This window comes from Aythya marila (assembly GCF_965140915.1).
Source record: "Aythya marila genome assembly, chromosome: 3".
Lineage (NCBI taxonomy): Eukaryota > Metazoa > Chordata > Aves > Anseriformes > Anatidae > Aythya > Aythya marila.
In genome coordinates, this window is record NC_139044.1 from 8,500,643 (window position 1) to 9,035,736 (window position 535,094).

Sequence of the window (535,094 nt, forward strand, 5' to 3'; positions counted from 1 at the left end):
GGGTCCGGGTCCGGGGGGCTGCTCCGCTCCTCGCCTCCCGCCCGCCCCGCCGCAGGTACTTACGGGCGCGGGCTGCGGGCTGCGGGAAGGGCCGGGCCGGAGCCGCTCTGGCGGTGCCCCGGGGCGGCCGAGCTTAAGAGCCCGTCGGCGGCCGCAGGACAATGGCCGGGAGGAGGGGGCCGGGGCGGGAGGCGGGGGCGCTGCCCGGCGGCGGGGAGGGGACGGGGCCGCCCGCCGCTGCTGTCCCCCTCCGGGCGCGCTCGCTCCGCCCCCCCGGGTCTGGCGTAAAGCTGGCGCCGGGCTAAAAGAAACGGCGAGCTACGGGCGGCCAGGGGCTGGTGGCCGCCGCGCCTCGCCAGCGCACGGCTCGCCGGTGGCGGCGGGAGCGCACGGCCCGCCCCGCCCCGCCATGTCGCTGAGCCCCAAGCACACGACGCCCTTCTCGGTCACCGACATCCTCAGCCCCATGGAGGAGAGCTACAAGAAGTTCGGCGGCATGGACGGCGCGGCCGGGCTGGGCGCGCCGCTGGGGCCCTACCGGCAGCCGCCGGTGCCCGCCGCCGCCGCCGCCGCCGTCCCGCAGCACGTCGTGGCGGGCCCCGCCGGGGCGGCCGCCTACCACATGCCGCACGGCGTGTCCCAGTTCCCGCACGGAGCCGTCGGGGGCTACTGCAACGGCGGCCTGGGCAACGTGGGCGAGCTGCCCGCCTACCCCGAGGGCATGAGGAGCGGCGCGGCGGCGGGCGGCGGCTGGTACGGGGCCGGCGGCGACCCCCGGTACCCCGGCAGTAAGTGCGGGCGCGGGGCGGCGGCGGGCGGGGGCGGCGGGCGGCGGCGGCGGGCGGGGGCGGCCGCTGCCCCCTGACGGGGCGGCCGCCGGCCCTGAGCCGCGCGTCCCGCCCAGTCTCCAGGTTCATGGGCCCGTCGGCGGGGATGAACGTGGCCGGGATGGGCGGCCTGAGCGGCATCGCCGAGGGCGCCAAGGCCATCGTGCCGCTGCACGCGGCCCCGCGGAGGAAGAGGAGGGTGCTCTTCTCCCAGGCGCAGGTCTACGAGCTGGAGCGCCGCTTCAAGCAGCAGAAGTACCTGTCGGCGCCCGAGCGGGAGCACCTGGCCAGCCTCATCCACCTGACGCCCACGCAGGTGAAGATCTGGTTCCAGAACCACCGCTACAAGATGAAGCGCCAGGCCAAGGACAAGGCGGCCGCCCAGCAGTTGCACCCCGACGGCGCCGGCGGCCTCTGCCAGCAGCACTCGCCGCGCCGCGTCGCCGTGCCCGTGTTGGTGAAGGACGGCAAGCCTTGCCCGCCGCCGGGCAGCGGCACCCCGGCCCCCGGGCAGCCCGCGCCCGCGCCCCCGGGCGGCTCCGGCGGGGCGCTGCCCGCCGCCGCCACACACCCGCACCCCGGCTCCCTGGGGCAGGCGGCCGACCTGGAGGAGCTCTCGCCCAGCCCGCCGGCGCTGCATGGCCAGGTGCCCCCCCTGGCCCCCATGGACTCGGTCGGTGTCGACTACAGCGGCGGCATGGTCAGCCCCAACCTGCTGTACGGCAGGACGTGGTAATCGCCCCCGTGCCGCCCCCGGCGTAGACCCCGCGCCCCGCGACCGGGCCCCGACGGCACCTCCGGGCCGCCGCCTCCCGATCTCGTCCGTGCCTCCCGCCCCTACCTCCCTTCCCCCCCACCCCGGCCCCGTTCATTTTTAGACGCTCTGGGGCTTGGCAGACGGGCTTCACCCGGAAGCGGGCGGCGGAGCGGGCACGGCCGGGGGTGTGCGCGGCTGCCCGCTGGTCCCGTGTGCGCGGCGCTGTGCCCGGGGCGGCCCCGATGTGGCGGGCAGGCGGCGAGGGGGATCCGCGCCCCGCTCCCCGCCCGGTCCCGCTCCGGCGGCGGAAGCAAACTGCGCCCGGGGGCCAGAGCCGCTGCGCTTACACCTTACAGACCCATTGACCGCCAACAATAAATCCTCTGAAGTGCAACTTATCTCGGCAGAATTAATTTTATAAGGGTGCCCCTGAAGTGCAATTTCATCATTATTTGATTGAAGGTAAATGGAATTGTAACCCGAGGCCGAGGAGGCGGCGGGCAGTGCGAGCAGCCGCTGTCTTTGGAGGACGGGGCGCGCCGGGCCGCGGCCGCTCGCAGCCCGGGGACAAAGCGCGGCAGGCCCGCAGCGGCGGGGGCGGAAAGCCTTGGAGCTTCGCTGCCCGGATCGCGGGGGAGAAACTTTTCTTCGTTCTTAGGACGGCTCGGTAGCGGTGCGCGGGCAGGCCCCGCGCCTCCGTCGGGAGCCGGGGCCGCGGCGTCGCGGAGCCGCTGCGGGTCCCGGCCGGGCCCAGGCTGCCCGAGGGCACCTGAGGGGACGGGACCCGACGGGACGGGGCCGCGCCTGCCCCGCGGGCGCGCCGAGAAGCGCAGCTCGGAAGCTTCCGATGGCTTCTCTTTTTCCTTATTTTCTTTTTTTTTTGTTTGTTTGTTTTCTTTTCCTTCCTCTTTTTTCCCTTTTCCTTTTTTTCCTTTTATATTTTTTTTGTTCCTTTGTACTTTCTCCTCCGTTTTTTTCCTTTTTTTTTTTTTTTTTTTTTTTTACCTTCTTCTTTCTTTCTCTGCTCTCTCTCCTTTTACCAATAAAAGGAAACGTTGTTCTGAGGAGTTCGCCGCTTCGTTCCCGGCGCCCACCCGCGGCCCCCGCCGCCAGCTCTGCCCCTGCCGCCCGCTCCCAGACCGCGGCCACCCCCGCTCCGCGCCGCACTCCCGATTGCGTAGCGGCCCTACCCCGGGCCCAGAGAGCCACACGGGGTCGATTCTGGGCCGGAGAAAACGGATTTCGGGCCGGGTCATCCCCGCCGGCGGCGGCGGCACGGAGCCCATCCGAAACCTGCTCCCGGGGGGCGGAGAGCCGGGCAGGGGGACCCCACCTCACCCCACCGCGGGCGCATCCCACCCCGACGCGGCTCGCCCGGCATGGAGAGCCGGGGGTTGCAGCCCGGGTCCTTCCCCAGGGGCAGGGGCATCCGCTCCTGTGACCAGCCTCGCTCCCGGCCACCACCTTTGCACGAGCATTGGCGTTTGCCACCGGTTTTGTACCACCCGAGAAGCAAAATTTATTTCTGAGACCTAAAGGTTTGCGCATAAAGAGGCCGCTGCGAGCATTTTCCAGGTCCATGCAAGACGGCAACTCTTTGCATTACAATGAAGGATTCCACTCCACCTCAATCACTTGAAAATAATGAATCCAGTTTTGTGATTTCTTCCTCCCAAGGTTACAGCAGTCTGGGCTTTTTCCTTGGTGCTGGTGATCAACATCTGGGCCCACGGAGGAAGGGGCTGAAAACCACTCCAAGGAGAGAGCTAAAGAAGCACCCTTTTATTACACCCCTGCGGGCAAAACTTCCACATTTACTGGTAGATATGATACGCGTGTTTAATGAAAAAAGGTTAGGTGGCACAACCAAGAGAGAGGTTATCAGCTTTAACCTGCTCACCTTACCTGGATGCTCTACTGTTAGCAGAAAGCTGCTGAGTTTTTGAATAAACAAAGGTTTTACTAACTATTGTGGAGGCTGCATGCAATTTTATTTTTTTTTTGAATAAATAACAGGGAATGTGCGCGCATATACACAGATACAAAAGTGTTCTGGAGGGGGAAAGAAATAAACCACTCGATACAGCTTAGAATTTCAAAAGCCACTTTATAAAGCAAATAAAAATATTTACTGATTTGGTACACTCACATGGAAACCCCTAGAAAGAGTACTAAAAATGAATGGAAACTCCATACTTGGGAGCGATTTTAAATTATCTATCAAAACAAACAAATACACCTTCTGTGCTTGTTTATGTTACAATAACAGAAGTCGAAAACAGGCACAAGTTGTAAAAGTTGAAATGTTTTAACTACAAAGTCCAAAAATCTCTTCTTTTTATGAGAAATTCAAAGAAGCATCTTATAAGGAATACTGACAGACTTGTCTTTAAACATCGTGTTCCCCAGACTGCCTGCTGTGTCTTCCTAGAGTTAATAAAATCCGATTTCTGTGCATTCTTTAAAACTCCGTGTCTGGCTTCAGGCTCTTATGTGTGAAGTAAAGGATGTTTGGAGTTCAAATTGACAGGCATAGCTAAGCACAGCTTGTACACATAATAAAGACAAAACAGCACTCCTACCTCATCAAATGTCTCACAAGCAAATTAGCAAATCTAGTTTACTCGTATTTTGCAATACACTATTTCAAAGCGACACAGCCCCTGCCCCCCACCCCTCAAAGTAATCAATTCAGTAAGAAATGTGCACGTTTAAAACAAGTATCATAGTTTTAAACTACAGGATTCCATTCCCCCCCTTCCAATTAATAAAAGAACAAAAACAACAGACGTTTTCTATACTTAAAAAAAAAAAAAAAAAAGTCAAGAGCTAATTCCAGCTGTATCTTCCTGAGGGAGGTGGCAGCGGGTAGGGCCTCCCGGGGCCATATGCCTACAAACAAACAAAAGCAAGCATTTATTTTTTGGATTAACATCATAGTAAACAAGTTAGCTGAGCTTTAGGCACCATACAAAAATGAAACAATGCATCCTTTACACAGAAAGGTACCGCTGATGGAGCTGACCATCTCTTCACAGCGTTTCCAGACACTCTCCTGAAAGCACAAGCTTTAACTTCCACTAAAGGAGAGCAACTCTGGACAGCACCAACCCCATGCTTACGTTTGTGCTGTGGGAGCAGCATAGTTTCTAAATAAGAAATAAAACCATCACAAGACAGCACCAATGACAGGCTCCTTCCTAGCTACACCACCACTGCGTACTCCTGGCTTTCAGCAATACTGGGAACAAAAAGGTACAAAGCGGAAAAAAAAAAACAACAACATACAAAACCCACACCTGACAGGCAGATCTGAAATGCCGATTTTTAAATCCTACAGAAATGTGGGTTTTGCAGTATATGCACTTTTTCTTTACAAAGACAAACGGTCTAAGTGTAATTTTTCTGAACTAAATTACCAGTGATGCCTGTATGCTGTTAGCAGGATTAGGCAGGTTTATTTTTATTATTTTGTGGAGAAAAAATTCCCTTGACTACTCATTTTTTGTTTTAGTTATAAGCAATCCTATGCTAAAACAAGTTGGACATTATTACTGACAGGTATCTTTACGAAAAAAAAGAAACTGTTTTTGTTAGAGAAGCAGCATTTTTTAGCACTCACTCATTTTAAGTTATAGGTGAATTATCCCAAAATGTCACATTGGAAATTATTGCACATTAGATACATTTTTCTATTTAAATTTAGATCTGACAGTGATCTGATTTACAATTATCCAGCGTAAAAAACTGTTGGAAAATTTAATAAAAAAAGATGTCCCCTTGAAACACTTCAAATGATTTTAAAACCTGATCTGTTGCAGAGACCATAAAGTTCATTCTGCTGACAATAGCTATAGAGGCTTTGTTTTTCTGGGGGGAGGACACGGTGGGATGGGGCATGGCCAGGGGTGGCGAGGAGGGCTTCACTCCCTGCTTTAAAAGAGAAATCCATCTGCACCCTGGCCAGCCCTATGGGGGCACAGAGACAACCACTGAAACTGGCAAGACAGCGAGCAAACCAGTGACAGCAGGGTGAGCTGCAGCATGTTTGCATCAGACAATCAAAAAGGACTTTCTCAACAGAAAACAATTTTTTACACCCTATTATTAACAGAATCTCAGAAGAGATGCACAGAAGATACTGCTTCCACTCACAGGAAGATGGTCTGTTTGGTTTTAATTGTAATCAATTAAAAACCAAGTCGATTGTAACCCTTGAATAATCCTTGCAGTTGCATGAGCAGCGGAGATCCCTGCCAGCATGTGCACAGAAGTGCAGCATAGGAGCGCTTGTACCAGCTACACAAGGAATTTATCTGGACACTCGGTTACGTATTATTACAGGCTAAAATCACGATGTCAAACATCTGAGCAACACGATCGGATTTATTCTTTATTTCTCTGAACACCTCAAAGACACCGACAAACACACACTATCACTGAGCAGCCTATATCCATGGCAGTTGCATTAATTTTGTAAGCACTTTGTAGCAGCGCGTTTATTAACCTCTTCAGGCCATGTTCTGTATGCTGTAAAAAAGAATTCAGAGGTGAAAGGTACCAAAGATAATTATTTATGCTGCTATGTGTCACCACTTCCACTTGAATCCCTTTTCAAGGCTTTAAAGCTTTGAAATTTACAGGCAGCAATGCTACATTCAGTTATTGGTTTTGCACCCTAAACCCTTTCAGGTAGCTTCTAATTTTACTCCATTGCTGTCAGCCCCAAGGAAATAATGACATCTTAAAGTTAGTTTTAAAATTAACACAAAAAGTACTAGCAACAAAAATTAAAAAGGAGATCAAAAACAGCTGGAAAGCAACATAATTGCTAATAATTTATTTTTTAAGGAAGCAAATTCACTTGGCCAGAAATACTTTTCCTTAATAACCATCATGCCACAAATACAAATAAAACCACGCAGCTGTAACTTCAAAATACGATCCAGCAGATACATCCCATGCTAATGACAGGTGAATTACATTTTGGGCAGAGCTACACTATTACCAGCATCATGCTTCCTACTTAACCGTTCAGGTGGCAAGCCCCTAGAGAGCTGTGTGGGTAGAGGCTGCATGCCACAGCCAGCCTGGTCAGTCCTGCAGGCTGCGGATGCCTGGGTGCCCCGAGGTCTCCGCCACAATATGCCCTCCCAGGTGGGACCAGCTGGGTGCCCTCCCTGTGCCCATGCTGCAGGCCTTCCTCTAAGGCAATTCCTGCTCATTTTTGCCTCGTCCAGCTGCAACTGCTATTCACTAAGATTTATGGTCAGAAACAAACTAGCCTCAGTGCCGATTTCTCTCCCCAAAATACCCACCTACTCTACTTAGGATGAAGGAGCAGGGTGGTATGTTGTAGCAGACAGACTTTTCAATTAGGTATTAAAGCAATTATGCATTTATTTCTTTGTCTCCAGTGTTTTGACTAAACCAGAGTAACTCAAAAAGAAAGATTTTTGAAAACTGATCCTCTCAACATACCTTACCCAAATGTCAAATATACTGAGAAAAACTACTGAGGACAAGTTGGGCAACACAACCAGGATTCAACCCCTGCCTAGAGCACCATTTCCCCACTAAGGCTTAGTGATCACAACACACCCTGCCTAATTTTGTTTACAGCAAGAGGAAGAGCGCATGGTATACTTGCCTCTCGTTTCCTGCTGCAACACCAGTATCACAACTGAATGAACTGGAGACAAGCCTTACTCCTGTCTTAAAAACCTCCCTGGCGCTAAAATGCTTCAGGGTAGGAGTTGGGGAGGGGTGAAGGAGGGAATCTCACTGCTGCTAACAAGGGCAGAGCCAAACAAGAGTTTAAGAGTTGGGAACACCAGGGCAGGCTGCTTGCTGGCTATAGATCTTTTCAGCAGCAACATGTAATCCGGCAGCCAGCAGACAATGCTGAGAATGGTATTAGTGGCTCGCAGGCTGCTTCTGCTGGGCTGCTGTTCTGACAATCTGCACCAGACACAGAAGCACATGGCACTCTGTAGAAAGCTTCCTCGGCAAAGGCCAAAGGCTCTTCTGTTACAGACCAGGTTTGACAGTACCTGTCTTTTTACATTGGCTGCCTTACAAAACCCAGACTGTAACAATGTCATGGTGCAAAAGTGGTGGTGATAGATCATGCTACCCGAGTCTCCCAGTCAGAAAAGTAAAAACATGAAGTGGACAATGAATCAAAAGTCGTAAAAATGTTGTAAGACTTCAGTGTGCTGTGTGACATTACGTTTTAAATGGATTGTGCTTGCAGCCCCTGCGCTGCATAAGCAATGGAGATTGGGATGTTATCCAACACACACCGCAGGACAGAATTCTGACCTACATGAAAATCACTATATGCTTCCAGAAGCATGGAAAAATAGGAGAAAACTTGAGAAATCAATCACCAGATCCGACTCTGCATCACACCGTGTAACACGTGTTTGCAGACTGGGATGATGAAAAAGAAAACTAAGATCATAAAACTAAAAAGTGACTTGTCTGGAGCACGTTTATGAGAGGTAGCCAAAGAACCAGGTCCCAACAGAAAGCAAATTTCGAGTTGCTTGTGCCTCAGTTTCCATATAAAGACTGGGAAATAGTGCTGTAAGCAAGCAGTTGAGTGTTCTTTCTCTTCCCCCATTAGTTCTGATTTACAAAAACATTGACAGAATATGAAGTTTAATATAAATATCTGAAATTTATTTAAAACTAGAAAATAGCATGGTAATGCCAAAGTTTCTAGCACACAGGTGTATTCAAATTATATTTTTACTGGGATCATACACACACAAGAAATATCTCATAAGCAAAACAAGCTGCTGCTTTTAAGTATTTTAATTCTGTTGCATTTTCAGGAACTGATGACAAAGCTACCTATAATTTTGGCTGAGGTCCTCTTACTGTGTTTGCTTGTTTTCATTTAACCACACAAAGCTATTTTCACGTGTACTCTCACAGTCATGTTTATCTCTCTGGCCACCAGAGTCTAACATTTAAACAGTTTTTCAAAAAAGATAACGATAGCTTATATTTTCTCAAGCAGCAAGACGTGTATGACTTGGTAACACACTTGATCTGGTTTTAATGAAAAGCAGCAGCAGCACAACGATGGCATGGGCCTTTTGCCACAAGCACCCGCAGAGGGACTGGACAAGGAGGGGAAGCTTATTTGTCAGTACTTGCACTGGTGACATAGCTATCAGACTAAAACCAGCTCAGGAAGGCCCACCTATGCTGCGCTCACACCCTTCTGCCACACAGCATGAAAGTGTTACTCAGGAGGAGAGCAAAACAAGGAAAAAGTCAGGCAATGTTTTCATACCTGTCTTCCCCTGTCCATTCGATCTTCAGGTCTCTGCGGGTAACTCATTGGTCCGCCCAGCCCTTGGTACTGACCCGGCTGGTACTGACTTTGGGATGGCAGCACGCGGTTCCAGGCAAGCAGAGGGGCAGCTCCAGCAGTTCTATAAGAGAGAAGAAACACACTGCAGCATGAGCTTAACTCGCAGGGTTAGAGTTTCATACTACAAAATCTAAATTTCTACGTCCTAGTTTGATGCATGCTGCCATTTGCCTCAGAGTTGAACTCTGTCACATCCAACCACTCCTGCAGTGGTACTGCAGATGGCAACATCACTGGAGACAAATAGGGGAAAAAAAACAACTTCTGAGGTTCTCTTATGAAACGGCCACATTTGCTCCCTGCTTCCGTCACCACAGCTCAGATGTTACAGACCCATGCATTACCATAAGCAACTTTACAACCCATATATTTTTCAAATTCCTTGAAAGGATTCTGTCCATCGTTTATTTTAGAGGCAAATTTGCCAGTTCATCCACAGTGATCTTGAATGTTGATTAAAACCCAGATATCATCAAGTTAGCTAAACGTAACACACCATCCAAAGAGTAAACATGTGCAATACAGGAGAATGAGGCTTTCTTTTCTAAATGTCCAGACTCTTTCTGGGAGTCCATTCTTTCTAGTTAATTGCAGGTTGCAAATGAATTCTTACTGCGAGTATTCTGAATCTAGGGTAGGGGCCTTGGCTGCTTTTTCCCATCCATTATTCTGCTCAATATGTCAGAAGGTCCGATCGGGAAGAAACCTTTTCAAGTTCTATTGATGCCGTTTTCAATTGACCATGGTGACCTAGCAACATAAGCACTAATTGGCATGGACTGACTGACATTTGGTGTACAGTTTATATGGGAACGCAAATTCAACATCCATTATAACCTAGTTTGCCATCCCGGATTACTAACAGCAAGAAATGTTTTAATTGCCTTCAAGTACCTATTCTAACATTACAATTATAAAGCAACAGGTATAATACATCAAATCGTTGTTTGATTAAAAATATTTAGAAAAATGATATAGCCATGATATAATCTTTAAAGCTAAGCACTGGTGAGGGTACAATTCCTTACGGAATTCATAGCAGTTGTGCTTTGCAGTAGAATATATTGTTGTAATGGACAACTATTGGCTAGTCAAAACAGTTAATCTTTTTTGACCCCTGTTTAAGAGAGCCTGTTGAACAGTGTGTGGATAGCCTGTTGAGAGACAGCAGTGGGAACACACTGAGCATGAGCACTGCGTTTCATATTTACCTGCTGCACTTCTGAGAGTTGCTTTGCTTGTCTTTGAAGAATCCTTCCCTAGATTTGTTCGAGTAAATTGGTAGGACTGCAGCTTTGGACAAACAACCTTACCCAGAGGCTGAGTTTGATATCTACTTTTGAACACACACGCAGTTCAAGGAAGAGGTATGACCTCAGGAAGAGGCTGACCAAGGCAGTAGTTGTAGTCAGCTGCACCATGGCAAGCAAACACAGCTTTGGGCAAGTGAGGGAGCGACAAATTTCACCAAATGGAATGGAGCTAAATTTTGAATTGAAAAAAAAAAAAAAAAAAAAAAAAAAAAGGAAAAAAGAAACCACCACCAAAACACGCCTCCCCCTACCATTTTCCAAAATGAAACAAATGATACCTGCTTATAAAAGCACTGCTCTAACCTGATCAATATGCAACTGATTAACATGATGGGCCACAAATGTACTAAAAATGAACTCACACAAAAGCTAAATGGCAACACGGAAGTGTGCATTTTTATTTTTAGCTTCAGAGATGTTTAGAAATGCATGATGTTATCTGAATCATGCATTAGAAAGAGCAATATCATATTTGAACTTCACAGCACATTATACTTTCAGGGGCCACTCAAAATCAGTATTGTATGTAAGATATTCCTTTTGATTGTTTTGAATATTAATATTTTTTCATTATTCTTAGAAGACAGCAGGCTCTTCAGGAAGAATATACTGCTCAGCCTTAAGAAAAAGTCTATTGAATTACCTACACAACCCCAGTTCTAGATGTTTATCAGTCATTCATCAGTTTCTATGACTTTGGCAAAGTCTTTATGACAAATAATTTCAGCCCTGAAAATTAACAGGCAAAAACTTTTATTATATGCCTGGAATGGGAAATTTCAAAACAAATTTAATTTGACATTAATATGCATTTTGTGTAGAGTTTAAACGTTTCAATTTTACAAAGCGATTTTTAGTGAAAAGTCAGTATATTTAGCATTTTAGTCTCAAGGCCCTCTTAAGGAGGGCACTGGAGTTGGTGATGATCAATTAGAACTACATGTTCCCGGGGATAAACGTAGTAGGAAAAAAAAAAAAAAAAAAGGTGCAGTACATATTCTGATCTTAAAGTCAGAAAAGCAGATTACACCTTTCTGCTGCTCTTAATTCACTGAGCTATATCCTATTTTTATAAATCAAAATTTTACATTATCATCGGGTAAACAACTCAGGAAACTACAGGTCTCATAGCAATTGACTTTATGTCCATCTATTAGATGCATTGATTAGTGATTTAAGTTACCTGAGAGTGGAGATTTGTACACAGTAAAGTTGTGCCTTGTGGGTAACAAAAAATTGTGCTATTTGAAATATCACCTGAATCCATATTGTCAGAGTTACACAAATACACTGCCCAGAGTTACATCAACTAATAATTAAACTAATGCATATACAGACAGAATAGCTAAAATACAGTTTCAGTAAACTTTATATAGTAAAGCATATCTGTGTTACAAAGTCAGCCTCCTAGGAGATTTCTTCTACGAACAGGTTAGGCAAAAGGATTTGCTTAACCACTAGATTACAACCTTCCAATTAGGAAGGAAAACTGGTAGAAAATATACAAAAATTGAAGGCAAGAATATAAAATAACCTTCTGTTTCCCTTCAAGTATGCTGAAAGGTGTCCTGTTCAACAACTACTCACCAATTCTATTTTAACTTGCTATATATGGAATTGCATCCCTAAATTTAAGAAAAGGAAAATCTCATGCAGGAGACAAGATCATCTGGATTATGAAGAAAAACCTTTACACTATTGATTTTTTTTTTTCCACTCAGGCCTATGAAAGAAGAGCCAGTTTAGCCACAGCTGCAATACTCTATCCCAGAAACAGCACAAAGGCTCAAAGCTTTTCTGGCAGGGACAGGCTCCTCGCTTATCCCTTGCTTGATCAAGTATATTGCAACCTCCTGTCAACCCTCTTCATCTGAAAAGGCTGGAGCTGGGGCTGGCCTCTCCCTCCATTGCTTTCTTCCTGGGAGTCTAAGTGGCAGAGAACAGAAATTCCATGCAGCTCTGGGTTGCTTTTTGAGCACCTGAAGCAGCAGTACACAGCAATGGACTCAGGGCCAGCAGTGCACACAACAGCAGCTGTGCAGCACCACACAGCCCACTGCTGGCCTGGCAGCTGCCAGGGAATTAAGTGGGAAACTGGAAAACTCTTTGGGGTGGGCTGAGTTCAACTGGTTTGACCATTTTTTCTTAAAGGTAGGTAGCCCTGATGCAGCTTTATGTTTAAACTTTTGCTTAAACCTCTATGCTTATCTCTGTATGGCAACTAACTCAATGTCAGCCCTAAGCATCTGTTTGCACACCCTTCTTCCCCAAATCAAATACATTCCAAAACTACGGCAAAGTTACTTATCCTCAGCACTAAGACTGGCAAGTTAGTGCTTTTCATGAACTCCCAGAGGTGCAACAAAATACAAGACAGGAGGGGAAAGCATTGTAAATACACTGCTGTAATTCTAATTCATGAATGAAGCTCTCCAAGCAGCACTGTATGTCTGCAAAAATGTATCAGGACAGCGTGTGATCACTTCTAACAACATTATAGCATGAACCAAGTGCAGGAGGAATCCTCTGACAAGATTCTGAAGAGACAGACCACTATGGCAAATAAAACCAAAAAAGATATGTTTCAAGTGGGAAACAACAGAATTTGTCAGAAAGGAACTACTTGCATGTGAACCAAGAAACTCTTCTACTTTCCAAAATTAAACAGCCTGATAAGATGGCAAAAGTATAGCACTGTAAAAAATAATTACAGAACTGTAGCAGTATTTCACAAAATGGCAATATACAAACTGTATATATGTAAGGTGTGGGGATAACAACTCTCCTGGACAAACTAATATTGAAGTCCTTAATGCAAGATTCAATTATAATGCAATATGCCACGTTGACATAGCACAGGACAAGGGAGCTGAACTTCCACAGGGATCAAAATGGTTGCCATGGCAAGTGTGACTGCAGAGGGCTCAATAAATTCTTTTAAAGCTGATATTTTCAATGGTTAACATTTGCAAATAAAAATGTGGAAAAAAAAGAAAAGGAAAAAAATCTGCCTAAGAGCAGAAACTTCAGAGGATCTCACAGATACTCCTATTCTTCCACAAATGCAAACAAATATAATTATTCATAGCTTTCACAGGTACGGTTAAGTTTGTAAAGTCAGCCTGACTTAAGGGCATACAACCTATCAATGAAGGATCGCATGTAAAACATCCCTTATTATCAAACCATGTCACATTCCTTCTATTCGATGGCACTTATTGGACTGCAGATTCCATAATCCTTCTCTGAGTCCCTTCTGCATTTAATTCAGTTCAGTCTTAAGTAGTTAAAGAAACTGTTTTCAGTGGCAACTAATAACTACTGACCTACAGTGACACTGCCCTACAATAGGCTTGTCAGGCCTGAAAAACTTGTACCAAAGAAGCTGATTAGGACTTCAAGAGGTTTGTAGCAAGAATCAATGGCTAGTCTGTACTAATGCTGTGGTTGCGGCACAGAAACGATAAAAGTGGAACACCATTAGTTATGCCTCATTAAGCTCCACAGCCCTCCTAAAAAGAAATTTGTTTAGCCTGTCCAAAATCTAATGCAGTTTTAAGCTCTCTGTGTTCAATTTCATAGTATCTCAAAAGCTTCAATAAGATAAAGGCCAAAGAACCAAGAATGGTACCAAAGCACCAACAGTAAAGTTAATTTTGAAGTCTGAGTTTTAATGGAAAGTGTTTTTGCCTTCCTTTTTTAATACAAAGTACTCAAACCTTTTAAAGGATGAACACTGCAAAGTGCACTCATAAACATAAATAAATCATGGGACATTAATTAACGTTAAAAATCTGTTGTATCTCATGATTTGAACAAATTTAAACAACCAAGTTCAAAACAGAAGTAAAAATATTGTGAAGCCTGACAGGAACAAGCACATACTCCTAGCCACATCTAACCAAACACCAGTCCCACCTGCCTTACCTTTGTGGTGTCTGTTGAAACAAAGGTGTAGGGCCTCGCCAAGTATCTTGGGGTCTAAGATCTACAGGGTAAAACAAAAAGTTAAAACAGAATAAGTATATTTAAAAGAACTGCGCTCCATTTTCCACACTCCATCACTTTTAAACATGCCATAGCACTTCTTTTAAGAAGGCAAACAGAACAGAAAAGTGCAGACTGGATACACTACAGAACACATTTCACTAAATCTTTGTTGGTTACTACTGCTGATTTTGACAGAGCCCCTTTATGGTGGCTGGTGACAAGCTCAATATTAATAAAAGGCGACCTTTCTAATATGTTCAAAAAGCTTCAAGTTATAAAAGAAGACGATTTTAATCGCCAGAACTATCATTGATTAATGCTTGGACACTCCACAGGTAACTGTGCTGTCTGGGATGTTTCAAAATGCAAAAACCATGTCTGTTACTGTAAGAACTGAAGATTTAATTTAATATTTACATTTCACAGAAGTATATTCATCACTACACTATATTGAAAAGAAATAGATATGTATATAAACAACCACCACTGCTGTATCATCATGAGGACTCTCCATGCTTGTAAGCAACAAATATTTAATGCTCACAGCATGTGCAAGGTTCCCTCTGATTAGGTTAAATTATTCTATAAGCCAAAAGAACAACCAGAGGATGTAATAACGTGAGCAGTTTCACTTTACTCGTGTTTAAATATACATAATTTTTGATTTATATTTAAAATTTCAAGATATTAGAGATGTATACAAATGAGAGATTAAAGATGCAATTATAAGTTAACTTTGGTAATAATATATAATCTATTAGTGATCTCTCAGATAATATAATTAGACCGAGTTAATTCCTTTTGGGTAAAAAAACTTGGCCAAAGACAGCACTGTAGTTATAAGAAACTGCAATGAAAAGGACCACCCACTTCTCAATTGTTTCTTCTACCCAAACTAACTCTTTACAAAGGCGTAGCAGTAACAACATTGCTTTAACAGGACGTGCAATTAAATGGTGGTTGTTCCTCTAAATAAACTGGTCAGCAAACAGGATAAAAGACACAGCTAATCAATAGCTCCCTGGTCAGTTCACAACACTTAAATTGTGCATCAATCAAAAGCTTCAGTTTCAGTGGCACCTTTGATTATCTTCAATGGTGGTTAAGTGTGACCTGATTTTAACAGCTGGTTCCAAAAGTTGTCTGATGGACACACTACGGTGGGACAGTAACACCCTGTTAAACTGCCAATATTCAAGTACACTAAAGCTTTGCAATAATTTGAAAGAAACGGGGAGAAAAATGGATAGAGGAAAATCCGAGCCTCTCTCCTAACTCTGGCTGGATTGTCTGCATGCTTTAATGGTCTAACCTGGACAGAAACCTTTCATGGCAGCACTTGAGAGCACAGCATATAGATCTTCAATAAGGCCTGCCTGCCTTATTGAAACAACAGTCTTGTCAGTGGAAATAAATTCTGATCCTTGCAGTACCACTGCTCCTGCCCCGGCTGCCTCCAGCCGGAGCTAATCTCCGTGGCCTAGGCCACGGAACAGTCCACAGCTGAGTGGCATGCATCTTCTTTTAAATCTATTATACGCATGTATAATATACACGCACACACTGACTGATACGAAGACACAGCCTTAACCTGAAACTTAAACAGAAAGTATACAGTGAAGATAATATCAATACTTTCCAAAATTGTTACATAGAATTGTAAATTTGGCAGAGCCCATGAGCATCACTCCCTTCAATCCAAAAATCCAGCAAGACTTTTCATTTCCAATAATTTCACAGTTTTGCAGATACCAGCACCACACAAAAAATATGTAACACAGCAGAACTGAGCTCTGCTAAAAGCATTTTCAGATACAAAAATCTTCCATCTCTTTCTTCCCTATGAGGAAAGACTGAGGGACCTGGGTCTGTTCAACCTTGAGAAGAATGAGAGGGGATCTTATCAATGTTTACAAAAACCTTAAGTGTGGGAGACAGAGGGATTTGGCCAACCTCTTTTCAGTGGTTTGTGGGGACAGGACAAGGGGCAATGGCCACAAAATGGAGCACGGGCAGTTCCGTACCAACATGAGAAAGAACTTCTTCACGGTGAGGGTGACAGAGCACTGGGACAGGCTGTCCAGGGAGGCTGTGGAGTCTTCTTCTCTGGAGATATTCAAGGCCCATCTGGATGCCCACCTGGGCAGCCTGCTGTAGGGAACCTGCTTTGGCAGGGGGGTTGGACCTGATGATCTCTGGAGGTCCCTTCCAACACCTACAGTTCTGTGATTGTGTGCTCTGTAGCTTCTAACTACCAGCTCTTCACTTGCAGCCAGCAGGATGACTCTAAAGTTCTGTCTCTGCCAGAGCCTGGCCCAGGAGACCTACAGGTCTGATATTTTTCTCCTCCATACCTTGATACACCATAGTTTTTAAGCTATAGCTTTTTGCACAGATACCTGTGTCACATTGCAATGCAAAGTATCAGTTGACAAAAAAAATGGGAGAAGGGGACTCAGTTCTCTTGTTGCTTGCTGGGAGAAAAGCTACCAGGAGAAACAAAAAACCATATTTCATGAAGGTGAGGTTTCCCCCACTTTTCTTTCCTTCCATGCAGACAGAGCTAGGCAAAGCCCCCTGACAACTACACAGACTAATACAATCTCTCCCTTCCTGACCCTCCCTGGTCAGAGCTTCACATGTAATTGAAATTTATTAACACATTTTCCATTGCAGAGCCAGGGTCAAATAGTGCTCTAGTGAGGAAACCAGTGAGAAGATACTGGTCTTGCCCTGTATGGTGTTTCCCATTCATACGGATCCTTGAATAAGGGCTAGTTAAAAATTTACTTTCACTAAAGTGAAGTCACTGAAGTGATTTACATTTAATCACTTTCTTTCCACCTGGAGAAGAAAAGGCCTGACTACCCTCCTATAACCACATGTTTTTGCAGCTTAAGAACAGTTTAAGACAGAGTTTAATGAAATCATTATAAAAACACTGAAAGCCACCTTATTACTGTTCATTTGTATGACTCTGACAGAACAATCTTTGAAGGGGAAAAAGCTTGGAACAGTAAACTGCACTTCAAAAAGGTACAAAATCGGAAGAGAAATGACAATTAATATTTTATTTAGTCTTCAAAACTTAGGCATTTCCTAGAGCTATAAGGCCAAATAAACCGCCTTCTGCAGCAGCTCCTCAAGTAACAATTTATCTAATCAGTGTGGCAATCAAAGATGAGATTTTGTGTTTACTGATTGCACTAATCAAAATCACATTTCAAACACAGCTAATTGACAAGTTTACTGACTGAAATGAAAGTCATAAATCAGATACCATGTATTGCAGAAACCGAATATGCCATTCATAGAGTACTACCATACTACACTTGACTCCCTAAGTTATCAGCACAGGCAATTATTCATCAACTGAAAATTGGCACATCAAAGTCAAATCAGAGAACAACAGTCAGGAACACCCACAGACCGCTCTTGAAGGAGAGATGGCATTTTGGTTGACCGCATTGCCCTTCTAGATTCTATTTTTTCTTCATCATACATATAAAAGTGTTATATATAAAATGAAAAGTTGTTTTGCATCAGTCTCACAAAATGTGGGCATTTTAACCACGTGAGGTCTAGTTTTTCAGGAATATATAAACGTGCATTTTCAGGAAGCTTCCCAGCCCAATTGTTCCATAGCATACAGATGTTCTTTCACACATTCTACTTTCTACACTCTTGCAGTGATCTAGCCGATGAACACCTTTGACACAAGAGATTTCCCCCATTAAGAACATTCTGCTTATTCCTTCCCAATTCCTCATAATTCATTTTTCTAGTTGAAGATGTGCACGTTGACAGAGGCATTTGTGCCTGAACTGAAAGGCATGGCTGCAAAGGCAAGAAGATAGATGTACTCTCAGATCTAGGAATACCTCCTGGTACTCCTAGACAGAAAACTGGTTGAAACTGGTGCCAAGGAGAGATAAGGCCTACATGCTTAATTCTGACAACAAATTTCCATCAAAGCAAGCATGCTGTCCACGCAGACTATTCCTGTTCAAAAAGATGCCACCTACTGAAGCAAGCTTCAGAGGGATGCTGATGTGCTCCCATCTCAACAAATCTGCTTGACACTAAACCCATGACACATTACCACGTAGGGATGTTTTCATGGTTCCGTTTTCAAAAGCATCCTTCAGTGCAAACATTGGAAAGACTGATCTCAGCAGAAATTCTGGGCTACGACACTTGAAGGTATTTTAACAAGTGCCTTTAAATGGTGTGAGCAGGTCTCATTCTTTACTCAGTAGAAGGAGCGTTCAGATGCCCATGGCCACTTGGCACGGCCAGGCCTGGCCCACCCTCCAGGTTGCAGGACGCCCTGCTGGCCTCCTGGGTGAGCTGGCACACCGCCCCTGCTGTCCAACCCGGCCTTGTCCCACTGACTGAGACAGTGGCTGTCCTTGCACCTCAGTGAAACGACAAGACGGTGAAAGAAAGATACTCTCCAAATACTAAGTCAAGAACCATCGTAGTTCGTTAATTGTCAAGTTTTCACATTGCAGTCAATTTAAATCAGAAGTTAATTAGGGTTTAAGACTAATCTCCTAGGACAACTTGTTAACATTTATAAAGGGGAAAAAAAAAAACAGCAAAAGTAACTGATAAGACACATTTTCAGTGCGTTACACTTCTTTCCTCAGTTTTGAGATTTCACAGCAAAAACAGCGTGCCAGGAACCAGCTTCTCAACTCTGGAATGAGGAGCCCAGAGCGCAACCGCCCGCCAACCCTGCTTTGTGCAAGAGCCTTTGTACAATGACCATGGGCAGCACCGAACAGGGAGGGCTAACCTGACACCTTTTTTTACTGCATGTCCAGGAAAGAAAACAACCTCTGCCTAATGGAAAAAGAAATGCTAAGGAAGAGGCACAATGGGGAAGGGGAAAAAAAAAGCCTTCCTCTTAGATCTGCCAGGCACACCTGAGGAACAGTAACTGGGGATGCCTGAGACAATCTGAGGATGAGGAAGGGGCAGGAGATGAGGGGAGAAAGAGATGTGTGAAGGAAAGCCTCCAGACAATTTCTGAGGCCAACAGATGGACTGGGATTTCATATTGATCAGCGGATTCAAGCCTCCTCAATTTGAAAGAATGGTGGCACTGGGGCATATTTGCATTTGGAGTGTTTCCTATACAACACAAGGTGCTCATATACCATGAGGATGAGAGCTTTATAAGTACCTAATTGGCAAAATAAGCTCCATGTATGCAAAGCTCATAAAACTGCTTTGAAATAACTATTTCCCTGAAAGCATGAAGGTTCGAGTTTCAGAAGACATGAACAATAGTACAGGTACTTGTGGGCTCACGAATACTTTATCTCCCCACAAAACCACACAGACTCTCCTTAGAGAGGAGTACAAAAATATGATGCCTGCCTGGTAATTCTGCCTTCCCATTCCCCACAGTCTTCTTTTAAAATTGTATTTCTGTTTGCTCAAAAAAAACCAAACACTTGTTTTCCTTTAATCAAAGTTAATAGCTCCAGACTCTCATATTCAATCTGTCTGTCCACTTGAACCAACCTGATTCCTCACACAGGAAAGCTTCTGCATGCCCAGCTTAAGTACACTTCATCTACTTTGGACCCAGACAATAAGTTTAATTCAGAGTGGCCACTGATATTAATTATTTGCTGTTTTATATGCAGTCAAGAAATACAAGTCAACTATAAAAAGTCAGACAGCTTCTTTAAGCAGTGATCTGGTCTCCTATACATGACAAAACGTTGTAGTTCAAACTCGCCTATCTCAGCTGCTGAAGCTTCAAATATTTACATAATTCAACACTGCACAAATTCAGCTAAAAACGAGAACTTCCAACTTTAAAGCACCTTTTTAGGCAGTTTAGTGAAGTTTCATCCCGTTTCATTCCCACCATTACAGAAGTGCAGCTCCTGATCACACACAGAGACAGGACTCGTTAACAGCCCTCCTTCCTGGGTAACTGAAGCTAATTGCCCAAAACAAAAGTAGCAGATGGAAAAAGACAGAGGCACAAACCTTCAAAAGGGACTGGGCAGTTCAGGCACAGCAGGAGCAACTCTCAGATAGATACCACAGTTCTTCTCTCAGAGTCCTACAGTCTTTTCTGAGCAGCCACCATGTATTGTGCACTGATTATTTTCTGTGGCCAGCACCCTCTCTTCAGACACAAAGCATTAAAATTCTAAGCTCACCAATGCTGGTGATGTTGAGATTCAGCTACATACTTAATATGCTCAGAATAATGGACACTGAAAATCCCTATTACACTAAATGCAATTTTTCCTATTGTACTTGAATATTGGGCACAGTATTTTAAGTGGGATCTTGCTTACAGGCACATACTCACGTTTTAGAGTCAGAACAAATTTAGTACATTTCACTACAGCCATTCCAAAAAAGAAAAGTAATGGAGAAGAGCAACACAAGGTTAATCACTCTGCTTCCCAGTTTCCAAACAGACAAAAGTGCTTAGAACTTTGTATGTACTTCTGGACTCTTCAAAAATAAAACCAACTCATGCAAGACAGACATTAGAAAAAGAGTTGCATTCATTTCAAATTGTGACTTGACATTTAACTAAGTCTAAACAAAATAATTTTGTGAATTAACTCAAACACCTTTCCCCCACCCTCAAACTGATGCCAACTAACAGATAAAGGGAGGAAAAAAGGGCTTTCAAGAACATTTTTTCTGGTGTATTTTCATTATTTTCTAGCACTGCGTTAACATTGTTACAGGCGAAACTATCTGGTCAGGCTCTGAATAGCAAGGCTAGTCAAAACGAAACAACAAAGTTGAACTGGCATTGATAATGGCACACTTTTCCTAGTGAACAACATATACTTTGCTGTTTTATTGCAGCAACTTTAAGGAAAAATGATAAAAATTTTAAAATCACTGTTTATAGTGATTTATAGTGAACTAAGCATTGTTTTCTCATGGGAAAGAAGAGGTTTTCCTCTCCTAAAAGCATAAGTTATTTGCTTATGTGGCCAGGGGTGAGGGAGGAAATGGTATTTGCTTTTTGGCAGGATCAATCTCCATAACAAACATCAAATGAAGCAATATAAGACATTTCCAATCCACTGATGTGAAAAGTGTTCAAAATTCAGGACCTCACCATGCAAGGACACCAAATCACTTAGGATATCTGAGTATAACCATTTGAAATTTTTAAAAAAGTGTATAAAAAAGTATTGCCTGAATGTCCATTGACAGAAGAACATCAAAGCAGTCAAAATGCATCTCCTGCAGGACGAAGATGAATTCCTGAATCCACTTATTTGTAACAGTGCAACAGACCAAAATCAAACTGCAATATTTTTCAAACTCAGAAATATATAAAGCAGAACCCACTTACTTGACAACAATTTAGGAATCTGCTGCTGCCCACTCAGAAGCGGTCTGCTGTATGGGCTCCCATAAGCTCCAAGAGGTACAGCATTGGCATACATTCCTGGCATCCCTCTTTCCCTTGGCATTGTATGGCTATTATGCGTAAGAAACGGAAAGGAAAAAGAATAGGATGTTTTTATCAATGCCATCTTACAGCACAGCTGCTACCCAGTCCATTAAATACCCAGCTCTCTCCAATGCGTCAGTGGAGACGTACACAAACACGATGTGATGACTCACTTACAGATAAGGGTCCCAGACACACCACAAACAAAGCACATGTTTTGTGAACTGGTCCCAGTAAAAACTCTCATAGCAAGCCACAATAAGCAGGAAAAAAAAAAAAAAAACAAAAAAAAACACCACTAAAAACGTTTTCTACAAATTATGTAAGTATTCAGTAAAAACGAACTAGTCACATTGCCTGTGAAGTGAGAGCTGACAGAAATTACGGGATCTATAAATGATGGAGTCAACGTTTGCCAGGCCTTTGCTGTTTTTATCCTGTGCAGAACTACACTCTCATTAAGACTTAATGAGATTTTAATTAACGCTTGTAGTGTCTCCACTTTAGAAAACAATTTAATAAGACATCATATATGATCAATAACGTAACTACATTTTTTTTTCCTTGTAACTGTAACATGGAAGAACTGAAGATTGTTCACAGGCATAGCCTCCTTTAAAACATTCCCTTTTCTGGCTCTGACAGACATACAGCTCCTTATAGTTCCCAGTAATGGAAGAACATTTCATTTTATTTGTAATACATAATCTCAGCTCATGCTCTCAGATGCTCCAGAACTGTTCTCATAGTATGTGAGAATGCTTTGGAGCAAAGGATGAAAGTTATTTGGACTTTTGGAGAACTAACAACAACTGTGAAAATGCCTTGAAACATGATGATCAAATACATTGCATCATGCAACATGTGCTTCAAACAAAGGTTTGTAAAAAAAAAAAAAAAAAAAAAAAAAAAACACTAATTTTTAAAAGCATGAAAGACATTCCTGTCTTCGTAATAATATTAACTAACGCTTGTGTGAAATAACCTCATCATATCTTCTGTACTTCAGGCAAGTATCACCAAACAAGTTAAAAAAACAACAGGAAATCTAGTTAGAAATATTAAGAAAAAAACACCCCCAAAATTAAGAAGAATGCACGGTACCACTGCAAAATTATGATCATGTATGATAATTAACACTGAATATAAATATCATATACCAAAGTTTCCAACATGGAGCACCAGCATCTAATCTCTGATTGTTTCCACTCCCTTGCTGTTTTTTTGGTGGGTGTGGTTTGTTTTTAAGAGGGGCAATAAAGGGGTATAGTCAGTAGCCCTGCTGTGAGTCTTACCCTAAAGTTCTAAACGCTGACTGGTCCAAGTGGACTGGCTTTCTATCTCGATTAAAACCAAGCTGCGGTCTCCAAGGCCTGCCATCATTGTTATTTTTTTCCCAGTCTCCTGGCTTCAGAACTGGAGGAGGTTTCCTGAACATTAAAAATATTTCCGTAAGTAGTTATTACAGCAAATGCTCAGATTAATGAAATAAAATTGAATTATATGAAATCTGACAACTGATACTTACTTTGCACCAGGTAACACTGTAGCCTTAAAAACAAAGTCTTCATCAAACTGTGGATCTTTGAAAGAGATGCTACACAAAAATAATTGAAGATTAGGTTTACTTGATAATCAAGACAAGCAAGATGAAAAAGTAATCACTGATCTATCAAGTGATGTACGCAATAGATAAGGTTAAGATGCAAGAACCCATGACTTAAACTGTAAAAATGCATTTATTATACATGGATATATTGACTATATCCATCTAATGGAGTTGGATATCTCCATTATCTTGCACAGGGTGACCTTTTTCCTCCTCTGTATCAACAGTCCATCCAAAAGAAAGTTTAATGCTTAGTCAACAGTCCCATGTTTGAAACTGTTTTGGAACTAAGTCCCATGCTTAGAGAACAGTCCAGAGACAGGAAGGGTATGAGCTTGCTGTGCAGTCTAGTCAAAAATGTACAAAACTTGGAAGTGGAATTTCCTGTAACAGGGAGTTTTTATCCCAAAAGGCAGCTTTGCAGTTGCATGTAGTTCCAGTAGAGAGAGGTACACGTATTTTCAGTGACATCTCACAGACCCTGCATTTTGAGCTGTCTAGTGTTACACTGACTACTAGTAGAGCAACTAGTGGCTGAAAGCTCAATTTCTGCTGGTAAAATGTACTTTATAGCACTTTGGGTTTGCTTTAGGTACATTCATCCACACTGCTAGCAATTCCAGTATGAGCACCCATGCCTCAGAAGGCCCCACCAGCTACTAGGAACCAGTCTGAAGAACCATTTGATAGAAGAATGCTTGGGATACCAAGAAAGACAAAAAACAAACCACTAAGCAGAATAGTTTCATTCCTCCAGCAGAAATAATTTTTTTTTTTTTTTTTTTTTTTCCAGCACAGAGAATGAATTAGACTCCAAGGAAAGAGAATAATGGTGCCTTGGAAAATTCAACCAAAGGAACTGAAGAGCAGAAGCAATAACCACCCATACTATCTCAAAAGACAGGAAGAAAACTCTTTGCAACAAAGGAATGGAGAAAAGCATAAAACAATTCAAACCTCCTGACAGTGGCAGATAGAAAGCTAAAAACTACCTTTAACTCAAAGTAACTAAATTCCCATTTCAGAACATCATTTCAACAATACCCTGACAATCCACAACTTAACATTTCTTATGGCGTGTAAATAGTTGTACTAGTAGAAACAAGTTATGTCTCCTCGGAGACAAAGCATGCAAACAGATCACAAGTGATTTTCAGTGTCCCAAGTATCCTATATGACATTAAGACATGAAAGGTTATAGGCTCAAGCCTTAGATACTTATTAAACTGTGTCAAATTAAGTAACAATGACATACAGGAATTTGTTGTCAAGTGCAAGAATAACTCAATTCTTTGGTGACCACAGGATTTATCATTGGAAATTGTTTTTTTATTCATTCTTAAGTTTCCTATTATTCTCCCAAACACCACAGGCCAAGTCAGCATTATTCATACTATCTAAAACAATGAGGAGGCAAAAAAAAAAAAAAAAAAAAGCATTGCTAGGGGTGAAGCTTTTGTCTTGGAACTCCTTTCTCTGCAGTCACCTTTACCACATCCAAATTATTTAACCTAACAGATTAGGAACCAACACTTAAAGGAACCAGCAGGTACTACCAGCCTCACACCAGCCTCCTGCACCAGAATGATGGAGAACAGCCAACACTTGAGGGGCTGAAATTAGTAGGTGGGTTTGTCATGAGAGCCCCAATGTGCAGGTGGACAAGTCTCAGTGATCAGAAGAACCTCTCCATTAACCAAGAGTTCTAAGACATGGAGCTGAAGAGAACAAGTCTCCAGAAGAGAGAAGGCATTCAAATAAACAAATAAAAGAAATCTTAGCAATGGAAACAGTTTCTATAGAGATCTTTGCCATTCACCTCTTATGGGGCTGGAAACCCAGCCGTTCACAGAGAGAAAAAGGAAAAAACTCCTCACAGCTTACTCTTCTTTAAAACACAAAGCTTATATTCTCAGACATCCTCTGGGAATTGTTAGGAATGAAAATGGACAAAAAATCAAGAAGCACAAATCAAGAGCTGGAGGGCTCTTGATTGAAAAAAATCAATACCCAATTCTGTTTCAGAGACCTGGTCTTAAGAAAGTTTGGTTTTCTTTAATTTAAAAGGCGTGATAGAGAATACAGAGTTCTGTAGGTGTTGCTCTCTGCTTGCCAACGATACAAAAGTCATGACAGAGAGCAACTAAAAAAGCAACAGCAGGCACAATGAGGTCCTTCTGAAGGGATGAAAAATACCGGGTTTGATGGACCAAGAAACAACCATTTTGGATACCCCTGCAGGACAGGCCAGCACAAACTCTGCTTAACTGCTGTAACTCAAGCCCACTATGTTACAATGTTTTAGATTCAATTTTCACAGAAAGAAAGAAATATTTAAAACAAAAAAAAATCATTTTAGTTAAGAGACTGATTCCGCAACAAATTCAAAAATACAAAACAACATAGTAAACTAAATTTTGTTACTGCGTTTAGTACAACATTGTATTAAAATCCAGCATTTACTTACCTGACTGCAGAATTTTGTGTAAGATCACGCAGCATTGGAACAGGAGACTCCACGGTCCTGATAAAGAGAAAAAGCTCTGTTAAAACATCTAACATCATCATCATTTAGCATCATTGGCTCCTCTTTCTCTGTTGCTACCACTCAAATTACTCTGTCAACTAAACCTACAACAAGTAAAAGGATTTCAAAAATACATAATCTTTTCTATAAATCAAATAGTTCTTAAGCAACAGTTACTGAACTCTTATTTCCTAACGATATCACTTTTGCAGTTGATCCTGCATTTGCATTCTCTAACATCTAATAGTGGTTTCACACACCTCCTGCTGCCCAGCTATCTGTTTACAAGTTAGAACTACCTTGCATCTTGGAAACCTTTCCATATCATTGAGGTTGGATTATAACAAGCCAACAGGTTCTACGAGGGCAGGAGAAGACAAGAGTGACAGACATACAGACACCTTGTGGACACAAACTGACTTCCCCGGGAAAAAAAGGCTTTGAAGGAAAAAATATTTTTAGCAGCCGTTTTACTTGAAGAGATTCCTTTCTAACTGAGATTCAATAGGCTGAGATGCAGATGCTTTTTAACCCTTTCCTTCAGAACTTGTATCTTCACATCAAGCAGACAAACTATATGCTAAAAAAAAATTAACCTCATCAGTCAGGAGCTAGATGCCTCCAGTTCATGCCACTATGCACAACTGTCACACACCCATATTATACACGGGTCACAAACAGCACACGTTGATTGAATTTAATCCAAACCTTTTTAGCAAAGCTAGACATATTTTGAAGTGTTGACATAAATGCTTCTTCATCTTCACAGAATTCCTAGCAAACAGTACCTCTCTAAGTAAAAATAGATATCCATTTCTCATACCTTATACAGGGAAGACAATGCCATAAGAATTTTCTTTTTTCCTGCATTACTATTCCCTCCAAGAACTGCTCTGACTTGCTCATACCCTTCACAAGCCATGACAAGAATACAGAAACGTATATTAGTGAGTGTGACCTATGATACATTATCTATCCAACAAAATCGGAGTATTTGTGCATTTAATGCAAATCAGTTACTGAACACCTGCTTATGCCTCTAAGGAAAGTTAGAAAAATGAATGCATTTCCAACAATGTGAAGATCACACTGATGATTTCTCAAACTTATGTTGAAGGGGGAGGGGGGGGGGGGGGGGAAGCGCATTTTGTACATGTAGCTGGTAAGGTACCTTCCTGAATTTAGCACTGTACCCTAAATAGAAAATGGCAAAATACATTTCCATCTGTATTTTTCTTTAATGAAATTAAGATTAGCATATAAAAAGCTTTTTTTTTAAAAAAAAAAAAAAAAAAGAAATCAGCATGCCCTAGTGGAAGTTATATCAGTCTATTAAATTAGCATTCATAAAATAGCACAGAGACCAAAATAACATGATGTTACACAGGGAAGCCACTGATCACTATAGCTTTTAGTATATGATCCCTGATTACCTATTAAAGTTCATCAAACAGTAATAAATACATAAATGAAGCAACAACAACAGGCTTCAAAAGATGAAATTACAAATTAAAAAAATACCTGCAATTATAAACACACAAAGTGCTTTACAGATTTCCGATGCTGTTTTAAAAGACTATTTCTGTGATAATAAAATGGGATAAAATAGGCTTGTAGAATAAGAGTTCTTACTTTTTTTTAAATTATATGCTAACTATAGCACATATCTATTTAAAGTCCTAGCAGAAAGCACTTTTAGCCTTACAACTAAATGCACTGCCTTGCCAGAAGTTTTAGGTTTCTCATTGTGAGCAGAGGTTTTTAGTTGATGTTTTTTTGTTTGTTTCTTTGTTTTTAATTTAAATACAGATGTAACTGAACAAAGTATCCTTTAGCATCACACATCCCATGCTGAAAGCTATACTCACTGATCTGGAAGAACAGCATTTTCATTCAGTGTAAGCTTTCCCTGGATTCCATGACACAACTCTGGCGGTATATCCACTGGCTATGGAAGAAATAATTTTTCAGCTGAAGCTCATTATGAGAACTCCACCCTCACCACTTCCACAATCCCTTTACAACAAACATAACATACCTCTGTATTTTTGGACTTGTACTGTTCTACAATAAAGTCACAAAGTGGATGGTGTTTTCCAACAAAGAGAACATCACCACCAAGGCTATTTCTTCTGTCTAAAAAAGATGAAGAGAGCGAGGTAAGAGTTCAGAGGAAAGAAGGAGGTAAGGAATATAGCATACCAGTACACCATTCTGGTGAGACCTCTACCAGTTCTGCTCCACAGGAAAGCTTCATTGTGATTTATGAGAAAGTTTTGAAAATTCTTATCATGTCTGTGCCTAAAACAGGAGGCCTCCAGTCACACAGACTAGTAGTAGACAGGAAAACAATAAGAATATTGTGCTCAGTGGCAGGAATTTTGAATTCAGAACAAAGACAAAGACATCGGCTGAAAAAAAAATATATACAACTCCAAAGACCACTTTACCTAAAAGAACCAGCTATCATTTCGTCATAATGCAGAAAGTGAAGCCCAAATTTGTCTGTATAAGTAGAACATCAAGCTTTGCATACTGTAACTGGACACAGCCATCCCACTAAATGACTAAATTTGAAAACCAAGTTTATTCTTTTGATTCCAACATACTAATCTAACAATTACTTTGACTACACTGGTAGAAGCTTTTAATATGATTAAGCTGCCATCTAATTTTCAGGTTAGATCTCATGCAAGTCTACTTCATTAAAATAAAAGCAAGTGAAAGTTACAAAAATAAACCCATCGCAGAGCATTCTAATTACCAACACCATCCACAGAGAAGTGGATATAGCTTGACATAATTCAATTCTTGCTCATTTAGGGTTTAAAGGTACGTGAAACAGTAGCAAGAACAAGTTCTAGTGAATACACCACAGTCACAACAACATATCACAATTCTTACTTTCTTCGGGAGTGAGGTCAGGATAGACTTCTTCCAGGGCAGCTCTAAGGCGTCGCTCATCAACAAACGGCAATAATGCAACACCTGTGAAAACCAAACCATTATTTTTCATGCTTGCTGAAACTGAATTATTCATCTCAGAGACATTCTAAGGGAAAAGCATCCAAAAAAAACCAACAACCTACCCAGAGAAGTAACCATCCCTCATCCCCAATCTAAAACATCTAGCAGTAGAACAACAGACAAAATACTATCCTCCTTTTTGAGTGGAAAAAGTCAAGACGTTACAAAAATCACTTAACTTGTGACACCATCTCATTGAAAGTTATCTTTGCTACACACTGTTCAGAAGAATAAATATCATATGTGGTCCTCCATAACAGATCAAGCTATATTAGAGTAAATGAACTAGAGTGTTCTCATTCTGGGATGAAAAGGGAAAATAGGAGAGAAAGAATAGCACAGGAAGTTGGGAAAGCATGACTGTCACAGGATTTAGCTTTGGCTACCACCGTTTGAAACCACCTAGGCTACTTACACAGTGCAATACTCTGTGTGATTCACCATTCTGTAGACTACTGCTGCTTTAAACCACCCAGAATACCAAGTTCTCAAAATGACGACTGATTGGCAAAAGTTTGAAATAGACAGCTCAGACATCTCAACTTAACAAGACATTGTAATAAATCACAAAGAAAAGATTTTGAACTGCTGTATTCTGAGCTGCTATGGCTTCAGGAAGGATAAGCAGGAGCTCTTAAAAGGGTAGCGCTGAAAAGATATGACAGAGAGCCCCAATAAATTCTTTACCCAACAAAGAACTGTCACATCAGCACAGAAAAAACAAACAGCCTAAATTTTCAGTTTGTGACCCCACAAGCTGTTTAGGAGAAACAAACAAACCCACCCAATGTGGTTCAGCAGTAGTACAGGTTGGAAGGGGATGCTTATATCTGAGCATCCCTCTTCTCCTTCTCCCTCTCCACAGTCCGGGCCAGACACTCAAGAAGTATCCACTACCCATACCTGCTACATTTAGGAGTAAGATGAGCTCATTAGGACAGTCACTATTTATCTCATTTGCTACTCTCCTGAAATAATTCAATGCTACTTTGTTCAATTTGTTAGGAGACAGTAATGGGAAGAAATCACATGAAGTTCAGCGATGAGGTGACACGTTATATTATCCATTAGGGACTATTCATACCAGCTACTAGTTCAACTCTGAAATAACATGGATGCTCCTCTCAGGATCACAATTCCTTGCTAAGCAGCACATCTCACATTTCTATGAGCCCACTCTTAATCACATTTGATGAAACTGGAGAGTAGCCTTCCCTGGTGTGCTCCAGTATACTTCTTCTATTATCAATGCTGAAAAAGCACTAAGAAATTTACTACAAAAGTTCTGTGAAGACTTCATTCTGTTATCCTTACTAAAGGTAGGAATTTGGAGTCATTATTTTAGTTTTTTACTTTATTTCCCTTACCATAAACACTAGAGCTTTATCTGACCAAGATGACAGCAAAGGTTTCCTACTGATAACATTCACAGTTTCCTATTTGCATCTAGTAACAGTTCTACACCAGCAGGCAGACCTCAGAAACCTTTGTCATTAAACTCCGCTACATAACATTCACGGAGACTCTGAACTTCCACAGGCATGGATTCCTTATCTACAACTTGGTCTGCCTGCACCACTTTTGTTTTGCAAGTTTGGTCTTCACATGGCTTTATTAAAACTTATACTATTATCCTGGAGCAGGTGGAAGAAGGAAGGGGTGTAACCAAAAACTTGGCTTTTAAATGTAATGACACATTACGTTTAAGTTTGTTACCTCTCTTACAAAAGCAGGTTGGAAGAAACCATGAAAAAGCATTAAAGAAGTCAGTACTTAGACTGACAGAACGTGTCAGAATATTATTTAGCTTACTGTGGAGCAAGGCGCAGAGCCATACAGACTTCTGTTGCCAACCACACCAAGCAAGAACGCTGCACTGCTCTTCATTATCACCAAGTTCAGGAGGATAACCTCCACACTGACTGACTACTGCTTTATCAAAGACAGCACCAGACCACAGCCATGTTCAAGTTTCAGCTGGAACATAACTACTACTGAGGGGAAACAGCAATAAGCCTACCCTAGAAAACACTTTAGTTTCACCTTCACAACCCACTGGCAGAATGACAACAAAATGGGAAGCGTTCTTAACTCCAGAGATTACAAAAAGGATCAATGGTGAGCTTTTAGAAGCATAATCACAACTCTAAAAGGAAGATCTTCAAACATTTCATCAAAAGCACTAGAAAATATTTAATCAAGATACTTCTAGCTTGGAAAATATTTCTTGTTTCACAACTGCCACTTAAACATGAAAATTCCAGATGCCAATCTAGAAAAAGTTTATAACGCAATTAAGCATTAAATTAATCAAAAGTAACATCACAGATTACCAAAAGCTACTGGAAGCTATCTAAAACGTTACCGCTTTAAACTGTAAATTTGATAACCAGACATAAGGATTGAGGAAAGTTGCCAGAACTACACCTAGGGGAAGGGCTTCAAGTTACAGAGGGAAAACCTGCTAAGCAACACACATCTCTTAATACCTAGGTGTATTCTCTTTGGTTTTGGAACACTATCATGAATAAGGCACTAGTGTATCTGACTGGCTATTTCAAGGCAGAAGAGGATTTGGGAGAGGAGGAACCACAGAATCACAGATGTTGGCCAGAACCTCTGGAGATCATCCAGTCCAACACCCCCTGCTCGAGTATGGTCGCAGAGGGCCCAGAGTAGGTTGCCAAAGACCATGTCCGGTTGGATTTGGATTATCTCTAAGGATGGAGATTCCACAACTTCTCTAAGCAGCATGTTCCAGTGTTTGAAGTCCTCAAGTGTGTTTTAATATGTTCAGATAGAATTTTGTGTGTTTCAGTTTGTGCCCAAATCATTATTTATACACCTAATGGAGATGTTACGCTATTGGCTACATACCAGGTAGAAAATTTGGCAGCTCATTAAAACTAATATTCTCTAAAAGACGAGACCACATTAAATACAGTATCTTTTTTTTCATTCTTTGTATGTATTCAAATACTTCTATATTCCCCACAGCATTTTTCACAAGGTACTAATGAGCCACTGATTGAACAGAATAAAATCCATTAATTAAATGCAAAGGAGACAAGAGACAATTACATAGTAAGGCTGATAAAAATAGAAAAATGATTAATCTAGTTCAGGACAAATTAACAGATCTAGAATGACTGCTAAAATTACTACTAATCATTGCCAATCCTAAATCAGTTACTCAACCATAATTTGTTCTTCACACAAATTTCTTTTTAAAAATAAGCCTGCTGCAAAATACATCTCCCCCACACCAAGTAACACAAGTTACCTTTGCTACTTTGTGTGTCATTATCTCACTAGGATGATTTTCCATTTTATTCTTTTTTTTTTCCTTTTTTTTTTTTCTTTTTCTTTTTTTAAAACATATATTCCTAAGACTAAGGTCAGCGTACTGTAGTTCAAAAGAAGCAACTTGAAATTTTACCTTGCCAAGCATATTTTTTCCCATTCAAGTCAATAGCAAAATCTTCAGGGTAGAAGTCAATTATGCTTGATTCCTGTATATGAGAAAAACAAACAAAAAAAAATAATTAAAACCAATTATGAAATTGGCTCAGAATACTATGAAGCTTCGCTATGTAGCTGTACTTAGTTTTGTGTTAGCTGACCCTTTGCTAAGGAGGATGCCTTACAGAGAGGAATACGCTAAGGATTCTTACCGGATCTGTCATGAGCTTCCTCCAACTTGGTGGCAGAAAGTTTCCACTTGCAGCTGGAAATACTCCCATAAGTTGTTCAAGAGGCTTGAACTGTTGAAAGTAATCAGGTTGATGAAGGACATTCCTAATGAGCTGTTAAATCATAAATGAATAAACAATGCCCTACCGGCTTTGAGCCCTTCTCAAAATCCGAGGGCATGTCTGCAATACCATCAAAGTCAGAAGCAAATGGAGCATAGTGAAAAGGGTAATACCAGTTCCAGGAGGCACAACCCTAGGACAGCAAAACAAGACAAGCAAAATCAGGCAAATCAAAAGTGCAAAAGGAAAAAAAATATCATGTAGCCCAGTAACTAAAGTTGACAAAATTTAACCCAGCGTCAACTGGGAGAAAGAGGAATCCCCGTTGTTAGAAAAGAAAGAGCTCTTGCCTCTAAAGGTACTCTGGACTTCAGGTTGGGGCTTAACTTTTCATAGCCAGATTAGAGCGAGTGAGATCACTGGACAGTGAATGGAGACCTCAGGCATTTCCTCAGCAGCACAGAACAGCAGATTGACTTCTCTGCCAAAGTACTCTTGCTATGTGCTAGGTTTGAGTCACTAAGGGAGACAGCCAAAGAGACAGACCTAGCACCATAACAACACAAAACACCTTACAGAAGGTTCTTAAACTGAACTTCAGGACACTGTAACGTACTTCACGCTTTTTTCTTCCCCCTCTAGAAAAAAACATACACACACACACGCACAAGAAATCCAATAAAATCAAACAAGTGTCTTGCAAAGAGCAGGAAAACACAGTCTATCCATACAGTTAACCAGCCCCTGGGGTTAAGTCAAGGAGCTTACAGCAACTGGACATATTTTCAAGTTGTGTAGAGCTGCTGGCACATCTCAGAACATAGAAACGCAGAGGAGGAATTCTCAAGTTCTCCATGACTATATAAACAGTAGAATTGTGCAACTCAGAAAGCCATTACAGTGGTCTCAACAGGAATAGAGGTACTTTTCTGGCAGCACAGAACTTGCGCTACCATTTTTCAAAGCTATATCCCACTGCTAACTTGGGAATATGAGGGACCAGAGAAACCTGACATTCACACGATGTAGACTGCATTCCATCTGAACAGCATTAGTTGCAGGTTGGAAAGTATTGTTTTAAACCGATACTCTTCTATTCAGTAAAAACATTAACAAGCACTTGAGGTAATATTTTGCTTTTCCCTCTCACTCTTTCGTCTTGAATACTGGTAAATATAAAGTGCATTCACTTCAAAGTCATAAAATAATCCTCAAAAAGAAGAAAAAAAAAATCAACTCAAACACATCGGAACACAACACACTTTAAAGGAAATGTGGCTCTACAAGGTCTAAGTCAAGTTTTCACCTTTTCAGCTAGCTATCTTAGCAGGAGCACTTGAAACAATGCCTACTATTTTGACTTCCAATTCTGAATAAGTAAATGTCAATGAGGCTCCTCCAGTGATGTTTTTGGTATAAACCTACAGCAACTTTAATATCAGATACAATTCCTCAGGTGGTTTCAGTCTGTTTCAGAAGCCAGGTGGATATGTGCTTTTTGTTAATCTTTTTCCCCTGAAACAGATGTTTCTACTAGTGGTGCATGTTCTATGTTATTAGCTTTTTATAGGAGTAGAAATGCACATAACATTCTTTCAGACGTTTTATGGACAATGAACAGTGGATACTGGAAGCAATTTGTACCATGGCAAACAAAAACAAAAATCAAGCAAACCTGTTTTGACATTCCCCCAGTCCAACAGTTTGCTAATCTAACTTCCATAGGGGCCAAAAGTGATTTGCCTGCTGCTCCATATTGATACAACTGACTGCCCACCTGTAGCAGGTTGTAGAATCTTGCCTACACATAGCTCTGTTCAGCAAGTATAGCTAGCACATGCAAGCATTTCATTGCTACACTGTTTTAAGTCAGCAATGTATTTTATTTTTTTTTTTAACAAGGTCTAGAGAGATTTGCCTTCTTTTAGAGTAATCTGAATACAAAGCAAAGCAGTAAAAAGCCTTAAACATTTGTGTATGTTCAAGTTTTCCTTTGGAACTTCACTCAACCAGAAATACTTCTATACAGCCACTTTTCCTTGAGATCTTATTTGCACTCCTCCTCAATTTTCTTGAGAGCACTGTGGTCCTGCATGAAACTTGAAGTTATCAACCTCACTGATTTATTTTCTTTGCAGCTATAATAATCTATCCTTGTGTGTATCAGTTACTTCCATCTACAAACTCCGGAGAACAAGGAGTCACCCACATACATCTCATTAACTACATGGGTTTTATGTGTTAAACTAGGGAACACTGCATAGGGACTTGCTTGTATTGTTTTAAGTTTGGGTATCTGTCAGTTTATCAGCTCCTGTATTTAAAGCATTGTGGCATTTAAAAACACAAGTCTCTCAGAAGTACCAAGGTTTGAACAGTTATAAAAACACACCATGATATTTACACTAGGCTGTGGCATGCTCAACACAGAGCAATGACTGTATATCACACTCATTTGAATAAAAGAACCTTAATTTTTACAAAGCTCAAATGAATGTAAATATTTTGATCTCATAAGTATTTTCTCACGAACATCTACTCACAAATTCTTTTATAATTCACACTGTCTTCTGCAGTTTTTTGTTTGTTTCTTTTTTAACCATTGCAATACTGAAGGTTGCACTCACAGCTTTCCAGCAGACATCTATAGCTAATCTATTTACACAACTCAGACACACGGGCACATATAGAGTTCTAGGAATACATCTTGCCACAATTAACAGGAACACAGTAAGCTTTCAGCAGACCTTAACTGCGTGCAGGATCATGGGAATTTCTGCATGTCAAGGTGGCCACTAACTCCAGGTGGCCAGAGGAGCTACTCAAGGATGTGCACAGCTAAATTCAGCTCTCCTGCAGATCAGCTGCAACAAACTTGCAAGCCTTAAGCTCTATTGTTTTCATCCACCACAACATGCAAGTCAGAGCCCTAACTCTGATAAATACAGCGGAAGAGAAAAGAATGCCCCCTTTTTTTGTTCCAAGGGAAGGAAAAAATCATATTATATAAAACTATGTTTTTTTGCATCCATGTGAGATATTTGCCCCGCCTGTACTTTAAGTCAGACAGGTACGAGCTGCCTATGAGAAGCGTGCACTTTTGTCTGCATGGCACTGCATTCACACTACACACCATGTTGAGACAGATAAACTTCATTTGCTGGCACATTCTATTCCCAGGTCACACACAAAATATAACTTACTTTGTTCGCAAAGCACGAAACTAGTTATTAACCATCAGTGCAACAAACGCCAATACGTCTAACTAATCTCCTGCCAATCTGACATCTCAATTATCAAAAGATTTAAATCAGATACAGATTACTTCAATCACAAAGCACTTCATGGAACATTATTACAATCTATGGAGAAGACCATGACTCTGTTCCTTCAAAATTCTTACTAGGATTTCACAGGCATTGTCCTTTGTTTGCTCGTTGTCATTGCGATTTCACCAGCCATGTATTGCAAAGAAAAAACATGCATCAGTTCTTAATAAACTAAGAAATACTGTTACTGTACGATAGAAACAAAAACTGCATTCAAACTTCAAGTGTCAAATAGAATGGGAGTGCATTTATATCTTCAGAAAATGATTGCTTTGTGAAAATAAGCAATGAAAAGTTATTATTTCCTGAAAAGAGGAAGGCTGCAGACACAAAAGGAAACTAAAGTTCCAGGGAAGAAATTCTTAAGTACCTGGTAATAGTATCTGAGAACCCAGCAAAGCCCTTCAACATAGGACTGTACAACTTTACGACGAAATTTCTCATCAGATGCATCAACATCAAATTTGTTTTTATAGTAGCGTTGCTTCCAACCAGTTTCCCACAACCTGTGTAATAAATATAAATAGATGTCAATACATGTTAATATATGCCAATTTACATTTCTAAATCAAAGTTTAAAGCAAAATAACTCTCTACTTTAATCGCACTTTTATACTAATACTGATTTAAATGAAAGCATGAAAACTGATACTCAGCAGCAAGATAATAAAATCCAATGGCTAACATACGGAAAATCCACAGAAATTTTGAAGCTATCATCCTGACAAATACATCCTCAAAGTCCTAGTTAGAAGCAGAGTACATTTTCAAAATGAGGGTGCTACTGTCAAGATTCTTCAAATTCTTCAGTCTATTATTCCTAGTCCATAATTTCATCTTCCTTATCAGGAATCTACTACCAAAATTCATATTTGAGTTTTGCTCTTCAACTCTTCCATTAGAAACAAAAACACTCTTCTTCTTCCTTATCTAAGGTGGTTTAATCTCCTGCAGCCACACTAACCTCTATTCTTACTACTCTTCCCAAGCGAAAGAGGGCCAGTAACCAAATTATTATTTTATTAATAATAATCACCAACTTTTCTATTGCTTTTCACACAAGCTATGACTACCAGCAGAATTATCTGCAACTCAGGAACCCGGTGCTTGCTGTCTTGCACTACATGAGTGCCTTTTAACAGAGGGATTTTCAATCTTTCATGCCAGAGGGGGATACTGGAGTCAGAAACGCAGTCTCAGACACTATTTATCACACTTCACACAGCTCCCCCTTATGTCTACTTAGGGATGGGGCACGGAAAACAACTGCATGCTCATCACTGACAAGCATTTGAATCCCTCATCAGTTCTAACACAACATAATGCCACACTTCCAGGAAAAGGTATACTATGAAAAGTAATGATAATATATACCCAAGGCTCCTCTAGGAGAAAGAAAAAAAAAAAAAGAGCAGGGGGAATGCATGTCATGGGCAGCAGCAGGCATCACCGCTTGCAGACTACAAAGCTTTTCTTCCTAGGACACCTATCAGCTCACTACAACTACCGTGTTCCTGATTGTTTGTGAGATGATGTGAATTTTGAGAACAACTGTGCCACAGGCAAGAAGCTATTAACATGGACATAAAACATCCATTTGTTAGCTTTAACAGACACAGAAATCTTGGGGGAAATTCTGGCTCAGTTTAGAAACTGCTATCTACAAAGCCAGTTTTAAATAACAGATTAAGCTCTACTTAAAGTTTGTTTCAACCATGATGTCATGCTTCAAAAACTGGCCTTCCTCACAAAGCTATCTTTTTTTTTTTTTTTTCATGTGGTGCATGCATTTTATACACGCATCTCAACCTGCATGTGAATTTCGGTATTTAAGTGAACTATAATAAAGCAAGTTACAAACCGGTTAAATCAGATAATGCCCTAATAATGATTTTCATTTTTATGTATAATCTTTTTCTCAGCAATTCAAAATTTGTCATTATTGCACCTTTAATTTTGAGTTGACCTGTCAGGTTACATGTGTCCTACAGATTCTGTATGTAATTCAGACAGGTCAGCTCAAACTTAGGCATGACAGTCTCATAGCACAGTAGATATAGTATATAAAGCCTTTAAAAGTGAACAAAGGTTGCTTTAAACTTATTTAAAAAACAAACCAAACAAACAAAAAACACCAGCCCAAGATGCATATCTGTTTTGCAGAAAGAATCTTTTCCTTGCTTCCATTTCAAGCTGGTTGACCAGTACAGGGATAGTACTTATATTCAACCTGAGCCAGCTCAAAGATGGCTCAAACTGATGAGGAGGTAGAAAAAACAAGGGACATGTTCAAGAGTTTAAGACAAATAGCCAGACAAGCAAGGACAAGAGCTGCTTGTGCTGAAGTCTTTAAGGAAAGAGTCAGGAACATCTGCAGTCCATGCAGAAGACTCTATGAGTTCCCTGGCAGCTGGATTCCTACAAGAGCTTCAAAATCCTTTCCGTAAGATGACAATACAGCAAACACCCAAATTTGCTAGCTGACTAGAACTATTTGGGCTAGTTTTAAAGTCATTCTAATTACAAAAGGTATTTTTGTAAACAACTTCTGTATCCAGTCCACTTATGCATTCATTTTTACTTAGTAACCTGAAAATGATTATTTTAAATCTATTTCCACCCTCATCTAAATACAACTTGATACAAATCACACTTTTAAAAGTCTAAGAAAATTCATTTGTTTAACATTTCCCAATACAATGAAAATCAAATAAGTATTTTTCAATCAGAAAAGGATCTAAATAAATATTCTGAGCTATAGCAGAACTAAAAAATTGCAGATAAATGTAGTATATCCACTGGCTTGTCAGTACCACCTTTGTGAAAAAATTTACTACTTATAAATCCCCACAATTCATGCTAGTTGCTTTAAAATGAACAAATAAAACACTGTTAAAGCTTCTTTTAGCATCTCTGCTAGAATTCAAATGCAAAACATGACACTAACATTTATTCTGATATTAGACATAAATTTTGCTTGATCAATATAGAAAATACAATGACAAAACCCATTCATTCAGATCTGCATATATAATAAGTAAAATAGGAATGACAGCCAGATTATCTTATTGGAAGATCAAATTGGCTAGATGCAACAAATGTCATTACAACACTACAGTACACTAGTGATCAGTACTTCACAATGAAGTAACCCTTTTTGTTTCCTCATGACTAAATATGTCCCCTGGCTCAACAGAATACAATATCCACCGGTTGCATTTATCAGGACAGCAACTTCAACAAAGATTACAAGGTGTTCACCCTTGACTTAAAGGGTAATAGCCTGATTTAAACCTTTGATAAATTTACACTCACTGGTAATTCACTGTCAGTTAATTCTATTAAAATTCCTATCCTTTAATCATCTAGGGAACAATATTTTAAAATTTATTGCAGCCAAAAATGAACTTGCTACTAATCAAAGATGGAGGAATACCTATTGTGATAGCCAAAATAAATAATGCTGCACATGAAAGTGCAACTGAATTTTGTGGGTTAAACAGTTCAAAAATTCAACCTGAAAACAGAGGCATTCAGCTCACATAATCAAAGCTGAACAGTGGATGTCTAGCCAATCTAGCGCATGGTCTCAAAGGGAGTAGTGGCTTGCAGGATGAAAACCTGCACGCATACTAATCTAGATACTTAGATTTAACAGCTATAGCTTACACATCTCACTGGAATTCACTGAATATTCTAACCCTCCACATTAATTACCGGTGGATAAAAAGATCATAGAAAAGCATCTGAAGGCACTGCTGCTCTAAGCTAAATGGCATTAATTAGACTGCATCTATTTCAGCAATTTGCTAACAAAGTGCTACAAAAAATGGCTTCACCTGATATTATCCTCTGGCTCAGGTTCACTGTCACTATCTTCAGCTTTTCGCTTAATTCCTCCTGCCGGGGATGGGGAGCCATCAGAATTGAGACTGGTATTTGGAGATGAAGTTGTCTAGGGTCATAATTATGACAAATAAGTGGGGGGGGGGGGGGGGGGGAGGGGAAGGATTTATTAGACATTTTAAATTCAAGTTAAAATTAACAGCTATTTGATAAAGAAAAATCACACTCATCATTTTAGTTCCTCAAAAAATCAAGGCAACACAATCCTTAAGCTATGAAGCCAAGCAGCAAAAGAAAAGAACACATCTTTCTATTAGAAGGCAGGTGCTGATTTATACAGCCAAAAAGTTCATTGTATTTTAGAAAGAAAAAAAAAAAACATGATGAAACAAACAAGACTATAAAATGATAAGACATTCCACTGACATATTCCAATTTTGTAATACAACTGTTGTCTTTAGTCCTACAGCTCATGTTACAACTTCATTTTACAGTGACAGTGAAAAATGCATATGCAGAGTACCATACAAATACTGGTTGTAATTCAAAACTGGCAGAAATACTGTTTTCTCACAACTGATCCTTTGACCTCCTTTCAAATTTATGTATTTTAATATGATAGTCTTAAAAAAAAGTCTGCCATTTTCAGTTCTACAAAGTGAAGATAAATAGCTGCAATAAAATAAGAATTGGCATTTTAAAAGAAACCTCAACAAGTACATAGATTCCATAAAAGAACTGATTTGCTTAACCCATGTGCAAAAGTTTCAAGATTAAAAAGGGAAGAACAGCAGAAATTGTATTTTAAATAAAGCAAACTATATTTATTCAGACTTAAAAGACAGAAAGTAAATCTTCATGATGAAAAGAGCCTTTTCTCAGAAATACATTCAGTATTTCAATGAAAAATTATGAACAGAAAGAATGTTAACTTTAATAACAATATAACAATTGAGACCGCTAACAGAGCATTGAACTTATTTCCAGTTACCCATCGCCTTCTAATACCTTTCCAAGGTATTAGAAATTAGGTATTACCTATATATGTACACAAACATACATGTACTCTTTAAAAGTGCTCTAGGAGACAGATGTTTATTATTGAAGACTGATTTTTTGTTTAAAGCTCTTACTAAAAAAAAGGTACTGAAAATTATAATTATACTAGAAATTCTGAGAACTTATTGAAATATAATGGAGACATACAGCTTGGGGGAAAAGTCATGGTGGGGAATGATACCATATTTTGTGCACACACTGGTAAATGGCAGCTTGCATCTTTTTTTGTACATACTGGTCTTTCAGTTTCCTGATTAAAACAAGTTCTTTGTACACACATCAATCGCTGAAACAAACAAAATGCACACATTTTATGTGCGTTTCACATACGTCCTCTCAAGCATGCAAGTCTGGATATGAAAGAACAGCTTCAAGCTATACCTCAATAATTCTCAGCCTGTTTTACTATTTCTTCACAGTACTGAGAGGCAGGAAGTCCCAACAGAAAACTAATAACCAAACAGGTCAGAGTGCAGAGATGTCACAAATTCCAAAAGCAGTAAACAGAAAATATATGTATTAAAAGAACATCTCCAGCTCAGGGAATCAGTTTGTGTCTTGCACAAAACTACTGATGAAGCTTCTAAAACTATATTCTCAGAAGGTTTGACTCCACAAATGCCAAAGTGGTTTGCTGAGTAGTCACCATATTTGATTCAGATGCATTCACCCCACATCTGCATTCCCTTAACGACTTAATGAGCAATACTATTTCAAACATTAAAATAAAGAACACCATTTTATTTAAGTAGTCTCACAATGATTGAGTATTAAAAGCCATTTCTCTGAAAAATACATATTTCTTGGTCCGCTTTTCAAGATGACCTGACAGGTTAGAAAAAACGTTGTCCAGAATTACACAGGATATAATTATTTTCCTTTTTATTTATAAATACCTTTAAACTTCTACTTACAGAATTCGGTCTGTCATGCATTCTCATCTCATAGGCAGCTTGTCTAGGGTTACTGATTGCTTGAGGACTGGATCGATTTCCCAGAGCTTGAGGGGAAAACTGACCACCGGGAATAAAAGCAGGATGATCCCTCTAAAAAATAAGTACATACTGGAATACTGAAAAAGAAATGTAATCTCCACAGCAACATGGTCATGTCTCAGAATTTTCAGATTAGTACTTTACATAAACAAGCACATTTCTCAGTTCGGTTTAAATTAGTTATGTTTAACAATCCTAGCCAGACATAAGATGACACGTGAGACCCTAACATTCCTGTAATTTATTAATCTCTTTCAGAAAGAAAAACAACAAACAAACAACACTTTTGTTGCTAATGTTCTAGTTGGGCTGAAAGGCAGTTTTTTCGGGAAGTGAGATTCCATCTGGCTTACTAGGAACATTGTACTCTTTGTATGCAAAGTGCATAACCTCTCTCATTCTAACAGGGATAATATGAAAATACCTAATTTAAAAAATAAATACAGAATACTTATAGTACTCTGAGTACACGTAGGTATATCATGCACCTTGAAAATTTTGGAAGCTGCACTTACATGAATATCCTAACCAAGAGAAAACCTATGTTAAACCAAACATACCATAACCCATTTTAAAACTATCAGAACACTTCACGAATAAAAGAAAACTCAGTATCTTTCCAATCACAATTTTAAAGAATTCAGCTTACATGGATCAGAAAGGGCAAATGTTCCAACAACAGTTAATGCTTCTCTATTACATTTATGAGATATTTGGCAACACTGACTTACTTGCAGGCAGAATGGGTAACTATAAGTCTGGGGTAAGCTTTTTTTTTTTTCTGTTAGAAATGTGTCTTTAACCAAACAAACCAATTTAACGCAAACGGGTATACATATTTAAATCTAAACTCTTATGTTATACTCTATCTGCCTAAACAATAGGGTTGCTGAGAAGACTTCTATCAAAACATGGAAAAGCAATTCTTGTACAGTGTTCATGTTAAACCATTAAGTCATCATGAAAGTGCATAACTGTGTACACTTGAAGGACAAAACATACAGGTATCAGCCAACATATTCAGCTCTCTCCTTCCTTCCCCTTAAGAAACCTGTAATACACAATTCCTTCAAAGCCCCAGTTTGCAAAAAGCCACCAAAAAAACCAAAACACTAAAAATTAGTTTACACAGTCCAGAAAATATCACGATTACAATTGCAGCTTCAACATATTCTACAGTACATATTTTAATTCTTCCTAAGTTTCTGCACTGTGAAAGAAATCAATTTACCTTCATTCTTTTTTTTTTTTCTTTTTGCCGTCTTTTGAAGTTATCCTATGTAAAGAATAAAGAGAAATAAAGTCAAACATACAGATTTCTTGGAAAGATACTATAATCCTTTACCAACAAGAAGACCATAACGTTTAGAGTAATGTTCTGAATAAGATAAAGATCAGTTCTTTTATCTGTAAATCCAATGGAAGTGGGCTAGAAACTTCTACCTTACACTGAAAACCTACAGAAAAAGGTGAAGAGTAGGTGCTTATTCAGAGCCCCATAATTTTGATTGATTTCTATCACCTACTATGCTTAGGTACTAGACTAAGTTCAAGGTGACATGAAGGTATCAAAGGACTCTAAGTGGTAACACATACATAAGCTCCTTGTCTGGACTTGAACAGTTGCCAAAAAAAAAAAAAAAAAACAATAAACAAACGAGAAAGTTCTAGAAAGGGGAAAAGATGAGGCACAAGGAAAGATCTTGAACCAAAGATACTGAGAACTTGAACAACAAATCAGCATTTTTATTTCAAGAGTAGCATAGACTGGGGCGATTATAAATAAAACATTTTGCCAGCACTGGCAGACCATTTTTTGACTGGATAGTAAAGACAATTTTCTTTATCCTGTGCTTAATGAATACACTGCAATCAAAATACATGTGCCAAAAATGGCACAGAAAGTTTGCAGAGGCAGACCAAAACACAAATAATTTCTGAACACATTTAAAATGGCAGGAGGTGCTGCAAGGCAAGAATGCACTTTGAACTATTATTTAGTACTCCACCCCTGCCTGTTGCTTGCTCTTCCACAGGTTGCAGCAAAGTACAGAATAATTCCTTGTTTAGTGTTCACAGCAGCTATTCAAGAAGTCCAAGGCAGTAACAGAACTCACATACAGTTTTTAGTTTGCTGTTACTTGGGATAGCAACCAGAAAAACAGGTCCTGCAGTCCAGGAAAAAGTAAATCAACTGGAAGCACTCAACTCATTTTCAAATACAGACGAAGTCACTAGAGATAACAGGGTTTTTTTCATACTCTATTAGAGAAATGTCGCAGCCTAACAGAAGTCATGAAAAAAAAAACAAAACAAAAAGAAACTCTTATAATGTAACAAGAAAATTACATCATCATCTTTTCTCTTTTTGAATATACTATCTTCAACTTCTCCAACAGCTAACATGATCATCTGGACTCGCTGCAGGTTGACAAAACCACTTTCTGTGAGGTAGCCCTGTAAAATACAAAATAAAATGATTAAAAATCTAAACAATTTTTGTGGTAAGCACCCAGATATTTAAAAAAGAGAAAAAAATTACCCCAGTTTTGTGCACCACATTTTTATATATGTTAACCAAGCGATCAATTGCTCCCTCCCTAAAAACAAACAAACAAAAGCATGAGACTTGACATTTAAAACCACAGTACCTATACTATATATGGTATACATATGTATACCGTGTATATATACCATATACATATATGGTATATATACTTGTACTATATATACAGAAAAGTGAAACACATTTGTGTATACCTGATCTCTAAAGATGGCAGATGAGGAAGAAAGTCATTTCCAACAAAAAAGCACATGAAGACCCAGTCGTCAACACTTCTTTCAAAATCAAAGGTGAAAGGTAAGCTGGCCATAGTGAGTTCTCTTTCTAAATACTGCAACACGCACAAAAGACATCAGAAAGTTTTGTGCATAGAGTTTAAAAACATTATTTGTACAAAACAGATGTTGTAACTGCATCAACATACCTCTCGCAAAACACATAATCGGATGAAGATAAATTCTTGTTCAGAAGTAGGAAGACTGTCTGCAAACTGATCATGCTACAGTAAAAGGCAAAAGTTGCATTACATCCAAGCTCACTTTAACGTTTAACCAGCTCAATTTTACAGTTTACTCTGAAAGGAACTTAAAGAGAGAGATAAGCACAGGTTCTCAAGTTCTTATGCAAGAATGTATCTTGATACTTTATGTATCTGTTAAGTGACTGATTGCTTTCTCTCACGAGTAGGAAAAAGAAAGCAAACCAATACAAGTGAGGAAGTTAAGTTCCACATAGTATTTATAGGCTACAGAACTACAATCTTTATTTATTAATATAGAAGGAAATCCAGGTAATTCCAGCAACATAATTTGTATTGACAAATTGCAAAACTGACAGCAAGAATAACTTGAGGATCTCAATGCATAAATTTGGTTACAAATTAGAAGAATTTCTAGAAATATCAAAACTCTTACCTTGCCTTGTTTTTCTCTAGGCAAACCTTGACAATCCTTAACCTCGTGACCCATCTGGTTACAAAGAGCACATGGCTTGGGTTTATTTGGTTTGAACTCTTCCCTAATTATGGTGAAATTTGGTTCATGTGTAGCTAAACCGAGCATAATTAGATCAGCTACCAATCAAAAGAGAAGAGTAAAATACAATGAAGGATCAACAGTTTAGCTCTTTCGAAAAAGAAAAAGCCTTAAGTCAAATACATTCTAATTTAAGCAAGCGTGAACACAAATACAACTAAGTGAAAGTTGGCCCTTCAGTCTCATGGACAGGGCTAGATCTTTCCCCAAGTATTACACAGTTTTTGAAAAATTAACAGATTAATTAGCTTAGGTACACAAATACAAATGAAAGCCTAGACACTACAGCCCAACTCGTTAAGCTGCCTTATGTTGTCTCTTGATGATAAGACATTGCTAGCCATGAACTCACCATCAGCCCCACACAGACAATGATGAGTATTCGGGTCATGGTTTGGTTGAGCTATACAAAAGAAAATTACATTTAGCGAACCAAAGTCATGTAAGACAAATTATTAACAATACCTTAGTTTAAAACAAAACTATCACATTTATTTCAAGTTTACCTCTTTGTCTTCTAATATAATCCATGATTTTATGTTCTCCTTCACCAGGAGCACTAGCATCAGACAAAATTACCTGTGAAAGATTTACAGATTAGGTAAACAATTTATGCTGTCACAGTTAAAAAAAATAAAAATTAGTTTTTATACTGAATCCGATTTACAAATATCTGAAATCTTAATTTGTAGTGTCAACTAGAATATTATGATATAAAAATAAGTTATTTAAGAGTTTGAATGAATAGACCTTCATTTCCTCTACTAATTGTAGGATGAAGCTGACAAGTTGATTCAAATACCACTGAAATTATCTCATCATTAGCTTCTTGATATATTATTAAGGCAATTGAAATAGACATTAGGGTTTTAAAACCTCATGTCTGATGGAAAGAATTAAGTCAACTGCTCTCTAATTACAACACTTTTACAGTCAACTTATAGAAAATAAGAGACCGCTGCATCTGCATTTAACTATTCTGTCCTCTTGTACAAATCAGCAAAAACAGGGCTGTTGTCAGAAACAGAACTCGATGTGGGTGGAGTTGTTGAGGAACTAGAGGGGAGAATCTCAAAGTCCAGAAAGCATAAAAGTTGATCGTCTGCTGTTGCCCATCGTTAGAATAATAGGGAAAATGTAGTCCGAGGTAACAAACAAGTTAAAAATAGTGAAAAGAACACATATACGGTGGATCTTGACACTTGTCCCCAAGATGACAAAGTATTCCTAAAACACTGTCTCCCATTACATCAAATTGTAGCTCCCCATATCAAATCTTTTCATTGCTCTTAAATGAAATCAAAACAAATGGTGCTTTTAGATTGTATTATGCGTTTCACCCTAATACCTGAAGTCCAGAAAAATGTGCAAGTTTGCCCATTATTAATAACAATGGTGCCAGAAGATGAGATAAATCTGTTAAATTTATATTCTTCAATCATATCCCAACATAGCCTGATAGATCACCTAAATGTTCCTTAAGTATGAAATTGTGAAACTTACTGTCAAATTTTTCCACCCTGGGTCACTGTTCAAACGGTCAGCAATGTAATAGCGGAGACATTTAGCAAGATTGTCCATAAACTCAGTTCCCTAAAAAGTGACGGAAGAAAATAAATTAAGCCATCATCCAGACACTGGCAATTGCTGGTTAAAGTGCAAGATTACTTACTGGGGTAATACAGTTGCTGTCAAATCTTTCTTTCACTTCTTCTGGAGGAAGAATGCCACCTAGAGCAATAAAGACATTTTATCATGCCAAAATGTTTTGAGTGTTCGATATTGGTTTACTTCTGTAAAAACCCTGAACGCTTCCCTGATAACAATTAACACTTAGTGAAAAATTACTTTGTTTCAAAACAGCTCTTACCATTACATTATCTTCATCTTAAAATATGATACTCCTACATGTATAAATGTTGCTTGTTGCTTCAGAGAAGCGATTTCACTACCTATTCTAGCGAAAATCATGAAAGAAGTCTCAAAAAAACTGAACTTGCTAAACGAGATAAAACATTAGGAAATTTTCTTACTTGTTCTCCCCTATGTTTCCACTATCTATTCACTTGGGGTCCCAAACAAGGTTACACCAACTTCTTTAATCTCTGAGCTTCATAAAGGGCCTTCATAGTCTAGAAATGCTACAGGAAAAAGCGTTAAAAGTCTTTATCCTCCCTTTTTTATTTCTAACTTAGGTTACACAATGGCCCTCTCACTTGGAATATTCATTCCTCCTACACAGTCACCTGAATTAATTTCTCCAAACCAACCAGCATGTTTCAGTTACACACACTGCTTTCATTCAAGTCATGCTACTGTCACTCTTAAGTTGTGCTTTGTTCCCTTGTTGAGTTCAGTTTCCACTCTGACAAGTAACTACACTTGCTTGCCGTTCATTCATTATTCCTGTGCCGTACTATTTTCACGATCCCTACTTTTAAGCTGTGACTCTTTTTGTTAAGCCCTACGATATGGATTTCCTTCTATTAAGAGTTTTGTTTAGTGTCCCACTACTACATTTATCCCTGTTCTTCTGTTCATTCTTTTTTTTCCATAAAAAAAATAAAAACACTCAACACAAATCTATTTCAGGCAGGGGGACAGTAAAACAAGATGTCACTCTTATCTTGGATCTTAACTTTGGAAAAGAACAGATCCATCCTTCCATAGGTTTACTATACCCTTCTTCTTCTAGTAAGGCACAGATAAATATCCAGGGAGCAAGACAACCCTTTACTGAGGCACTCAAAACCAAAAAACACAAAAAACACCAGATGTGGTCACAGCTTTACCTTTTGCCAGAATTTCTTGTCTTATTTTTTGCTTCTCTTCAGCAGCTTCCATGCCCTCCTTTGATGCTCTGAATCTTCTTGACCGCTGTTGATTCATTTTTGCACGAGGAGCCTAACAGGTACCACAATGCGTCAGTTATTGCATCTAGCCAAGTATTTTCTATCTTCTGGTTGTTTCTGGTTTTTAAGACAAGTCTTTTGAAACTGGGATTCTGTTCTCTCACTCCCCTGTCACCACTACTAACACTCATATGGCAGGACAGGGGTCTGGACAATTTTTTTAAAATACATTTCTTCAGCTTCTAAGTGAGGAAACCCAGCAGTATGCACATCTCTTACCACCATCTCAGAAATGCACAGTGCTCAAGAATTCAAAGATTCCTTCACAGAACAAATTAACCTTGCAGGGCCACGTATCTGAAAATAATTATTTATTAAATAACCCTTTTTCCAAAAATAATTTCGTAAAATTGTATTCGTGACTCTTTTGCAAATAAAAAGACTACAGCAGATGGTACTTAGTTATTACTTAATGCAGGTATGTTGGGGTTTTTAAAAGGATACACCAACATTTAGCTTGGATCACTTTTATAGAGACAAATATCTCACTAATTCCTGCACTTGAATGCAAGTAAAAATCTTTCTATTTAATAATGCTCATCTTACCTTGAAGAAACTGCAAAGCCTAGACAAACAGCCAAAACTTAGCAGACCTACCAGAAGTCTGCTAGGGTATTTTGGTGTCTTTCACTGAGACAACACAGTCTGGATAGAGATAAATTCAGTAAAGTGAAGGTTTTACAAAAAGGTGGCATCTTTCATCAGACCAACTGATATGCCAGGTGGGATAGGGAAAAGGTATGGAAAAAGATAGTCTTAAATGTCCTGGTAAAGCTAGCCTGTGAAACACTCCATAGCATGATTAAGTCACTGCCTGTTTCAAGTGCATGTGCTTAAATGGTTTTCTGGTCTTTCCCTTTCATCTTTATGCAACAAGACTGTTGCATAAATCATTACTAAAGCCATAGAATAGAGGAAGATAAGAAATAGTTGCAATGTTACCGTCTTAAGGAATTTTCCTGCGTTGTAGAAGCAAAGTTCTAATTGCAATAGACTACATCAGTTAGCCTAGGTAAACCCACAGACAACAAAACTCACAAATGGTTTTAAATACCCTCACCTAAATCTAATTAACAGCACGTTTTACTTATAGTTTTTCATTTTAGGAAACTATTTCATAAAGGATCTTATAATAGCAGATGTCATCGATCCTAATGCTGACAACAGCTATTACCAGGAACTATATACATATATCAATACTTACTACTCCATCTATAGCCATGTATAGAAGTCGTCTTGGTCGTACAATGTTGAAAATCCTGTCAATATACTCAAAAATCGCAACCATCATTTCATCTTCATTTTTAGGTGCTGGCCTAAAACATAGATTATTTCATTTAACACGTGAAATGCTATGAATAATTCCTATTTAAAGATAGATACAAAAAACTGCCTTACTTGTCTTCTGGATGTGTACAAGGGTGAATTATACCATTCATGTCCAAATATAGATTATCAAACTCAACCTCATTAGGGTTAGGCTTGCTTGTATCGATTGAAGCCTTGACACCATTGCATTCTTTTGCCTGTGAAAGCAGATGAAACAATTATTTTAGTACTCAATTATGGAAGTTGCAAAAAATAACCAACTGAAACACTAATGTACGGACACACAGGAGCTGATTACTTCAAGAACAGTAAAAAAGACAGCAACAAACTACCCACAAGATAATTACCTGGAGTATCACACTTATAGTATTAAAGCGATTTTGTTTTAAGACCTTTATAAATTAGCATGACCTGAAGGCATTATGATGAACTACAGCAGAGCTGGCTCATACCTGTTGATTAGCATGTATTATAAATATTGTTTCAAGAAGTTTCCACACCTTGCATTTTCCAGGAAAATAATTCTTTTTATCACCAGAACCATACAGACTCCCTCAAAATGTAGTAAAGGGATTTCAAAGTTTCTAATATAATGCTCTAAAGTTAATGTGACAACAAATGTCAAAAATCTTCTTACTTTTAACACTCAATTTTTCAGATGGACACACATAAACAAACTCGTACCATTGTCTTTCCTCACTGCAATCCAACATTTAATTCACAGATACAACTGGGGAGGGGGAGGCAGCCAAAACAGTGACCGCATATTGGAGTGAAGCAGATGACATGACAAGCTTATGCAAGTAACAGTGTATCAGTACATCCTGATGAGCAAAAGAAAAGAACATTTTCTTTTCCCCCGGAGTCTGCTATACATAGAAAGGAGATCCCAGCAGACAAAAGTCACCATTTGGGATATATACATATTACTTTTCCTGTTGGCTATCAAATGCACTGAAGTGCTCAAACCTCTGAATTCTTGACTCTGAGTTTGTCCATGGATATATTTGAAATGCTAAATAAATCCCCGTCCTTACTTCCCACTTCTGAAAGTGGGTCAACTTTCAGCTCTAATGCTTCTCTTTCTTTATGTTAGTGCATTTTGTACTACGAGGCTGCTACATGCCAAACATCAAATTCAGTGTTAAACAGTAACACCTACAGCCATCTATATTCAGGGAATTATTCAGTGATCTTGAATGCTTGCAAGAAACTAAGTGTGGTAAATCCATGAATACAGAGAAAATTAATCTCAGCTGAACACCCAGGAAGTAATAAATGATCCCACTACTCAAGGAGAGGCGGGGTCAACATAATACCAGTTTATTTTATTCATGCCGGCACGCCAACAAAAAGCAACTGTCTTGGCAAAGAGAACAGTCTCTGTAACCAGCCCTGGGCAGAGATCAGCACTGGCACTTATAATACCTACGTGAGCACTCATCCCCTTCTCCCAAGAAGTCAAAAAAATAAGCTTGGAAACACGGGTGAGATCCATCTCCTCTGTTCACGGTGGATTAGCAATCACATTCTATTCTGATTCCTCGCCACACTTCTTTGTGTGTTTGGTTTTGTTTGTCAATAAGTAGTTAGCAACACGCACAGCAATTATGAGCAATTCTGCATTGTCCTTTTCACAGTACTACAGCAGAAGGTATAAATCACCAGACTGAACACCAGTAACGTCAGGGAGCGAAGAGAGGTGAGTGACCAAGATAAAGTCAAATGTATTTTTAAAGAAGTCATGGCTGGAAAAGGTTATAAAGTATGACAAAGTTGGAATGCAGAGTACTCTAGAACAGTTCGCATTTCATAGTGTCTATTTTTATGTTAAGGCAACTATCAGAGAACTACATGAGGCCACAAGGAAAACTGGTTCTCCTATTGAGGTGAAACCCATCGACAGCTAATGTGCAAGCATCAAGTGCTTCCTCTTAACCCCCACCCGCAGACTTGCTGCTCTTCTAACAGTACTGAGCTCCCCACATCTCTAGGAGGGAGCTCCAACCACTGCATTCAGAAGCTAAAACCCGCAGGCCATAGCACCAGTTTCCTTACAGTCTTCCTGCCTAGAGTAGGAGCAGAACTAGGTGAACTTATTCCAGTCATAAAAGGCAAAAGTTAAACCTCCAAAGTCTTTATTCAGCATTTACAGTTTTCACAGTTGAAGAAGTATGCAACATTTCCAGTGCAATTTTGCTGATTTTAAATAACACTAAGTACCTCTATTTCATGTTTAAGACATACAAAGTTCATGCTAATTCACATTTCTTCTATCATTCATTCAAATTAGTCAAATTCCTACAGATGAAATCTTGACCACTGTTTGGATCCTTCAGAATTCAAAAAAAGCATGTTAGCATGTTACTGAACTTCTTAAAACACAAAAACACCCTTGGCTTGAGCAGAAACTACTTGTCAAGTGGAAACACCATACCGCAGCTTATGGCTTTTATAAAGTCACTCTGGGCAACCCAGACCTACAGTTCTAAAAGAAGAGTATTCATTCTCACTTATATCAGATAACAGGACAAGCAGCTTGTCTTGTGTTCTACTTGATCTTTCATCAAACCTCTTGCCAAAGCTAACTGTGACTCAGAAGATATCAAAGGCTTACAACTATGTGATATGGAAAATAAAATTGCCCTCTCCACAGGTCCTATTTTCAGTCTTAAAGGTAAAGCAAAATAAGTCTGATCTCTTTCAGATGGCTTCGAAAACCATTCAGTTTTCATCTGCATACTGTTATGTCAGCAACTTTGCCACTACACGCTCAAAACCGATCAGCTTTTTAATGCAACAGACTTAAGTATCTGGGAGTAATATAACTAAACTGTTCACTTTTAATCTACAGCTGCTTTTGAAATGACTGAAAATAGATCTTCAAATATGATACTTTAGATGCAGCTTGAATGAATTTGATTAAGGATCTCCTAGATTTTATATTATCTTCAAGATCTTCCTCTTATTCTTCCTGCTCAGCTTAAGAAAGATTAATCAGATTTAAGAAAAACGAATGATCTAGCTAGGTAAGAGAATGAGGATCAACTGTTTAATATTTCAGAGAGAAGCTACCAGGAGGTACAAAATTTATGATTAGAAGGATTTCAAAGCCATCCTAAAACACACAAAGGAACGATTATATTGTGTGAGAAATTTAAATTCCTCTATAGTAAGACAAACTACGGCTTCTCCCTGCGGTCCTAGTCAACTCTCAAATTTATTACAACTTTTTATATTCATATATGGTCTCATAAATGTGAGGTATTCACGAGCCCTCCTAGCTGTAAATGCAACATGCTCTTAAGTTGGAACAAAGCAACACAGATAGAGACATCATTGTCTGAAGCTTCCACTATCATCTATCTATTTGACTCAAAAGACTTGCCATATTTTTCCCTTTTCTTTTAATAAAGAATGTTTGCTGTTATAATTTGGATTATTAGAAGTAAAAAGACGCACAAAAACATACTCCAAACACCTCTGCACACACCTTCGCTTTACCTGGCCATCATAGCAATTCTGATTAAATAAAGGTCCGACTCCACATTACACACTTGCCACCTACTTTCCCCAGCACGTGCAAGCACGCAGCACTGTCTCCTTGAGCCTGGATCCTCAGAATGGATGACATCTGAGATGGCACAGAAAACCAGACTTGGCCAAAGTGGCCACAGCCATCACTGTTGGATGCCAACAGCCTATTCCAGAGAAAGCATTCATACAAGCATCTCTTAAGCAATACCCGTCAGCAAACAAACCACCTTTTTTATAGCAGTTCCTCAAACCTCACTTGTGCACCAGTCACAAATTAATTTCTTCCAGCTGCAGGTAAAACCACCTTCACACATTCTGCTAAGGCAAGCTAATAAGCCGCATTGGTGATAAAGAGTAACTCACAGTTTTAACTGTGAAAGAGCTGCAGCATTTCATCAATGCAGATGTTTCCCTGCCTGAACCTGAAAAGCAAGAACACCATGACTACAACAAGAGCTGAACAGTAACTATGATTTAATGGCCTGCCACTCAGATACACTGAAACCTTGCTTAAGACAAACAGATAATGTACGAAGTCAAAAAACGGTATCAATACATAGTTTATCACGTTTTTCCTGCACATTTCTATCTCCCTCATGGTATGGTAACTCTCAGATAAGAGGCACATCTCTCCCAGGGCACGGCAGGATGCAGCGGGAAAGTGCAAGCCACAACACGAGCCCAGCAGCAGGCTCAAGAGTACAGACCTGTGTTGATCTTGGATGCAGTCACAACATCTTGTGTTGATGGGTACTCAAAAGAAAAAAAAAAAACAAAAAAAAAAACAGAGAAAAGCACAGACAGGAGGCTGCAGAAAGACCAGTAAGTGAGAAAAAAGCCTCACAAAAACAAACAAACAAACAAACAAAAACAATTAGAAAGACCTAAAAATTATACAGCCCTCAGGGGGCGCTCAGGGCGGCCCCGCGGCCCCCGCCGGTTACCACACAGCGCGGCCGCCACGGCCGCTGCCCCGCGGGCAGGCCCCGTCCCGTCCCGTCCCGTCCCGTCCCGTCCCGTCCCGTCCCGGCTCACCTTCTCCTCCACGCAGCTGACGATGATGGAGGGGTACTTGCGGCTGAGCCATCGGAAGAAGGCCGGCACCCCCATGGCGGCCCGCCGAGCCGAGGCGCAGCCCAGCCGAGAGGAACGGAGCGGAGAGGAACGGAGCGGAGCGGAACGGGCCGGGCGGCGGCGGCGCTTCCGGGGCGGGGGGCGGCAGCGCCGGCCGCCATCTTGGGGGCGGGCATGCGCAGGCGCGGGGCAGGGTAGGCACTGGCTGAGCTTCGGCTGGCAGAAAGCCGTGTTAAAAAAAAAAAAAAAACTATTGGGAAAAAAAAAATAAAAACTAATTGAAAAAAATAATAAAAGGTACATGAAAAAAAATAACTAAAGCTGTCTTTCAGCCTTTCTGCGGGGTGGCTCAGGCAGAAGACGGATGATAAAAACGGGTCAGGGAAGGGCTGCTCCTTCAAAGCCAATGCTGCGGGGCTGCATGCAAGTTTAGTAAGACCCTCCGCTTTTTTTATTAAGAATAAAAGTTTGTCTTTTTCACCTGCAGGAAGAGAGGAAAGCACTACCTGGCACGGTGAACTTAGTGCAGGTCAGCCAAGCAGACTGGCAGGAGGGCAGAGACTGCTGCATGAAGAAACCCCTTCACCTCATTGCGCCCACACAAGTAAACACTATTAAGTTAGGTGCTTGATGGTGTTGAAATGGAATTAAAGCTTCAGATAGTAAAAAGAATTAATGTGCAGCAGACTTTGTGCGCTGCTGTGTCCTGGCCCTGTACACCAACTTGATTAGAAGGGCAGTGACAAAGGCGAGGGAGGATAGGGGAAAGGAGCCCAGGAATCACTAATAAAATAACAAAACCTCAGCAGTGCTTATTGAGTCAATGCTGCTGATTTGGTGAGGGGAGAAGAACCTTGCTAATTTGCCAGAGGAAAAATTAACCAAATATTGTATTCTTTGCCTTGCTTAGCCATTCACTGTTGTCACTCCTCTTACAAAATTTGTGACTTGAATAATTACCCAGGTAACTTTGTATTGGCACTACAGCTGTTGTATCAGCTCGAGTTTGTGCTTTATCTGTTCCTTAGAAAACCAATCCTGATTGAAGTTTCCTAGTGTATTGCTTCTCCTTCTGGAATTTTAGTATATAGTAAGGAAGCTTTGTATTTACAGTTTGTGTTGTCATCAGTTGTTTTTCTGATAATACTCTAAAAAAAAAAAAAACAAAACAAAAAACACACACACAAAACAGCAGCAAATGAAACACAATCATCTTATCTTATAATTTATCTTGTAATTACTTGCATAAACAAGCTCTGAAAAAAATTAATACTGCAACAACCATTTTCTCAAGAAGTCAGTATACATTTTACGGGGGGAAGAAAAGCAAACAAAATAAACAAAATTATCCTGCGAAGGTCCTAAAGCAAAACTGCACAACAGCCAGCACTGGAGAACTGTCTCCCACAGAACATGCTGACGTCTGTATGAGCAGGACAACTCCCAGCCAGAGCGGAGTCACAAAGAGGACCGTGCCCTCTCAAGCTGAGGCATGAGATACCCCCAAACAGCAACATTTAGCTTGTTTTTGGAACCTTCTCCAACTATTTTCAGTGCGACCTGCATTGAACACTAGGCAATAAACCCCAATGTACGTAGGTCAAAATGAGCCAGTCTACAAGGAAATGTCATACTAACCCTTCTCAAAACAGGAGCTCATTGGAGCTCTGCACATTACCTGAGTGCCCCCGCAGACTATGCCACCTCACCAGATGACAGCACCTATCCAGCATTTTTTTTGCAGGCACCTATGCGCTAACTTGTTTCTGCGGGCGTGAGCTGAACTTTGGCCTCAGCTCTGTACAGCTGTGTGGATGTGACACACAAAAAAGGACATAGCACTAAGTCATGGTAAATACGCAGCACACTTCTTATAGTATTTTCCGTAGATGAGTGGCATGCTGATTTAAATCTGTTCAAGCTGCATTGATTACAGTCCTGCTGTCCATCAGCATCATGTCATCATCTTGGGGCTGCCAGTATGGCAGCTGTCAAGGAGCTAAATAAAGTTGACTGGCAGAATGTTTTGCATCTAATGAGTCTGTGCACAAGAGTATAATAAAAAAAAGTGCTCTGGAGGAACTTGCTATCGCTTAAATACTGAAAGAAAGATGTTGCCTTAGCAGAAACTCCCAAAGCCATCTGTCATCTGTCATGAGCTGCATGTCTACGGCTGAGCTGGACTAAGGGAATGGAAAGCACCAGAGACTAGTGACAGGTGCCTTGTATCATGCAAGGAGATTTAAAGTGGGCTGACATCAACAACCCAGAATCAAAGAGCTTAAAACGACAAAGGCAGTGCAGATTTGATGCAGTGTTACTTTGCAATGCAGCCTGCTAGAGAGACTTTTTCCAACTGAACTTCGGTCTGACATTCACTGGAAGTCATGTAGCAATAGCCTGTCTGTGGCGTGGCACACCGCTGAGCTTATATTTAGCAAATGGCTAGAACCATCAGGAATGAATTACCACAGCTGATCAGAAAAAAAGAACCAAGGAGCAATAAAGCATGCACCAGCCCTACCATGATGGGTTCAGACATTTGTTATGCTGCAACTCTCCTGGGTGATACTGAACCTACAAAAAGGAAAATAAGCTTCTAGCTTACTGCCAGAAGGCTGAGGAGAAGTTCCTAAACCTACCTGGTGGTCCACCAAGAGCAGTAGCATGACAGTGTTAACACTTCTGGTTGTACTGCCCCTATATTGCAGAATTCTTTCTTGAGTATTGCTGAAAATTTGCATGACAGTCCCGCAACGTGTTTTTGTCCTGCTGAGGCTTTGACGCTAGGAATGGACTGAGGCTGGCCACAGTTATGAGGAAGGAGTGGGAAGCTTTGCCACTCACCCTCTCCAGCAGCCCAGCATAGCCCATCCTACACCATCACTTGTCCCATGGGAATTGTTGCCTCAGGAAGCAGGAGACCTCCTGTGGTCCCCAGGTGCTGCCAGCTCCTCTTCTCCTCCTCTAACCTACCACCTCTTGGCCATCAGCCTTTGAAGGGCAGATCACAGGAGCCTTAATCCAAAGTTACCTGCAATCTGATGGGTACAGGAACTCCAGCACAGTGGAAGAGGACAAAATCCTCTGGTGAAGTCACCTCTGTCCCAGGGTCACCCCAGCTAAGCGCTCCTCTTCCTCCTGCCTGGGAAACAGAGCAAACAGCTCTGACCTAGGCAGACCTGTATCACTGGCTGGGATCCACATGACCACTGCACGCAGCTGTCTCATACTACAAGAGCCCTGGTCACACACTCACCCTGCTCCATCCTTACCAGCAGCTGATTTTCCAGTTGTTGAAATAATCAACACCACACCATTGCCAACTTCAAACTCGGGACCTATGAGATGAAGCAAGCCAACAGACAGCTATGCTAACCCTTTTTTCTGTTTTAAGCCTTCTGCAAGTCTGTATTCCATATTTTCAAGCATGGCTCAGCCTACATGTTCTTTTTATTACACAGAATATTGTTACCATTTTAAATTTGTTTTTGATGGACTAGAACCAAAGATTGGTGCCTGTATTCAAAGATGCAGTACCGCTTTGCTGCAGAGTTTAATTGGGGTGCTGTTTTTTGCTTTTGAACTTATCATAATTATGAACAGATTATTTTTTTAATATGTCCCCTGGTTTCTCCCTTCGAAAGAAAATCTCATATTTAATGAACTTAATTTTAGATAAAAGGAATTAAAAGAAGAAAATTAAAAATGCATGAAGCTCCTAGAGTCATCCAATTACTGTGATGTCCATACAGCAATGCCAGCATGGATTTTACAAAGCAACTAAAAGCAGAAAATCACTGAGGATCGCCACATGTAAATGCTGTTCTGTTCCAAAATGTGCTGAATTAGAAATGTACATTTTATGCATTTCTTCTTCTTGATCTGTTGCAGAAGATAAAGATCAAACATGCCAGGCAGCCCTGAGTAGCATATGTATGCATACCCAGAATGCCTTTATTTTTTCAAAACCACATTTAGATCTGTAGTCAAAATATTAGAATACATATATGCATCAGAAGAGGATAGTCTTTGCATTCACAGTGCAACAAAAGCAGCCACCAAGCTGGTCAGCAGTAGTATTGCTACCAAGCAGTGGTGGCCTAAAAAGCTTCCAGCAAAAAAGAGAAGGCTGATGTAGCCATGAAATACTACTGTCCAGGCACAGTTTTCTTGAGAAACACAGAGAAATACATTTGGATCATTTGTGACAAGGAACAAACAGATTTGCCTCTCCATTTGTCAATGCCTCTTCTAGATTTTGATTTGAATTTGACCCAAGTTCACAGCTGACAGAAAACATTCACAGAGAAATACACACACTCAACATGATGTCATCACTGCCCAAAAGATGGCCATCACCACGCAGCAATATTACCCAACGACACGTTTCATACTTCCAGTAGCTGGGACCACCCTCAGAGTAAGTTTAATTCTGTCAAGCTAGCAGCCAGTTTGTTTTTTGACTTAATGGATATGATTTCCAGATCGTTACTGACAGACACCTCACTCGTGACAAGCTGTTCATCTCTGTCACACAGGATTACCCACAATACAGCTGCATCCTTGGCCTTGTCTGCTGGCACTGGGCAGGACCTGCAGACAGCCAGCTCCAGGAGCAGAAAGAAATGGGGTACCATACAGATGGACCCAGCTCCCTCCTCAAGGAAGTTGTTTTAAAGACAGCCCCAACCCTCTGAGGTGAAACATTCAGGGACTAGCACTGTGTAACCATCTCAGGGCCAGCGGACACATCTTCATTTGGTCCCCAAGAACAAAGACGTCACAAGTGGGCTCAATCTTATGGGTCAGGATTTCCTTCAGATTTCCTTTCCTTCAACTTATTAGTTAAGAGAAAACATACATACAAGGAGGCTATATATAATATTTATTTTGCATTTAAAATTTTCTTCAAATACAAAGTGATGAGGTGCACTTTCACCATAGCAGCACTCCGACCTTGTGCAAGATGTTGATTTCTTTCCTAAAAGCCAGAGGTGGAATCTCAATCATAGAAGTCAAATTCATCTGCTTCTGTGCTGTGAACTTGTGGATGCAAAGCAGTCTCACTCTCCAAGCTGCTGACATCAGATATGCCCCAGAAAGCTGAGAGTGAAGAAAAAAAATTATAAAATCTTTTCCATGTTTATATCACCATAATTTTACAACATAATTTTACAGCTCTTTTGAGGTAGCCAGACAGCATGGTTTGTAAAAAAGGTCAGTGTTTCAAAACACTGCCAAGCCTAGGTGTGCACTTTGGATACAGTGTGTTGTCAACAAGTTGTGGTCTCTTAATCGAGCTGCTGTGGAGAAACAGTGCACTCATTTACAAGTCTCACTTCATTGTTCCTCAAGGTAGTTTAAGGGAACATTTCCACTCCAAGCAATTTACTTGACCATCTGCTGCATCAATTACAGCTTTGTCTATCATGTTCTAATTTCTCCCTCTACTTGACCCTGAAGTGAAGTCACAGTCAGACCATGACATCACAGAGTTGGCATAAAAATGAAAATGATGTCACAAATGGAAAAACGCCACTTTGTGACAGGATCAAATCCAGGCAAAAATGACTTCAAAGACCTGGACGGCTTTAACAAATAGATCTGGTAATTAGCAAGCAATTTCACAGAAACAGAATCACATTTAAATTTGAAGTGCCTGAGAGATTCCTCAATATGTAAATTAATTTGACCCATGGAAGGAAAAAAAAAACAGAAGCCTGACACACGGGGAAGTACACAAAGCTCTTCAGGATGAAGGCCTGATGAGATGATTCATGTGTGAAGGCTGCCAGCTCAATCGTGCAGTAACTGTTAATTTTTCCATTTCCCTTGATTTAAAAGAGAAAGGAAACAAAACCATAACAAAAAAAAATATATATATATATCCTTTTCTCTCCAGCAAAAGTAGTTTCTTCACCACAAAAGGGCCACCAAGGACTGCTGCTGATCAGCAACAACACTGGACTCTGAAACCTTTGAGACAGCATTTGAATTTAAAAGTAGCCCCAGGACAGCAATAAAAATAGGCTAAAGGACTTGGGGAAAATGCAAGCACAAGTCAATATAGAATTCACAAGCACAAGTGCTCCTTTCCACCTTGGACTCACAGTGCCCTGGGGCAGTGCAGGGGAAGGGGAGGGACATGGACACCTGAACCCACACTTCTCCCTTCCCTGCCCCAATGAATTCCCTTTCTACAGTGGGTTACAAGGGGGAAAGAACTCATCTTTCCCCCTTGTAACCCACTGTAGAAAGTGGCCACAAGCCAGCATGTCAAGCCTACAGTTACTTCCAGAGCCACACTGTCTGCCTGTTCCTGACCTTGTCAGAGGGTGGTTGTTTCTCCAATGGTAGCACAATAGCAGTGATGCCCCAAATGAGGCAAGACCCAAATACGGATTCAGGCAGCAGCAAGAGAGGAAAGCTGTCAAGCCTCATACAGAAATTGCAGCTCATATTTGACTGAAGTACTGTTCACATACTTTGTGCTTTTGATGGCACAAGCTATATAAACACCTTATCTACAAATGCAGCAGCTGCATCTTTCATCCTGTATCCCTGGCCCGCAGGCCTGCGCTCTGCCCAGGCCTGCCATGAACAGCAGAGTGATGCAGGCTGCACATGTGGGAAGAGAACAGACATGTCAAAAGGCTCCAAAAAAAAAAAAAAAAAAAAAAAAAAGGAAAGCTCCCAGCAGAGAAGTACATGGGAGACAGATGTGCCAGAGGCACATGAACAGCAGCAACACAGCCATCCTTAAGCCAGTGCAGATCCCACTCTTCTGAAATATGTTCTGTACAGTTCAGGATTGCTGACGTCCAAGCAAAGAGCTCATAGGTCCCAGTGCTGCCTTTGCTTACAGAAGGCTCGATTAGAGTTGACTTCAGACACCAGTGGTTATGGTGGTTAAGAGTAAAATCAAATAGAATGAAAACACACAGGGCCCAGACCTTTTTTTAAAGGAAAGATTGCTTGCTCGTGGAAAAAAAAATTGTTCCAGACACAGGTAGGTACATGAGGGTGTCTGCACATGACTACAGTAAGCTTGTAAACAAACATGCTGCTGCCCACCTGTTCCTACACCCAGTATTTCAAAGGGGAAGATCAAGAAACAGTCAGATTTTTTCTTCACTGCCTGCTATGTGTTACTATTTAATTTAAACCCTGAAGCACAAAGATTAGTACTGCTTCCAAAACATATGCACTATGAAATGCATCCTCTGTGGTCCAGGATTTCGTATGTCAGCTATTTGCCTGTACTGACAGAGGGAAATTCACCATTTTCCCAGCTCCTTAATAATGTTTGTTGTAGAAAATCCCTAAGAAAAAATACACTAAAAAAGATATTGATTTTAAATAGCATAACATTTGTTTCTTACCTTTGGATTTTATAGCAGTTACAAATCCTTTCCTGATTCCAGTCCTGGAAAAATAGAAAGATTTTAAATATTTAGCACAATGCCACAAAATTAAAATATAAGGTGACTTTTTTCTAAGCTATGACATTAAAGAAACATCAGCAACTTCTGTAACTTTTTTTTAATAAAAACTCTCTCCTAGGGTTTTTCTTCACTTTTTTTTTTTTTACTTTATAAAAGGTGGAAAAATTATCATGCAACAGGGACATTGGTCCAGATGTTCAAGCAGAGTGATTTGGAATCATTCCTTGCTAGCACTGCTGATTTACACTAGTAGTGAATTAAGGGTACAAAGGATCAGAGCTTCATCTATCTCTTGCAGTCTTTCAGATACACAAAGAAAATAAAGAAAAAATCCAAACAAAAATAAAAGCACCCCCCCACTGATGGTCACTGAACTTCCTCATTTCCCTTCCTGTCAGTGCACTCCTCCAAGTTAGCTACTGAGTTCCCATAGCATCATCCGTGTCCCTATGTAAATGTGCAATCTCCCAGCTGCCTTTGATCTACCTTGATGTAGATGCAGTTACGAGTCTGTTCTGTTAAATGACTGCTCTTGTGTCTAGAGCATCACAGGCCCTTTTGAATCTCTCAAACAAGCTGGAATCATTTTGATCTTTTGTGTGTAGCATGTGTATTGTGTTGGTGCTGTGAAATAATCTCATAGGGGCAATGATGTAGGAGAATTAACTGTTATATTAACAATCCTGCAATAAGCTCTAAAAATAAAGCCTCAGCTGATTTTAATAAGGAAGATCAAATAGGAGATATTTGTGACATTACTGCGTGAACCAGTAAAATATAAGCAAATGTCAAGCTGCAATTTGAAGTGGTTGCTACAGTTAGAATAGAACTCAGTTTCCAATCAGCTGTCAAAATTTCAAACAAATTTGCTGCATTTCATTTAAAGACATGGCAGCTAACACATAAGTACTTGAAGCAGGTACTTAAAAGTATTCAAACACTACTGCCAGGGAGGTATTTGTGAAGGAGATACAAAAAAAAAAAAAGATAATTCACTGCTTGTCTTATACCACTGTAATCAGTAAGAACTTGTGATTACAACTGGAAAGCTAAACTTAAAGCAGGGGGAACTTTCAGCACATTACAGCTACCTATGTTACAGCAACTCTTCCCTTCATGCTAGTTACATCATATTCCTTTTCTACGAGCTGTGAATGTCATTAGCACAAATCTTTCAAGGGATACAAAAATTCCCCAAAGTAGAATATTAAACATATCCAAAGTTCAGCCAAGATACCAAACCAACATTAAAGTACTAGCAACAAGTAACAATACTAGTTAAGTAGCAGTGTGACATAACTAGTTACATATTATTTAAATAAATAACTTTAAAATGTGTTAGCCTTAAAGACTACCTGACATTTTGTTAGCATGCCATCCAAACCCCCTTTGGTTTTATTCAGTCAGATCCTAACCTGTATTACACTCCCACTTCCAATTCATTCACTTGACAGTACATTCAACAAGTATTTTAAGTCAGATACTACGGTTTGAATCCTGCAGTACACCAAACACCCTTAGCTCTTGCTCACTTTGGTGAGATTTTCTGACCCTCAGCATTTCCCTGGAGGTGCTCAATATATCCCAGGCTCAGCCCATAACATGTGCTCAAGAGGATGCAGCTCTGGCAGCTGCATCGTTCTTCCCCTGGGCACAGAGTAGGAAGCCACTTGTTGCTGAGTTGCAAATTGAGAGGTGACTTCTGTGGCAGACTGCACAAGAGCCATTTTATCTTCAAGTATTTCATTAAAACAAGATCATGCAGCTGACAGTGACTGTTTACACTGCTTACTGCTTCGCCTTCCATTGTCAGGAAGGGAGATGTATGGGCTTTTACTATTCAGCCTGGAAGCGACCTTTTGCTCCACTTTTCTCCTTGGTTCAAGCCAAGATCAGACATGAGGGGGCTGCTCATGTGGACCCAGAGCCTCTGCAGAGCCATGGACCATCACATACAGCTTGGACACGGGACGACCAGAGGAAGACCACCCAGCTCTCAGGGAGCTCAGTCCCTCTTGCACAGCTCAAAGCACTATGCGGTGTTCCGTATCTGCCTGAAAGGCAATATCTCAAAAGTTGTAGGTGGACAAGGACCACCATAGCCATAGGAGGACCTGGAAACCTTCCCTCCTTTTCCCCCAGCTTTCCCTGAAGAAAGTGGCCAAAGCTGATGGAAGAAGGGGGAAAATAGATGCCCAAATTCTACCAAAAAACTTCAGTTTGTTAGGGTTCATCCTCCCAGGGCAAACTTATGTCCTAGAGCAGAATTCACTACCAAAATAGCACAGAGGTTTAGGGCTGCACATCAGCAGCTGGGCTTTGGTGTGACAGAACAGGGAGTATATAAAAACACTAGGAAAAGGTCTGGCACAAAAGCTGTTGGCATATAGAGAAGTGCTTGGGGAGATACAGAAAATGGAACCAGGAAGTTAGAAAGGCCAATTCAGAAACAGCTACTCTTCCAAACCAAACCTGAAAAATACTGCAAGACAGTTTTGTAACAGGGAACAAAATTCTTGAATTATGTCTGAAGTGGTAGTCAAAGCTGACAAGATGCAAGAAAAACTCTACATTGCAAAATGTCCATACTGAGAAGTCAGAAAATTTCAATCATGACCATTATCATCTGCTGTACTGAGCACACAATAACCACACAGACCTCCGAGGAGAAATTTTAGGAGCATAAATGCAGAAAGGCCAGTTTCCCTGCCTCGACTAATCCCCCGTAGTGACCCTTCGATATCCATTTACACATTTGCTTCTTTCCTAAAATAATGGCAAACTCAACCCAGGCTCTAACAAAGAAAAAACCCAAACCAGTTTAACTTCAAAGGGCCTTTTAATCCATCCTTTACTCTGATGAAATAGACTTTTTTGTGCTGAAGATACTGCAACAGTAAGAAATGAAAAAGCTCCAAGAAAATATTTTTCCTTCCATAAAGAAAACAACATTAAGAGGAAAACACCAGACAAAAAAAAAAAGCCAAGTTAGATGCATCTCACTGAAAAACAACAGAAAACGTTCACTGTAGCCTTGGTATCTTTTTTGTTAAAGCACTTGTTGAACTACTCTTTCGGTATCAAGAGAAAATGACACTCAAGTGCCACAAAAAAAAAAAAAAAACAAAAAAAAAACCACATCCAACACGTCACAAAAGAAACACCCAAACACCAAGTTTCATCAGAAAAACAAAATGAAAAGCATGGAGGTTTCAGGAACACTGATACTCTGGCTGACATTGTCAGAGGTTTACAGGTCTGTGTGCCTCTGCGGTGCGAAAGCAGCGTTGAAGCAACACGCTGCAGAACACAAAAAGAGCATTTATTTTTCACAAGGTAGGCTTAATAACCCTCATTGTAAGAGGTGACAGAGCTTTTCCCCTATGCTATGTGGGGATGCAAAGCTGCAGATCTACCTGTAAAAATCATGTTCTGAAAACATCTAAAAGCCTTTTAATAATATCAAGCCAGGCTACTCAGTGCCAGTGCTTCTGATGTGACAAAGCCTCAGTGCGGTGTGCCCCTGTGTGATAAATGCAGCTTTCCTGCAAGCTGCTGGAGGAGCCTGACGGCACTATCATTTTCTGCTGACAGTTTGCTAGAAATTGGGCATCACAGAAACATACTGAATTTATAGGGTTGGGAATAAACTAACAAGTCTACTCATCATCCTCCCCCCTACATTTTCTGAAAAATTGAAAGAGTAATAATGAATTTCAGTAATTATACTGCAAATATGACTCCCTTATTTTAGGATACAAATATCTCTATCAAGTTACATTTAAGGTCATTCCCTACTTTGGTATCCCACTTTGAAGGAAAAAAATATTCTTGCCTAGAGAAACTGAGACCAAAATCTGTAACCGTCTAAGGACTTACTCTATTGCAGGTCCCATGAAACTATCTTGGAAAGACACAGGGCTTTGCTGCAAAAGTAACAAACTAAACATTATTTCCTCCTTCATACAAATGTAATGCACACAGATACATATTGTTGCCTCTCCCTGCAAACCGTTCCTCACTAATATTCCTGAAGCATCACCACTACAACATCACTGTTTCCACAGCATTCGGCTTCTAGGATTTAGAAAACATGCGATACATACAGAATTTTTCAGGAACATCTGTAACGTCAGAAAACACACCTGAGTTTACAACCAACCTCTTAAGGAAGTGGCTTGACAATTAGAAGTGCTGCAGAAGGATAAAACCATCAGATATGGACTCATTTACGCACACACATCTCTAAGGATTCAGGAAACGGTCTGCATCATCCCACGCTGCCCCTGCATTCCCCGGGGCTCCTCCGATGCTCTGAATCCCTATTTCATTGTTTTTGAAGTTCCTAGTAAATGCACATCCTGAAAACCCCCAAACCTCTGATATCTCTGGTCAAAGCTCCAGCCAAAATAGACATCTTTCCCCTCACAAGTTCATTAATCATCATCAAGGTTTAATTTATTTATTAGAGGTAGAAGATGCAAAAGTGAATTTGAGAGCTCGTACTTCAGCAAAGTCTGAGTGCCCTCTGATGGTCAACCTGCTGCCGTACATCGTGACACAGCAAGGGAAGTGCCCTATTAGTTATAGCTAGTTTCTTATTAAATATCTCCTCTGAGAATAATTAAAAGGATGAATTATAATCTGCAAACTTTTATTTACCTATCATTAAATCTGTGTTTGTTAGAGGTAGCTTTTGACTAAAAAACAGCCTCCAGAGACCAGGTTGGATTACTTCCAGAAAACAGATTAATCAAAGTTTAAAATACTTTACTTGATGTTTATTTCCTGACAAATTAGAATTTTTATCTGGTTCTCAGTCTATAATACATACTTAATCTTCAGATTATTTTGAAATGAGACAGAGTAAACAAGTGAAAGAAAAATAAACTGCTTGCATTAAAATACAGAATTATCTAGAAAGCTAGTGACCTCCTCTGGCTGGATCTATTGCTACAGGGCTACAAAATGCCACACACATCGTCTTCTGCCCGCTCTTTTGGGGCGATTCAGTCCTGACTTACGATGCCTTTTCCCCCAAGTAATTATATAATTTAGTACACTCTTTTCTCTTGCAAAACCTCAACTTCAAACTAAAAGTTGTATCTCCGGGCAGTTAGATATTCTTTCAGTAAAGTAAACAAATCCTGGAAAAAAACAGTTTGATACCTAAGGTAGAAGCGGACAATATTTGCAGGAGAAGAGGAAGCTCTGGCATGCACCTCCAAACAAAAGGGAACAAGTGGTCTTTACTCAGAGAGCAGCTTCCTATTAAGACTCACTCCTTCGTACATTATGCCTTTCATCCCCACTCAACCACAAAATGATTTTGCTGTAGGAAATACAATGGTAGAAAAAGATTTACATTGAAAGAATCTTTAATAATAAACTGTTGCAGATCTGCCTACTTCCCCATGATTTATAATACAATAAACATCAGATTCTATTAAGTCTCATGCACTGAAGACATGCACTGAAAAACCGAATATGAAAGAACTCAATTCTTCCCATCTCCAGTACCATAATAGTGAAATGAGCATGTATAAATGTGCTAAGAGTATCTCTTTGCATCTTTTATAGCTTGTGTGTATTAATCTGTAAAGCTTATTAAGAAAGTCATTGCTATGCAAAGCAGCACCCAATCTCTTTCTCTTGCTTTTCAACAGAGTGCAGTGTTTAGCCAATAGGACTGGTCCCCTTCCCCTCATTCTGCATTCATAACATGCAACATTTGCACAATGTATCTCTCAAAGGCTGCTGAATAGAAAGCCTTAATACTCATGTAAACAACTGCAAACCAATTACTTAATGAATCAGGCCCACACATAATGAGGTGCCAGACAAAGAGCTATAAATGCATTTTTGCGCCCAAGCCTCTGCTTTAAAGTAAAATCCCTCAGCTGTAGTTTGGGCTTAACTGGCACATCATAATTATTGTCTCTAGGACATCAGAGGAAGCCATTTTTTTTTTATTTAGGTCCAGCAGGGTCTTTTTCGAGGTCACTCATCAGCTCAGTGACAAAACAGAGCAAAGAAGAATTTATAAAAAGTACCACAGCAGTACTACACAGTTATGTTTATTCTCAAGTAGTGGGTTTCGAGACCACTTGTAAAAGCAATAAAGCACAAGAAGTGACTGCAGTAAGTGGAGCGCTTAAACGTAAGCGGCCAAGAAATTTCACTGCGTCCTGACCGCAAACAAGCAGCAAGCTGCATTTTCCATTTTGCCTGCTTTACTACTTTTGCTTCACTGGCTCTCAGTAAATCCAATGTCAAGTGTCCAAAAGCAAGAGTTTATTAATAAACTTCATGTTTAAAAGGGTGCATTATTTCTGAGGCATTCTGGAAACAAAATAAGCTGTTGCATGATTATTTTTAAAGCAACACCACAACGTATCAGTGCCTCAAGTGCTCTTGCTTCCCAGCAATGAGAGGCATAAAATTATAGGGCAGAGTGATTTTTAAATCCATTACAAATAAGAATTAAAAAATAAAACACTAAAAAAAGTGTCTTATGAACAGCATCTGAAAAACACAGAAGCTGTCAAACATTATTAGCAAGCAAAGCAGTACCAAAAGGTTAAGAAAAAAAAGCTTGGAAACTTAAATACAAATAATTAAAAATGTACTATTTAAACATAGGTATTTAATAGTGATCCTGTAAGCAAGTTCCCCAAGGCCCAATCCTTCTCTTCCTGCTGTGCTGGGCTTCAGTGAATGACTAAAATTTAACATTTAAAATTCATCTACAGGAGTACCCTCGAATTTCATAACATTTGGTATTATTTGGTGCATCACTCTCAAGCAAAACTAAGTTCCAGAAAGTATTTAAAAAGAAAAGCTTGAATCATGAGAATTAGTCCTAAACAAAAGCATGAATGTCCTTCATCAATAATCAATATACTATTACAGCTTGTCTTTATTTACCGTACTGAAGAATTGCAGGAAGATTATGGTTTTTAACAGAAAATATAGAACAAAACTTGCAAAGTCAGAATAGTCTTCTATAACAAAACTGGTCTCATCAATAACAATACAAAGAAGCTACAGAAAGATATCAATGTCTTATCAGGAGAATGAGTTAAAAATTTATCAGGATGCTTTAAAGTCTTTTCCTGAGTGTTATTAATGGCCATCTTCAGCCAAGGAGCCACACAACAGCAGAACCCGCTTGCTGGGCTGTTCTAATAAGAGCAGATAAGAATCTAAAGCCAAGCCAATATTTCATGAGATGGCTGTGTTATATCCTATTTTCCGCTGCTGCTGCTTGACCACTAATTTGATTGTTGCTGTTTGATTACCATTACATGCCAATGAAGAATACAGGGAACATCTAACAGAACTGCTCAGGGACCAATAGCGAAGTGCCACATTAAAAAGCACAGAAGTGTTTTTTGTTTGGTTTTGCTAAGAATAAAAAAAAAAAAAAAAAGAAACAAACTGCATTCTTTAGGTAAACAAAAGGCCATTAAACCTACTCAGTCAGAAAGCAAGACATATATTGTAAATATCCCAAAAATAACCGGGGGGGGGGAGGAGGGGGGGAGAGGGAGGAGGAAATCTATAGACTGTGAGAAGTGTTATCCAGTTACAGCTAGTTTACATCTCAGCTACATCAAGAAGAAACCCACCACTTTATTTCTTGAAGATTTTATGTTTTCTGTCTGCCCTTTTCCTGACAACTTCTATTGTCTGGCCTCTGAGTAGCCCTACTGAGAGCAGCTGTACACGCTAATTTGTGGTTCACTGAGATGTCAATTGAGTCTTAAAATGAGAAAACAACAGCTGCAAAACAATACTTGGCTTTGGTGCAAATATTTTCTAAGGTGTACCAGAGTTTAAGTTGTTTCATTAGACAAACCTAAATACAAACCTTAACCCTAGATCACATGAAAAAAATAAAAATAATCAGGAATTCAGTCACATTCTACCAGCATCTCTCATTCTACTGCAACATTTCAAACGTTAAAGGATTTAACAACTTTACCTTGAGAGGTCACCACTTCTTTCACTGGATGAACTCCTTTCTGAACACATTTCTTGGCTTTCTTTTCTTCTGGAACTATCATTACCAATATCGCAACCTGTTAACACAAAATATAATTTTTAAAATAATAAATCTGAAGCCATACATTCTCTGTTTCCAGTGAGGTGTTCTGATGGTATTTTTGCACACTGCACAATACATAATAAACGCATCTACATTCCCTGCAATCAGTGAAACCCAAATGAGCATTTAGAAAAGCACACAGCAATATTTTCACTTCGTTTTCCTCTTGGAGCTACTCTCGGTTGTCTTTGCATAAGCTGCATGTTGCACACACAGAGTGGGCCAGGCACTACTGCCGTGGCTGGACAGACGGACAGAGAAGTCCTCGCTCCTGGGCCAGAAGCCACAAGCCCCTTGTCATAGAAGACCCTTTAAGGCTCATTTACCCCACATCACATTCAACCCAGAGGGGCTCCATGTCACATTTGGTTTTTGTCATGCTGGAAAGGAAAAAACATGTACCTATGTCTAGATTCTACCTCTGTTCCAGTTAGCTTTATTTTTCACTTCTTTTTTTTTTGAACAACAGTCAGACCTCACAATGTGCCGTTCTGAGCAAGCACCCATGTTATTTTGAAAAGGATACATGCAACAGCCATGCTGCTGGATCGATGAGAGAGTTTAGAGAGGAGGAACCACTACAGTTACAGGATGTGCCTCAAGATATTTTGCTCAAGATTAGGTAAAAATGAGTTAAAAATATAGAAAACAAGACTCCTTAATCACTTAAATTATCTGATGTTTTTTTTTGTGAAACTTTTGCATGTTTTAACTCATTTTACACAAAAAAAAAGTACATTGACATTAAGAATTGTATTCTATCACATCAACTTTAAGCCAAACTTAATTTTATTTTCCTTTTTATCCTTTAATTCTTATTTACTTAATCAGGAAAACTGGATATTTTTATTCTTCTTCCTCTTGAATATATGAATATATATTAATTTATTTTAATATTATTTAATATAACACCTTTTTCAACCATTCCCTTTTAAATAGAAAGCTGCATTAGGGAAACACAAGTCTTATGATCTTTAGGACTTAGCAGCCAAACAACCCACTATTTCAGTCTTATCCATGCTTTCCTTTATTTCCTCTCTGCTCTGTGCATCTTGTTTCAGTTCTGTACAGATAGATTGATTTTTAAAAAGTAAATAGAGTAAAATTTATTCACTGGAATGGTACAATTGCTCATTTTCATACTTTCTAAAGAACATGACACTCAAGTAAAAATCTCACTTTAAAAAGCTACTTTGTACTGCTAATTAGAATTGGGACACAACAAAACCTTTATACACCTGCGTATAATTTCAGTCTTCCCCTCCTGCCCCAAGACATTATAAACAAGCCCTGATCATGGAGAATTTCCCAGATGCAAGCTTGCCAGTAGCTCAGTGCTGCAGACCAAGTGCTGCAAGCACACAGCGAGAAACCACTGGCCATAAAGAAATTAATATTTGTGCTTCTTTGCACATTACTTTCAGAAAGTAAAGAGAAAAATAATCTATTTCAATGTAATCATTTCAGAACTCCTTGAAATTGTTTTTCACTCCAGCAGTAAAACACTTAACAGAAGTGTATTTTTCAGGACTCCTCATGCATTGTTCAAAGTACAACGCACAAGCAGCTGAAATTACATGCTCATGTCTTGCCTGGGTGTAGAGCTGGGTTTACTTTGGGAGGGACAACCCTCATTGCCTCAACAACGTCTTGCATAAAGCAAGGTGTGCCCAGCTAACAAAATGCTGTGGGCAAGTATTCAGAACCCACCTGTGCATGCTCTCAGGCTTGGCTTCAGCAAGTTCACAGCTTGCTCCTAAGATGAGCTCACTGCATTCCAAGAGGGAGATGAACATCTAGGTTGGTACCATCATGGTTTTAATCTCAGAGAAGTGACAGGTAACAGATCTGCAACCTCTGTATCTCTCTGGAGCAAACAAGCAAAGGATAGAAGAAGAGGGGTCCTCTGCTAGCTATCCTGATCCCTCCAGCTCTCACCCAGCAGTGGCCCTTCTGCTTGTTCCTTCCCTGACATGAGGGACTCCTCCTGCATCTCCACCCATGGCTCACACCACTACCCATTCTGCAGCAGGGGTGTACCTACAAACCCAAGGAGGTGCCAACCATGCACAAGCAACTTGGGCGTGCCCCTCCACTCTGATCCATTTTTGTGCTGCATGTCCTAGTTTCTCATTATTCTGCTTAACAAGAGCTCCAGAAACCAGATACCAACACCTGTCCCTTCCTCGTATGAGCCTCCCCATCGGTCCTCCACCAGGCTTTTTCCATTCTCGCTGGACACTCATCCCATCCCCCCGTAACACGGAGCCCATCTCTGATCCAGATGTACCCACCACACCTTACCCAGTGGCACTTCCAGCCCATGTCTTTGCCACCTTTGCTAAAACTCAAGGGAGGACACTCTCATCTTGCAGCTTAGCATGCACACAAGCCCCAAGACCATTCACCATGCTTTCAGTGCCTCCACTGGCTCTCCTTCCTCCACTACATCAAACAGTAGCACAAACTACTTGTTCTTCACCTTTGAGACCCTTCAGAGCCCAGCTTTGCCCTACCTGTCAGTTATAATACAATGCTGGGCTATCGATCCCTACTTCTGCTTTAATTACACCAGACTTCCTTGCCAATTAGTCTGATTGCCCCCTTGAGCTTGTGCTTGCTTACATGCTATGCACCCTACCCTACATCACCAGGTGATCTTTCCGGGCACTCACAAATCCACCAGCTTACCTTTAAAGACAGCCTGGGTGATTCAGCTGTGTTGCAATGCCCATGAAGCATCTGACAATGTTTAAGCAGTTACTGCACAGTAACCACCACTTTGTGCACCAAGCAATCATTTCACTCTTACCTCATCCTACCCCATTCATCTGCCTAATCCCCATGCCTTTAACAATGTGTCTGCATTGTAAGTTAACAGAAGAAAACACAGTCTCAATTGCAGACGTTCAGTACTTTTGACAAAAATAACCAACCTGGCTGTCCTGCAACACTTCATTCACCATGGTGGTTAAGCACAAGCAACTGGGGCAATGCGCAGGGTGGGAAACAGAAGATAAAAAATAGATTGTTAGGAGAAAGTGTTGAAGCACTTTTCTTCACTCTGGATATAACCACATTGTGCAGATCAGGGTATTTTCCTTCATAAAGCCCACCATATTTCAGGCTAAACACAAATTACTGCCAAATTTAAAACAGTACATTTATAGGGGGGAGGTTGCTTTGTTTTGTCTTTTTTTTTTCCCCCAGCACACATGCCTTGTCCCCAAGCACAAAACAGAACACTATGGCCCTAGTAAAGAAGATGCACTGAGTGGAAAAGAAGCAAAAAATGTACTGGTTTAGAGCCCAGCAGCAACCATCAGCTCCATAGGACACAAAGGACAACCACCATGGACAAGCTCACATTAGTGGCAAGAAGCATCACTTAAAAGATTTTTTAGCCAGTTTCAATGGTGAGGAAGGCTTCTGGAGTTCCTCAGCTCCACGTTAAAAAGCTGGCATTTTGAGCATTTGCTGTATGAACGGCTGGGACCTACTGTACAAACACAACTGAGGAAGCTTGATAAAACTCAGCCTTTAAACTCAAATTGGGATGTTAATAATGAAAAGTAAATTCTTAATCCAGTTGTCTGAGCAATACTGCAGGAAAACAGAAGCTGTTTTGCCGTGGATGACACAGCTCTCCTCACACTGTTTCCCCCCAGTGTATTCTTCCCTCAACTCAGAATTAGCAAAGGATCTGAGATACCACTGTTAATTAAAAAACACTCCACACTTTTCAACTTTGAATTAACTGCACAGTTTGCGTGGGTCTGAACAGCTTTCACGTCAGGTTTTACAATTCTATTCAAAACAAAATTGGTGTACTTTTCTTCATTCGCATTCCAGGAAAAACTGCCGCAGTTGCATAATGAACCACTAGCACTTTGTTCTGTGCAACAGTTAAAATGATCTTTGACCCTGAACATACTGTACCAGTGCAGAATATGGAAGATACTTTTTCCCCCCCCTTCCATGTGTTGCCCTACAACCTAGGTGCCAGTGTTCATCAATTTATAGTTAAACATCTCAGTGACAAAAAAAAAAGGTGATGCTCTTGGCCTCCCACTTTCAACTTTTATATCTTTCTGATTGTATTATCTCTCAGAGAGAAAAAAAAGCACACACCTTTCAGCCATCAAAACCAGCATCTATACCGCTGTTACACTTAAAACCCTTCGCTGGAGGGAAAGTCATTACAAACACTGAAGAGGTTGTTGGTAACAACACAACATTTGACTTGGCACATCTGTAAATGGGAGCAGTGCAAGCAGTTCCCAAAGTTGCTGTTTTTTTACAATGCAAACTGGGAGAACAGGAGTACTACTGTATTCACCCCAAGGCTCACATGCAACCTATACAGTCCACAAGTGAAATTGAGAGCTGTGACCTAAGCACAAAGCACATAATGAAGCAGTACAAGTAGGCATTGCTCTACTGGGAGAGGAACAAGAGCACTCTGAATGGAAATTAAAAGCTATAAACAGCTATCAAACATTATTTCCAATAATAATCAATAACCCCATATGCAAACAGAGGTAGCTGGGGGGCAAAAGATCCCAGCGCCTTTGCAAGCTTAACCCAGACATCTCTCTCATACACAAGTGAGAATATCCACAAAAAGGAGCTTCGCTGTTTGTGTACCTTTATCAACAATAAAATAGTTAGCAGCTTGAGTATTTCAGCTGTCACTAGACTTCAAAGTTAGTAATGCCTTGAAAGGAATGTTATCTGGATCAGCTGAGCCTGCAAGCTGTGTAGTTTTAGTTACCTTGGCAATATTTATTGCATTCACATTCAGAAGTGCTGGTCAGTCTGGGCTGCCACACTGCTAGCTGTGGCACGAAAATAGGGAACTAACAAATCTGAACAGCCTCCTCCACCACATTAACACTAATTACTGCACTTGCTGATCATCCACAAAGAGCCATCTGGGATTAAACGTGGGAAATCAGCTGCCGTGCCACTGCCAGAACACAAACAGCAACTGTGCACACCTCTGCCTTGGGACCAGAGGTTTGAGTCATCCGTACACAGGCTTTTATATGTGATTTCTCCTGCAATAAAGCAGAAAACAGGTACAGGGAGAGGATAAGGGCTACCTGCACATCCAATGGGAGGATGTGCTCTTCTGATAGAAGGATGCAATAGAGGGATGAGCATATAGATGAAAAATCTCCAAATTAAGAGCTGAGCAGAACAGTGCAGGAGCCAGTATCCAGAAATAGGTCAAATACCAACAAATATTCCCCTTTCCTTTGAAGGAAGAAAAGAATGCTCTTAGCATAATAGTACACCAAGACACGATGCTGCCCTCTCAAGAGCAGAGAAGTCTGATGACCAAAGGACTCAGGGAATCCCAGTGAAGCACACCATCCCAGTGAGAACACTTAGCTAAAAGTCGCTGCCCCATTTAAAGAGAGACCAAGATCTTTCACACTGAATTTGCAACCAAAAAAGGACTTAGATGTCTTTCCAAAACTTCTTCATGTTAAGCAATGTAAAATATCACCCACTGGAGAATGTAACTTGAACTAATTTAAACAAAATGTGCAGTTTTACATTGTCCGAGTGTACTTCTGTCAGATTACAACAAACCAACAGTTATTAATCATGTACAGGTTACCTGTACCCCCCCCCCCCAACAGTAGTTTCTAGTGGATTTATATCAAATGAAGCAAAAAGTAGGGTAGACTTATTAATGACTTTATTAGCACACTCCGAGTAGAACCTTAGGAACCTTTTGATTTCAAACTCAAAGTACGAAGGATGCTTGGCCATAGGCAAAGTGTTGGCAGGATTATTGGCTTATTAAGGGTGACCAAAAAAGGAAAACAGAATTGGATTTGTGCCCTTTCATGGCTTTTTACACTATATAAAGTTTTTTTGTTTTATTAATTCTTAGGAAGGTTTTTCTTCCTTGTTTCTAAGGAAGATTTTCTACTTCGAAAGGAGATGGCACATGATATCCAAGGCATTATGAAAGCCTGATGAGTAGAGAAGTAATGCCATTTTTATTCTAATGCTTTCAACTATAGCATCTATTTAAATCAAATACATAAATGAAGGGTATGGAGACAATCTGCTTTTGTTAAAGATTTAACAAGCCTGCCCCTTCAATAAAACCAGCAGTTTCCTACTCACGAGACTTTTAAAGTCATCCGCAAAACCAAAAAAAAAAGATTTTCTTTTTTTTAATCTCCCATTATTCACCTATCTCAGAAATAGCAAAAAAGTTGAACACTTAATTTCTTCTACATGTCTTCCCAAGATAAAAAAAAAACAAAGCATCCAGGAAGAGAACTAAAATGAACCCACATATACTCCTCTATTCTCTCAGAGCCTTGTAAAAATGAGGTTGCTATTAATGAAATCTCAAGCTCTCCCCTCTATGGGTGATACCAATAGCCTTACTTAGCTGAGTGGTACCTTACACAAAATAAAATCCTTTTAAGGTCACTTAGCACAACACAGCCTTTTGCAAGGTGCCAGACTTCACATGGGAATAGAAGAAAAGGGCAGACCCCACCCAGCACTGCTGGGCCAGCCAGACAGAAAACTTTGTGTGGTGCTTTCTTCTGAAATGGAGACTTTGGAAGCTCATCAAAGGCATGGGATGCTCTGACTGCTGCAGAGCCGGTAAAGCATTTTATTGTCAGAAATGGATTAAAATCCCTTTGGTTTCTGCTGGTGATGCATCAGAGGACTCAAGGTGCCCACTCCCTCCTCACACCCCAGCACCCTCCCAGCCAGCCACCTGCCTGTCCTCACAGGACAAGGAGACACTCACGGTCCTGCAGCTTTCCCATCACAGACAGCTGCCCATTTCCCCTAACTAGAATGTCAGTGAAAAATAGTTGTACAACAAAACGGTCATGTATTTAACTGACATTAAATATCAGCCTATCTAAAAAAAAAGAAAACCAAACCCTCTAAAAAGTCATTTGAGCCCAAAAAGCAAGGTGCAGATATACTGCCACTATTTTGGGCACTGAACAATTTCAATACTCCAAGGCTAGCCTGCAGCATGTAATGATGAGCAAAAAGCAAAGAGTGACAGGCTGGAATAGCAAGGAGCCAGAAGAGAATGAGAAGCCTGGAGAAGATCATGGACTGAAGATGAATCACAGCTGAAAGGAGGACCTTGCTTTCAAGTGAGATATGAAAAGCCTCACCCTTAGACACAATGAGAACGCAGGCCACTGCAAACATGCTGCAATAACAGTAGTAAATAAAAATCCTTTCCTTCTGAATCTGCTTTAACTTCAGTTACTGTTCTTGGTGTTCTAATCTGAAGTATGATTTTCTCAGCATTTTTACAAGTGGGAAGTATTAGTATTTGCAGGTCCATTTGGTGAGAAAGCTAAGGGAGAGGTAAGGGAAAGGGGATGTACACGCAGTTCAGCTTTTGACTAGCTGCAACCCAGATCAGGAGCCAGCACACCATCCGGTTCCCCAGCAGGAAAACTGCAATGGACTACTCTGACACATTTGTGACACATTTGTACACAAAATCTGCCAGGCTTCATAGCTAAAAAGAGTCCTGATATATTCTAAAATCCAGCATGGGTGAGAAGCAAACTAGAAGCCTTGGGAACTCTAGATATTCAAGAGCTCACATTCTCCTTACTAAAAAAAAAAAAACAACAAAAACAACAAATTAAGAAAATCCATGACGTCATTAGTTGGAGGAAGGCGCCATTCTTTACATCATTCTGGTCAATACTGTCTACAGATTATGGTGCTTGAACTGCAATCCTCAGATCTGAATCCTTTTAAATTACAAAGAAAATTAAACCTATCACAAAATCTGCAAAGTTTTAGATAAATGTTTTTCATGAAATAAATCACACTTGTCATTTGAAAATTCAAGTGGTTTGTAATTTGTGTGCTTTTAATTCGTCTGAAAAAATATCAGTGCAGCTTACATTCTGAAATACATTGCTGTGTGCAAGTGAAGGACATTTTAAGCAGCAGGAAAAAAGGAAAGCATTCTACTCTCAAAACCTCAAAAAAAATTTAACTTATGTGGCTAACATATTAATGCTGCAGTGTAATTTGGGAATACAAGAAGCAAATTTTTATATTTCACCTGCAAATTAGGCTCAAAAAGCAGCAGAGGAAAATCTCCATAGAGAAATGAATTGCACTCAAAGACAGGCTATTTTTAAGCCGTAAAAGAGCAGACAAGAACAGCGAATGCAACAGATGCCCTTGCACCTTTTTGTCAGAGTACACACCTGCATAAATAAATATTTAGCCAAACATCAAAATTTATAATGAAGCAGCCCACCACCAAATCAGGCAAAAGAAAATTGAGACTTATTGCAAAGAGCTCTGCCCTGAATACTAATGCATTATTGATACTTCACAACTGAAAAGCAACAGCATCACAGGATCCTAAGCAAGCCTAATGCATCTGCTGCAGGGAGATCTGAACACGGTTTGATAAAACCTGATTGCTAAAAATTTGGTGTTATCAGTCAGCTTTTGTAACAGAGGCAAAAGCACAGCTTACTGTCTAGCGGGATTTTTCCCTGCGCTTATTCTAATGATACACATTCAATTACTAGAGAAAGGAAAAGAATCAAATCAGAAACATCTGTAGTTTGCCATATAATTACTGGATCTTCCCCACAGAGACTGACCTTTGTAACACTGATACTAGGACCTGAAAGGCTAAATGACGGGATATTCACATGGTTTAAATGTGTAACATGATTACAAGGAATTAAATAGGCACTGTTATTTTCCATCTTGGTTTACATTAACATGAGTGTGTACTTTATGATCCTGCATTTAATCTTTGTGCTCGGTATGTAATAGCTGAATTTACTCACTATTAGTGGACCCAAGCCCCTAAAATGCCATATTTTGATTATATAATAAAGTTGAATACTGCATTTGAGGTTAATACGCAGCCATTACTTTTACCTGTAATAGGAATCTTTTTTACCACGCTTTCTTCCTGGCTCTCATCTTCACACCAGCTTGTGACTTCTGTATGTGAACACACCATAATGAAACACATTTCAAAGTGGTGGCGATCAGACTGGTTTGTTTTCTTTTAAGCCCTACTCCCTTTAATTTCTCACTTTTGTTATCTCTTGTTTATTGATCTAAACTATCCATTACCGTTCTTAAAAGAGGCGCCTACTGTGAACTTTACTCGAATGCAGTGCTGCTGTGCCTCTGTAGCTCCCAGAGAAAAAGGAAAAGCTAACCAAATGTCTTAAATAATTTAAGACCCAATGGGATTTCAGAAACAAACAGCCAACAGTAATTCTGCGATCTTGTCCAGAAGCCCAACAGCGACAGCATAGATCATACCAACCACTGAAAATTAGTTTAAATCAAAGTCCCCATCTCCTCTGCAGATAAAAGTGGCATGGATTTAGAAGGCCTAAATCAGTTTGTTTACATTTGCTGTGTAAAGAGCATTGCAACTTAATTGCCCGTCTCTTCTAGACTTTGATGTAAGGGATGCTATGAGAGCAGGCTGAGCAAGTTGCTGTTGCCAGTTATTACACTGAACTAATCTATTACTTCCTTATCTAAAGAAATTAACTGGATTTTCACTAACATCCACCTTTTAGGCTCTGAAATGGCACTGCACACCTTTCTTATCATCAACACTCCTATTTTGGAAAATATGTTCTGCAGTCTGGCTTCATAAAAAAACACAGCTAAGATATCACACAATTTCTAAACATTTTAAAAATATGTATATGCATATAGATCCTGTTTCAATAATTACCACAATATCCAGTCTTCTACAGAAAGAAAACAGTCACAACAGGTAGCATTCATTTTAAGAAGTAACAAGAGTGACGAACAACATTGCAATGTTTCGTAAAAATCACATTAATATATTTGTAATTTGCCAGTAGGTGTAACCATCCCCAGCAGATTTGGATAACACATTTGTACCTTGCAGCAGAGCACAGCAGTAACTTGGAGCACAGAGGCAGACCTTTTAGCACTTGTTACCTTGCTTTCCTGTGCCATCAAGCTGGGGAGCGTGTTTTGCCTGCTTTATTTCCCCACCATCATTTGGGATCGATGGCAAGCTGTAAGATGATTCATTACTCTGAATAGATGACCTATCTCCACACCCTTCTTCTGGAAGGACCTCTCTCAACAGCGGTGGAGCCTGCAGCATTAAAAAAAATAAAAATAACCGCAGCCCTATTATCCTGAGTCTCGAGCAGCAGCATTTTCCAACATACATTTAGGCTAATCTATACTTCACAGAGTAATCTGTTTCCAGTGTATTTCTGTTAGATGTTGAATTACCTCTGAGTTAAATCAGTGCTAGCCCAGCAATTGCATTCTGCCTTCAAGTAACACAAACTTTGAATTATTCTTTTAACCGCTATGTTTTCCGGAAACTGTTCTTATTTTGTGCCTTATGCATTTACTGTAAGCAAAATGTAAGAATGGATGGCACATGCTACAACAGCAATAGAACAACAACAACAAAAAAAAAGTCTTTCCTTCTCCATTTCAGGCACAGCAAAAAGGCAAATTAACACATATTGTCAGCAATAGCTGCAACAAAACATCACTGAGGTAAGTGAATCTGAAGCCAAAGAACTTGACCCATCACTGGCTTCCTTCGGGCTCAATTCAGAATTTAGTCTGTATTATTACTACACATTTATCAAGTTTATTCTCTCGTCTGCATGTGCAGATCCCTGTAGCAGCACTATTTTGACCTCTGTTAATGAAACATTACTTTCAATGATGAAAACATTAGATGGGAAGCAGACTTCTTTATAAGGAGCTGAGTTTAGTGTAAACATAGTGAAGTTAAAAGCTAGCTTTTTTTAAAAAAAAAAAAAAAAAAAAACAAAAAACAAGCATTTCTTCAGCTGTCATCCAAGTCTGTTGCTTTATCAGACTCTAAGAGCAGAAGAAAACATTCTTTCTGTCATTTATTATTCCACAAGGAGCAGCAAAGGCTTTGGGGGCATCTTTCCTTTCTTTCATTTTTTATTTTATTTTTTTTAAACTTGTAGGGCATTCTTTTGTTTTTATTGTGTCACAAAGCATGGATTTGACTCTACAAGTCTTTTTTTTTTTTTTTAAACTCTAATCACCTTATTATTAAATTAGCTATTAAATACTAAGTAAGTCAGCACCTCAGAGATAATCCCAACTTTTGTAACTTAATTTATTTATGCTTACCTAAGAGACTGAAGTGACTTCAAGTCCAAAACCATTTTGGACTCTCAACAAGATTTCACCGTCTCCTTTCTTCAATCACATATTTATTTGGGAGCCCTGAATGGCAACTTTTTGAGTCTCAAGCAAATAACTTTAACAGATATATTGTTGTGTTTTGTTTTTTTTTCCTCCCCCCCTACTGAATTTACACAGGGGAAGACTCCACACAAAAACAAGGAAAGCAAGCTGCTACTTCAGCAGCAAAAACCAGGGATTTTATGTCTCCTTTTCTGAATATAATGAAACCCTTTAATTATTGGTAGGATGGGGATGTCTTTACCATGAGAATTCATTGCCATTTAGCAGCATCTCTCTGCTAATTTCTCTGGAAGAACTCCGAGGAAGCCAGCTCGCTGTGGCTGTCCCACATGAGCCGGACTCACCCAAAATTCAAGATCTGAAGTCACAAATGATTAAGATCCCCAGGTACAGATGGCTAATGAAGTTCATAACTACATTACATACATCTTCATGGTAAAGCAACTGTTCCTGCACATAATAAAAATATTATAAGATATAAATATATATATATATGTATAGTAATTTATATAGCTACTGTTCTGTGCAGCCTGCTTGGAAGTCAGGCGTTTCAAAGCATAAAATGAATCCTGGGATTACATTCAGGTGAATGGATTCTTTTAAATGGAAAAATAAGAGTTAAATGCATATACGTAGGCCACAGTAAAAAGTAGCAATAAGCAGATTGTTACTGCTTATATTCACCCATAAAGCCAGCGTTATGGAGATTTGACTTGATACAAATTTTTTACATACAATCGTAAATTTATGTACAGTATTTATCTGCCACCAGTGCAAGGACACATTCCTTGTTCATCTTTTTAATAGGCTGAATGTTTTAAGGCAGAATACAATCCACAGACAGAAAAAAGTTACCTTGGCTATCACTGAAAGTGTATAATTAAACAAAACATTTCATTATCCTTATTTCTATCAAATATTAAAACCAAAATATAGCCTAAACTGCTTTCTAATTTCCCATTAAAAATTAGAGGGGAAAGAACTTTAACAAATATTTTTGCTCTGGCAGTATTACATATATGTTCATACATGCATATGTACCTGTGCATACACTTTTTCCTTTCTTTCCCTGTCATTTGTACATAAGGAAAAATAACTCCTACAAAATTTGTAGAGTTTGCTTATAATCTTTCACATTAAAGTTTAAAAAGGACAAAGATGCTGTTATCTGTAAAATCTGCTGCATATTTAGCATACCAGACAATTCAGTTTTGTTTTTTTGTTTTTTTGTTTGTTTGTTTGTTTTTTAAAAAAAAAGGAAAAAAAACACTATCATGCTTGATAAAAAGCTATTAAGTCACAGAGAAAAACAGATAATTAAGCCTTGTGATAAACTTGCACCACAGCAAGCATGAGCTTCTTTAGCTTCTTTAAATCAGTAACAGATCTGAAGGGTAGAGCAGGCACCTCTGAAGACCTCAGAGGGCTGCTTGCTCCACGGGGCAATACGCTGCACCTACGCCTGTGTCCTGAGACACATGGAAAGTCTGTTCTCTCCTTACCCACTTTCTAGCAATTCCAAGGGCTGATAAATGAGCACTAATTGCTCGTCCTTCCCCAGGACCCAGGTACTGGGTACTGTTAGAAGCGCAGACAGGGCCTGCTGCACTTTAACAGTGCAATTTAGTCCTTTGGCACTGTTGATTTTGACATTATGTTGTTCTTACAGGATACTAAAATGCCCACTTTGACTGATGTCAACTAGAAGAAAGCATGCTAAAGGGGACAGAGATCCTGAGAAACAACAACTTCTGGTCATGCATTTTGTGGTTACTTGGTTCTTCAGTGCCCCCATGGCCTCCAGTACCTCATTTTCTGTGGAATTCAGGTTTCTCTTCCAAACACAGAAAGAGCAAGACAGGAAAAAGTCGAATACATCCTGTGAATTACAAGAATAGCAGCAGAAGAACATCCTACCCTAAGAAATACCTGTTTTTAGCAGTGTCTCCATTTCACTCTGCCTACAATAAGGCCAGCACACTGGGGGAAGACCCACTAATCACTGCACCATTGCATGATTCCCTCTTTAACAACCCCAGGCAGGGAAAAGAGTGAGCATTTACCAAACTTGCCAAGTGCACCGGAAAACCCCAGCACCTGTTACCACAGACGTGCAGCATGCTACAAGTGACGCTAAGCTGTGGGAATTTTCTCTAACAAACAGCCATTGGGAGCTCGGTGCAGCCCAACTGTGATGAGCAGCAGCTGCAAGTGACCTGAGCCAAACAGACGGACGGACACCAAAACCAACCTGGTCATCTGGCACTTCCTTCCCCGAAACCAGCAGGTTTTCAAACATCGCCACCACCTCTTCGGCAAGCAGACAGCAGTGCCCTGCCACAAACGACATGGGGTTTCTCAGGGGAGCCTGCAGTACATCCTGTACATCCAGTACATCCACATCCTGTGGCAGGTCTGCCCTAGGGAATACAACCAAAGGCAAGGCTCAGAGCCTACGGTGCTCAGATGGGAGCTACCCTGCCTGTCTGCTTGCTTGGGGCTGGAGGGGCAGGTCAGTATGCAGTAAGAAAATGTGCAACCCCTTTTGCCCTTAACTCACAGCATACACTTCCTTATTTTTGCTTGTAAAAGCATCAAAAGCAAATAAGTCACTTTTGACTTGGACGAACTGTGGCAAGCCAGGTCAGGCAAAGGCAGCCATCAGGAACAATAACACACAGAACTCAAAGGCACATCTGCCCTGGAAGGAATGCTAGGCAGTTACAGAGTCCTCCTCAGTACTAAGAGGTGCCTGATCCTGCCAACACTCCAGTGTTGCTTAACGCAGGGGACTAGGTAAGTAACAAAGAATGGAAAATGTTTTCATTGCTGTACTAAAGAGACCTCTAATTTGTCCTTGTGGCATACACACAGGAAAGAAGGAAGTGGGAAGAAGGATGCCAGTCCCCCAGGGAAGGCTGGTCCCCACGTACCTGCTCTGCTCCCCAACCCCACGGGCAGCACACAGTATGTTCCCAGGGAGGGGGTGGCCACCCCGCAGGCTCTGCAGTAATGCCTTTGGCTGATGACAGAGAGCTGCTTCTCCAGCTTCAAGGTCATCTTCTTTCAGGCTACTGGCCTGACTATAAAAGCTGCAAAATAAAGCAGGTGCGATGTGAGGTATTTATTTGAAGATCAGAGAGACAGCCAGAAGAGGGGTGGATGCAAGGCCTGTCATATAGCCCTTGGCTAATGGGATAACCAGTGGGACAGCCAAAAGCAGCATGCCCATGACCAGGTCTTTGCAAGGGTTTGGTTACGCAAACAATGAGGGTAGAAACATCATGACAAGTTAAAGCTGAAATGGCACCTTGCATCTGCTCTGGCCAAATCAACTGTGATATTGAAACCCATTCCTAACGGCGGGCTGCGTGGCCAAGTCCTGTAAACCCTTCCTTGTAACTCCCCAGAAATCCTCCAACAACTAAGTGTTTATGAAAATCCTAGCTTAAGAAGGCTGACATTTAATTTTAAGTAAAACCACAAAGCTCCTCCCAGCTCTTGCAATTAGGAGCCCGTTGCCATTGAGTGACAGTCTGGGTTATCTGGTCCCGCTTTTGTTAACATAAGGGGTTTGGTGACTTTTTCCTCCTTTAAGAAAGGTTTTTTCTAGTTGTTATTCTGTACCCCAGCAAAGCATTATTAGCCACTTTAAGCGGACGGTCTCCTTTCACGGAAACATGTTTTTATTTCACAGGCATGATCTCCCCGCAAACCAGGGACTGGTGGGACAAGGCACAATAAGCACACGCAGCAAACTATGTCCTGCAGCTCAACAACAAACAACAGCCAGCTTTGCCTTCATTGCAAATCCTGATTAAAAAAAAAACAGCTTTTTTTTTTTTTTAGACTGAAGTCTTTTCTGCACATTCTTCTTATTCCCAACTGAGGAGCCAGCCAGCTCTTGCATCCCTAGCCTTTTCTCTCCAGCTGTTGGGAAATGTAAATATCTCAAAGTCAAAAAGAATATGCCAAAAAGGAAAGAACGCCTGAGAAAAATGGTCAGTGTAATAACAATGTAAATTATGAGGTGGTTTCAAAAGGTTGAAAGAGATCAGCTTGATTTTTTGAACCAAGTTTTCTTTGATGCATTGTAAAAAAGCACACAAAACTGGGAAAGGCAATATGCCACCTTGGGAAATATTCTCTGCTTTCCTAAAACTCTGCTATTTTCCTTAGATGGCCAGATGCCAGCTTCTTCCTCCCTGCATTTTCTGCAGCACTCCCGTTCACTGCCCAGGACAGCAGCGCTGAGGCGCTGCATCAGAACCAGGTCTCCTCACCCTGAAACAAAGCAGGCAAAGCCTATAGGGGTACAGTGGCTGCTCGCCCCGCAGCCAGGCTGCCCGCTTTGTGTGGCACTTTCCAGCCCAGGTCTCCACCAGCCCACAGGGCCTGTCCACATAAACAGGTTTTTGTGAGGAAGCTGCTATTTACACAGCCAACCTTGCTTTACCAACTGAAAAACACTCTGCGCCACAGCTCACGTTATGTTTGCAATTATGCTAAGATATACCAAAGTTTTGTTTTCCATCAGACTGTTTGGCAACAGTGAGCATTTGAGTAGGAGCTGCCCTGCATTGCATCGAGTTTCCTAGACATTTGATCAGCAAAACAATACCAGGGAGATAGCATATGCAGTTAAACAGTGCTTTTTCTTCCCCCAAAGTCTTACAAAACCTGTATTTCAGCGGCTGGCTCGTTTCCTATTGTCTCCCTCCCCCTGGGTGGTCCTTCCAGGGTGCCACTCGAGAGGGATACAATAATAAAAAGGGAAGGGGAAGGAAGGGACACCAACATAAAGAAAAAACAAAATGTATGACAATCTGCAGCAGGCTACGGATCAGAGGTCAGCAAACAAGAGGTCCTTCTCTTTTACAGGTTGCTTCCTGGAAACAGTCTGATTAAGCTGACAGCTTGAATTATGTGTTACATTTTGTAATGCACAATCCATCTGTGCTAAGCCCTCTTCAATGCAGCTGAAGCAGCACAGGCATAAGCTCTGCCTTTCTCCACCCCTTCAACACCAGCCTTAAAATAGCCATCATCTTTCCACACACTAATTCTCAGAGACCCTTTCCCCCCCCTCCCGCTCCCCATTTTTAAGCCCTTGAATAAAGCACTGGGTGCCCTGAGGAATTCCAAAAGGACAGAGAGGCAGCAGGGTAGGTGCCTGCCACAGGGAGAGTTGGGGGCAGCCCCAGCAAGTCCCCTGGAAGACCTGTGCCTGCCAGGCACCACGGGCTGGAGCAGAGGGCACCAGCTGGGAGAGGCGTGCATGCAGCCTCCAGTCAAGCACACCTGCCCCGCAGCGCCCTGACACAGCCGTGATTCAGCAGAAGCCCCATCCTCAGTGACTATGACAGCAGTTGCATCACCCCACTGTGGGCTGTGACCCAGCCTCAGAGACTGCCCTAGGAGACCCTTCCCAGCAACGTCACCTCTCCTTGGCCACCTGACAGCATTATCATGAGATCACTGTTTTTCCACCTGGAAAAGGCAGGCTGAAACTAGACTGGAAAGAAACAGGTTAATTCTGAAGTAAAATACAACATACAAACACTTCTTCTGGGGGAACAAACTTTTTTTTTTTTTTCCCAAACAAGAGCTCAGTTAAAGTGATGTCTCTAAAGTAAGGAAAGAAAGGAACTTTCACCCAAAACCTAAAACATAGGACTTCCTATCTTGGAAGAAGGATTTTGCCTGCTGAGTGAGCATTGACCTCAAAACTGCCTGCATAGTTTGTTATTTACGTAATTGAAGTTCACCTGCTAATTACTGGGAAAGTTTCTCCAAGACTTTCAGCTCATGAATTATTTTGCGGGACTCAGGAACATGCACTGAATTTTGAGTACATTGGAGAGATGGACTTTAAAAACAATTGGTTATCAATTCAATAATGTAGAGGCTACGTATCGCTCCACAGCATCTTCCATGCCTGACATTTCTGAAATTTTATCTGCATTTTAGTCTTCAGGTAAAAAAAATTAAAATTTGTATCTCTTCTGCAGAAACACACAGCAGTGGAGATCACACTTGTATGGCCTTGAGAAACAGGTATTCAACTCAACATAATGTGAGAGGAAACATTTACAATCTGATTTTAGTCATGCTCCAGAGATAATGCAAACAGTGAAACCTTTCTTATAATTTAGCTGGGCTTCAAGAGCATTGCATAATATTTTCATCAGTTCATGAACAACTAGGCATCACTAGCATCTACAGAGAGAGAACAAAAGGTTAAATTACCACCGCTCAGCTATGACTTCTCCAGCAAAGGCAAGCACTCTATGCAACTTCCCTGCAAAGTGTTATGATTAACAGGTGTTATACAAAAGAAAAACTGTAAAAGCTATTTAGATGTAAATTAGATGATGTTTCTATAGCAAGCAACAGTCTGATGCAAATGTGAAATGGTGAAGTTACATAAGTGTATATTGGTGCCTATTAGCTTCTGCTCAAATGGCGTTTATTAAAAAACAGACTGATACTGAAATCAGCTCCTAATACATTGTAAACATGGATACAGGAAGAACAAATGTGCTAAACAGATCAAGATACAAACAAACAGGGAAAAAAACACTGCAAAAAAATATTTCCTCACCCTCCACAGGTGAGCATGCTGTTTTCCTCCATATGTGTTCCCTCTCCAGCCCACAGCCACCCCTCATTCAGCCTGCAGGCCTCCAAGCAAGCCCTGCACCACGACAGCCACTTCAACTGGCCACATCTCACATATGAGCGGGGCCAGCCCAAAGGCAAGGAAGCCCAGCACCAGTGGCATACAAGGTGAGGGAGGTATATGAGCTGGTAGCAAAGCCTTCACTATTTCTGTTGTGGTCAGGAAAAGCAGCGTGCAAAGAGTGATTATTGCCTTCAGGGCACAAGACGCAGCGATGCCAGCAGTGGCACAGCTCTGTTGGGGCACAGCAAGGGAGCAGAACCAGCTGTCCTCTGTAGCTTGGAAAGACATCTGGGGACACCTCTGTGACAGGTACTGCCCCGCTGGGCTAGGGATCGCAAGGACATACCCATCTGCTGCCAGGCTGCCCAGGGGCTCTTCTTCTGCTGCACAGGGGCTGGATGGCTGTGGAGAGAATACCTCTGCAGGGTGGGTGCCTCCAGCCCATGTCCTGTTCCCTGCTGCCATCAGCATCCCCTTGCCTGCACACACCAGGGGCTCGCTGCTGCTGTCCTCGCTCACTGCCTGTGATGGTTGCCCATTACTCAGGCCATCCTGGGGTCCTGCAGAACAGTAACCACCACAAAAAAAAAAAAAAAAATTACTCCCAAAACATTAGCAGGACCAAGGAATGAGTCGTGGTGCATGGGATTAAGCCAGGATGAGCCACCTGGTGCATTCTCCAATCTCACTTGCAGACATGAGCAAGCACCCCTCTTGCCTTTGCTTTGCTTTCAGGCTTTCCATGCCCTCTCCCCACATTCCGTGTCCTTCTGCACTTCCCTCACAAGGGGGAGTTTGGGGAGGCCCTGGCTGCACTCCCAGCTTAGATTTGCAACTGGAGGCAGCTGGGAGAGATGCCCAGTACCAGCCAAAAGGAGCCCTGCCATGAAGACCATCTACCTCCCAAAACTGCATCTGGAAAAGAAAATAAAGAAGTTTAAAAAAAAAAACTTATTGAGAAAGCTTCAAAAAAGCTTTTCTTGGGGGGCCAAGGGGGGGAGGGGGGAATGCACCTGAAGAGGCTTCTTTCACAGTTTTTTTAAACCTTGCAGAAGAAATGCCTGCCCAGAGGCTTTTAAATTCAGCACGTTAATTACCTTTTCTAAAGAGGGAGAATACAGGGCTGACTCATGTGCCAAGAAAGAAAAAAACACACCTACTTTTTAAAAAACACCAAAACTGAATGGACCAACAATTGTTGGAATAAATTAGCATTGGTCACAGAAATTCCCAGTTCTCCATTAAGTTCACCATGGGTTTGAGTTAAGCAGTATCCATGCAGCTGCTTATGGTACAGCATATCCAGCTTTTTGCTCAGCTTAGGCCCAAATTATGGAGGGCTGTGATAAACAGCAGCCGATACCAGGACCTCCTCTCCTTGCACAAAGCCTGGCACATGTTGCTCCTGCTATGCAGAGTGGAGCCAATCGCCTTCTGCTCCCCTCACTTGCAGCACAAAGGGCCAACTTTCAGGAGCTGGAAGACTATGCTGTACAAATCCAAACCTGGCCGACATCAGCCCGCTCGCTCTGCAGCACACGCTTGGCAGCAGACCTAGCGAGCCCTGTAGGCAGCCCAAAGGGATCACCATGCTGTGACAAAATGTCCATTTTAATTTCAAACCCAGCTGCATGGTTTCTCTGAAGGCAGAGGTACCCCACTGCAGAAATTAAAGGAGCACTCCTTTTCCAGCCACACAGCACTGACCCCTTGCACTGTCCTTTGGGCAGCACAGAGCTGCCAGGAGAGCCCTGGGACCATCCATCCCCCCCAACTCCAGCTGGAACAGCCTCTCACAGCAGCACAGAAGTGGAAGGTGTGCCAGGTGAAAGAAAATCAGAGGCAAATAGATTTCTATGGGAAAGAAAAAGCTATAGGGAGGGGGAGAAAAAGAGCAAGTAGTACAGAAGATCATCAGAAAATGGGGATGGCAGCTTTCATCTATACAGAAAGCCATAAGCATTACAGGAGAGCTGGAGTCCCTGCATCACTAGGGTTGCCAACAGTTCCCATAAAAAAGCTCCATTTTAGCTATTCTTATGCAGCTTGGAAAACTAGTTTAAGTCAAAAATCACTATGTTAACTGGCAGGGCACGGCATTTCTTCCAGGTCTTAAAAATGGAAGAAACTGTTCCTTGGAGACAAATCTTTGTCACCGCAACTTCAAAAACAAGTCTGTTAGCTCACTTCAGAATAAGCAACCAAGCCAGTAAAAACAGGAGAGAACACATTTTGTCTTGACAAAAAAATAAAAAAAAAAAAAAAAGTGAGAAGTTGGGAAGCAGCCTTCAAAAGGAAGCACAGTCTTTCATCCCTGTGTGAGAACATCCCAGCTGGAGAACCTGCATCACATCTCTCAAGAAAGCATGAAACAAGTAATAGTTAATCCAGCCTAATTCATGAGAATGCTGGTTCTTGATCTACATTTCCAAATCTCATTTTCAGAAATGGATGAGCTATTCTGCACAGGCATTTGAAGGAGAAGGAAATCAACCTGAAAGAGAAGTCACCTATGCTGCCAGTGAAATATGTTGACATTAAAACTCCTAAAATGAGGCTCAAACTACTTCAAGACAACTGTGGTCATAGCAGAGAAAAAAATCTTCGCTTTCTAATAGAGGTGCCATCCCCTAGTTCTCAGGTTAGACTTGACCAAGTCTCACATCTGCTAGAAGAACAGCATGCCACAGATGGATGAGGAGGCTTTATTTTACAGAAGTCATCCAGCTGAGCAGAGTGCATCCAATAGGACCCCTCTAAACTTTGAGGTCCATCTTCAGCAGGCTGCCAGGACAAAGCAGCCTCATAGGAGCCACTGAAAGGGACTGCAGAAGGTCTGGCACTGATGCAAAAAGCCCAGTACAGCTGCTTGCTCTTGATTGTTGCCTTGCACATCCTTCATCCTCCTCCTCCCTTTTGTCTGCTCACAGTGCAGAAAAGCCAAAACCCTGAGGGATGGAGCAGAGGATGATCAACAGCCACTCTGCCAACAGAGGTGAGCAAAGCAGAGTAGAAGCATAGAGCTGTCTTGCATCAAAATACCCCAGCTGGAAAGTGAAAAACTGAGTAGCTTCAGCACCCAGTGAGCCTGTGATGAATTGCCTGGGAGTAAATACAGTCAAAAGAAAAAAAAAAAAAGAAAAAAATAAGTGAGAGTGACAGTATACTTCAAGCAAAATACAAGAGGTGTAGGGAAAAAAACAGCAGCCTGGGGCATCTGTTTGCAATACGTGTGCTCCAGCACAGTCGGGCGGAGGCTCCATCATACCTGGGATGCTTTCCTGGTCTTCCTCAGAGATGCTGGGCTCAGGAACAAATGCCACAGGGACAGGCTGCTTGTCTTCTGCACTTGCTACCAGGTGCTCACAGGTCACATCCTCCTCCTCCACTGAGGTGTCACTGTTTAAGTCAGCAGTCCTGCTCTCCACACTTCCTCTATTGGGTGACAGCAAGCAGCATTCAGCAGGATTTCTGTGCTCTGTTAAATTAGTAAGGCTACTGCACATGCTGCTCTCTGCCAATGCCACTCTGGATGTGATGGGCATTTTCTCCTGCACCAGGACATCTGCCTTCACATCCTGTTTGTCAGCTTTATCCGTACATAGCATGTCACTGCCCACCCGTGGGAAGCATCTGCCTGTCTCATCACTGCTCAGTGCTGCCTGTCTGTGGGAGCAGGGCTCAGGCACAGAGTGGCTCTCAGCAGCATGTGAGGCTTTCTGCTGCATGCTCCAGGCAGCTGACATGTGGCGGCCCATAAAGATTGTTGCTGGGTGATATAAGCCTCTTGACATGGCTGTCCTGGAGTGAATTCCTGCTGGTCTCACAACCCACGGATTCTGGAAGACACAGGTGGAAGACTGCTTAAGGAAACAAGCAGGCAGCATTATATACCTGGAGTTTTTCAAGGATTGCATGGCGGTTTCCTGGAGGAAAAAGTGTCACACAAGAATTTGCTGTACTGTTGCTTTGATACAGAGAAAGCGCTTTTTTGTCCATTTGCTTTCAAAGAAACAGAAGGAGTAGACAAAATACTACAACCAGCAAAGGTGAAGCCCCCTGTGCCTAATACAGGCATTCGTTACTTCACCACATCTGAAACTAAGCACATGTCACCCAGAAAAAGTATTTGTAGAAAAATAATTCTTAAAGACATGCTAACATAAGCTGATGGGTGTCATCTCCCACACTGTAGGCATGGTTTCAGCTGCCAGCAAGTTGGAACTTTGTGCACCTTTCTATTGGAACTGCCATAGAGCTGCTGCTGAAATCCCACCGAAGACACAGCTCCTAGCCATTACAACAGCTTCATTTCCTGGGCAACCACCTCCTCCTTTGGTTTAAAGAAAAACCCCATAACGCTAGAAATCCCACTACCCATTTCCTTTTGTTCTCAAGCACCTGTGAAAGCCGAAAGCCATGTGCCCAAACATCCCAGAGATCAGCACCCTCCTGGTGCCATGCCAGCACTTGTGATGCTGGGGGCTGCCCTTCCCAGCAGCACAGCTCTGGAGATGCTCCCTGTCCTGCTGGGGAGTGGAAGCAACAAGAAGCCAGCTCTACAACACCATGGTGTTATAGGCAACGATGCAGACATGACGATAGGAGACGTGGCTCCAAGGCATCCTCCAGAGCACACCAGTCCCTTGAATGCAGCCATGGCAGCTGGCTGCCCCACCAGCCTCTCAGCGAGGCACCACCACCAATGATCCTCCTTGGCCAAGCCAAACTTTAACACTCAGTGCATCTTAGAACTTTTCTGGTTGTTTTTCCACTTGTGTCTGGTGCAGCAATACCATCAGCAGTTGGACCAAAGTCTGAATGGAGGGGCATCCTTCTCCAAGGAGCACTAGCAAGAGAAGTTCCTGGACATACAGCACAGCACAGATGGGTCTTTGAGAATGCAGCAGGATAGGGAGGAGTCCCCAGAGACTCTGAAACCTACATCTGTCTTCATTTGTCTATATATCCAGCTTCACTCACGGTATGTTAACAAAGCAAGGAAGAGTAAGGAAAATCTTTTTCTTTATTGTCTTCTTTGTGTTCTTTCCTCCATTTAATCCACACCAAACAGGAAGAACTACTGAGCTAACACCAAGTAGATGAAATTTTGTTTTCCACAAGAGAACTCAGGCACCAAGTGGAAATATTTCAAATGACACTTTCATCCAAAAACTCTGTTGAACTTGCATAAAATCACTTCCAACAACATAACCACTCTGCTTCTACATTCCAGGGCTTTAATACTTGCTTTTTGCTCTTTGTACGCTTACCCAGTCACAGCAATTTAGAAGGAGTGGCTACCACCACCAGAAGGTCACTGACAGTTTATGCAAAGCCAAAATTTGTTACCGTAATGCCCTTGTTCATACTAAGCACAGCTTGCTTTTCAGCCCCAAATCACAGCAAAGCAATTTACAGTCACCTCCATACCTCTCATCTCTCTCTTGTTGACTGACCTCTTCCTACCACACAAAGTCAGCTGCCAAACGCAGCTTAAAGGAAACAAAGACATCTTGTCTAGTCCGTGACTGTTTCATTAAAAGGCTCAAATTCCACATAACAAGAAACAGAACAAAAAGCCATGGAGTTATTTTTAAGTAGTAAAGATTTGCTAATGAGATCAAGTTCACAACTTATTCTATCTCCACTACTCTTTGGTTCCTCCTAATTACTTTTGGGGTCTTGGACTTGCTGCTTTAAAATGCAGGTATTTTATGGACTTAGCAGCTCCCGAGTTTAGTGTTCCAAAACAAATGCAATTCAGGTACAAGTGCTTCATAGCACTTAGCAGAAGTACATTGCCAACAAGCTCCTTCTTGTTTACAGAATAAAAATCTGTTCACTGCCTTTGGATTCTCCAAATAACTGTATGACAGATAAGGTTGGCTGAGGTACAACTTTTACCACCAAAAACAAAACAGTAGAAACCTGTAGATAAACTACCTAAAACAGCAAACAAAGTTATCAGTTACTGAATTTCATGGCACTCAGACAGGAGCTAAGTGAACCCTCTCACAAAGCACACTTATAGGCCTCTTTTCAGTTGTGGAGTGGAGGGAATGCATGCAGGCTCCCCACTTGCTCCTCCACTAACAATCTTTATTATTATTAAAGTGCTTTGAAGAGAACAAAGTCCCTTCCATTAGGCCTTGTAAGAGGGCATCGTCTCTGCTTGGCAGCAGATTACTATACTCACCTGGTTCAGGGAAGGATGCTTGGGCACTCAAAAGTGTTCCTGGGAGGTACCCTATCCCTAATGTCTAACAGATACATCATTCCCAAGATGCACAAGTCCAAGGATTTCAAGAAAATGCTTCAAAGTTGAAGTCAGACTTCACTGCACAAAGGTTTCAGAACCCCAAATTGCATACCTCTTTCAGCCAAGAAGGACCTCTTCAATACAGGAACTCCTTCAACATGTAATGGTGGGCTGCCATTACACTGGGCTTCAATGTAACAGTGTTCAAGTCGTTTCCATGAAGGATCATGGTTTTCTAGATCACTGTTCAGGTATATGATTTAGGAGATTAAAGATTCCCATAAAAAACAAGAGTATGCACACCCAACACCTCAGAGAAGTGCTCAATATTCACATTGGTGCCTTAGGGGCACAGGGATGCTAAGCACCTCTAGAAAATGCGTTCTGTTATTGTCCATCTTGGTCTCCAATGCACGTGAGCACATGCTGCACAGAGGCTCAGCGCATTGTCCTGCTAATGCCAGTGGGCACCGACACCTGCACAGGAGGGTGAGCTGACATCCAAGCTGGCACCGCAACACATATTTCTACTATAAGATTAGGCTGATTTCAAGTGAGGTGAAGGTAGTGGGAAATAAACACAGTCAGGCTGAAAAACATGGAGTTATAGGAGATCTGAGACACAGCATATAGACGAGGCAAAATGATGCACAGCCTAGATGAACTTACCTTCCCAATTAAGAAGGGAGATAAGGAGAAAAAGGGAATGGGGAAGAAAGTTCACAAAAAAGCTTTAATTGTAATTCTGTACAAAGCAGCAAGTACTTGTACTGTCCAAAATATTTTTTTTCTTTTTAAGTCTAAGTCACTGCAATCCTTTGATGTTCTAGTATTTACGTGGAAACAACTTTTCTATAGGTTAGAAATAGCATCTCCTACACCAACTGCTTTTAATCAAAGAACCCAGTATTCAAAATTAAACTCACCTTTTCACATGTCTGAATTAAAAATCTAATTCACAAACTGCTGGAGGTCTCCTTATATAAGTCAAGGTTGCTCGGGTTCATTGCTTTGTATATTACATTTTAAAGAATGCTCTAAATTCAAGGTTTTTAACTTTTTAATCTATAGGGAAAACTTCCTGTAAACTCAGATTAACAACTGCTAATGCACTGAAGAAAGAAAAACGAAAGCCTTCTTCCTACTATAAAAACAAAATAGTGTGGCCTCTGTTTCTTTTCTGATAAGAGTCTTAAATACCAAACATTTAACTGCATAATAACATTTACTGGCAGCCAGGCAGCCTGCTTAGCAGATACATAAAGCAGGTAAAAGGGGAAAAAGTTAATTTCTTGGCTGAATGATTCCATCGGTAGCTATAGGGCAAACTAGAAAGTCTTTTAGTAAAGTAGCAGTTGATTCTTCTATCAATCTGCAGCACACATACTCTTCCAAGGAATGCATTAAATATGAAAATCATATCCCGTTATCATCTGTTTCCAGCTTTCAGCCCAGTAAGCTTTTCTTAATGAATGCTGTAGCCTAAGGGACAAGCATGCTGTTGGCTTTTCTGAATAATGGAGTGATGCTACCATTTTTGCTTATTACAATATCGACTAGCTGAGGGGGTTTCACACATAGTCACAAGTGACTACTCTTGCCAGCATGCTCCAAGTTATTACAAGATGTTTTTAGACATTTCATCTAAAAGAGCTTTACTGCTTTTAGCAAAGAAAACAGCTATGGTCTTGAACTGTATCATTTATATGGAGATAGGAGGAGGGATTAGAAGCCTGCATTACTGCAGATATATAGCAGAATATATTTAAGTATTCCTTGTCAGTCTTTTTGTCTGTTACTTAGATAGGCAATCTCTTTTTGCTTCTTCTGAGAAAAGGTCAAAATGCACAAAACTGTAAATACACTACACAAATCAACATCTGCATTTTTTTTAAATACCATTCATTAAGAATACCATTTGCACATTATAACTTCTGTGCTGAACAACAAACACCACAAACATTTACCTTTCTCCCCCTTTTTAATCAAAATAATTGCACTTTTTACCCAGATTCTTTGCTTCACTCAGGCTCTAAGCAATATTTCACTACAGCTGCCACAACAAAAAATCCCCACAAAGACCGCTTCGCCCTGTCTGCCTCTTAATGCAGCAGCTCAGTTTAAAGAACATCAGTGTAATAAAACACGTTTCACACACACACACTCTCCGCGTTACCTGCTTGTTGTATTCTTCCTCGTCACCTCGTGCTGACAAGCTGCCCTCTTGAAGCGACAACACACTTTTAATTTCTCTCCCATACCATTCCTAAGTGTGGGAAAAAAAAATCCATTACATAAAAATAGAGGAAAAAAAAAGCCAATAAACCACAAATCACTAAATACTGCTTTCCGAATTATACACTTTCATTTGTAGTATCCTGGCAACATTTTTCACTTGTTCTAAGTGAAAGCCAGAAGCCCCCTTTTCTCCTAATTTTTACCACTTACCTAAACAAATGCTATGACTTCTACACAACCTTCAGTAGGTTTTTCATACACATTCATTCATTCACTTAATCTAGAAGTCTACAAAATAGTAATCTGCTAATTCGAATTTATTTAATCACAATTGGTTTTGTAACACTAAAGTATTATTTCTGCTGTATCAAGACAATGACTCCACTGCTTTGGGATTACTTTGGGATTAAGTGAGCTTCAGAATTTTTCTTTTATGTATATCTTATAACTCATTGAGCTCTTATAAGGAAAAATATATGGCAGATGTTATAAAGAGCAGCTCAGCATGAAAAGCAACTTGCTCTAATGTTACTAACAAACAACTGCGTAAAACATTTTCACCTCCACTACATTGTTTAATTGACCAAATGTAATGCATTCGTAGTAGGACTACTGCTTAAAGCCAGGCACATGCAGCACCTATAATTAATCCTATTTGTTAGTAAATGTAAACCCCAATAACAAGTTACATTGGTCCTGAATGAAAGCACTTCAACACTTATTCTGCATCAAGTAATATGCATAAAGGTAAATCTTTAGAACAATTAACTTCACCAACCCTGCACTTCATACCAATGGTGTACTCAGCAAGTCTTCTGTCTTCCAGGCAACAGAAGCCTTTCATAAAATTATAAACAACAAAACAACAACTTTTAAGAAACAGAATCTAACCTAACAAGAATCAACTTCAAAAGAAACTCAGATATAACTACTGGATTTTCCTGAAAGCTTGAGTGATTTTACTTCAACTCCCACAAAATACTTAACAGACTGCAGACAAACACAGGGAGAAAACAAAAAAGAAAACAACAAAATAGCAAATCTTTCAAAAACAAAAACTTTTTTCAGCTACAGCAAGTAATAAATTGTGTGCATAATTATGATAAAGCACTCTTAAAGGACATTCTCTCTCAAGCAAAAAAAAAAAAAAAAAAGTAATAATTTCTGTCAGTTGTACTTCCATGCTAGATTAAATGATTACACGCTTCACAATTCTCCACAATAAGGTAGCTTTTCATAATTGTAGTATAAAGAGTATGTAATCTGTGCTTTGTTTAACAGCTCAAAAAAAGCAAGTCTAAGCCAGCAAAAATAAAATGGATGGCACAGAAATACCAAAATGGAAGCAATGAATGGAAACACTACATGCATATCAGCCCATGGCACAGCTGTGACTCACAAAAATACATTGTAACAGCCTACCACAAGGGTATGCAGGAGGGTTGCTCAAAAAAAATCCCTAAACACAACAGGGAAAATTTAGCATCACAAAATACTCCTGACCTCAATCTGCTTTGAAACAAAACAGACTTGCACAGCGACCCCAGGGATAGTCTCTAAACTGTACATCACTAAGCTGAAGCAAAGAAAAGATGTTTCTTCAATGTCACCAGATCCAACAGGCTATAAAAATTACCAGACATTGACAGGAATATAGCTGTGCAAGGAAGTTATGAATGCAGGTATGCAGCCATGTGATGCTTGCCAGATGATTGGTTTATGAGTGTAAGTCAATTGCCACCATGAGAGAGATCTGTATCTTCGGAGAGCTTCCTCACTTCCAAAGGCAGGGAGAGCAGCTATTAAGCCCCCAGGCACCTGCTCTGTACACTGAAGTCCATGACAACACAAAAGCGACCTTCCAAACTAGAAACATAAGCACAAACCCACCAACATCTCAAAGGGAGTGTTAATTAACATGAACAGTTCTCATCACTCCATCTCAAACGGGATACCAAAGGCATTCCAGAAAAATCATTAAAAATTACTACAGGCATAAAAATTCAATTTGAAGAGACAAAAGAAAAGATTAGGGCTATTTACTTTAAGATGAGCGTTGGAAGGCAGGGTTAACATATTGTGAGTTACAACTAATGGCAGAGTAGTTTGAAGCCAGCTAGTCATTTTGCTTAATACAAAACCAAGATCCTTGATGCAATCAGAGAACTAATTTAAAAACATTATGTTTTTAACTACAGTACAAAGTTAGAGTGTAGGACTTGTTACATTACACTGATGCAAAAAAGCTAATGAAGGGTCTTTGAATCCTTATAAACATTAGTATCAATAGTTTAGAGGATTTTTGAAAGAACAGATTCACGTTTCAAGTCATACATTTATCTATTTAAAGGAACTTTTCTAAACGAAGAACTGCATTCAAAGGCTTTCTTGTCCTGTGCAGCTAGTGAAAGCCAAACCAGACAGTAAGAAAAAAAAACACATTGATGCTTCTACATCCCTACTTCAGAGTAAGCTCTAACAATGCTTCCTACTGTTGTTTCCAGAGCATACTATGAGAAAAGCTTAAAGAATATTTTAAATGAAGGTTCACTTGTTTTTAAAACTTCTACATTGCTTTACACTTTTCCTCCCTCCTGCTCCCTGTTTATGTTACAGTCTGATTCTTTCCTTCTCTTACCTTTTTTCAGAAGTGCTCATACCTGTCTTTCCCTATAGTTGCTGTAACTGTAACCCCCCAGATCAGCCAATCCACACCTTTTCTTTCAGCCCTGTATCACTGTCATCCAAAGGTGCTGGTGCGTATTTCTTGAACCCAAACACAGGATTTTTTAAACAACTCCTTTTAAAAGGATCACAGTCTAAGCTCTACTATCTCAGATGAAATTGCATGTGTCCCTGAGTAGGAAAGGGAAAGAAAAAACAATATACTTGGATAAGGTTGTTCCAGTTTTAATTCAAACTGTATTTCAGACAAATAAAAGCCATCACAGCTGAGTTCTAGACAACCACACAGTATTGCGTTCGTATCACACAACAGGGGCTTAGAACACCCCAACTAATTTGTTTCTTCCCCTCTTTTATTCCAGCAAGTTAAAAAAAAGAGTGGCAGAATCACATAAATGTCCCCATCAAATGTTTTCAAAAAATGCTGCTTCTCTTCGAAAGCGGATATAAACAAACTTCCCTCCCAGAAAAAACAGATTTGATTTTTCAGCCCCCCAAAATTTGACTCCATATATAAATGGCATGAGCACAAGCCATTTCTTTGAATCTGAGATCATTTCCAATCTATATCACTTTGTAATATCCCAAATATTTCAGTTACTTCAGTGAAGTAACACAAAATAGTAACATCTCAATTACTCAAGGTGATGAAAACTCCCTGGGTTTTAATTTACCAGCCCAGAGAAAAAGTTAAATTTTACAGCTCTGAAGGCAAATGAATCAAACATATGTACACATAAAACCATTGAAAGCAAAGACCTAAGTGATTCAACAGGACTGCCTAGTAATAGAACTGACTGCAAACTCATTTTAGATATGCTTTAGTCCAAATAGTTCCAACACAGTAATTTGTTTTAACAAAAGTCACTTACTCTTATACCTTTTTGTGAAGAAAGCGCAATAGGTAGAGACAAGCCTAGCTATGTCTGCTTAGGGCAATCACGCCAGCAGAATTAAAAACGTGTCCTGAAACAGCTTCAGTGAAATATGTTGCGGCTTTTTAGGTGATAGAAAGCCTTAGTAAAATATAATCTTAATAAAAAAGTTTATGAAAATATTACAACTCTAGTCCTCTTCTTGTCCTAACCTAGACCTGCTGTTTTATTACCACTATAACTCCAAACATGATACAATCTATCTCCACAATTTTTTGATGTCAGTTCTCACTCACTTCCAAGAAACTCATAAGGACACTAGCCTGTAGTACAGGCCAAAGGTACAGTTCTGTGAAGTGCTACTGACTATCTCTGCAGCTACCGTTGTGTCTACCACCTCATTTACTAGTATCGTTTGGGTTTATTTCAAATTCTGCTTTAAGCACTCAAACATGGCATGAAGTTTCTCCAGCCTGGATGTGCAAAATACACAGACAGAACCTATTCAGCAACCCCTGTAGTAATGACAAGCACTAATGCAGTAAGTCTTCTAGAAAGTTACTTCCATCTTCTGAATTAGCTCCGAACTTGAAGTTTTCATACGAGCTTCAAACTGGTTCAATTCCTTTAAAATGGCCTGGTTTCGCAGAAGAGCTCTTTTTTGTCGTTCGTTTATTTCTTCCAAGTATTTTTTCAGCTTCATGTACTTTAGTTTTATTCTGCAAGAGAAAGAAGAAGAACATGTACTTAAGGAGTATGAAATTAAAACAAACATTTCTATTACAACCACTTTTCTTCAGGCACATACATACTAACATTTATATAGGAGCTGCCCAACTGTCCAAAGCTACGTTAAACAACAGTGATGTCCTTTTGGTTGTATAACTTGAGGTTTAAAAAGGATTTTTGGTTTGGTGCTCAAAAAGATAAACACATTTCAAAAATTTCATAAGTTTGTTCGGAACGGGTTATGCTTTGAATTAATGTGATACGCATGTCTAAAATGAAAACTGTATTTAGAAGAACATGTTCTGCAAGTCCAGCATACTGTGAACTAAGGCTGTGGTTTCACAGTTGCTTTAAATCAACCTAAATCCATGCTGCCACCAGAAGGGGCATCTCACTCCAGGCCCTTCTTTCTTTTTTGTGCCAGTACTATATACTATACACACATGGCAAATTAAGCCAAGAGCAATCCAACTGAAAATCCGTTTGAACTCTCTCTCACCCATCGAAAAACACAGATTCACTTTCAGACAGACCTATTTTTTTTTGTCTGATTATAAGTCAGCTGGACAAGTATTAGTGTTAAAGGGAACACATGAACCAAGGGCAGACAGGATCTCATCTGTTTAGGGCTCAACCTGCCTATAAGTCAGCTTGAATTGGTTGTGAAATTGTGACCTAACTCCCCCCAAAGTGCCAATATTTTGACAGACACTCCAGTTCAAGTTCTGTTGGATTAAAATAAATCAAATTAAAAGTGAAAAAGTACACGTGCATGTTTCCACACCTCTTGAGGTATTTTTTCTTCAAGATAGTCTCAATTTTCTACTCTAAAGTCCCTCTTTCAGAAGAGGAGTCTCCAAGGGATTTGGCCATGATTGCACCTAGCCCTCAGTCACTTGAACTAAAATTGAAGAGTCACCTCTCTGGCTTTACAAAACACAGCTAAGAAAACAAACACTACAGAGACAAGAATGCCTAAAAATCTGCTCCTCTCTGGAATCCAGGTGCCGTTCCTGGCAAGCTAAGAGACTTCCATCCGTGCAGACACCACATTCCAGATCCTCTTCTGGAAGGGAGGCTTCTACAGTCAATTTCAAATAAACAACCCATGCTTTTCATACTATTTTATTTTAAGAACAGATTTATGGCAAAGTTCTTCCCAAACTCAAAAAAAAAAAAAACAAACCAAAAAAAAAACCACCATAGAACTACATAGGCTATAAGAAAGCTAGGATCTTTCAATGCTCATATGCTCACTGGAAGGCCATCAGTTCTGGAATCTCTTCCCCTCCATTCTAACTTGCTCAGGGCAGGAATTTCACAGTTCAAATATAAAAAGGAGATAAAAAAGCAAGAAGCTTTGTTCATAAGAGAAGCAACCACACTGAACTAAACTTAACAGGTAATTTGGTAATTGGCAGCAAGTTCAAATCATTTGGTCTTCCTCAATAAGGCTGTTAATAGCAATGCTTATAACCTCATGCATGTTATACATGTATATAACAATATCAGTAGGACAAGAGAATGCAAATGCAGAAATATGAACAATTGTTTAATATACACGGCCAGAGTAACAAGTGTTTGTTTGTTTTTTAACCTCCACCCTCTTTTTTTTAAAAAAAAAAAAAAGACAAAACAAACTGTATGTGCAATTCACATTAAATAGTTAATGCAGAAACAATCCAGGGAGCTAGGACCAGAACCTAGAATATCTTGTAGTACTTCCTAAAAGTTTAAGGACATTCTAAGACCCTAGAACCATTACAAAATCAACATCAAGATAACATTCCAAAAGCATCCTGTGATACTGTAGTCTTTGTAACTAAAAAAGTCTATAAGGTTTTTTTTTAAATAAACTTACAGGTATGCATCAGATTTTTTGTATTCCACCAGTTTTCTTTCCAATTCCAGCCTTCTGGTTTCACTAGAAGAAAGCAAACAAAAAAATTTCATAATTTAAATTCTCAAAGCGCAAGAAGTCAACATTATTCAGAGCATATACTTCTCAGAGAATGGAACACATTTCTCCTACAGATTGGTAGTCTTATGCCTTGATCCGCCAGCCAAGCTTGTCACAAAAAAAAAAAAAAAGTTCTTACTTCTCCCTCTGCTCTTCACTGGAAGAGCTAGGTTGTTTTAAAGGGAGGGCAGCAAAGAGATGACAACGCGTAAACACGTATATATCCATTTAAACCCCAACAGCACAGCCAAAAAGACTCCTGCACAGTTAAAGTTCCTATTTCAAGTCCTTTCTCCAGCAGCCTCTGGAGATGCTCTAAGCACTGAGATCCTCTCACCTAGTCCGAGTCACTCAACAAACCACGTTCAATGCAGGAAATATTTAGCTTAACTTCCTCAAACAGGCAGTATTTCACACAATAGTTTTTAACTTAAAATCAGCTACATATTTCAGACTCATGCATTAAGATCAAATACATCTAGAGATACGCTAGCATTACCTGCTGGAACTACTAAAGGGCAACAGATAAATGTAACAAAAAAAACTTACGGTTGTTAAAACGCTGTGGGGACATCCGTATCTGTCAAAAGCAGTGCAATGGTATAGGTCCATGGGGAAATTCATACTGCTTTACAACAAACTCCATGCCTGACCCACAGCATAATTCAGATACCCGTTTTCAGAAGGAGTACGACAGAATAAAGGTGGTAATATTAGTTAATGACTACAAACTGTTTCTGAAAAGGAGCAACTACCCCATCAGTAAAAAACAATTGATGAGACAAGGGCTTCCAGTAGGCACACACTACAAATCCTGCAACAATCAAAGCAAGTACCTTAAGTTGTTCATTAAAAATAATCACCAGCTTTTACTAGCTATGAAGGCCGCACAGGCGAGAGCACTGCGGGCATACATGTGAGATTGCATGCAGCCATATGGCTACACGTGCTTTTCCATGCATTCCCCTACAAACGTGCATGTCACAGCCACACATATTTGCCTCCTCCCACTTGCCCTGCACCAGAGGAAAGCAAGGAAATCCTTCCTGCTTCTTAAGTCTGCAAGATCAAGGCATACATTTTATCCATCTTATCCTGCCACTGTCTGAAACAAGATTACGTTTTCATGTCATGTATGCAATTTAAAAGCCACGCTTCATCTGGGATCTCATCCGTTCAATTTCCTTTTACATGATGGACAGCTAAGCAAAAGCAGATTTCAAGATCTTGTTTTTACACTTCTAGAAGTAATTTTCATGACTCGATGAAGAACACTGTGATATCCTGATGGATATAAGAGTCAACAGATGCGAACAGCCATTGGCTCCAATCCTGTTTCTCATCCTCCGATACCACAGATTGCACAGCACATCTCACTCCTCGGTTCCTGAAAGATCATTTCCTTTCTACCAGCATCCCACTTGCTAGTCAGTGCTACAGATGTTTAGGTAGCACCTGAGTATATAAATAAGGTCTTCTCTAGAGGGAAGACGAAGTATAAAAACCATCAGGTATGAGCCTCACAGCATTTGACTACCATCATTACAGATGCCTGAAATGGTTACTGTAACACCTGGGGTGTTTTGCAGCACACCTCTGTCCAAGACATGATTTAGAAGCCATTCAAAACTATTTTGTTTGGTAGCCCAGATTCCAACAAAGTTCCAGTGCAGCTTCTTAGTGTCAGTGGCAGAAGTGAAGCTTGAAGCAATACAGAGACTATTTTGACTGCTCCATTACTACATCACCTCCCTTTTTACCTGAAAAATAAAGCTCTCAGCCTGAAGCTTCTATTTGCATCAGGTTAAAGCACTGCAAACAGCCAGTTATAAACTTTATTCTTAAATAGGCAAAAATAGAACACTTCAGGACTTTGTAAGGATCCAGGTGGCTTTTTCAAACAACCCTGAATCTTCAGTCTGCAGAGAAAGCGTGTTTCTTTGGGATTTGAAAGCAGAATTAAATTCTCTGTTCAACCACAAGCTCTGTCTAATCTCTGGCATTTCACCAGGCATCAACCTGTAGTGATATCTGATCCTTCACCTCCTAGTCAAAGCAGCAGGATCTGCCTCAATATTTCTTGAGATACCGGGCCCTGGTCTCTTTGTGCTTCAGTACTGCATCTATAACATAGGAATAACAGTACTACTGTGGTGACACCCTGTTGAGAAAAGTACAGAGAAAATTGTGAAGCACTTAAATACAATGCAAACTTTCCATAGAAGTAAGAAATGTAATTTTTACAGTTGTTTTTCTACACCAGTCTTACATTAAACCAACTGTTTAGCACTGAGCTGTATCCAACAGCCTAGCCTAGTACCTGGACAGCCTGCTCAGGGTATACCAGTAGGTATCATGTAAGGCTTTGGCCAGAAAGACAAAACAAGCCAATTAACCAACTACAGCAAATACAGCCCACTTCTGTAAAAGATGCAAGCAAGCATGCAAAAGAGAAACAAAGAGTTGTGTTTGCAGGTAGCCAGTTTCCTTTAGAACAGCACAAGCTAGCTTTCTCAGGGAGGAAGAAAGGTGGCACAGACTCAGTAAGAGCAGCAGCCACTTCACCACTCGAATCCTGGAGAAACACGATGCTCAAAGCCTCCTGCATGCAAATCCAATCCCCTGGACAGGTTCGAGAGGGCCTGTTCAGCACCACCTTCTACAAACACATGTAACTGATACCAGCAAATATTTTGGAAGCTAATAAACCTGTTTTACACTCTCTGCTCAGGGCTTGTCAGTATTTGCACATGTTTACAGCAAGTCACCCGTAGCATGAGGCATCTGGCCTCACTGTTTGAGAAGGATGCTAATTTCAAAGTTAGTCACGGTGTTAAGTACAGCACTTAACTAAATAATTTATCTACTTCATCTCAAACACTGCCTCTCTCACCAGCAAGAGTAAATGCTGAGTAATCACAACACAGTCAGTTCTGTAATTAAACACCAAAGTAAACGCTCCGCCCCAGTTCATTTATTACCTCAGACACCCAATATCTAACTGTCCATAATTTTGCATACAGACACCACTGACCTGTCTACAGAGACCTATGCCCGCAGTACTGTTTATATCTTGACTGGACTATGTACCAGCATTAAGAAATAAAATTCATCAAATAAAGTCTAAGATATACATTAAGATAGTTATGTTTTTTGCACAACACTAGTTTGCACAAGGCTAATTTCTCAGACACTTTAAAACTCAGGTATTTAGAGGGAAAAAAAAAAGAAGAGATGAAAACAGGAAGAAAAGAAATATTCACAAGAGCTCCCTCTGAGCTCACCAACAGACAGGTGGGAGACACAACCAAGCAGCAGCTTCCTCCACCACACACAAGCTCTTGCATATATGGCTCCTTAGCCATGGCCTCCTGCTTGCTTAAACTGAAGAGCTCAAAGCAGGACTGCAATCTGGAGTGAAACAGCTATTGGGCACTTCAGCTCTCAGAAGAGGTGACTTGAAATTGGATCAGTGCAGAATTTCCAAGGTGTGACTTTAAAAACTGAAGTGATCCAGTGATTTTACTAAACATTTTATACTTTTTTACATTAAAGAAATGTTTAGATATAAATTATCACTTTACCTGTGAAATTCCAGAAAGGCAACTGGCTTTGCAGCACCATTGCCGGAGGCAACCCTTCAAACTCCCCAGATAGCAGCATACAACTTATTTACCTGGATCTGGGATAAACGGTTACACATTTGTCAACACCATCAATACAATCTTTTTCTTTTTCTTTTTCTTTTTTTTTTAATATATATGTTAAAGCACAGGCACTTCAAGCATGCCAGAAAAGGTCTGTTTATTATCACAACATTTGTCAGCTGGGTCTGCAAAGGAAGCACAGCTCACGCGATCATGCTGCCTGCCTGTAATCCCCTGCCCACAATGTCTCCTGAACCTCCTGGCATAAGCAAACGAGACAGAGGAGCTGGTGTCTGAGATGCAGCCTGTTCCTGGTGGTTTCGGAAGAGCTGGTGAGGGGCAGCCCACACGCACAGCACGGGACCTGATGACAGAGATGTGACCTGATGCAGAGAGGTGGCCGGCGTGGCCCAGAGCCTCAGGGGGCACAAGGCACCCCTGCTCCTGGCAGGGGGAGAGCTGCACACAGACACAGTGCTCACAGCAGTATGCAGGCTCGAGCACTGGGATTTTAATCTGCTCCCCTCCTTCACTTTCTGATGCCATGCTCTAGACACGCTGCTTTCCCTATCAAGAACCTACAACTTCTGTAACTTCTAGACAATAAAAAGCCACCACCGTGTTGTACATACATGTATTCTCCCCCACTTTCTTCCCCAATAGAAAGCCATTCCTGTTTTGTTTCCCATCGGTCTTCCGGACCAAAACAGGACTTCAGCGAAGCCGCCCGCAGTGTTTCTGCCAAGGCGCTACCGCAGGCAGCGCCGGACCCGCACGCCCCGGTGCCCATCACCGCTCAGAAGCGGCTCCCAGCCCCTGCGGCGGGCAGCAACCGGGGTCCCCGGCAGGCCCGGCCCGGTCTGGCGCGGCCCCCCGGGAGCGCGGCGCGGGGCCCCCTCACCTGTCGCGGAGGCGCCGCAGGAGGCCGCCGGTGCCGCTGCCGGTGCCGGAGCCGCGGCCCGCCCCCCGCCTCATGCCGCGCTGTTTACGGCCGTGGCCAACGCGACGCCTCCCGCCCTGCCCCGCGCCGCCACGCCCCGGAAGGTCCCTCCGCGCGTTGCCATGGCGACGGGGCCTGGCGGCGCGCGGGAGGCTTGGGAGCGGGGGGTGGCCCCAGGCCCGGGGGAGCTCGGGGGGTGGCACGGCAAACGGGGACGGCACGGCTCCCCGCCCTGCGCCCGCAGTTCGTGAAAACAGCAGGCTCGAGCCTCACGTGGTGTATGCATGCCCCTGTGCACATAAATACAGAATCACAGAATTGTCTAGGTTGGAAGAGACCTCAAGATCATCGAGTCCAACCTCTGACCTAACACTAACAGTCCTCCGCTAAACCATATACCTAAGCTCTACATCTAAACGTCTTTTAAAGACCTCCAGGGATGGGGACTCAACCACTTCCCTGGGCAGCCCATTCCCATGCCTAACAACCTTTTCGGTAAAGAAGTTCTTCCTAACATCCAACCTAAACCTCCCCTGGTGCAACTTAAGCACGTTCCCCTCATCCTGTCACCAGGCACATGGGAGAATAGACCAACCCCCACCTCACTACAGCCTCTTTTAATGTACTTATAAAGAGCAATAAGGTCGCCCCTGCGCCTCCTCCAGGCTGAACAAGCCCAGCTCCCTCAGACACTCCTTATAGTACTTGTTCTCCAGGCCCTTCACCAGCTTCATCGCCCTTCTCTGGACTCTTTCGAGCACCTCGATGTCCTTCTTGTAGCGAGGGGCCCAACATGTGTGTACGTAGATACATATGTATACATGTGTGTACATAAATGCATATCCATAGGTATACACGTGTACATAAATATATATACATATGTATACACACATGTATGTAAATATGTACAGATATGTATACCTGTCTGTCCATAAATATGTATACATGCATATACGTACACATACACGTGGGTAAGCAGCCATTGTGCTGGCCCCTATGGCAAGGAGATGCCTGAGGCACTGCTGCCTGCAGAGCTGTGCCTGAGCTGCTCCCAGACCCGGCAATGCTACATAGGGGATCGCAGCAAGCGGACCCACAGCGAGCTGTCCCACATCAAGAGATGTCCCCACAGCGAGAGGTATCCCCCTGGTGAGAGCTGTCCTTGGGGCAAGGCAGGGCTCGAGGGAAGCACCCTTGCACCCAGAACAGGGTCATTGTGCAGACCTAGCAAGGGCCTGAGGCATTTTGTTGAGGGAAATCTGCAGCATGACCTTTGGGACAACAGGGGACTGGAGATTTACACTATTTATTCCCAAATTATTACTTACACTGTTAATTTGACATGAAATCTGTTAATTCAATGATTACTACAGCTGTTCAAATGGTTGTAGTGCAGAGTCAAGTCTCCAGTCTGCCATCTTTTTTATAACCTTGAGGTAGTAATTTCCATGTCTCAGCCCCCCTCAAAAAAATTCAGAATTTTTCTGAAAAATAGAGACTTTGCAAGGTGCTAGGACATAAATCCAAAAATAACTGGGAGCTGCTGAACACTTACAGTAAAAGGGGCCATGGTGATGTACCAATACCAATGCTAATGCATTAATCATGTGAGGAGTGGGTATTGGAAGACAGGGAATTTCCAAGACTTTAAAAACGTTAAAACCAGTAAGGCAAGCATACTATCTGGGGCACAGTGAGTCTAAAATCCTAACATACACAGAGAAAATATGACAGCTTTGTTTGTACTCCCTTTAACAGTTTGCTTTATTGAGTTTATGGTACACAGGAAAAAAAAATGCAAATGGCTAATTTCCATTTGTATAGAAACCAAACATTTCAATAAAATTCACGATTGCTCCTTCTCTGAATTGTGACCTTGTCCAGTTGGCACAGCTTATTAATGTTTTCAGACAAAACTTTGTTGGTCAGTGGAAAAAGTCACACCACCTTCAGTGAGCACTGGGGCAGTCAAGACAAGCCCCACATTCAGATCTCCAGCATAAACAAAGTGGGAAAGAAAAACACAGTTTTTTAATTTTCAGATTAAAACTTAGATCCCTTTGAAATGAAGTTGTGAAACCAGTGCTTAAATTCACCAATAAAGATGGTTCCTCCCATACTGAGAGGGTATTTGAATTTAAGGCAAAGCAATGCTACATCAATGGACAAAATTGTGTGTAGCTAGAAAATGTTTAAGCATAATTAGAGCAGGAATCATTATACAGTTTGTACAGGATCATCATCATAATTACCCTTCATTAGAACTTCTGCTCAACAACAGGGACATGAAAGAATCAGTTTCACTTGCAAGGTAATACTGCCATGACTGAGGGCATCACTGGGGCCCTGGAAGAGAGACGCTACACTAGTTGCACGGGGTTCACGCGCTCCAGAGCCTCAGGAGTAGCTTCAGATTCCAGCAGCGGTGACCTTGTCCCATGGATTGGGTCCTCTGCCAGGTTTTGAGCCTGTGTGGCTCCATTCACCTGCATCCTCAAACTGGGATAACCAAATTCAAATGTAAAGCAAAAAGCTTTGCTGCAGTGATGCAGTGGTACTTAACAGTTCCCAAATTAGCTTCTGTCACTTGAATAATCATAGCTGCTGTCTGGCTTAGCCTTTGCATATCTATTATAAATAAATGGCTCAATAAGATATGGAAGGCTTTAGCTCATGTAAGAGCCTGCCTACTCAAGAAAATACACATGCAAAGGATTTGCAGATTTGGGAGCCTTTATTATTGAATTCACATAAGATGCACTCATAATAAAAGATGTACTGTTCTTTCTTACTCTTCTATTTACTGAAAGCAAGTACATGTTATTGAGACCTCTGCGGCAGCACAATTTCACATCTTAACAAGAGCTGAGAGGCAGAATCTAGGTCTGACCTTGCCTAAATTTCCAAAGTTGGACATTTTTACCTGGATTGTGGCTTCATAGCTCAGGTCCAGGTCCATCAGTGACTGCCATTCCCTTTACAAATGTGTAGGGAAAAAGAACGGACCTTTGACACCGCAGCTGCAGAGATAGCCCCACTCCTTGAGCGACTGCAACGCATTGATGCCATGGGAGCAAGCCATAGGTCTGCTCACAGACATCCCACCTGAGTGCTGGCCATGCCAGCTGGAAGCCACCCCGGCTCAGTCACCGCTTCTCAGTGCGGGGACCCAACGAGATGGAGTGGTGTGTCTCCCTGATTGCCTTGCTCAAAATCAGGTAAGGAAGTTCAGACTGTGAGCATCACCCATTTCACCTCATTTTGGTGATTTTGTCTGGTGCCAGAGAGCACTCTGTGAAGGCCTCTACAAATGGCCCTTGTGCAAAGCTAACTGTGGGATCCTACCCCTGGCTAGCCCAACTGTTCATAGTACTGAAACATCTCCCCAGCCTTTGTACCAGCATGATGTTCCTGCTCAGTCATGGGGACAGATAAAATGGAAATAACAAGGTTTGCATCATTTTTATTTTATTTTTCTGAGCATCTCTCATATGAACTCTCCTTGCTAATATCTACATCAAAATAAATAGTCTCCCCTTTAACACTAAGGTGAGACACTAAAAACTTGTTATTTCCAAATGTCAGATGTGAAACACCCTCCATCAGTCTGACATATTTTGAATGCATCACTGATTGTCAGTGCAGAAAACTGTCAAATGCTACCTGGCATTTGAACAAGAAAACACTTACATACACTACATTTTTGTTATTTTTCAAAACAGGCAAAGAATTTGGTTTTGTTAAGCCTGTACCCGTGACATACCAGGTTTGGTTCTGGAAGACTAAACTGCTTTTGAAAATATTTGTGCTTGCTAAAATAATATCAAAACTTTCAAACACTTACATTGCTGAAACTATGAACGCATATTATATTTACATACTGAAAATTTTTATACCCAATTTAAGATTTGCAAGTCTCGGTTCAAAGAAACTGATGTCCACCTGACGGCTCGGCTCAGGAAGAGAGATCTGTAGGACTACACAGTTTATTCATCTCATGACCCATGCCAACACTGGTGATATTTTAATCGTGAAACCAAGCAAACACAGGGGGCAGGGGTCTCAAGGCACTGCCTGCACAGCAGAAGGGAATTCTAGAAGGGAATGGTGCCAGCTCAGGGAGCTGCTGCCACTGCTTACTCATGGGGTGCAGGTTCCCCTGCCCCTGATCCACCAAGCAGCTCTCCTCACAGTGAGCACACTTCTAGGAACATTTCCTAGGAGCACACAGGAGCAGCTGTGCAAATAAGCAGCTGGAACCCAGTCCCTCCACTATATTTCCCACATTTTTCCCTCTTGTCCCTTTAGTCTCTGGTGATGCAGGGTGCACTCAAATCCTCTGAGGCGTTACAGAGCCAGGTCTGTGATGAAATCCTTCATGCTGACACTGATGGGCTCATAATTGACTGATGAATAATCTTATTACTCATATCCCTGATAACTAACATCAGTACCCCATCCCTGAAAGCCTACAAAGAGGAGTGTTTTGTTTGTGTTCTTCCTTTAGTACTTAACACTTCTTTTAGATTGTTTTAATTTAATTTTAATGTAATCTGATAAGAGCTGTACAACTGTCAAAGAAATCTGTCTCGTTCTGTCTTACTAAATGCACTTTGAATGAAATTATGTTTTTCCTCAATAGCTGCCAAATGAAGGTATCTCTCAATTCAAATGAAGAAGGGATTGATGTGCACTAATCTTACAGTTCAACGCATTGTTTTTAATTGAGGGAAGAAACAATGTGTGCTTTTGGTGTCCTGCTTTCCTCTGGAGATATAACAGTACCCTGCAAAGTGCAGAATTTGCCTCGTTGTGGTGAGCATCTGGCTGTGGGGTGGCCTACCTTGAGGAGAAAAAAGGAATGAGAGAAAACGAGGAAGAAGGAAGTAAAAGAGAGGGTATTTTTGTAGGGGAAAAATGAAAAAAAAAAAAGACAAGGGACAGATGATAAGCACATGCCTCCAGAGACATCCCTCCAGAGGCAGCTCATCCAGCAAAAGGCTTAGGGCCAGCTGGAGAAGGTCAGAGAGGTCCGAGATGCCACTAGGTCTGGGAATGACAGGAAGCTGCTTGCACAACCAGAAGTTGTTGGTATCCTCCCGTAGGGTGCCTTGGGACACTGCCTCCCAACAGACACAGCCCTCGGCACGACTGCTCTAATGACAGCAAGGAGGCTTTACAGATTAAGGGCCCTCTGTGTATTTTCACTTACTGTGAGGAATGCAGATATTGCTAGAATAGAATAAACCAAATCACAACTTCAAAAGCATTAAGATAAATCATTCGTAAAAAACAAAAGGGTGGTCATCCTGGAACACTGATGTATACAGAATATACACAGATGATATACGTAACAGAGCCTGAAAAATTAATCTCAGTTCTCTGCCACCATTTTGTTATTTCTGTCAAAACACAGCAGTCTGGAGGGGTTGTGTGATTTCACTGGGAGGGGATTTGCAGAAGCCCAGGCTGTGATATACTGAAAAGAGGCTTTTCCTCTATGCTCTTATTTGGTTTTGAGAGCAGCTGTACATTTAGCTGCAGCTTGCCCACAAGCCAGGACATAACTGAATACATTTTCTTTTTTTTTTTTTTTTTTTTTTCAATTAGATTCATAATACATGCCCTGGTAGCTATGTAAAAGACATACAAAAATTTGCATAATGCCCATATAAGTCTTTTTGTTAATGAATCAAGTCCCAAATGAAGAGCACTAATAATACATTAGCAATCAAAGAGCAAATAGCACCAGTGAACATATCTCAGCAGAGCAGTTATGTGGATCCATTTCTGACTGTCAGTGTCAATGCATGGAAGCAGTAATTAACATGTTGAATTTAATGCTTAAATTTTAATAAATTTAAATGTAATAAAATGCTTTTATTAAATGTTACAGTTCCTTGAAACCTATTATTACTTGTGTCTGATGCATAAATAGAAAATACATTGTCTTACTGAAGAACGCAGTGTTTGTTGTCGACAGGACAGGTGAAATGAGTTTCTCCAGCAAGAACTTGTTAACACAGAAGCCGCTGATAATAAATGATTAAATACAAACTTAAGAACAAGAATACAGCATTTAAAGCCATATAATGTTTATTAAGAATGTAAGAGCCTTATCCAAAGCCTGTTGAAATCATTGAAAAGTCTCTAGTAATGCCATTGTCAGTGAATTCAGAATTAATCCTGTAGAATTTAGATACAAGCACACACCACTGTTTACACCGCCGTGTTGTTAATGAGTGAGAAACGCCATGCCATGGGAAGGGGACCAGTTTAGAGGCCCCTTGCTGGGAAATCCCCCTGTCCGCAGCCATCTCAAAGTGCTTTTTGAGTCTCCTCCACAGCATGGGAAGCTCTAAGACCAGGAGAGCTCATGTATGACCTGACTCTTCTCTGTTTCCTGCAAGGCAATGAGTCTGGAGAGGATTTCTGGGAGGTTGTAGGTCTCTCTGCTTTCCCAATAATTCAAAGTCACCGCAGTTTCTAAGATGTAGACATGAATTAACCAGCAGCTTCTAGTCTGTTTAAATATCTGTTGTCTGAAGAGGAATGAGTAGATTGACGGCACTGAGTTTCCCTGTCTCTGGAGAAACAAGAACTGGATTTAGGTTTTCTGAGATGTGAGACAAGAAGCTGAATTTGAGCTAGGCTACTCAGAGCAAGCCATCAAAGGGCTTGACTCCTGTCTTATCTTAAATCATCTGCCTGCTTCATGCTGCAGAGTACCCCATACAACCACTACTTTAACCTCCATTGCTCCAACTGAAAGGGTTGTGCTGTATTTCTGCAGGAAAGGCCATTTTATGCTTGCTGGGGTCACTGCAGGAGCAGAGGTGCAAAGCCAGTTGTGCTGCTCCTCCTCACAGACTGCGGCTGGACCCTGCGCGACCACACAGCACAGACCATGACCACAGCCACCAGGGCTGAACATTGTCAAATCCTGCAGATGGAGATCACCAGCCATGGCAAGTGCAACCCGACATCTCCAAACTCTGCAAATGAATCAACCTGTGCCCGAGCACCTCCCTGCCTCCTTTGCATGCGGGCTGGCGTTTGTAGCTGCCCATTCATGGGGCAACCAGGCAAAGTAGAAGCATCCCACTGCTCCTTCAGAGCTTGGTCCTTTGTGCCAAGGCAGGGCCATGCCACATTTTTGCCAGGATCCTCCCTCTGGAAGCAGTGACCTGATGGCTGCGCTTCACCACCAAGGGGTTGCTGCCAAGGCACGGCTAGCAAGGTCCGCAATCCTTGAACTAGCAGATGCTGCGCCCGCTGTTCTACAGGACAAAGATGCATTGGGCTCTTTTGTTAGTATTTTAACAACTGAGTGCATTGATCTGATGCACTGAATGAAATACTGAGAAAGTTTTTCTCCACAAATCTTGAAATGCTAAAAGGAAGATATAAAATAACTGAGAAATTCTTTTGAGTTAGATGTTTTCCTTTTAGCACCGCATTTTAGAGTGATCTGTTTTGTAGAGTTGCTTTCCATGTTGACAGGGATGAGGCATTTAGACAAGGTAAAAAGACTGGAGGATCCAAAATCCTAGACTTAAAGGGAGAATGTCTGGCCTATTGTCTGTTTTGATTAATGAAGCCTTTTGCATAGCGAGATAATGTGATCTTTACTGAGCATGGAATGCTACTGCACAGCAGAAATATCAGAAGTATGAATAATATTCGACATGATAACGACATCAATAAGCTAATCTATGTATTACTGGATTCTGCTCAAAAATGCCTCAAATGATATTTGTTTATTTCGTAATTGTCAGCCACTTTGATGCACTTGTTATCAGGTTCAACAAGTGCTCCAAGCTACAAGGGTTTGAAACAAAGGGAAGCACTTGGACGAGTCTTGCAGTTTAGTGGCATTTGGGGTGAGGGAAGCCAGATTCTGTGGCTGTTCCTAGCCCTTGCCACAGGTAGCGAGGTGCTCCTCTTTACACACACGTTTACAAACAGAGAGCCTCCTGAGGATCCCTCACTACCATAAAACAAAATATTTAAACCCTCTTAAAGATGTTTCTATTTCAGCATGATTGTGAGTCATCAGTGTCTCTGTAAAACAGAAAGCGAGCAAATCAGCAAAATAGCCGCAGCAGCATGCATGGAAAATCTGTTCTGTTGAGCTGGAATTATGTTTAATTCTGAACTAATTTCCAGTGACCATTTGGTCACTGTATCCACTTAATTTTTACTTCTGCATGAGGTTTGGAAGTGGGCATCCTGACCCCATGAACAGCCAGAGAAGCTGGCGTGCTTTCCAGTAGAGCCAGTCTGCATGCCACGCAGGGTGACAGCTATATGCTGTTTCTCTATTTTTTTCCTTTGAAATCTAGTTTCAAGAGGACATAGTATTTTTCACTTCCCGTCCCAAAGTGCTGTGCTGCTTTTCTGTGATTTATTATTTTCTCCTCTGTCCTATGTAGAAGATTATTGTGGCGATGAATGAAATCAACCATGTGTATAAACCATTCATTCATTTGAAAAGCAGGAGAACAAGCATAAGACTATTAAATTAATTAAATTGTGTCTGCTCAGAGCTAAGCATCACTGGGCCCTGCCCTCTGCACTCCATTTAGTATATGCAACAGTAAATAATCACGTCGAATATAAAATAGGAACCTGAAGCAGGAGCTCTCAAAAAGGCTTGAAAACAGATGGAGAATATTCCAACGGTGCATTTAGAGAGTACTCTAAAATTGGCTTCAGCTCTACTTTTGAGTAAACACTGATGTAAATCGGGTAACCAGGTAGGATGCATGAATAGCAAGGGTCTGTCTCACTGGGCTGACTTTCAGGCTAGAGGTCCCAAGCGCTTTGCCCATTGCTAGAAGCACACAGCAAGCACTGGGCACAGGCAGGTGGCCCTGAGGCAGCCTGTTCCCGACAGGATGGGACAGGGACAGGGGGAACTGGGGCACCTGAGCCGGGCTCTCAGCACCCACTGTGGCTGGGGCTTGCCTGCTAAATACTGACAGGCCAGTCCTTGTCTCCCGAGCAGCAATGGCAACTGCAGCAGTCCAAAAACTTTTCCATGAGCAAGCCTTTATTCTTGGTCAGTAAATATACCCTGCTCAGCAGGTTTTAGCAGAAAGACGAACCCAGAGCTCACATGCAAGTCAGCCTCTGGCTTATTCTGAGTCCCTCTACTCGCATATTTTAGGATTACATTTCTGCCTTTTTTTTTTTTCCCCAAACGGACTTAAAAGGGAAGGCAACTGTTTCACAAAGCTACCTATTCTCCTACAGGGATTATGCGCTTTTTTTTTTTTTTTTTTTTTAATTATTTTTTAATAAAAGAACGCACGGAACCAAACAAAAAAAGAAGTGCAAGGGAAGTTCATAACCGCTTCCCGGCTGGAAAGACCGCGGACTCCGCGGTTTCCCGGCTCTGCCGGGCAGGCAGACAGACAGGCGTACGGACACACAGCCGCGGCGCTTCCCCCAGCAGCGCCGAGGGGAGGGGACGCGCAGCCAGCCGGGGGCACCCCCGATGGCTCTGTTGCAATTCCGCGTCCCTTCCCCGCACGGGAACCTCGCGGCGGCCCGGGCAGCCGTGCCAGCAGCGCGGAGCTGCGGCCCCCCCGGGACTCCGGCGCTGCGTCCTGCGGCCTCCCTCAGGCCCGCCGAACCCGTCACCGGCAGCAAGAGAAGGGTCTGAGCTGGGCAAAGGCTTTTTCTTTAAATATACATATATATTTAACAAAAAAAAAAAAAAAAAAAAAAAGGAAAAAAGAAAAGCAAGCAACCAACCGACCCCCAACCCCGAGCGAGCAACCAAAGGAAGCAGCCTCCACCCGCGAGGCGCCAGCAGTTTCGGGAGTTGGTGCCAACCTCCGGCTCTCCTTCGGTCCCGCCGGTCCCGGGACAGCGGAGCCGCCCGCTGTTCTCCCCACGCCGCTGGCTGCCGCAAACGAGATGGGAAAGAAAAGGAAAAACATCGCCGCGGGGCCGGGCTGCGCCCCGGGCGGGCAGCGGATCCAGGTAGGTCCCGCCGGCTTCTCCTCCTCTTTCCGTGCTCGCCTTTTTAAAAATTTATTATTATCATTATTATCATTATTATCATTATTATCATTATTATTTGTTCTCCCTCTCTCTTCCTCTCCCCCGTTCTCTACCTCGGGTACTTTACTTCTGGCAGCTTCAGCCCCCCGGCAGCGCGGCCGGGCCGGGAGCCGCAGCCGGGGGGTAGCAGGGGGGATGTTCGTCCCCGTCTGCAGTCCCAGCGCTGCCCAAAACCCCAAAGCCCCCGGGACGCACCCCGTCAGGGGTGGCAGGGGACTCGATGCTCGGCCGAGGCCCTTTTGCACCGGGCGGGCAACGGCTCTGCCGAGAGGGCAGCGAGAACAACGCCGGCAACAAGTTGGGGTTTTCCAAAGGTTCCCTCCGGGTCCCGCCCCGGTGGGGAGAGGAAATCGTGCTGGTGGTACCGAGGCCGCCCCCCAGCCCGTCGGAGCCCCCAGCCCGGCCGGTACCGGAGCGGGACCCCCTCCCCCGGCCCTGCCCGCCCAGCCCGGCGGTGCGGTGGGGATGTCATCAGGAGACAATTACCTTTTCAGGGCGTCCGCGTCTCCTCACAGAGGCTGTTATTTGGGAAATAGGATCATTTGATTTCATATTGCACTAAATAACACCCAGCCGGCTCAAATTGCCAGCTTGCTAACAGCCACCCATTGGAACAAATTGCGGGGCGCCGCCGCCGGCCCGGCCGTGTCCTGTCCCGCTTCCCGCTGCCCCTTCCTCATTTTTCTTTCCCCGTTTTTTTAAATGCTTGGTTTACTCCTTTGGGCCAGCAGGGCCGCCCCCGGCTGCTGCTTGGCGGGGGGGGCTGGGACTTGGAGTGTCGGGGGGCGGCCAGGGGGCGCCTCTGCCCGGCGGCACGGGGAAACCTGGCGGAGCCCCGCGGAGCGCGACCCCGTGCAGGCCGGCAGGAGGGTGCTGGGGTCTGGCCTTTTTTTTTTTTTTCCCCTTTTTTCTTTTTCTTTTTTTTTTTTTCCCCCTTTTTTCTTTTTCTTTTTTTTTTTTTTTCTCTCTTTTTTCTTTCTTTTTTTAGTTTAGTTTTGTTTGTTTTCCTCCAGCCTTAAAGCCGGTTTATTATCATTTTACGAAAACAGAAGCGATTTCAGTCTCATTCCCCGTGGAGCAAAGCCACCCGCGAGACAAGCGGAGGCTTCCCCGTGGCCCGCGGCGGCCCCAGTCCCCTTTTTCCCTGCCCCGTGCCCGGCCCCGCGGGCTCCGTCCCCTGGCGGCGGCGGGGCTGCGACTCGCGGCGTCCTGAGCGTGTTGTGCTCCGCCAGCCGCTAATCAAGTAATTTCCCAATCCCAGCCCCATCAAATTGCTCTTTAGCTGTTGAACTGTGGAGTTTTGCTCCTCTTTTCTCATGCTAATCAAACCCATTCAGCGTCTCTCTGTGAGGCTATTTGTAGTGGAATAAATCTCCTTGTTTGCCTGCTGCATGATTAATTGATATTGTTGTATGGCTTTTGTTTGGGCTGCGGAGAGCTGAAAGGCAGCGCATATTGGATGTGACGAAAGGAGCTTGAAACATCATTTCGCTGCTGAGGTCTTTCAGAGGTCGAGGGATAGACCGATCGCATTATTCATCCTATTTATTTATCCTTATTAGAAAATATGATGAAAGAATAAGGACCGGAGTCTTTTTTAAACAGTGCATACACAACCCCAATTAAAAAAAGTGCCAAAGACGAGGCCTTTTCTCCATATTAGAAAAATAGCTCTTTTTAACGAGGACCAATTAAATTGTACTTCATTTTACCTGGGATTTCACAATAGACTTAGCAACAAATTGCCTTTCTTCTTTGCTGTTAATTACCGACAGAGGCGGCCGTACTCCTTATGGCGCAAAGCCCTCATGGGGCGAAGGCACCCACCCCGACCCCAAACCCAGACCCTGGCAGTGGTGGCAAGCACTGGGACTGCTCTCGTGGCAGACCCAAGCTCCAGCCAGTCCCCAAATCTAGCCAGAGCAGGGCCATATCCCCCTCAAACCACGGCTGAGCCTCGGTCCCCCCATGCCTTCCTGACACACACATGTGGAGCTATTTCGGCCTGGCCCTGGCCTCCATTCCCAGGCCTCCCCGGCTCCCCCCATTATTTTAAAAACTGCACCCGTACTCCCCGAGGACATCGCTGCAACCAGGATACTCAATTAAATAATCCCAGCTCTTTGCTTCTCCCACAAATGGCTTTTTTTTTTCTTCCCCTGAATATTTCCTTTTCCAAGTTCCTTTTCAAAATGAAAAAAGAAAAAAGAAAAAAAAAAAACAAAAAAAAAAAAAAACAAAAAAAAAGGAAGAACAACAGAGAAAAAAAAAAGAAAAAGAAAAGGGGGGGGGGAGAAAAGAAAGAAACTGTTCTCCTTTCTTTTCCCTATGTGCAGGGTAATTGATAGGCTCTATCAGAGGTCAGGATTTGCATAAGAATTAAGAGCAGTAAATTAATTTAATATTCCATGCACATCTCCAATTATTCCTGCAGACCTTTGTCTTCACGGCTGGCAAAGAGAAGGTTCAGCTGCTCTTCAACCAAACAACATCTGTGCAGTTAATAATTTGATAAACAGCTCATACAAATAGTTTCTGAATTATCTGCCAACCCAATGACTATTCAGTTTTGAAACACTTGGCAAGGCCTGCTACGTGTGGTCAGAGCTTTGTAGCCTTGCTCCCGTGATTTAGCTGCCTGGACGGACATTTTTCGTCCTTATCTTTTACATATAATCAGCTTCTTGCAACAAAAAGGCATCAATAACAGTATGTAAAATAAGTTATTACCGGTAATTAATAAAAGCTCCCCCCCCCCCCCCCCCAATTTCAGACAATTTTTGCCTGGGCTGCAGGAGTGGGGTTGCATATGCAGAGCTGCAGCCTGGGTGACGCGCCTCTTGCATGGAGCTGCCGTGGGGCCACGGACCCTGCCAGCACCTTTGGGGCTCAAGGTTTACATCCCTGCTCGGTCTGTGTCAGGCTTTATGGGCAGCATCATCGGTGCCCACACAAACGGCGGTTAATCGTTCAGGCTGCAGGGCAGCTCAGATCTATGCTCCTCAGCTGCCTCCTTCCCTGCAGCACAAGCTGCAAAGGGGCAATGCTTGTTTTTGGAAATTCCCACTTTCCCTTGCCCCAGCTTCAAAGGGAGGGAGGCTGAGAGCAGCCTTCTGAACCCCTCTTGCAACTCAGCAAGGGCAGCCTGACTTGTACCTTTGCTTTCCAGAGGAAATCCAGCCTTGTAAAACCAAAGCAGCTCTTTCCTCCCCCCAGCACGGTTTTGGAAGCCCATCGCCACATTCGCCAACCACTGCAGCTTCCGACACCACGGCAGTGGCACCAGACTTGCCTGACTTAGTTTTAAATACACACATTTAATATACAACCAACAGCAATAATTATAGGGGTAATACCCCAACAATCCCCTCTCTGCTGTATAATCGGGATGATAACCTTGCACAGACACGGATGGTCTTTGCTAATTTCCTCTTCTGCGTGGCTTGTTTTTTTAGCGTTGCTTCTGATAGGTATTAATAAGTGTGAATGGATACATGTAGAAAGAGAGAGATTTACATAGATATTGGGAATCCACTTGTAGTGAGCTCAGATCCAGTGAAACTGCGTGGATAATGAAGATGAATGGAAGGGCTAATTTGTTCCAGTGTGTGGCAATACGCCACCTTCATTTTCAGTGTGAGGAGCCCCCAGCTCAAAGGCAGGTGCTAGCACTGCTGCAGGATCCGTCCCCACCACACGGTTGGTCTTTTAAAGAAATTGGCTTCCCAGCAAGGCAGCCACGCTGTATTTCAAATTGCTGTTCCATCTCTTGTATTCACAGGTCTAAATTGAATGTACAGAACCATTCCTTTCTCTGCTTAATGTAACACTTGCAGCAAAAGCGCTTGAAGCAATTGAAAACTACATCGAAGTTTTGAGTAGTCTCGATAAGAAGCGCTAGGCTCGATGTCCTCGCACTTTAATGAGGGTATGCAGCATCGATCCATACATACTGGCAAACATTCTTCAGTGCAGAGCTGCGAATGCACGGCTCCACACCAAGACCTGCTCAGCGGACAACAGCAACAACAGCTGGGTGCTTGCTGCCCCCAAATCCTCCAAATCCCCCAGCTTTGGCTTCGGCAAGAGCTGTGCCCCACGCACCAGCCAAGCTTGCCTGCGGAAAGCCCATTTACAGCACATGCTGCAGGCACAGGTGGCTCGTGGCAGAGTGAGATGTGGCCGGGAAATGCAGTTCCCAAACTGCCTCTCAGAGCTCCCGTCTAATTGTGTTTGCCAGACAAATAACTGCCCTTGTCCCAGTCCTGGGCTGTATGTCCAATTACTCTGTTGGAGTGCAATGAGAAGGAAAATTAAATTTGTACCCTGAATGCTGTAATAAATCCAACATGCCTCTGCTAATGGGGGCTATGGCGAGGGGCAGTGCCATGGGGCATCCTGACACTGCAGTTTCAAGGCACAGCCGCTTTTTTACAAACCTGGCCTGGCAGCATCACCCGTCTTCCAGGAGCCAGGCACAAAGCGAGGATCCTTGGCTTGCTTCAGCAGGCTGGGAGCTGGGGCTAGCAGGGCTAACGTGTGCTGAGGTGTGGAGCTGCCCCCAGCCTGACCCCACAGGAGTCCGTGCCGAGTCCCCATGTGCAAACTCCTTGGGAGGGCTGCACACCGACTCGCCTCTCCAGAGCCTGCCACAGGTGCAGCACAGAAACACAATGAAGGTGGAGGCCCTCCACAGCCCCAGCAGCACCGGCACCTCCTGCACGCCCCCAGCTTACACCCCGGGCTGCACCAGGGCTGGTTCTACCATGTGTCTGCAGTGCCAAGCAGCTGCAAACCACACAAAAATTTGCCAAGGGTCCACTAGCGATATCGCTGCCACTCACTACCACCAGGCACTAAGCATCACTCCAGATTAATAAAAAGGTGGTTTTTAAAAGATTATGAAGTTCTCCAGGGTAAAGGGAAGGTTAATGCTCCTCTATAGTCATGCAAGTTTTGTGTTTGCCGTCATGAAGATTAGTTGGTTTTTCTCTCCCTTCTAAAGAGAAAATTTATGCGATGAATAGGAATCCAGGAATAATGACATCAATGGAAACACAAGGATCAAGTGCCAAACGTGGATGGGTGCCTGGGACTCAATAAAGCCCTGCAGGTTCACCCAGCAGAGGTGACACGACGCAAGGCAGCGCTGGCCTGGCCATCGGGAGGGGGCTGCAAGCTGGGATGCCACTGAGGGGCAGCGCCCAGCACTGGCTGCAGAGACCCTCCATTAAGATTCAGAGGTTGCAGCCTCAATTCCTGCCACTGACAGCCCTCGCTGGGGCGTGGCATTACCTGATTGTAACACGGGATTCAGCAGTCACACCAGCATAAAACCCAGAGCTCACAATGGGGAACCAGAGCCCTGCATATTCAACACCTGCAGCTTCAGGGCTGCAAAGGCCCAGGGATTTGCAGGTAAATGGGCTCTTTCCTCTCTCCTTTCCAAAATTCAGATTCAGCTCAATCCGCTGTGCTATCTCCAGAGCCTGGTGCTGCTCTGACCTGAGATTATATTTTGCTCCATTTCTTATAAAAAACACATCAGTTTTGCACCCGAATGCAACCCCCATTTTTTCTTTGGGAAACTAAATGTGCTGCTTTAAGAAACTCAAATCCCCCTTGTTAAGGCGGGCCTGGATAAACCCCAAACTCTGAACACTTTGGGCTGTTGTGAGGAAGAAGAGCATTCCTGGCCCCGCCTGCAGCCAGGGACCCACGCCCCCCACCCGGCTCTGTTGCTCCCCCCCCCCCCCCCCCCCCCCCCCGTCACCTCCGCACAGTGCCCCTGGGCTTCACCCACACGCTGCCTGCCCAAACCCACCAGGTGCTGCTCCCACATGGTCAAGGGGGATGTGGTGCTTGCAGGCACATCCCCAGCTCCAGCCGTTCCCTGCTTTCTGTCTGTGCTTTGCATGAGCAGCCCCAGTGCCTCTGAAAGCACAAACCCCTTAGTTTGCCACTGCAGGCGATGATAACACAGCTACTGTTTACCCCCAATGCCTCTGGGCAGCAGCAGCCCAGGTCCCTGCCAGGACCCAGCCCCGAACAGAGCCTGCCATGGGACACCCCTGCCTGCCCCACACCTCTGGCAGCAGGGGCAGCTCCAAAGGAGCCCAGGCCTGGCATGGTGCTTTTTAAAAGCAGGAAGATACAACGAGGCATGGCACTTGAGACCCTGCCTCCTTGCTCCCATCAGCTCACCCTTGAAGCCCTTAAGCCCCTTTGGTCCCTGAACTTAACCACAGGGAGAGGATTTCAGCACCAACACTTGCCAGCGGGTGTTAGGCAACTTAATTAATGTTTGCAGAGCTCTGAGCAGGCAGCGCTACACATGCACAGATTGTGTCGCATTCCAGCCAGGCCACAAAGCCCTGTGGAGGCGCCACCTGCCCCGCACGGGTTCCCCCCTTGCCGCAGGCACCCCAGGTCTCCCTGGGTTGAGGTGGCCAAGCACAAACCAGCCTCTCCCTGCTGCTCAGCCATGCCCCATCACAGCTGCTGCCCATAGCTAATTCGAATAGGAAACAGCTCTACAGAAAGCCATCTGCAAACCACAGATACAAAATAAATAAGCTAGCAAACAGCTTCATGTGCTGCTGTGGATTTTTGTTTGTTGTTTTTGTTTTAAACCAGTACCCATCATTACTGCAGAGGCAGAACAGGATGCCTCAGGCACACATTGTCTCTCCCTCATCCATTCGGCATGGGATTAAAGAACAACCAATTTAAGGTCAATGCGGGTCTGGTTCAGGAGAGCATCCCCAGGCAGACAAACACATAACGGCTTCTTTGCAGAGCACTGAGCTCCCTCTTAAGTATCTTCTCCACACAGAGACAGATTTAAATGTTCCCCTCACTGCTGTTAAAGCACTTTCTAAGAGCTGTAGTGCCCACATTGCTTCCTTGGCAAAGGTTCACAGTGACTCTGCAACCCCTTCTTCAGCAGGGCCAGCAGAGTACCCAGCCCACCAGAGGAGGGCAGGAGACCCTCCACCAGCCAAGTCCACCCCACCAACACTGACAGTTTATTGGAGAGTGCTGGGCTCTCCCCTCCCACATAATTACACTTATGACAAATAACACCTGGTGCTCACCAAGCCCAGGGCATCGCATCTTATTGCGGATGTCAGGGCTCACGGTGCTCCCCTCCACCTCTCCCACAGCAAGACACCACCAGATCTCAGGATGCTCCACTCACATCCCTCCCCACAGCCCCTGGGGCTGTGCTACTGGCTGCTCCCACACACACCAGTCCCACTGCGTTCACTCCTGGCTGCACATGGAAATCCAGCACCAAGAGAAAACATCTCCAGTGGTCAGAAATGGCTGATATCCAGTGTCCCGGCCTTTCCTCCAGCACCACCCAGGCACATCCCTGGAGCACATCCCTGGAGCCACATTTCTCCCTTGGAGCCTCAAAGCAGAGGTGACCCTAAGGGCCAGCACAGTTCAGGACCCCCACCTCCTTCCCCTATGTCTCTGACTGGCTCTGCACCCTCCAGGCACCATCAGAAGAATCATCACTAAAGGAGGGGAGCAGCAAATGGAGTCATTTAAGCAGCTTTCTCAGTGGCTCTTTTTGGAGCAATCTCTCTTTATGGACTTTCTGATCAAGTTGCTTTTCCACTTTTTTTTTTTTTTTTTTTTAAATTGAGCTATAGAAGTGTCTGTAATGAGCGATTAAAAGACTAGTCGTGCCCTGTGATTTGTTTTTGAAATTCTTGTGTCAGTGTGTGCATGAACTACACAAAGTCACCCAGCTGAAGACCACAGATAAATAATGTATCACAATATATTTGGCAAATGATAATGCAAACCACAGAAAAATATGTAGAAGAGAAAAATACATGCACTAGGTGGTAAGTTATTGAACCTTTAGAGCCAGGGAAGAGAGAGGCTGGGAAGGAGGGGGCATTTGCTTCTGCCTTCCCTCCCATGAATAAATCACTGGCCTGGCAGTGCTTGTGCCTGAATAAAATATGACAGGTCTCTCCGGCAGGGCTGCGTGCAGCTTGGAGCCAGCCATACTCCCCACCATGCACGCTGACTGCAAATTGTGTAGGTTATCAGACAATGCCATAAAAAAATTCTTCCCCCAACTGATTATGAACCTCATGCATAGCAAATGACAGAGCAATAACGCTCAGATTTCCTGTAGCAGAGGTAAAAAAAAAAAAAAAAAAAAAAAAAAATTTACACACTGACAGGCTAATGGACACTTTCCCAAAGAGCGGTTAGAAAGAAGTAGTAAATGGGACTGCGCTGATGCAGGGCAGCGGGCCTGGTCAGGGATCAAGACACACAGCAACATATCGGATAACACATAATTGGCAGGTCACATCCAAATGAGTGTAGTCATGCATCATCCGGAAGGCTTTTGCTGGTTATAAAGACACTTGTAAACAATTCAGTCGCTGAACATGGCAATAATATGTTGATCCAGCATGTAATGAGGTGTTCCCGGAATCAATAAACTAGTCATGAAGAGCAGGGAGCGAGGTCAGAGCCTGCCTTTTTGATGACCTTTCCTCGCGGGTAAGGACATCACATACTCTGAAGAGGACTTTTCTCATATTGCAGAAGGCGCCGAGTGTCAGAACTTCCATTCGCAGCAAGCAAATGAACAGCCGGGCGCTGCATGCTAATGAAGTCCAGGCTATTTTCCACCTTTTCATCTGCACATTATGCTCTTGACTTTGGAGAAGGTGGGAATTAGGTTGGACCCTCGTGTCAGACTGCCTGATGGCTCGGCTCCGGAAAACTGGTAATTGAAGCTGATGACTGATGCGGAGGAGGCCTGAATTTGGAAATAAACAGTTTCAAGCACTGCATGTCATTTCTAGAGAGACTGCTGAGTGAATGGAAATGAGCTCTGTTTCTTCAATCTAATGCAGTTTCTCAGCAGGAAAAACACTGTCTTTTAGATAACAATGCCGGTCATTAAGATTTAAATGTTCTGCTGCTAATGTAAGGAATAGCACCTGCTTTCACCAGCCTCACTTATGTAAATGCTGCCCAGTGCCCAGATCCGCACACCACGCAGGGCGGAAGGCAGCGGAAAGAGAGGAAAACACGCCAGCCACGCAGAAAGCAGGCTTTCGAAGGGCCCAGCACTAAACCCAGCACTCCCAAAGTCATTTTCCAGCAGCTGGGCCTCCGCAGCTGCTGGCTGGGGAGGGATTAGTGCCTGCCCACTGAGCATCACAGCCCCCAGCAGGCTAACACCAGGGTTTCTAGGCAAGATGCTTCAGGGCCACTGTTTTCAGACTCCAGGACAAGTGGCTGGAAATTCAGGCGAGGAGCACTGCGAGGTGCTTCAGGGCCTCACAAACCCACCTTGCTGCACTGGGCTGGGGTGGCAGTGCAGAGCCGAGTGTGCTCGGGGGGCTCCGCAGCACCTCAGCAGGAACACAGCTCTCATTTAGCAATTAGCTACCTATGGTATGTGAGCAGTGACATGCATTGACCCAAATAAGCAGCTAGCCATTCTGAGGCCAGAGAAACAATATGTATATATTTCTAAAAAGACTACGAACAGAGGCTCTTTCAGACCTATTTCTGGCTGGTGTGGGGAGTTGCGGCTTGGACACCATTGCAATGCCAGTCTGCGTTCCCACTGACCCAGCACAGCTCACACACAGAATGAAAGATGGGATCTACTTATGCTTTGGATTTTTTATTTTATTTATTTTCCTGCTGTAAAGCCCAGGCAGCACCCCAGAATCTGCTGACCGCTCACCCCCTTTGCAGGTTTCTCCACCAGCAGCACATGGTGCTGACAAGTGAGTGGGAGAAAATAAAGGTTCAGGGACATGCCAGGAAGACAGCAGGTGTCTGCTTTAAATCTTAATGACTGTGCTCCATAGGTGACACTGCACACAGCCAAGGCACTGGATGCCCCCTGCATCCCTCTCATCAGCTCTGCTGCTTCCCAGTCCCCCGGAATCTCTGCCCACCACCGAAAGCTGCTGTCTTTTCCCTCAGAGGTGGCAGCATTTCAGGAGCGGGTCTGTTTGTGTAATAGTTTGCAACCCTTCAACATGAAAGGATAGAGAAGGATGCAAGTTATTATTATGAAAATGAACCAAGCAATGGACAAAAATATTCAGAAGATGTAATCTGCCATCCCTACAATGCACTCGCTGAGAAGAGCACTTGGCAGGCAGAAGAGTAGTTGCCAGATACATTGCCTTTTGTTAAATTGCTTTTGCTCTGACAATGCCTTTTAAGACCACATGCAATCTTAATTTAAAACACCTAACACCTGAAGGGAGAGGGGCCCAATGCTGCTTTCCAGTTCGGTATTCTTCCAAAGCAATTGAAAACAACTATTTAATCATACAGCCTTATTTTAATCAGACAAATGCGGGAGGCTGAATTCTACTTTCAAGTGACTATGGGTCTGATCCAAACATCCTTACAATTCAATCTGAAGATTTTTTCCCCTTTTAAAAACTGGTGATGAATAACAGACACCTCACTCTTGCCTGAGCCTTTGTCATGCTTAACTAATAAGAGAGATCCTTCCCCTCAATAAGTCAGTTTTATCATGCTGCATTTTATCACGAAGCCTTTCCTAGTTTGTCTGAGAAAATTATTAGAAGCAAGGAACTGCTAAACACAGAAGTGCACAAAACTCATCTTTATTTCCCCAGGTAGTGGTGAAGAAGCTGGGCAACCCAAGCAGCACCCTGCTGCCGCCCATCAGCAGCAGGGTGCTCATCATCCCCAGGCACTGATCTGCAGAGCCCAGGACCTGCGAGGCCGCGGTTGCTGAGCCACCCCACAGTCAGTTTGTGTCCCTTCGCAGCCGAGCAGGCGCCTGACACCAATCAGCCATTAGTGATTCACATTGAGGAGTCTCCGCTAATTGTGCAGAATGTAATTAGTGATTATGTAATATCTAAGCTCTTGCAACTGTCATTAATGTCCACTATTCACCAGAGATAGTTCTTAGTGAATTAGAGAATGATTACTGCATGGTAAATCTACTTAATCCTAAATATGCTAATTAACACTGTATGCACTTTAGACAGTGGTTAAAAGCACTAGTAACCTCAAAAAACATTGCAATACACCAGAATTTAAATTGCTTGCAATGGATTTGACTTCAAAAGGTAAATTTATTTAATTAAATGGAATAGCAAACTGGGAGGCCCAGCTATTGATTAGTGCAGCCAAAGCCAGGTTTTGCTGTCCCAGACCCAGGGATGCAGGGTGGCAGTGGGGCGGTGCTCCACTCAGGACCCCCATCCCAGCACTACAGCAGGCATGTATACACTCCATGGGCACAGGGCTCTGCCTGACAACTTATTTCAGATAGCTCCAGCTAAATCCTGCACATCTGAGGCTTGCTTTGTTTATTTCCGTATTCCTCGGACCATAAAACATACAAACACCACAGGCAGATACGGTAGCTTCACTCAATAAATTTTTACTTAAATCTTAATTTCAAGATTTATTTTTTGTAAAACAGACTTTAGACATTAAATGCTATGTGATAAACAAATTGAATAAATAGAGCAATTGTACAGTTTTTGAAATGTCCCTTTCAAATGCCTGTGTTGTTTAATGTATTCTGGTTTTCCGTATAAAAAGATATGGCTGTCATGAACCCCTGGGATAATAGCATTTTGTGATTTATGAAGATTCTTCCTGCTTATATATTTTATATAAATAATACTCCTGCGTGTATCTCTGCACTCATTCATAATCAAAAGCCACACAGGCTGTAAAAAGAGTTTGCGCAGTAACGTATTTAAAATCAGCTTACAAAAATTGTATAATATATCAGACACAAAATAAGTCATTGTAGCAAGCATACCAAAAGGAAAATTAACAGCATAATGCAATCCACTGTGTACTTTTATCAGCAAACTGACACAACAAAAGAACGCAAAACAAGAATTCTCACAAAAGAAAGACCCCCGATTAAAAAAAAAAAAAAAAAAAAAAAGCTTGATAAGAAATTAAGCACACTCTTAGTTTACCGGGGCATATTAAAGTGTTGTAGCTGATAATGCAACTGCAAGCACTGCGTGAAAGCTGTGGGATGCTGCACGCACCTGATCTTCACTGCCCTGCCTGTGCAGGACAGCTGGTGGCAACTGGGGTCCCCAGGGCATAGTTTCACCCCACAGTCAGTTTTGGAGCCAAGTGCAGGTTGGCCCTGAACCCCTGCAACCATCACCCCTGAGTGCTCAGGAACAGACAGACAGAAGGATGCTCAATGGCCCCACCTGTGGGCAGCCCAGGCTGGCAGGTTGCAGATGCACTGAACATTGATATTCATTTTTTAATGAAGGCTTCAGGAAGGTTTAGGCTAAGCAGACTCAGTATGCATGGGTGATGGCCATATAATCTGCCGACTTAATAGTCCTATGCATTTACTTTCTAAAGGAGCTACTACAGCCCACAGCATGGAAAAGGAGACTTCTCCTAAATAAAGATTTACAAAGGAGGTGCAACCCTAATACCGACTTAGAGGATTATTTCCAATCATCTTTGTCAATAGCTCAGGTTCTGAGCCCCAAAAACCCCTCCCTGCCCTGTCTCCTCTTCCCTGACATCTTTGGGGTGCATCCTAGGGACCTGTGGGCTCTCCCCAAATCCCCTACTGCCATTACAGGGCTTCCTGGGAAACTCAGCTCTCCTACACAAAAAATAAATGAATAAATAAATAAAAAATACACATGCATGGGTGACAGTCCTGTACAGCTACACAGGCAGCAAGCAAAAAATACAGCCCAAGAGTTCAAGAGTTTCAAGATTATTACTTTTAAGCCCACTGGCTCCCAGGAAAGCAAGCTCCCTGCTGTCACCAGTGCACAGCCAGAGCCCCACAACCCACAGCACTCCCAACACCAGCTCCTGGGGGCTGCACACTCACCCCAGCAAAACCCTAAGCACTTACTCCCATACCTTGTGTGGGGCCCAGCTGCTCAAACCCAGACAGCCTGTCAAGGAGTGTTAAATAACCTCATGGTAAACACCTGCTGGTGCTCCCGTGAGGCTGAATCCCCACCTGAGTGGGAGCTCCCCAGCCTCCTGTTCGCCTCCTCCACCATCTTTCCTGCAGCCATCCCCACAGCTGCACACCACCAGGTCTCCTAAGAGCACCTGGCAGAGGCTGCCCAGATCCCACGCTGATCATCAGGCACTGGCAGGCAACGGCAGGCACCGTGCCACCTATCCCATGCTCCCTGCAATGATTTCACCCACTTGCTGACTGAGTTGCCATCTAACTGGCACCCCCCTGAAAACCTTATCTTTCTGGGGCGCTGCCTGCTTCAGGGGGGAGCATTTCAGCAGCAAAATGCCCGTTTGCAGCTGGAGCAGCAAACGGGCCCCTTGAAAGGCTGAATAGCATGCTTCGGCCATAGCCTGCTCCCAGTACACCACAGACACGTATATGTATACAAACACACGAGTGTGTGTGCCTACATGCAGACATGCATACAGACAGATGTGCATGCACAGGCAAACACAGGCTCTCTGACGAGGGGGCAGCTTGCAAGCTGTGGCATTTGGTAATGACAATCACCAGCTACGGAAATGAAAGAATTAGCCACACAATAAAAACACTAATTGCCTGGCAACAGTGTTTAGGCCCCATTAGGTAGATTTGTAACTGCTTCTAGAGAAATAAACTCCTGTGTCATTAGATAACAAGGAAAGAAATAGGTTATTTCCTTTTTGAAAGGTATGAAAGCCCCCAATTGCCTGATGTATTCGCTTAGTAGATTATTTTCTGTCATCTCGGTTAATTGAATTTTATCCATTGCTCTTGGAATCCTTCCCCTTAGTGTAAGGTTAGTAAGTTCAGAGAAGTCATAGTTTTGAACCCAGCCCATTTATCGCATAAACCAACTTCAGCCGTGCGAGGTACCCTGAGGAAAGCGGAATGACAAAGCCTGTGCAATGACAGCTGCTGAGCGTGTGGGTGAGCTGGTGTCCAGTAACTGAAAAACATTGTTCCGCAGAATGGCAACTACCAGAGGAGCTGTGGTGAGGACCCAGGATTACACCCAGCCTGGGCAGGGATCACTTTTGGGGGATCAGGCACCAGAACATCCCACGGCAAACCTCCACTGGGTGAAACGCTGCCAACAGTACTTCCAGGGCTCCCTGCTAATGCCCCTCAGCCCGCAGCAGTGCACTCATCAGCCCTCTCTTCTCTCCCTGACAGCATTTCTCACCTGTTTTTTTTTTTTTTTTTGGTAGCAACATCAGCACAATACTCAGGCTTGCTTGTAAATCCTGTCCTTTCCCTTCAAGATAACTGGGGCAAGAGATGGAGAAGTCACTCAGGCTCTGGATCACTTCTCCCCCCTCAGTTCTGCTTCGGGGAAATAAAGCTGCTCTGAACCAGTGGCTGGTCACTGCTGCCACCTCCTCTTGTGCTGGCTGCAGCTGGCCCCTCTGTGCATTTGAGAGGTTTTCTCTGCCCATGCTCTCCATGTCCCAGCCTGCTCCAGGCTGGGCAGCACCTGTGGCTCAGGGGAGAGGGGGCTGCAGTGGGCCCTGGGCATCCCTCATCCCCGGGGATGCCCCATGTGGCACCTAACAGAGGTGAGCACTAAAAGTGACTCCCAGAAAATTGCTCTGCAGGCCCGAGCTGCCCCAGCTCTGCCCCTCTCTTAGCAGAGCATCTCCTTTTTGCTGGCGCCTTTGTGTTTGCTGCCCTCTCTTGTACCTCCACTGGGGTGAAAAGTCTGAGAAAAAACACACATGCTCACAAGTTGCACGTGGTGTTCCCTAGCATGTCAGCAGCATTGGGCTATATGCACACCTGCCACACACCTATGGCACTGGAAGGGCGAGGGCACGGGTGCGTGTGTGCAGCAGCTACATGAGCACACAGGCACGGATACATGCGCAGGGTGCTGACCTCTGGCCCCTGTGTGTGGGGCTGCAGCTCCTTCCATGCATGGTTCCTTGGCGGCATGGAGCAGAAGGCAGACAGCCCTGCCCAGTGGCCACTGTCACCCGCGGCCACCCCGTCCCTCACCCTGGTAGTGCTGCCAGCCCCCCTCATCAAACAGCCCTTCACATCCTCCTTCCCAGAGCAAGCCTGGGCAGATGTGCCTAATTTCTGAGCAAATCCATAGCATATGTCATTCTTCTCACTGCCAGCCAAGCTACCGTGCTTACACCTCTCCCTGCTCACCCTTCCATCACTCTCAGTCTCCCTACTGAGCACCAGCAACTTTACAGCCATCAGCTGGTGCTTCCTGGCAGGTAGCTGATAAGTGGAGTTAAACTTTAATGCGGGTGGTGGGGCGGAAGAGGAGGCATCACCTTCCCACCCTCCTGCATCAGATGACATCCTCACGCTGGCCCTGATGCCACCAATGCTGTCACCCCCCATGCAGGAGAGAGGACGCTGTGCCTTCGGGAGCAGCCACAGGATGTGAAGCGCTGAGCATCCACACCATGCCAGCAGGGGCGCAGCGTTGTTTTGATAATACGCAATATTTGATTTGCAGAGTAGCACTGCCCATAATGAAATGTGATTGCCTGGCCACCAAAAGATTACATAAATAATCGGATGGTGACTTCAGAGCTGCTTGATTTTAAACACTTTGAAAAGCCAGCTCCATTTTCTGCTTTGGTGAATAACAATTCCCCATGCTGGCATATTAGAATAAATCAGCTCAGTTGGTACTGCATTGTTATAAAGTTCTCAACTATTATAAAATAGTTTCTATCAGCACAGTTTTCTTCTTAGCCACTCGAGTGGAATGATCCCTGAAAGCAGTGGTTTGTGGCAGAAATGTGCTGGCCTTTCTCCCTCCAGGGCCTCAGCATCGCCACAAATTTGTGATTGCCCACACACACGCAGCAGGCAACCTGGGGGACTTCGCTTCTGGATGACAAGGATGACCCTAAAAAGAGAGCAGGGCTTTTATGTGCTGGGAAGGGAAGAAGCAGCTGAAGAAACAGGGAGGAGAGAATAAAACAAAGTGTGTAGAGATGAATAAAGCAGAGCAGCACGCCCCAAGGGAGAGATCCCTGGGCTTTCCCCAGCTCCACACACACATGGGTGGTGAGGGTGAGTGAGCTTCTTCCCACGGCCGTGCCGTCCCAAAGATTTTCCTGTCTTGCCCTGCTTTCCCATCCACAGGGACCTGCTGGGTACTGTGGGCAGGCTCAGCATCTCACAGCACCCAGAGCCTCAGCACAGCATCATCAGGACTGGTGGGGCTGCGAGAGGTCACCAGGCCTGGTCTCCAGACTGGGAGATGCAGGTGTTCACTCCTTCACTGCTGCCTTTTGGTTTGTTTTTCTTGCAGCCCAGAGCACTGTGCACTGAGCATCCTTTGCTAGAGGGAAGTAGAGCACCCTGGCGGTGTGGGTGGAGAGGGCAGCAGTGGGATGGGCAGCCTTGCATCTGCAAAGACTTGCGGGTTGCTGCAGGCATTGCATCCCTCAAACCTCCCATCAATATGGGGAGAGGAGAGGAGAGGAGAGAGGAGAGATGAGGAGAGGAGAGGGTAGGGGAGGCGAGGCGAGGCGAGGCGGGGCGAGGCAAAAAACATTTTTAAAAGGGAAGCAGCCCAAAATTAACCCTGGCAGCACAGTTTTAATCCAGATCACCCTGGAAAAAACAGCAGAGACAAAGGCATGCATTCATTCAGCATCCTCTGCCATTTAAATAACCTGGCCTTCCTCAGCTTGTGATGGACTGCTTTAAAATTGCCCAAACGGAGGTTTGTTTGTTTTCCCTGTGTAGTTGCATTGATTTTTCCCCCTCGATTTTACAGAATGACTCAGTGAGACAGGGTAAAGCATCCCCACAGCTGCAGGGAGCCAAGGTGACATGGGGCCCAAGTAAGCCAAAAGGCTGTGTTCTGGTCTCCACCAGAGGCTTCAGATTCACGGTGTACATGGAAAACAATGAGCAGGAACAATAGGTGCCAAAGGTCCTTTTGGAGGTGTGCATACTCCCTGAATGCACTGAGAAAGCTAAATGAATCACCTGTCTGGGGCTGCCTCTCAAACTTTTCACTGAGGGCTGAGCTACACTGCTGGTAAATTGGCACAATCTTTTAGCCCTTGTTGCGCACACCCACACACCTAAAACTGAACTTCCAGGACACTTTCGTCTTCATTATCCAAAGCCAGTATTTGCATGTGAGCAACCTGAAATCTCACCTCTGATTTTCTTTTTTTTTTTTTTTCTTAAAGGAAGACTGAGTTATCTTAAAATATATTTACTTTATAAAAGGCTCAGTTTTAAAACCCCGTTGTGTCTTCTTACTTCACAATTAGCAAATATCTGGCCAGTTTTGCTCTCATTTCTGCAAATGGCAAAATCGCCAGCATTTTCAGGCCGATTGGCATCAGGTCCTTGTTGAGGTGTCCTGGAACAGATCTCGCCACCTCTTTTAGTCTTGCCTTGGCTCTCCTTGTTTTTTCTATGCAGTGACCATTGTTTGCAACCCAGCACCCGAGAGCTGTGCCAAGTGCTGTCCTTCCCCACCACTTTTCCCCTCTGGAAGCAATCTCCATCCCTTCATGGCATGCACCAGAGCAGGGTAATACTGGTGATGTTGCAAAGCAGGAGATTACACTCAAAGGTCAGCTCCCTCAGACATCCCCTCCTCAGGCTGGGGTCCTGGTGGTGATAGTGGCTAAAAAAAAGGAAAAAAAAAAAAGAAAAAAAAGTAAAAACTGCTTTTCATATGGGAAGGACTCAAGCCCCCATGAACCACAGGGGCAGGCAGGGTCCAGCCATGCTAGCAATGTCCGGGCACTCACAGGGCAGCTTCGCATGGCTGGGCCGGTAATGAGCTGGGTTTAACGAGGTGGGCGAGCACGCGGCAGGCGAGGAGGGCACGAAGCCCTGGGTCTGCTCACGGATTGCTGCTGGTGACGGACAGAGCCTTGTTTGTGAGTATTTAATGTTTCTTAGGAAGCACTTCTAAAAGAAATTGGTATGTAATGACAGCACTCGCTGGAAAACAGGCCGATTATAAAATGCACTAACTTATCTGGTATTCATTTGAAAAGTAAATGGATGCAAGTAAAGGTGAGAGTTCACTACCAATTCAAATATTTTGCTTTAACAGGCTCTAGCACTCCTACTTTAATTCAAGCAGAAGCACAAGTATGAATAATCAAACTGGATGATGCTCATCAAAACCTTTGTGCCTTGCACCATTTCAAATGGTCATTGAAGCTTAATGGCAAAAAATTTACATTATTCCTTTAATTTGTATTCTGTTCCTTCCTTCTAAGTGATGTGATTGTGATTTTCTGTTGCCGGCTGTATTATTTTGATGCAAATGTTATGTGCTGCTACAGTCCAATTTCCTGCTTGCTCCCCCCACTCCCCATCTCCCTTTCCTTCCCCCAGTAAAGAAACGCCAGCTAAAATAGTTCAAAACTGGGGAGGGATTTCAAAAATAGTTCCTTAACTACTGCTCCTAATTAAAGCAAACAATGCAGGGTCTTGAAGCACCCTGAAAAGCTGAAAATTAATTATTAGCTGAAGGGGGAGGGAAGTGGCTTTGCTCCCTGCGCTGTCAGGAAAAAAAAAAAAAAAAAGAGAGAGAGAGAAAGAAAAGAAAAAAGTGAGGGACCCCAATTCTGCCTACAAAAGAATTAGAAAAGAAAATTTGTAATTCAGTTAAAAACTCCTTTTACTGGAACATAATCACCTAGGGATGAACGCTTTATTGAGAGGCATGGGGTTGCAAACCAAAGCCTTGCAAACAGGAGGCCCCTGGGGTGCTCGCGGCACGTAATATATGCACCGACTAATTTATTGCACTGTGACTAATTTCCATTCTTCGTGCTTAGAGTTGCCTGGCTAATTACAGGGATGTTTTCTTAACTTCAGTAATTGCGCTGAACGTGCACTGCCCCTGTGCGCTCCCCATGCAGGCTTTGATGTGCCCCCATGGGGCGGCTGCAGCGGGGCGCAGCCCTAATTAGGCTGCTGGCCTTAATTGGGGAGACACTGGGCCGCGTGGTGGTGCTGAGGCCCCACGCGTGGGCTCTGCAGCGGTGACCGACACATCCCTGCATCCCCTGCCAGCAGCGTCCCCCAGCGCAGGCAGGGCCGCCCGTGTCCTCGCGTGCCAAGCGCCTCTCTGAGCACGCCGCTTTGCTCTGCCTTAATTTTATGGGCTGAAGCCGCTCATGCATTTAAAATTATTAGACAGATAATCACTTCCTTGAAATAATTTCAGCACTCATCTATAATAAAAAAGATTTCTTTCAAAGGACCCTTATTTAAATGGGCTCAGTGCTACTTTCTGTATCGTGCAGGTCAATTTGATTCTGCTCTATACTCTCTATACAGCTAAACAATTGCTTTTCATAAACTGAAGAGCACGGTGAAAGCAGCCTGTAATATCCATCCAGAGATGGCCTTGAACACTTTCATTAATAAAAGCTTGACATCTGAAATTCTGCTTCTTTATTCCTCCCTTATCAAAGAGTTGGTCAAGATTTCAGAAAATTAATGTTGTATTAATAAGCACTAACAGCCCAGCGGCTGGCGCCAGCCAGGAGGGGGTGAGGAGCACTCCCAGGAATGCCGGGCACGCAGTCGGTGCGGTGGCTCCAGTGCTGGCAACCACATGTGATAAAGCCCTTGCCAGGCCCGACCCGGCAGGGAGAGGCAGCTGCAGGCTTGGGAGGGACCTGGCCCCTGGGGAGCAAGAGGGCTGCGTGTGTTTGAGATGGCTGCAGGGCACAGACTCCTCGGGGCGTGCTTTAGAGCCCAGCCGCAGGGTGTACCGCAGCCCTGGTGCCCTGGCTCACAGCCTGCAAGGACAGCGATTCAAGTTACCAAGGTATTATGAATCTGAATGTACATTTTTGGCTCTGCTAGCTGTAAGCAAGATGACAGATCACATGCAACACATGCACGAGCACCGCTCGATGCGCCCAATGGCTTCTAAAGCATCTCAGTGCCACTGGGGCTGAGCAGGAAGGAGAGATGGTGGGAGCAGGGCTGCAGGAGCAGGGGCTTGTCTGAGAGCAGGCGCAGACCCCGCCGATGAGAGAGGATAGAGGTGTGAGCATGGCAGAGCAGGGGCCAAGCTGCAGGTACCTGGTGGCCAGAGCACAGGTGGGAAGGGGCCTCAGCCACTGCAGCTGCACCAGAGCATCCCCCTCACTCTGCTGCCTTTCCCCTGGAAGAAATGCAGTTATTTTCCTTTTAAGGAAAAAAAAAAAGAAAAAAAGAAAATAAAAAAGCTTTTCAGTCCATATGTAAAGGAAACACACTGTGTGTCTAGGGTGAGCCTGGGTTCAGAAACAGCTGAAATCAGAGAGCCATCCATTTGAGAAGGAGAGGAATTCACTTTCTCCACAAGAACTTGTTCAGATAAGTCGGTGTGACGAAGGCAGTGCTGTGCACCTGGCAGGGCTGTCCCTGCCCAGCCTGCCCCCTGCTGCTCCCCTGTCATCGGAGCAGGAAACTTTCCCCTCCACCAGCCCAACACATGAGCAGACAGGAGGGTCTATCCACAGCTCTGAATAGGTTTCTTTCATTGTTTTATTTTAAGGATCGCCTTTTATTTTAAAGCTGTCACAAGATGAACATGGGAGCTCCATGACACCACAGAGCCACAGGAGTGAGCAGGGGCTGTGGGGTGTCTGCACAGAAGCAACAAGAGCGCTGTGCTTGGCCATAAGGTTCGTGCTGCTCTGCACATGTGGCCATGCCATGCAGGCGTGAGAGGCTTGTGCATATGAAGCATCTCCTTGGGTTTGGGTTTTGGTGGGGAAAAGGAAATAAAACAAGCACCCCTTCCTTCCTCCTGCTCCCCCTCAACTCCTCCCCCTGAAGCTGCCTCTGGCGTCTCATTTCTAATAACTTGGCATATTCACTTAATACAGCCCGGCTCCTTCCAAGTCGTTAGCGGCAGCAGGAGACACAGACTGAACACTGACCTGGTTTGCTTGCCAAGACAGAGCAAAGAGAAACCTACACATAATCATTTCCAAACATTAAAATGGCTCCATTGTCATTATAGCTGAGAGATTGAATTCGCCTCATCAAAGCGGCGTATGACAGGTGACTCAATAGGATGGTGCCAAGCGCGGAGGCAAGGAGATTAGCAGGGCACTGATATCATTATTTCCGCCTATCACAGATTCGGCAGGGAGGCAATTGTAATTTCTGGGCTTATTAGTCTGCATTCGGAGGAAAAAACCTGGTGATAAACCTCAGTGTGACAGCCAGGCATTTGTGCAGCAAGTGCTGTCATAGTGACACTTATAAAATGCCAATGTGGCGATGTTCTCATAATCCTCCCTAATGGAGGTTAAAGCATGGCACAAAGGCACTCTTATCAATGATCGGGACACTAATAACATTTGCATTTTTAAGTTAAATATAGTAAGTAAGGAGTAAGCCTCTCCTTTGCAGCTTTGGCAATTAACTTTGCGTCAGTATAGCACAGAGCAGAGAGCGCCAGCAGCCATTGCCTGCCCCATGTGGACTGGGCTGCCTGCACAGGGGCTGCGCTGGGCTGCACAGAGCTCCCGCAAGGGTGGTGGGAGACAACGGGATGGCCATGCAACACGGCTTCCTCCTGTGGCTTTCCTCCTGTGCCACACGCAGGGCTCGGGTTTTCCCTTTTAATTCCCCAACAACGCAACCCTGGCAGGCGGGCACATGCTCCAGAGGAATTTCTTAAGGAAAAAAAAAATTACAGGTGGTAAACTGTTACTTTTCCACATTTAAATAAGAGACCAATTAAGAAGACTATGTAATTCAATTCTTGAGTGAGTGCCACTGAATTCAATTTGTTTCAGGTCAATGAATATAATGTGAAGTTATTAACAAAAAGGTCAGGGACTGCATATAAAATATACACACATGACACAAGCAGGAGTAATTAGTACACATTTCACATGTTCTGTTGCTCAGACATATGGTGTAGAAAATCTTAACAGGATTAGATGTTAATAAATGTTCAGCCCCCCTTCAGCCTTCCCCCCCCCCTATTTAAATTGGGTTTAGAGCTATTCCCCTGGCGCTGCTGGGATCCACCCAGGGTTAATGTCCCGCGCTGCTCGCAGCAGCCCCACAGCCAGGGATGCTACCTGCATCCTCTGCCCGGGGAGAACATGGCCTCTTCACTTCAACAACTCCTCCCACAGTGTTCCCATTCTTTTCCCTGTTCCCAAAATGCACAGTACTTGCCTTCACCATCCTCCTTCTTATTGGGATGGCAGGCCCCCACCTCTCGCTGGGGGTTGCACACTGAGGACTGTGCTTTTCCATGTATATTTGTTACAAATGCATACTTAATTTGAGATCATTACGTCAATGCTACCTCTAAGCAGTGGTTGAATGCACAGAAGTCTAAGACACCTGGGGAAAAAAAAAAATGAAGAAATCATGGGGCTGTAAAACCTGAAATGCCTGTGCAAGTCTGAGCCTAAGTATGAAATGACTCTCTCAAGTAAGGGTTGAGTGACTGAAATATGGGAAGAAAATCAGGAAATGGGCAAAATTCCCCTGGAAGTTACAGGCACAAACCCCAACATATGACAACTCTGCTCACTTATCTATCATACCAGGTCTTTCTAAAAATAATGTGCAGGGACCAAAAACACTGGAAAGTTTCTGATCTGCAGCAGCCCTGGCCACATTGCTGCAGCGAAGGAGGAGCAAGTTCAGTTTCCCATGCTGACAGAGTCAACATCTCTGATTCACATGGGAAAAAGCATCCTGCCTCCAACTAGCAGCACTCACACTTTGTCATGTTTGAGTTAATGTTCTTGTATGAACATTTTCAAACACCTAAGGTAATTTAAAGCTAGGTGCCTAAAGGAATAACTGTGTCATTCTTTTTTATGCAAAACATGCTCTTACTGTGGAAAAGTGGAGCTTTTCCAGCTAACCGAAGCTCCGCAAAACCTCGTGAGCATGCTGCAGGGGAAGCAAGAGCTTACTTCAGCCAGGGTGTTGCCATGTGCCCTCTCTGATCACCCAGTCATGGCCAAAGGGATTGCTCTTGGTCCTTGTGCTGATGTGACACCACAACAAATCAAGCTGAGGAAGCTGAGCAGAGATGATGCCACTGAAGCACGGTGTGTATCAACACTTGAAACCACCCACCAGACAGAGTCCAGACAGCCCGGGCCCCTTGCAGCTGCAGTGAGCCACTTTCTCGGGCACCAGACTAAATCAGTGGGATGCTGGCCTAGGCCCTGGTGTGGAAAAATGTTCCTTTTTTAGTGTTCACAGTCCAAATAAACATGCCCTTGGCATTGCATACAGACCTGGGGAACCAATAGCATTCGGCTGGACACTCCTGCTGAAGAAGGTACTTATTTGGGTCACAAATAATATAAAAACTCATCATGTTTCAGATTAACTGCCTTGCTGCCTGCCATCCTACTTTCATGCCAGTCACAGCCACCCTCCTTCCCCAGCTGCTGGAGCAGCAGGAAGGGCGCAGCCCTCAGGCAGGGTCAGGGTCATGCTGCAGGACACAAGATACTGGCATTTCAACAACCAGGAAAAATCCACTGTTGGCTCCCTGGGCTGTACTCGCAGCCCTACAGCATGAGTTAGGAAAGGCCTCCCTCCCAGCAGCATGCCCCCCATGCTGTACTACATATGTGGCAACACACGTGTGCCACTCCTGTACTGTGTGTGGCCCTCAGCTCTCCCCAGAGGAAGGACTCCTCCACTTAAGCCAACACACAGCATAACTTGGTAAAACATCAACTTTTCTCCTTCCAGACTTGAGTTCCTGCTTCTTGCTGGATGCTAGAGTTCTTGCCTAATTCCAGTATGGGGTGTGGGAAGCAGGAGGTATTTGGGGTTATGGGAACATCTGTACATATGAATTGCTCCAATGTGTTCGGAATTAGCAGCAAAGAGGAGCACTGTAAAGGACAGGTTAGCTGATGCCTGGCAGCTTCCACAGCACTTTTTGTGGGGAGCTAAATCTGATTTAGGGAGATGCTCTGGTGTCCATTCAAATCTGCTTGAGATTCTTTACTGGGAAAAGATACCACATTAATGAGCCAGATGCATTTGCTTTTTCTGATATTGTTCTCCACATCTCTTGTTCAGAATGAAATATGCAACCAATTTTCCAAGTTATACTTTATCTCCAGTGTTGCCTAGTGTGTTAAAAGAATTAAGTCATTTGTTTATATTGACTAATAATTGTCATTTATTACTGAGCTTGTTAACATAATCCTCATCTGGAGATGTTTATTTTTCCCCGTATTGCTTAATTGTTTTTGTATAACTGATTGTACAAAGCAACAGGAAACTGCAAGAGCAAGAAATGGAAAGCTTTAATAATGTATATTAAGGATGCTACCATATGGGTACAAACCCAAATATATATGCTTTTGATATCTGTAAAGATATCGAAATCAAGAAATCTTGAAATCAAGATTGTCCTGTCCATGTTTGAGACTGAATTATAGGAATACAAGAAGACGAGTGTACTAATTAGCATTACTGTGCCTCAGTTTTCAAGACAGGATCCTACCTCAAGAGCAGTGTGCAAAGCAACAAAGAGAGGCCTTAAATCATCTTCTGTAGCTTGAGATATGGTGGGTAGAAATACCGTACTGGGGTGGCTGAGAGCTGTTAGTAGAGCTCAGCCCTGGCCCTCAACCTGGTACCTGAGTGGTGAGCCCATCTCTCCACCGTAAAGGCATGCTGGATCCACAACATACCTGCATGTCACCACAGGGATGCAGAAGGGGTGAACATCAGGCAGGGTAATGCGTGAAACATGAATATGTACTGGAGCATACGTGCAGGCAGGTGACTGCACCTGCACATGCTGCATTAATGATTTGGGAAGCATTTTTTGATCAATGTAATCTCTTTGATTTGCTCAGAGCAGAGCCAGGTCGATTCTTATACTTTGTCCTTATCAAAATGGAGAAGGTGCATCCCTCACTCTGGAAGTGCCGCCCTTCACTTTAGCTACCCCTGCACATCAGACACCACTATCCAAACTGCGCATTCTCTTGCTCTTTGCAAGAGCTTCCCAGATACATTTTTTTCCAGACCCTCTTTCCCATAAGAGTTTCACCTGATGCTTAGATCCCCATCATGTAAAAATACCCTGCTGTGTCCAGACGTGCATCCCTCTGTTCTCCCCCCAGCACCTCACTTGCCTGTGTTATGGGAGAGAAGAGTGTGCCACACCAGCAGCCAGTTCGCTGTCTCCACCACTTGGTGCTTTGGCAATACGGTTTCAGAAAACCAAAAAGATGGATTTCTACTTTAAATTGACATCTAAATCTCAAGCAAAAATAAACTCATGCTGTTGTTTACTGGCTTGGAAAACGAGCACAAACCACGAGACAGACAATGTTTCCATTTATAATGGCTTAATTTGGCTTAAGCACCATCAAAGTGAACTTGCTTTGAAATGAAGTGGGAGGTGTTGGCAATACTCCCACATTGTTTGCAAACATTTTTCCACTGACAGATCCCCAGCAGGTACACACCACAAAGTGCATGGCCAGAAGCCTCCACAGCCCCTCCATGCCACTTGCAGAGAGGAGTTGGAGCTGCCCATCTGTACAAGGGGTCTCGGTCAGCTCCCAGACTCCTGTCATCCGTGCTTACTTTCTGCCTGCTCCCCAGCACCACAGCCCACTGCAGCACGGCATGTGGCACAGAGCCAGCCCCATGGCCAGCCCAGCCAGCGCCAGCGCTGCCACTTGGTTCCCTGGGACTGGATGCTGCCAGCGCCTTTCCGATGTGTGCTGCAGCTTGGTCCCTGCACCTCCATTCGCACACGCAGGGTGGGAGAGGCACGTGAAGCAACACAGACCTTGCATCAATAACAATCAGTATGCAGGAGGCAACAGTTTACAAGCCCCAGCGTAAATCAAGAAAAAAATTAAAATTGTTCCCAGCCTCAGGAAGTAGAAAGCAAGGCACCAACAAAATGCGCCCGCAGCCCAGCCCTGCACACGACTGGATGTCTCCAGCGAGGGGCTCAACATTAAAAACATGGATTTCTAATTTATCTGCTGAGGGTAAATTAGAAGGTTTCTTCAACAGCAGAAGTTGGCACCAGGGTAAGGGGAGGTAGCGCATCTTAGCTTTTACAATTAAGAAGTAAACTATTGTGTGTGGGCTTCCTTATTCCTATACAACAGGAGAAAAGGAAAAATCAAGCAAGAAACCAAAAAAAAAAAATCACAAATCTCTTTTCTTTCTAATAAGTGATTCCCCCCCATCCACTCCACCCCTCAGCATAAGCATGCAATTTTCTGTCCCCAAGAGTTTTTTTTTTTTTTTTTTTTTTTTTAAATGAAACAGTTTATTTTTAAATTTTACTCTTTGGCTTGTATGTTGGGAGGAAACAGGTAAAGAGAAGAGAATTATCTACCTGATCTCTGGTTGTTGTTTTTTTTTTGCCTTCTCTTTCTTTTGTGGAGCATACTTTTCAATGAGAAAAATACATTCAGCTTTCCATCAACATATACCACAACTTCCAAAACCCCTCAGTGACTTTGAGCAAACCCAGAACAAAGCCGCCATCTGATTCTGCCAAGCTTACACCTCAAGCTTTACCGTTAAGTTAATGCTGGGATTTACTGAGCATTCCTGGAAAATACCCTTAAAAACCCAAAGACAGTACAGTGAGGGCCGACCTGGCACAGCACAGCAGCTTTTGGCGCCAGCATCCGAAAGCACAAGGCAGCACAGGACTGGGGCAGCTGGCGAGGTGCTTGCTGCTGCTGCTCCTAAGTCGCTTGGTCCGTCTGTGCCAGCGTTCATCATTGTGATTGGAGAGGGTTTGAAGGCTGACACCATTCAGCTCCCATCAGCCGGCAGGGTCAGCGCCTCCCGGAGCGGCGGGCTCTTACCACTCCTATTCCGCAGCATTTTCATTAACTGAAGATTGCGAATGGGTCAGCAGATCTATACACTTTTTGTATTCCCTCTGCTTGGTTTATTTATTTATTTATTTATTTATTTTACAGGATGCTGAATAACTAACCTTTTCTTCAATAGATAGATTTAAAAAAAAAATAGGATCCATCACACAGCAGCAGGATAGCCTTGCTCTGTTTTGACCTTTCTGAAATTAATTTCCCAATCTTAGCTTTCAAAATCAGAGATTGAAAAGACCTATTAGATCAGCCAATCCATCTTATCACCAGCACGGCAGCAAGCAGAGACCCCAGCTAAGTGCTCCTCTACATGGGAGAAATATTCCGGAGTAAGACAGGGTGTGAATTTAAAGTAAAATACCTGTTCCAGAATATTCTGCATGTGGACACTTACTGTGCACCCGTAGCTGCCTCCTGTGTTTGCTTGGCCCACACCTGCAGCCAATCATCGTTGCAGAAGGGGGGGGGGGGGGGAAATCCTGTTTTAGGATGAGAGAACGTGCTGGTGGAGCTTTTTGGGGTAGCACTGGGGAGCCTCTCACCCTGACCTGTTCTCCCAGGCAGATGGGCCCCAAGTGGGGTACCACCCCCACCCTTGCAGGTGTGCTGACTGCCCACCCACAGAGCCAATGAAGCAATAATTTCTCTGAAGGATTGGGGCCAGACAAAATCTCAGCAGCAAAAGGTAGCAACACACCCTAACCCGTGGCTACAGCCATGCTCCCCTCCAGCCGTACCTTGTGAGCATCCTGAACGTCACGGTAATGCGTGGTGGTATTTTCCTTTATGCCCTTGTGTGCCGTGTCTTTCCACCCAACCCATGGGTCGCAGCACAGCACTGGCTGCCAAAGCTTTGCCACGGCTGTGTGGGTAGGAGGGCGGCCACCAGTGGCACCAGTTTATGCTGCTAAGAGTAAATCACATCAATACCACAGTCTGGAACAGAGGAGGACATGTTCAGAAGTGTTTTAAAATGAGTTTCTTGCTATCAAATTCAATGGGGATTGTGCAAGTGCTTTCACAAATAAATTGTAAATTTATATAAATATATATATATATCAGTTTAAAGCCTTTTTACATTTTCTATCAAGCATTGCAGCTTGGTCTACAAATGCAAGCCTTTTTCCATTAAAATGCCTCTATTATGCCTCTGCAGTTACTACCCTTCTTAAACATCACTACATTGTGAGTAGCTGCCACTATATCCATACAATGGGGAGAATCAAGTGCACATAGATAAACCGGCACCGCAAACTTTGCACACTCAACAAGTCCTCTCTGCAGACAATTAGGGCAAGAAGATAAATATTGACACATTAGACTATTTTCCTCAATTTGTTTTTTTGTTGATTGTCTGAAACGATCTAAATTCCACTTTTCTGATATCTCAGATTCTTGGCTAATAGAAACAAATAAAGTGAAAGCCTCTGTCCACAATGGGTGAGGAGCATCTATTGTTGGGAGGCACTAATCGGATTAAATTGGCTCCTCACTCTATTGCTAGGAGGCTAACTCATTCCAAAATTTTTCACATCTCAAGGGGCTGTGTCATTGTTGCTTTTTTTTTTTTTTTTTTTTTTTTTTTTTAACTATTTAAATCTGACAGGCAGAAAGAAGCGAGCAGCAGCCTGAGATGATGGCAGCGCCTGCCACGATGCAAACAAAGAGTAGGGATGGGCAGGAGCATGCAGTGCAGTAGTGCAGAGCAGTGCGGTGCACAGCAATGTGGTGCGGTGTGGCCACGCTGCAGGGACGGCCAGGGGCTTGTGGCCCCCACCAGGACCGGGGCACTCATGAGGAGTGCGTGGTGGGGATGGGATGCCCACATGCCATGAGCTGCGCCTGCCTGGCACCTCTGGTGGCTGCTCCCCTCTGCTCACTTCTAGAAATGCCCCTTAGGAACAAAGGCTGTGGCACCAGAGTGGGGAGGGGGGAAGACGTGTCGCCTCCTATTTCGGGTTGTTTTCAGGTGGTTTGCCATTAGCATTTTAATATGCACCCATGGCATTGGCCTCTTGAAAGAAACAGGCGCGTTTCTGCAGCACCGATGCCAGCTAGCCGAAAAAGACAGCCCTAAATAATGTCACCCGGTGCACGCTTGGACAGAGGCCTGCAGTCAGGGGTGCGCTTTTGCCCACAGTCTGATAATTTTCAAAGCTATTGGCAACCTGGGAATTTTCCTTCCTTATCACTAGGGCTCAGCTAACTTCACTAACACTAATCAGAGCTGGAATCATTCATTCAAGGATTGCATGATCATGTTTTTCTTTAGCGGTGACAGCTGCCTGAGCCATATTAGCAATGCAGATGAGTCAGCCTAATAGGTTAATGCAGAACACGCGAAAATTAGGTTTAATCCCCAGTGAAATAATCTAACATTTTCACATTTCTTGATGTTGGGATAGAGACATTGGTGGTGACTCAATTAGGTGTAATGTAGATCAAAGCAAATTTACCTTCTGGCTGAACCTTCCCAATAGTTTAGATAGAAGAATATAAGGGTTCTTTGATAATTGGTGAATGGCTGTAGGGAAAATTATATTAAAAGCATGCCTACCGCAAGAATTGCTTTTCAGATTTGGACCAAATAATTGCTGTGTTTTGCAAACACCCAAGCACATCGTTTTGCAGAAGCAAACATTTTGTGTACAGCACCTTCAACTTGCATCCCTTTTCAACGCAACGCTTATAAATGAAAACATTTGGATTTTTTTTTTTAACTCTATTCATTTTTAATGTCCTGTACCGAAATATCCCCACTGAGGTTTGAAAGAGCTTGTATTATAAGAGAAACATAAAGGAAAGGAAAAGAAAAAAAAAAAAAAAAAGAGAGAGAGAAAAAAAAAACAGCCTGTGTCTAATGTTTTCATTCTTGGGGAATAACATATCAAACAGCAATCTCTTTCAGTCATAAAGGAAAGGAAACAAAAAATTACATGCCCTCAGTTGCCAAATTATTTTTTACCTTGACATCTTAATTCTTAATCCTTGTGTGTGGTCAAATCAGTCTACTATAGACAACCAATCAAGCAATTATTCCTAAATTATATTTGCCCAACTCACATTGATTGGTTATTCTTTTCTTATTGGGTAAGCTCATTAATTCTGAGCAGCTTGCTTATTATGCTTTCCACATCATTTTCTTTCTGAGCCTATCTACTCACACCAGCCTGCTGATGTTTCAAGATGCCATACAGAAAAAAAAGGCCCAGTGATCTATTGCATTGTCTCTTCCAGCAATTACAATTCACATTGCTGATTAACTTTGATGTGAAAACTAATGAGATAAGGCAAGTTATCAAGGCGGACCTGATCGTCATCTCATTTATGGAGCATTTGCCATCGGTGAATGACAAAAACTAATGAAGATGTATCTGACAGCAGGCTGAGCTGAGACAGAATTTCGTTTCTCATCAGCAAGTGTTCTGCTTCGAACTCATCAGTCTATCTGAAACATGTTGAAATTAGCTTAATAATGAAAACACTTCATCTAAATAGACAAATGTTTACATTAAAATAGCTGCATGATAAATAGGTGTTACAGATTTTATGCCTTCTTGAGTCTAAACAATGCAGTACAAAATATGCTCTAATATTCACTAAATCATTCCTATAAAATCTCAGTATATGCTGCCGTACCTGCAAGTCCCCCGGTTTATGGCTTAAAAATATTTCAGGGCTGTGGTTTGCTCTTTTTGAAGCATACGGTTTGGTCTGTAATTAATTAACTTCTGCACAGTGGTAGCTGGCAGAAAAAACAGCAGAAGTACCGACTGCCTGACGTGTGCGGGTAATTGTCCCTGGCGTGCTTTGAGACGGGCTAAGAAAAGATTTGGGTGCACGGCAATCCCAGGCGTGGGTTTTTAACAGGAATGTAGAAGAAGTGTGATGTGGTGATGCACGTCATGCCTCAAGAACAAATTTACACAGTGTATAAAGGTATTGATTTTTTCCGCAGGCATAAAAATATAAACTGCAGATATAATTCATGTAGATGCATCAAAATTTCTTGTCCAAGCCATAGCTGCCAAAAAGTCTCACATAATAACAGTCTAGTTTAGAAATGTTCCCGATAAAAGAAAGGCAGGCAGAGCTATTCCCATTTTTAATATTGTGACTCCAGTATCTTTATTTATGAGAGACTATTTCATATTCGTTGTGTATTATTTCAAATGCTTGGACTATGTTGAAACATGTCCCCAATATGTTCTTCTATCTGGCATAAAATATTCATTAATCATCTGGGATTAAAAATACTACTTTTAATAATAAAAAAAAAAAAAAAGAAAAAGAAAAAGAAAAAAAGAGAAAAATGTGCATGTAAGGCAGAATGGTGAAACTCTTGTTTAAAAACAAACAAACAAAAATTATTGTTTGTACATAGATTAAAATAAATAAGGGGTAGAATTCTTTTCCATTATCGTCACTTTTTCCCTCTCAGAAAAAAAAAACATTGACAGCCTATACCACTGCCTGCACCAGGAAAAATAAATATGTTAATACCAAAGTAAGATGAATTTTAACAGAAGGTAAACATAAAAAATGCTGATCTAAGTGGAGTAAAAAAAATAAAATAAAAAAATTACAGACTTTCCAGAAAAGCTCCAGTGGCTTGTATAAATTGTGTGCACCAGCAGATCAGTGCACGCACATGAAAAAGGCTCAAATCCTGAAAAAGTTATTAACTTAATGCCTGTGAAATACAAATAATTACTGTGCAGCAGTTTTCCAAGTTGACAATGAGTGAAGAATACTCTCTGCTGAAATACTGCTGCAGCAAGCAGCAGCTCATTGTCCCTGGAGTGTCACTTGCAGACAATTCTCATTTTACCATTCTGATCATAGCATACTTACCAACTTTCATTCCTCATATTTTAAGGACATCTGAGGTCCAAAACTGAGATACCCAGCACAGATTCACATTGTGTGTTAAAGATTAGCCTGTACAAAGAGCCTGCATCCTGAGAAAGTTAAAAGAAAAGCCTGTTATAAAGCAGTAGCAACAAATTACTACTTCAACGCTGGATTAAATTTAAAAGCTCTTCACACAACTGAAGATAAATCCTATATATTAGAAGAAACCATAAAAGTACTTTTTCAAGAGCTAAAGGCACAAGTGGAAAGTTGACCCCAAAGATTTTTTTTTAACAGCCTGCTAAGTTTATAAAATTTCTCAAGATGTGCAGAGAGGGTTATGTTACCTTTCTGCTATTATATTCAACCGCACAGTGCCCACACGTGTTATTTTGGCTCACTAATGAAGTAAGACAGATCTGTGCAATTCCTTAAATAAAATGTTGACTTTTTTTTTTTTTTTTTTTTTTTTTTTTTTTTTTTTGTGTGTGTGTGTGTGTATGTGTGTTTTTTCTTTCTTTCTACCCAGCCCACACCAGAAAGTCATGCAGGATGTTTTCTTTTTCAGGGCTCACACACACAGGGAGGATAAGACTGGTCCAGTCCTTTTTGTTTTTCATTTCATATGGAGTCATGTGTACGGGTACATAACCACTTTCTTCCCAGGCTGGTGCTAAGCGTTTTCGTGAAAATGAGCAGCAGCCAAATTAAACGGTTCGGACGCTGTCTAAGCGGTCAGGACGTAGTATTTTTCTTTCTTTCATTTAAAAAAAAAAAAAAAAAAAAAAGGGAAAAAAAGTGTGATCTGTTGGTGTTTTATCTTTTCTGTCCGCATACTCATGATTTTATATTTACCAAATTCAGGGCTTGGCAGTCACTCCCTTTAGAGCTGGATGTGCCCGTGGTACGTCTGCACAGAAATGAATCCCGCTCCTCCCTCCCCCTCCCGGTCCTTTCTCCCCGCAGCCCATTTTAATAAATAATTATAGGCAGCTAAAGGATTTGTTCATTCCGAAAGGTCTCCCCTTCACATTTCTCAGAGGTTCAGCTCAAGGAGACGCCACGATAATAAGGCTGACTCGGGATCCCTACTTCACAATGTCATTACGAGCTAGCATTTAAAACGAAAGAAATAGGTGCGCTCTACCTAAAAGCATTACAAGGTTACAGGCGCGGCTCCGAGCACGCTTAATGCTGCCGGAGGAGCGGCGCCGTCGCACGGAGGAGGAGGCAGTGGGAGCGCCGAGAAAAGCCCTTTTCTGCAGCGCCAGCTCGGAACAAGAGCGCCGGCAGCGAGCGCGCCTTTCATTTGCATTTCCAACACCGGGCGCTAATCCTCCGCTCGGCACCGCTCCGCACCGCACCGCTCCTCTCCGCTCCGCACCGCTCCGCACCGCTCCGCACCGCCCCCGCCTGGCGCCGCCCCGACGCGGGTTACGGGCGCGGGGCCGGGGGGCTCGGCGGACCGGGGGACGGCGGAGGGCGACCCCGTTGCTGGGCTCGGGGCTCCCACCGGGCCCCCATCCGCCCCGCACCCCTCCCCCCCTCTGGGACCCTCCTAAAATTCGCCGGCAGCGGCTCCTGCAAATAAATTACCGAGTGACAACGGGGAAACGTCCCGCTTTGAATTTATATACATTTCAGCAGAGAATAATGTTTTATTTAAAATAGTTACAGTGTGTCTTTTGATTTAGAGTTTAAAGTAAATAATATTTGTACATCTAAAACATACTCAAGACAAATGAAAAGCCTCTAGATGCTTTTGTATGAGATGCTGAAGAGCTCTACAAACTTAAAAGCACAACCTCAATTAAGCCCATCTTCATCTGGAAAAAAAATTAGCAACTGAAAGCTGAATATATTAGATAATGCACACTTGCAGAAGAGCATTCTCTTAGCAAAAAATTCTTGATAACCAACCTAAAGCTGGCCTCAGAGTTGCTCAATGCTAATTTTGTTTGAAACTGTTTAACTAACTCTGAATAGATATCCATATTCAAGAAAGACATAATTAATGGCAACCTTTTCTTCTGCTTAGAAGACATCATAACAAGCAGAAAAGTACAAAAAGATTTTTATAGTAACTAATTTAAGGACAAAGGGTTGACCTCTAGCATTTCATTAAATAAACTGAGCGAATAAAAGAAGAGTGACAGTATTCATCCTTGTTCAATTCAAGCAGCCAATTTCAAAATGCAAATCATAATCTGCAGATGTTGGAGCCTGATATATATTTTTTAAAAATATCATTTTTTTCAGTTTAAGAACATCAGACATTTGAATTTTAAATAAAAATCAAAACCAATTTCCAGCCTCAGTTTTAGGCGCAGAGCGCATTTATGCATGGCGCAGAGGAGGTCTGAGGGTTAGCTGGCTCCGCACCCCTCCCCAGCCATTTAAAACCAGCAGCGTACACCATTCATTTCATACATTATTCCCAAAACCTTTTAATGGAGGACTTCTATTAAGCCGCGCATTATTTCCAATGAGCATGTCTGGTGGGTGCCGCTCGTCTGCATCCCATCCCGACACAACGAGACGGCCGCAAGCATCCTGCACCCTGGAAAGCACAGAGCTACAGCAGAGGCTGAGTTCCATGCACCCGTCCCACCCCAGATCACTGGGATATTTTAAATGATGGCTTCTCCTGGGGCTGCCGAGGTGCCCACTGGGTTCCCCCACCCTTGCCAGCCCCACTGGGATGGCCACAGGCGGTCTGCCATCTCCAGCGCAGGGGGAGTCAGGTCGCAGGCAGGCACTTGGCTTCCACACTGTTATGGGGAAGTAAAGCACCTGAGGGTCCACCACACTGAGCCTGTGTGTTTCACTCTGGGCATGCGCTAGGTGCTTTGCAGACTGCAGAGCTGCAATGTGAAGCCTGCCAGGCTGACCGAGGGTCATTGTCTTCATCTCCACCCTTTAATAAGGCTGTTTTAGGTTTTCTTACATTAACAAACTGAAGTCACAGCAGAGATGCCTTTAGTATGGCTAAGGAAACCAGAAAATGCCCTGTCACGTCAGATATAACGGTAACACAGGCTTCTTCCTCTCCCATTCCTGCATCGTAATCTGCCAGTTTTTACAGGTTTGTGGAGGATGGAAAAACCTGCAGAAAATGCAACCATATAAGTTTGTAAAAACATGGAATTTATTTTATGAAACTGCTTTTGGAGACTGGAAAGGGCTTGGACTGAGAGGAGAGACTTTGTTTGCATGCTTGAGCATATAAGTACATATACTCATGGCTCTGCTGGAGCTGGTCCACACTTGGCCATAGGCTGCAGTGGGCCAAAACACTGAGGTCTCCCTGGTGGTCAAGCTCACTCTAATAAAGGGAAATCAGCCCTATTATCCTCCACGTGGACATCAGCCACTGCTACACCATAACGAAGGATAGACCTGTAAAAGCACATGTATTAATTAAATTGCTGTTGATTAGCAATCATCAGCAGCAGGTCACGGTGCTAAGAGAAGAATTGAAATCAGTGGTAGGAAGCATCACCCCAGGGAAGACGTCCAGGTTGTGCCATGACTGGCAGCCAGCACCATTCCACCCAAAGCAGAGCAAACTCGTTTTGGGCATGCATACAGCTGCCCTCTGTTGTGACACTTGCACGAGTGCCTGTGAGAAGGGCTTGCTGGGGTGCCCGCGCTCCTGCTGCCACTGCCACACTCGTGCTGCCAGCGCCGGGCGTGGAGCAGGGGAGGACCAGGGGCTGGCCAAGGGCTCTGCAACCACCCTGCACAAACAGAGCCTGCAGCTGTCCAGGGCAGAATAAACGACTTCCGGACGCCAGGCGGAATAAATGAATTCATTCATGCAAACAAGAAGGGGACATTGTCCTCCTCCTTGAAAAAAATCCCAACAACCTATACATTAAGGTATCAATGAACAACAAACTCATTCTGTTATGACACAGGAAATCTAAAACAGAAGAGACGGCAAAACAAACTCAATTCATCTTCACCACACATTCAAAAGAAAAAAAAATTTGTTGTTAGGTGCCGTGACTGCAGCATTCTTTGACTGGCAGCTTTGGCTCCCACGCCTCTTCAGCAACGCTTAAAATGCAAGCCACACATGAGGAGTTTTTTGCTGGGGCTTTAGCAGTTGATGCTAACTTCTTACATTAAGATCTTTTTGTTAGGTTTATCCTCTTCAGTGACAATGTGTGTACAATGCGTTGGTAGAGTGTATTTAAAATTGGGCTGCAGATGCACATAATCTCTGTCTTCCTGCATTACATACAGGAGGCATGTATATATTTTCTTTTCCAAAAGGGAGAGGAATTACTCATTTAAATAAAAACAGAGCCTTTAACATTCACTTTGAAAAATCTTCATTTTTATATTAAAAAAAAAATGGGGGGGGGGGGGGGGGGGGTTAAACTGGAGCTGGAAGCATGGCTTCAGAGCAGAATGTTGTCCCAAAGTCCAGCAGCAGTAGGGCCCAGCACCAAGAAACAAAGCCCATGTTCCTCTGATTTCTAAAATATCTCTTTGGCTATTTTCCCCAAGTAAAATTTTAAAAATGTGTTAAAATTAAGTGCAACGTGTGGCTCCTGCCATAGAAATTAAATGTGTATACTTGTTGTACACAGCTGCAGGAAACATTTGGCTTTCCTGGGAATAATCCAAAAGGTTTTTATTAGAGAAAACAACAATGGATAAAAGAATACGAGCTTGGAAGAGAATCCTTGAAAGTAAAAATAACCAGGAAACATTAGGCACGTTTGTGTCAGGAGGGAAAATCTTCCAGAAAGGCAGCAACGAGCGACGTCGGCCCCACGCAGAAGCCCTTCAGCCAAGCAGTGCCGGAGGAGAACCAAACGTCCCCCAGCATGGTGCTGTGAAACCAAACGCGAGCACATTAATGCGGATCACATCTCCAGAGCCCCGCGGCTCGGCCAGCAGCCCACCCCTTCCGTCAGCTGTTGGCTTCCCCGGCGGCCCAGACAGCCGCGTCTGTCTGTCTGTCTGTCTATCTGCCTGCCTGCCGCTCATCTGAGGCTGTGCCCTGCCCGCAGCCGGGGGCCGCAGGGTGCCCCCATCCTGCTCCACGCAGGATGCGTGCGGGGTCTGGCGCTGCGCTGGGACACGGCCGCTTCTTTGAACCCATGTCACGCTCGCGCTACAACTGTTCCTCTGTGCTTGTTTGAACTGTCCCTCCCAATTAGCGGTAATAAGTGACTCTGTAAAGATGAGCAAACAGAGCACATTCATTCCCCCTGTGCCCCCCCCCGGCCCATCAGCCCCAGGAAATCCCCAGGGCAGCGCCCGGGATTCTGAGTGCATCGCGCCCAGCCTCAGCCAGTGCTGCCGAAAGGCAAATTAATGACAAGCCATCTGAAGAGTTCGCCTGAAATTATTTTATTCTGCCCATCCGCCGAAGAATTGATTACTCCTGGCGTGAAAATATGTTCAAATCAATACGCTAAAGCTAAGAGCAAAAAAGGCATGCTCTAGCCCCATTCATTTAATCCACTTTTTTGAGAAATGGCACATAATTTACTGGGGAGGGATGGCTCAGCCTTTCCAGTGCGAGGACTAATGATGAGCTGTGGGAAAGCTGAGCCTGCATCCATCTCCTGGGCAAGCCGCAGGTCCCCATGCCTGCCGCCGGCTGAGGTTGCAGCGAGGATCCCACAGCAATCAGGACACGGCCATGGGCAGGGCATGTGGCACCCAGGGGGCCAGCCATGGCCACAGCTGCAAACCTTGCATTTCACCAGATAATCTTGAAGATAAAAACATTACAAATCAAAAAGGAATAATGGCTGCCCAGGTGGCTCATCCCAGTTTGTTCATATTCATGCATCCTGGGCATTTTTTCTGCAGATAATGCAACCTGCAGACAAATGCTTACCCTGGGCTATTAAAGCACAAAATAAATATCCAAAAAACACACAGAAACTCAGGAGCCATTCCCAGCAGTGGCACCTTGCCTGGGAAACATGAAGGAACACAGGCAACTAACTCCTGGGGCACAGAGAGCCTTGCACACTGCTGCACAGAAGTGCCTGAAGAGGAGGAAGTGTCACCACTGTGTGCCACCTTGTCACAAGAGCCTTGGAAGGGTGAAAACCCAAGGCAGGAGAAGCTTCAGCACCACGCACCACTGGCCATAGAAAATACTCCCTGTTTGTGCTGCCACAGGTTCGTTGATCTCCACCATCTGCAACTTTGGGCTATTTGGCAACAGGGAAGCAGCAGCGCAGCAATGTGCAGCACACATCCCACCATGCTCCACAGGGCCCTGAGTTTTCCAGAGCATTAAACCCTTTACCCCCTCGAAAAAGTCAGCATCCATGCCAGCTGCAGGAAAGCAGCTGGGTTTGCAGCATCAGGCTGATGACCCTGTGTTCAGGGTTGGAGTGCTTGTCATGGCTCCAGCAACAGCCTCAAATGCAGCTCCAGCACTGCCCAATTTATCATGGGAACAAAGGCAGTGAAGCACTTGCTGAGAACACAGATTTGCTCTTTGCAGAAGAATGATCTGCTGCTCCCACACTGGGGAACAAACCCATGGCCAGCACAGAATCTGCAGCACAACCTTTGGGAGAACAGTGCCCACTTGGCCTGGCAGAAGCTCCATCCTCTGTATTTTGAGGAAGGAGCCCATCACCTTGATGCACACACTGCTTTGCTCAGCTGTGCCCGCCACAGCATCACAAGACATGCTGGGTACCCTACTGGCACTCAGAGCAGTGACATTTGCCAGCCAGCATCCCTGTAGAGATGCTGCCCACATCAGCCTCAACAAACATTGCTTTCAGCTTCTTGCTCTCCCAAATGCTCACAGAACAGGTCGCTAAGCCCACTGCCATTGCAGCCCTTTTAGGGAGAGCTCTGACTTGGAGACAGCAGCTCTCGCATCCAGCACAGCTGGCACAGCCAGAGCCAGAGAACAAGACCATCCCTCAAGGGTTTCATGTCCACAAGCCCACTGTGGGAAGAAAAGAGTCACTGTTGGCTCCATTTAGCAGACAAGAGACTCTGAATTGGGGAGATTAAGTGCTTGCCAGGGCAGGAGAGGGAGCCCAAGGAAAAAAGGAAAACAAAACTGAACTTGAAGCAAGGCTTCTTGAACAGGAGCCCAATTCCCTCCAATGGGGGGGGAGGGGATTGGGGGGGGGGAGAAGGACAAAAAGGCAACTTTCCACTCTGGCAGGGGTTGCATCTCTGGCACTGCTGGTGAGCCCAGGGCTGCTGGGGCTGGCTGCAGCACAGCCGACAGGCTGCAACAGGTGCAGTCGTCTTTAGGTAAACCCTAGTTTTCTCCCTTCAGAATGTAAACATCCATGAAAAGTCATCACGTGATTTATCTGTGAGTCCTGGGTAGAAAAAATAAAACAGCCAGCCTGGAACCTAAGCTGGCTTTTATTTCTAGGCATTGACCACCCTGAGCCCTGGCGATGTCTCCATGGCCAGCCTTGGCACCTGTTGTGGTTGCAGGGCCACCAGGCTGGGCTCTGAAGTAGAACCAGTGGGGCCAGGGTGCCCTTTTCTTTACTCCTTTTCCTTGCGCATTAAAAGGCACAAATCCCCATGTGCGGCAGCAGTGTAAACTAGTTTTATTGCTCAATAAAATATTTGAAACAAAATAAATGGTTTTGTCAAACACTATATCTCCTCAAATAATAACACACTGACTTAAAAAGAAAAACAACCGGCATTCATATTCTATTACAAAGTTTATTTCCACTCCCAGAGGACAGCAGAACAGGCATTTCAATTTTGAATTCAAATACTGTATAGGAATACAGTAACTATAGTTCTCAGAGGGTTTGTGCAAATGCCAGCAAAACAAACCCCAAATCAAATTTATTAGCTGGTGGAGTTCTCTAACAATTTTACGCAGTGACTGATAAAGCCGTCTGGGAATTCCTTTCAACATTAAGTGATTTAAAGCCTCTACAGAAACTTCATTGTCCATTACAATATATAAAGAGTTTCTCAGTATCAAGTAACGCTAGAACAGCAGCAATCAGGTTGTTTATTATTTCCAGCATGTTTTCTTTAATCTGGAAAGCTTACCAGGAATCCTAATGTCTGGAGTCCTGGGGAGAACTATAAAGGGAGGAAGTGAAAATTAATTAAGAACTGCAGCCTGTGTTTTAAAGGAACTATCTGTCTTTTGATCACAAGGTTGAGATGATCACTTGTGCTGTGAGCATGTTTGCAGTAAACGATGCATATCTGATTGCAGGCCTCACCCCCCCTGTTACAAACGGCCACCAGTGCAGGGCATACACACTGAGGAAGGCCCCTGGCCCTCCTGGGTTTTGGGCACGGACGTGGCCTCTCAAAGCCCAAGGGGTGCAAGGGCTGGTCAGTGTCCATCTGCATGACCAGCACCAGGCACCAGCAGCAAGACCCCAAGCCAGGGCAGGCCAAGCTCTGGCTGAGCTTCCAGAAGCAAAGCAAGAGAAGCACACGGTTCTCATTTTGTTGCAACCACACCATTTGCATTTTATTTGTTAAAATAGCAGTGTATGTGTTATTTAATTGATTGTTGCAGCTTACAAAGTCCTAAGTGACAGAATATTTTTTTATTGTCTCTGTTCATGTCTAAACATCTCACAGACCCGACAGACAGTTCTTCATTTCAATTAGGGGAATGCTGATCGTTAGCTAACTAATAAGGACCAATTTTCTGTCACAACTATTTCCTAATTAAATTCAAAACAGAGATTTCTAACCCAGATGGTCAGTGATGCTACAGATTTGTTTAAATTTGGTATCACAGTAACAAACTACTAATTAGGGTTTGTAAATACACCAATTCCCTCATGACTTAGTTGTTAGTAATGCATACAACTGGTTTATTAAAGCACTAATTGTGTCTGGCTTTACTTGGGCCTAGCACATAATCCACTTATCACATACTGGTACCAACTCATTTTGAAGGGATTACAAATGAAATCATAAATGAGGTCTCGCGTCCCATTCCCCAGCATCGTTAACAGAGTTTCGGCGCCATGTTTCAGTGGCTTCCTGCCTCTGGTGCCGGCCCTGTTCTCCCAAGATTTAATGCAGGAAAGCTGCTGATGCCACTCCATGCCAGAGGGGCTGGGAGTGGCAGCTTGGGTTCCAGCTTTGCCATTTACCACTTCCATGACTTGCAAGTCACCTCAGCCAAGCCCCTCAAGAAGAGTCTCAACATTTCTTAGAGATAGCGTTAAATTGGCCTTTAATTTGTCTTTATTCACCATTAAATCCCATCTTCACACACCTGTGGGTCTTCCGCAGAGGGCTGGCAAGGCCATGGGCTACCCAGAGCAGGCCTCGACCCCCTCGTGCCATGTGAGATCTGCCATTGCCACTGAACCCACGTGCTTCATCCCATGTTTGTGAAGGGGCAGCCCCCTCCAAAGGCGCACCAACGGGATTTTGTGGAAACATTTGTTATAAAGAATGTTAATCCCCCACGTACCCCATCCAGACTGCGCAGGCTGAGCGCCCCTCGAGTGCACCTAAAGTAGGAAATAAATGATAGATAACTGTGAATTGCAAGGTTATGTAAACATCGAGGGGGGTTTAGAAGAATCCTATTAAGCCATAAAAGAAAAGCATGGATGGTTTATCACATCACTAAGACCCAAGAATGCATTAATAAATAGAATAATAGATAATGAACCATGGAGTACAAGGCTAAACTATCATCTATTGTGAGGATCCTGTGACAGTATAAACAATGATGGGGAAAAAAGCTTTGTTGGTCTGTCACCAGAACCGTGTAGTGTATCTTTTATAACCTCTTTTAATGAGAATTCACAGCACCTATCTGTTATTTTCTACCCAAATCCCTCATTTTCCTCCCTCTTGAATGCAAATTCCCATGCTCCACTCTTCCTTCACCATGACTTCCCACGTTAAACTTTGGGTTTCTGTAGGCTTCAATAGCCTTTCATCCATTGCAAAAACAGATTTCAGCTTCTGCTTTCATATTTCCAAAGGGTTACTAGGATGTTAACAAAAGCATTTTTTTAATGCTAAGTAGGAGTACCTCTCAGCCCTGTTACGTCCTCTGCTTTTATCTGTAACAGGAATGTGAATAGTTAGACAGGTCTAATTCAGTTCTCAGTGAGGATACACACAGGCAAACCTGCAAGAAAAAACCTTAATCAGAGCTGTGGGTGCTCTTACTGCTTTCCAGCATCCTGCACATTACATTGAGGACTGTTGGAGGGGACTGGAAATTAATGCAAGTGGCAGTACCCTCTTTGGGGACACTACTGAGACTCACTAACACTTTATTTTCATTGCACTGAGGTATTTTTCATGAAATAGGTACCCAGTATACATTTACTGTAGAATACTTTTATTTTTACTGCAGTGTCATTAGATACAAAGGACTAAGGATACAAGGATGACCACAAGCTCCGCTGCTGTAAAAACCCTCTGACTTGCCTCCACTGGAGTCTGAAATATTGATAAAGATTTCCATGCAAGAAATGTAAACACTTCCTGGTTTTGTAGCTGTGTTGCTGAGAGCTTTCTGATGCTCGGTGCTGCACAGACACATTGTGTGACTGTACAAATGGTCTGAATGGGCCAAGATGCCAGAATAGCCCTGTCACATTCACATTACAGCTGGAGAACTGGGTACAGAGAGACAAGAGCCCCAGACTCCACAGTTACTGAGGTGGCAAACCTCAAATGAAATCAAGGTGGTTCAGGAAGCTTGCATTGGACCCAGGGTTTGAGACTCAGAGTGGAAGCTATTTCTGACTCACTACTCTTATTCAAAAGTAGGTGTGTTGTAAGTAGCTGGGAAAAGCCAGGTGGCTGCTGATTTGGTCCTTACACGACAGTAGTGAATTAGGGACCTGAAAAAAAAAAAAAAAAAAAAAAAAAGAAGCAGTAATTTGGATTTGCTTTTGACTAACTTCACCTGAATGCCCAGCAATATTTGATACCTGGCCCAGGTGTGTCCCTGCATGCTCACAGGGCTTCCCACAGCATGTTCATGCCAGAGTCAGTTGCCTCCAAGGGAGCTTCATGACCTTGCTCTCTCATTCACCATGTGAAATCCACTAAGAAGTTAACCTAAAAACATCTCCTCCAAGCTGCACCATGCTGCTCCTCCCCAGAGCCCTTCCAGAGATGGCTCAGGAGCAGAGCAGCACATTCAGGGAACAACCCAGTTCCTTCCAGCTCTCAAACACAATGGCACTCCATGCTTCAAGGCAGCAGCTGACTGCAGTGTTTGGGCAGAGAGGATACATGGGCTGAAACCAGGGCTGCAGGTTTCTGGCAGCGTTTATGGAGTTTAAGCCCCATCCACGTGGTGGTGAGCATGACCACACACTTGTACCATATTGTACAAGGCTGCAGTGCAGTTCTGACTGCAGTGCTTTGCACAACGCACAAAGCTGCCTTTTTAGTGCATACCTACAAGCATTTATTGGCATTAAGGACAGACCCCGTGGCTTTGTCCCCTGCAGGTCACAGTGGACACATGCCCTGGGGCTGGGGAGGAGAGCACAGACACTTTGCATGTCTCATCAGAGAAAATCTACATCAAGGTTTCTAGATTTAGAATTCTGAAATTCACACTCGTCTTTTCCTCCCATATACACGTGGAAAGAGGAAGCAGAAAGGCACAGGTGAGGTTTCTCCAGGGAGGCCTTCAGAGACCTGCTTTATCAAAAGGAAAAACTATTACAGCACTTCAGGAGTCTTGTGACTTGCAGCACAGAGCAGGACCAATGCTTCAATGGCAGCTCATCTTCCATGTGAGACCCCTTTTCTGCCTTAACACACCAAGCCAGCTTATTACTTCTATGCCAATGGTGGGAAACTGAAGAAAGATTATTCTGGAAAAGACTGGCTACACGAGGGGCACTTACAAGGGGAGCCAGGACCACTGCAAAGGGACATGCTTGCTCAGGGAGGTGACCTGTGGAGTGGCTCTGTGCCCCACAACAGAGCCTTTGCTCTCATCCCCTGCCATGCAACCAGCCCTAAGTGCTGCAGAACTCCACCTGGGGTCTGGGAGCAAGTTTGGTTCTGATTCATGTGGGGCTGCAGCAGTGACAGCCCGCATCGGCAGGCTGGGACACAGCAGGGGGCCAGCTCTGAGCTGGGGTTTCCAACTGCCTCCAGCAGTAGCTGCTGCAGAGAAGGTGCCATGGACACTTGCTCCCTCTCTATCTCAGCCTCTTCCTCCAGGCCACCAATGAAGGGGTCAGCTCCAACCCCAGGAGATGGGCAGGTTTCCAATTGGTTACTTCTCAGTCCCGAAAGTGGTACAACAAGGTGGGAGGGAGGGAAGAGCCTGGGAGCCTTGATGAAAATATCAAGCCTCCAAAAAAGTAAAAATTCTGAAACTGACAAGGAACAGCTCAGCCAATTACAGTTTTAATTCTACTTGTTATGCACAATCAGTCAATAAATTCTGCACCAAGCAGCTGCTCTAATTCTTAAGCCCATTAAGCCCTACATCTGATAGGCGGGAGGGAGGGGCTGTCAGGGTGCACATACGGCACTGCTTGAGATATGAAACATTTCCTCTTGTGCATCTGGGTCACCCACACCCAGCCCTACTCCTGGAGGGTATTTTATGAATCTGAAGAATAAGAATTATATACATATACATGCCAGAGACACACACAACACATATGGAGAGGATAAATAGGTATAAATAGGAGAGGATAAATAGGATAAATAGGGCTTTGTTAACATTATGATGAAGCAGGAGTGCAGAACCAGAGGGCTTAGGGCATACGTTGAGTCCCAGGGGAGTTTGTCCCAAGGAGACATCAGCTCCCGCACCATCAGACACCTTTGGCACTGACTCCACCATGGTGCAGCTGCAGAGATCAATACCCACACCAGCCTCCTGCAGTCAGCACCAAGCAAAAGATGGTTTCAGCACACAGCTGATCAGTTTAGGTCCCCTGTTTTTTTGGCTGAGATGCCTGTGCCCTGGGAGAGCCTCCTTCCATCCTTCCCCAGAAAAGAGCAGCAGAGGTAGCGCATCACCTGAACCACCCATCTGGCAAAGTGAGTCCCATGCCATGCATTCGTGCAGCCCCCAGCTCTGTCCATTGCAGCTATCCATGGTCAGGGGCCATTTCATAACAGCAGCTCTGCTTGGCAAGGCAGGCGTCTCTCCTCATCCGTTTGAGGACCCTCCTCATCCTTACTGGTGTCTGTGACCCACAGCCCCCGCTCTGCTAGCTGCCAGAGAACAGAAGGACATGGCCACATCTATCTTCACTTCTTTCCCACTGCCCCAGCCCAAGCTTCAATAAAACCGTTATTCAGTTTGAGCTGCAGATTAGGTTTCTGCATCTCCACATCCATGTGCAGCCTTTTGGAGACAGGAAAGCTAACCTGTCCCACCTCCATCCTGGTGAAGCTAGCATCCATTCTCAGCAACACAGAAAAGAGGAGATGGAGGAAACTCCTAACAAGACTGCACATGAGTCCACCACCATCTGGCACTCTGGAGAAATCATATCCAAAGATCCAGCTATGTTTTTGGAGCAGTAGAAAAACCAGGAGACCCATCTCAACCACTGAAGCATGGGAGAGCTCATGGAAAGCCTGTAACAGGGGGGGAGTATGGAGTATGGGAAGGGGGAACAGGGTATTGATGACTGATCCCAAAGGGCTGTGCAGCATTGGAATAGGCTGCCCAGGGAAGTGGCTGAGTCACCATCCCTGGAGGTCTTCAAGAAATGTGTTGGTTTGGAACATGGTTCAAAGGTGGACTTTGGTATTAGGTTAAAGGGTAGACTAGATGATCTTGGAGGTCTTTTCCAACCTGAGTGATTTTGTGATTCTAAGAATGAAGAAAAACATGATCGAATGAAGCAAGGAAGAAAGCCATAAAGCAATGTGCATGGCAAGCCCAAGGGGGGCTAGATTGGAGGCAGCAGGGGACCAGGAGCTACAACAGCAGCTCCCAGAACAGAGGGGCATATGGCTTCAGCAGTGGTACCCGACCGACTGCGGAGATGAAAAGCAGAAGAGAAAAAGCAAATAGATTGGGAGTGAAAAAGCATTTGTCAGCTGAAACAATTTTGCTTGTTAATTGGCAGCCAGCTAACACATTAATTACAAAGTTACTGTATGGTCAAGAAAAAAAATTGGCAGCAGAACAATTTGTACTTCTTCTGAAATCCATTCCTTGCTGAACAGACCTTGCTTTTGGAGCTGCTGCTTTTTCTGCTGTTAACATTCAGCACTTGAAGCACCCGAAGTCTTGGGAATCATCACAAAACACAAATGAACATGACAGTGGCTGCATCCAAGAAAATGAAATGAGCAGCTTCAGCCACAGACTTCCCTCCTCCATATCCTGGATTAAGCCACAGCCATCAAATCCTTACAAAAACGCATCTTTCATGAACAAGGGGCTGCTGTGCCAGCAGCATCACTTCTTGCACACCCCTGGCTGTAGAAACCAAATGAGAGCCCCTGGACTTGGATCCTGGCAGGGCTCCACCAGCAATGGGTTTGTTGTACAGCCAGAAGCAGACCTGCTAAATCATCTGCTGGCCACTGCAGACCCCAACCCTTGGAAACATTTCCACCTAGCACCCCATGATAGGAATTGGGACCTTACTGCTTCCAGAGTTCACACCTTGCTTCTGGGATCCAGACAAGGGGTCTCATTTTTAGCTCTGCTGAGCCCTTACTAATCTCTTGGTAGCTGGAAGGATTAGGTACTGGACACATGCATTGAGCCACGATTTATTCCTTACTCATATCTTAGATAAAAATATGGAAACAACCAATTCTCCTAAAGCAGCCCTGCTCTGTCAGAGTTGTCATTGTGTGGGAGTGGAAGCAGCACCTAACTCTGGGCACTCTGATGGGCACCTCTGACAGCAGCTCCCTCCCTTTGTCACTAATTAAAGAATATTTTGCTGCTCTCTTAAACCTCTTTCCAGCTTTTAGAGTCTGGTTTACATGCTATTTTTAGTTAAAATTCCAGTTCTTGCACCTGCTTTCCTACTTCCCCCTCAAGCTTAGGGAAGATGTGGTATTTTTGAATGCTCAGGAGGAACAAGACTCAAAACGACCACAACTCCTCTGCTCCCCATGCCGTTCCCACCCCCAGGAAGGCCATTTGCAGCACCAGCACTGAAGAAAGCTGCCAGGCAGGGCAGGAGCAGTGATGGACCACAGTGATGGGGAGCACAGCAGCAGCAGGGATCAGGCTGCAGCCTGTCAGCAGCTGTCTTTGCACCCCACATACATCCCAAGTGCCCTGCCAAAGCACAGCCTTGTTCCTGGCCATAACATGGATGAACAAATCAAGAATATCTTTATTTTATAAATACAAGTTATGTGAAAAGACATTGAAAATACATGTACTTCATAGGGCCAAAAGGTAGCTAGGGTTAGGTAGCAAAAATGTAAAATAATCTAAATTCACTTGATTCATGAGTTAAAATACAAAAACATGTGGGGTATTGTGCACTGATCTGTAACTGCAAGACACCACAACACTCTGCCACCTCTTTAAACATTTGTATGTTATGGAACATCTCTGGCATTTCAGTCTAGATCAGAGTTTCTAAACTTTTCAAGTACACCTCTAAGTCTTCACCACTAGACACCAGCATGTGATAAAAAAGACTGTCTAAATTAGCACCAAGCCTATTGCCCTGGGAAATCAGGATTTCTTGATGATTGGTGCCAGTGCAGGCACTAAGTCTACATCAGCCACTGGCCTCGGGAAAGCTGCTCTTCAGCCCACTCAATGCAGTTAATGAGATTCACTGTAATTAGCTCTGTAAGAGATGTGAAACTAATAAATGAAACTAGCCACTCAGTCAGTAAATAATTATTTTTATGCTTTCTTCCTTTTCTCTTTCAGACTGCCAGGGTAAACATCAATTTTATGCTTGAAGTGAAATGGCACACGCCTGCCCCACTGCAGCGTGAGGCCGTGCTGCACGGCCAGGCTCACACCTGGCTCATCAACAAAGAAAGTCCCAGAGAAATTTACATGTTCCAAGCTCCTCGTGGTGTTTTGGACTCTGCTGAATTTCCTGCCAAACTTCACTGGGCACCTGGGGCTTTAACTGCTCTGGGCCCATACTCTAACCAGGTACCATGCCCACGCCACACACACACACCTTTTTGCATGTTGTCACAGCTCTTGCAAGGTGCATAAGCTCACTAGTAATAGTGCAGATCAGCAGGTGCTGTGCCAAGGAAATCAGAAGAGCTCTTGCTAGGCAGATTAGCTGCCACCCCTCCACCTCACAGATGGATACAGATTTTGTTGCTCACCTTGCCAGGTTTGCCAACTCATTTTTCAGGCAGATGGACACATACTGTAGCTAACAGGGGAATACCAGCCACAACAGAGCAGCAGCTCCTTTTGGGTGCCCACTGGTCCCCATGGCACATGGCAGCTCCCTGCTTTGTCAGGCAGAGCCCTTTGTGACCAGGGCTGTCGTAAATTCTTGTTAAAATTGCACTTCAGAGTTAACTGCCAAAATACGGCAGTACAGAATTAACAAGTCTCCTGCTGACCAAGGACAGTTTTACCATAGAAATATTTATATCAGCTCAGGTTACTTGGTTTCCTCAGAAAATCCAGTTCCTGGTGGTCATTAGCATTACTCTGAAGGCGCCACCCCCAAGAAGTGAGTAGGTACCATCACACACCCAGCAACCCACTGACAGTATCTGCCTGCCAATGAACTGTCTGTGGCAGAGAGCATTTTAATTAAATGGAACCGAGAAACTCTTTTGAAGTTCTGAAGAAAACAGTCAGCAAACAATTGTCGAGGACAGTTCAAATGCATCTGTGCACTCTCTGTATAATATTCACGCAGTATTACATTGTTGTTGATTACAACAAATGAAGCTAGAGATCAAAAGGAACAATACTCTGTAATCAAGGATATCTGCATAATAGTTTTCCTGAAGGATGTTTGTGCAGGTGACGACGGAGTAAAGCATTGTTTCATCTAATGGTAATTTCCCTGTATCTCAAAGAACAAATCCCATTTGCTAGTCAGGGGCATAATTCAATTAAGGGGGAGAATCTTGTGAGAGGGAACAAAATCTGTTTGACTGGGATGCTGCAAATCACACTGAGAAGGAAAATGGCATTTAGTCCTAACATTATGAATTATTTCCTACTCAGTATCTTGTAATTCCTACAAGATAAACCAAGACTAGAAATTATCATATGTACATGGGGGTTGCGTGTCTGATCCTCTTTTTCTCTTCTCAGCTGTGTGGCTGCACATTTCAACCTTATCTTTTCAGAGGTCAGTAACATGAATGGCAATATTTTCAGCAGCAAAGCAGGTCTAGAGGCCCCACTGCCTAACCCTGACCCTGTCTGGGCTCTCTCTCCTTCTTCCCCTTCCCCAGCCCCACACACCCCTTCCTCAAGCAGGGATGGAGGTACCGAAGGAGCACTTTGGGCAGTGAAGGTGCAGACCTGCTACAGGCAAAACCACAGCCGAGGAGCCACCCATCCGCTTCTCCCATCCCTCGGCACCAGCCCTGAAGGATCCTCGCCCATCGCCCCCGACCACCAGCAGGAATGCGGGGAGTGCATGTGTGCTGATGTCAGCCACTCCAAGTAAATTCATTAGCCCAAATGATGTGGCTCATTTCTTTTGCTGTTTACTTCATAGCAGCAGGGAGAAGCCGCACACAGAATTCCCAGCAACACTTGGTTATGTTTGGAGGGATTTTTATTTAATTGACTATTCTCCCCACAACAATTTGCTTTAAGGCTCTTAAGATCTATCCTTTCTTGCCATCAGGAGCATCTCTTTTCCTTCAGGCCCTTACTCACACTTCAAATCCCCAAGTACATAGGTAGACAGACTTCTATTTCAGCCTGGCAGCCCACAGAAAGAGCCAATTAAAATATCTGTAGTAGCACTGTTGTATGGTATTGCAATTCTCTGGCAACTGGATCAGAAAGCTGTGTGGCTAAAAATCAGTTTTATTTCATTTCCTTATTTTATGCAGTTCCCTTCACTCTTTCTCCCTGTAACACGCTCTAATTATCATACAAGTGTCACTGCACCACATAAGTCTCCTTTCTCCTTGCCTCAGACCTTCCTGCAGAGCCACGTGCCCATACAAACAGCCTGATTTGCAATGCCCTCATGAAGCCTATGTTTTGGTAAGAGCACTAAGAAGTTTATTAAACACCACTTCCAGGCCTGCTGGGTGTGCACAGGCAGGCTGGGGATACTGTGTGTCAGAGCAGCAGGGTAAGACCGCCCGATACAAACTGGAGGATGAGACGAGAAAGGCAGTGCTCTGCCCTGCATCTCACCCCACTCCCTGCAGAGCGCTTCCCCGAGTCCAGCAGCATCCCAGCTCCCACTTCACACCACAGGCACATGAAGTTGTTTGAAGTTTTAGGCTGGCACTGAAAGATAATTTAAATTCAAGAACAAAAGCATTCATATTTGTCCTTACATGTCAAGGATTACTACTACTGGAAGTGCTTTCTATTATCAGCTTGTCACTTTCTCAGCTCCTTAATCTCCCACGGCTGCTCAACGCCTTCCTCATGCTTTACCCCCACAGCACTTAGCCTCATCCCCCCCCCCCCCCCCTTTCCCACCCATGGAAGCCGAGCCCTGGCAGTGCTGGGGTGCACTGTTGGTGCCCCCAGCCCCTGCAGCTGTCAGCAGCCCCCATGCGTGGCCGCCAATTGCTCACCACTCACGTCCCAGTCGCAGCCCACACAAGGCAGGAGGAGCGGTGAAGGCAAGGCACGCTCGCACCCCTGAAAGAGCAAGGACGGTGGTCCATTCAGATCCCTAACGAGATCATTACTGCTAACTAAATACAAACCTGACCCTGCGACCCCCTGGGAAATTGGGCAGCCCCACGCCAGGCATTCACCAGCCGCCCGCCCGCAGCCCCGCTCCCTCCACCACCACACATCAAAGGCAGCCCCAGTGCTGTATAGCCACTGGCAGCCCGGCCCCACAGCCCCTGTGGGACCACCTGGGAGGGAGACTGGAAGCATGCCCCCACCCCTCCTGCACGGGCCAAAATCCCCCTTAATCCCCCAGACCCACCACCACAGCTTCAAATGTGAAAGGCAGTGAGGTAACAAGGGGTTACAGGGCTTGGCCCCCACGAGGTTGGGTCTATGATGGAAATGTCCCCAGGTAGTGATGCCCCTCGCAGCAGTGAGCATCATTCCCCTGCCCCACACCATCATTTCTCTGCCACAACAGCTCCCACCAAAATCGGCAGCAAGCTGCTCTGAAACCCAAACATCCAAACAAGCATCACAGCAAGACCTGCCAAGCATTGCAGAAACAAGACTTGCTAAAATTAATTGAAATATCTACAGCCTCTCAGTAACATTTTTGACAGAAATGCAGACATCTAGAAGCAACCAAATAAAAGCGCTGTAGATCAAACATTCAGTGTTTGTCTTATTCTGATCTCCAAGCATCTTTCCAAAATTAATGTTTCCCCTTTTCATAGAATTTATACCACTCACAAATGACACTGATGGAGTAAGGCATAAAGCCTTGCACAGCTAGTTTCAAGGCACCCCAATTCTTTTGGGAACCTGGGCACCGTTGTCACACACATTGAAGGGTGGTGACAACCAAGTGCTGTCATATTACTCATCATTGCAACAGAAACGAGCATTATTTGCCCATCAGCACCTGAAAGCCATCGTCAATAGTGACTGTGACCTGGGGAAGTGACAGGTGACATGTAACACATGACTTGGGAAGATGAAGTCACCATTGAGCATTGTTATCTTGTTGTGAAAGAAAGCAGCTCGGTTTTTAAACCTTCAGCCATGAAATTCAGCGCTATCTTCTGGCTTACGCAAGGAAACCTTGCTGCAACTATTATCTGAGAGCAAACTGATTCTGTAGTTTGCAAAATTAATAGTATTTAGCCCGCTAGTTTCCGTAGTAACCAGTACAACAATCCATCCCTTCCTGCCCGCGACAAGGTCTCTCAAGCATTTCACACAGTACTTATCCATTTTCTTGCTCTCACCTCGCTCTCACCTTTACTTTCTGCACAGAAAGCAACACAATCCACCGCTACTAAAGACTTGGCTGAGAGTCAGATTAAAATTATCCTTGTTTGCCCTGACCTCTTTTCTCTGCAGGTGAGAGTGTCCCCATTCAGCAGCTAAATGAAGCAGAAATGATGGAGTGTTTGTTTTCCCTGACTTTTCCTCAGCTTGCCAGTAAATTTACAGCCACGAATATGAAGTGTTAATTTAATGTTCCCACTGAGCATCTCATTGTCAACAAAGGCTTCAAACCATAAGAGAGGAAAAGGTTAGCTCATGCAGAAAATGACCCTTATGGTTTGATTGTCTTCTGGTCCAGACTAGCAGCAAGCAAAAAGCTAAGGGCTTTGACTTCCAGCTTAATGCATTTGATGGCAATAAATGGAACCTCTCTACCTCCATGTGGAGAAAGAATCACCTGTAATGCTCACTTATGTGTCCGCACAGGCAATCTCCACACTGCCAAAAGTGAAGCAGGCCCCCATTTTCACTCTGTCGACTAATTTGACAGAACTGAAAAGTTAAACCCTTCATTATCCCAAACTTAAACAGAAGGGACTTGCTCTCCGAAGATTACGACAAGACATTAATGGTGGCGTGAACCATGAAATTGCTTTCTTCACCTGGTGCTTCAGTACTTTGAGGCCTCAGAGATGGCAATGCACTAATATTTTCTTCCAGCAAGGAGTCGTGCAAGAAAAAAACTAAGACTTAAATAACCAAAAGCCTTTTTGGACTGTTTCTTGTGGCAGCATAAATAGGCAGAAGGCTTTATTCTCACCACATTTAATTCCTTTATCCTGTGTCTGGTAAAAGGGGTTTAAAACGTGCTGTAAGAAATATTTGCTAAACTGTAATTCAGAGAACAAACAGAGCATGAGCAAGGGGGCCACCATATGCATTTTAGTAAAATAACTTTTTGATATCTTTAGAAAAAAATAAACCTTGATGGTGCTGTGGAATACTATGCGAAAAGAAAAAAATAAAACACACACACACCCTCACTATGCAAACAAACAAACAAACAAACAAAAAAAAACCACACACACACAAAAAAACCACCACAACCACCCTCAAATACCAGAATTGCTTCCCCCCCCAAGGTTTTGTACCCTTGCAGTACCCACTAATTAAATTGGCAGTTCCACAGGCTGCTTGCATTCATTTTGAACATGACCACGCTGGTGTTTTTTGAAAAATTAATTAAAATATTTCTGATATATCAAAACCATCCATTGTATTAAATTAACTGGTCATTTACTGCTCATTATGAACCCGTGCATCCTGTATTACCATGAGAAATAATGTATCTCGATGCTTTCTGCGAAGCCAGAATGCAAGGCACTGTGAATATGCATGCTGCAACATCTCAAATTATTCCTCAGGACTTTCAGGGTGTTTGATGTGCCAGGCACTTTAATGCACGTTAAAGTGTCCAACAACGCATTGCAGTTGACTGAACCAGAAAAGCCTGAAAGCAAATCGGAGCGTACAGGAACGAAACAGTCTGCTTTTGTTCTCCCTGTTCATACAGTGCTTCCATTCATTCAGCAGTGAAGCTCCCCTCCTATTAACATTAGATATGGATTGGCTGAACCAAAACACCAAGGCATTGCAGGGTCTAGGTGCAAAAACAAAACCATTAGGGAAGGGACAGGAGCAACAACCAAACGGGATCCAGACAAATCCTCCAGGACCAGAGCAGATTAACTTGAAAATCAGCACAGCCATGGGCTGCTCTCTGAAATTGTCTTTATTAAAGCCAGCTTTACAGCATTTGTAGTTTTAGTAATGGAATAAACAAAAAGCCTCTATGAGTGGGTACAAGTGAAAACTCAAACCTCCCAACCCCACCCAGAATCTTAAATCCATAGAAACATTTTTCTATAAACATAGACCATGGGTAAATTTTGAGACTTCTTAATTTGTTTTAAAGCAATTTGAGTTGTTATTATTTTGACTTCCATATATACTTGAACATAAATAAGCTAAGTAGAAGAAAATTGAAAAAAAAAAAAAAAAGTTTAGGCAACATTCCTGGTCCTTCTTGTGCTGAGGCAAACATATCAGAGCTCAGAGCTGAAGCACTGGGATCTCACAAAGGACCTAAAAAATTTCCAAAGGACCTATTGGAAAATAGGTTTTAGGGAAAAACCCAGCAGGCTAGGCAGCTGCTGTCCCCTTACTTGAACCCCTCACACTGACTACAATATACATTCCTCTTTGCATACATCCCCTGGGAAGACTGGGCTTTTCTGTGTCTTGCACAGCTCCAAACACTTCCATGCTGCAGGAGCAATGCACAACATGAGCCCTGGGAAAGCACAGCTGGTTAGAAACACGTGAAGTTGATGGGTCTCACAGGGACATCAAACATTCACAAGCAATAGTAGAAATTAAATTCAAATTCAAAAATCCCTTTAATTATATCTCCTTCAGTAATACACAGATACAGAATTAGGCATATTGAACCTGTCCCCTTTTCTTTTTTGTTATTATTTATAAGCACCTGTAAGAAGTACAGGCACATGTTTGAAGGAGATGATTTCTTTTAGTTAAAGATGTATTATTCAGCATGTGCTGAGACACATTTAGAAACACCATGCTACAGTTCACTAACATACACAAAAACATCCTGTCTTTGGCAATCATTTGCCGGTCACATTGTCAGTTAACAGTAGTCATTTTGAAAGCAGCAATTCATTTTCTACAGTTTTTTCCTAACACACTTTTCAGCCTGCAATTTAGATGATAGGAAAATTACAACCTTGGTGCACTATATTATGTGTTATAAATGTTATTGCAATTAAGCCAATGAGGAAAAATCCCAGAAAACACAAAGATGTTTAGTTCATATTTTCTCCTTATTCTTCCCTCCCTTCCCCCCCAGCCCAAGCAGTTGTCAAAGGATAGAAAAGAAATCTGTGTTTCCATTAGTAAAAGATGCCTGGTATGGGAGCAGGGAGCAGCAGTGGGGCTGGAAGCAAACTGGATGTGTCCAGAGAGCAGACCCAAACACCAGTCACCACACAAGAGGGGCAGGGGATGTGTTTGTGTCTCTGGGTTTATGCAAACTTCGCTAGTTCAAGTTGGAAAAACACAATTTCTGTGTGAAAAGTGTAACTTAGTATTCCTCTCACTTCCTGCTGGTACATGTCATTTCAGGTTATGCCCTAACACACCATTTCTCAAATACTACCCTTTTTACCTCCTTCCCCTCCCTCCCACCCTATTCCATACAGCATGCTTCGTTCCTATTTGCAAAACACAGGATTCTCTTAGAAAGACAGGTAATCATGGAGCTAATGGTGTCACACAGACCTGCTAGTTGCATTCCCTCAGATACAGTGTCCTTTGGCCGACCTGCAGAAACCTTTATATTGACACAACAGAACTGTGTTTCTATAAGTATCTGAGGAAAAAGTAACAACAAGCAGTACACAACTATGTGCATACGTTGGTCCAGATTCTTGCAAGCCCAGAGCTGATTACTGATACAGGCAGACAGAGGGATAGAAATGCAGTGAAATGCAATCTCAAAGCAAGCAAATCAGTGATACACTGAAGAGCAAAGGGAAACAAAGCCCTATGAACTGGCTCCAATAATTCAGATTACACAATATTTAAACACTTATATTTATATTTAAATCACTTCACTTACCACAGAGCAAGTCTTCTTTTGACATCTAAGCAGGGCTGGCTTTCTACCTCTAACAGCCCAGAAGGATATGGGGACAGCTAAGGCATTTTCTTCTTTTAAGCCCCTGTTTGGTCTTGGGAACTACATCTCAACCAATATTTGAGATGACAAGCCTTTCTGAGAAAACCCAGATGTCAGTCTGCTCTGGAGTGAGCATGTCTTTCAGAGGGCAAAACCAAAACAGCTTTGGATCACTGGTTTCTTTGCAGCCTACAGTCAGGCAAATAGGATGCATATTGTTGTACAGTGCCCTCCACATCGAAGTCAATCAACTGTTTTTAACCTCTCATGGCCAACATGATGCAAAACAGACCTGCTGATTTTTTTACTTTTTAAATCATGGAAGGTATATGAATAAAACTTTTTATATCTGCTAGGTTAAGTCTAACATTAAACTAACCTGTACGCAGAGAGAGTTTAATTGCCAGTGAGCAAAGTGAGCTGGATTGCACTGAGAGCACAGCTGAGAATGGACAGGACTGGGAGTTAAAGCGCTTGTCTGAAGAGACCCTGGGTTCGTGCTCAGACACCGATGTCTAATTAGCCCCAGTAGGCTGAAACACCCCAACTGGCATCAGGAGCCAGCATCATGGGAGGCAAGAAACTCAGCATTTTCTTACAAGCTTCAGCTATTTGGACAACGCGCCCAGGGACATAAGGAGCATTACATCCAAGCTTCACAAAACCCAGGCTAAAATAAAGATCCCACTGAAACATTCTTAACAATAAGAACACGAGCAAAATGTGACACAAGGTTTGCTTGCAAACAGTTTTTCTTTAAGGGTCTTTGCCTGGCATCGATGTTCAGTTACAGAAGTGTCAGCCATATTAAACTGCTTTTCACTGTTTCTGAAGAGGAAAAGAGTCCTAGCATTCATCATTTACTCCAAGGTGCTGTAACCAAGTGAAAACTTGTTTTTTTATACACAGAACTGTGTCCATGAGAACACATTATCTTTAAGTGTGCACTGGAGGAACCAACACACAACATGGACTCCACACTATAGCCCACTTCACATTTCCACTTAAATCAGCTTCTTGTACATCTGTCGCGTTAAGGGGTGTAGCTGATTAACCGTTACGGGCCCGGTCAGATTCAGGTTACTGAACCAGTCGGACATTCACCAAAAACACATTAACCGTCTGGGGGTCCAGTCAGACATTCACCAAAAACGCATTAACCATCTGGGGGTCCGTTCGGACATTCACCAAAAATGCATTAACCGCCTGGGGGTCTGGTTAGATTCAGAACACTGAACTATCACGGATAACCACCCTCACCCTCGTTGCACTCAATGAGAGTTATCACAATGCAATCAAGTATGGTTTATTACAGCAACAGATAATCAGGTTCTTTTGGATTGCCGGCGATAGTGACTGTCTGCAAAAGCAAGTTAGTATGCATAAAATACACAGGTGTTATAGGTGTTATAGGTGTTATAGATGTTACAGGTGTTTCAGGTGTTATAGATGTTATAGATGTTATAGATGTTACAGGTGCGCAGCCTAGAAATAAACGCGTTAAAAGGATCAAAGACTCTATAGAGGTTTATAAGCAAGTATTCAGATCTCACCCAAAGGCGTCCCAATGGGGGGGGAAGAGAGGCTCAGCCCGTCGACTGATCCCAAGAGTCAGGAGGTCCTAAGGATGTTGTCCTCGGGATGGTATCTCCCCTGACGGTGGTATCTTCCCTAACATCCCCTTTCTCTTCGGCCAATTTATATTATTTTCTATCTTTTAGGTGGAGCTTGAGTGGCTCTAGTCAAGCATATCTTAGTTATGATTGGTGTAAAGTTTTCCCGTCTCCGTTTAAAGTAATAGGCTCCGAGGAATTCAGAGCGCATGCTCAGTGAGGGGTGGTCGCACCTTGGAGGCGGGTAGCTTTTGGGATGGAGGTGTGTTTTGGTATTATAATGATATTATAATGAGCAAAAAGTACACTAGGGTACAGCATTTGTCAAAACATGACAGGTCTTTGGCTTAGGGTGGCAAAAAGTGCAGCTTTGTGCACAAGAACAATCGAGGTCCCATTTGATTACAGAGCCTAGCCGTGGTGTCTCCACTCCACTCTATGCTCCGTGCTGTTCCTTAGAGCTAGCACACCAAGTTTCCCCAGCGCGATAGCATCTAAGGCTGGGAGCCTAGGGAACGCTCAGATAAAGCAGTTATGCCCTACCCTGAAAGCCTCTTCAATGCTGTACCTTTTCCTTAAAAATGTGAATGTTAGTTTTATTTTCCTAGTTACTTCAGGCATTTACACCACAACATCTCAGAGAATTTTGCACAAAAACAACTTGCCATCACCCCCATCCCAGACAAAGCTGGAGACCTAGATGGGGACAAGCCAAGTACTAGGGCTAAGACCCAGTCTCCACGACAAGTTCTTGCCTAAATCTTGGATTTCTGACAGCTTTTTCTTCGCTATGCACAGTGGGCTTTCACATTCATCCCCACTGGTTCTTGAGGAGTCAGGCCACGTGTCACTGAACAGAGAAGTGCCTGAGGCCGCTGCCTGCTCTGACAGAGGCTGGGCCTCAGCCCAGGACCAGAGGCTGCTCAGGTGGCTTCCAAAGTGCACCGAGCTTGTCCCCCCTCAGCCTGACTGCAAGCCTGGCCCACACTTGAGCAAAATGCCGTCTCCTCAGGGCTGAGCATGCCCCAGCACTTTAACATCCTGAGCACCTTCTGCCTTCCCAGCTCCAAAGAAGCAAGGCAAAGCGATTTCTTCCTGTTTTCTCTTCTTATGGCCTCCCAGGCCCACATATTGGAGGTTGGGTACAACTGATGGCCTCTTTGGGCTTCCCTGAGCTTCCAAAAGGCTGACAGCTGCAGAGATCTCTGCCACAGGTCACTCAGGATGGTGCTCAGGAGCCCCCATGGCAGGTCCCCCTATGAGAGCCACTGAGGAGATGGAGCTGGAAGAGGCAGCTCTGCTCACCAGTGCTGTGGTGAGCTTTCCACAAATACATGCCCTACCACTTGTGCCTGGATTGCTCCCAAGCCCCTCGAAAATGCTTTTCTGCCACGTGCCCATGCAGAAGAGGAAAATCAGGCACTTTGCAGGGCGGCCGTCAGCACTGCTGCAACACCCCGCACTGTGGCCATGCATCCGTAATGGCTTTCTCAAATGTGTTGCCATGCTCAGATGATTAGTTGTGGGTGATCTGAAATGTCAGACTATTAGCCTTGACAACTACTGCCAAGGTTACTATCAGACGAAAATATCTTTTTAATAATGCAACTGTTTGTAAGTGGAAAAGGTTATGCTTAAAATACAAAGCTGTAATAAGCATGAGTTACTGAAACAAAACAGAAAAATCCTTTTGTTTTTAGTCACCCTTTCCAAGGCATGTCCTACCTCTTTCCTGAAGAGATCATATCCTTGCAAGGACATTTGCAATGCTACAATTAGGAAACAGTAGATACATTAAAGACAATAGAAAGCCTCGTATTAGAGGTGTCCTGCCATCACTAACACACAGACAGCTACATGGCCATGTCACGGCAAAGCAGTAGCCCCTGTTCCAACATCCCCCTCACTCCTGCAGTGGGGACTGGGGCTCGTCACAGTGCTGCAGCAAAACAACAAGGAAAAGGGGAACCCACCCTGCCTTGGGACAGGATGGGCAGCAGGAGCAACCAGCTCTTCCTCAAGTGCATTGTTATCCAAGCTGTTTCTTCTGAAACAATTATGTACACGATAGGTATGTCTCCTGCCACCATTAGTGATTAACAGACAATTTGAAAATATTCACAGCCAAAGCAACTAATAAAGTTGCATTTAGCTACGGTTATGCATGACCTTTCTTATGATTTCTTGGAAAGCCTAATTTGAAAACTAATTTGAAAAATAGTTTTATATTTCATGCCAGTGCCACAGCAGGGAATAATTGTCACATTTCAAGCTCTGAGCAAGATTCTGATACAGGAAAAAATTAAACAAGGATAAGAGCAAGAAACTGTTAATGATCAAAAATATTTTACTGCAGGCTCAACAACAAAGTCTGAAGGAGATAAGTCTGTGTACCAACATTATGTAAGAAAGTGATTATTGGGCCATTCATGGGAACAGAGGTATTGATTCAAGTAACAAAGAACATTATATAAACTGCAGTGGTTTTGCTCTTTCAGCCAGGGAAAATTGATTTTCTTAAATTTTCCCTTGAACCTGTGGCAGGGTTTAATCTGAACCTAAAGGAGCCTTTTAAGAACTCCTATAAATTAGAAATATATCTTTTTATTTTGCACATTTTTGGTTCCTGCTGTTAGAGCAGAAACTAGAGAAATGTTAGAAGAAAAGGTGGGAAGAAGTGATAATCACAGTTCCTTGTCATTTGTATACAGTGTATTTTTATTTTTTTTTACACATATTAGAAATAACCTTTAAATGTTGAACATAAGTGAAGCAAAATCCAAGGCAGTCAATACTACAAGACTTAATGATCAAAATTTGGCAGAAAAAAAGCTAGAAGCTGTAAGAGTACAGTAGATAAGGGGCTCATCGCAAATGAACTGTAAGCAAATGCAAGATGAAGAACAGCCTGCAAGCCATCTTCTCATCCTCCAAGCGTATTTTGCTTCAAAACAGGCAGGGAGGTGAGAGCACCTGGAACAGCAGGAAAGAACTTAAAAAAAAAAAAAAAAAAAAAAAAAAAAAAAAAAAAAAAAACACACAACATATTGCTACAACTTTAAATAAAGCAGCGTTGATAAGAGGTGTTGCACCAAGCAGCAGTATTACTGGATGAGCAACAGACTGCTGCAGAGACCAGAATCTACTTCAGCAGTCTTTGGTATGAGGCCTCAGCTGGAGCATCTGGCCAGGACGAGCCCTGGTCTATACACAGGCTGAGTACTGTGTGCAGGTTGGGACACCACAATATAAGAAACTATTAGGCAGCATCCAAAGGAGGGCTACACAGATGGCCAAGGGTCCAGTGTGCAAGATGTATGAGGAGCAGCTGATGTCTCTGCGTTTGTTCAGCCCAGAGCAGGCTGAGGGGAGGCCTCATGGTGGCCTGCAGCTCCCTCACGAGGGGAGTGGAGGGGCAGGCGCTGAGCTCTGCTCTGGGGAGAGCAACAGGACCTGAGGGAATGGCATGGAGCTGGGACAGGGGAGGGTCAAGCTGGGGGATAAGGGAAGGTTCTGCACCAGAGATGGCTGGGCACTGGGACAGGCTCCCCAGGGCAGCAGGCAGCTGCTGGAGTTCAGGTAGCATTTGGACAACACTCCCAGACACACGGTTTGCTTTTGGGCTGGTTCTGTGCAGAGCTCACCAGCATGTCATGCTGGAGCTGTGACCAAACTACCTCATCCCAAGACTGATCCCACAGCTGCTGGTGCATGACCCAGGGCAACCAGCAGCATGCTTAGACCCAGGCTGTGACAGTCCCTGCCTCTGCGGGTCTGCTGGAAAACAGCATGCAGGCTGGGACGTGCACCACTGCCACATGTTTACATCACTGTTTTCCCTCAGTAAGGCAGCAAATGACCCTTTATTCAAAAAACAACTCCTGATGCAAAAAAAAAAAAAAAAAAAAAAAAAAAAAAATCTGTGGAAGCATAGACGGATGATTTGTTATTTAAGCAGCAGCCAGCCCTGTGTGCTATGCAAACAAAACCTGCGCTCTGTGTTCTTGCAAGCCTCCTGCTGACTTTGCAACTCATTTTGTGAGCAAGGAGAACACACTGGGCTGACATCAATGAGACCAGAGACGTTTGTTCATAACTTTGTAACAAACATTGATCAATTGATTTTTGCCTGTGTGAGGAGGGAAGAGCCCACAAAAAACACAAAACACATATGGAGACATATTTTTAATGGCACAAAGGGCAATTAGGCACCCAACCTTACAGTGAAATTGGGTTCCTTACAGTCCTCTGTGCTTTTAAAAGTCTTCCCCTTTTGCTCACTGGAAACAAGATTTACTGACAAGCTTCCAGAGGAGGAAAAAAATTGGTTGCAACCAAAAGAATGGTTAGCAGACCTTCAAAGAGCATTTCTGAATATGGGAGAACAAGAGACAGGTAGAGGATGCTTTCAAAATGAAGGAAATCCCATCCCTCATGAACTGTCTTTTGTAGCATATTAAAGTAAAAGTGTCAAAATACAACAAAATTAATTAGCTATCAAACATAATTAAGTTCTCTGCAAATACTGAAACATGTACATATTTACTTACACAAATACATTTCCCAAGAACCAACATCCATTCCCTTAGCTGTTAGCACTACAGCAATGTTGTCAGGTCTGCTCAGCACCAAATGAAGCTAAATGAAAGAAAACTGCCCCTCTTGGGATTTCTTCCTGTTATACATGATTTAAGGCTGCAAGTCAACACCACATGTGTAAATTGAAGTGTTCTTAGACCTGTTTCTATCCAGCAAAATACATAAATGTTTCAAGTATTAAGCACAAGCTTACATCCAGATAACTTCAAATGGGACAAAAGCGTATCCATAAGAGACGGCTTGTTTTGCCCAGGGCTTGGAAGAGGCAAGCAACCAAGTAAAGCAAGAGGCAGAGCTCATCCCCTGCTTCCAGGGGCTTAAGCTGCTGCCAGCCAGTGTACCAAGCCTGTGCAGCACGAGCCAACTCACATCCAGCATCACCACGCATCAAATTGGAAGATTCAGCAGAGCCCCCATCAGTAGAAAGATTTCTACATCGCATTGCTTCTGCCCAGATCCTGATTTTGCTCCACACCATTTCAGTGGGCTTGCATCATCTCTTATCTCAACAGATCCGTATTCTCATGATGAGGAACCACTTATTCATAAGTGCATGCACTTCGCATGCAGCTAGATGGCAGTCCAGCACAGAGATCCCTGAGCCATCTCACCCAGTGAGAGGGAAGATTAGCCCACATCCACTACTGGGTATAGACCAGCCCTTCAGAGTGTAAGGCAAGTTGCTTATCTGAGAAGTCCAGTATTTCTGCCACATTCCAACTGTTAATATCATGGCTCTGGTCAAAGGGAGCAATAACAGCTAAATGGGGAAGATGGACCTCATCTTAAAGTTTATTCTTGCAGCCCAGTTAATAGTTCATAATATTTACTTGGCAAATATTTTTTGTGACCTTGTGTTTCCTTTGAAAAGCATGCTCTGAGGTTGCACTGAAACAGATGAGAACTACTCATTAATTGGTTTCCTGTGCATGGAACTGCTAGTGGATTGATTTCAGCACCATTGAGCTGCTCCCCACGCACAGCAAATCACATGGTGAAGATATCGTGTTCATGCTGAATCCCTCCTGGAGCAGGGTGACATTTTGCTGCTCTGTAAACCCAAGCTAGTGAGCATCTTCATCTCTCACACCACATCTCTGAGGTCTTGCAAAAACTAAATTCACACAGCAGCCTTTCATTCAGACATCACTAGCCATGTTCCTCACTCCCTCTAATGTATTTTCATAAAAATAGCAGAATTCCTTAGCTTTGGGACTTCAACTCTGCTCATTTTATTTGGAACTGGCTGGGGGGAGGATGGAGAGGTGGCAGCATTAGCTACAAGTAGAGCAGGATTTTAAAGTCCTTGATAAAATGTGCTCTAATATTTGCACAATTATACAAATAAAATATTTTTAATAATTAAGAACCAGCATAGCTAAAAGCTTCTGGAGGGAGCTGACAAAAGACATGAACATTTCAGAGAAGCTACATAAGCATCAGGTACTTGGCTCCAGTGGACCAACACATCCAAAGGACTGACACAAGAGCTACACTGGTTTGCAGAAGGCAAGGATGTAGTCAATTAAGTACTAAGCAATATCATTCATCATAAAATTAGGGTCTCTGGGAGTCCTATGTATGCATTTACTCCCGACCTCCTTGCTTCACAGAGGCAGCACAGTTCATACAGTTATCTGGCCCCCACCCAGCCCCGCTCCTTTAACAGGAGTACAATATGCATTCTCTCCTTATGCTATTTACTCAAAACTACAGATGTTGACATAACAAAGAGCTAAAGACAAATAGACAAAAGGGGAATAGTGTTGCAGCACAGACACTAAGGGCTCTATTCTTTAGAAAAGAGCCACTGACTTCCCCACCCAGCTCCGCAATTCATTTCAAAATCATCTGGGCTGTTGAAGCCTGCTTCACTATCCTGCAGGATACAGATGAATGTAAGAGAACATGATCTTCACTGTTTCTGTGCTGAACGGAACCCTTGTAAATCCACAGAAAAACAACCCAGTTGTCTAAAATCAAGTGGCTAAATCTCATGGATGCATTGGGTAGCGTGCAACTTTGTCTCCTCTTGACCTGTTCCTACCAAGGAGCTGTGTTGAGCAGAGCTTTTTTTTTTTTTTTTTTTTTTTTTTACTAACACTGTCTTAAGAGACAGATTTAAAAGGCAGACTTTTCACAGCAAAAATGTAAATTAAGAGTTGCATGCAGCAACTCTGACACGAAGTCCATTTGGTAAAGCCCCAGGTCCTCACCAGGTTCAGAGCGATGACATGCTCCCATGCTCTCCTCAGCCAGCTGGCTGTTTGGAAGCCTTACACAGATATGTTGGGGATAGCTGGTCTGCAAACAAGCTAGAAAAGGGATTATTATTATTATTTTTTTAAACAGTTCCTTTTTAAGCTTCTAATGTGAAGTGAAGTTTAGATCTGTCACAACTGGTGGGAAAAGATATTATTGCCTGGAACCATGCCCAGAAAGTCCCAAAGCTGAGCCCCCTCCCAGGCACTCAGCCGCGATGCCACCTGCTGTTGGAGGGCAGCGGGTACAGCCAGCTGCCCGACAGGGCTCCTCCGGGCAGAGCCCGGGAGACAGCGAGCACGAAGCCCCCGATCAGCAAACAGGAACTCACTGCACTTGTTCTGCCAGATTAACACCCCCCCTTGCACTAGACCGAATCACATCCCACCAACACACCTTAATACCTCAGCATGCACCTCAAGGAGCACATATGCAACAGTTAAATCCTGCTGATTTTGCTGTCTCTGCTGCAGAGGGATGAGCTGACTCCCAAAAAGAAAGCAGGAAGAGAAGTACATGCCTTCCCTCAGGGATGGGTATAAAACAGGCCTGCTTTGAAGGACCTGGCAACAGGGACCAGGGACACTGTGCATCATATTTCCTTAAGAAAAGCCATTCCTATGAGGAAGGTGATCACTGAGCTTTGATCTCAGAATTCCCTGCAGTTCATATACATCTTCCAACAAGCCAAAACAGGGTAGGTTTTGCTGTTTCTCAGTCTGGCATCAAGACACAGAGGTCTGACCCCTCACCTCAGAGGGGCACTATCAGGGAAGCCAGGTTTCCTCAAAGCAGCCCAAGCACTGTTTTGCCCATCCCTTCTCAGCAACCCACTCGATGTGTGCACAAGTCAGAGGCAGGCACAGGCCACTCCTGTAGCCCAGGATAACCCAGAGCAAGGGAGGGATGGGAAAGGTGTCAGTGGGTCAAGAAGGTGCTCAGCATCCCCATGCTTGGAGCATGGACAGGTGCACCAGGACAGATCACCAGGCAGGGGACTGGTGACAAGAAAACATGTTCCCCAGTACTCACTGGGGAGCATCTGAACCTAAAGGAAAGAAACATTCACTGCAGATATCCACCAGCATGAAACAAAGCAGTCACTACAGAGATATTTTCCATTACATATACTCTTAGTTAAAATCCTTCTAAAGTGGAAAAGATACTTGAAATCCTACCCCAGCTCCTGTAACGCAGGAGCTCTGTTAGATCTCGAGGCTGAGTAATTCCATCTTTGAGTGCTGTGGCTTCTAGGCAGATCTGAGTGGCTTTATTTCCTTGTGCACATTGCCACCTTGTGGTTTTCCTCCAAATTCCTAGAACAGGCCCCCAACTGCAGAGACACAGCCAAAGCACACGAAGTTGTTTGGAAATATTTCCATTTGCTTAATAGCCAGCTGCAGAAATAAAGGGCTAGGAAGCACCGCGTATTTATATGGTGCCATCAGAGGCAGCTCTATCATCATTAAACGCTATAGAAATATTTTTCCTGGTGCTGGTTTGTATCATCTAACATTCTGTCAGTAAAAGAAATCAAGGAACTAAAGAATTCCGTATATGACATTATGAAAGAATCAACAGCACTTTCTACATTTCTCCTGGTTCTCTGCTAATAACTGTTTAAGTTAAACAGGTATGTTTGCTGCATAATTATTTGTTTGTAGATGAGGTCAACACTAGTTTACAGAGTACAAACAGCCATGCAATTCCTCTGTAGCTACACAGTAATTATTGTGCTATTATAGAGTAATTAAATATTCAAATGAACATTAAAACCAGGATTCTGTATGGAGCCGCCAGCAACTGTAGCACAGAAAACCAAACAGTAATTCAAATTACAGTGTACTGCAGTGGTACGGACTAAAGCAGGCAGTTAAGAGTCTTTTACACTACAAACAAAATTTCAAGTCTTTCCGGCTGCACAAGTGACTGAGCAGAGATCTGATTTTGCAGGCTCTCCACATGAGAATTAACCATTTCCCATTTTCTCTGCCCTGGGGAGATGAGGTCCTGCTGGGAGCAGAGGAGCTGGCAGAAGCTGCCCCTGCAGCATGGAAGAGCCAAGGCAGAAACAGAAGGCAGAAGCTTGAAGGGTGGACTGGACCAAGGAGCACCCAAGCCAGGTCACTCAGGGCCATAGCAAAAGCTGAAGGATTGTTTTTATAACTGGAAAAAAAAAAAAAAAAAAAAACCAACAACAACAAACAACTGTTACTCCATTCCCTCCCCGGAGCTCTGCTTCCCAGGACAGACCCTTGCATTGATATACAGCTAAAAATATCTTAAAAAAAAAAAAAAAAAAAAAATGCACTTTTTTTTTTTTTTTTTACACTGGAAAATCTCACACTAAAAAAAATAGGAAAATATTCAGCTGGGCTTCTTAAATCTTGAAGGTTTATATTCAGTTTTTAAAAGTGAAATACTCTAAGTGATTGAAAGCTTTCCTTTTGAAAAAGAAACAACAAAAGTGAAAAATTACTTTTTCAGTTAAGCCCAATACTTTTTGGTATCTGAGAAGTTAATGTGTGTATCCATTCCATGACAAAGTTAATCATTGAACACCATTAAAATGCAGTCCCAATAGCACGAGAACCTACTTTATTTCACCTAGTTTCTCCTTAAAAGTAGCAGAATTTCCAACTCCCCTCTATAATACCGGAATTTAGCAGAATATACCTGTTTTTATATTTTAACTTAGAATAAGTTACAGATCAATTTTTTTTTTCCCCTTTTGGCAAGATGCTCCTGTTGATACTACATAAGCAAACTAGTCTGTCTTTGTCCATTTTCAGAGAGGTTATTTTGTTTTAAAGAGACACATCTAAGTGTTAGTACACTGGTGTCCAACAACCAGCAAACTGCTGTAAGTGAGGCACAAACACAAAGTACTTGTGTTTGTACTTGGTTGCATGTTGAAGTTCAACAGTGACAGACAACACTTAACCACGTGCTGAAGTGAGGCCTCAGGACAGTGTACACATCAGATATAAGAACAGCACCTGACCAAACTCTAACAAAACTCAGTATTTTTTTTTTTCCCAAATTTCCCCATATAATATTTATATATATAATATATATATATATTTGATGCTGCAGTGAGGGCCCACAGTAAAATAAACACATAAATAAATAAAATGGCTCAGTGTTGAGGAGCAGCCTGAATACTAGGGCTCCTGCCAAGCTCTGCAAGTATGCATAAATGTAACAGGCACACTTCAATTTGCCCTGTACCTGGGCAACGTCAGGCTGCAGGAAGTGAGGTCAGATTTCATGGAACCCATTGCTGCTGATGGATGAAACCCGAACACTCCCAACTCATTCCTAGAGATTTTCTGGCACCCAGTTCCCAGATTTCAAGAAATCGCTGCAATCAGCACAATGTCCTAATGCCATGTGATGGAGCCATTTTAAGGGCTTGAAACTAGAGGTAGAGTGGGAATTTTCATGTACTTAAATAGCAGTTTTTGCTTGGCTTAATTTTACAAGAAACCTAAGAACTCTGTGCTGGATGTTTACCTCTATTAACTGCAACACAGCCTACATCTGTCCTGTGGTCTGACATTGGGAATCTGGTTCCTCCAGAGCAATTAAGATACCTTAGTAGATTTGTGGTCATCAGATTCTACAACAGCCCTGAAATATACCAGCAAGCTTTTTGCTTAGTCAGAAGCCAGGGGGCACAGCATCTCAGAGCTATAGCACCACATGAGCTGAGCAAACCCACAGCAGCAGGAGGTTAATTAACACACAGAGCCATACCGTGTGAGCTCCCACACCCTCATCAATATCACCAGTGCTCTGAAATGCACCCAGCCCAGAGGCACTCATTCATTCTGTTCCTCAGCCACAAATTTATCATCCAGAGGCCCTTAAATCATCTTTCTGCCATGGCAATACTTACTGGCATTGTAACACCAACCTTCAGACAGTTTAATCCTGGGATTAAATGCAATAGTCCCCCAAAAATCAGATGGGCTCCATGTGCAGACTGCTGCATCTGTTTGCCATTCCATCTTTGCAGCTCATCCTAGAACATAAACAGCAAAGATGTAACCATTTGGCTGAAATAATATTCCTGGTTCATGATGCAAGTGAAAGTCATGAACTGATGGCAATTCCTGTGTTGTATTTATGCAAAGATCCTCTTAAGTAGAGAGGTATGTTTAAGAATGATCTATCCTTTTGGGCAAATTTCTCCAGAATAGCTTGAAAGCTTATGAAAGAGCAAGCTTCAACGGGAAAAATGGAAATCCACTAAGAGGATGAGGAGCAAGCAGGAAGAGAGGGTTTGTGCTGGAGTCTGGTAACACAGGAACTGCATATGAGAAATAACATATGCAGAACTGTATTCTCAAGGGATTGCACTTCACCTTGGGATAGACAAGCTTCTACACGGATGAGATAAATATGAGATAACTTATTTTTACTCCCAGATTGCAAAGCAAGGGTCACCCAGCTCAGTGGGACCTACACCTTCAACATGCTTTAGTAAGGAGGGCTATTAAAGAGAGAGCTATTAAAGAGAGAGCTATTAAAGGATCTCTGCCCTGTCATGCCTATCAAAAGGACTATCTGCCCCCAAAATAGCAGCCTGCTTAATTTAGTCAGCAACTTTAACTGCAAAAGTATTTCTGTTATGTCTTGGCTTCTTACGATGACATGACATTCACATTAGTCCAAGAAGATGCACAGAAAACCTAATGTGACTGGCAGTTTGTATTTGTGGCAAAAGCATTTTCTGTAACTACTCACTTATGTGGTACTTTTTTAGCCACAGACTTTAACATTTCATCAAGACAAATGTCATCAAGCCAAAGATTTAGGACTGGAACCAAAATACAGGCATTCCCATTTCTTTGCTCAGTTTCCTCCAGCAGGCACTTCACACAGGCTTGAGCCTGTGCCCTCCTGGGCCAGAGCAAAGCTCTGCCTCCATGTCCAGGGAAACTGGACCAGGTCCCACATCCTTGATGTAAGGGGACAGATTAATAGAAGTTCTGACTTACACCATCTGAGAACCCAGCAATTAGCTGTTCTTTACAAGTTTTCCCTTTCCAACCATATGCTGCTATTACCAAAAGACATGCAACCAACCATTTAAACCATGCAAAGAAAAATCCCTGCATCTTTATAGGGGGAAAAACTGTCCTGGTGACCAACAGAAATAAACAGATTTTGACCATGGACAGATTATCTCTAACATGCATACCAAGACTTTATCGACCCTCAATTCCCTTACTTGGGGTACATACAAAGAATACTCTGTGGAGCTGCACAGTTTTAGAAGCATAACTTTATTACCTTGGATGTATACATTTGTTAAGGTAGCAACAATAATCACAGCTACTGGTATCCTTTCCTTGCTCTGCCCTCTCACTTAGCAACCAGTCTGAGTGCTGCCAGCATTATTCTCAGCTTGCCAAGGAAACTATTTCTGCTCCTTGAATTTCATTTCCTAGCAGAGTTTAATTTATACTTTGTTTTATGGTTGTCATGAAAACCTAGATCCTCCTTCCTCTGCCCATTAATTACCAGGTATGCTGAAATCCCTTCCTCCCACACAGCAGATACCAGCATCAGCTGCTGAGGGGCTGGGGCACAGCCTTCAGCCCTGTGATTGTGCTCACATTCTGCAAGGACTACTTACCAGCGTACATAAAATAGTCTCCTGCCAGATTTTGTTCCTAAGCATCTTGAAAGAAACTTCCCAGCAGAAGGATTTTTGGCTTGGTGCCTTTTTTTTGTTGTTGTTGTTTGCTTTGTTTTACCTTTGCACTTAAGGCAGATCAACATCCAGGAAGTCAAAATGCCCTTCAGAGGGAGTAGCTTCACCACCTCTGCCAAGGTAACTGTCTCCTTAAACAAGGATTATACAGACTTCTTAAGTCAGGGCTCCTAGTATCCTTTCTCAGCATTATTAGCTGAGAGCACACCTGCAGGTGCACCCGCGCACCCAGAATTAGGAAATAACTTTCTCTTACTGCTAAACTTTGCCAGAAGATTGGTTAGGTAATCCTAGAAACAAGTGCATCAGGCCAAAGGAGTCTGGGGAGCTCAGGCAATCTCATTGCCCATCTGAGGATGCCTTTCACCAGGACACTCTGCTTCATTTGGATTCCCACAAGAAAGGGGCAAACTCCAAGACAGGTAATTGTTTTATCAATACCCCAGAAAGAGCTCATGGTGCATTGCTTCCAGAGCAAGACAAGGACATGCCAGTAGCACCACTGCTAATGCCAAGCAGGTGCCAAAGGGATTTGTACCTTTCCAGCTGCCAGAAGAGAAGGAAAACACCCCCATAACATGAGCTCAGACCTGTTAGCACAAGCTACAGGCTAGCCTTCACCCAGTGCTCTGCAGATGGGAACAGCATCTGGGGACACAAATTCATGCATTCAGGAGCCACTTTTACGCACTAACACAGCTCTTCCTCAGAAGGCCTCCTGGAAAGATTTGACCACCTCCTCCAGCCACCCTGGACTTCTCTACTCTTCTGGGGTGCTTCAGGACCTTTCAAAGCATGTCTCCCTCCCAGTCTCCTCCACCAGCAGCCACCGCAGGGAAGGTTTTGCTCATGTGAAGCCTAGGGTACAAGCACAGTCCCCACATCCCACCAAGGTTTGTGACTTTGCCAGGCCAGGGGCTGGCTGCAGGAGCAGAGTGCAACCACAGCAGCCACCCCTGGGCCCAGCCCCCACTCCCCAAGCAGAGCTAGGGCCCACCCCTACCTGAGGCTATAGGTGAGGTTTGGGGTGAAAGAAGCAGGCATAGCTACAGGACAAGGATTAAGAGGCTACCTTCAGCACAGGTACCCCCTTCATTCAGAAGGAAGAGTAAGGACACCAGAAGACCTACCACAGCACAGCCCAAATCAGGAGCTGGGGGCCTGGCCCCAGGCCTAAATGGAGCTGCCAGACCCACAAGGGCTCCAGCTGGCACTGATCAGCACAATTAAGGCTCGTCGTTGCCTCTCACTCTATGCTTTAAAAGCCTCTGCCTCTTCCCCTCCTTAGCATAAAGAACAGGTGAATCTGGTGTGGTAGAGGAGGAAAATGAGGTCTTCTTCTGCTAGCATACAGTTTTTCCTATATTAGGTATAGCTAAGAAGTGTATGCTATAATTTGTCAAGTACTAGACTAATATTATGGGTAAGAATTGTGCTTTTTCTCTAGAAAATTGTTTAAAACTGAAGTAGTATCTAAAGCTGCAGCTATTACACAGCACCATGTTATCTTAAAGGGCTTTGGTATAGTATAGATAAAACACCGTTTCTCTTATTTCAGAGATATCAGCATCGTTTTATATGTATGTGTACTTTCCTGTCCATTTTCTATGAAGGCTTTGAACTTCATAAGCTTTGCTCCCTTTTTCTCTCTATTTTCTTCTTAAATGGGCCAATGAGCATACCATCTTTGAAAATTTCAGGTGTATTTCTATGTGTGGGAAGCGTTTCTATTCAGAGATGTCCCTGAATGAGTCCATTATGTATGCTATCAGCTGTTGTACACTACCAGAAACAAAATCTCCACAGCTAGGTGGAACAATAAAAGTTAATTCTGGGCTCTGGTGAGAGAGAGAGTTAGGAGACTACAATAAATCACTACCCGTTTAGAAAAGAATTTGCTAACTTTTACAAAAAGGGGAACTAAGAGACAAAGTTAGGGGAATCTTATCAAGTAGAGATAGAGTGATAGACAGCATGAAACTAGGATGCTCAAATTAATTAAAGCAAGAAGCCTTGGGCCCCTTTACCGAGGTCAGTCTCCTAATAAGAGTGTGAGCCTATCTTAAGAAAATTGTCATGTGGATGGACAAGGGCCAAGGAGCAACTGAGTCTGCACAGAAACAAGAGGTCAACTAGCGGTGACGAGGAAGAGTCATCAATCTTCATCCCCATGACCCCCGAAGACCACCACCAGAGTACACTGCACAAGTGCAGATGGGAGGTGTTTATGGAAATGACTCCTTGGAACTAATTTTAATATGAAGTACAGGTTATGAATATGTATAGGGGTAGGGTGAAACTTCATGCATATGTAACTCTTTACAGCATATAATCATGGCAAGTTGCTGCGTCAGGTGCACACGACTTTGGTGGAACTACCCCCCAGTGCTGCCCAGCGCTGAATAAACATACCTACTTTACAGTCTTACTGACTGTGGAGTCCATTTTCCAGGAGTCACTGGAACAGTGATGAAATATTTCCTTTGCTCTCTGTGGTCACACTGTACTTCGTGCCCTCGCTCTGCGCATACTGCCTCAGTGAGGGCAGAGCTTGGCACCATGTCCTTGCTCACTTTGATCCCTTGATGGTTTAGCTGTGTTTCATTTTGGGAGAGGCTCATACCCAAGAGCCTGGGATATTCTTCTCTTTCCTTTCTTTCCATCATTGTGACTTTCTTCAAACCCTGGGAGAGAGGAAAATGCCCAGGCAAGTATGGGAATTTCCAGTTAACCACAGGAACAAACTTCTTTACAGTGGCTGAATGCTGGTGTTGGTTGTGCAGAGAGGCCATGGAACCTTCAGCCTTGGAGACACCCAAAGTGAAGCCAGGCATGGTCCTGGGCAACCTGCTCCATGCCTGGGCTGCAGCAGGGCTTGGAAGGGGCATCTTCAGTGCTGCCTGCCAATACCAACCTCTGTGTGCTTCTATTCAGTGTTAGTTTAGAGGGAAATGTGCTCAATTAACGTGGAACTTATCCATGTTTTGCCACCTGTGGCCAGAAAGCCTCTGATCTGGTTTCAGGTGTGTTTCAGACCCACTGCTAATTGCCCTCCAATGTTCAGTGCTCTTCTTCCAGGAGAAAAAGCTCTCCTGTGATGGAAAGGGGATAGTAGGGGCTGGGACAAGGCACCCTGCGATGTGCCCCTGGCAAAAGGGAATGAAGGAGAATAAAGTAGGAAGGATCACACAAGCAGCTGCTATGCTGGGTGAAGGCCTTGCCTCAGAGCTCAGCTTGGCTGTGGTTGGTTCCTACCTGAGCTTGCAACTGAACAAAAAGAAAATGATTTTTCCCCAAAATTATTACTTTTCTGTCTATTCCCCTGCAGGAATGCCTGGTCTGGGAGCTGGAGCATATCCCACTTTGTCTGCAGCCGTTGGAAGCCACCATGCACTGCTGCAGAGCAGGGAGACTCCTCCAGCAGCACCGAGCTTTTGTAGGCAATTTTGCAATGTACACCACGATCATTGGTATGCTGTGCATACCTCCAATGAGCCCAAAATGCAGTCGAGGCAGCCCACAGCAGCAGGGGCTGTTCGACTCTGCTATGGGGGCCAAGTGGTGGCTGCAGCCCATACATATGCATCCTCCGCTTGCTGCTTTCATAGATCCAAATTGAATCAAACCTCAGTGATCTTGATAGGGATGCAAGTCTGCAGCTGTAATTTAGAAGTTCATTAACAGTGTCCCTTCAAAGATATATTTTTTTTAATTGGAGCCCTAATTAGCAATGAATTCTCATTATTTTTCCTTGAAATCCCAAAGCAGCTTTGGCACATTTTCTTTGTTCTTTTGAAAGCTAGGAAGTGGAGAAGCCTGGGAGAGATAAAGAAGCAGCAGATTATAACCGGGGGGGGGGGGGGGGGGGGGGGGGGCCGAGTGTTCCCCTCAAGCCATTCCTTCAGTTTAATACCTTTTGCAGCAATTTTGCTTAATATTTATGATGTGACAAAGTAAGTATTTCCATAAAGAAACATTAACTTAATCATGGTTGAATGCCACTATCCATCTGTCCCAGAGTGATGTGCCACTTGAGTACCACACACCTTGGAATGAGCCCAGGCTCCTTTCTCGTTTGGGCAGAGAATCCATTGCTTCAAGAGGAATTTTGCAAGGGCACAAATCCAAACAGCGGCCATGAGAAAAGCTCAGAGTCAGCCCAAGAAATAGGAAGCAGCCCCCAAATGGCAGTGGGGTGGCTCTGCATGAGGCAACGTTAATCAGGGGAAGAGGCTTGCCTAGCCCCTTGTTGGCACCAATACGCCGGGCCTGGTGGGAGCATCTGGCAACTGGAACTGCTCTGGGCCCCTGGATGCTGCTGGACATTGCAGCAGGACTGGGGGCCACAGCAGGCAGCACTCACCCCACCTACTGCAGTGCTCTGGGAGCAGCAATGGCCTGGTGGCACCTGTGGCACCGCTGTGCTAGAGGTGTGCAGCCATTCAACTACACCAGCACCCAAAACAGAAGTGCTGTAGGAAACACTTTGGGATCTTGGTAGATTTTGAGGATTTTTTTTTTTTTTTTTTTTTTTTCAGATGGAAGTGTAGTCATCACACATTGTTTCCACAGTCCTTCTACAATTTTGATAATAAAGGACCTCCTGTGACATTAAGTACATTTTAATTACAACATTGTCTGTAATGCGTATATCTAATTGCAAATAATTATTTTATCATATTTTGTCTGTATGCCTGTTATATGCGTCAGATATTATCTTCTCACTCCATGGTACAGGTTAATTAAAATTTCTCTTTTAATACTGTTTCAAAGCTAACCACATAATTTCATCTGAACACCAGCTGTGTTAGTAAAAAATATTTTTTACTATTTTTTGTCATGCTTGTCTATCGGGAAAAACCTGAGCCATTTCTGAAGGCTATAATTACTGCACTGCTCTCTACAGTGATTTATTTGTAAAAAAATAAATGAAGGAACAATCTCTGCAACACCAGTGGCCAGCGGTTGCTTTGTGTGTTTCTGTTTTATCTTGATTTCATTTCTTAGTTTTGCTCTCTTTCTTTTGTACTAAGAAACTCAAGGCCTCACTCTCAGAAGGAAAATTTAACATATAGCCGTTATTTAAAGTCTGTTTCAATGCTATAAACTGTGCTCAGGTTCGAGGCAATCTGCATGGTCACACAATGTTAACAAAGCTCAGCTTACGGTCATCCTAGGCAACTGTTTCCTTCCTTATTTATTGTTTCTTGGAGTGGCAATGTGAGAGAAAACAACAATATGAACACACTTGAGTCAAAGAAAGGGAGCTTAAGGTATACACAGTAAGACAGAACCCAAAACAAAGCAAGATGAGCAGAGAATGATAGAAAAAAAAAAAAAAAAAAAAAAAAAAAAAAGAAGAATATCATTTCAGCTGGTAGAATACTTTGTTTGCAACTTGCACTATCAAAATGAGCCCTATTTCTTGCCTTGTTTCCATTATTCCTTAGGACCAGAGTTATTTCTCCAAGCCTCACTGCCTGTGCCTCTCTGATACTTAAAATCATGTTGCTGACGTATTCTGGGAGATGGGGAAGTGTTGCTTCAGCCCTGCGCTGTGGCACTTGGAGAAGGGAAGCAAGGTAGCTCTTTTTCTGCTTTTATTGCGTAAAGCACATCTTCTTTCTTATTCTGGTTTCAAGCTAAGCAGCAACACCTCAGCACAAAAGCTCTGGGCTTCCACAGCCTGCCCCAAACTTCTTCACACAGTTCAGTTTTTTGCAAGCACAGCCTGAGTTCTCCTTAGTGGGGAGATATTTTTACACAGTTTTCTCATTCTCTGGGCCATTTCCTTTTGGAAGGTATCAAGGGACATGCAATTCATGTTCCTTCTATTTTGGATTTTTTCCACCCATAAATTCTTGTTTATCCCTCTGTACACAGTGCAGAAGGGAATCTGATGGCTTTTTCTGACAGCTGTTTCGTCCCGCCCCTTGCTTTTACTGTATAAAAGCCATTTTGATGCCTTGTGCTGCAGTGGTTAGGGGCTTTCCAAAATAATTCTTGTTAGAATTGATTAAATTCAGGACTTTTGAATAGAAAAACCTCAACTGAATCCTCCCCTTCAGTTCCATCTCTCTTCTTTTTTTTTTTTTTTTTTTTTTTCCCCATGCTTTTATCTTCTTCCATAAAAGCCAGCCCTTCCTGAGCAGGAGCAGGGGGAGATTTGTGCTCAGCTCCACTTGTGCGCCTGTTTCCCCAAACTGCTCTGCACCCAGTGTCTGCTTTTGCTTTTGCTGATGGATTCCCAGGCCTGAACACCCGGCTCTGTGCGTGCTTCACACAGCTGCTTCCATCGCCTGCGGGAAGCTGGGCTCCAACAAGGGCCAGGGCCGGATCCTGTGCCCTTTCCAGGTGGTCCCCTGGCCTCATGCTGCCATGCCAGCCCCTGAAAGCAGCACACCACTTTTGGGCTTATTTCTGTAGTGCTTCCTCCTATCTAACCCACCGTAACTCCGTTTTTTGCAGACCCTCATTTTCAGCGAGACGAGTCCTGCCCAGGTAGAAGGAAGGCACTTTATAAACACCATTTGAAACGTTTGGTTCAAAGGACAGGTAATCAGTAATGGCATCTTGTGCTACAGAAATCATTATCTCACCCGTACGTTATTTAGGAGGCAAGTTTCTCTTACTTACTTTTCCCCTACCCTTTTTTCTGGGATCATTATGAAGTGTTGCATTGATACAAGTAAGTGGAGAAGTTCCGTAATTTAATCTCTGTCATTAAAATTTCAGACTGAACAGGAAAAGTAGCTGTGCCAGTTCGTCAAGTCTGGTGAAGCCCAAGCGGCTGCACTTCATGTTTCAGTGCAGGCAGCAGAAAGCAGCACAGCTTGCTACCATCAGCCCCCTGACCTACTGCAGGCAGGGAACAGCAAACAGCTTATAGCGAACTGTGACCTACACGGTTTCGCCTGTTGGCAGTGCAGAAACGCCGCTGCCTCCTGCTCCTCCTGTTCCACTACAATCTGATGGCAAATGAGCCGCGTCATGGCTTTTCATTATTTTGACCACAGTTCTGTTCCATACCTGTTGTTGTATGTAAGGATAAGTCCCTGCTCTTTGACCATCAGAATGTGATTTGTGTGATCCTTCTGACATGAAATTTAAAAAAATATGCATGCCCTTGAGATTGTGGTTTGCAGGCCCATAGTTCATCTTTAGTCCTCAGTGCTTTTATCCGTTAAAATCAAAGCCCCTGGTGAGCATAGGTTATCTGGGGTTTGTAAGACTAGCCACCAGCCATGCTCAGCAGATCGTGTCCATTTGGCAGAGGCCATATCTGTCCAGGCAGAGCACGCTTCCCCTGCCCTACCACCTTCCTGCTCCCAGGCCAGCTGGCACTGCACATTCCTGAGCCCTGTTCAAGGCGAAACAAGCCATTTTCTGCCTTCCCCACCCACAGGAGCATCTGAATGCCAACAGCGGAAGGGCATCCTGAGGGAGGCAGCTCCCTGGGAAATCCGGAGCCCTTGGGCGGGAGCCTGGGTAAGCTGAAAGCTAGTGTTAGAGCCCTGGGATCAGATGTACCGGGATCCTGGAAGCCACACTGCCACCTCCACCCACAGCACCAGACAGAAAGGGGGCCAGGGCTGCACAGCTCACGGTACACACAGCCCTGATGTTACTTTCCAGGTCTTGTTTTTGCTACAACCTTCCATAGGGATATAACTCATTGCAGCCAACATGCATGTTACCTGCATGTGCACGCAGCTAAAAAGATTTGAGGAGCTAAACAAGAGAGATTTACCTCAGTGAGTGGTGAACCCATTCCCACCGCCTCTGTGCTTATGTCTGAAGTTCAGCTCACTAAGCACATCACATTGTGCTGTGACCATTTAAATGTAATTCTGTGGTAAGTGTTTACTGCTTTGCCTCTTTGTTTGCTTCCTTCCTTACATGACTACTTTATACAGATTTTACTTCAGATCCTGAAAGCTGAATGATCAAATCTTTTTTGGGAAATTAATCTACATTAAGCATCAGCTTCTGGAAATGCATCATTGGACTTTCTGGGAAATTACTGTTGTCTCATTGTTAGAAAACACAAGTCATAGGATTTCACAGTGGTTCCCCTACACAAGCTGAAATCATTGCTGCAAGTTTATTGTGATTTCTATTTCCCATTATGCTACATTGTCATAAACAAATCATTTGAGAAGTTGTATTTCATGATAGGTAAAAAGTCAGTTGCATATAAACTTGAGTTCCTAAAAGTATGTATTAATTTAGTTGTATTTGCTTACCTAAAACTCAGGAGAAATTGTTTAACATACTTTCATCTCCATGTTATACCGACTGCTTGTTCTTAATAAAAGACAAAGGAATTTTAGTTCATGAAGATTAGCCAACATGTGGCAATGCAATTACAAGCAGCAAAAACATTGCACTCATTATATTTTGAATGGGACATGACATGCGGAAGGAAATGTGAGTTAGACCATCCAAGGTTTATTATTCAGTTTTGTATTGTGATGACTTAGCAAATGCAAAGATGGATTACAAAATAAATGGGAAAAAAATCTTGTTAACTTCCAATTGTAAAACATGTTATTAGCTTGTATATTTCCAAATAATATTCACTCCAAAAACTAGGAGAAGAAACTTCTGAGGAGCAAAGCCTCTTATCACATGCCATATGGAAGTGTCTTAATTTCTGGAAGCTTTAAAGTTTTTTTCATGAGAATACAGTGAATAGTGTCAATGTTTGCCCCTGTACCAACCGGCTTATTTTTTTTATTTCAGAGGAACCCCTAGTGGTAGAGAGAACAGATCTGCCTCATTCAAACAATAAGCATGTTAACATTTTACCTGTAACAGAAGCCAGTTTGAATTTGGTGCACATGTATTGCACGGGGTTTTTCAACACTGCTGGACACCAAAAGGTGGACTCCAAACCTCCACTGGTTGCTGTCAGCTGGATATCTCAATGTCTCTAGTCACCAGAACCAGCCTCCAACCTCCAAATACAAATTTCATGCCCACACTGAATTTACCTCCTACACACAACATTAGAAGCACATTTTCATCTCTTCAGTTCACTGATGAACAAGGACTGGGTTCAAATAACATTAATTCTGTGATTAAAGCACGCAATTAAAAACAAAAACAAACAAAAAACCCCACTCTAATTATGCAAATGTTAAACTGTGCTGAATTACTGAGTTCTTCACATGACCACATTTTCCAGCTTCTAAGAGGGAGAGAAAGAGCGTTGTCCTGGAGCACTGCAATTCAAGTCATGAAATCTATATTCAGTGGAGCTTCTCAACAGAGGAATTCCTGGCAAACTTTAAATCAGCGAATGCATGAAGCTCTGCAGTTACGTGCTAGGCACCAAAATGCTTACTTAGTTATCACAAATGTTATAAGACATTAGAGCAGCCAAATAATCACAGTAGCTTTATCTCCAAAAGCATTTTTGTTTTGTTTTGTTTTGTTTTTTAACAAAGAGGGAAAAGACAAAAACATGGAAAGATCAGAAATTGCCAGAAAAGACAAACTGAAAGCTCTTGTTGTTATAAGTCAATTAAAGTAAAAAGGAAGAAATAAAAAAAAAAAAAGTGAGAAGGAAAAAAGAAAAAAAAGCAAGCCGATATTTTAGCTCTATGCTTCTTTAGCCAACTGCACGTATTGATTTGTGGCAGTGAAAAGGAAAAGCTGTAATAACCTCACTCAGTCTTCTCAGGAAGCTGCAGATACTCAACTTGCAACACATGACAAATAATTTTAGATTTTTTTTTGAGATTTACAACTTTTCTAGAATGAGACATTGTGTAACAAACCGTGTATGGGAAGAACATGCACCATGAATTACTGTAAACTTTAAGTTGGTTCCAAACAATATACTCCCAGACAATAACACATTCTCTTTTTCTGATGGCAAGATCATGCTTTTAAAGTGTGTGTGTGTGTGGGGGGGGGTTGTCACAAAAATGATTTTGCTTTGTTAAAAGTTTTGTTAGAAAAATGCCGAGCGCCAGCCAGCACCGTCCCTCTTCCCAATGCCCAAGGCAGTGAATTCTTCAAGAGGGCAGTCGGGCGAGTTTATTTTTTGCTAAACGTGGCAGGTAAGATTTCTGTGCCTTAGTCACAGCACTCTCTTAGGACGTGCCCCTTTCCTTGCATTTACTAAAGATGACTTTTCTACCCAGGCTTTTACTGAAGGACTCTGAGGGGTTTCGCCCGAGCCCCTCCGGGTCTGCTTCTGAGGAAAAACGAAGTTTTTGGCGCACAGCCGCGACGGGGGCGTAACCCAGGGGAGCAGCAGCGCCCCACCTCCGAACAGCGAACATGACGTCACGATGACGCCACGCTACGGCCCTCCCAGCGCCCGTCCTGCCCCGCGGAGCCATCCCGTGAGCGGAGGGCGGCGGCGGCGCTGTGCGGAGTCATCCCGTGCCGTGCCGAGCCGTGCGGCCCTCGCCGGCCTCCCGCGCGGCGCCCGCTTGCCCCCGGCTGCTGTCGGGGGTGGCGGTCCCGGCCCCCCGCCATGTTCTCCAGGAAGGGCCATGCCGACGCCAGGAAGTGCACGCAGAAGGCGCTGGACCCCAAGCGGGACGTGCTGACCCGCCTCAAGCACCTCCGGGCGCTGCTGGGTGAGAGCCGCGGCACCGCCCGGCACGGCACGGCACGGAGTTCGGGGTGGGGTGGGGTTTGTGGGGGGTGTGCGGGGGGTGCTGGTGCTTGCGGCAGCCCTTTTCCTTGGGAAGAGAAAAGGAAGAGAGGAAAAGGGAGCGCTCCCCAGCCCCACGCCGGCAGGACGCCTTGCAGGATGTCTCAGCAAATCCAGCAGTTGTGTTGTGCCAGCAAGTGGTTTCCTTTTTTACCCCTAGGTGTTACGTCTCGTCCTTTCTGAAAGGACGGAGAAGAGCTGCCCGCACGGCAGGGACTGAAGCCCTTTCTGAAGACATGCCGCTGTGCCGCAGCTCTCCTTCGAGCTCCCCTGTGGTTTCGGGGAGCTCTGCTGGCCACAGCTCCTGCAAGGCGGCAGTGCCTGTCCTCTCGGAGCTACAGGAGCCGTTAGGAGGTCAGCAGTGCCATTTACTGCCCATGGTTTTGCAAACTGGCTCCTGTCGCTCGGCGTGAAAATATTTGTAGTGCAGTGTTGTTTGGGCACACAATAGCAAACAGCCCCCCAGAGGTATTTTCAGAAGACCCATATGTACAAGCTGCTCCTTTTAGCAATGCTGCTTTGTCCTTTTATTCTAACCTTAAAGGCTTCGTGTCATTGTGTTTTGAGATACACTTCCACTGTCTGTGACAATGTTGAACCTCTTTCTCTAGTGTCCCTGTAGAGCCGAAATCTTAACCCTGGTCTTTTTATTCTGAGCATTTAAACTTCTCAGTGAATTTTAGCTATGTTCTATGGTTTGTGGGGTTTTGGGTGGCCTCGTGTTCTGCTAGTCAGCAAACTGCGACAGGAAGAGGCTCTTTTAAGAGTTCCTGGGCACTGTTCCGGTTCAGGAGAATCGGTAATAGTGTTAACACTTGTTATTTTGGATTATTTTTTAAAGAAATGAGGAAGAAAAAGTGATGCATGAGGCTTGTACTTCTTGTGTACTCTACTTATTTTGTTGGTGTGCTGGCCCATTTCAGTCAAGATTGACAGCTGTGTAAGAGTCTCATAGAGGTGCAATTTTCTGTGAGACATAAGGCACTGACTGAGGAGATAGAGGGCCCAAGGTTAGCAGCTCCTCAAGAAAGTAAGAGTTGGTCACCATGTTTTCCCTGGGGAAGCCTCTCTCCTTTTGGTCAGTATCTACCTCATTCTCAGCCCCTCCATGTGCTTGTTCCCAGTGCTCTGCAGGATGCGAGGACCAGCAGTAGGTCGAGGCTTTGCAGAATGGAGGTGCAGTGCTCCAGTGCTCCTCTGCCTGGTCCTGCGCCAGGCTGCATGGGAAAACCTGGCGGTGGTCCAGAGCATGGGACATCAGTGGTGTTGAGATTAAAAGCCTCTTCCTGTGGCGTTTCCCTGACAGGAGAGAATACATAAAGGGTGTTCTCAGTGTGATGCAGTGGAGTGAGGAGCTTTTGTGGTGAATGTGACCCCGGGTGAGAAGAGTAGCGACAAGCCTCCCTCAGGACTGTACCTTTGAGAAAGTCGTGCTCATGAGAGTGCAGATACAAAGGAGTAAAAAAGTCTTGATAGTTTAGCTGGTCACAGGCATTTAAGTGATTTTTACTGTTGTTGTTTCTCACAGGTTTAATCAAACTTCTCTCTGACTTAAACATTTCCCTGCGATCTACAGCCTTTAACTAGCTTGTCTGAAGAGGTTTTTCTGGGTAATTAATCAGTGGAGAAAGTACTGGACAAATCAGTAAGGGGTCTCATCAGGCTCTAAAAGTGGCCCTGTTTTGCAGGTCTTTTGAGCAACAAGGTGTTCAGGTTTGCAATGCCTGGTCCGTAGTTGTTCAAGCTCCATCATTTGGGCAGAGAAGTTCGGTTGCTGTGTGGGGCACTAGGAGACAGGTGACTGGTACTGCGGTCCCTCTGTGCTGGGGGCGGTCGTGCTTCTTGTGGGTGGTGCTCAGCCTTTGCTCTGGAGCTAGCCACAGGTGAAGAGGACGTGGCTGTTCCTGTTATGACTTCCTCCTGTTCCTTCAGTGCATGTAGAAAATCTTCACAGTAAGAGGTCTGGTGGTCATTTTTCTGTTTATCCCTACTGGGAACCAAGCTTGTACCTTTCTTTTATTGGAGGTGTATAAAATGTTCTGCTTGCTTGTGTTTTTTAATCATAGTATATATTTACCTGCCTAAGGAGAGGAGGTTGAAAGGACAGAAGAAGATTGCACCTGCGTTACCCCCATGTGTTTCAACTATATATTTACCTTATTGATCGTGTGCTTTACAAACAATATTAAAATTTCAAGCTTCATTTTAAATAATCTGGGGATTTTTTGTTTCCAAGATGAGGTTTTAGAACACTTTGTGAAGACATCCTGCAGAAAGATGTTCTAAAAGACTGTAGTCAGGGCTTGCAGGCCATACGCTTCTCCCTTCTCTTCCACACTCACTAAAATAAGCGGACCTAAAGAAATCAGAAATATGGCAACTTTATATTCATGTTCCCCTTTCAGCCCTGTGGAAGGACATGACCAGAACCAGGACACAATTATTAGAGAGGAGTGCTTTAAGGTGCAGTGCTGGCATTGCTGTGGCTCCTGGGTACGCCCATATACCAGGGTGCTCATTTTTGTGAGCCAGGGAGGTGCAGAGGAGGTTGCCAGGCTCCTGTGATGGATCTGAGGAGTGGAACAAATAGGGAAATGTGCCTATTAGCATGACAAAATTAATTTGTGTCCCAAAGCAGGTGGTGTATGAGGTAGTGTTGTCTGGCAGTTTTCAGTAATGATACTGATTACCCGGTTGGCTAGAGAAAGAAAGTGTCACTTCTGAATAAACATCTTTTCTCCAAGTGTCTGTTACATTTGGATACAGCAACCCAGTTTGTTGATGGAACTTATTAAATGTTGGTTTTGAGTGATAATGGCTATCGGTGCTGGAGGGCTGGGTGGCATGCTGGTGGTGTGTTTGCTGAAGGGCCATGGTGTGACTGCTGGCTGTCTTCTAGCAGGTGTGTTTTATTGCAGGGATGGTGTCAAAGCAGTCTCCGGTTACGTTACCGAGACGTCTTTTGAAAACTTCAGTAAACACACTGGATAGTATGGGGGTGCCTTTTTAAATATAATTTCTTCATAGGAATGATTGCAAGTATGGCTTTTATGGTATTATTCAAACACAGAAAACGAAGCAGAGCATGGTAAGAACCTCTCCTAAGGATTTAGGAATTAAGGAAACAAAGCTTTTGATATAAAGACTCAAAAATAGTTGGATACTTCCCTACCTGGTTGCTTCAGGTCTCTTAGCTGTCATCTGTGTAAGTCTGTCTAATGCCCAAAAACTGGAAAAAGATTCACTTTAAGTCTTCATTGCTTATAACATCTCTCGAGCCTCTGGAGCTCTTCAGGAGGCTTCATCTTTGAGGTGTTTTCCTCTGTTTGATGGGTTGTTACTCACTGGGACAGTTGTCTACCTACATGATGATACAGAATACTGACCAGAATTATGACATTACTATTTTAAAGTGGATGTTCACTTCTGTAAGGACCAAAATTTCCTCCATTTTTTTTAAATTTCTATAAAGATGTTCTAACTTTCAGAACTTATGTGATGTCAGCAGTAACTTCTTTTCCAAACCCAGTGTGTGGAAGCATTGATAGCATGGCCTTTTCTAAGGATAGGATTGAAAAATCGTTTTTTTATAACTGGTAGTAGTGATGTGTAGGCTTGATACTTTCCACATGTAAATTAAGCCCACTGTACTATTTACTGGAGCATTTTGCGTGGGGCTTTTTAAACATAAATGTATCCTTGCTCTTCAAGGCTTTGTTTCCATGGCTGTTCTTGGGGAAAACTTTTTTTTTTTTTTTTTTAACTGAAATGCTGCTCTCCATGTTTTTGCCTTGGGTGGAATTGCACTGTTTAGTTTAACAGCTTTGTATGGTTTAGTGCCAGTCCCTTGAATTTTTCTTGTGCTTTCAAGAATGGATCTGCCATGACACAACACCTCTTGTGAATAATGGTGCTGTGAAGAAACAACTGCTGTTTGCTGTGGTGCTCCCCATTAATCTAGACAATGTCATTATTTGCTTATGCATAACAATGGGTGAGGTACCACACAATGCTATATGATTTTATTTCAGGTGATGTTCCTTTCCTTGGTGGTGGTGGTGGTGTTCTTATTCATTTCAGAGTGTGATTTGCCTAGGACTTCAGTGCATGCTTGGGTCTTAAAACTTCTTGATTGCTTAAGGCTGGAAATTATAAAGTCAGTCTGTGGGTAGGCTTCACGAATGATCTGTGGTGATTTCGGTTGGCTGTCACCTTCACGTTACGCTTAGAAATAGGTGAAAATGGAAACTTATCATTGCTGCTATTGGATGTGCTGCAAGCTGCTGGAAAGATGGTGACAATATGACTGAATTAGGTGGCTGGACTTTTATTTTCTTGTTCTGAGTGGTGCTAAGGATGACAACCTTGTGCTGGAAGGTGTGGTGGAGGCAAACCGTGAGTGAGCCTCGGGTAACCGAGCCTGGCTCCTGCATGGAGCACTGGCTGCCTGCTGCGCTTCCTTCCCATGCTGCTGCATCTGGCCTCCCGTGTCAGGTCTGGTGTGGGCTCCCTCATTTCACCTCAGCTCATCCCAGTGGTGGTGGGACTGCTTGAAGCAATTGTGATCACGGTTGCCTGGGAGATTATTTGGCTTTTTTTCAAACAGCTTTGCAGATCCATGAATCCAAAACTTGGACATTTGCTGGGGTGGATTGTTAGACTGTACACTTATTCCTGTTTGGTTTTGAGTATGCTGCCTGAGTGAATTGTGTGCCAGAGAGCGGAATGCAGGCTGGTGGCTGAACTAACAGCGTGTGCCTTGGGGCCTGTGCTGCAGCACCTGGCTCCTGGGTGCGCATGGACCAGCTGGCTGCACTCAGAGATATGGCTCTTGGCAGGCTCCTCAGCCAGCAGGGCCGCAACCACGTCCTGCGCTTGGTGCACCGGGTGCTGATTGTGCTGGGCTCGTCCTCCTTCCTTTGTCTACTGCTCCCTGTGGAGCAGTAGACAAATGCATGGTGCTTCCTGCTGGAAGTTCCTGGAGTAGAGTAATACGGAACTTGCTAGGTTGCCAAGCACAGTCCTTAATATATTTTTGTCAAAAAAATGCAAATTGAGAAGAAATCATGTTTTTCGTTATATCTCTTCACCAAAAATGAGTCAATAAGGAATGGATTTTTTTTTTTCGTTCTCAGATTTTGTTCTACACAGTTCTGTACAGCTCAAATTATGTACACTTGCTAGAGATGTTATTTTAGGCACATTCAAAAGTGAATGGTTGTAAACTTCCTGTGTTTAGAAAAGCCATTGTTCTTTGGATTGCCTGTGAAATTTGAGGTGTTAATTCAAATTAGAAGATTTCTAAAATAATTTAATTCATTTTTAGTAATTTTAAGTTTCCCTGCCAAAGGTATATTTCTTTGGGGGGGTTGGTGGGAGGGGGGAGGAAAATTATCTTCTGGGCTTCTACTTAGCATTTAAAGTTCTAAGTTGAAAGAACTGTGCGATTTTTGAGATGGTAAGTAAAAAATGTATGTAGTTTCAGGGGTGGGGCTAGTCATAAAAGTTTATCATTAACCAGAGCATGACTGCAAATTCATCTTTTCATCTGCTTTACTTTTTTAAGTACGTAAGACAAAGGAAATCCCTCAAGTTTGTGTGAACTATGTATAAATAACATGAAACCAGCTGACTCTGGATGTTTATGGAATTAAGGGAGGATTTCAGCTGCTTAAATGAATACAATAACATTTTGTTGTTAATAGATAAAAGGAAAACTGATGCGCTAATGACATGATTATTGTCCCCTCTTATTTTTTTATACCACAAAGAGTAATAAGAACTTGTAATAAACACAAATTCTTATTAAATGGCACTAGAGTAATTTGAGTCCCTAAATTTTAAGCTTAAGTAGTAAGGCAAGTAAGGGTCACTTGCCATCACCCCGAGAGCCAACTTGGTCATATTCTATATAGAAGTTTCATGTGTGCCCTCACGAATATCTTGTTGTTCCCTCTGCATTGCTGCAAGAGCTGTGATGTGTTGAAGTACTGGCTAATGACAACTGCCCTTGTTTGGGGAATGGAGGTAGGTGATATGTGCTTTTGGAAAGGCACCAGCGCTCTGATGGCTGATGTTTGTCAGCTTGGCTTAGATTTTAGTGCTCAGAGTTCTGAATTCACAAGGTGGTTGCTTTTCAGCAGAAGTTACGTGAGAGTTACTTATCAGTCCACATAAATAGAAAAATATAAATAGAAAAATAGAACCTAACACCTTCAATTCAATTTAATTCAGTTTAATTTTCCTCGAATGTTTACAAGTACTTCTTCAGTCAATTTGATTTGCCAAAAGTTGGTATTTTACCTTAGTATCTTTAGTGATAAATAAGGAAACTTTCTCTAATTTTTTTTTTTTTGAAAATCTGAACAATGAGCCTTATCTGCTACAAATCAAACAGATCTGTAGTAGTGATCCAAGTTACTGTCTTAGGCTTTCTGACGACTTGTGTTAAACTCCATCTTGAGAAGGAGTCTTTCTCGACATATTTTCTGTTCGTCTGTGACGATCATTTTTGGTGAAATTAGCAGAAGTGGCTGGTTTGCGTGCAGAGCCAAAGCAGGAGAGTAAAGGAGCATGTGAGTCCCAGGTACACTGTGCATGGTGCTGCCTGTACAGAGATGCTTTCCTTCTACCCTGGAGAGACCTGGGGAGGGGAGGCATTGATTTTTTTTTTTTCTTTTAGAGTTAGGTTGGCAGTGGTATTGGAATGTCAACTTACGTGTAGGATTGCAAGGAGGTGTTGCTTTTGGAGTGAGTATCTTGTTCTAGAGTAGTAAGTGGGGGTATTATTGGCCTTTTGACATTTATGGTTCAAACTTCATAACCTTAAGTTTTGGAATTTAAGGTTATAGTTCTATATCCCTTTATGAGATGAGATAGTTCAGTAGGAAAAGGATGCAGATATAAGAATGCATGCTTATGTCAGAATAGCAGATGAGTCATCTCCAAAATGCCATATTTATAGAATAGAGGAATTCACGTTGTTTTGTTCAGGCAGTTCCTTTCTCCTCCTTTCATAATTTCAAGGAAAAGTTTCCTTTTTGTTTACATTTTAATGACCTCATACTTTCATATGAAATCCTTGTAAATGAATGCCTTGTTTTCTCCTAGAGTCTTATTTAACAGAACACATTCATAGAGGGGAATAATTGTACTTAGTTTGTGAATTCAAGGCCAGCAGCTTGTAGGAAAAAGATATCATGGAAAAGAGATTCCATGTGCTAATTGTTTCCATAGTGCAAGCACCAAACAAAGCCTTACTACTGAAAAGGTATTACTTAATTCTTCTTTTTTTTTTTTTTTTTTGGGGGGAACACAAAACCCTAACATTAGCTGTCCAAGGCTAATATCATTCTGTTGTTGATATGTGATATTATTGGTGGCTCTTGCTGTAGTCAGCTTTGTTGTCTTGGTTAATGAATGGCTTTCTTGAGAGGTGAAACTTAAGTAAGAAAAAATGTTGTTAATGATTCTTGCCCTTTATCCTCTTATTTCTGTGTGGAATCATCATCTTTCCTTGACCAAATCAATTACAATAAAGTGGAAACAGACAAAATCAAAATATGTTTAGCAAATACCAAGTTTAGGAAACGTTAGATCACTTTTTTATTTCTTAAAAATAAGTTTATTTGAAATTTCAGCCCTAGGTTAAGGCCTGAAGAAGTGTTGCATGTGTGGGTTTTCAATTTGTTTGAAAAAATAATGAAAGTATGCTATTTTTTTCATTTGATTCACTTGCCAGATAAATTTAATAACTGCATTTCAATTTTGCATATGGAAATAATTTTTGGCATTTATGTTTTTTCCAAAAGTACCTGCTTGATGATGCAGAAACTATTTGGTCAAATACCTCTGCTGACATCAAAAGGTACTTTGTAGAATACTTTCCTGGAAGTGGTTTGGAAATAGAAGAATGAAAAAAATTGAGGAGTATTCTGGTCTGAGGTTTTAAAGATGGAGAGGTAATGAAAAGCTGTTAACTGTGACAATCTAAAAGATGCAGATCAGGTTTTCAGAAGTATTTATTGGCTGGTGGGATTTCCAGAAGAAGTGAAGGAATGCAATAGGAACAGTTAGTCCTTTAGCCCAGTGATCTGTGACCTTTGCTTCAAACATTAACTGTACATTCAAAATACTTTCCTACACTAATTTTCTTGTCTGATTTGGTTTGTCTAACGTAGGTTTATGTATTTAATAAATAATGATCTGCTTTTTAATTAGAAGTCCAGATTTTATGCCATTTTACATACTGCCTGGGTAGAACTGTGCGGTGGCTGGCTGTACCACCACCTCTCCATGGCTCTGGACCTTGGTCCCTGGGTGCTAGCAGAGAGCAGTTCTGAGCAAGCAGAGGAGCGGCAAAAGTCCAGGGTGTGTGCTCAGGGTGCTGCCACTACTCATTGATGTCTTATCTGAGCTACGAGTCGCGCACGGTACCCTTCTTCTGTTTGCTGTGTCGCTTGGGGGTACGGAACATGGCGGGACAGGATTAGTTCAGATATGCCCTGCCTGAGTGGTTTGTTAGTTTGAGATCTCCTTCAGTCTCATGCTGAATTGCAAAGAGATCTTCTCCCATGGTATCTTTTTAATTCTCAAAATCTTAAAGAATCATTTTAATTTTGATTTAATTTAGGAAATTATCTCAATTTATTTCTGGAGGTTTCTGGAGTTGTGTGCTCTTCTAGTAGAATTACGTCCAAATGAATATTAAAATGCATGTTAAATCTGATTTCAGATATTGCAGTGGTGACGAAGGTCTTCAGATATTGACATTCACTGATGCCACAGTAGTGCTTCTCTGTATCAGTTTCAGTTTGTGTATCTGTGACTGCATAGTTTCTGTATCTTGAAAAATGAGACAAGATATTGTTCTGGCCTTTAAATACTGCATCTTTTTTCAAATTAATAGCATATTTTTTTCCTCTAATGAACTTCCATTTGATCTTACTGGCAACATTAATTTAAATCTATTCGTTTGGACTTACTGGCACTCAGATTTTTAGTTTACTGAAACAATTTGCTCTCTGACGCAAGTTTAACTCTGCAGAGAATCAGGTTACTGAATTAAATTTGTTAATGAAGGTAAAAGGCTCTCTTTCGTTGGGTGGTACCCTTGGATAAACTTTTACAAACAACCTTAACTCAGTTTTCTGTAATTAAACTTAAAAATTATGCATTTGACTAATTGAAAAATCTGCAATTTTAAGTTTTGTTACTAATGAAATGTGTGAATTTTACCTTTGTTTTTAGTGTAATGTTATTGGCTGATACAGATCATGGTGTTCAGGCAATCACTGTGAATACTTCTTTGGTCTTTTTGGACTGTGTTTTACCCTTCACTTGTTCTCACCCCTTTGCTCTCAACTTCCTTTGCAGAGCTGTCTTGCAAGCTTCCTCTACTCAATGTACGAGGTTGATTTTACCCTTGAGTGAAGAATTTATATATTTATTCTAAATGAGATCTTTTGAATTTGCTATGGAGTCTTAGATCTTTCTAGGGCAGCTACCGAGTAGTGCAATTTGCAAAGTAATTTAAAACTTGTTCATAAATGAGTTACTAGTGTCATCGGCTGACAAATGGGCTAAAAAGTAGTCCTAGGTGATGGTGGCTAAACCACATAGTTCCTTTTTATTTGGGCTCAGCCCTTCTACTCTGTACTTGTATCACAGAGAAGAATTCTCAGTAATGTATACTTCTGATTATTAAGAAGTGTTGAATTCAGTATAATATTTCATGTAATCCCCTGTTTGGAGAAATGGTGAATCCTTTTGATATCAGGTAGCTTTAATATTTGATAGCAAAAAATGTGTCTCATGGATTAAGAATTTGTATGGAAGTGGTATATTGACACATCCCCTTTTTATTTTGTTAACAGAAAACAAATGAACCTAAACCACACTGTAGACTTTAAAAAAAAAAAAAAAAAAGTAAAAATGTAAACTTCCATATTTTACTTCTAACACTGGAATCACAATTTTGGGAATATCATTATAGATTCTATACTAAAATTGTTTTGTATTGTATTTATCTCATCTTCCAATTTGCATGAAGAAAACAGTTTTAAGGTTTCTGATGTTGTGTTAAAACTCCATTTGTTCTCCTCTGCAGATATTGTGGATGGAAGTGATCTGAAGCAGTTATTTGAGAACAATTATTCGCAATTCTTTTTTATCTTCTATGAAAACTTCATAACACTGGAAAATAGCTTGAAACAAAAAGGTAAGTTTTTGAGTTTTGTTGGCACCTTAATTTTCGTGTCAGTAAAGATGAGCATGGAAAAGTGCTGCCTGAAATGTTGTAGGTAATTGAAAAGAGTTCTAAATACGCTTATTCCTTTAAGTGTAATTTCAGCACAAAAATCAGGTACTATGCACTTACATACGTATCTTCTCATCTTGTTTTGAAATACTGAAGGCCCTTACCCTGTAATTAATCATAGAATCGTAGAATATCCTGAGTTGGAAGGGACCCAGAAGGACCATCAAATCCAACTCCTGGTACCGCACAGGTCTACCCCAAATTTTAGACCATGTGACTAAGTGCACAGTCCAATCGCTTCTTAAATTCAGACAGGCTTGGTCCAGTGACTACTTCCCTGGGGAGCCTGTTCCAGTGTGCAACCACCCTCTCGGTGAAGAACCTCTTCCTGATGTCTAGCCTAAACCTCCACTGCCTCAGCTTGATGCCATACCCTTGGGTCCTATCACTGGTGGCTAAGGAGAATAGATCTGTGCCTGCCCCTCCACTCCCTCTGGTGAGGAAGCTGTAGACCACAATGAGGTCCCCCCTCAGCCTCCTCTTTTCCAGGCTGAACAGACCAAGTGACCTCAGCTGCTCCTCATGCATCTTCCCCTCTAGTCCCTTCACTATCTTTGTTGCCCTCCTCTAGACACTCTCCAATAGTTTTACATCCTTTTTGTACTGTGGTGCCCAGAAGTGCACACAGTACTTGAGGTGAGGCCATGCCAGTGCAGAGTAGAGCAGGACAACCCCTTCTCTTGACCGACTAGCAATGCCGTGCTTGATGCACCCCAGGATACAGTTGGCCCTCCTGGCTGCCAGGGCACACTGCTGGCTCATATTCAGCTTGCTGTCAACCACAACCCCCAGATCGCTCTCTTCAGGGCTGCTCTCCAGCATCTTGTCGCCCAGTCTGTATGTATAGCCAGGGTTGCCCCGTCCCAGGTGCAGGACCTGGAACTTGCTTTTGTTAAACTTCATGTGGTTGGTGATCACCCAGCTCTCCGATCTGTCCAGGTCTCTCTGCAAGGCCTTTCCACCCTCAGCAGAGTCCGCAACTCCTCCAAGTTTGGTGTCGTCAGCAAATTTGCTCAAAACACCTTCTAGTCCTACATCCAAGTCGTTTATAAAAACATTGAAGAGTACTGGCCCTAAAATGGAGCCTTGAGGGACCCCACTAGTGACCATTCGCCAGCCTGATGTGGTCCCTTTTACCACAACCCTTTGAGCCCTGCCCATCAGCCAATTGCTCACCCATCGTATGATGTTTTTGTTTAGCTGTATGGTGGACATTTTGTCCAGTAGGATCCTATGGGAAACCGTGTCAAAAGTTTTGCTGAAGTCCAAAAAGATCACGTCAGCTGGTTTCCCTTGATCGACTAGACAGGTGATCTTATCATAAAAATGAAATCAAATTTGTTAGACAGGACCTACCCCTTGTGAACTCACGTTGGCTTCAATAGCTTCAAGGATCTTCTCCATAATTTTACCAGGCACTGATGTGAGACTAACAGGCCTGTAATTGCTAGGGTCTTCTTTCTTGCCCTTCTTGAAAATTGGTACAATATTTGTCAGCTTTCAGTCTACTGGAACCCCTCCAGATTCCCAAGATCATTGAAAAATAATTGAGAGAAGTCCTGCGATGACATCAGCCAGCTTTTTAAGCACCCTGAGATGACTCCCATCTGGACCCATGGACTTGTATGGATCCAGGTAGAGCAGCAACTCCTGCACACGTTCAGGATCGGTTGGGTGTTTATCATTCCCACTGTCATGGTCCTCCAGCTCAGGGCACCCAGGGTCCTGAAGCCCATCATTAGTGTTGAAGATGAAGGCAGAGACGGTTAATGCCTTCTTTAGGCATTAACCATCTCTGCTTCGCTTATGTCCTTGTCTGTGAGGTGACCTTCCCCATCAAGTAGCAGACCTATGTTTTCTTTCGTCCTTCTTTTTGTGTTCACATATGTAAAAAAAAAAAACAAAAAAAAACAAAAAAAAATAAAAAAAAAAACTTCTTATTGTCTCCCACACTCCCGTATTAAGTATATGTCTGTCCACCTGAAAACATCAGAAATTTTCAGAACAAATCTGAATGTTGAGGATAGATAGGGTACCTTGTTAAGAATAGCTGATTGCCTCAAGATGAGTCCAATCACGTTGCTTTGCAGATTTGGGATTCTTGACTATGACTGAGGGATGTCAGGAGAGAGAGAGAGACTGAAATTTAGAAAAATCTTGCTCTTTTTAGATGAAGAAAAATAAACCAAATACAGCATTTTTGACCTCAGTTGAATAACAGCACTGTAGTTTCTACATCTGTCTCACCAGACCATTTACTTACAGCAAACATTATTGTTTTCTCTCTGGCAGGGAATAAATCACAAAGGGAGGAACTGGACTCCATTCTTTTTCTTTTTGAAGTAAGTTTTCCATACCATGGAAGTAACTTATTTGAAATCTTGTCATGTGCTTGCTTATACATTTACACGGAGGGTTAAAACCAGGTATCAGTCAAAATGACAATAGGCGTCCATGATTATATGAGGTGAAAGGCAGAAAAGAACTGGGGCGTGCATTAAGTTTTCAGGTACAATAATTAAAAAAAAAAAAAAATCTTATGTAATGGAAATGTGTGGCTTGAAGGAATATCCAGAGGTAAGAGATTTTATTAAAGACAAGCCAACTAATTTAGCTTCAAAAATAGTCTGAAATCTGCCTCTGACTAGTGTCATATGCAGTTAATTACAGCTATTTTATTAATTGGTTCTCAGGTGGAAGACAGGTTGTTTGAACCAAAAGGGGGGAGGGAGGGGCTAGGGGAAGCTTCTTCAAATTTTGAGGTTTTCCACTAAATTTTAATGGAAAAAAAAAATTTAAAGATTAACTAAAATCTTATTTTGTATCTGTAAAGCATTTATGTTATAAAAATGTAGGTTCTTAGTCCTGAGAAATCTCATGTGGTGAATTTGTTCTGCACCAGCAGTATGCCTTATTGTAGTTCCCCTTGAAGTGCTTGAATGAGAATACATTCAGGATATGAGCAATACATCAGTTCTAAGTAAATTGTAGGTCATTCAGTTTTGCTCTTCTTTAATTTTTTCAAATTACTGAACACACTTGATATTATGGTAATTCATGATGTATGAAGGAGAGTTTTAATTAACACAGCCAGTCAAAATTTCACAATTTGAAGAGTGAATAAGAATACCTCAGAAGTCAAAAGAAAGTGGGATGCTTGTTGATAAGAAGGTATGGCTGTTAGTTTGAGCAGAATAACAGTTAATGAAATCCTTATACTTCAGGAAAAAATTGAGTTATAGGAGGTGGCATATTTCTCTGTGTAGTTGCCAAGTCTGAAAATAATGTCTGCGATGATGAAATGCAAGTTGCAAATAAAAGTTGCTAGTTGCTAAAATGTAAACCCTATTTTGAAATATGTTAGAAGGAAGTGTTTAATACCTTGTTTTGTGCTTTAGCATTTTTCTTTATTACCGTTGCAACTTGTGTTTCACTGACACTTCTTAGAGTACACTACTTCTGACTTCAGTTCTTAAAGCTGGGTTACTTTTGCAAGTTGTTATTGTCCATTATTGAACAATAAATTCTAGCATCAGTGGGGTTTGATCCAAATTCAGGATTTCCAAGATGGTAAACAGAAAATGTTTGAAGAGTAGTTGTCTCATTACAGGGCTTTCCATGTGAATTTAGTAACCATGTATGTCAATAGCTTGTTTCCAAGAATATAAAAATGTGTGCTTCTGAATGCCATAGGATATATGAAATTGCTTTGTCTGCACAAGGCAGTCTTACCAGACTGGAGCATGCTTTCTCACTGTTGAAAAGTTCATTGATACAGTTTCATGAAGTCATGATTCTTCCATAAAAAAAGATGACACATCAACTGGCTAGACTGAATGCAGGAGTAAGTGAGCAGGAAGATATCAGAAAAAAATAATAAAATAATAATAATAAAAAAATAAAATGGAAGTCTCTTTCAGAAAATGTATTTGATTATACTCAATTCGCAGAAAAAAATCCTTCAAATGACAAGATCTCTGTCATCAGTTTCCTTTCCTTTTGAAGAATGAAGATTTAATGCTAACAAATGTAAACAATTAGGTAAAGGAATCTTGTCATTCATATAACAAAGAAAAATGGGATTTTCATTTGGGGAATAAAATCAGTTGTTGAAGCGAGGAAGTAATGATGTGAACGGAGTTTTTCTTTAAACCTCATGATACTTTTCGAAATAAGATTTTTTTCCTACATGATACTGTTCTTTAAGTACATCAAACCTGAAAGACATCATTCTTTGAGATTACGTCATGACAGTAGTGTCAAAATGTAAGAAAGTCTTGGAAGAGTCAAGAAAAGAAGAGCAGCAAAAATGGGAGAAGAAATTCAGAGCTCAAGGAGGAGGTGGAGAGGTTGAGGGCCATCAGGGAGTGTGAGCGGGAGATAGACTGGTGGAGCAACTCCCTGCAGAGCATGAAGGAGAGGTACCGGGGTGGGACACCCAAAATGGGGGTGGACCCCCTGCCCTGTCGCCGTCGGACAGAGGGAGGGGACCTGGGAGTTGAGGAGGAATGGAGACAGGTCCCTGCTCGACCTTGCAGACGATGCACCCCGCTGCTGGCCCCACCTTCCCAGCTGCCCTTACACAACAGGTTTGAGGCCCTGGAGCTTGAGAGACCGGTGGGTGAGGATGAGGTAGAAAGTGTACCCAGGAGGATGCCTAGGGCAAGGAAGTCAACTCCATGCCTCAAGACTTCCTCCACCAAGAAAGACAGAAGGGTAATCATTGTAGGCGACTCCCTTCCTAGGGGAACAGAGGGCCCTATTTGTCAGCCTGACCCTACCCGTAGGGAAGTCTGCTGCCTCCCTGGGGCCAGGGTCAGGGATGTTGCCAGAAAGCTTCCCAGCCTGGTTTGCCCCACTCATTACTGTCCTCTTTTGAGAGTCCAGGCTGGCAGTGATAATATTGAAGAGAGAAGCCTGAAGGCTATCAAATGGGACTTTAGGGGATTGGGATGGGGAGTGGATGGAGCAAGAGTGCAGGTGGTGTTTTCATCCATCCCTACAGTGGCAGGGAGGGGTACAGAGAGGACACGGAAAGCGCACCAGGCACATCTGTGTTGGCACCAGCCTCTAGCCACACTTTGGATTTTTTGACCATGGGGCGCTTTACTTGACACCCGGCCTGATGGCCGCAGACAGATCTCACCTATCTCTAAGGGGAAAACGGATCCTAGCCCAGGAGCAGGCAGGGCTCATTGAGAGGGCTTTAAACTAGGTAAGAAGGGGGAAGGGGCTGAAATAAGGCTTGTTGGAGGTGTGCCAGAGGGAACAATGGCAAGGCCAGGGGAGAAGGCAATGGCCCAACTGAAGTGCATCTACACTAACGCACGCAGCATGGGTAACAAACAGGAGGAGCTGGAAGCCGTCGTGCAGCAGGCAGGCTATGACTTGGTTGCCATCATGGAAGCGTGGTGGGACCACTCCCATGACTGGAGTGCTGCAATGTCTGGCTATAGGCTCTTCAGAAGGGACAGACAGCACAGAAAGGGTGGTGGTGTGGCTCTCTACATTATAGAGTGTTTTGATGCTGTAGAACTCGAGGCTGGGAATGCTAAGGTTGAGTCCCTGTGGGTTAGGATCAGTGGGAAGGCCAACAAGGCAAGCATCCTGGTGGGGGTCTGTTACAGACTGCTGAACCAGAATGAGGAGACGGATGAGGAGTTCTACAGGCAGCTGGCAGGAGTTGCAAAATCATCAGCGTTTGTTCTCGTGGGGGACTTCGACTTCCCAGACATATCCTGGAAGCACAACACAGCCCAGAGAAAGCAGTCTAGGAGGTTTCTGGAGAGCGTGGAAGATAGCTTCCTGACGCAGCTGCTTAGTGAGCCTACCAGGGGAGGTGCCCCGCTGGACCTTCTCTTCACAAACAGAGAAGGACTGGTGGGAGATGTGGTGGTTGGGAGCTGTCTTGGGCAGAGAGACCACGAAATGGTAGAGTTCTCTACTCTTGGCAAAGTCAGGAGGGGGATCAATAAAACTGCTGCCTTGGACTTTTGGAGGGCTGACTGAGCTGTTCAGGACACTGGTTGGCAGAGTCCGTTGGAAGGCAGTTCTGAAGGGCAGAGGAGTCCAGGAAGGCTGGGCACTCTTCAAGGAGGAAATCTTAACTGCTCAGGAGTGCTCTGTCTCCATGTGCCCAAAGACGAGCTGGCGCGGAAGAAAACCGGCCTGGCTGAACAGGGAGTTGTGGCTAGAGCTTAGAAGAAAAAAAAAGTGTTTATAATCTTTGGAAAAGAGGACGGGCCACTGAGGAGGACTGTAAGGATGTTGCGAGGCTGGGCAGGGATAAAATTAGAAAGGGTTCTTTACCGAAAGGGTTGTTAGGCATTGGAATGTGCTGCCCAGGGAAGTGGTTGAGTCACCATCCCTGGAGGTATTCAGAAGACGTTTAGATGTAGAGCTTAGTGATATGGTTTCGTGGAGGACTTGTTAGTGTTAGGTCAGAGGTTGGACTAGGTGATCTTGGAGGTCTCTTCCAACCCTAGATGATTCTGTGATGTATCTTCTCAAAATGAATTGAAGATTATACAGTAATATATATGTCTGAAGGAACTGAAGATCAACCCTCTGAAAGTGTCCATTTTTTTTTCCAGTAGAATTTGTGAGCAAGTGATCAATAACTGTATAGCCTCTGTTGGGCTAAAGCTGTTAAATAGTCTTTCTTTCTTTTTTTTTTTTTTTTTTTTTTTAAACTAAATATATTTCAGTTCCGTATCGCAAGGGTAGACTAGTTCAAGGCAATACTACTTATTTCTTACACTTTGTCAGTATGACAGTGTCAGTATGTCAGTGTAGTTACGTCTATTTTGAATGTGTAATATATTTGGATGTGAGCAAATTTCACTGGAGCAGAAGGAAGCCTGACATGTACAATTTTGTTCATAATGCACACCAGAAGTCTTAACATACGCTTTACTTGTCACTGAATTCAGAGAGCTGCAATCAATATCTAGTTAATTACTCTTGGATTTTTAGTTTTCACTTGAGTATTCAATGATAAAAATGTTAACTTTTTTATATTGTGGTTTATGTTTTTGGAAAAAAAAAATCAATTTTCAATGGCACCTAAGATTTGGAATTAATGAAAGGATTAATATTCTTAACTCCTCTCCCCTTCCTCTAAAACAAAGAAACTACCACCAAAAGTAGCCTCAAAGATGTGGCTTCATTTTTGTTGCATTATTGCGTAGTTTGTCAATATAAAAATTAGATTAACTAGACTAAGAGTGATGCTCTTCAGTCTAATGTGCCTGTAATATGAAAAATATCTCTGAAACTAATTACATGAAATCCTGGAATTTTGTGGTCTCATCTTCTGAATTTGAGGCCGAGGACTTCATTTCCCTTTTCCTGTTCTCCCTCTTCCTATTCTCCCTCCTCGAGCTACAAGAATGCATCTGAAAATGGGGTTGCGTTTTATGATAGTTAGAGAATCATAGGCTATCTGTAGGTGTAAGGGACCTACACTGATCATCCATTCTAACTCCTCACTCCACACAGAACCCCACACCCAACGACCAAACCCTATGTCCGAGACCATTGTCCAAACACTTCTTGAATTCTGGCAGGCTTGGAGCCCTTACCATTTCCCTAGGGAACCTGGCTCAGTGCTTGACCACCCTCTGGGTGCAGAACACCCAGCCTGACCCTCCCCTGTCCCAGCTCCATGCCGTTCCCTCTGGTCCTGTCGCTGTCCCCAGAGAGCAGAGCTCAGCACCTGCCCCTCCACTCCCCTCGTGAGGGAGCTGCAGGCTGCCATGAGGCCTCCCCTCAGCCTGCTCTGGGCTAAACAAACCCAGAGACCTCAGCTCCTCCTGGTATGTCTTGCCCTCTGGACCCTTGCCTATCCTTGTACCCCCTCCTTTGGGCACCCCCCTATTAGTCTGATATCCTTCTTAGATTGTGGTGCTCTGGACTTTACGCAGTGTTCGAGGTGAGGCCACACGAGCACGAAGGGGAGTGGGGCAATCCCTTCTCTTGGCTGTCCAGCAGTGCTGTGCTTGATGCCAGCTGGCCCTCTGGCCTGCCAGGGCACACTGCTGGCTCGTGACCAGCTTGCCATCACCCAGAACCCCCGGACCCCTTTCTGCAGGGCTGTTCTGTGGCCTCTCATCCCCCAGTCTGTACATACAGCAAGGGTTGCCCCTTCCCAGGTCCAGAATCCAGCACTTGCTCTTGTTAAACTTTGTATTGCTGGTGATTGCCCAGCCCTCTAATTGTCAACATTTCTCTGCAAGGCCTCTCCATCCTGAGGGGGTCAACAGCTCTTCCTAATTTAAGTATTGGCTGCAAACTTAGTATGCATTTGAGTCCTGTGTCCAGTTCATTTATAGAAATATTAAAGATCATTTATAAAAACATGAAAACATTTAAACATTAAACTGTCCTTAAAATGGAGCCCTGGGGAACGCCACTAGTGATTTTCTTCCAGCTTGATGTAACCTGATTTACCATAACCCTTTGAGCCTGGCCTGTCAACCAATTGTTCACCCATCACATTATGTACTTTTCTTAACTGTATGCTGGACATTTTGCCCAGAAGGGTACTGTGAGAAACAGCATTGAAAGCTTTTCTGAAATCCAATAAAATTACATTTTCTGGTGTCCTTTGGTCAACTAGGTGGATAACCTTGTCATAAAAAGAAATTAAATTTGTTGAATAGGACTTTCCCCTCATGAACCCATGTTGGCTGTGACTGACTGCATTATTCTTCAAGTGCTTTTCAGTAACTCCCCACAGTAAACTCTTACATAATTTTACCAGGCCCTGAAGTGAGACTGACAGGTCTGTAATTGCCAGGGTCTTCTTTCCTACACTTCTTGAAAACTGGGACAGCATTTGCCAGCTTCCAGTCACCTGGGACATTTCCTGATTCCCAAGAACGTAGAAAAAATAAGAAAAAAAAAAAAAGAGAGATCTTGTGATGACATCAGCTAGCATTTTGAGTACCCTGGAATGAATCCCATCAGGCCCCATAGACTTAAGTGCATCCAGCTGGAGCAGCAAATCCTGCAGAAGATTGGGGTTGGCGGGGAGTTTATTTTTACCACAGTCACAATCTTCCAATTCAGGGTTGTTGTTATTCATTAAATTTTATTTTTTATTTTTCAAATATCAGTAGAGGAGTCTGCTTTAGGATTTTGTGTAAGGCAACATCAAATTACATGAGGCCGTATATCTGCTAGGCCTGTTTGGGTGGTAGGAAAACTGCTTTTGCTTATCCCTTCCTGCCCCCAAGTGGAGTAGGTATCACCTCATTTACTGAGCAAGGCTGTGCATTTTAATTGCATCTCATTAATAAGCTTGCTCTGTGGTCTTGAATAAGTAATTAAATTTCTGCAACTATGTCATTGAATGGAAAATAGCTAATGCTTACTCACCCAGTTAAAGTGAATAAAGATGTATGCCTGTGTCTTGAAAACAAGTGTCTAATAACCATTTTGTATAGCTTTAAAAACATCAGGAAAAGGTACTACATGGAAAACATGAAGAAAGAAAGAAACATGTGGTTGTATATGAACAAAGTGCTGATTTGGTCCAGGGTGAGGAGACTTATATTACAGCCCAGTCATCAGTAGCTGAGAGGAAGGAGGAATAGTTCAAGATTTGTGTGAAATTTGGAGTGAACTGCTTCATGGTGTTTATCTACTAGAAGTAAGTTTGCAATCCATTTACATCTCTGACACTCGATAGCTTAATGCATTGTAGGAGAACAGCTTTTCACAGAACAGCTTTTAATGCACAGACCAATAATATGTCAATCAGAATACAGGACATGAAAAAAATATAAATGCCAGGTAATTAAACATTCATATTGTCAGCCATAGGAAATGAAACTAATTGATTGTTAAGCTTGCCATATTTAATCTGTTGTCAGCATGAGCTAGGGTTTTCTTCTAATTAGCTAACTAGGTAATTACTTAGGATTAACAAATCCTGAACCCAGGTGCTGAGGGTTAGCTGTCTGAAAATCAACACAAATATTTATGAAAGGAATTGACTTACGTCTTTTCTGGCATAGTTTGGTGGACATTTTGCTGCTGTTCTTGAGTGACACCTAGTGTATATATTAAGCAAAAGTAACGTTCTTCTCCATAAATGCTCAGAAAACTAAGTTTACTCAGTTGTAATTTGTTGAAATCTTAATTTTACACATCAGCTATGTAGTTTGGTCATTCAATGGAACATCAAACAACATATTAATCAAAGAGAAAATAAAAAAGGGCGTAATATGAAATTTTAATTGTGCATTTAAAAATGTTTTTACAATTTATATTACAGAATTCTTAGGTCTGATTTTATATTTTCTGAAGTGTTTTGACCTTGTCCCTTTCCAAACAGAAATACAAGAAATGATACAACATCTGTAATGACCTTTTTATTTTTTCCTTGTTTCCATTAAAAGACCAAAATGATGTGCAAAAGAAATTTGTTTTTCCTTTAGGAAAAACAGGTAGGGGATAGCCATCTGTAGAGTTACAGTGTGTTTTCAGAACATGTTCATACTGTTTCTTGTATTATTGTTTTCCGTGACTTGGAGGCATTGCTTGTTAGGGCTGTCAGTGGAGCACCATATATCACAGAACTCGTAAAAGGTGCACTATGTTTTTGTAAATTTGCTACATCCCATAAAAGCATTATGCCATCACTTGATTGTGAAAGCTTGGAATTTTTTTATAATTCTTTTTTTCTTGCACCATCAGATACTGATTCCTCAGACACTACAGTCCTGCATCTGTAGCAAAATAAAAACACACTGTTGCTTTTGATATAGACATTTCTTTCCATTCTCTATAATGATGCTTAAGAACAACCATGTGTCATGCTGGTGAAGTCATAAACTTCAGTATGCTGATTCAGTGTATTCACTGAATATTCACTGTATGAAATACTTTGTTCTTAGAATTTCATAAATACTCCTTCTCATGTAGTAAAGTTTCTCCAAGTCACTTGATCAATGTAGCCACTCTTAAGTTTTTCAGGTGCTATCAGTGTAGCTAAGTATGGCTGCAGTTTTGTAGACAGATAAGAAGATGGGTTTGGTATTCCCGCCTCCCACAGACCATGCATGTACTAAAAGATTATCAGTCTGGATTTTTTTGCTTGTTCATTTTTTACCAATACACATTAATATAATTTAAAGCACTCATGTTTCATGGTTTCTTTGTAAAAACATACTGTGTTTTTTGTACAAGGAAGTTTATGCTGTAATCTCTTAATTCCTGTAAATCCATGATTTGTATGGAACTTCTCCTGATGAAAAGGGGAGAGGCTAACCTTGGTTATCAATCAGGAACAGACAAAGCTGTCTGTTTTGACCTTCCTTAGAAATTCAGCAGTAAAATTTTAATGTGTCATTCCTAGGTATGATTTGGAGTATCCTGAATATGCGCACAGCAGGTAGATTTAAATGTTAAGTGGATGTAAAATAGAAGAAAATAAATGTGCTAATAGCTTTTGCAATATTCATATTATACACTCATATTCATGGTCTGCTTTGTTTTTTGTGTAACACTAAGCATTTTTCCAGAGATGATAATCAATAAACTATTTGAACTTGCACAACCATACATTGGGCTGTTTATCTTACAGCAGGAGGTACTGGTTTTAATACAGCATTGTTGTTGTTAGAAGTGCATCTAAATATAAACTACAAATAGCCACATACCCAGAAGATTAACACACAGTACGTATCCATTGAAATGTGAATTGGTCTGCTGTCAGAATTTGAATGCAACAATTGCAGAAACAGCTGTATAGCCTAAATTTATTACTGCAGATGTGCACAAGTTACTGGTTCTGCAAATGCTAGTGACAATTCAGCACAGGTTTATAATTGACTATAGTCTGTTAGCGACCCTTTTGAGAAGTAGATTACAGACAATATGCAGTAAATACACTTCATCTGTCAGAGGAACACCTGCTGTGATGGTGGGTGACCAGATAGATAGGTCTGTGCAAAGATACAGTTTAGGAATGTACCCTTCTTTTTTAGTGCCACCTAGTAATAGACACCGATATCTATTAACAATATATAATTTTGTTCATTATAGTCTAAGATTGCAGAGGGTATTTTAAATATTGCACTCCTTGATTGCACTGTATGTCTGCTTTATACGGACTATTGCATCAGTTAGCAATATTGGTTAAGCAGTTTAAAACCAATCTCAAACTAACTGTGATTTTAAAAGCTTATTCTCAATTTAATAAAAACCTGCATCAGTGAAACTTGCGGTAGTTTTTCATTCATAACTATTTTGGAAGGCTTTAGAGATGTTTTGCTGTTATTATGTGCAAAAGGATGCTGTTCTAGTATCTTTAGCATTTCCTTAGGGTGGTTTTCTAATCTGAGGGTGTTGCTCCTAATTACTTACATTTTGGTTTGAACAAAAATATGAGTAAAATTGAATTCTGCAGAACAAAATTGTGCAGTGAAGCCAGACAATGTAAAAAGTACTTGTAAAATTGTTTGCAGGGAACAATCAAGTCAAGTTTTTATTTTTGAGTTCTTATTGCCACAGGTACTGGTTTCTAATTCCTTGACATTATTCCTTTTATTTAACTTTCTTTTTACTATTTGGATTTTCCTCATGTAGGTGGCTTGATTTCCCCCTCTGTAGGTTATCTTACGCCTCAAATCAAATTACCATTAAAAGTTTCAGCTTTAAATTCAGGTTTTGGGTTCTGTTACAGCTTTTCAGTTGGCTTCATTTCCTACTGTGAATACAACTTCTCCTGTTTAGTCTGTCACACAGACTTGGTTGGCTGATTCTCAAACTCAATAGGGTAATAAAGGCTTATTTGTTTACTATAAATAATTTATTGATGCATCAACTAGGGTATCCCTTTATGTAGATATAGCTGCCACAGGCATACTAACTTCATTGAGCTCATGGCCTCAGCTAAATCAGTGAATGATAGCAAGAACATTTCTAAATTTTTGCAGATTTTAATAGTTGAACCTTCTGAAACTCTTGTACAGATACTGCCAAATAGTTAGTACTTACACATATAAGCATAGTAGAGCTGTTTTACATTTGACTTTCCTTAAAGTAGATACACTTGCCAGCAGACTAATAGGAACTGCTTATTATGTACAGGTTGTATCAAAAAAGCTATTTTTTTCCTCAGCATCCATTCCCCTGGAATGATTATTCTGGACTTGTCATTGATATCGCCTCCAAGAACACAATCAATCAGCAAGAACACATTTGATTTTGTTGGTTAATAAGACACTCTGCATAGTGTGTTACAGAGCAGCAAAGCTTATCATCTCACATTTGTGCAAGTTAAGCTGGAAAACATCCACAGGCTAGGGATCATCAGTGGAAGATTTGCCAGCAGGCTTGGCTTTCTCTGCATTCTACATCAGGGCAGTCTAGCATGCTGTAATGGATGTGAAGCTACCGAGCATGGTAAGATTCAGTAAAGTTGTCAAAAATCAAATCATTTTTAAAAGAAATTTCAGTATTAGTTAAGTCAGATGGAATCTGTTGAAATTCAACCCTTTATTTCATTTCATTTCATTTCATTTCATTTCATTTCATTTCATTTCATTTCATTTTTATTTCATTTTATTTTATTTCATTTTATTTTATTTTATTTTATTTTATTTTATTTTATTTTATTTTATTTTATTTTATTTTATTTTATTTTATTTTATTTTACTTTGTTAAAATAGAGAGAGATCTTGCAAAAGGCAGTGTCCTGTGTAAACTAAGATTTAAACTTAACATTATTCCTAGTCATGCAGGAAGTCTGGAAGAAAAAGAACTATGGATAATCAGTTAAAAGAACTGACAGATACCCTGATGTGTTGATCAGTAGTAATACCTAATTTCTATTTCAAGTGTGCTATAATGGATTACCATATAGATGCAGCAAAGCACTAAGCATTAAATAGATCTATGTGTTTTCTGAAAAACCAACATTATTTCACACTGTGGGGTTTCTTAAAATATTTCTTATTAGTGTACTGTGAAACTACAAGCAAGATGTCAATAGCCAGTTTGGATTCACAGCAGTGTTGCTAAAAGTCTAGGCTATAGTGGAAGAAGCTATCATTTGTTTTATAGGAATGGCAATATGAGATTTTTTAGAACACCAAGGGTTGGGAGAGTAAGGAATATGTTCTTTGAATTACTAAGTTGAAAGCACACAACAACCAGTGCTTGTTCATGATACAATATTATGTCACGATCTTAGTGGTGTACTAGTACTGTCCTCTTACTACTTCTTTCAACCCTTAAATTGTTGTGATGCAGCCACCTGGTAAGGGTGTTTTGATTCTGTGTTTTTTTGTTGTTTTTTAAGAAAAATTGCACAAAATTGTAAACATGTTTTTTCTTTCTCCTAACTTCCAAGCTTCATGTGGTTTGAAGTCTTGCTTTTTCCTGGTAGTTGTCAGACTCTGGAAGAGCATTTGTGTTCCAGATTTGATGTGGACATATTACAATTCAGTAACATGCAGGTGCAAGAGTTATTCTTAAGTTCTTTTTCAAAGTAGTCTTCATTATGTAGCTTTGACACCTTATCAGTTTATGCAGCTTACACCTTATCATAGTTCACTTTCTGGAAGTGAATTTTGTGTCTAAGTTGCGGGAAATTTTGTAACGTGTAAGATACTGCCTGTATTTCATGCTGTCACATTTCTGGCCTTTCCCAAATAACTGTTAACATGCTCTGCATTTTGCAGAGTGGGCATGGTAAAACCTAGCTTCCCCAAATGTGCTGTTGTGTTCAGAAACAGCTAACAGGGGGTGGCTATTTGCTTCCCTCCTGAGCAGTTGAGATGTTTAAACCCGAAAAGTTACTCTAAGAACATTGCTGAAGCTCTTGGGAAATGGGTATTGTTTCTTTTTTCAACTAAGGAAAATACAGTTGTGCATCATCAGATTATTTTCACAAACTCATTAATAATACGTGATTATGCCATGCCTAGTGTTTTAAGACTCAGACTTCTTTAGTGAAAAAGGCATATATTTTCTATTTTTTTTGTGTTCTAAAATAAAGAATTTTACTGTAACATCTTAAATATAAGAAGATAAGCATTTTCACTAGTATTATTACCAGATTTTGACAGATTTCTAATGAAACTTTATTATACAGAAGTGCTTGATTCTGTAGAAGTTTAACAAAGTTGGTTCTCAGTGTTTTGGAACAAAAGAGATAGAAATTCCATCCAAAGAGAAGCTGAAGGTATCTTGTTGCAATGCTTGTCACAGGGTGGCCTGTGAAAGGAAATTGGTTTTGCTGTAATGATCTACCATACTTCTTATAATGACCTAAAAATTGAAATAAAATGCACATGTTTTGGTTTGTTTCTCCTGTAATAAATGTGAAGATATTTGAGCTCCCTGTGGTGCATTCTGGTACCTGAATTCAGACAGCATTTTGTTGCCCACCTTTATGAGGGGTTTGCTTAACGTACGTGTGGGCATGCGGTGTGGGCACGCGGTGTGCCAGGGTTAAGGGCTGCCTGAACACAGACCTAGCACTGCACCTGCTGGCTACTGCAGCGCTGGAACTGGTGACCTGAGGTGTTCCTGATGTTGGTCAGGAGCTCCTTTTTGCCCCATGCCAAGCAGATAAATGATTAATGTCAGAAATAGTCTTGCAAAGTGGTGGGCTGCTAGTATTTTAATATTTATGTGGATAATTATAATTCTTTGCCTGTGGATCCTGCAATCTGATTGGCAGAAACGTGGTCCTTAACTGACAGGTAAAGCCCAAATGTGAGTCATGGCCTCATTTTTAGCCAGTCGGATCCTCCATCACGAGCGCATCATCCTGCCCGCGGACAGGCAGCTAGACCTCCGGCACCTGCCTCCCGGTCCCTCCGTCCCTGCTGCCGCGATGGCCCGGGGATGGGGCAGTGTGAGTAGCACTGAAACAAAGCATGAGGACATGGAAGGGATGTGCCTGATTTATTCTTTTATTCTGGGTAAACTTTTAGAAATGCCAAATCCTGTGTAAGGAACATGTGCTGTGGTACAGATAAAGGAAGACCGGTCTGTCTGTGTGACCCGAGGTCTAGTTCCCTAAGTCTCTGAACTTGTCATGACTTCCATCCTCTGCCATGGAGAAAGGAATGTTCCATTTTCAAAAAGACTGTGACTTTGAGTTTTGTATACAATTGCTGAAGCACTTTGTTGTCAAAAATTAAAAGAAGTCTGTCATAATCCATCTCTCAAGCATACTGTTTTTAAACGCAATAATGATTCATGTGTTGGCTGTCTCCAAAGGACTGTCTAAAACCCAAATTCTTGCTTTCTTGCTGTGATGCTTTATTTCCTCTTGTGACCTTTGATGTGCAAAAGACCAGCAAATGGGTCACCATTGCTTAGATGACTTGTCATTCATTTTGCATCCTGCATGTGGTTTTTCTGAAGACTTAATGACTCTCTGTTATGCAGAAATTGCTTCTGGTAATTTTGTTTGATGATTACAAGGAACTCTGACTGCTGGTCATATATAGCTTTGTTTAATTTATTTGTAAAAGTAGATGTTGAAACTAGTTTCACATTTATATAGAACTTACTAATTTCATATCCAAATGGCTGGAAAGTTGTAAGATTCAGATGCATTTTTATGTGAAATCTATGCAAAACCATGTGTGTTCTCTTGCTTTTTTGAGAAGCCGATCATCAGTAATTTAGCTGTCCTGTACTAACAAGACACCTACTAGACACCTACTTGCCAAGTCCTAGTCTATAATGCCAATCCTTTTTTTTTTTTTTTTTTTTTAAAAAAAAAGTGCCTTGGAACCTGCTGACTTAAACTCCCTTTAAAAGCCATATTTACCAAAGTAAGACCCCTAAATAGTTTGGGTTTATTCAGATTACCTAATAAACGTTATTGTCCACATTTGGAAGCCCCGAACATTCTTTGCAACTGAGATTATAGGACTCCATTCAGGAAAGCGCTTAGGCATATGCTTAAATTGCTTTGCTTTGCTGGTGCCCTGCAGAGTAACAAAACTAAGGGGAAATGGGCTTGACCAAATCTCTTTCTTTGTTTGATCTGCCTCGGTTAGCATCAGCCCAAAACTACAGAGGAAGATTGCCGCATTTTATTCCTCATAAGTGCTTTATTAACTGCATGCGCTATGAATTAAATTAGTCTGTCTTTGTGTGAATTGGCTCGGTTTCACTCAGCAGCTGAAAATACAGGTAAATCATCTCACAGCAAAAATAACTGCACCGCTGTCCATCTCTGCCTTAGCTGGGAGATCAGACCACATTAGCTGATAAAAAGGCAGACCTAAGCCACTGAAGCTCAAAATCTGGAATGTATCAATCTAACAGCAGTCATTACTAGACACTTCAGAAAAATGTAACCCAAAGTGAGCCTCTTAGAAGAAAATTTTACCTGTAACTTCTTCCTTATAATTCAGTTTATATTCTGAAATGCTGGGGCATTCCAAGACAGGGGGAAGGTAAAAGCAACTCATGCCAGTGCCATGGTATTGATTCAGGACTGTTCCAAGTACCTTTCTCCGTAACAAGAGAGTAAAGTAATGGGCAGCAGTTCTGATTACAATAGGTATCTGCTTTCTGTTGTGTTCTCTCTCTCTGTATGTTACCATTTCATTTATGTTTTGTGTATTAGTTTGTCTGTATCCTCTGAATGAGCCAGTTTATTATGGAAAATTTGACTATTTAGTTTTGTTTCCTGCAGAAAATATTGCAGCTACTACCTGAGAGGATTTTTTATCGATGGCATTTTCGCAGTATAGGTAAGAAGGAATGGTTTAAAAATATTCTAGTAAAAATAAAGTCAATGTTTTCTGTAGTCACTTAACTGGTTCCGCAAGTCCTGTAAACCACAGACTCGCTTCATTTTATGCGATACACAAATTGTACTTCTGTATGAGATTTGCAGCTGAAAATTCTTGAAACATCTGGAAAATCTGTTTACCTGCTAAGATAGCTAGCTCTGTGTGTTCTTTGTTTTGTGTGGTTTTGGTTGCTTGCTTCACTTTTATTTTTGCATGAAAGCTCTTGGATTTTTTTTTTACCTTTGGATGTACATGGGTCCTCTTCCCTTTCATCTCTTTCTAGCTACTAGATGATGAGGGATTTAAATCAGCACACCTTTTCCTAATTAGGTCTCCATTTGCATTCACAGACTAACACCAAAAATCAAGACTGAGGAGGGTTATGGAATCTATATTTGACGCTCTTTCAAATTTGCATTGTGACAATCTTTCACGAGTGATCGTGTGTGAGATTGCCCATACAAGTTCATAGTAGTAAAGATCATTCTTTGTGTAAAAATACATGTTGAACTTGAACCTTGTCTCCTTTTGGAAATATATTCTGTAACATTTCTGCTGTGAATTGGTGGCTGTTCAGTAGTTGAGCAGAGGCTGTGCTAAATGAAACGTGAACCATTGGACTGCTGCAGTAGATAAGTGCTTAATTTCTTCCGAGGAATTTTGTGGTTTAGTGCAAGAATGGTAAAGCAAAGAGATTAAGGACAAAAGTATAAACTTCTTAGGAGCTCTTTTTTTTTAATATATTTTCTGAGCAGTCCACAGTTTGTTGGCCTTTTAAAGTGGGATTCTGAGCACAGTATGTCTGCAAGTCTGGCCCCAGCTGTCCCAGTGATCCTTCATTTAATGGAGGAGTTGCCAAGCACCACGTTACAATATTGACGCTGGCCATGACAGCCATGAGATAGATACCTGTGGATGGCATACACTTCGTCAAGCCAAGAGGCTATCCATTCTTTGTCTGCGCTCCATGGTTCCAGTACGTATTCTGGGTGCTGGAGCAAGGGAGGGAATGGGAGGAGTCCAACAGAGAGAAGTCTTGGAACTGGTAAAGCTCTGCTTCTTTCTCTTACTCCCCTGACCATTTTGCATGCTTCATAGGCAAGTATTTTGTAGAAAACCTCATAAACATAGAACTGGAGGATGCATTGCAACTCATGCATAGAAACAACAGACTGAAGTTGTCACCTTAGTTAAGGCACTCAGAGTGCTTGGCTTACAACTTCATTTATGACTTTAACACAGGCTTTGTTTGGTCACTTGTGAATTTCAGAAATAAGAAAAGCAGGACTAATTTTTCTGAACTTTTTTTTTAGGTTTTCTTGTAGGTAGTATAGGGATTTTGAGTAGATCTTAAAATTATATTCTAAAAATGCTGAGGGGAAAAAGTTTAACTGTCTTTTTTTTTCAAGGTAGTTAATTTTCTAATTATTTAAATGTTCCCTGTGGCCTGAGGTGCTCTTGTAATGAATATTTTGGCCCTGAGATCATGTACAGGAGACAGAAAGAAAAATTTATTCCTCTCCTAATTTGACCAGATTGAATAAATTAGAGTCAAATGGGTGCAGAAATACTGAAAGGTAAAATACTTTAATTTTGATAGTCAAAACAATTTGTAATCCACTGAAGTAGTTTAACTTGATTTCCTCTGAACTAAAAATCTTTGATTCATTACTACTGTGAAAATTCTGCTTCTGAGTGCTACCAAACTGGTCACAATATTTTGTCTTGCTGTTTGTTAAAGGAAATAGGACAAATTATGCTGCTTTGGGAGGAGAGGGGGCATATATTTCTTCTATGTAGTACTTTTGTTGGTTAGTTGGTTTGGTTTCCAGCACCATTTCATCAGCTGCAATGTGTTTTCTCAGAACAATGTATTTGCTGTTGCAGAAGAAATAATGAGTTGAAGTTAAAGGTCAGGGCAAGGGCTATTCTCACATTTCCAGTTAGCACTGACAAAAATAAAAGGAGACATTTGTTTGACTACTTTACTTCCATTTCATCTGACTTAGTCTAGAACAAATTGTTTTTTAGTCAGTTGTTTCATAGATAATATATTCTTTATATTTATGCTCCTCTTGAATAGTCATATTTGGATAGATTTACATCTGTGTTCAGTAAATGAGCTAAAGGATGTGGTGTTGCAATTATTTGCAAGTGTGCCTTGTGATTTGCTTTTTGCTTAATATGTGAGTTAATATGTATTTGCTATATATGTTAATAATTTAAAATTGTGAAATAGTGAATCTTGAGGTGTCACATTTAAGTAAGGCACATAATTCTCAAATCCAGGTGAAATAGCTGAGTGCTGCTTTATGTTATTTTTCTAAGAATTGGATTGAAAATGTTTTGTAACTAAAGCATTTGATGTATAAGATCTCTGATTTTAGATCAGATTTCTGAAGCTATGGATAGTTGACTGGGTATTTTTAAAACAAGAATAAAAATGTTTTGCAATTTTAATGTATATATATTTTTAATGGACATATACAATATCATACCGATTTCTAGCATTTTTTCTTATCATAATAGTCAATATTACTCTATTTGAATGCATTATTCCTATAAGTTGGACTTACTATGGTCCATTTGTTACTTTGCAGAAACTAATACATTTGCCTAAAATTTTAAATACACTTGTTTAAAGCATTTTCCCCAAACTAGCAGGTCAAAATTTTCTCTAGGTACTTTATTTTTCAATGAAAACAATTTGAGAAGATTATCATCTGACTAAAACCAAAGTACCTTGCTCTAAAGAGACATTATATTTGATGTTAAAGAACTATTTACCTGATGATGATGCTGATGGTTGTAAATTGATTCATTTTGTGTTTTCTCACTCAAGTTTTCTTACCAGTGAAGTAGATACATAGTAAATAGCATGAAAGTAGCTTTTTTTCTGTAGTGTTTTTTTAGAAAGCATTCTAGTAGAAAGCGACCATCTTAGTATCTGATATATGTCTATTTCATTTTTCTAATCCAGCGTCAATTTTGAAGAAACTTTTGCACACTGGAAACTCCCTCAAGGTATCTCTCTTTGATGATGCATCCTTATTTCTTTTTACTTTAAATTGTATGAAGCATATTACTTTACAGATTTTCAGTATCAATTTTTAAGATTGTTAGGCTTTGTAATTTTAATTATTCACCTTTTAATCACAAATTTTAATGTTGTAACTAGATTATTTTAATATTCGTATTATTTTTTTTGTTCTGCTATATAATAGCAGTTGTTCTGCTATTTTGTGACCTTTCTAAACTTACCCAAAGAAGGTAGAAACGTGTTTTGCTTAATTCTTCATCTTTCAGATCTCTCTAGCATTAAGTGCATTGTATTAAATACATTGGTTGCTTGTTTGCTAAATAGTTTTAAATCCACTTTTCTAAATAAATTACTAAAACTAAAATTGCATCTTGCATAATGAAAAAGAAGAAAGTAAATTTATGGAGTACTCTACCTTGGGTGGTTTGTTGCATCGTAATTTTCATGAGAATCTTCTGGTCCTGCTGATGCTGAAGACAGTGGCTTGCATGGGCTGTGTGGGGCCAGGATTTCAGGCTCGGCAGGGCTGGAGCAGGGGCAGCTTCCCGGCACGTTCCACTTGCTGCTGTTCTTCCTACACCGCTGGGCTGAGCTGCCTTTGACCCATCAGTCGGGGGAGCACAGCCATGGGATTTTGACCTCTAGCTGAAGTTGGGGCAGTAATATTGTCTCCTCAGAGTGCCACCACCTTGGTTACAGTTTGCTCCCGCCCTTCTCTGCTTTTGTTAAATTAGTGATGTGATTACTCATGGTATGACCGAAAGACTTGCTAGGACAGAATTTGAATGAATGTACTTGTCCTGCACTTTCTTAACTACTTAACTGTGTTACTGTACTTTCAAATTTGTTTTAATATTTTTTTTTTTCTACAAAATCATCCCCTTGTAGATAAGATGTGAAGGAATACGACTGTTTCTTCTCTGGCTTCAAGCACTTCAGACTAACTGTGCAGAAGAGCAGATATTAATATTTGCATGCCTTGTGCCTGGTTTTCCACCAATTATGTCCTCACGAGGTCCCTGTACACTAGATAACCTCATTAGTCCTCCTAATTCACCAGATGGTGAGTAAACTAACAGAATTCCTGTGCTAGGTGTTTTGCTTTCCCCCTTCCCCTGAAGTCATCATGGAGCTGTAGAGCTGCTTGCGGGAAAGATGTCACAAGGATGATGCAATTTGTCTTTGTAATTCAGAGATGGTTCAGATTTTGGTTTTGAAGGAGCTGTAGTGCCTTCAGGTCTTGTCATTTTGAGCTCAGAACAGTTGTGGGGATGTTTGGTTGTTTTTTGTTTTTTTTTTTTTTTTTGAATTGAGATGCAGTTACATGAACATGTTACTGCAAAATATGTTGTTATGTAGATTTACAATTTACTGGTTAACCTGCAGTGACTGTGTTAACCCTTCCAAACTGCAATAAATCAAAGGTTGGTGCTGTCCTCAGTTACATGTGGTGGGACTTGGCAAAAATAAGGGAAACCCAAGCAGTTTTGGCTTTGTGCAACTTATAAGCACATTAGTAATCATCAAATTGGTTTTATTTTTTCATTATTTTCAGGTTTTCTGTGTTTAACGCATTCTCCTTTTATTTCAGCTAAGATTTTTCCAGAAGAAATTACCCCACTTTTGCCAGCTGTTTCTGGAGAGAAAATTGCTGATGACCAAACCTGCTACTTTCTTCAGCTACTGTTAAAATATATGGTAATTCAGGTGCGGAGGATATAATGTTTTTAACTATTCATGTTTGAAGGACTGTATAGTGTTAGAACATCATTTGCACTGTTTCTGTACAGAGCTGCTCTTGTGCTTTTCCAGGAAGAAGCTGTTGTCTGCATTTTCTTTTTTCTTTTAACGGGAAAATCATCCCCAAGATATTTTTTTGTGTGCCATTTTTGGTAAAAATACTAAATTTTCTCAGAAATGTGAACAAAATTTATTAATGTTATCCAAACTTGCACACAGTTTTACTTCGCATCCATAAAGATTTCTCTTGAAATTACATGTATGATTCCTTGGCGTTGATCTGTTCAGGAACAAAAGAGTGCCTTTAAAAACGTAGATGTCAGCCTCTTCCTTGTCAATGGAAATTACTTGTGCCTCGAGTCAAGTATCTCGAAGGAGTATTGCATATGTGTGTAGCTGTTTTAAACCTAGGCATTGGGTGTGTTTCTGATTAAAAACTTATTCGTGATGAAAGTGTAGCCCAGAGACATTCATAACTTTGTCTAAATTTACAGGTAAGAAGCAAGTTTGTTAAAAACATTAATACTGCATTTTTGGTGTTTCACTGCCTTAAAACAGCACAGATATGCTTACTTCTAATGAGCTTGCTTTGTTTGATGTGCTAGAGTCCTCATGGTAATATCCTATATTCTTACTGTTCTTATTGTAAAAAAAAATGGGACAGTGATAATTTTTCATCTTTCTTATTAAAACACAATTATTCATCTTACTTATTCTGTAGAACAGCATTTTGTCATCAGTGTGGAATGCTTCTCAGTAGAAAATATTAATTTGAAACTTTTTTTGTGTTTCTTTCTTTTTAACTCCATGGCAAAGGCTGCAAGTTTGGAGTGGAAGAATAAGGAGAACCAAGACACTGGGTTTAAGTTTCTCTTTACCTTGTTTAGAAAATACTACCTTCCACACTTGTTTCCATCTTTTACAAAGCTAACTAACCTCTACAAACCTGTTCTAGGTAAGTAGTGAATTTTGTCTTTTAAATAGAAAAATAATTAATGGTGACTGTTTTCAGTAGCATCTCTGTTATCTAGTGGCATACTACTACAGTTCTGGTGAATAAGGATTTTTCCTCTCTTTTCTCTTGATTTGATTTTTTTCCTAGTACAACTTCTAATTTTTGTGATAGTCCAGGAGGTTGCTGCTGTTCATTGCTGCCTATGGGCTGGCCAGGTTCTTCTTTCCTAAGAAGAATTTGTAAATGTTTCCTTAAAATACACATGCATAGCATTTATATCAAGTGAACAAGGACTTGATGTAACTGTGATGTGCAATCGAGACAGAACATGCTCTCTGACAGGGTTTTTTAAAGAAATTTCCCTAAGTGTGAGGAAGCAGCTAACTTAAAGTTTTTCTTATTTTACTTCTTGTTTCCTTGAAAAGAATAAAATGAACATGAAGGGACAAATGGAAGGAAACAGATGTAGCTATGAAAGAAACAATGAGCTAGTTTGTGTTGCTAGAAGTATCTCTAGGAAGCACAGCTGTAGGATTAAAAGCATGTTATTTTAGGAATGCTTACATTTTTCTTTGACCTTTTGCTAATGTTCTATTGAATTATATATTAGAGTCAATAGGAGCATTGTTGTTAATACTCACCTGATGTACTGCAACCTTGTTTTCGTCATCCTTCCCCTCCCTCCTCTGACTTGTAGCTCCCGTCCTTTGCAATTTAGTGTCTAAAGTCACCTCTGTGCCACTTCAACTGCGTTGCTGACAGCTAGAGCACAGTCCTTCCCTGTTTTTCAGCTGTATACAAGTGATTTTTTTCCCTCAAATCTATGCCTCTGAGTTAATTATGACACACCCAGTCTCCCTTTGTCAATCTTCCACTTCTTCCCATGCATTTTCTTTCTTTTATTTCAGCTTGTGCCATGCTCTTTGCACCTGACTAATATCTCTTTTCCATGTGCTAAGTGCCCTTTTTCTTCTTAATCTTTTTACTATCGAGTGTTCTTGAAACACCTTCTCTGTCTACATTACCAATAAAACTCTGAAAGTTATAAAATTAACTTATGTTGCAGAAGGAATAGTTCTTCGTTTCAGATTTTACCTTTCTACTTGCAGTCCTTCTCTTTTGCTTTCCTTTGTTTTGCCTGATACAATTTATGAACTTCAAGAGAGATTTGTGCTTTTATTCTCTTGCTTTTCTTTAGAATTAATAAAATTATGAATATAAGCGTTAATATAATAAAAATAGTAAGTCATTGCATCTGTTATTTCATATGGACAAAATGTTGTTGGTGACATGTTCGATGCATTTAACTGAAGTCTGGAAGCAATTACAGTTTTTTAATATTAAATTTTCTTTACATCTTCTCTTCTTATCTCACCAGATATTCCTGATATAAGACCAAGACCAGTATACATTACTGCAACACGAAACAATGAAAATGTCTATAGCACAAAAATTCCATATATGGCAGCTCGAGTTGTTTTTATTAAGTGGCTTGTTACCTTCTTTCTTGAAAAGAAATATTTAACTGCTGTTCAGAATACAAAAAATGGAGGAGAAATGCTCCCTAAAATTATTCAGGTGTGCTTTAAAGTTTTCATTTTTTTTATTTTGCTTGCATATGTGCTAGAAACCTTGCAAATGATCACAACACACTGACAACTGAAAGAAGAAAGAAATGCAGTTTCCCAGTGAATAAATTATGTACTCGTAAATTCATTATTTTTTTTTCTTTGATAAAGGAGGGAGTCTTCAAGGGAATCCCTTTAGTAATTTATTAGTATTTTTTATTCTCATAGGTATTTAACTTAACAGCATCATCAGTATTATCTTTAGACTTTTGGAATTTAATCTGTAAACTGTCAAATTTATTTGTGGCATAGACCGTTTTCCAGTAACATCAAAAGCCATTTTGTTTTACTCTTGATTATAGCAGCTCTTTCAATGAGATAACAGAAAAATATTTTACTTTCAAATTGCTGGTTGAGATTTCTGTAGGATTAGGGATTTAAGATTAATCTTGCAGAAATAAATTGTTTTAAGAGACTCTCCAGCTTCCCATTACAAATCTAGAATCAATGTCAATTCTATATTCTTCTCTTGAATCGTAGGTCAGTGTCACATCTGGATTGAGTGGAAAAGCATTTATTAACTCTGAAAGTCAAAATGCATATTTTCATGTTACTTGCTTTTGAAGTTTGTAGTTTGTTTTGAAGTGCAGAATTTTGAAACCCTGGAACAGCTAGATGTAGCTTACTTACTACAAGCACTTTTTATTATTATTATTTTTTCTCGTTGGAATTTACACCTTCTGTATAAATAGTTGCTGTACCATTGCAACTGACATACCCTGGAAAATGAATTTTTTTCTCTTCACTGAATTTTATAGAACACTAATACCAATTAGATATTTACGATACGTAAAGATATTGCTGCCCTCAAAATGGAAACTGGTCAAAAGTTATCACTTAGCTGCAGTAGTGTGTCAGCTTTTGGCACATGCTGACTTTTTAATGGTCTTAAATTTCACTGCCTGTAGCCTGTGCTTCACTGGTGTGGCAGGACTGTACAAAAACATTCATTATCAAAAGCAGTAGAAATGATATTGCTGCTCTGTTACTGCTCACTTTGACGAACAGGTGGCAGCCTTATTGAAGTAAACAAAAGCAGAACTGCATTTGGGCAATGCTTTCGGTTGGTGGAAGTGGGATTCTTTTTCTGGTAACTCAATTCAAGTTTTACTGACTGTCTTCTAAAGGCTAAGTCCTCTTTCTTCCCTGGACTGATCATTTTAGCCAGATATGGTTCAAGATGAAATGTTGGAAAAGACATGCAACACTATGGCAGAACAATGCCTGACAAAGAGCGGTTAGGAATGCCTAAGTGTACGAGCCATGTATAGAGCTGTGATCCATCTTTTCTCAAAAATCAAAGGGACTTGGAGATGTTTCTCCATTGTGTGTCCCTTCTTCCACTCCCACCACTGCATGTCTTCTTTTTTGTCTTAGGGAGTGGTTGACGAGTCAGTCAGTTGTGCTGGGCTGGGAGGACTCATAGAAAGTATATATCATATAGAGTACAAGAACAAATTCCTTCCTGTATCAAGAAGTAGATTGAAAGTTGCACTTCCTGGTGGCTAGAATCCCTGCATGCAGTGTGAATGAGTGTTGCTATCGTGAGTTCTGAGTTAAGTACCCCAGATTTTTGACATGCAGTACTCCAGTAAGTTAATTAGGCACATGTTTTCTTCTGTGTAGACTGTTGGTGTTGTAAATCAAGATAAAAACCCAGAGCTGGAAACTGGCGTGTCTTATGCAGGCGAGCAGGAGAGAAGCCATTCGAACAGCAGCACCTTGTCTGACCGACGGCTCAGTAGTTCCAGCCTCTGCAGCATCGAAGAGCAGCATCGAACTGTTTATGAGATGGTGCAGAGAATCCTCTTGTCCACACGAGGATATGTTAACTTTGTTAATGAGGTGTTTCGACAGGTACGTGTGGATGTGTAGTTGCTGTTACATGATTTTTTAAAAAGGAAATGTCATCATCATTAGAAAGAACACTGAAGGCTGCTGGTCAGATAACTGGTCAAATGATGTTAATCACATGAGCACACACTTATTTTGGATTCCTTCCTAGGTCTATTTTTAATGATGAAGTAAAAAAATTCTGTGGGAACTGAAACTTGTTGCTGATGCTAAGTAGCAATTTGTCATACTTGAATTTGACACTTTATTAGCTTGCTATTTGAAATAGTAAGATTCTAATTCCTGTGGTCAAAGACAGCATTTAACGTCTGTTTGGACATTATTGATTGCTTCTGCTCGTACTCTTTACTTTGACATCTTTTGTATTGTTTGGGATAAAAATACATGATCTACTGGCAATTCACCTTTTTTAGATGTGTTATCAAGGCAGCAGTTGGTTGAAACATCAGTTTTAGGTCACATAAATTTAGAGGAGACACTGTGCAGAAGACGAGTGAGCACACATGCTTTACTGAAAGTGTTTTGTGTGGCACAGTGTAAGAACTTGTACAAGTGCTTTTTGTGGGATGGATGTGATTTTGACAGGGAGTGTTTTGTGTATGTTGGGAACCTCTGTGGTATGCTGCCGTCTCCTGGTGTTTGTTCAAAGTGTCTGTAAAGTTAGACCAGCTTAGACCAGCTTCCAGGGAACAAAGGCTAGTACGATGCAGCACTTTTATCTTTATTAAATATGGCCAGTGTTCAGTAACTGAAGCAGATAATAATAGCACTTGGATCTTTTCTGTGTTTATCTCTCCCTTAGAGGAATCTCACTAGTCCCTATGAATTCTGGAATGCTTTATAAACATACATATGTATACATATATATATATATATATATTATTCTTTCTACCTTACTTCTCAGCCTTACAGAAAGCATTTTATTTTTTTTTGTAGTAGTCATTCATCCCATAGATGAGCTGTTGTTTTTCTAATAGTCTAGCAATTGTCTTTTGGCTTTTTCAGTTTCTGCATCTTTAATAACTTGACAGTGTCCGTGAAGACATTTTCAGAAATTTCACTTATAATTGTTGAATGACATATATAAGCTTGCTTTTGATAACCCTTTAATTTCTGTAGACTATTAGTTGAAAACCCCATTAAGCTGTTGGATGTTGTACTTCGTGCTGACTAGAGAAAGGGAAATGTACTATATGATGCAAAGATTTCCACCAACCTGAGCAAGATACCCTTTTAATGTTTTGCGGCTAAAATGGTTATGGGAAGACATGCCATCAGTGTGTATTCTGAAATGCAATGCTATAGTTTTTGTCCCTGTTAACTATGGAGAGCAGGTAATCTCTTCACAGTTGGAAGAGATTTTTTTTTAATTTGAAAAATGGATTTCAGTCTTTTTCAGTGTCTTTGTAATATAGTACATAGTAATGCCAAAATAGAAGCATTTTGTCTTGACCAAATACAATTTGTTTTCTACCAGATAAAATTTTTATATATTGATTTCTGTGCCAGTTCTCTGTAGTCCAAAGTTTTTCCAATGGTTGGTGCTAGTATGTAGTGAGATTTGTTTTTTAAAGTCTATGAATTTTTCTGTGATCAGATGAAATTTATAGCAAAACAATGAATAATACTCAGCCAATAAAAATATCTAGACATTTTTCACAGTTTAGTGAGTGTGTAATTTCTTAGGACTTAAAATATTGGAAGAGGCTAACACACATTACTGTAGACATGTGGTTTTTTAGATGCCTAAAACCAACAGAAATATGGGAAAGCAGGTGGTATGGTCTTTGAAAGCTTTCGAAGTGGACATCTTTACAGAATGGTTCCAAATACTGACATTGGGTAGCAAGATGACAGTAAATTCATTATTTTGATTTTTGACTTTTATCAGAAAACGATCAAATGCCTGCCACTTCTGTCCTCATCATAATTTACTGTCTTGTCTTTACCTACACTTGCTGAAATGGCATTTCATATCATATACTGGTGATGTAATTTGAAGTCAGCTTCTTCAGAAAGTGCAGCGTGGTATCCAAGTTTAGCCTGCCAGGCCTCTCTGGATTAGTAACAACTTGTGCGATGAATCCACCCAAAGTTAGAGAACTTGGTATGAACAAAACCACCTCTTTTTTATTGTTTGAACAAATAAAACATGGAAGTCACTTGAAGTTAATGCTTACAGAATTGTGAAATCCCACACTGCTGTAGGTATATGCATATGTTGTTGATTAACCATAGCTCCTAGTACAGACATAAATGTAAAAAACGCATTTCCTTTCTTTTTCTGAGTTATGTTATTTATGGGTGATGATGCTGCGTGTGTGTTTATATATGCATGAATTGCTGTGCCCAAATATATATAGTAAAAGTAGTTAACTTTAAATTCAGGCTTTTTTGTTGCCTTCTTCTGATATATCTGCAACGCGAAAAGTGGTTAAGGTCTATAGAAAGTGGATATTACAAGAGAAGCCTGTGTTCATGGAGGAGCCAGACAAAAAGGAAAACAGAGAGGATACTGTTGTCAGCTTAGAGGATTCATCAGTGCAAACGGATGGTAAACATGTATGGTATCAGTTATTTACATTATTTTGTTTGCTGCAAAGCATTATTTATCTTTTAATTTTTCTCTGTAAAATTTAAGTAAAAATTTAAGAAGTACAGAAAATCAGGATTAAAAAGTGCTTTATCTAAGGTGCACAAATCTAAAATATTACTGTGTTCAGTAGGCCTTACTGAGTGCAAAGAAAGATTGCAGCTCTTTGAAAAATAAAATTTCTTTATTATTCCCTTTCTATACAAATACTGTAGTAAGAATGTAATGGAAAAAAAATAATATATGCTGCAGTGTTAAAATTTACACTGTCTGTTGGCCTAGTGCATGTAGGTCTATTTAATTTCAGTGGTAATTATTTAAGAGTTTGAAAATATCTACTAATTTATATACACTTTATCAAAACTTTGGATCCTTAACTCTAGGAAATTAACTTATAGATAAAAATTATGTGGCATCGTTTTTTTCATGTCCTGTAATGAATCATCAGTAAATGTTGACTTTGACACTGCCGTGCAAAACTAGTTAATGGGAATTATTTTTTCTACAAGGAAAGATGGTTCACTTCTTAAAATAGTAGTAAAAATTGTGATATTTTGACAGATGATTTTCATAAAGAATTTATATTTTTTCCAGGCTTAAATTCAAATACTACTACAGTCAGTGACAACAAAATGTAATATAGAATATTTTGAATATAGAATACTTTGAAATAACATAGCTATTAGAAGTCTTATGAACCTTTAAATTCCATATGCTGTTTGCTTAGAATCTGTAAATATTCGACATTAATTCCTTGTTGAAATGGACATAGGACAATGTGACAGTTATCTCTTCCTGCTTTTGACATATGATACTGAAAATGATACTGAAATGATACTGAATAAATGTGGACATGTTCCTTTCTTCTTGGTCACTAACTGAATGATGTTTTTGAAAGCTTTCCTCTGACCACTCAGGACATAAGCGCTCATCCAGCTGGGGAAGAACATACTCCTTTACCAGTGCTGTTAACAGAGGATGTGTATTAGAAGACGAGGACAAAAATGTTAAAGCTGGTGCTCAAGCTGCATTACAGGTGTGCTGTATAGAGATTAGAAGGCTCTAAGAGTCATGGAGTCACTTTACTACATATTATTATATAGTCATATAAAACTTTATGATTAGAGCAATTTGTGAGGGTTCTAGGTTAGCACCCACACAGTGTTATGCAAACAGATGTGCTGAGCTCAGCACATGACAGCTCTCATTCTTGCCAATTATAGACACCCTGTACTGGGAATGGAAAAAGGGAGATATAGCTACAATGTGTAGTTCAATTATCATTTTCTGTATTACTGAAAATAATGTTCTGCTTGCTTATATTAATTATAATTCCACATTTTGGTTGAAGAGCTTGTGTACAGGTCTTTCTGTAGTATGAAATTAAGGAAAGAAACTGTAGAGTTGATGGTTTTCATAATATACAATTTGGACTTCATTTTTATCTTTTTAAAAAAGCATATTAAACCATGCACCCATGTCCTAGAGCCAGATACCTATTTTAAGGTAAAGCTGCATTTTTTTTCTACTGTTGGTACTAGGAATTAGAACTGTACATTTGCTTCAGTGTACCTCATTTACTGAAAATATTGGTGACTGCTTAAGCATGTAATGCTGGGAAATGAGTAGCTGGAGGAATGGTGCTCTTGCCTGAGGGAATAGAATAGATACCTGCAAGACATAGACTATGTAACACATGCCTTTGTTGGGCATATAATGCTACCTGACTTTTTACCAGAATTATTTAGAAAAATAAAGCGGTATGTAAAACATGAAGTTTGCTCTAAGAAAAGTGAAAGGCTTGGCTAGAGGATGACAAGTATTTGGTTGTAAGTCTTTGACCTTTTTTTTAATTTTTCGACACTATTTAAACTGACTGTAAATGCCTGTCTTGAAGGTGTTCTTGACAAACTCTGCTAATGTTTTCTTATTGGAACCATGCACTGAAGTCCCTGTGCTTCTGAAGGAGCAAGTTGATGCTTGCAAGGCAGTTCTGAGCATTTTTAGGCGCATGATAATGGAACTATCAATGAATAAAAAGACATGGTAAGTTTATTATATTCTGCATCTAAGAGAAATATATCAACATTTAAAATTTATGGGAAAATTGTCAGGAGAGAGGGAGAGTGGACTTACTCAGGTGTAGATCTTGATACACATCACAATTATGAATTCCATATGAACTGATTTGGGAGATTGTAGGTTCTGCCATGTCTTCATCATGATACTGTTTCATTTAAAGATTCTGGTCATTACTTCCATTCCTGGCTTCACCTTCTCAAAAATTAATTTTTACAGTCCACAACCAACTAATGTTATTTTGCGAAAGTTCTGAAATCTTAGTGAGCGTGTAAGATCACATTCCCAACGTGTAAGACTTATTGAGAATTAAAAGTTTTTTCTGGTAGATGAAAATTAACAAGCATGTTTAATAACACATGTGAACAAAAAGTGCAATTTTATTTTGGAACCAGGGAACAGATGTTACAGATACTCCTCAGAATAACAGAAGCTGTGATGCAGAAGCCAAAAGAAAAACATATAAAGGATACGTTTGCTCAGAGCATGTCAGGGTTACTTTTTCGCGTAAGTATTTTTTGTGTACATGTGACACCTGTTTTCAGTGCTGATTGCCCATAGTTTTGCTTAAGTAGTATTATGCAGTACTATACAACCTATTTTTAAAACATGAAATAAGTCTCGTTTGCAGTAATACAATTAATTCCAGCTGCCAGAAGCGGCTAATTTGATCAGTTCTTCAGGGCTCTGTTACAAATGATGGTAGCAAACACTTGTCTCAGTGTGGGATATTTTCAATGAGTTCCTCTAAAATGGGAGCTATATGTAAGTTTTTCTAGGAGGAAGTTCATCTGGCATCTCAAAACTAGGTCTTTTTAATGAGATGAAAATATCTGGTCATCATTGGTACATAATGTGGTCAGCTACAGTGTTGAAGCCTGAATGTCACAGGCATAGTTCAATCACTAATTATTTGGAAGGTATAGCAGGCAGTTCTGTTTTCTATCATTATTATATAAACAAAGTGTTGTTTCAGCTTACCTGGAAACATAAGATCACCTGAAACATATGTTTTGGAATTTTAAAATTTCCTTAGTAACTTTCACATATTTCTGGGAGTATTTTTTGATGAAAAGTATCTGTGCATAGTATCTGTGTGTCACTGATAATCAGTGCTAATGTGCAGGTTGGTGTTGAATTTAGCAGCATGTGAATTGGTGCATTGAATTAATTTCAGTAAAAATGCATGACCTATCACTTGTTTCTTTCCTCTCAGACCCTTATTGTGGCTTGGATCAGAGCAAATCTGAGCGTTTACATTTCTCGGGAGCTGTGGGATGAACTGCTCAGTGTTCTGTCTGCCTTGACTGACTGGGAGGAGCTGATAAACGAGTGGGCCAATATCATGGACTCTCTAACAGCAGTACTGGCAAGAACTGTGTATGGGGTAGAAATGACAAACTTACCCTTGGATAAACTCAGTGAACAAAAAGAAAAAAAGCAGAGAGGAAAGGGTTAGTCTCCATGCTTCAGTGCTTTTTGTATCAAACAAGTTAGATATTTAAGTTTAAAAATTAATTTAATCTAACATTAAATACCTCTCAATCCTAGTGTAAGAACCTGATTAATCAAATATAAAGTGCTTTGAATTTTTATATTCTCATCATTCACTGAGGTATGAAAGGTAATTGAGGTCGATAGATAGTAGCTATTTAGCGGATTCAGTATGCGTTCAAAATCAGTGTTTTCTCTAGAACAGTAATGAAACATGGTTTCTTGTGCTGTAGTCTGGCATAGTCATCAATGTCAAAATTCCTTTCCATGTAATTTCATCGAACTTTAATTACAGTTATTTGGCTGCATTTATATGCCACCTTGCAACTGATGCACATAGCTGAATTTTTACTATCATTAAAAAAGAGTTACTCCTTCAACTATGCTGTTTTGAAGGTGAATATTTTTTTCACGTTGGAGTGCTTGTACCATTCATACTGTAGAAGAATACATGCCAAAGCATACGATGCTAGAAAAGTTTGTTTTCTTTATCTCTAAGGTGGCATTTTAGAGCCTCAGAAGACCGCTGTAGTTGGAAGATCTTTTTCATTAAGCTGGAAAAGTCATCCAGAAGTTGTAGAGCCAATGAGATTCAGAAGTGCTACCACCTCTGGAGCCCCAGGAGTTGAGAAAGCAAGAAATATTGTTCGTCAGAGAGCGACAGGTATAGACCATAACTAAATGTGTATGTTCCCAAACATTCAATAACACTTGAGTTTTAAATCAACCGTTGAGTTGTGACAGCTTGCAAAAATAGTGCAACTTAACTAAATGCCTAAACACAGATGTTTCATACCTATGTCTGGATGTCTGGAACACTACCACTATTTTGGAAAAAAGTCTCTAAAGCATTAGCTACCTTGGAAAGTGCTTTCTTGTAGCGTGATACAGAGTATTTAATCCACAAGTTATAAAAGGTCCACTTTCAGATCCCATTGGAGAGAGAGCTGCTCATCTCTCTTACAAATTATGAGAAAAGTTGCCAACAGAGTACTGGATATAAAATGTAACATTTTGCTATTTTAGAGATGTTTTTCTCATTTTGATTTTTTTTCTCATTTCTCATTCTCATTTCTAGTTTTGAAAAATTTCACAGGTCCAACAATATTTTGAGCGCTTCTACCTTCCCATCATGTCTTAAGAGTCCAAAACCTTTCACATAATTTGTATCCGTTTCATCATCCTCTTCATAAATGTAGAAAGCAAGACTCAGTACCCCCAACACAGAGTCTGCAGGATAATTCAGCATGTAAGGAACATCAGGTCATCAGGTCTAAGCTCCTGCTCAAAGCAGGGTCAGCTGCCTGCTCGGACCAGAGTACTCAGGGCTTTATCCAGGCTGGAGCTAGGATCCCTAATTTTAAAAGCAAAAGCAGAGGTACCTGTATCTTTAGATTAACTTCTGAGAAGCACAGTAACCCACTTCTTGGATGAAAATGGATTATTTTCAGCAGAGATGAATGAATGGAAGAGGTAGTTAGTCTGAGGGTCAGGGGGTCAGGGTGGAGCATAGCTAACAGAGGGTAAGCTGAATAAGTTTTCTATTCTTCAGTTTTGAGCTGTATGTACTGCTACAGGTACTTCACTGAGAAGAAAAAAGGGTAAGTCAAATTAGCCCATGAATGGTAATCACAAGCTGACAAAATGAAAGATTCCACTTTGTGGAATTGTGATTCAGAAATTACTGATTATTGTAATTACAGTGTGTGAGATGCATTGCATGTTATTGACTTACAGCCTTTAGGAAATATTTCAGAGCTTAACATTTTAAAATTTTTTCAAAAGCTATGTGTTTTGTTGTATCATGATATTCCAAAATCCAAATATTTTGCTATTTTTTCTGACATAATTCTTGCTTTATTTTTTCCTGGAAGCTAAGCGAAGCCAATCTATCAGCAACTGTGTTCATCTTTATGAGGCTTTGCCAGCTACTAAAAGTGTACCTCTTCTGCTTCACACTGTGAGCTCTCTCTTACCTGGTATCTCTTACACTTCTTGCTCTCACAGACTGTCAGGTACTGTACTTTAAAGTCATCGTTTTTATAAATGTTCTTTATATTTTTAAGCTGCTGTCTGTCTGCTTTCTTTCTGTCCAGTTAATTGTTCTTTAGGATTGTGGAATGAGATGTTTTTCTCTGATTCTGTGTCTCTTGCCTGGATCTGTTCAAAACACAGTGTTAAGTAATATTGGTAGCCAGTAGGAGATGAGCAAGTTCAATGGAAGTATATCTTGTCCTTTTTCAAAGTTATGAAGGGTGAAAAAGAATGGTTAGGTAAATGTTTTTGTTATTCTGTTACCGGAACTGTGTTCATTATCAAAATAAGTAACCTTTTAAGGGAAAATGAGGACAGCAAGGTCTTTTCAAGGAACTGAGTAGAAACTAGTTACATGCTTGAATGTATGAGATGGTGCAAGCAAAATATGCAAGTGAATAAATTTGTAAGGTTGAGCTACTTGATTTAAAAAAAAAATCTCATTCACTGTGTGTAACACTCAGCTATAAATCTTCTTGGACAGTCTGACAGTTCTGTTAGGTCAGCTTTGAAGGGATTTGTGTGTCACTTCTTTGACTGATTTCTAGGAGAAGAGTTAATAGCTAGGTTGGGTGGCATTAACTGCTGCTATAACTAAAGCCATTATTACTGAATAGGAGCACACTTGGTCCCAAATGTTACTGTCTTTTTTCACTTAATGCCAAGAGAATTATATTTCTATAAGTGTGTTGCTAGCTCATCTTAAAATTTTCCTGTTGCTCCTTCCCCAGTGTATCAATTTACTTTCTCACTTGAATTTTCATGCTTCTCTCTCCTCTCTTTTTATTTGGATTTTCAGTTACAGTAAAAAAGCTGCATGATTCAGTTTGTCTTCACAAATTATTCCAGAATCTGTGCTTTTTTTTTTTTTTTTTTTTTTAAATTCTTTCCCTTTTTGATGTCCCCATTCCATCTTTATGGAGGAAAAGTCAGTAACCACAGTAACTTTCTCTGTACTCTATACTAGTTTTGCTGCCTCTCTTCTTTCTTTTTCCAGAACAAACAGAGTCTAGTTTAGGTATCTAGCAATGGAAAAGATAGCTTTATTCTCATGACGTCCTCCAACCCTTCATTGTGTACACTGAATCCCTGAAGTAATTCTTCTCTTTTCTCTAGATCTTTTGCTATTGAAACTGCTCATACATCTCTCTCCAAACTTTACATTTTTTCTAAGAATAATTTAACTTCTTTAACTAGTGGTCACATTCTAGCTTTTGTAACCTGGAGTTTCAAATATTTGGGTGGGTTGCTTTTTCACATAGGTTTTGTAGCTAAGGAGTTAGTGTTCGTATAAAATTCTGAGGCTGTGCAAATATTTTGTTTTTTAACTAAACAGAAGTTGAAGAATCCCAGCAGTTGGAAACTTCAGCAGGAACAGAAGTCACAGGCCTATTTGTAGACCAAGAGCAGCAAATAACTCGAAGTAGCAGCACTTCAGATATTGCAGATCAGTTTCCATCCGATTTTTTTCAAGGTAATATTGATGAAATATAGCAATGCTACACTTAGAAGAAAAAGTGCTGAGACTTGTTAAGCTTCACAGATGCTGCTCTTATCTTCTTTGTTTTCCAGCCATGGTTCTAAAATGCTTTTTATCCCATTTTCTTAGTAAATCTGTTGTTGGTATCTTGTTGAAAAAACTGTTTTTAAGAAGCTGTGGACTATGAATGCAGAGCACAACCTTTAATAAACCAGGGCTTTGTTAAAAGCATGCATTTTCAGTGTAACTCTTTATGTTTGTTTATCTGACTTGCATTTAAATTTTGTGTATCTGAGTTAACAGTTCTACTTCTGTTCTGATTGTGTAAGTGTGTTATGCTTATGAAGGATTTTTAAAACGTCACGTTCCATCTTATTGATTAAGCCCTGAAAATTATGTAGTATATATTACTTCACTTACCTGTAAATATGAAAAGTATATAAGTAAATGTAGCTGATTTTTTCCTGCAATTTGCTATGCACTTTCATCCCACAAATTTCTATACTTCTTTTTTTACCTTCTAAAATTTCTAGGTAAGAAGGCTGGAAGTTCTCATAATTTATCTTCTTCAGACTCCAAATCAGTTCAGGAAAATAAGGAATATATGAAGAAGGAACATGAAGCTGAGCATGTAAGGCAAAATAGAGAATGATTATTGATGATATCATGTTTTAAATAAAACAAATGTTTTATTTCTGATCAGATTTTTATTAGTGTTTTGAAACTAGCAACGTGAAAGTATGAAAATTCATTAGTCACGTTTCCAATATAGGATCTGGGATTAAACTGTAGCTGTTCATTATGCTATTTGGTATGCTTGTTCTGTGACTTCTGATACTGTAAGTTGCCTACACAATTTTATGTAATTGGCTATATGCTATTCTTATAAAAGACATCTTTGCTTTCCTTTATTAATTATAAACAAGTTCACCACTTTTTTTTGGTAAATAATTCATGGCTTTTATAGAGCTACACTACAGTGGAATAAATGGTTGATGGTTTGAAGTATTGAGGAAAATAATTTCCTTCAGCACAATTTGTAACACTAGTTATTTATTGCAGATTATTTGTATAAGTTAACATTAGGACAGGCAAGCTTTGTAAATTTTTAATGCAACTTTGGAACAAGCAGTAGAAATAATAAATGACTTCATCTTTGTGGAAGTATAATGCAATGCAACATGGAGGACTTCAAGATGAATCTCATCTCTGGTCCGTGGCTCTCCCATATATCTGGACTTAAAGTACTGTTAGTAAAATACTAACACCTCTGGAGAGACAAGGGTTTTTTTTGAAGTGCTTTCATTAATCACGTCAGGAATAACAAAGTGCCTTACAGTGGGAAGGAAAATCTAGTGGACTACATGTGATGGAGGTGAGGGGAGAGGGAGAGGAATAGGTTCAGTAGTTGTGGAGAATTAAAATTAAATTAAAATTAAATTAAAAATTAATCTGTCTCCCCATTCTATTCCTGTGGCATGTATTATAAAATATTTACAAGCACATGCTGCTGGGGCTGTCAAACACATTGTAGTTTCACCTTCTTTTGCAACTGGAAGCTGAGGTTTGACCATGTATATACAACATAAGTTGCTGATGTTCTATGTGGACCAGTTTGACTTAATATCACAACACAATTGCATATTGTCATCACTAATCACCAAAAGCTAGATTTGCCATGGAGGAGAAATGATTCTGCAGTCTATCAGGCAGCACGAGGAAGCATTTCTTTCTTGGGAATGCTTGAATGATGCCCAGCTCAAAGCAAAACAAACCAAACCTACAGCCTTCATTAATATAATAATAATTTCTGTGAGTTAGTTATGTCTTTGGTGGCAATAATTTACTTTCTCAGATATATGGAGAAAGAAAATGGATTAATGGTCTGGACAGCAAATCAGAAAAAAATAGAATTTTATTTAAAAATAACACTACTAATTACAAATACAAAACTAAAAGGGAATTTCAGAATTTTTAGTTGAATTGAGGAGTTTCAGAGCAGAGATTCCTTTAGCAGTTAGATCTGGTATGCTCCTAGGGGTGAGGTGCAGAACATGGGGGTTTTGTTGCACACTTATATAGTGACAAGCAACATGGTATTCTATTTTCTGGCAGAAACCAAGTTTTGCTATTATAGATGACATGGAAATGCAAGAAATGTGAATTTGAAGGTGATCTACCAGATGTAAAGCAAAGCAATTACGCTTAGGGACGGAGGAGTATCATCTAGAAGCAGAAAATTGCCTGATGGTTTTTCAGCAAGTAGGCTATAAATCCATTTGAAAAAAAAAAAAAAAAAAAAAAATAAAAAATTAAGGTAAACAAAAGATTAGGTGCTTTCAAATGGGTTGTTTTGCAACAAAGTAATGCATCAACATAAGAGATGACTACCAATTTCTTCCTGAAAGGTTTTTTGATACTTTTGAAAGTTTTGAATGGTTTCAGCTTTGTGGAAAAACATCAGTAGAAAGTCGTGCCTCTTAGTAGGTAAACTGAGTTTAAGAAAGGGAGTAGAAATAGAAACTGAAAACATGATGGTGTCCTTAAGACATCTAAAGATATTTGGTAGTCCAGGTATAGATTAAAATATATTGACTCAGTTATGATTAACTTTTAGTAACTTTCTCTATATGTGTGTTTGTGTATTGAATTTGCAAGAATATGTAGTTCTCAAAAATGTAATTAATAAACTCAGATTAATACTATTTTTTTTTCTCTGAAGGTACTAGTACAAAGGAGCAATAGTACAGATGAATTAGATTTGAAAGCAGACTTCCAACAAACACATGGAAACTGTAGGGAGAGAGAAAAAAGTGAGTTCCAAGAAATACAGTATTTTTCTTAAGCTTATCAATTTAAATCAGTGTGATAATTTTTTCTTGTTACAGATACATTAGGCACTTTCCTCACCAGGTTTTGCTAATGCAATTTTTAAAAATAGGATCTGAGATCTTTTTTAATCTTCTGTTTGCTTTAGGTGAAAGTGTTAGCAGTGACACATCCGTTGGGTATAATAATGAAGTAGAGATTGCACTCATCCCCTGGCAAGCTTCTGAAGAAGACCATGAAGTTAATGCATCAACAGATGTTTGTGTGGATACTGATGCACCTCACTGGCTTCAGCTTAGTCCTTCAGATAATGCAAATTTAACAGGTACTCTAGTCCAGAAACTATATTTACTATTTTAGATTTTTGTATCAAAAAGCAGTTCATACAGTTCAGTTTGCATATTAAAACGTATGTCCTTTAGGCATGTCACCAAGCTTTTGTTATGTCAAAAAAGAGATTTAAATGGCCAGAGTTTAAGGAATTTGTATAATTAGAATGAAGGTGACATAGGTGCCAACACATTCTAATCCAGAAAATGAAAGCACAATTGAAAATGATTGCATTGCTTGCTATGTCAAATTACTGCTCATCAGCAGAAATGTGATAGTTGATCTTTGTGCTCTCTTAGCCTACACTAGTGTTCAAGTAAAATGAATTAATTAAATTTCTATTAAATTAATAGATTTTATTTCATAGCAGAATTGCCTAAGAAAGTGCAGGGAGTTCCTTACTGTATATATTAACTGATGGGAAATAACTGATTAATGCATAACAACTTTTCTCATCTTAATCCTGTTACCCTCCTTATTTATACTTCAGGGTGTGCATTGCCTGTATTCCAGTAGAATGTGATAAGTAGCATTCTCAGAAAAGTTAATATGGAAATAAAGCTCTTTTGCCTTTTAATTTTAGTTATAGTATCTTTGACATATCCAACACTTACAGTTATCTGCTAAAATGTTTTGATTCTTAGCCGGGTACCTTTCCATCTAATATGCAAGATGTGAGTCAGGGTTTTTACTTCAGTAACTTAATACAGTAACATGTGAAACTATCTTATCTGCTGTTTTTACTCATGAGCTGTATAGTTTCAAGGGTATTTTTTTCATGATCGCTTTTTCTTTAAAATACTGCTGGTTTGACGAACCAGTGCACCTTTTTCCATAGTTCAGATTACCATTATATAAAAGGTAGTAATACAATACCCGGCAAGGATTGTTATGTATGATAAATTCATTGCTTTGTCTGTGATACAAGAAATTGCTCTTTTGTGTTCACAAACAGAATGAGCTATATAAAATAATCTGAAAGGTAATGTGGACTAAAAGAGTAGTGTGGTAACAAATGTTTAATTACCCAATGGATCTGGCATGCTCTCGCTGCTTTTCTGGTTCTTGTCCAACTTGTTTGTCCGTGTGTCCGCTCATACTGTGTGGCTGCGTATAAGACAGTGTACAGCTTATTTCAGACTGGCATGTTAGAATATCTAAGTTATCCTTATGGTGTACACAACCCTCTTTTTGCTCACTGTACATCCACACAGTCAGAGAACACCTTCACGTTGTTCCTTTGAACACCTTATCTGAGTCAAACCTGCTACTGTTTGCTGCATGGTTGTTACATGGAGAACGCGGGAAGGATCTGAGTCCCTTGCTCATCTTTCACTTGTGAACGATGTCTACTGTTGTAGTAAAATTATGTCACAAGCTGAGCCTTCAGGATTTTGATATGTCATATGGTTACTTGGATTCATTTGGGTGTTTAATTTTCTTTTACAACAAAATACATATTTGGTCTTAAGATTTGGAGGCTTTCTAAAATAAAAAACCTTTGTTTTGCTGTCAAAACCTCCACAGCGTAAGGCAAAAAATAGTGTAATGCTATCACCTGAACAGAATAGATGGATTAAATTCTCTGATGAGAGATGATCTCTTCTCTGTTGAAGGAGCATTCTAACACACTTAAAAATAACATCTGTTTTAATACTTTGGGAATTCATAATACTGCAACAAACAAAACAAAAAAGGAAAAAAAAAATCCCCAAAGCTTTAAAAGAAAGGTTTAGGTGTGTGTGTCGATCTGCTAGGTGCGTGTGTCAATCTGCTCGAGGGCAGGAAGGCTCTGCAGGAGGATCTGGATAGGCTGGACCGATGGGCTGAGGCCAACTGCATGAAGTTCAACAAGGCTAAGTGCTGGGTCCTGCGCCTGCGGCACAACAACCCCAAGCAGAGCTACAGGCTGGGAGAGGAATGGTTGGAAAGCTGCCAGGCAGAGAAGGACCTGGGAGTATTGGTTGATAGTCGGCTGAATAAGAGCCAGCAGTGTGCTCAGGTGGCCAAGAAGGCCAACAGCATCCTGGCTTGTATCAGAAGCAGTGTGGCCAGCAGGGCTAGGGAGGTGATTGTCCCCCTGTACTCGGCTCTGGTGAGGCCACACCTCGAGTACTGTGTTCAGCTTTGGGCCCCTCTCTACAAGAAGGACATCAAGGTTCTCGAGCAAGTCCAGAGAAGGGCGACGAAGCTGGTGAGGGGTCTGGAGAACAAGTCCTACAAGGAGCGGCTGAGGGAGCTGGGGTTGTTCATCCTGGAGAAGAGGAGGCGCAGGGGCGACCTTATTGCTCTCTACAGAGAAAAGACACTTAGCAATGGAAATACTACCTGTAAAAGCCAGTTACTGATTGAATATATTTTCAGAGTACATGAGTTTCAGACATGTACAGAGTACATTTAACTGCATTTGCCTTCCTGCTAAAAAAGCCTTGAGTGAGGGCAGTCTGTCTGATACAAAACTGATTTATAGCTGGGTTGTCTCTATACAGAAGGCCCTTTAGCTTGTGTTTTCTCGCCAGTTTTTGCTTTGAACCATGTGCTCCCTTGAGTAATGTAGAAGAGGGAGATGATTTAGTGGGAGAGATCACTTCTGAGATGAAAAAAAATTATAAGGAATAATAGGTCTTAACAGCGTTCTGCGTTTAGTCTGGGAAGATGATCATTGTGTTCTTCTGCAATGTGCGATGCGTGGAGGCAGCATCTCATGCAGGTATATCATCATCAAGAAAGTCTACCTGTGCCTAGGGCCTGCAGGAGTGGCAATATGCCTTCACTATTTTTCTGTGTCATTTTTTTCCCCTCTAATTTGTGAGTATGCTTACCCAGGAAGGCCAAAGTGTCCTTTTATAAATAAATCCACAGCTCTGGTCTTTATGCATGGTAGTAAACTTTCCAAACTTCACAATGAACATTTTAAGTTTTTGGTACTTCTGTCACAAAACATTTTTAGGCGTACTCTTTAGAAATAAAATGGTGCGACTCAGTGACAAATTATTTATGACAATTACGTATGTTCTGTTTGTTGAGACCAAAACTTTCAGGTATCTCTACTCTAAAGTTCCTGTTTATATTAAAACATAAATCTTTGCTCTTTATCTTTTCTGGGTAAAAGTTGATGTGTCTTTTCCTTGTGTCATAGGGAAATGCAATTCCCTAACCCAAAAGAGTTTTGCTTAGAAACTACTTTGTTGTGAAAGAGAAACCCTCTTCACAGCCCAAGGTCATCACATAGGAAAAATTAATCTCACTTGTTGATTTCATATATGTTTTATATAATTGGCTTTTAGATATGCTTCACTGAATTGCTTTATATAATATTAAGCTTCATTCTCGAATTCCATAATATTCTTGTTATCTGTGTAAAACCCCAAGATACAAACACTGTGGAATTGTAGGCTTTCATGATTTCTAGAAGATAATGGTTTGATTTATAAAAAAAAAAAAAAAAAAAAAAAAAAAAAAAGTAAAAATGAAGAAACTATTATGTAGAGATTTTAGGTATAGACATACTTTTGTACAACTCGTAGAACTACTGTGATACTCTTGCAAAAGTGATTGATGTTTTTAAATTATTATCCAGCCTAATGCTTTATGTTTTTCTGATGTTTGCTTGTAATTTCCAAGTCATTGTATTTGCTTAGTGTTTATATTCGGTGAGATCCCATCAGACATGTTCAGAATTACTATTCCTATTCTGTATTGATATTCCCACTTTTTTGATTCCATTTATATTGTACACTGCATTTGTAATTCAGTGAAATTGAGCATTTTAAAATTTACAGACAGCAGTGAATATCTTGCTGATGACTGCAGTATAATTGCCGGTGGAAGTCTCATTGGTTGGCATCCTGATTCTGCTGCTGTGCTATGGAGGAGGATCTTGGGAATTCTTGGAGATGTGAACAATATACAGTCACCTAAAATTCATGCAAAAGTTTTTGGGTATCTCTATGAGCTGTGGTATAAACTTGCAAAGGTATAGTATATCAAACTTTCATATAATATTTTTTTTCCTGTAAAAATGATACTTAAGTTTAGTTTAGGATTAGTATATGGAACACAAGCATGATATTTGGAGGATTCTGTCATAAGTTTTGTCAGATTTTGTTTGACTTCTAGTAGCTATCCTGAGTAAAAAAATATTCCTGTTTAATCATGAGAATTTAGATTAGTTGATTTACATGGCATCATGAAACGGTAGCAAAGAAAACAGAGGTATAGAATAGAATATTGCAAATGTTGTGTTAAGTGTAAAAGCAGATGGTACAACCTAAAATGATAATATTTGGTTAGGCTATATAGCATTATAGAATGTGTTTTCCTGGAGGTGTTTGCTTAAAGAGGAACTGTTTGGGTAGCACAGGGTATAGCGCCTTGAGGTGCTATAATAAAATAGAAAAATAATAATATGAAATAAATAACATTAATAAAGTAAGCTATTGTGCTTATTACCTCTCATCCTTTAAAAACACCAGGTAAGGGACAACCTTGCTATAAGTATGGATAATCAGTCAACTCCCTCTCCTCCTGTCTTAATTCCTCCTCTCAGAATATTTGCATCATGGTTATTCAAGGTAAGTTATTTCTAAAATTTTCACATTAGTGTTTTTTTCTGTATAAATATTAAATTTATGAGTGTTCAGTTGCATAATTCATAATTCTCACAATCACTGCTTTCTAAGACAACAGATATCTTCCAGAGGACATTTGGACTCAAGTCTATTTTAATAAATACAGTAGATTTGCTGTATGGAAAATCTGCTGAAAATAACAATTTTGTATTAACTAACTACTAGGAAAAATGTAGTAAAACAAGGCTTTTGCTCTTTTTAGGCAACCACCCTGCCAAATGAATATAAGGAAGGAAAACTTCAGGCATACAGGCTGATCTGTGCTATGATGACTAGGCGTCAAGATGTTCTGCCGAATTCTGATTTCCTAGTTCATTTTTATTTTGTGATGCACCTTGGCTTAACAAGTGAAGACCAGGTAAAAGCCTTCTTTAAAAAAAATCATACATTTTTTTCCATATGCTGATGGAAATGTTTTTAGTTTCATTTTTGAAGAAGCAGAAAGAAACGATTGTATGAAATTATCCATGTATAGCCTAGTCCGTTCTTCTCTTTGATTAGACTACAGTCTGAACTTTCTCCATACTCTTCAGGTTATCTTACCACTCTGGACAGCTGTTCTTGGCTAAACATTCTGTGTCTGTGAATAAATATGTGAATAAATGCCATTTCTGGGTTTATATGCCATGGTTTGGCCTAACCAATAATGTAGTCGGTGGGAGATGAGGAAAAAACTTGAGCTGTAAAAGGATTATTGGACCACAGAAGCAGCTAAATATGCATAAGAATTATAAGAAATACTCTCAGCAAAATAGACATTCTAAAACCATGCCTGTGTTTTTATAGCTGTAACAGTGTGTTTTCATCCTTAAAAGAAATACTCTGATGTATACAATGGCGAGAGCTGCACTGCAGATGCCAGCAGAGGGCACATGGACCTCTTTATAAAACCTGTAGAGGTATTTGCTGCTTCAGGGAGTTACTTCTCGCACCTTTATCAAGCCAAAGGGAACAGTCTTGCACAGATTTGGTTATGCTAGTTGTTACCAATCTTTGCTACTCCTGTAATCCCCAAGAAGGCCTGTTCTTTTGCATAACTAGTGCTGGGTTAGTGGTGCATTTTTTTAAACGTTGTGAAGCTGTTTTTAGCTTTACCAGCGTGCAACATGCTGCTCACACCTTGAACATGGGTGCCTTGCTGCAATCAGCAACTCAGTCCCTCTCTCTGTGCTGGCCTGCATAACCCTGCACTTGAAAACTTCACGTGTCCCTGTTTTGCAAAAGTAAAGGAAAGAAAACCATCTGTCGTGCATTCTCTGCAAGCTTTCCACCTGCTCCCAAGTGCTTCTGTAGGTATGGAAGAAGAAAAACTATTAGTAGCAGAATATTCTTTGAACTATACTTCCTAAAAGCAAAACACTAATACTATGATACATGCAAAAACATCTTCCTGTGTTCTCACCTTCAAAAGTTAAGGCATGCATTTAGGATAACTTGTTTTTTTCTTTACACAGACTCACAGCATGCTCTCTTTTTAGGAAGAGAACTGACTAGGTCTCCTACAGATGGTTTGGGCCAGAGTTTTTCTGTTAATTGTCCTGGTGTGCTACTAGTGACACTGGAGAAAAATCCTGGAAAAGAGTTTCTTACATAGAGACTCGGTGATTTTTAAAACCTGGTATTGATTCTTGATGAGCTGTATTTCTCACCATTCATTGTGGTTTGGTGTTAATAACAGCTCCACTGATTTTAAGCCTGTTGCTTTGTTGCACTTCATATTTCAGTCTGTGTGCAAATTTGCAATGCAGACACTAAGATCAAGAAGTGAAGACTGGCTGATGAAGGCAGTACAGATCATTCCATGGTTTCCCAGATATTTTGCACACTAATGCTGCTCTTTTATTCTTCTTTGGCTCTCTTGGTTCTGCTTTTGTTGCCTCTTGGTGGCACACTTGACCGCAAGTTTTCTCTTGTGTTACTGTCCTTCCAGTTCTGCTTTCATTAGCTATGATACTGGATGATGTGAGATGTTCACTCATGGTGCTTTGGGGCTTCAATTCTCATGCAACATGTTGATGCAAAGCCAGTTCATTATACCTATTTCCATATTTGCAGTTTGATTAGGGTCACATTGCTCAATGGGTGTTTAGAGTAGCTCAATATTTTGCATGTTGAAGGTAACACCTGCAATAAATACAATTGCAGGAATGTATTGTTTGAGGCAGAATAACAGAATAACTGTTAATATGGGTCATGGATATATTTCTCAAGTATTTTGGTGGAGCCAGGGAGTTATTTATGCTAGATGCCATCTGGTACCCTAATGATTGAACACAGGGTCTTTCTTCCACAGGTAGATTGATGGTGCAGGCAAGGTATTTCACCAGCCTTTTACCTTGCCGCCAAAAGATTAAACTACCCAGGTGTGGGGGAAATCTGATCTGTTTTGCGTGAAGGGGCTGGAAATTGGAGATCTTGTAGTGGAAAGAAAGAGCAATCTGCTTTGTGATTTTTTTTTCCTAAACATAAGCATATATTTCTCACTTTTATGGAACATTAACAGAAGAAAGGAGAAGGGGATTTTCTCATGGGGGAATTTTCATTCTATGTATGTGACTAGTACAATTTTAAAAATTAATGGAGAGAAGCAACACAAAGGTAGACCAGCTCCAGGAAATCACATTGGTTGTTTTAGATGAGCCTTTTATATGGCTACATAATTTAGTAAAGTTATGGTCAGAAACCTTATAATCTGAATATGATTATCAGTATTTTAGCATCAGAAATATATCTTTTTGAAATGTACTTCTCTTAGAAGAAAAAAAAAAAGTCCACAAATCTTGTATTACATGAGCAAAGTGCAGTTATACAATTAATTTTAATGAAAGCCGGACTTCAATATAAAGATAAATACCTTACCAAAGACACTAATTGGACTTTCTGAGCAGATAGTAGTTGTATTTATTTCAGTAGATACATGTTCAGATACACGTAGCTATCTGGATAGGTGAAAAAGGTTTTTCCTAGACTTGGGAGAATGCAGCCCTCCTCCTCTAATGTATGCACTGTTTCCATTACCTGTTACTCTAAATTGCTCAATTGTGTTTCACTCCTCTCTTGAGGGTATGAGTATACAAAATTACTGCTGCATTGTGTAGGTTTTGGTAATGGTAAAAAACAAAATAATACATTTATTAATACATTCATGCAAAGTGCAACCTAGTTTTGAAGACTTGTCCCCTGGAGCATATAAAAGAGCAATGTAAAGGTATATTTTATAAAAAGCTCCCATGATACTTGGAGTTCAAGATTTAGCAATTAGTTCAGCAGATGAGAAAGGAGACAGTGTTGTAGCTAAGCCATGGCTAATTTATCCATGTCTGAGTGTCAAACAACAAACATCTCCACTTGAGGAAGTGTACAATTCTCTGCAACAATTGCATCACCTTTTCAGGTGGGAGAAGTAAGTCACAGCCTGGCGCCACAACTACTTTCAGTGTGCCAAGTGCCCTGAACCCAGGGCACAGGTGACTGTGCAACAACAATTCTGCTCCTGTACCACTTGAGCCAGTGGGCATTTCTCTGATGCTCTAGTGAGTTCAGATTTTCCCACTGCTTTTTATGAACAAAGTTCACTCAGGTTCTCCACCTCCCCTCCCTCACCAGTACAGAGGAAAGTGAATTAGAGCATGGTTTCATTTTTTATACACTATCTTCACCTGGTAGCGAAGGCAATGTTTCCACTTGCATCCAGAGCTTGACTGAAAATCCTGAGAAGACAGTGTATCAGGAATCACTCAGACAGGATGCAGGAGGTACTGCTTGCATTAACTTCAGTTCTTTTGCCCTTTATACCACTGAGGTCTGTCAGCCTTCAAATGCCTTCAGGGTCTTTCTAGTCCATCACACCTGTGCAGGACAGACTTTTTCTATCCAGTATTTCTTCTGGTATCAACTCAGCCAGGCAGCAGTGGTTACAGGAATGCCTAGGTCTTTCCCAGCAACATCCATTTCTTTACTGTATCATTCAGTCTGCAGCTTCATGAAAGCCATCCTGGTGTCACCTGCATTTGCTCCAGCTCCTGGTTTAAACCATGGAGAATCATGGCATGTTCTTGGGAAGAGATTTTTAGAGGATTCCACAGGAGAGCCTGTTGCAGCTTGGGTGGGCATAACTGTGTGAGTTTAAGGGTTGAAAAGCCCCCACTTGCAGCAATCGTAAGAATTCATATTTTTTGATTTGGATGATACATACAGCTTTTAAAATTCAACTGAATTCTAATATTGCAATGCACAAATGTCTAGGTGTAGAAAAGAAATGTATTTTTTCTCATTTCTACTGGCTGCTTACTGTAGCAGTAATTTTTGCATCATGAACTTGAAGTATGTAAGCTTTTTCTTTTATAGCTTCCCTATTTTTTCTGGTAAAAAAAACAAACACCCTAAAACTCTATTCCAAAATTCTACTAATGCTACTCAGCCCCCTTTTCAGAAAAACTACTATTGAGATAATTCTAATTCCTACAACTTTTGGTATTCTCTGTAGAAGAAGAGGCAGCTTTTCAAAATGTTGCAAGTTTTGGAACTGCCAGCTCTTTCGTGTCATTTTTGGGGAGAGTCTCACCCTGCTACCAGGGCTTTGGCATCAGTTAACACACTTGCCGTAAGCTATTGACAACATATGCCACTGCATTTTTGGCCTGTAGTGTTAGAGATTGTTATCTGAAAAGTGAGCTGACAGGATAGTTATATTCCTGGCTTTTGAAGAGAGTTTCAACAATTAGGTTCAGTAAATCTGCAATTATACTGGCTTGCCAGCATATTTTTGGAGCAGGTTACTTCATAAAGAAATAGTAAGGAACATAATAAAAAATACATACTTCAGAGATTCTCTGAAAAGGACAGCTAAAGACTGCACTAAGGGCTTTTTGTTGTTTAATGATATTAAATGCAGTACTAACTTTAAATATGGGGGGAAAAAAGCCCAGATCCAAATGAGTTGACAGATGTCCCTGGTGATTGAATTTCAGCACACAGAGACCTGGCTTCTTTTGCTATGCAGAACAGCATAAGCCCACATGCATGCAGTGCAGCTGAAGATGGAGAAGTTAACAGCCACGTTTTTAGCTTGGTCCTTTTAGTGGTATAAGAAAGGAGCTAGATTTAATAATTTACCAGTAATGATAATGATATATTAATATATGTTATGCTTGTCTATAAGCCCCTTAGTTTGTTTAAAATAAACTGTTGCTTACTGTGGAAAGAAAACTTTGTCAGTTTCAAAGTAAGCTCATGTAGAAATGCAAAGTATGGCAAGATTGAAGTTTTGTGTGTGATTGCTGATTTATATGGAACATTTTGTAATAGAGTTGCTTGTAAGCTTTTATATCTTTCTGTTAAATTCTTACTCTGCAACAAGAAGCAGTGTTCAACTCATGGCTGCGAGATCACTGGTGCTGTGCACTGGGATGTGTGGTAGCTGTGTGGGGCATTGTCTTCCAAAGGTACTGTAGATGGGAGCTTCCCTCATGTATGCAGTGGGATAAGTACTTCTTGCCTAGATTTCTGTCTGATAGTGTTTCACATGAGGACTCTTAGTTATACAACATCTCAGAAACCATAGCACATATTTACATTTCTCTCCAGACTGCCATTAAAAAAAAATCATAACGTAGTCTTTAGATAATAAGGCTTAGAGTCACATATTTTAGTTTGCTGTGACCTTCCAGTAGCTACCTCAATTTTCTCCTTCTGTAGTCTCCCCCACATCTGCCTTTCTGCAGAACATTTACCTGCTCTGTACTGGGTGAGCAGTTCTCTCAGAAGACGCTGCATGCCCCTCTGCTCACCCACATCAGGAGGATACACTGGCAGTGCTGGAGAAAAACAGCTGCTAGGATTGACTGGAAGAAAGGCAGAACCAGGTAATGCCAACTGTAGGAGCTGTGTGTTCTTCTAACAAATGCCTGCTCATCATCCTGTCCCTAAGCTACCTTCCCCATGAGGGGGTCACCCCAGCACTGCAGCTGGGTTGGCACCATGTGCTGGCATCTCACTGCCAGACTCCCTGGTGGTCCTGCCACAGGTGTTTGGGAGAAGTCTGTCTGCCAACACAAAGCTGTCTCAGCATTTCAGGCAGTAGGCAATAGAAATATCAAACATACTTTAAAATGGGACAAACTTCTGTTCACTTAAGATATTTGTCTGATCTCTGTTAATAAGGCATCTGGGCACTTCTCCATATGAGCACAAAGGTTGTTTTTATGTTCCAAATGCACCTTTAAAAGAGCTTTCTAATGTAGTTTGGGGGCAAGTAACAATTACCAGCAGGTAATTTATGTGATAATCTGTCTGTCATCTGTTTTCCAAATCCAATATATTACATGTATTCTGGTTTTCAGTTTCTCTCTCTGTTACATCTAATCACAAGATACTTCAGCAAAGATAATTTTTTTTGAACATTAGGTTTAAATGACAGATTGAAATAGATTTTCTGACAAGCAGTCCTGTGCTTTCTGAGCGTGTTAAAATTCTTCACAAACTTTTATCGGAACTTAATTTTTGACAAGTTAACTCTTACCTAAAATGTAATGCCAGCTGGGAGAGCTTGGAATAAGTAAATGGAATCAGTCGTTACTTTAAAATAAAAGGAAAATGAAGGATTTACCACTTATGTCCTGTTTAAATTAATAATCTTCTCTGTGCTGTAAATTTCAGCCCCAAATGAGGTATGTCTCTGGGAAGAACAGAGTGAACTTTAAGTAAAAAATCCATGTTGTTCCTGTTGAGGGACAATTGGAAACGTGAGGAAGGCAGATGGCAGGCTATTTTGTTACACCTGTAATCTGCAAAACCTTGAACAAAAATTAGGTGAAGAATATTTTTGTAATCAACCTTTCAGTGAACTTGAATTTTTTTTCCACTTACTCACTGGATGTTTATGACCAAATTATTTGGATTACTAGATTACCCTATACAGAAATATTATGCCTTTTATAGGGTTAATCCATTTGAAACAGATGTGTGTGTGTTTGCCCCCTTCTCTCCCTTCCTCCCCATTTTTAACGCTACAGAGCATCATTTTGAATTGAAATAGTCCATAATGGTCCTTTTTTTTCACTTTTCTTTAACAACATGAACACTAAATTATAGCTGTGCAATTATGTAAACAATTGAAATGCTTCCAGAATGAATACTTCCTTTTAAATTTTCATTCTGTGTAATTGCTGAAAGGTTCGGAGCCATAATAAACCAAAATTATTTTACACATTTATCATTCTAAAGGTCAATTATGAAAGAAGTAAAGAAACAACACTGTACAGAATGAGTAAACCAATTTCTATTGCCATCACCATATGTTTTTCTTATTGCTTGTGTTTTTCCAGTTACTGTGTACATAGCATTCAATTAAAGTGATTCATTTACTAAGCTGTAAGCTGCTGAACACAGTTTACATTTATAGAACAGTGCTTTAAAGGGAAGGAAACAACTTGCCTCTGTTTGAATTACCTGATTTTTGCAATATCACTGATAGGACGTATGTTCTCACTGGGCCACTTTCTCATAAACCTGAATCTTTTGATAAGTTTGCAATGCTACTGAATTAATACGTGAAGTCATGGTTTTATTGTTAGCTGTGTTGTGCATGAAAGTGTGCTCTCTGGGAAACAGTAGAAAAATTGTCAAATTTTACCTGCAAACGCCTTCCTGAGGTGTGGTTTCTTTCCAATCTGTTCTGTTTGCAATAAGCTCTAGTAGAGCAAGATGATGTTCAGGATGTATTCTGCCCTGTACTAATTTAAATGAAGTCACTAAAGCTGTCACAGACTAATACTGAGTGAAGTGCCTGAGGTGAAAAATGGCACTGGAAACTAATGGAAAACTAGGCTGTTTGTGCACAGTGCTAACTTTTATTGGTTCTGAGTCTGTTGTATCATCGCAGCATATGATCTGTGCCAGAAGGTCTGTATTTCTACGTAACAAAAAAGAAAAGCTGAGGATTGTTTCATTAGCTTTCCAAAAAGAAACTTTCCAAAGGTTTTTGCCTTCTAACTGTGAAAAATGTATTTTTTTTAGTGGTTGTACATCTCATAAACAGCAAATAGATCCATGCAACGGAACTCTAGCAGCTTTCTGTAGTGAATGTGTTGTCACAGCATATGTGAAAAATTGCATTATTTATGCTGTGCTGTAAGCTTATAGGTATTAAGGTGTTAAAACAACAGTTCTACAATTACATTTTTTTATCCTAATTTTCTAAGAGTTCTGTTCAATGACCATGGCTAAGAGCTGATGATGCAAGGCGATCGTTACAGTGGTATTTAACAGATGGGATTGATGGAACAAGGACAGGAGTTAACACAGTTGTTTGTAGCAGGTCTTTGTACTTCCTATGTTCTGTTACCTTTTAAGCCAGGTTAGCACAGGCTCTTTTATTGTGGCATATGTCAACAGAAGTGTACTCCCATCTGTTGCTCTATGGTTTGATGCCCAATTATTCAGAGACCAAACACATCTCAGTACCTGGCTCCATTCGTAATTACAGGTGTGTTGTGCTGCGAGGAGTGAGGTGCGTTAATCAGCCCCTTAATTATGAAAAGGTGGGTCTTTTGTTCTGCTTGGAGCGTGAGTTTACCACCCACTTTATGAGCTGCTGCATCCATCTGTTCTTTCTTTTTGAATGTTTGCATTGACTGATATTGACTTTAAAATGTATCAAAGGAAGTGATTAAAACTAGTTTAAACATTAACTCGAGTGGCATTCTAGCTTATTCAGGAAAGTGGAAGCATTATCTTGTACTATGTTAAAAACGAATATTTATTTGGTAATATTTTAAATATATAACACTGTTATTTTGTAGGATGTTACTGCTGTAAATACTTCAGGAGAATAATAAATAGGTTTTGCCCAGGTGTTGAGCAGTGCATTGAGAAAATACCAGTGTGGCTAAAGCATATCTTCAAACAGAGAAAAATCAGCTTAACTTCTCTAGCTTCTGATGTAGAAAGTGAGCATAAAGACATATTTTCAGACTAAAATTTACATTCAAACCATCTTTCACACATCATAAAAGCAGTAAGGGTGGACACTGACAATTGTTTTCCTTCACAATTTTTTTTTAAATTTTATTGAGAAGAAAAATAATTTTCTACTCAATACAGAAATAACTGTAGCATGTTCTTCTGCAAATGTAATGCTCTAGGTAAGGATAATTTAGCTTTTGAGCCTAATTATAAGCCTTCTGAAATGTCCTAGAAAGAAAGTCTTAAATGCAGGAACTTTTCTCTGATTTGAAGAGACTGTGAAGAATTGAAACATGAGGAAGGATTAAATTTGAAATGCTTATCTCAAATATGGTCTGTGTCATGGGGTAATTATGAGAGCAAAGCTGTTGCTGGTGGTCTAGTATTACAAGTACAGTGCAACCTCTTAAAAAATAGTAAGAAAACTTTCTTTAAAAGTTCAGCAAAAAGTCTTTAATCTTTTTTTTTCCCCCCAAGGCTTATCTGTACTTGCAATTAAGTTATTTAGAATAGCAAATAGTAGCAATCTAGTTACTATAGGTTTATCTTTGTTACTGTGCTGAGTGCAATCACTTCTTGCATTTGACATCACTGCTTCTCAGCCAGCCCAGTGTAGTTGAAATGTATGTGCTAGAGCAGCCTAACAGGTGTAAGCTACCTGCTGTCAGGTAGTGCTTCAAGCTCCTTTGGGTGAAAGGCGACAGTAAGTTGTGTCATTTCATTATTGTTACGGCTACAGAATTCTGAGTAATACTGTTTTAGGAGGTACCTCATTTGGGATGGTGTAAAACTTCGTCTTAAATTGATTAACAGTTTGGATGTCTTGCTTTATCCAAAGTCTTGTTTCACAAGCAAACAGTTATTTTACACATAGACATGAAGAGACATAGGTGTTTGTTTTTTTCATAGGAATTTAAGAGTGCAAATGTCACTGAAATACAAAATGCCGTTTTCTTACTAAATGTACATGCAAAAGAAAGCCGCAGTTGTTATGCGACAAGGCATGTGGCTCTGGGAAACATCACTTCGATGAGTGGGGAACTGGTGAATTACAAAGTTAAATCCTCTTAAACTCTCCTGTTGTTGTTTTGGTGTTTTGTTTTGTTTTGTTTTAATCTTTTTACTCAAACAGGTAACTTATCTTCATTTTTCAGGATATCTTGAATACTGTCATAAAGCATTGCCCACCTTGGTTTTTCTTCCTGGGCCTACCTGGCTTTACGATGCTGATAGGAGACTTCATTACAGCAGCAGCCAGAGTGCTGAGTGCAGACATGCTGGAGGTGAGTATGGCAATGCCCTGTGCCCGGCCTGTGGGAGCCCGCTTGCTAACAAGCTTGGGATGTCTCCACTCTAACAGGTGCAGACTTATTAGTGCAAGGTGAAATGGGGCTCTTGGGGGGCAGATACCATGGCAGCTGATGTGTGAAACTGGGGGATAAGGTGATATACTAGCATTGCTGAGGCGTTTCATCAAAAGGCCAAAGTGTGAGAAATCATATCCTCACCAATGCTGCCATGTGTTTGTGTGCTACAAGCAGGACTTGGGTCTTAGAATCTTGTTAGCATTTTTCACTGAGATGATTTCACGGATTGAGATATGGAACTTGTTTTGTAATGCAGAATGTTTTACGAAGTATCAACTCTAACAGAAATGGGATTCTAAACCATTAAATTAATGAAGTAAAATAAACCAGCAAATTAATGGTGGATGCCAAAATAAGGGTAATGATGTGACAGCCCTGGAAAAAAAAACAGGAAAGCACTGGAACCGCAATTTAGGGGAGACCTTTTGATCCATTCTGGCCACATGTTTTTACTGTTGCTCATGATGTCTGTGCTTCTGAGCAGACGGTGGTGCACGGGGACACAGATCTCCCAGCTTGAAGCAGAAACAAAACAGCGAGTCTGGTTGCATTGTCCCTCAGCACTTAGACATTAATTTTCTGGCATCTCTGAAAAAGCTGATCAGCCTGATTTCTGATAAATCTTAAAATGCGAATAAGAAGTGAAAGCTTGACTTTCCATTGAAAGAGTTCTTAAAAAAAAACAAACACAAAACACCTTTCTTTTCTCCTATAAGCATAAAACAGTGTGCAATGTATTTTCAGTGTTACAAAAAAAGCATGAGTAGTGCCAGATCCACACTGATGGAGGAGTTCTGCACCAGAAAAAAGAAAAACACAGCAGCAAAAAGCACAGACAAAGAAACGTTTGCTAGTCACTGCTTTAGTGCTCATTTTGCAGTAGTTCTAAAGGAAAAGCTACTCAGGACATGTTCCTCAGGACACTTTCTGCACTGTATTGTGAATACAGCACTTTTAGTATTTGCAGTAATATACACTAGCCTCACAGCTTATGTTATTTTCATAACTTGATGAAGAAAATATTTTTGTTTACTTTTCCTTTCGTTAGGCTCCCCGTTCAGAAGCTCATACCATCCTTGGTTCTCTTGTTTGCTTTCCAAATATCTACCAAGAAATCCCACTCTTGCGGCCCATTTCAGAAGCTGGTGAGATCATCGCGGGAAGTGCAGATGTAAAGGTAAAGCCACATTTAATTAGTAAGTCTAACATATCTTTATTATTTAATCACTTATTTTTTACTGTACACTTTTTGTTTAAATAATAAATCCCTCCTTCTCATCAAAATCCCACAACTGCGCACATTATATGTACTTACTTGATAAGCATTGCTTTTCCTAACATGCACCATAAAATTAGCAAAGCTTAGATAGTACAAATTACATTTTATTTTCAAGGAGAGTGAACTGGCTATGATCAAATGCTATGTTTTCCAGCCAGATGCCTGTCACATCAATTCATTAAACAGTGGACGTGGTATTATTTAAAGTGCCCATTCATTGCATCTATGTATATTAGGTTGTTCTCTAAGAGATGTGGAGTGTGTATGAGGGGAGACAGTTTCTGCCTTACTGGTATTACAGTAAAATGCTAAGTTGATTCCACTCTTACACAGAACCATTAGCTTAATATGAATGGTCTTTCCCCAGGCATTAACTTCAGTGAAATACCCTGCAATATTAATTATTTTGCTCAGTGGAAAACTTTGTAATTTAATGACCTTAAAAAATAACATTGAAAGGAAAAATCACACATGCACACCCTCCCACAAAGACCCCAACAAACGCGACCTAGAGCATCACTAGCTGATGGAACCTGCTCAGATGGTTGCCCTTGTACAAACCTCTATTGCTCCTTGATAAACTTGAGACACCATGCTGATCCACTGTGGAAAATTAGCTAAAACTGGGGAGGAATTTCTGAATTCCTTGTGTGGCTTTAGAATGTAAAAATGGACAGAATGCAAAACATTCTTCCAGTGCTTCCATTCTGGATTTCTTTATCACACCCCAGAGTCTCATCAGGTGAGTGTTAAAGCAGGCTAGATTTTAAAGTCTTTTGTGTTGATTTTTTGTGGGTCAAAATCTAACTTGCTGAAAATTTGTACACCATAGTTTGTATTATCAAGTGCTGAACACTCATAGTAAACACCTTCCAACTCTGAAAATGAATTGATTTCCACGTTGCTGCCTGTACATGATTTTGGATTGATTAGTTTCATCTGCAAGGGTCTGTATACTTGAAGTGCAATCAGTAAGCAATCTTCTTTTGATGAAATAAAATTGTGGTAAAAATAGTAAACAAAATGTAGTTAAAGTCCTTTAAGAATAGACTAAGATTTAAAACTCGTTTCATTTACAACTATGTCAAAATTAAACAAGTTCAAATAAAGTGCATGTATGAAAAGGACACTTACTCTGATTTATTTTATCATTTTAGTGTTACCTCATAAATATTTTATTGAAGAATGCTACAGAGGAGCCAAGTGAAGCTGCAAGGTAAAATATTGAATGAAGTTAAAAATGGGAAAATTGGAAAAACTTTCTCCCTACATATTTTTCTGTGTTTGTACAGCTGATTTGTTACTCCTGCCTTATTTTTTGACCCTGTTGAGTTGAGTTCCTTACTGTGGCATTGTGATGAGGTCTGCTCTGTGCTGTGAAGATGTAGACCTACTGTGTGAGGGAGAAGAGAGCACATTCTTCATTTATTGCTTTTTTCCTCCCTGTTTGCTTTTTGTTTTTACAGGGCCTGCTTATATTGTCTTTGATTTCAAGGAATATTCCTGGTTTCCAAAGATGGTATATGCTGTGGTTAAATGCCTAGAACTTACAAAATTCTGCTCTGTTTGAATTTACTTAAAAGTAAATTTGGAAAAAATCACATCTTTGCAGTGCTGATTTATTTCTAACTGGTTTCTTTCTAACTTTTTTATTTGACTGATGAAAAGTCACTGTTCCTTTGAGATTTTTTATTAATAGCTGTCTAGTGTTACCGTACAGTGATAGCTGCTGTCTGGTGGAGGAGTGGTTACCTTCCAAAGTGCAAATTTGGAAAGAATGAAGTGTAGATGAAGACAAGATACTTTTAAAACTTCTGACTTCTTTTTTTTTTTTTTCCCTTTAAAAAAGATGCATAGCCATTTGTGGCCTTGGAGTTTGGATATGTGAAGAACTAATGCAGTGTACAAATCACCCCCAAGTGAAGGAAGCAATCAATGTCATAGGTGTGACACTAAAGGTAGTACTGAGGTGGTCTCTGTAATTGATAGACATTTTATTTTTTGAAACAGTTGCTGGTTATATGGAGTGCAGTGTGCTGGTTTTTCTTTTCATTGCTTAAACCACTGACAAGAAGTTGCTTGGGGGTCTTTCCATAGTATTAGTGATATGACATTGGTCATCTTCTAAAAGATACCTTCTGGTTCTGAACCTTTACATGTAATTAGTAGCTCATTATCTCTAGTGAGCGTGGTTCAGATCCTTATGGCTCCTATGAAGTTGCCAAGGAGTATATGTATAGTTCTTCAGTGGGGCCAAGGTGACATCCTATATAAAAGTGCAAAATATTTGCAAACATAGGATGTGATTATGCACCTAAAGACCCCTACCACAGTGGACCAAGCTAGGATTATGTCAATAATGTTGTCTGCTGTTTCCTAATGCTGACTGTGTGATTTTGTGGCATTAACATTTTGAATTGTTTTTATAGATGTAAAATGATTTAAGAAGTAGAAAAACTAATTGTACTGTATGATAGCTAAATATTTTATTTGTTTTTAATTACCTTTTTTTCTCTTACAGTTTTCTAATAAAGTGGTAGCTCAGGTAGCCTGTGATGTTCTTCAACTGCTAGTGTCTTACTGGCAAAAGCTGCAGAAGTATGAATCCTCTCTGTCCAGAAAAATTACTGAAGTATGTCAGTTTCTTTAAACCATTTTTATGGAAATTGTGTGCGAAGTTCCCCTAATTCCTTACTTAAGCTGCTGGAACCATAGCTTTCTGTTAATGCTTTCTTCTGCAAGTATTGTTAGGTTTGCTGTAATCCTAGGAGCAGTGTGCATTTCTCATTTGTAGTCATGTATTTTTAAAATGTTCAGTGAAACTTTGTTTCACTTGGACATTTATTTACAAAAGCAGTTAGATGCTCTTAAGAGAATTTAACCTTTTTCACGCCCTGTTCAAGTGAAGTTAGTTCTCTGTCTTTGTAATGAAAGAAGATAAATGTCTTTCTGTAATTCTGTTTCTTTTAACATAGATCCTCTTGGCCACTATTGCATTTCTTCTGCCAAGCGCGGAGTACTCCTCTGTGGAAGCAGATAAAAAGGTTTGTTGCTGAAGTGAGCAGTGTCTGTCTTTCTTTGTGCTGTTTGAACTACTCATTAAATGAAGTGGCTTTGAAACAAAGTCTTATTTTAAACTTCTAAAAATGTACCTCTAAGTTTGTGTGAGCTTGATAGATAATACCTAAATACTGTGTTACATGTTTCTGTTTAGTTTATAGTTTCACTGCTACTTTGCTTGTTGGATTGGTGCATGGCATTACCCATGAAAGTGCTTCTGGAGCCAGTGTCTGCTGGTGTCCTTGAAGATCAACATGCATCCAAAGCTCCTTTACTGGACTATATTTATAGAGTGAGTATGAGGAATGCACATGATTTATTATATCTAGATGTTTAAAGATGCCTTTTACAGATCCTGTTAGTCACAGAAGCATTTTTTATCAAGCTGTAGAGAAACACAAAGTGTGAGCAGAGTCATACAGGGGAGACGTGAAGAATTTAAAATATTAAGAGGATAAGATCAATGTGAACGATCTTGAAAAGGAAGAAAAGCAGTTTGTTTGAGGTAGACATGCAACATAGAGGGCAGTGAAAAGAGAAAGGCAAAATACTCAAAACAACAAGCCAGGGAAAATAATCTTGGCAGAAATATTTGAATTATTTGGAGTGGTGTGTTAAAATACAAAATAAGTCCTTAAGTGAGCTGTTAAAGTACAGAATAGGTCATGAAAAAGAGAGTTATTTTAAAAACACTGAATTTAGACAGCTTTTTTTTGTAGCAGGGGCTGGCTTTCACAATGTAAAATCATGGTGGGTCACTCCTTGCTGTATAAGTGGGTACTTTGGCATATACTTCATTGCTCCTTCAGTGTTGTGCTTGTCTGCTCGCAGGTTTTGCACTGCTGTGTGAATGGCTCCAGTACTTATACTCAGCAAAGCCATTACGTTCTGAGTCTTGCGGATCTCTCGTCTAGTGACTATGACCCTTTCTTGCCACTGGGAAATGTCACAAGCTCTGAGCCAGCCCTGTGCCACTCTGTCACAGATTTGGGCAACCTGCTTACTGTTGCTGAGGGTAAGAGAACTTACAGTGATGAGGACCAGCATGTCTACATGCAGCAGCTAGGAAACAAAAGTTTCCAGGTTACATCTCTCCCTTGCAAATGTGCTTATCTTACTGCATGCAGCAATTACTCCTTGAAGTTTTTAATTAATATATTTATTTTATGAACTGCTGTTGCCTCTGTAAGAGAATCTGTTGCTGACGATGCTCTTTAGCACTGTCACAGGAGAAAGAAAATTACATTGTGGTGCCATACAGTGCAAAAGTTCTGCAGGTGTTGAGTAGACTGAGAATCTGTTTTTGCCTTCGGGATGACTTAAAATTTGGTATAGAGAATTTCAACAACTAAGATCAAGCTTCTTTCAGAAGCATGCAGCTGCCTTTTTGAATTTTTCAGTAGAAATGAATCCATTGTCACAGATGATTTACCTATTCTGAGTGGTTTTGGAAGGACATGTGTGATTTGAACCAAATTATGAATCTGCATAAATAAGCTGTTCCTGCTGATTCACAATTCAACCTGTGTCAAAAGTGAAAAGATTATTTGGATCTAGCTGCATCATGTTACAGACTACATGAAATCACCTTGGGTATGCATCCAAGCATATGAAGTAATTTATATTTGAGTGTTCTATCTTAGAGACCACTTTTATTTCAAACACTTGTTAAAAACTTTAAAAACAATGGATTACATATATTATAAATAATATATTAATATGCATTAGTATATTTTTGCAGAAGGGTCAAAGTAAAGATGCAATATTAAGTGGTGTGAGCTACTGTTGGGTTTGCAATGATGCTCTAAAATAGTATTTTCAGATTTTATTACTGTACTATTTTTGAGTTCTACAGCTTGTTTTCCTGTTATTTTTTTTTTTTTGGTATATGTGTTTTCAGTTTAAAAAACAAGAAAAAAATAACTAAAAACCTATTTTACACAGATTTCTCGCTGATTAGGGACATATTGTGAACAGCAGAAAGAAAAAGTTATGTGTCAGGTACATTTGCCATTTTAGGTAGAACAAGGTGTTTCTCATCTTGGGTGTGTTAGTGCTCTACAAATGCTTCGGTTTAATTGTTTCTGAAAAAAAAGATTAATTCAAACTGGAGCAGGGAATTCAGGTAAAGAATAAAGAGACTTTTTAAGAGGGGAGGCTGAAGAATTTTGGCTTTTGAGGTCTAGCAAAATGAAGGCTGAAAAGGGATATGCATGCTGTCTGAAAGTGTATTTGAAACTATAAATGCCAAGGAAAGAGGAAAACAATATAAGCTAAATAAAAATGGATTTAAGCTGAATATGAAAAAAAATAGACTGGCAATGAGAAAGTTCTGGCTATAAGAGAGAGATAATTCTGGAATAACATTCCAGTAGGAGAACTGGAGGCACAACGTAACTCTAGAGCACCACTGGTTCATGAGATAACTGTGATGTATTTGCCTGCGATGTGAGAGGGGCTTGTGGATCCAGAAAATCTCCTCTCACCTGATGCAATGAACTTTTCCATGATGCTGTTCTCAAATGACTGCTAAAGCTGGAGAAGCACTGTTTTCCAGTTGCATCTCTGGTTTGAGTTTGCGTAGAATTGCAAAAAACATGCAAAGAAATTGTGTAGAACATGTGGTGCATAGAATTTCTTGTGCAGTGGTTGTAAATGATTTACTGAAAATGAATGATTTGGAGGACAACTAAGGCAAGCTTCAAAATGTTTCAGAAAATTGCAGATGCTCTTTTTAATTACCTCTTCCTGCTCTTACTGATCTGTAATCTCTTTATTGATTGTTTTAGAAAAAAGAAGAAGGAACTTAGAATTAATACCTTTAACGGCACGCATGGTTATGACTCATCTGGTGAACCACTTGAGCCACTACCCACTCAGCGGAGGTCCTGCCATCCTTCACAGTCTCCTTAGTGAGAATCATGACAACTCCTATGTGGAATCTTCTGAGCTGTCATCAGAAGTTTTCCGGAGCCCCAACTTGCAGCTCTTTGTGTTTAATGACAGTACTCTTATATCATACCTCCAGATCCCTGCAGAAAAGAAGAAGGACACTGAGCCAGCAGTAGCCCCCTCAGATGTGAGGGTAATTGTCAGAGATATCTCAGGGAAGTACTCTTGGGATGGCAGAATATTATATGGACCTTTGGAGGGCTGCCTTCCACGGCAGAGTACTCCGAGCTCATTTGTGATTTCAGGCAACCCTGAGCACCAGTTCAGTTCCTATAAAGACATTTCTCATGTGGAAGAAGGAGAAGATGCTCTTGACAAGTTGCTGGAGAAGATTGGTAACACTAGTCCTGAATGCCTTTTACATCCCCAGCGGAAGCTGAATGAGCCATCGCCACCACCCTTTGGTATGAGCTACGAACAAGAGAATGCAATCACCGAAGCCCTGATGAGGCAGAGTGCCCAGGAAAAAGACTATATTTTTAAATGCAGCTCAGGCTTCAGTATGAAGGTGGCCCGTCAAGAAGAACCGTGTCCTGCTGAACCTCAAGCATCCTTTTATTTCTGTCGGCTGTTGCTAAATGATTTGGGAATGAACTCCTGGGATAGAAGGTAGGAACAGAGGGTTCAGAACATGTTTACAGTACTCTTGCTGCTTCTGACCTTGAAAAGAAATCGAGATCCACCCACTGTCCCTTCCCTGCTCTAGCACTGCTCTTCTGACTTACAGTCATCCAAACAAGTCTGGTCAGTTTGAAATTATCTGAGTTGCTTCTGGGTCTGATTGTAGTCATTTGAATCACGCTAGTTTGATTACTTCTCTTAGGATTTTGAATGAAAAAATACTGTGTCTATCTGTGTTGCATTTTCCTTCTTTTTTTTTTAATATATTTGTAGGAAAAGCTTTCATATTCTTAAGAAAAATTCAAAATTACTGAGAGAACTGAAAAATCTGGATTCTCGCCAATGGTAGGTAATGTTTACTAAGCACACTGTGGATAAACTCAGTTTCTAAAGAATAAATGCCTCATCAAAAAAAATAAAATTGCATGTGCTAGCAATACAAATATTTGTATGAGAAATGGACTGTTTGTTTCTAAAGAGTTCCGTAGACTGAATAGAGAAGCTATTTTCAATGGTACTATATACATAGAATTCAAAATAGTGAACAATAAGACACAACAGCCCTTTTCCTGGTTTATTTACTTGAGAGGGGAGGGAAGAAGTTCCAAAATTTGTTGATAACCTTGCACTGATTCACTCAAAAGACTTTTCTTCAGAATGATCCCTCTGTCAAGAGCGGTACTCAAGGGGTAATCTCCATTTTTATTTTTTTTTTCAGCCAGGTAGTGTCAGGATAGATTTCTGAATATTATGTTTTTATGTTTTATTTTATTTCCTTGGCCCATAGCTATTTGAAAAGTGTTTGCAGTATTGTAGAGTTCTGATTTTCTTTCATCCCAACAATTTTCATACCCAATCCACTCATTGTCTAAGGAGCCAACTATAACTGTCAGTCATGTAAAATTTAACCTAGGAGCTGAAAGTCTACATATGCTTTTTTCTTTTCTCATATATCATCACCCCATAATTAAAATTCTGTTGATCAAATTATGTTCTCATTAACACCTGTGCAATCTTACCGTCTTCAGCAAGGTTGCACAGATGTGTGTGATAAAGCCTGTAAATGGAACTTGGTCATCAGTTCTTTTGCTGATAAACAGAAAGAATATACCCTGCTCTGCACTCCAAACTGCACTATCTCTGCCATGTGGGAAAAAAATGGTGAACATATATATTTCTAATTTAAGTGATGTCTTTGTGTGCAGAAAAGAAGCAGATGTAGAGTAAAAGGAGGTCATCTGTCCATAGCTTTCGGAGGGCAGGTGATCTAAAGAATCATTTGAGCTAAAACCTATTTTAATTTTCATTTCTTGTTATATCTAATTACAGCCGTGAAACTCACAAGATTGCAGTGTTTTACATTGCAGAAGGACAGGAGGACAAATGCTCAATACTGTCCAATGCAAGGGGAAGCCAGGCATATGAAGATTTTGTTGCTGGACTGGGTTGGGAGGTAATAATCACAAATTTAGGCAAACTAACATATTTGATTTGAAAACCTACAAAAATCAGTGTAAGCCAGTTAAAATAGGTAAATGGAAAATAAACTGCTTATGTAATTGCATATTTTTAAATTCTCAAAACAGAAAGATAAATTTTAATGTATGGCAATGTTTATCAGTACTGAGAAGATCACTTAATTTAACAGAATTCTATAAATCCACATGCTACTTCTGTTTGAACAGGAACAGTGAAATGTTGTTTAAGATGTTTTAGAAGGTTTTTACCTTCTTTATAAACTAAGTTCATTAACATCATCAGAGTTCACTGTTTAGAATTTCAGTTATATGATGGGTAATGTAAGTACACTTTCCTTCTAACATGAAAAAAGCTTTAATCTAAAAACATCTAAAATATTAGTTAATGTTAAAATATTATTAATCATTACTTTATTAAAGTAGTTTCTGTGGAAACTGTGTGTTTGAATTAGCAGGTTACAAAATAATTAAAGTGTTCGTATTGTTCCTACAAGCTAGGATACGTTGTAGGTTACTTTAGATTTGTGTTAGCTAGCAGAAACAGGAAAGCAGGAATGTAATACAACAAGAATGTTGTATTACAGAACAGAAAGATGATGTTTTTGAGGCTAATATGTGACACAGCCATGCAAAGCTGGGATAAAGTGTCTCTCCATTTTCCCTGCTATAGCAGACACTGCTATGAAAGTGGATGTGAAGTTTCAGGCCAGTTGTGTCCCAGAACTGTATCATTTTAAACAAGTCAAGTTTCCCATATTCTTTAAGTTCCCATGTCTTTATACTCTCAAAACTTTTACTTACTTTATATCTCTCTCTGTGTTTTCTGTGCCTTTTGGCACAAAAGAGTTTTTTCTACTCATCCCTAGCTCAGCCAAGAAAATAAGAATGCTTAGGGCGGTTTTCATTCAGTGTTATCAGGCTGCAGTATTGGTCAGACTGTCCTCTGACAAAGGTCCTGAGATCCTTTGCCAGAGTGGCTAAAGAAAGAATTCTTTCTGTGCTTTCCACCAGTGAAAGCTGTTGGGTATCTCTAAGGAAGAAACTGAGTCAAATCTTAAAAATGTCCAGCCTAGAAAACCATCAGACCACTCATTCATTCATTGTGCAGTCATGCATGGGATGAAGTACTTAATTATTTTTTTTAAAAAATATCTGTCACCTCTTAGGCTTGAAGCAAATGCTATTTTCACGTCTGCCTTAGATGATCTGTACGCACGTATCCAAGGAAGAGCGTACAGCACTTTGTTCTTCTAACTCACTTGTTTGCTGCCACTCACTTGGCATGCACAAAGTACAGTCCCTTCTAATATAATTTTATAATTTATTAGCACTATTGTTGTACATCCTTCCTGTTTCTGATGGATAAGTGGCGCTGCACTGGACATTACTGCTTTCGGCATCGTTAAAAGCTGTAGCTTAATTTTTACCTTAATTTTAGCTCTTTTGAGCTCTTCACATGGTCAGACCACTTACCCAAACAAAGGACTGCTGTACAGAAGGCAAAAACATTTGGATTTAGTTAGCATTGGTGAAATGGTGTGTCAGTAACCTAAGTGGTGTGAACATTTATGGTTTTCTGGAAATACACAGTAGCTGTGTTTCACATCTATGGATGTAAGTGAAACAGGGTCTACAGGGAGAGGTAGCATCCCCAGTTAGAATGATGCAGTTGGGAAAACACGCAAGTTTTCAGACACAGGCTCGTCTTCAGAAGGGCATTGTTCCTGAACAATCTTTTTGAGTAATTTCTTCTAAAATATTTATTCTTGTAAAAAAAAAAGATTTTCTTCTTCAGTTTTTCTTACTGGTTATATTTTCTTAGCACTTTATTTCTCACTGTGTATGCTTTGCGTGGGCTTGCTAAGCCATGTGTAACCCTTAGAGCAGCTGTGCATGACAGTACTTTTGTTTCCTTGCTGCAGGTTGCTGATAGAAAGGTAGAATAGCCTTGTAGATAATCACACAGTACCTAGTTAATAGTTGTTTACTTTCAGTAAATGTCAAATACAGGAATGGGAAACCAACAGATCTAGTGCTAAGATCATGAACCTGTATGGAAAGATTTCTCTGTGTCTGGGATGGTAACAAACTTGCCAGGTCTTGATTTATTAATAAGTAGGGTTATTTGTCAGTCTTTAAGAAAGAATGGTTCTTCTAATTATGACTTTCAATCACTTAGGTTGATCTCTCAACACATGGTGGATTTATGGGTGGCCTGCAGCGCAACGGCAGCACTGGACAAACAGCACCCTATTATGCTACCTCTACCGTGGAAATCATTTTTCATGTGTCTACAAGAATGCCGTCAGATTCAGATGATTCACTGACCAAAAAGGTAATTCATTTCCTGTGTATTTCAAAACATTTGATGTAGTCTTGTGCTTAAATTAAAGTTTACACTGAAAACAGACCATGCTAACTGGTCCTAGCAGGCCATCTTTTCTGTGCCACATGGTGCTCTGCAGCCAGATTATCTGAATTAAATGGCATCTAAATTCTGGATTCTGCAACACAATTAACATTTCCATGGTAGCCTCAAATACCACCGTTAGTAATAATATTAGCAATAATTTCATTTGTGTGTTGTCTGCCTGCCAAAGCTGCTGTAGTATGGTAGAACAAAACAACCAAATGCAGCATAATAAAACCTTACAGATGAATCGTCCAGTGTGTAACAGAAAAGAAAAGAAGTGAAAGAGAAGTGACAAGCATAGTACCAAAAGCAGCCAGCTGATATTTAAAGCCATTATCCAGTCATTCACAATTGTGACAAGCAGACTCTGCTTCAAAGATGGCCAAAACCCAGCCCAAAATTTTGTTGGTATCAGTACTTAATCATTTGTCTTTACTAACAAGAAGTGATTTGAGATTATGGTGCTTGCCAACTGCTGCTTAGTCAAAGAAGATTTTAGGTGCATACCAAATCTTTGCCTTTTTAATTAGGATTGGCAACTTGTCCTACAAGGTTGTTAATGTGTGTTAATAATGCTACCACATCCATTCAGTCTACCATGTGATACTATTGTGCTCTGAAAATTATCTATAAAAGTCACTAGATGATTTTATTTGTTCTCCAGTTATTTTCATAATAGCATGTGCTTTTCCTAGAAATCAAAAGTTGGACTTTCTGATTACCACTTCTAAAAACTTGCCCAGCATTTAATAGTAAAGCTGGATCCTCTCTTTTTTTCTAATGCCTCTCATTTAAAAATATACATATATATCAACAAAATTACGTTTGTCTTCAAATATGCAACTCATTATCTTCTTATTAGGGGATTTACATAGTTATGGGGAAAAAAAAGAGTCATCAGAGTAATTTAGAGTAGGGTGGTAGTGCTGTGACATGTATTGAGAAGCTGTATAGTCTCTGTCACTGAACCAAGGTAGATCTATCCGTATTTTACTGTTCCTGGCTAGTGTTTATCCAGCTGCTAGTTAAAAACCTCCTGTGATAAATGCTTTATAGATTCCCTCAGCAACATACTCCAATGACTTACTTTTTGTGCCATGAGAAAATATTTTGTGGCGTCTACTTTGCTTCAGTTTAGGTCCATTTATTCTTACCCTATCCCAGGTAGCTACAAAGAGATCATTTTGCAGCAGATCTTTTCATGTTTGAGAACTGCTACCATGCTTTTCAGTCTTTTCCTGGACAAATTGTAGTCATTTAGTCCAATCTTCCCTTTTAAGTCATAGCTCCTGGATGTTATGGAAGCATAGCAAAGGTAGTGAAATATCTCGTCTAGCTGTTGAATAATAAATTAGCTGGGAAAGGAGAGAGCACAGTCTGACAGAGCCCACCATGCAGGGAAAAATGGGCTTTACTTGCAAACAGTCTATTTTACTAATTCCCCTAATTTACACATGTATTAGTAATTAACACAGCCATGGAGAGAGTCTGGTTATTCTATTTAATTTTCTTCCCTAAATTTACTCTGGGAGAATTTCTTCTTCATGAGAAAAAAAAGCAAAAGCATTTAGTAGTTGCCAGTCTCTGGGTCAGGAAGTGTTAGGAAACAAGGCCAGCTCCAGTACATACTATCCACAGAAAACACCTCACAGTAATTGCTTTAAGACTTTAAAAAATCTTAAATCTACTATAGGAATGGGAGCCCTGCAGGGATCAAACTGTGTATTCTGGTAAGGGAAGACAAAGCTCTGAGCAACCTAATGGAGCTTGGGAGCTGGTCCTTCTGTAAACAGTGGGTTGCACAATCTTTTGTGATGCTGTGTTTCTGCACAAAAAAAACTTTGATTTGCCATAGCTGTTTGGTAATGTGTTGGTTTAGCATGTATTTCTGTACAAATTAGCACAGACTTCTTAGCAAACTTCATGTAAATGCAGAGGACAAGATACATGTACGAGGCACCATAAAATTCTGGAAGATAGATAATTCTCTAATTCCTTGGCAATGCTGATGGATGAAACAGCCCTCATTTGAAACCAGTGATTTGAGTGTAAATCCAAACCATTTCTAATGACAATATTTGTTTAAGAGCTCTTATCAGCCTAAAAGTAAACTCTAAAGTGTCCATTTTTTTGATTTTTCACTTGTGAATCTTAGCTGCAAGGAGGCCTTACAGTGAGATACAGGAAGGCAAGTGCATTGATGCTTTAGTAGAAAAATCCCTCGGTCTGCCACAGACCCATGTTGATTTTGGCAGCTCCTCTGTGTGCAGGCCACAACTGGTGCGTGCTTGAAAAGAAACGTGTGCCTGTCTGTGACATACTGTTAAAGCAGAAGAAAAAGTATTTGTTTCCCCACCTGGTGATACTGCACTTATGAGCAATGTGCCTGGCTAAGAGAGCCACGTTCAAACAAAATGTTGTGTGTCATTCATCCAGCAGTGAAAGCCTCTTCTTTGTTTGCAGCAGCGCTCAACATCGTTGCGAGTGTTTTAATAATTCCACTTACTCACTGAACAGTTAGCGCGTGGTGGGCTGAAGTCTTCACCTCAGATTAACGAGGCAGTACATCCAGGTGTTTTATGGTTAAAACATTATTTATCTACTACCTCTTTTGGTTAATTCTTCTTTTTCATAGCAGCTGTGAGAAGAAGGAAGGTTGTGATCTTGTAAGTTAGTACCTGCTTCGTTTCCATTTTTGCTGCAAAAGGAATTTATGCTATTAGAGACCAACACTGCTGGGAGGAGAAAATGTCATTGTGCTGCCTTCAGGGTGTGATGGGGGTCACAGATTTTTTTTATTGCCTTCCTAATGCTTCCATCAGATAGGGTTGCATGGATACTATTTGGGTTCTAAGCTCCCCCTTATCTCCTAAATCTTTGTCATTTCTGTGTTTTCTTCCCTGCTTATTTTGCCTCTGGACAGGCAGAAAACATTCAATACCAGTTTGCTTGGCTCTCAAACTCTGGAGCTGAACAGAAGGTCTAACCACCTGCTGGCCAGGAAAGTAGTACAGCAGGCCATAAATTCTGTGGGCTGGGGAATTTAGCAGATGCAATAATTTTATTTAAATGTTATTATGTTTCTTTATTTTTACTGAACACAAGACGATAAAGTCATTCCTGGTATAAATTCACAAGAATAAGTGCACTTCCACTGAGGATGAGTTTGGCCTCTTATTTTTGTGCCATACAGTAGTAATATGCACTTTGTATTCCTTTATATGAAGTATATGCTGACATATTATATCGTTCGAAAAAAAAACAAAAAAACACAAAATAAACAAAACACAACACCCCTGAAAACACAATAAAACGCAACAAACCACTCTAAAATAAGACTTAGCCCTGAAAGAAATGCTTTCTTGTGGAATAATTAAAATTCAACTGATATCTCTTGCTGCTGTAGGGTTCAGCATCATTGGTTCTAAATTTTTTTTATCTGGATGTCTTGTGGCAAGAACGAAAATCAATCATAGTAACAGCATCCTGCAGACCCCTTTCTTGTTCTAACTAAATTGCATCTAACGGTTTAAAAATGGGCTGCAAAATTTTCAAGTGATTCATTCCATCTCCCCCCATTGTCAAAGCAGAAATTTTTCAATTCAGAAATCTGGTTGCAACCCCATACTGAACTCTTGCTCCTTCGCTGCAGAAATTTGTTAGCTAGAGCTAGATTAGATTTTTAGCAGCTAATCTAACTGCTGTAGGGGTTTGCAGAGTGGGGACAGAGCTGTGCTATTGGATTTGTCCAATTCATTTGACTCCAGGACTATAATTGCACTTATGTCTTACAAGGCTTTTATAGCCTAGGGCTGGCGAGCAGCAGAAAAACAAATTGGCAGTGATACAGTAAGAGTGAAAGGGAATGAAAGGCACACATTATCAGTCTCCAGGCAGCACTGTTCTGGCAGGAAGTTTCTCGGTTAATTTACAAATAAAACTTAGATTTTAGGATGGGCGCACTGTCAGCCAGACAATGGGGATGTCAGACCTGACTGTTACTTAGCGAAAGTAGCAGCCGTGCCTCCCCACAAGCAGGAATTTTTCAGTCAAACAGATGACTCCTCTCTGGAGCCAGCTGGCTCTGTAACGCAATTAGCAGGGATAGGGGTCAGGCCGCGAGGTATATGCTGTGAGCACTGCCTTGCCGCCACGCGCTGCAGCCACCCAGGGCCCTGCAGTCACCCTGGCCGGCAGCACACCCGAGGCACCAGCATCGGCGCAACGCCCAGCTTCAGGCAGGGTCACATGGATACGATAAACTCAAGCGTTCAGGCTGCTCCTCGTTCCCCGGGATTTTAGCATGTGCTTCATGCTCTTGCTGTTTTGGGCTTTCGGATGCAGGTGTTTCTGTCTTTCCACCTGCACGGGGAACCTGGCGTGCACCCGGGCTCTGGCCTGTGGAGCAAACCTCGGTGATGTCCACTGGGGAGCCCAGGCCACCACAGCCAGTGCTGTGAGCGAGTGACCCAGGAAGCTGCAGCTGTGTGCTGCCACTGATAAGATTATTGCAATGGTTTTTATCGCTGGAATGATCTCACAAGGACAAATACTTCTGGTTGATGCCAATTGTACATTTGTGGCACTGCATTGTATAAATGCAGTGGTTAGGGATGTATGGTTTAAAACCAAAGAGATAGTAACTTGTGCTTTAAAAGCAGTTCTCTGCATGTAATGAGGTGGTACTCATAGCAAAGAGTAATTCATCATCGCACTGATGTTTGCAGGATTTGGGGCTTGGAGCCATCACTTCCAGTCTCAAACAAGTGTAGGTCGCACTGACTTCAAGTTTACTGAGTCTTGTTCTCTGGGGTGTGATACAGGTATAAAGCGTTTGGGGATTTTTTCAGTATGAAAAGTGTTTGATTATTAAGAGAGTGATTTGTTGTGAATTAAAAAGGGTCTCTTACCAGCACTGGGACCTATTTTGAATTTTGTTTCTGTAGCTATACATGCCATGTACCATTCCCAAGGCACCATGAAGAAAGGCAGAACCAACCCTTTTCTTCCTGGTTTTCTTGTAGTAAAACAAGTGAGCTGTCTCCAGTTTGAATTTCCCTATGCAACAGGGCAACTGCATAGCCTTGCAAAAGTCTGTTTTCATATTTATTTATTTATTTATAAGCAGAGGTTGCTAAAGCCGTTGTGGGCTCTCTCCATGCCGCAGAGCAAGTGCCTGTACTCACTCTGTAAGGTGAGCTGGGTGCCTCCGCTCCGCCGAGCAAATGTGGGTCATGGCTTGTGAGCCCAGTGCCTGGCCTGCTCTGAGCACTGCTGCTGCGAGCCAGGTCCTGGCTTCCCAGCTTCTGCAGGAATTGCAGCTCGACTTCAGCCAGGCATGGAGCGGCCATGCCAAATCCTCGCAGTCTATAACTTTTCTACGCAAAGCCCTAGCACCGGGCAGAGTTGGTCATAGAAAACTTCACCTGCTGCCTTAATCATTTCTGAGGCGACCTAGCTGTGTCTGCTTATTCAGATATGAGTGTGAAAACAAAGTCAGGATGTTCGATTAAATTACTATCTAGCTTTGTATGTACTGGTCTGCACTGTGATGTTGTCAGCATAAGTATTTTCTTGGGTATGACTTTGTTTTTACTGAGTAATAAAATAGAAGTTGGGATGACCATGAGAACAGTTTTTTATTCTGATTTTCTACATGTAAGAGGCTGTTATTAGTATTGTTAATGTTTCCAAATTTCTTGTAAGCACAGACTGCATTTTCTTCAAAAATGGCTTTTATGTATAGCTTTAAACAAAATACAACTCTGAATTTTTATTTAATTTAGAACAAACTGAGAATCTCAATCCTACTTTGAGTGTAGCTCCATTTCACTCTGCTGGAGTACAAAGTATAGGCAAAAGGCATATTGATTCCTGTCACGGTTCACAGTTTTGCATGTTTCTCTTACAACTAGGGTACCGTTTGCCACTCAACCAACCTTGTAGGATTTAAATTCTTTACTTTTAAAGATGCTACCTGGTTCTGAAGAGGGAATATTCTTTGGTATAATACCAGCTGCTATGAGGTCCCTAGAGATTATTTACCAACGATTTTTTTTATTTTTATTTTTATTTTTATTTTTTTACAGAGAATGCAGGAAGCAGAGCTACATTTTAGCTTCGTTAGGTCTATTGTCCACATTGTTCAGGGGCTAGCACCAAACTAGGGGTGGTGGTCTTGTAAGGTTTAAGTGGGACTTAAACTCTCTTTATACATTAGGCTGGCATTCTGCATGTGGATTAAATATTAACTTTAAAGCTTACAGTTGAAACTATTGTGCATAGCTTGTACATGATTGCCAAATAATTTTTACCATCTGTTAGATCACCTCCAGTTCCTCCCATCTAACAAAGCAAACACACAGATCTTTAGATGGATTTGGGGTATGTCCTACTTATAATTGATCCATATTTTATGTGACTGCTCCAAACAAAGTAACTTACCCAGTATTTCCCATTCTTCTGTAATTTACACTGTCCAAAATATTTTGCATCCATTTTCAAACAAAAGAGGAGTCTTCCTCACCAGATATGGAGACCTCAAGAAAACATTTGTAATATAGTAAATAGAGAAAGAAAGAGAGGTCCATGATGGAAAGTTTCTTGACATCCAGAGTCCAGGCATTTCACATTTCTGTGAGAGCTGCATTATTATAACTGACATATGATGTTTGCTGCCTAACATTTTGTTCTAGTAACTTAGATTTCCGCCTTAAATTATTGTAGGTAATGTACATTTACATACCATGTTAATGGCTAATTTGATAATTACTTAATTAAGCTATCAGATAGCAATGTGTTCTGAATGAAGCAAATTATTTAGCTGATCTTTTCATGAGTAACTGAAGAAAAACAATATTTTAACTTTTTTCTGTAATGAATTATTTCTAGTATTGAGCATTGTAATTCAATTTGTAAGCCATGACCCCTCATAAACTGTTGTTATCGCTCTGATTAATAAAGAGCCAATTTGCTGTTGCAGCTTCGTCACTTGGGAAATGATGAGGTTCACATCGTCTGGTCTGAACACACCAGGAACTACCGCAGGGGCATTATACCAACAGATTTTGGAGATGTTTTAATTGTTATTTATCCAATGAAGAATCACATGTTTTTCATAGAGATAATGAAGAAACCAGAGGTATGTTTTGACTGCTGTATTGGATCTATTATTTATGCTGCACATGTGACCAACAGTTTTGTTGCTTAAATAAAGCTCAGTGTTATAGCGTTGTTTTTTTTCTCCCAGCAAATACTATATATAGGCTGTCCTCAGTTTAAAAGCATACTGAGCAATGAGTTTTTGTTTTAAATGTAGAAATGTGAGTAGCAATTGAAATGGCTACTAATTCATGTTATATTTTGCTTAGCGCTTAAAGAAACATTTCAGATTTCTAAACCAATAGAAGTTATTGTACAAACAGCTTAAAATCATGATGAATTTCCAACGTGAGCCAACAGAAGCAAAATAATAAAAATTTAAGCTTCTCATTTGCTACTGATTCACCCCATAAGAATTATCAACTGTTGTATATATGACACTGGGCATAACCTCGCATATTTTCGAGACCCTCATCCTATTCTGACTCAGTGGGATGGTACAGGCATTGGATATCCTTACATCAAGCAAAGTATTTGAGTTTTATTATTTGCCATTTAATTAATTGTCATACGACTAAATTTTGAGTTTTTTGTTTTTTTTTTTTTCAAATGGATTTTTTTTTTTTGGTATTTATATTTGTCTGGCATATATAGTATGTACTTTATGAAAGTAATCTATGCGGTAAATACTATTTCCCTTTTATGAGGGACAGTATTTGTCCAAGAAAATAACCAGCAGTGGAAAAATGCATTCACCAGGTGACATATTTAGCAGCTGTATATGATGTTTTTGGAGTTGTGAATGATGGGAGCTATTACATATTAATCAGACTAGACATTTCAAACTTGATTTTTTTTTTTTATGTTTTGAAAGAGTGTTTTTTTTCCCTTGTACTTGATGGTGAACTCTAGAGTTTACTTCTTGGGAATTTTAGCTTTTAGTCTTCCATAAGGAAAATCAAAGTTTAGCTCTATGAACATGCTTGAAAATTCTATGAATCAACCCGAGAACAGCTATGTCATCTTGTATATTAGTCAAAAATACCCAACCAGCAGAAAGAATAATAGCTAACTGGAAATTTAGTGTTATCCCTACATTTAAAGTACAAACCATTACAATGTAATAAAATTAATCCAGACATTTCCAGGGCAAGTGTGGCTGACCTTTTGTTCACCAGCTACTGACCCCAGGGTGAATGAAAGAGGCTTGCAGAAAGAAATGTCTGTTGTTTGGCTTCGGTCCCTGGTATTTAAATTGCATTCCCTAATCAAATGAAAAGGCTGTCCTCTCTATCAGGTTACAGAATCCATGGCAACATTTGGCCTTTTATATACATAATGTTAGCCTTTTTGTTTGCATCTAAGTAGAGACACCTGGAGCAATGTTAACATTAACCGATTTAGCATTAATAGCTTCATTATATAAGAATTTCTGATCAGATAGCTGTTACTTTTGTTATATTGCTTCAGCTTGTATTGTTTTCATTTTTTATCTCCCTGCTTGGCAACCGGGCAATGATTTGCAAATTTTTTTTGTCTTGATTAATTAAGCAATATAATTATCAGGAACCGTGATGCAGTCTTTGCTCGACAAAGCTTCTGAGGGAAGACAATAGTAAGTCTGTTAGTGTGAATGCATTCCACGCGTCACAGATGCATGAGGATATTCTGAACAATGAGACGAAAAGCTGCCTGCAAAAGAGGACAAAGAATGCCAGGCAGACTCTACACACTGCACATACCGCCAGGGACATACTGTGGGTTCCCTGGGACACAGATGCCTCGTTAGATTGCAGCTAGTCATCAGAGATTAATTCTCAGCCATTTGGTACAATAATTTACCCATTCCCCAGTCTTTTAACTAGTGCTGCTTGCTATAGAAGTGAAGTCTTTGTGCTCAAAAGGTTTATTTAACCTTGCCTACTTTTACTGTGTGCAACAAAAATAATTATTTTTTTTCTTGGAAATTATAATGAAGCAGGTGTTTGCAATGTGGTGAATATTAATTTATGGTTCGTGGATAACTTGCACTGACATTTGGAGTAGTGGGGGGGGGGGGGGGGTAATTTCCCTTGACTTCTTTTTTCTTTTTCAAATTCATTCCTGTCTAAGCCTACTGATTTTTTTTGTAACCGTTCGAAACCCTGTTTTCCTCAAATGGCTGTTTAAATACTGGCTTACAGAAAAGTACTGACAGGGGAGTGTGTTCCTAGGCATTCGGTTTCTCTGTCCCTTCGTGCTCCCTCTAAGGCAGGCGCTGTACGGATGGAGAATGGCGGTACATGGCGTCCCATTAACTTTAATGACCCTGATGGATCTGCTCTTGGTTCTGGTTTCACGTGGGCTACGCTTGTCTTGCTTTGCCAATGTAAAATCATTTGCACTCTGACAAAGTCACCTCTATCCTCTGCTTCATTGCTGTCTTTTCCTATCAGACAGTGTATGCTAACTTTGGCTCGTGAAAAATACTTTTTGACAAAGTATGTGCCTAGGACGCAATAATTTAAATAATGTAGTTTTCTTCTTGAGAAAAAGCATGTTTCCGCATTTTCTGAAAGTTCTGTATTTTACAAAATAATCATGTGCAGGGTAAGTAATAGACTTCACAACTGTTCCACACGCCTCTTTTTGTTGCCTTTTCGGTACCTGGGCTGGCAGCGTTATTATGGCTGAGGGCAAGCTGGCAGGCACAAGCACCCACAAGCAGCAAAGGAGCATGCCCAAGTTTTGTGATTCAGCTCAAATGAGCCTACTTTTTAGTTTGAAAAGTTTTTTTTGTAGTAAAGTGTGGTTTCTCAGAGTACAATAGAAAACACTACTGAACTTTTTGTTTAAAGAAGTCTGTCAGATTGGAGATATTTTTTGAAAAATTTGCAGCAGAGTGCCCATTGAAAGATATTTAAAAATGTATGCAAATAAATGGTGTACAAAATAAACACACCTTGTGTATACTTTCAGTATAAAAATTCAGTAATCCTAGGTTAAGACAATCTGCCTCACTCCCTAGACTCCAGGTGCTTCTGAAATAGTGTAACAACAACCTGTAAGCCTTCAGCTTGCTGGCCGAAAAGACTGAGAATGAATTTCTTTGTCCGGTAGCATATGTAAGTGCTAATGTGATTTGAATATCTAGCATTTGCGTGTGATATAATGTTAATACTAATATGTACTTCACAGGCTTATTTGTGCTTATATAAAAACATAGTTTTACATTTCTTTCTCTTGTTGTCAACACTTGAAAGGTAAGAGTGTGTGTTAAAAATTTCACTTAGAAATGTTATTGCTTAAACTGGAGAAACTTGATGCTCTAGAACATTATCACTTTTGTGGCATAGATTTTCTTATTGTCACCTTCCTTTCCAGCTGGCTAGTTAGTAATGCTAGCATGAAAAGAAAAAAGGAAAGGAAAGGAAAGGAAAGGAAAGGAAAGGAAAGGAAAGGAAAGGAAAGGAAAGGAAAGGAAAGGAAAGGAAAGGAAAGGAAAGGAAAGGAAAGGAAAGGAAAGGAAAGGAAAGGAAAGGAAAGGAAAGGAAAGGAAAGGAAAGGAAAGGAAAGGAAAGGAAAGGAAAGGAAAAAGGAATACTGTGGAAACATTTTACATTAGTCTTTATTTGAGGGGGAGTTCATTATTTTAAGTAAAGGAATGACAAAACTGTGAAAAGACAGCTGTCATTTGCAGATGTTATATTAAATCCAAATTTCTCCTGTAATTCATTGCCACTTCTAATTAGAGGAATTCCCTAGATGCAGGGGATTTATATTATTCTCTTTGTCCATTTATTGAATGACTGTCACAGTCACCCACAAGCAGTTGCAGAAGAATAATAGAGGGTATTTATTTATGTGATAAGCCCCTGTACAGATGGAAAAATCCACAGCTTAAATATTGTTAATTGCTGCTAGCTTCTGTGTTGTTTTGTTTTTGTTTTTGTTGTTTTTTTTTTTTTTCATTTTTTTTTTTTTTCATTTTGAGGTTGATAAGGAAGTGAGTTTGACTATTTGTCGATGCTGAAATTTACAGTTAATCGTTAAGATTGTCTCTGCTTTTGACATGGCAAAGCCTGTTATATGTTCCTCACTGCAGATGTTTTTCACTTTTATAAAGTGTGTGGGGCTCTTTTACCTAATGTAGCCTTTGTCTGAAGAGCCATATGCCACCAAATGACGTTATGTGGAGGGTTTCTCTGGAGGTAACCCTGCAGTAACACAGTTCTAACATCTTGATGCCGTATGCTGGATGGACCTGTTTGCCTGTGTGCCAGCTTTGCTTACAGGTGCCATCTCCCCTGCTTTCCCTGAACCTCGTTATCTTGGTTCAGCATTTTATTTTTATTTTTATTTTTATTTTTATTTTATTTTATTTTATTTTATTTTATTTTATTTTATTTTATTTTATTTTATTTTATTTTATTTTATTTTATTTTATTTTATTTTATTTTATTTTATTTTATTTTATTTTATTTTATTTCCTTTAGAGAAGTCCATGGAAGGAGTTTATAGAGGATTATCTGAAATGAATACTTCTTTGCCAAAGCTCCTGCCAGGGGGGGACTCAGCCAATGGTCTCACGTTGAAATATAAGACAACAAACCTCTCTCAGTATCTGCTCCAAATGGAGCATGAGCTTCAAATTCATTGGCAAATTTTGTTAATGTATATAATGAGCTCGTGCTTGCCTCATTAAATATGCCATGTACATATGCACATCAAACTTACTGGTAATAGTTACAGAAGGTTAAATGCTTAAAAAAAAATGGGATTAATATCATACTAGAAGTGTCAGTATGTAAAACAATGTGGTCATACTGCTTCCTGGCAAAATAGTTTACTAGTCTTTTGCCTAGAGCTGGGAAGTGTGAAATCTTCTTCCCCTTGCCTCTTACCTTTCTCAAGCAGCAGGTGCCTTGCTGTGAAAACCCTGTGGGCATTGGGTGTGTTGTTTCTGTTTCTAACAGTGGAATTTGCTCCCATGCTCCACAGCCTCCTTTGGCTCAATTTCACATGTTGTTTTTATTTTGGGGTCTACAGGTGCCATTTTTTGGTCCTCTCTTTGATGGAGCCATTGTGACTGCAAAGCTTCTGCCAAGCCTTATATGTGCCACATGCATCAACGCCAGCAGAGCTGTCAAGTCGCTCATCCCACTCTACCAGAGCTTGTATCCTTTCCTGCTGATGATGCAAAGTTCCCCTTGGTAGGGTTCCTACTTCTGAATATCCTGCTACTAAGAGGTAAGCTTTAATAAATACTTCCTAGAAAAGGTCAAAGCTTTCTTCGTGTCAAGCTCAATGTTTTTAAGAGTCATTCACTCCCAGTTGCCATCCACTATTTTTAAAAAAATCATAACATCACAAGAATGTTCTCACCAGAGGTTGCAGACATTCTCGCTGATGGTGGGCTTGGACTTAACACTGATGCTTTGAACCATAAGTATTGATAATCAATTTTCTCTAATGCCAATAATAGTGTATATTAGGCTAATACATAGCTTAATTGTATTCTTATCTTATTCAAGAAAGTAGTCCAGTTGACTTTACTTGGACTCATTATATTAACAAGACAGATGGGATTTGGCCTCTCATATGGATGTTTCAGTTCCCTAATTCCAGTCTTATTCAAGCCATTTCTGTAATAGGGAATTTTCAGAACACATTTTCTAACAGTTGATGGGAGATAACTAGACGGTATGCTTTTCTCCTACATAAATTGTAGGATAAACTTTTATTCTTACATGATGTGCAGACTAATAGTATTATTATTGGGTTTCACTTTTTCTAGGATTTTCTCATAATGCCATGATTATGCAAGAAATGTTTTATTGCTTGTTTGTTAATCTTATCACTTATCTCCAGAACAACACTTAATATACAGTGTTTTCTTTGGGGAACTCTTGATTTGAGGATTTTTCTAATAGTATGAGTTTTAGGAAGAGTTCATAAATGTTTTTAGCTTTGAAAGAATATTGATTAATTAGTTTGGAACACATTTTTAAAATACAGTATTTTCAAAATGGTCTTCTTTTAAGTAAGGCTGAATTTTATCCAGTATACTTTTCAAGAGTCCTTGGAATTTAAAAGTAACATTGTAGTTAAATAAATTCATGTTTGATCAACTTCATTGTTTACTCATTTCATACACAAAACAAAGCCAGTTGGTGGTTGCTGCATAAGCAGTTGAGTGCAGTACATCAATTGCAAAATCATGGCAGTACCTAACAGATGATTCAAAACTAGCCAGGTTTTCCACTTTTGTTTAATGAGAGCAGTCTAGCTAATTACTAAAATTCTTCTATGTGGAATTTAGTTTAATCCATCTGCTGGTAAAGTCAATGTGTAATAATGAAATAGTGTAGAAAAATCAATGTAAAAAACTGTACTGACAAGAATGAAGTGTCACTATTGCCTCTTCCTGTAATCCCACCACTGAGCTCCCCAAGAGTCCTTAGATTTCTGCATCCTGCTCATCTTTTGGCTAACAGTGTTCTGTGAGCAGGTGGTTTGCACCCACCTGCTGTGCTCCCACTTTCCTACAGGGTCCCTTTCTGGGTCCTTCGTTGTCCCTGTTGAAACATGAGCAGCACAAATGTGGCAGCACATACCACTTTTCAGCATATGTTTTGGGTCGAGCTAAAACTGTCTCTCTCCTCTGAATCCTGTTTTCCTTTTTTGTGTCTACTTTTGTTTTGTTTTGTTTTCCTTTTTTTTTGTGTCTGCTTTTGCACCAGTGGTATCTCTTGTGGATCAACTGCTACATCTCCATTTGATAGATGAAAGAGAACTGAGAAACTTCTGAAACTGGACAAAGATAATGGGGTGGGAAGGTCCCATCAGGATGATGCTGGAGTAGGAAAGAAAGACATCAACAACATTTTTTGTAGAAAATTAAATTTATTTGAATAGAAAAGGTCAACAATAATTGCTCCCTATAAACACAAAGATATACTAAAATTCTTAATGAGCCAGAAATTAGCGTGTAAATGTATGGATGTATAAAGGAGGTATTTGAACCTGTCCATTGCAGTAACACTACTTTGTAGCCCGCAAAATGTGCAAGCTCAGTATGACTTTTCTCCCTGGTGTTGGTTTTGCTAGCTGTTATTTGGAGAACAAAAGGAGAGCAGCCCCAACAATTTAACAAGTAAATAAAGGACTTTAGTAACTTTGTCATACTGGGAGCAAAAATAACTCAAAGGTGAAATAAAATATTTGAATGGAATGGAGAAATAAAAAGCGATAATCCTGGAAAAGGGAAGGATGCTGTTTGGCAGCACATAGCTTTGCAGTTTGGATGAGCACAGAAACACTTGTGTTAAGGCAGAGCCAGAGAGTCTTCCACTGCTGTTTGTTGTACAGGACATTTTACAAGTCAGCATTTGTAGGAAGGGTTAGTAGGTAATTTTTTTCTCAATTCCAGCATGGTTAGGAATTGAATGAACACTTCGTCTGGTGTAAATGGCTCAATGGTAATAAAACACTGACAAATCCAAGGGAAATCACGGGGCAGTAATAAAAAGAAGTGGAGGGCAGAGGGACTGGTTTATCGGGCACCTGTGGAAGTTTCACTGTAAAGCAAAGCACTCATGCTCCACTGCCGTGGTTCCCAGGTGGGCGAAGCATTGTGACCCTCGGGAGTGCTGTGCGGGGTTGCATGCTGCTGGGTGCTGGCAGCGGCATGCGAGTAGTGACAGCTGAAGTCACTTGTTGGAAAGTCTGCAAACTCCGGTTACAGCTGCACTTGTCAGGGGCTTTGAGGGAAGTGTAATCAGCCAGAGATTAATTTGCATCTCAATTAGGAAAGAATCAGGAGGAAGCGGTAGGGTCTGTTGCTGGAAGGTTGTGGAAGAAATCTCATCAGGCACAAAAGGCTGCCGAGCTGGGTGCTCCAGCAAGCGGGGGACAGTATCTGAGTCTGGTTTCCATGGGGACCAGGACCACAGAGCCACGGGAGAATCTCGCTTTGCACTGTAATCCTTTGGTTGTGATGACACAAATTCCGCTGTCGTACCCAAATACATTTTTCTGTTAGGAATACCTCTGAAAATGAGAAACGTAACTATGGCAGAACACACAAGGTTTTTTAATCCATTTTTTTGTGTTCAAGTAACTGCTTCTGTTTTAAGGCACTCTCTAGGCCAAGATAAATATTCATTAAAAATAATTAACTATATTTAAATCTCAGTTTAAAGCTGTTCTGGCTACAAGTTGTGTACATCAAATGGCATGTCATGGCATTGCACTGAAGCAAAAGCAGGGCACTTAGGCATAGCTGAGTTGTCTGTGGAGTGGTTAAAGCTCATTTTTCTCTGCAACTGCTGTAATGTTTACATGTTAATGGCTGATTGTATATTAGTGTATATCCAAAATAATCATTTTTTCAGGAACTGTCCATTCTTGGTGCACTGAAGCATTGAGACTGAGCGGCCGCAGACTGTACTAATTGGTACTCTCACCGTACTTAAGTAACTGTTAAGCGCAAAGTAATGTCTTTCAGCAGCCTCACCACTCTGCTTTTTCAGGCAGTAATTGTCATTTTAAGTATGCGTGTGTGTTTTATGGAAATCACAAACAATAAGGGGGCTTAAAATTACATGAGAACGCAAAAGATTAAGTCTTAAACTTTCTAAAATTGTTACATGATAATGTATGATATGTATTATCATACTTAATATACTTAATGTACATAACTTGCCGAGGTGCTCGGCTTCGGGGCAGACGCATTCTGCAGCAGAGCAGGGGATCGGGACAGGCAGGGCTTTCTTTCTGGCATCGAGGCCACTTGATGAGATACTGTGTGTGTGAGGTGCAAGCGGGTGGATGACTTGATCAGCCCGGTGACAGAGCTCAAGGAGGAGGTGGAGAGGTTGAGGGCCATCAGGGAGTGTGAGCGGGAGATAGACTGGTGGAGCAACTCCCTGCAGAGCATGAAGGAGAGGTACCGGGATGGGACACCCAAAATGGGGGTGGACCCCCTGCCCTGTCGCCGTCGGACAGAGGGAGGGGACCTGGGAGTTGAGGAGGAATGGAGACAGGTCCCTGCTCGACCTTGCAGACGATGCACCCCGCTGCTGGCCCCACCTTCCCAGCTGCCCTTACACAACAGGTTTGAGGCCCTGGAGCTTGAGAGACCGGTGGGTGAGGATGAGGTAGAAAGTGTACCCAGGAGGATGCCTAGGGCAAGGAAGTCAACTTCATGCCTCAAGACTTCCTCCACCAAGAAAGACAGAAGGGTAATCATTGTAGGCGACTCCCTTCCTAGGGGAACAGAGGGCCCTATTTGTCAGCCTGACCCTACCCGTAGGGAAGTCTGCTGCCTCCCTGGGGCCAGGGTCAGGGATGTTGCCAGAAAGCTTCCCAGCCTGGTTTGCCCCACTCATTACTGTCCTCTTTTGAGAGTCCAGGCTGGCAGTGATAATATTGAAGAGAGAAGCCTGAAGGCTATCAAACGGGACTTTAGGGGATTGGGATGGGGAGTGGATGGAGCAGGAGTGCAGGTGGTGTTTTCATCCATCCCTACAGTGGCAGGGAGGGGTACAGAGAGGACACGGAAAGAGCACCAGACACATCTGTGTTGGCACCAGCCTCTAGCCACACTTTGGATTTTTTGACCATGGGGCGCTTTACTTGACACCCGGCCTGATGGCCGCAGACAGATCTCACCTATCTCTAAGGGGAAAACGGATCCTAGCCCAGGAGCAGGCAGGGCTCATTGAGAGGGCTTTAAACTAGGTAAGAAGGGGGAAGGGGCTGAAATAAGGCTTGTTGGAGGTGTGCCAGAGGGAACAATGGCAAGGCCAGGGGAGAAGGCAATGGCCCAACTGAAGTGCATCTACACTAACGCACGCAGCATGGGTAACAAACAGGAGGAGCTGGAAGCCGTCGTGCAGCAGGCAGGCTATGACTTGGTTGCCATCATGGAAGCGTGGTGGGACCACTCCCATGACTGGAGTGCTGCAATGTCTGGCTATAGGCTCTTCAGAAGGGACAGACAGCACAGAAAGGGTGGTGGTGTGGCTCTCTACATTATAGAGTGTTTTGATGCTGTAGAACTCGAGGCTGGGAATGCTAAGGTTGAGTCCCTGTGGGTTAGGATCAGTGGGAAGGCCAACAAGGCAAGCATCCTGGTGGGGGTCTGTTACAGACTGCTGAACCAGAATGAGGAGACGGATGAGGAGTTCTACAGGCAGCTGGCAGGAGTTGCAAAATCATCAGCGTTTGTTCTCGTGGGGGACTTCGACTTCCCAGACATATCCTGGAAGCACAACACAGCCCAGAGAAAGCAGTCTAGGAGGTTTCTGGAGAGCATGGAAGATAGCTTCCTGACGCAGCTGGTTAGTGAGCCTACCAGGGGAGGTGCCCCGCTGGACCTTCTCTTCACAAACAGAGAAGGACTGGTGGGAGATGTGGTGGTTGGGAGCTGTCTTGGGCAGAGTGACCACGAAATGGTGGAGTTCTCTACTCTTGGCAAAGTCAGGAGGGGGATCAATAAAACTGCTGCCTTGGACTTTTGGAGGGCTGACTGAGCTGTTCAGGACACTGGTTGGCAGAGTCCGTTGGAAGGCAGTTCTGAAGGGCAGAGGAGTCCAGGAAGGCTGGGCACTCTTCAAGGAGGAAATCTTAACTGCTCAGGAGTGCTCTGTCTCCACGTGCCCAAAGACGAGCTGGCGCGGAAGAAGACCGGCCTGGCTGAACAGGGAGTTGTGGCTAGAGCTTAGGAAGAAAAAAGAGGGTTTATAATCTTTGGAAAAGAGGACGGGCCACTGAGGAGGACTGTAAGGATGTTGCGAGGCTTTGTGGGGACAAAATTAGAAAGGCCAAAGCTCATCTGGATCTCAAACTGGCTACTACCATTAAAGATAACAAAAAAATGTTTTTATAAATACAACACAAAAAAGAGGACTAAGGAGAATCTCCATCCTTTACTGGATGGCGGGGGAGGGGGAACTTAGTGACAAGAGATGAGGATAAGGCTGAGGTCCTTAATGCCTTCTTTGCCTCAGTCTTTAGTGGCAAGAGCAGTTGTTCTCTGGGTACCCAGCCCCCTGAGCTGGTGAAGGGGATGGGGAGCAGGATGTGGCCCTCATAATCCACGAGGAAATGGTTGGCGACCTGCTACAGCACTTGGATGTATGCAAGTCGATGGGGCCAGATGGGATCCACCCAAGGGTACTGAGAGAACTGGCAGAGGAGCTGGCCAAGCAACTTTCCATCATTTATCGGCAGTCCTGGCTATCGGGGGAGGTCCCAGTCGACTGGCGGCTAGCAGACATGGTTCCCATCTACAAGAAGGGACAGAGGGCAGACCCGGGGAACTATAGGCCCCTCAGTGCCAGCGAAGCTCATGGAGCAGATTATCTTGAGTTTCATCACGCGGCACTTGCAGGGCAAGCAGGCCATCAGGCCCAGTCAGCATGGGTTTATGAAAGGCAGGTCCTGCTACATGAACCTGAACTCCTTCTATGACAAAGTGACAATGCTGGAAGATGAGGGAGAGGCTGTGGATGTGGTCTACCTTGACTTCAGTAAGGCTTTTGACACCGTTTCCCACAACATTCTCCTCAAGAAACTGGCTGCTCATGGCTTGGACTGGTGTATGCTTCATTGGGTTAAAAACTGGCTGGGTAGCTGGGCCCAAAGAGTTGTGGTGAATGCAGTCAAATCCAGCTGGAGGCTGGTCACTGGTGGCATCCCCCAGGGCTCAGTACTGGGCCAGTCCTCTTCAATATCTTTGATGATCTGGATGAGGGGATCGAGTGCACCCTCAGTAAGTTTGAAGATGACACCAAGTTAGGTGTGTGTGTCGATCTCCTTGAGGGTAGGAGGGCTCTGCAGGAGGATCTGGATAGGCTGCACCAATGGGCTGAGGCCAACTGCATGAAGTTCAACAAGGCCAAGTGCCGGGTCCTGCACCTGGGGCGCAATAACCCCAAGCAGAGCTACAGGCTGGGAGAGGAGTGGTTGGAAAGCTGCCTGGCAGAGAAGGACCTGGGAGTATTGGTTGATAGTCGGCTGAATATGAGCCAGCAGTGTGCTCATGTGGCCAAGAAGGCCAACAGCATCCTGGCTTGCATAAGAAGCAGTGTGGCCAGCAGGGCTAGGGAAGCGATTCTCCCCGTGTACTCAGCTCTGGTGAGGCCGCACCTCAAGTACTGTGTTCAGCTTTGTGCCCCTCACTACAAGAAGGACATGGAGGTGCTCGAGAGAGTCCAGAGAAGGGCAACGAAGCTGGTGAGGGGTCTGGAGAACAAGTCCTACGAGGAGCGGCTGAGGGAGCTGGGGTTGTTCATCCTGGAGAAGAGGAGGCTCAGGGGTGACCTTATCGCTGTCTACAGTTACCTTAAAGGAGGCTGTAGCGAGGTGGGGGTTGGTCTATTATCCCACATGCCTGGTGACAGGATGAGGGGGAATGGGCTAAAGTTGTGCCAGGGGAGGTTTAGGTTGGATGTTAGGAGAAACTTCTTTACTGAAAGGGTTGTTAGGCACTGGAATGGGCTGCCCAGGGAAGTGGTGGAGTCCCCATCCCTGGAGGTCTTTAAAAGACGTTTAGATGTAGAGCTTAGTGATACGGTTTAGTGGAGGACTTGTTAGTGTTAGGTCAGAGGTTGGACTGGGTGATCTTAGAGGTCTCTTCCAACCTAGAGGATTCTGTGATTCTGTATATATTAATGCAAGTTTTTGAGTTTTTTAAAGGCACCTTATTGTTTGATGGAGAAAGGAGGAAACTACAATCTCCCAGACAAACAATTGCCTGTGCAAAAACTGAAGTTCCTCTTACAGAGCCCAGTTAAAGCAGAGGCTGCTAATCTCGGTCTGTGAGAGTAAGGCCAGTCTATAAGCAGAAGGGTTTAGGCAGTAAGAGCAGGGATGAAAACCAGTCAGTTTTTAAGACTTTGGCAACTGAAACTGGACACAAAGGAGGAAAACATGGATCTGTGGACTGTGTAAAATATGTGATGCAGTGTAAAAAATATCCGCATGTGAATAAAATATCAAATTGTTGTGTTTCCTCCAATAAGCGTGTGTTTTTCTTCACAGCTGTGCAACAGCTTTTCTTCAGAACTCCCTAAACGTAGCTCTTGAACAAATGTAAATTGGGATATTTTAGTGAGTTATGTCTTTGAAAATAAACATCGAGCTGGGAAAAAAAAAAAAACATCTCTCTGTATGCAGTCTGCCGCAAAATATCCAGATCCTGTTTTGCTTTGTGTGTGTTACTGGTATCAGAGCAGAGTAAGGGCACAGATACCCAGTAATTTGAGACCTGCCAGCTGCAACTGGAGGTGCTGCCGGCCTGCTGCTTGTGCAGCACCTCAGCGCCAGCCTTGTTCCACCTCCACCTGCAGCATTCTGTGGAGGAATTGCAATGTTAAGTCACCCTTCCCAGCTACTTTAATCACTACTAACATGATTTTCCCCTTATACTTGTGGGCAACTTCTCCAGTTCTTCCCATTTCTTTCTTGTAAACCACTTCTGTCACCTGCTGAGCCCCTGACAGAGGAGTAGGACTGGCTGAGCCAAGGTGTTTCACGTGTGCTGGCCTGGCAGATTGCACCCACAAATGTCTGGGCTTCTGTTTCGTTCCTACCATTTCACAATTACAAGGCCTGACAGGATTTCAGAGCTCCTTGCAGGTAGAGAGCTCGCAGGGGACAGGTGAGGTGTCGGGGGAAGATGAGGAGGGGAGGGAAGCACAGCTTGCTGGGGGGAGCGGGACTGGTGCCACTGGAAAACACCACATCAGTCCCTCAGGCTGCTGGGGGAATCTGGGTGTGATCTGTATTTTGTAAGAGAGGGCATGGCAGAGGTGGAAGGCCAACTGCTCGGGCAGCCGTAGCTGGAGAGCAGTAACTGGCTGTTTGCACTCAGCGAGGGGCCTGTCGAGCAGGACCCCTGAGCAAGTGTCTGCTCTGGTTCCAGTAGTACAGAACATTTCCCAGAATGTTAGGGGTGGTGATATACTTTAAAAATTGTATCTTTATGCTTTCTTCCAGTTAATATAACATTAGTTGTGTGTTGGAAAAGGATTTTTCAACATTGGTCTGTTCTGGAGTCCCAGTTGCCCAAAGCTGCAGTGTATATAGTGGTACACATCTTTGAGAGCTGGTCTTATCTGTAAAGATAAATACTGGGGGAGGGGGGGAAACAAAACATGGCTTGTCCCCAAAATGTTATTTTGGGTCTGATTTACAGATGCTGTTGAAGCTGATAGTATCAAAGCTCAGGTGCAAGCAAGTCACTGAATGTGGAAATGTAACTAAACCTGCAGGTGTCAGGCACTTTGGTGGCTGGTCCATAATATACTGCTCCACAAAGATTTTGGAATCTGGGTATAGTGATGTCTGCACAAAAAGATCCCCTTAGAACACACAGGGAAAAGCAATTTTGATTATCCTGAATCCAGATTGTCATGCAAAATGGAGTAATTTCCTTGCTCATTGAATTACATTGTTCTTTTTTTAGATTTTTTAGTCACTCTCAGGTTTACTTATGAACTTTTATAACCAGGTTGCTTATTCTTTCTCATCTCACACATTTCATAATAACAACAGGAATGAACATCCCAGATTCTTCTCTTTTATCCTTCTAAAAATGAGAAAAATAGTAGTGCAAGCTTATCTTCACAAGAAGACAGGTATTCTTCAAATCGCAGTGGCTAAAAGATTATACCATGGTTTGCTTAGAAAAAAATTGCAAATGCTTCTTAAGTTGGGAGAAAAGCTTATTAGAGTTTGAAAAATGGGTACAGTGATGCAGAGGAAAAGATAAGTTTGAGAAGCAGACCCCTGTACCTGAATGTGAGTGGCCACATTTCTCTGTTTGTACTCTTCACTTAAAAAAAAAAAAAAAAAAAAGAGATTAAAAAAATAAAAGAGCTTCTTTTTAATTGAAAAAATGTTTTGATGTTATTTGTGGTGTTTTACTGCTGTTCCCCCCTGTACTTGTAGTCCTGCTTGCTCTCACTAACTGAGTTTGAAGAAAAGCAGAAGAGATTCTGACATGTCTGAGATGTTGCCCCAAGTTCGACCTGCTCTTTTTGAGGAATCTGCTGGAAAGTATGAAATCTCCCTGTGTACATGCACCATTTGATTTTAACCATACTCTCCAATGATTTTTTGTAGTCTTTGAAATATTTTATTAGCAATTTAAGCTACATTTATTTTCCTGTGAATGGGTACATGATGATTTAGTGCCTCTTGGGGTTTAAGAATTAACGTGTTTACTGTAAAACTATCTTTTTAAGCATCCTCACTTTTAGGATAAATTGGTTTGGTCTTACGGAATTTTATTTTTCTTATTCTGCCTTTTGATTATTGTGTGTTTTTTGTAGTATTTTATAGCATCTTGATTAGAGGACAGTACTGCGATGCTCTTCAGGGGAAGAAGAAATATCTCATGGCAGGGGCAACATGCCAACTCATCAATCACTCTGCTGTTCTTTTTGCTGTCAAAACAATGTTTCAGGTAGCTGTCCAAGTGTGCTTGGAGATGCAGTCCTCACAGTAATCTCTCATATAAGCTGTGCTGCTTCTTCTTTCTTTCATTTACACAAATAGAATTCTGTAAGGGCCGATCCAAATTTGCTTAGTCTACTAGTTACTTAGGTAGTTACTTAGTTACTGCCACAGCTTCAGGCTGAAGAATTGTTTCCAAAATTGATTGCAGTTTCTGTTGCTGTTCAGTCTGAGAGGAAAATCTGATACTGAGTTTTCAATTCTTCCTGAGTTTGTCTTGAACATTCACAGGGCTTTGCTGCAACATAATACATCTCTGTGTTAGTGCGTCTGTACAGTAGATCGTGAATGTGTCTGCATTAGAACAAACAAAAAGCACTGCGAGGATGCATATGCTTTACATAGTATCTGAGCACTGGATGTCACCATTTCCCTGCTTAAGATTTGCAAGCATGTGGGCCAGGAGAAAACAGCCCTTTGGAGAGGTAATCCGATACGTGCATAAGTCATAAAGGTTTACGCTCTGTGATGAATAGGGCATGCCAGCTTACCTATACGAAGCAAGTAGCTCACTAGGATTAAAAACAAAAAAAACAATACCCATAACTTTAATTCATTACATTGTATAGTAGATATGAGCATTGTATAGTAGATATGAGCATATCTACTACATGTTAATATGTCATGTCTGGAATCAAGATTAAGCAAAGATTATCAATGTTGAATTCAAAACAAATTGCTTTTGTTGCTTTAAACTGATTTATGATTAGCTTAATATAGGGCAATTGATCTGCCTGTGTGTTTCGTTGGACACTAAAAAATAAACATTTGCTGTGATTGAGCCAGTCGTGTGAATGACTGTCACATTTTGTAGGTGCACGTAAAGCAAGATGCCTGAAAACGTGTTTTCGGGTACTTTTCAAATTGTATTTTTTTCAGCTTGCATTCAGAACTGTATTCTGATGATAAAGGGGTGCTCGATTGCACTGCAAGCAAAATGGAAAGCCTGCTACTCTTTTTGGAGAAGAGTTTGTAATTTGTTCCCCTTTTTTCATCCAAAGAAGTTGTGCCATTGGGATATATGGATGCTGTTAGAAATGACTATGAAATTCTAAATCTTGTGTCACGTGAGCTGTGACAATTTATATGACATAGCATCTGACAGTTTTCTGCCGAAATGATGGGTTGTGGCTCACAGGCTCCTCTGCTGCTTTGTCTGAGGAGAGCTGCCTGTCTGCCGCCTCTCCAGTCGTTGTGTTGCCGAAACCAGCCCTGGCATGGCAGGGCGAGTGCCAGGCAGCAGCATGCGATGCTGCTCAGGGGATGCTGGCGAGCGCCTCGGAGGCTTCATGGGTGGCGTAAGGCAACGCTGGCCTCTGGTGTGTGGCACAGCTCCCGCGGCAGCCAGTTGATGGCTGGGCCCCTGCCTCTGCGGCTGCTTTCCCGCCTCGCAGCCAGAATCTTCACCAGGCAGCGATCGATGCCTCTAATCTGCTGCAGCCTGTAATAAGTCATGCGTGGCAAAGCTTTTAGGTGGCATTACATGGGATTGTGGAGGCGGCCCTTCAGCTCTTATTCATAGTGCTCTTCATAGACTTGCAGAGAAATCTACTGCATCCCACTTGTGAATATCTAAAGAGCGCATAATGATTCTGCCGATCCGAACTTCGCATGTGGACACAATGGTTTTAAGTTTCTGTATTTTTGTGCACAAATCTGTATGCACCTGTCCCTGCTCGCGTTCCCTCGGAACACACATCTTGCATATGTACCTCTGTTATCGGCCTGTTATTTTCACTGTTTTATAGGAGGAAGGCAGGCAGCAGTGAAGCTTGCACCATGTATAAGTGGTTGATAAAAAGCGAGTGGAGCTCTAGGCAAGGTAAGAAAGCGCAGTCCATTATTTATTCTTGGAACATGTGTGCCAACAGGAAGCTGTGCCATCCTGGCTCCCCTGGTGGTGTCCCTCATTCCTGATTCAGAGATTGCCTGGCCTGTAATCCTAATGACTGTGGCAACTCCTCACCCGACCTTCCAGATGGATTCTCACCTTTCATTGCTCTCAGCTAGTCCGTTCCCCACGGATGGCTACAAAAATTATTCTCAGGGTTTTGAGTTATTTTGTGTGATAAAATACCTCTTGCCCCTCCAAAAATATTATCAGGCCAGTGACCCTGAGTCTTCCCACCTTTTTGGATGTCTGTAATTTCCTGTTAACAATACAATTCATTTTTCTGCTGTAACATAAAGAGCATCATTATTCTTCTCCACAACCGGAAGCTGTACAGATCACTGAGGGCTGCTAAGAAAGTCCCAGGCTAATTCTGTAACAGGGTTTGAAGCAGCACTAACTGCTGCTCCTGCTGGAGCTGGTCTCTCTTTGGTAGAAGTAAACAAACCCCAGCACTTTTAAAGGCTTTTATTTGCTAAGTGACTTAATGAATAGTCCTAAAAAAGAGCCTGTATTTAAGTAATATCATGAATGTGATGTTTTTTTTAAATGAAAAGTGAATTCAGTGTGTGATCTGTCAGAAACAGGAAAAAAAAGGCAATTCTGGGCTCATTGAATGATGTACACATGCACTAATTGAAAACAAGCTTATTAAAATACACAGCTATGCTATTTCAGCCCCTGCTAGAGACTGGAAAGTCATGATCATGCTGGAAACTGTACAATGTATAGAATAGAAGCAGCAGGTCAGGATTTGGAGTTGGGAATTTGAATCCTGACTTCCCTCTGCCGTCATGGAGAAGCTGCTGCTTTGGATGATATTCTCGTTACTGATGAAGAAATGGAATAAAAAAGTCATTTTGTTTGTACGTGGATAACTTTGCAAGAAGCTGGGGTTTTGTTCTAAGTGTTGCTTTAAACTGCTGTGTCCTAGGCACTGGATCAAACAAGTTGTGCAGAAGGGTTTGTGTCCTGCTGCTGCCCTTAAGGTGGCTGGAAGTCAAGTTTCTCCACATCCAGGTATGGAAGCACCGCACAACTCTTGGATGTTCCCAAGTAAAGCACAGTTTTGTTCCTGTTGTTCCCCATAAAAAATAAAGCAATTCTGTTCAAGGGGCAGTTTTGTGAGTGCCCTACCTGCAGTGGAATCTGTGATTTAAGTTGCAATAGCAAGTACAGATCGGTGTGGTGTAGTGTTGTGTACAACTGAGCTGGTAACCGTGCCTCTGGCAGCCAGGTGTGAGCTCGAGAGAGACGCGCAGGGGTGCAAGCGCCTGCTGTGTGCTGCTTTCCATCACGTTAGGCAGCACCTAACCCGTGTTTATGGTGGGTCTCTTCACGGTGGCGATGGCAGCCAGAATGGATGTGTTCAGGCTAACACTAACTACTTCATTCAAAGTTCTATGTGTTTGTTGTTTTGTTTTGTTGGTTTTTTTTTTTTCAGGCATACACCAGACAGATTAACAGTTTTATGTTCTTGGTGTTTTCAAAACAGCTTGTGATGGCTTTGCTCTTCTGCCCCTGTTAACTTTATTGGGATTTCTGTAGCTGAAACCTCCACTGCATCTTTTAGAAACTTGCTCCCACGCACTCATTTGTGCTTTGGATTATGTGGGTTATTCTTCTTTGGCTTTTGTTGCAGGTGGAGGAGGAAAAATTACAAAAAGGCAATATTATCTGAACAGATTTTGCATTCAGCTTAGGCTGTGCGATGCTCGCATGGGCAAAGTGTGTGCCAGCTGTGCCGCCAGTCCTGCCTGGCCTGGGCTGCCATGCAGCCATGGCTCTGGCCAGAGCGTTGTGGCCACCCCAAGGTGTGTCCTGACTGCCCCGAGCTCTGGGGCAGCGAGTCCAGCCAGCGACCAGGCTGCGCGCGCTGTGCCACAGGGGCTTTGTGCACGCTCATTAGCATGCTGGCTGGGCGCCGGCTCTGCGGCGCACTGGCTTTGCTCGCTCAGCGAGCTCCGCTAGCTTACCAGCTGTTCCTGCTGCTCACGACAATGTCCAGCGTGTCCGCATCACCGGGTTCCTGCGCCCGCCGCCGCGCGCAGACAGCCTTTCCACTGGGGATGCCCACGTGGCCGCCCGACAGCAGCAGCACCGCATAAAGTAGCAGGCCCTCGCATGGCATATGGTGTCTGGATTCATACAAGATGCAAAACTATTCTGCCGCTAATGCACAATGACTCATAGCATTGCTAATTTTTCTAACAAAAGCCCACTTCCACACCCACACTTTTAACCCCTCGGGCTAAAAAGCCTCCTCTTTTAGTTTCAAAGCCTTGGAAATGTAAGGAGGTAGCTTCTGGATCAATAAATGAAACCCTATATTTATTTAAAGCATATGCAAGTTCTAACAGTTATTTTGAATTTCTGTAAAATGCTGTTTTCAGAGCGCTTTTCTAACATATGGGTGGTTTTGTTTCTTTTTGTTCCAAAGTAGATTTTCAGTGAAATGTTTTTGTTTATTTGTTTGTTTGTTTTTATTCTTTGGCAGTTACATATTAGAACAGTAGTCTGAAGTCAGCACAGAGGATAAAAAGTCATTTTCATTTTAGAGAGAATCAAAGCAATGTTGTTAGTGGGTCTGCAGCGATCATATTCAACAGTGCAGTTAACTAGCTACTTGTGATAAAAAGCTTTTAATATCTGGTTATCTTTCCTGTATGCTAGTTCTTCGGGGAGAAAAATAACATTCTTTCCAACTAGAGGGAGCTGCTGTTACCACTGATGCTTGTTCTTAGCCTTCCAGACTAATTCCTTTGTGCAGAACGTACAGCAATGATTTCTACATTTTAATAAAATTATGTGGAATTACCCTGAGTAATTTAGATTAAAAGGATGTGTCTTAATTTTTACAGCGTGATCATCAAATTAAGCTGCAAAAATCAGAGAAAACTAAAGCACATACTGGTTGCATGGTACGCGGGTGCTCTGCGTGAAAGTGAGATTATGTAGGTCATGAGAAAACTCGTTAGAGGAGAGTGAAAAGCTCGGGTTCCTCCACTTTTGTTGCAAGGCACAAAGCACGACGGAAGTGCACGTGGGGTCGAGCGGGATGGTGTGGCAGGAAGCCCCGCGCTCCTCCGTCACAACAAAAGAACAAAGGGATGCGAGATGAAATATGGAGGTGGCAGGATCATGGCTGCTCGGGCTCCTCGTGAGCGCACGTCGTGCTGCAGCAAGCCTCTGGGCCTGGCCCAGCAGGGCTGGCCCTTGTGCCAGGTGACACCTGTGAGGAGAAGTGGTTCTTAGCTGGGGGCAGCTGGGAGCTGTGGAGGGGCAGGTGACCGTATGCCAGCCTGCCAGGGGGCTTGTCACAGCCCCAGTGAGACGCACGATTGCTCATTTCTCCCAAAGCCTGGGTGCCAACCCCAGGAGCTGTGGTTTCCATCCTGCAGGGCAGCTCCCAGGGCCCTGAGCCACACGTGTGCACCTTCATGGGTTGTGGGAGGGCGTGGAGATGCTTGACACACATGTGGGCCTCTTCTCGGGCAAGTGCCTGACTACACAGGCACTTCCATTAGTGCAAAGGTGCAATCTCCAAGGTATTTCTAACTCATTTTTTTCAAACTTTTCCTTGTTTTCATTTTTAGAGAAAACCTGATTCAGTATATGTTCTTCATCAGCCATACATGCTGCAATTACTTCCTTCAGAAGTTGAGTCATAGTTTTCTCAATGGGAGAGATGTTTTAAGTGTAGCTTTGATTTTTTTTAATTGCTTTGTTTTTCTCTAAGTAAAAGTGAGGCTCCGAATTCATTGTTGGCCACACTGAGGAGGAGGTGAGGCTAGATCCCCTCCTGGCCTGCGTGCAGCCTGGCTGGTCCAGGGTTTCCGTGAATCTAATATTAAGACAAGGACATACGTAATGTCAATGGGTATTACACAAGAGCTATTTTAATGGGTATCACTGTAATCCTACTTCATACCTTAAAGAAGGAAGATTTTTTCTTCTATGTGCACTTGAAGACGTTTTGGAATATCTTGTTACTGGAGACATCTTTATTAGGTTGGAGACAAAAGCTTGGAGACAACAAGGGAGAGGAATGAGAGAAAGATACTTTTTAATGCTTGGCTCATTGTCTGGCTTATTCAGCTTGAATATTTTCTTTCCGCAGTATCATGTCTTTGTGTGTATTTCAGAGTAAGATTGTGTTCTTGTGTGTGTATAAGAGCAGATGGCTTTATAATAATTACTTACATGTAATACTAAGGAAGTATCTAGTAAACATGCCATTTTCTGAAAAAAAGAAAAAAAAAAGGAAAGAAAAAAAAACTTAATTTTCTGCTTTTTAATACTGTCTCTAAATTGGCCTTGACCAGTTTTTTTTTTAGATCCAATAACTTCTGCTGAACAGCTAGATTTATCGGTATTGGTTTAGGATTATCCATCTCATTCACCTGCCTAACAGGCTAAAACAGGTGATCTTGTAAAACCTTGCTGGTCTACAATTTGTTGGCTTCCTAAACAGGAACTTGTAGGCATTCCCCTGCCCACCTTTCAGCTGGACAAAGTGGTGCTGTTTCAGCAGCAGCACTTTCACTTAGAAATGTTAGTGCTATCACTGAAACAGGCTTGGCGTTCGCTCAGTTGTTCATTACTGCAAAGCTTTGACATCAAAAATACATCAACCTGAAAGTGACCTGGTTAACCTAAAGAAAATAACCCCAAGCTCACATGCATTTTTCTTTTCTCTCAGTCTGAAAGCTCTTACCTGATTTTGTGCCATACCTGTCACTCTATCGAGCTCCCTGCTATTGAAAGTTGACTTCTGGAGTATTTCAGCGCTGTGCCTGCCTGACTGGAAAAATGACAAAAGTAGAGAGCCGTGCATGTTCCTTCATGGAACAAGCACTGAAGCTGATGTTTGGAGACTTGGCGTATCACAAGTGAACTCCTCCCCTCACTATTAATTTCCGTCCCCAGCCTAGCACCTTCCTGTCCCTGCTGCTGCAGTCTGTCCCAGCTGGGACACTCGAGGCTCTGGCAGTCCCATTTCCCATGTGCAGGCCCAGTGGTAAGACACAGAAGGGGCTGTGATCTGCTTTCTGTCCATAATTGCTAAATAAAACTCGCTGTTACTTTAAAGGCTTGGCACTGCAGAAATAGCAGCTGCACCCACACCTAGCAGTTTTGAATAACCTTGACTACAGTTTTCCAGCTAGCTGCAGATTGTTTTCTAATTGTACTGGTTTTAAGCAGCCTGTGTACCTGACGTTTGACATCTTCATTTAGCTATTAAGATAAAAAGACACATTGGTGTCTTTATTTTCAATAATGTATTTAATGTGCAACAAAAGATTCCCGCTCCCTTCATTTCCGTAGCCCGTTATTTTTCAGAGCATTGCCCTGTTCACCTTCTTTCTGCTAACCCTTTCAGTGCTGTCCTCCCCTGCACTTTTCTACAGCTCATCAATTATGCAGATGTGAGAGGAAGATGGTATAACCCTCTAGTTAAAGCACTGAGCATGTTTGTGGGGGTGTCAAGGGCTAAGAATTGTTCAAATCCAGAAAAACTGTTTTAAGCCAGAAATGTTTTCTTTATTAGGTTTTGCAGAGCCTGCTGGGTTGTGCTCCCATGTTTTATGACTTGTTGCCACGATAATTCAGCTAATCTTACAGGTTTCTCTAATTGTGATTGATGTGTAATCATTCATTTTATTGAACCCCATTAAGGTCTGCAAACCTCTGTACCAACTTACAGTAATTAGAGCCCAGATAGCCATTCCATCTGTTCACAAGCACTGTTTAATTAATGAACTTTTAACATGTTCTTTTCCTTGTAAAAGCTCTTAGTATTCTCAAGTTGTTGAATAGGATTTGCATGCCAGCATTTCCGTTGTTTTTTTGTTGTTGTTGTTGTTTTTTTAATACCACAGCAACGTGCATTTTGGAATCCCAAAAGTCAACACACAAAGTACTTGTATCTCTTAAGGCAAATTAGAGAAATTTTACTTTTAGTATAATTTTTTCATGTCAGTTACAATCTCTGTAAAACTGGTGCTGCAAATAAAAGGCTCACATGGACTTTCTTGTTCTTGTTAAAGCCTAGAACAGCAGTGCTTTAATCTTCCCTGGTATTGTTGAAGAAGATATACACAGACCCACAGACCAATAAGCAAAATGTTTCATTTTGCTCATACTTAGCACTTATTGGGAGAAAAATTGAAATAGAGTGTGCGCAGACACATTTTCCACTCCTTGTATATCATCTTTTTGTGGCATGTAGAACATCAGCACCGAGGCAGCTTTACTTGTTTGTAATACTCAGTATAATGAGATTTTAGGGCTCAGTGGAATGGCTAGTGCTGCTGGGAGGTATCATAGGGACGGTGGCAATAATGGGCCAGAACAGCGAAAAACGAGAAAGCAGTAGGACAGGAGTTCCTAAATACTTTGAGCATTGCTGCTGTGGCATCTGCGGGCGTTCTGGCTGTGCAGCAGCATGGGAAGTCAGTGGTTTGTGCAGAATGAACAGATGGCTGCATTTTTAAAAATGAAAGTACATTTCTGCTCCCTGATCAGACAGAAGAGGCCATATTTCAAGAGTATTATACTTTTTCAGAAAAACAGCCCTAGAAGGTTTCTGTGCATTAGGAATTCATAGGCAAATAGCTGTACTGAATTTAAATGTCAAATTACAATCACAAGCAGCTCTGGAGCTTGAGTGGTTAGCAAAGGAGGAAAAGGACACCTTTCCTGAGGGTGTTCTTGCGTTCTTGGTCTCTTGCTGGCTTCTTGGTATGGTGCAGTGTTGTAGTTCTGTAGTTGTGCTTCACCCGCTTTGGATTGGCTTGTGTTCACCTTAAATATTCAGGACAAGAATTAAGTCATACCACTCAACTCACTCAAAATCCTATTCTGCCTCTAAAACAGGCCATCTGTCCGGGCCAGCCACTCTTTTCTCCCGCAGCATACATTTTAGCTGGTGCTTTGAGTAAGCGCGTGGCCTGGAGAAGCAAAATCTGAAGTGAAATAAGAGCCTTAGGCACAGGGCTGCAGCCGCTGTGTTCAGAAAAACGAGCTGTGTTGCCTGCCTTCTACATTTCACAAGTTGTTTGTGAAAACAGTATCAAGAGCACCTGTTTTTTGTTTTGCCTTCAGTATGCTACTCTATGGCATCGTAGTTGCGTAAGGCAAGGCACAGGCAATCTTTTCTGTTTTCCTGGGGTTCCCGGCCATGTTGATCTTTTACCGGGGGTTTTCCTCAAGTCACTGTCCTCTTTTGGACCAGTTCCAACCTGAATGTCGAAGGTTTCCAGTGCCCTAAAAGGGAACATTTCCAAAGAGCTATCTTTAAGTTCCTCTTCCACTATTTCCACCCATGTGCTCCTCCCCTCTGTGCTGACCCCTACCTGGACAAGTGCAGGGCAGTGGAAAATGCAGTGTGCTGCCCCTCCGCGTGGCTGCAGCCGTGCAACTGCCAGGCACTGGCACGTCTGCGAGAGAAGTGCTTGTCCCACAGACCTTTTGAGAAGTGTGCATGTTAGGTTCAGGATTGTGTTGGTTTGTGCCAAGAGCCAGGTGTGGGCTCTTTGGCTCAGCTTCAGAGCCTCGGCTTTCCCCACTGGTGGTGTTCTGCAAGCTGAGCACTGGGATCTCATCTGGCTTGTTCTGGAACTTCATTCCACTGGCTGCGATTGGGCTACAACCAAATGAATTAGGCTTATTTTTTTATTTAGAGACAAATTCACTCATCATGTGCATTTAGTAAGTCTTGCTTCTAAAGCCATGACATTCCTTTACAAGCTTCTAGTTTGGAGGATGCAGTTTTGCTTACAAGAAGAAAACTCTAGGACGTGGTTCCTGTGAAGTGCCTTTCCTGCTCCCCACAAGCATTTGTTCTCAACACTTCAGCCTGTTGTCAGCAGGAAAAAATGCACAGGCCACCTTGGTGAAATTTTAACAGCAAACAGAGCATCCTGATGAAGGATGAAGGAGAAGATCTTGCCCCTCGCTTGTTTGCCCTTTCTCTCTGGTTTCTCCACAGGCCATGCGGGTCTGGCTGGCTGTGCCTAGAGGCCATGCTGCAGTCCCCACAGCTCCGTGCTCTGCTTCAGGCGTGCAGCTGCTGGAAGGCGCCTGCCCGGGGCTCTCATCACCAGTGCTCTGCTCTTGGCTTGCTCCTGAGGAAACAGAATGAACCTGCGTTTCGCCTCAGCGGAAAAGAGGCAATCAAAGCTCTCAGTGTTACTTGCTCAGGACTTGCTTGAGGGTGTCGAGGGAGAGCCGTGCCAGCCAGTTGGTATGCCCTCGCCTTGCCTGGAAGCGTCTCCCGCTGTGCCTGGTGCCAGGAGCTGGGAGCCCCAGCCAGGCTTCGACCAGCAGACATCTTCCGCAGGGTGATGGCAGAGGTGTGCAGAAATCTCTGAGCTTACAGCAGCAGAATGGGCGTCATTAGTGTAATATACGTTGCATACATGTTATAGCAATATTGTCTCTTAAACCTGTAAACACAAGTCCTGTTCTGCCCTCAGCTAAATAGAAGTGCTAATTAAGCGAATTAACAATTAAGGCTGTTCTGTGATGGGTAGCTGATTTTAAATAATAGACATTCAGTTGAAGACTTTAATATTTGCTGTATTCCATTTGGGAGAACATTTCTCAAGTTGTTTTTTATTTTAGGATAAAAATATTTATAACATTTTCTCAGTATGTTGCCTGTGAAATGTATGTTTACATTATTTGGGTTTATGAGGAAAGCCAAGAAGGACGCTGTTCTCTCTCAGTGGTTAAATATTATTGCATGTTAATCCATATTTTACAAGTTCAAAGATTGCACTACCATGCCCTGTGTTCTTTTTGCTGTTGGTAAAGATGTCCTCGTATTGAGCATTCACATGTACGTGAAAAATAGAATTCAGTTCAATCCATGCATAGATTGTCAGAAAGATTAAAGTGTGCATCATGCAATTTTTCTTCTTTCAGAAAGGGGCCTTTGATGTGCTAATGTTCACTTTCTCTCTTTTCATTCAGAAGTGCTGGTCATTGTTTTGAGCTGCAGAGCAGTATCTGCCTCATGGAGGCAGATTCTAATACCCTGGTAGCCAAACCTTGCTCGAGGTAGCATAATATAAATATGCAATAATATTAATGGCATTATATGCTGGGATCAGATAACAGTGTGCCTGCACAGATGAATACCAAAGCAAAGCCAAGGCATTTATTGAAAATAGATGTTTCAAAAAGCCAAATATTTTATTTTAAATAATCCACTTAGGTGGCAGCATTACTGCTGTTATACCAAGTCATACAATTCGGTTTTAAAATAGAAAGCAAGCTTGGTGGTGTGGTGGGTGCTGTAGTCTGTAAAAATAACTGTTGAAGACAAGGCTATAATGTATTTCCAAAGTTAATTAGCAAGTGAAATTATTTGGATGGGCTCATCTTGTGTTGCAGTGGATATTTTCCAGAAAATGGATGAAATTTTGCAGGCTACTCATAGCTCACGTAGCAGGGGATTGATGCAGGTCACAACACAGTTGCCGTAATAGATTTGCAGGGAGAAAGGCTGTTTATATCTACTCTCACTTTTGCCAAAATATTGATCTTCCTTTTGTTCTTGACTGCTAAGAAATAGTTCACTGAATCCCCTGTGAAGATAAATATGGAAAGTGTTAGTGTACGATTGTACAGGAGCTATTTTAGCATTGATTGTGCTCTATGGAAGACAGAGTAGTGGACAAATAACTGATAAAAATCTTCCTTATTAAAACTGGGTGAAATTTGGTGCTTGAGTTTTGAGTTAGTAAACTCACTAACTATAAACTAGCTGTAGGATGGATGCTTTAGGAAAGTGTAAGCTCACATACATGCTCAACAGTCTTCTGCTCAGGAATCAGAAAAATTGCCTATTGTGTTTCTCAAGCAGTAGAAAACTAAAGCTTTGTAAAAGTTGTAATCGTAAAAATAGTAAGTTGCATATTAAACTATAAACCAGGAAATCTTCAAAAGTGTTTCTCATGCAATTTCTCTTAGGTAATTAAAAGAATAAAATTTAATTAAAAGGTGGGAGTTGAGAAAGCTTATGGCTTGTCAAGTATTTAATTGATAAAATTAAGACTTTAAAAAAATGGAAAAAAAAGCCTTGCACTTGCACTTACACCTGCACTTGAATTTTTTTCTCTGAAGGTGCAGTGGCAGCAGCACAGAGCATTCCTGCCCGGTGCCTTCTTGCCTGCATCACTGGCCCTAGTCTGCTTCCCTGTTTACTTCCCCCAGCTTTGATGCTTCATTAAAAATTCATCTTCTGCTCTTCCCCTTTCTCTTTGGGATCCCCATTACCTCTTTTTATGTCTGAAATGACTCAGCAGTGAAGGGCTTCAAAGAACTTCAGAAATTCAACTTAAAGGGCACTGTCTTCAAGAAACAGTGTTAAGAATAAGAAAAAACTGATGTGTTTTAATGAAAGCTAAGAACAAAAAGAAAACTCCCCCTCTTTGCTCAGCCTGTGTCTGTGACAAGGACTGTTGAGCCTGAATGCCACCAAAGCCTTTCCTTTTGGTACCCTGATTAAAAATGGAAAAAAAAATAATAAAAGAGCAAAGCAATTCCGCTGAGCATCCAGCAATCCTGTGCACCAGGCACTTTGCTCCCCAGCCCCCTGCTTCTGCAGGGGTCTTTCTCCCAGTCCACAAAGCTGAAGGCGGCTGCAGCGCTGCGCTGAGGCTCTCACTGGGGACGGGTCAGGTGCGTGGCTGATGGTGGTCGTGGTAGCACGGCACATCAGGGAGCGCGGTTTCTATGCTGCCTACAGTGAGACGCATCAAAATGCCCCATCGGGAAGCAGGTGGACACAGCTGTGTGGGGCGGAGCAGCTCGGCTCCTTTGCTGGGGCTCCTGTGCGTTTTTGGGTGGTCGCGGGGAAAGGCACTGAGGCAACACGCTTCTCACTGGTGCTTGCTCACGGAGGTGAGAGCAGAAGCCACTTCTGACTCACGCAGGATTTCTACTCTGTATGGCAGCCTCCTCTACAGCAGCACTAGCTCTCTCGTTTGCCTTTTCAAATCAGATTAATTTTCCATTTTAACAAAGTGCTGTCATTCTGGGAATCAGCCTATAATCTCATCGTGGTGGAAATGCACACTCCATAACCCAGGCACCTTGGTGATGGGCAGGAGCACAAAGCCTGTGCCAGCATCTTGCTGCTTTCACGGCGGAATTGCTCGTGGATGCTTTCCCCTGTATATCTGTGCAACCCCAGTCTCCGGAGTACCTGGGGTCTTTGCATCGGGGGTGATTGTCCCACCTCTCTCCTGGTGATGTGCCTTGTCTGCATCGCATGCCTGAATTTAGAATGTGGTTGTTTCAATTCCACATTACACAGTTCAGTCATTAACTCATTTTTTGACCCTTAATTAAATAGGATGGTAAGCTTCTATGACCAAGTGGAATTTCTTAAAGCCTGTGGGGGGAGAAAATATATATTTTAAATGTTCTAGAAACAACAGAACATTTAGAAGAACTTAGCAGCAGTGAAGCTATCGTATTAGCTTGCCTCTTTGTGAAGGACTCCCTTACATTTTCAGTTTTGCTTCCTCCCCCCACACTGCCCATTGTATAAGTAAAAAAGCAGATTTCATAAACATGCACCAGAATTTTAATTTACTCCTTTGGGGAAACTGAGAGACATCACAGCATGTACACCGGCTGAGCTATGCAGTGAAAGGGGAATCCGTTCCCCCTACTGAGAGGTCACTTCCAGGGAAAAAAAAATGTTGTTTTAAATGCTGGCTTAATCATTTGCTTTTGGGGATCAGATTTTCATTCGTGCCAATGACAAAGCTGGTAGAGCAGAAAGCAGTGGATGCATAGTGCTGTACCTGTTGCCGTCTGCATGTTTGAAAGAGTATTTTAATTTAATGGATTTTAAGCAACATTATTCAAAGATCAACAAAAGGCGTACTGTGTTATATGAATAAAAGATTTCCTTCGGATACTTGTTAACCCTACAATGCCTAGCTGACGCAATTGAAGCACAGCCACCTGGCAGGGAGATTTTGCAGTCAGCTGCTGGGGAGGGCCCCGCACCGGCACACCAGGTGCTGCGCTGTGCCTACCCCATGGACACTGGGCACCAGGCACCAGTGGCTGCAGCACCCAGCAGTGCGAGGATGCCAGGTGCGCACTGGGCTGGACCCAGACCCCCTGTGCCTGGGGGTCTCTCGTCCCCAGATCTACTTTGGGACATCTACACTGGTCACGAATGGCCTGGATTATGATGTTAACACCCGCAACCTTTTTTTTTTTTTTTTAACTTAAAGTCAGGACATCCCCCCTGATTTCTTGGCCATGTTTTCCTGATGCACAATTCCTTCCTACCCTCTAATGTAGAGCAATTTCCCAGCCTGTATTGCTGCAGCAACAAGTACATTTAGTGTTGAGCATCTTGCAAATGGTGTCACTGGTAATGGATGTGATAATAAGCCCCACAGTTACCTATCCCTGATTGTAATGAATGTAAATTATCAAGTATAATAGACCTGAAACTGAGCTGTTCAGTGTTGGTCCCAGACATAATGAAAAGATCTGTAATAAAGTAGAAGGGGCAAAATTATTTTGTGTAATTATATTTTGTTCTGGCTGCAGCAGCCTGATCCTTATACTCTTATCAATCTGACAGTGATGGTTTATTAACCTTTAGTAGGTGAAAAACATATGATTATAAATTAATCTGAAAAGATTTTTCCTCAACCAAAGAGTGGGAATCTGGTGGAGAGATTGCTGGTTCATCAGCAGTGTCTGAGGCATGGAGGTGACCTTTGTGCCTGTGTGACAGGAGAGGAAGTTCTGCACCTGTACATTCAAGTACCTCTGCGTGCTGCTCGGCAGCAGCTCGGTGCAGCCAGTCTCGTGCCCATGCAGATGTGGAGTGCGGCCCTTTTCTGTCACAGTCCACTGTACTGTGGCTGTGACCTCGGGATCGGGCTTGACGTTGCCTCTGTAAGAGCATCTGTGATGCAGAAAGGCATCTATTCAGGTGTCTTTGTGTAACACAGAGAAGACTTTTTTTGTACTTAACAAAAAGAAAGGCAGTCAAAAGCTGTCTTGCAATATGCACGTGATCTGCCATGAAGCCTAACATGAAGATAACTGCAGTATCCTGACTTCCCGGCATATACACCCCATTTAAGTAACCACTGTAGCATCTTGCACAGAAACATGAAAAGCAGACTTACCAAATTATAGATGAATGTAATCTCAATTGGTTTGTAAGTATGCAGTGGGCAACAAGTACCCCACAGTTTGCATGTGCAAGTGCACGATTAAGCACTGGCCTTCCTCATTCAGCACAGGTTTTCTAGGCAATTTTATCATCCTCTGTTCTTGCCGTTCTGCAGGGCTGTGTGTTTACCTACCAGGTAAATCAGTAAGCACCACAGAGCATTGTGGCAGGAGTGTTACACATTAATCTGCCCCAGCATGTGCTGCTTTTGCTGTCAGGAGTGTGGCAGCTGGTAGTAGCAGACAATTTCTCAGGTAAGGTCACCGTGATGCCCTTTAAAGGCAAGGCAAGCCAGTTTATAGAGAGGTTCTGTGCTTTTCAAAGGTGCTCAGATCAAGGGGTTGCTGGCAGACATCCTCTTTTTCCATGGCCAGCCCTGTGGGGAACTTGCAGGGAGAGGCTCGGCAAGGAGCAGGAGCTGTCTTCATGCCCACCCACAGGACACGGGCTCTGTGCTGTGGTGCACAGCTACATACACCAGATTCCTCTCCTCAGTTATTTAAACTATTTTGCAATCATCCTCCTGCCTTTGCGCTTCTCGTCATGTTTAACCTGTCAGTAATTACTTTTTCAACTTTCAGAACGTCCAGATTTCTGAAGTGTGTGTACGAGAAAATATTTTGGTAATTTCTGCTTGCTGTCTCTTATGATTGAGGAGTAATGGTGAGACAAAAGTTGACTTCTGATTTACAGGAGCAAAATTATCTTGCAAGTTAATGCAGATTGTCTCATAAGGCTGATGAACAGTTCTCCAGGTAGGGGTTTTGAATAATAGATCTGTCATCATCTCCCGCTTCCTGTCTCTAGTTGTTTCATTTTAAAGGCTGAGAATGACTTAGAATATCACTGGGTAGTTCACTTTTTCTATGGTGTTGAGTACACCATTATGCTGGGAGGCTGTTAAACGTGCACTCGCTTTGATACTGCTGTGATGGAGCTAGAAAATACTGACTCTGAGGCAATGCTGTGACCTGTGCCCTTCTCGAGCTGCACTGTGCAGCAGAGCAGCATGAGGAGCAAACCTGGTGTGGCATGTGAAGTTTTTAAGAGGCAGCGTGCCAGTGTGGTGACATGTCTGACTTCAGGTGAATATGTGCATTTGGAGAATGTGATGATAGTAATGTTATAAATGAGGTCTCAACTCAATCTGAATTTGGTAATATTTATAAAACAAATATTTCTAAAAGGTATAAAAGGCAAGTAAACAGCGCCGGATGTGCAGGGAGTCTACGATCCACCAACATGCACACACGAACATCAAACATTCTAAATATACAGAACATTGCTTTACATACTAAACCCGAGTATGCCTATACATTTGTACAATCAGGAAAGGTAACAAACAATCATTTAAGTTCCATAACTTACTAAAATCGAGTACGCCTATACATATTCACGATCAGAAAAGATAACGATCCTTTAAGTTCCATGACTTAACAGTCTCCATTTTCCATTCCTTTTCTTGATTATAAACAAGTCTCCATTTTCCATTCCTTTTGAGCAATATGTCTCGCTTTAAGTTGTCAAGCAACTCGGTCTTCAGGCCTTATGTATCCTGTTCTTCCCAGATCGAAGAAAAGCATATCCATCTCCTTTTCAAGGCCAATAGGCCTGGGTCAAAAGGCACGTCCAGGTCAACAGGGGGCATAACAGCAAAAGCCTTCGATGACTGTAGCAGCAGAGGGGCCCATGGCGTAGCAGTCAGATCAGTAAAGGAGCCCGCAGCTCCCTCACTGTCTGGCAAGCCACACATTTGTGATTGTGACTCCACAGGGCTCTTTAAGGCCTCAGAGATTGCTTGCCAGGTGCCGAGCAATCCCACTGTAACCTTGTCGTTTTTAGTTGCAGAGTCCCACACCTTGACCTCAGTTTGGTCCCATGTTTCAGGCTCATAAACTGTCTGATTGTTAATAAGGAGAACAAGCTGTAAGATTACCAGGACAGTCTTTGTTCCTAAGGACGTATGATTCCCCATACTGCGCAGCTGCTTACCAGCGAGGGACAGTTGTGTGTGCGGCTCTGCTTCTCTCAGCTCGAGCTTCTCTCCAGTTCCAGTGCGCTCGTTTCCAGCGACTTTCTGTACGAGCTTCTCTGAGCAGTTATGCTGAGTTTGGCTGAACCTATCTTTATGAGGCAATCAATGTGCCTGTTTTATTTTATTAAATTTTAAAGATGTAAATGACTACCAACAGGATTTTGTCATCAGCTGATAATAAACAAAACCCACAGGCCCTACAGTCCAGTCTGCTCCTTTCCTAAAAGCATCAGTAAAAGCTGGAAGATTGGGTCTGTGGTGGAGTGTCCCCCACTAGCATCTGCTTTGTGTTTATGGTGGGGGACTCCCAGCCAGGGTGGGCTGGCACTGGCCACAGAGCATCCCTGTGAGGCACATCCCTGAGAGGAGACCCCTACCCCGGCAGTCAGAGGCTCCACCTAGGACCATTGTGGGGATCCAGTGCGGATCCAGGCCAAGGCCTCTCTTGCTAAGCAGACGACTGCGTTCTGCACCGGCATTATGTCTGAGTGCCCTGAGGGTGGGCGCTGCGTGGGATGTTACAGCAGCCGAGTTGTGAGGCACTGGCAAAAGGTCCATAGGAGAGAGAAAGATGCTCTCCTCTTCTGCATAGGCTCAAGCAGCAATCGCTGCCACTGTGTGGACCTGTGGGAGCAGCATCGCATTTATGAGAAGGCGCAAGGCTTTCACTTAGCCCTGCCACCCTGTTTATTTTCTGGTTACGGCTCCAAGTAAACATTCCAGCGTCTGCTGCGTGTATTTTGTGACCAAATCTCATTATCTGCCTTGTCCAGAGGAAGTTGCAGCCATATAGTAGAGCCATGTGATAAACAGCACTTGTAATTCCTGCTTGCCTGACTCACTTATCTCCATCAAGACTATTAATATTTCCAGCATGTAAGCAGTTTCCAACAGCTGTCAAATACAAACAATAAGCTATGAGAAAAACTGTTTCTGCTTCTTCTGCTGAACTTGATTCCCTACTTAATACACATACATGGCCTGAAGCTAAAGATACTGAATTCCAAGATTAGCCAACGGCTTGGATTTGGGTGTTTCACAGTGTGCTACTGCTGCCAAAAGCAAATGCTTTATCTTAAGAGAAAGAAAAAAAAAATCTAGCATTGCAAAAAGGGAGCAAGAGAGCTACTTGACTAAGATTTTAAAACTACAAAATTCTTATTCATGAAAAATCCCGATTTAAGTCACTTTTATGTTTCTAAGATTAGTTAGTGGAAGTGTTTTAAAAAATGTATCAGTTGCATTTTTAAAATTTTTCCAAGCACTCCTTACTGAGGAGGCAGGACATTGGTTATTATATAGTTCCTTAACCACAAAATCATCCTTTATCACTTTGAAATACATTTCCAATCTCTCTGTACCTCTGTCAACTGTAAAATGATGGTAATGATGCACCCCCTCTGCAAGGTTTTCTCGCCTCTTATGAGTAAAATACCTGAATGTAGCCATCCTGCTTTGGAAACCAAGGAATTTAAGTAGCACAGATGCAAGGTGCTCTGTGCAAGATAGATGAAGAGCCAGAGCATTCCTGGGCATATTTAATTTATTTGTGTGGACACAGCATATTTGTTTCTCACTTAACACGTACCAGCCCTTCGTTTCCAGTAGGTCACCCAGCCAAGCAGTGAGGATCTCGCTCTTGGAACAGGCTGAATAATGCCCACATGGCTCAGCCATCTGTAAGTGGTGAATTAATCACAGACACTGGTGGACAATGTCTTTATGTCACACGTTCAGATAGGCTATATTGTGTGATAGCACACACCAGGTTTGACTTTAGTTAAATATTTGGTCCACACATGCTGCAAAAATGAATGACTTAGCAGTTTTATGCTTAACCTGACGCACACAGTGCAAGCTCTGAGAAAGCACCCACACGAAGCGGGAGGCAGAGGCACGATCCTGCTAGCAATGTTTTGTGGCTTTTGGTTTTGTAGCTCCAAAACAACACTGCAGTCTCCCAAACAGTCACTGAAGTGTCCAGTCTCTCAGTCATGCTTTTTTTCTTCAAAGAATGGGAATTGCAAACGCCAACCAGTCAATGCAAACAGAGCTGGTTCTTTCTCCACAAAGTTTTGTGAAGGCTTTTAGTGCAACACAATGTCAGGCTTCACAAGAAATCATTTCTGCAACCACTTGAATGATACCTCTGAAATGATTACGTGTTTGGAAGGACAGCGGTTCACAGTCTTGCATCTGGTGTTATGTTTGTTGGCCTTTATTGCTGTTATTACGGGGTTGGGGTTTTCAAAAGTTCTCCCAGTTTGCCTGATAAAAGCTTTCAGGAGTTTTGCCATCCGTCCCACAGGGCAGCATGGGCAGTTCTGAGCAGGGCTGAAAACCCTATGGCTGTTCTTCACGAACAACAAATTACCAGAACACTGTTCTAGTGCAAAAATACTCATGCTTTGAAAGGAAGCCTCCCCGTCCCTGTAACACGTGTCTGCTGTAACAAAGATGCTAATAACAACAAAAGGGCATAGTATTGCTGCTATGTGCTTAACAATAGTAGACCAAAGATAATATATTATTTCTGTGTGTTCAAGCAGCCAATTTGAAGGAACTGGATGGCATAAGTAAATGACAAATAATTGAACCTTTGTACCTTTGCCCTTTTTCTAAGATGTCCAAAAGTAACAGCCCATTAGTGGAGTTACTGAAATAGGTGCATTTTGTTAGTGTTTGAATGAAATTAAGACTGCAACAAAGCATGGGGGAAGCATTGCTCGGTAACATGTGACCTTTCCTGCAGTTATTTAGCCCTCGATGATCACCCAGTTTGTGGAACAAGCCAGATAATTGCAGAACATGAGCATCAGCAGCTGTACATACACTGATAAAGTGGGACAGCTACAGTGTTATAATGATCTCTGTGAAAATACGAGCTAGGGATTTGTCTTCTGCAGCCACTGGACAGCTTTCCTTCTGGACCCAGACAGCAAAGTGTCTGCACGACAGCAGCTCCCACTCGCTGTGTAGGCAAAGGCAGATCATGGCCAGGCTTTGCTCTCCATGAACTTCCCGTGCAGGTCTGTCTCGCCAGGGGTCTTCTGCTGTGGGGAGACCTGCGGATTACCCTGGCCCCCCTCTTTCTGTGCCTCTCTCACCCATCCTTTTTGTTGCCCAGTGCAGCTGTTTTCCAGGAGTAAGTAGTGCGCAGAGATGGCCAGTAGGTATCTGATCCCACTGTCCTCGGGAGAGAAAGCCACTGCATTTCGGTACCCTGGGAAGGTGGCTTTCAATCAGACCTGGGCAGCGTCTGTTCCTGTAGGGTATGTCTTAGAGTGGGATAGGCAACGATGCACTGGCCATAAACTTGCATAACTGAAGTCATCACAGTTCTTGCAGGATGACAGACCGTTTTTCAGAGAGAGCTTCTTAGTGGTTAAACCTTTGTGTGCTCTGCAGAATGATTTACTAGCTAGGGCTTCTGGTGCACTAACTGGCAATAGGCAATTATGGCATCATTTTAATCAATGGAAATATTGTAATCAAAGTCTATCAGTATGGTGAAGCATGAAGTACAGCTGTAACTGGACCTGGGATGTGCAGAGGGCCATCTGTACAACACAGAGCTCAGGGTGCCCTTTTTCTATCTACATGTATGTTTGGTAGTTTTGCCACTGCTTTGTGCACTGCTGCAGTGTTGTTTTTCTGCTATATTAAGAACAGTCTCAGTTAAACAAAACTGATAAAGGAAACGAGGTGCATTTCTAACATTATTGTCAACATTGCTGGTATCTATACCAACACGGATACCTGACAGGGGATCATTACAAGTACTCTACATTAGAATAAAAATAGCTCAAGATGTGGGTAAACATGAGCGCCGAGTACAGAACTGTGTCGTATTAGGAAAGCAACCTGTTGTTCCTTCCCTCCTACCATTATGTGATTGCTCTATAATGCTGTCTTCTCCTAGCGGCTTCCTGCAAGGAGGAAGAGGAGTAAATTAAGATGAAAGCTTGTTTTCTGCCTTATTCATAATAAATGCAAAAGTCTCCCCTGCAGCACTCGCCATGACTAATGTGCCACAGCTTCTTGACATCCCAGGGCAGTGTGAGCACAGCTGCCAGGCTGGTGGCTTGCAGCACACCTTGGGCCGTGCACTGCCTGGTGAGAGCTGCAGGCCAGCACCGGAGCAGGCTCAGCTCAAAGAACAAGAGCGTATGCTCTCTGCCACGGGGCCCTTGGGTAAGAGTTTGCTGTGACATGGCTTGATTTCCAGGGAGCTGGTTTCAGACAGTGCGAAGCATGTTTTTGTTGTTTTGCTTCACTTTCCTCTTTAAAGCAATTAATGGTGATCATCCACGGGCAAACAAACGTGTCAGTACATTTTGGAAGTGCTGAGGAAGTCTGCTGTGTTACTTTAAGCAGTTACAGGTTATATGTTGCTCTATGTTACAGCTGTACCTGAAGCCCTGTCTGTATCAGTCACTACTTAGCATCCTTTGTAGCCCACTGGCAGGACACCAGCCCCACACTGGGGAGGACGATGGCAAAGCTCCTGGCATGTGGTGCTGAGGCTCCAGGCACGCCTTCTGCAGAGCACAAATCTGCTGGGAAGTCTCCCCATACCTGCTGGTTTGGGTGAGAGCAAAGGCTCTGAAAAAAACAGGGGCTCTGGCTGAGCCATTCCCTGTGCCTGCAGATCCCCATGTGGCATGCAGCAGCTGGAGAAGCAAATTGCAGGAAGGGTGGCTGAGCAGAGGGAAGTCATGCTGCAGAGAGGATGCTCTCCTCATTTTGGTAGAAGAGGGTCCTCTGCCCGCCTCTGCCCGGGCGAGAAGGAGGAGCAGCCCTGGCACCTGCCTGCGAGCAGCAGCCTCTGCCCTGGCTGCTCTGCAGACAGATGAACAGACGGCATCCATGGGGCTGGCACAGGGTGCAGAGCCAACTCGCTCCTGCTCATGCAGCCATTGCTTTGAGTCAAGACAGTTACACAGAGGCAGCCTCCTCTGGTGGTGTTCCATGGCACAGTAACAGTCTTTAAAAATTCATCACTCTCTAAATAATCTCAGATGTTTTGGTTTAAAATAAAATAAATAAATAAATAAATCTGCAGCTGCTGACAGGTGTAGTTTAATTGCACCTGTTCAGTGAAGGATATATGTTACTGAAATTCCCCGAAAAGTTTTCAGTTAAATTTACACAGTGGTGACAGTTACTAGACCATAAGTGACTGAAGCATATTGACTTTCACACTGAAATTACCTATCACAGCATTTTAAAAGCACAGTAGCTCTTCAGTGCTCAGAGCCATGAGGGGGACAGTCAGGCATATAAAGGTCATCTACCACCACATTTGTTGGCCTCAATTGTATGGCCCCTGCTTTATTCTACTTTGGTAAGTCCCAAACATTTATACTTGCGTTTGTTTTCAAAACCACTGTTGTTGTGTCAGGGGCAAAATCTTTTTGTGTACCCAGCTTTGGTTCTTATGGTACAAATTAAGAGGATATTGAAATAAATGTAATGGTCAGAAATGACTTATTTGTACTTCTTCAGTACTGACATCTTGAAAGGCCAGCCAGTAAAACAGCACTGCATTTCCTCTGCTGCAGGGTCTGTCAGGCCAGCCCAAGCAAACAGCTACCTGCAAAATAGTTTTTCTGTGTCTTGCCTGCACAACACCTGCGAATCACCTGCATGAGCTGGAGGTGAGGCTGGAAACCCCTGGGGTAGAGTTGTGAAATGTGCTTCTTGCATTTAACCATAAGTTCAAAGAATTTATCATTCCTTCGAGTCTCCGTTTGGGTGGAAGCAGGAGTTGGCTTGTGATCATGTAGACAGCCTTGGTGTCTGATGGGTTGGAAAGAGCTGTCTGCCTCTATACTTTCAGGTTCTCCACTGGCCAGATGCCCTGAAAGCCCTTCTTGGGGTGGGATTCACATCACAGATGGGAATTGCAATCAGTTCATGCCAACAGTCGGCATTAACTTCCTTGGCAAACCCTCCGGAGCCAGAGGAACAGTCGCATCACCGTCTGCTCCTCATGGACTCCAGCAGTTGGGTCCCAGTCCGGGACAGGAGCCCCCTGGCACTGGCACACCACAAACAACAAGCCATGGAGGATAGCCAGGCAGTTCTCGCTTTGCCTGCTCAAAAAAACACAAATAATTTCGGCTTTTGTTTGCATGAAAAGAGTGCTATGTCAACAAAACGCATGGTTGTTTCCATATATTGGTGAGAATATGAAAATGTTGCCAAAATGTTTTTGTTTTCTAAAAATAGGGTCCAGAAGGAATTGCTGGCAGTGATGGTTACCTGGTAGTTTTGCTTGAAGTCAGGGCTTGGAGGGATGTCCAAAGTCTCTGTGTTTTGCACTGCACGTCTGAAGCTGTCACCATCTCGTAGAGGTTAAATGTGGGACTGATGCTTGCGGGTTGTGATCACATCTTTTACTGGCAAAATGTGCACAGAACCCCCTTTAAAGCTTGCGGCTGTGTGGCAGCGAGCTTGCAGTCAGAGCGGAGGGGCAGCAGCAGGACGGCATGCCTCCCGACCCCCCGGCAAGTCCCCAGCCCCACAGAGCCCTGGCTCTCCCAGGGAGCTCCCTGTGCTGGCGTGGCGCTGTGTGCCGGGGGAGCTGGCTTGGGGCTGTGCCAGCTGCTCCCTGCAGTGGGGCAGCTGTCAGAAGTGCTGCCTTTTGTCTGCTGTGGGGCTCCCCATCCGGCAGGAGGTCCGGAGTGGGGCTCACATGATTTCACGGCACATCCCGCTACCTGCAGTAAGACAGCGCGGTGTGTTTCAAGCAGCTCATCTGAGCATTGCGATGGTTGTCACTCGGCTTGCAGTGCATAGTTGAGCTGTTAAAATAATTTCAAAAGTGATAAAAGAATTATAAAACCTCATAGCATTGAGGTACTGAGATTTGCTGTATTCTGTTTGCAGCTAAATTCCTGCTGTCATGCATTCATATATATATAGTCATGGTCGATAAATTCATGCCTTCTCATGGCTCTCTGCATTCAGCGTGTGAATCAGATAAAAATGTTTGTTCCTATTGAAAGCATTTTGCTCTAGAGTGTTGTCGTAGTAGAAGCAAAATGTAAAATAATACAGTCGCGTAAGAGGTGGGTCAAATTGCCGTACATATTAAAAGAGGCTGCTTTTGATCATCTCCTTTGAATGTCTGGTATAACTCCATTTATCGGGAGATCTCAGGGGATGTCCAAAACCTTCAGATAAATGGGGGCTTAGTTAATCAGGGAAGCCAGCTGTCCAGCTCCTTTGGCAGGGTAGGGTTCAAGATCATAACCCATCCTCTGCAGCCAGGCCATCCCCAGAAATGATTTGCATGCTTCACTTCAGCAATTTAGCCTTGAGGCTTCTGCAGCAACACCAGCCGGGCACTTTGGGCTTTCTCCTGGCCCTGCTCAACCTGCAGCATAGCAATGAGCAGCAGAAGCTGAGCTGCTGATGCATGCAAGGCATAGATTATATGGCCCTGTGCAAATACTGGCTTCACCTAAATAATGCAGGTAGGCTTCGCACTCAGGGGCAGGTTCATGTCACATGCTCATTGCAGAGATGTGACACAAATTTCATGTTAAAAAGTTTTTACATAACTTAATGTTCTAATAAGTTTAAAAGAGTAAAATCTGATCCCTGGTCCTTCAGGGTGAGGGCACAGCAAATGTACAACAACTGCAGCCCTGACAAGCCTGGGTGTTGTACTGTGATTACCGGGGTGGGAGCACTCTTGGGTGGTGATGGGCAGGGAGCTTTTGGGGCTGCAATTCAGAGACCATTGCAGATTGCTATGGTAAAAGTGGCTTTGAAATGCTGATCCCCAAGCCTTCTGCACACCTCACCTCATATTGCTGTTCTTTGGGTGTTTTGTGTTCTCTTGGACCCTCCAAAATACATCATTGGGACTCCAGGGTATCTGACTGTTGACTAACGATGCCCACAACAGATTTTGACAGCCCTTGCTGAGTTTGCACAGCTTTGGGTGCTGACATAGCCCTCGTGCCTGGTGATCTTGTTCAGGTGCTTCTCCCTTGGCTGCCCAGCTGGTTGGCCGAGTGGATTTTGGCCATTTTTTTGTGTACTTTGGGCTATCTTCCATCTCGTAAGGACAGGCTGTAAGAGCTGTGCAGCTAACCTTCTCGAAACCTTGGAGCTCTGTTTCTCTGAGCAGCCTTCAACAAAACGGGTACAAACTTCTGCCGTGCTGGCGGTTGTTGTGCACGTTGTCCGCTGGGGTGTTGGATGTGCCAGGCCTTCTATTAAGCAGCAGGATGCAATTAGGCGTGGCAAGGAGAGCCTTTCTGGCCTCCCCGCCTCGCCTCGCATGGGCTTGCCAGCAGACCGCAGGGCGTGCAGCGCAGGGCGCACGGATGGCGGGGCGACAGGCTCAGGTGGCCAGCAGCCGCTGGTTTGGCTGAGCCCTTTCAGCGATTTGTCACGCCTCGCTCCCTCCCTGCTGCGCCCGCACGTGCCAGCTCTGCGGCGGAGGGGCTGCTGGCCAGACGGCTGTGCCGCCCGTGCGCCCCGCTGACAGCCCAAGCGCGCGCCGCACAGCCCTGGCAACAGCCAAGCACGCCACAGAATAAGCATCTTCGTAATGAGAAGTGAATGGCATCCGTCAGTCCCTTTAGAATAGGGCCCAGGCGTGTGCCTCCTCTCCTAGGAAGTTTGGCAGCCTATTCATTAACAAGAGTCATCAGGAGTTCAGCCCATAATAGGGAGGCAGCCCCAAACGCAGGCAGGCTAATGCTTGCGCTATCAGGAATGCGTTCTCCTGGGCTTAGAGGAGAAAAGGGAGCACCGCTAAGCAAATAACGCTGTCAGCAGGTGCACGCTCTGAAACGGCATCTATTGATTTTCTTTCTTCAGGCTTCCACGGGAAGTTTGTAAGAAGATTTATCACATATCTGCCGTCTTCTGCTAGCATTAAAGCCCAAACTACCGTTTTTTGTTTTTTTTTTTTGTCTTATCCACAGTGACTCTAGGAACTTGCATACAGCTAAGACGCGCTTTGCTTTCTCCCATTGAGGCAAAACACTAGAGCCACCGTGTCCCTTTTTTAAGTGCTCTGATTTTTTTTTAATGCTGTTTAAAAGTGTTTTTGTTAACGTGATGAAAGTCACAAATGGCACTTCAATATTCATTAGTAATGCTTTTCAATTTTAAATACCCTCACCTGCATTATGTTGTCACTGGTGTTCCTCTGTCTGCTCCTAATTTCTAAATTTAAATTGGCCTTTTCTCCCCCATAACAGCCTCTTAGAGTTAGAATACATTTCTGCACAACAGAAGCACAATGAGGATCTGAAAACTTTTGTTTAAAACAAGGAAATGGAAAATGAGATGTCATACTGGCTCCTGCAAGCGTTAATTCATAAAGTCATACGTGAGGTTCTTCAGCCCATTGTAGATTTGTTTCAGGCGTTATCCTGTTATTGGAAGTGTATGATTCACCTTCTGAGAAAACAGAAGCTGCACACAAAAGAAAAAGATTTGCTTTCTCCACTCTGAAAAGCTGCCGCAAGCAGGGGTCCTATTAAGACAGCTGGAAAGTTCCTTCAGCTTGTTACGCTTGTAAGTTTTATTGGTGACTGGTTTTTGATTACACATTTGAATGCTGTGTGTTCCAGGTTGCCGAGTTTTAATTAAAAGGCAATAGTCTTGATTTTAGATTGCTTTATTGTCTGCGTTATGCAGACAATAATGCATGCAAGTTTTTTTTTCCCATGTGCATCATTCATTTAGGATACATAATGCTACACCTTCCAGCATCTGCCTTCAACATAAACTTCACACTTTTAGGATTTGCTTTTATTACTGTTAATTTGTTTTAAGAAGTATAATGATCAAATAAATGTGTTTGTTTGTTTGTTTTCTCTTCTATTCTGCAGCTTTTCCCCCAAGTCTAATCATTTTTCTAGTCTGACAGGGTTATTTTAACAGGAAGACGGTGTGCCAGGAGCTTTCCATAATGCTAATTTCTGTTAAAATTGGGTTGTGGTTTCGAAAAGCCTGCACTCTGGAGCTTGTTTGTTTTTTTTTTAGGTTTACCCCCTGTAACTAGCAATCTGTTGGACCTACTGAGTCACAACTTTTCACGAATGAAGCTAAAAGGTGTCATCCATCATTTCAAGCAACTGCATGCTCACTCCTGGCTGCCCCTGTTCAGAACTGTTAAGCAGAATTGTGTAGTTTGGGTCCTCTCTTTTCCACACCAGCATACAGCTTTGTTAGTGTTTCTGTGGCCTTGAACTGCTGGTGTTGCACGTCATGTAAGAGCATTTAACTCTGTGCACACATTTCCTTAACTTGGCTGTTGCAGCTACGAGGAAAGAGCTCTGTACCTTGAAGCAATAATCCAGAACCATAAAGAAGTAATGACGTTTGAGGATTTTGCTGCTCAGGTCTTTTCTCCCTCTCCCAGCTACTCTCTCAGTGGAACTGGTGAGTCTCTGCATGTTATTCTTCTCTTTAGCTCTAAGACGCACTTGAGCAGCAGATGTACACCTGTTTTTTGTAGATAAATGCTTGCAAATTTAAGAAAACCATTCTTCCCCTGAATCAACTAATGAATATCAAAAGGAATGATGACATTCATTTTAATTTGTTTTGCATCAAAGCTATTCACTCTGTTCCTTTCTTCAGCTATCCTGTTAACCCCTGAATCTAGCAAGGTTAATGAACTTTCTCTCAGTAATGTGCTCCGGTTCATTCAGGAGTGTGGGTTTCTTGCTGAGCTGTGAATATGCTGTTCAAAAGCTTTGCCTGAATCGGTGCTTACTTATCGAAAAATAGTTCCTCACAGTAGAAGCCGTTGCTACTAATGCTAAATGGGGATTATGCTGCTGAGATACCAGGGTCAGGGATTAATGCAAAAGAAATGTAAGAATGGTGTTCCACTGGAAAATCATAGCCACATGCAGTACGCTAGCATTTCCTTTACATATATATGAGCAAATTGTAGGCTTTCTTCCAACACCTGGTCTGGAATCTGTGTTGGTTTTTTTTGTTTGTTTTGTTTTGTTTTGTTTTGTTTTTGTTTTTGTTTTTCTTTTTTTGTTTTTTTTTTTTTTTTGTTTTTTTTTGTTTTTAAATTTTCTTTTTAATATATGTATGAATAAATGTGTGTGTGTGTTTATGTGTATACACACTTCAGACTTTTATGATGATGATAATTCATCATCTCTACCGAAAGACAAAAATTTAATGCAGAACTCTGTGAATTTATTCCTCATATGTCCTATTGAGGTTTTAAGTTAGCATGCGTGAGTAAGATATGAACTGCTACTTTGCTGTTTAAATTAAGTTTAAATGCGTGTCTCCTCAAAGGGAGCACTGGCTCTGAAATGCAGATTTCCAGTTTTTCCATCCTCAGAAAGTATACAGTTACTACATGCTGGATTCTTTAACAAAGATTCCCTAATCCCCTTTTTACACTCACTGGGTGAAACTGGCACTTTCTAATTATTTCCTGCTACACTTTCAGATAGTTTAACAAATTTTTTCAAACCTTTATAAATGTTGCAGGACATCTGCTCTATTTTTCTTCAGCCTGACTTGTTATAATATATCTTCCATCTAAACTGAAAAATTGAAGGAAGAAATTAAATTTACTAAAATAAATCACTTACAAATAAAATCAGCCGTGCATCATTGTTTAACATTACTGGCTCCAATCCTTGTGCTTTCAGAGCTTTGTTAGGAGATAAGAGGTGTATGCATGTACTTGCATTGGTCGCCAGTAGCAGCAGGCAGAAGGCTTTGGAGATAAGCAAGCTGGCAGAAGTAAAGGGGAGCCAGTGCTATTTACATAATCGCGCCTCTGCTTCCTGGAGAGGCGTCAAGAAACACAGGGATGGCCTCTATTGATCTTTGTTGAACTGGAATACTAAACAACATTAGAAAAGCTTATAACTTAAAGCTTTGATTAATGTTTTCTACATTAAAAAGTAGAGCAGCTGTGAATTAAATTCTTTTATATTCTCTGCCAAAAGTCTGAGACAAAAAAAATAATTATCAATTTCAATAGAAATGTAGATTTTGTGCCCAGTGTTGTTAGCACTTTGGATCATTTATCTGTTGATGCATCAGTAAAAAAAAAAAAAAAAAATGTAGATATTGATATATTTTAAATGTTTTTCTCTATGCATAATTCCATTTGTTTGTTTTTCATGTTCCTCTTGCAGCACATAGGGATCCTACTCTAATCAAATTTAGTTCAACAAACAAGGACACATTCATTCAATAACACCGTAGTCATGCTTTCTGAATTCTGTGATCTATTTTCTATACAAAAATTATTTAAAATACATTTACATTTTTCAGAATGCTGTTAAATAATTAGTACTTGAATGTGATGTTATGATTTCATGATTTTATTTTCTAAAGACCTGCCACTGTCAGGTCCTGATTTTCAGGCTTCCAAACATCACAATTTTACTTCGTGCTCTTGGAGAAGCTGGGGTCTGGCTGTGACTTCTAGGGTCAGAGTCGCCACCTTGCCCCCAGTCTGTCAGTTACAATTCCTTTCTGATCAGCAATGTGCAGAGATAAAGGGCTGATATGGGCTGGGGCAGCGGCAGCCACGTCCCTCCTGCCCTCTCCTGCTAGCACCAGGAGCATGGAGGTGGCACAGCAGTGCTGCCGGTGCTGGACCCAGCCCAGCTGCTCTCTGGAGGCAACGTGCCATTGGGGGCACCCCCAGCATCTCACTCCTGAGGGCTTTGGAAGTTGTTGTGGGGCAGGAATGAGGCAAGAAGAGTTTCGTCAGCACATGAAAATAAGGTTTTCTGGATGGGATGAGCTCTGCTGCTGGTAGAGATGTGAATCCATGCCTCGGGGAGTGCTCTTTGTTTGAAGAAGTCTCCCCACGTTACCTACTCACTTACTTGTATGTTCAGTTGAGTATTGCTCGACAGCGCTGCTGGCATTGACACGCCGATGGTGTTTTACATCGGTGAGTGCTGACAAAGGTACTGGCAGCATCCAGAAGCAGGGCAGCCTGCTGACGGCAGCCTTCAGCCTAGCTCTGGCACTCACAGCCCAGGGAGTGCCTGCAAGTGCTGCCCCGGCAATGCCCCAGTCAGCAAGTCCTTGCGGTTTGTTCTCCGTTGGGAACGAACACACAAGGCTGACACTTCTGTCTAGCAGAGGATAAGGCATACTTTGATCTTTCCTCAAATTGTAGAATCAGTCCTTTGAAACAGAGACCCAACCCAGGTGAAGTCTGAATAGATTTGCAGCCATCTCTCTGCCCCTGTTACGGATTAGACAGGGCACAGAGTGCTTGGGGCCACCGACGCAGCGCAGGTGGTGCAGCCAGGAGGGTGTGAGCTGGATAGGCTGGGTAGCTGCCCTGGGGAATCACGGCAAGGTCTTCGTGCGAGAGGGGAACCGCTATTCAGAAAGGGGAAAAACGAGCCACAGAGATGTAAATGTGTGGGACTGACACCGGGCTGTGTTCTCTCCTTTCTCAAGCAGGAAGCCAGCTGAAACCACCAACCCTGCCTGGCTTCTAAAGTTTTCAGGTCAATTTCAGGTTATTTCTATTCTGATTTTATTCTTAGTGCCACCTAATTTTAATCCTGTCATCATTGCATATACATGTGCACAATAAAACGGCTCAGTGAGTAACTACATATTTATTAAAATTAAGACTGTTTTAAGCAGTTAATACAGTACAAGAGGCAAATCAGAAGCATTAAATGAATTCAATATGTAGCCATTAATGACACACATTATTGGTGTGTTACTAACCATGATCTATTTATTTGAATTAGCTGTTTTTATGTTTTCTGATACTGCCTCTGGGGATGCTTCCCCTAGATTCAAACAGGCTTCTTAAAATCTGCCCTGGCTTAGTTTCTCATATCATAAATAGTTCTGCAGGTGTTTGTTTTATGCACAAACACAGTCCAATTGACCTCACTTGCTGTTTTCAGAAGTAGAGCCTTAAACTCCGTATACGTATCATAGATACCCCTGTATATCTCAAACACTGAAAATGCAGGCTGGTGGGAAGAATAGACGTCCCCGAACTCATTTAGGGGATGTGCAGATTAGGAACAAAAGATGAGAATACAGTCCTTTGTTGTTAAACTGGTGCATTACATGCTGTATTTTAATTAGGCTGGGTATGAGAGTCAGCCCAGGAAATCCTCAGTAATCCAACACTATTGAATTATTCGTATCCTTTCCCTCTGCAGACTTCTCTCCTTCTAAAGGATGGGTTTTTAAGCTGCTATCTTATTCTGTTCTTGCTCCCTCCGCCAAAAAAAAAAGAAAACAGTTATCCAACAAAATATTTGTATATGCTTAAAAAAACAACAACAACAACAAAACAAAACAAAGAAAAAAAAACATAAAAACTAAACAGGTGCAAACAGATACAGAAGCGTTCCAACTTTAATTGCCTCTGGTGTCTAAAAATCATTATTTTTTCATTCAAGCTAAGCAGCCAGAACTGTATTGACTCTTCGAAAACAGAACTAGTTGGATATTCTAGAAGGGAAAAGAAATGGCTGTTTGGCCAGAGAAGTACTTAGATTCTACACTTTTATACTTGCAGGGGTAGCTTTCTACTTTCAAGAGAACCTACAAACCTGCTTTTCAGCGCTGCAGGCTTGTTGTTAGTACTTCAAAGGGTTAATTGAAATGGGCACACTTGACTGCTGAGAGGACTGATCTAATCACTGCCATATCCAAGTGCATCTGTTCACCATGAGGTCATTCTTGTGCATGCTAATGATTTGGAAAATAAAGCATAATGCTTGACGTTATCAGAAGGGATATAGTTTAAATCTTTACTTTTTTAGTTGCTAATCGCTACTGCAGAATGAAACAGCAGGCAGAAGAATCTCGGATTATTGCTTTCCATTTTCATTTTTTAAAGCATCATTTTCACTGGAGTGTCAGGAAAACTGTGCTGGAAAACACTGACATGTGGTATCTGTTGATAAATGGATTCTTTAATTAATATTATAGCATTGCCCAGGAGGAACACTTGAGTTCAGGAACTATAGACGTTTTCAGCATTCCCTGGTTTTAAAGCCTTGGGAACCCTGTGTGCTTATTTACATAAAACTGAGATTTTGCAGCCTTTTTGTTGAAAAGATGACACATGCTTCTCTTTTGTCTCTGGACTTTTATACGCATAAATTTCTTGTAGAAAACATGTAAGCGTACAACAAACAAGATTTGGATTATTTTAAAATGCTTTTTACTAAGTGCTGAGCTTTATGTTTTTCACTTTAAAGCAAAAAGAACATTTCCAATGGCTGCGTCGTTTTAAAATATATTTTTGGCAGAAGCAAAACAGAACCTGGAAGTTACTGTTGTCTTGAACATATTTGCGCTATTTGTAAATATAATTCAGCAGTGACTCTTTTTGGTTTGGTTTGGTTTTGCTGTTCTTTTTTCATTCCTTGTCTGTGAGAATCCCTGTCTACTTGAAAATCTGTAGGATGTTTGGGCAGTTTTATGTACTAGGCAGAATAAAAGTCTCTCTGGGTTTTGTGTAATATTCGTATTTTTGGGAAGCTGGATGGAGCTGAATATTAGAAAATGCCCATCTGAAAATGAACGGCTGTGTCACGGTACTACTTACAGCAAGTGCAGCACATGACAAGTGTTGAGTTTTAACAACACAAGCATGGTGCCTGAAATTGAAAAATGAGTTCCTAGTAAGTGAGAGGTGCAGCATTCCCTAATGCCCTGGCAGAGCAGAGCCCCCCCCCAGCCAGTTTTCCAGGGAAAGGAGGCGGTGCTGAAACCATCTGGCAGCGGTTGCGGACAGGTCCATGGATGTGCTGCAGTGGGAGCGGCAGACTCCTCATGTCCCAGTGCGGTGCTGCCCATCCTGCGTGGAAGGACGCACACCATGCTGTGCCGTGCCAAGCTCGCTGTGAGGGCTGTGGGGAGCTGGCTGCACTCTGCGTGGGAGGCTGCCAGAGAGAAATTTGCAGTCGTAGAAGCGAATCGAATCGTTGCAGTGGTAGAAGTTGTCCAGGCAGTAAACAAAGGGGGGAAGGCTTGGGGAGGTGGAGCGAGGGGTGGGAAGCTATACCAAATGGGAAGGGACTGCAGGTATTAAATATTTCTCTCTTTCCCTGTGAAGATCATGCAGGAGGAGGTGCAAGATGCAAGGCGCTTCTCCACCCCGTTTCCCTGGGTGGCCCACACTCGGCCAACTGGAGCATCTCTCACACTGGCTCAGCTCTGGCCCTGCCACCTCTCGTGTGGATCTCAGGGCTGCGTGGTCACTGACCCCACTGGTCTGTGCACGGCACAGCCAAGCCAAGCCACATGCTGGTTTGGAGCAGCTCTCAGGACCTGTGGTGCCATGTGTGCGTGATTCCAGAACTTGTTCCATCCCCACTGCTGGTGGCAGAGCTCTCGGTGCGGAAGGGGAGGTGTCCCATCACAGTGTTCCTCCCATGGTAGCTCTCTGCTCATCCAGCAGTTCTTGGAGGCCCTGCCTGTTTCTCTGCATCGCAAACAGGCAGAACCCAGTGGGATGCTGAAATTTTACCTCCCATCATTTCCAGTCGCAGAGTTTTTGTTTTGTGATCGTAAGTGCACTGTTCCCTGCTTGGCCGCTCGCAAGTGTATTTGTACACACACTAACGAACCATGTCATGAACCTCACCAGCCCTCAGACACCAAAGTGTTTTTCTCCCTGCTTGGTAAATTTTTCTCTTGGCCATGGTCACTGCTTGGTAGCAGAGAATGAAAAGGTGCCAAATAAAATTTTCAATTGAATCAAGCATAATTACCTGGTTTAATGAAGGAGGAAAGTCATGAGGCTCTGCAGAAACCCCAAATTTACCCTTTCTCCCCAGAGATGCCTTTCAGCAAGACGCACAAAATAAATCTCATGTTTTCCACTCCCTCCTTCCCTCTCACTTAGTGACACCCGCATGAGGTATCCAAACAATGTGACACAGCAACTCTGTCCACCTTCTGCCTCTTCTCATGGCAAAGCTGAGAAACCCTGGCGCTTTCTGTGGTAACAGATGGGTGCTATGAACAGTCAGAATTTTGCCGAATGATGAGGCAGCGAGCAAGTGGAAGTACAGCCCTTCCCACACAGAAGCACTAGCTACAGTTTCAGAGACAACACTAGAAATCAGAAACGCTGATTTTCCTCTGTGGGATTCGGTCAGTCAGTGAAAATCTTTTGCAGGCTGTGGCATCCCCCTTAATTAATCTGCTCCAGCCCGGAGCACTCTGAGGGGCTCAAGCACCCCACTAGCAGCCAGATGGGAGGAACGCAAAGGAAGCTCCCATGCCCTTGGCATGCCATGCCACTCTCCAGGGCTGGTCAGACCCCTCGTGTTTGTAAAGAGCTGGATTTTGTGTGTGTCGGCAGCACGGTATTTTACATATTTTCATGAAATGCTCTTGTCTAGTTAGTGAAATTCCTGGCTTCCCCATGAGGGTCAGAAATGCTCTGTTACCCAACAGGACAGTCATGCTAGGTACCATGAAGCAAATCCTAAGGTGGCATCAGCTCTGTGCCCTCTGTAGCTCCTCTGACCTGAGTACGCTGAGGCAAATGTGCGTGGTGCTGACTGGGCTGGCTTGTGGGCATATGAACCATGCAGGATGGCAGGGGAGGCATGGGACTGCTGCCACGGCCTGCAGTGCAGTGGATGGCATGAGTCCAGCCCCTTGAAAACTCCAGATGAAACTAGCAGGGGGAGGTCAGGGTGGCCCCATCCAGAATACCTGCCTTTTCTTCCACGGAAGGGCCAAATGCAGGTGTCAAGCAGCTGCCACTGGTGGCAGAACAATGGCATAGTTCATCAGATGGTGCTACACAAGACACCTGAGCAAAGGAGCACACGGTATAGATGCAGAGCCAAAGATTCGATGTCTTACATCCATAATGCATAGTTTGCTGCTGTACCTGCATTTCATGTCATTGGCATACAAACATGTTTGGTTTTGAATGAATGCAGCCACAGTTCCTTTACCTATTGATAATGGCTTCAGAACACACTCACATGGTATTTTCAGCTGTGTCCTTGTCAGTGGAAAGCAGAGCAGGTCAAAATGCTAAGCGGATTTCCCATGTGATTCTCTCTGCAATTTTCTTGCCTCCACACTTACTGGGGAAGAAACAAAGGTTTCCACAGTGGTGTCATGGCCGGTAGGCTCACTGTGGGGATAAGTCGTGACCTATGTGGAAACCTCATGGATCTACCTCAAGTGCAAAGCTTTGAGATCCTCAGTGATCACACATGCTGTTAGGGTCCATTCTCATGCACATGGGTTCGCCCCAAGTGGCCACCCTGGTCTTCCCGTGCACCAGCCACGCTGACCAGGTACGAAGCGAGCCAGGCCTGCTGTGCCCACCGTCACAGGCTGGAGCTCCCAATGTGTACCCCACCTGTGATGGGGGAAAATTGCTTAAAAGAGTTTTTTTGCTGTTTTGTTTTGTTTTGTTTTGTTTTGTTTTTTCCTGGGGAAATGTACCCTGGTGTTGTGTGAGAAGCCTGGTTTGTTCTATTCAGTAGATTAAAGCAAATCAGATCTCTGCAGCTCTCCAAAAGATAATTGTTCATTTAAAGCGTGCTTTTGTCTGTATTACTAACTGAATTTTTAATCCCTTTCTGCAAGGGACTTACTCTAAGATCTTAAGGTTGCATCACCGTAAAGTATTCATACCTGCAAGAGCTGCGGAGGTGCCTGATCCTGTTGGTGTGCAGGCATACCCTGCACGTGCTGTGTTTTTATGCACAAACATTACTTTCCACCTGCGTGAAGTTTATGTGACACAGTGACGTGTATGTTGTTCACTCTGATTTTTTAACCTGGCTACAGTGTAATAGCAGTCTAGGTCTCCAAGAAGTCTTTAATTTTACCCAGATTGAACCTGTATGACCACTAACAATGTTGGAAATGTAGGAGTAAGAGGATGCTGGATGCCCATGGCACCATGTCTGCAAGTTTGGCAGAAGTTGAAGATGACAATTATTCATTCTAATTCTTGCCAACATTTCCTTCCTCTGCTTTTCCAATCAATGCACCAGCAGAAGCCAGAAGAACGCCAGCAGTCGCCACTTTCTCCCCAGGTCCCTGGTGCTGAGGCGGCCCTTTCACTCAGCCCGCTGCCCACCGTGCTTAACTTGCTGCTGAGCACCCATGGGCAACTGGCCTGGGTTTCGCGCGAGCGCAATGTGTGTGCTGTTCCTGTATTTACACCATTTTGTGTTCTCTCCCTTTAGATTAGAATATGTAATGGTCTCGTTACGGTAATTGCCGCAGGTAAGAGCGATGCTTCCCACAGGCCACACTGCTGGCGTCGTGCTCTATCACTAACCATGCTCCTTCTCTTCCTCCTCCTCCTCTTCTTACTCTTCCTGTGCTGGCGGCTTGGCCTTAGGCTGTCTCTGCCTCTCCCTAACGCCGTCCCACCACCCCTGCCCTCCTGCTGCCCACAGGGAAAGGCTGATGTGCTCCCCATGGGCAAATTCCCCCTGTGGCGAATTCTACCTGTTTGGTTGAATTTTGAAGGGCCCGAGCACTCCAGGGGCCCACTTGTGAGTTGAAAATGAATACTTTTTATTCAATACACCATTCCAGAGCTGCTGCTTGATTTTTACAACTTCCACTTGCACGCTGTCTGTGCACCCTCTGAAACAAATGCAGGACCACAGCAGCAGCGACAAAACGAGCGAGCCCCTCAGCAGCCCGTGCACAGCCCCGTGCCCTCTCCCCGGCCAAGCGAGTGAACAAAGTTGCAGGCTTCCCCCACAAGGAGGCCATGTAATTAGAGTCCGTGTCAGACAGCTTGCAAGTGGAATTATAATATTTGTATGAAAGCCTTTATCTTTTGTGGTTATTACTCGCTCACTCTGCAGCTGCCGTCTCCCTATCAATCATGGTGGTTCAGGGGCTGCTCCAAGGTTGACTGCTAAGCTCAGGACTCACTAGGAGAAAGTTGTGACTGAAGGAATGTGTGGGCTGGGGGCCGGAGGGTTCTGGGATGGGGGGACCGGGCTGCGCCTCGTCCCACGCCCTGCCCGCCACTGCCCAGCCTTTCATATGCGCAGGCGAGTCATTGTTGGGAGCCTGCATGAATATTGCTTGAGCTTGTCCATTTGGTGAAAACTGTATTATTTTGACCATCTGCCATGCCGCTCAACTGCAGGAATGTAAAGTACGGCACCTCCCTCACACCCCCTTTCTCCCCCACGCTTTTCTCCCTGCGAAGAACACCGCAGGTTTTCTTTTTAATCCCAAACTGACAGCTCCACATTTTTCACAGAAAATGCCTTTGCACATTTTCATGTTTTTCACCCTTTTTTAATGTGCTATTTTCCCTTCAGTCAGTTGTCTTGAAGTATAAATGTGGTAAGTAAAGATTGCATCCGAAATGTGAGCACCAGGTTGTAAACTGGCTACAGGACTTCAGAGAAGCAGGACAGGCTTTAGATTTAGCTGCAGCCACACCTCAGCTTTACAGCGTTTATCATGTTGATTCACCAACGTATCCAGAGTTAGCTACAGCACAGGGCTCAGGTCTTAATCCTTCAAGTGAGGAAACAAAATGAGGGGCTGCCTGTGCCCAACAAGCACTGCAGAGTTCCCAGTCAGTCACGAGGTTTGAGCGCTGTGTGGACGTACCAGGTGGCACTGCCAATGCTACCAGAAAACCCCGTCAGGAGCGCAGGCAGCTCCTTTGTTTGCAGGGCTTGCTGATAAAGTATGCTCTCCCTAAAGCTGCAGGTCTCTGAACCAATTAACCAGCACATTTGACTTGAGCATTTTGATGCCTTCAGCATGTAACCCAGGCACGGGCTGAGTTGCAGAGTACTTCTTGCATGCTTGAGTCACTCGGGTTAGTGAGCTGAAGGTGTGTTAGACATCCCTGCAGTCATCCATCATGTAGATTAAAGGCAAATAAAGGCACAGCCAGAAGATACAGACCCCTGTCAAACTGGAAGTAGGTTTGTGCTGCAAAATCCAGCCATTGGTCTGAGTTCAGAGGTGTTCATCTGGCTGCAGGGCCTCTGGTTTGGGCTCAGCCCCACTCTGTAACACAAACAGGGGCTGCAAACACCTGAGCACGGCGCTGTTCCTCTGCCACCAGAAAAAAACACACAGAGATGGAGAGAGAGTTGTAACATGATTTAAAAATACTGCAGCCCAAGGGAGCTGATGAAATGACATTCACGCCAAGAAATGCCTTGGGACGAGTCAAAGCCCCAGCAGCAAGAGCAGTGTGGTGTTGCAGCATGTATGCAAGTATTCCCCAGCGCACGGCAGGGGCTGCGCAGGGGACAGGCGAGAGCTGTGTGCACACACACTCAGTTTTATTCATTTATTTTTTAGTTCAATAGTCATATCCCCAGCTGCTTATTCAGACAACCCATCTAGCCCTGACCTGTAGTCATAATCACCTCTGGGGAGTAACTGAGGTGTAACTTCATGTTGTTGAACAACAAAGTGTAAATGCATGTAGCATGCACTGCTGGTGTCCAGTATTTCCCAGCTCACAAACACCATTCCTGAGTGCTGGTCATGAGAACAATGACACTGATGGGCATTTGGTGTCCTGTTTGAATTATGGAGCTAAGGAGAAAAACTTGGCATTCTTTATTTTTTATCAGCTACCAAGACACGTTCCAGGGAGCCTCATGAGCACGTTCTGGAAGCTTGCTCTCAGACCTCTGTCATAGACCACATACAGAAAAATCTCTTGGTGAAATGCAGCAAGAAATATCATTGTAATTGTACATGTGAAAGAAACATTTTCTGAGTTCCATTTTGCCTTTGTGGTTGTGGCTAGAGCTCTGTGTCAGGCTGCTGCAGGTGCTGTGCAGACCAGTGCGGGGGCCACTCACAGTCCCACACCAGCTCTGCCTGGAAGCTAGCACAGAAACCACTCATTTCTCCTGAAAACACAGGGTTAAGCCCCTCAGCTGCCTGGGCAGAGTCTCTGACATAAATGTTCAGATCAGCTGTCATACCCCTGAGTAACATGGAAGAGGAGGTGGAGAGGGGCTGCCCTTTGCAAAGCAGTTGTTCAGCTGCACAAGTTGCAGGCAGGTTGTCTCATTTCTTAGGCACCTTCTCTATGCCCGTTCTGTATTCCAGGCTGCCTCACCACAAGCACAAGCGCCGACCTTACTGTCACCATAGGAATAGAGCTAGTGGAGCCAACCTCGCCAACGCTGCCACGTGCCACCAGGAGCAAAGTCTCTGGGAAGCTTCGCCGCTCCACCAGCACACTGAGCAAGTCTTCCAGCTGAAGGGCTGTGGGAATGCACCCCCTTCAAGGAACCGTAAAGACCTCAACATGTATCGAGCCATGTATTTTGCCAACAGAACTTGAAATTTGGGATGAGCATGTGCTGAAGGGGATGGGCGAGGGGTTTGCTCTGTAAAACTATCATTGTATTCACGTAGCCATCCTCGATGACCAAACATCACCTGGGCTATCACCATGTGCTCTCTTGTCTGTTGTTGTTGCAAGGAGCATGGCGGTGCTGGAGAGCCCTCCCGGCAGCATGCGCCTCTCCTCCCTTGGCACCTGTGTGCAAGGCAGCTGTTGCAGCAAGAGGACACAAACCACTGCTGAAACCAGTTACCTAATGTAATTTCAGAGCATTGATTGTAGTCATTCCGTCCAACACATAATTGTGTATTAGGGAATTTTGTCAAAGTAGAAAAGAGTTTTCTAATGACTAGACGTTACAAATCTCCTCCTCCTCTGAAGTGTGGGTGAGTGATTGAGGTGCTTTTCAGTATCTATTCAACCTCTGCTCCAATTCTGTTTTCAGTAGTCATCCAATGCAGGTTTTGTGCATGTAGCTAAGAATTAGTAATAATCAGAGAAGCCATTGATCTGAAATGCAGGAGGGTGCTGCCAGTTTCATCAAATGGCAGCACCTGCACTGAAATCGCTCTGCTTAATCATGCTATCTTATTCAAGGTCATCCATCACTACCTATTGTGCAAAATCCTGAAGCTGAGGATGTTCCAGCCTGTGCTCGGTGCATTCAGCACCGCAGCAATCCAGGCTTCTCAGCTCCTCTTCAGCATGCTCAGTACATGCCGGCCTGTGGCAAATGGAAGGCTGGGGGTGGCAGCACCCTGTGCCAGGCATCAGCCGCTAGTCAGCAGCTACGGTGCCAGCTTGGTACAAACATTTCACATCTTTGCACGTGTTTTAGCCAAAAGACCTCTTTCTCAGCACTGGCTTTAGCTTCAGGATTGTTTAGTCCTTTCCAGTAATGTTTGTGGTGGCTGCATAATGTGAACTGCTCACTATGCGTGGAAAATAAAAATAGCCACATTTCTTTTTGAAGAGCAAATGCTGCACATCTGCTATGACTACTCACCAGGGCTTGAATAATTGTGAGACAGTATACTTCTGAGGTAACCACTTCACCTTTTCACATCAGGGCAATAATCTGCAAATTGAAACATCTCTACTTAGTTAGAATAAAATAAATCTGAAGGTTTTCAAGGACATGTAGTGTCCTGTTGGCACTTTGTGTAGTAAGCAAATCTTTTATTTTGAATAGGAAATGTATTTCATACTACATGTATCCTATGTTTCCAGGGGTGAAAACTTTTTATACCTTAGGAAAACATGTATTATAAAAACAGCAACCCAGAAGATGTACTGCATGAACGCAAACAGGCAGCATGAGGAAGACATCCAGACCAAAGGCAGGAATGGGCAGTTGCTGCACCAGCGAGACGCAACAGGGCACAGTAGCACGAGCCCCAGTGCCCCCGCAGGACACAGGACCTGATGGTGGCCGTGGTGGGGCAGGCACCGTGCAGCCCAGAGCCCCCAGCCACTCTTCATATGAGGATGATTGGGGCATGTGGCGGTAAAGCTCATCTGCATTACCTTTGGTTTTTGGGTGTTCTTAACATCAGTATCTCTGTCCAGTATGACAGATATACCGCTGGCCTTCCTGTTCCTCCTCAGGTCTGGTTCTTGTTGCTTTTTTGTTCAATTTTTGGTTATTATGCTACTCAGCATTTAAGTGAACATCTCTGAACTTAATGTGATTTGTCTGAAGTGAAGGGGACTGATTTTTAAGTGAAGCAAAATGCATGATTGGGCCACCATTTTTTGCACTTCCACTTATGTGTTAACTTGAGTGTCTGCCTGTTTTTGCGTCATCACCTCTCTGCAGTGCTTCCCTGTAAATGTGGAACACTGTGTCACAAATACAGTACCACCAAGCTCATGGGACATTTTGCTGTTAGCTTTGTGAAGCAGCTTACTGGCGGCACATCCCCACGGCGTGCCTTTGGCTGGGCACTCTCACCATCCAGGGTGGGAGCTGAGCCACACAGCGAGCGGGTGCGGGGCACAGTTGGCATTCCTGGGATCCAGGTGAGCGCAGGAATCCTGCAGGGAAGGAGCCCGCTGGCCAAGTGTTTGACTGACATTTTGATTTTCTGCCTCACATTTTGGTTTTGATTTCTACTGATTGTGTGGGGGTAAATTGGAAAATAAAACATATTTTAATTTATTTTTTTTCATGATGGAATACACGATGCTGTCTTGTTCTTAGTTAGCTAATAAATGGTCTGAAATAATTTCAAAAGCATTCTGAATAAAGTGAGACTTTTCTCTTTAGAGCAATACACATCTCTATTTCAGAGAAGAATTAAAACACCAGTGAAAAGTGTTTTCCTGATGTCAAAAAAAGAAAAAAAAAAAAAAGTAATATTAATTTGTGAAAACTCAACTGAAGTTGTGTACCATAAAGTAAATAACAAAGTTGTCCTGTTACACCTCAGAAACTTCACAGCCCTGAGCTCACAACAGCTTCTTCTTTAAAGAGCAGTGAGCAGCACTGTGACACTGGGGCTGCTGCCACTGGCAGTGGCCATTCCCAAGGGGCTGTTGTCCCCACACCATGCCCAGGGGCAGCACCTGAGCTCGGGAAGCACGAACTGCCCCGCATGGGTCACCATGTTGCATGCCTAATGGTTTTTCAGGTCTGATTCAAACCTGGTCAAGGATCTGGGGCTAAAGCCCAGTGCATGCGGTGTGCAACAAGGCCCTGTGGCTGCGTTGCTGCAGTGAGCACTTGTTGCAGGCTGCTCAGGAATGTGCTTCGCTCACCTGTGGACAGGGAGAGACCAACCCACCTGAAAGACATCCTGCTGAAACCCTCTGGCATCTTCTCATAAAGGTTTTGTACTTTTACCAAATAATTCATTTCTGGTGGACAGCAGGTAGCTTTTGTTTTATCCTGGGTTTTGAAATGCAAGGCAAAGGGGATCACAAGGCCACCTAGTAACACATTTAAGAGTGACTGCTGCGGTTCAGAACGTTTGATGCCAACCTGGCTGGTCTTTCCCCAGCAAAAGACTTTGCTGTTAAGCATAGGCAGCACTGCTGTCGGTAGTGTTTCCCCACCTCATGCTTTGGCACACTCATGATGGCACTTGGCCAGCAAGCGCACGTGCACTTCAGCAGTATTTCGGTAGCTGAGCATGCTCCCAGCACACATCATCACCAGCCTCCTCTGAAGGGGCTTTGCAGCATCTTGCTAATAACACTTACAGAGCATTACTAAACCCCAGAAGACATTATTTATATACCATTCATTGCAAGAAATGCATGATGACAAGGCTTCCCTTCCTAAGCTGTGTAATGCCCCATTGCTGGGAATTTGCATGGACATTAAAAACAATGTTTCTTATGGCAATTTTCTACTCTGCAGAGACATCACTTACAAAAATGAAGGGGGGGTTGTGTGCTCCGTCGTAATTATGTTGGGGGTGCTCAGGCATTAATACCCACTTAGGCCAGTGGGAATGATACAGGATTATTTGGCAGTGTGAAAGCAGCTTTGAAATGTCTGCTGCTCTTTCTGAAGGGACAACCAAGTTCTCTCTTGAATTGCTCTCTTCCACAATGGAGAATTAATCCAAACGACTCTGGTAAAGGCCTCACTTGCCCCATTTGTATCCCTAACTGCACCCGCTGGCCAGCATGCAGGAGCATGACATACATAATATATTATAAATTATATATATTATAAAATATGCACTGTAATGTAGTATAAATGTCCTATGTACAATAAATTTTATATTCTTTGTACATTATTAATATATATGTAACAATAAAATGTTAAATTTTATTATACAAATATTTATTATTTTTATCCAAATATATTATGGTTTGCAGAAAGCATATACAATATTTATATTGTATATTATATTACTTTATTTTTAGTATATTTATATTATGCATGTGTTCACACACATATATATACTAGATATGCATATATACATGTATATATTACATCTATACATACACACATTGCTGTATAGACTATAATATATTCTGTATATACTACATAAACTACAATATTTCATATTATATGTAGTATATTTCTTTAAAGCATAAGTACTTACTATAAGTTATACATGGTTATATAATCTCAGTAATGTATAAATAACACATCATAGATTATATTTAATTATCAAAATAATACTTGATACTATATATGTCATATAATGAAAGTATAACATACATCATAGAATATTTGATGCAATGTACAATATAATATGGACAATACATAGACTATAGATCATAGATTATGCATAATATATATAATGTACATACATTGTGCATGCATGTATATGCCCCGTATGCAATATGTGCATATACATATAAAACAGTGCATTCTATAATGAACACTCTATACACTAAACAGTATAGTCTTAGAAAGCTAATACATACAAAATTATATAAGAAAATATTTCATTATCTAAATAATAAAGTATAAATAATTATACATATATACTACATACAGTGCTTTATAATATGCTTTCTATAACAAGTTTTATATAACAGGCAACATATAATTTCTAATACATTATATATCTCATGTGCCATACTGCATAATATAACGTATACAAATATTGATAAATTTTATATATGAACATCTAATCTTCATTTAATTTACATATTTATAATTTATTATACAGAATAAATTCTATAGCTATCATCTAGTTAGTTTTATAATTTGTTTCATTTACATGTATTAAATTTTCTAGGTCCGAATCTAAGGAACCATTGGATGCAGATGCTTTTTTTTCCCTTCTTTTTTTTTTTTTTCTTTTACACTGCTATTGGAATAGATTTAATTCATATATATGAAAAACTATAAAATTAGCAAATGAAATGATGACCTGGGTCCTTATCCTGATAAATAAATAAAATCCACATCTCAGGATGAAATGCAGCATTTCCCCGCGCACCCCAGCAGCAGCTACATCAGCTGCCCGGGGCTTTGCCATCCTGTGCAGGGCTTGCTGTGAGCCAGTGCCTGGCACATGGGTGGCGTTTTAAAAAACTAAGTTTGTCTAAAGCCACTGTGGCCCAAAGGATGCTGATAAGGCACATGGCAAGTTGGAGCTGAGGTGACGAACAGGGAGGGCTCTGTGCTCCCTGAGCTTCAAGGCAATCAGGTCTTTTGTTGTTGCTGCCTATAATGGGTGAGTTACCCAGCCTAGGAGGCCGCCTGGCAGGAGCCACACCAAAGTCCCAGCAGCTGGGAGCCACTTTCTGGAAAGTTCCTGGGGTGTCCTGCACAGATGTGGCAGGGCCAGTGCAGTGCTGGGACTCAGTGGTGCTTCCCAGCAGCACGTTCATTAACACCTCACAACAGAAATGCAAAGAAAAGCCAGACAGTGCCCTGTCCTGGTGCCCCCACCTGCAACGTGGAAGGCCATACTAGCATGGCCTTCCCAACCCTTCCACTAGGCAGACCTTTGTTATGCAAATTGTAAACTTAGTTTTAATTAAAACCATTTATGGCCATAATGAGGCCCTTTCCTTTATCTGTGTGGCAGTATGTGAGATGTTTGAGCTCAGGGTGAGGAATGTGGGACAGTGGCAGAGCAGAGCGATGGCACCGCCACCTGCATCACCCAGTCCCAGCCCATGCCACCACACCAGTGTTGGGGGAACCTCCAGCAGCTTCCCCGCTCACCTGCTCATTCAAAACTGACACCAGTTTTTAAGCAGGTTTGTGTGGGGAAGGAAACTGAAATCTGAAGCCAAAGCTCTGTCCCAGACCCCTTTGCTCCTTTGCTGCATGGACAGCATTAACGGCTGCTACTTTACAGTGCTGTCGGCACCACAATTGTTAACATGCAGGCGAGCGGTGGCATTAGAGGCATGGAATGGTTTGGGTTGGAAAGAACCTTAAAGATCATCTAATTACAGAGCATTTCAGCTGTTCCCCTGTTAGCTGCACCGCCTCTTGTGCTGACAACGCTGCAGGGAAAACTCTTTCCAGCTCATCACCAGCTGTATGCCCACGCTCCAGTGACGGTGTTTGAGCTGCATTTCTCAGGACCCTGAAGGTTCCTGTAATTAATCTCCCTGATTCCTTTCAGTTTGCAAACAATCCATTTCAGACCATGTGTTCAACTCTTTGTGTGCTCAAAGAGGGGGCCAGATCCAGAGCTTTGCAAAACAGGCAAACATATATGGCCATTTGCACGGAAAGCTGATGACCTCTGTACCTGCCTCAAAAAATTGGAGATCACGTTTTGGGTAGGCTCAGCATTTTCTGAGGTGCCCAAACCTGTTATTGCTGGATGAATTCAGAGCCATCAGCAAATTGATTTGTTAGCTGACAGCAGAAGGCTTTGTTTGCACAGCGCTGGCCACTCCTCGCTGCCGGATGGCGAGAAGATGGCACCAGGAAGGCAACACCTGCATTCCCAGAAGCTGCTGTGCGTGGCAGCTGCAGCTTGGGTTTCAGCCACGCCGCTTGGGTCTCTCAAGGGGTGAAACCCCGGTGCACAACCTCTGCCAAGACTTCTATAGCCCCGCGACTCCAAAAGCGAGGCCCCAGTTTCACGGGGGATTTGTGAAAGGACCTCACTCTACAAAGCACTCAAGCTTCCTCTCTCCCTCCTCCACAAAGCCCGAGCCTCCCCTGCCCATGCTTCCCTCAGCAGTTGAGGTTCCCAGCAGCAGATGCAGTAAAAGCGTGGGTACTGATGCTTACCCTGACATCGCCCTGCTAACCTGGGAAATTCTTCTGGCTCCAACAGATCTGATCTGGCTCCTGCTTGGGCAGGAAAGAATTCTCCTGAATATTAGGAAATTGACACTGATATGGAGCAAGTTTTCAGCACAAAGATTTCCATTGGGATGCCGCTGAAGAGACGTGCATCCTCTGGGCCTCTCTGATGGATGCACTGGGCTTTGGTCTGGGAACAGTGTCCGGCAGCCCAGGAGGGCTTCAACGTGTGTTCAAAAATTTCCCTGGGGAGCTCCTGCTTTGGACACCTGGTGAAGTGGCACTGCCAGTGCATGGGAAGCTATGCCCCAGCAGGCTGTGACGGACCCATCCCTGGGGCTTTCCAGGCCCCAAGGAACAGGGAAAAGCAAAGCAAAACTTCTTGCCAAACATGTTTTGCTGCCTGTAGCTCTGAGGCTATCAAGACTACACTCATTTTCAGTGTATCAATTTTCTGCTAAAACCACAGCTCTGCCTAGACCTGAGGCCAGTCCTGGTGTAAGAAGGTTGGTTTCCTAGGAGTGGAGACAGTGAGTGCCTGGTGGCTTCAGTGCTTTTTGGCCCGACTAAACAAGGCAAAAATAAAAAAATAAACGAGCACCCCAAAACAAACAAACAAAAACCTCAGCAACTATCTTTTTCTTCCTATAAAAGCTATATCAAAAATAAATAAATAAGTAAACAAATACTTGGAGCATTCCTGGGGAGCTGGGGATCTCCAGATGGCCGCCTGCCTTTCCCAAGGCAGAACAGCCCCATTTCAGGCAATAGCCTCCAGGTGAGCATGCCCAGCAGGAACAGGCTGGTTAATGAATGCCTTGAAGGCAGCACCATGCCCAAGGTGGCCGCGTGCCCTCCTGTCCCCAGCCTGGAGCAACCAAACACCTGAGCCATGCCCTCAGCCCATGCCAGGCCCTGAGCACACCAGCAAGTGACAAGGGGTTTGGGCCCATCGTTCCCACACAGAGCTGTGTGCCATAATGCCGTAAGGGTGGCTCCGAGGCTTCTGCTGCTGGAGGGAGAGATGACACGGTGGCACCACAAAGCCTGCCAGAGGGCTTTCACTGGCCCAGTGTGCATCCTCCCCAGTCATGCTAATATTTTATATTTTTTTTGCTAAAAAACTGAAGAAATTACTTGCTGAGTAAAGTGTGTGCACCACCACACGTCAGGGCTGACTGCCCCAGCCCACAGGGTGAGTGGAGCGCCCTGCTTGCTGCTCCATCTGCCCCAGCCATTGCCCTGAGGTCTTTCACACCACTGGGCTGTGCCTCTCCTAGCTGGAGTGGTCCCCACAGCTACTGGGGATGCTGCAGAGCCCCCCATGGGGCAGCGGGCTCGGGCCCCGGTGGGTCCTGCACACGTGTGGCTGCCTCTCACCAGGCACAGCCGTCCTAGGGAGCCTCAGAGCCTGCCTTTCCGAGCGCACAGGAAGGCTTCCCAGGAGCCTTCCTACATGCCAGAACCTTTCCAATTTCTCACCCTTTCCCCCAAATGTGACACACACACATTCCCTCCCTCTGCTTCCCCTGCACCACTCTTCCATGGCTGTTTCACCTGCCGTAGCACAGCGCGCAGTGCATGGACAGCTGTAGCCTGACCCGGGCTGGGGGCCAACACCTGGGGCTCCTATCCCTGTCAGCCCCCCTGGGACCCAGCCTGCCTCACCTCGCTCTTCTCCCCCTCCCCCCCCCCCATAACTGCCTTTTAATTAATCTCATCAGAAAGCACAGAGCAGCGCGGTACCTACTGGGGTGCCCTCCAACAGGGCAGGCAGGGTCCGGCCCCAATCCCCCTGGCTGGGCCAAGCAGGAGGCAGTGGGGGCACGTCTGAATTTGAAAATATTTTATTTGAATAGTAAATAATTATACAGTTGAAACAGTTCTATCGAAGCACTCTATAAATAACTAACAGTTAAGAAAATAATGTGTGTAGAAAAAGAGATTGCATCTAAAAGTAAGAGCTGTCGGTTGCACAGGATAAAATGGTTCAGACTGTGTGTTATTCTAGGTATAAAAGTTAAAACCTTTTAGCAGATCCCTTTAGAAAAAAAATCTTCTGAAATGCACAGTGAAATGGCAGGAGGGGGAGACAAAAAAAAAAAAGCGCATTAGAACATCTGCAATCAAATAATATCAATCTTCATAATTAATATAAATAAATAACAAATAAATAACATAATTATGCAAACCAACATATACAAATAGTCAACTCATAAGCTACCTTAGTAAGGGCAAAACAAACGAAAACAGAAAGTTGGCATGTCACAGTTAAGGCATTTTCTACAGCATTTTCTGGAGACCAACAACAGCAGAGTCAAGGCATTTGTGGCTACACTAAAGGAAATTCTCATTTCTCCTGAAGCGCTTTGATCTGTTCACATTTATAAAAAACGAAAAGAATAAGCGAAAAAAAGAAAAAAAAAAAAAAAAAGAAAAAAAAAAAAAAAAGAGAGAGAGAGACAGAGAGAGAAAGAGAACCCGGAAAAGTAACTGTAAAGCCAGATTCCAGCAGTTCACAAGCCATATTAAAGCTAACGGTGCGGCGAGTCCGGTGCGCAGCCCGCGGGAGGCGCTCGGCGGGCCGGGAAGGCACGGGCGGCTCTAGCAGGCGGGGCGCAGCGGCACCTGGAGCAGGATGACCTGCCTGTTCTCCGACGGGTGGCACTTGTTGATGTGCCGGGTGAGGCCGGGCGAGCTGTAGAAGGTGGCCGGGCAGTACTTGCAGGGGAAGACCTGGGCGGCGTGCAGGAGGCGCAGGTGCCGCTCCTGGCTGCTCTTGCTGGGGAAGGTCTCCCCGCACACGGGGCACAGGCGGCACTCGGCGGGCGGCGGCGCGGGCGGCACCTCGGCGGCGGGCTCGGGGGCCGGACCGGGGACCGGGACCGGGACCGGGGCCGGGGCCAGGGCCGCTCCCGCTCCCGGGGCCGGGGCCGGGGCCGGGGCCGGGTGACCCAGCAGGTGCTTGCGCAGGTAGGCCTGCCGGCGGAACCGCTTGGCGCAGCGCGGGCACTCGAAGAGCCCCTCCTCGGAGCCCGCCTCCGAGCCGCCGCCGGGGCTCGGCGTGTCCCGCTCGCTGCCGCTCGCCTCCTTCGGCGGCTCCTCCGCCGGTGCCCGGCCCGGCTCGGGGCCGCCCTTGGCGGCGGGCGCGCGCGGCTTGTGCCAGCGGCGGTGGGAGGCGAGGTTTGCGGGGCAGGAGAAGACTTTGTCGCACTCGGGGCAGCGGTACTCCACGCGGACGATGCGCGAGCAGCGGTGCTGCGCCAGCGCGAAGGGGTCCCCGTACTCCTCCTTGCAGAGCTGGCAGATGAACTCGCCCAGCGGCCGGGCGCAGCCGCCCCGCGCCTTGGCCGGCGCCTCCACCGGGCCCTCCTTGATGCGCAGCCCCAGCACGGGCGACGTGGTCACCTCGTCCTCGAAGGTCAGCTTGCGGATCGCCTTCGCCTTCTTGCCCGACGGCGCTTTCTGCCTGCCGGGCTCCGCCGCGCCCGGCGGCCGCTTGCCGGGCTGGGGGCGGCCGGAGGCGGCGGCGGCGGGGGGGGCCCCAACCGGGGGGGGTGGCGCGAGGCCGGGGGCGGCGGGGGCCGCGCCGGGGCCGTTGTTGGCGGCGGGCGCTTCGGCGTGGCCGGCGGCGGCGGCAGCCCAGAGCTTGAGCTCGGCGGGGGCGAAGAGCAGCGGGTCCATGGTGCTGGGCACGGCCGGCGCGGGGAAGGACTCCGCCGAGACGGGCGAGCCCAGGCTGAAGCCGCGCTCCAGGTACTTGTCCCTGCTGACGGGCCGCGTCGGGCTGTACAGCGCCTGCACGGCGGCATCTGGCGTCCCGAAGGGCACCGGCGGCGGCGAGTCCCGCGGAGCCGGCGGCGGCGCGGCGGGGCAGGCGGGCACCGGGGCGCCGCCGCCGGCGGGGAGCGGGGCGACCTCGCGGCAGGCGCGCACCCGGTAGGAGACGGGCGTGGGCCGCCGGCTGCGCTTCACCAGGAAGCCGCGGGGCATCTTGGCGGCGCCTCCGCGGGAGGCCGCCTCCGCGCCCGGCGGCAGCGGCGCTCGCTCCCCTCTCGGCCCCGCGCTGCCGCCGCCGCCGCCTTTAAGCGGGCCCGGGCCATTGTTCGGCCCGGCGGCGGCGGCCGCGGCCAATCAGCGGCGCCGCGGCGGGCGGCGGCGGCGGGCGGAGCGGCTGCACCTGAGCCCGGGCCCCCGGCCGCCCCCCCGCGGCGCGGCACACGCCCGGCCCGCCCCCGGCACGCGTGGGCCTTTGTGTGCCGCCCGCCGCGGGGCCCGGCCCGCTCCCCTCCCCTCCCCTCCCCTCGCCGCGGGCCGCGTCCCCGTTCCCCCCCCCTCCCCCCTCCACGGGGGTGCGGGTCCGGAGGCTCCGGCGCGCTGCGGGGGCCCGGGGTGCCGCTCGGCGTCAGGCGTTGGACGGAGCCCCTGCAGCCGGGCGGGGGGCGCCGCGGGAGGCGGGGGACCGGGCGCTGCCCCTGCCCCGCGAGGGGCCGAGCCCCGCGGGTCGGCCGCTACCTGTTAGCGCCGCTCCCGGGCCGCGCGGACACGCGGCAGGTGCTAGGGCTGCCCCTCGGCCCTTTGTCCGCGCCCCGCAGCCCGGGGCCGGGCCGGGCCCAGCGCCCCGCAGGTGGCGGCCGGGGGGTGGGGGGCAGCAGCCGGCCCGGCCCGGGGTGCTGGGGGCGGGGGCGGGCGGGCGGCACGCGCGGCACCCCCCGCCCGGCCCGGCGCGGCCGCCTTTGTGCGCGGCATTAGCATAAAGCTGCGCCCCGCCGCCCGGGGCCGCACAAAGGGCCGAGGGGGAGGGGCTGCTCCCGGCACCGGCACCGGGGGAGGCGCCGGCGGGCCGGGCCGGGCCGACACGGGTCGAGCTCGGCCCACGGGCTGCGCTGCCCGCCCCGTGCCGCCCCCCCCGTGCCGCCCGGTCCCGTCCCGCTATTAGCATACAGCTGCCGGCCCGCCGGGCACGCGCCGCGCCCCCCCGCCGGGGGCTGCCCCCGAGACGCCGCCCCCGCTCCCCCCCCCCTCCTCTCCCCTCAGAGCCGGGCCCGTCCCGCCGCCCCCCCGGCGCCCCGCTCACCTGCGGCCGGGGCGTACATGGGCAGGTGCGGGCGGTGGCGGCGCAGGTAGCGCAGGACGGGCTCTGGGGGCAGCGGCCGCTCGTCCGCGAGGCGCTCCGGGGGCGGCTCGGGCACCTGCGGGGCGGCAGCGCTCAGCCGGGGCGCGGCGCGGGACGGAGTCGCCCCAGGCTCAGGTCCCCCCGGGTCCCGGTTACCCCCCCCCAGCCCCGGGCCGTGCTGGCGGGGACCCAGCCGAAGGGACGGGGCCGGGCGCTGGGCACGGGCACCGCGCCCGAGCCGTGCGCACGCCGCTTGCGGCGCTGGGTGAAGGTTTCTGCACGGGGCTTGGAAGCGCTCCCCGTGCCAGCCGCAGCTGGCCCCTCCAGGCATGTGTTGCTTCGGTGTTCCTTAAATATTTCCTTAAACGTTGCCCCTAAACGCGTGAGACTCATCACCAGTCTCTGTGGAAACCGTAACTGGAAACGGCTGACCTGTGCGTGTTTACTCTGGGTTCTTAACCAACTCTCTATAAGACATGCTTTTTCCTCGCTTTTACATTTCATTACTAGCTTATTTGCATGCCGAAGTGAGCTGAGCTATGAGCAACAGGAAGCACAGACGGCAGGTCTCCTGCCCCACACAGCAACACCAACCCAGTCCCAAGGCACGTGTGAGGTATTCCATACCATGCCTCTGGTAGCGTGCCAGGGAGGAGCGCCCGAGGAAAGTGTACAAAAGTGGCAGTCAAAAAGTATTGTTAAAATCACCATGAAGAAAATCCAAGCAAAAATACAAAAAGCAAAGCCAAATTTGCATCCAGATGCAGTTACCGTCATCTGTGTTTCTGGCTCATAGAGGTGCCTTTGGTGCATTCAGTGAGACTATTTTTGTGTGTCAGGTCTGCTGCCACTAGAAAAGGGTAAGGCAAGCAAATCTCTAATAGTGACATTTGTAGGACACCAATTCCCCTTTCTCTAAAGTTGTTCACATTTACAGCATGTAAAATGTGGTTGAGTGATGGCAGGAGAAACACTTCTCATCAGGCCTCCCATTCTGCACAGAATTTCATTTTGTGTTCTTTTATAGGTATCTTTCAAGAGAATCTAAAAAAAAAAAAACTGTACCAAGGCATTGTCAGTATCATGACAATAGGAGGAAAATTGCATCTTGCCCTTTGGGAGGAGGCAGAGGCTGAGCATTTGTGTATTACAGCTGTGACACAAGACAGCACACCAGTTTGGGTCCTGTGAGCAGGTGGGCTGCCGTCCACGCAGCATCCCTTGCTTTTGTCAGCCTCTGTCCGTCCATAGTTGATTCTGTTTGCTTTCTGCAGTTAAAAACTTTGCAAGTGAATGCTTAAAAACACTGCATTCACACAGAATCTCACTGCATAAAACAAAAGCAAAGACAGCATGAGGAAAGGGAAGGCCAAGTGGTCCCTAAGAGCAGGTTGGAAGGATCAGGATTCGGGCTGCCATTAGGTCTGAGAGCAACCAGAAATGCGCTGGGGTGGGGCAGTCCTTGGGTGGCTGGAAATCTGCTGCAGACAGCAGTTGTTTCACGGTGTGCTGTGGGTTTGGGTTTTGAGCAGGGGTTTTTACAGGCTACTGAGGCTTTATGCCTCTTGTCTACAGTACGAAGGCTAAAGCTGTAAACAGCGCTAACAAACATTTTAATTCTTATTGAGGAAATCCACCTATCACTGAAAAAAAAAAATGACTCTTTTATTTACAAAGGCCATTCCCTATGTGTAGATGTTGAAAAATCTACTTTTCATAGCCTCAACTGAGACAGGTTTAGAATGGCATTTAGTGTGTTCCTATTAGGATATTTTTTTTTAAGTGATAACTGGACAAAATAAGCCTCCAGATCCTCCTGGATATTTTTACTAAACTGCACGTGTAATGTAAAAATGCTGTGCTGGAAAACAAAGCAATTTAATGAAAAGTTCTACTGACAAATCTAAAAATGTGCCAAAACAATGAAACCAAACAGTATGCTATACGTGGTAAAACCCCTTGGCTAGGTATAGGATCTGTTCAGGTTTCCCAAAGGAAATAGCTAAACAGAAACACAACACTTTAGGAGAAGGATGGGGAAAGAAACCAAAGTGAACAACACTAACAAATTGTCCAAATAATAAAATGCACTCACTGGTCATTTTTCTTACCTGTTCCGACAGCAGGATTTGGCGCAGTTCCTTCTTGAGATCAATAAACTGATCGTGATAGATGGCCATGGACCAAGGTTCCCTGAAGTAGCTGGTTAAAAAAGAAGAAATTTAGTTATCTTGTGAACCTCTCATTAACCACTAATAAAGTATTTACCTGCTTTTTTGCCTTTATAAATTACAGTTCTGAACCCATCATGATCGTTTGTTCATGAAATGCCTCCCGTAACAGCATGGTCAATCAATTCTTTTAATGGATGTTCCTGATGTACAGCCAGCTTCAGTAATTACATTTAAAGTGGCTTAATTCAGAGCTGTGGCAAGACCCAGTGAAGAATCCTGATTTTATCAGAATTTAAAAGCCCAAAGACCTGTAAAGAACGGTGTCTCCATTATCTGTCCTCATTTGAGAAAAGCAGATTGCAGGATTAACTGAACTGCTGCATAAACAAATTAAATTTGTGTAGACAATGACACAAATGTTGTTCATCATTAAGGTTTCTGGATTAATAAAGGCCAGAAAAACAGGCCACAACAATGTTGCAATATGTTCTTTGCAGTAGTGTGCTGAAGCTAAATTGAGGCTATTCTAGGAGGAAGCTCTTGTAACTTTTTCTTCCACTGACAGCATTCGTGACAGCATTCTTCTGTGAAAAAGGAGTAAAAGGATGGCGAGGACATGACTCGACGTAGAACTTCAATGCTGCAAATACAATGTGAGGCAACTCAATTACAGAGCTGTGAATTATTTCTGTTGCCTCTATAAGGAAAAATAATTTTTACAGTTTCACAAAATGCTGTGCATGTGTATGTCTTGCTAATGCTAACCAGAGGCTCACCCAAAGAACGACTGAACGGATGTCAACAGGGTCACCCGGGAGGCTTTACGAGGGGTGCACTTGCGTGGCCACAACCAATGTTGCTCTCTTTGGAAAGTCAGTGGCATTGCTGGCACTGCTGTTAGGAGTGCACCTGCGCTACTGCTCAATGCAGTTGCATGGTCAATAAGTGAACATCTGCGTAAAAGCAACTTAAAAGGTGACATGTAAACTTAATAAGTCTGACTTATCTGTCTCTACAGAAAACGAATGTGCTGTTTCCTTTTGGCAGAAGAAAGGTTTTTGTAATGTCAATTTGCCCTATTTTCTGCCTCTCAGAAAGTTTTATTCTTCTTGAATGAAAAGTTTCATTCTTTTTGAATTAAACTTCAGCTCTCATTAATGACCTGCACAATTCACAACACTTTGTGTATGTGGCAGAACTTAGTTTGTTTTTTTACACGCTCATCTCATGATAAGCTCTTTTTTCCCTTTTCACTGTGTCCCCTTCATCTGCATTTCACTTTGTATTGTCAGCTGTCTGGGCTGGGGCTGCCTCTACATGTGATCTGCAGTGTCTGGCACAGTGGGGCTCTTGGTAGATGTTTTCCCAGTATGAATATTTATTGACGCTATTACAAATACTATGTTCTTGCTACGGTAAATCCTGCCCAGCCTCAGAGTCTCTGGCACCATGTGACCAAGACTGATGCTACTTGGTCATTTGGATATGAAATGTGCTAAAGAGCTCAGCTTCAAGTATCTTAATTTAAGTAATTATGTACCTGTAAGGTGCAGAGAGAACAGGATATTCCCCAAATATTGAAGCAAGTTCAGTTTCAGAAGAAAAGCCCCACCCAACCCAAACCTTTAACTTAATGTCAAAATTAGGTAGCAAAGCAAGGAGAAGGGTGGTGTGTGAGTGTGTGTGTTATATAAGAATACATTAAGATAATTAAAGGCTGTCCAGTTTTACTGATATGCCCTGTTCCACCAGCCAAACATTTTATGTTTACACGTTGGTATTTGGATTCAAATTCTAACCCTAATGGTGATTTCATCTCTTGATTGAGGCACATCTAACTGCCTTACATTCATTACATCATTCACCTACCTCACCAAGATGTCGCACTAAATAATGTTTATAAAATATTTCAGGGATGCTTTATGTTGCTGCTACCATCACCAGTTCAGCCAGTAAGTGCATTTTTTTGCCAGTTCTTGTCATTGTTCCCAGATTTGGAGCTTAAAAAATTAAATTTGCCACCAATTTACAATATTTGATGTGAATAAAATGCCCTTTTTGGAAAATGCTTTGTTTGCATTTTCCAGATAGACTGCCAAGAGGAGCTACCAGTAAACAACCTTTACTCCCTGATTTCTTTTACTTCTCTTCATCTGAAGAAACGTAAGCATCAAAGGCAATTTATAGAGGTACTTCACAGAAACACTTTTCCGTTGCTGTGCTGGCTCTGCATTTTTATCTTTCTTTTTTTTTTTTTTTAATTATTATTTTTTTTTCCATTCTAAGCACCTTTCTAAAAGGACATATGGTATTTTTGAGAAAGCACATCTATGTATAGCTGTTAAAGCAAAGTTTAATAATGAGAAGAAAAAAAAAATCGAAGCCAAACCAACAAGTCAACTTTCTGAGGCTCATTCTGAATTTTATTACCAATTTAGCAGCAGTCCCTCAGGGCAAGCTGTAGAAGGTTTGAAAGTATAATGCTCTTCAGTATACAAGATGAAGCTGGCATGCTACCAATGGAGGCTCAAAGGCTCCTCAACTATCATGAGAACGGCATCTGCCACATGTTTGCACCATTTAGTCTTTCATAACCTGCCAGAGTGATCAGGCTAAATATGTACAAGATGACAATGTTTGCCAGAAGCATAACGGGTTTTCAAACTTGGTCACTTCCTAACGGGGATCCCCTGCTGGCAGATTTTTATATCTACAGCAGCTATCACAGGAAGGCATTTGTAACGAGATGGGATGAAATGGTCTCCTTTTGAAGACAGTAAGCGACATCTTTTTTGTTGCTAGGGAGCTGTTCTTGCCTTTCATTGACAAACAATATTTAAAGTCTGTTCTGCCTCATTTGTCATATATAGCCTATATTAGATGAAAGGGAAGAAGGAGGAAAATATTTAGTGGCATCCTGTACAAAAGACAGGGAATATTTCACTTTTGAAGAGATACAGCACAACAAAAAATGGGTAAAGTTGGCTACTGCTAGCAAGCAAAAATGGAGTATGCATGGAAACGGTTTTCAGTCTGAGAGCTTTACTCTGCAGTTCATTTGCACCTACACAGCACTTTCAGAGAACAACGCTGTTGTCTCTAGGGAAGTTAATTCTGAAGTGGCCACACTTGTGCGATGTGTCCTCTCAAAGGCAGTGAGGACCTGGTGCCGACCTCTGGCAATGGTCCAGTCGGGTAAGCCAGGTGCAGCAGGCATGAGGTGTGCCGCTGACTGCACGATGTGAAGGCCAGGAAATCTTAACGATTGAAGCAGAAGCCTTCAAATAAGAATCAATTCTTACAACCAAAACAAAAAAGCAACAAAAGTTAAGAAAAAAATGTAAATAATTACAGCTTTACAAATAATTTGAAGTCCCGTAGTAAGAAACTAATGGCAGAAGGGTGAAGCTCTGCAGGCTGAGCTTATCTACTCTGATAGATTTAATCACAGAATCACAGAATCATAATTGTAGGGGTTGGAAGGGACCTCAAGAGATCATCGGGTCCAACCCCCCTGCCAAAACAGGTTCCCTAGAGCAGGCTGCCCAGGTAGGTGTCCAGACAGGCCTTGAATATCTCCAGAGAAGGAGACTCCACAGCCTCCCTGGGCAGCCTGTCCCAGTGCTCCGTCACCCTCACCGTGAAGATCTTTCTCATGTTGGTGCGGAACTGCCTGTGCTCTATCTTGTGGCCATTGCTCCTGGTCCTGTCCCCACAAACCACTGAAAAGAGGTTGGCCAAATCCCACTGTCTCCCACACTTAAAATATTTGTAAACATTGATAAGAACCCTTCTCACTCTTCTTTTCTCAAAGCTGAACAGACCCAGGTCTCACAGTCTTTCCTCATAGGGAAAATGCTAATCATCCTTACCATTTGCAGGCTTGGCATAACTGTAATACTCATACAGACCAGTTTTATCACACCACAGCAGTATTTTCCAACCTTCTGCAAGTTGGGCTTCCCTTCATAAAAATGAAACAAAGTGAGGCCCAAGTAGCTCCCACGCATACCATCAAAGATACGTTTATAAAGATTGTTGCCGATTTTGTCATTTTTATATTTGGCACTTTTTTTGGAAAATCTCACCTGAAATTCTCTCAAAAAAAAAAATCACCAGTGGAAAGAGAAACTAAGAGCAGTGATGTGAATGTATCAAAAGTAGCAAAAAGAAATTAGAAACCAATTTTTTTTTAAAAAAAAAAAGCTTGTTTTCTGATTCCTCTTAATTTGAAAGCCAATCTCATTAATTACAACTTAAAACCCAATGGTTTACTTTTTAATACAAGGACTGTAATAGGTTTTTAATTACGTCCATTCCTTTTCTTGCTGCTTCCATGAGGCAGATGACAGCAGAAATAACTGGTGCCGCTGTGGTCAGGCCTGGGGCACACCTTGTGGATCAGGAGTGCAGAGCCAACAGCTCATTAAACTACGGAGGAACAGTCACTGCCTGCAGGTGAGTTCATCAGGTTACCAGAAGGTGTGCGCGTGCCAAGACAGAAAGGCTCTCGTGCAGAACCCAGCTAAGAGAACTGAAGCCAAGGACCTCGCCAGCTGGATGCTTGTGGCTGCCCCATCTGTGCTCCTGGTGACTTCTCTGCTGCGAGGCTGGGATGAGGGAGGATTCCAACAGCCTAGAGGGCAGCTGTGCACCGGTTCCTTGTGAGAACGCCTTCGGAGAATCCTTTGGTAGACCACTGGCATGTTTGAACCACAGTTTTGGGTGATGTTGTCTGATGCTGTTTGTTGGTCTTCTTTTGTTATGTAAAACTTTTATGGCAACAGTAATGAAACCAAATTGAACTCCTTGCCTCCTGCTATCCCCACTCTTTCACAGAGAATCTATGAAGTGGTTTGCATCCCTTTGTAACTTCTGGTAAATGTCTCTAGATAGCTAGGATCCATATGGATCTCTTGAAATCACATCTGTGTCATAACAAAGCAGCCCATAGGTCAATAATGACCTGCTTTATGTCCTGCTCAGGTCAGAGGCACTCTGCTCAATGTTGCATCTTCCATCATCCAGCACTGTAAGCACATGCAGTTGGTTGTCAGAGCGGCATGCATTTTTTAGGACATAAAATAAAGCAGTCACTGGTAAGCTCATCTCCTGTGAATCTGTGATTAAAGTTTCTGTTTGTCTCCACGGCTTCCCACACTTACTGGTGAAGTCACAAATTAGATGTCCATTTTTCTTGGGTTATTTTTTTTTTAAAGAAATGTAATCCTTGAAATGCAAAAGTTTCCAGGCTGCATCAGCTATCTCTGAATGATACTGTATCACTGTATCACAGAATCACAGAATCACTTAGGTTGGAAGAGACCTCTAAGATCACCCAGTCCAACCTCTGACCTAACACTAACCAGTCCTCCACTAAACCATTTCACTGAGCTCTACATCTAAACGTCTTTTAAAGACCTCCGGGGATGGGGACTCCACCACTTCCCTGGGCAGCCCATTCCCATGCCTAACAACCCTTTCGGTAAAGAAGTTTTTCCTAATATCCAACCTAAACCTCCCTGGTGCAACTTTACCCCATTCCCCCTCATCCTGTCACCAGGCACGTGGGAGAACAGACCAACACCCACCTCACTACAGCCTCCTTAAGGTACTTGTAGAGAGCAATAAGGTCGCCCCTGAGCCTCCTCTTCTACAGGCTGAACAAGCCCAGCTCCCTCAGCCACTCCTCATAGGACTTGTTGCAGCTCCTCTGCCAGATCGCTCAGTACCCTCGGGTGGATCCCATCCGGTCCCATCGACTTGCATACATCCAAGAGCTGTAGCAGGTCGCCAACCATTTCCTCGTGGATTATGAGGGCCACATCCTGCTCCCCATCTCCTTCCACCAGCTCAGGGGGCTGGGTACCCAGAGAACAACTGCTCTTGCCACTAAAGACTGAGGCAAAGAAGGCATTAAGGACCTCAGCCTTATCCTCATCTCTTGTCACTAAGTTCCCCCTCCCCCGCCATCCAGTAAAGGATGGAGATTCTCCTTAGTCCTCTTTTTTGTGTTGTATTTATAAAAACATTTTTTTGTTATCTTTAATGGTAGTAGCCAGTTTGAGATCCAGATGAGCTTTGGCCTTTCTAATTTTGTCCCCACAAAGCCTCGCAACATCCTTACAGTCCTCCTCAGTGGCCCGTCCTCTTTTCCAAAGATTATAAACCCTCTTTTTTCTTCCTAAGCTCTAGCCACAACTCCCTGTTCAGCCAGGCCGGTCTTCTTCCGCGCCAGCTCGTCTTTGGGCACGTGGAGACAGAGCACTCCTGAGCAGTTAAGATTTCCTCCTTGAAGAGTGCCCAGCCTTCCTGGACTCCTCTGCCCTTCAGAACTGCCTTCCAACGGACTCTGCCAACCAGTGTCCTGAACAGCTCAGTCAGCCCTCCAAAAGTCCAAGGCAGCAGTTTTATTGATCCCCCTCCTGACTTTGCCAAGAGTAGAGAACTCTACCATTTCGTGGTCACTCTGCCCAAGACAGCTCCCGACCACCACATCTCCCACCAGTCCTTCTCTGTTTGTGAACAGAAGGTCTAGCGGGGCACCTCCCCAGTACACTTACTAACCAGCTGCATCAGGAAGCATCTTCCATGCTCTCCAGGAACCTCCTAGACTGCTTTCTCTAAGCTCTGTTGTATTTCCAGGATATGTCTGGGAAGTTGAAGTCCCCCACGAGATGGCGATTGCGCGAATTCTGCCAGCTGCTTATAAAATGCTTCTTCTGTCTCCTCATCCTGGTTCAGCAGTCTGTAGCAGACCCCCACCAGGATGCTTGCCTTGTTGGCCTTCCCACTGATCTTAACCCATAGGGACTCAACCTTAGCATTCCCAGCCTCGAGTTCCACAACATCAGAACACTCTCTAATATAGAGAGCCACACCACCACCCTTTCTATGCTATCTGTCCCTTCTGAAGAGCCTATAGCCAGACATTGCAGCACTCCAGTCATGGGAGTGGTCCCACCACGCTTCCATGATGGCAACCAAGTCATAGCCTGCCTGCTGCACGATGGCTTCCAGCTCCTCCTGTTTGTTACCCATGCTGCGTGCATTAGTGTAGATGCACTTCAGTTGAGCCATTGCTCTCTCCCCCAGCCCTGACATTGTTCCCTCTGGCTCATCTCTAATGAGCCTCCACATCCCCCTTCTTACCTAGTTTAAAGTCCTCTCAATGAGCCCTGCCAGCTCCAATTTGATCAGTTGTCAAATATTAAGCCTTCAAAATATTCAAAATAATTTTTTAACACATTTAGATTCTTCAGACTTGAAATGATTTTGGCCATTTAAGAAAGCTGACTTTCTCATTGGTGCTTTTAGCATGTGATGGAAAAAGTTACCCTACTGGTGGTGTGCCTTTGCTTCAGCATACTTCATTCCTTCTGCTAAATTTTGCCACAGTAAGGGAAAGGTGCTGCAATTATAGACACAAACTTATCCACAACGACAAACACAGACAAAACTAAACAGTTGCTCAGCTGACCTGGGCTTGAGTATACTACAGTTACACCACGAGTACCTATGAAGAGCAGGGAATTCCACTCCAAGGAGCGGGGAGAGGAAACTGTTGTTGGGATGGACAGAAATATGTATAAGAAGAAATGTTCCATCTTGCCATGAAAAGAGAAGATTCATTGTTTTGGGGAAAATAATTGATATTTTTAAGAATCTATTACAAAAATACTGTGATTCTAGTGGAAGATATAGAATATTTGTAGCTATACCTTGTATAAGTGGACCAGAAATCAGAGAGTAGAAATTCAGTTGCTGACAATACAAATACCATAAACACTGAGCATTTCCTACTATATATTAACTGACCAATAATTTGGAAAAACAGCTTGTATATGTAAGTAAAAATCAACACCAACTTGTGCTAACTCCCATAATGAAGCACTTGAAAACATTGTTCTTAATCACAAAGAATATAAAATGTTCTCTGGTTTGCAGTTTCTTAAAACTCACTTAAAATTGCTGAACAATCAAGCACAAATTGGAACAATTGCATGCTAATAGCAAGAATGCTATTTAACTCCTTGCTCTATAGTTCCACTCACTGAACACCCATTTGCCCAAGCATTTGAGTTACTCCTGTTGAATTCATTAATCTGGGACTATTACTGCTCTGACCCAGTAATTAGTGAAATCAGTACTTTTATGGACAATGAGTCTGGATCTATGATTTATTGTGTTAGGGATATTTACAAAATAGTGATGCAGTTCATTAACTTATAGGCTGATGATTCATTTGTCCTTTTTGGTAAGTAAATCATAGACAGAAAGCCTGTGGGTTTTTTTCTACTTTTAACAGAAGCAGTAAAGCCTTCCACTTGGAAGACAACTGGTTTAAAACCTCTGGTTTATCGAACCCTTTTGTTTGCAGCTGAAAGAGCAAAAAACAGTGCAGTGTAACGAATCTCTCAGTTGTTGCTCAAGACAAATGGCCACTGACTCAAGCCTTTGTAGCGGGCAAGGCTCAGCCCCCAATCAAAACAAAGAGAAAATCAAAACAAAACAAGACAACAATAAAAACAAACAACACACATACAAGCATCACACTGGGGCTACTGCAGAGACATGGTGACTTCAGTAGGAATGGTAGGTCATGGTTTACAGTGTTTACTGCTTGCCAGCACCTTCACTTTGCAAAGGCCAGTTATCCATCATGACTGATAAATCACTTCTGTTTTCTGCATTTTTAATATCCAGGAAATGTTACAATAAAGTGCCATTACCTGGAGGCACCGTTAAAAAACAAATCTTAGCAGCATTTGCTTCCTGTTGAAATGCTGCAGTCCTTTCCTATTCTCAGTAACCACATAGAGACATTCTCCATTATTTCAGCACTGGGAATTTGTGTCCAGTGCTTATTTTACTAGATAGTAGTAGTTATTGTGTATCTCATTGTCACTAAATGCTACTCTTTAAACTTTCTAAACTCTGTGCCTTTTAGATCTGATATAAAAACATTGCTGTCTGTTCTTTCTACAGAAAAATTACAGCTGACCCTCATGTAAGGTTTATTGCATTTTTTCACATAAGACTATTTCACATGTAATGTATTATGAAAAACAATTAAAAGGAAATTAAATCTGACTCACAAAATCAACAAATATGCTGTGTGGAGTGGTATGATTGCTTTTCTGTAATTACTTGCTTATGAATTCAGAGTTCAATCATTCATAATGGTTTGCATAATTATTAATATGAATCAGCAATGTTTGACTGCAAATTAGTGTGGTAAGACTCAGCTGACTGGCCTTTACTTACTAATTTGGACGTGGGGTTTCTTAGTAACGTAGCTCTTCATTAGCAAGTTAGCTGCTTCTTAAAACTACATTAATATATAAAAACTGAAAGTCACCTAAAGGGGTCTACCATTGGTATTGATTTGCTGTGAAAGTACAGCTTTACCAGGGTACCTTGGGGTTAGCATTTAATTCTAGTAAGGAAAATAGATGTTAGTGCTTTGATATCCCTTCATGCGTTCATTTTTCCTTTGCTCTCTCTTCATAAAAAGCACACAATTTGTCCTCTAATTAGGCTGCAAAGTGTACTGAGTAGCATTAGTCCCTTTCAGCCATGCTCACTACCTGCCACATTTCCTTTCTGTTTTTTTTCAAGCCTGCAGAAAATAAGTCTCACTGTCCGCATGATGAACAAAAGCCTCAGGTGGAATCCCTTAAATGTAACTGCAGTGTGCTAATGTATGGGACCCAGCACATCTCGGACAGCACTGCAGTCTAGTTTTTCTCTTAATGAACAATCATGCTCCATTTTGGAAAGTCTGTTTTGAAACCAGATTTTGTATGTAAAATGTATTTCTTGTTTAATCAATTATTATCCAGGCTATATGTAATAAATGTATATCAGTAACTAGTCCTTTAAAAAATAATATTGGAAACATCAAATGTTCTTTTTCCTAATTTTTCTATTATGCTGTGAGATTTATTAGAGCTGTGCCATTAAACAATCCACTGTGGCATTTCTGCTTAAACTCTCATTAAATGACACTGATTAATACATCACTTTTAGCCTAAAGTACATAGTATTATGATGTGTGAATTGAATTTAAGCAGAAAAGGCCCAACAGTTACTTTGAAAGAAGCAAATGTTGTTTATACTGCTCAAAATATTTAAGCGTTTAGCTTGAACAGCTAGTACAAAAAATTAACGTGAGCATAAATGAGTGTGTTTGAAGAGAACAGCTACGGAAACATCCAGTGGTATTATCTGCTTTTATAGTTTGTGGGTGGAATTTTCCAAGGCTCCTTACTGAATGGCAGCTTGACCCCCTTCACTCCTTGCTGTTGTGTGTTTGGGAGCCTTCTGTCTGACTGCGTATCAGTAAGACTTAGGTTCTTGCATCAGGGATTTCTTTGGTAAAAAAAAATAAAAAAATAGACTTAGGCACAGAGCGTTACACAAGATTTACGTACTTATGCCAACAGGGGTACCTCAAAAACTTCTACATGGTTACTGGGTAACCTTGCAAGGCTTTTCTCCTAAACATCTGGTTGTGGAGATGCCCAGAAGTACATCTCTCTAACCGTGACTGAGCAGCAAAGTCTTATCTTACATATGCACTTCCCAGTTATAGCTGGAAAGTTGACATATATAATAGAGCAACGTCTGAATCTTCAGGTGTTCCCCTCAAAATAGGAAGTAGGAATTAACTTACTACTTCGCACACTCAGAAATTACTCGGTGCCTTTTTGTTCCTCCCCTAATCAAAACAACAAGAAAAAATACTTCTGAGAATCCTTCACGTTGTTTTCTTCTCATTTTTTGAAGAAGGGCAGTCCTTATTTTAAATCAACTAATGCAAAATTTCAGCACTTATCTGTATGAATCTCAAAGGCGTTGTCTATATCAGCAAACAGTTCAGACAGTGGAGTGGATGTGACACCCCCACTGGACGTGTTTCAGGGTTTTATTCTGATTGCTCTCTTGGGCCGACTGCCATGTGGTCTCATGGGCAGGACACCAGCATGCAACTCATCGTGCTAGTTCGTTTCTTCCACCAGGCATGCAGCCTGTGTGCACCGAGATGGCTCCAGGATGCAAACCGAAGCCTAGTGAGTACAGATGGCTAAAACACATTTCTGGTAAGAGCTAAATATAAATGCAGTATAAATAGAGCACTTAGTACTCTGTGTTACGTGTGATTCAAGCACTTTGCCACATCATGCATTAGTCTATCACCATGCTTTACAAACTGGTAAGTACCAGAAGCGCTTCTCATACAGCATCTTCCTAACTTCAGCGTTACACTAAGAGTAAACTCTGAATGAGCCCAAGAAGAAACTGTAGAAGGGGATGGCTGATCAACACAACATTTCAGAGGGTGCCTTTTAGAAACTGGTCGGCATAACGGTGTGCCTATGACAGGATTCCTCATCACTGCCAGCCCAAATCCGTGCTGTTTGTCCCAGCACTGCTGCCTTTGCTTCTCTCGCTGTCATGCGATAGTGGTGCTCCTTTGTCTTGTCATCAGCATTACTGCTTCATTAATGGGATGCAACCAGCATCTTCTGCAGGTCATGTCTGAAAACAAGTTCATTAATGCAATATCCCAAGTAAGAAAATCCCCTACAACATCCCAAGTAAGAAAAGCACTCACACCTAATTTGATAAATAAGCTAGTTAAGTATTTTAGAAACTAGTGGGCCAGATTTTTATGCATTGTGTTAGTAAATTTGGTTTTCATTAATGCCAAATGAAGCCTATATGAAGCACTTCTCTCTCATATTAAAGGCATGATGCCAGTGAGCATCCATTTGGTTGCCAAGTACCAGGAGACCCCTGTAATTATATGTTCTGTACTCAAGATGCAGCAAAGGGAGATTCCACTGCTCTGTAAACACATTCCATAACTTGGCAACTGCCTTACAGTTGCCTTCACCTCAGAAGCATACAAAAGGGTACAACTGGCCAGTTACATTCCTCCTTTGTGAAGCAGTGTGGAGCACTGACAACCAAAACCAAATGCACAAGCTTAAAAGAAAAAGTATTTCAGGCCTCTTCCCACACCTGCCTCTTTTATCTGCTGCTATGGGAATGGGAAAGATTTGAAGGGTTTCAGTGAGCACCAGAGACCTCCGAGGGAAAGGAAGGAGTGTGGTGTAGGGAGTGCTTCATGTTACACCTGCTGGGATTTGCTTTCTTTTCCCTTCAAGAAAAATCTTCCCTGTCGGGAAGAGCCTCACTCTTAGGTGCTTAAATTCCATCTGAGCCTTTTCAAGATGCAACCTTACAGAAAATCAATAAAACCTGCAGAAATTCCTTCCTGAAGTGGGTTCCAAATCTAGGTAGTAATACTGTGAAACATCCAAGTGACATGAAAAGAATGTACACAAAATCCTCAGCTTCAGGATACTGTCTGTGGTTCCTAAGGTTGTGTCTGCCTGATGTCTGACAGCAACATCTGAAGACCTCTCTGCTCAGGAACACAGTGGCCGAAGGCCCAGACGGAGTGAGTGCACCAGCCATGGCGGCACCAGGCAGATGGAAGACTGACCATTGCTGATGCTGTGCTGGCTTCTTGGAGCACAATGACAAGTGAGAATGAGACTTTGCATGGTCAGGGACTGTTGCCTGTCTACGACCCTGACAACTTGCCCGGCAGACCATGGCATCCTGTAAAACAGCCAGAGGGATGAGCAGCCAGAAGAGACAGCTGTCTGACTGGTTGTGACCATCTTTTGGCTTAACAGCCTGTTTCCTCAGATGTTGTTTGCATAGGTAGAAACAAAAACATTGGCTCTTAATTTCATGTTTAGCTAAGTAATGGACTGGGCCACTCAGATGCTACTCTAAATTAAGCTGGAGTACCTAACACATGGTAGGATCAGGCTTAACTGTAGGCAATTGTTTTTGAAAAATCTAGTATCTGTTGTTATCACATTAATATCTATGTCACTGGGATCACAGCTAAGGCAGCTGGGCATTCTGAGGAGCATTCAGTTTAACTCTGCAATTGTAGAGTTGCACTGAGACCTCCTTTAAGAATGTCCATAGTATCTGTCCACTAAAGTAGGAGAAAGGAAACTTGGAAAATCATTAGTTCCATCAGATTCAGTTAGAACAGCCAACACAAAGCTAAAAGCATTGTTTCCCTTAAACATGATAATAATTCAAAAGCATTTGAGACTTTCAGTGAGCTGTCAAAGTACTGTCAGACAGAGGAGGAGTATTCAGCTCACTAAACGATAACAGACTCTCAAGTGCCCTAGTGCATTTCTTAGCCATGGGACCAAGGAAATATAGTTTCACAACTATGTGCTGTTTTTGTTTATTTGTTTTGTTTTGTTTTTCAGTTATTGCTCACCAGGTTTGTAAATCTGCCAACTTGAAGTCCTAGAGGCTTCTTTTAGAGGCAGCTTTTAATCATGCTGAACTCATACTGAAATCAATGGAACTTTTCCCTTCATACAAGGAAACATTATTTATCTCCTTTAGTAGCAGTTTCATGCGTGCAACCGGAAGGGGTTACTTCTTCAAGTTAGCTGAATCTTGAGGGCCTGTCACTAATGCTAATTTGAAAATGGCACTGGCCCATTATGGCCAGGAAATCCGGTATCATGGGGTTAACCTTCAGCCTTCATACCAAATGCAAATCATCAAGGAAATTCATTGCTAGGTGCAGTCTCTAATTATTTAAAAGACAATTTGCTACACAGAAATAAATTGGCTCCCAGGTGACAGCTGTTCTACTGTGTCCGTTCCTGGAACTAGATGCCATGCCGTGAAATCTAAATGCAGAGCAAAAGATTAAAGCGATGTATTTTCTTGGCTTATAAGAAGGCCCTTCCCAAAATAAGGCATAAAGAAAGGATGAAGGGAATGAATGTTGCAAACCAGCAAGTTTGTAAGCTTAACTAACAAACTGCAACATTTTCAGTCTATTTTTTTTTTCCACTAATGGCACTTCACAACTTGCTAGAAAATGCTGCAAGTGGATATAGGTGTAACGTGTAGTAGTTTAAAAGGAATTTTTTTTTCCCAGCAAGAGAAATTCAGCCTTAACATCAGGTTTGCACTCACCCAGTGCTGTGAGATCATTACAGACCATGTGAACATCACCCAAACCAGTTCTTCTTTCTATCCCACACAGAGAAATCACTGATCACATTTTCATATTCCTTGCCAAAGGCCACTTTTCACCTGCATATAAGCCTCAAGACAATCTTAATTCCACAAGAGATGCCAAAACATTTTTCAATTTCATGGTTTTCTAATGGATAGTCTTCTAATGGCTAGGTTTAACATTGTATATTGTTGCATATTGTACACAAACACGTAAACTGTGGATGTGGTCTACCTTGACTTCAGTAAGGCTTTTGACACCGTTTCCCACAGAATTCTCCTGAAGAAACTGTCTGCTCATGGCTTGGACTGGCGTATGCATCATTGGGTTAAAAACTGGCTGGGTAGCTGGGCCCAAAGAGTTGTGGTGAATGCAGTCAAATCCAGCTGGAGGCTGGTCATTAGTGGAGTCCCCCAGCGCTCAGCACTGGGGCCAGTCCTCTTCAATATCTTTATTGATAATCTGGATGAGGGGATCGAGTGCACCCTCAGTAAGTTCGCAGATGACACCAAGTTAGGTGCATGTATCGATCTGCTTGAGGGTAGGAGGGCTCTGCAGGAGGATCTGAATAGGCTGGACCGATGGGCTGAGGCCAACTGCATGAAGTTCAACAAGGCCAAGTGCCGGGTCCTGCACCTGGGGCGCAATAACCCCAAGCAGAGCTACAGGCTGGGAGAGGAGTGGTTGGAAAGCTGCCTGGCAGAGAAGGACCTGGGAGTATTGGTTGATAGTCGGCTGAATATGAACCAGCAGTGTGCTCAGGTGGCCAAGAAGGCCAACAGCATCCTGGCTTGCATAAGAAGCAGTGTGGCCAGCAGGGCTAGGGAGGTGATCGTCCCCCTGTACTCAGCTCTGGTGAGACCGCACCTCGAGTACTGTGTTCAGCTTTGTGCCCCTCTCTACAAGAAGGACATGGAGGTGCTCGAGAGAGTCCAGAGAAGGGCAACGAAGCTGGTGAGGGGCCTCGAGAAGAAGTCCTACGAGAAGCAGCTGAGGGAGCTGGGCTTGTTCAGCCTGGAGAAAAGGAGGCTCAGGGGAGACGTTATTGCTCTCTACAGGTACCTTAAAGGAGGCTGTAGCGAGGTGGGGGTTGGTCTGTTCTCTCACGTGCCTGGTGACAGGATGAGGGGGAATGGGCTAAAGTTGTGCCAGGGGAGTTTTAGGTTGGATATTAGGAAAAACTTCTTTACCGAAAGGGTTGTTAGGCATGGGAATGGGCTGCCCAGGGAAGTGGTGGAGTCCCCATCCCCGGAGGTCTTTAAAAGACGTTTAGATGTAGAGCTTAGGGATATGGTTTAGTGGAGGACTTGTTAGTGTTAGGTCAGAGGTTGGACTGGGTGATCTTAGAGGTCTCTTCCAACCTAGAGGATTCTGTGATTCTGTGGTTCTGTGATAAGCACACTCTAAGACTACATTGTATTCCCAGCCTTCTTCCATTGCTGTACCTCTTCCTGAAGGAAGCAATTTCCTGTGCTGATGTGCTTTGCACTAGGACTGCTACATGGAGCTTACAGGCAGTTTGCTTCATCTTCTTACCGTCTCCTCCTTTTCTCACTAGCCCTTTCACTCTGCCTTGGCAACCTTTGTTCAGCATCACTACTTAAGAAGAGCTGAAGAGATGCTATGAGGACTGATGAGCAGTGTGCCCCTGTGTGGCACACCTGTGATCCTGGCCAGACCTCCTGGACACGCAGGCTGTGGAGGTGCCTGTGAGTATGTGGGTACAAGAGGACCCTGACCTTGCATAGCTTCAGAGCCTGCTAGGCTGCCAGCAGTTTCGGCCAATAAACAGCCTTGACAAAGACCAGCTAAGATGCAACCAGTCTTCTGCAAGAGCTGATGACTCCTCCATTGAGTGTCAGTGCTGGCATCAGATAAAGCTGCCCCTCTTATTTTTCTTATGTTGACTGGCCTATCTTATCCTATTAACAGATTGTCACTGGGATCTCCATCTCTCCTGAGATTTTTTTAAATCTCCATGTATGTTTAGAACTTGATCTTGCTTGTAACCCCTGATGAGCTTGCACAGTGTGTAGGGATCCTGTCACCATCATGACAGCAATGGAGGCTAATACACACTTAATTGCTTTCATGAAGAAATAAGCTGTCCATTTGTAAAGATAACGTCTCATCTCTTTAAAATCTGTGTGTGGCTATCAGGAGTGCAGACATGTGCAGCTGCACTGAGGTCCTTGGGCTGGGCTACACGCCCAGTGCAGAGTAACACAGTGAAAGGGAAAAAATGCTGGTTTTGTCAATGTCAGGAAAATACCGCTACCTGTGTTGCAGACAGAAATCCCAAAGCAAAATGACGTATTCTTCCAGATGTTGATGTTGGTGTGAAACTTGCTAGTGCATGTAACTACTGACACTAACCACATCTGGGCAAACAGCACAAGTGTGTCTGACAATGTTTGTGGTTCACAGAAAAGATTAGTTCACAGCTGTGTTTGCATATTGTAGCACCATGAACAAGGCTGATGATACCTTGCCACAACCTGAATACTGAGCTTCTTCCAGTGCTCAAAATGTATTAGCTGATCAGCTGTGAGAAGAAAATTTTCTGCAGTCTTGGCCTTTATCTCATACAATTGTGTCATCCACCTTCAGTTTCTACTTAACACCTGCTGACAGAATACTGTTTATGTGAACTTTACATTTGCTGGGTGCCATTGCTCTCTTGGAAAACAAACCCAACCTTTTCTATAAATCAATATGCCTCCCAGCAGAGGCATATTGGATCTCCTGAAGTGAAATCTGTAAAGAAGCATTTTTCTACAAGAAACTTCTAAAACCCACAGTTAACATTTGAGTTCATCCCATCTTCCTGTAAAAGATGGGGAATAACAAAGAATGAGGAGTCAGTCTCTGACATATTTAGAATGAGGACAGACTGCAGAAAGAGGAGTGCAAAGCATCTGAAGAAATAAGAGAGACGCACATCCAGCTGCAGTGACGCACCGAGTCTTTTTCAGGGGAGCTCACCCTTTGAGACGACAGCTGATACCACTATTCTCAAGACATGGCATACAAACCAATCTTTTGTCATTAAATGAAAGGCTTGATTGGATTCCCTCCCTCCCCCATTTCAGCAGACATTCTCATTTCTCTGTCCTCAGCCACGTACAATGCCTTATCCATATTCCAGTGAAGCTTTTTGACACTGAACCAGCAGAAGTGCAAAAGCTAGAGAAAGAGGTACAGGAATTCAGAGACTCATAAGTCCCTGTCTCAAGATACCAGGTGCTTCATTCCTACAGAGGATTGCAACTACCAGCACAGTCAATGCAATGTAGGCATGGAGGACTGTGCCATTAAAACTACATATTTCTAGCTTGTTTTGGACTAGCAGACTTCTGTCATCACACAAAACTTCTCTTGGACCACAGTGCATCCTTTACATCAAACTTTTACTAAATGTTATCTAAATAATATTGTTTAATCTGAAAGCTTTACTGTCATTTATGTCTTTCTTCAAATCAGTTAAAAATATAACCAAATCATGCCTAAAGACTTTTAAGGCACCACTATCAGCTTTGTATCATGATGAAAATTTACCAGTTGTTCCTGTGCTTGGCTGCCTGTCTCCAAACCAGTTTGTGTAAGGAAGTACTTCACTTACACTGTACCTGTGACAATTCTTTGTCCCAAGCCATCACTTGCGAGGGATTTAAAAAAAAAAAATCCAAATAAGATGTATTGACAAGTTTTAATTACATGCTCAAAGAATTCTATCACATGAATGAAACTCAGGATTTTTTTGCCATGCCTGAACTCAAAAGCACTTATTTTAGCTGAGGCATAAGGAATAAACCAAGTCTGAGTTTTTAGTCCATGTAACTTTTTGAAATATCAAGTTCTGCAGTAGTAGCAGAAGATTAAAGATACGGTAGATCTCATTTTTCAAACACCCCCCTTTTTCCAAAACAACTTATTTAATTAAAGTTCGCGCTTTCAAAAGCAATGAGAATGTCTCTCAGAAGAGACAGGACATAGATCTTAGATAGAAATAGCCAGGCTTTTCAGTCTCTCCAGTTGAGTCTCAGTCCTTGCCCCAAAATGCCTAGTCCCCAAAACTGCCCTGCGCTTGCTCAGGTGGAGGGGAGCACGTCAGAAAATCTTCAAGACCTGTTTCACTGCTGCAAACTGCTTTAGAGGCCTGCAAGCTGGATGGGGAACGTCCACTAAGCATGCAGACTCCTGCCACAGCTTTCGGCTATAAAATTAAGTAAAAGTAACTCCCTATGCTCATTTAGACAGACAACAGTCTACAGGATAAATTCTAGGATTTGTTTCATCATCAGCTGACAGGCAAGCTAAGCAGTGTGACTAACATTATGTGTGATTTAAAACCTCCCTAGAAAACTTTGGATAAAAATTTGATTTGAAGTGATTAAAGCACTGATTTTTAATTTTGACTTCTGAATATTAATCTTGAGTTAAAAAATAAAAAAGGATTCTTCAGACTCAGCTTAATGAGTTAAGCCTACTGACTGTTCTAAGCAAATGTTATAATGATTCTGAAATGCTCTTTCAGATGAAAGCTGTTCAAGTAAACCACTGCTCCTTCTCTAAATAAATCTGAGAAAGACAGTTCTTTCCAGGAATCTCTTTAGGGCTTGCATTGCCACTGATAATTTTGCCAAGTAGTTGAAAATATATTTTTTTAAATCTATCTTGAGCTCTAAGGGAAAACAGCTAGAAGATAAATCATAAGAAAACAAAACTACAATTCATCCAGAACATAAATTTTATGCACAATGTTGAATTAATCTTACCTGTAAAGGTCTGTAATCTGCCCTTCATTCCAGCGATAATGAAGATCATTAAGAAGACATTCATGCTGTCCATACAAGCAAATATAGTTGGACACAGGAAAGGGTGTCTTTGAAAAGCAGGTGATGCTATCTACCATACTATATTTGTTGATATGCATTCTAAAATAATTCCCATGTCTTGCCTTTCCAGTTATAATTTCCATACCCTGGAACACAAAATAAAAGGCAAACTATGCAAATGGAAAGAACACCTGACCTGGCATACATACAGGATCTGCTAGGGTTTGATATTTGATATTTACCATTTCTTAAAATCCACAAACATTTTTAACCAAGAATATCCACTCCTGGTACCACAGTTTATACAAGATACCATCATTTGGGCACAAAGATTTGCTCTGTGATTTAGACCTCGGTTAACTGCACAGGAACTGTGAAGCATATGACCACGAGCACAGCATAGGCTTCAGCTGCCCATGACCGAGTGCCATGTGAGACACCTAAGGGTATCTGGGACATCCGAACTGGGCTGGCAGTTATGACAAAGGAACCATGGGAGACCTGTGACCTGTGAGCTGGAGGTCAGAAGGGATGACCTGGGGCATCTCAAACACAAGAACACTCTGTTTATGGAAAATTGAAACCTGTTTGTCCTTGTATTCTATACAGTGTCCATACTATTGCATACACATGGCATATCATAACTTACTATAAGATAGCATCTCGATGAACAAAGAACACACTAGTATACCTACACTCTCCCTACAGATTTATAAGTGTATATACATATATATTTATATGGATATACAAGCAGTATATGTGCAGAGTCCAAATTTATGGTGCATTGTAGAAGCTATATGACAACAGACAGAGAGTTGATATTACCACATTAATCAGTTACAAGCAGGCTTCAATGTTACAACCCACAGCTTTATCACATGTCAATAATTCTGTAGTAGTCCAAGGTATGATGTGTAGGAGCAGCCTTCCAACAATAAAATTACCAGCAAGAAGGACCCTGTCTTTAAATTTTATAAATGACTATGAACTAGATGGTTGTCTGCAGCTGCAGGAGGCTGGGCTTGATCTCTTTGGATGTTACCTGGAATTACAATTACTTTAAAATATATGCATATACATACATGACATAAAAATATATATATATGCATATATATACACGCACACACACACACACATGCAAATATACACACATCATTTAGAATTGTTCTCAGTGACACCCTCTTGCTAATACAAACACAGCTGCCGACTATTGCTTACATTATCACTATCAATAAAAAAATAATAGTGTTCGATGTTGATGCTCAAACTCTAGCATTTAGTTTCAGCTAGTTAAACCAATTACTTAATACAAGACAAAAATGTAAAAATGTGTTTTAGACCTCACAGTGGGATGATCAAATAGCTTGAAGCTATTTTTTAAAGCTGTATTCATGTTCCAATTTATATATCTTTAAAACCTGTTGCTAGGCTACAGTCGCCTTTGTAACTTCCACATCTCTCAGTTAATACATTTCACTGGCTTCTTTTACTATTTTCCTGGGAAATTCTTTTAGGATTTACATGAATTTTGTGGAGCAGCTTTAAAGATGTTATATTTTCAGACAATGGAGAGTCAAAGTTGCAGCAAAAGAATTCTTATCATGTTCTAGCAATTTGGACTGACAAAATCTATTTTTCTCTCTCTGATAGTCCTTTTTGCTTCCCAGTATGTGCAGCTTCGGACAGCTCATCCTGGATCTGAAAAGCTGGAAAACAAGGTGAGCCATGCTTTGATTTCCTTCCCTCTCTAAAGCATGGATTCCCTTTTTAAAACATCATTTCTTTCTATGGACCATTGCTACCTGAGTTTTAAAATGAACACTGAAGTAGTCTTTGAGAAAACACTCTACCTCATCTACAAGAATGGGCTTGATGTAGAAATCCCTAAGGAAAAAGATACAATGTACAAAGGTACAAAGCTTGAATAGGTGCATGGTCCTTTCTGGCTTTAAAATACATGAATCTAGTCTTCACGTTTCACAAGTGAGGTTCTGCAGTAAGAGAAGTGGCTTCACGTTAGTGTCATGGGAGAATCTTCCACATAGCCTAACTGCACGAAGTGCTTCCCTCTTTCCCACTCAGAGAAAGAAGTCTCTCACGGTTCTAGGACTGGCTGTTTTCTAGCAGCAAAGTACACACCATCCCTTCCAGGATACATTCTTTTCCTTCTAGTCTAGAAATCAACTGATTTTCACTGATAAGACTGTGACATTTTATCATCTGTATGCATTTATGGCACCTTATTACAGAGGAAAGAAGGTAAGAGCTAAGGCTGAAAGCATATTTCAGTGAAATCCAGCTAATGCTATCCTATCTCTTCTTTATAACAAAAGTACATTTTTGGAGAAAGCCAAATATCAGAAAGTATGGTAATGAATATCTAAGAGGTTCAGTTCGTTTTAATTCATACTGTTATAATTCACCAGCTGCACCTGATTTATATGATGCACGCTGGCTTATCAGACTCTGGATTTACTACACGAATCTGATGGCAAATACCACCACTACCATGATGTTCTGTGTATTACCTATTTGGTAGGAACTTCAAAAGCAACGTGTTCCATGTGACTGAGAAAATGACTTGTGTCTCTCTAGAGAAACAGGCAAAAAGAAGGCCATCCTGAAAAAGAGAGGACTGAAGAAAAGCAAACATGATATCTTCCCAACAGAGGAAAAAAACAAGGAAAAGTTAAATAACATAACTTACATGGTCAGACAGTGCAAGCTCTATGTCCAACTGGATGGGGATTTCTGGTTTGGAAATATGCAAGTAATTACAACCTCTGGGAAGAACACCTCCTGCCATAAATGAAAAGATGAGATTTATTCACTCATGCACAGAAAAGAAAATAAAGTGTCTCTTTATCCTCCTTTTCCCAGAATGATTACTATTTTTTTAACCGTGTCTAAAGAGGAAAATTTATTTTGTTGTTGTGGCTTCATGTGCTTTGGTACTGTTATACGTATTGGTGCAGCAGCCACATCTTGAAAAGTTCTGATCATGACTGCAATATAAATAAAAGCACAACTTGGTCCATTATTAGCAAAAATCTTCAGTGTAAGCTTGTTTGTTTTTGTTTGTTTGTTTGTTTGTTTGTTTTCCCCTTCCTCCCAATTCCTAGACAAGTCTACAGAGCTAAAGACAAATGAGGAATGGCAAATGTTAGGTTACATGGTATATTTCACATGTAATTCTTGTAAATAATGCATCCCATCTGAGATACCTCCCAGTAGACTGCATCAGTCATGTTCTGGATGCTCCTGTTTCTCTCACTTGAAAATAGAGGGAATCTAGCATAGGTTAGACAAAGCTTTTAAATATCTTGAGCTAGGTGGTGACAAGAAGAAATGAATCCTTGCGTGAATGCAAGCAGAATCACTCCCTGGTATCACCTAGAGGCCATCACCTCTCTCCACTGACTGTACAGGGAGTTTTGATGACTTTACTGCCATTAGATGGCTACTGAAGTGAAATGGACCTACACTGACTATATAGCAGCAAAAATAACAAAGAGGGTATGAAAGGATGGCAGAACTCTATTTTCACATACCTTTAATTTTACACCCCTTGTACACGGGGATGAGGCTATCCATGCCTTCTGGTGGCTTAGAAAAGGGCTTAAGGGTTGGATCAAAGAGATTCAGCATAGATGTAGCAAGTTCAAAGCCAATCTCTTTTGAATTGAAGTTGCTGTGTGTCCATTCATCTGCATAATATTTCCTGGAGTACTTTGTTAAAGAACCTGCAGCCCTGATACTGACATCATTAGTATGGAATTCGGTATCAATCACAAGTCTTCCATCAAAAACAAGGCAAGCATCATTAATTGCCTTAAAGGTTTCATAATCCACAGTCCTGTAGGCAAAGCTGAAAAATGCCTAAGAAGAAATGTAAACAAATGCAGGTTATTATACATTAGTTACTGGCTAATTTCATAAATAAAAATATACATTTCATTCTGAATGTTATTTATTTTATAAAAACAAGAACATGAAATACAGTTTGATTTTGTATACACAGATAAATCCTTCTTATCCAGTATTCATAGCAACTAAAATTAAAGCTACAAATATTGGATCAGAACGGGATTACTAAACCAGACTCACCTACTTCTGGTTAAGTAAATTAATTTGATTTAAAAAAACTCTAAGATTACATATGTCAGATAGCCTGAGTAGATGTGCACATTTTCTGTGTTAGTGTATGAAACAGACTTGAATTCTTTGTGAAGTTGTTTTGCTTCTTTCAAATGGTGAAGCTAAATTGAAAAACAAATTAATCGAAAAAGCACAATGTAGTTTGTATTTTAGCAGCATAACCATGTATTACAAATATTTTTCAAACTGTTGTGCCTAACTGTATGCCAGCAAACTATGCAACCATGGCTACCAGCACAGGCACATTCAATGAAATTACAAGATAGGAAACTCAAATTGTTCAGAAGAAATTTCATCCTCATTCAAAGTACTGAATTTATGCCAGTCAGTGCTGTGGAGGCCAAGAAGTTTGTGAGAGGTATAAAAAGACTGAACATGTACATGAAAAGGAAAGCGCTCAAATTTAATATACCTCATAGTGACCTAAACTTTGGAGAGCACATTCAAACTCTGTCAGGGCTGAAACACATCTCTAACTATTCCAGGCCTGTAAAATGCTTGCCTTAGGAAACAGATTACTCTGTACGCCCTTACTGCTTGGAGTTACCCTGCTCTCAGAGGCACAGGTCTTGGATGTCGGACAGACCCGCTGGTTATCTGGGTCAGCGCAGAGACCATAGCTAAGTGAAATCCTTGGTATATCTGGCAGTCCATTTCTGAATCTGGTAATAAACGGAGCTGATACATATTCAGTACATTTTGGTTTATGGGAGTGAAAAGAGACACGACTTCCACTCTGTAAACACCGCCCCCTCTGTCCTACTGCTCATCTTACAGAACTGGCCCTGAGGTAGGGATTTATTCCAGGAGCAGCATCTACTGAGGCCATGAGCTTGTCTTCCCCATAGGGGATTTCAAGGGCATTGAAAGAAAATAGCCCTAAATCCCTGAATTCCTCCTCTAAGTCTGAAAGAAAAAGCTAGTGATAATTCCCTTCTTTTGTCCTCCTGTGGCATCTGCCTAGTCCCTCTCCTGGGATGCCAGAAAGCAGATGAGACCCCCGCTCCCCAGAATGGGAGCTGAGGCAGCACCACCACGATGAGCACCACAAAGCAGGTGGCACTGGAAGCAGCCACCATTTCCACCCACGTTAGGCGCCGGTGTGGAACAGATGTGCACACAGCACGTCATGCAAAACGCACTGGGTGCCCCGAGAGCTGCTCTGAAACCCAGCGCAGTGCGAGGGAGAGGATTGCAGGGTCTGCCAGCCCTCCCCTTTTGTCTGCCTGCTCTGCACGGCTCTGCATGTTGATTAACAGAGAGGCTCTCAGACCGCTCTCAGAATCACGTACATCTAACACATCTCTTGATGCCTGATTTATTTGCTTTTCTACAATGTTTAGAAGTGATTTAGAGAGGCAAATGCCGACCTGAAATCTGGAGCCAAAAACGTGCTCACCAAGGAAAGAAGTGCCTATTCAGGCCAAGATGAGAGAGGTACCGGTGAAGTTAAAAGTCCTGTGTCTTCAGGGGGGCCCAAGTCCTGGGGCACAAGAAATGAAGCATTGGTGAGTGAGCCTGGGTCACTACAGCTTGGGACTGGGGGCACAAGCCCAAACTCCTGCCTGCCCCACACCTTCACCTCTGGCAGAAAGCATCATAAGCAACAGAAGCGGGAGAAGCTACAGCTACAAACAGGATCTTCTCAGATGTCTCTTACAAAGGAAGAAATTATGGCTGGCAGCTCCCAACAAGAGCATAGAACAAGAGTGTAAATTGGGCATTGAGGGTTAAAAGTAGTAATGACAAAGTTGAGATATGCTTTCAGTGAGATCACATGGTGTGCAAAGGGAACAAAGACTTATCATCTTGTTGCTGCAATATATATATATTGAAGCTCCAGATCCTTTAAAAGGAGCTTTCTCCTTCATCAGTGCCCTCAGCTTTTAAAATGATTACATGACAATGAATACTCCTGTCCACAACCAAGAAATATTACTGTGCAAGCCAAGGAAAGGGTGGTGAAAGAAGTTATCGGATGAGTGTGCATTACATTACTGCCTTCATCTTCAGCAGCCCGAGACGTAACCGCATCAGGGTAAACAGCCATCAGGAACACATCCGTCGCTTACAGTCAGCCTCAGGGAGGACACAGTTGTGACCAGGGTAAAGGAATTACCCAATTACACCACCACGGAGCTGTCCTAGGGACTGAAGGCAAGTGTGAAATGCTTACTGCCAGCTGGACAAGCCAGTCAGGAGAAAAGGCACAGGAGAGGGAAGCCAAGAGAGCTCGAAATTTTAGCACTACTGGTGAGGCAGGCACACAGCAGCAGAGGAGCTACAGCCTCTGTGCTTTTTGTACATAAACAGGTAATGAACAATGTGCAGCTAAAGAAAGGCTAACCATCTAGCAGATCCAAAATCAGGGAAGCTCTGGCTGGTGTCCTGCCTGCTGACAGGCTGGACAGTGCCACTGGACTGGAGAGGAGAGAGAGGGGGAGGGGAGGGAGGGGAGAGAGGGGAGAGGGGGGGGGAGGGAGGGGACTGCTGCAGCCTCTGGGCTGGGAGCCATCTGTCAGCCTGGGAGGGGAAAGAGGGAGGCTGCTGCATTCAAGAAAGAGATTTTCTCCTGTTGTTTTTATCCTGCAGGACTCTACAAATTAAGCCCCTAAAAACTGCCAATCAACAGTTGACATTGGCTCAAATCCCAAAAGGCCCAGCGCGGCTGCAGTGCCAATTCCTGCACAGCCTGCTCCCTGGCAGACACAGCTGCTTGCTGGAGCTCCTGTCCTCCTTGGAGTCCGTCCTCACAGGCAGCTGCAAGCCCCACAAGACAGCTGAACTGGGTTTGGAGAACAGAAAGCCCCCAACATCACAAGTAACTGCATGTCCCTCAGCTTAGAGGCTGGGTAAGACCACAAGAGACGAGAGCCATGACCGGAGAAAAGACAGGCAAGGGGCACAACGGGCAAGAGAAACAAACCGCGAGGAAATGGGGGTCTTGAAGGAATGGCACAGGCCACACAGGAAAAGTGATGGGGAAGAGGCGACGGGCTCGTGGGGAGGTGGTGAATGGATATTAAGTTACAAAAAACAGATTCACATCTCTGTGGAAGAATAAAAATAGAGGGATTTTAGGGAAAGAGGGGAGAAACTGAAGAGTTGTATATGAGGAGAGAGCAAGAGGAACATCGCTACTGATATGGTGATCAAAGGTGATTGCCAGTGGATAAAAGTGTTGTACAAGGTCTTCAGCTCCTTCAGGAAAGGCTGAGGTATCCATAGACGGAAAAGGACTGGGGAAAAAAAAACAATGATTTGGAGGGACCACTGGTGGCTGGGGAGCTCTCTGGGGGTGCTATGTGGTCCTTCCTTTCCAGAACTACAGCAGACTTGAGGCACAAAGGAGCCTGCTGGCTGTGGGGATGTGCTGTGAGGGCCTTAAGGCTTCCTAAGGATGCATGTTTTAAAATGACTCTACTAGAAGCCCACTCACACAGATTATCCCAATGATGAGAAACAGGACTGTTTTGCCCATTGGGAAAGGTTAAAAAACATCTCAGATCTCACAGATGTGTGAGTGTGTGTGTGTAATTTACCTAGATAAGGTTCATGGAGATGAAATTTCTAGAATTATGTTGAAAATGTATTAGGAATATTTGTCACTCAACTATTTGTGAGTCAGCTGACTAAAATACATTTAAATCCAAATCAGTCAGGGAATTAACAATGGTATTATTTGGATTTTTACAAAACAATCCTTCAGACTAATGAGTGAATGCTAATTCTTCTAGAGACAATGAGAAAATAGATAAATCATAAAGGGACTCTATCACGATTTGATGGTCTTTGTCTTAAAGAACAGACTGAAGGAAATACAATGAAAGCATATACTTACTGAACACTGCAGTTTGAATGGTTCTGTATTAGTAGTGAAAGCAGCACAAGTGATAAGGTCTGGGTCGTCACCTTTGCTCCACTGTGCCAGGATACTGTCATAATAAACAGACACGCCAGCTTCTGACAGTGCCTCCTGAACAGCACTTTCTATTTCACTGTTGTTAAGGCAAGTAACATCTGAGGTGAGTGGAGGCTGCACGAGATGTATGCGAGATCCATTAATTCCAAGAGATAAGAGGGTTTCTACCGTGGTGTAAATGTCAATTGTATTCCCATAGACAATGACGTTCCCTAAGGGGGAAAAAAAAGGGGGGCAAATTTCTAAGATGTACAATGAAAACCTTATTAGTGTAACTCAGATGATAATAACATGAAATTGCTCTCTTTGACCCTCTTATTTCTCTGATGCTATGAAGCAAACAATGTTACCTAGCAACAGTAGCTAAGATAATTTAGTGAAGAATCTGTACAAAACATCCCACAAAGTAGGCAAGTACTTAACACAGAAGTATGACATTCATTTTGACCCCATAATTTGAAATTATTTTGATTGAAAATCCTTTGGGAACAACAACAACAACAACAACAACAACAACAACAAAAAACACCCATTTTTATTTTGTTCTCCTCTCTCTCCTCAATTTTGCTCAGTTTTGCTTAGTCAAAGCACTTACTGGAGGGACATGGGCAACAGGAGCAAATTAAACGCATCATGCAGAAAAACATATACAAACTAGAAAAGACCAACATAGAGAAAACCAGCCGTTGTGCAGTACAGGAAGTCACCAGCTCTGTGGCTTCCTCCTGCCAAGCCTCCATCTCCAGACAGCGGAGAGGCCCCTGCGGATGCAGCCCCTACTGCTCTGTGCAGGTGACTGCTGGGAGGTCCCAGACCCACCGGCCTGATGCTGTGCTGTGAAGCAGCCCGCCCAGAACTGCACACTGCTGGGAAACCAGCACGTTCAAGGCAGACGCTTGTGACCGGTATGAAATCAGCCTTTGGATATCACTGCACCTTTCACAGTGCATTGCCACTATTTCAACCAGCTCCATTTTTCCCCACAGGCAAAGGGAGCTCTGATTCAGACCTACACTTCCCACCATTTGAGGGAATGCCTTTTGCTCCAAAGCCACAGACTGTTTGGTAGTGTTATATGTGGAATGGTAATTCGCGTCGAGAAAATGGTTGATATTAATAAAGAAGGGGGAGATTTGGGAATGTGGCCATGGGGATTGGAAAACCCCGTGTTTGAGATAACATTAGACTCTTAACGACGAGGCCATCAGGAATATTTAAAAGAGTTTAGAGGGAACAAAGAAGGGTGATTCAGGAGACTCCATGCAGTCTCCGGTTTCTTGTTCTCCAGCCATTAAGGCATGGAAGTTTCTGGGTGTTTGCTGTTGCTGTTTTATGCAAAGTTGTTTGACCAATGAAAAGTTGTTTTGAAAAGAACTGCTGTGGGGAGAAGGGTATAAGAGGGGACCCTGCCCTCAAGATAAAAAAAGAAAAAAAAAAAAAAAGAAGGTCACACGATGTGATGAAGTTATGATCAATAAAGAAGCAGGAAAAAGGAGTGAAGAGGAACAGGCTGGCAGAATGGAGACCAGGACGGGAACAGGCACATTGATTGCCTCATGAAGATAGGTTTGGCCAAACTCAGCAAACTGCTCAGAGAAGCTCGTACAGAAAGTTGCTGGAAATGGGCACACCGAAGCTGGAGAGAAGCTCGAGCTGAGAGAAGCTGAGCTGCGCACACAACTGTCCCTCGCTGGTAAGCAGCTGCGCAGTATGGGGAATCATACGTCCTTAGGAACAAAGACTGTCCTGGTAATCTTACAGCTTGTTCTCCTTATTAACAATCAGACAGTTTATGAGCCTGAAACATGGGACCAAACTGAGGTCAAGGTGTGGGACTCTGCAACTAAAAATGGCAAGGTTGCAGTGGGATTGCTCAGCACCTGGTGAACAGTCTCTGAGGCCTTAAAGAGCCATGTGGAGCCACAATCACAAATGTGTGGCTTGCTAGACAGTGAGGGAGCTGCGGGCTCCTTTACTGATCCAACTGCTACGCCATGGGCCCCTCTGCTGCTACAGTCATCGAAGGCTTTTGCTGTTACCCCCCCTGTTGACCTGGACGTGCCTTTTGACCCAGGCCTATTGGCCTTGCAAAGGAGATGGATATGCTTTTCTTCTATCCGGGAAGAATGGGATGCATAAGGCCTGAAGACCGAGTTGCTTGACAACTTAAAGCGAGACATATTGCTCAAAAGGAATGGAAAATGGAGACTTGTTTGTACTCAAGAAAAGGAATGGAAAATGGAGAAACTTAAAGAATTGTTTGTTACCTTTTCTGATTTTACGTATGTTTAGGTGTACTTGAGTTTAGTACGTCATGGAACTTAAAGGATTTTTACCTTTCCTGATTGTACATACGTATAGGCATACTCGGGTTTAGTATGTAAAGCAATGTTCTGTATATTTAGAATGTTTTATGTTCGTGTGTGTGTGTTGGTGGAGCGTAGACTCCCTGCACACCGAGCGCTGTTTACTTGCCTTTTAAACTTTTAATGAATATTTCTTTTATAAATATTACTAAATTCAGATTGAGTTGATACTTCATTTATAACAGTAGGATCCTGCAGCGTTCGCCCACTGAAGCTGTACCACTTCAAACTGTGCAGTTAAAGACAAGGTCAAACAGGCGAGGACGGGAGGTAGCAAGTTCTGTGTGAGCAGAATACGGACTCGCAGCCCTCCTGGCAAGGGGGCAGGCAGACCTGGATACGTCAGGGCATTCGTGTGCTTTATCTAAGGTCGGTGTAATATAAAGCACTAAGTACTCATCCGAGCAAGGCCTGAAAACTGCTCCTCTGCTCCCTGCTCTCTCTGTCAGAATAGAAAGCATCGCCAGGCTCTCCAATCTGCTCTGCCTTCAGGTAACCCTTGCAAAATGGCACAGCTCTTGTAGGACAGACTGAGAATTCCCTTCTCAGTGGCAACAGGGAATGAGAAGTGCTTACCTAAGGTGCAGGCTAGCAAAGTGTCATTCTGACTCTAAGGCATAAAAGTCTGGGCAGCAGAGAGATCTTCACCATTTGGTGGAACCAGCCTCTTCAGTGGGGGAGTTCAGTGATTGCATTACATGTTGGCATTTCTGTATATACAAGATCAGATTCCAGCCCCGCATTTCTCAAGGAAAATTAAAATTCTGTTTTATATGGTAATATTTAATACAACTACATTAGATTAAGGAAAGCAATGCTCCTTTACTGACCTCTTGTAAATCAACAATTTACAGTTTCTGCTTATTACAATATTAGTAGCTTTTTAGATTACAATGCTAGTAGTCAAGGAACTACCGATATTCATTATGGACTGAAATTATGTTCACTGGACAGATAGCAATTCCTCAGGATGCTTTTATTATTTAACTACATGAAAATGTATCTATCTGTGAGTAAACATAATAATCTTCTATGGAAAAAAAGCAGCCATAAAAAAAGACTGCTAGAGTAGTTTTATTATTTATTACTCAAATGTCAGTGTTCTGCTGCAGAGCAGGCTCATTCATTTTCCACAAGTGGAAGTACAAGATTTCAGTGACCCCAGCATGACCTGACTCTTTTTAGTTTGCAAAAGCTAAAGAAGAAAACCTGTATTAGCTAAAGCATCAGTGTCTCTGGTTGGTGATTCAGGCACTGGAATTTTAATACGGTAGTATTCCTACAAACATGCTTTTAATAAAGCAGTAAGCTATGTTTAGGTAAAGAGAAAAAATAATTGCTCCATTTTGGGCCATTAAAACAGTTTTGTTCCTTACTTTACTCCCATCCTACTTTTTATTTTCATGGAAAGTGCAGTGCTAATAGGAGATGAATTTCAATTAGTTACAATTACAGTTGTAATAGGTTACATGCACTAGCTGGCTGGGTTTCATCAGAGAAGCTGAAGCACCAGGGCTAGGGGCTGGTGCTTGCTCTGCTCCGGGCCCCAGACAGCAGTCAGCCTGTTCTGAGTTACTGGCCCAGGAGCGGTCAACTGCGGAGCAGCAAAGGATGTGGCTCGCTGCTTGTCCCACGGGTCCTCAAGCATCTCCTGCTGCTCAGCACATGTGTGATTCCTCCTGCCAACCTGCTACCAGGTTGATCCTGCTCTGCTTAACTTTGGTAAAAAAGCACCCGCTGGTTTCAACCAGAATGAAGTGGTACCCAGCATTTGCACAGGGAAAAAAAAAGGCAGTTTAAAGCCTCTACTTTAACTCTTAATTAAAAGCCATTCTCAAAATCAGTGCTACCAAATGAAGTTTTCACCCAATTAGGCTAATAAGACTCACACAGTGAAGTTCAGTGTTTAACACTTCCCTTCAAAAAAAGCTCCAGAACTGCAAGTGGTCTTGGAGGTATATTCATTCCCTCTCCTGTCCAGAGCTTTTCCTCCTCAGCCCTCCATGGAGCTGGGGCAGCTGAGCACAGACCCATGCCCCAAGCCCCCTGTGCCAGCTGCCCCAGCTCTGGGGGTGTTGCTCCTGGTCCCAGCCCTAGCCCAGGGCTCAGTCCCACAGGACCCTGCCGTGTGCTTCCAGGCACCCTCTGGCAGGAAAACGCACCTCGACACAGCAGAAGCCGTAAATTTAGCTTACAGCTGAAGACATGATAGTGCCTAATTAATATATCCATCTTTACACAACAGCAAAAGCCAGCAGCAATACTGAAATTATTAATATTAACTTAGTAGTAATAAAGGTGCGTTGGTCCCAAAAAAGATGAGGTGTAGTAAGACTGCCCTTGTGCCTGAGGAACAGTTCTGGGTGCCTTGCATCCTGGACACTGGCCCCTTCTCAGATGCATTTCTGCTCAGATGTGTTGGAGCACATTCCAGGACTGGGCATGCACAGATATACATGAAATATGAGCAGTAACAAACAGGGAGAAGCAACCACCTCATCTGTTTATGCAAATGCAGCTGTGCATGTCAGCTGGACACTAGGCAAAACCATACAGATTGCACCATTTACATGCCTGAGGCCAGGAAGCTGTTTGAGGAAAATGTGAACTGAGACATCACCACGTTTATTGTCTTCTGACCTGACCACAGCCAGACTTGGAGGATGATAAAGAAACCTCCAGTATCTTGAGAACTTCCTTAAAGGTCTGCCAAGCAAAGCACAAACTTAGCAGACCATAGCAAATAACTATCAATTTTCATTATTCTACTCTCTACCAAGTAAGCCAGTTCAACTACATTTTTAGGAAATTATTGTTGCATTCAATTGACAGGAACTTTCTACAAAGACAGCTTTCCTGCTCTGAACTCTGCCCTGACTCAGATCTGGCACAAAGAAGAGATGACATGTGAGTTCATTCACTGTTTGATCTCTTTTTCTGCAGTTGAAAGAGTTTAACTCAGAAGCCTGGACGATACCAGGTGTTTTCTATAGTATGCACATTCAGTGAATATATGAAGAACACAAACATGAGCAGGCTCAGGAAATACAGGTATGATGGACAAAAACCTGCACAAATGTGTGATGTAAAGGGATAAAAGAAAATACAGGGAGCCTGCAGTTCTATGTGTAAATCTGTAACTGATGCAACAGAACACAGATGACACATTATGCCTCGAATCTAGGTATTTTTCTATACAACATAAAAACACACTCACCAATTAAATTATTATTTAGTTGCCTAATTAATGACTCCAACTAGCTTTGCATTTGGGATTCATTTTGTTTTATATGATAATTACAGATAATTAATCTATCCCAAACTTTTTTTTTCTTTTTTTTTTTTCCTAGCTAAATATGCTGGGTATCAAAAATGACAACAAATTTTAAGTTCATCTGGAAAACAAAGCACAGCAGATGAAACACTTTGCTAGAATTAATCAGGTACCAATCACACCATGGAATTAAGGAAACAATAAGCCCAGAAAACATTTCTGCAAATGTGGGTGTGTTTAACAAGACCCCTACCTTCTGAGTTGACAATGTTTTCTTCCAGCCAGTGCAATGCCTTTAAACAGTCCTGATCGTCATTGAGATTAAAATGATTGGAAGGGACTTTCCCTGTGTATCTCTGTGGCCATTCACTTAGGACATCTCTATTAGTTGGGAGTTTACTGATATCTGCTCCAGTAGGAGACATGACCTGGAACAAATGAATGAATGAATATATGGCATAAATCTTGGAGTACTGCTACAAAAGATTTTTTAAAATCAGCTCTATGTAATAAAACAAAAAACATATGATAAAAATAATTCCTTCCTTTTTTATTTTATAGAGCTTAGAAGTAAGAATATCTGTCTTCTTGAAGACAGATAAAACCTGAGTTTTTTCTTGCTTTCTTATTTTTCTTTCCCCTGCAGTGTAGTTATTTCCCACAACTTATATTTCAAATTAAGAGTTGCCTCCAAATATCTTTTTCTAGGAGCACTTAAAGTCATTCAGACCATACTTTAACTTCTGTTTCATCCCTGATGAATAGTGAACATAGATTGTCATTTGAAGTGTGTCTCAACTCTGAAGAGTTTACAGAAAAAATGGGTTTTTCTTGCTCCACAAATCTGTTGCACACATGTTGTACTCCATGTAATGCAGAGGTTTCATGGAGCACACCCCATACCCATCTCATAGTCAATAGTGCAATCACAGTTAAACTAATGATACAGAACTGGAAGAAGCTATCTAGCACACAGAGGTCTGATTCAGCAGTAAGACAGAGCTCTCAGTTCCACCCCACACAAGTTCATTTTACGCATACACTCTTTTGAGACCTGTGCTGCTGCTGTAAACCAGGGGAATGGCAAAATTGCTTTAGTTGTCACCAAGGCTAAAACAAAGCAGCCCAGCTGGAAAACTGGCCCTTCTCACTCTTGAGCCTTCACTTCCCAGGATTGTGTCCCCCAACATAAATGCTGTGAGACTCCACTGAATATCATAGGTCACCTTCCCTGAAGCATTTTATCTCACTTGAAACACAACCGTGTGCTACAATAACATACAGCACTAGGCATGGTCATCATGAGAACTGAGTAATTAATTTGATAAGGAATTCCCTCCATTGCCAAAACTAGGTCAAACGGTGTTAAACCAGCTGGAGTTAAGTCTCCTGTGGCTGGGGCCACATGTCATTTGGGCCTACTCTTCAGTGGATTTAATGGTCACAGTGGCAAAATACTGACAGCTTTGCTTAATATCTGGTACTGAGTAGTGACATTACTGGTAGAAAAATTTGTAAATCTCCCTCTCTTATCCGCTCCAAACTCTATAGCTGCACTGAAACAGAACAACCTGCCATGCTGTAGGGCTGCTTTCTGGTTATACAATTGCTATGGAGTACTCTACTCCTTTGCTGATCACAATCACAGAAATGCTCTTCACTGTAAAAAAATGTTTGTTTGTTTGTTTGTTTGTTTGTTTGTTTTTATTTATTTATTCCTTCTCTCTGCACACAATCTTACCTGGTATTTCTGTCCTGTGCAGAGAACAAGGTAGTCATACGGTACTTTTCTCTGCTTGGAAATAACTACATATTTGGCAGTGCGATTTATGCCAGTCATTTTACCAACCACAACGTTAACCCAGGAACAAAGTGACATCTGTGCATAATCTTCATCATTAAAACAGTGGCTGTGAAGAAAAAATATCTGTAAGTGACATTTCAGCAGCTGACAGCAGGCATTAATTAGACATCTGGTGAGTTAGCCAAAGTCCCCTAGTGGTTCAAGTCTGTTTTCTTGCTGTGAAGTTTACTGCAGCCTATAGTAAAAGATTAGTCATTATGAAATACTCAGTTACAAATTGACAACTTTCTGCTAAAACCGAATAATCCCTCCCAGCACTAGGCCATACAACCACATAATTTAAAAACAAACTCAAAAATAAATGCTTTATTCTGCTTTTCATTTGCAGCTTGATGTGAGGAGGAGACCTTTGTACCTGCAGAGAAAATATTTTAATAATCCATTTTTTTATCCTATTCTAGATTCTCATGTTATTTTTTTTCACTTGTGCTTCATTTGGTGTTCAGCTTCACCAATAGCAAATATGGTGAGATGCAAATACAGTTACGGCACCACTGGTATTTTAACACCTTTGTACCGAAGTGTTAGTCTGAAAAGCTTAAAAATAAGTAGAAAGGTAGGAAAATGCTTGTCAGAGGTGAAAGAGGAAGGCAGGGATATCCATTTTTTTCTTGGTGATCTTTTTCCAAATGAACTTTTCCAAAATACAAGAATGAAAGATGTTGGAAACTCCCTAAAATGACCCCTACCCACAAACTTTCAGAAGTCTGTAAGATGCAACTGAATTCCTCTGCAAGATGAACTGAATATTAACAGGCATAAAGGAGAAATTATCATACTGGTTATCCAAAAGAAAACAAAATTGACAGGTTTATGAGGGAAATGTGCAGATGTGAAAAATGCTTGTCTTCACTAAGAGAACTCAGGGACATGGTTTAGTGGGTGATATTGGTGGTAGGGGGAAGACTGGACCAGATGATCTTGGAGGGCTTTTCCACCCTTAATGATTCTATGAACTCAGAGACTCAACACCGAAAAATATTTTACTCCTAGTACCAAAACATACATTCTAAAACATCAGAGCTGACTGGTACACATTAATTGCTGTTAGTGATTTCCCCAAATTATCCTAGAGGATGATGAAAATAACAAATAGAGAACCAAAGGAGAAACAAACAAAGTTGCTTTCATGACCTGAAGAATTTTAGAACAGAATGTCCAGGCTTTCTGAGGTGCTCTGCATCCTCTATACTCACAAATACCAGAAGGAAATAAATAAGGGAAGAAAACCACTGACAATTCTAAACTATAATCATGCAGAAATCTATAAATAAAATGGACATCAAGAAGAGATTAGGTTTTTCAAAAGCACCTTTATAATTGAGGTACACAGCTCCTGGGAGACTGACACTCCAAAATCACAGGGATGCTTTCAAAAATCGTACCCTGCAGAGTTCCATTTTCACTCTTAATCTGCTTTCAAATGTTAACAGCTAATTCTGGGGAGGCAGCCATGAACAGCAACTTTCCGTCAGGGTGGATATTTTGTTATTACAAGTCTTTTTTTTACAGTATATTCCAGAAAAACTGTACATGCATTTGCGTGAGTATACAATCTCTTCATTTCCTAGAATTGTACTTAAAAACACCCCTTTCTACAGTAAAAAATTAATTCTGGTAACTAGTTATCAAAAATTTCTTGCTCTTCACAGGGCAAAATTCCAAATATGGTAAGTTAGTTTTAAACATGTCCACATCACACTATTTCCATGGCTTTGTAGAGATTTCCGTTTTAAGGAGACATTGAGTTGTTTTGTCATTTAAAGAGCTGTCTCTTTAGGGCTTTACTGCTTTCTAAGTAAAAAATTGGTAAGAACAATGTGCTGGTTCCAAATGTCACATGCCAAATCCACATAAATTATACCAAGTTCATCGCCAGCTACTCAAAATGACTGTGCTTCTCAATGTCCAGAACAACCATGATCTTGTCCTGAGTGTGGATTCCTAGCGACTACTCCAATATAAAAAATAAAATGCCTAAAAGAAATATACTAAATTTAAGTGAGAATTATACACTGTCAATTTTAATGAGGCAAAATTTTATCCTACTAGTTGGAAGCTACTCTATTTATTGGCAAACAAGAAAACTTGTGAAAATATTTGACCACTCACTGGACACAAGCATCTTTCAGTCTTCCCTTGAGATATTCTGCACCAGAATCATAGATCTGCCAGCCAGGGGGTAGCGAGCATAAGGGACTGAAGCAAGACTTCCAAACACAGGCCAATGACTGACACACAAACAGTTCACAAGCAGCAGGACTGATGCAGCACAGTTCTTCCAAGTCTGTCAACTTAATCTTAAATGTTCCCCTGCATACTCAGCTCCCTCACAGGTTATCAGCATTATTTGGAACAAAACTCATGGCAGTTAAATTAAGCAATATTTAAACATCAAACATACATCTTTTGTCATCTATCCTTAGCCTGGAGATCTAAGCAATCTAAGAAGTCTTGGACAGCAGAGCAGCATCCTGGTATAACATGATGGACCACTACCCTGAAGTTACTGCTTTAGTAATGCTTTGTGCTATTTCCCTAGTAACAGTTATATTTAATGCATTTCACAGGTGAATGCATGTTTTATAGAGAGACTGCATTATTTTGAGAGCACCTGCCTATGTTCCTATTTAAAATTTAGCACAAGTTCACAGAAAATTACAAAGTGTTATGCTTTCCTTTGAAGCTATGGTAGAGTTTAGATATTAAATCAAACCTGTTAATTAAAAATCTTCTATGTTTGGAGGCTGGAAGGTCTTTTCCTGGAAGGCCATGAATTGAAATCAAGGTCAGATTGTTAAATTTCAGGTGCGGACTGTGGAAAGAAAGACATGCCACAGTTAAACCAATGAAATTTTTCTGAGGCTCCATTTGGTACAGTTATAATGTGAGTGCTTTTTAGCATATAGTTATAAGCTGTATTGACAGATAACTGATTTCCCCAGTCCATCCTTATGGCTCTTATTTGAGCTGTAGCACAACGTTGTCGCAATCCTGACAGAAATATTTAGATTCTCTGATGTCACTAGAAATGCTGATCCTAAGACTTTCTGGCAGGACTTAACTTCCATGACTACAGTAGATATTGCAAGACCAGCATGTCTTTGCTCAAAGGCTGGAAAAAAATGAAAAACGAAATCCAGTACACAGTCTGGTGAGTCTCACTGATTTCAAGCACTTTGCTTAACAGGAGTGGATCAAAGAATGTGCTTCAGTACCAGCAGAAGAAAGGTCAAGAAGCACTTAAAAAAAATCACGCTGGAAATCTGCAGTTATTTAGACACCTGGTGAAAAACTGTGCAATACTCTAATTATCACTTTTATGTCGTTTGTTGAGTACATGCTACAAGGGAAGTCAATCTCTGCAACATTGCAATGTATTATGCTTAAAGCAGGGTTCTAAAACATGCAAGGTCTTGTCCAGAGCATTGTACTTCTTTGTGTCATTTTCATGAGTAATGCACTCTTTCCAGTACACCATCACACAACATGTGAAAACACAGGAAGCTGTGGTTCTGTTGGAGAACTGGGACCAGCTACTGCTGTTCATAGCTCACCTTCCATAAGCAGAGACATGGCTGCAGGAAAGTTAAAAATTATTCCTGACAACAAGAAATGTGGCTGCTTCCTGCACCAGGTCTACTGAAAGGAGGAAGCCATATCAGGGGAACAAGACAGACTTCAATTCCATGTGCAGGAGGATACAGAAAACAACTCCTTTACACAGGCGAGGCACAACGTGGTTTGTCATCTTGCTAAGATTGTGTCTTCGTACAGAAAAAGAAGAGTACTTACTTCTGTAGTTTCATTAACACCAGAGGGTGGAGGGGAACAAGACTGACAGTATGTTGAACTAAATGTGATCTGACATTTAAAAACAAATAAATATTATGAGTGATTAAGCCTTCTAATCTTCAAGGCTTTGTGTAAGTTAAGTATGGATTGATGCAAATGGTACAAAGGAATCAGAATGTTTTTTATCAACCGATGTTAATTTGTTATTCATACATTTAAAAAATATATTCAAACAAAGTTAAAGGTCATTCTTAAACCAAGGAATTTTGAGGTTATGGCTGCCACTCTCAAAATGCGTATTAATAGTTTAATTCTGGATTATGGATTATCTATGGTAAATCTCCATGCATACTCAGGCCAAGCACAATGTAATAAATAACCTTAATGTAACAGAGTGCATATATTTATACAGATTATGGGCCTGATTCTCATTTAAATTAAGGTCACTCTGCAGAAGTGGGTGTAAATAGAATTTGCTCTTCATTTATGGCCACATTATGCTGTTTGAGTGATATAAAGTGGTAAATGACAGTTATCCCAATACATTGAACTGAATTTAAAGTGTACAGGATGTCATCTGTGCTAATGGAGTGTTTCTAGTTGGGTGCAAATGTGAGTAATTGCAATAAACTATACACACCTAAATGGTATAACTGCTTGCCACATAGTTTACACGTAATTATGAGGAAAATGGCTACAACAGTACACAGTCATCCCAGACATTCTTCTATCCTGCCTGCCCTCCCAATACCGAAGTTTCTTTTCAACTCAGAGCTGAAATCATCTCTCTACTTGCCCAATGGCCGCTTGCCAATGTCTCCAAATCCAGGTACTATAATAACATTAGGTTTAAATTACATTAACTATAGTCAGGATGAAAATGCTGCAAGCAAGCATCAGAAAAATGGTAGAATAAGGGTCCCAAGCAACAATAATGTACCTGTTTTGCATGGCTGCACAATGGTGCACATTATTGATCTGATCACATACTATTTTCTTCTACAGATGCTGTACCTCTATTTAGTCCATATGGTATTTGTTCAGTTCTCTCCCATCAAATGTGAGGCTTCAGTTCAGACCTCTCACTCAGTATGATTTACTAACAACTTACTTCTACCTCAGAACTCCCACGGCATTCCCATACGCCCCAAACATTAATTCATGTTTCCCATTCGTTCATCTTGTAGGCATCAAATCATTAATTAGCAAGTCTTTGAAATACTATGATGAAATCAGTAATAACTTTGATTCCTATTTTGTGTTAAAAAAAAATAATAAATCAATACACAAAGGAAATTGGATTGAAGCTATCAAAAGGGGGTGCTGATGTCAGAGGCAGAACAGAAGAGACCCAGGGGTGGTACCTGATACTACCCTTCCAGTCCCAGATCTCAACTTGGAATTGCCAAAAGTGAGCGAAGAACAGTTGCAGGCTTCCTTGGCTTTGGTCCTTTGTCCCTTGGCACTGAGGTGTCACACGACAGAAAGAGGCAGACACCCCACGGGCACCTCGGTTTGGAGAAAGGCTCACTGTTAAGCAGCCCTGTGGCCACTAACCACACTGTGGCTCAAACTGTGGGTGACATGAATTGCGTTTCTTCTGCAAAGAAGAACGCAAGGTTTGCAACCACAAACTGTGAGGTAAAGCATTGTCTGAGCAGACAGTGGAAGACTGGAGGTTAGAGGTGAGCACAGCGGAGAAGATGGGATGGCAGGGAGCCTCCCCAGTTTGGAAGCAGATGGTGGGAGGTGAACAGATTTTTTTTTTTTAACTGACTTCCACAAAGAGATGAATGGCAAAGCCTCCACAGTAGAAGACAATCCTCCCCCTAGCACTTAAGCCACTTGCCACATTTGCTGCAGCAAGGAGCTCTGGTTGGATTAGGGTTGGACTAGATGATCTTAGAGGTCTTTTCCAACTTAGATAATTCTCTAATTCTATGATTCTGTTACAGCCAATGGGGCATAAGGTTAGACACTTGTGATGTGCTGAAAACTTGACAACTGCAGAGCCTTCAAAAAAAAAGTCAGGCAATAAATAATTATCTCTGTCAATTTCATGCAAATAATGGTCATATTTGCAAACAGGGAAGTAAAATTCTTTATCACCTAAGGATCAAAATTATTGGGTTTAAACACAAACTGACATTCATGAAAATTATCAGAATCTTTAAGTACGAAAATAAAAGCAAAAACTAGCCATGACGATTATAAAGGTAGATTTGAGAAGTGCAGCTGGTATGCCTCAGCTTAGTATTTTAAATTTATATATAGGCACTTAAATATGAGCCTGAAAAATACAAGCAACCTGTAGGTGCTTGGCCGTGGTTACTGTCAGGCAGTGGTACACAGAGTTACAGGCAGGTAATGGGTTTGACTATTTGGGACAGCGACTGTCAGGCATGTTACCACTTGACATCGTTCAACCCTTTTCTCCACATATCATTATTATTTCTAGACTAACAAAAAGATGGTTTATTTATGATGGCTGGGGATTCCTTACTGATGCCTAAAAGCTCTTAATAATGGGAAAACAACAAAGGCTCTGAGAAACAGGTAGAAGAGAGAATGTCTTATGTGCTTCTAAAATATATGCCGATGCCTTATAGGGAGCATGGTAAAAGCACAGGTTCCCATCTGCTGAAAAAGTCTTCAAGTTAAGAGCCCGAACCAATGCAACATTAAACAAGTGCACCTGCATTTCAGAAGCAAGTAATTCCAGCTGGGATTCATGTTGCTGTGGATACAAAGGGAAGAACAGCACAAAGATACTGGTGAAGCAGGGAGGGATTAGAGTATCTAGGGAAATAAGTAAAAGGTGTAGGGTTTCACTGCACAGTTCTAGTGGACAGCTACAAAAGCAAGTCTAAACACCCGTCCTTGAAATTAAATTGGATTGCCAATTTATTGTGACCAAAATAAAAGGAACAAATGAACAAAATTTTTAGTATGTCATTTATGTATATCTGCAAATCTGTTCAAATATTCCTGGCTAGTTTCTCAGGATTTTTTGCCTCCATGCTTTTCCTTCTTGGGTGTGTGGTGCAAAAACATAGGTTTAGATGGTGAAAAAGTTGTCTGAATGAATTATTTAATTCATTAATCCCTCATTATCACGAATAATGAGTCAAATCACTTTTGTGACAGCAAATAAAGTGCAGCAAAATAGTCTACATGAACCTATATGTTTCAATTTATTTGAAACTAAGCATCACACTTTTTTTTTTAAGTTTTCCAGTCATTCATAAAAAATAAAATAAGAAAGGATTACAGAAGATAATACCAACATGACTACCAAAATATGTAGCTCCATTTACTGATCTCCTGTATGCATAATCATTGAACAATTTAACTTTCATATCTGGTATTCCAAAATTCCAAAATGTCATAATTACACTATATCCTCAACTTTCATGTAGCAGTGCACTTAAATACAGCAGATCTAGATAATTCTAAAAATGGTAACAGTCTGTTTTCAGCACTTCCAATAATTAGGTTGAGAACTTCTTGCATTAATGAAACTCTGATTCAGAGAAATTTCCCCACTGCTCTGCAACAAAAAAATGAACCTTATGACTTCTGTGGGGAAGAAGGAGCCCTGAATGAGAGAGAGGTGATACAAAACGAGTCCCAGCAGGCAATACCCTGCTGTTTAGGGCACAGAAAGTCCACGTGTCCAGGTACAGGTCTCACCCCACAAGGAAAGTATAGGCAGAACCTCTTCTTGACACAAATAATACAACAATTTATGCAAACCTTTTTTTTTTTTTTTTTTTTTTAAAAAAAAAAAAAAGGGGAAGATCAGCACCCCACACTTTTCAAGAGCAAGGTCATCAAGACATGACTTCAAGAACAGACATCTCCAAAAGGAAAAGATTTTCTAACACATTTTACAGATCCACACAAAACTGCAAATAAAAACGCTCAGCTTAGCAAAGGTGGCTAATAATAGTGAAAAAAAAAAAAAAAAAAAAAAACACATATGCATATTTTCACTAAGTGATGAATATGTTGCTTAGTACTATAGACTTTAGGAGCAACCTTTACGAGCAATGCATTTTCACACTGCAGTATACTAAATTGCTTTTGTTTACTCAGACAAAGCCCATTGCTGTCTCAGGCAGAGCTGTAAAAACCTCTACCTTTCCTCTTCCTCCCACACTTCAAACAGCTACATTCAACTCAGACAAGTAAGAATCAGATATGAAGCTATGTGAAAATAACACAGCAGAACTGTTTCCCTGTGTGGTGCTATGTGATGCCATCCTGGTATTATGAAGGCTCTGCAGCTGATCTTACACTGCCTAGTTAGTAAGCTTTTGGTAAGATAGTCAGTGACCGAAGCAGAAAGGGTTTATTGTTTGCATCAACAATTACCAAAAGCCTCTGTTCTCAAGAACCTTAGTGAGTGCATCAATTACAAACCTCAGAACAGGGTTTTAGTTTAACTGCTGACCAACAGATGTCCATCTACAAGTCATCCATCTCTAATTACAAGTAAACAAAGATAAGCCATTTCTCCATTGGATCAACATTTTTAAAAAAGTGTTATGATTGTGAATGAATTTGCTCAAGGAAAGAAGGGATAACAATAAAGTCTTTACTGGGACACCTTTCAATGCAAGAGTCAAGAAAGAGGTTTTCCACATACTCATTTGCTCTATGAACTGTGCTTGTTTATAGACTCTTCCTCTTCCTGCTTGTTTATAATTCGTCCTCCAAAGACCAGTGACAGATGTGTCAAGAAGAACAACAGCAAAACTAAAACAATAAGTGAATCTGATTGTCAGTAGCTCGCATTTAATGTGACTAACGCTTTTGGCCCTAGGCAATAGGTAAGTCAGTTGATTACTTCAGTGGGAAAATTCACACCTTCTTCATCCCAGAACATGACTGTTTCTGTTCCAAGACAGGCCACAACATTGGTGAAATACACCACTGATTTCAATTTCAGAAAATACTCTTTAAATTATTTAGAACATAGATTAAGAGGGAAATGTTTGGGTCTGATTTTAATTTATTAAATATTTCAAGATGAAATTTATTTTAAAAAAGAAACCCCAACAAAACATTTTGTGATGTCCCAGTAACTATCTCCTTATATGAAAATGTTTGCCCTTAAAAACACTTACATTTGGATGGAATGGTACTTTTAAATAAAGTACAGTGTTTTTTCCTGAAACTTCCCAATGGCTGTACTGCTGATTAATTGTATCAGATGCTGAATTCCAAAGGAGAGCAGCCTACAAGCCCAGGCTGTGAAAGACATGACCACCACTTCTGACATCTTATGCAGGAATCCTTTCAAAAAACTAAACTATTTTAGTTTGACCCTTCAGTAACAGCCTTCAGTGATGCTGTGAGTATTTCTCTGTCCCCAGCTGCCTGCTCTCCTTCACTGGGTCTCTCTCTACAAACTTGGTATTCGATGGCACAAACTATGTTTTTCTCTCTGTACTTTGTACTTTCAATTCTTTGTTTAATTTCTCCTTTTTAGGTAGCTTTAAATCACCCCCTAATCTCGACTACTCCCTGAATGTTACCAAACATGTCTTCTTCCATGTTCTGTCAAACTCCTCTCCATATCATAACTCATTTCTCTGAAACAACCTTGCCACCCTTTTCCTGTCACTGCTTTTACCCTTTCTATCCACCTCTCATTTCCCAGCAACATTTTTTGCTTTCCTCACCTATGTCAACTCAGCTTCCCCTATTCTTTTTCGCGTCATTCTTCTCCAGTGACTGTGACTCTAAACTAATTCAGTTGAGGCTTTTCTCCTTTGTTAGACTAATTCTTTTCCACACTTTGTTTCTCAACCCATATTGACCCTTGCAATTTTACCATTAAGCTCTTCCCCGTCCCTTAACCACCTCTCGTTCAGCTCTCTTCTCCTACTGTCTGACTGTGTCTTGCCAGTACTTGCAAGGTACATACAAGGCTTTGAATGGGCACAGAGGTCTGAGTCATAGGTACTTGCTTATTTACACATTTACCACACAAATTGCATTTCTGTAGCATCGTATGAGCCATATTCTGACTGGTCATACAACCCAATGACAGGTTTCTTAGAAACCTCTTTACAAAACTACAATATTCACCCAGATTCGTTGTAGTTTCAGGATCTTGCTTATTAAAAAAGCATGGCAAAGACCTTATACTATGAATTGCTATACAACGGAACAGAACAAAATCTGAAGAGTTGTTTCCATTACCCATACAAAACACACATCTGAATCTGATGCATACATATCCCTATGCAGGAACACCCCTACCTACAAAATTTACAAGATTAGCACTGTCATCCCAAATGTATGTTGGCTTTGAATTTGACCAAATCCAAGTACCACTAGCCATTGCCTTTGCTATAGCATTTCCTAACTAAAATTTCAATTTTCATTCCACGAATGTTTCAGTATTTCACACTGTTCAAAGCACAAAACAGGGCAATTATTTTTCTAGACAGAAAATGAGGGATATCTCATGATGACACTGGTAGTTACAGTCTCTAGCTGTTTAAACCTAATCACCTGGCAGATTCAAAGTCACATCACCATTTTCCACAAATAAAGGCACCACAAACTGGGAAGTAAAACTACAGAGTGGCTGAGAGGTTGCTGTTTTGTCTACTCCCGTGTGAATGTTTCAGTGAATAACAGAGAATGAAAATTCCAACTCGTAATAGGACAGGACAGTAGCAGGACATTTGTAATGTTATAGGACAATTATCAAGGTCAAAATTAAGTTGCTTTTTTTATTTTTGGGGGCTATTTACCACAAATTATTGCATGTTATGGCAAAGGAGATTAAAATTTTGACTCTGATAGTGGTTGAAACAGATTTGGCAATGCTGCTTTCACACAGATTAAAAAGTATGTACCCTAGAAAAGCCCACGGATGTGGGGCTCCCCTTGAATTTGATGAGCTTGAGATTTGTACCAATATTTATCCTCCTAATAGCAAGAGCATGAAGAAAGAGAAGATGCTCATAAAAGTTGCATGTTCCGAGGCACCACCCCAGCACCACATTCTCTTGGCAGAAAGCTGGCAGCCTGGGAAGGATGGGGGCATGGCTGGCAGAGGATTCAGCTGGGCCAAAATTCCTGATCTCAAACATCTGCATGTAGCAGCTGCGAATCTGGGCCTCACAGCACCCTCAGCCCTGGCAGTCTGATGAGCACAGCTGCCTCGCTGATATTGCATCCGGGAAAGAGAAGCAGCCCTGAGAGGTACAGCACCATGCACCATGTAGTGCCCCTCTCTTTACCCAGACAATGTGACACTTCCCCAACAGCGCATCCTTCCCAAACAGCCTGTGCCCTGCAGCTAATGTGGAACCAGCGTTGTGCCTGATTAATGCCAAGATGCTAGCAGCTCCCAGGTAAACAAACCGCACAGCACAGTGTGCTACAGGTTACGCAGAAAGGCAGCATAGTGCTTGGGTACTGGAAGCAACCAAGATACAGCACTGAGGAGCTCCATCGAACCTAGCCAATCTTCACTCAGGGAATCCAGATTACAGGGCATATGGTAAAGATTCACCATCTCATGAATATATCTTATGGACACCCAACTCTCATTGCAATGTAAACTGCATTCACGCTCTTCTCCTTCCTGGGATCTGGACAAGAGTTACAGCAATCCAGAAAATTTAAAATTTCAGCTCATCACACATTCAAAAAAGAAAAAAGAAAAAAGAAACTACCCTCATTTGTATTGTGATTTGTGATGTTCGTTTGCCACAACCCTTACACTGCATGCTAGAGTAAATATAGACCAACAGGAATCTAATCTACATCAATCGCTAGAGGGCAGAATCACAACATAACCATCAGCCAACTAATTATTTCTCCATTTTACTAGTCTGAGAAGTTTACTTTGCTTCCAAACCAATCCAAAGGCAGGTTATAGACTGGTTTGAAGAACTTGATCCTTACAACACCTCTGCAGCAGCTCTGGGAAGCAGTCTTCAAAACAAAGAAAAATAAATATGAACAGAACAGAAAGTACAGCTACTCTATCACTTCAGCAAGTAACTGAAAAGTGTAAATGTGGTGTTTGCACTTGCAATGCTTCTCTATTTGCTTTGAACTGCACTGACCAGATTGCTGCCAGAGCTGCTCTGGGTAGTCAGGTTACCGAGCTCTGTTCAGAGCTGCTGAAACAGCCATACCGATGGCACACTTGGTTCACCAGGTAAGGCCTGATAAATATAATTCTGTAAAAATTCTTCTGACTCACATCAATTTTGAAACAGGCCTTTTATGAGAAACCTACTATTTCCAGGATCACTTTAAATACACAAAAAGAAGTTACAACTACTGACATATAAATATTAACAAAATAAAATCTGCAAATACAAGTTGAAAGTGCAAAAGAACAGTTTGGTCTGAGACAAGTATTTGCGTATGTTTAAAGGACAAGTACATGAAGTTGAAATAATCTTACTTAAAATTGAAAGCTCTCTAAAACAAGAATATAAACAAAACATCGGTGCTAATTGAGTGCCATTTTTTGGCAGAGGCTAGTCAAATGGCTGCTGGGAATGATGAGGACCCATGTCCTCTCCCCAGTTTATGTCTGGTATCAGTCACTGACAACGTTCACTGTGATAGTGACTACACAACAAGGCGAGATATGACCTATCATATTTATCTCTGTCACAACTTGATCTCTATTCACCAGAAATGATGGAAGGCAACAATGTCTGAAGGATGCGGGCCTGGTGACAGTGAACACATGGTCAACTACAACATTGTTCTGGGTTTGCCTTGGTATGAAAAAACAGCAGTCAAAAGGAAGCACATACATACCGATTCTTGTGGCAAAGACAGGTAGTATAAAACAATGAAGATCACTAAACCATTCATTACATGTTAGTTCTGTGATCAGCAAGTAAGCATTAACTATTTAATTAGTCAACTAATTAGTGACAGGCAATATGGAAGGCTTCAGATGTTCTCAGACAAATGCAAAGGTAAAAAGCCTAATTAAACAGCAAGCATTATGCTAACTATTGCCAAACAGGACAGATGTGCAGGATATCGTATAATACTGTGCTGCCAGATAACGGCAGTTGTAGTTGTTCTGTCAGAAAGCATGCTTTAAAATCCCCAGCCATTTCTATGCTCATCTCAGACACCTTTAACTCAGGAAGGGAGAAGCTGTCCTGCAGGCAGACTGACTGTATTGGATTCTAACTCTATTTTAAGAGAAAAATTCATGACTTTGACAAAAAAAAAAAATACTTTAATACATTCACTTTTTAATGCAATAACCATTTTAAAGCATCCAAATAGAAAGAGAAATGTATTTCACAACCTTTTCATACAAAATGTGGTCTTAGCTGCCATTCATTTATTGCTATTTTGTGTAGTACATTATGTATATTTGCACCATCCTCAGAGAATAAGGCATTGTTTACAAAAGAGGTTGGATTAAAAAGGTTTTCGAAATCATGGATTAAAAAGGATTTTCCCTATAATTAGAAGACAATAACGCTTTCCACAGCTATATGCAAAAAGGTGGAAAAGAAGCTAATTGGCTCACTACAGCAGAACCAATGACAAGATACTGCTGTGAGCAAGGTTTTTGCATTCTTGCAGCCAAACTTCAATCACCTGCCCTGAGAGCATACTAGTTAACATGCTGTTCTGTGAATCATTCACCAGAATTAAGTACAAATGCTATTTTTTGAACTGTATGTTTTTCTGGCCTAACTCTGCTGCTACGACCATCATTCTTAACTCATAAAAGCAAACAAGAAAAAACAAAACACTCTGCTCTCCTGATAAATTAGTGTTTAACAATGAGCTTATTTTTAAATAATTTCAGTTTTTGGGAATAGGAAGAGATTAAAATGTGCTAGAGCTGACATTCTCCAGGAACTACATGTAGGGGAAAATGATTTAACGGATATCTATTCAGCTTGGTACTTCAATGTCTAGGTGTTCACAGTGTTTGAAATCTACTATTTATCTGCAGTTGCTCTTTCTTCTGCTGAAGCTCACCTCCAAGAATTGGTATTTTCAGAACTCTGAATTCAACCCATTACCCCTGTTCTCATATTCATAGCTATTGATATTCTATATTCATATTAATGAAAATAGGTTTTTCGTGCTCAAATCATTTTCAGATCCAATTTTCATTTAACATTTGCAAGCTGAATGCATAAAACAGCTTTCTTATTTATAAACTATATGTGTACTCCGTGTACACAACAAAAATACAACTCCGTGTGGACAACAAAAATACAACTTTTTAAAATTTCTTAAATCAGACTTTTTTAGGGTCTTCATTCATGATAATTTGTCAGTGGTAGTGACTCAGCACTGCAAGCTTAAGTGAAGGTCAGATGTATCTACTGGAGGACCTGTTACAACTTTTTCCTGATTGATTTTTTTTTTTTTTAACACCAAGTCACTCAAACGAAACTAAAAACACCTTGCAGTTTCAGCCTAACCACGTTTTGGATTTAATTGGCTTGAGGCTGAAACAGTTTTCTCCCCACATCCACAGCAACGGGGAGGCAGCAGTGCCAGTTGCAACGACGGTTTGGAGGGTGGGGAACAATAGAGGCAGAGCCTCCGCGTTGCTGGGCTGAACTGCTTTCTCACAAGGGGAATATTTGTTCAGTTACTACTTCTCCTTTAGGACTAGCCATCCCTCAGAATTTACATTGCTTTAACAAGTGGTCTGATGCTGCTGCAGTTTGTGTATGCCCCATCCTAGTGCTAGAGCGACTAGAGTCCCAGCTTTGTGCAAGGGGAAGCGCATAATTGCACTGCCCAGGAGAAGCCTCATGCAGGAACTGTAGGAATCACAATTGCTTGCCTGCTTGCTGTGCTTCTGCAGGAAAGTTAATTACTGAAGCAATTTATGATGCAACTCGCTGTCCCTCTTCTGCAGCACCTTGGAGCTGCTGCCTAGCTTGCTGCAGCTCCTCACATGCTGACCAGGCCCTCAGGGCACCCACGTTCACACTTGTACCTGCTGGCAGCTGCACAGCCAAGCCCACAGCTGTACCACTGCCCAGAGCTGCCTCCTCCAACATCTGCCTGTCCCTCGGATAAAAAATTCTTATGTGTCCTGAAAAAACGCAGCACTATAGCTCGGAACAGATCCGAATGTGACTGCACTCAAGAAAAGAAAATCAGCAGAAGCTATTTATTTTGATGGTAAACAACATGCCCAATGAGATCACCTTCACTGACCTGGCATTAGATTAAGCACATCGGAGGTGGTACTCCAAGGCTCACAGTACGCCAGCACTAGGAAGAAGTTTCCCCTACTGGCAGGTCATTCCATATACTCACTTGCAGCATTTTTGCACTGCCCTTTGAAACAGCCAGGACTGATTTGGGAACACCAGCGCTCTGAGCTCTGTGATGACCTGGTCCAAGAAACTCTCAAAGCACAGTAACGAACCAGAGCAAAGGACTGCAGCAGCAGTTTGTAAGGTGGTGGTTCCCAGCATCCACCCCCCTTTGCAGCAGCATTTCAAAGCTCACTCTGTTCCCGCGGATGGGACGCAGTGCCCATGGCTGCTCCCTGGCACCCTGCCCCACCGCACTCTGCCCCAGGCACATCGGCCGAGAGCTGCAGTGCCGCTGGCACAGCGCGGTGGAGCAAGAGGCAGCCTTCTGCATGCTCGAGGGAGGAGACACTGTTCTCATTGTTATTTTCCTGTCCACTGAAAAATATATTTCTTTAGTCTCAAACAGGTTGAAAACACTTGTAAAATGTAGTTCTAATAATTGTTAGGTAGGTAAGTGAATTACATTTGTGTGTTTCCATGGTGACTGATAATGTAAAATAATTAAGTATGAAGAATAATGAGGAGAAAACTACTTCCTCTTTTTAAGGATTAGGGGCTTACAAATTGATTCAATCTAGCTATTTTTAGTGCATGTAACCTTTGCACAGAGTATTAGAAAATTATGACTAAATCAAACTAGATTGTATTAAAAGACCTTCACATTGATCAGACTTTCTTTAACTGCTGCTGCTAAGAAAATTAAAAAAATAATAATCTTTCTTAAACTTGTACATATGTTAATATAAATTCTGTGACATTTTGCACTAAGTACAGCTTGCTTTCTGCATTCTCTGAGCAATACTCAATTTCTCCTAAGCAGGAGCACTCCATTTGTGCAGTGCTGAAGACAAGTGCTCTCCTATGTACAAGAAGGACATGTTCTGCACAAACTCTTTCCTAGAATATAGTTTAAATAAAACAACTGGCTGAGGTGTCTCAGAGATATAAACGATTTCCCCACTACCCTGATGCCATCTGTATGTCCTGTTCACTACAGGTAGACACCTTCTGGCTAAGGAGGACAGACCTGGTTGGTGCACAAATAGTTTTCTTTTTCCCCTCACAGTATTTTGTACCGAAAGCATAGAAATAAGCAGCACAGGATGAATAATGAGAAAGCAGCTAATAGCGCTAAATATGTTTTCAGCTGAACTTTGAGTAGGACTAAATGCCTAAAAGTGCTGAGAACAGGAAGATGAGAATAAAGTGCTCTTACCCTAAGGCGGATAGAGGATGCTCTACATTAAAAGTCAGGAGCCAAGAAAAGAGTAAGAAGCAGATGTTTTTTCTTCACTGTTCTAGTAATTTAACAATATTCATAAACCAGTGCAACAACTTCTCTTGCTATAATGATATTTTAATTTGTGATGACATTAATGGTTGTAGAAGTACCAACTTCTGGTTTAACTGGAAAAGTAGGCAAAATTTTCCATTCTCTGCCCACCATACAGATGCCAAACTCCACTAGTTTTTGTAATGAGCGCTTTGTTGTCATGATCACATTCAGAATTTGCATTTTATGTTCATTTTTGCAATGCTTTCAGGACATTTCTTATGTGTATGTTTAACCTACGAGGAAAACAACAATTGCATTCTCACACAGACTAACATTCTGATAACCCCATAAAATCGGTATGGATGGGGTACTGGCATAGAAAGTGTAAGCAGTGAGATAGCAGAGAGAGGGTCCCCCTTCCTAATTTTGGAAAGTCTGTAAAACAGACTGTGTCCACAGCTGGCTCTGGCTTAGAGAGAGGAAGGTATAAAAACAGTTGCATACATTTATCCCCCTTCTTAACCAGTTTATAGTTTATTTACTCCAGTTTGGATAACCCAAGGTAAACAAAGCCAATTTCCAGTTTTACGGCTGAAAAATTCTTTAATGTTTGCTAACAGCCTGTCCTTCTGTTGGGCCACCAGGCAGGCTTGTAACTGCCAGAGAGCAGACCTTTCCCATGCTCACTCCAGGGCCTACAGTAAAAATGGCAGAGGGGCCAGAAACAGCGATTTTCCAGTTCCCAAGCACTACTCAAAACAAACACCTCATCAGAATCAGAGGTATTCTACTTCGCCTTTTAGGTGATGGGTACATCTCATGAGGGTACATCTCAACAAGCTCGTGTTAGGCATCCTGCACAGCTCTGGAAACAACACCATGAGGTAGGAGAATGGAGGGATTCAGACAGTGATTTGTGGTTCCAATAGGCAGAACTAGCTTTAACAATCAATAGTGCTTTGTAGCACATGTGAAGGGCTATGGACTTAATCTCTACCTACAGTGGTTTTGTATAAGACTAATGGTCAAAGTGATTGTAAGTATGTGGAACTCGCATTTTTGGTGGGCTTTTTTTTTGAGGATCTACATGTATCCTTGCAAGTACTTCTGAATTCCACAGTTAGTCAGGGTGGAGACACTAACGTCTCTACATTTTCAAATTACAGGCTCAGAACTTTAACAGCTTCTACTTGGATACAGAGTCAAAGCATGTCTACACTTTTTTTTTTCTCCCCCTTTTTTTTGACTAAAAAAGCAGCTTGAAATGATTTTTAAATGGAAGAAGCAAACCCCTTCAAACAAAAGTAATGTATTCTTCTCAGTAAAGGAAATAAAATTAAAAACTTACCAAAAAACAAGCGTTTCTAGAAATGAGATTCCAACATCAGATGCACCAACCACCACAATTCTACTGTTGATGGACGTTTTAGATTCTGTTATTAACTTTCGATTTATGTGGTTCAAAGAGTAACTCAGCTGTACACAACAACAACCAAAAAAAAAAAAAAAAAAAAAAAAAGATGACATAGTGACATAGATAAACATTAAAAATAACTGGAAAAGTCTGCTAAGAATTATTAAGGCATCAGCACTGTCCTGCCTTGCACTCATACAAAACTTACAGGTCATTGACATGACTATCATCATGATATTCCCATGGACACCACAAGATAATACAGTAGATAAAAGGTACTAAAAATGGTGAAATGTATGCATCTTTAATAGGTCACAAAATTAGTAGAGCTTGATGTTCTGGCTTCTCTTTAAAAAGACACTATAAAGTCTTGTAAGGTTTAAAAATACTGTCTCTTCTAGAATTTACCACCACTTAGTTAACTCCTGGGGCACATATTTACATCATGCTAATATCATTTTTTTTTACCTTTTGGAGCAATTTTTACTCCTGCTGTTTCATTTATGGAAATGCTTTTACTTGTAAAATCATTAAGAAGCTGTGTCTTGAATGCCTTCGTTTTCAATGTGCTAGCTAAATACACAATCTCTTTCAAAATATACATATATATTATTAAATACAGAACAACCTTCTCAGTTTTCTTTCTCCTAATGCATACACATGTAATGCATACATGGTTAAGACAATAAATTTCAGGTATTTTCATTGTAACTGTTTCTTTAGACCTCCTGAACTAACTGAAAGATTAACAAAAATATAAGAGAGTCAAGAGGCAACATTGCATTTGACTTTTATTTTTTCTGCCCCAAACTATATTTAGTTTTCAAATTTTTGATGAAAGACAGGGAAACACTTTCCAACTTACAGCACATCTCTACTTTTTTTCTTTTGTATTGCTTTGGGTTATATACCTTCACATTTCACAGACTGAATAATTATAGATTTATGGATGCACTGAAGGGAGAAATAGAAAACCAGGCTACTTTGTCAGCCACTTCTCTTATATGTTTCTGCAGTGTCACTTAAAGAGGAAGCAATGTAGGACTTCTGACAGGTTTTCCTCTATTACTAGTGGGATACATCAGGTTAATAAAATTAAGCCCTCTAAAATCCTCCTATAAAATTACAGTAGAAATATTTGCTATATATTAGTCGACAGAGTAACTCAACATATGAAGAATAAGTACTTTATCTTAAAGCCGTGGCAATGACATTGGCCTTTTCAAGAAGAATATGGCATACTGAGATCCCCAGGCAATCTGTTATGCTATGTCTTTGCAGTGGTGACCTACAGATGAGATTTCAGCAGTCTCGCTACAGAAGCTGTATACCACACTAGAGTGTTCTGCCACATCTTAAGGCAAAATTATGGGTCAACTATTTGCAAACCATCATCACTTTAGAGGAAACAACTTAAGACAAGGCAATTAAATGTGTTCTTTGGGCAGGCAACTTTTCCTTTTTTTTTTTTTTTTTTTTTACTGCCAGATAAATGGTCTTCTGGCTGTAGTTCTTCACAGTGCAATGATGACATCCAGTGGTGAGCTAGATTCATCTCTGAGATGAGTAGGCTGAACTCCACTGAGAAAATTCCAGAAGATACCTTAGAAAGTATACTGGACCACTGTCCTGCTTAATGGGGAAGTTGGCAGTGCAAAGCTTGACACGTGCCCGCAGTCTCAGCCAGCCCCACACCGAAGAGCCATAGCCAAGTCTGAGCATGTAATGGCTGCAGTGCTGCCCAAGCTGACGATATGTAGGGCATCCACAGCTTTCTGTGATCCAGTGCAACTTTCTAATCCAAAGCCTGTGCTTTCTAACATGGTTAAACACTCTTTACAGCAGGGTTTGCCAATAAGAAGAGTTTGATCATAAATGAAGATATAACACTTCCACATTTCAGAAACTGAACAAACATTATATATCTCACTGAAAACATGTCGTTGTTAAAGATTTTCAGAAACAAGAATAGATGAAAATTATTAGTGCAGATAAAAGCATTGCTTAAAACAAAACTTGTGCTATGCTTTTATAGCATACGAAATGGGTAAGCCCTGACTGCAACGCCTAGCATTATTCTGCAAGGGCTGAGATGGAGATCTCATGGCACCACAAATACATGCTGAGGGTGCTGTGTGTTCAGACCCTGGAGTCTGTGAATTCTGCAGTCAGGAGCAATGAAAGGCTTTTTTTATTTTATTTTATTTTTAGCTGTACACATATTAGCAAATTTCTAAAAAAGCAACACCTTCTGAAGGAAAAATTATCAGTGATGCTTTTGCTGAAGCATGGCTTTTAACAAATTCAATAAAATGGTAAGAAGAACATGAAGAGAAACTTCTAATGTGTCTAATCAACCAAAATAACTAGACAGGAATGTTGGCCACTAATAGGATAAACCCAAAAGACCTTACAGCAATGCCAAGTTCAAACATCTTCCACTGCAGTGCTGTTTTTTTTTGTTGTTGTCGTTGTCATTTTTTGTTTTGTTTTTTAATGCACTCCAACAAAGAAATATAAAGCAGTAATACGATTTTCTAGGGAAGAGTTGTATCTAATTTATGAAATGGCTTCTGTATCAATGATACAAAGGCAGCATATGAGTAGAATATAACCGTTTTTGTTTGCCACACAATGGTCCTAATACCAACAGCTGTCATGCTTCAGAAATCACCTTTCTAACGGCTAAGTACACTAAATGACCCCAGGGAGTAAGGAATTAGGTGGATTGGTCCCATAATACCACCTTATTTTAACAAAATGTCAGGACAAATGACTACATATGTTCCCCAGAGGAACAATCAGACATCATAATTGATAGGTCAATAGCAAAATCTAACTTGTTTACTTTGTATCGGATTTATTAAATAAAAAAAAATCATTAACTAATGTGAAGCAAAAAACAATTATTGCCATTGTTAGAAAAGGCACACATAGCTCAGAGAAAAGTATTTTCTTTGATTATCAAAATGAGATTTGATTTTTTTTTAATTTATTTTTTTCCCTTCTACTCTCTTATCTGACAGGCTCTGCCATTGCACCACCTGTCACATTGCTTCCACCTGGGAAGGCAGAGCGCCCACCTATGGCTTCAATTCCAGCTGCTGATAAAGGCGACTTCTCTTGATTAGCCCATGGGGGATATGTCTCCATGTAGACCATCAGTGCCATCCACTTAGAGGCCTTCAAACTTTACTTACATTAAAAATGCATATGCATTTCTCACAATGCGCCACTGAAAACACAAATCCTGCATGTAAATCATGTCTTACTCATCATCGCATAGTATATGTTCCAGAAGAAGAAATTTTACAGAATTAAAAAAAAATCACACATCCTTCTCCACTAAGTAAGCAGTGAAAAAAATAGTAATTTGGTTTTAGCGAACACGTTTGTATGCACTTTTTCCTCTCCACTTCCAAAGCAGGTGAAGCAGCATCATACATCCACAAGGCACATGCAGATCTCTCATCTGGGTAGCCACCCCGTTTGCCTAGTGCCTGGGAATGCATTAATTGTACATTTACTCACAGTATACAATGGTAGTACAAACTCAGATAGAGAGTATTTTGTAGTTTCTTTTAGTTCTCTTTTTAAGCAATGGGCCCTGGACTATTTGTAAGATATATACAAGTATTTATTGCTATTGTTTTTAAAATAGGTTTGGTTTTATATTAAATTCCACCTTCATTTAAACAGAAACAATGGAAACCAAACAAACAAGAATGAAAAGAAATTGGACAGGGCTTTGACAGAAAAGGAGCAGTGGGATATTCTGAATTGGGTATTGGTAAATACATCCTAGTAAAACATCCCAAGTGTGTCAAGGAGAGCTATTGCAGCCACTGCTAGACCCGTTCGTGCAAAGACTCCATAAAGCTGCAGAGATTGGACTTGATTTTATTACACACTGAGCACTTGGGCCTTATCCAGCTGAAAACAATCAAGTGTTTGCTAAATGTTAAGTATGTGAGAGTGCCACTGTACTCAGAAGGCCTGACTCTTGAGTTCAGGGCACTACTAGGTAAGCGTGGAACTGACTCACTTGTGTGTTCGGCACCTTTACAGACCCTTTATTAGTCCTGGAGGTAACAGTGCACCACCTGGGGAGGCCTCCAGCAAGGAGCACCTTCTAGCACTGTTTTCTGTGATTTCACACCTATATGCAAAGCTTTTGTTTTAACTGAGCACTTGCTACTGAGAAATCTGAATGACAGGTACTGCCATGCAGGATCTACTTAACTTGAAGTCTGCTACTTTAAAAAGCATCAGAAGGGGTAAAAACAATCAACAAACCTGTTCCTGGACCAGTGCTGAGATCAGCAACAGTGGCAGGCAAACAAGAGAGTGAACAAACAGACCTGTTTTAATTTCAAGCTCCATTTGATTCACAAGAAAAACAAACAAAGAAAACAACAACAACAACAATGCAGTCTGAATAACTTTTTAATTTTAACTGTTTTTTTTTTTTTAAGAAGAACCTTTCTTTAGTAACTCAGTTTTACCAACCAGATAAAATGTAGCCATTATTTAACATTTTTCATGCACAGCCCTCAAAAGGCCTTTATGAATGAAGTCAGTATTATTACATCAGTCTTCATATGAGGAAACTCTGATCTTCAGCTTCTAGAAAAACCACAAATTATACATTCATGATCATTCCTATGACAATCCCTATGACTCCCTATGAAACCAGGGATTCACTGTCAAACTCCAAAGAGCAGCAAAAGAGAGCAGACATGGACACCTTTAATATCCTTGCAGAACCACTGTTACCATGGTAAGAAACTGTTCTTTTTTTCCTTTTAGTGTTAACATTTGGCCAGTTAATTAACATTAACTCTTTGTCCAACCCCAAGAGGATTGGGCACTTGCATGAAGATCTCATGATTGCTGCTCAGCTTAAAAGAACAAATGACTAAACTCTAAACATTGCCTTTTTCAAAGAGAGTTCAGTTCTCCCCCATGTTGGTTGAAGAAAGTGATGTGCAGGAAGGCACAGGAACTGCAGCAGAGCCACTCAAGTGCGTAAAGTGGGTTTGCAAGTGGGCAAAGCATACAGCTGGCTCTCAGAGTTAGTTTCCTCAGATTTTAAGATAAAGAAATCAGCTTTACAGAGGTCAATGCTCATCTGTTGTTTTGAGAAAGTCACTAATGCTCTGCTGGCAATTCTTGCTTCCCAGTTCATCTTTGTCTACTTATTTTTATCCCACAAGTGTTTGGAGGGGAGAGGAGAAGCAGGCAATAAAATGGAAACATTATTTTTGACAAGATTAACAAAAACACAAAAAATGTAGCAACATTTAGGAGCCTCAGCCTGAAATACCTTCCAGATATTATATAGTTGGACTCAAAGCACAAATGTGGAAATACAGGAGGGGCTGGACTAGATGGCTTACAATTCCGTATGCCAAATTTATATAAACCATCAAAGGTCTATTGCACATAACATCAAGAAGCTATATTGATTTTCTCCAAGGAAGGCTCTAGCTGTGCCTGAAGCTACAGCAGCAAAACCAGAGCTCGCAATAACAATGTAGATGCTACTGATGCAGTGCTGGAAGGTTCTCTCCTTGTCCTGCTTTTTGAAAATCCTTGCAAAGAGCTGACCTCTGTAGCTCAAGTCCATACAACAGAGAAGTGCAGACAGCCAGTCACTGGATAAAGGACTCCAATGAGAATGCTCTGACTGTACACAGCTTGCACAGAAACACCGAACCAAGTCAAGAATCCTAGCAGTTTGAAGTACTCTGGAAACAGCAACTGGATTGGACGCTGGGCCAATGTGTAGGGGCGGGTAAATTACTGCACACAGCTCATCAGTGCTGTTGGTTATCCCAATGTCTCATTGCAGATGCCACCAATAATCCCTCAGTCATCTGCCAAGAAGAACAACCGATGCCTCCATCTTGCACACAAACCCAGCATCTACATGTATGAAGGCTTGCAGTGCTGACAGCAGCCCCACAGACCGTCCTCTTAATTGACAGCACTTCCCCCCAGTGGAAGCATGAGTGATGCAGCACACATCCCAAGGCTGCACTGCATCTCTCCGAGCTGCTGACTGTGTGGCATCCATGGAGCCCTACCTGCTGCATTCCTGCAGTGGACACTGTGCCCTGGCAGTGCCACTGGGCTCCCAGCACCTCAAGGTACTGCCAAGAGCAGCAGCTCAGGTGGCACCGTCATGCCCCAAAACTCTCCCAGGTTGCACGATACTGGCGGGCACACAGTGCCAGGCTGCTGCAAGCACACAGCCACAGACTTGGCACTGCTGCCCAGGAGGACAGGGATGGCACTGAGCCCTCTGCTGCTCATCGGCATGGAGATGGCTCTGCTCTGGAGAGGCAGAGGCACTTCGGGGAGACGCCATGGAAACCATTCTGCTGGACACCTTCCTGGCACTTGCACCATGCTGGCAGTTGCAGTGGGTACCAGCAGCTTCCCGGTGCGCACCTTTGTGCCATGCTCGGTAGTGCTGGTGATAAGTAGCGCTGGGGTGCCCAAGAAAGCAAACTTTCATCTGCATTTTCCCTGTGGCCCACATGCCTCCTGGCAGGGGTAAGAGCAGGCCTGCTCTTGCAGCACAACTCTGCTTTTCCACTGATCAGCTCCCCTGAATGACATACCTTCCCCTAAAGAATGCAATTAATCCATAACCAGTAACAGTTTCTTGCCTTCTCATCAGGGAAGAATAGCCATAGTTTCTCTATTTGTACCATTTAGTGTACCAGATGCCCCAGGCACAACTGCAAGAAAGCTAAACAAGTGCTTCAGATTTTCTGGTGACTGTATCCGCAATTCAGCTGGTGCAAACCACCTCAGAAATTGAGCATCCAGGAGCTCCTGCCTCACCATGATCCTGCAACAGTGACCCTGAGAAAGTCATAACGTACACCTTTAAAGCAGGCAGATGCTAAATAACAAAGTTTTCTTTTATCAGCCTAAGACTGCAATAAAATGCTAATTGAAAAACATGAAAAACGCGTGTCAAATAATTTAGATGTTGAAAATTACCGTAGAGAATAGTTTGCAATAACCATGTTACCAATACAATTAATTTTGGTAACTGACATCTTTAAACAAGTTACTTGAACAAATTTCTAAGACATCTGAACACTAGTACAATAGCCAACCCAGCTTTCATTGCTAATCTTACAGTCCTTGATTTCCAAGTGTTTTCTTTACCGTGCATTTCACAGAATCACAGAATAACAGAATCACAGAATTTTCTAGGTTGGAAGAGACCTCAAGGTCATCGAGTCCAACCTCTGACCTAACGCTAACAGTCCCCACTAAACCATTTCCCTAAGCTCTACATCTAAACGTCTTTTAAAGACCTCCAGGGATGGTGACTCCACCACTTCCCTGGGCAGCCTGTTCCAGTGCCTCACAACCCTTTCAGTGAAGAAGTTCTTCTTTTCCATAGGGAAAAGGCAGAAGTTTCTTTCCAAATCCTGGTCCCACAAGCAGGTCCCTGAAGCTTGGTCCTGATCATTACTCTGCACCAAAATCAGAGCTGTGGCGCTCTGCCCTCCTTCTCTGCACAGAGAAGGCTGGAGCCCAAAGGGTCAAAAGAACAAGCAAACGCTTCCCAAGTATCAGAAGTGACAGAATTCCTCAAATCCTGCTTTTAGTGGCATAATTATCAAACATCTACTAAGTCACTCCAACTCCAAGGTAAATACAGTAGATTGCAAATGTAGTCATTTTAAAACAAAACTAATTTGTTACTGGTAATTTCACAAGAGAAGTTAGAGTCTAACAGTCTGAACCAAAGCCATTTAAAATTAATGGGATAACAGTCATTTATTCAAATTGGCTCTAAACATAAATGGATATGGAAAAATACTTTCCTGCACTAGGACCAAGGTCTCAGCCACAGACCATTATTAACTTAAACGTTTCCTTAACTTCTTGTTTGTGTTTTTGTTTGTTTGTTTGTTTTTAATTATTTTATTATGTATTTTATTTGTACATAGTTCTTGTGCCACCACAATGCACATCGACTGTATTACCTTCACGTAGAATAAACAAAGTAAATTAAAATCAAGATTTACCTATAAACAGCAAAATTATAGGCAACTGAAAATACCACTACTCTTTCCAGACCTTACAATGTGTTTTTTTTTTTTCCACAAGACAGGACTTTCTTAAGCTTTGATTTTAAGCAAATCCTGCTTCACCTCTCTGTTTATAAACTGTAAAAGCTGAACATCCCTGACAGGACCTCACGGTAAAAATTTGTCACTGATGGCTGGCTCGGGAGGGTTTCCCTCCGGGGATTTCTCTTTAGAAAATAAATAATATGGCTGCTAATAACAGGTACCACTAGAAAACCACCACAGCACATCATAACTTCCACGATACCCATCTCAAAACAGGACTGTATATGCTCTTGGAAGGGAGAAGGCAGAATCATCTCTGTCCGTCAGACCTACTCCACACACAGGCTCAAGGCACATAGGTAGATTTTTCCTGAAGTACCAAGTTCATTGAAGAATGTAAAACATGTATAAAATTAAGAGCTTTAAAACATAAAATCTAAAAGACAGGCAAGCATCACATTTCACACTGAAAATAATAAACATAATTACTAACAGTATGAGGATACAAGGGGAGATTGATTCACAGCTTACTGCAGTAGAGTCATATTTTAGTGACAACAGCTGTGGTTCTTCATTTTGTAATAATCAACATTACCTTTCTTTGAGAAAAAAACATCTATTTCCCTCCTTGCAAATTGCAATTATACCACTTTCAAAGTCTTTGGAAATGTTTTGAAACAGCTTGAAAACAAGTCTGACCTGTTTTTAAGCAGAAATTACTATTTTAGTTAGCTGCAAATGTCATTAACACCTGTATAGCACTGACATCATGCTTTCAAAATAAAGATAGGTCACCTTACTTTTAATTTCACACATGCACATAAGTGGTAAACATTCAGAGCATTCCTGTTAATGATGCCATCTGGTGCCTCCCATAATTGTGTAATACTCAGCCTTCCAAACAAGATGTAATGGCAGCAATACACAAAACCCACTGACATTTACAGTAAGGAAATTTATTATCAGCCATCAATTCAGAATGGCTGTGTTTGCACGACTATTGGTGCTATAAAAATCATCACCTTCACCGAGCAAGTGGAGGTACAATAAATAATGGATTTTAATCCATGCATATGCTACAACAGCATTAAAAATTCATTACTCAGGCACAATAGCATCTTAAGCAACAGTTACTTCTTTAAAAATTAATACTACTTCCCTGTTTAAATGAAAACTACATGCCAAGCCTTTGTTTTTAATATCAACATGTTCACATACAAATTATATCATGTAGGAATGATTGTATTTTTACTTCGATCCATCAATCTTAACATTTAAAAAGCAGGGAATTCTCTTGCCCATTTTACTTAAGCTTTTTTTTTTTTTTTTTTTTCTACATTAATTCTCTTTTATCTTAACAGAGGCTTACTGATTTAAAAAACAACAAACAACTTTCATGTTTTAGCCACTTTTAATATATTCCACTGCCTCACTTCAATCTACATAGAACAAACTGAGCCAAAATGAAATTTCCTATCGTTACAGATTTTCTATGAAGTCAAAATACATTTTAGGGGAGGGCAGACAGCTATAACGTAAAATAGCAACAACAGTTTTTCTTAACCACTTTTAGTAATTCAGTGCACTTTCGATTTTTTTACTGAATAATGTTGAAGAGAAGGCATTCACAGAACTATGGCTAACTTTTTCTGTGGTGGGATGCAGCATCAAACCCACTGCTGTACAGGTAATCTTCCCCCTAGTCATTTCCTGGACATCAATCCAGGCACCCTGGCAACACTCAACCCTTGAACAAGTTCACAGTGGACTAGCTCTGCAAGCTCAAGTCTGGCTTGAGCACCTCACTCCATGCTTTTGCCTGTCACTCCTTCACCTATTACTTCTTGCCCCAGTTTAGACATTTCCTTTAACGCACCTGTAGCATGACTTGAGAAGTACAAAATTACCCGAGAAAGATTTATTGTGTGTGTTATTTTAAAATAGATTTATACAATGCTGTGTAGACTTCCACAACATTCAATTGTTCTTCCTTCTTTTTATAAGCTATAGCACAAGAAACAATTCTGAACTGTGCAATAAAACCTGACAGCTTGAATGATACCATGAAATAAAAACATATATAATAAACCCAATAGCATGAATAATAATGATAGGGCAGAAACAAGAAAATAATTTGACAGATGTGTGACATTTTTGTTCTTCGCTGTGGATCAGTTATTCTTGTTAATTATATCACCTATTCTTCCCTTTTATTGATAATTACATGAAGCAGATGGATAACAGAATGCTCCCAGATGGTGAGAAAGCAAACAAGTTTACAAATTGTTTATTTATGAAGATATCATTAAAAATTATTTCATTATCTACAGTTTTCTACTCCACCAACAAGTACAGGCACCTTAAAGGCCAGCAGCACTTCATAAGATATTTAGTATTCTGCTGTAACCAACTGCTTTTTAACATAAATGACTGAAATGACTGACAGATGTGCAAAACACAATAATAATCTGTTTTAACACTGTGGGAATTAAGATTTTGAATCTTTGGATCTTCTGCCAATTGGCGCTTCAATGCTGTTTACTGATTTAGAAAACAAAAAATCAGAGATTTCTTTTTGATTTGGGACAGCTGTAGAAAGTGTTTGATCTAATGAGCAGACAGGAGTTTTTTCAGGTCTGTGTCATGAAACTCTATAGCTTGGCAGATGTATGGCCTGATGCAATTTTGAGCTAATATGTGGAACCTCTGATATGCTTGCTAGAGAAGTGCAGGCTTAACAGGCATTTCAAAGTCTGGATACTTCCAGGACTAAATGCAAATAAGACCATTAACAATAGCACCATTCCAGAGGGCTGCAGCAGGAGACTGGGAAGCATAAGGCTGCCCCCCCTCTGTGCCTTCTCAGTAAATCCTCACCTGATTTATCCCAATCTCTTCCGTAAAGGGATGCAAGATAGAGTTTTGCAGGATCAGACAGAAAATCAGCAGCAAAAGGTATTTGCCATCTCAAGGAATGCAGTAAAAACACACACTGTCATTAGTGACTATTACAGGAAGATGTTACTATGGTCATAAGAATCTTTAGCCCTTTAGGAAATGGACAGGCACTGCTTGGGAAGTGTCAGGTCTTCTGAAGCACAAGACAAAGCAGTACAGAGTCGTGATTTAGGAACAACAGTGAAAAAAACAGTGCTTGCCTTAAAACCAGTGCAAGGCTTTAATAACAAGGACAAGAATCAGAGAAGAGGAACAGAGTGTCTAAAGACTATATTTCTTCAGAGTCACAGCCATTTTAACCATGAGCAAAGAGGCAACACAGGCCAAAGCCTGTCTCAAACTAGAAACAATACTGAATGAAAGGACAAGGAGTGAATGGGGTGGCTGGATAATTGCAGTTAAATAGTTGCTTGGTTATTCGTAAGTTATGTTTTCATATGATAAATTTCTGCATTAAAAGCTAATATCTCTATCTTACACCAAGCTCTCTGAGAAAGACTACAGAAGGAAGGACCCATGCTGTCATAAACACCATAAAACCCAGTTCATTCTGCTTGCTAAAAACAGGTGTGAGCAGGCCAGGAGTCCATGCGGAGTAGCACATAGGGTTTTCCTCTTCTCTCTTTTTCCAGACTCTGGAGTAGACTAGAGCTTTGACAGAGGGATTAGGGGAGCAAGTTATTACAGACAAAAAAACAACTTCTGGTGCTCATCTGTCTATGACAACTGATCCAGACCTGCAGGAAAACCACCTCTCTTCTGCACAGTCACAATCCATCTGGACTGGCAACACGTGGGAAATAGCTGAGGGCAAAGCTTTCCTGATTTAGATCACTGCTTTGGCTTCTGGCTTTGGAGGAAGGAAACAGGGAAGAGAGTCCTTGCAGGTCCTCTTTATCTGTACTTGGTCACTGTTTACAAGTGAATCTCGTCAAGGTCACAAGCAGGCTGGAATGTATTAAAGAAAGACACAAATTGATTGAGCCCCCAGGCTCCCACTGTGTACTCTCTCTATGATACTAAGTTACAAATGGCCTACAGAGATATATATGCACAAATCAAGAGCTGTGCTCAGACACCGAATGGCTGAGCTGCTGAGCCCCAAGCTGTTACTGGTGAAAAATAAATTTTGCAGCAAGAAAAGGAGAGAGACAGCTTTAAAAAAGGCTGGGACAAGAGGAGGGCAAAAAGCTGCAAAAGCAGTAGATGAGAAGCAGATGTTGATGGCTAGATATCAAGGGGCATCTTGTGGGTGTCAAAGCAAGAATTTCATTACAATTATCTCCATCTTAACAGAGATACTCAAGCGATTAATTAGGAAAGGCAGAATTTTCAAGAAAGAATTGAAAAAGAATTGAAAAAATAATTTTCAAATGAAAATTCTACATTTTCAAAATTGACTTAAATTACAACACAGAGATTGTAAATGCCATGTGAAAAAACTGCCAACATTGCAGAGCTACCTAAAACAGGAATTGCAAGTCCTTCAGCTTTCAGGAACAAAGTGGGCTTGCACTAATTTGAGAAATAAGTGGGTTTTGTTTGTTTGTTTGCTTGCTTGTTTGTTTTAACATAATAAGAAAAAGACACCTCAATTAAAAGAAGCTTAGCAAGCCAGAAGAAACATGTGAAAAGGACAGGTGGAGCTGTCTCAACTACTTGGAAGCCCTGCTTGCCCAACAGTTTTAAGACCCTGCAAGTTCCTGCCCGTATCTACACAACAGCTTGGGAAAGATCTTGTTTAAAACCATCCTGACAAAGATGGTAAATGACATTTTCTCCTTGCTGTCATTAAGGTGCTTGCCTCAGAAAGTTTCCTACTCCAGCCTCTTCTGCCTTTCATTTTCCCCTCTTTCTTCTCCACACTTTCCTTCCAACATTCTTTTTCATTTCCCTTTCACTTCACTTTATAGCCTGCTAGCATCTCTCTTCCATGGCCAAAATGTGTCTCGTTATTTTTAGAGGTTGATATTCTTAACCTTTCCATTTGGCAGAGTTAATCTATCAAGGAGTTATATGTAGTATCTTGCTCCTTGCAACAGGAATTGTGCCTTTCTGTCTACAGAGTGCCTGAGCACACCTTTTGATTGCTAAAATAATGTAGAGGTATAATAATACTGTGACTGCTGAAAGCTAATATACTAATTTTATAAAAATACACATAGTTTTATTTGCAACTTAGCTGCAGGATTTTGCAGGGAAGAGTAGGATTATTGATTTGCATCAATCTTCCTTTCTGCAACATTAAAGACAGGGCAAATGCCTTATGCCTGGCTACTTGCCAGAGCTAACAAAATATCCAAGATCTGAAAGCAGCAACAGCTTTTTACTTATACTAGCATATGCAGTTCCCCAAGGTAGGTTACCTCTTAAATTATGAAGCTTTCCCAACCAATGCTGACCAGAGGTCATTTCTTTCACTCAACAGAAGAGTCAGTTTAGCTTTGTACGGTTTCACATTCTTGGTATTTCAGAAAACTAGAGACAGCAGTACAGGCCTAGTTTTATCCTCAAGTTACTGCCTAGGGATCAACCCCAGATGTCAGTTTTGGTAGAACACAGTCTGTCAAAAATCTATAATTAATGCTGGTGCATATGCACAGATACTTACACAGTGCTAACTTTTTTTTCCCCCAGCAAAACTTTGCTAGTGAAATCCTTGTGTGTTTTACTCGACATAAATTTATTAAACATTGGAGATTTTAAACAATTATCTCACTATCTGCAACTCTCAGAAATGCTCAGAAAGAACCCAGGAATGGAACAGACACCAGTTTGCAAATCTCTTAGAAATTGGAGGTCTGTAATTTTCTATCTCAAATAAAAACACTAAGATGAGCTCTTCTAGTAGGAGTAACAGCACACTTTAAAGATAAAATAGGAAGGAGTTTAAAAAAGAAGGGTTAGATAGTTTATTCTGTATAGAAGAGGAAGGTAAGGATGTACATGCTGAGGGAAAGACTTTGTTCAACAAAGCCAATCTCAATTCAATGGGCTCAGCCATGCTCTGGATTTTGCCTTGCCAATTGCTGCCTAATTAAGAGTTTTGAATGCCAAAAATTACTGACTAACTGCGAAAAGGACAGCACTAAAAATATTATATGGGAATCCATCTCAGCCAACTGGAAGGTAGTAGACAGACATAAAGCTCTCTAATTATGTTTCTTTAGTAAATTACAGCCACCTACTGAGAGTATCTATCACTAATTGTTTTTTTCCACAGTATTTCAGCTTTACTAGTTATTCTTGTGAGGAGCCTCTTCACATCATATTTTAGTTATTTAAAACTATAAGATAGCATGAAGTGTAAGTTATTTAACCAATGACATTTTAAGAGACTTGAATTTCAGAAACTCTGTAGGGACCCTCTGTAAGGACTGTATGAGTCCTACATAAGTAAAAACTGTTTGGTAGTGAAAAGAAACTTTTTATTTGCTGTTAAATTATTCCTGGTATTTTGAAGCATTTTTGAAGGTACCCTATGCATTGAAGAAAACTGACTTTGGGATTGATAAAAAAAAAAATGATATAAGAAATTTCTACAGAAATTGTCAGAAGCATAAAACTATTTTTGCACTTGGAGAGCATAATACATAAATAAACTTACCACGAAGCGGGAATAAATAGTAAGTCAGAACATTTAAAATGTGTTATGAGTCTGAAAGTACCATCGTGGAAAAATATTGGTAAAACATAAGCATGCATTAGTAGGTAAATGTAATAGTTCAGTGATTGCTGGTTGCAATATGTTTTAAATTCAAGCTTAGAAGAAGTGATGGTAGTGCAGAAGCAGAGCTGAGATTGTAAAGGTACGGACACCATGTTCAATGTAATTAAGAAGCAACCTATCAACATGAAGTTGGTAATGCCATCCCATCTGCCAAACCCTGCATTAGCTGGCACTACGCCTCTTGTCTGCTACTGCTTCTGTTACCCACCTGATCCTTGGAGACCTGCTCTGATGGAGCGTTTATGCCAAGCTCTTCCAGAGGATAGACAATCTGTCGTCTTGGTCGCACGGGAACCATGTAATGAAGGGCAGATGTCAGGGAATGGGCACGGGGATTCTGAAACTGAAAGACAGAGATCTATATTTCAGTAGAGAGAATGTCAGATCAGTGCATCACAGATGTCTCTTGTATGGCTTTGCAAATACAAAATTCTTAGGTCTGTTGGCTAAATCTGAGAGAAAAATCAGTAAATAAACAAACATACTCAGAGCAGAGGAATGAATTGCAGATAATTCCTGACACTAATGAAGATAATTATGAGAGTAATTACATTACTATCTCTGTGGGAATGACAGATAAACAAGTGGTTTGGTTTATGGGATTATTCAGCACAAGTATTTTCCCCAGGAGGATATTTTTCTCTACAGTGATCATGAATCAGCTTGATTTGACCTCATTAAGCTATGTTATCTACTTACTGCTAACCTTTGCTTGTTTGGCAGAGAACGGTTATGAATTTATACAAAAATTCTATACCAACTAAAATGTCAATTTCATACAAGTGATAAATGTTAATAAACTGGCATAAACTTGAAGTGAATGAAAACCCTAATGTTAATGTGACTAGCATGGATCATTAGATGTAGCTTTATTCCATCTATTATGGTATGACTAGCTCCATCATAACTTATGACATGAAAAGGAAAAAAAGAAAAGAATTACAGGAAATAGAGAACGACCATTAATTCAAACTAAATTACACTGAAGTACCATTCCATCCACAAAGATCGAAAAAAATGTTACTACACTGAGAACTGAGTAAAATACCACTTCTACTGATTATTAGAAAGCAATGATGAGCTAAAGTAACTTAAAGAAACTCTAACCTGGAAATAGACCAAACTGGAATTATTAGTATGATTAATGTCTCCTTCTATCCACTGCCATTAAACTGCATTTTTGTAAGTGCCTCTGAAGAACTTGAGAACCTAATGTTATACAAGGATATTGGTTTCTCAAGAGAGAAACCAATAGTTCTTCATAGAACTCCACAAAAGTGCACATTGGAGAAGCAGAAAAATACACCCTTCTGAAAATGGCCCCGTCCAACTCGTAAAAATTCCTATGTTAAAAAGGTGACAATTCCAAAACCACATAAGTCAGAGGACTGAATTCATCTCAGTCGCCATCTAAAAGCTTGGAGCTTAGTCCAGCTAGCCACGCAGACACCCCTCAGAGCTGAAGAAAGAGGTGAGCATCTCCAGAGGGCAATTCTTACTGTCCTAAGATTGGTAGCTATGATCGATAGATGAACTGCCCTCTGCACACACTGTGTTTTCTCAGTTAATTCTGCAAGGAGCCTACGTGATTTGGCTGGACCAGATACTAGCCGTAGATGGCTGCACACAAATGCATTGACATGATTGTAAAGTTTACTTTGTGCTCCCTTTTTCTTGCCTGACATGAGACTGATAACAAAACAGACGTGGGTATTTTTAGAAGAATCTTTTCTTCTGCTTCCACAAATTATGTTCTTGGAAATTAATCTTCTCATCCATGATTAGGTTCTTATTTTTCTTCTGTAGCACTTGCAGAAACACGTTTGTTTTCAGTAACAATGAGGTGCCTAGATCCTCCTGAGTTTTGATGAAAGTCTGAAGTATCTAAATCACTTTCGAAGTGTTCTTATAAACCACTTGGATGTTGTTTTGATACTTTTCCCTTGCACATGCTCATGTTGTACAATGCTCAGTGACATAATTCCTTTTTTCTTTCCTGTCCCCCAATTCATTCTGAATCTTAACAAATAGGAGTACTTCTCAAAACTCATTGTGTAGCTGAGTAGCTGTATGTGAGACAGCACAACTCAATTTGGTTCTAGTAATAAACTATGACAAGAAATATAAATTGTTAAATATAAAGGTGATATATGTGCACTATACCTTGTCATTTAATATTTGCTTGGTAACTGATATGCAAATGACAAAGATATGTCAGATGTATTTGCTTATTGAAAGCAATTAAACAGAAAACTCACTTGATGAGTTGCGACAGTTCTTTGTTTGTACAAAGTTGAAACTACACATCCAACCTAGGGGCAAGAAATGAACTCAAACTACAGCTTTTAACTCAAAGAGTCCTACTTAGGCAGGACTGGGAATACTGAATGCTTGCTACCTCATCCTGTAACAGATCTAATGGGAAAGGACAATAAAGGGCAGAAACTTGACCATAAGTACTACAGTATATTTAATGGAAGGGGCTCATACAACAAATACGAGAACCTATGTGGGTAAGAAGCAGGATGTACATCACTCAGAAACAATGAGGAGGTAGCAAACAAATTATTCTTCTACTGTGCTGCACCCAGGGCAACATACTAACGTGTGTAACTTTAGGCATCTAACCACATTTAGAGGACAGTTGCCCTAGGATCCTCTAAATTTGATAGAAAAACAGACACTCACAAAGACTCACTCATCTCAGAAGAAGCCACCCCCTAAGAAGAGCTCCTCTCTCTTAACAGCCTAGGTAAAGAGCCATGGACAAGTACACACCAAACTTGTGGTCCTCCACATACTTCCTGAAGATACTGAGGAAGTCATGACTTGTGTGCACTGCTAACAGCACTACAGACTAGGCCTGCTATGCAACAGATTTGTCCGTGAATGCAGGTTATGTAGCACAAGAAAACAAAGTACAATTTGCTCCAGGTTGCTAAGACAATTCCTGTTCAAAGTCAGTCATAGAAGCAAAAAGAACAAAGTGAGCAAAGGTGACAATTTTTCATATGTAAAATGCAAACAACTTCCTTATTACCTTGGCCTCTGTATACTGTGGATAAATAGGGTAGTAAAGAGAAGATTTGTGGGCTAAGCGAAGAATCTCCTTCAAAAAGTGTTTGGTATAGTGATGAAATATTGGATTTAAGGCAAAGTGGTTAAGATGTCCATGTTCCTCTTGCTCGTGGTGGTTAAAATGAATAAAGTCTTCAATATTGTAATGTGATCGAATATACTCAATATCCTGGAAAGTAAGAAACTGGAAATCAGCAGTGATGAAACAGCTACATCCACAGTATTTTAGCAAGAGCCAATGAGTTGCTTTTTATCAATTAAGGAATTAAATAAGAATACCAAAATGAATCACAGAATGACAGAATTGAAGTGTTTGGAAGGGACCTCAAGAGATCATCAGGTCCAACCCCCCTGCCAAAGCAGGTTCCCTAGAGCAGGTTGCCCAGGTAGGCGCCCAGATGGGCCTTGAATATCTCCAGAGAAGAAGACTCCACAACCACCCTGGACAGCCTGTTCCAGTGAAAATGAAGAGCCTTTAAGGATTATTCTCAATTGAAAAGCACATTGACTGAACACATTTTTATTGGAAATCTTTTAATTGTATCAAAAACTACTATTCTATTTGTCCACCTTCATTTACAGGGAATGCATATTTGACCCCTTCACAACAACTGCTGATAAAGGTTAATGGACATTCATGGGGGAAAAACAAAACAAAACAAAAAATCTTATTATAGATTATAATCTTATAATCTTATTATAGATTATAGATCTTTCTTGTTGAAAGATCTTGTTGAAAGATCTTTCTTGTTGAAAGATCTATACCTTTTCAATAACAGCAGAAGTCCATAAAACTAAGCATTAAAGAACTTTTTTTTTTACTTTCCAAGAATAATGTGCAACTTTATCTTTTTTTGGTACTCCATTAGAGCATATGTTTTTTGCTCATTTGTTTTATAGTCAAGTGCAATTTATAAACTACTGTTGGGAAAAGAAGTTAAGAAAGGAAATCCAGAAGGACAGCTGCTACTCTTTGCAGTATGCTTAGCAAAACTGCTCACTGACTTTGGATACTGGGGGCAAAATAAGTAATTCCAAACACCTGGAGGCAGAATGGCTTTATGCTAAAGAACCAAAACAGGATGCAGGAGGCATACTTTCAGAACCCATCAAAAAATTTCTTGCAAATAACGGGATAATATTTTTTTCATCTGCATGTCAATCATAGTCCATGAGAAGGGAAATAATACAGTTTACATAGGAAAGAGATAGAAAGCTTAGAGAAGCATTATTTTTCACATGTATTTTCTGTTAGGTACATGTATAGTGACAAGCACAGAACTCAGCCCTTGTTGCTGAGTGCTCACTGTTACTATTTTCATACAACACAAACATAGCAAATGGGGAAAATATAAATAGAATTTACCATTTCATCTCTAATGACTGAAATGCCAACAATTTGATCCAAAACTTCTGCTATGAATGCTTGTACAGGGGTCCCATCCTGAAAGGCAACAGCAACATAAACATAGGCACATTTTGTCCATGTAGTGTGTTCCAGCAAGCAAAAATATTCTGATGTTCCCTACTGCTTCCTAAGCATATGTCTGGTTGTGTTATGGGAAGGAGAAATAGGCCCCTATCATGTCACAAAACACGTGTTACATGAACACATGTTCATCATGCAGTCAGATGTACATGCAAGAAAACCAACAATGGAAATCAGGCTGTGGGTGGCCAACAACAACAAAGTATCCATCCTGCTTCTGTCTCAGCATTTGCAGAATCACCAGAAAAAGGGGCAGTTGATCTAGTCCACAGATCAGATTAATCATCAAGTCAGGCTGAATACAGCCTATACCAACTGCTGGTACTGACACAGTACACCTGTTTAGGAGTAACAGAATAAATTCTTGATGTATTTATCTCTATTTATCCATTCTATTGTAAATGCATTTGCAGCAAATACTCACTGGTTCCCTGCGAGCCGAAGTAAATATCTTTAAGTCATTCAATATACTTTCATTCAAGCTAAGGGTTTTAATAAGCATTTTGACACCAGGTATATCATTTGTTGTTGCTCTTCTTACAGTAAAGGATCTATTAAAAAAGAAAAAAAGTAGAAGTTTGCTCTGTTACAAGTTAAAGGCTACAGTTATCACACATGTGAAGATGTCTTTCTTCTATAAGCACTAAATATGTCTTTTCATAGCCGAAATTGGCTGCAACATGACAGTTGTTCCAAATGCATATATTAAATTTTATTGTGTAGTAACAGGAAAGATCACACACCATCTGCATAAAACAACTCAGGAATGCTGCTTTAATTGATACTAAACACTTAAATCCCAATTGCACAAAGCAAAGACTAGCCATAGCTGTAACCACAAGGTATCATGTGTTCCTGAGACTAAAAGCCAGAGACAAGAAGTAAGGAATCTTTAAAAATAAAAATAGAATCCATTAATATACAAGCATGGGAAAAAAAAAAGGGGGTGGGGGGAGAAAAAAAAATAAGTAGAGCCAACTGTTATCTTCAGATATAGAACAAAAGAAAGGCAGAAATATCAATACAACACAGGAATTTCTCCAATAAACACCAAATGACTAACACTTGTGTTGGGCCTCAATTCTTCAAACAGTTATACGTGAGGATAAATTTACACAAATAAAATGCCTCTGCTAAACATAAAATTGCCAATTACTAATCACGTGACGGTGACACGGTATAAAAATGTTTATGCAACGTACCATGTTCCAACAGTTTTTTTGTGCAAAAAACACCAACATGTTAACTACAGACAGGAATACCCTGGCACCTAACTAGTTCACACACTTGGTTATAAAACATGTTCCCACACAAAAACGAAAAAATTTACTTCACAGTAACCATCTACAGCAGTTGAGAAATTATTGTTATCTTTTAAAGGCATCAACCCTTCATGGTTAAACAAGATGCACATGCAATTAAGACTTACGGAGTGCTGTCCAAGGAACTCAATTAAAACTTAATTTCCAAGAATTAAGATCTTTTACCCACAGTTTACAAAAGCCTGCAATTCATGTAGTATAATTTCCATTCCTGTAGTTCTTGTTTTCAATTTAAACTTGTATGTGCTATTCTTCATCCTAAGTCACATTAATATTGATTTTGTGGAATATGGTTCTAATATCAGTTCTAGTAATTTTAAAAATATATACCTACCTAATATATGATATGTTATGGCAAATTTCACAGCTCGATCTCATGGAATACTTTCAACTCAATTATTTGAGTGCTCAAAAGCATACAATACATTTGATTACTGCATTCTGTAAGAAACCCTGCAGCTGGCATCCAAATTACAAATTAATCCTGAATTTCTAAGTGAGCTTTGGGTCAGTTTCCACACTTGTTAACACATTTCCACAGACAGTTAATTGCAAGATGAAACAAGTGATGAGGATAATGGCCAGCAAGACCAGCAATCTGGTTAACTCTTCAACCTGTGAGCACTCTATCTCCCTGCCACTCTAGTGTGCCCATGGTTTGAGTTATTCCCCCTCCAATGGCCAAGAGAAAGCGATTGGGCCAGTCATGAACTACATTTTTAGCATTAGAAAAAATAGAACACATAAAAAATGAAAATTGTTTTAAAAATAAAATAAATATATAAATAATGAAACATCCAGATCCACTATCAATATGAAAGAATAGAAAGGACTATCCAAGGTTTGGGCTCATTTCTCTTCCAGCAAAGAATTAGCTCACTTTAGATGCCCAGTTCCTTTGACTGCTCAGAAGCCAGTATACTATTATTATTATTATGCCTTTTAGTGAAAATTGAAGGAAAGTACCCATTAAGCAGTTCAGCCTATGCCTTCTCATCTGTTATTTTTTCTCCTTCACTGTTAAGTAGTAGACCTATACTTCCATTTGCTGCACTCTTGCTTTTTGTGTACTTAACACTTTTTCTTACTCCTCTTACAACCTTTGCTAATCAGTATCTCATTTTGTGCCTGTGCCTCTTCTGATTTTGCCCTTTCATGTCTTCACATTCCCACCTTCTTACCCCTGTTTTCCTTTTAATCCATTTTATGTGATGTCCTTTTCACTCACATGCCTTTTGAAAGCTTTTGGTGCAAGTATAATATATTGATCTTTTACTTTTTCATAATTTTTTTTCTTCCCTCTTCCCGAAGGGAGTATCTACTGTTGTACACCAAGTTGTGCACAGAAACTTTCTAAAAGCTTCACCTGGTTTCTTCCACACCTCTTCTGATCCTAAACCTCACCTAGAGTCTATTTTTTCCTTTCCAGCACAGCTGCAGGAAAGCTGGAAAATGCTACTAATGACACTATTCTGTTGTCATGGAAAGACTGGTATGACTTGGAATATGCACAATTTAATCAGAATGTTAAGGTCTTTTAAAAACCTTGATAACGAGTTTAATTTTGAACAAAATCGCAAAAGGACTCATGACTACCAATCCTACTGCTGGATTACTGAACAGCTGTGACTGAGATTAACAGGAATTACTCCAGTGGCTTTATCTTTGTCCAGCTGGATTCTTACACAATACACAGAAGCCAAATTTCATCTCATGGTAAAAGGCTTCTGCATATGTCCAAGAGTAGCTGGCCAGTTCCTGCAGAGACTATTTGTATACCATCAGTGGTGATTTCGTATGCAACTAAAGCAGAATTATTTCTCTGAAATCACAGAGTATTTAGCTACATTAATAAGAAACAAAAGGAAAATGTCCTACTGTGTCAAAAATTTAAGACTGGTGTTTGGGCCAGCACAGGCTTGTGATACAAATGAAGGATTGTGACAGAAGTTATAAAGACAGAGTTTCTGCATCCCAGTTTACCAATACTTCAGACTACAGAAATGTTCAGAGTAGCATAAATTTGAAAAACATGAAATACCTGATTTGACACACACAAGAAAGAGAGATCAATTAGGTAAAATAGATACTCAACAATGAAGTTACTGCTGTGTATGTTCAAGAAATACATTACTGCAGTTCTCTCTTGCAAGAGAATTTTATCATGTTTCCAAGAATTAAATCTACACCTGGCTTTCAAATATCAATGCTATTCAAACCAACTCAAGTCTAAAGGTCAAACATGGCACCATATTTCTTGGTTGGTCTTGTTCTACAATGAAGTAGCTTGGAGAAGCTACTCATCCATAATAATGTTCATCTTCATTAAGTTAGTACCATACATTCATACTTTCAAGGAATCCTTCTATTGCAATTTTCTTTTTACTTTACAGGAAACCATATAAATGCTGGCAGTCAGAAGACCACTTGCTTTTACATGTTTAATTACCTTATTTTTTGTTTCATTAAAAATCAAGTCACTAATTAATTTATTTTACTGAAAATATAAGATATTTCTACACCATCTAGTATAGTGCTATGTGGAGATACATCTGAGTAGGCTTAGAATTCACTCTACAAGAAGTGAGACAGTTGCAGTAATGCTGCTGAAGACTAAGTTACTTAGCCCTGGATCCTAATTGTTCCAGGCACAGTCCCATGCTATTCAACTATACTGGTTTTGGAACTCAAGCTACCATTTCTGCAAGATGTTGTGCTGTACCATGCAGACATATCAGCTTGCTCTGAGATAATGAAGGAATGTGCATCTGGTGCTAGGTTTGATGATGCAAGTATATTCCACAAAAGTAACTCAGAATACATCATTTGTTGTCACGAGGTGCATGACTCACTTGAGCAATCCTGCACGGTGGAACACATAAAGCTCATGGCCAAGTTGGGTAGTAAAGTAAGGGACAACACGAACAAAACTCCGGATCAAGCAGAACTCCGGCACATGATGTGGCACAAGGATGATACAGAAGTCTTTGTCCTGAAAACATTTGCAGAGAATATAGGTTCTTAGTGATCTCAATGTCAGCTTTACACAAAAGCTTCTGACTAGATGGGATAAAAAGAAAATAAATTAACTTAAAAAATATGCTTAAAACATCCATATGCTCCAAATGCTGTTCTACTTAAGATACTTCGATGCCTGGGCAGCACAAAGGAACTGATGAGCCCAACATAAACTTGGCTTATAGAAATGGGCCTTTTAGCTTCAGTAGTAAAGACTTATTAGTTAAAATGCTGGCATTCCCTCAAGGTCCTTCCCTTCCCTGTTTTTCTTTTCTTCCTCAGTGGAAACATTATGCCTATGCCCACACCTTTAGGGTTTATTTATTTTCCTTGAGAGTTTTTTTTTTCTACCCTGCAATTCTGTTGCAGTGGAATTTTAAGACAATGTATGCCTGTCGGGGATCTTTTGCACATTTGCAGCCAAGTGAGACCATCAAGGAGAGCAGGGTGTCCTAAGATCCAGAACAAATAGTCAGTGTGCATGCACAGTACCATAGCTTACACTGCACACACACTAAACCTGAAGGATATAAGTTTATATACATACAGTGATGTTCATCTTGTCCTGAATTTGGCATTGTTGGTGTGCATGTGCTACAGGTTGCCTATTCATACAAATGCACATCGTATTTGCAGTCAATTTGAGCACATTGTGTGATTAATTTTTTTCTTACTACACCTGGTAAGTAGTTACTGCACTGTATATTCATATCCTAGTTTACCTCACGTTAGATTTGCCCTAAACACCCACGGTTTAGGATATAGGCAAGTAATACAGATTCCCTTAATAGTGCTGCTTCCTATGATTTAACTCTGGCTCCTGTAATGTATTTTCTTTGGTATTATTTTTAATTTAGGTACCATATAGATCTATACACAATTTTAAAGGAGTTTGAAACATTTGCTCTCTAAATGTGCACCTCAAAAAATGTATTAAAAAAAATCCCCCATGGAACATAAGCAAAGAACTTATATAGACAATACAGAAAGGCCAAAATCAGCCAAAAACAGAAGTCAGACTCAGGGTAACTCAGCACAGTGTAGCTAGCCATGCTGTACTCCTGTGAGTCACTGAATTACTCAGGCATCAGACCTAAATACTCCTTCTGACAGCTGCACTTCTGTCACACCAAGCATACACAAACTTTAAAGTATACGTACTGGAAAAAGCTTGAAAACATAATGCAAAAAATCCAGTGATCTGCAACCAAGAGCAAACATTATTACATAAAATGCATAACAAACAGATCCTAAACATTTCAATATTTACTTCTCCATAAATGCAAGGAATATTTATGCATAATGCTAATTGGACAGTCCTGCTAACTCAATGTTAATCAATTGTAGATGTCACATGCTGCACGTCAGCATGCTTGAAGCATCACTATTAACAAGAACAAGCCTCAACATCTGAAATAATATCAAAACATTGCTTTCTTCACTGAATGGAAAAAATTGACTTAGATGTTACTGACTCAAGAAATATTTTCCAGAAGACTTCCATGGGCTAAGAGAGCAGCATTATATAGTAAACGTTAAATGAGATTACAAAAAGTTGTTGTCATGCACCACAGTATTTCCAAGGCTTGTGTCAGTATCCATTTGGCAAACCTATCCAATGTACTTTATCAGACTAATGGCAACACCAATATTTTGAAATCGCTTCTGACCATTTAACCTCTCCACTTCTCACCTCCTGGTTTGGAGTAATTACACTCTTTGTCCAATAGGGACAGTGAAAGGTGACATCTGAGTTTAAAAAGCTGTAAGAAATTTAATAATTTAATCCTATTTCTCCTGTGTTTAAGGATACCAAAGACCTCTAAACCCATCAAACAGAGTTATGATGAAGCTTTATGAAGTATTGTTCCAAAGTACAAGATTTGTCTTCTGAAGATATTCTATACAGATATAGGTTACCTAAAAATACTGATAAAACCTCTCCCCATCTAGACCTGTAATTAAAATAACTAAGCTCCCTTTAATTTCTTCACCAACAACATTACTAGATGCAAGCAGAGGTATTTTAAAATTAATATATTTGTGATTAAGTGAAAAATGTGAAAACTAAAATTGCTAAAAATACAGATTTGATAGGGTATTATATATTCACCTATATACATGTAATTCATAATTATGACTAGTTAGGAAAATATCTAAGGGAAAGGATAAATGTTGCAGCAACATATTTTTATATTCTTTGGTATCTGGTACCTTCTTGGTAGCAAGGAATTCAAGCACAGAGGTAGGAGATTTTTCAGCGGGTTTAAAAAAAGTATCAAACGTCTGCAGATATATACTAGCAGTTTGGTTCCTTTGCATTTTACTTACAATGCACTAGCAAGCCACAAGACAGCTCTACACCTAGGAGATGGAAACATTTAGCAACTTTACTGGATAACACAAATGCCTCAGCAGTGAACTTCCCTTGAGGGCTAAGATTCAATCATACCTACACTAAAACCAAACTACTATGTTGGGATCCATGCCATGCAGGGTCAGCAGTAACTCCTTCAGGACAATATTCTGAGATACAGCCAGGATTACTTCATGTCATCCTCTCAGACATATTTGCTTTTCTAACGGTCAGTACCTTTTGCAAACAGGTGGATCAAGCTAGTGCAAGTTAGGGAAGCATACACGGAAAATATCTGAAAACACCACGATCTACAGACTCCTCAGTTCTGAAGAGAGGACCTTGCATGAGTGTAAATCTTAGGAGAACACTACGGAAAGGAATGTTATCTTCTCCACAGATATCCATCTTGGAATTCAAACTGTTCCAGAGATGTCTCCAGGGAGAGACGAAAGAGACTGCAATGTTCAGAGATAAACACAATGAACATATCTTGAACAGGAACAACAGTGGTGCACATGAAGAACAGAATGTCAGAAGTGGGCAAAGAAATGACAGGTCCTTATCCTAAGAAGGACACTATGAACAGAGAATTCAGCTAGGCTACAGAGAAATTATTTCTCAACATAGTTGCAGCAGATCACAGTTTTGTATTGTTACTTTGGTGTAGTGGGAGTCATTTCAGAGCAAGTCCCTCACCTCAGTATTAATTTAAAATAAAAAATTATTCTATTCTGGAATAATTGACTTGCTTCATTTTGTTTTAGTCTAGATTGTCCATAAATTAACTGTTCTTGTACAGACTTCCTGCAACATGATTATTCTTTCGTATGTACCAGTGTTTTGTATGTATCAGTGTTTCTATGAGCACAGATTTACAAGCACTGCACTTCTCTCTTAGATTTGAAATTAATGTTTATTTAGAAAAAGAAACATCCAATTTCAACCAGCATTTTTCCACCAAAAGTAACTTGCTAATTTTTGTCCCCATAGTTCTATCAGAGGTAGGAAGTTCTAGTTGGAGGTTGAAAATTTCAGTAAGTTACCAGTGAAAGTAAAAGAAAAAAAAAAAAAAGGAAAGAAAAATCTAACCTAGTTTCAGCAGGTACTGTCACTTTCAGATTTGTCCAAAAATGTTACATTAAAAGTTGTCACTAAGATTAGGAAAGCAGTAAATATTCATCCACACTTACCTAGTCTCATACTTCTCATCAATACAAAATAGACGAATACAGACAGCATTTGAAGCTCCTCTGTACACTGGACGGAAAGTATCTTTTTCTTCAGTCTCAAGGAGGGGTGCTGCTGAGGCTTTAAAATCTTTGTGCATGATATCATCTAAAAGCAGTTCAGTATGGGAAATGGTAGTCACTTCACCTTTCTGCAAGAATAAGAGAAATGATCACTTAAAACATTGAAGAAGAAATTTTTTTTTTAAATTAAAGTCTTGTATCATTCCTATCTTAGAACATTCCAAGCAGACATGCAAGGATGTAGTTTTTACCTGTCACCTTGACAAACACGAAACTTTGAGGAGGTATTTTTAATATGCTTTCATTTCTAAAACACTAGATTAATATGTTCTTTAAAAATATAGAAATTGTTGTCAAAGACCAATATATTAATAAAATAATAGTTATCTTCTCTGGAGATATTCAAGGCCCGTCTGGATGCCTACCTGGGTGGCCTGCTCTAATGAATCTGGTTTGGCAGGGTGGTTGGACCCAATGATCGCAATAACCCCAAGCAGAGCTACAGGCTGGGAGAGGAGTGGTTGGAAAGCTGCCTGGCAGAGAAGGACCTGGGAGTATTGGTTGATAGTCGGCTGAATATGAGCCAGCAGTGTGCTCAGGTGGCCAAGAAGGCCAACAGCATCCTGGCTTGTATACGAAGCAGTGTGGCCAGCAGGGCTAGGGAAGTGATTGTCCCCCTGTACTCGGCTCTGGTGAGGTCACACCTCGAGTACTGTGTTCAGTTTTGGGCCCCTCGCTACAAGAAGGACATCGAGGTGCTTGAGCGGGTGCAGAGAAGGGCAACGAAGCTGGTGAGGGGCCTGGAGAACAAGTCCTACGAGGAGCGGCTGAGGGAGCTGGGCTTGTTCAGCCTGGAGAAGAGGAGGCGCAGGGGCGACCTTATTGCTCTCTACAGGTACCTTAAAGGAGGCTGTAGCGAGGTTGGGGTTGGTCTGTTCTCCCACATGCCTGGTGACAGGACGAGGGGGAATGGGTTAATGTTGTGCCAGGGGAGGTTTAGGTTGGATATTAGGAAGAACTTTACTGAGAGGGTTGTTAGGCATGGGAATGGGCTGCCCAGGGAAGTGGTGGAGTCCCCATCTCTGGAGGTCTTTAAAAGACATTTAGAACGTCTTTTTCTCCCAAATCTCAATAAAAGTCCCCAGTTCATCCATGCTGGTGTTCTTCCCCTCCATCTAGTCTTACAGGACTCAGGTACAGCCTGCTTATGTGCCTGTAATATTTCTTTCTTGAGGATTGTCCAGGCTTCCTGGACACCTTTGCCCTTCAGGAGCGACTCCCAAGGGACCCCGCAACAAGTGTCCTATTCAGGACAAAGTCAAAGTCTGCACTCCGGAAGTTCAAGACAGCAGTTTTGCTAGTTACCCTTATGACATCACCAAGGATAGAAAACTCTACAATTTCACAGCCACTCTGCTCAAGACAGTCCCCAGCTTTCACATTTCCCCCCAGTCCTTCTCTGTTAGTGAAGAGCAGGTCTAGTGGGGCACCTCCCCTGGTAGGCTCTTGAAACAGCTGTGTCACAAAGCTATCTTCAACACAATCTAGAAACCTCCTGGACTGGTTCCTCTGCACAGTATTATATTTCCAGCTTATATCAGGGAAGTTGAAGTCTCCCATGTGAACGAGTGCTGGTGATCGTGTAACTTTTGCAAGCTGCCCAAAGAATGCCTCATCCATCTTTTCATCCTGAGTAGGCAGTCTCAGTAGACAGACCCCCACCAAGATGTCACCCCTACAGGCTTTCCCCTGATCCTTATCCATAGACACTCAACTTTATCATTCCCAACCACAAGCTCTTCAACATCAAAACACTCTTTATATTAAAGAGCCACACTACCACCCTTCCTACCTTGTCTATCCCTTCCAAAGAGCTTGTAGCCATCCATCACAGTACTTGAGTCATGGGAGTGATCCCACCACATTTCAGTTATTGCAACTAGGTCAGAGTTAGCCTGTCGCACAATTGCTTCTAGCTCCTCCTGGTTGTTGTCTGTGCTGTGTGCATTGGTGTAGATGCACTTCAGATGAGACATCTGCCTCACCCCCAGCTTCAGTATTGTTCCCCTAGGCACTTCTCTGGTGAGCTGTTTTACCCCCCTTCCGCCATCATAGCTAGTTTAAAGCTCTCTCGATGAGTCATGCTAGCTCCTGCACCAGGATTCATTTCCCCCTTTGAGACAGGTGTGTTCCATTCATCGACAACAGACCAGGGGTCAAGTAAACTGCCCCATGCTCAAAGAACCCAAAATTCCTGTCTCAACACCAGCCTCTCAGCCACTTACTCATTACCCTTGTTTTCCTAGCCCGCTCCATGTCCTTCACCTCCCCAGAAGGAATAGAACAAAACACAACCTGTGCTCCCACTCCTTGAACTATTTACCCTAACCCCCTGAAATCTCTCTTCATAGTTCACAGGCTTCTCTGAGCGATTTCATCGCTGCCTGCCTGACCTATGAGTAATCAGTGGGGTGAACCAGCTCTGGGAGTTTTCTAGTTATGCCCCTGACCCAAGCCCCAGGTAAGCAGCACACTTCCCTACGGCTCAGGTCTGGTCTGCAAACGGTGCTCTCCGTTCCTCTGAGAAGGGAGTCGCCTCCCACAACCATCCTTCTTTCTTTCCTGGCAGAGGCAGTCTGAATGCGTGGAGTCGACTGCCTCATCCTTGGTAACCTCTTAGGGGAACCTTCCTGCGCCTCCTCCCACTTCACTGTCCAATGCTACAAACCTATTGCTTAGGGGGGCTTGGGGATGTGAGGGAAGCAGAGGGAGAGTTTGCTCAAAGTGTCAAGCAGGGACCCTCTCCCAACCCGCTCCCTGTCAGCCTCTCTCGGGAGAGCCAGCACGTGCAGCGTGCTCACACTGCTGTCCCGGGCCACGAAGCAAGGGACAGAGGTCCCCTTGTAACTCATGGGCGGGTGCTGCGGTTGCAGCTGCACCGGCTCCATGGCAGCCAACCTCGACTGTTGAGGTTGTCTATTTTAGTCAGTGGCAGATGTGCATCAGCAGTCCCCATCCTTTTTCTCCCTCTGTGCCACTTGTTCCAATTCCCATGCTGCCCGCTGTTCAGGTGGAACTAGATGGGAGAACTCCTCTGGTTAATCACAATTGCCACCTCCAACCAGACCCTAGCTAGAGCAGCTTCTGAGCTATGCAGAACAGCAGACACTAGTGTGGGCACATGCAGCAGACAGTGCAGGAGTGGAAACAATGCTTGTCCTAGCAGCCTCCACGTCTTCTTCAAATTAACTTCAAAAGTTAGCAGCACTGCTGTATAGAGGGGTATTACCTGCACAGCCACATCTTGGTCGCTAATATGTTCCACATTTTGAGATGAAATGGACTCTGCTTCCTGACTTGTTTGTTTGCTTTTATCTTCATCTGTGTAATGAAAAAGAATAAACATGTATAAAAATGAGAGTGTAACCATCAGAATCATAGCAGTAACTAAAGAGTAAGTGTGCCAGACTGCTCCTGTTGACAGATTTCTTTTATTTATTTGTAATAACCACATTTAAAATAGACTCCTGTATTTACTTGGCTAGAACTTCATTAGACAATTTGATCTCAAGGCAAAATCAGATAATTGGCTTTAAAATAGGAATTGAACAAGACACAGTTGGGAAGCAATTTCTAACTCTTTTATTACATGTAATAAATGTTGACCCTATCTGAAGAGAAAAATATGAGTGAGTAGTGTATTGACTGGTATCTTAAACTTTGTCTGCTGCTACCTTTTTTTCTGATGACCATAAGAATGAGGAAGGCTCTTGATTCTCACATTAATTCTCCTAACAGAACTGAAATTCAGAATAAAACCTAGGCAAGCCATAACCCTTACTTATTGGAACAAACAGGGACAAGAAACAGGGATTGAAATTCCCTTCTCATTTGCTGAATTTAACTAGCTTTATAACCCCTATTTCATTTCTTATAAAAAGTGATTGCCATTTGGTCAACGCTTCTCAGTTTGCCTATTTTTGCCTCTTTATCTCATCTAAAAAATGCTCTTCTCTGCCGCTTTTCCTGGATGCTGAAGCAACTGCTTCAAAGCACTTCATCAACCATTGCAATTCTTTCGTGTATGATTTTTCAGCCAAAAAACAGACACTCATTGAACTGCATGCAAAATGCCCACAGTAGCCATGACCACAGGTGTGGCAGGCTTTTAGACATTAGCAGCATAAAAAAAAAAAAAAAAGGCTCAGTGGAAAGGAAATACAATTGACAATCAAAGTCACAGAAACCAGGTTTTAAATCTACATGAAAGATCGTCCTACCTTCTTCAGCAACATTACAGTGTCACTCTAGTTTAGTTCATCCCAATTAGAGTAGTAATATTTTTGTGAGTAAAACAGCTCCCTTAGCTGATAGGGCTAAATTACTTGCAGCCATGTTATGAATCGATTTTTAATCAATGACTGACCTGAGAAACAGCCAAAATATATACGTACATGATGCAATATATATGTTTACATACCTACAGCATTTCTGATAAAGTGCTGAATCCAATTAAAACAAACACCTACATATTAGGGAGTTTAACTAAATATTATTATATGCATTTTTTGCCATTCTACCCCTTTGGCTGGGAGCAATTCCAGAGCTGATAATTAAAATGTTAACAAACCACAATAAAAATGTCCAGTACCAGTGTGGAACATACACAATGCATTATATTTTATTTTAATTACATAACCTGTATCTTAAGACAGATTTTGACAGTTTACACAGCAACACACAACAGCCCTACAGAACTCTACTGGTACCTGGCACCAATGTGAGAGAGCAGACTACTAACTTTCACAACACCTTGATGCTCATTTGACAGCAGGCAATCACCATTCCAGCACATATAAAGTATTTTTGGGAAAGCAATTCCTAAATCTGCATGCTGATGGATTATTCCCTTTAAAGTCAGTAGAAGGTGAGGGTATTCAGAACCACAGATCACCTGATAACCCATAAAGGCCACGTCTAAAGTTAATGCTATGGACTAAAATTATTCTAGTCATCAACCTGGAGAAGAACCATTGAAGTACTAGCAAAGCCTACATATGACACCAAATAACCACTTAAAATTACTAAAGCTAAATGTCAGCTGCTCTTTTTTAGTCCTTGAGTGTCTCTCTTCAATAGTTCTGCCATTCCTTAAATCATCCCCTCCCTAATCTTACAGATACAATCTCAGTTTACTGCATTTATATTAAAAAATGAAGTCTGAAAATAACTTTAACCAATAAACTCTTGAGATATAGGTATCATGGCTGTAGAAAACAGATCAGGCCAGTACATCCCTGCATGTGAAAGCTCCAGTGACACAGGAAAGTCATAGTTTCTGAGCTCCAAGAGAAGGAGAAAAAGTTTCAAAAATTACAGCACAATAGGATTCTTCACTCCTCTGTCTGAATTTGGTAAATCCATCTAAGCTACATTCATTGACATGAGCATTTTTCTTCATAGAGTAATGAGCTTTCTTCTACTTAAGGAAAAAAAAAAAAAAAAGAAGTTTAGGCCAAAGTCTTTTTAAAAAAATCTGTTATCTGAAGATCTGTTTCACTGTTAGCAGAAAAGAATGCAGATGCAATTTGCAGGGCAAGAAGAAACACAGGGGTTAGAAATCATGGTTTCTCCAGTGGTATCACAGATGTGAGACTTCACAGAAATGATCAAATGTCGTTTTGATTAACCCAGCTACACTTCTCATTATGAACAGCCTTGCAGGTGTCAAAAGTTAATTAATACAAGCCTCTTGCTGTCATGTAAATATTGATATGTTGTTTCTGACTTCACACTAAAATGAATCCCTTAATGGCTCCACCATTCACTACTGTCAAATATAGCTGCATCACTGTTTATATATATGCTGTACACAAGTGACTGCAAAGAATGTAAATATCGTTGCGCTCAGTGAAGTAAGGAACATGAACAAAAAGAAAATTAAAATAATTCTGTGATTGCTAGGTTGTTAGCAGAGGTATCAGTCAGCAGGATCAAGAAGCCAGTTCAACAAGAAGCCTGATGAAAAGCCCTTGAATCATTCCCACTGCATCATAATGTTTTCTGGCTACTAATCTGTGACACCATATAGAGTAACAACCAAATTACTGTAATTACCCTGAAATGTAAGTGGCATATCAATATTGTGTTAAACACAGATTTTTGTACACTCTTTCATTATTAGTCAGTACTACATTTTGAAAGGAAAAAATACTATCAACCTGTGGTCTCTATTTTTAAGCTAACGAGCTTGAAAAAGATATCCTTTTTTTGTTTTGTTTGTTTGTTTGTTTTCTCATATGGGAACATGTGAATACTCTACAAAGGAATGTGGCTCACATTTTAAATTCTCAGCCTTTGAATTCAATAAAAGAAAGTCGAGGTCCTCTATTGATATAAGATGCAAAGTTAGCAAAGCTTCCCTAGATAAAAGACAATTTGGCAGCACATTTCCAATACAATAGACCACAGAAATGGTGCCATCATTATAACAGCATTTATACAGCCATGCGCATGTTATACTATATAATCAAGTTTAAACTACTTGTCAATGACACTATAGTAAATTACAAGGACATAGGTAGGACCTTATATTGGAAAGGTTTATCAATGGACTACCAGGTTGGAACTATTATTTGGGTCTCCATTTACCAAAAAAGCCCAAGATACAATTCATACAATTCCCTTTTCAAACTAAATTTTTAATAAAATGAAGAATTCAGACAGAAGGGGAACTATGCTTATGCTTTTTTATTTGTTTGTTTGTTTTTTGTTTTTGGCAATGATGGCCAATGGGGGGGGGTCTCTAAAATTCTTTATTAAAATGGTGGGCTCTTTTCTTTTCCTTTCTTAATAATAAATAAATAAAGGAAACACCACTGCTTTTCCTGGATGTTTTCACGAATGACTGCTGAGATGAATTTTGACTCACGTCTCATGCAATAATAAAACCTGAATCAGAGCTTTTTTTCCAACCATTTGAAAAATGCAGTCTTCGTGTTTACATAAACAATTTGTTAATAGTTTATAAAAGACATTTATCAAATATCCATCATAAAGCATATATTTTCAATAAGCCGTATAAAACTTTAGTAACTTGCGACAAGCTAACACTTTATTGAATTGATTATTAAAGGTTAGACAAATAACAGTATATATTTGTTTGTTTGTTTTTTCTTTCTCTCTTTCTTTCTTTCTTTCTCTCTTTCTGTCTTTCTTTCTTTCTTTTTGGCTATACTGGGCAGACACAAACAACAGTTTGCAATGCTTTAGGACAAGCAAAACTATTTTAAGATGTTATAATTTTTTATGTTCTAAAATGTAGAGTTACCACAACAGTTTTTATTATTATTCCATGATAATAGAATTAATATTCCTGAGCAATATATAGCCATGGGCTACCTCTAATTTTACTGTTAAATTTCTAGTGGCTCACCCTCTAAGAATGGTATCAGAGCCAGGCAATTCACTGATGATAATCAAGTTCCTTCTCAGGTGTCTGTCTTTGAGACCCTCAATGATTTGTGTTCAAGGTATCTGAAAAAGCCTACCAATAATTCTCTTTCCCCAAGGCTGCTCTTGAACACAACAAGCTTGAAATCTGTGGCTGTAGCTTAACAGAATTGCAGCTGCAAGTGCACCCAACAGGCTGCCCACTCAGCAGACAGATGGAGGAGACAGTAGGGTCATAGCAGCTCCTGATGCCATTCTCTTCTGGAGACAGATGTTGAGAATTGTCTCAGTGCTGAAGGCAGGTATTTCACAGGATCCATGACACAAAACTTATTTGCCACTCCAAATAGAGGTATACTACTCCTTTTTTTTTTTTTTTTTGTACTTAAAAAGTAAATACAGCATTGCAAACAACCAACAACCACCAAAGGTAATACAGCTTTTAAATGGAGAAGAAAAAGAGAGGGAATCATGTCTGAGATTGCTAACCAATGTGCTTAATGCGCTTCTCAAAAGCACTCAGATGCTAAGCTGGTGTTATAGAAACCTGAAAAGAATCATTTATGCTGATTTTACATGCTTTTTTTTTTTTTTTTAAAAAACAATTAAAAAATCCAATAGCTCATTATTCCAGACCATCCAGGCCCCTCTGGGCAGCAGCACAGCCCTCTGCCATACCGGCTCCTCCTTCCAGTTTTGTATCATCAGCAAATTTGCTGATTGAAGGGATTAGGTGACATATATGTCTAAACTTCCTGCTGATATAGCAGTAAGACAGAAGTCAAAGTGAAGTCAATACTACTCATAGTTAATGAGAATTTAAAATACTGAGATAATATTTGTAGTTTTAAAATGAAATATATTTCATACTTTTCTGCACATTTTCATATAGCTTATTGAAGAACTAATCCCGAGCAAAATTTGCATGACTTTGCAGGGTGGGAAAGTTCTTCCCAAACTTTGTTCCTGACCAAACAGTGCAAGGAGGGCTGGCCCAGAACTGCAGGAAACGAAAAAGAGGTCTAGTTTTTAGAAGAGACTATCATAAATGATATTTTTTCCTCCCTCAGTCCTATCTACATTTCTATATATGTCTGTCACCTCTTTTGAAATAATACTCCTGAAGTTCCAGGAGCGTGGACTGATACAGGACAAGGCAGCTGGGTTCCTTCATCTCTTACTAGTAATATTCTTCTTTGCAGGGGAGGGGAAGTCCACAAGTGTGGCTGGAAGGCATTTTTTTTCATTCCCTTTACTGTTCCATGGCTTTCAGCTATGAGATACCAGCTGGAGACTGCTCTGAAGATGCCCAGTTGCATTTTTGCCTGGTGCTTTGTGTTCAAACAAGCAGATATGTAACAACCTAGTGGTGTTTCTTTAATTCTATTACTAATAATTAGCAGACAGCAAAATGCTGCCCTTCTGGACAAAAAGACCTTCAACACTGAAAAATAATGATGACAGCTGTAAATTATTAGTGGTCTCTAAATAGGTAACATATTCATGTTACTGCAATTTGTTAGTTGCAGTAAGATGGCTTGTAGGTGGTTTTTCATATTGTGTCCAACACAAAAATACAATGAAAACAGTTCCTGATCTTCCAAAACCTCGTAACCTAAATGACTGCAAACAGTAAGCAGACAGAGCAGAAAATGGGCCTCAAGGAAATAAGAGGGCACAAATCTCAAGACAACATGACAGCCACTGATAACCAGCTGCTTAGTGGCTGACAGACATTAGAACCAAGTTTAAAAATAAAGTCTTAATATAACAGCACAACTGTAGCTAACTGATGGGAAGTAGACGCTATTTTTTGGCTTTCCAAAACTTGAAACCTACTTATATCTCATACCTCTGTTTTGATGAGAGTCTTCAGTGTGACACATTGTACAGACCAGCCCCCCTGAATTAGAAAACACCAGGCAACCATCTCCAAAGCGCAGACACATTCTTTTTTTCTTACTAATATAAGCCTATGTCCTCTTCCATTTTTTTTCAAAACCTGTTCAGAAGCTAGAAATAAATGCACCTTAAATCTGCCTATAATTTTAGCATATAGGTACCTTCTGGAATGCTTGGCTCCCATGGCGCTTTGAGAACATCTTCAGGATGTGGTTTACAGAGTCCATGGAAAGGTCGTAAGTCAAAGCACGCGTGAAACAAGGAAACATCTACTTGAGAGCATAAGCTCATGAATCCCACTACAGTGTCTCCAGCCTGCAATATAAAAACAATGTCATACACACACAAAAATTGAGCAGATAATTTTAGTTGAGGACAAAAAAAAAAAAAAAAAGGTTGTGAGGAGGAAAGGGGGAAAAAAAGGGCAAAACAAGAATTTCAGCATACTAGCTGTAGCTGTGTGTAAAAGAAAAGTATAAGGGAAAGTTAAAGATCTTTTTTTTTCAATTAAGTGTATTACACCATCTATATTAGATCTTCTTCTTCTTCTTCTTCTTCTGGTTATGATTTGCAGGGGGATTAGAATTATTTATATGGATCAAAATATGATCTACTATTTCAATATAACACCCTTCAACTAGAGAACTCCAAAAAGGGCATAATTTTTCCTTAAGTGCAACTAACCTACAATCTGGATTTAGCTAACCATGATGGTTGACTAATCATTTGATGCTATTTCATAAATAAAGTGTGCTCAAACTGAAAAGCATATTTTATTTTCCTACAAAAAAAAAAAATGTACAGTATGTAAAAAGTTCTAAAATGTTATACGGTATGTATTATAAAAAGTAATTATAAGCATTGAGTATTTTCCGGTTCTAAAAATATCTAATAATCAGCCTTCAAAAAAAAAAAAAAAAAAAAAAAAGCCCTGGGAATGACAAGATCCCTGTAACACTGAAATGGCATGTCACATAATGTTTGATTATTACTGAAAGTTTCCAGAAAGTTGCAGTGTTGAGATGAAAATAGGAAAATAGACTCTGGAAAATTAGAACCAATATGTTGGAGGGGTTTGGCTTCAAGCTGAGACCAGTCTAGAAGTAGGAAACTCTTCAAATGTTATTCCTATATTCAACTTTCTCATAAAACAAATAATCAAAATATTTTTTTCCTTAATACACATAATGAAAGCCTTCTTTAAAAACATTATGAAAACTCACAGGATGGATTTGTATAGCTGTTTTATTCTGCCATCAGCACTGCAATAAAAATTAAAAAAAAATCAAGTTTAATTTTTTTCCCCCAAACAACACGTGATTGTTTGTTTGCGTAACTGAACAAAAGCTGGGTCACTGCAGTTGTCTGGCTGCTGTGTAATTTTAGGCCCAAGGCTCAGCAGAGGCTGATTAACCAATCCATCTACCATATGTGCAAAAAGAGGTTGCCAGCTTCATTCTCTGCAGGGAAAATTGGCATCTATCTTGGTTTGCATGGAGGTGTCTTTCACAGCAGCAGAGGCAAGTATAAAATATGAGGGCCTGAAACACCTTTTGCTGGTATCATATTGAGCTATGAACGTACAATTGAAATGTATTATATTTAAAGATAGCCGTTTGTAATGTGCTATTACACTAATGGCTTATTGTTTCCTATTTGGCTTCCAATGGCAGTGATTACATGTTAAGGTTTTATAAAATCATTTGGTATAGAAAGCAGACTTCTGGAATTAAGTAGGTTATGTTGCCTATCAGCTTACGATACCATGCACAGTTACTAACGCATGAAAATATTAAGAGGAATTTTCAGACGGATAGCTATTAGTACCTCTTTCTTATTTAAATTAATTCCTGAGTTTCTGTCTTCAATTCAGCATAAATCCGACTGCCCCAGCCAGGAGATGGAAGAAAATACATCATTTTTAACTGAGAAATGATTACTGGCTACTAGTTTTCACATGCAATATTAATTTTCACAAGGAATTAAAACTGGTTATCTATAATGTAAAATGTCTAAAACAGTAACCCTTTTTTCAGAGTAGCCTGTTCTAATTACTTGGAAAGAATCCACACAATTACCAGGAATTGCTGCTTCATTTATTTAACAGCAGATACCACTCCTAAAGAACTGAGATACGCAAAGAAAGTGGCAGAGGGCATTGTGTGTGTGCAGATTATGAATTCTACCTTCCAAAAGTGAGCTTGTTCTTTTTATTCATTGAGCTGCAGCATGAGCTACTTACATTTATATCACTAACATGGTGATTAGATCAAACAGGAGCATATGACAGACTGACCTCACAAACAACAGCTTGATTTTCTTCATCTTGATGTTCTATTATATCAGCAAGGAAATATTCACTATAGGTTTCTTTCAGAGTCTCACTCTGACGCGTCCAGATTGGCATGAGATCATTGTAATCTTCCAACCTATAAAAAAGAGATTATGTAATGCCCTAAAACTCTCCTATTAACAGGTCCCAATACCTCTGTTCCCCTCTGTTAGCATACTGACAGATATTAAAAATACCTGATCCAAAGCCCCTACCAGTGAAGAAGTAATTTCATGTAGGACATCTCCTAACACACACTAAATTGGTAGCCTCAGCACCAGAGAGACAAAAGTATTATTAAGAGCCAACGCAACCTACATTAGATCTGGATTTCACCATGGAGATGGCTATCTTTCCCCCAAAGCAAAAAATATGAGGGTAGCCCTGTTCAAAATTTTCTTGCCTAAGGCATCTCAGGCCAGCTGGATCTGGGCTTTTGGCCTCATTTAAAATAATTACACTCAGTGAGCCCAATCTCAGTTTGTTAGAGTTGGCAGAGATCTCAAGAAGAGCTACACCAGTGCAATTTAGGAAGTCAGTTGTGTCTGTTAAGAACAACAAGAAAAAAAAAATAAATAAAAAAAATACAAAATAGTGCTTTCTTGTATGGGAGAAACAGTGGTGAGTATTGGCTTGATTACTGTTATTACACACAGCAGTGTGGGAGTCAACTGGCAGAAATTGAACCATTATGCCTTTGTAAGGTCAAGTTAATGCTCCACCATTGAAAAAGATACAAAGGCCAAAGTGCAATTACTGTATCCCTCTGCCTCATGAAAAGCCTTCTGCATAGGTGGGAGCGCAGGTCTGCCTCTGCTGCTCCAGTCTGGTGTCCGTGCTGCTGGCGTAAAGCAGCCAGAGCTGACTCCTAAACTGTCCAAGTTTCAGTGTTAGAATCATACAGGCCCCAGACTGCATGGATTTTTATTTAAATAGATAACAGGCTCTTTCTCATCAATCAACCTAAAAAAAAGTTAATTCTTTAGCAGGATCAATGCAAGTCTCACCAAAACCTCACTGCTTTTACCAACGTGTAGAAATTGCCATGAAGGAATTCAACAGAGGTATGTGCTGCACCCGTGGCATGTAGGCCCGGGCCAAGCAGCTCCAGCACAGAACACATTCCCGTGACAGGGTGAAATCGCTGCTTTATTTCTGTAAACAATGCCAGAACGTAAGCGGTCCGGGAGACAACTCTGTAGCTCGGAAGGGGCTCAGAAAAATCGGCCTGCGGTGGGCAGTGAGGAGGGGCCGCTTTCACGGCATGGTTAGGAAATCCCTTCCTCCTAGCGTTCTTTAGACCACCTTAGCTAGCGCAACCGTGTGAGGAAGGTGACCCCCGCGGGATGCAGCGTGCAGCACACCCCGAGGAGCGGGCGCCCAGCCCGGCACAGCCCCGCCGGGCCTCCCGCAGCCGCCCCCCGACGGCCCGCAGCGTCGCGGGGCTCGCCCGCCCCCTGGCGGCCTCCGGGTGGGCTGCAGGGCTAGGCCCTTTTCGCTTCCCTTGCCTCGCCTCGCCTTGCCTTCCCTTCCTTTTTCTTCCTTTCCCTTCCCTTCTCCACTGCCCCACTCAGTCCTCAGGCCGGGGCATCCTTTGCCCAACCCCCCCGCAGTGTCAGTAGAAAAATACTGTAAAATAGTTCTTTCCTCTGAAAATGATACATGCTGTAGAAACATGTTTCTGAAGATCGTTATCAAGAATGCTTAATAACAATTCCATCAGCTTTAGGAAAACTTGCATTTTGCTTCAGGCTGCGGCTGCTCAAGTTTGTACACGCTTGTACCCAAGTACCTGTACCCATAGCTTAGAAATCTTAGCTCTGTACAGGCAGCAAGTGCAGAAAAAACAACAACAACAACAACAACAACAAATAAAGCTACTCTAATTTTCACTTTTTGCATGTTTCTGGATTTCACAGAAGCCTTAAAGTTAACACAGCTGGGCCAGACATTCTAATTTATCAATCACAGTCTGATCACCAAAGTACTGATGGACTCTGACACAAGACTGAAGGACAATTCAAGTGGTAGAAGGACAATTCTGATGGCTTTTGCCGCTCCTACACACCAGAAGGATGTGACCTTCTGAGTAAGACCACCTTTCTGACAGACCCCCTTTATTTGACATTATTTCTTATTCTCAGGCCATCTGTCTGAGAGCTCTCCACTTGCCCTTGTTGCTCCCGTTGCCCAGAACAGCCCCGAGATAAGGACCTGCACACGCCTCCATTCCTGGTCCAGTTGCGCTGACCTCTTTTTGTTCAGGTCAGCCGAGCAGGTTGTTCACGCAAGATGGACAGTATGGGAGCTGTTCCAGACTCCAGTGGGTATCTGTTACACACGCCTTATTAACAGCCTTTTGAGCGGGGTGAATAAATGCTTAACTTGTGACCTTTAGGATGCCCTGAGTCACAGAACTATTCCATCTGCCAGGAGTTTTAGATAATTTAATTTTTCTTCTGGAAGGCAGTCACCAGATTCTTTCATAGAGTTTTAAGTTAAGAAAGCCAGCTTGAGAAACTAAGAAAGAATATTGTGACTATTCCCTCAAAACTGAAGACAGCTGCTGGGGAGACAAACTTCCAAGCCACACTTTTTCATCCTTTTTCACTGTTAAGACACTATAAATCACTTGTCTATAGAATCATTTCAAATGCTGTAAGTGAAATGAAGCTCCAAAAACAATGAAACCTTGTAAAAATATATTATAAATTCCCATTCTTTGTATTTCAAACTAAAATGATAGTCTTACCATTCTTTCCAGGCAGTAGTATCTCAAGGGCAAAACAGCAGAAAGGTTTTCTATTATCAGAACCTCACTGCTTTCATATAGTAATTATAGCAAATTCATTAACGTGTTATAAAACCTCAAAGAAACTAAACTGATTTATAGGTAGAGAATTGAGGCTGAAGTCTTAATTGAAATCTGTTGTTTCACTGGGATAGATAACAACACAGACCCTGTCTCCAAACTGAATGCTTTGCCAATGCAATGCCTCACCATGCAGGCTGCTCCAAGTCCCTCACAGCATTCTGCTCTGCAAAGCACAACACCACAAGGCCACCTCTCAAGACGCAGGTGGCAATTCTGCACACTTGTGTTGTGCAGAGACTGCCATACATACACTGAGCTCATGACACTCAGCAGGCTCTGCATATGCCCAGTCAATTCCCAGCAAACTAGAAACTGTAGGAACAGAACTATTTTTAGTTTCTGCAACGCCCCCAACCAGTACCTTAGACCTTTTTTAAACAAACAAGCAAAACAAAACAAAACAAAAAAATTGTTTAAAAATATATAAAAACACTATATGATTCCTGGACAGAGAACAAGCACAATAAAGGAATTCCGCAGAGCTGAACATTTGTGATGTCTTACATACATGGTACAAAAACAAGGAAGAGGATCTAAAGATGATACATCAGCTAGAAACTAGAACATAAAGGCTTCGTGGACTGGGTTCAGGCACACTACAGATTTATTTCACAATATAAAGGTCAGATAGAGAACAATTTCAAAATTAATGGTTAAGCAAAGTATCAGTTTACTGCTTCCCCTCACCATAAGTAAGGGAAGAGGGAAAAGAGATTACCCTAATCTCCTATCATTGACCCAGAACATGTTGCTAGGCAGGTGGCTGTGGGCAACACAGATAAATCTCTAAAGGGCTCCTTTGAATGTTACTATGGATGCCAGCGAAGTACAAAAGTGAATACAGAGCAAAAGGAAAGGCAAAGCATCTCCTGGAAATATAATTCTTACTCAGAGAATCTGTATTATCTATATATCTTTATTTAAATATGAATATCAACAGAGACTGTGTAATTCAAACAAAATAAGCAGTTTCTTGGTTAGTTTTCTAGTTTTTTAGTTTATTTTGTTTTTGTTTTTGTTTTGTTTTTAATAAAATGAAATCATGTATATTATTCATAAAAACTACAGAAGTCCCAGGCAAGACAGTATCTCTTATGTGTTATATTGCTACAGCCTGCTTGACACTTCCAGTCATGTCAAAAATATTCCCTATTGCCAATATCTGATGGTCATCAAAATAAATAATGTGATTCAAATTAAATGAAAAACTGTAACAGTTAGAATCAAAGGGTACAGAAAAACTTTAAATCCTTAGGAATTAATTCACCCACTGATAACTTTTTAGTATTAAGGGTTTGTTCATATATTGATAGATGGTAGACTACTCAAAGGAAATAATTTTTAAAAGCCTTTAAAAAGACCTTACTTTTTAAAAAAGTGTAGATCAAGTTGGTATGCAAATGATTTTGCAACATAATGAAATATCCAGACCAACAGCAGAATGGTTTTAAGTGGCCAACATCAGGTCTCAGCCCTTTATCTCACAATGCTCTAAACCCAAGCCATAGGATATTGTAAGCATTGAATAAAACTGTAGGATAAATAGCACAGTCTGCAGATTTGTTTCAGGCCTATTTGGCAAAATCAAGTATGTATAAAACATCTCTCTATGAGAGAGAGGTTTCTGTCAGCACCCAGTGCAAGATGATAGCATGAACTATTTCATGAACAGATTGGTGTGGATTTACCAGGCAGACAGAGGTTCCTAGTGTGGCATTACCTTCCATTAGCACTGTTTATACATCAGTATTGTATGATGAAGCCTCCCAGAGGCGTGCTTGTCCCTAAACTTCAATTTCTATTACAAGGACTGGAAAAATCTCTTAAATCATAATACTGCTACATAAGGACAACACAGCGCTTCCATTTAGAACAAAGGAAAACAACACCAGAAAGACTCAGAATCAAAATTATTACCTCATGAAACATTACACTACATGTGCTCTTTGCAGCATGGAGAGGAAAATAAGTGAACCAAAATGTGATACATACTAATTATATTTTGACCACAGTACAGAGAAGCATTTACAAAGCACTGATAGCATATATGATACAGCAACCTATACAGAAAAACATAAAGCCTGTCTGGGGCAAAAACTGCATTTCTTGCTTAGTGTACTCAGTGCTGACACTTGCAGAAAACTGCAATTTGGCATAAGCAGCAGAATTCAAATGAAAGAAAAAAAACATAGTTGTAATGGTCTATACATAGGTAGACATCAGTAGGCATTCGGCTAGGGGAACCTGCTTCTCTACCTGGTGTACACTACCAATACATGGGCAGAGAGACTCAATATTAATTTTTTTCTTTCTCAACTTTTTAATGACATTTATGATGAGTCCCAAAATAACTGCAAAGCTGTGTGAAAGGCACATTGTGCAAACATATCATACAAGAAAAAAAAAAAAAAAGTCTTTGCTCCAAACTGTACACATTGAAATACATGACACTATGCAGTAAATTAAAAAAAATGTAGAGGAGCCTGCTGGTCTGCTCCCCTGATACACAATGACAGGGAACGTAAGTTAGTGAAGTGCTTATGCAGAAAAAAACGTACAAGAGCAGAAGGGTTACTTTCCATGTCTGACAGATTAGTGGAACTAGGGAGTCTCTACTTCTACTTAATAGCTCTAGATGATAAACCCTCCTCTTCAGTTTTTGCTCATCTGGTCAAAGTATGATACAATTAAAAAATACGAAAAATTAATTGGAATATGCTCCTGAAAACTATATGCACTCACTAAAACACACAAGACAATAAAGCCAACATTCACAGAATAAACATTGCTGACCAAAAAATGTATTATTTCTATTATTTCTAGATAGAAAACCAGATTTACAAAAAATACAATTGATCTTGCGATGAAGTAGAATAAAAACAGCATAATCATAAAACAACTACTTAATTAGGTTATCAAGAAAAATCATGGCCTCTGAATTAAGATACTGATGCTGTAAATCAAAATGGGAATTCTTTAAATTGCTCGAGAGATCTTCTCATAAATGTAGAAGCAAGAAAACTGCATTACCTTGCTTTGCGAACATGCAGCTGCGGATGATACCGATGTCTGGGGCTCACAAGCAAAGTAAAGTTTGTATCCGCTGCTGAACCTGGAGCAGTTATCATCTTTTCAAAGGCGCTTTCCAAGCCTGGCTCTGTGAACAATAAAAATCTGTTAGGAGAAGCATAGAAACTTAATTATTTGAACTTTAAAATTATAAGCAAAACTATTTGAGGAAAATGGATTTTTGAATTTAAACCCCGGATTCCTTCCATGTCTCCAGCACTCCTTCCGCGCCTTACCACAAACAGCCCTCTTCTCCTCTTGTACTCACTTGGTCAAGTGAGAGAAAGTACTGGATGTTACTGTTTTTGATGCATAGGTATGATGCCTGGCTGACTGGTGTGTTAGTCATTGCCTGTCAGACAACAAACACATCTCAATCTCTTGACCCCATTCAGCCAGACGTTTTCACAAAACTTGTGGGAATTTATTTCTGAGACACCTGTGCCTCTGTTTGAAGCCCTATCCATTTCTGGCAAATGTTAAGACTGCAGGAAATGGATAGACTGCTGAAAGGAACATGCAGCTACGTAAACCGCTTTTACAAGGGATGTCCATTAGAGGATAGTTTAAGACTGTGGTTTCTCTATGTTTAGAAAAAGGTAACTGTTCTCAATATATTAAACAAACAAACAAACAAACAAACAAACAAACACCACACTTCATCAACATAGTATAATAGTGATAACTACTTCTCGTTATTTTAAGAATAAAAAAGTTTTAAATTCTTACCTAAATTCTCATCAGCTGGTATGAAGAGAAGTATGAACTGCAGTTCTGGTATTTCAATAAAAACCCTCCTGGACAAATAACATGACTGTATTCAGTCTTTCATCACTACACCAAACCAGAAACAGAAGCTAGTCTTTTCATGCATGATTTTTTTTTTCTCCAGTGTCTCCAATCTTACTTCAAGAGCCCATATGGCTCAAAAATTAAAGCATTTTATTTATCACAAATAATATGATATGGAATTAATCAGGGCATCATTTACTGTTTCTTCTACCCTATTTCTCCCTCAATTTCCTAATACTTAGATTTCAAACAGCCTGCTTTTTATATCAATTCCACAGTAGTGAAAAAATTAAAGATGCCAGATCTCTGCTGGCACATCTCTGACCTGGCATCTATGTGACCTGGCTTGACATGACAAAGTAACTACATTTCACAGAAGCAGCACCAAATGCAATTCACTCTGCTTATATAAGTAGGTTCTGAGCGATACCAAATAACCCAAGCAATCACTGAGTATTTAGCTAACATGATATATTGTGCTATTTGTACTGCATAGCTTGTGACTTTACTGTATAATCTGTAGTTCATAAACTACCAAAAGATGAGCTGGGAACAACCATACTCCAGAAACATCTACAGCTTTTTAAGCTTCATGCTCAGTCATGGAATTTTGGAGTGGAAATTTAAGAAAATAAAAAAATTCAATCTGCCCTGCAACTGCAATACTGATAGCAAACAATGGGAGGAGAGTGCACGTGCTTCACTACAGAAAGTTGCATACTAACTCACCTAATAATTTCTTGGGAACATCCAGCTGCATATTCCTCTTTTGCCACAAAAAGATGCATGAACAGCGTGTTCAAAGGCTAGAACATGAAGAATGAGAATCTAAACACCATGAATACTGTATTTATGGTCTACCCAAATGTTAACATGCACGAATCCAAAATCTGTGATCCACACTCAAGTGAGTAACTTTGCATGTGAGTAACTCATTGCCTTCAAGGCATGTGTGGATAAAGCTATATGAATAAAGGACATTTTTTATATTATGATTTGTGCTGATGTAATATTTTTAAATTTGATTCATACTCCAACTTACTCTTAGTGATGTTATAGTTCCTGTAAGTTACTGCTAGTTACTGTGATTTTATAAACATCACTTTTTTATTTGTAACACTGTTCTGTTCCTTATTTGTGTTAACTAATAAAATTTCCATTTAACCACAACAACTAACAACATTTAACATTTGATTAATAAAGACATTATTTCTTCCCAGGTTTTCAGGGGGAAAAAAAAAAAGCTTACACATTCCTCATGCTCCCAAAATTGTTCTTCCCTTAAAAGATGTAGGAAAAAATACAAGATCTTATGACTGCATTGTCAGACACATTTAAATATCCAGAAACAGAGCTGACTAAAAGATGTCTTTCCTATTTACCTCCAGTTAACCTGGAAAACACCTTACAGTAAAGGAATCTCACTTAGAATCTCAACTGGAACATGTACAATTGCTTTACCAGTACAGAAGCATGAAAGATCTACTGAATATTCTATTTAGATTTTAGGAAATAATCTCCATTCTAAGCAAAGCAAGGGTTCTTCTGCTCCTCGTTAATGTTCTGAAGCATCTTTTACTCCTGCTTCTGAGCAGTAATTCCTAACATGCTAAAGCTCTTTGTCTGTTTGTCTCCTTTTCTCTTTGTATGCCCCTGACACTGAAGTCAGCTGCAGCTTTACTGCAAGATACTGTCAAGCAGACAGCCTGAGGAAGAGCTTGCAGAACTGACAGCACAGCATAAACCAACAGCAGCAGCTGCACAGTGAATGAAGTGGTTGTGTCTGCAATATGCCAGTACACAAAGTGTACTCAAGTGACAAAGAAAACAGATTACAAGAAAATTGCATGTTGGTCTTTTTTCCCCTATACTCCCTTTGGCTGTAATAATTTTGTTTCTCTTAATGGCACGCACAGCAGTTTTAAATACAATCAGTGTATTTGTCAGTTTTTCTGCACGCCGTTGCTTAATAACACCCAGAACAGCACCAGAAAACTAATGAACACACTGTTGGGATGTAATTTCAGTATCACCAATACCTTATTCTGGCACGTGCTCCCTAGCTTTTAAGGGTTTATGGTCAATGTTTTTGGTCTTTTCTCAACAATAACAGGATGATCCATTGCCTAGATGGACTGAATGAGGGACAGCATTTGAATAAACTTCTAAGCACTTATTTCTAGTCCATAATTTCTAAGGGTAATTTACAAACTTGACTGAGGAGCCGTTATGAAAACTGGCACCACACAGAATGGAGTGCAGCCATATCTACACCAGCACTGAAAAAACTCTCTCCAGAATCAAGATACTCATGCCAGCACAGTCCTCTACTCAGTGTAATTCAGCATCTTCCAAAGAGGAGTATGCTCCTCTTCTCTGAAGTCATTAAATTTGGATTCCGTTGTGTAAAAGAGCAGAACTTTATTCCAAAAGGCGAGAAATTAGGATTTCAGTTCCCCTACAGTAAGAAGTATGTTACAGCAAGGTCTCCACCTCCTGGGTAAATGCTCTGTTAGATAGCACCAGAGCTGGACAGGTATTTGAACAAAAAATGTTGGTGGCAGCTATAGCTCACGCTGCTCTCAGTGCTAGCGCAGTGCATTAGATGTGTTCTGGACATGTCTAGCAAAGAACCTGCATTCCCTAATGGCCTCTGTCAGGATGACAGTTAACTTATTTTACAGTAGTGGCAAAAGCACAGGTACTCATAAACTTCTGAGCACCTGAGAGTTTAGAAAGATAACCACCTTCTTTGGCCTGAACACCTCAGATCTACCTAAAAGAGATTTTAGAGGCCTATGTATATTTTTGTACCTGAGACTTAAGTGAAAAAAAAATCAACTAAAATCACACAATTTACTTACAGTGCATTTGTTGTTAAGGTAGTTTTTATGTAAGAATGATTCCCAATCAGATTGATCAGTGATATTCCAATTTGGATAATCCAGAAAGACAGCATGGGCTATAACCTCATTCTTCTCATTGCAGAGTGTCAGAGAAAGATTAGATTTTTCTCTGTGAAAACAATTTAATTCAGAACTTGAAGAAACTATACCAAAGAAAAGCATAGGGAAGTTTAACACTTAATAATCAGGTTGTATTCTAAAAATTTTGAGAACAGATACAAAAGCTGTTATAAGGGTGTAAAAACATGAAGACGGGCATTTCCCTTTAATCTGTCCTAGAGGCAGGTCTCTGCCAGTCATATCCAAATAAAAGTTCCAAAACCAGTGTCACTTACAAAAGGTGCATGACATCAATCCTCCCAAAAACATCTTCTGTAAAATGGCTGAAGAGGCTGATAATATCAGAAACATCACGTAAGTCTGTCCTTCTGGCACTAACTACTTCTGTATGTCCTCTTGAAGATGTTATTGTAGTCATCTTGTAAACTGTAACAAAAAGAAAGAAAACATTGCTGATTCTAGCAGATCTTTCCTGTTGCAATCCATTGTTCAATGCAGTTACTTGAAATGGATGTTTATAACAGCTGTGAAGAAGTGCAATCAGATGGACTTCAGTGCCTGTTTCCTGTGAAACTCTCTCTGTATACAGGGTTACTGCCTGCACACACACATGTACAGTGTGCTCACAGTGCACATGCAGAAATAACGTAGACAATAACGCCTCCTGCATGCCTTCTACATGCTACACAGGAAATGTCCTTAACGGGACACAAATTGCTTTTGCATTTATTCACGTATATGTATTTGCACGCTACCTATCCGAGCAGTGCCCACCGCCGGTCCCCTCAAACTCTGAACAGCCTCGAGCCTGCAGCGCTGGGGATGAGAACGGCCTAGCGTTAACGGCAGCTCCGTGAGATCTCGGTGCACTTTGGCCAAAGCAGAGCTCAGGTCGGTGGCACCGCAGTCAGAGGATCCTGACAGACAGGAACCACACCGCCCTGAGAGGCCCTGAGGGGCCTGAAGGGTCCTGAGGGGGCCCTGAGGGGCACGGGGCCGCCGGCCGTGACGGGCACTAACCCGCTGCCCGCCGCCGCCCCGCCCCGCCCCGCCGTGCCGTGCCGTGCCGGTGCCGGTGCCGCTGCCGGGACGCGCCGCGGTTACCCCGGCAACGGCGCGCGGCGGGGCTGCGCGGGGGGCGGGAGCGGGAGCGGGGCGGGGCCGGCGCGGCGCGGCGCGGCGCGGGACGACAAGATGGCGTCTACGGCAGCCGGGAAGCAGCGGATCCCCAAAGTGGCCAAGGTGGCCGGGCGGCGGCTGGGGACGGGCCGAGGGGGAGGGAGCAGGAGCAGGAGCAGGAGCAGGAGCGGGTGCACGGCACGGCACGAGGGGAGGCCCGGCCCAGCTGGGCCCTGGCCCCGGCTCCGGCTCGGCGACTGAGGCCCGAGCTCGTCCTCGTCGTGACGGGAGGTTGCGGTTGCGCGTTGGAAGGGGGAAGCGTTAACCGGGCCTTCGCTTCGTAGGTGAAAAACAAAGCACCCGCCGAAGTCCAGATCACAGCGGAGCAGCTGTTAAGGGAGGCAAAGGAGAGAGAGCTCGAGCTTCTCCCACCACCTCCTCAGCAGAAGATCACAGATGTCGAAGAGCTAAACGATTACAAACTTCGGAAAAGGAAGGTAAAAGCAAAAATAAATTTAAAAAATATTAATAAAAAAATCTATAAAGCACCAAAATTTTAATATGCTTAATTTAAACGCAGTGTTCTTCATATTTATTATTTCTGCATTTTTTACGCTTTAAAAAATAGCACTTTATTAGAAAAACTATTGTGTAAAAACTAAGGTATAAACATGTTTAACAAAATTTGGTAATACATGTTATGTGTCTGCGTTCAGTATGTTCCAAGCATTGCAAGGTGGGTTGCGTACGTGATTTGTATGTAGCTTCTTCACAAATATTATGGCAGTTGGTATGATGTAACGTTAGCAATCGTTGTAGTAGTGCTGGTGATATTTCCATGTCAACTGTTTGAAAAAACCCACAGTGTTCACAAGCAATACTTCTGTTTTGTAGAACTAAAGCGTTGTGGGACACCCATTAGAACAGATTTCTGTACTAATCATGCTTATTTCTTGACAGTTGTCTTGAAACAACCATTTTGCATGTGAGATCAGAGGTATATTTTTTTTCTTTATTGAAAAGGACTGCTTTGCTTGTACAAACTAGGCTTGATCAGTTACTTTTTAGATATAGTCAACAACTAGAGACAAATTTTTGAGTTTTTTATTTGCTTGTATGAATTGCAATAAAAAGCCACCACGTTGGCTGTGTTTGAACCGTATTTAGCCACATGTTTTATACCAATAGTATTGATCTTGACAGCAGCCGAACACAACACTGTCACCATCGCACTGAGCTGTGAAATTTATTACATTTGAAGCCAAAATATTAATTCCAGGGAATAATCACAAGGCAGCATGCTTTAAAGAAAAACGTAAAACAATGCTGTATACAAATCAAAGCGGATAAACTTAAGCTGGTGCATTCAAGTGTATTCAGGGTCACGCAGACTAGATTCCATCTGACACTGGAATTGCTAACCAGGAGACTGAAAAAGAGTTCACAGTTTTAGTGCTCTCAGTTACTGTTCCATCAATATTTCAGGTATCAGCTTGCAGGAACTTGAGTTTAGTCCTTATCTGTATAGCAATCAACATTTTTAGCTGCTCTGTTATGCAATTTTTAGGAAGTGCTGTGTTGAGTATGTATTGTCACTACATCTGTGTAGATGTAGAGAGATGTAGGAGAGCAGCACAAAGGAATTCCAGCTGTTCCAGCCCATACATCACCTTCATCAGGGGCCCAACTTCAATGTGTCTCTGTGCTAAGCAATAGAATGAGGTGTAAAGAAGGGGAGTTACAGATGTACACGCACCTGCAGGGCTGTGACCTCATTGGCGTTAGTGGTGGGTTGGCTCTCCTGGAGTGCTGGGATGGAAGGACATGGGCTCTTTAGGAAGGACGGACAGGGAAGGTTAGGAGGGGATGTTGCCCGCTAATGTCAGTGAGCAGCTGGAGTGCCTGGAGCTCTGCCTGGAGAGCTGATGAGTCAGGATTACAGAGAGGGTGGGTATGGGCCACATTATATAGTGGGAGTCTGCTACAGGCCAACTGCGCAGGAAGGTAAAGCAGATGAAGTCCACTACAGGTAGCTAGAAGCAGCCTCTTGTTCACAAGTCTGGGTGGTCCTCAGGGGAGACTTCAACCACCCTGATACCTGTCATACAGCAGGGTGTGGGCAATCCGGGAGGTTCCTGGGATGCATTGCTGACAACTTTCTTCTCCATGTGATAGAGGAGCCAAAAAGGAGAGGTGCTATGCTAGACCTCATTCTCACCAACAGAGAGGCTGGTGGGGAATCTGAAACTCAGGAGCAGCCGTGGCTGCAGTGACTGTGGGAAGTTGCAGTTGAGGATCCTTAGGCCAACGTGGAGGGTGCACAGAAAGCTCTCTACTCTGGGCTTCAGGAGAGCAGACTTTGGCCTCTTCAGGGATCTGCTTGGTGTGGTGTACCAAGGGATGTGGCCCTGAAGGGAAGAGGGGCTAAGAAAGCTGGTTAATATTAAGGATCATCTCCTCCCAGCTCAGGGGCGATATGCATCCCAACAGAGTGGAAGCTGTGCAAAAATGCTAGGAAACCTGTATGGATGAACAAGGAGTTCCTGGCCAAATTCAGACAGCAAAAGGAGGCCTACAGAGGGTGGAAGGAAGGACAGCTAGCCTGGGAGGGTTACAAAGACATTGTCTGAGCAGCTGGAGATTAACTTAGGAAAGCGAAAGTCCTGTTAGAATTAAATTTGGACATGCACATCAGGGGCAACAAGAAAGGGTTCTGTAGGTACATGTATATCAGTGATAAACAGAAGACTAGGGAAACTTTAGGCTCTCTCCCTAAGGAAACGGGAGACCTGGTCACCCACGATAGAGGCAAAGGCTGAGGTATTCAAGGACTTTTTTGCCTCAGTCTTCACTGACAAGAGCTCCAGCCACATGGACTGGGCCCCAGCAGGTAAAGTTAGGGACTGGAAGAATGAAGAACCACACAGAGTAGGAGAAGATCAGGTTTGAGACAGCCTAAGGAAACTAAAGGTGCGTAAGTCTGCTGGACCTGATGATATATATCATCATATCCCCCGTGGGTCCTGAGGGAACTGGGGGATGTAGTTGCTAAGCGACTGTCCATCATATTTGAGAAGCTGTGGCCATCTGGTGAAGTTCCTACTGACTGGAAGAGGGGAAACATAACGTCCCATTTTTAAAAAGGAAAGAAGAGGAAAACCCAGGGAACTACAGGCCAGTCAATCTCACCTCTGTGCCTGGCAAGATTGTGGGGCAGATCCTCGTGGAGAATAAGGAGGTGATTGGTGACAGCCAGCATGGCTTCACTAAGGACAGGTTGTGCTTGACAAATCTGGTGTTCTTCTACAATGGGGTTACAACATTAGTGGAGAGGGGAAGAGCACTGGGGACTGACACTGTTTAACATCTTTGTGTGTGATGTGGACAGTGAAATTGAGTGCACCTTCAGCAGGTTTGCTGATGACATCGAGCTGTGTGGTGCGCTCGGCATGCTGGAGGGAAAGGATGTTATTCAGAGGAACCTGTACAGGCTTGAGAGGTGGGCCTGGGTGAACCTCATGAGCTTCAACAAGGCCAAGTGCAAAGTCCTGCACCTGGGCTTGGGAAGTCCCAAGCACAAATACAGGCTGGGTGGAGAATGGATTGAGAGCAGCCCTGAGGAGAAGGACCTGGGGGTGTTGATGAGAAGCCCAACATGAGCCAGCAACATGTGCTTGCAGCCCAGAAAGGCACCCATACCTTGGCCTGTACCAAAAGCAGCATGGCAATAGGGTGAGGGAGGGGATTGTCCCCCTCTGCTCTGCTTTCATGAGACCCCACCTGGAGCCTGCATTCAGCTCTGGGGCCCCAGCACAAGAAGGACATGGAAGTATGAGAATGAGCCCAGAGGAGGGCACAAAGATGGAGCACCTCTGTTATGAAGCCAGGCTGAGGGAGTTGGGGTGGTTCAGCTTGGAGAGAAGGCTCCAAGCAGACCATAGAGTGGCCGTCTAGTGCCTAAAGGGACTAGCTGGAGAGCTGGGGAGGGGCTCTGTCAGGGAGTGCAAAGATAAGACAAAGATTAATGACTTTAATTAAAAAACTGGATTCAAATTAGACATTCAGAAGAAATTCTTTACTGTGAGGGTGGTGATGCACTGGAACAGGCTGCCCAGAGAAGCTATGGTGGATGCCCCATCCCTGGAAGTGTTTAAGGCCAGGTTGGACGGGGCTTTGAGGAACCTCAAAATGATGGAAGGTGTCCCTGACCATGGTGAGGGGTTGGAAATAGATATCTTTTAGGTCTCTTCCAACTCAAACCGTTCTGTGATTCTATGCAAGACATTTAGAGTTCATTCTAGTAATAATAATCTGTAAGCCATTTATAAAAAGATTGGTCTGCACAGAAGAATTTTTTTTACTTACAGAAATAATTTTTTTCTCAGACTTTTGAAGATAACATAAGAAAAAACAGAACTGTTATCAGTAACTGGATAAAGTACGCACAATGGGAGGAAAGCCTAAAAGAAATACAGAGGTAATTATGATATAGCTGTAGATCTCTTAAACCTCTTAAGAAACATTGATAACCACTGTCTTAGAGGCATGTTAAATGTGCAACTTAACTTTTCTTTGTTTTCCAGAGCCCGTTCCATTTACGAGCGTGCTCTAGATGTAGACTACAGAAATGTCACACTCTGGCTGAAATATGCAGAAATGGAAATGAAGAACCGCCAGGTTAATCATGCCCGAAACATTTGGGATCGAGCCATTACCACCCTCCCTAGGGTGAACCAGTTCTGGTACGTTTACAGAGAATGGAACGTTTCTTTTACCCCCAAAGAGATCTTTTGTTTTGTTTTGTTCTGGCATCATGCAAAAGTACATTGTCTTTCTGCAGTTCTTCAGGCTAGCCAGAGGTAAAGGCTTAGTTTTGGAATAGTTTTATACTTTTCAAATGGTAAGAGTATGGAGAGAAGGATATTCATGTTTCTGCATGCTGCCCATCACAACACTACAGGTGTTTCTGGAGTGCAAGTGGGGAATAGGTGTAGAAGTCACAGTGATGCTTGTATTAAGCACTTGAAAAATTATTAAAATTTATGTACTTACAAAGTGATCGTAAACACTTGATCCTGTTTTCCAAGGTATAAATATACTTACATGGAAGAGATGTTGGGGAATGTTGCTGGATCTCGTCAGGTGTTTGAACGTTGGATGGAGTGGCAACCAGAGGAGCAAGCCTGGCATTCCTATATTAACTTCGAGCTGAGATACAAGGAGGTGGATAGGGCACGTACCATTTATGAGAGATATATCCTTTTTAGTGCGTGGTCACTGCTAGCCAAGTTTAGACTTCTTCATTTCTTGCTTGTCTATTCTGTCTCTAGGTATGTCCCTAGGCTCCTTTTTACCGGGGTGTGCTGGGGTAAAACACCATGCTGAGATCCAGCAGTTGGTATTGCACACACGCTTTGCCTCCAAATTCAGTTACGTGAATAGACATATCCTGCCACAACAGTGAATATGCAGGAGCACTCATACTTCTGGCTTTTTTGTAGTCATCACTTATTTCAGTTTCCTCCTCAACCTTTTCCCTGACCTTTGTCTGACTTCTTTATATTTTTTAAGATTCAGGTTCTCAGTATTGAACATGAAGCCTTTGCATACTCAGCTGTTTTGTATTCTTCCCAGTTGTGTCCCTTGTATATATCATCTGTGGAAGTTGTTTCATATAGTCCATGAGTTTGTAGTCATTGGGAAGAATGAAATTTGAGATGTCTGATTCAAGTGCTACTGTTTCTTTAACGTAGCTCTACTTGTTATTGTTCACCCTGATGTGAAGAACTGGATCAAGTATGCTCGCTTTGAAGAGAAGCATTGTTACTTTGCTCACGCAAGGAAAGTATATGAGAGAGCAGTGGAGTTCTTTGGAGAAGACCATATGGATGAGCACTTGTATGTGGCTTTTGCAAAATTTGAGGAGAACCAGAAAGAAGTAAGACTTCCTTACATCAGGCTGATACTAACTATCCCCACAAGATTTCTTTTTGAATATCAAACTCCAGGCTGCTTAACAATCACTTCAATACTTCTGTTTTTTTCCAAAATCATTGAGGTCTTACTGTAGTCTGAGTTAAGGAATCAGTTTTTTTGCCTAGCTCCTATTTGCCTTTTGGTGATATTGAGTAAATATATTCTAAGAAAGTAAGCACAAAATCTACCAAACTTGAAAACAGCGCCTTTAAATCCAATACCTGTCCTCAGATTTAAAAGTTTGACACTTTATATCAACTGACTGCTTGATAAAAAGAAGAATTACGTAAGCCATGTACTTCCCAGATGCTCTTGTTGAAGTGCTCAGGCTATTTAGTAATTCAAAACATTCTCTGAACTCCAGACCACAGACCCTTAAAAATATTTTAAATATTCCAAACCTGTAAATGACTAAGTGATGATAGATTTTGGTATTTATAGGTTTTGTGTTTTTTTTCCCCTTCAAGTCTTACTCTTCAGGGAGATTTGTGTTAGTCCTGTACTGAAACAATCATTTACATTAAATACCGCTAAAAGGTCATTGACATACTAAAACACACATTATGGGGTAGAAGACTTGCATTCCAAATACAATTCAAGTGATGTTTAATGTTTTCAGTTTGAAAGAGTAAGGGTGATCTACAGATATGCCTTGGATAGAATTCCAAAACAGGACGCTCAAAATCTCTTCAAAAATTACACCATCTTTGAGAAGAAGTTTGGAGATAGAAGGGGAATTGAAGACATCATTGTCAGCAAGAGAAGATTCCAGTATGAAGAGGAGGTGAAGGTATTTATTACGGATATTCACTGGGCTCATCATACATCCACCTGCTGCTTAAGGGAAGCAAATGTCTCATAACAGGAAGACTGACTTTTTATTATATTTATTATTTTACCTGTGGTACTTCAGCCAAAAAATATTCCAAGAAATGTTCTTTGTGGAGACAGAATCCCATCCACAGGCGAGAGAACAATACTTGTGTTCACTGCTCTTTCATTTCTGCAGTCTAGTGTAGATGGTGGAGCCAAAGTTTTTGATTGCACTGAGAACTCATTACCCTTCACAAATTAGCTTGTAACTTATTCCTTCACTTCTGTTATGCAGTAACGTCTACTCATCTGTGCAGAAACACCTTTTTGTAAGGAAACTGATGTGCCATACCTATCTACTATTCACCAAATTATTCAATTCTGCACAGTTCTTCATTTCCTCTGCTCATACTTGGGTTTGCCTTCTCAAAGAACGTTTGTAGGTAAAAATAAAAACAGAGAAATAACGACACTTGCACCAACCTTAACCCCAACCTCCTCCCCTCAAAACCTCTACCTCTAGCATACTGGAGACTGACAATTTTTACTAATATTTCAGTGATTAGTTTTAAAAGAGAAATTCCTACATAGAAACTGTAAGCAAAGGAACAAATTTTGTTATTTCCAGTTACTGACATTTCTTTCCCATTTCTCTGCTCCCATCTTTCTGAAAGGCAAATCCACATAATTATGATGCATGGTTTGACTACTTAAGGTTAGTTGAAAGCGATGCAGATGCAGAGACTGTCCGAGAAGTGTATGAAAGAGCCATTGCCAACGTTCCTCCAATTCAAGAGAAGAGACACTGGAAGAGATATATTTATCTTTGGATTAACTATGCATTATATGAAGAGCTGGAAGCAAAGGCAAGTAGTAATTCTAAGTCTTTTTCTTTCCCAGGTATTTTCCTTACACTAAATAGCTACAGATACGTTAATACAAAAAAAAAAGTTTTGTGTCATTTGCTACATTATTTGCTATTTAAATCTTTCCCTCTATACACAGACACTTGCATTTGTGTGTAACATCTCCCTTACATGGGAGACAAGTATTTAAGCTTCACTATTTCTTTTGTTTATCAGTCATAACATTAATTTACAAATACAGTGGTATTACAAGTAGTATGACAAAACTATTTGTGAAGTTCTGCGAAGCAGATAAATTCTCACTACAGTGGCTTTTCAAGACTTTGTCTATCAGTCAAGTTATCTTGTTATCAGTCATGTAATATAGCTGTGCTTTATTTCATAAAATCATAGTTCTGTGTCTGGTAAAAGGAAAAAAGATATTTTTTTTCACCCTAAATGCAACACTATTGGTATAATTGTATCATTCTTAATGAGGAACCTTGTTTCAAAAGACTTAATGACACTCAGAAGTTACCATCTTTTAAATTGTGCATACAGATATGTAGAAAAATATATATTTTTAAGTATATGTGATTCTAAACTCCTGTGCTTAAAAATACTCTGTTCTGCATTTGGTAATCACTGTGTGATATAAAACTGTGTAGCATAATCTGAGTAGTGAATGAAATATTTAGTTTTGCCTGTTCTTACAGGATCCAGAGCGAACCAGACAAGTTTATCAGGCATGTATTGAGCTCATTCCCCACAAGAAGGTATGGCTCCTTCAAGTTCATATAAAGTCTTGGATTAAAATCCTTAGGACTGAGATCCTTTAGTTTTCTGCCCTTACTTCTTTCCACTATTTTCTGGTTCAGAAGTCCCTTAATTTGTCTTTAATCAGGCATAGTGTAGAAAGCAAGGCTGAGGTGCATAAGCCCCTCCAAAATGCTACTAGCACATTTCTGAAGACACTGCTCAAGAACAAGGGAGGTATTTATACATGGTTTTAAGTAGACTCCCTTCCAGTTTCATAGTTAATTTTCCAAAATCCATAGTGTGTGTGTGCCCTCCCCCCCCATTTAAGGCATAAGTTGTCTGTAACTTGCATCATCACTGGGAAACAGTAGGCTACACACTGATGTCAGATTTCCTTGTACAGAATGAAATTAATGTTTCATCAGTATTTTGAAGTGATCAAGAATGCTACGAAAAGCTGAAATATCACATACTTAGTGGACACTTCAGTGCTGTTAAATGGTAGAAGATTGTTCTATCTCTTCTTTTCCCTTAATTTACTCCTCAAGTTAGTTCTTTCATACCTGTTCTCAACCTGTTTGTTTGTAGTCTTTGCAAAATATCTGTTAGTCAATTTTATGTAGAGTTACCACCTTTTGTAGTAACTATTTCTAATTGTTTACCTGGTCCCAGCTGAGGGAGGTACATTTCATAAACCATCATTAGAGTTTACATCCTCCATTACAGTCTTCAATACCTGACTTTCTGACTTTTTGGTGTTGTTTTTTTTGTTTTCTTTTTTTTTTTTCCTAGTGAATTTTAACTAAAATATCTGCATGGCCAAACCTTGAAAACAATTAACCAACATGTTGCTTTGGAATGTCAAGAAATCTTAGTCCCTGTACTTAGTCCTTCTCTAATCTGTCATTTGTCACGTCATACGAGTATCAACTAGATGGATTAGTGTTAATCTATAATAATTAAGAGTTGATTAGCAATTTTTTTTTTCAGTAATAGCTGATGTTTTACCAATCAGTTGATTGATTTAGTGTTTTCTTTCCTTGGAGAGACTTCTGTCCTGGCTATTTTTACTTTCCATCCATGGTAGAATAAATTGTCTTGGAGTAGAGAGTTTGTTTTAGGTTGCAGTCTCTCATCAATTTCAGCAGGAAAACACAGAAGTCAAATGCAACTAACTGCAGTAGCAATAATGTGTCTCTGTATGTAGACAGAGATGATTTTTAGTGAACACGTGCAAATTAATTGCTAAGCTTCCAACCCAGGCATCACATTGTTCTTTTTCTTTCAGTTTACATTTGCCAAAATATGGCTGCTGTATGCACAATTTGAAATACGACAGAAGAATCTTCCACTTGCCAGAAGAGCTTTGGTAAGCTTTGGTTAATTCCATAATTGACTTTACTAACTAATAGTAACAAGGGAATGACATTAAAAGATCTTAAATTGTCCTTTATAAATCACTACTAATCCACTTAAATAAAGCATTCTAGAAAATCTGCAGGGACCAGTATTTACTGTCATGTATGATTTAAAACGAAGCATAGCTTGATACGATGAATTAGCCACGGACTGAAATGAATGCATCTTTCCCGTTTCAGTTGACAAAACATACATCTTAACACAAGAGTACCCAAATAAGCTTAGTACACTTGAAAATTTTTAACCGCTGGTGATTTGTTTGAACAATACTTATACTAACAATAGCTGTTTAAAAAGCCAAATCAGTAGGCGTTTTTTGACTCTCAGAAATTCAGACTTGCATAATAGATTAAGTCCCAGCTACTTGGTTGCTGACAGAAGCAATCATGGGGACTTTGGGGCAGCTCGAGAGCTTCTCTTCAGTATTCACTACCATGTCAGAGAATGATGGAATGCATTTTGGCAGGAAAACCTTCTAAAATGAAAAATTTGCTTTCCTCTTGGTTCAGATACTTTCAATAATTTGGGTGACTGTTAGGAATTTGGAGAGAAAGATAGTAATGGTAGCAGTTGAGGTGGCTTGATTTTAAAGAGGAAATTGATTGTACGCATGTCACAGTGATGATAAGATTATAAATGTGAATGGCCTTCTGTAGCTGACACTGGATCAAGTTTACCTCTAATGTGCTAATAAGACTTTCTGTTGAGCTGGACTACTGCCCCTGGCCAGAAAAAACAAACAAACAAAAAAAAAAACACAACAACAACACAAAGCAGAGGGATTAAGTCCACTGTGAGGCTGTTAATGTCTCCATGCAGGAGAGGACAACCATCTGTCTTGAAGCACACTTCTGTTCTAGTTTAGTTTAAGATGCTTCCAAATTACCTTAGTCACCAATCAGCACCCTGCTTCCAGACCTTTTGTTTTAGGCATAATAGTTTTAGTATATTCTGGAAAGGCTCTTTTGGTCTCTCTGGAAAACCAGTTTCCTCAGTTTCTTTTAGACTTCTCTTCTTCCTATTGTCGTTTAATTTCTGTTGTTTAGTTTGACAGACCTTTTTGTAGTAGGTTACTTTGCTTATCTTTCAAACCAGCTTTTGTTGGTGCAGCCATAATCTTTTTTGGGGGGGGGATTGGACCTATATTTGGCATGCAGTTAACCTTGCTTTTGCAGTAAGTTGATTTTGAACCACCTCTTTGGCAAGAAGCCTTGCTTCTGTCCTGAGGTGAGTATCTAGGTCTCACACTGTCACCATGCAGAAGAACAGATTCAACTCCTGATCCTGAAGCTCTTGTCAGCATGCAGGCAGTACGTTGTTATGCCTTATTTTTCACTGGCTGCAGATGTTGCATGGATTCTTTGTTTTCTTAGGGTTTGAGAAACGCTGGGACTTGGAGCCAGGACAGGCTGAACCCTATGCTGCTTAAGAAATAGTAGCGGGGTGGGCCATGGGGAAGAACCGAGCATATTTTGAAACAGAAAATGCGTATTTAGAGCTGGAGAGACCTAATGGTGACCAAATCAGTATTTCAGAGTTTTGATTTCCTCCATTTTTGTTAAGTACCAATATAGGGAATGTGTAGTGAAGCTGTGCAGGAGAATTGCATTAAGGGAATTTGGTCTCAAATTACTTATTCATACCAGCTGGAAGGAGCAGAGGTTTCAGTGCCTAATAAATAATCTTTGTCTTCAGAAATGTGTCAGAGTGAAGCTCACTATATACATGTCATAGGTGTGGTCAGTCTTAACTATTGCTTCAAAAGATTCCCAAATTAAAAATCAGAAACTGCTTTCTCATGGCTTGATACTTGTGGCTGAGGACAGACAGTTTTGTTCAGATGCTGAAGCATATCAAAACAAATTTGGTTTAAACTTTCTTCTCCATCTATCCATTACTGTAAGTCAGCAGTCAGGTAATGTGGACAATTCTCTATCTAATGATGCATAGTACTGGTGGTCCAGGAGATGGTTTCTCTTGGTATAATTTGTTTTATAAGGTACTTCAGAACTGCTTGCCTGGAAGACTGGCACAGACTAGTACTGCGCTTTCTTCAGCTTTTGATGCAAGATGAAGCGTTCATTTGTTGAGCCATGGTGAGATTCAATTAATACTTCATGGCAAGTTGGTGTTATTTAAAAGTGTAACCAGGCAGAAAGTTTTCTGTTTTCAGGTTTTTGTTGATGTTTTACGTATGCAAACTCATTTTGCAGACATTGATTAGATTTCATATTAACCCTGACCAGTGTCTTAAAACAGACTCCGCTCAAAAATGCATTTCAGTTAAATACCAAACAGTAAAAAGTTGTTTAGAAATAGCAGGATTTTTTTTCTCCTCCTTGGCAATATCTGTAAGTGTTTTTTGGCTTTTGACTTCTTAACAGGGAACATCCATAGGTAAATGTCCAAAAAACAAACTTTTTAAGGGTTATATTGAACTGGAGTTACAACTGCGAGAATTTGATCGTTGCCGAAAGCTGTATGAAAAATTCCTGGAATTTGCACCAGAAAACTGCACATCATGGATTAAATTTGCTGAACTGGAGACCATTCTTGGTGATATTGACAGAGCCCGTGCAATATATGAATTGGCTATTGGCCAGCCCCGGCTAGACATGCCAGAGGTAAGGGGGAAGATGAACTTAACATTTGAGTAATTTTAAGGTATTTGTTACATAGTGTGTCTAATTAAAATGTAAATGATCTAACAGCTTGAACAGAACCGCTTTCCATAGCGGCCTAGCCTGTGTCTCATTAATGTAGCATCTGTTTCTTAGCAGGGTACCACGAGACTATAAAACCCATGACAAAGAATGGAGAGAAACATGCTTACAGGAGTAAGCTAAATGGGTTATGTGGGCAAGATTTCATATTACTTAGTCTTAATCTTAGCTAGTACAGTGAATTAATACTCAGGTCTCTGAAATTCCTTTTTACAATGTTCACATTTATCCATGCTCTTCCATTAAAAACTTTTTTTGGGGGCATTATCTCAGTATTAGATACAGGGTTGTTTGAAGAGGCTGTGAATGTAAGGAGAGACTTCTGTTTTGCAGGTTCTTTGGAAATCCTACATTGACTTTGAAATTGAGCAAGAGGAGTATGAGAAAACAAGAAATCTTTACCGCAGATTACTTCAACGGACACAGCATGTTAAGGTACTCAGAGTACAGAATTGGGCTTGAATTCAGTCCATGGTTGATGGAAAGCCTTGACTGCTTTGGTTACCTGGCTGTCTGAAATTGACTGAGAATCTAAGTTCAGTTTCATGTCAGTGGTATTAAAAGGGAAAATAAATTTTTAACTTTCCTATAACAAAAGGAATATCTTATATGAAAGAAGGCTTTGGAGAAGCTTTGGAAAGCAGCCCTCTTCCTGCTGAATTGCTTTGGAATTTTAGATTTTAAAACATTGGAAAGAAAAATTAGTTGTGATTTTCATGGTGTAATTTGGTGCTGTCATTTGACTGAATTCAAACAGATTTATCATGACCTGAAAATAAGCGCAAGAGATTTGCCAAAGTTGCTCATGTGAATATTCTGTCTTGTCAAAATGAGGTAAATACTACACGTGAAACAAACATGAAATTTCTGGGTATCTGCTTATAAAAAACAAAAGTACTTTAGACTTGCATTGATATTTCATTTTTTGGTTGCTTTGTTTTCTTTTAAACTATCATTTAACCTGTCATTTTTGTAAGACTTTAGGATGGATGTTTCACCTTGATTTTTTTTTTTTTTTTTTTTTGTGCCACAGGTATGGATCAGCTTTGCACAGTTTGAACTATCCGCTGGAAGGGAAGAGAGTTTGTCAAGATGTCGGCAGATTTATGAAGAGGCTAATAAAGCAATGCGAAACTGTGAGGAGAAAGAGGAGAGAGTCATGCTTCTGGAATCCTGGAAGAACTTTGAAGAGGAATTCGGAACTGATACCACCAAAGAGAGAATAGAAAAACTTATGCCTGAAAAAATAAAGAAGAGGAGAAAACTGCAGGCTGAAGATGGGGTAAGAGAAAACATAATGCAAGTACTTTTTCTGAAGCTTTGATGGCTTTATGGTGGGATCTGATATTCCTTACAAATTCAGCAGTGATGAGTGCTCTAACTGCATACCAGTATTACTGCTCTGATTGAAGACAACCATTGGCATGAAATACAGACTGTTAAGCTCCTTGCTCTTCAGCAGGCTAGGCAAATGAAACTAGCTGTAGGTAGTACTATACTGACAGTGTTTGTTTAGCAACTTGGAGAAACTAGGTAAGCTGTTAATCACATCTGCTTGGTTGTTATGCACAGCAGAAGTAGTATGGTCTCACACCCATTCAGCTTACTAGTTTTAGCTTCTATGGATGTTGTAACAAACATTAATTTTAATTTTATTTCATTTTTATGCTTATTAGAAGCATCTTCTAATAGCTAACATTAACATGCAAATTAAACCTGCTTTGTGTTTGTTTTTTTTTTTTTCCGTAGTCTGATGCTGGCTGGGAGGAATATTATGATTATATTTTCCCAGAAGATACTGCCAATCAGCCTAATCTCAAACTACTTGCAATGGCTAAACTCTGGAAGAAACAGCAACAGGAGAGTGAAGCTGCAGAAGTGGATCCAGACAAAGACATTGAAAGCCAGCATTAATACATTGCCTTCCCCTGTTCCTTTTCTTGGGTGTTGTACAGTACTTTCATTGGTGATGAATAAATGTACTTGAAGGGTTTTACTATTTTTGACTTCAGAGAAATTCTTGTTTTGAAAAAAAAGTACTGTATTGGAGGTGATTCTCTTTTATCATGTCTTATTTGTAGCAACTGAAAGGCAGCATCCTGAGGCAAGTACAGGAATCTGCAGCAGTCTGAGAACTGTAAGTGGACAGCAGCTTTGTTTTTAGGACAAGACTAACTGTTTTCTCAGGCTCCTAGAAAACATCACAGTACTGCACAGGGATATTAACTTGCCAAGACAACAGATCTACTTTATTTAATGGGAAAGATATCTTCAGTTCATTCTTCATTTGACTTTTTTTTTTCCAGTAGTTCTGTAAAATATGTATGATCTGGTAGATAGTTGAAAACAGTATATACTATTGATTGCAATCTGTTCAACTTCCTACCAAGGTCAATTTTTATCCCAGAAAACTATTCAGGATGGACAATAATACAAACTAAGTATACTGAAACTAACCCCTGAAAGACAATTCTATAGAAATTAGTACAAAAAAATGTATATACATGTATTACATAATAGAGATATTTAGATAAATATATTGGCAATGTTTTTTACAGTAAATTATCTATTGGAAATAAAGTAGAAACAGCATAAGCAGGCTTCTCAGTGTTACTTTTTGTACTTCAGAGGGAAAAAGCAATGAGCATAAGATTTCTCTTTCATAAAGTTTTGGGGGGAGTCTTTTTTCTTTTTTTTTTTTTTAATTAAAAACAAAATCATTAGTACAATAGAAAACACTCTTGTTCATGTCCAGAAGAGGTACAGAAAGGTTGTGTAGGAGGGTCCCATGTGGCCCTGGGTGATGTTCGAGGGCAGGAGAGCCCAGGTGGTTTCCCCTGACCCTGCCCAGTGAGGGGCCTGGGCCTGGTTTCAGTGCTAGCTGGTATCAATTACAGTGATTGGGCTTTTACCCCTGCAGAGCCCTTTTGGAAGGCTGATGGGAGATGGGATGCACCTGGCCATGGAGAACCTTCGGCCAACCTTAGGTCAACCTTAGGAACCTTAGAACCTTAGGTCAACCTGCAGGCCTTACTTGCCTGCAGGTTGACCAATCCAGCGAGGAAAGTGGCTTTAAATTAGGAATGAGAGAGCAGCAGCTGTGGGTTCAGGTTAAGTGTGGGGGTGGTGGTTGTCAGGTAGGGGCTGTAGGTGAGAGGCATCAGGGTGAAGGTAGAATGCATTTGCTGGGAATGTGCCTGCAAACATGGGAATGCTGAGAGCATGGAGTTGGGGAAGTGTTTCCCTTGCTCTTGGGGTATCTGCTGGAGTGGGTGCATATATGAAGCGCTCACAGGATGAGTGTGCAATCCTCTGCTTAACGTGGTAAGTCCTTACAGCCCTGTTTTGTCCCATGTTCAGTAATGTTATTTTATGCGGCTGGCTGACCAGCAAGGGAAAGTCTTGCTCATATGGTCTTGTTAACCCTCATTCTTCTCAGGTAGAATTAGATGTTTGTTTTTTCTAATCAGCCATGTAAGTTTATACAGTCTCTCTTAAAGCCTGATTATTGAGTGTGTGTGCTTTTGTTTGCTTTGATAATTTCAGTGCAACTGGTGGCTGTGATGCTGATGTATGTTTGTGCCAATTCTTTCTTGTGGAATCTTCCTAAAAGCTTGCACAGTAAATCAGTGCTGTTTGTAAAACCAACCATACTGTATTGACGTACAAGGTAAAATCTAGCTTATCTAAATTTATACTAGTTTTTATGCCTTCTGGGCTTTAATTTTGCCAATAGTCTTTAAATTTTTCAGTGGGAGGCAGCTGCTGTGGTCCAGCTGTGTCCCGGCAGCCGAGCTCAGCTCTCGGCTGGCCAGGCATGCTGGGGCACCAGGCGGCAGCAGAGACACTTCGTCTGAGGTGTTCTGCTCGAGTGCAAGTTTCAGGGCTCTGTTCTTACAGACCAGGAAATACTGGGTGATCGGTGCGTCCTGGGGCTTGCGTACAGCTCGAAACGTTTGAAACGTACTTGAGATCTAATGGGAACAGCTGAAGAAATGTCTTCTGCAGTAGTTTTTCCTTAAAATTGCAGATTTTGAAAGAGATTTTTGGCGCGTGCACATTTTTTCTGCTGGCAGAGAAGAGGGTCTGTAGGGCAGCTGCAATTTCCAGGGCTTGCTGGGTGGGTCCTTGGACTTCACAATGTGTGCGTACTAATTGTAGCTAAAATCTGAAATGTTTACCATCTTCTGGATAAAGCTCTCCTGGTTTGCATGCTTTACTCAAGCCCATTAAAGATTTTTCTCAAAAATATTTGTAAGAGAAGCTGAGTGCAGCAATGTTATGGTGACAACTGACTTTTCAAGATCTTTGCTGAAAGCTGGGGCGATGTTTGCTTTGTCTTGAAGACAGAAGCTGAATGAAGAGCACCAGATAAGAAGAGGAGCGAGCTGCTCCTTGTGTGGGCATTACAGAGCACAGGTGTTTCTGGTCACTTAAGACTCACACCATTCCCCTTTTCCTGCTCTGTGTGTGAGCCAGGAAGAAGCAAAACATTGGGTGCACGGCTGCTGTTTGGAGGCAGATCAGGGTGTGTGGGTTGGCCTGGCAGCAGGACGGGGTGCACCAAGCTGGGAGTTTGCCAGCCTGCCCTGCCCTTGGAAGCACAGTGGCGCCAGTCTATCTGCAGGCGGCCTGCTGAAGTGCCTGGCTGCTTTGCTGTTGGACCAGGCATTTGTGGAAAACCGTGCAAGCCTTGTACAATAGGACATGTGCCGGGTTCTTGTCTTTCTGATGGCTACAGGCAATTTGTTTCCTATTTGCTGCTGGTTTGCTTACATGAGGGAGGACATGGTTGTTATAAGTTACCCCCTTAATTAATTTTCAGAGAGTATTGCATTAATAATAGAAAGGAATTTATTGAGTAAGCAACAGCAAGCAAAACAGCGCTGGGCGGCCGGGGAGTCTCGGCTCCACCAACGGCGCGCACCTCACCCCCGCCACGGTCCCTTTTTATAGCTTGGTAATTCCAGGATTACGCAGCACCTCCTCGTATGTTCTGCGACTGCATGCACTGTTGCTAGGGGGTTGTCTCTGTCCCTCTGGTGGTTGTGAAGATGAAGGCCGTAGTCTTCCTTGGTGTTGTGGTTCAACTTCTTTTTTTTTTTTTTTATTTGGTCATGTTGGCCCAGCGTGAGACAGGAAGGCAGGATGTTGATACACTAGTTTAGCAATTTATCAGGAGATGGTTACGTGAGCTTTGCAGCAGTGTCTTTGAACAAAAGAGGCAACTGAGATGCAGAAGGAGAGAAGGGGAGGGGGTTCTCTTTTTTGTTACATTAAGCAAAAGAATTTTCAATGGTGACAATTAGGTTATGCCCCCTGTTGACCTGAACGTGCTTTTGACCCAGGCCTATTGGCCTTGAAAAGGAGATGGATATGCTTTTCTTCGATCTGGGACGAATGGGATACATAAGGCCTGAAGACAGAGTTGCCTGACAACTTAAAGCAAGACATATTGCTCAAAAGGAATGGAAAATGGAGACTTGTATGTAATCGAGAAAATGAGTGGAAAATGGAGACTGTTGAGTCGTGGAACTTGGAGGATTGTTTGTTATCTTTTCTGATTGTACAAATGTATAGGCATACTTGCGTTTAGTATGTAAAAGCCACGTTCTATATATTTAGAATGTTTGATGTTTGTGTGTGCGTGTTGGTGGAGTGTAGACTCCCCGCACAACCAGTGCTGTTTACTTGCCTTTTATAATGCTTAGAAAAATTTGTTTTATAAATATTACAAAATTCAGATTGAGTTGAGAATTTATAACATGTATAATCCACACAATGCATATGTATACAGTTCTGAATAATTAATAAGATTCTGAATAATTTCAACAGAATTCCTCTCCTAGTGATAAGGAGGAATGCAAGAACTCACATTTTTTTTAGTAACTGAGGCAACTTGGCGATAAACTGTATTGATAATGCAGTGGTGGCTTTTATACAGGCTATTTTAGTTTGTATGGATGACACATCATTAGGTGTCTTTATTTCATTTTTCATCCTTATATTGAAATAGTGTTTGTATCCTGGCAAGCCATAGCCCTGATAATAGCATAATAGCAATTTACTGTTTGCAAGGATTATTATTTTTTGGTAGATCTAAAGAGCTCTCATGCTGGTGAAAAACTGCCTGCTTGATTAAACAGGTGGGGCTGGCTTCTGTTACGTTAAAAGAGAACTAATATTTCAGCTGCACTAGATGGGAGGTAGTTTAGAGGAGATTTATGCCACCTTTGCAGTTTCCTACACCCTGTTGGATGGTAACTGCAGAAGTGGAAAATTGTCTTGTGCAATTTAAAGTTTGCTTTGAAAAGTTTGTTGTTGTGGTGGTTTTGTTGTTATTCTACCCTTGTCTCACTGCCGCAGCCCCTTGCCTCATCCTCCCCAAGGTAAATGGCTTTTCTTCCAGGTGTCCCCTCTTCACTGGGGTGCTCTCCCCTATCCTGAGCTCTGAGCTTCCTGGCCTTTCCTGAATCTTTGAGATGTGAACAAATGCAAATGAACTGCTCAAGGCTGTACCTAGGCTCAGCTTTGTTTCCTAGCTGCTTCCTCTGCCTCCCCACTCTTTCCCTACTAGAGAATGCCTTTGACTGCCTGCAGGCTTCTGAGTTTTGCGCTGCTCTGAAGAGAAAGGCTGAAATGGTTATAACACGTGTCAAAGTGATGTTGACCTAAATTACAGAGTGCATCAAGAAACTGAGGTGGCGGCTCTGGTAGAGGCTATAATGTCATCTGTCTTCTCCCTGATGGAGAGCTACACTGTCAGTGTCTGAGTATCTGTCTCCAGAAATGCTCCTGAGCACCAGCCCCTGCACAGATGCCTCCCCCAGACGCATAAAACTATCCCTTCCACACAGCAGATGTGGCCACAACTGTCTCCCATGGGACTGTTGAAGATGCCTGAGTTTGACTGAACGAGGACGCGCTTCAGCAGATGCCTCCAGGCCCAGTTTCATTGCGTCAGACGCCTGTTACTGCAGCATGCTTCTGTGCTGCTTGGCTGGTGGAGTTGCAAAGGGTCACTGAATGAGAGGGGGATGGCTTATAACCCTGGTCTTCCTCAGCTGCACTAGTTGCAGAAGCCCATCAGCTCTGCATGCCTGAATTCAGGGCTGAGTTTCTGTGAACAACTAGGCATTGTGGCTAATGGCAACCTATCCTCCTGCACTGCTGGCCCAGTTTCAGGAGCACTGCGGGCCACGTGGCTGGAGTGTGGATGTGAGGAAGAGGATGGGGTGGCAGTGGAAAGGCTTGGTCCTGTGACTATCATCTGCTGAGGCTGTGGGGAGACAGGTGCGAGGAGGCTGGAGGGATGAGGAGCCCATCAGTAACTCCCATTGTGCTGAAGACAAAGGTGTGGGTTATGAACTTCAGGCAGACCTTCCTGGGAAATTAGTGTTTATGGAAGAACAGTGGAAGGGGAGGAGGTCTGCAGATGTTCTCAGCAGCCACAGAGACCTGACTGTGAGGATGGAGTAGGAAAAGGCAGTCAGCAATCTATATGAAGAGAGTTCTATACAAAAACACAAATTTTGGGTAGAATCTGGCATTATCAACCAAACTTCTTCCTGTTATATGAGAGATGGGAAGGAGCCTGATCTGGGGAAGCCAGAGCTCCAAAGTGATATCTGGTGGGTGAGAAAGCAGGAGGGAAAGGTGAATTGCAGCTCCCAGGGCAGCCTGTGGTTGTCTCAAGCAGCTGGTGCCCATGACATTGGCTTGCTCCTGTCCTGCACCTGTGGCAGGGGTTTTGTGGTGTGCTGGGGAATTGGAGCTGCAAAGCTCCCACAGTCTGTCTTGGGAAATAATTCACAGACCTCCACTAGCATGAAGACTGGCTCTGTACAGGAACAGCAAAACAAAAACACAACTGGCCTCATTAAACTGAGCCTGCAACATCCCTGCTGCTACCTGAGGAATGTGGTAAAGTGTGAGGTCTTTTGTGTGTCTGAGAGACACTGCAGTGCTGCTAAAGCCCAGTTCTGGACAATGTTGTCAAATATGAGGATTAGAAAAACTGCATGTTAAAAATAAGTACAGCAGGATCATTGCATGTTTGTTTTGTTTGTTTGTTTGTTTGTTTTTAAACTATAAGCCTTTTGAATACTCTCCCATGCACTTCAAAGATCATTTAAAGGTTTATTCTTTGTATTTTCCAAATTCAATTTTAATCTTTGCAAACCTGCTAGGGTATGTTTTGGTGATATTGAATCTTCAAGCAAATAACTGTCCTAAAAAAAAAAAAAAGGTTGGGGGGGGGGGGGAAGGCATACAGAATAGTGGATTGAAGATCTGCTCCTAGACCAATTGCAATTTTATTAAGTGGTACTTCACAGTTGTGTTCTGGACACTAAGCAGGATTAAATTACTGCTGGATGGTTAGAACAGATGCAGAAGTAATTTCTTTTTAATGGTGCAATGACACATCTGGCTTCTAAAAAGCAGTCAGCAGAGATGTATTTTGACTCAAATTCTGAAATTTTATGATAAAATCAGCTGTTGTTTTTTCCCATGCCAGACTAAACACAGCAAAATCTGACACTGTAAAGCATGCTGCAGAAGATGACTTTGTAGGAACAGCCTCACAGAGGTCTGTGTTCTCTTAAAAAAAAAAAAAAAAAAAAAAAAAAAAAATCCATTCAGACTTCACATCTTTTAAAACTAAAGCCAGTGATTTATTTATTTATTTATTTCATCAGTTCTGTGGACACTCGAGGACCTGAGGTGGCCACTCTGAGCTACTGCTGAAGCAGAGCTTTGGGCAGTCAGAAAAGCAAGCCTGTTTGTTCCCCTCTGATGTGGGGAACCCATGGGAGCAGGCCTGCAGGAGCTGCTCAAACAGGTGATGAGTTGAGCTTGTGACAGAGGAGATCCTTGGACAGCCCTTGTACGGGTGGCTGCTCTGAGCTGTCTGAGGGAGGGGACGGGTGTATAACACCCATGGGGCTGCAGGAGGTCACACCAAATACCTACTGATTGGTGATAACTGCAGAGGGCCACTCGGCCACAGGCACCAGGCAGTCCTTGTCTTGACGGTGCTTTGGTCCACTGATGGGTGATGCCTCAGAGCACGGGGAACTGCTTCTCTCCTTGCAAAGTGTGTTTCCAGAATTGGCATGGAAGGCTTTGGGTATATGCACATAAAAATACCTATAACACAGTTATGTTACCCATATAGGTAACATAGGTAATATAAACTTACGATTAATGCTAATATACTATGTGTCACCCTATAGTTGATTCATCTACTTAAAAGAACATAGTGTCCAGGCTAGTTGTAGCATATGTTTTGGCAAATTAACTACAGGTCTGGAGATGTATTGCATTATTTGTAGATGCCTTGATGATCCAGCTGTCAGCCATTTCCTTACTGATGTAATGGCAATTGTAGCATCCTAGCTCCTCACAAGCACTTAAATGTGGAAATAATCTTGTTTCTCCTTCTTCTTCTTCTTGTGCATGGGAAGAATAACTTGATTATTTTTATTAGGGTTTTGTTTTATTTGATGCTTTATGGGCTTGCTGTGTTTCCCTGCTTAGAAGGCACTTCTGTGAGGTCAATTCAGGCAAAGAAATTAGTTTTGCAGTTGGCTCTGAGCTGGAAGCTCCTCAAGTGGTGGCTCTGGGGAGGTGAGCTGTGGAAGTGGAGGCCATGACTCCTCTAGCAGGCTCCCTTATCTTTCGCAGCCACTGCCTTGATCCAAAGTGCCCTCTCTGCAGCCTTGTTATACTAGGATTTTGAAGCTACACAGAGAAGGAAATGGCTTCTGATATTTATAGGCAGCCTCCTGAAGATGGAGGGCTTTGAGTAATAGCACAAAGACCATGACCTGAATTTCACAAGCTGGCAAGGACAGGGGGCAGAGATGCAATGTGGCATGCTTGCAGGATTATTGCTGAGCAAATAGGTTATCAGGTATACCTCTGCAAATAGGTTATCAGGTATACCTCTGAATTTAGTAATATTCATAAAAGGCAAATAAAAGGCAAGTAAACAGTGCTGGGTGTGCAGGGAGCCGACATGTATGCTCTACCAACATGCGCACATGAACATCGAACTTTCTAAATATACAGAACATTGCTTTTACATATTCATAAGAAACCCGAGTATGCCTATACATATGTACAATCAGAAAAGGTATCAATTGAAACATAAACATGGCAAAGTTTTCCAAATTCTGACAAGTGTTTAACAAACAATCCTTTAAGTCTATTGCTATTAATGTCCATGACTGGGGGAGCATAGTTGGAGTTGGTAATCCTGGTTGAAGTGCTCCCATATCTTCCATGACTTCATTAATTTTTCTCAGATCATATAACAGTCTCCATTTTCCATTCCTTTTCTTGATTACAAACACTGGAGAATTCCAGGGCTAGTCATGGGAACAATATGTCTCACTTTAAGTTGTTAAGCCATCGGCCTTTGGGCCCTATGTATCCTATTCTTCCCGGATAGGAGGGAAACATTTCCTTGTCCTTTTCAAGGTCAATAGGGCCTGGGTCAAAAGGCACGTCCAGGTCACCAGGGGGCGTAACAGCAAAGGCCTGTGATGGCAGTATCAGCGTGGGGTGGCTGATGGTGTAGCAGAAGGATTGGTGGATAAGCCCGCAGCTCCCTCACTCTCTGGCAAGCCACACGTTTGTGACTGTGGCTCCACAGGGCTCTTTAAGGCCTCAGAGATTGCTCACAACGTGCTGAGCAATAACACTGCAATCTTGTCGTTTTTAATTGCAGAGTCCCACACCTTGACCTCAGTTTGGTCCCATGTTTCAGGATCATAAACTGTCCGATTGTTAATAAGGAGAACAAGCTGTAAGGTTACCAGGACTGTCTTTGTTCCTAAGGATGTATGATTCCCCATAATGCGCAACTGCTGACCAGTGAGGGGCAGTTGCGTGCGTGGCTCCACTTCTCTCAACTCGAGCTTCTCTCCAGCTCCAGTGCGCCCATTTCCAGAAACTTTCTGTACAAGCTTCTCTGAGCAGTTTGCTGAGTTTGGCTGAACCTATCTTCATGAGGCAATCAAAGTGCCTACTCCCATCCTGGTCTCTGTTCCGCTAGCCTGTTCGTTTTCATTCCTTCTTTCTGCTTCTTTATTGATCATAACTTCATCACATCGTGTTGCCTTCTCTTTTTTTATCCTGAGGGCAGGGTCCCCTCTTATACCCTTCTCCCCACAGCAGTTCTTTTCCAAACAACTTTTCATTGGTCAAACAACTTTGAATGTAACAACAACAGCAAACACCCAGAAACTTCCATGCCTTAACAGCTGGAGAACAAGAGAACCAGCTGGAGAACAAGAAACCAGAGACTGCATGGAGTCTCCTGAATCACCCTTCTTTGTTCCCTCTAAACTCTTTTATATTCCTGATGGCCTCGTCGTTAAGAGTCTAATGTTATCTCAACCACGGGGCTTTCCAATCCCCATGGCCGCATTCCCAAATCTCCCCCTTCTTTATTAATATCAATCATTTTCTCGACACAAATTACCACTCCATATATAACAGGGTCTTAGCAAAATTGGTGAGACATTCATTTTGTTCAGGTCACCTGGTGGGAGCTGGTGAGGTGGGGACAGGTAAACTGCTGGGGGATGGCATGGAGTGGCTCAAAATGCAGTGTGCTGTTTTACCCCTGCCCCTGTGAGGGTGCAACCACGCCATGGTCAGCAGGGCTCTGCCAGCCTCTGCCCCTCTCTGGGGAGGAGCTGTCTCTTTCAAGGGTTTTGCCCTCACTGTATGGACTGCCAATTTCCCCTGTTGACTTTTTTTTCTGGTGATGCCTTGCTGGTGGTAGTGACATTGGCAAAAGCCTGGAGAAGATGCAGGTTACCTGCCTGCCTCCTGCTTGAGTTTCCTGTTTGCTGTGTGAGCATCTGACTGCTTTGGTCTCTTCCCTTAATCCATGAATCTCATTCTTCATACCTAAAGATGGGGCTTGCAGGACATGCTCAGGGCACTGTTCCTTGCCCAAAGGTAAGCTTTTACGCTAAGTGCCCAGTGTCCGTGTGGCTGCTGGGTGCATTCCAGGCTGTCCTTGTATGGGAACAGCCAGAATCAAGGCTTATTCCCTCTTCCTCCCAAGACACGCTGTCCACGTGTGCTGCAGCTCCTGGAGCTGCTGGTGGGCGTCCCTGCATGGGGCTGGCCGCTGGTGCTCACGATGATGTTTGACATATGTGCTGCCATCCCTCCCACATCGTGCAAACATGGCCTGGGGAAGAAACAAACTTGTCCTTCTCTTGTCTTCCCTGTCCACTGCATTTCTTTCTGTGGTCACGCCGGCTGTTCTGCTCATGCTTGGGAGCTTGCGTGACAGCAGTGCTTCTGTCTTTGCTTTCTTCAGCAGGAAGAGACAGATAAACCATCCTGCAATGCTGACAGCCAGAGATTAGGCAACTAATTCCTGCTGAATAATTCTTTAACGTCATTGAATGTTACAGTAAAAATGTCATTTTTGTTGTTTGTTTTATTTTATTTTTTTCCAGTAGCAGTTGGTTATCTGATCTTTATAATTCCTCTGTAATGTGTCATTAGTGTAATGTATAAATAACTGAAATATAATTTTATTTGTTCCTTGTGATGCAATCTTACAAATGCATTGCTTTCAGAATTAATTCAGAAAATAAATGCCCTTTACAGAATAAAAATTGTAAAAAGAGAATGTCCCAGCAATTTGTGAAACCTTAGTAAAAAGCAGTATCTACTTAAGTTTAATTTGCTGTAATTTATTTCAATCTTACTCAAATTACATACATTTAAAGTATAAAGAAAAACTGTATTTGATCACCAGTATGTGCTGAAGCTGGGTCTTTTCAGAAGACCTGCAACTTGCAAATTCACAATTTTTTGAACGTGTTTATATAACAAAAAAAAAAAAAAAAAAAAAAAAGTTAAAAAAAAGAACTAGCTGACACTTACCTGAGCTATCAAAACATTTTTTTGTAAGTCTGTCACAAAGTTTTGCTTGAAAGGCAAAACAGAGCCATGGATTATAAAGTGCTTGAGAGAGAGAATACAGAGGCATAAAATGACAAAGGGTCAGTGTAAAGATGCTCCTATTCCATTCATAGTTGATGACAGTGATTACACTTCTCTAGGGAAAAAATAGGGGCTTAGCATCTACACTATGGGATTCATACTGACAATATTTTTTTCCTTTTTATAGAAAACAAGAAAAATTGAGTTTCTTCATGGGGATGTGAGCAAATTGGCTGAATGTGTAACATTTGTGTGGACAAATTCAATGAAATATGTTACAGTCTTTCAGAGTGCGGGTAGATAAAGTATTTCTTTTCACTCTTGGTTGTGATACAGATAACAAAAGGACTTTTGTTAGCAGAGCAGTGGAAATCACACGTGCTGTAGTTTCCAGCTTTAATCTGGAAAATTATTGTTAGATATCTTTTTCCGAAGTTAGATGTATTCATTTCAATAATATTGATAAACAGGTTTTCATGGACAAAGAAATTATCCATAGAAGTCACATCAACAGTTGCAGTCCTGGTGATGAATCATCTGAAAAATACATTTGAGAAGCTTTTTTAACATCCTGATCATCCCTCCAGACACCCTCCAGACACACACACACACACACACACACACACACACCTACATTGTAATTTTGGGACAGAGAGAGGTTTAATTCTGGGTTTCTAAAGCAGAAAGCTTTATCTAGTTGAGGGAGTGTGACCTTCTTCGCTTTATCTTCGGGATTGGCAGGTTACTCTCTGCCATGTACCTCATGTTATAAATGAAGATACAACTCAATCTGAATTTAGTAATATGCTCTGTTACTCCTTCCTTTGTTTGTTTTTTCTCCTTTCATATGCAAACTTGGAGCTATGTGTATGGCAGTTTGCCTCTGGTATTCCTTGTGGTGGCTTTAAAGCAGAGTGCTGATGGGCTGTGAAGGCTGTCTCTGGGGCTAGGAGGGAAAAGGGGATTTCCCCAGGATGCATAACACACCGTTATTGCTCCTGCAGGTTACCGGTCCCTCGGGTAATACCCTGTTTTTGGAAAGCAGTCTTCTACTGTGGAAGCGAGCATGAACCTTGCCAGGAGCACCATCTGAGGTTTGGGGAGAGCCCGAAAGAACCAGGTCGGATAAGATGAAACTGGGAGTTAGAGGCCAATACTAAGTGTGTAGCAAACTGCTCTGCTCTGTCAATGAGGTCTGATGTACTCGTTGCTGAGACAGGGTTAGCCATGCCCAGAATGCTTCCTGGACTTCTTTGTTTTCTTGTTTAGATTGAACCTGGGGTGATGGAATCCGTCTGTATTCAAAGGTAGTACGAAGCAGACAAAATAGGATAAGGAAGTGGGTTAAGAAGCTGCTTGGGGAAGTGACAGGGTAACAACTGAAAAACAAAACAAAACAAAACAAAAAAACAATGAAAGCATTATGGATAGTTACGGAATTCAAATTGGAAATGTTCTGTGCATTTTTAATACTTCTACTAGGGGAAGGAATATAGCAACTTTAATATTTAATGTGTGCACAGTAATAGAAAGCTGAACTGATCTCCTTCAGCCCATTTGTTCCATCACTGTCCAGAAGGAAATAAATTGAATTCTATTTTAGACTGTATTTTGGATCTGGATGTGGTGGTGGGAGAAATCAGAAGAATGAAAGCATTGAATATATCTGTCCCTGGACCTGTCCTCATCTGTCCTGTAAAGCACCATGCATGTGCTTGTGTGGGAATAAAAATGTTGTTTTTGCAGTTACATTGTTTAAAGGTAAGGAATGTGGTACTGAGATATACTCGCAGTGATAAAAAAAAAAAAAAAATTCAGCAGGCGACCTTGTAAAAGCCGCTACTGCCATCGCAGGCCTTTGCTGTTACGCCCCCTGGTGACCTGGACGTGCCTTTTGACCCAGGCCCTATTGACCTTGAAAAGGACAAGGAAATGTTTCCCTCCTATCCGGGAAGAATAGGATACATAGGGCCCAAAGGCCGATGGCTTAACAACTTAAAGTGATGATTTAAAGATCAACTCGGGGTCGACTAGAATACACAGTCTCCATTGTTTCTATACAATCATGAGTTATAGGTTCATCCAGAGTTCCGCTAAGGAAAGAAGCTGGATTTACGATGTTAGTGACCACAATTTCCACATCATCTTGTTCTACTAATATTGCTTGATATTTTAAAAATCTTTGTGGTGAAAGCCAATGATTTCCTTTTTGTTCCAAAACTGTTGAGACCGTATGGGAGACTAACACTGTCATTTTCTGTCCCATTGTAAACTTCCGAGCTTCTTGTATATTGATAACAACAGCTGCAACAGCTCGAAGGCATCCGGGCCATCCTTTACTTACTTCATCTAATTGTTTAGAGAAGTAAGCTACTGCTCGTTTATAGGGACCCAGTCTTTGTGCTAGTACTCCCAAAGCTATCCCTTGTCTCTCATGAGAAAACAACCAAAAGGGTTTCGAGAGATCCGGTAATCCCAAAGCCGGAGCTTGCATCAATTCTCACTTAAGTTGTTTAAAGGCGTTTCGTGCTTCTCCAGTCCAGACTAACTTTGACTGGTTAATCTTTATCAATTCATATAGAGGCTTTACCATTAGTCCATAATTATAAATCCAAAGGCGACACCAACCTGTCATTCCTAGAAAGGTTCGTAGCTCCTTTACCGTTTGGGGTTCTGGAGTCCGGCAAATGACTTCCTTACATTCAGTTCCTAGTTCTCGCTGACCTCCCGAAATTCCAAATCCCAAGTAGGTCACGTGTTGTTGAACCAGCTGGACTTTCTGTTGAGAGACTCGATATCCATTTAAACCCAGAAAATTAAGGAGACTTATAGTCCATTGAATACAACTCTCTTTAGTCTCGGTAGCTATTAAGAGATCATCTACGTATTGTAACAAAGCCCCTTCAGTGTCCAGAGGTATCCAAGTTTCAAGTTCCTTTGCTAATTGGTTTCCAAAAATAGTGGGGCTATTCTTGAATCCTTGTGGTAGCACTGTCCACGTTAACTGTGTCTTTCTGCCTGAGTCAGGGTTTTCCCATTCAAAGGCAAATAGGTTTTGGCTTTCAGTGGCTAAAGGTAGGCAGAAGAAGGCATCTTTTAAATCCAGTACAGTAAACCAGACTTGACTATTCCTTAATTTAGTCAGCAAAGTATAAGGGTTTGCCACTACTGGATGTATATCCTCAGTGATCTTATTTATGGCCCTCAAATCCTGAACTAGCCTATAGCTTTTTCCATCTGCCTTTTTAATTGGCAACATGGGTGTATTGTATTCTGATTCGCATTCAATCAATAATCCATACTGTATAAATCTATCAATTATCTCTTTAATTCCTTTCCTATCTTCTATCCTTAAAGGATATTGCTTAACCTTAACAGGTTTCTCTCCTGGTTTTAATTTAATAATTATTGGGGTCACATTTTTAGCTCTTCCAGGAACTTCAGTGGCCCAAACTCCTGGATATACTTGATTTATGATCTCTAAGGGTATTTCACTTTTAGGGTCTGTTTGTATTAGTGCCAAGCTTAACACATTTATTAGTTGTTCTTCTCCTATCCTTAATTCCATTTTCCCCTTTTCAAAGATAATTTCTGCTTCTAATTGTTCTAACAAATCTCGACCTAATAGAGATTTTGGAGATCCAGGCAGGTATAAAAATCTATGTATTCCCATTTGTTTTCCCAATTTATATTTCAATGGTTTTAAGAAAAAGGCTTTTTCTTGTTGGCCAGTGGCTCCCATCACAGTCACAAAGTCTTTATCTTCTGGTATTAGTTTCTGGTTCAGCACTGAATAAGAAGCTCCCGTGTCTATTAAAAATTCCATCTCCTGTTCCAATTTCCCTAGCTTAAGTTTAACCAGTGGATCTGCTAGGGTAGAGTCCCCCGGTCCCCCTCATTGGTTCGTAATCATTACTAGCTTGTTTCCCTCTTGCCGCTTCGGGCATTCATTTTTCCAACGTCCTACCCCTTTACAATAGGCACACTGCTCAGCCCACAAAGAGGATCGCATCATCCTTCCCCCCCTTCCCCTGCCTTGAAGAGGCTCTTCCTGTTTTCGCAGGGCTGCCACAGTGGCAGTTGCAATTGTTTCACCTAACTTTTGTCTTTCATTCCCCTCGCGATTTCTAAACACCCTCCAGGCTTCTTCTATTAATCTTTCTAAATCGCTTACATCTGGTTCCTTCATTTTCTGAAGCTTTCTTCTAATATCTTCTGCCAATTGACCTAAAAATAGAGATACTAACTGAAGTCTACCCTCCTCTGAGGAAGGGTCTATAGTGGTAAACTTCTGCATTGCTGCCCTCAGCCTTTCAAGAAATTCTGACGGGGTTTCTGAGATTCCCTGTTTTATTGTATATAGTCTTGACCAATTCACAGACTTTGGTATCGCATTTTCTAAAGCAATCCTAATCCATTCTTGATATCGTTTTAGCATCCTATAATCATTCTCATCATTATAATCCCAATTAGGATCCGCCCTAGGCACATGTACTTCCACTGTGCCGGGCAGGATTCCCGAGGCTACCTGGCTTTGTACCAGCGTTCTAGCAGCTTTAACTATTAACTGTTTTTCAGTTTCTGATAATGCAGCCAGCATTATCTCTATATCCCTCCAATCCGGGTCTAAGTTTTTCACAATCAATTCAAACCTTTTAGCCACCGCCTCTGGATCATCTCGATACCCTGTCACTGCCTCTTTCCAAGAGTCTAGTTCATTAGTTGTGAAGGGTACTTTAATTCTAGCAGGTCCATTAGCTCCCATAGCCTGCCGCAGAGGGGCTTGGATTATCGGTCCTAATTTACTCCGTGTACGAGCAGTTATCGGAGTAAACCCCTTAGATTCTATGTCATTTTCAACTTTTTCAACTTCTATTCCAGTACCTACATCACCAGTCATAGGTGGCAAAACATAATCTTCCATCCTTTCCTCTGGCTCATCTAATTTTAAACATCTCTGCCCAATGCTACATGCCGAACAACACCTCCTTATCTTCCCCCCTCCATTCCTCCTCATATCCTTTTCAATTGATAAGATTAAAGGGTCTTGTGGAGCCAGATTAATGCCACACTCCTTCTGCCATTCTGTGTGGTTTCTCAGAGTAAAAAACATATCCGCATATGAGACTTCATCCCACTTTCCTTCCCTCCTTAAAAATAACATTAATTGCAATAGAGTGTTATAATTCAAAGTCCCATTTCTGGGCCATTTTTCTCCTTCTTCTAATTTGTAAAGAGGCCACCACTGATTACAATATTTTATCAGAGTTTTCTTATTTTCACCTCCACCCGGGACCACTCCTATATCCTTCCAATGACTTAAAATACAGCCCAACTTACTTTTTTTAGGAATTTCACTGCTTTCTCACCCCCCCATTTTCTAATTCACAATTTCAGAATATATGTATCACTTACAAAAATGTGGGCACGCAGGTATCTTTCAATAGCGATGTCACAAAACTACTATTATTACCAGGAGATATTGCCAAAGTCACAATAACAATAATCAGAGTCAAATTCCACATGCGATAGGTCAGAAAACCGAAATATGTAACACTGTAACGATATCTTTCTTATAACAACGTCACAAAACTTATTATTATCACCAAGAAAATAGCCAAAATCGCAGTAACAATAACCAGAGTTTAATAACACAATCCATGAGTCAGAAAACCAAAATAGGCAACACAATTCCAGATGGACCTTAAAGCGAGCTCTTTCCTTAAGGTCCCCAAATATACTTATGGTTCTTACCACAAAGTATATACCAAATACTGCCTCGCAGAAGATCACCTTCCGACTTATAGACAGTTCCAGATCCAGATGGACCTCAAGGTCCCCAGATATACTTGTGGTACTAACCACAAAGTATATACCGAATACTGTCCTGCAGAAGATCACCTTCCGACTTAACAGACAGTTCCAGATGACCGGTCTACCAGAAAACCAAACCAGAATAAAGAATATACTCACTTACAATGATGGGGTCCTTGTCTGCCTCTGCAGTGATCCAGTGAGTCGAGGAGTCCCTCCGGGAAACCCCAGGGGTACCCTAGGAAGTCCTGTCCCCAGCGGGTCCTGCGGACCAGCAGAGAGGTTGTCCCATCCGGGGTGCCAAACTGATTTAAAGATCAAAGCCGAATTTCCTTAAGTGGTATATTCTTTATTGCAGCGCTGGATGCACGGGGGATCCTTCCGCCTATCGTGCATGTTTGAAGTGACAAACTATCTCATATTTATACAGCGAAACAATGAATATTCAATTAGCACATATACATATTCATTACCTAACCCCGCCTACCCTCACTTCGTATGCTAATTAGCTTATCAGTCCTTGCGCTTGCGCAAAGCCTTCCAAGAATTGTGGGCTAGGGTCTCCAGGATGTGGGCAGTGGTCTTTGGGAGGAAGGCCGTAGGTCTTCCTTGTAATGCACTTTCTTAATCAGTTGTTTTCCAGGCTGTAAAAATGCTGAGTTGTCTTTCGGTTTAACTGGGGGTCGGCGGATAACAGGATGTCTCAGTTAACAAGACATAACAGACAGTTGACTCAAGTTATCTCAAGTCTTAGCCTGACTGAGTGTTAACGGATAATGGGGTGTTTTCAAATAAAATGCTTAAACGTAACAGAAGGTCTACAGATAACAAGATGTTGTTTACTTTGTCCTTGCTAACTTTTAATCACAAGTTCTATTCTATCCTAAAGTAAGTTTATACAATATCATTCCACAAGTTTTATTCTATCCTAAAGTAAGTTTATACAATATCAAACCACAAGCTTTATTCTATCCTAAAGTGAGTTTATACTATATCAGTGAGGCATATTGTTCCCATGACTAGCCCTGGAATTCTCCAGTGTTTGTAATCAAGAAAAGGAATGGAAAATGGAGACTGTTACATGATCTGAGAAAAATTAATGAAGTCATGGAAGATATGGGAGCACTTCAACCAGGATTACCAACTCCAACTATGCTCCCCCAGTCATGGACGTTAATAGTAATAGACTTAAAGGATTGTTTGTTACCTTTTCTGGTTGTACATATGTATGGGCGTACTCGGGTTTAATATGTAAAAGCAATGTTCTATATATTTAGAAAGTTCGATGTTCGTGTGTGCATGTTGCTAGAGTGTAGGCTACCCACACACCCAGTGCTGCTTACTTGCCTTTATAAATATTACTAAATTTAGATTGAGTTGTATTTTTATTTATAACAAGGGGATCTTCCTGAGACTGGAGTGGAAGTGATTTGCAATGTAAAATGGTGGCAGGATTTCGATAATAGAAATGCATTTTATGAATTCCAGATACCTATCAGTTGTGTGGTATTCTCATAACTCTGCAACCAAGAATGATTTCTCTCCTGAATGTGAATAAAGCCCAGATCCAGCATTTTAACTTCTCTATCACTTCATTTCAAACCCTTTAATACAATGTTGCTGGAGGCATTTTGGCTCCCCAGAGATGCTGCAGCTTGTACTTTCATGTTGAGGCAGCATAGGAATAATATCAGAGTGCTGTAAGCACAACGTTAGTGCAGTTGGTGTAATTATATTTTTAGATTAGTTCAATTTTTAAAGTTATTGTCTTGATTATTTGCCTTCTGGTTTCTAGTATTTTCTATGCATGGTGAGGATGCCTCCCACCAAAAAAAAAACACTTGTGGATTTGAAACATGGGATTAGAAATCAGAGAGTGATTGATTAAGAATGAATATGTGCTACATTTGCGATGTGGTGTGCCTGTGCTGCGCTTAGGCCTCCAGGTAACAGGAGCCCCTTGGACACCGAGAAGCAGACCAAAACAACTTCATGGCCCAGATTGTGGCCAAGGCCTCAGAGAGCATGGGCAAAGAGATGAGGTGAAAAGTTCAACCCTGATGAAGACATCTTAGTTTATCCCCTCAGCACCCACCACCACAAGGCACCGAGCAAGCGCAGACAAGAGGAATTTATGGAAATGACTTCTTGTAGCTAATTTTAATACTAAGTGGGGACAGGTTATGCATATGTATAGGTGTATTGGGAAACTTCATACGTATGTAACTCTTTATGCATATAACCAAAGCAAGTTGCCACATTAGGTGCGTCTGACTTTGGTGGGATTATGCACACCCTGCCCTCCGCCCCCCCCCCCGCCCCGTGCTGCCCAGCGCTGAATAAACATACCTACTTTACAATCTTACTGATTGTGGAGTCAGTTTTCTATATGTCAGGTTATAGAAAACCCACCAGAAACAAGAAAAGCATGTCAGGAGAAGATGACGGGGCTAAGGCACACGTGAAACTTCCCCCTGTCCCACATGGGCCCATGCACAGCCTGCCCTGGCACTAGCAGCCAAAGCAGGGCTCAGGTGGCAGGAGCATGGCCTTGGCGCATTGCCCGGCATCTCCTGTGGGCCTGGCTTCATGTCGGCCTCCTCTTGCCTGCAGGCTGACTTTTAAGTTGTACTGCTCTAAAATATACTCCTTTTTGTACTTGTTTTACACCTATACTCACTGTATGCAAGATATGAAAGTCGCACACTCATATATTGTTTTGTGTATAGTATGTATGTATATATTCTGCACTTACTAACAGTAGATTTGGCTCATGGCATTGAGCATCTTGTCTTGTACTTCCAAATGGTTCATAGCATTCTCTGGTCCTCCTGCAGGTTTCTCTGCTCCAGTTTTACAGCTAAGAAACTTGACTGTGGCTGAAACAGGGCAGTCTGACTGGATTGCTAATGCAAACATTAAATGCAGTGCTCTCAATCCCATTAGCAGCCCTCACAGCACTGTACTTGCAGCTGCCTCTTGCTTTGTGATCTTGGCAATTATTCTTCTCTGTTCCTTACAGCTAGAGCTTCCCTCATCTCTTCCACTGTGGTTTGGTCTTTTGACGTCCTGCAGCTTCGCACGTGGAAAAATTTGCCTTTTTAAATCTGGTTCTGCAAGATACTCCAGGTACTGGCAGATGGTCTGTTATTAACCCATGTTGCCCATTTAGAGAAAGGCAATTCCAGAAATTTATTTTTCTTCAAACGTAAGTGTCAGATGATGTTTATAAATGCTTTTCTTACTGGAATAATTTTGGGTAGTATTTGTAATGTACTGCATTTGGGGTGCATCCTAACCTGGCTTCTTGGCACTGTCACACCCCAGCAGCGCTCCATCCCTTCTGTGGCTCCAGCTCTTCCTCACTGTCTGCCTCCAGCTGCCCTGCCCACCTGCAGCCTGCTGCAGCTGGCCTGTACCTTCCCTGCCTGTGGAACACCCCTTTGCCCCCCTCAGAGCCGTGGCTTTGTGCCCCCAGGGATTGGTGCCTGTTGCCCCCAGAGTTCTGTGTGGGGCTGTGGGGCTCTGCTCCCTAGAATCCCACTTTATCCATGCATAAAACATTTTATTGAGCTAGAAATGAACAAGTTTGCTCAGTGACATTGATTCACGGAAACAGACTCCACAATCAGTAAGACTATAAAGTAGTTATGTTTATTCAGTGCTGGGCAGCACAGGGGGTAGTCCCACAAAAGTCATGCGCACCTACTGGTTCCAAAACACAGTTTATGTACTTTTTGATGACAGGACCCTCCCCTGTTTCCCCACGGAGTGGGTAATCCAGGTTCACAGTCTATCTGATGCTTCACAGACAATGTGTGGCCTTCAGTTGCTGGCCTGTTGAATTTCAAATGTCTTTTGACTTTTTTTACTGTTTGAAGTGGTAATGTTTCTTCACTTACCTGACTTGACTTAACATCGTGATTTTCACCTAATTGTTCTAAGGAGTCTCGTTATCTGCATTTTGCAAGGTCGCCCACTACATTTTCTTATCACTGCAAGCATATCTCAATACCACATTCCTTACCTTTAAACAATGTAACTGCGAAAACATTTTTATTCCCACAATCGCAAATGTAGCACTTATTCATTCTTAATCAATTGTTTTCTAATTTCTATCCCATGTTTCAACATTGGATGACTTGTTTTTCAGTGTTGCTGACCTCTTCATCAGAGTTTCTAGTTCATACCTGTTGCCTGTTGACAAATGTATAGCCTTCAGACTGTAGATGCATAGGTCGGATTAGAATTGATGTGACTTCATACCCAGCAACCTCCTCAGCACACAGCATCCCTCTCCTGCATAGGACAGCCTTATATAGTGCAGTTACCCTGTTTTTGTTTTTGTTTTGTTTTGTTTTTCTTTGAATTACTAGAAGCCTGGATCCCCCTGGTAATGGTTGCTTTTAGGACTTCAGTTGCTTTAAAGCTTGTGGAACAATTTAGATTTTCTTGATCTGTGATGCAGGCATTAAAACTAAGACTGGGAGGAGAACATGCAGAAATACCTGTGGAAGTCTCATCTGAGAGTACACGGTGATTTGCATGAATACAAGAAACTGGATAATATTTTAGATAGCTTGTATTATTATAAAACATCAGCCTCTGTGCCAGTCTTTCTGGCTAGAGAGAGTATTGTCATCAAGATGAACAAATTACTATTTTACACACTGCCTTTTCAATTTTTAATCTTTCTTTTCCAGTTATGCAAACAGCACAAGGACAATATTAACCATGTACCACTAGTAAGCTGATCCACTTGCTCCAAGTTATTAGACACAAAAGCACTTGCAGGGCTGGCTTGTAAATTGATTTTTTTTATTATTATTATTATTTTTTTTACATCTGTGTTATTTGGAGCTCTTACGTAAACACTTGGAATGCAATTTCTATATACACTGGGCTTGTTATGCAACTGCTCTGTGCAGTGATGCCAAAGGGATTTAATTTTCTTATTGTTGGCTTTTGGAAGAACTGATCAAGCATTCTTTCTGTAGAGAGCATGGAGAACGATCACGTGAAAAACAATAATAAGAATGACAGAAAACAAGGACAACTAAAAATTTAAAAAGAAAAACAAAGTTCCCAATTTATAAAACTACTTATGCTGGCTTTTACTGAACGCAGGATTCCTGCTTCAGTACGTGACTATGTTTGTTCTTTATGGAAATTTCATTTTCATTGAATGGTTCAATATACATCTGTTTCACAACCCATGCTGAATATGTTCTTTATGTATTATTGATGAAACATGATTATTTAGAGCAGATGTTTACCAAGATGGCAATGGAAAGCATTGCTGGAGATGTGTTCTATCTGATTTCTGTGCTGGCGTGTTCTGAAGCGATGATCAGCGCATCCCGAGAGCAGTTGTATGAATATGATGGAATTGCCCCAGTGATAGATAAAAACTAAAAGTAGCTAGTACTGCGGGGTATAATGGGAAGTGTTGGGTGATTTTACTGAAATGTCTTTGTTTGTTTTTCAGATGGATTATACCATTTAGGGAGACCATACTATCTCTTCTTGTTTGCATATCTATGGATTGCTTTCTGCTATATTAATAATATTCAGTAGAGCTGTTGGAGGTTGATGTTTAAAATTCATGGTCCATAAAGCATTTCATTCCAGCAAACTGACCCTCTGTTCAGCACAGGGACAGAAGTGTGTGTTTGCCATGGAAAATGGTTGGGATGAGTAAAAATTTACTTTAGGGAACAAGGTCTTTGTTCTCACTGCCTTGTTTTCACATCTGTTTGCAGGAAAAAACTTGCTTCTCCCATAAACACAATGAAATTTCCTTACATTTATAGCTCATTGTGGATTTTCTTGATGACAATCTTTGATATACTAGTAAAGTACATGCATTTCTCATCCTGCTTTCTGTGATGAACACATTTCTAAGTGAACATTATTTTGTCTCAGCTTGTTGAGGGGGTATGTCTCTATTGTTAAGATGTTTCATTTTCCATTTAAAAGCTACTGCTGCAGAAGGGCATTTGGGCATTTCAGAAGCATTTCAAGAGTTGCATTTGGAAAGGGCTGGCACCTCCTATTGCCATCCACGTGAAATGGAAGAATACCCATTAAGATGTTGGGTTCCACTCCCTTCCAGTGAGTATTGTGTGTCTCTGGTGCTCCAGTCCTATGTGTAAAGCAACCTGTTCCCATTACAGCAGCAGTTACCTCTGGGTTGGAAGCAAAGGCACTTCCAGTCTGCCAAAGTGACCTCTGCTGCAGCCATCCTGGCAAACGGGGTAGCGACAGCTGGGGTGGGCTTGGTGCTTGCCAGTCCTGTTTTGACAGGACAGAACTTTTCCCTGATGTTCTGCTGTATTTTTAATCCCGAATCTTTCATGACTTTGAAACTTGGCGAGTGAAACAGTCACAGCTGGTTTGTACCGAAAGCCTTAATCTTGTTTGATTTAAGTGGTAAAGATGCTGTTTTTGTGAGACCGAACCAGGCTTTTGGTGGTGGAAAATAAATTTTCACTGGAGGAACTTGTGGCCTTTCTTCCCTGACAGTGTAAAAGCGGAGCAGAGCTCAATGCGGTGTTCAGAGTACCACAGCAAAATGGTGAACAATCCCACTTCTGTGCAGCCATGTGTGGGCTTTGGCATTTGAGCTCTGCTGTGCATTGTGGGGGGTGACTGTTTTGTCCCCCAGGGAGTCAGGGGTGGATCTGTTGTGCAGGACCAGGTGGCCAAGGGGTGCTTTGGATCTGGCTGGGCAGCATCCACGCTGCTCGAGCCTTTTCCCCTTTCTCTTCTGTTGTGGTTTAACCTGGCCAGCAGCTAAACACCACACAGCTGTTCGCTCACCCTCCCCCCTCTCTCTCTGGGGTGAGGGAGAGAAACGGGAAAGTGAAGCCTGTGAGTTGAGATAAAGACAGTTTAATAAGACAGGAAAATAATAATAACAACAATAATAATAACAATAATAATACAATGATGATAATAGTACTACTAATAATAATGTATACAAACAAGTGATGCACAATGCAATTGCTCACCACCTGCTGACAGATGCCCAGCCTAACCCTGAGCAGTCCGGCCCCCCTCCCCCAGCTAGCCACCCCTATATATTGTTCAGCATGACCCCAGATGGGATGGAATACCCCTTTGGCCAGTTTGGGTCACCTGTCCTGGGTCTGTGCCCTCCCAGCTCTTACTGCACCTCCAGCCTGCCCGTTGGCAGGACAGAGCAAGAAGCTGAGATGTCCTTGGCTTGGTATAAGCACTGCTCTGCAACAATTAAAATATCGGGGTGTTATCAGCACTCTTCTCATCCTAAGCCAAAACATAGCATTCTACCAGCTACTAGGAAGAAAATTAACTCTGTCCTAACTGAAACCAGGACATCTTCCATGCTCTCACCCCCATAATGAGGGCAGGTGTCCCATTTTACAATGTGCCCAGAAGCTGCTAACCCAAGGTCCTGCCTGGTGTTTTGTGTGCTGGCTGAGGGCTTCATGGTCTAGCCAGGGGCCAGACCATGCTACATGAATACCTGTAGCTTCATCCACGTGGCTTCTGGAACTGGAAGTCTAGTGTGTTTTCTGCTTGGTCCTCCCTGAATCAGAGCAAATGCATACTAAGCGGATTTTATAAATGAATGTGGCTAGTTTTGTATGTTTGTTTCCAAAAAAGTGGTTGGAGTTAAAGGTTAAACTGCAGCGAAGTTCTTGCCTTTCTTTCTCTCTGAAAGGACTGTAAGAAGGAAAAGCTGCATTACTTGTCTTATGAAAGTTGTTTGTGTTTTTAGTTTGTGACTTTGGTGAATATCTTATAAGAGCAACAGAACTGAAAGCAAAGACTTCTTGGTATTAATCATGAAGCTTATCTGACAGCTGTTTTATCTCTGTGCAGCTTTGCATCGCTGTTGGGAATAATACTATAATACCACATCATCTAATTATACGTTTTTCCCTTTTCATTAGGAATGTGCCTTATCTAAATGCCTTCATATAAAGCTGGGTTGGTGATTTTTTGGTTTTGTTTTCTGTTTTTAGTTTACAAATGTGTGGAAAGAAGCTGGCTTATATTGTTTTGCACAACATTGCTGGAGTCCCAGGTAGAATCTTGGATGTTTAAGTTGCCACGGGCTGTGGACAGGAAATAGATCTGGTTGTTTTTCTTCTCATAGCTGATTTGAATGTAGAAAACTGAATTATATCTAAAAGCCTATGTTTTTTTGACTAAAACTGTTTAACTTCATTACTAATACAATATTCTGTACTGGAATGAGAAATAATTACTCTTTTACCGCTTAAACCATGCTGCTTTATTTCTGCATTTTTGTTCTATTTCAATAATAGGTGAATAAATAGGTGTATTAATTTCACTTTTCCAGTAAAGTTCTTGTGCACATAAGAAAATTTTGTTCCTTTGTTGGTTTTAGCAAAACAACACAGGAGCACTATAAGAGCACACTTAATCCGTCCTCTTGTTTTTCTCCAACATGTTGTAACTTGTTTTAGTGTGAAATGAGAGCAGTTCTGTACAAAGTCAGGTATGGCTGTTGCGTGCTTATTATCAGCTTCACACTTTACATTTATTACTTAAGCAAATTCAAGTTTTAGTGTGTTCCTGTCCTCCCTGATGGTGAGTCTCCCCTGAGATGCTGAGTCTCCCCAACACAGGGGCAGTGCCAGCCCTGGCACGATCACTCACCTCGGTGTGCCAGCAGCCAGTGCAGGACACGTATCTGCAGTCCTCGAGACTGCAAAAACAGAGTGCTGGGGCTTGAGGCGATGAGGGTCAGTGCTTGCCTCTCTGCATCTGAAGTTATTCCCCTTTTGAGCTTTCAGGCTTGATAGCTAGAAGCATAGCAGCAGTAATGACTGTCTTAAAGGTTTGAGGGGTGTTGACTTGAAGCATGTGTGTGATTCTGCCTGCCTGCAGCACTTTGTAGCCCAGCACCTGGGGTGTCTGGTCCCACTGTTACAGCCATGAGTGTTTCAGCCCCACGTTGATGCAGCTAGGCTCTGTGTTGCAGCCCAGTGCCATGCTGCATCTCATGCCACAAAGCACCCCAAGGAGCCTGGGAAAAGAGCAGACATCAGCTCCACAGCGCAAAATGCAGCACCTGTACAAGTGCTGCACAGAGCCAGCAAAAGCCAGAGGCAGCTGATGCGAACAGCTCACAGTGTTTCTGCAGGTGAGACGAGTGTGAAACACTGCATAGAAAGCATTCAAGATGTATTACATTGAATCAGAACTGTGTGCCTCTGGTTTTATTCATTTTAATACCAAATCTTAACCAATCTCAACTTTTTTCAGCTTGCATGCAACTCAGTCTTTTGTAAATGAGTATTTTTAAAATATTCTTTCAAATTGCCTGCACCATGCCAATTGCATGGGTTGCATGTGCATGCTGTTGTCCTGTGTGGTTAAATGCCTGCTTCAAGCCCATGCGACAGCCAGATAAGTGCAGGCTCTGCTGGTGAGAAGCCTGTGTCCAGGGCCTTTTCTCTGCAGCAGCTAAGGGCAGGCATCCCAGGGGGCACATGGGGCTATTTTCTCACTGCATCAGCTGCTAGCACCCCTAATGCAGCAGCGGCTTGCCTGCTTCTGTGGAAATGCCACCCTTTTGGAGATGTCTGACGTTGGCTGTGACATATCTATGAATAGTGTGCTTTATCTAGGTAGAGCTATGGCAGAAGCGGTTGAGAAATTCAGTAGATCATGGAAATTGGCAGAACTGACAAACTGCATGAACAAAGTGTCTGCCGTCACTTAAGAAGCTATTGATCTGCAGTGTCCCCAGTGCCAGATGCAGCCTGTCCTTCTGAAAAATGGGGGAGAAAGGCAGAAGTGGAACCTGTGCTGCTCAGCTCGCCCACTGCAGCATGGAAAGCTCTGTGCAGCCAGGCAGCGCTTGCTCTTTCCAATCTGGTTTGATATGGATCTCCTCTATTCTATATGACCCTGTGGAACATATATCTATGTAGGAATAAATTTATTCTTGTTGGAGGTCTTGTGTGCTGCATTGCTCTTGGGAACTTGAAGGTGACAAAGACAAAGATGCCTCTTAAAAAAAAAAAAAAGGGATTGTTTGGCAGAATTCAGCTCCCCAGTTTTGGCCCTTGCGTTTGAGCTTTGTCGTACCAGTGGATTGTGTTGGGCAGAAAAGGAACTCTGAAAAGCAGAGGATCATCCTCCAAATACAAGTGCTTATCAGACTGTTATATATGGAGTGGTAATTCGTGTCGAGAAAATGATTGATATTAATAAAGAAGGGGGAGATTTGGGAATGTGGCCATGGGGGTTGGAAAGCCCCGTGGTTGAGATAACATTAGACTCTTAACGACGAGGCCATCAGGAATGTAAAAGAGTTTAGAGGGAACAAAGAAGGGTGATTCAGGAGACTCCATGCAGTCTCTGGTTTCTTGTTCTCCAGCCATAAAGGCATGGAAGTTTCTGGGTGTTTGCTGTTGTTGTTACATTCAAAATTGTTTGACCAATGAAAAGTTGTTTGGAAAAGAACTGCTGTGGGGAGAAGGGTATAAGAGGGGACCCTGCCCTCAAGATAAAAAAGGCAACACGATTAAGTTACATCAATAAAGAAGCAGGAAAAAAGGAGTGAAGAGGAACAGGCTGGCAGAATGGAGACCAGGATGGGAACAGGCACATTGATTGCCTCATAAAGATAGGTTCGGCCAGACTCAGCAAACTGCTCAGAGAAGCTTGTACAGAAAGTTGCTGGAAATGGGCGCACTGGAGCTGGAGAGAAGCTCGAGTTGAGAGAAGCGGAGCCACGCACGCAACTGCCCCTCACTGGTCAGCAGTTGCGCATTATGGGGTATCATACATCAATAAGAACAAAGACTGTCCTGGTAACCTTGCAACTTTTTCTCCTTATTAACAATCGGACAGTTTATGATCCTGAAACACGGGGCCAAATTGAGGTCAAGGTGTGGGACTCTGCAACTAAAAATGGCAAGGTTGCAGTGGGATTGCTTGGCACCTGGCGAGCAATCTCTGAGGCCTTAAAGAGCCCTGTGGAGCCACAGTCACAAACGTGTGGCTTGCCAGGGAGTGAGGGAGCTGCGGGCTCCTTTACTGATCCAACTGCTACAGCCATCTCAGGCCTTTGTTGTTACCCCCCCTGTTCACCTGGACGTGCCTTTTGTCCCGGGCCTCATTGGCCTTGAAAAGGAGATGGATATGCTTTTCTTCAATCTGGGAAGAATGGGATACATAAGGCCTGAAGACCGAGTTGCTTGACAACTTAAAGCGAGACATATTGCTCAAAAGGAATGGAAAATGGAGACTTGTATGTAATCAAGAAAAGGAACGGAAAATGGAGACTGTTAAGTCATGGAACTTAAAGGATTGTTACCTTTTCTGATCGTGAATATGTATAGGTGTACTCGATTTTAGTAAGTTATGGAACTTAAATGATTGTTTGTTACCTTTCCTGATTGTACAAATGTATAGGCATACTCGGGTTTAGTATGTAAAAGCAATGTTCTGTATATTTAGAATGTTTGATGTTTGTGTGTGTGTGTTGGTGGAGCATAAACTCCCCGCACACCCAGCACTGTTTACTTGCCTTTTATACCTTTTATACCTTTTATAAGTATAAATATTACTAAATTCAGATTGAGTTGAGACTTCATTTATAAGAGTTATAATGGTGATAATTGTGAGATATCAGGAGATAATGACTTCAGCTTTGGTACTTTTTTCCTATTTTATTGATTTACATATTCTCAGAGCTGCCCCCTCCCCCCCCCCCCCCCTTTTTTTTTTCAAATGCATGATGTATGATTATTATTTTTTTCCAAATATCTTCTGCAAGGATATTATCCCATAAAATGTTTCTACCTCTCTTTGTTTTGTGAATAGGTGAAGAAACCTGAAACAGCAGCACAAAAAAGACCAGAACCAAGGTGCCATCTGAATGCAGTGAAGGTGACTGCAGCAGATGTGTCCCTGGACAGACGGATGCATCCTGGAGGCTCTCCTCCTCCCTGGGCTGTCCCCTCCTGCTCCTTTATCCCTAACCTGGGCACTTTAGCAGCACCTGGGGGCTGTGGAGAGTTGTCCTGGAGATGCTGAAAGGTGAGATCCTGATAGCCCTATTGGTGCTGCAGGGCTGTTGTCAGGCCACCTCGGCAGTCGGCAACTTGCTCGGAAGCAACCTGCTGCAGATTACAGCTTTTGAGTTCAGAGTTTCAAGAAGTACCCAGTGTTTATTTTAAGTGGCTTAGCGGGACGTATATTTTCTTTCCTTTCCGCATTTGCAAGTAGCAGGATGCTTTGAAGAACATGATGGGGAGACACAGACTTCAGACTTGGCTTTTGGGGTCCTGGGATGGAGCTCCCTCCTGCTTGGCCCAGGGGAAGGGGCAGAGGGCCTGCTGGCAAACAATGGCTGCTGGACATGCCCTGGGTGCAGCGCAAGCTGCTGGGTGCCATCCAGAGACACTTTTCTATCTGGGTGCCCTGTGTCCATGGTCTGGGTGCCCTGTGTCCCGTGTTCCTGGAAACCTGTGGGGAGATGTCCCCTGGTTTCTGCTCCCCGTGCCCTGCTCTGCAGTGGCTTCTGGCTGCAGGGTGGGGAAACAACCCTGCAAACCACGTAGCGCCCTCAGCAACACTGTAGTGGTTTGTCCTCATCGCAGGTGGCAGCTGCTGTGTGTTGCATGCCACTGAGGTGGCTAGAGACCACATGGCGGTGTGTAAATTTTTCTGCCTGTGATACCCTAGGCAATGTATATGTATAAGCACAGGAGTCTTCTCAGTCTTATACGTAATGAATTGTACAGCTCTGAGCATTTCTCTTGGATCAGAATGCCTAAATCCAGGAACTCGAAACGTAATTCAAACTTGAAATTCGAAGAACGTCAATAATCCTACCTCAGTTTAGATATAAAATTTGCTCCCACTTGCTTTTCATCATCAGTGGAGAACAAATTCCCCATGCGTGTGCTCATCTCTCTGTTGATCACAGCCTCAGGTGGGTCGGTTCCTAATGTACCCCCAAGAGCGGGTGGTATGAATGTAGGCAGAAAAGGAGATATGTATGTAGTTCAAGCTTCTGAAAACTGTCCAATCCCTAAAGCTGGTGAAATTAGACTAATTCTTTTTTTCTTTAATTTTTGTTACACTGGCTGTGTGTTTTTGCTCACTGGTTCCCTTACTTTTCTTCCATGCTGCCAGATGATTCATGTCAAACTCACAAAAACTGACAGTAAACAACCTACTGCTCATCAGAGTGATTCAGCATCTGCTTTTGGGAATAAATTTCAGATTGTTTGTTTTCCAGCCCTAGGAATGTTCCAGTGCTTTAGCTTTCATAAGCACTGGAAATCCAATGTTTGGGTCTTCTGATGCAGCAGTGGCTGAGGCCGGTGTCCGGCTCTGTCCTCCCAAGCAGGATATTCCTCTTCCTGGTGCTCCCAAACACACACTCACAGAATCACAGAATTTCTAGGTTGGAAGAGACCTCAAGATCATCGAGTCCAACCTCTGACCTAACACTAACAAGTCCTCCACTAAACCATTTCACTGAGCTCTACATCTAAATGTCTTTTAAAGACTTCCAGGGATGGTGACTCCACCACTTCCCTGGGCAGCCTGTTCCCATGCCTAACAACCCCTTCAGTAAAGAAGTTCTTCCTAACATCTAACCTAAAACTCTCCTGGCGCAACTTAAGCCCATTCCCCCTCGTTCTGTCACCAGGCACGTGGGAGAACAGGCCAACCCCCACCTCACTACAGCCTCCTTTAAGGTACCTGTAGAGAGCAATAGGGTCGCCCCTGAGCCTCCTCTTCTCCAGGCTGAACAAGCCCAGCTCCCTCAGCCGCTCCTCGTAGGACTTGTTTTCCAGACCCCTCACCAGCTTCTCTGCTCTTCTCTGGCCTTGCTTGAGCACCTCCATGTCCTTCTTGTAGCGAGGGGCCCAAAACTGAACACAGTACTCAAGGTGCGGCCTCACCAGAGCCGAGTACAGGGGGACAATCGCTTCCCTAGCCCTGCTGGCCACACTGCTTCTGATACAAGCCAGGATGCCATTGGCCTTCTTGGCCACATGAGCACACTGCTGGCTCATATTCAGCCGACTATCAACCATTACTCACAGGTCCTTCTCTGCCAGGCAGCTTTCCAACCACTCCTCTCCCAGCCTGTAGCTCTGCTTGGGGTTATTGCGCCCCAGGTGCGGGACCCGGCACTTGGCCTTGTTGAACTTCATGCAGTTGACCTCAGCCCACCGGTGCAGCCTGTCCAGATCCTCCTGCAGAGCTTTCCTACCCTCAAGCAGATCAACACACACACCTAACTTGGTGTCATCTTCAAACTTACTGAGGGTGCACTCGATCCCCTCATCCAGATCATTGATAAAGATATTGAAGAGGACCGGCCCCAGCACTGAGCCCTGGGGAACGCCACTAGTGACCGGCCTCCAGCTGGATTTGACTGCATTCACCACAACTCTTTGGGCCCAGCTACCCAGCCAGTTTCTAACCCAATGAAGCATACGCCAGTCCAAGCCAAGAGCAGCCAGTTTCTTGAGGAGAATTCTGTGGGAAACGGTCAGTTTCATCTAGCAGGACCTGCCTTTCATAAACCCATGCTGACTGGGCCTGATCGCCTGCTTGCCCTGCAAGTGCCGCGTGATGACTCTCAAGACAATCTGCTCCATGAGCTTCCCTGGTACTGAGGTCAAACTGACAGGCCTGTAGTTCCCCGGGTCTGCCCTCCGGCCCTTCTTGTAGATGGGCGTCACATTTGCTAGCCGCCAGTCAACTGGGACGTCCCCTGATAGCCAGGACTGCTGATAAATGATAGAAAGTTGCTTGGCCAGCTCCTCTGCCAGTTCCCTCAGTACCCTTGGGTGGATCCCATTCAGCCCCATCGACTTGCATACATCCAAGTGCTGTAGCAGGTCACCAACCATTTCCTCTTGGATAGTGAGGGCCACATTCTGCTCCCTGTCCCCTTCCACCAGCTCAGGGTACTGGGTATCCAGAGAACAACTGGTATTGCTGATAAAGACTGAGGAAAAGAAGGCATTAAGTACTTCCACCTTATCCTTATCTTTTCCTTATCTTTTGTAACTAGGTTTCCCCCTGCATCCAGTAAAGGATGGAGATTCTCCTTAGTCCTTCATTTTGCGTTGATGTATTTGTAAAAAGATTTTTTGTTGTCTTTAATGGCAGTAGCCAGATTGAGCTCCAGATGAGCTTTGGCCTTTCTAATTTTGTCCCTGCACAGCCTCGCTACATCCTCATAGTCCTCCTCAGTGGCCCGCCCTTTTTTCCAAAGATTATAAACCCTCTTTTTTCTCCTAAGCTCAAGCTGCAACTCTCTGTTGAGCCAGGACAGTCGTCTTCCATGCTGGCTTGTCTTTGGGCACGTGGGGACAGAGCGCTCCTGCACCATTAAGATTTCCTTCTTGAAGAGTGCCCAGCCTTCCTGGACTCCTCTGCCCTTCAGAACCACCTCCCAAGGGACTCCACCAACTAGTGTCCTGAGCAGCTCAAAGTCAGCCCTCCAAAAGTCCAATACAACAGTTTTACTGGTCCCCTTCCTGGCCTTGCCAAGAGTAGAGAAATCCACCATTTCGTGGTCACTCTGCCCAAGACAGCTCCCGACCACCACATCTCCCACCAGTCCTTCTCTGTTTGTGAAGAGAAGGTCCAGCAGGGCACCTCCCCTGGTAGGCTCACTAACCAGCTTCATCAGGAAGCTATCTTCCACGCTCTCCAGAAACCTCCTAGACTGCTTTCTCAGGGCTGTGTTGTGCTTCCAGGATATGTCTGGGAAGTTGAAATCCCCCCCGAGAACAAGTGCCGACGATTTCGCAACTTCGGCCAGCTGCCTGTAGAACTCCTCATCTGTCTCCTCATCCTGGTTCGGCGGTCTATAACAGACCCCGACCAGGACGCTAGCCTTGTTAGCCTTCCCACCGATCCTAACCCAAAGACACTCAACCTTGTCATTCCCAGCCTTGAGTTCCACAACATCAAAAGATTCTCTAATATAGAGAGCCATAGCACCACCTGTTCTGTGCTGCCTGTCCCTTCTGAAATGCTTATAGCCAGGCATTGCAGCACTCCAGTCATGAGAGTGGTCCCACCATGTCTCCATGATGGCAACCAAATCGTAGCCTGCGTGCTGCACAGTCCAGACACTTGCAATACCAAATAACACTTAGTCCCCAGGATCTGAGGTGGAAAACATTGTGAAAGCTGGAGACAGATCAGAACCACAGTTTCCAACTGCAGTCCCAGCCAGGGTTGCATGGTGTGGCCCAGGACAGTGCAGCAAAGTGCACTGCCAGCAACTGCGGGGCTCGCTGTGGAAGTGCCACTTGTGGGTCTTACCCCCACTGTTTCTGGGGTGGGCATGCTGAAAACCAAGTCTTAGGGAGCAGTCATTCCCATGCTGTCCAGAGTGCTTTGGACAGCCCATTACTTTTAACAGTGTTAAAAGGTATGGGCAGGTGGGCATTTGAGGAATGTCAAATAATTCACTACTGAATTGCATGCTGTGGCAATTGGGTACTTTTCCTTCTGTGAGGCGAAAGAGTCCTGACTTTCTCCACCTGCCGTAACATATGTTCCTGTTCTGTTGCTTTTAGCAGTTTCCCATGTGAGAGCAATGCTGGACCCTGGAGGGGCTTGCTGGAGATCTGGGGGCTACTCACCATGCCACCACTTTCCTGGAGCTTTAGAAGACAGGAAAGCAGGGAAAGTGGAACTATGACGCTGGAGACCTGTGCTGTTGTGTGATGAAACAACCCAACCAAAGCCATTGGATGCAGATGTTTGCATGTGGCATCAGCAGAAAGAGGGCTAGTGGGGTTTCTACACCTCTCACACTGTAACCCTGGCTGAGTGAGGGATTCCTGTGGGCAGACGGCAGCAGGATGTTCACTGCCAGTGTGTGTGCTCCTTGCCAAAAGTAAGTCGAGATGCTTCCTTGAACTTGCACTTCAGTTCTGGACATTGCCCAGCAAGCTCGTGCTGAGGCTTTTCCCCATGGGCCTGTCTTTGTGGCGGTGTCTGCGTCTGGTTTGGTGCTTGGGCTCTGCCTTGCTGGGCAGCCCCATCTCTCCACATAGACCAAGTTAAGGCAAAGGTCAGCTACCAGTCACTTTTCAAGTGGAACACATTCCTCTAGTAAACTTTTTAAAGAATGGAGGATCTCAAGAAAACAAGCATTGCTAGCCCATTGCCTGTTTGCTCATCATCCCCTGAGGTACTACAAGACAGCTGACAGCAGCAGAACTAAGAGGCCTGAAACACCTGCCCATGCAGCTCACCCATCTCTCCTTTGGAAGCTCGTGCTAGGCTGCTCTCCTGATGTTTTTGTTCTCAGGGGTTCTGTGAGTCACCCGCTCTGTGTGCTGCTCTGCGTCCTGCAGCTGGTGACATCTGGACTCATCAGAGGCAGGGCAGCCTCAGGGAACTGCAGCAGGACAGCTGGAGCTGGGAAGTGGCGGTCTGCAGAGCCACTCTTCTGTGAGCATGAGAGATGAGGAAGTTTGGGCAAGCTGAGGGAAGGGGATATGGGAGCTGCTGGCTGTGTATCTGCCTTGCCTCAAAGGTGCGGGTACCTTTGACAAAGCGAACTGACCCAGGGATGTGGTGCCTTCAACAACGAGAAAAACACTGCAAAATACCCCTGAATGCCTGGGTTTGGTTTGGGGTCTCTCAAGCAGCTTTGCGGTGAACTGGCTCCCAAGGTCTAGCTGCAGGAGTGTCCATTTTAAAATACATGGTGCACCTGGATGGAGCGTGTGGTCCTACGTATGTCCTTCACTGCCCAGAGCCAGGAGCTGCTCACACCTCTCTCCGTCCCCCTGACACACGAGGGGAGAGTTTAGCCCATGCTCGGGTAAGTGATAAATTCTGATTTTTGACATTTTAGGGAAGGCAAAACTAGAAACACTTAAAAACAATTAAACAAATCTTTGGTCTAAACCTACTGGTGGCTGCTTTGCTGAGGGGTTCAGAGGCAGCTTCCAACTCTGGCAATCTCCAAGTGCTGGCTGCTGGGAAAGTCTGTGCTGGGTCCATACATCTGCTGGTTGTGCCCTAGCCCTGCGCCATTCCCTTGCTGTCTGTTGTTGGCCACTGTCTGAGAGGATGCTTGTGCCACAGCTGTCCTTACCTGTTAACAAGGGTGACGTGGTGGTGATTGTTGTTCTCAATCCAAATGCTTGCCATGTTTGCATTACTCCAGAATATGAGACTGCCACAGACAGCATGGGTCTTTTGAAGCCTTCCTCTTCTAGCATTTTGCTTATAACTGCTCATTTAAAAACAAAAACAAAAACAAAACAAAACAAAACAACAACAACAACAACAACAACAAAAACAAAAACAAACAAAAAAAACAGTATTGATACCAAGGCAGGAGGCGTTCACAGTGACAACAACTTGACTAATTAAAAAGCTGAAATGCCAGCTGTGGTCTGCCCAATACGATCTTTACTTGTATTTAAAAGAGCTGTCAGTACCCAGTGTAGAGTGAAGGCCTTCATGTAATCTTGTGGAGTTTACATCATTTTAAACATGGCCAGGGCATGCAAGTTGCTGTGCATGAAGTTGTACCTTTGTTGCTGCAGCTGGGCTCACATTCCCAGAAACACATGGCTCTTTAGAGAGACAGGACCAGGGGCTGCCCGGTGCCTGGTCCCACTGATGTGGTCCTGTGGGACATCACACGTTCATGTTCCCACCACTGGGCACTGGGGGTGTGCAGGAGACGAGTCAGTCCCACTTCAGCCCTGTGCGGACTCCAGCCCTTTGGAACGTCTCTGCCTGATCCACAGCTTCTTCCTGAAACCAGCATGGCCACAAGAAATTCCACCAGTCTCTGAATCCTGAAAGGTAGGCTAGTAAATGCTAGATGAAAACATAACAGTCACTTCAGAAGTCAAAAAGTAAACGTGTGCGCTTCTCAGGGAGGCAGGAAGTGGTAAAGCAGCTTTATACACCCCAAGAGAAAGGCATGCTTATTCCCTGCCTGACTGTGACCAGTGGGTGCCCAGACCCGCAGTGTAGCTGGTGCAGGGCTGAGCACTGAGAGCATCCCTGGTACCTTGCAGAGCTGTGCTGACTGCAAACCCTGCACTGTGCCTGGCCCCTCTCTGCCCTGTGCTCTGGTGACCTCTGATGCACCACTCATGGGGGCTCTGCCTGTAGCTGGCCACGAGCACAGTGTTGCCTCTGGACTGCTCTGCCCAACTAGTCTTGTTCTTGTGCTTGCTTTGCTCCTCTCAGCTCCATGTGGCAAGGCAAATCTGAAGTCAGATGGAATGATTTTTTTTTCCCTAAATGCTGCAAATGGCCTTATTTAGCAAAAAGACATGGTGGTTGGGTTGGTTTTGTCTTCTTGGGTTTTGCTTGTTTTTTCCCTTGTATTTATAAACGTTGAAGAATGAAATTCAGGAATGATGAGCAAGTGGCTGCTTACCTAGCCCCTTTCTACAAGCTAGGCTTTCGTAACTTCTCGTCCCTGTTCTCTGCCCTGACCCATGGGAGGCAGCTTTGCCAGTGCCCACCCGGTCACCATCCATCAGCTGCAGCCTGAGAGTAGCTCTCCGAGGGCCCAGGGGTAAAAAGCCCACAAATCCTTGGGGCGAGATGGCTATGATACAAATGCCACAGAGGGACTGGTGGTACAGCCCTGCGGCAAAGCCAGCTCACTAGTGTGTGGTTTTAGTTATGGCTTTGGTTATTTACAGTTCAATATACATTTTTGGCAGCCTCCATGCACCCACAGTGTAGCTGTGTGCTAACAAGTGGTTGTGTATTTACAACCAATGCGCTTGTAAAATTACAGTAAATGCCTCTTGGTGGGATTTCTATGAGCATCCTGTGGTGCTCATGCATAGCAGGCAGCCTGCTAGAGGTGCCCAGCAGGTATCAGTATGATGTGCTGCATCTGAATGAAGATATTTCCCATAACTCTTGTTTAAAGTACCACCTGGCAATGGAGTGGCTGAAAATCATTATGTATTGAAACTTATACTTGTACTCTGGCAATTTACTGCAGGTCTTATTTTTCTTCAGAAATTATTTTTATTTTCTCAATAGAAAATTTCCAAAGGAAATCTCCTTGGAGACTTTGGAGCCGGTGTGAGTTCTGAATTAAAAATGCTCTGATTTAGACAGAGCTGTTCTCGGCAAATCTTGTTTGAGATGCTGGCTGCAGCTCCCTCTGTGCCATGTTGGTGGCTGCATGGTGGCAGGTTTTGGACTCAAAATAACTTGCAGCACTTCACTGACCTGCTCCCTTATTTCCTAGGCACGGCTGTGCTCGGCTCAGCAAGCCCTCTTCATGTTGACCATCCTTCTGCAGCAGGTCTCTGCTCCGGTACCCGTGGAGGCTGTGGCCTCACCCATGCCCGGCTCTTGCTCTGAGCTAGTGAAACAAGTTTTATCAATGCTGCCTGTGTAGGTTGGTCCTTTTTGTGTCTATTTTAAGTGGAAAGCTTCTCTGCTAAAGATGAGCACACCCCTACCTGCCGATGAACTGCTGCTATTCTGGGTGAAAGGAAGTCACATCCAAGCTGTGGTACTACTCTTTGGCAGCTGCTGGTGGCCTAGCTCACCCTCAGGTCCCTCTGGAAGCCCGTGCGGCTACAGGCACCACAGTGTCCTGTGGCAGACAGCACTGCTGCCTCTGCGCTCTGCTTGGTGTCTTCTTCCAAGTGCCACCCTTTAGCTCTTGACACCCGCAGCTCTGCTTTCACCCACAGAAAAAGTCCATTGTACTATTACTGTGCACCACCTAGAGAGCAACAGTCACCTTTTTTATCCCACGAGCCTCAGAGTGGTGTCGAGCAGTGCCTCCTACGGGAGACAACCTCCGCATCTATCCCCTCGTCCATCCCACACTGCTGCTGATGGTCTCCACAGTCCCTTACATCCAGGGCTGTTTTCTCCACTGAGTTAGCCAAATTCCGTGTTCAGGACAGTGTGGAGTGGCACTTACAGCCCTTCTTGATGGACGTACCTCCTGTCCCACTGGTGGGATGGGGAGCTCTTTGCTTTTGAAGTCACACATGGGGATTGGTGGGGTTTATTTGCATTTTGGCTTTTGTTTTGTTGTTTCAGTTTTCATTTGTGAGTGTTTAGTCTTGTTTTTTTGTTTTTCTGAAACACTTTAGCTTTGAAACAAACACAAGAAGCCTGGTATGCCAACCTCTGACTTGGCAAATCCAGCAGAGTAAGGAGCTAGAGTAGAACTTTTCAAAGCTCTGGACTTAGTGTCTGCACAGACCTAAATGTTGCCTTTCAAAGAGACTTGCTTATTTGTAGAAACATATTTTTGAATGATTACCATTTTACTAAGCAATTTTTCTAAGCTAAATTTTAGCAGATGTGGCTATGCATCCTTCCAGGATCTTTCTTCAAATCATCTTCTTTGCTTCCTCGTCTCTTAAAAGTTGCTTGCACACTGGCTTTTTTTTAAATCATTAGTGTTGAAAAATGAGCAAAGGTCTGCCCACAGATGGTGCTTTTTAGCTCTGCTCTTGCCAAGTGCTGATCCAAGCTTGAGCACTTGAGACCCTGTGGAGTTGGGGGATGCAGTGGGCGGGATGTGATGCAGGGTGATTCCTTGCAGTGCACGGCAGGGCTCGACCAGGAGCGTAAGGAGCCCAGGCTGGTTCATGGGGCAAATGCCACAAATGAGCAGTGCTGTGTGCCACAGAGCTGAGCGTCCTGAGCCACTGCGTGTTAAAAGCTGTATGAAAAGGAAAATACCTAGCTCATGGGTTCTTTTTAGTAATACCAGTGATTTATTGTTGAAAGATGTTGTCACAATGTGTCTTAACTTTTTAAATGTTGCACATGACTTTTTTTTTTTTTTTTTTTTTTTCCTTTTTCTGCTTTGTTATCTTAGTGGACAGTGGTATAAAACAAAATGTGTCATTGAAAATTTTTGGTTGGTTGCATCAGATTTAAATGAAACTTTGGCTGAGAGCATCTTTCTACTCACTCTTGCAGGGAAGTGACTGCAAAGCAGGAGATTTCTCTCCTACAGTGCTGAATGTATTTTGTGTTCAAATAAGAGCTGCTAGGTGGTGATTTACTGGGAAATAATTCATGTTTTTATCCCTCCTTTCTCTGCCTCTTGCTGGTCCGGTGAAGGCTTCTTGAAGTGTTGTTGTGGGTTTTGTAGGTGGTTTGTGCTCAGGCTCGGCACAGCAGTGGCCAAGTCACCATAGCTGCTCCCCTGTGGCACTGGGTGGCTGCCCCAGCCCCATATGGTGCCCCCCTGGGAGCTTTTTGCAGCTGCTTGCCACATGCTTTGTTTTGGCAGGTCCCATCTCCAAAACTGTCTTGTTGCTATGATCTGGGGAGCTTTTGTGTGACTTGCCTGTAGCTCTAGCCTGTCTGCTTATACATATAGAGGAATTAATGTCAGATGTCTTTTTTTTTTTTTTTTTTGTCCCCAACCCTCTGTAGACCTATCGGGATGCTCCCATCACAAGATGTGTCAAACTGGTGCCTATCTGTCACGCTGCCAGGAAAATCTTGCCTTCCATACTTGTTTTAACTGTGCTAAATTCTCAGAGTGTGTAAAACATGGTGGCAGGCGCTGCAAAAGAGCAGACACTGCTCACAAGCTGAACAGAAGTAGGATTTTCCCTTACTGCACAAACCTTGCTCATTTTCATGATGCTGTAGCAGTACTAAATGTGCACAGTGCTCACTCACAAGAGTGAGTGTGAAATGGTGCAATGCCTTGATCCCAGCCTTGGAGCGCACCTCAGCGGTGCTGCTGTGCCTGGCCGTGCTCAGAACAGACGCTGCTGTGCATGGTCGGATAAAGCACAGAGTATAGTAAAGCTGAGGTGAAAGGCTTTTGGATGGATGCGTTGGTTCTTCTGTACACAAGGAAGGAGCAAAACACGTCACTAAGACATGCAGTGACAGAAATAGACGCAGCTGTGAGAGCTCGTGACATCTGGGAGCAGAGCATCATGGCAATGGCGCTGCGAAGCGATCCATTAAGCTAGATCCCATTGCTTTGCGTCCAGCTTAAGGGGAGTACTGGAGCAGTAACTCACTGGACCAGCGCCTCTGTTGTCTAAAAATATATCGAGAAAACATCTCACAATGATATTCTTGTAAGTCACCCTTCCTAACAAAAGGGCCTATGGAAAACTTACGCTGGAGGATGTGGCGCTCATCTCCCCATGCAAAGAAACCACTTAAAACAGAGAACTCCTTCAGTATGTGCAGGAGGGACACTTCGGGGAGTGGCAGGCAGGATGTGGCTGTCCCCTCTCAGACCTTAGTGGGGTCCCCTGCCCGGAGTGCAGCCACAAGCATCGTCATATCCTGGAAGCACAACACAGCCCTGAGAAAGCAGTCTAGGAGGTTTCTGGAGAGCGTGGAAGATAGCTTCCTGATGAAGCTGGTTAGTGAGCCTACCAGGGGAGGTGCCCTGCTGGACCTTCTCTTCACAAACAGAGAAGGACTGGTGGGAGATGTGGTGGTCGGGAGCTGTCTTGGGCAGAGTGACCACGAAATGGTGGAGTTCTCTACTCTTGGCAAGGCCAGGAAGGGGACCAGTAAAACTGTTGTATTGGACTTTTGGAGGGCTGACTTTGAGCTGCTCAGGACACTAGTTGGTGGAGTCCCTTGGGAGGTGGTTCTGAAGGGCAGAGGAGTCCAGGAAGGCTGGGCGCTCTTCAAGAAGGAAATCTTAATGGTGCAGGAGCGCTCTGTCCCCACGTGCCCAAAGACGAGCTGGCGGGGAAGAAGACCAGCCTGGCTCAACAGAGAGTTGCAGCTTGAGCTTAGGAGAAAAAAGAGGGTTTATAATCTTTGGAAAAGTGGGCAGGCCACTAGGGAGGACTTTAAGGATGTAGCGAGGCTGTGCAGGGACAAAATTAGGAAGGCCAAAGCTCATCTGGAGCTCAATCTAGCTACTGCCGTTAAAGACAACAAAAAATCTTTTTACAAATACATCAACACAAAAAGGAGGACTAAGGAGAATCTCCATCCTTTACTGGATGCGGGGGGAAACTTAGTTACAAGAGATGAGGAAAAGGCGGAGGTGCTCAATGCCTTCTTTTCCTCAGTCTTTAGCGGCAATACCGGTTGTTCTCTGGATACCCAGTACCCTGAGCTGGTGGAAGGGGATGGGGAGCAGGATGTGGCCCTCACTATCCATGAAGAACTGGTTGGTGACCTGCTACGGCACTTGGATGTGCACAAGTCGATGGAGCCGGATGGGATCCACCCAAGGGTACTGAGAGAACTGGCAGAGGAGCTGGCCAAGCCACTGTCCATCATTTATCGACAGTCCTGGTGATCGGGGGAGGTCCCAGTTGACTGGCGGCTAGCAAATGTGACGCCCATCTACAAGAAGGGCCGGAGGGCAGACCCGGGGAACTACAGGCCTGTCAGTTTGACCTCAGTACCAGGGAAGCTCATGGAGCAGATTGTCTTGAGAGTCATCACGCGGCACTTGCAGGGCAAGCAGGCGATCAGGCCCAGTCAGCATGGGTTTATGAAAGGCAGATCCTGCTTGACGAACCTGATCTCCTTCTATGACAAAGTGACACGCTGAGGGGACAAGGGAAAGGCTGTGGATGTGGTCTACCTTGACTTCAGCAAGGCTTTTGACACTGTTTCCCACAGCATTCTCCTCAAGAAACTGGCTGCTCTTGGCTTGGACTGGTGCACGCTTCGTTGGGTTAGAAACTGTCTGGATAGCCGGGCCCAAAGAGTCGTGGTAAATGGAGTCAAGTCCAGTTGGAGGCCAGTCACTAGTGGCGTTCCCCAGGGCTCGGTGCTGGGGCCGGTCCTCTTTAATATCTTCATCGATGATCTGGACGAGGGCATCGAGTGCACCCTCAGTAAGTTCGCAGATGACACCAAGTTAGGTGTGTGTGTCAATCTGCTCGAGGGTAGGAAAGCTCTGCAGGAGGATCTGGATAGGCTGCACCGATGGGCTGAGGTCAACTGCATGAAGTTCAACAAGGCCAAGTGCCGGGTCCTGCACCTGGGGCGCAATAACCCCAAGCAGAGCTACAGGCTGGGAGAGGAGTGGTTGGAAAGCTGCCTGGCAGAGAAGGACCTGGGATTGATGGTGGATAATTGGCTGAATATGAGCCAGCAGTGTGCTCAGGTGGCCAAGAAGGCCAATGGCATCCTGGCTTGTATCAGAAGCAGTGTGGCCAGCAGGGCTAGGGAGGTGATCGTCCATCCCCCTGTACTCAGCTCTGGTGAGGCCGCACCTCGTGTACTGTGTTCAGTTTTGGGCCCCTCGCTACAAGAAGGACATTGAGGTGCTCAAGCAAGGCCAGAGAAGAGCAGAGAAGCTGGTGAGGGGCCTGGAGAACAAGTCCTATGAGGAGCGGCTGAGGGAGCTGGGCTTGTTCAGCCTGGAGAAGAGGAGGCTCAGAGGCAACCTTATTGCTCTCTACAGATACCTTAAAAGAGGCTGTAGTGAGGTGGGGGTTGGCCTGTTCTCCCATGTGCCTGGTGACAGGACGAGGGGGAATGGGCTAAAGTTGTGCCAGGGGAGTTTTAGGTTAGATGTTAGGAAGAACTTCTTTACCGAAAGGGTTGTTAGGCATGGGAACAGGCTGCCCAGGGAAGTGGTGGAGTCACCATCCCTGGAAGTCTTTAAAAGACATTTAGATGTAGAGCTTAGGGATATGGTTTAGTGGGGAGTGTTAGCGTTAGGTCAGAGGTTGGACTCGATGATCTTGAGGTCTCTTCCAACCTAGAAATTCTGTGATTCTGTAATAAGAGACAGCATGGCACTTGCCTAAGAGAACCCGTTATCCCTGCAGGCTGTGGGTTGGGCGGAAGGGGCAGTCAGGTAAGAGCCTGACTCCATGATGAGTCAGTCTTTCATGAGTGTGCTGCCTGTCCTGAAAGAGCCAGGCTCTGCTGGCAGCAGCTGTGTCCAGGCTCCGGTGGGCTGGGAGCTCCATACGGCAGCAGCCACAGCCTCTCTGTTGCTCCTTAGCTGAATGCTTGCCTAATTCAGGTAACCCCATTTCCTCCCTGTTTTCATCAATTTGTCTCCCATCCAGCAGCCTGTGGCCTGAAAAAGCTGCTGCTTGAAGGTTAATAATACCTTTGGGAACATTAATTATTCAGCATCACCAGATCTATTTTTGCACTAGTACCTTGATGGCGTGCCTGCACCCTGCCCAGCAGTGGCTGAGAAAGCCCCAGGGTCTTTGGGCGCAAGCAGGCAGCAAGAGAAATGTGCTCTGATGGGTGAGGTATGGAAGGGTGCTGGGCACTGCCATGCCTGCCCCCAGCCACTGAGCATGGTGCAAGACACCCTTGGCATCTGGCAGAGTACAGCCATCATCAACCTCACCTCATTGGGGTTTGCTGCACGGGCTGTTCCAGGCTGCGGGCTCCCAGCCAGTGCTGCAGAGCTGGATAGCACATGTCTACAGGGCTGTAACTCTTCAGATTTATGTCCATGTTCTTTCTGCACCTGTGATGAGACACCCTCTCAACTGCCTTGAAATTAAGACTATAATTTTTTGTGCTATTTGGGTTGCTTTCTGACATGCCTTTAATTCATCAGAGTTTAACAGGGGTTACGTTCTTTTTACAAAATGCTTCCAAAATTAAACACTTTTTTTCTATGAATTTTTATTGTGGGTGGGAAAAGGATGGAGTGGGTTTGGATCTTGCTTGAGGTGGTTTATTAGGCACAAGGAAAAGGTTTTTAAATGAAAGGACAGTGAGGTGCTGGAATAAAGTTTCTGGTAGAATTTAGGAGCAAATTAAGTAATTCTTTGCAAACATTAGGATATGGTTACTTTTGCCTTCAGGCAAGAGGACGGATGTCTCTCATCTCACCCTCTCTTCTCTGATTCAAGCTTGGTATAGAAAATCCCTGTCTGTGTCTGTAAGCATGCTAGCAAGAAGCTGTAGCAGAAAACCTTTTAATTTATTGGAGGGGTTCCGGAAAATTGTGCATCAACTGCTAAGATGGTTCTGCTGCTTGCTCTGAACACAGGGGAGATGTGGAGATGAGGAGGGATCCTGGGCTCATCTCTTGTGTTCACGTGCAAGAAGCACCCAAGCATGAGCAGGACTCTGCATAGGGAGGCAGCCCTGTGCATGACATGACATCTTTCCTGGGACTGAGCAGTCCCAGGGCTGTAAAACTCAGCTACAGCCTGCAATTGAAAGCCCCTTTCCAAGCTATGCCTATCTAGGTGAATGTGCTTCACATAATTCCTGACTTGCTTTAGGGTGGAAAATATGGAACATTAAAAGTTGTGAAGGGAAGCTGCAGGCAGCAAAGCAGATTATTTGCCTTGGGGGAGTTATGCTCCTCTTTGTTGCTGCTTTGTGAAGAAAGCCTCATAGGCACCTCAGCACCTGCTCTGCCCTGGTCCCACCTGGGAGTGCAGAGGGAGCAGGGGGAGGCACATGCTTGGGATGTGGAGCAAGGCGCAGCATGAGTAAATGGGGCACCCCTGCAAAACATGGTGAGAACAGTGTTATGAAGTAGCCTTGCCTCGGAGCAGGCAGATCTGCTTGTTTCGCCTACTTTGTGTGCTCCTAAACAGTAGGAATGCAGTTTGTTCTTTTTAGCAGGGTATAAACATTTACATTCTCCTTTCTGACCCTATCTCTTTGATCTCCTCCATATACTTTTCCAGAACTGCCTACTGGCAATGGAAAAATGCATTAGCCTAAGCTAATTTGTTTTTCCTTTATATGCAAGTGCATTAAGTCTTGGGAAACGGAACAGCAAAGTGAGATTGTGGAGCTACAGGGCAAATTGATGCATCCGTGACACCGTGGTGAGGTTTTGGGTGCACATTAGTGGTGGGAGGGAGCAGAGGCTTGTGTTGGTGTACTTGTGCCTTTTCTCTTTAGAAGGATTTGCTTTCTCTTCTTTAGTGCTAAAAGGTTCATTACAAACAGATGTTTGTTGTTGTTGTTGTTGTTGCTTTTAAAAAAAAAGTCTGATTGCTCTGCCCTTTCTGGAGGCTGTTTTATGTGAGTAGAAAAAAAAAAAAAAAAAAAAAAAAAAAAAAAAAAAAAGAGGAAAAAAGAAAATTATGAAGGTTTATAAATATAATGCAAGTAGCCAAACTGTGAGTGAACATAATTCAGCTGCTTCTTTCCAGGATTCACTCAGCTGTATTGCTTTTGAGCAATAGCATTTTCCCTGTGTGTAGCGCTGCAACCTGCACTCTGGTGAGCGAGCAGGCATGCTCGTGTTTGCTGGCCCAGTCCCACGGTGCATGCTCAGCACCTGGGTAGGTGGGCAGCCTGATGCTCCCAAGGGACGCCTGAGGGTCCTGCTGCACCTGGGCTGCTGCTGGGGCTGCGTCCAGGCAGATCACTGTCCAGTTCTACCTCTGGACATTGCGGTGCACCAAGCCACAGAACTGCTGTTTCCTTAGTTACTAATATATTTCAAATGGAAAAGGGTGGAGGGGAGGATGTCAGAATGCCAGCATGGCTAATTGTACCACTGCTCAGCTGCTTCTCCTGAGCATAGCAAGTGTGGCCCGAATTCCTGAAAGCAGAATGTGAGCTGACCATGTCAAACTGTGGGTTTGCCAGTGGAGCAGGTGAGACAGAAGGCGTCTGTGCTCAGGAGTGGGTGTTCTCCACACTCAGGATTCGTTCATTTTCTCTCGCTAGCTTCAGAGGTAACTAAAATAACTGCCTGTCTTCAGCTGTCTGAAATCCACAGGAAAAAAGCAACGTGTGTGTTTGGAGGCTGGAGCTGTTCTTAGGTCAGGTGCATGAGGCTTGCATGGTTCACGAAGGAGCCTGCAGTCGCCTTCAGGAAGGATGCACTGCCTGTGCTGCATGCTGCACCTTGCTTCTGAAGTGCCTGTGTGAATTACAGACCTACTCCTGTATGCAGTTCCCTTGTACACACAGTAGCAGGCATTTGCAGAACAAGAAGGTGGGCTTTGACACCGTCTCTCACAGCATTATCCTCAAGAAACTGGCTGCTCTTGACTTGGACTGGTGCACACTTCGTTGAGTTAGAAACTGTCTGGATAGCCGGGCCCAAAGAGTCGTGGTAAATGGAGTCAAGTCCAGTTGCAGGCCAGTCACTAGTGGAGTCCCCCAGGGCTCGGTGCTGGGGCCGGTCCTCTTTAATATCTTCATCGATGATCTGGACGAGGGCATCGAGTGCACCCTCAGTAAGTTCGCAGATGACACCAAGTTAGGTGTGTGTGTCAATCTGCTCGAGGGTAGGAAAGCTCTGCAGGAGGATCTGGATAGGCTGCACCGATGGGCTGAGGTCAACTGCATGAAGTTCAACAAGGCCAAGTGCCGGGTCCTGCACCTGGGGCGCAATAACCCCAAGCAGAGCTACAGGCTGGGAGAGGAGTGGTTGGAAAGCTGCCTGGCAGAGAAGGACCTGGGAGTGATGGTTGATAGTCGGCTGAATATGAGCCAGCAGTGTGCTCAGGTGGCCAAGAAGGCCAATGGCATCCTGGCTTGTATCAGAAGCAGTGTGGCCAGCAGGGCTAGGGAGGTGATCTTCCCCCTGTACTCAGCTCTGGTGAGGCCGCACCTCGAGTACTGTGTTCAGTTTTGGGCCCCTCGCTACAAGAAGGACATTGAGGTGCTTGAGCGGGTCCAAAGAAGGGCAACAAAGCTGGTGACGGGCCTCGAGAACAAGTCCTACGAGGAGCAGCTGAGGGAGCTGGGCTTGTTCAGCCTGGAGAAGAGGAGGCTCAGAGGCAACCTTATTGCTCTCTACAGATACCTTAAAAGAGGCTGTAGTGAGGTGGGGGTTGGCCTGTTCTCCCATGTGCCTGGTGACAGGACGAGGGGGAATGGGCTAAAGTTGTGCCAGGGGAGTTTTAGGTTAGATGTTAGGAAGAACTTCTTTACCGAAAGGGTTGTTAGGCATGGGAACAGGCTGCCCAGGGAAGTGGTGGAGTCACCATCCCTGGAAGTCTTTAAAAGACATTTAGATGTAGAGCTTAGGGAAATGGTTTAGTGGGGAGTGTTAGCGTTAGGTCAGAGGTTGGACTCGATGATCTTGAGGTCTCTTCCAACCTAGAAATTCTGTGATTCTGTGATTAATTTAGTATTGCACTAAAACATTTCACAGTGCTCCTCATACAAGCATGCCCCATGATATGGCATTCAGTCAGCCTTTCTGTGCCACCCACCTTCCTCCGAATATTTATGTATTTTGTATATCACAACAAGCTGGCAGTATAACACAGCTTTGCTGTTGTTTCTTGATAGGGAACTCTCCTTTTGTCCTCAGGACAAAGCTAACACCAGCTGACTCCATGGTGTTTGGGGTTTGGTACCTGCCTGCTCCCCTGGGTAACATGGCGGCACTCCTGCCTGAGCCCAGCCTTGTAGCCAGGCCAGGTATGACACAGCAGTGGTGCCCTGTGTTGTGCAGGATATAGCCTCCTGGAACCACGAGGCCTTCTGACATGTCTTAGCCAGGTCTGAAGACATCAGCTGGTCACCTCTGTATAGGGCCCTGGGAGCCCTCTGGAAAAGGTATTGCCCAAAGCTGAGGAAGCACATCTTGTGCTGATTCCATCACGTGAGAGCATCCTAGCACTACAGCAGCAGTGCCTTTTGGGATATCTTCTGACTGCTTCTCTGCCCTCACACTAGTCAGATGTCAGAAGGGCAACCAGCAATTTATATTCAATTCTGTTACAAAAGTGATAGGAAAAGGGTTTGTTCCTTGCATTGCTTTGTTTTCAAGAAATTTGAGGTTGAATTTTTGTGACAGGTCACTTGGGATGTTGCTTGTTGCAGTCAAAATACTAAAGAAGGATTGAAGTACTGTAATCTGTTTTCTGGTTTTGACAGCCACAAGGCCACAAGGACATTAAGGAATTCTCCCTCTCAACATTGCATACCTAGGAGGGAAATAACCTATTTCTGTCTGCTGTCCTGAGGTCTGTACACTGCTCAGGAAGATGGGATGGGGCTGCAGGCTTCAGCAGTGATTATGGGCACTGTGACTTCTGCAAAGTTTAGGTCTGTCTCTTGTGCTTACTCTTTGCACTATAAATGTTGAAAAAAAAAATGAGTGCATTGCTAAGGTAAATCACTTGAGAAGCGCCTGTCAGAGCAGTGCTTGGAGGCGCCAAGTGTGTGTTATCATTATAGATAGCTGCCAATACCAGCTTTTTTTCTGCATCTCTGACCTGGCTTTCCCTTGGGTCCCTGACCATGCATGTGGCCAAGGGCTGCGGAACTGGCACCACATGGAGAAGGGGAGCAAGGCAGTCATAAGTGATGGTGCTGCTTCAGCTTCCTCCTGAGCACAGCACCGTTGGACCTTGTATTTTGAAGCCTCACAGTGCTTGAGTCAACCTCAGGATCTAGGGGGCTTGACTCATGGTTTCTGAATAGCTGGGGTTGGCAGCTCAGTGTTTGTTGGCTTTCTGCCCAGATGACTAGCTACAAAAAGACATGTTTGGATTTCTGCAGTGTTCATAATTTATGTCAGAAAATACAGCTCTGTGTTTTTAGGCAGACCCAAAAATAGTCATTGCAATACCGTTTCTGTATCATCTCAGTTTAAGAGAAAGAAACAATCCAGATTCCAGCACCTTTTTCTTACCCCAGCCCATACCTGGCACCAGGGATGCCTCTGTTAAGGATGTTAAAACCTTTCTAACTCTTACTGTGCTGCCTCTATCTTGATGTCTTCTTAAAAGTCTTCCCGCTCCTGGGGATAGGAGAAAGTTTTTCCCCTTAAAAAATGTAATTTCTAGCATTTTTGCTAAGATGAAATTCCGAAGAAAAACAAACAAACAACAACAACAACAAACAAAACAAAACAAAACAAAAAAAAAAAAAAAAAAAAAAAAAACAATAATGGGACAGGTAGCTAGCTAGAAATCAGGAGCTTTCATTTTAAGGACACTGTTTTTCAGCATGCCTTGCTTTTAAAGCTTGGCCCCGCTGGGTCATGGGAAGCACGTGCAGCACTGGGCTCTCCCCTGAGTGCCTGCAAGCAAGCGCAAGGCGATCTGTGGGTGCAGAGCCCTCTGTGAGAAACCTCCTCCACCCCAGGATGTTTCTCCCATTATGACAAGCACATGAAGAGCCCTCCCTTTCCTCTGATGGCACTGCTGCCACAGCGACGCCATGCTGGAGAGCATCCCTCTGAGTTGCTCTCTGGTGTGGTTTGCGATGCAGCATTCGGGTAGCAGATGGCTCAGCACTGGTGCAGGAGCTGCTGCTCACTTTTGATAGCATAGCTTTCTTCTATCCCTCTGGGCCTGTTCTGCTCCATTCCCTGGCCTCAGGCCATGCCCACTTAGCTCTACCAGTGCCTGCAGGTGTCAGAGGTGCTGACCAGGGTCCTAGTGGCTCCCACGCCCACTGACGCCTGTTGCAGCACTGTGTGTGATGTGACATTCCCCAACCTTGGCAGTCTGCTCCTCACCATCCCACCAGCACTGGGCTGTCATGGGCCCTGCCAGCTTCCTGCTCTCTCCCATCCTTCGCCAAAACCAGGCCAAAGGTGCTGCCAGGGCTTTTCTTGGCCTTTGCCCTGAATCCTTCATCCTTTGGCCCTGCAGTGAGCTACCGAGTCCTTCCACATGGCCTGTCCATGTGTCTCCACCATAGCAGCACAAACCAGCATCTCTGAAGCTTCACCCGACCTTCCAGCACCTTCCCATAAGGTGCCTGAAGTTTCGTTCTCCCTTTCCTTCCCTTCCCAGCCTCTCCACATGTCACACATGCTAGCTGTCACCTCTGGGGCCCCTCTTGAGGGCTGCTAGCTGTCCTGCCACAGAGCTTCCCAATATCCAGCCTGTGCTCCATCACTGCTCCCTTGCTGCTCACCGCATTCACTGCAGCCATGGAAAACAAGGTTTTTGCTGTATTTAAAGCTTGCCTTTGCAGCCTACCTTCACAGTGATGCTCAGCCTTCTTTTTTTGCCAGATGAAATATTCTTATCTTGCCTGGGAAGCAAGCTTCTGGGGCTCTGCTTGGCATGCTGAGAGGCAGTGAGCGAGAGTCTCAGCACGGTGCTGCAGCCAGATGTCGAAATGGCTCCTGCCTTAGCAGTGCTTCGCTGCTGGCACCAGCATGAGTATTTTTAGGAGCGGGGTCTAGAGGAGAGGCAAAAGGGTGGCATGCTTGCTTGGAATTACAGGCTCTTCAGCAAGTCTCCCTTTGGTCCAGGTTAAACTACATCGTGGCATCTGAGCTCAGCCTCAGCAAGAGGGGACAGGCCAGTGAAGGTGGCAGAGCATGTACATTCCTAGTTTGTGTGCAGATACATATGCTTGTGTGTGTACATAATCTGAAATTTGGTGCTTTTTTTTTTTTTTTTCCAATTAAAATATTCATAGACTTGCTAAATCTTGCATTTCTATCTTATGAGATTCAGGGAGATTTAAAGTCCAAGTTCTTGTAGTCAAGAGGATTTGAGTTCTCTTTTGTCATATTGTTTGCTATTTTCCAGTCATTTCTACTCCTTTTGGTAGTAGAGAATAACACTTGAAAGTGTGACTAACTGCACATTCAAGTAGCAGGAGGTAAAGAACCCACTTATTCTCTTAGAAAAAAAAAAAATAAAATCACGTAAGTCAAAGCCATGGTTTTACTGTGGCTGAATTTGTTACCCTGGAAGATTCCAGCTGCCTCCACTACCCAGACTTGTGGCTGATAGGCCTTATAATTAACTTCATTTCTGGTACTGGCTGACAGTTTTCTCCAAAGCACAATGTACTGGCAGGGTCTCGCTCCACAAAGTAATCCATGCAGCCTCCATGCCAGCAGCCACACAGACATGGCAGGGATCTGTGCTTGTCATCACATGCCTGTTTTAAAGCCTTGCTTTAAGTCCTCCAAGAGGTGTTGGTGAAGGAGTTGGGGCTGCTGAAGCAGTTTGCTCGATGGGATGGAGAGTAGCTCTGGGCCGGGAGCAGTTTCCCACCCCTGATGGTGATTCAGGTGTTTCGTTGCAGGAACGTGGTGCCTGATTCCTCAAGGGTAAAAGCATATGCACAGGTAAAGCAAGTGGCTAGAGAGCAGGAGAGAGACAGCGAGGTCAGGCCAGAGGGAACAGGTAACTGGCACGTGATGAGAGAAATCAGAAACAGACTGAGGAAGAGAAAGAGTAAGCCAGGTAATGAGCAAATCTGGATTTCTCCTATTTCTGCCCTCCCCATTAGCCACGAAGCTGAGCTGCTGCTGCTACTTGGTTTCCCAGATTGTTTGGGTGGCAGCAGCTGGCCTTGGGCTTCCAAAGTGTTCCTGCTTTGCAATCAAAGCAATTAACAGCCAAACCACTTACTGACACCAAGGTCGCTCTGGGAAAGAGAGAAGAAAATGACTTCCCCTCCTATCCTGCAAAAAGAGGGTGAGCTGTGGTGGAAAACCACCCTTGTGCTGCCACATGTAAGTGCTGCTATGTGGCTATGCTCCCTGAACAGCCTAGCCCTCTCCCTCACTCTCATGGTTAAGCACGCACTGTTTGCACCTTGTGCCAGCAGCGTATGTTGAGGGATGCATTTGGGCTTGGCAATTTCTCCATCCTCCAATTAATAAATCACCTGCCATTTTAGAAGTCTTGGTGTTTCTCCTGTACCAGTGATACTCAGGGAGCGATGAAGCCAGTGTTTTAGCAGCCAGTGTATGTGTTGCAATAGCAGCCATTAATTGTTGCATGACAGCACTGCTTCTGAGCCAGGATCAAGCTCGAGCATATCAAGAAAGGCCAGCTTTGGCCTTGAGCAGTTGCAATATCACATGAAAGCAGGAGAGGAAAGTGCAGTGAGTGTGGAGGGAGTTCTGGTGCAGGTCAGAGCAAGGACACAGCAAAGCTAGGAATAGAAACCTGTTCTCCAGCCTCCTCAGCCCCAAGCCTTTGTGTCCTTAGCCCTTGCCTCCCAGCTGATGCCCTGCTCAGCTTCCTTCAGCCCCACTCTTCCTCTCAGCTTGCTTGCCCCAGCTCCGTGGCTATGAGAGGCTTGGTAAGCTGGAGGCTGAGTGTGGCTGTGGTCCTGCCTCGTGGTGCACAAGCCCCTGCAGGTGCAGGCTGTGTGCCCACTGCCCAGCTGCTCATCTGGCACTGCTGGGGAAGATGGATGGTCCTTCCTGCTCAGCTGCTGGCAGCTCCTGCCCCTGGTGCAGGCTCAGCAAAAGCTGCATGTGCTTGTGGCCCTGCAGCTCTTGGCTGCAGCTGGCCCAGCCCAACTCAGATCAAAGCTGGACCCCTTGCTCTGCGCAGCGTGGCTGGGCTGGGCGAAACTGCAGGGTGTAGGCAAGGAAAGGCGTGGTCTCTTTGAAGTCATGGTCACCAGCATGCCCACGAGGAGCTGCAGGTTTCCCTCTGTGGCCCTGGGGAGGGGCCAGTGCTGCCACTGGGGCAGGATGGTGCCATCCTAGGGACCCCAGCCCCTTGGGTGGCGAAGGGGCATTGGTCAGCCCCAGCTCCTCTCTGGTCCTTGTGCAACAGCGCAGCCTCTCAGAACCAGCGCTTGGCTTCAGGGTTTTGCATTTAAAGCTTGCTCATTTTATTGCTGTTTTCCATTGCTTGCTTAGCAGTTGGTTGTCAGTGGCTTTTCTAATTGGCTCACTGCAGATAGTAGGAGATTGTCTCTGACTATATCCACTAAGTCAAACTTGTACCTAATTTAGTATATGCGGCATTCACTGGGAATGAGTAACTGCTTTAATCGCTTAATGATTACCAGTTGCCTCTTACTGCTGTAACAAACTGGATTGAAATCACTTCCATGTCATCTTACTTTCCTAACCTCTGGGTTCTAAGAGCTCAGAACAATAATGAGCAAGTGGTCAGAAGTGAAGTATTGTGTTTGCTGAAAAGCAAAGTTTGGTGAACTATCAGCTGGACAATAAATTCCAGCATGCAATGCCCAGCAGCCCGCTCACCTTGAGCCAGATGTGGGCAAAGCATTGCACAACAGACTTTTTTGTTTTTTCCCGCTTGGCCATTTAATTTCCTACATGCAAATTTCCACAAGTTTGCTTTGAAATTGCTCGAGGTCAGCAGAATCTCTCATGCTGAGAACTTCTGGAAATGATTTGCAATGTAAGCCTTCAAAAGGGCTTCATGCCCAGTGAGATGCAACATTTCCACCTCAGATGCTGCGTTGAGCTGCCTTTGGAAGACCACACTGAAACATCTGTTTGTGGAAGGGGTCAGATCATTAATTCATCATTAGGCTTCGTAATTTCAGGTTGCCAAATGTTTTTCAGCATAGCCTAACTGTGACTTGTTCCAGGTGACCTGCTGTGGCTCCCGCCAGCATTGTTTGCTCTGAGCCTGTGACACAATTGTTGTGTGGTGTTGGCTCAGTTTCAATGTGAAGTAGCTGGGTCAACTTCAGACCTGTGTCATTTTAAGAACTGGAATCCCAATATAGATCTAGTACCCTGAATTAATGATGTAGGCAAGGGTCCAGGCAATGTTGCTCTAAGTGTTAAGTGCCCTCTGCTGTGGGCTTGCTGTTAAACCTCAGGCAGAAAAGCCATGTGGGCTTGGGCTGCTGTTTGGCTGGCTGGGTTGGTTTGTTTGCTCACATCTTGCAGCCATGGCTGTGGTGGGCTAGCAAAGGGCAGATGCTGCACACAGCTTTGTTCCAAAGGAGTGTGGCCATGCACCTTCTCCTGGGCCTCAGAAGATACCTTGGCTGACTTCACAGTGTGTGATATCTTGTGGCCAGCACAGCCAGCAAGTGCTGTTTGTTTATCCACAAAGCAGCATTCCCAGCTGTACCATGGAGTTCAAGGAAGACAAGTCACAGCTCTGTCCCAGCTCTCCGTAGGACAAATGAATACAAGCAGGCAAAACACAGTTTCCGTGCACTGCCTTTGGCTGAGTTCACCATAAGCCAATAGGAATTTACTGTGAGGTTGGAGCTGAGTCTCAAATGTTTGATCTGGAATTAATGGGAGAAAATATAGTTGTGTTTTTAGCAGCTAGATTTGCTAATATACCAGTGTCTCTGCAGAAAGCCTTTTTGCAATATATTAGTGTGTCTGCTCAGAATTCTGGGTGAGGTGTGGTGTAGCAGCACCTAGGAGCAGGCCCTGTGTGAGGAAGTGGTGCCTCAAGTTGGGCTGGCACAGTGTTCTGGCAGCCTTTGTCAGAAGGCTTCGCATGAGGGGCTGCTGATGCTGGCATGGAGATGGGCAGTGTTTTGTCCCAAAATCCTGGCTGGGAGGTGTGAATGGACAGGACAGCAATGGCACCAGCCCTCACGTAGCTGCCCTCATGGGCGCTGGCAGGGGCTGGTTGGTGCCCAAGGTCACCATCGGGAGCCCCAAGCCTGCTGTCCCTGCTCTCTGGAGCTTCTGGATTTCAGCACTGTTCTGAACAGAGACGCTCCTCCAAACAAATATCTTAGCATGATCCAAAGAAGGGAGTAGGAATCCTAGGGACAGCAAGAACACTCAAAGTGACTGTAATTAACGATAAAAACATTTTTGGCTAAATGCTAAAACTCATGAAGCCAGGTCTAAAATTATCTCCAACTCTGAAAGATTAGGATACAATTTAATAGTCCCACCCTCCTAGGGGAGGACTAATCAGCATCTGCCTTTGAGAAGCTCTTACTCCTTCCTTTGCCATGTGTAATGCTGGCCCAGTCCAGGTCTTTGTTTATTAAAAAAAAAAAAGTTTATGATACTGTGCTGCATCCATAACTATGTGAATGAGTAAAAGAGCAAGCTCATCCCTAGATCCACAGAATAGAGGCTGACCTCCTGGTGGGTGTGGGGTCCTGTTGGCTCTTGATTTACCTGCAGGTAGTTTCTGTTGGTGCAGAGCTCCAAGTGTCTGGTTCTCTGAATGCTAGTAGTAGTGTGTAGTCCTTGTGTCTCTTACTGTGCTTTGTGATTCTCAAAAACAGAATTTGATCTGTGGTCAACAGTAAAAGGAAAATTTTTATAGGAAATCACAGTTCAAAGACCTGAAGTTTATACACAGGCATGCATGCTCTGCTTGCCTTGTGCACAAGCCAACACATGCCTTCCTCTCCATCTGCATGCAATGCATTTGCTATCTCAGGCATCTCCCAAGGGCACACAGCCCTTGTCACAAACAGCACTACTTGTACCAAATGGACTCTATAATCATCAGTTGTATTAATATGCTGCCTAAGGGCAAATGCCATTCAATGGAATTTGCTTCTTCTGCTGTGCAAAAGAATAGTCTAATTGTTTCCAGCTCAGCATCTGATGTAGCTTCCTCCCCCTGGCATTGGCTAATCAGGTATATGTATATACACACACATGTGTATATACATATACACGTATGTATACCCATGTGTGTGTTTGTGTATATGTGTATATAAATACTCTTACCTGGATGAGTTGCAGAGAAGTTTCTTGAAACTTGCACTGCCCAGTCAGATTTCAGTGGATGTCTCCAAGAGGCTGTGAACTCGTAAGGCACTGCAATCAGGCTTACCACTTGGTGCTGCTGCTATGCAGTGTGTGCAGAACTAGTAGGTTTTGGCAAAAGGATGGCATCAGCACTGGGTGGAGTTCTTTGTGTATCCTGCTCATTCCAAAGGGTCATTTTGGGGAACTATTTTCCCCAAATCAGAAATATTGAAAAATAGTTGTAGGATGTAAATGAAGGATAAACAAAGGAATATGTAGAGGATGAAATTTAGGTTGATGGATTATCCAAATCTTAACTGTGACACTTGCTTTTTCCAAAATGTGTTTTCCTCTTTCCACAACACATCTTTCCACAAGTTCTCCAATCTGAGCAATGTTTTTATCTTACTATGCTTGTTTACAGAAACTGCCTGCAGGTCCAAGTGCTGGGGTGTTGCTGCCATTTGTAAACCAAAGTTAGTTTGTTCTAGACAGACACACTTAGAAAAGGATATTTGTGTGATGGTGTATAGGTACGGGGCTGATGGATAACATCACACAGAGGAAAGGTGGAGGGACAGCAAACACAGCACAACAAGATCACCTACAGGAGTGCATTACCAGGTTTCTGGCAGTCACCCAGTTGTGAAACATCACCTAAGCTTATTCAGCCTACTATTTGCCATCTAATGCACCGCCTGATGCAAGCTACAGGAAAATTAATCAACATGTTTTTATCCTGCTGTCCATTGCCATCAGTGCAGGTCATGTGAGGCACAGTTCAAACACTGAGCACCATATACCTCTTTGAAGGGTCTGGGGAAATAATGGAAAGCTTCTGACAACAGAAGATAACACTGAGTGGAGTATATCACTTGTTTTCTTTATTTAAAAATAAAAATTAAAAAATGCAGAGTTTCTCCCTTCCCAGTGTATCAGTATGGGAATTCAGTGAAATGACTATAACTGGGCTCTAAAATTAGGAGGCAGATGCACATATCAGGCTGTCTTACCCCATGGTCAGACTATTCCTTAGCTTTGCACACCCAATCAGCAAACCCTAATGAGTTGGAACGGCTGGAAAGTGGGATGATGGTGCAGACTGCATGTGGGTACGATCCATGCTGCTCTTCAAACATGGGCATGGTCCAGACTGGGGATGCTGGCTGCAGGCATGCGGTGCTGGTGGTAGCCAGTCCACAGCCACCACTCACCATGGTCCTCGCATAGTGGTGCTTGCAATGGACAGACAGACGGACAGGTCCTCACTGCGGTTCTCGCTGGCATTCATCCATTTCTTGACATTTGAGTCCTTGCAAGCCAGTTATTTTGTGCACTTCCTAAAATACTCTTTGCAGGAGTTTTAAAAGTGTTTGGGGGGTGGAAATGAGTAACTCCAAAGTCAGTACTGCAAACTTTCTTCTGTGTTTCATTTCTTGGCATATGTAATTTTGGCACTGAGGGATGTTTTTATTTGAGGTGCATTGATTTGCTTATTTCTGTGATTCAGTTGATATTGTTGTAGCCAAGATCCCCTCACAAGTGCTGCTAAGCTTGTGAGTAACACAGTACAGCTTTGCTAGAAGTGGAAACTGAGGGCTCATTTACTTCCTTAATTAACAACATAACCTGCAATTATCCAAAATGTTGCAGAATAATACCCACAAAATGCATAACAAGCAGCTGACTGGATACCTGAGTGCTAATCTGATAGCTTCTAAAAGACAAAATGGATTTGTCACACCAAAGCAATTTCTACAGGAGCACAGCCTGGGTAGCCCAGTTCTGGGCCGTGAAGTTGTCACATCATGGAGTGGTATGTAAAAAGCAAATTATGAGTGACATCTCTATAACATCGAGTGGGCAGATGGTAACATTTGTGAAGTTACTTTAGCCCCTTTGATAAAATATCTCAAATTTCCAAGTACACCCTCTTTTTCTCCTCCCCTCCCCCTCAATATTCAAGAAATTTGTGCAATTTTGGTCGCAATGGATGATCACAAGATGATCCAACACCTGGAGATTATGTGGTTTACCTCTAACAGGGCAGCTGGACACCCTGGTCTTGCAGACTTTTCTGGTGTGTGCAAATCAGATGCATAGTGGGAGTATGTGTCGCACCCCTCTTAGTTAAATATGTGGGGATAAAAAGTCCCTGAACTTCTGTGTCAGTAGGATGTATGCACGTGTGCTCTGCCATGTGTATAGTCTTAGTTCTTTTCTGAGAAATACAAGACACACGGGACGTGTCCTCCCTCCTGTGGTTCTAGCACGGAGGTGGGACAGGGCTGCTCACAGGGCAGAGACTAGGTTTTCTTATCATCTTGAGAAGGTCTCATTTTGTGGTGGATAAAGATCTAACAGGGTTCCCGTGGTGTGAACCTCACAGTGGTCTGTAGGCTATGGTATTTCTCGATGAAGCGTATTTCATTTTTGTTGAAGGTTCAGTTCTTCTATGGCTGATGTTTTCTTCATCTCTGTTCTTGTCCCTTTGAAGCAGATGTTCAGCTTATTGTGCCTGGCATGGCCACACCAGCTTCCGCTGACAGAGAACTGCTCTCCTAAAAATGTTTCTGAACATGGGAAACAGAGGAGTCTACCATTTTGTTTTGTTGGGACTAGGGAAAACAAAAACAAAACCAACCAACCAACCAAAACCACAAAACAAAACAAACAAACAAACCAAAACAGTGATACTCAACAGAAATTTAACTTTCTCTTGTGAATATCTTTGCCTAGGGTCAAGTTTTGTTTTAGGGCAATTAGGAGAAAAAAAAAAATAAAAATTTGCTGTTAACAGCCAGCATTAACTAATGAACTAATGGAGAATGAGATTTATTAATTTGTGGTTTAACACCAGTTGCTTTTGAATATTTTCTTTGATTTTTTTTTTTCCTTTCCCTCCCCCCCCCCCTTCCCCATTTAAGTGAATTGCTTAAACTGCATTTAACTTCCAGGGGTCAATCTTAGTCGGATTTAAAGCAGCCTTAATATTGTTTAAGTTTCAAAATAACTAGAGGTAGATCAAATTTAGGTCGTTTTGCTTCTAAAGAACTTCCTCTTGCGGGATTGAATGCAGTTTAGCTAATCCTCTTAAAGTCAAGTAGTGACTTAATTCAGATTATTTTCCTGAGTGTGTCTGTCTAGGTAATATCTTGCACTGCTGTCCAGCCTACCCGGCTTTACTAGGCACGCAGTAGTGTGGCAGCCAGCAGAATTACACCCATTTGTGCCAGACAAGTGATAGGCCCCAAAGTGTGAAATTAAATATATATATATATATATGGAGAAATGAAGTCATGGTCTGGGTGAGTTTTTATTTCTTTCTGAATAGCCAGCAGAAATAGAAATACAGGACATGTATATCCAGGAAAAAATATGGTATCTTGGACAAGAATTTGAAACATACCCACTGGAAACTTTCTTTTCTATCCCTTCAGCTGTGTTTAATGCACATAATTTGAGGACTCCATCTCCTGTCTGGGGCTGCTGGGATGCCTGTGTTGCTGGGCTGTCAGGCTGTGGACATGGCAAGTCCTGGCAGCCGCCCCCATAGAGCCTCTGCTTGCTGGGCTCTGCACAAAGGTGAGAGGATGGCGTTCACCAAGCGATTCGTGGTCCTGCCTGACTTAACAGATAATGGGTCTGATATTCATTTTTACAAAATGTGGTGCCCTGATGCACACAAACTTGATGTATGTGTCATTTATGTTGCAGGATAAGTATTACCAAAAATGATTAGGGCTAATTTGCCATTAGAACAAATGAGAGAGCAAGTGCATTTTGTGATGCAGTTGCTTTCCCTTTTAATAGTAATTCTCTTGCAATTGCCCTGCTTGTTGGCTTGGCCATGGTCAATGTATGTCTCCTTCTCACGCGACTGTCCTGTGGTCTGCCCCAGACCGTGGCTTCACCAAGTGTAACCATGTCACCGCAGGGTCACTTCAAACAGCTTGTCGTGATGGCTCCCACCCAAAGCTGGTCAAAGAAACTGGTCTGTGAGTGGTGCTGGGGCTGAACTGTCTGGAATGTCTGAAGCCCTTGGGAACCTGCAAGGCTAACAGAGCCACCAGAGCCAGCACATCCCGCTTCTCCAGTCGCTGGTAAAGGGCAGGGAAAGGGGTGACACCCTGACACCCTGAAAGAGGTGTCTGGGAACTGGTAATCCTTGAGAAAGGCGGGACAGCTGTGAGATGTTGGCAGTGGCACGAGTGGGATAGTGTTGCACAATGCGGGATTTGTGGGAGAGCAGTGAGGCCTGGCAGGCTCCACAGGGCAAATGCTGCCCTCACCTGGCAGTGCCACTTTCCGGCAGACTGCGGGATGTGGCCTGCGGAATGTGGGATGTGCAGGATGCAGCCTGGTGACCGGGCAACAGGCAGGGTGCGATGGGAGCCAACGGTCACTTCACTTGCACCTGCTCACGCCTCCTGGTCACCTACTGCCTCGCCAGCATGCAATTAGGCAATGCCTAATGCATGTGGGTTTTCAGTGTGGTGAAATGCCCCGAGTCCTAGTGAGTTGCCTTTGCAGAGGTTATAGCTGATGCCTTGGATTGGATTGTTGCTAGAGGAGGCAAGGTTCCCATGTGTTTAAGCCTGTGTTGTATAATTCAGCGTAAGATTAATAAATTAGATATTCACCACATAAAATGACATGTATGATTTTAATGAAGCTGGTAGAGGTGTAGATGTTAGAGACCAGAAATTCAAAGTCCTCTTTCATGCATAGCATGGGAGGCAAATGCCTTGGTAAAAGTGCTCTGGATGGCTGTGATCATTTCCATTACTCAGCCTCCTCACTAGATGTCTCCGGGAGCAACCTGCACGCTCAAGGATGCATTGCCATAACTGAGAGAGCCTGGAAAGGCACCAGGACTGAGTCTGAGTAGAAGTTTAAGTGTTTGCATGATCTACCTGCCTATTCTGGAAGCCAAGTAATGCTTGTACAGAAAATGTGGCTTTCTGCAGAGTGCCACAGGTGTGCTGCCCCACCAGCATCTGCAGGGAGGCCTGTCTGGTCCTTCCACCAGGGTAGCTGTGCTCCAGCTTGAGCTGCGTCACAAGCTGGTGATTAGTACTCGAACACATTTGTGCTCAGTTATTGACAACCAGTGACAAATTCTGTCAATGAGCATGTTTACAAGTAGATTTTACATTTCACACAGTTTATGATCCTAATGAGGCTTCCTACATGAACTTTCCCATCTTCTCCTATATCCGGAATCAGAAGCGGAGGGTAGGGGGGAGATAAGCATTAAACCACATATCTACTCACCGAGGAAGACGAGCACTACTTTGTTCCAGTGACTTTAATTAAGCTACTTCAGCTGAGCCAGTAAGTTCAGTTCATTCAGCCAAGCAGAAACATTTCTTATTATAATTGGGAGTTATGCGATGAAGTTGATGAAGCTGATGAAGCTGATGAAGCTGCAGCACCACGATCTGATTGCATCAGCTAATATGTGAAGTGTTGATGAGCAGGTTTTGGATAGACCCATAGATCAGTCCACAGCTCTCTGCCACATACAGGTCCTTCCGGTGCTAAGGGAACGAACAGCCCCTGGGCTCTAAAGCTTTTATGTTCCTCCTGCAGACCACAGGTTCCTCTGCTGCTAGCAATAGCAATTTCCAACCTTCACTAAATCCAGAAACACCATTGAGAGCATGGGGAAAGTAGGAAAGGAAGAATTATCCGATGTCTGGAAGAAAGTCACACAGAACAACCTGGGAGAGGCCACCAGAGCTACCACAAAGCAGCTGATTTTGCAAGGCCAAGGCAGTAAGGATCCTGGGAGGAGCCCTTGGCCATGACTTGCTGGAGATGCCAAGCTGAGTAACAGACACTACTGCACCCTGGGATTGGAGCATGTACTGAGTAGTCATTGCTCTTTGCTTCCTCTAACCTCTGTAGAATAACAGGAAAGCACTAATAGGTCAGTGGAGGGGGTGCAGTTTGAATCTGTACCAAGAGAGCTGCCATTTCTTACAATCCTCTTGCTGTTCAGCATGTGAACTAAGAAGGAAGAACTGGCTGAACCGCAGCATGACACCCAGTTGGAGGCTGTTAGGAGGCATTCCTGAAGCGTCAGTGCTGCTTTGTACCTTCATGATGGACCCAGATGGTGGCCAGGGTACACCATCAGCAAGCTGGAGGATGCTTCCTGGAGGATGCTTCCATCCTGATGTGCTGGAAGGCCAGGCTGCTGCTGAGAGGGATACTGGAGGAATGGGCAGGCAGGAACCTCATGGTGCTGAGCAGAGGCAAGCTATAAGTCCTGAACCTGGGACAGACTGACCGAGGGAGGACAGACTGAGTCTGGCTGGTGAGAGAGCAGCTTTGCAGAAGGGGTCCTGGTGGATAGCATAGGTCAGCACTGTACCCTTGCAGCAAAGACCAGCTGCATCCCTGTCTGCATTAGTAGGAGCATCAGCAGCAGGGCCAGGGAAGGGAGAATGTGTGCCATGCATGGTCCTCTTGACAGGTCCTTGTGGCATCCTCACCTCATGTTTCCCCGGAGCTGCTCTGCAGCTCTCTGGTTGTCTTGGACCCATGTGGGTCTTGAGGAGGACAAAGTTTGCTGAGCTGCACCACTGCTGAGCACCGTGGAGGTTTTGGCAGTAAACATGTAGAGGGATCTAGGGTAACCTGAACTTCACATTAGATTTCTGGATGATCTTTCTTTTCTAGGACTTTGACAAGCTGTAAATTGGGAACTCTGGATATTGTAATGTTAGGATTATTTCTGACACTGCTATTTAAAATGTTTACATAGTGAGCCAACCTTCTTTTGCATTTCAGAGATTTTTTTGGCCTTGAAACCAACTTACTGGAGCAATGGGTCCTTCAGGCTAATTTTGCTGTGTGTAATAGGATTTCATTTGCATTTGGTTTTGAATTTTTGTCCCTTTAATTTCTCAAATATTGCTGCTTTCTACTGTTATCAGGCCAGTAGAATAGCAGCTCTCAATATGCATTTCTATTGATCACGTGTTGTTCTTCAGCCTTTCATCAAGGCATGATGTATGCAGGCATCCCACTAGCCCATTCTGCACCTGTGTGTGCTTGCGGAAGTAGAGCAGAGTGCACGAGGACATCCAATAAAGAGATATAGAATTGCCCTGTGTGCAAACCCTATCATTGGCTTGAGAGTGGATGAACTGGCTGCTGAAAGAAAAAGAGGAAAGCAGAGTCATCCTAAGGCATTCAGCAACAAACTATGCAAGGCGTAACCTCAAACCACAGGAAGCCCTGATATCCCATGAAGTAACAAATATTTTTCTATTAATACCAGCGTTTTTATCGCCTCTTTCATCCTGAAAGAAGCCTAGTTGGCTTTCATGCTTTACAGATTCAATTCAATAATTACTTCTCCTCACCACTGAAATACAAGATATTCCCAGAAATATGCAGATAGCAGAGGCTTAACCACACAGACAAGCCTCTGCATGGCACGGTGAGTGGAGAGCAGTGTCTGTGGAGGGCAGAGGAGGATCCTCGGTTGCCAGATGGAGCGAGGTGCTGAGGCAGGCCTGGGCAAGTGACGGACCCCTGGGTTGGGCAGTGCTGCAGCTGTGGCTTGATGCTGATGAGGGGTGAGACTATTCTCACGCCTTGGAGGCTGCCCATCAAGGTGCTAGCTCCACAAACACTGCCCATCCCAGGGGCAACACGTGCTCAGCTCCATGCAGCAGTGCGCTGGGATGCTGCTGCATCCGTGCTCCGGTCCCTACGTGGCAGCATGAGTGCTGTGCCCGCCAGCCTGGGAGATGCTGGTATGGCTCTGCAGCCTGCAGGCTCGGTTAGCAGCATTTCTCTGCAGGGAGATGGCCTGAGCCTCTTCTCCAAGCAACACAGCTGGGCTGGTCCTTTTGCCCTGAGCAGGGGAGGTGAAGCCCCTGGGTTCACATTAATGACTGTCTTAAGCCACAGGGGTGCAACCACCATGGGGAGGAAGAGGAGTACAGTCACACTTGGCACCTCTCCAATCCTGTTCAGCTCCCACCCTGGCTGGCCTCAGAAAGGGAAAACGACACCTAGTGCGAGTGGAGAACAGCAAGAAAAAATATCAAAGCCTCAAAATAGGACAAGCATATATACGAAATAAGTTATCTCTTTCTCCTGTTAATGAATATATTTAATTGTGAATCTTCAGTCAAGGAAAAGAAAGGACAGGGAAAGCTTTAGAGTATCAGAGAAAACAGAAAAAAAAATGGAATAAGAAAGACAAAAGATACTGCCCTCCTTTCTCTCTTGCCTCCGAGAGAAGGCAAGCTAGGAGTTAGCTCTGTCACGCTTATTTTCCTACACAGCTGAAAGACAGAGTGCTTTTCCCTTTTGCTCCCTCCTGTGCAACAGGCACCACCATCACCAATGGGAGGGAGAAACAAAACAGTGATTACAGACGTGTGTGCTCTGGGAACAGACAAGATGCCTCAGTTTGACATGCTGCTTGGAGTTGTTCTCTCTGCATTTCCCGTGGGCATTTCCCCAGTTCAGTGACCCAGAAGAGGCCAATCTCCTGGTCCTCAGCGCTCAGCCGAGCAAGGACAGCTCTGAGACACCCTGGTGCCACCTCTGGCAGGATGCTGGTGGCTCTTGGGTGGCTGTGGGCACTGTGGTGAGCTCCATGTGCGCAGCAGATGTGTTCCTCCCACAGGCATTTCTGCTGGCTCCCTGCAGCACCTTTGAGCATTTCCCCACCTCTTCACCTCCCACCCCTACAGGCTCCTGCTTTGCCTCCACCACCTGCCCATCCAGCGCAGCAAGAGGGCCAGGGCTGCTCTTCTGTGGTGCTGGCAGGGCTCACGTGCTTTGGCAAAGTGCTCCCAGCCCTTCTTTTCTACAACTGGCTTGGAGAGCTGGAGGATCAGTCAAAGGTATGGCCTCTGTTCCTCTCGGGAGAAAGGGTAGGCTGTTGTATTAGCTTTTGGGTGGAGATGGGCCACCTTCTGGTTGCAGTAAGTTTTGTGTTATAGTGACGTCTCCTTAAAACCCTGAATTCCCCCAAAGCACATAAGCACAGGCATTTACCCAATATTTCCAGATGAGAGAACTGCTAGCCTCCTTCTAGGTAAGGAAGACACAGTGTTATCCAAAGGTATGACCTTAAGCTGTTTTATGTAAGCAGATGCAAACTTATTTAAATGCTCTTAAATCAAATGGGAAGAGGTGTAGCCCAAGCTGCTGTAAACTGTTCTTAAATGGAAATCATATCAACCTTTTGAACTGCCATGGGCCCTGAGTAGGAGCACACGACTGAAAGGAAATGGTTTATTGTTCCTTCCAGTGGTGCTGCCCACCAGCTACCTGAAGACATCCCACACCTCAGCTGCTGGCCATCAGTTGGCAGTGACTGCCCTGAGGCTCACCCCGTGGATGGAGAGTGTGTGCTCCCTGACCTGCTTCAGTGCAATGCAGCTAGGATTCCTTAAAGCATTATCATTAGCAAATTGCGTTAAGACAGCCAGCTTTGCATGGGAGCAGAGGAGGATCACTCGTAGAAGCACTTCTGCTCACCAGGAGATTTTCTTCAGGAAGGAGGGAGTAACCATCCATGGTAATTGGCAACATATTTAATTGCATCCTCTTTGAGGTTTGCAAAGAGGGTATGTGCCTAAGGCTTGTGGGTTAAACAGCTGGTTTACACCAACCCCTTGTACTTCTCAGGAGAAAAGCAACCATGCTCAGCTATCACCGTCCTGCTGATAGCCTTTTGCCTTCAGTCTTGGGCTTCAACCAATAAACTGCTTAAAGCATACGTATGACCAGCTGATGTGTAAGATGAGATGGTGAAGGCTTCTGCATAGCCAGCAGAAGCTTGGGCAAGGCTCAACAGCAGCAGCTGTCCCAAGGGCCTCACGGTGCTGTCCGGGCCCCACTGGGTTCTCAGAAGTGGCTCGAAGTGCTGCCCTCGGATGCTGCTGGGTGTCTGCCTGCTGGCCTGAGGTCGCCACACCTGGCGGTCTGGAGCCTCACTGGCTAGTGACTACCTAAAGATGCTGCTTGGCATTAGTCCTAAATATGTTCCTTCAGAGTTGAAAGCTCTTTGTGAGCATAATCTGCCAGTCCAAACAGAAGAAAATCTCTGTTTGGTCTGAAGAGCAGAATTTGGCATAGTTTCCAGGGGAAAATGCCAAGTACACAAAGCTGCTTGCTCTCCCCAAAACAGTCATGACTGTTCCTTAACTTTGCTAAGGCACATCTGGCTGTCATCTCAGCACATCTGTATCCTATGATTTACACAGTTTTCTCTTGATGTTTTATGTGGTTTTATGCTGTGACGAGGCTCTGGAAAGAACAAAAGTGCATCATGCTGCCTCTCAGAGAGTCAGCTCTCTGGGAAACTTCCTAGGGACCCAGTAAAGTTATTTGGGACCTCCTCTGGAGCCTGCAGCAAAGCATTCCCATAGCCTTCCCAGGAGAAGTTAACATGGCAGCAAACAGTCATGGCTTGTGTGTAATCCACATGCATCACTAAAGCACTGCAAAGGAAAACTCTCTGCAGCACCTCAGTTCTTTTTCATCGGCACATTCGAACACTGTTGCTCTGACAGAGACTTACAAGTCACCCTTGCTAACTTTTTATACTTCAGAGCCAGTTGCTGGCCTGACTAATCTGAGAGTTTCAGCCAGGCAGTCTGTCAGTTCTTATTACAGGTGGGATCCCACCATGCACAGGTACCCAGGTGACAAGAATGGAGCCTATGAGCATTTGTTCAAAGCCACAATGGTTTCCTATCCGACAGTGACTAGTTACTGGAGGGTTGTGCAGCTGTTATATCCCCTCCCCAGCTCTGCTGAAGCTGAAGCCAGCTAAAAAGGATCTCCTTGATTGGATTGGAGAAGGAACTCGGAAGAAGATGAGGTGATTCTGCTAATTACACCACATCTCCAATAGTCATAAAGTCTCCAAGATGCAGTCTTACTGGTTAGCATTCAAGAAGTGCTGGGATCAGCAGATTATTATTACTTTTTTAAGAGGAAGAATTGGGTGGTACATAAGTATGATCTGGTGGCTTCAGTCTGACACATTAAGCTCCCCTGCCACTTGAATGTTAGGTGATCAGGAGAGGCTCCTTGAAGAGTATTGATATGGTCAGAAGAGGAACAAGAGTGATAGGAAGAAAGTGGAAAAGGTGTCAAAAAGCATGGTATATATCCAGCAGCATGTTGGTCTTTCTGCTCCTTTTTTAGTTCTTTCCCTTCTTTTCTTGCAGAAGGCTCTATAGAAGATAAATGTGAGAACTTGTCTTTCAGAAGAGTAACATCCACAGTGCGTCGTCTTCCTTCTGTTTCCTCCTGCAGACAGATTAGTTAAAACCTGCTCCACCCACACACTGGTTTATCAGTGGGAGAGAAGAGGGAATTACCCACTGTCTTACGCTGTGCAGGAATGGAAATGTTTCACAAACTGTCAGGTAGCACATTGGGTCTACTACACTAGTAAGGAATTTCCTAAATGATATTGTGTTCGAGTGGGAAATTTGTTCCCAAATGACAGAGACTTCCCAGATAGCTATTACTGGTCTTCTTTTTCAGCATGGTCTTCTTTTTCACCCACACCTCTGTATTTCCAGCAGCTCTGCAGTGGAACAGAAGGGTGAGGGTGACCAGTGATTTTGTGGTGACTCTCAGGGTAATGTTTTCAAGTAGTTGCAGACTTCAAAAGGGTACAGCTGTAAAAGGAATACCTTTGGGAGCATGCTCATAGTACTCCTGGACATCATCGAGAATGACTTTCACACCCACACCTCCTCTCCCCCTAAAGCTGGATGATTACTATTACATGGTATCAACCAAGAGCAAACAATGAGACAGGCACAACCTTTCATAAATTGTGGCAATTTATTTTAGTGCTTGATAGTGCTATAGGTTTCAGGGTATTAAAGGCCATAGGATAAAACCTGCCCTGCCAGTGGGAAGGGAGTGTTTCCTACATGGAAAACAAAACAAAACAAAACAAAACCAACAAAGTAAGCAGAACACAACTTCCATAGTTCCATTCTAGGACAGCTGTTAACTCACTGTATTTACTGTCTGGATGGGAACTGGCTCTGGCTTACCCAGAGCCAACAGGGACAGCAGCATTTCCGAAGTTGTGCGTCTGGGCACAATTGATAAGTCTTTAGAAGCAGTGTTCAAAGCTGACAACCCTGCTTAAGTTAAGGATTGTGAGAAGCCCCCAGAGGGCAGGGGCTAGAAGCCAAGTGCATAATGGGAGGCCAGCCCCAAAGCGAGGCCCCACTAATGAGTGTTTAGTAACTAATCGAGATGAATGAGGCTGATGTTATTTCTGCATCTAGCCATAGCAACTGTTGGTTAATACTTAGACCGTAGGAACAGTCTTCTTGCACGTTTCTCTGATCTAAATGTGGATCTCCAGCCAAAAAGCATTCCGCTGTCGGGAAGGGTACTATGTGGTGCACGGTGGCCCTCTCAGGTGTGAACTCTGGCCATTCAGGGTGCAGGAGGGTTGCCCTGCAGCCTTCTGGGCTCCATGAGCAACTCGTGAGCACCACTGGGAGCCACGGAGTGGCTGGGCTAGGCCAGGCCACCACCAGAAAGTGTTCTCCATGCTGCTGCCTGCAGCCTAAGTTTTTGTCAGAAGCATTCTAACTTGAAACGATAAAACGTTTGAAATATTTTTGGAGGGTTCTGTCATTGCATCCGTCTCCTTTGATTTAATTCAGCATGTTCGCACTGAAGACAGTGCTGCCTATGCCTTTGTGCTCTCTCCTCCCGTCGATTGCAGCC

At 42.3% G+C, this 535,094-nt stretch overlaps 7 protein-coding genes across 24 annotated transcripts; 3 read left to right on the forward strand and 4 right to left on the reverse strand.

Annotated features, from left to right (window-relative positions):
* Positions 1–409: 409 nt before the first annotated feature.
* NKX2-4 (NK2 homeobox 4) lies at positions 410–1,563 on the forward strand (the record flags this gene model as incomplete). The annotated part of the gene is made up of 2 exons (XM_082758155.1): positions 410–788; positions 905–1,563. 2 exons carry the CDS (start codon positions 410–412, stop codon positions 1,561–1,563), a joined length of 1,038 nt encoding a protein of 345 aa, XP_082614281.1.
* Positions 1,564–3,639: 2,076 nt separating this feature from the next.
* Positions 3,640–54,596, reverse strand: XRN2 (5'-3' exoribonuclease 2). 3 transcript variants are annotated; one of them, XM_082757048.1, is made up of 30 exons: positions 54,294–54,558; positions 49,791–49,918; positions 49,597–49,708; positions 48,273–48,384; positions 47,153–47,211; positions 46,984–47,073; positions 45,987–46,059; positions 45,833–45,883; positions 45,361–45,518; positions 44,871–44,945; positions 44,644–44,777; positions 44,426–44,483; positions 44,233–44,340; positions 43,115–43,159; positions 41,803–41,934; positions 39,823–39,938; positions 36,354–36,489; positions 32,740–32,847; positions 32,574–32,663; positions 32,339–32,411; positions 28,777–28,860; positions 27,911–28,008; positions 27,741–27,820; positions 25,813–25,869; positions 23,265–23,333; positions 23,032–23,166; positions 21,635–21,762; positions 14,215–14,275; positions 8,894–9,035; positions 3,642–4,476 (listed from the first exon to the last, which is right to left on the reverse strand). In XM_082757048.1, exons 1-30 carry the CDS (start codon positions 54,366–54,368, stop codon positions 4,414–4,416), a joined length of 2,850 nt encoding a protein of 949 aa, XP_082613174.1. In that variant the 5' UTR covers positions 54,369–54,558; the 3' UTR covers positions 3,642–4,413. The 3 variants fall into 3 exon arrangements, with proteins under 3 accessions (XP_082613176.1, XP_082613175.1, XP_082613174.1); XM_082757050.1 differs by lacking the exon at positions 14,215–14,275 and having other exon boundaries at positions 3,640–4,476; positions 54,294–54,596; XM_082757049.1 differs by lacking the exon at positions 32,740–32,847 and having other exon boundaries at positions 3,641–4,476; positions 32,574–32,705; positions 54,294–54,595.
* A 2,753-nt stretch (positions 54,597–57,349) lies between these two features.
* Positions 57,350–117,926, reverse strand: KIZ (kizuna centrosomal protein). Of its 8 annotated transcripts, none has more exons than XM_082757156.1 (14): positions 107,144–107,252; positions 102,497–102,559; positions 100,469–100,625; positions 96,285–96,374; positions 91,115–91,685; positions 88,193–88,406; positions 84,095–84,253; positions 83,413–83,581; positions 79,884–80,046; positions 78,828–78,893; positions 69,768–69,864; positions 61,718–61,761; positions 57,608–57,673; positions 57,350–57,477 (listed from the first exon to the last, which is right to left on the reverse strand). In XM_082757156.1, the coding sequence occupies exons 1-14, from the start codon at positions 107,215–107,217 to the stop codon at positions 57,455–57,457; spliced, it is 1,956 nt and encodes a 651-aa protein (XP_082613282.1). In that variant the 5' UTR covers positions 107,218–107,252; the 3' UTR covers positions 57,350–57,454. The 8 variants fall into 8 exon arrangements, with proteins under 8 accessions (XP_082613282.1, XP_082613284.1, XP_082613285.1 ...); XM_082757158.1 differs by lacking the exons at positions 57,350–57,477; positions 57,608–57,673 and adding exons at positions 59,225–59,438; positions 106,180–106,277 and having other exon boundaries at positions 107,144–107,222; XM_082757159.1 differs by lacking the exons at positions 57,350–57,477; positions 57,608–57,673; positions 107,144–107,252 and adding exons at positions 59,225–59,438; positions 117,743–117,926.
* Positions 117,927–197,262: 79,336 nt separating this feature from the next.
* Positions 197,263–340,314, forward strand: RALGAPA2 (Ral GTPase activating protein catalytic subunit alpha 2). 9 transcript variants are annotated; one of them, XM_082757051.1, is made up of 41 exons: positions 197,263–197,510; positions 207,696–207,806; positions 210,198–210,247; positions 225,571–225,643; positions 228,666–228,709; positions 229,614–229,788; positions 230,317–230,432; positions 231,282–231,420; positions 232,799–232,998; positions 234,675–234,905; positions 237,291–237,464; positions 238,394–238,531; positions 239,393–239,541; positions 239,970–240,081; positions 240,791–241,028; positions 241,568–241,732; positions 242,943–243,083; positions 244,439–244,576; positions 245,116–245,213; positions 247,305–247,395; positions 247,560–247,736; positions 251,524–251,717; positions 252,217–252,315; positions 252,575–252,730; positions 262,491–262,619; positions 263,752–263,880; positions 265,140–265,198; positions 265,832–265,940; positions 266,504–266,614; positions 266,958–267,026; positions 267,197–267,334; positions 267,874–268,057; positions 269,832–270,603; positions 270,889–270,960; positions 271,945–272,068; positions 274,273–274,428; positions 281,489–281,647; positions 286,636–286,763; positions 324,566–324,687; positions 333,474–333,513; positions 336,349–340,314. In XM_082757051.1, the coding sequence occupies exons 1-40, from the start codon at positions 197,405–197,407 to the stop codon at positions 333,476–333,478; spliced, it is 5,781 nt and encodes a 1,926-aa protein (XP_082613177.1). In that variant the 5' UTR covers positions 197,263–197,404; the 3' UTR covers positions 333,479–333,513; positions 336,349–340,314. The 9 variants fall into 9 exon arrangements, with proteins under 9 accessions (XP_082613177.1, XP_082613178.1, XP_082613185.1 ...); XM_082757052.1 differs by having other exon boundaries at positions 225,586–225,643; XM_082757054.1 differs by lacking the exon at positions 197,263–197,510 and adding an exon at positions 221,038–221,321 and having other exon boundaries at positions 207,744–207,806; positions 225,586–225,643.
* Positions 340,315–345,042: 4,728 nt separating this feature from the next.
* On the reverse strand, positions 345,043–347,467 carry INSM1 (INSM transcriptional repressor 1). Its single transcript, XM_082757346.1, is given in 2 exon segments — positions 345,043–347,291; positions 347,294–347,467. Coding segments are annotated over 2 exon segments (1,497 nt in total). The 5' UTR covers positions 347,381–347,467; the 3' UTR covers positions 345,043–345,881.
* An 843-nt stretch (positions 347,468–348,310) lies between these two features.
* CFAP61 (cilia and flagella associated protein 61) lies at positions 348,311–452,025 on the reverse strand (the record flags this gene model as incomplete). Its single annotated transcript, XM_082758156.1, is given in 26 exon segments — positions 348,311–348,469; positions 350,505–350,595; positions 369,432–369,637; positions 372,199–372,290; positions 373,043–373,370; positions 377,491–377,783; positions 383,465–383,639; positions 384,953–385,121; positions 387,792–387,890; positions 402,810–402,937; positions 417,880–418,014; positions 420,712–420,918; positions 422,116–422,193; positions 422,663–422,789; positions 426,413–426,552; positions 427,740–427,779; positions 430,128–430,315; positions 433,477–433,568; positions 439,703–439,856; positions 441,838–441,970; positions 447,779–447,905; positions 448,547–448,614; positions 449,339–449,415; positions 451,474–451,624; positions 451,851–452,004; positions 452,007–452,025. Coding segments are annotated over 26 exon segments (3,630 nt in total).
* Positions 452,026–452,746: 721 nt separating this feature from the next.
* CRNKL1 (crooked neck pre-mRNA splicing factor 1) lies at positions 452,747–467,814 on the forward strand. The gene is made up of 14 exons (XM_082757601.1): positions 452,747–452,817; positions 453,039–453,191; positions 457,080–457,171; positions 457,278–457,436; positions 457,782–457,948; positions 458,454–458,632; positions 459,290–459,460; positions 460,158–460,349; positions 461,045–461,104; positions 462,376–462,456; positions 464,891–465,130; positions 465,563–465,664; positions 466,263–466,511; positions 466,979–467,814. The coding sequence occupies exons 1-14, from the start codon at positions 452,770–452,772 to the stop codon at positions 467,141–467,143; spliced, it is 2,058 nt and encodes a 685-aa protein (XP_082613727.1). The 5' UTR covers positions 452,747–452,769; the 3' UTR covers positions 467,144–467,814.
* The last annotated feature ends 67,280 nt before the right edge of the window (positions 467,815–535,094 follow it).

What these genes read in the sequence shown, in the direction of transcription:
- XRN2 (XM_082757048.1), bottom strand. Translation starts at nt 54,368, where the DNA reads ATGGGGGTGCCGGCCTTCTTCCGATGGCTCAGCCGCAAGTACCCCTCC. An exon ending in ACAGCAACTGTATTACCCCA is followed by an intron (nt 47,074 to 47,152) that starts GTAAGTAATCTT and finishes GTCACTTTTTAG; the next exon opens with GGAACTGAGTTTATGGACAA. An exon ending in TGCATGACAGACCGAATTCT is followed by an intron (nt 39,939 to 41,802) that starts GTAAGTAGAAGT and finishes TTATGACCCTAG; the next exon opens with ACAACTTCATCTCCAAATAC.
- CRNKL1 (XM_082757601.1), top strand. Translation starts at nt 452,770, where the DNA reads ATGGCGTCTACGGCAGCCGGGAAGCAGCGGATCCCCAAAGTGGCCAAG. An exon ending in GGATCCCCAAAGTGGCCAAG is followed by an intron (nt 452,818 to 453,038) that starts GTGGCCGGGCGG and finishes TTCGCTTCGTAG; the next exon opens with GTGAAAAACAAAGCACCCGC. An exon ending in TTGAGGAGAACCAGAAAGAA is followed by an intron (nt 458,633 to 459,289) that starts GTAAGACTTCCT and finishes TAATGTTTTCAG; the next exon opens with TTTGAAAGAGTAAGGGTGAT.
- KIZ (XM_082757154.1), bottom strand. Translation starts at nt 107,217, where the DNA reads ATGAGGCGGGGGGCGGGCCGCGGCTCCGGCACCGGCAGCGGCACCGGC. An exon ending in AGGAAGAATACAACAAGCAG is followed by an intron (nt 91,686 to 96,284) that starts GTAACGCGGAGA and finishes TGTGTCTTCCAG; the next exon opens with AATCCGTGGGTTGTGAGACC. An exon ending in GGGGTTGGGGAGCAGAGCAG is followed by an intron (nt 83,582 to 84,094) that starts GTACGTGGGGAC and finishes TGTATTCCCTAG; the next exon opens with GGCAGACCTGCCACAGGATG.
- RALGAPA2 (XM_082757059.1), top strand. Translation starts at nt 197,405, where the DNA reads ATGTTCTCCAGGAAGGGCCATGCCGACGCCAGGAAGTGCACGCAGAAG. An exon ending in TCCTCCTAATTCACCAGATG is followed by an intron (nt 229,789 to 230,316) that starts GTGAGTAAACTA and finishes CTTTTATTTCAG; the next exon opens with CTAAGATTTTTCCAGAAGAA. An exon ending in TGTCAGGGTTACTTTTTCGC is followed by an intron (nt 240,082 to 240,790) that starts GTAAGTATTTTT and finishes CTTTCCTCTCAG; the next exon opens with ACCCTTATTGTGGCTTGGAT.